At 47.8% G+C, this 576716-nt stretch overlaps 5 protein-coding genes and 1 long non-coding RNA gene across 60 annotated transcripts; 1 reads left to right on the forward strand and 5 right to left on the reverse strand.

Moving 5' to 3' along the window:
• Window positions 1-1707: 1707 nt before the first annotated feature.
• LOC142827406 (uncharacterized) lies at window positions 1708-44532 on the reverse strand. Its single transcript, XM_075922897.1, has 3 exons — window positions 44505-44532; window positions 20116-20245; window positions 1708-8117 (listed from the first exon to the last, which is right to left on the reverse strand). The coding sequence occupies exons 2-3, from the start codon at window positions 20210-20212 to the stop codon at window positions 4330-4332; spliced, it is 3885 nt and encodes a 1294-aa protein (XP_075779012.1). The 5' UTR covers window positions 20213-20245; window positions 44505-44532; the 3' UTR covers window positions 1708-4329.
• Window positions 44533-44576: 44 nt separating this feature from the next.
• On the forward strand, window positions 44577-64310 carry LOC142827407 (uncharacterized). Its single transcript, XR_012902137.1, has 3 exons — window positions 44577-44688; window positions 48633-48720; window positions 64177-64310. It is a non-coding gene; the product is annotated as an uncharacterized LOC142827407 (long non-coding RNA).
• A 4577-nt stretch (window positions 64311-68887) lies between these two features.
• Window positions 68888-385344, reverse strand: OBSCN (obscurin, cytoskeletal calmodulin and titin-interacting RhoGEF). Of its 40 annotated transcripts, XM_075922898.1 has the most exons (128): window positions 385097-385344; window positions 364916-366056; window positions 351343-351612; window positions 350109-350369; window positions 346577-346879; window positions 344669-344935; window positions 343160-343435; window positions 339318-339590; window positions 334927-335202; window positions 333634-333909; window positions 332597-332872; window positions 331673-331948; window positions 330451-330726; window positions 329640-329915; window positions 328855-329130; window positions 328044-328319; window positions 327259-327534; window positions 325660-325935; window positions 324782-325057; window positions 323016-323291; window positions 320067-320342; window positions 317052-317327; window positions 315443-315718; window positions 313085-313360; window positions 311314-311589; window positions 309843-310109; window positions 307348-307617; window positions 306811-307077; window positions 299971-300237; window positions 299478-299590; window positions 298289-298442; window positions 294366-294527; window positions 293157-293261; window positions 290957-291223; window positions 289226-289495; window positions 287335-287601; window positions 284233-284499; window positions 281779-282045; window positions 280330-280599; window positions 279023-279289; window positions 277082-277348; window positions 273150-273422; window positions 270804-271070; window positions 268229-268495; window positions 267291-267557; window positions 266371-266634; window positions 265556-265822; window positions 264809-265072; window positions 262823-263089; window positions 261640-261906; window positions 258337-258600; window positions 257383-257649; window positions 254164-254427; window positions 252826-253089; window positions 250888-251151; window positions 250055-250318; window positions 248733-248996; window positions 247701-247964; window positions 246496-246759; window positions 244278-244541; window positions 239311-239577; window positions 238030-238296; window positions 236358-236624; window positions 235395-235667; window positions 233850-234116; window positions 229201-229467; window positions 226992-227258; window positions 225830-226099; window positions 222047-222313; window positions 220099-220365; window positions 218324-218590; window positions 217022-217294; window positions 206861-207127; window positions 201894-202166; window positions 199211-199483; window positions 196746-197033; window positions 194487-194756; window positions 190402-191772; window positions 189088-189366; window positions 188200-188278; window positions 187077-187201; window positions 185135-185332; window positions 183888-183920; window positions 183693-183791; window positions 182575-182793; window positions 180645-180711; window positions 179081-179110; window positions 176069-176106; window positions 174992-175129; window positions 173203-173342; window positions 171885-172085; window positions 167774-167856; window positions 165148-165321; window positions 163476-163635; window positions 160369-160485; window positions 159132-159296; window positions 157371-157529; window positions 153673-153850; window positions 152228-152341; window positions 149932-150099; window positions 149417-149519; window positions 148794-148923; window positions 145212-145317; window positions 118215-118472; window positions 114936-115068; window positions 113224-113360; window positions 111634-111746; window positions 109528-109696; window positions 108285-108366; window positions 106440-106640; window positions 105695-105755; window positions 102247-102324; window positions 101918-102090; window positions 101205-101231; window positions 100116-100268; window positions 97841-97886; window positions 96504-96581; window positions 89546-92654; window positions 87209-87319; window positions 86738-86905; window positions 84781-84903; window positions 83506-83676; window positions 81726-81843; window positions 79220-79459; window positions 77594-77817; window positions 75886-75961; window positions 73006-73155; window positions 68888-72854 (listed from the first exon to the last, which is right to left on the reverse strand). In XM_075922898.1, the coding sequence occupies exons 2-128, from the start codon at window positions 366045-366047 to the stop codon at window positions 72677-72679; spliced, it is 31908 nt and encodes a 10635-aa protein (XP_075779013.1). In that variant the 5' UTR covers window positions 366048-366056; window positions 385097-385344; the 3' UTR covers window positions 68888-72676. The 40 variants fall into 40 exon arrangements, with proteins under 40 accessions (XP_075779013.1, XP_075779018.1, XP_075779015.1 ...); XM_075922903.1 differs by lacking the exon at window positions 331673-331948; XM_075922900.1 differs by lacking the exon at window positions 270804-271070.
• A 23966-nt stretch (window positions 385345-409310) lies between these two features.
• Window positions 409311-438696, reverse strand: LOC102454842 (meiosis-specific coiled-coil domain-containing protein MEIOC-like). Of its 7 annotated transcripts, XM_075922942.1 has the most exons (9): window positions 438509-438549; window positions 429451-429579; window positions 429022-429153; window positions 428331-428497; window positions 423966-424067; window positions 419530-421348; window positions 417969-418103; window positions 417659-417839; window positions 409311-415883 (listed from the first exon to the last, which is right to left on the reverse strand). In XM_075922942.1, the coding sequence occupies exons 3-9, from the start codon at window positions 429061-429063 to the stop codon at window positions 415627-415629; spliced, it is 2703 nt and encodes a 900-aa protein (XP_075779057.1). In that variant the 5' UTR covers window positions 429064-429153; window positions 429451-429579; window positions 438509-438549; the 3' UTR covers window positions 409311-415626. The 7 variants fall into 7 exon arrangements, with proteins under 7 accessions (XP_075779057.1, XP_075779055.1, XP_075779058.1 ...); XM_075922940.1 differs by lacking the exon at window positions 429451-429579 and having other exon boundaries at window positions 438509-438696; XM_075922943.1 differs by lacking the exons at window positions 429451-429579; window positions 438509-438549 and adding an exon at window positions 437993-438483.
• Window positions 438697-451939: 13243 nt separating this feature from the next.
• On the reverse strand, window positions 451940-461384 carry IBA57 (iron-sulfur cluster assembly factor IBA57). Of its 2 annotated transcripts, XM_075922946.1 has the most exons (4): window positions 460960-461384; window positions 457356-457702; window positions 453080-453322; window positions 451940-452808 (listed from the first exon to the last, which is right to left on the reverse strand). In XM_075922946.1, the coding sequence occupies exons 1-4, from the start codon at window positions 461277-461279 to the stop codon at window positions 452735-452737; spliced, it is 984 nt and encodes a 327-aa protein (XP_075779061.1). In that variant the 5' UTR covers window positions 461280-461384; the 3' UTR covers window positions 451940-452734. The 2 variants fall into 2 exon arrangements, with proteins under 2 accessions (XP_075779061.1, XP_014432387.2); XM_014576901.2 differs by lacking the exon at window positions 451940-452808 and having other exon boundaries at window positions 452915-453322; window positions 460960-461383.
• A 5748-nt stretch (window positions 461385-467132) lies between these two features.
• On the reverse strand, window positions 467133-545960 carry GJC2 (gap junction protein gamma 2). Of its 9 annotated transcripts, XR_012902140.1 has the most exons (3): window positions 498728-499222; window positions 468590-468822; window positions 467133-467416 (listed from the first exon to the last, which is right to left on the reverse strand). XR_012902140.1 is itself a non-coding variant. In XM_075922948.1 (2 exons), the coding sequence occupies exon 2, from the start codon at window positions 489702-489704 to the stop codon at window positions 488457-488459; it is 1248 nt and encodes a 415-aa protein (XP_075779063.1). In that variant the 5' UTR covers window positions 489705-489724; window positions 545635-545840; the 3' UTR covers window positions 481665-488456. The 9 variants fall into 9 exon arrangements, 6 of the variants coding, with proteins under 6 accessions (XP_075779063.1, XP_075779064.1, XP_075779067.1 ...); XR_012902139.1 differs by lacking the exon at window positions 498728-499222 and adding an exon at window positions 545635-545960 and having other exon boundaries at window positions 467133-468822; XR_012902138.1 differs by having other exon boundaries at window positions 467133-468822.
• Window positions 545961-576716: the final 30756 nt, after the last annotated feature.

A 576716-nucleotide genomic window follows, 5' to 3' on the forward strand; every position in this document is an offset into this window, starting at 1 on the left:
GGACCGAAGACAATGACCAAGCCATTTGTCTCGTGCCATCCCTCTCCAGCCTTCCACAAACTTTGGGCAGGGACACCACTCCTACCCTCTGGCTAATAGGACTCCATGGACCCAACCTCCATGACTTGATCTCACTTCCCTTTCAACTCTGTTCTAGTTCTAGCCTTCACAGCCTCCTGCAGCAAGGAGTTCCACAGGTTAACTATTTGCTTTGTCAACAACAACAACAACTTTCTCTTACTAGTTTCAAGCCTGCTACCCATTCCTTTCCTTTGGTGTCCTCTAGTCCTTCTTTATGGGAACTCAGGAAGAACTTTTCTGAATGCACCCTCTCCACCCAACCCCTGCTTTTAGAGACCTCTATCCTGTCCCCCCTCCGTCTCCTCTTTTCTAAGCTGAACAGTCCCAGTCTCTGTAGCCTTTCTTCATCTGGGACCTGTTCCCAACCCCTGATCATGTTAGTTGCCCTCCCCTCTCCCAGCCTTTCTCTTCCCCTCTCCCACCTCCTTTTCCCAGTCTCCCCCAGTTTTTTTTCAATAAAGACAGAGTCAATGTTGGAAGAAACGTTATCTTTATTTTGTACATCAATAAGAAGGGGGGCTAAGGAAGGGTAAGTGGAAGGAGGTGAGGGAGGAATGGGGTACGAGCCCCCGATGGGGAGGACTGGGCTGGCTCTGCGGGCTTCTGGGGGTGGAAGCTCTCCTGCAGCCCCCCAATTACTCCTTCTCCCCAGATGGCAGCCTGCGGCAAGTGCAGCCGGGCTGATGGCCGAGTGGTGTGATGTGCCCAGTGTGGGCACTCAGGGCACTCCAAGCCAGAACTTCTTTGCAAGCGGGGCACCCCTTAGAACTGTGTGTCCGGGGTGGGGGTCGGGACCCTTTAAGCGCAGCCCTCGGCTAGCCTGAGACAGCATCTCCATGCTCTAAGTCCTCCTTTTATGCCCTGCCGGCACTGCTTCCGGCCATCCTTAAGCCCTGTTCAGAGTCCACTCAATGTGGACTTGCTAGTTCGAACTAGCAAAACGCTAGTTCGAACTAGTTTTTAGTTCTAGATGCGTTAGTTCGAACTAGCTTAGTTCGAATTAACTAATTCGAACTAAGTTAGTTCGAACTAGCGCTGTAGTGTAGACATACCCTCATTCACCTTGTCTGTCTAAGGCCCAAACACATGACACTGATTTTCAAGTATGACCTAAAGGAGACAGGCAGCAATAGTAAGCTGGGACAGATACTTGACAGAATATGAGATTCATTCCTTTATCTTTCCTGATGGTAACCACTGTGGACATTATTTCTGATGTTAAGAAATCGTGGAAATAAAAAATCTCCAGAGCTGAACTGGAAGAGGGGTTTCTTGAAGTCTGGTCCACCTTTCAAGGTGGTATAGTGTATGAGGTCTGAGAAAGACATTTGAATGCTAGATCCAAATCAAGTCTGTTTTTATTAAACTATAAAACTACTGCTACATGATTTAATAAAAACTCAGAATACATGAACACAGATAGAACATATTGTATATGGGAATACCTACCATTCAATAAAGCTTGTCTAGTTAACATTGGTTATCTAATTCAGAATGTTATAAACAGATATAATGATTACTGATTATAGGTAGGGATATCAAGTGATAAAAATTAATCATGATTAATTGTGCAATTAAAAATTAATCACACTTATTCATGCAATTAAGCATACTGTTAAACAATAATAGAATACCAATTATTAAATATTTTGGAATGTTTTCTACATTTTTAAGTATATTGATTTCAGTTACAACACAGAATACAAAGTGTACTTTAGGAAAAACTGCTTCTCTGTCAGGTGGTTAAACACTGGAATAAATTGCCTAGGGGGGTTGTGGACTCTCCATCACTGGAGAGATTTAAGAGCAGTTTGGATAGATACATGTCAGGGATGGTCAAGATGGTGATAGGTCCTGCCATGTGTGCATGAGACTGAACTTAATAATGGATCAAGGTTCCTTCCAGTTCTATGATTCTCTAATGAGTACTTAGGGAAATTAGAAAAATTGGTGACCTATTATAGGATGTTATGCTGACTGTGTAGGAGGCACTATAAGTTATGTGTTGTAATCTTGCTATAAAAGATTAGGTAAAAGTAGCAGTCCTAGGCAGCTTTTCTTTGGGCAAGGAATTAACATTTAGACTCCCCACCAACTGGATGAAAAGAGGGCTCTGGAAACCTGACTGGTGATCATAGAATCATATGACCCCTCAAAGCCATCTCAGACTGTGCGTAACTATAACTGGGATGTTCTAAATTGTGTGGATGTTCTAAATTGGCCTGGGAAAGGGTTCAGAAAAGGGCAACTAAAATGATTAGGGGTTTGGAATGGGTCCCATATGAGGAGAGGTTAAAGCGACTGGGACTCTTCAGTTTAGAAAAGAGGAGACTGAGGGAGGATATGATAGAGGTATATAAAATCATGAGTGGTGTGGAGAGGGCCGATAAAGAAAAGTTATTTATTAGTTCCCTAAATAGAAGAACTAGAGGACACCAAATGAAATTAATGGGTAGCAGGTTTAAAACGAATAAAATAAAGTTCTTCACACAGCGTGTAGTCAACCTGTGGAACTCCTTGCCAGAGGAGGTTGTGAAGGCTAGGACTATAACAGAGTTTAAAGAGAAGCTAGATAATTTCATGGAGGTTAGGTCCATAAAAGGCTATTAGCCAGGGGATAAAATGGTGTCCTTGGCCTCTGTTTGTCAGAGGCTGGAGTGGGATGGCAGGAGACAAATCGCTTGATCATTGTCTTCGGTCCACCCTCTCTGGGGCACCTGGTGCTGGCCACTGTCGGTAGACAGGATACTGGGCTAGATGGACCTTTGGTCTGACCCAGTACGGCCGTTCTTATGTTATGTATGTTCTTATGTGTGTGTGTGCATATGTGCAAGAACGTGCGTGGACTAACACACTTATCTAATAAATAGTAGTTTTAGATAAGAGCTTCCTTTGCTTGTGTCAATCATTTATCAGATGGAATTGTTGTGTTCCTATTAATTTATTCCTGACACTGCCTGGAAAGAAACAGTTATATTACCACTGTTTTGAGTTCTGAGAACCCCAGGAAACAAAACCATCAACACTGAAAGCACTTGGATAGTTAAAAAAAAGTGTTGGTAATGCTAGAATGATGGATGAAACATCTCACTCTTGCACTTACACTGGTGCAGCTCCAGTATGAGGAGTAACAGAGAAAGCGCTCATGCCAGCAAAACATAGATTTCTGATCTGAGAATTTTTCCTGGGAACATTTAATGGTTTATCTTAAGAAGTTAAGTTAAATTGTTTGTTTTTGTTTGTTTTCTCCCAGATTCAAGGGGCAGATTCTGCAGTCAGTTACATTAGTTTAAACTGAAGTCAATGCAATAAAAATGGTATAAATCAGATAAGAATCAGGATTATTGAATCTTAAAAGAAAATACAAGAAGAGACACCAGTCCTGAATCACAACGTATATGCTTGGTTAAATTGGCTATTTCTTTTTCACAAGAATGCTTCTGTCAATTTTTACTGAAATCATCTTTTTGTTTTACAAATTGTTTGAATTAATATTCATAGAATCATAGGGTTGGAAGAGACCTCTGGAGGTCATTGAGTCCAACAAAATATTGTTTTTCTTCATGCTTTGTGATGCTTTCTGCCCCACACCAGGCTCCAATGGGTTGATAGAGCCCTAAGGAGGCTGTGCATGAGGCAAGCAATCATTGAAGGTCTGAGAAGAGCCTGTATAAGAAGGGCAGCAAGACAGAATTGCTTCAGTCACTCACTGGAGCTCAAGAAGGGAGGACTGGCTGAAGTTCAGGCCGAAGGCAGCCAGCACCGTCAAAAGAGCAGTGAGGCAGGCAGAGACCCAAGGAATTAATGGCAGATCATGGAGGACTACAGGGGTCTCTAGGCTGAGGCTCTGAAGCAAGGGCAAAGAGTATGTTGGGGCTTTGAGGAAGTGGTCCAGGGAAATCTTCTGAGGAGTTTTAGAGGATGCAGCAAACTGGCCTTATACACAGTCAGCGTTCCCTCAAGTTGCATGGCAGCATAGCTCCACAGTTGATTAATCAGCCCTGCCCAATCAGTCAGCTCCATGCATGGGGCCCTGAGCCTTTGATTGGGTGGGCTGATTAGTCAGTTGTGGAGCTGTGCTGCATGCAGCTTAGAGGGAATGTTATACATGCTCCCACCACCGTCACCACTGGGGAAGTGACTAGACAGCTAACTGAAGCTGCCACTGAGAGAAGTGGCTGGATAAGGATTACAGAGATGTCCTATAGAAGTGGAGAGCACAGAGAATGTCATAGCTGGAGGGCTGAGTCACTGAAGAAGACACTGTGATCCAGAACCAGAGGAGGCGATAGGCGGAGCATCACCAGAATGGAGGGCACAGGATAATTCCTTTCTCAGCTTGGAGGAAGTGCTAGAGTGCTCAGTGGATTCCATTGCATGCCTCTTATACAGATCCTCTTCTGCTGGCAGCAGGTCCTCATTATTGGCAATCTTTCTTATTATCTCAGCTACTTCCCTCACATCCTGAAGTGATTTTATTCTTTCTTGGTAACCAGGCTTTTGTTCCTGTTGTTCTGACATGATCATCAGGTCAATCAATTCTGGAACTGACAGTGGGTTGGGTTTTGTAGCAATTGATTGCAGTTGTTGAAGGCTGCGAGATGATTTATCAATAAGCTGTATTACTATCCCTTGCACCATAGAATATTCCTGAGAAAGCTTTTTGAACACATTCTCTGCTGCTAACACTTCCCCAGATTCCTTCTCATACTTTTCTTTCAGATCTGCATAGATTAGTTTCTCTATTACTTTTTTATATTCCCACCGGTACTTTTGATTGAAATGAACATTCCAGAAACATTTACCAGGGCACACCGTGCAATATCCTGTATTTCTGTCCATAGCTGCACATCCATGCTTACCATTATCATTAGGGATTTTACAGGGATAGTGACATGTAGAGTAACACTGCTGGCAGTTGGTTACATATTTACCTGTACCAGAGATGTCTATTTGCACTGGCACTGTTATCACTAACACATACTCAAAGTTTCTATTAGTCTCCATTTCATCCTTATGCTGCTCCAAAGCTTCCTGTGTCTTCCTCAGTTCTTCCAGCTTCACCAGGCCAGCTTTGATCTGTGGTTGTAGCTCTTCTACAGTGTTCTCCAGCTCCTTCTGCTCTCTGAGAACTTCCTGCGTTAATGTTAGAATTCTGGTTTCCAATTTCAATAAAGACTCAAAAAATGTCTGCATGCTCATGGCTCCCATTTTCCAGAACATTTCATTAGAATTACAACTGCCCTTGCCAGCAGCTGCATTACAGGCAAAGAGCATGGAGTTATTGAATTTGAAATGAACAGGGTTGCCCTGAGCATCTTTAACACAAGGGACATCAGCTGTTTTAATGGCTTCTAGAACAGGGGGCATCTGTCCATCAGCAAAGGTGATCAGAATTAGTATGTTGTCTTTTATGTCCTTCCCGAAGATGGAGAGCACCGAGTCAAACACGTACTTCTGGGCACGAGTTAAATGAGCTAGTGAGGCCTGAACCACAATGCAGATGGCATCAATGTGACCAATGGCTCCTTCAGTGGAGAAAAACTCTCGGATCTGCCTTTTTATCTCTGAATCATGATCGCTCTCTCTGGTATTGCCAAATCCCGGTGTGTCTATTATAGTCAGCGAGTAGGGCACTTGGAAACCCTCTGTGTGATTGACTTCATAGGCTGTCACCTCAGATGTCTGGCTCTCAGCTTGGCTTCTGTTTGTGGTCTCATGGATGAGTTTGAACCTGAATTCATCTTCCCATTGCACACCCAGGACATAGTTGATCATCCCATTAATGAGAGTAGTTTTCCCCGAACCAATTGTTCCTATCACCATAATGACTTTGTTAGGCATCTGCAGGTTCTCTTTTCCCAGCCTGTACTTTGGATGTGTTGCATTAGAATTGAAAACTACCTTCTCTGTAGGAAGTGCATATACTGAGGGCTGCCCTTTCCCTATCTGAGTGCTCTTTGTGCAGAAATCTTGTGCTAGTGTCTTTAATTTTTCTTCCGATGTTGAAATTGATACCTCCTCACCTGGGTAACTTACAGCCCCATCCACACATACAGCCAACACCCGGAATCTGTAGGGTGTCTCAGGCCTAAGTCCATGAATGGTACAGAACTTGGTTCTCTTTCCTGTCCTTTTTTCCAGCCACTTGTCCTTCTGCTTGTGTCTTTCATCTTTACCTTTCTCTTTATATTCCACCTTGTACTCCTTTATATTGACTCCATTTCCAATGACACTTGGACTCTCCCAGGAGAGGGTGATATCTGAGGAGTTCACATTGACTATTTTTGGCATCCCAGGAGGGCTGGTAGGAAGCATCTTTACAGGATCACTCACATCACTGTTCACACTGACCCCTGATCTGCTCATTGCAGCATACCGGAACTGGTACTTGGTGTTTGGACAGAGTCCTGCTACTGTGAGTGTCTCTTGTTTATCATTTGTAACCACAGCTGTCCAGTTCTCCTGCCCTACAATTCTGTACTCAACATGATAGCAGGATATCTCATCCCTTTCAAAACCTGCTGATTTAAATATGAGCTGCACTTGGTCATGTCTGACTCCATCAATCAGGAGAAAAAGAGGTTTTGACGGAGGTTCATAATTAGTACTGACTAGGTCTCCATTTTTATAGAGGTAGATTGAAGTTCCTGGATTGTGTTCATCTGGGACAGAAGCCACAATAAATCGAGTTTTCTCATTAGATTTATTGACATGGGCTAAGTCAGCAATGGATTTTGCAGATTTTCGGGCTTTTTGGTTTCTGTCTGGGGACTCAAACCATAGTTTGGATTTCTCATGAACAGAACTGGCTGATGCAGGATCTTGAGTGCTCTTCATAAAATGGGTCTGAAGGTAGAGTTTTAAATCTGATAAATATGATTCCTCTTCATGTAATGAAGTGAACACAAAGGCTATGACAAGGTCATTCATAGGATCCAGTACTATTTCATCCAGTTTATTCAGGGAGACCACCACTTCCACATCCCTTAGGAAAGAAAGATAGGAATTGACAAAATTCATTTCTCGTTCCCTTTTATCCAGAAATTCATTGAGTTTCTGAGCATTGAACGGTGACCGGTTATTGTGTGACAGAATGTCCACCAAGGCCCCCTCCTCTTTCCCACCTCCACGGATTAATGGTAAGAGTCCTGCTAACTGTTTCTGGAAAATCTGTCTGTGTTGCTTACATAGATCTTTGAATTGCTGGATTTTCTTCTGGATTTCGGGGAAGGTTGATGCAATTCGATTCTTCAATGCATCATTGCATCGCGAGTCCAGTTCAGTCAGCTGCTCCAGGACAGTTTGAACATTAAAAATCAGTTCTATGCTGATCTCACGTACAAGTTGAGCACCGTGGGAATCTAACTTGGTCAGTGGGTACAGCCAGACTTTCACTGGTACAATCTTTTCCCCATCACCCAGCAGTGTTGGGAGGGTGGAATATGTTTTCATGGCATCTTGGTAAGTAACTGGATTGCTTTCAAGACCAAAATCACCATAAAACTTACAACTAAGTTTTTCAGTTTGTGCTTTTTCCATGTCATTCATTTTGAGAGCTCCTTCGCCTTCAATGGAAACCTGGGTTATCTTTTCAATCATAACTTGGAGACTTCTCTGTGTCTCATGTACACTCTCAGAAGAAGAAACTTCTTGATCAAATACAAAGAAAGCCTGAGCCCCATACAGCACAGCTGTGACCACATGGGTGGCCGTGCCTTGGTCAAATACAACAGGATAAGAGACATTCTCTGCTCCTAAATGGCTCATAGTTAGATGCTCAAACCTTGTTGTGGCGGAGTATTTCAGAGTTACTCGGGCCTGTTGTTTGGATTTTTGGGTGTCATTTAAGTATCTGGCAGATCCATCTACTTCAACCAAGCCCCCCAAGAAGCTGGCCTTGAGCGATGCTGGGACATTGAGAACACTGGCCTTCTCTTCAATGGTGTCGGATGTGATGACCTCATATTCAGTCCTGCATTGTGATTTTGTGTTTACGTCCATGCGAAGCTTTTCTAGATCCCACAGTGTGATGCCTGGAATATAAGAGACAAACACATGGTAAAGTAATTGACAGATGCACAGGAAACAGAATCTATCCACAGTTTAATTGTTTGTAATTTATAAGATGAAAGACAAACCTGTGAAGCACATCAGGTAAACACAGAAACATACCAAATCAAGGTTGAAATGCATCTCTACATACACAATACATTGATTGTATAACCATCTTCCCTTACCATGGATTTATACAGTGCCATAAGAATATTTTGTGTCTTATTATCGATCCCTTTCGTAATGATTCCCAAGATTCTGTTTGCTTTTCTGATGGCAGGTACACACTAAGTAGATGTTTTCAGAGAACTATCCATGATGCCATGATCATGCCTTGTAATAGCTAATTTAGGGTAAGTCTAGACTACCGGGTTTTGTCGACAGAAGTTTTGTCGACAGTATCTGTCGAATGATCCCGATCATGAGCGCGTTTTTTTTTTGAAAAGTGGCTTTGAAAAAAAAGCCACGTTTGCAATTATGTAAATGAAACGCTGGAAATTCAAATCCTGGCTTCATTTACAATTTCAATACATCTAATTTACATCCTTTTATTGAAAAAGGGATGTAGTTTAGATGTACCCTTACTGTGAAGTGCTCAGGCAGTGAAAAAAGGCTGCAAAAGCAGAAAGTGCAATAATAATGGAGAATTTCAACTTTCCTCATATTGATTGGGCACACGTCTCCTAAGAAAAGAAAGCAGAAATCAAATTTCTAGACACCATTAATGACTGCTCCTTGGAGCAGCTAGCCCTGGAATTTACAAGGGGAGAGGAAATTCTTGATTTTCTGTAAGTGGAACACAAGATCTGCTCCAAGAGGTGAAATAGTGGAACTGCTCAGTAGTAGTGACCACAATGTAATTAAATTAACAGCAAGTTGAGAGAAATGAAAAAAAAAAGAAACCCAAAACAACAAAACCCCCCAACAATGCACCCTCCACAAGAGTAACATTCAATTTCAAATAGGGGAACAACAACGAGGAGACTAAATAAGTGGAAATGAAAAGGAATTGTCACAAAGTTGACATGACTGCAAACTGTATAGACACTATTCAACAACAACAATATAATAAAGACCCAAATTCTTTGTATACCCTAAGTGAAAAAAGAACCCAAAATGACACCACACCTAAACAGCAGAGTAAAACAGACGAGTAGAAACACCTCTAAAATTTGGAAGCTGAACTATGCTGAGGAAATAGATGGGAGTCTAAAAAGCAGGCCAAGAAAGAGTTTGAAGAACAACTAGCTAACGACACAAAAACTAATAGTGATATTTTTAAGTGCATCAGAAGCAGGAAGCCTGTCAAAAAATCTGTGGGGGCCACTGGACAACTGAGGTGCAAAAGGAGTACTCAAGGAAGAAAAAGCCATTGTGGCAAAGCTGAATCAATTCTTTGCATCAGTCTTCACTGCAGAGTATGTGGGCAGACCCCCACACCCAAATATGACACATATGAGGAAATGTCCTAGATACAGGTGTCAGCAAGGGAGGGTTTGGGACAAAATGAAGAATTAAACAGCATGGCTGCATCTAGACTGGCAAGTTTTTCCAGAAAAGCAGCCGCTTTTGCGGAAAAACTTGCCAGCTGTCTACACTGGCCACTTGAATTTGCACAAGAACACTAACGATCTCATGTAAGATTGTCAGTGTTCTTGCGCAAATACTATGTTGCTCCCGTTCGGGAAAAAGCCCTCTTGCGCAAAGAGGGCCAGTGTAGACAGGTAAAAACTGTTTTGCTCAAAAAAGCCCCAATGGCGAAAATGGCGATCGGGGCTTTCTTGTGCAAAACTGTGTCTAGATTGGCACGGATGCTTTTCCGCAAAAAGCGCTTTTGCACAAAAGTGTCTGTGCCAATATAGATGATCTTTTCTGCAAATGCTTTTAACTGAAAAACTTTTCCGTTAAAAGCATTTGCGGAAAATCATGCCAGTCTAGACGCAGCCTACTAAGTCAACAGAACCAAATGGCATTCACCCAAAAGTGCTGAAGGAACTCAAATATGAAATTGCAGAACTATTAACTATTGTATGTAACTTATTGCCTAACTCAGCCTTTGTACAAGATGACTAGAAATAGTTAATATAATGCATATTTATAAAAAGGCTTCAGAGATGATCCCAGCAATTACAGGGTAATAAGCCAAATTTCAGTAGTGGACAAACTGGTTGAAATAATAATAATAATAATAATAATTAATAATTAATAATACATAAATAAATAAAATGACCAGACATACAGATAAACATGTGTTGGGAAAGAGTCCACCTAGCTTTTATAAAGGAAAATCCTACCTCATCAATCTCCTAGAATTCTTTGAGAGTCAGCAAACGTGGAAAAGACTGATCCAGTGGATACAAAGTACTTGGATTTTCAAGGAGTTTTTGACAAGGTCCCTTAAAGTCTCTTAAGTAATGTAAGATATCATAGGCTAAGAAGGAAGATCTTTTTCTGAATCAGTAGCTGGTTAAAAAGATAGGAAACAAAGGGTGGGAATAAAAGATCTGTTTTCACAGTGGAGAGAGGTAAATAATAGGTCTCTCCCAAGGATCTGTACTGATTTTCAACTTATTCATAAATTATCTGAAAAAAGAGTAAATACTGAGGTGGCAAAAATTGCAGACCACACAAAATTACTCAAGATAGTTATTTCCAAAGTTAGCAGCAAAGATTTACAAAGGAATCTCACAAAACTGGAGGAGAAAATGGTAGATGGAATTCAACATTGCTAAGTACAAAGTAATGCACATTGGAAATAATAATCTCAATTATATACAAAACTAACCAATTAGCCCGTCATAAGACGGGATTTTCAGGTCTCTCCTCCACCTTGGTCTTCTCTCCTGAGCCTCCAGTCTCTCACTCCATCTCTCTCCCCCTGTCTCTCTCTTCCTACTTCCTCCCCCCACACCTCTCCTCCATCTTCTGCCTCTCTCTCCGTCTCTTTCTTTCTCTTCTCCCCCTCCTGCCTTTCACTCTCCCTTTCTCTTCTTCTCCCCCTCCTGCCTCTCCCTCCCCTCCGTCTCTCCCCTCCCCCCTTTCCTCTTCCCCTCCTGCCATGGCGCTAGGCTGAGTGCTGCCTACTCATCTAGGCCACTGCGAGGTAGGGGGGCGGGGCGGTGATGTACACGGCCAGGGGGCAGGTCCGTGTACGTCACCGCCCCGCCCCCCTTTCCCTCCCACTGCAGGGGGAGCCCAAATGGCCCCTTGCACTGCTGGCTCCCCCGTGGCGGCCCGGCTGAGGGGCGAAGCACTCAGCTGAGCACCACAGCGACAGGGAAAGGGGGGAGGTGACATACATGGCCCCGCCCCCTGGCTGTGTACGTCACCGCCCCACCCCCTGCCCCTCCCTCTGTGGTGGCTCATCTGAGTGTTGTGCACTCAGCCGGGCTGCCACGGAGGAGGAGGGGCGGATAAGGTTGCCAGGTGTCCGGCATTGTACCGGACAGTCCAGTATTTGTGTGCTCTGTCTGGTAAAAAAACCCAGAAAATACCAGACATGTGCAATATCCGGTATTTTCTGATTTTTCTGGCTGCGCACCGGACGGAAGCCTGGCGTGGGTGGGGGGAGCACCTGGGAGTCTCAGCTGGGAGGCGGGGCCACAGTTGCTGCCGGGAGCCCTCAGTCAGTTGAGTGTGAGGAGGAGGGGAAGCCTCCTCCTCGCTCGTGCGTCGCCGGGACCCTGCGCAGGACAGGCAGCAAGTGCACAGGTCAGTCCCGCTCCCTGCTGGCCAATTTCCTCATCTCACCCCTTCCCAGCTGGCCGGTTCTCCCTCATTACCCCTGCCAGGCCCCCTGCTGGGCCCCGGCGGAGGAGCAAGCGGCTGTTTGGGGTCCACGCTCCCCATGCATGGGGAGTGCGGACCCCAAACGGCCACTTGCCACCCGGGGCCCAGTTGAGCACCACTCTCACTGGGGTCCAGCTGAGCGCTGCTCAGCTGGGCCCTGGTGGGGGAGCAAGCGGCGGCAAGTAGCCGTTTGGGGTCTGCGCTCCCCACATGGAGCTCCCTGGCAGGAGGGGAAGGGGGGCAGAGCGCTGATGCACATGGCCACGGGACGTGGCTATGTACATTAGTGTTACAGACTCACAGACACTGGACTACTATATATATGATGATGTGTCCTAAAATTAGCTGTTACCACTCTAGAAAGAGGTCTTGGAGTCACAGTAGATAGTTCTTTGAAAATGTCTGCTGAGGAGGGTCTGTGAGTTGTGGTGGATCACAACAACCAATGGAATGCTTAGGTTGCATTAACAGAGGCATAGCATGCAAGATGTGGGAGATAATAGTACTGCTCTATGGTGCTGGCTAGGCCTCAACTGCAGTTTTGAGTCCAATTTCAGTCACCAATGTATAGAAACATCATAGGGAAACTGTACAGGATCCAGAGGCAAGTGACAGAGATTATCAAAGTGCTGCAATGCATACCATATAAGCAAAGGCTGAAAGAACTGGGCATGTTTAGTTTGGAAAACAAGAGATTAAGGGGGATATGAGATTGTCTTCAAGTACTTGAAAGGCTGCCATAAAAAAGATGGAGAAAATTTGTTCTCTTTTTCTACAGAGGCTAGGACAAGAGATGATGTCCTGCGAACAGGAGCAGCTAACAGGGAGTTTGGAGAGAGAGTTTAGAGGGGGAGGTTAGAGGGCACTAGTAGCTTCTGACCTTTTTTAAACATAATTTTATAATCTATATTCTAGACCTTTAATAAGCCCAGTTTAGACTTAAATTTACTCATAAGAAAAATGGAGACAGAAGCCCAGCAGCAGAGTGGGGGCTATCCTGTTTATTGAGTCGAGTGTAACATGTATGATTACCTGCCCTGTGGGCGGGTGGCGTATGTGTGCACCCGTTGCAAGGAGCTCCTGACCCTCAGAGACCAAGTTCGGGCTTTGGAGGCCAGGGTGGCTGAACTGGAGGAGCTAAGGGAAGTAGAGAGATATGTTGATGAGACTTTCCAGGACACTGTAGTACTGTCCCACCTCCAGTCTGAGAGCCCCAGTGCTGTTAAAGAGGATGGAAGTCTCAAGGAACAGAGCAGTCAATGGAAACAGAGGGAAACCATCCCGTAGTTGGGACCCTCCTCCCAGAGGATGTTGCGGTATCCTCTCGCACTGAGGATACCTCTGATGGGGAGGGAATGCCAGTTAGGAAGAGGCAGGTGTTAGTAGTGGGTGATTCGATCGTTAGAAACATAGATAGTTGGGTTTGTGATGACCGGGAGAACCGTATGGTCACTTGCCTGCCTGGTGCGAAGGTTGCGGATCTCTCGAGGCATCTAGATAGACTTATGTGTAGTGCTGGGGAGGAGCCGGTGGTTGTGGTACATGTAGGTACCAATGACGTAAGGAAGGGTAGGAGAGATGTCCTGGAGGCCAAATTTAGGCTGCTAGGAAAGAGACTGAAATCCAGGACCTCTATGGTGGCATTCTCGGAAATGCTTCCAGTTCCTCGCACAGGGCCAGGTAGGCAGGCAGAGCTTCAGAGTCTCAAGGTGTGGTTGAGACGATGGTGTAGGGAAGAGGGGTTTAGATTTATTAGGAACTGGGGACACTTTTGGGAGAAGGAGAGCCTATACAGGAAGGATGGGCTCCACCTAAACCAGGGTGGAACCAGACTGCTGGCACTAAACGTTAAAAAGGCCGTAGAGCAGTTTTTAAACTAAGAGATGGGGGAAAGCCGATTGGTGTGGAGATGCACGTAAATCGAATGGAGACTTCTCTTGGAGGAGAATCCATTGACAGAGATTCTCTAAGCTGTAGTCAGAAAGAGAGGAGGGGGGAAGACAAACCATGGGCCAGAGCAGACAAACAACCGCATATAAAGGAATTCAATGCATCTGGGAAGGGCAGACAAATAACCAGTGGCAAATTTTTAAAGTGCTTCTACACAAATGCTAGGAGTCTGACTAATAAGATGGATGAACTAGAGTACCTCGTACTAAATGAGGAGATAGACATAATAGGCATCACTGAAACCTGGTGGAATGAGGAAAATCTGTGGGACACAATCATACCGGGGTATAAAATATATCGGAAGGATAGAGCAGGCCGGGTGGGTGGCGGAGTGGCACTGTGTGTGAAAAATAATGTAGAATCAAATGAACAAAAATATTAAATGAATCAACATGTTCAATAAAATCGCTATGGATAGTAATTCCATCCTCCAATAATAAGAAATTAGCAGTAGGGATATATTACCGACCACCTTACCAGGACAGTGATACTGACACGAAAATGCTGAGGGAGATTAGAGAGGCTACCAAAATAAAGAACTCTATAATAATGGGGGATTTTAATTATCCCTATATTGACTGGATACATGTCACCTCAGGATGAGATGCAGAGATAAAATTTCTCAATGGCTTAAATGACTGCTTCTTGGAGCAGCTAGTGCAGGAACCCACAAGGGGAGAGGCAATTCTCGATTTAGTCCTGAGTGGAGTGCAGGATCAGGTCCAGGATATAACCGTTACAGGACTGCTTGAGAACAGTGACCATAATATAATAACATTTAACATTCCTGTGGTGGGAAAAACACCTCAGCAGTCCAGCAATCTGGCATTTAATTTCAAAAAGGGGAATTACACAAAAATGAGGAGGTTAGTTAAGCGGAAATTAAAAGGCACAGTGACTAGAGCCAAATCCCTGCAAGCTGCATGGCAACTTTTTAAAGACACCGTAATAGAGGCCCAACTTAAATGTATACCCTAAATTAAAAAACATAGCAAGAGACCTAAAAAAGAATCACTGTGGCTTAACCACCATGTAAAAGAACCAGTGAGGGACAGAAAGGCATCTTTTGAGAAGTGGAAGGCCAATCCTAGTGAGATAAATAGAAAGGAACATAAACACTGTCAAACCAAGTGTAAAAATGTAATAAGAAAAGCAAAAAAAGATTTTGAGGAACAGCTAGCCAAAAACTCAAAAAACCAAAATGTTTTTTAAGTACATTAGAAGCAGGAAGCCTGTTAAAAAAAACCTGTGGGTCCCCTAGATGATTGATATATAAAAGGAGCAATCAAGGACGATAAAGCCATTGCACATAAACTAAACGATTTCTTTGCTTCAGTCTTCACAGCTGAGGACGTTAGGAAGATTCCCAAATCTGCATCGTCCTTTGTGGGTGATGAATCTGAGGAACTGTCCCGGATTGAAGTGTCATTAGAGGAGGTTTTGGAACAAATAGAAAAACTTAATGTTAACAAATCTCCGGGACTGGATGGCATTCATCCAAGGGTTCTAAAAGAACTCAAATGGGAAATTGCTGAACTATTATCTGTGGTTTGTAACCTATTCTTTAAATCGGCTTCCGTACCGAATGACTGGAAGGTAGCCAACATGACACCAATATTTAAAAAGGGCTCTAGAGGTGATCCTGGTAATTACAGACTGTGAGGTGGTAAAGTTTGCAGATGATACCAAATTATTTAGGATAGTCAAGACAGAAGCAGACTGTGAGGGACTCCAAAAAGATGTCACTAAACTGAGTGATTGGGCAACAAAATGGCAAATGAAATTTAATGTGGATAAGTGTAAAGTAATGCATGTCGGGAAAAATAACCCCAACTATACGTACAGTATGATGGGGGCTAATTTGGCTACGACAAATCAGGAAAGAGATCTTAGAGTTATCATGGATAGTTCTCTGAAAACTTCCACAGAGTGTGCAGCGGCGGTCAAAAAGGCAAATAGGATGCTAGGAATTATTAAGAAAGGGATAGAAAATGAGACACAGAATATCTTACTGCCCTTGTATAAAACTATGGCATGCCTACATCTTGAATACTGTGTACAGTTGTGGTCTCCTCACCTCAAAAAAGATATTTTGGCCTTGGAAAGGGTTCAGAAAAGGGCAACTAAAATGATTAGGGGTTTGGAACCGGTCCCATATATAGAGAGGTTAAAGCGACTGGGACTTTTCAGTTTAGAAAAGAGGAGACTAAGGGGGGATATGATAGAGGTCTATAAAATCATGAGTGGTGGGGAGAGGGCGGATAAAGAAAAGTTATTTATTAGTTCCCATAATAGAAGAACTAGAGGACACCAAATGAAATTAATGGGTAGCAGGTTTAAAATGAATAAAATAAAATTCTTCACACAGCGTGTAGTCAACCTGTGGAACTCCTTGCCAGAGGAGGCTGTGAGGGCTAGGACTATAACAGAGTTTAAAGAGAAGCTAGATAATTTCATGGAGGTTAGGTCCATAAAAGGCTATTAGCAAGGGGGATAGAAATGGTGTCCTTGGCCTCTGTTTGTCAGAGGCTGGAGAAGGATGGCAGGAGATAAATCGCTTGATCATTGTCATTGGTCCATCCCCTCCAGGGTACCTAGTGTTGGCCGCTGTCGGCAGACAGGATACTGGGCTAGATGGACCTTTGCTCTGACCCAGTACGGCCGTTCTTATGTTCTTATGATGTGTTCAAACAACAGCATGGCAGATTTAGATTAATTCACAGGAAAAACTTCCTAACTCTAAGAACAGTAGGACAATAGAGCAGTTGCTTAGAGAAGTTCTGGAAGTGTCTTCACTGGAGATTTTCAAAAGGTGGCTGGAGATCCATCTGCCTTGGGTGGTTAAGACTCAACCACTCCTGCATCTTGGCAGGGGTTAGATTAGATGACCCTTGTGGTCCCTTCGAGCCCTGTGATTTTAGGTTCAGCATTAATCAGAAAGACTAAAAGATAGGAAGCCTTAGGAAAGGACTACAACCACTATGACTGGTGAACAGGGGAGACATGTGGACTACCATCTCTCAGTCCCAGACACTTCTGCCCCCACAATGGAGCCCAGAGGCCCCCAACAACGGCTACTGGCAACTGCCCTGGGCAGGTGTTGTGGACCCAGCTCACCCCTGAGCCCTGGAGAGTTGAGAGGATAGGTGGCACATCCACAGCCCAGGAGTGCTGGGCGTATGGCTTCGGCACCAGCCCAAGCCACAACCATGGCATACTCAGAAGTGAATTGGGAAGAGTCAGAGCAGGAAGCAAGAGGAAGCTGGGAAGTGGAGCATGGGCAAGGTCACCTCTGGCTATTTGAGAAGACACAGCTTTCCCCAGCCTATGATATCCACCATCCACACTGGTCGGCTCAGAAAGGAGACAACGAAGGGAAATGTGATATAGGGTCTATACCAGGGATGGGCAATAATTTTGGAAGAGGAACCACTTCACAAATTTCACAAGTGGCCACAGGCCAACCTGGAAGGGGCAGGGTCTTGAGTGGAAGGGGCGGGGTTGAGAACTACCCTGCTGGGTACACTGACCTTATTTTCTGAACCAGCTGCAGTTAGTAAGAATGGTATAACAGGGCGATTGCTAACAGGAGTGAGTTTTGAGAGAAGGGTTTAGAGGGGGCGCTTAAAGGGTGCTAGTTACTTCTGACCTTCTTTAAATGTAAAACTTTGATAATCTATTTCCCAAACTTTTAAATAAAAACTCCATCTATAATCAAATTTATTCATAGGAGAAAATGTAGACAGAAGCCCAGCAATTCAGTGGGGGCTATCCTGTTCACTGCATTGAGTGTCACATGTATGATTACCTGCCCTGTGGGTGGGTGGCGTATGTGTGCACCCGTTGCAAGGAGCTCCTGGCCCTCGGAGACCAAGTTCGGGCTTTGGAGGCCAGGGTGGCTGAACTGGAGGAGCTAAGGGAAGCCGAGAGATACGTAGATGAGGTTTTCTGGGACACTGTGGTACCGTCCCACCTCCAGTCTGACAGCCCCAGTGCTGTTAAGGAGGATGAAAGGCTCAGGGGAAGAGAGCAGTCAATGGGAGCAGAGGGAAACCATCCCATAGCTGGGACCTTCGTTCCAAAGGATGTTGTGGTATCCTCTCGCACTGAGGATACCTCTGAGGGGGACGGAATGCCAGTTGTTAGGAAGAGGCAGGTGTTAGTAGTGGGTGATTCGATCATTAGAAACATAGATAGTTGTGTTCATAGGCGTGTGCACAGGGTGTGCTGGGTGTGCCTAGGCACACCCTAATGTTTCAAAGGGCCAGCTGGTGGCTGCTGGAGGAGGACAGGGACTTGTGCACTTTAAATTCCACGGCGTCATGCGCCAGCCATCTGTGGGGTCAAGGGAGCGCATACACGGTGTGCTTCAACGCCGCGCAACACGTGAGAGAGCACATATTTAAAAATGGGGGATTTCAATCCCCATATTGACTGGATACATGTCACCTCAGGACGAGATGCAGAGATAAAATTTCTCGATGCCTTAAATGACTGCTTCTTGGAGCAGCTGGTACAGGAACTCACAAGGGGAGAGGCAATTCTCGATTTAGTCCCGAGTAAAACACAGGATCTGGTCCAGGAGGTAACTATTACAGGACCGCTTGGGAATAGTGGCCATAATATAACAACATTTAACATTCTAGTGGTGGGAAGAACACCTCAGCAGTCCAACACTCTGGCATTTAATTTTAAAAAGGGGAATTATGCAAAAATGAGGAGGTTAGTTAAACAGAAATTAAAAGGTACAGTGACTAGAGTAAAATCCCTGCAAGCTGCATGGACTCTTTCCAAAGACACCATAATAGGTGTCTGGGGTGCAGAAGCAGACTGGGAGTAGGGTGTCTGGCCAGGTGCAGGGAGGTCTCTGTGAGACCAGAGACACCGCTGCCCAGCCAAGCGATCCAGGGCTGGTCACAGGCCACCCTGAAGGCCACTGGTGCCACTGCTGCAGCCACGGAGCTGGCTCCAAGGCACCATGGTCACAGGCCACCTGGAAGGCTGGAGGCGCTTTTGCTACAGTCTGAGGCCAGCCTCTGGGGCGAGCGGCCACAGGTTGCCCCAGAGGCACTGCAGACCAGGGCCAGCCCCAGAGGAGACACTGCCACAGCTAAACAGTTTGGGGCAGGCCCCAGAGGCACTGCTACAGCAAACTGGTGCTGTCCCGGAGGCACCACCTGGAGGCAATGGCAGCAGTGTCTCCAGACTCTGGGGCTAGCTCCAGACTGTGTGGCTGTGGGAGTGGCCGCTCCAGGGCCGGCCCTGTTGAAGATCCTCTGTGCTGCCTCCTCTCCAGCTGCAGCATGGAGGATGGAGGGGCAGGGCTGAGCTCCTTCCCCCAGCAAAGCCTGTAATTATGGGGCAGGGCCTGTAATTGCCTTGTGGGCCGGATCAAAGCCCAAGATGGGATGGATCCAGCATGCTGAGAGGCTTTTGCCCACCCCTGGTCTATATAATCAGGAATGATGTAGAGGAACTGAGGAGGGAAGTATTATTTACTCCTTCATATTTCACAGGAACTGGGGCTCATCTCAGGGGATGGGGAGTCAGAGAGAACATGGGGCCTGTCTCCAAAGTCCAACACCAGCTAGCTTTAGTCCAACACAAGTTCATGGGCTGAATATGGGGAAAGGGGACAATTGGCTGGGATTTCATTGCTTGTGAGACACAGGTGCTCAGAATAGTGGCTCTGATGGTCCCTTCTGTCCTTAACTTCTCTAAGTCTGTGAGTCAGACTCTTGTTCCCACCAGCTGCGCCACCAACACATTAGTGATCTCCTGAGGTTAGCTCCCTTGCCCCAAGAGCAGCTCTGGGGTGGCTGAAGCTGGGGTGACTTCATGGTGAACAGAGGCCATCCCTAAATAGACTGCTAAATGCCAGTGAGGGCATTTTAGAGTCTTTTGGTTGGTGGGCAGGGATACCAGGGGGCAGCCGCCCTGAGAAAAGATCCAGAGAAAATAACCCTTCCCAAGGGGGCAGCGGGTGGTTCCATTTAATCAGGAAGACACGATCTTTTTGGTCTTTATGCCCTAGAACAAACAGCAGCAGGCCACCCACCCATTTCACGCACCTCCTGCCCCAGCCAGTTACCTCACCCTCTGACACTGGGGCGTGTGTGGCATTGATCCCATAGACCCCCATAGTCAGGCCAGTCCCAGCCCAGAGGGTTCAATCTCATGGATGATGGGGTTGGACTGTGGCCCTTCCCTCCTTTCCCTCCAGGCTGCACCAAGGGTTACCTGGAATGAAGGAGTCATTGCGGCAGTCGTACAGCATCCCCAGCTGGAAAGGGCGGCCCAGGGCCGGCATCGAAATTGTGCCAACTGGTTCAGCCATGGCTAAAGTCCAAACACTTTCCTCTATGTCAATCTGCAAGAAATTATTCATGTTAAATTGCATAATAGAAATATAAAGTGTGAAGAAACCAGGAGAAGTCACCAAGTCCAGTCCTCTGCACTGAGGCAGAACCTACCACCCCTATACCATCCCTTGACAGGTGTTTGTCTGACCTGTTTTTAAAACATCCAGTCATCGGAATTCCACAACCTCCCCAGGAGCCTATTCCAGAATTTAGCTACCCTTAGAGTTAGAAAGGTTTTCCTAATATCTAACCTAGATCTCCTTTCCTGCAGATTGAGCCCATTGCTTCTTGTCCTACCTTCAGTGGAGACAGAACACCATGGCTTTGTCTGCACTGCAGGGTTTTTATGCAAGCTTTTTGCAGAAGAGTTCTTTTTGTGCAAAAGTGCATCCAGACCTCAAAAGCTCATTGCAAAAGCAATGTGCTTTTGCACAAAAGAGCGTCCACACTGCATGGACATTCTTACACAAGAAAGTTCTGATTGCCATTCACAGAATGGCCATCAGAGCACCTGTGCTTTTTCGGATAGAACTCTTGCGTAAAAAGGAGTTATTCTTTGTAGAAAGAGGTATACCTACACTGCAAAAAAGCCCTCTGTTCTGCCATTCTACTGTAAATTTTCTTGCGCAAAAACATGCTTGAGGTATGGATGCTCTGCGGGTTTTTGCGCAAAATATAGCCCATGTAAATAGTTAATTTAGACAGGAGAAAAATTAGGTGAATATGATACTGGGACACATTAGAATGGATGAGGTAGAGCAGATAAATAAGAAGTTCCTATTTATACCCTCAGAATACAAGAATAAGGGACTATTCAATGAAATTCAAAATAATTAAACTTGATAAAAGGAGATACATTTAAAAACCATACTTAGCATGAGGAATTCACTGTCACCAAACATCACTGAACCATAGAATTGTAGGGCTGGAAGGCATCTTGAAAGGTCATCTAGTCCAGCTACTTGTGCTGAGGCAAGAATAAGCCTCTACAATACATAGACTATCAACTGCTATAGCCAGAGTCTATTTCTGTCTGTCTGTTCTGCAAATTGCCCAGTATGCTTTAGGTGTTGTAAAGAATAAATAACAACTGTAGAGCTTTGCCAGTGACAACTGGCACTACCACAAACTCTGTGGTCACATATTGCAACCCATTTTCAAGCACACAGCCTGCACTGTACCTGGTTCTGCCAGCAGAATCAGAGGACAAATGCCTATTCCTTCTTCAGAGCCTGCAGATCCCTCTGATATCTTCGCTTTCTGCCAGGCTTCTGTGGATTTCATGGAAATACTCTGACTTATATGATTTGATATTATTTACAAACCAGTTTCAGGTTGACTGTATCATACAAACTTCCTCCTATTGTGGTTTCAGTGTGTGCCAAATCAAAATCTTGTGACTTGGCACATATCGGATGGAACCAAACAAACACCATTTATGAGAAAACAGTTTGGAGTTGGGTGTACAGGAATAGTTTCTCCACTGAAGCTGTTTATAATTAAATACATTCAATTTAAGCAGATCCAATCAGTTACCTATATCTTGGCTATCATAGAATCATAGAATCATAGAATAATAGGACTGGAAGGGACCTCGAGAGGTCATCGAGTCCAGCCCCCCGCCCTCAAGGCAGGACCAAGCTCCGTCTACACCATCCCTGACAGATGTCTATCTAACCTGTTCTTAAATATCTCCAGAGAGGGAGATTCCACCACCTCCCTTGGCAACTTATTCCAGTGTTTGACCACCCTGACAGTTAGGAATTTTTTCCTAATGTCCAATCTAAACCTCCCCTGCTGCACTTTAAGCCCATTACTCCTTGTCCTGTCCTCAGAAACCAAGAGGAACAAATTTTCTCCTTCCTCCTTGTGACACCCTTTTAGATATTTGAAAACCGCTATCATGTCCCCCCTTAATCTTCTTTTTTCTAAACTAAACAAGCCCAGTTCATGAAGCCTGGCTTCATAGGTCATGTTCTCTAAACCTTTAATCATTCTTGTCGCTCTTCTCTGTACCCTTTCCAATTTCTCCACATCTTTCTTGAAATGTGGCGCCCAGAACTGGACACAGTACTCCAGTTGAGGCCTAACTAGTGCAGAGTAGAGCGGCAGAATGACTTCACGAGTTTTGCTTACAACACACCTGTTGATACAACCTAGAATCATATTTGCTTTTTTTGCAACAGCATCACACTGTTGACTCATATTCAACTTGTGGTCCACTATGACCCCTAGATCCCTTTCCGCCATGCTCCTTCCTAGACAGTCGCTTCCCATCTTGTATGTATGGAACTGATTGTTCCTTCCTAAGTGGAGCACTTTGCATTTCTCTTTATTAAACCTCATCCTGTTTACCTCTGACCATTTCTCTAACTTGCTAAGGTCATTTTGAATTATGTCCCTATCCTCCAAAGAAGTCGCAACCCCAACCAGTTTGGTATCATCTGCAAACTTAATAAGCGTACTCTCTATCCCAATATCTACATCATTGATGAAGATATTGAACAGTACGGGTCCCAAAACAGACCCTTGAGGAACTCCACTTGTTATCCCTTTCCAGCAGGATTTAGAACCGTTAACAACAACTCTCTGACTACGGTTATCCAGCCAATTATGCACCCACCTTATCGTGGCCCTATCTAAGTTATATTTGCCTAGTTTATCAATAAGAATATCATGCGAGACCGTATCAAATGCCTTACTAAAGTCTAGGTATATGACATCCACCGCTTCTCCCTTATCCACAAGGCTCGTTATCTTATCAAAGAAAGCTATCAGATTAGTTTGGCATGACTTGTTCTTCACAAACCCATGCTGGCTATTCCCTATCACTTTATTACCTTCCAAGTGTTTGCATATGATTTCCTTAATTACCTGCTCCATTATCTTCCCTGGGACAGACGTTAAACTGACCGGTCTGTAGTTTCCTGGGTTGTTCTTATTCCCCTTTTTATAGACGGGCACAATATTTGCCCTTTTCCAGTCTTCTGGAATCTCCCCTGTCTGCCATGATTTTTCAAAGATCATAGCTAAAGGCTCAGATACCTCCTCTATCAGCTCCTTGAGTATCCTGGGATGCATTTCATCAGGACCTGGTGACTTGCTGACATCTAACTTTCCTAAGTGATTTTTAACTTGTTCTTTGTGTATCCTATCTTCTAAACTTACCCTCTCTCTGCTTGTATTCACTACGTTAGGCACACCTCCAGACTTCTCGGTGAAGACCGAAACAAAGAAGCCATTGAGCATCTCCACCATTTCCAAATTCCCTGTTACTGCTTCTCCCTCCTCACTGAGCAGTGGGCCTACCCTGTCCTTGGTCTTCCTCTTGCTTTTAATGTATTTATAAAAGGTCTTCTTGTTTCCCTTTATGCCTGTAGCTAGTTTGATCTCATTTTGTGCCTTTGCCTTTCTAATCTTGCCCCTGCATTCCCGTGTTGCTTGCCTATATTCATCCTTTGTTAGTTGTCCTAGTTTCCATTTTTTATAGGACTCCTTTTTTATTTTGAGATCATGCAAGATCTCCTTGTTAAGCCAAGCTGGTCTTTTGCCATATTTTCTATCTTTCCTACATAGCGGAATTGTTTGCTTTTGGGCCCTTAACAACGTCCCTTTGAAATACTTCCAACTCTCCTCAGTTGTTTTTCCCTTCAGTCTTGCTTCCCATGGGACCTTACCTACAAGTTCTCTGAGCTTATCAAAATCTGCCTTCCTGAAATCCATTACCTCAATTGTGCTGGTCTCCCTTCTACCTTTCCTTAAGATCATGAACTCTATTATGTTGGCTATGTTGGGAAAGAAGTGTAAGCAAAGATTGTAAAGCTTAGAGGGACCATCACATCATTTAGTCAGACTTCCTGCATATCACAGACCAAGAACTTCACCTAGCTACCCATTTTGACCCCAATAACTAAAAAACCCCCAATTTGGATTTGAAGGCATGAAGAGATAGAGAATTCACCAGTGCTCTTATAAGTCTGTTCCAATAGCAAATCATCCTCATTTTTAAAATGAGTAAGGGTATGTCTACACATGTAGCCTATTTTGGAATAGGGCTGCAAATGCAGGCATTTGGAATTGCAAATCAAGCGTGGGATTTAAATATCCTGCATTTGATTTGCATCTTCCTGGCCTGGCGCCATTTTTTGAAATTTACAAGCCCGGACTAACTGCCTGCATCTACATGCGGCAGGGAAACAGGCGTTCGAAATAAAGCCCTATTTCAAACTACCTGTTAAACCTCATTGCAGGAGGAATAACAGGTAGTTTGAAATAGGGCTTTATTTCGAACGCCCGTTTCACTGCCGCGTGTAGACGCGGGCAGGTATTCTGGGCTTGTAAATTTCAAAAAATGGCTTCCGGCCGGGAAGATGCAAATCAAGCACAGAATATTTAAATCCCACGCTTGATTTGCAATTCCGAATGCCTACATTTGCAGCCTTATTCTGAAATAGGCTGCATGTGTAGACATACCCTACCTTATTTCCAATTTGAACTTGTCTGGTTTTAACATTCACCCATTGGTTCATGTTCTACCTTTCTCTGCTACATAAAAGAGAGCTCTTTAGTACCTGGTACCTTTCTCCTTATGACGATTCTTATATGGTTTGCTCCAATCACCTCTCAATCTTTTTGATAAGCTAAACAAAGTATGCTATTTCAGGCCTTGTCTACACTGCCAAGTTTCTTCAGAGAAAGACAACTTGTGTAAGGTGTACACACTTGTGATGTTATTGGGTTGTGATATGCCTTATGTATAGCTTCTTGCTAGCCAGTATGGTGAATAGCTCGTTGTGACTGCTTTGGTGTGCCTTATAGTGGAGTTGTTACTAACCCTGGGTATGTCTACACTACCCCGCTAGTTCGAACTAGGAGGGTAATGTAGGCATACCGCACTTGCAAATGAAGCCCGGGATTTGAATTTCCCGGGCTTCATTTGCATAAGCGGGGAGCCGCCATTTTTAAAACCCCGCTGGTTCGAACCCCGTGCAGCGCGGCAACACGGGGCTCGAACTAGGTAGTTCGGACTAGGATTCCTATTCCGAACTACCGGTACACCTCGTGGAACAAGTAGTAGTCCGAACTACCTCGTGGAACAAGTAGTAGTCCGAACTACCTAGTTCGAGCCCCGTGTAGCCGCGCTGCACGGGGTTTGAACCAGCGGGGTTTTAAAAATGGCGGCTCCCCGCTTATGCAAATGAAGCCCGGGAAATTCAAATCCCGGGCTTCATTTGCAAGTGCGGAATGCCTACATTACCCTCCTAGTTCGAACTAGCGGGGTAGTGTAGACATACCCTTAGAGGAACTTCTGACAGTGGCAAACCACTGCAGACAGTGCATAAAAGCTAAGCAGGACAAAGAACTTAAGCTTATGGTTCTGCAATCACTACCTAATAAAACAGGCAGGGGTCGGGGGCATCCCATAGAACGACAGTCATGGGGCTCACCCTGGTCTGGAAATTCTGCCGGCCGTGGTAACCCCAGGACAGTGATAAATGAAAACACTTGTCACTATTGCAAACAGCCAGGACACTGGAAAAGTCAGTGCCCGAACCGCCCCAGGCAGCCAGAGCCTGTAGCTTTCAGACCCCCGCAGGGTCAGTTTACTTTAGCAACGGCTGAGAGTCAATAGGGGTGCCCAGAGGAGGATTGCAACTTCACCCTTTTATCTCCGCTTATTCCCCTAAACTCTGATGGCACCCTCACTTGCCAGGTTGCTGGACAAAACACCCAAGTTTTAGTGGACACAGGTGCTAGCAGGTCCACCCTCCAAGCGTCGTCTTTTCCTATTCCCATTTCTAACCAGGTTGTTAATGCAGTTGGTATTTCTAATCAAGTTGTGCCTCACCCTGTTTCTAAACCTGTCCCTCTTGTACTAGGACCCATTTCTGAGCATCATTCCTTTCTTCTAAGTCCTACTTCCCCTGTGAATCTATTAGGAAGAGATTTATTGTGCAGATTGTGTTGTACTATTTTCTGTACTCCTGATGGGGTTTATCTTGAAGTGCCTGCATAGACCCGACAGGAGGTGGAGGACCTACTGTAGAGTCCTGACACCGTCCTATTTCCCTTAATTTCTGATTCAGACACTGATCTTTTGTCCCAGGTCCCCAACTGTTTGTGGGCCACCACCCCAAATGAAGTGGGCAGGATATCAGTGGATCCCGTTTACATTTCTGTTGACAAAACTAAGCGTCTGCCCCGTATTACTCAATACCCACTGAATCCTGCAGCTGAGGCAGGGATTCAGCCTGTTATTTCTGACCTCTTGGCACAAGGTGTTCTTATTCGCTGTACAAGTGAATGTAACACTCCTATACTGCCTATAAAGAAACCAGGAAGGGACACCTATCGTTTCGTCCAGGACCTTCGAGCTATTAACGCTATTGTCATTTCTCAGTTTCCTGTTGTGCCTAACCCGACCACTATTCTCTCCTCTATCCCACCTGATTCCACCCATTTTACTGTCATTGATCTCTCCTCCGCCTTTTTCAGTGTTCCCCTCCACCCTGATTGCCAATATCTTACTGCTTTTACTTATAAAGGACAGCAATACTGCTGGACCGTTCTGCCACAAGGGTTTAGAGATTCTCCCACCTACTTTTCACAAATTCTATGGCAGGATCTCTCTGACATTACATTCCCTTCTGGCTCTACTCTTATTCAATATGTAGACGATTTGCTTCTTTGTAGCGCTTCCCTTGAGACCTGCAGATCAGATTCTGTTGTACTTCTCACGCCTCTAGCTAATAAGGGTCATAAAGTGTCTAAACAAAAACTTCAGCTCTGCAAGCCCACAGTTCGGTATTTAGGCCATGACCTCTTGGCAGGGAGCCATCACCTCTCTGCTGATAGAATCCAGGCAATCCTTTCTGCCCCTAAACCCACTACCCCCTCCCAAGTCCGCTCTTTCCTCGGTATGGCTGGCTACTGCAGACAATGGATTCCTAACTTTTCTCAGCTAGCCAAACCACTCCAGGAGCTCACCCGTAATGCGACCCCTTCCCCTATACCATGGGGAGCTCAGCAAGACACTGCATTCTTGTCTCTGAAACAAGCACTAGCTTCTGCTCCAGCTCTGGGCTTACCCGATTACTCCCGTCATTTCACTTTGTTTTGTCATGAAAAAGAGGGATGTGCTTTGGGTGTACTGGTGCAGAACCATGGTGATAAATATCGCCTTCTTGCTTATTACAGCACTTATCTTGACCCCATTGCGGCCTCATTTCCACCATGCTTCCGTGCCATTGCGGCGGCAGCACGGATTTTAGAGCAAGCAGAACCTTTGGTTTTACAATCTCCTTTAACACTGGCTGTCCCTCATTCAGTGTCAGCATTACTTTTAAAAGGGAAAACCCAGCACCTTTCTAATGCCCGTCTTGTTAAATATGAACGGTTTCTCTTTGCTTCTCCCAATGTCTCTGTAATCTGCTGTGACACTTTAAATCCCGCTACACTGCTCCCTGCACCCCACGAGGGGGAGCCTCATGACTGTTTGCAGGTTGTGCAAGCCGTCACCTCTCCCAGACCAGACCTGTCCGAAATGCCTTTGGATAACCCTGATTTCATACTGTATACAGACGGTTCTTGCTTTTACATTTCTAGTGGAGTTTTAGTAGCAGGCTATGAAGTTTGTACTGTCTGGGATGTCATAGAATCTGCCCCTCTGCCTGCTGTTTCTTCTGCACAGGTAGCGGAATTAATGGCTCTCACAAGGGCTTGTCATATTGCTGCTGGAGCATCTGCTACTATCTACACTGACTCCTGGTGAGCTTACCCACTTTACTGGACAAATTGTTCAAAAACTGGCAAAGTACTACTCTATCAGACAAGCACTGCACTGCTCGCGACACCCGGAGAGCACAGGAGAAGTAGAGAGACGTAACGGGATTTTAAAGAACAATCTTGCTAAGATATGTGAAGACTCTGGCTTAACATGGGTAGAAGCTCTCCCGATTGCCCTAATGAGCATGAGAGCCACTCCTAATCGGAAAACTGGACTCAGTCCACATGAGATTGCATGTGGCCAACCTATGAGACTGTTAAGCAGCCCAGACATTAACCTGATTGATGCCACACTCGTTAAAGGAAGCATAGTAAAGTATTGTCAGGAACTTATGAGGTGTGTACAGTCCTATCATTCACAGGTTAAGGACGCCTTCCAGGAGGCCCCGACTGAGCCGTGCCATAAACTACAACCAGGAGACTGGGTTTGCGTGAAAGTTCACCAGTGAAAAATTGCCCTGGAACCCAGGTGGAAGGGTCCCTACCAAGTCCTTCTGACCACCCATACTGCTGTAAAGTGCGAAGGATTGCCCACCTGGATTCACGCATCCCACTGCAAACCGGTTCCAGCCCCTACAGAAGTCGGCCATAACAAGGAGCACCTCAGACCTGGTACCGGAGACCCAGGTCCAGAAGCAGACGGGGATCACCGCAGACCTGGTACCAGAAACCCAGGTCCAGAAGTAGACGAGGATCAGCGCAGGCTTGGTACCGGCAATCCAGGCCCCGAAGCAAACGATCCTGAAAGACCAAGGCCAAGGTACCAGCTGCGGCCCAGAAGGACCTGCCAGCGATAGGTGAAGAAATCTACGAAGTCCTGAAGAACAGCCAGCATGAGGCTGGACAAACAATTCATGTTGAGCTTATGCTTAGTCTTGTTTTTAATACCTAGTAGTTATAACCTATATGGTTCAAATGTGTTTATGCTTTTAATGAACCAAGTTTCCCAAGAATTTAATTCCACAGGTTGCTGGATATGTGCTCACAGTCCTGTACATTCAGAAGGAGGCATCCCAATGATTCCAGTCCCACTGAACAACACTCAAATGAATGGCCCATTGTTTAGTGATCTAAAGCCAAATGATACCTGGCAGGATAAAGGGTTTACTAGCCCAGGGTACATCCGCCTAGCTCTGACACCAGTTGGAGAATACTGCTGGACATGTAATGGTTCAGGGGCCCGAGTGGGAAAAAGCAGGTGTGAGGTAAACATTGTCCTGAATGGGGTATGGAACAGAAACAACACCTGGGAAAATAACAAAGGCCCTTATGACTTTGGAATCAATGGGTACTATTTGCAATGGATGATGAAGCCCCACTGCCAAAAGACCTTAACAGCAAAGGTTGGCCATTACTTTATATGTGATCGCTGAGCATACAAAACACTGCCCAAGGGCTGGAGTGGAACCTGCTACATTGGAGCAGCCTTCTCAGCCATTCGAATCACTAACCATCTCCCTGGTAGTAGAATCCGAAACTACCAAGAGATAACAGAAACACAGCGGTTTTGGGGAATTATGTTCCCAGGATTGGGTGTGGCCTATGCAGTAAGAGAAATTCGGAGGCTGGAAGTAGCTTTCGAGAAAGTAGCTAATGCCATAACCAAAGCTCTCCGTGCCATTAATAAGGAACTAGGAGAAGTAAGACAAACGGTTCTCCAGAACCGGATGGCCCTAGACTATGTCCTAGCTAGTAAGGGCGGGGTTTGTGCCTTAGTGGGAAAGGAATACTGTGTGTATATCACTGACACCAGCAAGGAAGTGGAGGAAGATGCCTTAGAGATTGAAAGAACTGTGGAATGCCTAAGGCAGGGGGAAGACTGGACCCTCTGGGATTGGTTAGGAGGCTGGTTTGGACATGTGGGAACTTGGATTTTGCAAGGTGCAGTTTTAGTATTAGCTATATTCTTTTGTGCTTATTTTTGTTTCTTGTTAATCAAATGCTGTATTTCTTGTATTCTGGAGAACAAGAGACAGACCCTTACTAAAGGGAATGTGAAAGTAATGATGTTAAAATATGATGAGCAGAGAAAGGAACAAGAAATGTATATAAATACTTTAATGGAAATGGAGATGTAAAATGGTTTCATGGTTAGCCTTTAAAAGGCTAAAAGGGGGGAGTTGTAGAAGCTGCAGAAACCATTTTATGTTTAGCTAGAAGCCATCTTTTATAGTAGAAACCATTTCAGCTTTTTGCCTTTGCACGTAGACCAGAGTGAACTTTCTATCACCCCATGCGCCAGGCCAAGACAGATGTGCTATCGGAATGTGTTAATTGGGTTGGTTCAGAGAGGAGAGGTACTCCCTCGTACCTGTCCGCCATCTTGTTGATAAGGCTTTGTTTTTCCTAGTTTAATTGATTATTTCTGTAATTGGATGCCCTGACGTCAGACTGTTTGGTTAAGGGTATAAAGATACTAGGATTGATTGTATTAGCAGCCTTACTGGGCCCGACTTTGCTGGGACCACGTTTGGCTCACTTTGCTTTTATTGGCCAATAAAACTGTCTGTTTAGCCGCATAAACTGAGTGAAGTCTTTGCTTCGACAATCTGTTCCACACTAAAGTTTGCAGGAACTGATGTGTTACTCCCATTCCCTGCTCTTAACAGCCCTACCCCCCCCCCCCCCAAAAAAACCAAATAAAAAAACAAACCATTTTGTGCAAATGGAAGTCATTCACAGGAAAAACTTTTCTCACTTAAATTGTTTCACTATAAGTCCAAGTTTTTTGGAACATTTCTTGGACTTACAGCAAGGACAACCTGTACGAAGAAGGGAGCAAAAAAAAAAAAAGCCATAAGAAAAACACTGAACTCTGCCAGCTGAAGATTACAGAATTGGAAACCCAAAAATGCAAACATACTTGTCCTCGAACCAGATAAGGAGATGAAGGATAAACAGTTATGGAGAAAAACAACCATTTTGTGATTAACAGGCCAAACATAACACAGCAAGATCCATAGACTTGCATTGAGACTGACCATTACAAAAGATTAGCAAGAACTGAGAAGCTTTGTGTTCACTCTGCAAAAACAATGGTGCATCGGATCATGACTCTCCACTATACTCAATGTAACTGGTCATTAGATTGACTTGAGCTATGATAAGGACTGGTAATTAGAACATCAGCAGCAGGACATGTGTGTGGTATGAGTGCATGCATATACTGATATCTATTCTGTGTCTTCAATAAATGTGGCACATTTTCTTGTCTTCTAGAAAAAGATTCCATGTGCTTTGGAGAAACATAACACCTTGTCATTCTGCTTCTAACAGGGTGAACATGGTTCTCCTGGTTCTGCCCTTAGAAGAAAAGATTAAATCACAGAGAATTGCTTTCCTGGGATTCAGCTTCAATTACAGTCTACTGAGGTGAGGGAGAACACATGGGCTTAGTACAGAGTTCACAAACCAGAATAAAAAAAATAACCTGATCACATCTAACTATACATCCCCTTCTAATCACATTTGTTATTCTAAGGTTCCATCAGCTGTAGACATGAATATTGTTGCTGAACATTCCATGTCTGGCTCCTAAGGTTTACTTCATCTCTATCCAGCCTTTCCTTTCAAAACTACACAAAGAACTGCAGCCGGCACATCACTGCTTTCAATTCAAATCTCATGTTTTCTCTCCTGGCTCCTGACAACACTTCCTAGCTATCCACTGTTCTGGGTTTAATTCTTTCATTACAGAATGGTAGGATGTTTAGAAAAAAGTGTCAAGTATCAGAGGGGTAGCCGTGTTAGTCCGGATCTGCAAAAGCGACGAGGAGTTCTATGGCACCTTATAGACTAACAGATTTATTGGAGCATAAGCGTCTGTGGGCAAAGACCCACTTCGTCAGATGCATGTGAAAAGTGTGGTATCCCTTCCATCCATCACATCCGCTCATCCCATTACTTGGCATACAAGTATGCCCATTCCCAGTGATGGGCACAAATCTGATCTGTCATGCCTCTTATTCCCCGCATAAAACTGATAACTCTTCTCTGGGACTCTTGTACTGGCCTCTGGTGTCATTTTGAGCTTGGCTATAAGTCCCTCCCGTATCAGCCTGGCCCATCGAGGGTTCACGTCCCTGACACAGTGCTGCTCAGCAGACATTCCAGGGTGGGACAAGGGCAGATGGATGATACCTTTGTGGGTTGCAACTTCTCTGGAAGGAACACTTCTCACACTTCCAAAAGGAACCCCATTATAGTGCCATGATCCAAGTACAGAGGCAGGTACAGAACACAAATGACCTGGGTAGAGGATTGGTGCTCTAACCTGAGGACCTGGGCAGATCAATAAAGCTGTTGTAGTGCAATAACTTCTGAAATATTTGTATGCATAAATGGAAATACACTTATCTCCTAGAACTGGAAGGGATCTTTAAAGGTCATCAAAGTCCAGTCCTCTGTCTTCAAAGCAGGAACAGGTACCATCTCTGACAGATTTGTCCCAGATCCCTAAATGGCCTCCTCAAGGATTGAGCTCACAATGCTGGATTTAGCAGGCCAGGGCTCAAACCACTGAGCTATTGCTGTAAACTAGCCACTAGTGCCATTGAAGAGGTGGTCTCTCTGGCAGCCCATGCTACACATTTCATGAGGGTCTGTAGCCAGACAGGAACCCCCCTGTAACATCCATTTTTGCTTTCCTGGAGCATGCAGGGCACACAGAGCAGTAAGCCTTGGAGCAGAAGGCCCGGATATGCAGGCTGCTGCTGTGACTATGAATGGCTGTAAACAGAGATATGCCAATTGCTGACCAAGAGGCTGCTGAGGAGTGCCCTTGACTGAATCCCATATTGATATGAACACACAGCCGTCCGCGGGGGGAGGAATCTCTCGCCCAGTGAAAAAAAAAATGTCTAGTACTCACAATTTAGTTATCTCTCTTGGAAGTGTAAATTAACTTGAAACTTGCTTGTAAGAACTGGCGTCATAAAGACAAACTAGTACAATTCGGCATCTTAGATAAGAAAGAGGAATATGGGCCCCTATAGGTATAAAGATGGGTCCAGCAGCACATTTACTCTGAGTGTCAATCTACCATCTACCTGCTGGTCGGGTTAGGTGTTTGATCTCCCGAGGTTCCAAGGGGACGCCCAGCTCGTATTCGTCTTTCCTAGGAATTGAGGGACCGGCCCTGGCTTGACCCACTGGAGTTGAGAGGCACAGAAAGGGGTAAAACTTGTACCTGGATGTGGTCCTTTGTCTTAAGTGTACACATAGACTTAGAGCTCTTTAAAGATTAAGCTGTCACTTGGTACCATTATTTCTATTTTCTATCTTTATTTTCTTTGTAACCATTTTAAGATCTATATTTGCTAGCAGTTAAGAAATAGAGCAATAGCCATTGTAACCATATGATTTATAAGCTTCTTTAATAAACCTGTAACTGTTTAAGCTTTAACCTGACTCCTTTAGCTGCTGTAACAGAACCAAGCACAATTTAAAAGAACTTCAGCCGGTCATAAGGGACAGGTATAGGGAGAGCTTGGGCATTTTGGATCGTGTCACTCCCAGGTGACAGATCCGTTGGGGAATCTCTCAGTCTTCCCTAGACTGCCTTCTGTGAAGGGATCTTGTATCTTAGCAGCTGAAATCTGAGATGTAATAAGCTCTTCCTATAAACTTCTGGGGCATCTGTCAGCCTGTTGGCTGCCCGGTAAAGTCACGGACATTAAACCTTTTCTCAGTAACACACACACACACACACACACACACACACACACACACACACACACACACACACTAACCTGACCATCAGCTGACCGGGTCAGAGCTTTCCCTGCTGCTTCATCAGTAAAGTTACTAGGCTCTGATAATCAAGAGGGCTATGTCTACATTGGCAAGATTTTGTGAAAATACTTTTAATGCAAGAGTTTTTGCATTAAAGTATTTGTGCAAGACAGCGTCTACACTGGCATGTGCCTTTGTGCAAGAGATGTGCTTTTGCGCAAAAGCATCAGTGCCACTGTAGACGCTCTCTTGCGCAAGAAAACTCCGATGGCCATTTTAGCCATTGGGCTTTCTTGTGCAAGAAATTCATGTTACCTGTCTACACTGGCCTCTTGCGCAAGAACAGTTGTGCAAGAGGGCTTATTCCTGAGCGGGAGCGTCAGAGTTCTTGTGCAAGAAGCACTGATTTCTTAGGGTACGTCTAGACTACATGCCTCTGGCGACAGAGGCATGTAGATTAGGCTACCGGACATAGTAAAATGAAGCGGAGATTTAAATAATCGCTGCTTCATTTAAATTTACATGGCTGCCGCGCTGAGCCGACAAAAAGCTGATCAGCTGTTTGTCGGCTCAGCGCGATAGTCTGGACGCTCCCCTGCCGACATCAAAGGTATTTGTCGACCACCCAGGTAAACCTCATCCCAGGAGGCATACCTGGGTGGTCGACAAATACCTTTGATGTTGGCAGGGGAGCGTCCAGACTATCACGCTGAGCCGACAAACAGCTGATCAGCTGTTTGTCGGCTCAGCGCGGCAGCCATGTAAATTTAAATGAAGCAGCGATTATTTAAATCGCTGCTTCATTTTACTATGTCCAGTAGCCTAATCTACATGCCTCTGTCGCCAGAGGCATGTAGTCTAGACGTACCCTTACATTAGAACTTCAGTGTTCTTGCGCAAGAACTCACGGCCAGGGTAGACAGGCAGCAAATTTTTGTGCAAAATCTTGGCAATGTAGACACAGCCGAGGTATTTAAGTCCTGGCTTGACAAAGCCCTGGCTGGGATGATTGAGTTGGGCTTCATCCTGTTTTAGGCAGGGGGTTGGACTCGATGACTCCTGAGGTCTCTGCCAACCCTGGGATTCTGTTAATATTATGAGCAGCTCAGTTTAGGGGACTGTTTATCAGGAACCCAGGGATCAGCAGACCCTACATTTTCAGCAGAAACTCTGTGCACTCCACTTTGCAGCATACCAGTTTTCAGGACAGTCTCCTTATCCTGGGGATTTCAGAGCATTCTGATTATTAAAATAATCTCCTTACTGGGGTGGTCGGTGTCTGAGAAATCCACTGAGCAAATTAACTCAGTTTATGCCACTACCTCTCCCCCAATTCTGAAGTGGCATAGCTGTACTATAGAGGGGTGGTAGTGGTACCACAGTTAAGTTTGTCCCAGGATTTCCATTGTAAAAGGTATGCAAAAGGTCTTCAAAAATTCTGTCCTTTGTAAGTATTTCCTGTAGGTTGAGCTTTGCTTGATTTTTCGATAGCAGTTTGTGGGGCTGTGAGGTTTGCTGTGACTGTTTTAAAAAGGGCTGAGTGACAACTATAGTGCCTGACATTTCCTTTTGATCCCTAGTCATTGAAGTTACAGCACTTGAAGGGTTGAAAATAATAGATGTGGGTTCTTGGCTTGTGGAGACTGGATGGTGCATTTTCCTTCACCAAAGATATTTCTTGTACCCCTTCCTCTGGACTGTTGATCTGGTGAAGGTGACAGGTAACCCCTCACGCTCTTCCATGCACAGGGAAAACATTGTATGTGAAAGCATTTTATAACTAAGGAAACTGGATGAGCTTGTTGTCATGCCAGTAAACCCCAGCAGTTGGGAGGAGCCTGACTACATCTAAGGGCTTTGAAGGAAGCAGTTATGCCTCCGGCCATGCAGTAAGTCTGAGCAGTAGGACACACACAAGAGGAAACTACAATGTATGTGCACTGCCTGCAGACTTTGTGGGTGAGCAAGCATATTAGCTTGCATGGCCAGGGAGTCCATCATCACATGACCCGCTGTCCATGCAGTGTCCACACATCACAAGGGCAGACTGCTTCCTTTTCCAACAACCCCCTGTGCATCTGTCTTTACCGCCCACTACTAGTGTTACCAGCTTTGAAAATGCAAAAAACTGCTCCTCCACAAGGCAAGCCTGTGGCAACCTCCCTCCTAACACAAAGCAACACCACAACCTCGCCACTGCCCCCTCCCTGCCAACTGTCACTTATAACATCTAGAGCAGGGGTGGGGAAATTTTTAGAGTCAAGGGCTGTGGACCCACAGAAAAATCACTTGTGGGGGCCTCGCACAAGTGAAATAAAACAAAACAAATCAACCCCCTCCAACCCAAACAAACTGTCATTGGCATGGCCCCCAGAGAAGGAGAAAGATCCTAATGGGTCCAGGCTAGTAGACTTTGTGTGCTCCAGCCCCACAGTGGATGGGCAGGGTGGCTGGAGTGTGGCTGGAGCACAGGCTTCTCAGGGGCTGGATCGAGATAAGCCGGGGGCCACATCCTTAGGTTCCCCACCCCTAATCTAGAGAGACAATACATAGATAACAACAAGGAGTCTGGTGGCACTTTAGAGATTAACAACTTTATTAGGAAGCTCCAGGGGATACCCGAGTTAGTCTGTACAGGAAACAGTTAAAAAACAAAAACTGCTCTGGTAGCACTTTAAAGACTAACAAAACATGTAGATGGTATCATGATCTTTTGTGGGCACAGCCCAGCTCTTCAGATGACTGTCATCTGAAGAAGTGGCTCTGTGCCCACAAAAGCTCATGATACCATCTACATGTTTTGTTAGTCTTTAAAGTGCCCTGACCCTACACACCTTCCAAAACTCTCCCCTCTGTTGCTTTGGAGGAATCCTTTTATAGGGACCCAGAGGCCTTCATTGGCAACAGGTACTTAATTAACCCCTGCTACAGGCTGACTCCTAATTAGGCCTCTATTTTCTACCCTGGCTGCTCGGCTGTGCTCTGGTAAGGCTAATTGGGAAACAAGAGATTTGCAGTTTGCAGGCTGTGGTCTATCACCTCTAGACTGCAAGCCTCTTTTGAAAAAGAGTGTCTAGACAACAAGATTTTTTGAAAAAGCAACTCGCTTTTTCAAAAGAGAGTCTAGATGCTCTCTTTCGAAAAAGCCCTTTTTTCATGCAATAGTGCCTTTTTTCGAAAGATGACTTTTGAAAAAAGGCGTTATTCTTTGTAGATGAGGTTTACCACAGTTGACCAAATCTCCGCATTCTTTCGATTCACTGTCAACAGAATGTGGTGGTAGTCTAGATGCAGGTACAGTTTTTTCGAAAAAAGGCCACTTTGTTTTGAAAAAGCCCTGTAGTCTAGACCAGTGTTTCCCAACTGGTGCTCTGCGGAACCCTGGGGTTCCACGGAGCAAAATGAGGGGTTCCGCGAAGAGCCGGCACTCCCCTGCCCCCTCTGAAAAAGAGAGAGAGAGAGAGCCAGCGAGCCAGCAGAGGCATGGGTGGCGAGTTGTGTGGGCTCGTGGTACCAACGCTCCAGCAATATCTGGAGCTGGAGCAGGTCCCGACCCCCCCCGTGTGCGTCCTCCCACCCCGGCCCCAGAGCGTCTCTCCCCTGTCCCCATCCCCGCCATGCGCAACCTTCCCTGAGCTCCCAGTCGCTGGCTGCTGCTGCCCTGTGTAGCACGTTCAAACCAATGGGTGGAGAGATGCCCGGACGTGACGTCAGGTCACGGCCCGGGATTTTAAACTTGCTGGGTGCTGTGATGCGCTGCATGGCTGAGTTGCGGGTTCGGAGTCCAGGGACAGAGTACAGACTCCGGCCCCACAAAGTGGAAGGCAGAAGGTACGATAGAGGGAGAGGGAGGGAAGGGAAGGGGCTTGTGCAGAGGGAAAGGGGAAGGGCTGGGAGGGGAAGGTGCTTGTGTGGAGGCGGAGGGGAAGGGGAAGGCACGGCACAAAGGGACAGCATGGAGGAGAGACAAATGGCAGGGGGCCAAGCGCAGACAATGAGGAAAAGGGCAGGAGGGGAGGTGTCAGTGGGAGGGGGACAGGGTGATGCTGGGAGGGGAGAAGGTAAGGGCATTGGGGATTAGAGGGGGGAGAGGGAGGTGCTGGGAGAAGGCTTGAAAGAAGGGGTGGGCATGAGGAAGGCTGGGATGGAGCTAGTCATGTGAGAGGGCACAGAGCCATGAGGGGAATGGGGGCAGAGGGTGGTGAAGGGGTGGGCATCAGGGAAAAATGGAGCAAAGGGGGCAGGGGCAGTGAGGAAAGGGGGAGGTACCAGCAGGGTGCAGGGGTAAGAGAAGGTGCAGGTGCCAGGGGATTCTGGGGGTGAAGCAGAAGGGCAGACACCTGCGGGGGAGGGACCAGCACCAGAGGAGAGACGCAGGGCAGGTTTGTAGAGGGAGGTGTTAGAAGAGGGGATGAGGAGGGGTAGCTCACATGATCAGAGTGGGGCTACTGGAGAAGTGGGCACAGAGGGGAGAGAAGGGCTGGTGGAGGGGGGCAGGTTGCAGGAAGGCTGAGGACAGTGAGAAGAGCAGGAGTCAGGACAGCAGAGGAGGGTGAGGAGTGGGGGGGGGGGGGGGGGGAGCAGCAGGCACCAGGGGAGCTGACATGGCAGCAGAGGGAAAAGATAGAAGTTTAAAAATATTTATTAATAACTTGGGTGGCACATCCAAACAAGCCACATGAACTCAATACTGGTGCACAACACAAAATTCATTTTGCTCATGTGAGGAAACTCTTAGGCTATATCTACACTGGTTGTTTCTTGTGCAAGAACACATCCACTCTTCCACGTGCGAGCTGTGGACATTCTCTTGCCCAAGAAAGTGCCGATGGCCATTTTAGCCATTGGGCTTTCTTGCGCAAGAAATTCATGTTGCCTGTCTACACTGGCCTCTTGCGCAAGAATAGTTGCTCAAAAGGGCTTATTCCTGAGCGGGAGTATCATAGTTCTTGCGGAAGAAGCCCTGATTTCATACATGAGAACATCAGTGTACTTGCACAAGAACACACGGCCAGTGTAGACAGGCAGCAAATTTTTGCGCAAGAGCGGTCGCTTTGGCGCAAGATGGTGCCAGTGTAGACACAGCAAAAGGGAAGGAGGAAGGCAGGGGCAGGGAATCAGCACTGGCTCAGCATGTCTACATGGTTTGGGGGAAGGTGCAGGGAAATTGACCTCAGCTGGGTTGCAGAGTGGGGAGGTCTGAGGGGCTGGGCTGGGCTGTGGGGTGGAGTGGGGTGTGTGTGTATGTGTGTGTGTGTGTGGAGCTCAGAGCTCAGTTTGGCTGCAGGAGGAGGGAGGTGCCGGGAACCGGGGCTAGACTCAAGGGGAGGGAGGGGCAGGGAAACGGCTCTTGGCTCAGCAGTTTTGTGGGGCTTGGAAGAGGTGCAGGGAAACGGGGCTCAGCTGTGCTGTGGGGGAGGCATGCAGGGAACCAGTGCAGGGCTCAGCTGGGCTGAGGTGGATGGGGGAGGGCACAGAGAACAGACGGGCAGCTCAGCTGGGCTGAGAGGGGCTGCAGGGAACTGGTGCTGCACTCCCTTGGATTGTGAGGGATGGTTTTGCGGGAAGTGCAGGGAACCAGCAGGGGTGGGCAGCTTAGTTCGGTTGCAGGGGATAGAGGTGCAAAGAAGCCTAGTGGGGAAGGGGTGGGGACCAGGAGCCCTGAAATGACCTCCCCTCATCCAAAAATTCCTCATCTGGGACCAGTCAGGTCTAGAGGGTGCCAGATCAGGGAGGTCCAACTCCTACCCAAGTCCCCTCCTCGCACCCTCCCTCGTAGCCAGACACCCTACATCCAGCCTGCTTCTGCACCCTACCACCGCCCTGGCCCCAGCACCTTGCCTCACACCCCAGGACTCAGCACCGCCCTGGCCCTGACCCCAGCACCCTGCCACCTGCCTGTCCCAGCACCTTGCCCCAGCACCCTGCCACCTGAGCCAGCATCCTTCCACCCAGCAGCACACTCTCCCCAGCCCCAGCACCCACTAGCACTCTGTCCCCTACCCCCACCACATTAGTGAGGCTTGGGGGTTTTTGGAGAAGCTTTTTTTGGGGGGGGGGTTGCATCTCACTTGTGTGGTCCCAACTGACTTTTCTGTGGGTCAGTGACCTTTGACTCAAAACAGGTTCCTCACCCCTCTCACATATAAAGACAATGCTAAAACCTTTTGAGTTTGACATAATATTTTATTTAAAAATGAAGCCAGGCTAACAAGCCCCCAGTTGGGACCAAACCCCCATTTCACTGCAGCATCATAACACTCCTGCACCACCTGACCCCAAATCTGAGCCTATCATACACTGGAACCCCTGTCCTGAGCCTCTTATATCCCCGAACTCCTGCATCCCCACATCCTCAGTCTTCTGCCACAATATTCCTCCACCATCCACACATCACAAATCTGCGTCCTGAGCCCCTCATACTCACAAACTTCTTGCCCTGAGTCCCTCACCTATCCAGCCCAAACTCCTGCACCCTCATATCCACAAGCCCTGGCTTGCTCAGCAAATCCAACCTTCCACCTGAACCCAACACTCCCCAGCCTAGAGCCCCCTCCCTGAGTCAACAGCCCCTTCTCCTGCATCCAAATTCCCTCCTAGAGCTTGTACTTCTCATCCCTTCCCACGCCCAAATCCCTCATTCCTACCCCACACCTCACTCTCACTAGGTTGAGACAGGTAAGGGCTGGGTATAGCAAGTGATGGAGAGGAGGGGAACAGAGTGGATGAGGCCTCACAGAAGGGAGATGGGGGTGTAGCCAGACAGACTAACCCCTATATCATCCATCTTATTTGCCTCTCTGAAGCACAGGGCAGAGAAGGAGCAATAATATCAGCATAGTCTATGCTGGCTCATCTGATCCTGAGAAGCTGAAACACAGATATGTGGCTAGAGAGCAGCTAAGTCAATAAGCTGGCCTCGAGGCTGCGGCTGGCACCTATGTTGATTCGAACACACACAGTCCCTGGGAGGGGAATTTCCCACTGAGAAAACAATGTCCCGTACTTCCAATTTAATCATCTCAACTCTCTCTTACAAGTGTAAATTAAGTTCACAACTCCCTTGTAAGAACTGGTCTCACAGCAGACAGACCAGCATCAATTGGCATTACAGATAAGAAAGAGAAATACGTGACCCCATGATTATAAAAGATGGGCCCAGCACACACTCACTTTTGAGTGTTAATCTACCCTCTACCTGCTGGTTGGGTTAGGTGTTTGACCTCCCGAGGTTCTATGGGGACGCCCACCTCGTATTTTCGTCTTTCCTAGGAATTGAGGGACCGGCCCTGGCCTGACATGCTGGAGTCAAGAGGCACAGAAGGGGGTAAAAATGGTACCTGGATGTGGTCCTCTGTCTTAAGTGTACACATAGAAAGAGTAAGCTGTTACTTGGTACCATTATTTCTATTTTTCTATCTTTATCTTCTTTGTAACCATTTTAAAGATCTATATTTTGCTAATAGTTAAGAAATAGAACAATAGCCATTGCAACCATATGATTTATAAGCTTCCTCAATAAACCTGTAACTGTTTAAGCTTTAACCTGACTCCTTCAGTTGCTGTAACAGAACCAGGCACAATTTAAAAGAACTTCAGCCGGTCATAAAGGGACAGACATAGGGAGAGCTTGGGCGTTTGGATCTGTGTCACTCCCAGGTGACAAGATCCGTTGGGGCACCTTTTCAGCCTTTCCTAGGCTGCCCTCTGCGAAGGAACCCCTGTGTTCTAGCAGCTAAAATCTAAGGTGTAATAAGCTCTTCCTATATAACGGGGCATCTGTTGGCCTGCTGGCCACCCTCTGCGATGGGACCCCGGTCCTAGCAGTAAAGGCACGGATGTTAAACCTTTTCTCGGAAACATACACACACACACTGCCCTGACCGTCGGCTGACAGGGGGTGTGTGTCTTGGGGAAGGAATGTGAATTTAATGAATTGGTGGGTCCCCCCCTTTTTTTTGCTTGACAAACCTTGGGGTTCCTTGAAATTCTGAAAAGCTGAAAAGGGTTCCTTGGCCAAATAAAATTGGGAAACACTGGTCTAGACACACCCATAGGCAGGCCTCGACAAATCTGCTTATCTACTTACTCGTGGCGAGTAGATTTCAGCTGTTCACCCCGTTCACTAGCAGTCCGCACATGCGCAGTGTGGGGCTGGCTAGTGGTTTTCACCGCGATCATCGAGCCCTGCCCATAGGGTATAAAGGCACACACTTTTGTGATCTACAGTTCACTTCCTCAGTTGCTGAAGACAAAGAAAGAAAGAAAGAAAGAAAGAAAGAAAGAAAGAAAGAAAGGACTGTAACATTAGTGCTAATTAAAATTGATGTGGCTCATCTCCAACTCTGATGAGAAACTGAAAGTGCCTGAACAGAAAATTACTTGTTGTAATGCAAGAACCACTTCATGTGTTTATTTTAAATCTTGGTTCAGGCTGCCAAATGTGCATATGAATTCCAGCTCAGCAGTTTCTCTTTGCATTGTGTCGTGAAGGTTATTTTGCCTGAGAATGGCAACTTGCAAGTTCAAAATGAATTGCTGACATCATTGACAACAAACAGGTATTAGTTTTATCAGCACATTTTTCCAACCAGTCTTTGGTATCTGTTTCACTTAGCTGTCAAAGAATGTGCAGTTTCTGATGTGAGTTTGTATCCTGACTCTGTCATCCCTGATAAGCTGGGGTAAGCATCTGCCAAAAAATAGGAAGTCTGTATTTGAAAAGAGCACTACAGAAAGGGATCTAGGGGTCAGAGTGGACCATAAGCTAAATATGGGTCAACTGTGTGACACTGTTGCAAAAAAAAAAAAAAAGCAAACATGATTCTAGGAAGCATGAACAGGAGTGTTGTGAGCAAGCCACAATAAGTCTTTCTTCTGCTCTACTCTGCACTGGTTAGGTCTTAGTTGGAATATTGTGTCCCATTCTGGGCACCACATTTCAAGGAAGATGTGGAGAAACTGGAGAAGCTCCAGAGAAGAGCAACAAAAATGATGGAAGGTCTAGAAACCATGAGCTATAAGGGAAGACTGAAGGAAAAGGGTTTGGTTACTTTGGAAAAGAGAAGACCCAAGAGAGGACATGATAGAGGTTTTCAAGTATTTAAGAGGGTGTTATAAGGAGGAGGGAGAAAAATTGTTCTCCTTGACCTCTGATGACAGGACAAAAAGCAGTGAACTTAAATTGCAGCAAGAGAGGTTTAGGTTGGATCTTAGGGAAAAACTTCCTGTCCGGGTGGTTAAATGCTGGAATAAATTGCCTAGGGGGGGTTGTGGAATCTCCACCACTGGAGATATTTCAGAGTAGACTGGATAGACATCTATCAGGGATGATCTAGATGGTGCTTGGTCCTGCCATGAGGGCAGAGGACTGGACTCGAGGACCTCTCGAGGTCTCTTCTAGTTCTAGGATTCTAGGGTTCTATGATTCTGGTGTGTGTGTATTGGGGTCCTTGAGACTATAGACTCTATAAAAACACATCTGCATCATGAATGGTTTTTAGTGCTTGCTTAATATTATTTTATTTGATGGGCGAGTTTTAGATATTACTAAGACACAAGGGGTAGACCGGTCTGAAGGATTTGGCTTCAACCTTCAGGACAGCTGTTGGAATCTCCAGTGACAGGAAGTTAGCTAGCCACTTGATCCTTGTTGTCTGACCACTTGAGATCCCTCTTGACTATTGTTTGGGGTGCACCAGGGCTTCTTTTGTTTATGTGTGCTTGAAATTAAACAAAGCAGAAAGTTGGAGTATTGGAGATTAATAAAGTACTGGCTTTAAGTGAAAGCATTTGGCCTTTTGTAATTTATGCTAGCTATCTAGCAGACAGATGTACTAAATTTCTGACATCACCTTACAGAGAGGAAAAGTACCAAGAGCTTTGGATTTAGAGAAACATGGTAACACAGACATGGTAGAAGTTGCTTGATTTAATTAGATACTATGTTCAGGATCATCAACAGTTCACACTGTTTCTTGTAAGTCAAGCAACATTCCTGTTAAATTCCTATAACATATGAAAAGAATGTATCACTTACGAAGTTTACTACAAGTTATCTAAATAGGAAAGGAAAGCAATAGCTACAGAAGACAAAGATTCCTACTTTAGATAAGTTAACATGAAAGTAAAACTAAACATAAAAAAGAGTCATGCCAAGCCAATAATCTTCTCATGTTCCGCTGTGTGCCCTTAGCAGAGAAAAAAATTTAGGTGGTGGTTGGAAAGGTTTGGGGTGCAAGAGGTGTTTTGGGGTGCAGACTCTGGGAGGGAGTTTGGGTGCAGGAAAAGTTGTGGGCTCTGGGCTGGTTTAGGCTGTTGGGGTGTGGAAAGGAGTGCAGGGCATGGGCTAAGCCAAAGATGAGGAGTTTGGGCTTCAGCAGGCAGGCTGCCCCAAGGCTGGTGCCAGAGAGGAGGACTGACTATCAGCCCCCTCTTTGCTGGCAGCAGTGAGCTCCTGGGGATGGTCCTGCTCTCTTCCCCTCTCCCACTTGGAACAATAATGGAGGAAATAATTAAGGAATCTATCTGCAAATATCTGGAAGATAAGATGACAGGTAACAGCCAGCATGGATTTGTAAAGAACAAATTCTGTCAAACCAATCTGATAGCTTACTTTAATACCATGGTCACCAACCCGTCGATTACGATTAACTGGTCGATTGCGAGGCCTCGACCAGTCGATCGTGAGGCGTTCGGGCAACCCCACGCCCCATTTTCCCCTCACCCCCGAGAAGCCCCACTACCTACCTCTAGTGTAGTGCCGGCTTCCCGCGGGGTGGACGGAAGTCCTATCTGAAGCTTGCGTCACTTCCGGGGATTCTGGAAGTGCGCGGGCAGCTCCCTTCCCACAGCTCTGTTGCACGCTGGGGGAGGAAGAGTTGGCCCTGGAAAAGGAGTGTGGAGGCTTCCCTGTGCTGCTGGCGCTGGAGGGGTGAGTTGAGTGCAGGGATTTCCCTGCACCACGGGAGTGGGGGTCGGCCGCGGGATTTGGCCGCACTGCGGGAGGGGAGCGAGTTGGCTGGGCCAGGCCATGCCGTGCCGTGGGAGGAGGGTTTGGCCCCAGAGCAGGTGCCCGCGGGAGTTGGCCGTGCTGCGGGTGGAGAGGGCGGGGGTTGGCCGGGCCGGGCCAGGCTGGGCCGGACCGGGCTGTGGAAGGGGGGTTTGGCCCTGGGGCAGGCTCCCGTGGGTGTTTGGCCCCACCGTGGGGGAAGGAGTTGTTGGCCCCGGGGCAGGCATGCGCGGGGTTTCCCTGTGCCACGGGAGGGGGGGGTCGGGCCTGGAGGAGGCATGTGCTGGCTTCCCTCGGCGGGGGGAGAATCCTGGGAGGAGGGAGATGCAGGGGACTCTCTGCTGCCCCCTGTCCCTGCTCCCCGCTCCCCAGACCCCACTCCCTTGTCTCCACTCTCCAAACTCTGTCCCCATTCCCCTGTCCCCAGCTACAGAACTCTGTCCCCATTCCCGTCCCCACTCCCTGAACTTTGTCCCCACTGGCACCCTGTCCCCTGCTGAAGAACCCTGTTCTCTGCCCTTCCAGCACCCTGTTCCCTCTTCCCTGCCCCCCGCTGCAGAACTCTGTCCCCACAAAATGTATAATTATAAATGCTTCATTTTAGATTTAAATAGCATGAATAAAAAACAGACCATTTATTTCATAACTATAAACACGTGACTTTAATTGTATGTATCACATAATTTAAAAATAAACTGTTTATCAGTGTGTGGTAGTAAGGGTGGGGGATAGCAAGTGATGGACAGGAGGAGAATAGAGAGGGCGGGGCTTCAAGGAAGGGGCGGGGCAGTAGATCTTCTCCTTTTCTGAGATTTTAAAAGTGATCTTCGGTATAAAAAGGTTAGAGACCACTGCTTTAATAGTCTTGTGGATAAGGGAGAAGCAGTGGACATGGTATACCTAGACGTTAGTAAGGCATTTGATACAGTCTCACATGGTCTTTGTATCAATAAACTAGCCAAAAACAACTTAGATGCGGCTGCTATGAGGTAGGTGCATAACTGAGTGGATAACCATCCTCAGAGAATAGTTAGTAATGGCTCACAATCCTGCTGGAAAGGCATAACAAGTGGGGTTCTGCAGGAGTCTGTTTTGGGACCAGTTCTGTTCAATATCTTCATCAACGATTTAGATATTGGCATAGAGAGGATGCTTATTAAGTTGGGAGGGGTTGCTACCGCTTTGGAGGATAGGGTCATAATTCAAAATGATCTGGACAAACTGGAGAAATGGTCTGACGTAAATAGCATGAAATGTAAAGTACCCCACTTAGGAAGGAACAATCAGTTTCACACATACAGAATGGGAAGCAACTGTCTAGAAAGGAGTACTGCAGAAAGGGGTCATAGTGGACCACAAGGTAAATATGAGTCAACAGTGTGACACTGTTGCAAAAAAACCCCCAAAAACGAAAGTAAACATCATTGTGTAGGGGGTCCAGAGAAGAGCAATAAAAGTAATGAAAGGGCTAGAAAACATGACTTATGAGGGAAGGCTAAAGGAATTGCTGAAAAACTGAATTACTCCACAAGAAATCCATTTTGAAACACTTGGAAGATGGGAAAGTGATCAGGAATAGTCAACATGGATTCACCAAGGGCAAGTCATGTCTGATCAATATGATTAGCTTCCATGGTGAGATAACGGTCTCTGTTGACTTGGGGAAGTCAGTGGATGGGATATACCTTGACTTTAGCAAAGCTTTTGATACGGTCTCCCACAATATTCTTGCTAGCAAGTTAAGGAAGCATGGATTGGATAAATGGACTGTAAGGTGGATAGAAAGTTGGCTAGATTGTCGGGCCCAATGGGTAGTGATCAATGGCTCAATGTCTGGCTGGCGGTTGGTTTCAAGTGAAGTGCCCCAAGAATCGGTTCTATGGCCGGTTTTGTTCAACATTGTTACTAATGACCTGGATGAGGGGATGGATTGCACCCTTAGCAAGTTTGCAGATGACACTAAGCTAGGGGAGAGGTAGATATGTTGGAAGGCAGAGACAGGGTCCAAAGGGACCTAAGGAAATTGGAGGATTGGACCAAAAGAAATCTGACAAGGTTTAACAAGGACAAGTGCAGAGTCCTGCACTTGGGATGGAAGAATCTCAAGCATTGTTACAGGCTGGGGACCGACTGGCTAAGTAGCAGTTCTGCAGAAAAGGACCTGGGGATGACAGTGGCTGAGAAGCTGGATATGAGTCAAAAGTGTGCCCTTGTAGCCAAGAAGGCTAATGGCATATTGGGGTGCATTTAGAGGAGCACTTCCAGCAGATCCAGAGAAGTGATTAGTCCCCTTTATTAGGTCTTGGTGAGGCTACATCTGGAGTATTGTGTCTAGTTCTGGGAGGCTACATCTGGAGTATTGTGTCTAGAAAGGATGTGGATACATTGGAGAGGGTCCAGCAGAGGGCAACCAAAATGATTAGGAGGCTGGAGCACATGACCTATGAGGAGAGGCTGAGGGATTTGGGCTCATTTAGTCTGCAGAAGAGAAGAGTGAGGGGGGATTTGATAGTAGCTTTCAACTGCTTGAAGGCAGGCTCCAAAGAGGATGGAGAGAGGCTGTTCTCAGTGGTAGTAGATGGCAGAACGAGGAGCAACGGTCTCAAGTTACAGTGGGGGAGATCTAGGTTGGATATTAGGAAAAACTATTTCACTGGGAGGGTGGGGAAACACTGGGATGGGTTACCCAGAGAGATGGTAGAATCTCCATCCCTAGAGGTTTTTAAGTCTCGGCTTGACCAAGCCCTGTCTGGGTTGATTTAGTTGGGGTTGGTCCTGCTTTGGGCAGGGGGCTGGACTTAAGGACCTTCTGAGGTTTCTTCCAGCCCTAGATTCTATGATTCTAATTGTGTTTGTTTAGTTTGGAAAGGAGAAGACTATGAGGAATAACGGTAGTTCAAATTAGGAGCTTTAATTCGAACTATCTAGCCCATGCCGTGTGTAGCCGTGGGCAGGGAGTTTGAACTACCGGGTATTTAAAATGGCAGCGCCTGGGAACATGCAAATAAAGCCTGGGATATTTTAATCCCGGGCTTCATTTGCAAGTTCAAATGACTACATTAGCCACTCTAGTTCGAACTAGGGTGGCAGTGTGGACATACCCTAATAGGGTGTTACAAGGAGAGGGGCGGAAATTGTTCTCCTTGGCCTCTGAGGTTAGGTTGAGAAGCAATGGGCTTAAACTGCAGCAAGGGAAGTTTAGGTTGGACTTTAGGAAAAACTTCCCAGCTGTCAGGGTGGTTAAACACTGGAATAAGTTGCCTAGGGAGGTTGTGGAATCTCAATCCCTGGAGATATTTAAGAGCAGGTTAGACAGACGCACCTGTCAGGGATGGTCTAGATGGCGCTTGGTCCTGCCATGAGGGCAGGGGACTGGACTTGATGACCTCTTGAGGTCCCTTCCAGTTCTAGTGTTTTATGATTCTATGTGCCTCCTCCCTCTGAAGGCATAGCCCCCACCTAAATCTGTCCCCAATGCCACTCCTTGTTGCTGCGGCTGAGGAGGGAGCACTATGCAGAGCTGCAGGGGACAGCTGCCTGCTGTCCAGGGCAGGCAGAGATGAGGCATACAGGGTGGCAGGCAGGGCCAGGAGATGTTCTGAGGGTAGAACATGGGGTGGTGGGTTGCAGGCAGGGTTGGGGGAGAGATCAGGACCTGAAAATTGGTGGAGACAGGCCCTTGGGTTGCTGAGATATTTCTTTGTATTCTTATTCTTATTCATGATTTCTCAGCACGCACAATGCATTTCTGCCATGTTCTCTAAGCCAAAGTGATGATTGGAATGTATGAGACAGTGGGTGGGCTAAGGTGTGTATATGTATTAAAATGTAATAAAAGATTTCACACGGAAATGTTTTTCTTTTAGTGTTGGTTAAAAGATCCGTGTTTCAGGGCTGCATTCCACAGAGAGGAGAGGTGAGAGACTAGAGAACTGCATGTATCCTTCCTCACAGGTTGGTGCGGGGTGTGTGTTTGGTTTGTTTTAGTTTCGAAAATAAACGTTTGGGGTTTCATGCAGTCACATCCCTTCGATCAGTGGTTCCCAACCTGTGATCCGTGTACCCCTGGTGGCCTGTGTCGGTACTGCAGGGGGTCCGTGGAAAGATTTAAATACAAGTTTTTCTTTTCTTTTCTTTTCTTTTCTTTTCTTTTCCCCCTGGGAGAGGGATCTGTGAAATGTTAATAGATTGAAAAGGGGTCCATACGCTTGAAAAGATTGAGAACCTCTGCCTTAGATTAATGAGGGGGAAAAAGGGTGGGACATTTTTTCATTATCATTATAGTATTATATATGATACAAAGATAAGTTATCTCTAACAGAGAATTTTAGCAGCATCTAGAGAGGGAGCAACTTTATCAGAGGACTTTTCTACACACAAACTTGTTCTGGAATAACTACATCAAACCCAGCTGCTGGCAGCTGACTGGGCTTCCTGCCCCCTGGCCATTGGCCCTCCAGGCTGCCTTGCCAGCTGAGCTCCCAGATGCTGGCAACCTCTGTGGCTGGGGCTTTCTGGTCCAGCAACATCCATGGTCCTTCTGAATCACAGATGTTGCTGGACCAGAGAGTCCCAGATCATAGAGGTTCAACCTGTACCGTGCATTGATGTTTGTTGCAACAACCCAAAATAATAAAAAAGTTGTCATGTATCACACAACATACAATACTGGACAACATACATGATATACAGGACAACTTACAGTTAAAAACACGAATTCTATACATAATGATAGTGAATAAGGCAAAGAAAAATAAAAAATAGAAAAAATAAAAGGATCAAACAGTTTAATAAGCAAGTTATTAGCTATTTGTTTAAACCTTTTAATAAAAATTGACAAAATGTATTACTATTTGCCAAATGTGTTGTATTAATTTAGTAACTCATGGCATTTTTCATAACTTTATATTAAACTTTATTTTAAAACTCTGCTGTATGCCAATAAGAAAAGCCCATGTTTTAAATGTTAAGTAGTGGTTAGACTTAGAAATAGAGTCAGCATTTCTGTTGCTTCAGCAACCATATCTTCAAGAAAGTTAGAAGTAATTTCAGCTGTTGAGTTCCTGAAGGGTCGAAATAACTTACTTTACTGGATTTATTTAAAGATGTTACCTTCTTTTCCCTTTGTTTCTTGTTTTGTTTTGTTTTCAATTGCTTTGTCTTTTGGCAGCTTCTGTAAAAACAGTAACCTTTAACTCTTAACACAGAGTTTGTGTCAAAATGAGGAGAGCCCAGGGGGAGAGGGGAAAGCAATGTGTGTGTGGGAGAGGGAAGAAGAGGAATAATTTAGTATAAGGGGACTATTAGCCCCTTACTAAACCTCTGTGGGAGTTTTTGGTTTGCCAGCTCCCAGTATCAAAAGGGGAAGGTTCCATGAGAAATCAGGGCCCTGAGACTGACAGACCACAGAGACAATGGAAAGCAGCCAACACTCCAGCTCGGCCTGATTGACAGGTTGGACAGGCCAGTGAGGAAAGTGAGAGGCCAAGCCCCGTCCTCCCTGTGAGCTGGGATTTTTCTGGGTCTCTCTGTGCAAGGGGAGAGCTGAGAGAGGAGCTAAGAGGAGTAATCTGTGTGGAGAGGCAATCCTGCAGCAACAGAGCCAGGCACACACGGCCCAAGGAGAGCAGACCCTGTATTGAACAGCAGACTGGCAGTGCTCAGAGCCAAAGGGGATAGAGAACCAACGCAAGGAGCTGGAGACTGGCAAAGCAGCACCCTGCAGCTGGGTGTGGTGAGCAGCTGGGACCAGCAAAGTGGGGGGAGAGGCTCTGGGCAGGGAGATATCACCAGCCAAGAGGCCCAGCAGGCCAGACTGGGAGAGGGGTCTGGCCGCTTAGAGCCTGAGGCTGTGTGGTCACTGCCAGAACAAACGTGTCCAACCTGCAGCCCCCCTGCAGCACATCCAGCGCCTCTAAGGGGCCTATGAGGAAGAGTTTGTGAACTGTCCTTACACTCTGCAGGCTGCTGTTTTGATGTCCCTGTGCTACAGAGCAGGGCTGTGTGTTCTCATTTAACCTTTCTCAGTTTTTCTTATTCTTTTCTCTCTATCAGTTGGGCTACGTCAACACTGGCATGGTTTTCTGGAAATGCCTTCAACGGAAAAGTTTTCCGTTAAAAGCATTTTCAGAAAAGCGCGTCTAGATTGGCATGGACGCTTTTCCGCAAAAGCACTTTTTGCGGAAAAGCGTCCGTGCCAATCTAGACGCACTTTTCAGCAAAAAAGCCCCGATCACCATTTTCGCCATGGAGCGCTTAGTTCGAACTAGGTAAACCTCATTCTACGAGGACTAAGCCTAGTTCGAACTTACTGTGTAGCCCCTTAATTCGAACTAGTGGGAGGCTAGCCCTCCCCAGCTTTCCCTGGTGGCCACTCTGGCCAACACCAGGGAAACTCTATTGCCCCTCTCCCGGCCCCGGACCTCTTAAAGGGGCACGGGGTGGCTACGGTGCCTGTGCCAGGTGCAAGCCTGCCAGCACCCAGCCAGCAGACCTTGCACCTGGCACGGCTTGAGCCAGCCACCCGATGCCCCCCAGCCCTCCCCCTCTTCCCGGGACCAGGCTGGCGGCTCCCGGGAGCTTGCCCGGGACCGCAAGAGGCGGGCACCCGCCTGGTCTAGTGCGGACATCGTGGACCTCGTCCATGACCTCCGCGCTAGGTGAAGGAAAGTGGCCGTCTAGGGCAGGAGAGCTGCCAGCCTGGCCACCCAGGAGCAGGTGTGCATGAAAATCAAGGTGGTCCACTGAGACCCCCGACCCTAAGCCCTGAGCTTACAATGGCCATCCTGGGTCAGACCAAAGGTCCATCTAGCCCAGTAGCCTGTCTGCCGACAGCGGCCAACCCTAGGAATCCTGGAGGGGATGGACTGAAGACAGTGACCAAGCCATTTGTCTTGTGCCATCCCTCTCCAGCCTTCCACAAACTTTGGGCAGGGACACCACTCCTACCCCCTGGCTAATACCACTCCATGGACCCAACCTCCATGACTTGATCTCACTTCCCTTTAAACTCTGTTCTAGTTGTAGCCTTCACAGCCTCCTGCAGCAAGGAGTTCCACAGGTTGACTCTTTGCTTTGTGAAGAAGAACTTTCTGTTACTAGTTTGAAGCCTGCTACCCATTCCTTTCCTTTGGTGTCCTCTAGTCCTTCTATTATGGGAACTAATGAAGAACTTTTCTTGATGCACCCTCTCCACCCCACTTATGCTTTTATAGACCTCTATCCTATCCCCCCTCAGTCTCCTCTTTTCTAAGATGAACAGTCCCAGTCTCTTTAGCCTCTCTTCATATGGGACCTGTTCCAAACCTCTGATCATTTAGGTTGCCCTCCCCTCTCCCACCCTCTCTCTTCCCCTCTCCCACCTCCTTTTCCCAGTCTCCCCCAGTTTTGTTCAATAAAAAGAGATTCTATTTTTGACCACATGTTTTCTTTATTTTGTACATCAGGAAGGGGGGCTAGGGAAGGGTAAGTGGAAGGAGGTGAGGGAGGAATGGGGTATGAGCCCCCGATGGGGAGGACTGGGCTGGCTCTGCGGGCTTCTGGGTGTGTAAGCTCTCCTGCAGCCCCCCAATTGTCCCCTCTCTCCAGATGGCAGCCTGCGGCAAGTGCAGCCAGTCTGATGGCCGAGTGCTGTGATGTGCCCAGTGTGTGCACTCAGGGCACTCCAAGCCAGGACTGCTTTCCAAGCGGGGCACCCCTGAGAACTGTCTGTCTGGGGTGGGGGTTGGGACCCTTTAAGCACAGCCCTCGGCTAGCCTGAGACAGCAGCTCCACGCTCTAAGTCCTCCTCTGATGCCCTGCCGGCACTGCTTCCGGCCATCCTTAACCCCGGTTCCGGGTCCACTTAATGTGGACATGCTAGTTCGAATTAGCAAAACGCTAATTCGAACTAGTTTTTTAGTCTGGATGCACTAATTCGAATTAGCTAAGTTAGTTCGAATTAGCGCTGTAGTGTAGACATACCCTAAATGTCCTGAGTCACATGGAAATGGGAGATGACCTGAGGGAGGAAGGCTGGGTGAGGGCGGAGCCTGGCCTTGTCCTTGTCCTTGTCCTTGTCCTTGTATGGAGGGTCTGAAGTCAGGGCTCGTAACTCTGACACCATCCTGGTGGATGTGATTGCCACTAAAAATGCCACTTTCCATGACAGGTGCTTTAGTGAACAAGAGGTCAGTGGCTCAAAGGGTGATTTCATCAGTCTTCTCAGTATCACATTCAGGTCCCAAGGTGGGACAGGAGGACACACCTGTGGCATCAGTCTATCGACCCCCTTCATGAACCGCTTTGCCATTTTATGGGCAATCACCAACCTTTCCCCCTCCCCTGGGTAGAAGGCCGAAATTGCTGCTAAATTGAGCCTTAGAGAGGACGTAGCAAGGCCCTGCTGTCTAAGGTGCAGCAGGTAGTCCAATATAAGAGAAACACTGGCTCTAAGCCAGTGTGAGCCCCTTTGCTGTGCCCAAAGCGCAAACCTTCTCCATTTCACTTCATAGAGGGCTCTGGTGGAAGGTTTTCTGCTCTCCAATAGGACCCTCTGTACCACTTGAGCACAGTTTTGTTCTGTGGCAGAGAGCCATTCAGGTTCCACGCCATGAGGTGGAGAGACCCTAGGTTCGGGTGGCATAGCGTCCCTTGACCCAGATCTTGAGTCAGCAGGTCTGGGACTAAAGGCAATGGCAGTGGGTCTATTGTCCACAACTCCCTGAGGGTTGAGAACCAGTGCTGCCTTGGCCACCATGGTGCTATCATTATGACCGTAGCCCTGAATCTCCTGACTCTGATCAGCATGTCATGAATTAGGGGAAGGGGAGGGAACGCATAGAGCAAAAGACTGGGCCAGTGTATGTGGAGGGCGTCCTCTAGGGAGTTGATCCACTGGCTCCTGAGGGAGCAGTAGCTCCTGCACTGGGCATTGTGCCTGGAGGCAAAGAGGTCCAGAAGGGGATAGCCCCACCTCTGGAAAACTCCCTCCAGGATATCTCTCCTCAGCTTCCATTCCTGCACTTGGAAAGAGTGGCTGAGCTCGTTCGCTAGGTTGTCCCTGGACCCCGGAAGGTAGGTGGCTTGTAACTAGATGTTTTTCAGTATACAAAGTTCCCATAGTTCAGTGGCCTCCCTGCAAAGCAGGGAAGAATGAGCTCCCCCCTGCCTGTTGACATAATACATGGCCGAGGTATTGTCGGTTAGTACCTCCATTGATTTTTCTCTATCAGTGGTAGGAAGTTCTGGCATGCCAATTTGATAGCACGGAGTTCCTTGGCATTGATGTGTAGGGGTCTTTCCCTCACAGACCACAGACCTTGATCTCAAATGTGCTCCTCACCCCAGATCTGATGCATCTGTCACTAGCTGTACCAAGGGGGCTCATTTCTTGAAGGGGACCCCTGCACAAACAACATCCTCCTGAGTCCACCAGACCAGGGAGTGAAGTTCGGGGGCAGGTAGGGTAACCACCATGTCCAGGGGATATCGCACCAGGTTATGAGCAGTTCTTAGCCATGCCTGTAACGGACGTAGCCTCAGCCTAGCGTGTGCCACGATGTATGTACAAGCCGCCATGTGACCCAACAGGCACATACAGTTGCACGCACTGCTCATGGAAAAATATGGAGGTCCCTGATCATTGTCTGCATAGTCTGGAACCTGTGCTTGGGCAGGGATGCCGTTCCTGCGGTGGAATCCAGGAGCGCTCCCACAAACTCTATTGTCTGAGGGGGAACCATCAAGGATTTCTCTTCATTCAGTATGAGGCCCAGCTGCAGAAATAGGCTCCTGGCCATGGAGACATGTGAGAATACCTATGATAGCACGTCCTGGGACGAGCCGCGAATCAACCAGTCGTGCAGGTACAGGAAGATGTGTACTCCGTGGCATCTCAATGCAGCTGCCGCTGGGGCCATACATTTGGTAAAAACCCTAGGTGCTGTGGTGAGTCCAAAGGGCAGGACCGTGAATTGACAGTGGTCATCGGCTATCATGAACCGCAAGAACCTCCTGTGGGTGGGCAATGGAGGGTATGTCTACACTACAAAGTTAGTTCGAACTAACTTTCATAGCCGCTACACTAGCGCTCCGCTAGTTCGAATTTGAATCGAACTAGCGGAGCGCTTAGTTCGAACTAGGAAAACCTCATTTTACGAGGATTAAGCCTAGTTTGAACTAGCTAGTTCGAATTAAGGGCTGTGTAGCCCCTTAATTCGAACTAGTGGGAGGCTAGCCCTCCCCAGCTTTCCCTGGTGGCCACTCTGGCCAACACCAGGGAAACTCGTCTGCCCCCCCTCCCGGTCCCAGACCCCTTAAAGGGGCATGGGCTGGCTACGGTGCCCGTGCCAGGTGCAAGCCTGCCAGCACCCAGCCAGCAGACCCTGCACCTGGCACGGCTCGAGCCAGCCACCCGCTGCCACCCAGCCCTCCTCCTCTTCCCGGGACCAGGCTGGCGGCTCCCGGGAGCTTGCCCGGGACCGCAAGAGGCAGGCACCCACCTGGGCTAGTGCGGACATCATGGACCTCGTCCACGATCTCCGCACTAGGCACAGGAAGGTGGCCGGCTAGGGCAGGAGAGCTGCCAGCCTGGCCACCCAGGAGCTGGTGTGCATGAAAATCAAGGTGGTCCACTGAGACCCCCTGACTCTGAGCCCTGAGCTTACAATGGCCGTCCTGGGTCAGACCAAAGGTCCATCTAGCCCAGTAGCCTGTCTGCCGACAGCGGCCAACCCTAGGGACCCTGGAGGGGATGGACCGAAGACAGTGACCAAGCCATTTGTCTCGTGCCATCCCTCTCCAGCCTTCCACAAACCTTGGGCAGGGACACCACTCCTACCCCCTGGCTAATACCACTCCATGGACCCAACCTCCATGACTTGATCTCACTTCCCTTTAAACTCTGTTCTAGTTGTAGCCTTCACAGCCTCCTGCAGCAAGGAGTTCCACAGGTTGACTCTTTGCTTTGTGAAGAAGAACTTTCTGTTACTAGTTTGAAGCCTGCTACCCATTCCTTTCCTTTGGTGTCCTCTAGTCCTTCTTTATGGGAACTAATGAAGAACTTTTCTGTATGCACCCTCTCCACCTCACTCCTGCTTTTAGAGACCTCTATCCTGTCCCCCCTCCGTCTCCTCTTTTCTAAGATGAAAAGTCCCAGTCTCTTTAGCCTCTCTTCATATGGGACCTGTTCCAAACCTCTGATCATTTTAGTTGCCCTCCCCTCTCCCACCTCCTTTTCCCAGTCTCCCCCAGTTTTGTTCAATAAAGACAGATTCCATTTTTGAACACAATTGTCCTTTATTTTGTACATCAGGAAGGGGGGCTAGGGAAGGGTAAGTGGAAGGAGGTGAGGGAGGAATGGGGTACAAGCCCCCGATGGGGAGGACTGGGCTGGCTCTGCAGGCTTCTGGGTGTGGAAGCTCTCCTGCAGCCCCCCAATTGCCCCCTCTCCCCAGATGGCAGCCTGCGGCAAGTGCAGCCGGTCTTATGGCCAAGTGCTGTGATGTGCCCAGTGTGGGTACTCCGGGCAATCCAAGCCAGGACTGCTTTGCAAGCGGGGCACCCCTGAGAACTGTCTGTCTGGGGTGGGGGTCAGGACCCTTTAAGCGCAGCCCTCGGCTAGCCTGAGACAGCATCTCCACGCTCTAAGTCCTCCTCTGATGCCCTGCCGGCACTGCTTCCGGCCATCCTTAAGCCCTGTTCAGGGTCCATTTAATGTGGACATGCTAGTTCGAATTAGCAAAACGTTAATTTGAACTAGTTTTTTAGTCTGGATCCGTTAGTTCGAATTAGCTTAGTTCAAATTAACTAATTCGAACTAAGTTAGTTCGAATGAATGTTGTAGTGTAGACGTACCCACAGTGATGTGGAAATATGCATCTTTCAAATCGAGGGCTGCAAACCAGTCTCTTTTTTGAAGGTAGCGGATAATGGAGGCAAGAGTGACCATTTTGAACTTTGTCTTCTTTATGAACGAATTTAGTCTTCTGAGATCTAGAATAGGGCGGAGTCCCCCTTTTGTCTTTGGTATGAGGAAATAACAGGAATAAAACCCCCTCCCTTTGAACTCGTCTGGGATGGGCTCCACTGCCTCGAGTTTCAGGAGCTTCGCAACCTCCTCCCTTAGCAGCACTTTGTGAGAGGGGTCCCTAAAGAGGGAGGAAAGGGAGGGGGGGACGGAGGAGGGGAGAAAGTAAAGGGGATTGAGTAGCTTCGTGCCACCAAGCTGAGAACCCACTGGTCCAATGTTATAGATGCCCAGACTTGGTAGAAACAGGATAAATGGAAACCAAAGTGTGGAGGTGGTGGGGAGAAAGCATGACTGGTGTGCTATCCTCCATTGCGCCCTGGGGCGCTGGCCTGCGGACGTAGTGGGCCCCTTGAGCCGATCTCAGAGCTCTGCTCCGCTTTCTAGGCAGGTTGTTTCTAGAAAAACGATGACCCCGTTTTCTGCCATGGTCAGAGGTAAAACCCTGCTGGAAATGCCTTGTCACAGGCTTAGGGTTGAGGGGTTGCCTGAGTGGACCGGGCGTGTGGATTCCCAGAGACTTAAGAGTCGCCCAGGAATCCTTCAGGCTATATAGTCTGGAGTCCATTTGATCCAAAAAAAGACCCGCTCCTTCGAAGGGCAAGTCCTGAAGGGAGGTTTGTACATCGGGAGGAATGCCTGACACATTTAGCCATGCAGACCATTGCATAACAACAGCTGTTGCCATTGTCCAGGCAGCTGAATCAGCTGCGTCTAAAGCCGCCTTCAAGACCATATGGGCCACTGTCCTACCTTCGTCTGCCAAGGCCCTAAACTCCTGGCAGTCCTCTTGTGGCAAACGGTCCCGAAATTTGTCCATAGCGGACCAGGTATTGTACGCATAGCGTCCCAGCATAGCCTGCTGATTGGCTATACACAGTTGAAGGCCCCCCGTGGAATAGGCCTTCCATCTCAGGAGGTCCAATTTTTTCAGATCCTTGGCCTTAGGGGCTGACCCCGGGGGACCCTGTCTTTCTTTTTGTCCTGCTGCCTGTACAACCAAGGAGGTCGGGGGCACGTGGGAAAATAAAAAGTCATGCCCCTTTTGGGGGACAAAGTATTGCTTCTCCACCCCCTTCTGGGTGGGAGGGATGGAGGCCAATGTCAGCCAGAGGGTCTTGGCTAGCTTGTCCACCGTCTTTATCAGGAATAATGCCACCCTGCCCGGGGTTGCAGAGGAGAGGATGTCCACCATGTGATCTGTATCCTCTTGGACCTTCTCCACCTTTACTGCTAAGTTATTCGCTAGCCTTCGTTGGCTGTCCTGATGGGCCCTCGCATCCATCAATGGCAAATATGGATCTGGGTCTGCTAGGGCCTCATTGGGAGAGGAAGATGAGGAGTACCGTGGTTCAGTCATATCCTCCAACTGCACGTCCACTGGTGCTCTGGCACTGTTGACGGAGCTACCTGGGGAGGTTCCGCAGGAGTGGGTCTGGACACCAACTCGCTCAGAGCCCCCTGGGGTCTAGACGTCGTTGTTGAAATCGACCTATCCATTTTGGATGTGGGGGCTCTATGTACTGGCGTTGCCAATGGTGGAGTCTCCCATCTTGAGGAGCCAGAGATGGATGCCTGTTGATAGGCCCAGGGGGTCCAAAAGGGCCATTGCTGGGGAGGCCAGGAATACTGCTGCAGGTCCACATCAGCAGTTGTGTGCCAGGAAGGAGACTCGTGCCTTGATCTGGAACGGAAGGAAGACCTTTCCGACCTCAAGGACTCCGCCTCCGACTCAGAGGAATAGTCTGATGCCGACCATCGAGGGGCAGCAGACTCCTGGTCTCTTCGATGCTGGGCCATAGCTCATGGCTTTCCCCTAAGCACGGGGGCTGGCACAGGGGGCAGAAAGGCTGCGCCGGTACTGCCTGCCTGTGAAGTCCCATAGCCCCGGACAGCGGTGGAGCCGATGCCCAAGATAATGGGGACTCCGGTCAATTGGGAAACACCAACGGTGCCACTGTTGTGGGTGTCGGGCTCGGTATCAGCAGCGGCATCATCACTGGGGCTGGGATTGGTGCCAATGTCGGTACCATACGTGGTGCCGTCAAAATAGCATACGCAGGAAACACCAGTGCCAACGTCTGTGTCACAGTCCATACGGGATGGTACCGGGGCTAGGTGGAAGGTCTGAGCCAGTACCTTGAACTGTGTACGTGGTGGTGCCAAGGTCATGGCCAAGAACACTGCCGGTGACGGAGGTGCTACAAGTGCCGGTGCTGCTACCAGTGCAAGATGTGCTACAAGTGCCGGTGCCGCTGCTGGTGCCAGAGGTGCTACGAGTGCTGGTGCTACTGCCGGCACCAGAGGCGCTACAAGCTTTTGTGCCACTCCTGGAGTTGGAGGTGCTATGCTGGTGCTGCTGCCGGCGCCAGCGCCAGAGCTGCTGATAGCTCTGGAGGCTCTATGAGTGCCGGTGCCGCTGCCGGCACCAGATGAGCTGCAAGTGCAGTTGTCATTGTGGGTGCCGGAGGTGCTGCAAGTGTCAGTGCTGGGGCCAATGTGAAAGCCAGTGCTGGAGCCAGGGTTGAGGGCCGTGCTAGAGCCAGGACTGGAGGCGGTGCCAGGGTCATGGCTGAGATCAGAGACTGTGCCGGAGGCGGGGCTGGAGCTGGTGAGGAAAGTGCTGATGCGGTTGACGGCGTTCCTGGTGCCGCAGGTGGGTGCCCCCACGCCAATTGCTCTGGCAACAAGTGAAGAACTAGTTACTCACCTTGTGTAGTAACGATGGTTCTTCGAGATGTACCCTGTGGGTGCTCCACTCTAGGTGTCAGGTCCACTCGGCACTGCTGGCTGGAAGATTTCAAAGCCATCTTTGACCAGCCTGCGCATGCCCCCTACGGTGTGCGGCTTTCGCGCCTTTCCTAACGAGCGCAGACTGGCCCCCCCGCCAGTTCCTCTCACCGCTCGGTCCCTGAAACAATAAACCAAAAGGGAGACCCGGAGTGGGGAGGAGGGCGGGTTGTGGAGCACCCACAGGGCACATCTCGGAGAACCATCGTTACTACACAAGGTGAGTAACTAGTTCGTCTTCTTCGAATGGCCCCTTGGGTGCTCCACTCTAGGTGACTGTATAGCAGTAACCGGAACACCAGCGGTCCAGGTCAATTAGTGCTTGTAGAAGAGAGGACTGAGGAAGCCACCACGTGATCCAATGCCCATCTCTGTACTATAGCATAGTACCTCATGAACGAAGTGCTTGAAGCCCATGTAGCTGCCCTACAAATATCCGCGAGAGGAACCCCCCTGGCAAAGGCAGTAGATGTTGCCACTGCCCTCGTTGAATGTGCTCGTGGTTGAGAGGGCAATGGTCTGTTTCAAACAGAGTGGCACGTGGTTATGCAGAGGGAGATATATGTTGAGTGGAAAGTGCCTCTCCTTTAGATCGTTGAGCTGTTGATACCAAGAGTTTATCTGTTCAGCGCCACTATCTGGTTCTATCTATGTAGAAGGGAAGGACATGTCTGACATGCAATGTATGTAGCATAGCCTCCTTATTTGAGGCATGCGGCTTTGCGTAAAAAGAATGAAAGACGATCGGCTCATTGATGCGAAACCATGAGGAGACCTTGAGAGTGAACACTGGATGTAATCGTAAAGTCACTGATTCTTTTGAAAACAACGTGAAAGGGGAATTTGACATTATTGCTCCTAACTTGGGGTACGTCTACACTACAGCGCTAATTCGAACTAAGGGGTGCTCGATGGTACTCACAGGTGGACACCTCCCTGGCCTCGGACGACACAGGTAGCAACCCCCCTGGCGGCGTGTAGTACGGCCGGGACAGACCGACCCCTCCGGTGCGGGGCGCTTTCGCCTCCTCCCGCCCCACCTTTGTCCCTGGGGCGGCCCATCCCCTCCTCGCAGCCCCCCTCCCCTCCGGCTCGGTGGCCGACGAGTGCCGTACCTGCATGAGCACCGCTCCGACGGTGGATCTCCCCACGCCGAACTGGTTCCCGACGGATCAGTAGCTGTCCGGCGTGGAGAGCTTCCAGAGGGCGATGGCCACCCGCTTCTGGAGGGGGATGGCGGGCCTCATGCGAGTGTCCCTTCTGCTCAGGGCAGGGGCGAGCCACTCGCAGAGCTCCAGGAAGGTGTCCCTCCTCATCCTGAAGTTCTGGGTCCACTGTCGGTCCTCCCAGCGCTCCAGGACGATGCGGTCCCACCAGTCGGTGCTGGTGTTCAGACGCCAGACGCGGCGGGGCACGCCGGTGCCGGGGCGCCGCCGCGGCTCCTCCACGGCCCCCAGGGCGGTCAGACGGAGAGACAGGGGGCTGACGTGCACTAGGTGGTGCCAGGCAGCCTCCAGCCATTGCTGGCAGGCTTGCAGCAGCAAGTCCAGAAAGTGCACCAGAAGGTGCAGGGCGAGCTGTGGCTCCATGTTGCCACCTGTGGCGGCCCCCCTGAAGGGAAGCACCGACACAGACGGGCACAGAGACCAACGCTTTGCTGTCCCTCGGCGAGGTAGGCAAGCAAGCGGAAAAGCTGAGAACCGGCTGTCCAGGGGGGTCCCTTTAAGCTCGAGCCTCAGATAGCCTCAGACAGCAGCCACACAGAGCAACTACTGACCTGATGCCCTGCCAGAACCTGTTTCAGCTGCCCTTAAATGCCCCCCTGCGTCCAATCAGTGTGGACGCGCTAGTTCGAATTAGCAAAACGCTAATTCGAACTAGTTTTTAGTTCTAGATGCGCTAGTTCGAATTAGCTTAGTTCGAATTAACTAATTCGAACTAAATTAGTTCGAATTAGCGCTGTAGTGTAGACGTACCCTTAGTTATTCCAGTAGAAGCGGTAATCTTTTGGCTACCATAGGTGGTGGCTAAGAGCTGAAGTTACTAGTTTGTCCAAGAGCCAGATCAATCATGACCAGTAGGTGCAGCGGCCAGTGGGGTGGCTTGCAGGAGCAGGCGGATCACAGAAGCAGCACAAAGGTGGCGTTGCCTCAGGCTCAATGAGTGGAGTCACCAGGGTGATGTGTCTGGGTCTGCACTGACTGGACAGAGCTGTAAGTGGGGCATTCAAAGTGGGGTATGGAGAAAGTTTGGGTATGTGAATGGGCAGGGCTCGCCGAACTGTGGTGAGCCCCATTTGCCAGCTGCACTGTCCGGCGATCTGCGCATGCGCAGATCATTCTGTGCATGCGCAGATCGCCCGAACCCGGCTCTTCCGGGTTACAATCTACTCGCCCGTGACAAGTAGATTGTATTATTTGTCGAGCCTTGTGAATGGGACTCTTACAATGTTGGACTAGTGAGCCTGAGAGGCAACGGACATTGCTTGATCCATTTAAGCTGGGATGGTAATTCACGGGTTGGTTATGAATTCTGTTTGTGGTATTTCCCAAACTAATGCCATGTGACCTCTCTCCCTCTTTCACATAGGTGTGCACAGCACATTTCATTAGGGTGTGCACCCAAAGAATTTTTTTTAAATGTACTCTTTGATCCCCATTAGCCACACTCCCTGACCCCCATTAGCCACGCCTCTGGAGGTAATACTTTCGGGACAATATGGACACGACCAGAAATAAAAGGTGTCATGTGACCCCCCCCAAAGGACTTTTCCCACCATCCCCTTACCAATAGGGATTAGTTTGGCCCCCACCAAACCCCCCTCATGAAACTATCCTACAATTGCATTAACCCAATGTGTGTGACATTAACTCAGGGGCAGAGAGGCTGGGGGAAGTGTTCCCTCTAAGAGTTTCTTCCCATGAGCACAATAAATTTTGTGTTGTGCACCAGTACTGAGTTTGTGGCTTGTTTGTATGTGCCACTGTGGCACCCAAGTTATTAATAAGAATCTTATAACCCTCTACCTTTTCTCTCTGCTGCCATGTCTCCCCTTGCTCCATCAGCTCCCATGGTGCCTGCTGCCGCCCCCAACCCCTCACCCACCTCTGCTGTCCTGACTCCTGCCCTTCTCACTGCCCTCAGCATTCTTGAGACCTGCCCCCCTCCACCAGCCCTTCTCTCCCCTCTGTGCCCACTCCTCCAGTAGCCCCACTCTGATCATGTGAGCTACCCCTCCTCATCCCCTCTCCTAACACCTCCCTTTACACACCTGCTCTGCCTCTCTCCTCTGGTGCTGGTCCCTCCCCCGCAGGTGTCTGCCCTTCTGCTTCACCCCCAGAATCCCCTGGCACCTGCACCTTCCCTTACCCCTGCACCATCCTGCTGCTTCCTCCTTCCCTCACTGCCCCTGCCCCCTTTGCCCTCTTTTTCCCTGATGCCCACCCCCTCACCACCCTCTGCCCCCGTTCCCCTCGTGCCCCTGTGCCCTCACACATGCCTTGCTCCATCCCCACTTTCCTCATGCCCACCCCTTCTTTCAAGCTTTCTCCCAGCACCTCCTCCTCCCCCTCTAGCTCCCAAAGACCTTCCCCTCTCCTCTCCCAGCATCAGCCTGTCCCCCACCCACTGACACCTCCCCTCCTGCTCTTTTCCTCATTGTCTTCACTTGGCCCCCTGGCATTTATCTCTCTCCTCCATCCTGTCCCTTGGTGCCTTCTCCTTTCTTCTCCTGACCTGCCCCCCTACCTTCATTACAAGCCTCTTCCTCTCTGACCCTTTCCCCCTATTTGTCCTTCCTCCTCCAGCAGCCTCCAGCTCGTCTGTAACAGAGTTCTAGGGTCGCCCTGACTATCGCCCTTTGGGTGCTCCCCCTACACTGTCTTTCTTAGGTTTCTCAGCCCCCTCTTGGGCCACCAACCCCCACCCCGCAGTCTCTGGTTCCCAAAGTTCTGGCAGTCTCCCCATCACTTGGTGCCTGCACCGGGTCCGACTTGTAGGATTGCCAGGGGTCCGGTTTTCTACCGGACAGTCCGGTTTTTGGGCCCTCTGTCTGGTAAAAAAAATCCAGAAAATACCTGACACGTGCAATGTCCACGAGGAGTAACGGTAGTTCGGACTAGGAAGCCTAGTCCGAACTACCTAGTCCGTGCCGCGTGTAGCCGCGCAGCACGGAGTCCGCACTAGCGGGGATTTAAAAATGGCGGTGCCCGGCTTATGCAAATGAAGCCCGGGAAATTCAAATCCCGGGCTTCATTTGCAAGTGCGGTATGCCTACATTACCACCCTAGTTCGAACTAGCGGGGTAGTGTAGACATACCCCCAGACCCCAGAGGCCTCCTAAGCGTCTGTGGACATTGGGGAGGGAACATTAGGTGAGTGCTTTGAGGGGTCACCACACACGGGTGGGTTGGCAGTGTGGGGGCCAGCTAGCACCATTGCCACCGTGGGGTCCCTGGGAGGCTTTCCGGCCGCTGCCCAACTCACTCGCAGTGTCACGTGTAACACCCCTGAGTCTCCTGTCCAAAGGAGAGCCCCTGACAGCCCCGGCATGCCCTCGGGGACAGCAGGGGTGCACACAGACAGTGACTGTCTCCTTCTCTTTTCCTCCACAGCCGGACTCTCTACCCAACAGGGGAGCACCACACCCGTCCCACCACCATCCCGGACCCATGGCACCCGCAGGCACTGGTGGGTCTACACGGATTTGCTGAGGGAGCACATAGTGGCCCTGCAGGACCTGAACAGGACCCTCCAGCAGAGGACGGAGGCAGAGGCTGAGTGGCGCACCAGGCTGCTGGACGAGCTGGTCCAGCACCACACTGACATCTGTGCCACAATGAGGGAGCTCTTCACCTTGCCTGCCTGTCACGGGCACTGCTCCTCCAGCATGCCAGGCCCTTGCTCCCCCTGCTCCTCCAGCCCCTTCTTCCCTCCCAGCCCCTCCTGCTCCCAAACCCTCATAGGCCCAACAGCTGCCCCTCCGTCCAGGCCAGGATTAGGTCTTGCTCCACCCAATCCCAAGGCTGTGGCGATGCCAGGACACAGGAAGGTGGCAGGACCCTACGATCAGGGAAGCAGCGGCCTACTTGAGCCCCCCTTCCCCTTCAGGTTTTTAGTCCCCGTCCTCCCTCCAGGTTTTTAATCCCCTACTACCGCAGTTAAAGGACATTTCAGTTATGTTACAAAATCTTTATTTTTGACGGACAGATTATCCTTTGTGGATAAACAGGTGAACAGTTAAAAGAGAAAGTTTTGTTAAACAGTTCACACATTTTCTTTAGTGCTAGGCTGTGTCTAGACTGGCAAGTTTTTCCAAAAACTTGCCAGCTGTCTACACTGGCCGCTTGAATTTCCGCAAGAACACTGACGATCTCATGTAAGAAATCAGTGCTTCTTGGGGAAATACTATGCTGCTCCCATTCGGGCAAAAGTCTCTTTTGTGCAAAGCTTTTGCATAAAAGGGCCAGTGTAGACAGCTCAGATTTGTTTTGTGCAAAAAAGCCCCGATGGCGAAAATGGCGATTGGGGCTTTTTTGCGCAAAAGCGCATCTAGATTGGCCACGGATGCTTTTCCGCAAAAAGTGCTTTTGCAGAAAAGTGTCTGTGCCAATCTAGACGCACTTTTCCGAAAATGCTTTTAAAGGAAAACTTTTCCGTCAAAAGCATTTCTGGAAAATCATGCTAGTCTAGACGTAGCCCTAGAGTTTCTAATAACGCAAATTTCTGTTTACAAAGAAAAGTGGGTCTTATATGTGTTCTTAATGGGAAGAGGGTGAGGATTGTGGAGGGAAAGGTAGGGGTGGGCCAGGCCAAACCCCCCATGGGGGAGGCCCTGGGGAAAGTCAGTGGGCTCCTTCTGCGAATCCCTCCTTCAAGGCCTCTCGGATTTGGACACAAGCCTGGTGAGCCTGGCAGATGGCAGCCATCCGGGGTTGCTCAAATTGCCTCTCCTCCCCGTCAGGACCTGTCCCCCACCCTGGCAGGAAGGCCTCTCCACCAGGTTATGGAGGGCGCAACATGCTGCCACCACCTCCAAGATGTTGTGTTCACCCATCTCCAGGCATGTGAGGAGGCAACGGAACTTCCCTTTCAAACGGCCGAAGGCACATTCCACCTGGATGTGAGCCTGGCCAAGATGCGTGTTGAAAAGCGCCTTGCTCCTGTAAGCAGGGGCTGAACTGCTGATTGCTATCAGCCAGCTAAAAGGAGGGGTGGGTGTGCCTGCTACAATTGTTTAACTCTGCAAGGTAAACAACTGTTAACTGTTGACATGTAAATACAGCTCAGGAAAGAATCTGAGGTGTGGCTATGTAAATCCCATTCAGCCAAGGCTGATGGAGGGTCAGTGTTGGGATGGAATGTAAATAATTTGGGACTGTTGTGGGGGTCACTAATCATGCTACCCCTAAATGTGGGACCTGTAAAACATGCTACCAGTGCTTGCAGGAAAGACACCACCATCGTGGTAAGAGGTCTCGAACGAACCAGCCTCCTCCCTTCCAGAGTTGCGTGAACTGAGCTGGGGGGAAGGGTTAAAGGGCTTGAGTCAGCCTGCCAGGTGTGAGCTGTAAGACTGGCCCAACCTGCCCCCTTTGTTTTAAGGACAGACCTAAAGCAGACTCCACAAGGAGTCATTTTTCTGGTCCAGTGGAAGCTGGATTCCTTTGCCAGTCCAGGTGGTGGCTAAAGAACTGAAATCACTGGTTTGGCTGGGAGCCAGACCCATTGCAGCCAACAAGGAGTGGCGACTAGTGGCGTGGCATGGTGCAGTGGCAGGCAAGGAGCAGTGACCATCAGCATGGTGGGGAGCAGCGGCAGGCGAGGAGTGGTGGCAGGCGACCAGCGGTGCATCCGATGGCGTGGAACGAGACAGCTGGTGGAGCATGGCAGAATGACTCATAAGGTGCCCCCTATCTATCCCACCACCCCCATTTCTACCCAGGTTGGGAGGTGAAACCCTGTGGGTGAACTTTTGGACTCTGGGTAGAACTGACCAGGAACAGAGACTTTTGGGGTGTCGGACTTTGGGACTTCGGGTGATTCTTGGCTGGGGTGGGGGGCTTAGCTCATGTTTGGGTTATGAACTCTGTCGTGTTTCCTCCAAGTTAATGCCATATGACTTCTCTCTCTGTTTCATTAAATGTTTCTTTCCTACACTCAGGGTATGTCTACACTACCCCGCTAGTTCGAACTAGCGGGGTAGTGTAGACATACGCTCAGACTCAGTGCTTGGGAGTGGGGAAGCATTGCCTCTCAGGCATGTTGGGCCCAGAAAAACAAGGCCTGGTCAACATTATGCTAAGGAAAGTTAACAAAGGCTAATTTCATAAGCCTCTGAGTATTCTTGACCAGAACCAGGAAAGTGGTTCAAAAAGAGGCGTACCCTCCATGCTGGCTTAGGTTATAAAATTAAGATAAGTGATAAATTACATATTTGTACCTACTGCGGCTTGCTTTGGGAACTGGTCAGAAACTCCCTGTTTTTGTTCCCCTTCGCTAATCTTACCTCCCTATTTTTTGCCCTTTGTTTGTACCCAACTCTTTTGTCTCCTTGTTCCTGGTACCTGCCTTCTGGTTTGATAAGAAAGTTGCTGATGCATTATGAAGTGCTTCTGGCCACAATGTATAGTTGGCTAAGATATTCATTGATATTAAAAGTTCCTAGAAAGGGAGGTAAGTGGCTTGGGTGAAGAGCTTATGACGCGACGGAACTGTCTTTATAAGCCTACCTATTACTAAAATCGAGGCTGGTTCTCTTTAGAGATGGGCCGCTCTCTGTTGTTGTGTGCACTCTTCAATAAAGAGCTTGTGATTGGACTTTGCTGGTGTTGCCTGTCTCTTGGCGGTCTGACAATGAACCGAGCCATCTGGGCTAGAGTCCCGGACAGGCACCTAGGGGAGTATGAATTTCCCAGATTACTGGGTGGGGGCTCGAGCTGGTTCTGTGTGAGATGGACCCCAAGATATTGAAGCCAGCCCTGGTTACTGCCAGGCCTACCTGGCAGAAGGGTTATGTAAATACTCCTGCCTCTGTAACTCCCACTCCCATGCATCTGAGGAAGTGGGTGTTTCCAATGACAGCTGGTGCCCTAATCAATCAGTTAGTTTCTAAGGTGCCACAGGACAACTCCTCGTTTTTAAAGACCCTCCAGGATAGCACGAAGTTGGGGGCTTATTCCCAGAGCCAGCCAGCGTACAAAGTGGGGTTGCTGGATTGAAGCGAGCTCTGTGACAATGTCAGCTGCCACGGACTGAGAGAGGCAAAAGTCTCATCATGCCACAGTCTATAATTCAGTTTTGGAGGGTTTGAATTAGGCTTTCACATTCTCCATCCCACCTCTGGTTCCCACGGTACATCGTTTTAGCTGCTAGATTGCCCTCAGGTGTGTGGCTTCACTACGGAGAAGGTGCCCACAAGGATCAAGCATCCTTATTTCCAGCAGATGCTGTGCCTTGAGAGCAAAACCAAGTAATGGGGCCAGAGGTGGGCTGTACAGAGGCATTGCAACACACCGTGGGGGCTTGCTGGTGCGTCTGTGTCTGGCAGTGGTGAGACTAGTCTGCTGCATTAATCACAGAATCTTAGGGCTGGCAGAGACCTCAGGAGGCATCGAGTCCAACCCCTTGCCCGAAGCAGGACCAAACCCAACTCAATCATCCCAGCCAGGGCTTTGTCAAGCCGGGACTTTAAAACCTCTAGGGATGGAGATTCCACCACCTCCCTAGGGAGCCCATCCCAGTGCTTCTCTCCTAGGGAAAGAGTTTTCCCAATATCCGACCTAGACTTTCCCCCACTGCCACTTGAATGATATCAATACATCAGTAAGACTAGGAAGAGGTGCAATCAAAATGGTTTGGAGGCAAGAATCGTCCCAAGGAAAGACCAAAGCAGGCATCCAGGGAGAATCATAGACTCATAGAACACTAGAACTGGAAGGGACCTCGACAGGTCATCACATCCAGCGCCCTGCCCTCATGGCAGGATCTAGTAGTAGGATATGTAGGATGTGTTTGCCCCGTGCCTAGAACAAAAAGGTCCTGAATCCAACTGGGATGCTGGGAAGCCACAGTACGCTAATGATATGAAAACAATAACAGCAAAAATTATGGTCTAACTTCTTTGTCCAAAGAGTTTATTTAAGAAAACAGTATTGAATGCACAACAGACTTCTGAATGCATGTTCAAAACGCATGCAAGGTAGAGAGGCAAAGTCAGTTAATTTGAATTGCCTAAGAAAGAGAAGGGGTATGAGCCCAGGTCTTGGTATTCATTAACCTCCATTACAATTCTTACTCGAGTGATTTTCCCCTTCACATTGTTGACCCCGCTCCACCTTAAAAACCAAACCAAAGCACGAGAGTGTGCTAATCAAAAGCAAATTTGATTGCCATGATATTAAGTTGGAGGGAAGACAGTATCCTTGGAAATCTAAGGGCCAGATTGGGATCTAAGCGATACCAGTGTCAATCCAAAGTAACTCCTTTAGCTTCAAAGGAATTCAGCTCAGAATTTGGCCCTAAGACCTAAGCTCTCTTTCTTACAGTGGTGTATGACAATGATACACATGTGAAATTTGAGGCTTCATAGTCTGTTGAATCTGTGTCTGTTCTCCCCAGTCTAGTTACACATCCGCTAACTTCAGCCCCATTTTCCGGCCTGCTTGCTTGAATCACAAGGAACCTTAGTGCTAGGCATTATAGGGTCTTACGAAAGTGCATTCAGCATGCCTGAAAATGCTGTCACCATGTAAGTGGCATCTCTCTGCCATGATCTGATGAGACGGTAGCTCATTAGGAACCGATGTCCCACTCCCATCCCCTTTAACACTTCAGGCTACAGAACTATGAGCAAAACATCCTGTTGCATAGTGTTGGCAATGAAAGTCACAAAACGGTATCTGGAGCAAAAACCCGACCACAAGAGAACCAGTAGATGCATGAGTCATGTCACATAAGTGCAGAGATTATATTCACAAAAGAAATACAATGCTACAACCACCAAAGGTAAATGAAAACAACCCACAACAGTTTTTAGACACAATGAAAGACACCAAACTCTGGGATGTTTGTGGCCGCTATATAGAAATCAAACTGAAACACGTTTTCCAACAACTCTGTTCCCACATCTCACAAACAGATCAGAAGATCTACACATCAACAGCCCAGGCGCCCAAGTGGCAGGATGCTTCTAGATATGCAAATGCGATACTTAAGGAGGTCAAGGTAATTGTTGCTTCATGTGCCTTTGACTTCTGTACAGCTAGTACCAATAGGAGCTTCAGTTAAAGCAGGGGTTAACCAATGGGATACAGTGCACCTGCTAAGCAGAGGAGTTGCTATTAACATCTTTCATAATGGAAGAGTTAGTGTGGACTCAGCAGAACAGTGGTGAGATCCACTTAGATACGCCTAGAATATTCAGCAGCACAAGAGCATTCTACTTAGATACACCTAGAACATTCAGCAACACTGGGGTATTTTGCCTAGATACACCTCGAACATTCAGCGGCATGTCAGTGTTCCTAGATACACCTAGAACATTTAGCAGCATAGGGGCATTCTACTTAAATACATCTAGAACATTCAGCAGCATGTCAGTGTTCTGCCTAAATGTGCCTAGAAAATTTATCAGCGCTGTGGATAGTCTGCCTAGACGTGCCTAGAACATTCAGCAGTACTGGGATATTCTGCCTAAATACTCCTAGAACATTCAGCAGTACTGGGGATATTCTGCCTAGATACTCCTAGAACATTCAGAGGCACTGGGGGAATTCTGCCTAGATATACCTAGAACATTCAGCGGCATGTCAGTGTTCCTCCTAGATGTGCCTAGAACGTTCATGAGCACGGTGAGGGGTATTCCACCTAGATACACCCAATACATTCAGAAGCATAATAGGGGTGATTTACCTAGATACTCTTAACGTAGCTACACCCAATACATTCATCAGCATACCAATCATATTCTAACTGGACACATCTGATACATTCAGCAGCACAGCAGTCGTGCTCCACCTAGCTAGTCCCAGACCAGTCAGCAGCATAACAGGCACATTCGCCTGGATGTGTCTCCTACATTCAGCGGCTCAGCAGGGGCACTACACCCAGACGTATCTGGAATAGCCAGCAGCAGGCAAGCACTGCTAACAGACTGCCTAACATAAGCGAGCGGTGCTGTGTCAGAGAAGCCCATGGAAAGCATTGCATCCATGAACAGGCGTGTGCAGGGTGTGGCTGATTAAAAAGGCTGTGGAAGGCATTAAGGAATAATGACTCTGACTTCATCACTGCAGATTCCTGGGTTTGTTATATCTCCCCCGAGCATCCCTGGAACTGGTGTCTGTCCAGGGCAGAGCTGTTCCTCCAGGGAGTGGGCCTATCCTCTGGCACACCATCCCGGCAGGAACAGAACAGCAAGCCAGGCAGGGGAGTGAGTTCGTTGCAATGAACCCCTGCCGGCCCAAAGTACGGCCCTGACAGATTCAGAACAGACTCTCCCCACTGTGGACACAAGTTTGTTTCTCGAGCATCACTCACATGGGTCCTTCCTGTGAGAGAACAGCTCACTCTAAAATCCTAGCTGTGCCAAGCTTTTCCCTGCAGGGGCTACTACTCTCTGGAAGTCCGTATCAATGTACTAGAGTCGCACACTGCAAAATCAACACAGAATACCTAGCAGCGTGTTGTACATTTTTAAGACTACAGATTCAGACAAAGCAAGCTCAGGCCACTTGAAGCTGCTAGGTGTCTGATATATTTGCCCTCTGATCCTAAGGACTGGAGACTTTAACTACATGTCCCAAAGCTCAGATTCAGGGTGGTTATAACCTCTGTAAATAGCAACCTGTGGGGATTTTAGTCCACGTTGCATATATCACAATGCATGGGGGCATGTGTAGACCCCCCCATCAGTGATATATGCTGCACATTCTGCCCCTCTGCTAGTACATAGCAGAAAAAAATGGGCTTGTGACTGAGATGCCAAGATCTGGGGTCTCCACGGGAGCATCATACAAAGGGTTAATTTGGTCTTCCACTGAAAAATCCAGGCCATCTCAGGGCCTTTTCTCTTGCATGAGCAGGGAGATGGCCACAAACGGCTGGTTTGGAACAGGCAGACCCATGTGTCTCCTGCCGTACAAGGTATGTGCCAGACTGACTTCCACTGGAAGCGGACGCAGCCTGTCGTGCTCTGACCGGTCTGAGGGAGGCTTCCCTGGGCCAGTTACTGTCTCGTCTGCCGTAATGTGCAGATTGTGCATGTAACGCCATGTGATCATGGCTCCCTCTAGTGGCTGGCTTTGCCGCCTGCCGTGGGCTCCGGGATGAAAGAATTCTCTCTGTGGGCGAGCGGCTGAGGCCTGTTTTCTCTCGGGTTCAATCCCCACAGACAACCGTGGGGTCGTATCTGAACTCAGACATGGCGCACTACCCACGGGGTCCAGTCCCTGGTGTGTGCTCATTGTGTATGTCGACTCTCGTCCCAGCTATTCTGTGACAGACACACCAGATGCCCTGTGGGACACCTGTTACTGATAGCCGCAGTTACCGACAACTCTGCCTCGCCGACAGACACACACACCCCCTATTTCATCTGATGGCCGCACAATGGATTTTTTTTCAAGAGTGAAGACGTGCCCACTGATTCCAACCTGGGGCACGGTCGATCAATCGCCTCCTCTCCCCCAGCCCCAGCTCAGGGCTGCGTCCCAAGGGAAATCGCTGACTGACTCCAGTTGGGTTTGAGAGACAGGCGAGAAGACCAGGGTATCCCGTGAGCACAGTTGCAGGGGAGGACTCTGGAGTGGCTGTAGGGGGTCTGGTATCTCTGTGTGGCTGCGGCGCTTGTGGGGAGCTCAATGAGCAGTGTCACGTGCAGCCTTACAACCAAGGGAAGGATTTTCCAAGCCAGATGGAGGCCCAGTTCCTAGTCACCCCTTTCTAACGGGACCCGCTTCCCTAATCTCTCTCTAAGGCATCAGGGTCATTGGTTTACTGCAGCAGATCTGTCACCAGAAATGACACCTAGGTACCAAACCCCCAGTGCAAACATCAGTCAGGGCCTGCGGGGTGGGGTGGGGGAATCGAGTCTGCAGTGTGGCCCCACCCAGTTCACTGGGCAACCATCACCCCATACTTCGAACACAACAGGTTTCTTTTCTTCTCCCGTTCGGCCAGGAACCGCCTCAGCTTGCCGGTGGAGAAAGTGACCACCGCTTGCTGTCGGTCATCCAAGCCTGTCTCCTGGAGCCACGGCAACTGGAGGCATTCCGACGCCGACGGCCGCCCCCTAGGACAGGAAGAGAGCTTGGGCGTCAACAGGAGTCTGGATCAGCTAGAGACACGCAGCGAGGGGCAGTGCGGCAGCTGGCTAGCGAGCAGGAAGAGGGCGGAATTGGGCCGTGCATGGGTGCGCAAGCTGGAAAGCAGCAGCTTCTTACCAGGGATTTGCGCACAGTGTGCTTTGGAGAAAAGTCACGGCCCCTCCAGACAGGCCCGCGTAGCATCGGGTCAGTTTCACCTTCCCTTTCCTGGCGATTCTCGGGAAGTCGCAGGCCACGTCAAAGCTGAGGGCGGAGTCGGCGCTCAGCCTGGCACCGGAAAGGAGGGTAAATTGACACGTGAGGGGAAAGGCCTCTTGGTAAGCGCGATCTACTGTGCCCAGCGTCTTTCCTAGCACTCTTGGGAAGGGCTGGGCTCGCGTTAGGCAGAGCACAGCTCTGCGGAGACGCGTTGTGCGGCAGAGGAAATGGCAGAAGAGATGAATTATCTGGGGAAGGGCTCAGTTAGCACGGTCTTTTCCTTAGCTCATGCAGACCGGGAGTTTTTAGAGAGCTGAGCCACAAAAACATGGGTGTGGTGCCGATTCTGTATTGCAACATGGCCCTTTGACACTGATCCTGCTGGGCAAAGGGCCTATAATAGGGATGTGAAGGACTAGTCGACTATCCAGTAAGCAAATGCTTATCGGATAGTCAACATGCTAGTCGACTAGTCGCTTCCCCCCTTGCTGCCTCTATCAGAAAGAGGCAGCAAAGGGGGGAAGTGAAGAGGGTACTTCAAAGTGTCAGCACTGCTTGAAGCGTGGGGCTCCACATAGCGCTGCCGCTTTGAAACGCCGCGGCTGGAGTGTCCCCGGGCTGCACACAGCATTTCGAAGCAGCAGCACCGCATGGAGCCCGGGGTCAGCTGGGGACTCCCGCACTGACCCGGGGCTCTGTGCGGCGCTGCTGCTTTGAAACATTGCAGGAAGCCCGGCCTCAGGCTTCTCACGGCATTTCAAAGCGGCAGTGCCCCACAGGACCCGGGGTCGGGGTCAGGTGGGAGTCCCCCCCCACTGACCCTGGGGCTCCACACGGCGCTTTCGCCTTTGAAATGCAAAATGCATCGACTGTTCGATTAGTCGACAAACCCATTTTTTCAAAGCAGTTATAGACTGTTCATCGTTTTTGTTGCCCTCCTCCAGACTTTCACTAATTTGTTCACGTCCTCCTTGAAATGTGGCGCCCAGAGCTGGACAGAATACTCAAGATGAGGCCTTATTAGTGCTGAGTAGAACAGACGGACTTGTTGGGTCTCGCTTACAGCACCTCTGCTGAATCATAGGGCTGTAAGAGACCTCGAGAAGTAATCAAGTCCAGGCCCATGTGCTGTAGCAGGACCCAGTCAACCTAGACTGGGGTGGGCAATAATTTTTGGTGGGGGGCCACTCCAAGATTCTGGAAAGTGGTCAAGGGCTATGTCTTTCTGTGGAGGGCTTGCGGGGTCTAGGATGGAGGTTGGGTGCAGAAAGGCGCACAGGGTAAGGGACTGGAGTGCAGGAGACGGTGTGAGGTCTGAGAGGGAGTTTGGGTGAAGGAGGAGATTGTGACTGGGGTCAGGGGATTGGGGTGCAGGGTCTGGGAGGGTGTTTGGATGCAGGAGAGGATTCTGGCCTGGGGAAGGAGTATAAGGGAGGTACAGAGTCTGGGAGGGAGCTGTGACTTGGGGCAGAGGGCTGCAGAGGGTCTGGATGGTGTCCTGGGGGAGGGAGTTGGGGTGCGGGAGGGGCAGAGGTGCTAGAGACAGGTTCTGGCTGGGAGGCGCTTACCTAAGAGTCTCCTGGCCAGTGCTCCCAAGGCAGGCTGGGCTCCCCGCCTGCTGCAGCCCCAGATCACTTCGAGCTGCAGGCTGTTCCCTCCATGTGGCTCTCAGCTCCGGGAAGGGGAAAAGGCTTGCACTGCCCCCTTCTTCCAGGCTAATCTCTCAGCTCCTATTGGCTGGTTGTTTCCAGCCAATAGAGGCTGAGAGATTGGTTGGGGTCAATTCCTATTGGCTGGTTGTTTCCAGACAATGGGAGCTGAGGCTTGGACTGGGGGTGGGGAGATCACCCGAGATCCGGAGCAGAGAGCCACTGGACTGCGTTTTAAACCTGTGTCAGCTGTGCGCCTGAGGGTCCTGGCAGGGTGGTCCAAGGGCTGGATCCGGTGGCTTCGTGGGCCGGATCCAGCTCTCGGGCCATATTTTGCCCAGCCCTGACCTAGACCATCAATGACAGGTAGTGGTCCAACTTGTTTTTAAAGGCTTCCAAGATCTCCTGCTTAAGCCAGAGTGGCGTCTCATCCTTCCCACACATTGGGGTAGTTTGCTCTTGTGCTTTTAATATTGTCTCTCTAAAAAACTGCCAACTCTTCTGAACTCTTCTTTCCCTGCTTCTGGCAGGATCTTACCTACCAGTTCTCTGAGCTTGCTGAAGTCTGTCTTCTCGAAGTCCACTCTCTTTATTCTGCTGTGTTCCCACCTTCAGATTCTCAACCTGTTCCCCCTGTTCCCACCCCGTCTGTCAGAGTCAATGTTAGAATAGCGTCTCCCTTTTCTCCCACTTCTGGGATAAACTATTATCTCCAAAGCATTCCAAGGACTTGCTAGATACTCTATGCCCTGCTGTGCTATTTTCCCAGCAGATGTCCGGGTAGCTGAAGTCTCCCATCACCACCAAGTCTTGTACTTTGGACACTTTGCTACTTGTTTGAAAAAAGCCTCATCCACCTCTTCTTTTACAGTAGACTCCTACCACGGCACTACCTTTGCTTTCTACCCTTTTTATCTGTACCCAGAGACTTTCAACGGGTCTGCCCCCCTCCTCCATCTCCACCTCCATGCAAATATACAAGGTAACACCTTCTCCGGTGTTTCCTGCCTGCTCCTCCTGAGCAAGCTGTACCCTTCTGTACTGATACTCCAGTCGTGTGAACGATCCCACCACGTTTCTGTGATTCCAGGTAAGTCCCCCTTGTGATTAGTCACTACTGCTCCCGGTTCTTTGCAAGGGAACAACTTACATGATGAACGCGGTGATGCCCACAGCCCAGATGTCAGTCTGCGGGAGGGCTCCTTGCTCCGACAGCAGTTCTGGAGCTACAAGGGCAGAAGAGTGTGAGTGGCGTTCCCTGCACTGGGTGCTAGTTTGAACCTTTGCTACACTCCCAGGTGAGGAGGAGGGAAAGGTCTGTTACAGAGAACAGGCTGATGTATCACACCCTGTGAACATCCCGCGTCACTACAGTGGGGATGGGAATCTACGGCCCACAGGCCAGATTCTCCCCACGGCCTCTGCTTGGTAGGGGGAGGATGTTTTGCATGCTCCCTGCAGACACAGTCCTCTGTCACACCCATTGGCTGGGAATTGTGGCCAATGGGAGCGGTGGGGGGCGGTGCTTGCAGGGTGCACTTCCATGCAGCATGCAGAGCTGCGCGAAGACGCCGGTGCCCCCTCGGGAACTGCACCAGTAGGTGCCCGAATCCCTTGCCCCCCTCCCACACCCCTGCTCCTACCCAGGCCCCACACCAGCCCACTCCTGAACCTTCCCTCCGTTCTGTCCAGAGCCTGCACCCCCAACCTACTCCTGCACCCTCCCTCCTGCCCAAACCCCGCACCCATATCCCCAGCCCACTCCCTCGCAGCCCCCTCCAGCACACCGATCCCCTCACTTTGCCAAGTCAGTGAAGCTTTTTTATAGCTTCTCACTTGTGTGTGGCTCCTGAGTGATTTTTCTGTGGCCTCAACCCAAAAGAGCTTCCTCCCTGAACTTAAGAAACCAAACACATGGAGATCTACGGACACATCTCCAGACAACTGTGTCTTCAGTAGGTACAGACAGCAACTCGAGGGCTGCGTTCATTGCTTTTGCCCACGTGGCGACTGCGTTGTCTGCATTTTATGGACATGACTCTCCTCTCACTTATGCTTGTGGTAATCGGAAGTAACCCAAGAAGTAACCGGTGTAAATGAGAAAGGACTGGGCACACATTAGCTCTGCTCCTCACAGAACCCTAGGGCTGGAAGAGACCTCAGGAGTCATCAAGTCCAGCCCCCTGCTCACAGCAGGACCAATCCAACACAATCATCCCATCCAGGGCTTTGTCAAGCTGAGACTTAAAAATCTTTAGGAATGGCAGTTTCCCCCCTCCCAGGGAACCCATCCCAGTGCTTCACCCCCCTCCTAGGGAAAGAGTTTTTCCTAATATCCAACCCAGACCTTCCCCATTGCAACTAGAGACCATTGCTCCTTGTTCCGTCAGCATGAGGGTGTCTCATGCCTCATGCTCATGACGAGATGCTGGGCCTCACAAGGGCGTGTCTCACATTTTAAATCCACCAGTGTGGGACTGATGAAGTTACCCGTTCAGTTCACCGAGTCAGTGCAACAAGCAAGCTGGGAAGGCTGCTTTTTCCACTCCAGTCTATCCCCTGCAGCCAGCCAAGTGCAGGGCAGGATTAGCAACCGGCAGGCTCAAACCGCTCGGAACTCCAGGAAATTCAGGGGGAATTCTGGAGACTGCAGGAACATCCAGGTCTCTAACCTCCCTGGCAGCTCAAGCGGGGAGAGTGGAAGAGAAAGCCGGCCAGCCCATTTCCGCGTAGCTGGCAATGAACAGGAGCATCTGCAAACACACCTGTCAAGTGTTGCTCCTACCATTGTCCTAGTCCGGCCCTCCATCTGGCTGGGGCGCGAGGTCATGCCGACTCAGCGTTCACACCGCACTCACCTGTGGTTTCCACGTAATCTGTGCAGTGCTCCAGGGTAATGACTCTGCCCGGCGTGTAGAACTGCGCATGGCCAAAGTCCAGGAGCTTCAGCAGGTTGGGTTCGGTAATGATCATGTTCTCAGACCTCAGGTCCAAGTGCAGGATGCGGTGTGCATGGAGGTACTCAACTGCACTGAGAATCTGCCACAGATAGTCCCTGACTTCCACCTCCGAATAGGATGTCCTGGCAAAGGAAACACAGTAAAAATCCTAATCATCCTTCCTTCCTTCCTTTCTTCATATTTTAATGGCCTGGTTTGGCTTCCGCTTGAGGTCAAGGGGAAAATTCCCCCTTGAGTCCTAACTTGTAATGACAACAGCATTCAGCCCTTCTCATCTGCTGTAGACACGTCACGGATATTACCCGTTAAGCCTCACAAAGTTCCTCCAGGGGAAGGGAAGTCAATACGGGGATGCCTGTGGTACAGATGAAATCCGAGGCTGAGAGGTTAAGAGACTGGGCACAGCGGGAGTCAGTAGCAGATGAGAATGCGGATACAGCACCTTGTTGGGGTACGTAAGGGTCAAATAAGGGGTCTTGGTAGCTGTGACCATGGTAACAGGGCACGGCTCAGGCAGACCCTGCTTCTATTGATTTGTTTTGGTTCCTCCATCGTGGCTTGCTCAGGATAGAGGAGCCAGCAGCTGTATCCAAGATGTCGCTTTTTAACGAATGGCCTGTGTCTTAGCCATGCTCTTTTCTTTGCTCCCTGAGCTGCTCTGAAATACACATTCAGGGCCACCTCTCCTGTCCCCGTGTTAAGGTGCTGATTCAAGGAGTTGTGTGACGTGAGAACTGCCGACATCAGCTAAAAAGCTGCAAACAGTCAACGGGGTCGGGTATCATTGTCTCATCACCTGGTTCTGAGGATGCATTAGATGGGGGTTCACATTACTAGGTCAGGGCTTAGAGAGGGATGCAATTGATAAGTGCATTTACACACTACCTAAGATAAAAAAGGTGTAACTTGGGGTTCATTTGTTGCTCACTCGCATCCCAGGTAGGCAGGATCCTGGATGGTACAAGTATCTGCAAGAAAGGTGCAGATCTGCCTTTGGGTCACCTGTTCTGTTCTAACACTCCTGTGCTCAGATCACAGGCTTAGCCTGCTTACATGGAAGATTTCCTCTGGCCAGTTCTTCCCACAGGCGGGAGCTGAAGGAGCAATAGGGGGAAAGGGGCCAGTGCTACACACAATCCCCATGCCGGATCTTGCTCATTTACACCTTGCAGCCAGGACTGACGCTCAGCCAGCATGCATAGCCTCTCAAGGCCACCCCCCAGGTGGGATTTAACGAGAGACTCTGGGAATCGAGGCAGCAAAGAGATGCAGAAAATACTTGCTGCTCCCCATCTCTGGGGGCGGCTGGAAGAAGACTGGTGCTCCTAGGTACTGTTGCGTGGTTGATCAATGAAGCCAAAGGGCCAGCCAAGTCTCCGGGGAGTACAGGGGATGTATCGCAAGTACAGGCTGGGGGAAAACATGGGCAGATACAGAGGCTCTATGGGTAGGGACGAATGCACAGGACACATATCTCACTTGCTAAACCAGCAGCAGACCAAGCAGGTAGAGGGGGCTGCCTACCTTGCGGCCAAAGAGTGCAGTAGCTCTGGCCCAGCGCACAATTCCAGGATCAGCACGAGGTGCCGGGGGCTCACGTAGGCTCCTTGCAGCTGAACTATGTTCGTGTGATGAAGCTTTCTCAGGACCTGGTATTCCTGGAGCACCGCCTGCTTGTCTTCTGGCCGGTAGGGGATGATTTTGGCAGCCTGCGCTTTTCCACTTAGTTTTTCCCTGCACTGTCTCATGATGCTGAAACGCCCTCTGGAGCACCAAAAACAAACAGCAAGTTAGACTTCTGCTGCTGCTCTTGGAAGCAGGGGGCCTGAGCCAGGTTCTGCCCTGCCTTCGAACAAGCAGCATCCTACTGCTTATTGTGCATTCATGTCCTGAGATCTATGTTCCCTCTATAATCATTTCCACCCAGGTGTGGAATAATTTTTGCTTTGTGCACCAATGCATGTGCAAATGTGCACCACCTGGACAAACACAAAACCATGCTGGTTCTCATTGGGCAAGGATGCTAAAGATAGCAATGTGGCTGGAACAGCACAAGCAGTTCCAGCGAGGGCTAGCCATGCCGAGTACATACTCGTCAACTCCATGGGTACGTACTCAGCATGGCTGACCTGTGCGGCCACATACCCCGCTGCACTACTATTCTTGCACACTCACATGCTGAGAGCTATCACGTAGAATCACGGAATTCTAGAACACTAGAACTGGAAGGGACCTTGCGAGGTCATCTAGTCCAGTCCCCTGCCCTCACGGCAGGACCAAGCACCGTCTAAAGCAGGACTACTAAACATGTGGTCCATGGGCTGCTTGTGACCCGTGGCCCGTTTGTTTGTGGCCCGCAGTGCGGTTTGGATTTTAGCGGGGCTCAACACGCAGCCCATAGGTGGAAGCCAAAACAAAAAAGTCGTCAATAGAATGATCTTCTGTTGCTATGCGTTTTAGTAATTCAATTCCTGGACTGTGATTGCTCATTAAAAGTGCTGTCATATGGATGGAAATCAGGTAAATATTGTATTTTATTAATATCAGTAGAACTGACTTAAATGGGGCCTGTGTGTGGCGTAGTTTTGCCTTAATCTTTGTATTCATGTCCGTAAGTGTGAAAGACGATATTTGCATATACAGGCAGTCCCCGGGTTACGTACAAGATAGGGACTGTAGGTTTGTTCTTAAGTTGAATTTGTATGTAAGTCGGAACTGGTACATATTGTAGGGGAAACTCTAGCCAAGCATTTCTCCAGAGCTCAGTTTTATTCTCCCACACCTCACTTCCCTCAGTCCTTTATTCTCAAGCTGAGGTGTCTGCTGAGAAAAGCCGCTCCGCGTCTCCCTGGTCTGCTGGCGGGGGGGGGAGGGGGGGCGCTAGTTTCGCGTCTCCGTGGTCTGCTGGGGGGAAGCAGCTAGTGAGGGGTTGCCTCACCCCATTTGTAAGTAGGGATCCGATGTAAGTCGGATCCATGTAACCCGGGGACTGCCTGTATATATATATGCATGTATATGCAACCACACTTAAGTTGCTGCCCTCGGCATGTGCTGAGAGTATCACTGTGGCCCTCTGGGGCATCCAAAGTTGAGTAGGCCTGATCTAGACCATCCCTGACAGGTGTCTGTCTAACCTGCTCTTAAATATCTCCAGAGATGGAGTTTCCACAACCTCCCTATGCAATTTATTCCAGTACTTCAACCACCCTGACAGTTAGGAAGTTTTTCCTAATGTCCAACCTAAACCTCCCTTGCTGCAGTTTAAGCCCATTGCTTCTTGGCCTATCCTCAGAGGCCAAGGAGAACAATTCCTCTTAGATACTTGAAAACCGCTATAATGTCCTTTCCCAGTCTTCTCTTACCTAAACTAAACAAGCCCAATTCTTTCATCCTTCCCTCATAGCTCATGTCTTTTAGAACTTTAATAATTTTTGTTGTTCTTCTCTGGGCCTTCTCCAATTTCTCCCCATCTTTCTTGAAATGTGGTGCCCAGAACTGGTCACAATACTCCAGCTGAGGCCTAACCAGCGCAGAGTAGAGTGGAAGAATGACTTCTCGTGTCTTGCTCACAACACTAATGCCTCCCAGAATCATGTTTGCTTTTTTGGCAGCACTGTCCCACTTTTGACTCATATTTAGCTTGTGACCCACTGTGACCCCTAGATCCCTTTCTTGCTATGAACCTCACATGCTCGACAGCAATCTCCAGGGAAGTGGAATGAGTTATTGCTGAGTGTGTCTATGGACCGGTGAGGACTCTCCACGTGTCCCTTTGAGCAGGGTCTGGCTCAGGGTTCTCTTAGCCTTGCTAAAATCGAGTCACACGAGAGGCAGGCAGCCAGGCAATGCCTGGTACCCTGAGCTAGCGTTTTTTTTTTAAATTAAAGCCGAGCGGTAAATGGACAGGTAAGTGAAGGTGGCTGGTAGGTTTATAAAAGTGACATTTTCGAGTTTCCAGGTCCACGCTGAAGTGATGTGCAGCATTCCCCCTGCATGGGTGAGTGGGTAACTGGGTTTCTGTCCTTTATACCTTTTAATCTCGGTCTGGAAAGCGTAGGTTTGCTGGGTCGGAAACGGCTCGGCTGGTGCCATTAGTTCACTCTCCTCTTCTGCAGCAGCTGGGAACGTCTGCACTGCAGATTGAGACACTAGAGAGGAAGAGACGTGGATGAATACGGGAAAACAACACTGGGCTCAGCCCAAGTCTTTGCTTTGTCATCCCTCGGGGACAAAAGAAGTCCCTGTCAATTGTAGGACCCATGTTAATGAGGCTAATTAAGTGGGCTGGCTGTGTCCCATTCATAGCTCTTGATGTGAAAATATTAACATGAAAGGCAGGGGCGGTACTTTTGCTGTTATATATCTCTTGGTTTCTGTTATTTCTACGCCGACTCATCTGATTAAGTGGGTTTTACCCATGAGAACTCATGATCCTAAATATTTGTATTAGTCTCTAAGGGTATGTCTACACTACCCTCCTAGTTCGAACTTGGAGGGTAATGTAGGCATACCGCACTTGCAAATGAAGCCCGGGATTTGAATTTCCCGGGCTTCATTTGCATAAGCCAGTCGCCGCCATTTTTAAATCCCGGCTGGTTCGAACCCCGTGCCGCGCGGCTACACGTGGCACGAACTAGGTAGTTCGAACTAGGCTTCCTAGTTCGAACTACCGTTACTCCTCATTCCACGAGGAGTAACGGTAGTTCGAACTAGGAAGCCTAGTTCGAACTACCTAGTTCGTGTCGCGTGTAGCCGCGCGGCATGGGGTTCGAACCAGCCGGGATTTAAAAATGGCGGCGACCGGCTTATGCAAATGAAGCCCGGGAAATTCAAATCCCGGGCTTCATTTGCAAGTGCGGTATGCCTACATTACCCCGCTAGTTCGAACTAGCGGGGTAGTGTAGACATACCCTAAGGTGCCACAGGACTGCTTATTGCTTTAAAAGTTACAGACCAACACGGCCACACTTCTGTGACCAACAGCACCCAGGGATTTAAAACTCTACAGCAGGCCTGGGCAAAATACCTTCTGCAGACCCGCCAAGCCACCAGATCCAGCCCACAGATGCAGTGGGGAACCTTAGTCAGACTCCCTGCTTGCCCCCCACATGCTGCTGAGAAAAACGGTTGCTGCATGGCTTTGTTTGAACAGCTGTGAGCCCAGGAGAGGGAGGAGAGGCCTCATGAGATGTCCCCGCCCCAGCACAATCCTATTGGCCAGTTTCCAACCAATGGGAGCTGCCCGTTGTCAACAGGCAGCTTGTGAAGCACCCTTCCTCCCTCCCCTCAGGCTTGTAGCTGACCAAAAACCACCTGGCCCCTTCAGCCAGTGCGGGGGTGAGGCAGGCAGGCGGTCTGCTTGAGAAGGCTGCTGGCCAGGAGTCAAGCAGGTAAATCTCTGAGCTAGAGCCTGCCTCTGCCCCCCATCCCACATAACCCAAATACTCTGCCCCCTCGTGCCCCCATATCGCCTCCCAGATCCTATACCCTAATTCCCTGCCCCCATGTCACAGCTCAAACCCCTGCACCCCCTCGTGTACTCCAGTCTTCTACCCTGAGCTCCCTTTTGCACCCAAACTCCCTCCCAGACTCCACAGCCTCTCCTGAACCCCAGTTCCTTACTGGAAGCTCCCTTCGGCATTCAGCCTCCATCCCAGACCCTGCACCTCCTCCATTAACATGGAAGAGTGCAGCTCTTAACCACTTTCCAAATTCTTGTCCTCCCTGCTCTACAACACATCAGAGGTCTGATGTGCCTCCAGAATTATGCTCCACACCCTCTAGCGTGCATGCCCAAAGAAGGGGTTCACCTGTTGGGTCTTTTTCACCAATCTTTACTCTGGCAGATGCGCTGCTGTAAGGTCCCATTCCAGCTTTACTGATGCAGGCCGTTCGGAAGGAGTACACCAAACCCCTGGAGAGATTGTTGGCATAGTAGCAGCAGTCAGCTATGTCAGTAACAAGAGTCGTCCACTCACCACCTTAGCCAAGGACAGAGACACACAGGTTAGAACCAATTCGTCCATCAATTCGGGTGTTCTGGGAGTACAGAGCATTGGTGCCGTATTGAAATGATGCAGCTCCACCGACATGAAGGATAACCTCACAGTGCCTTGTCATGTCTCCTATTTTCACTTCTGAAGCCAGGTATTTTATATCAGAGCTCTGCCAGGCTCATTTCCGGGGGTGGCTGTGAATGTGTTTGTAGTTTTAGTTCATGTAAGGCTCATTTGGAGAATTGTGTCCAATTCTGGGCACCACATTTCAAAAAAGATGTGGAGAAATTGGACAAGGTCCAGAGAACAGCGACAAGAATGATTAAAGGCCTAGAAAACATGAGCTCTGAGGGAAGACTGAGAGAACTGGACTTGTATAGTTTGGAAAAGAGAAGACAGAAGGGGACATGAGAGCAGGACAAGTACCTAAAAGGGTGCCACAGAGAGGAGGGGGAAAAATTGTTCTCCTTGGCCTCTGAGGATGGAACAAGAAGCAATGGGCTTAAATTGCAGCAAGGGAGGTTTAGGTTGGGCATTAGGAAAAACTTCCTACCTGTCAGGGTGGTTAAACACGGGAATAAATTGCCTAGGGAGTTTGTAGAATCTCCATCTCTGGAGATTCTAGGCCCAACGTGGTTATGATCTGTAGTTGCTAAAAGATTAATATTTATTATTATTAATAATAAATATTACTAATAATAGGAACTCAACAGAGAGGTGAGGCTCTATAGATTCTTATAAAAGGCCAGCTGAAGTACATTGAAGAATTCTCAGTGACTTCGGTGGGCTTTGGATCAGGCCCCGAATGAATCAGGCAGCCCAAACAATATATGACTAAAAATATAACTATCTTTGAATCAAGAAAATTGTCTTGTAAACAATCTTGTAAACTCAGAAGTTCCATCAATAGGATTCTAATGAGAAACTGTAAGTTCATTGGCATATGGACTGTCCTTTTATCGTTTGTACAGCGCCCGGCGCAATGAGGCCTTGATCCAGGGCTATGGCTCCAAGGCATTACAGTACTAGTAGTAATAAGTTCTAATGATAATATTAATGAAAAATGGAGACTATCTACTTCTGCTTTACCTTCACACTTGCACTGTACAGCATAAGTAACTGCGGTGTTAGATTCCATGGGTTTCCAGACCACTTGCGCGCCATCCTCATACACCTCCACAATATCAGGGACTGGAGGGCTAGCAAGAATGTCTGTCAGGAAGACACACAAAATTAAAGCGGTCAGAGCTAATAGATAGACATGAAGGCCTAGACCCCTCTCCCTCTAACAGATGAGCAATTTTATAGTTACAGATCTTCCATTCCCAATAGCTGATCATTTTGGAATGGCAGACTCTGTTTGCTTCACTTCAAGCCTATCAAAGCCTTGAAAGTTTGGCTCAAATTAGAGTGTTATTGAGTTTGCATTCTACTTAGGAAAGACTGAATAAAAGGAGCTGAGAGAATTCAATTGAATCTGCAGCAAGCACTGTGGAAACAAACACAGAGAAACTCTGCATAAAGAACAGCAGTAGGAAAGAGAGAAAAATGTCTATAAAAATACAATAGGTCAGATGCATGGTTGGTGTAAATTCCAGGCAAATTCTTCTGTAGGTAAAAACATGTTATGGTTGTTTTCTAAAACTGAATCAGGCTTGAGGAACCCAGGACTTTCAAAAGATTTGCAAATCTGAGCTAGTTTTTGAGAACACCAGTTTGCTAGACATCACATTTATTCTTCTTCTGAACAGCACTTGCTTTAGTTTTTACTAGCAGATTTACTCAGCGTTGCTCGAGTCCTTAACTCAATGGAGGTTTATTTTTTTGGTAAATAAAAGGAAAATGTTCACGCTTTATTTAAATGATTGTATTTTTCAAAAACAGTGTTATTTTATGAAGTTAATTTTTATTTTGGATTTCTTAAAAAAGGGATTGTTAAAATGTGTTTAATTTTTTTTGTAAATTTTTTTAAAATGGGAATTCCATAAAGTGTATTCTTTCCCCCCCCCATTCCTATAAACTCTTATATGCTATGTTTTAATGAGAAAAGCCTTAGTCAATTTGGTTTCCAATAATATTGTCTTCTAATTTTTACAACTTAAGCATTGAGTTAGCTGTGCCAAAATAGAGCACTACTCTGAATTTCTCTGTTTTATCTCTTTTCTGTCAGGTTTATTGAGAAGCAATCCTATTCTAGGTTCATCCTATTTTTCTGGCTCATCTTGGTTCAGTGTCTTTTAAAATTCACTCAGTTATGCCAATTTTGAGGACTGTACAGCCACTCCCCAAGTTACGAACAAGTTACGGACCAATACTTGGTCCGTAACTCGAAGTGTTCGTAACTCAGCTCCCATAGAGTTACATGGTGATTGCGCTGTTCATAAGCACGGATCGCTGTTCGTAACTCGGATCCGCATTTATGATCGCTTTGGTCATAAGTGTGGATGGTCGTAAGTAGAGGTGGTCGTAATTTGGGGAGCAGCTGTACTTGATTTGGCGATTCTGTCTCTTTTCTGGTTTGTTTTATGAGAAGCAGTCCCATTCCAAGCACATCCCATTGTCCTGGCACAACCAAACACTGATCTTGCTTTCCGTTATGATGGGAGGAAGCTGTCTTCCAAATTTGGTGGTGCTAGTTCTTACCGTTTAGGAGAAGTTCTTGATCAAATAAACAAACAAATGCTCTAAAATATATGTAGACAATGATGCTACTTGCTAAAAGAAATGGCATTTGTACTTCCAGCCTCTGTGTTTCAAAGTCTTCCAGTTTCAGCCATCTCAACCAAGGTTTTTACGTGATGGTCAGCACATCAGCTTTAACCAAGGCACCTGGAAGCATCTGGACCATTGGAGAGTAAAGGCTAAAGAATAAACTACATCTCCTTTTTGGCTTCCTGTCTGGAACTATAACTGGGGGTTTTCATAAAACGAATGATCCCTTTGTGCGGAGGAAAATCTGTAATGTAGTCTGTTTTATTCTGTACATACTCTTGAAGTGGGAGATGTACAAACTAGACATTTTCCTTGAATTACTTTCTGCTCTTACCTGCCTTTCTTATTACACATGAGGTGGACGCTGTACCCAGGGCGTTGCTGGCTGCACATGTGTAAATACCAAAATCCTCCTCTGTAACCACCAATATGGTTAAAAGCTGAAAGTTTTTGAGTGTGGCTGAGATCAGTATCCTACTGCTGCTGCGAATGAGCACGCCATCTGTAAGGCAGGAGGGATAAATCATTGAATTCTACTGAGAGGGCTAAAAGTCCCTTCTTTTCTAGGGAGAAGACTCCCCTAAATCTACTCCCCTTATCCATTCCTTGGAATTTAGATACTCAATCATCTTTCTTGGGCTGTAACTCCAAACTAAGGATATAAAATCCCATTTCATTGGTTAACTAGTTAAAAAAATAAGTTAAATGCTCCAGCCCCATCTGGTTAACTGATTGACCATTAACATCCCCACTTCAAACCTTATTATTAAATTGCCCCAAATCCTCAAATGAGCGTTTACGTCACCTCGGAACCAGTCAACGTGCAGCGGGAAATGGGCAGAGGTTTGGCAGGACAGAGACACAGACTGCCCTAGGGCAACATCCTGATCCACGAGTTCTTCTACAAAAACAGGTGCTGGAAGAGAGAGAAAAAGCCACACTGCAGATAGATGAAGACAACTCCAAATGTGAACCACATGCAAGAGACCAGAGAGTGTCTTTAATCAGACTAGCTCCCAAGGAGCTTGGATGGGAACAAACTAAACATGTTCCATATGCTTGTGCTCAATTATGCTGCCCTTCTCTTTCCTAAGCCCCAGCGACCACGCCGTGTTGTGGCAGTTCAAAGAGAAGTCCTGTGAACCCTTCCGTCTTTTTCACCATGGGCCGGCCCACACTCTGCGTGGGGATGTTATATAACAAGCAAGCAGCTTAGAAAGACCCAAGAACTTCAGAAGGTAGCACAGATATAGTAGTGATGTGCTGCATACTTTTTCTTTAGTAAGCGTAGCACTAGTGATCAGTTCAACTGCTCTGGGAAAGTATTTTAGCACGTAGAGGTGGGTGCTCTCCAAATTAGCTAATGATAAATAGACAGATATGGAGGTTCTCTCTTTCTCCTGTCAGCAGCTATTCCACAGGCAGCAACAGCAAATGTTTCCTCCAGAAATAGTTAATGTGAGTCTTCTGGCTAATCTGGAGGACCAGCTAAAAAAGCCAAGAAGGGTGACTGAAGGTCTAAATGTTCATGAAGTCCAATGGAGGCACTAGAAACACCTATGTCTGTGCTGATTTAAATCCTGGATGTACCCCTCTCTCACCTTGCCACTTTCAAAACACAGATAGAAAATTCTCTGAAATAAGTGGTAGAGAGTGGTCCCTTTCTCCACCCCCTGCTGGTCCAACTGGGTTATAGCTGTCCCAGTCCTAGTCCCTGTCTCTGGCCCCTTGCTGCCCCCCCGTGGTCATTCTGCAGTATAACTCTACTCTATCAGACCCCCACCCTTTCAATTTTATGAGATACAATTCTATTCCAGGCACACCCCATTATCCTGGCGCAACCAAACCCTGAGCTTGCTTTAAGATAGGAGAAGAGGAAGTGGCATACCAAATTTAGTGGTCCTAGCTCTTACCATTTAAGAGGAGTTCTTGAACAAATGGACTCACAGATGGATGGACAGACAGACACATATTTCTAAAACATATAGTAAGACGATCAAGTCGTCCCTTAAACTTCACTTTTAATATCCTGAAGCCCCATTTAGAGACTCTTTTTCTGTTATGTCACTTCTCTGCTTCTCAATGCCTATTTCAAATAATTTAATAGAAGAAGCCAGTCTACTAAATCAATGACATTGTAACGGCTGCATATCATTACAGTCTATTATCGGTGGTTCATGTCATTAGTTTAGCAGTAAAATGCTACGGGCATCTTAATGAATTGCCCTTTCATACCAAAGGCCAGGGCAAGTTTAATAAAAAGCTAGGATATTAAACTGTAGTAGGGCAGATAATCAGTGGCAGAAAGACACATTGTATGGCATGACTTAGCTACAGGAAAATTGAGAGCATGGACAGATTCTATTCTCCAGATCCTGGGTTCATTGATATGGGTATAAATCTGGATTAATTCCACTGAGTTTAGTGTAGTAAATTCAGATTTACCACAATGTCTGTTAAGTTCAGAATTAAGCCCCATGTTTCATATTCAGGGTTAGGAGAAATATCAAATGTTATACTGAAATAAAACACTTAGCCGCAGAAGACGGAGGGAACTCCACTAGTCAGGACAGCATGATCCTACTCCTAATTTGTTTGTGGAACTCCTTGCCAGAGGATGTTGTGAAGACCTGGACTTTAACAGGGTTCAAAAAAGAGCTAGAGACATTCATGGAAGTTAAGTCCATCAATGGCTATTAGCCAGGATGGGTAGGAATGGTGTCCCTCGCCTCAGTTTGTCAGCGGCTGGAAATGGATGACAGAGGAGGGTCACTTTATGATTCCCTGTTCTGTTCACTCCCTCTAGGGCATCTGGCATTGGCAACAGTTGGCAGACAGGACACTGGGCTAGATGGATCTTTGGTTTGATCCATTCTGGCTGCTCTTATGTTCGTATGTATGTTTTGCCACTGGGATCTGGATATGCAGGATTACCCCTCTAAGCAAGTGGCGTGGCTGATGCTTATTTCATGCTTAAACCCAGCTTAAAGCTTTTGAATTGCATCTGCACTTGATTATTGCACACAAGTCACATGGATAAACTGATGAATATAAGAAGCGTGGAGGGGAAAGCGAAGCGAGACGGGTGAACTGAGCCTATTGATGCTGTTAGGCCCATGTACATGCAGTAGGAGATTTTTACCTTCTTTTTGCTCTGGCTCGGGGGCTGGCTTTCCTTTTAGGATTCTTGAAATATGGGCAACGGATGCTTTTACTTTCTTCTTCAGGGTCTGCTCTACTGACTGCTCCATTGAGTGTGATCTGCCATAGGGTTTTGCTTTGCTGTGTGTAGAGCTTTTCTGCTTACCACCTGAGTGCTTTCGGAAGCCATACGTTGGCTGGGATTCGGCTGTCACATGGCCCTTAGCACCTTTCCGCATTCGTGGCTCAGAACTGTTTTCCAACCTCAGAAGGGGCTGCTCTGCATCTTCAGACATGTCCAAAAGGTTTTCTCTGGTTTCCCCTGTCGTGGCATCAGGTGCATAATCTGAAGGAGATTCAATGTCCTCCGTAGTGTACAGTCTTTTATATGGATGCAAATGTCCTTTGGTCACAGAAGGTAATTTTATCTTTTCAGTGAAGGGCATAAATCTTTTACCGGTTGGTTTGGGTGAGGGCTTCTTGACGTTCATAAATTCAAATGGAAAATAGACAATATCGTACAGATCTGATAGGTTCAAATACGCAGGCTCTACCTCGGATATATCAAATTTCGAAGTCCGACTTTCAACATGGGGCATCTCTTCCGAGAGGTCTTTAATTTTCACTAAGGAAACTTCAGAGCATTTGTCCGGTTCTTTGTGATCAGACACATGACTAGATCTTTTCCCGAAACCTGAATGATCAGGCTGGGAAATGCTTGCTGTGCTGGAACTAGTGCTTCTGATCACTAAATCTCCCAGATGTTCACAGGCATGAGAAGCCGCCTTTTCCTCTTTGGTGATTAGACTCGACAGGGCCAGCATACTTGACTCACCTTCCACTGCAGGAAACGGTGCAGCTGATTCCGTGACATCAGCTGGGTAAATGCCCTCTTCTCTTTTATTCTGTGGTGCAAAATGAGTGGACTTTCCAGCTGCTGTGTGGAACATCTCTTGTGGAAGGGAGAAGAGCTTTTCACGTCCCACTGGAGTAGAAGCAGACTCTGCCAAAACATTCAGATCCTCAGACAGACCAACCATCTCTTCAACCAAGTCCTCCAGAACAGCAGACTGTGCTTTGTTGTACACAGAAGACTCCAGCTGGTTTTCATCCTCACTGAGTGAAGCCAGCGGTGTCTCTAGAATAGTTAGGCTTTCGCTCTCTAAGTCCTCAGATTTCTCTTCGCCACACACTAAATGCTCTTGAGGTGGCTGTTCCGGGCTGCCGCTCTCACAGACCGGAAAGGGGGCAGTTTTTCGTTGTGGGATTGTGAGAATAAATAAGCTTTCACCCTGAAGAACAGCCGACTCCACCTTAATGTAAACCCGCCTTTCACCCTCACCGTCTGACGCTGCGGCATGTTCTGGTGGCGGTGTTAGAATCCTTGCACGTTTGTGATCCGGAGCAGAGGCGTCTGTGCCCAAGCCCTCAGAAGGCTTCTGATGTAAACATTCCTGGTTTTCACCTGGGCAGACTGTAAGTGGAGCTGTTTCTGGTTGTGGAGCTGTTAAAATAACTGGGTGTTCACCCAGGCTGGCGGGAATGTGGGGAGTGTCTAGGATAACTGGGCTTCCATCCTCTGCAGCACTGTGAATGGAAGGCTTGGGCGGTGGACATACGCATTCTCCTCTCTCACTCTGCGGGGCTGATATCGGGGGTCCTTCCGATTCGAAAATAGTCAAACCAGAGCTTTCGCTTGGCGGAAGTGTAAACTCTGGCTTTGGTTTCACACTTAGCTGTGCCTCACGTTCCCACGTGTGCGCTGACAGTGGGGCTGTGTCCGATTGCTGTGCAATTAGAATCAGGCTTTCGCCTTCCAGAGCAGCTGGCTCAACGTCCATGTCAATGGAAGGCTTTATCTTTTGATGTAAATGCCCCTCACTTTCACCCCAGCAGGATGGCTCTGGGGCTTCCTGTGGTTGTTGGGCAGCTAGGCCTGGGCATCCTTTGTCACCACACTGTGCAGAAGGGGCTTGCTGTGCTACCGTACAATCCTGCCTGTCTGTCTTCGAGTCCTCCTCCATCGACTGCTCCTCAGGATGAACCTCGCCAGAGTCAACAGATGTGCTGTGCTGGGGAACTACTCCCGAATAACTCCCCTGTGAAGTTAGATCAAAGTCTTCTTCCAGAATGTCATCTTCTTCCACTAAACGTGTGGCTCTTGGTCTGTAGTCATCCAGGGAACGGCTTCTGTTGGACACCTGGAAGGTGGGGCGTGGCGGTTTCCTAGCGGTATCAAAGGAAGCTGATTTGGTCAGAGGGCCTGTCGCGCTTTCTCTGAGTTTTCCATAGTCTTCATCACCAGACAGTCCTTCTTCTTCCTCCTCTTTCAATTCAAACTGTTCCAGCAGGGGTTCCCGGAGGCCACTCAGGGGTACCTTTAAATACCCAGCTTTCCGGAAAGCCCTCCTTTTTCTGTCAAGGTGCCTTCTGTAGTCTCTGCCCGGCGAGACAGGGACGCGGGGAGGAGCCTCAGATGCTTGGCTGTAGAACGTGCTTTTAATGACACTCTGCCTGGGGACACACACAGGAGATTTCTCTGTTCCATCTCCAGCCTTTATGACTTTGTCTTTGTCAGGGAATAATGTGCCTGTTTTTTCTTGCTGCGCTGCCAAGTCTGATGTGTCTAAGGAGACTGCCTTTGCCAAGGAGGGCTGCTCGGCAGCTTTCTCTTGGGACTGGTCTGTTCTTAAATCTTTGAGTGCTGAGCTGATCTCGGCTTTCCGAGCAAAGGCATCTGCCATTTGTACGTCGCCTTCTGTCGGTGATGTCTCACCCGGCTCCCTTTTCACTAAAGCATATTTCCGTCTCATGGGTTTTACTGGGGGCACCAAGACCTTTGGATGTTTCTCTCCCGCCGCCGAAGTCGGAGGGTCTTGAGAACTAGGCGCATCAAACACAGACAAGTGCAGTTCTGGTGCGGAGCCAAAGTGCTTTTTCTTGGGGAAGGAGGAATTCTCATTGTCCGAAGAGGAGCCGGTGGTAGTGGAGGAGCTGCTTTCTTCCACCAGGTGTCGGGAGATGCCGAGCGATGTGTTTTTGTGTGTTCTCTGGAGGATCTCCGGAATGGATCTCATTACCAAGATAGATTTATAGCACATGAGGGAACGCTGGAAAAGAAAAAAACCCAACAACATAACCAAAAAGGAACAGACTGAGGAGAGTGGTATAAACACGCACAGCAGGAATTAAACCGCACGTCCTCAGAAACCGAACACACGTAACAGCTGCAGAGCATTTAGGTTATTTCATTCAGTACAAACAAATTCCTTCTGGGCCTGCCTCTCCTCTCACTTGTGTTAGTTTTGCACGGATGTGGCCACCGTGACTTCAGTGGAGGTATTGCTACCTTACACCTGGGTGCAGACCCACCAACGGGGAGAGGGGGCAAAGGGGGCAACAGCCCAGGGGCCCGGAAATTTAAAAAGGTCCAGGGGCCCTGGTTGCTGCTGCCGTAGCTCTGCCGACAAGCGCTTCTTGATTGAACAATGCTTTTGATATGCCCCATGCAGGTTCTGGGGCCTGGTTACTCGACCCTGGAACCTACATGAGGAACATCAAAGGCATCTTTCATTCAAGAGACACGGCTGCAGCTTTCCCTAGAACAGGCAGTTTGGGCCCAGGGAAGGCAGGGGAGAGGGGGACGGAGCGGGATTGGACTAGGATTCCTCTGACGAGGGGGTGCTTGGGGTGTCTCCGGGCAGGCGTGGGGTGTGTGGCCCAGCTGAGAGACGAGTTCCATTGATTTCTGCCCTGAACCCCAAATTCCTATCAGTGGGCCTGCCTGTGTGAGTGATAAACCCGGGCCCCGGTTGATATTTCCAAAGCAGCGCTAGGCATTTAGCCCCAAGTCCCCTAATTCTATTATTTCACTCCGTTTCTTAATCAACCATACTAGGCCCGATCCTTGGGTGGAGTAAACTGGCGTAACTCCAGTGAAATCAGTGGAGCTCTGCCGAAGTGCACAGCAGAGAACTGGGCCCTGGTGATGATGTTCTTCATTGTTCCTTTGGGGTCACTTTAGTTTCTGTATTGCTATCGACTGGAGCCCTAAAGGACACGTCTATACTTATCGGAAGATTGAGGCTCTGGAAGTCGATCTTCTAGCATTCGATTTAGCAGGTCTAGTGTAGACCCGTAAATCAAACGCCGAGGGCAGTTTCCGACGGCGCCCGATACTCCTCCTGTTGCGAGGAGTAAGGGAAGCCAATGGGAGCGTTTGCTCCCATCAGCCTCCTGCAGGATGGACACCGGTATAGCTCGGCTAAAGGTAAACCGAGTTGCGTTCCTTAAGCCAACCTTCCTGGGCTAGTGTAGACCAGGCCTAAGATGAACACAACATTTAAATACATGTAAATAGCATGTAAATATTTCACATGCAAAGTGGTACAGAGGATGGCCCAAAGTTCAAAGACCAGCCATCAGAGTTTTCCACTCATAATCATGAGAAGCATCCACGTAGCATGTTTCATCTACCAGATGCTTCCCACATATCAGCTAATGAGCTGATCCAGCATACCCAGGGGATAGGCAGCAGTATTCAGTTTGTGCAACTGGAATAATTGAGGCTGAGAGCTGGGAGAACTCGTTTCTACTGATAGACTGAATCAGACTCACAGAGGGGATAAGAAATCGGACGTTCCTCAGTCCCAACCCACCCTCAGAGCAATCTTAAGACACCATCAAAACACAGGTATCCAAATGGCCGTAGTAAAATCCTGACTCCAGTGAACTCAATAACAAAACTCCCACTGATGTTTGTGTGGCCAGGACTTCTCTCTTGGGCTGCGTCTAGACTGGCATGATTTTCCGCAAATGCTTTTAACAGAAAAGTTTTCCCTTAAAAGCATTTTCGGAAAAGAGCGTCTAGATTGGCACAGATGCTTTTCCGCAAAAGCACTTTTTGTGTAAAAGCGTCCATGCCAATCTAGACGCAGTTTTGTGCAAGAAAGCCCTGATCGCCATTTTCGCTATCGGGGCTTTTTTGCGCAAAACAGTTTTTAGCTGTCTACACTGGCCCTTTTGTGCAAAAACATTTCTGGAAAAGGGCTTTTGCCCGATTGGGAACGTCAAAGCATTGCGCAAGAAGCACTGATTTTGGACACTAGAACATCAGTGCTTTTGCGCAAAATCAAGCGGCCAGTGTAGACAGCTGGCAAGTTTTTGCGCAAAAGTGGCCGCTTTTGTGGAAAAACTTGCCAGTCTAGACGCAGCCTTGGGCTTTAGTATTCTCAGCATTTTGTGTGCTGAAGCACAGAAAGTCTTTTTGTAGAGTAAGGGTACATCTACACTAGCCCCCTAGATCGATCTAGGGAGGCTAATGAGGGCGACCAAAATTGCAAATCAAGCCCGGGATTTAAATATCCCGCGCTTGATTTGCATGTTCCCGGCCGGTCGCCATTTTAGAAATTGACTAGCCTGAAGTAACTGCCTGCTTCTAGACATGGCAGTGAAACGGGATTCCGATTTAAAGACCTAACTCGAATTAGCTGGTATTCCTCCTGCAACAAGGTTTATCAGCTAATTCGATTTAGGAGCTTTAAATCAGAATCCCATTTCACTGCGGGCAGTTACTTCGGGACATGTAAATCAAGCATGGGATATTTAAATCCCGGACTTGATTTGCAATTCTGGTCGCCCTCATTAGCCTCCCTAGATCGATGTAGGGGGCTAGTATAGACGTACCCTAAGATTATCAGACAAGTCACCTAACTTTCAAAGTCACTGAGGACTCAGACTCAGTGTGAGCATGTCTACACTAGGAAACCATCTCGAAATAACGAAAATCAATTTAATAACTCCCAAAATAACAAAATCAAACTAGCGTGTCCACACTACAGGGAAGCCTCAAAATTAGCCCAAGGTAGGCTCTGTGGATATGCTACCTCGACTTAGAGCCCCCGGAAGCACTGGGGAGTAATTAGTTTGAATGACTCTGGGGAGTTATTATTTTGAAATTGTGGCACTGGAGCATCCCCACGACCGCTATTTTCGAAATAACTGATTTGGAATTAGTGTTATTCCTCGAGGAAAGCAGGAGTACAGATTTTGAAATAAGCGGCCCATTATTTCAAAATAATGGGTTTGGGAGTGTGGACGCTCTGCTTACTAATTTGACCTAAGGGGTGGGGGAGGCTATTTCGAAATAAAGCCCTAGTGAAGATGAGGGCTGTCTTTGCTCCACATTCAGAGGGGAAGTGTGTGACGTAGTGAGGATTGTGTTCACTCTGTTCCCTTTGTTATGTTGTGGGTGATTTCTACTGTCCTGTGCTATTCTGTTGTAATGCTGTGTGTGTGCCTCAGTTTCCCTGGGCACTGCACGGGTGTCTGGCTGGGATGGGAATGTCGGGTGTGGCTCTCACTGAGGGGGAGGCTGCCCCGTCTTAGCACCTACACAATAACAGCTCAGGCTGTCCTGTAACCTGAGCCTAGGTGGAGGGAGCAACCAGGTGACGCCTTGCCCAGAAATCTGAACAAAGGAGGAGACGGGGCTGCCCGCATGCTGGGGAACAAGTTGCTGGGTGTGTGAGTGACTCTGGGCTGGCTGAGAACGCAGGGAAGGAGACCAGGGCACTGGCTCTGGCCCCCCCTCTCGCCAAGATGGATTGTCCTGACTGCTCCTGGTTCCTGTGTTAACAAGTCTGGGCTACACTATGTCCCGGGGACCCACAAAACCTTCTGTTCTACCATCTGGCCATGGATGGGGGTGCAGAGCACTCTGTGACAGTGCCCTGGGCTGGATCATGGCACAGTAGGCAGGGCAGTGGTGAGAGCTGGAAGGTCTGTATTTTTCCGGCCTGAATGCCTTATTTTTGCCACGTCCACTGAATCTTTCCCCTTATTCCCTTCTCAGGGCCCTCAGCTGCACACTCCCTACTGGTGCTGCTGTCTTGCAAAGAAGAGACCTTTTAAAAACTAACTAGAGAGAGAAAGTGCAAGGGAGACCGAGGGCTGCTCACCTGCCACTTGCTTCGAGCCACAATGAACTTCAGCTGTTTTGTGTTAATAAAATGGGCTTCTTCCAGCGGGACGTGGCGCTGCAGAAAAGAACGAGAAAAAAGTGCTGGTCACAAAATCTCTGTGACGTTTTCAATGGGCGACAGGTACGATTTAGAAACGTGGGTCCAGAGGAGGAAATGGGACTTCCTGGGTCATCCAACTGAGTCCTCGGCTCCTGCGGGAAAGAGGAAACCTCTTCCAGCAATCCTCTCTCAGGCACGCAGCACTTCTCAGTGCAAGGGAGAGTTCCGATGTTTAACTCCCCCGCTGTGGAGCCACAAGGAGACGCTTTGAACAAAAGGTCCAATGAGTCCAGAATCGGGCCCTCCTCCCTGTCAGAGAACCAGGGTCTCAAACCCAGGGCATCAGTAAGTGTCAACCTGCCAACCAGTGACCTGTTAGGTATTGCCCGATCTACAAGTGTCCCACTGGCAGAGGACTCCAGAGCTGGGCTCTGATTGGTGGAATTCTGGGAGTCCTGATTGGTTCCCTGCTTCTATTTAAGCAAAGCAGAGCAAGAGGAAGTTTTCTGGGCAACTGGGTTTCTCCTGCTTCGGTTTTCTTTGCTTGTGCTACCTACTCCTGGTAACTGACCCTTCTCCTGATGCTTGCTTTGGCCTGTCTTGGACTCTGATCTCCCAGTATCCACTCTGAGCTGCTTCCTGATCCCCAATTCACGCTCTAACCACTAGATCAGACAGCCCACGCTCCAGTCATAACACAAATGCACACACACTGTGATTTGATTCTTCTTTCCTTTCTGCTTTTCTCCTTGGTAGGGCTTCCAGACACCCAAATAGGAACTTTAATTTCCCCCTCTGCAAAAGGATGTAATCTCCTCTTAGTGCACAAGACTTGCTTGTTAAGGTTAACAGGAGGGTTCTTTACATGTCTGGAATAGAAAAGGCAGACTACATACACCAAACAATCGCTTACTGCTGCGGCACAGCAGCTGAACATCCGCATACACAAAGGGTGTGTCTAGACTGCATCCCTCTGTCGACAGAGGGATGCAAATCAAGCACGTTGAAATTACTAATGAAGCCAGGATTTAAATATCCCGTGCTTCATTAGCATAAACATGGCCTCTGCTTTTTTTCTGAACGGAGCTTTTTTGAAAAAAAATAGCAGTCTAGACGCGGATCTGTCGACAATAAAGCCTTTTTCAACAGATCCTGTAAAGCTCATTTTTTGAGGACAGAGGGATGCAGACCAGATGTAGCCAAAGTGGCCTCCACAAGAGAAGCGGGGCGATACCGGCTGGGAGAGAGACGGGGTAAAAGCCAGGCAAACTTACCGAGAACCAGTTGTGTGAGAGACATTCCAGAGCAGTAGGTCTGGCTCTGAGAACAGAAGACAGACACATTTCAGCTTTCATCCTCAGCATGACACGCCCAAAGGCATGTAGCTTCCTTGCAGGTCGAGTGCCAACCAGATCTCTCTTTAGCTAGATTAGGGATGGGCAAGATATGGCCTGTGGGCTGAATCCGGCCCACTAAGTCTCCGGATCCAGCCCATGTGTTGCCCTGCTGTGACCTTCAGGCACAAAGCAGCCAGCCACGTCAGAGCAGCCCCGTGCCGCTTTAAGTGGCTGGTTGTTCCTTGTGGCTCTCTGCTCTGGGTGCTGGGGGAAGGGAGAGGCTTCATGTGCTGCCCTTACCCCCCAGAAAAATCTCTCAGCTCATATTGGCTGGAAACCTCCCTGTGGCAGGCAGGGAGCATGCCTCAGTGTCCTGCAGGGCTGCTGGCTGGGAGCTGCCTAGGTAAGCGGCTTCCCCAGCCTCTCCCTCTCCCCAATTCCCTTTCTTAGGTCACCACCTCCCTCCTGACTCAGGACATCACCCAGACTCTGTGCATCCTCCCTCCCCCAGGTCACATCTCTCTCCCAGACCTTGCACCCCTTCCCCCAGGCCCAAATCTTTTCCTGCACCCATACCCCCTCCCTGATCCTGCACCCCAAGCTCCTGCACCAAATCACAACCCCTTCTTCACCCAAACTCCCTCCCAGACCCCACATCCTCTCCTGCACCCCAGCCCCCTACCCTGAGCTTCCTTCTGCACCCAAACTCTGTCCAGATCCACCTCCCCCATAGAAAAGTGTAGCCCTTAACTACTTACCAAAATCTTAGCCCATCAAAAATTATTGCCCACCCATGAGCTAAATCTTTAGGACTTCTGAGCTGTAAGTCACTTTAAATCAGCGATTTGCAAACTCTGTTTCTCATGACCCAGTTGAAGTACATTATTGATGCCTGTCTGTGACCCGACATGATTATATCTTTCGACCAGAGTTTTCAGAAAATTGTACTATTGCAGCATATTCCAACAGGACCCACTTTACGTAACTAGCACTAGACAAAGCCATTACTTAAAAAAAAACTGTAAGAAGATTTGAGTTTCACCTACTTAATGTGACTGGTGGGTTTCCGAGTGGGGCTGGGGATGAGGGGTTCAGGTGCAGGCGGGGGTGGAGGATGGGGATGGGAGGTATATGTGGGGCTCTTGTCTGGGGCTAGGGATGAGGAGTTTGGGGTGCAGGCAGGCTACCCAGAGCTGGGGCCAGAGGACTCCTCCCAGTTCTCTTCCCACCAGCAGCAGTCAACTCTAGGGAAAGGGTCCCTCTCCATGGGGCCAGAGGAGAGCCGCTTAGCAGCCCTGCCAGTCCCAACTTGCTCCCCTCTCCCGTTCCCACTCCCCCCCTCCTCTCCAGGTCCATACCAGCTAGGTTCTACAGCTTGCCCCTTGCCAGCTGGGTTCTGCCATGGGGCAGTAAAGCCTCCGGTTCAACCAGAACAATCCTTTTCAAACCAAACGTTTCTCCTACTCTGCAAAACATGGGTCAAGCTACAGGATTTTTCCTGCCGGTCCCTCAGGCGAGACTCTGGAAGTTACCACAGGATTCTGCAGCTCCTACAGCAGGGCCTTCCCTCATGACACCACCGGGGAAGACAGCGCTTCACGTGTCTTCCTCACACCTGACTCGATTCTATCTTTGCCAGACCAGAAATGACTGAAGTGTTGCTACCAAGGGAGGCTGCTCTACAGCTCCCGGAGGTCCCCCTTTACCAGGGGGTTTGGTTTAATCTTCCAAGTTGGTAGCTATTCGGGATAAGCGGCTGTGTCCAAGCCTAAACAGTGGAGGCTACAACCATGGGTGAAACTCCCAGTCTCTTGCCTTCTCTGAGGTGTGGAACATGATTACTATTCATTTGCCTTATAGAACAATCTAGTTAACGTGGTATGCTCCTCTATTTAGGATCCTAAATAGGTAAGCCCTTAGCCCCATGGTAATATGCTTGTCAGAAGTTGAACACCCTCCTGTCTAATATCATGACTCGCTACTCATTCACTAGACACATTCTTATCTTCAGGGGGGAGTTTTCTGGGGACTCTATAAAGATGGATTTGAGCACAGCTGCCTTCAGACCTGAAAGGCTGATGTACTGTCTATACCAACTTGCCCAAATTTGGTTCTTCTCAGAGTCAATGTAGATCTGATTGGCTGAAAACAGTCAACTCACTCCACAAGCATCCAATATGATATTTGTGGAAAACAATGCAAAAGGACTCACTCGGGAGACATCTGCAGGATCTGTTTGATAAAATCCTTTGCTTCTTCACTTAGGTGAACAAAGTTAGGGACATTCCAAGCGATTGTCCCGTTCTGGATATTGAGAAGGGTTGCTCTGTCATTTTCCCCAGCAAATGGAGACTTGCAGGTTAAGCTTATTGCATTAACATCATAAAACAAAAAGAGATGAATTGTTAGTATTTTATTGAGACTCAACCCTCCAAAAGCGCAACTGCGTGACAAAGGTTTTAAAATGGGACACAGATTCAAAACGAGGCACACACAGCCCACTTGCACTTGTATAATATCTTTCATCCAAGGGTCTGCAATGCACTTTGGAAATTATTTATATCCATTTTACAGATACAGCATCTGAGAACAGAAAAATGAAGGGTCCAATTTTCCAAACCACATTTGCAATTTAGTAATTTAAATCTAGACATGTGCCTTTTCATTAGTGATGATCAAAATATGTGTCCCTAAGAAAGTATCTGCCACTGTGAAATACTTCCTCCAAAGCTAAAAACTGACTATAGTATTCCACTATTCACAGATGCTGTCAGCTCCTTGGAGCAGGGACATCATCTTTAGAACGGGAAGTGCTTAGCATGCTGTCAGTAATATACGCATTAAATACTTTACTAAATAACAATCACCATCCGTTCACTTCTCACTCACTCAAGACTCCCACTGAAGTCACTGGGGCCTGGACTACACTAAAGGGGAAGGTCGACTTAAGATGCACAACTCCAGCTTCGTTAATTACGTAGCTGGAGTCGACCTATCTTAAACTGTGATTTTGGGCCGTCCACACAACGGGAGGTTGATGGACAGCCCAAAATAACAATTTAAGATAGTTTAAATTATCGACTAACTAACAGTCGACTCCCCTCCCTCCCCGTGACGAGCAGGACTGCCGGGGCTCCTTCTCAGTTTAAGTTAGTGAGTTTTCACGAGACCCGCTAATTCGAACGCTAGGAGATCGACCTCCAGCAAGTCGGTTTTCTCCGTAGTATAGACAAGCCCTGGAAGTTTTGCCTGAATCAGAATTAAGGAAAGCTGAATGGGGCTGTTAGAGCAGATTGTTTACCTTAAATAGCTGATGACTCCAACAGCCCTGGGGAGAAAAGACACATATTTATATCAGACAAATATTCCTCCTTCTCTCCCTCCCTCACCACACAGCTTCCCTGAGCTCCGGCGCCAATAACCCAAGTAACTGCCCAAAAGGATCTTCTTTATCTGTCTGGCAAGGGTTAGCTTTTAAAAAGGCAAAATCCCAATATTCTATTGCATTAGTCCAGATTAAAAAAAACAAAAAACAAAACCAAAATCAAACAGCAGCATGGGACACAGTTTTTGCACAATTTATCTCAAGGTGACTGGGAAGGATTATTAAAAAATCAGGGTTGTGTGCATTTTTCTTCTTTGTTACATATCAATATGATTTTTTGGGTTATTTTTTAAAAGTTATTTTACTGTAAACATACCAGGAATGTCCATTCTGGCCATCCCTGGCTTTGCTGGATTACTTAGCGCAGGGGTGGGGAACCTAAGGCCCAGTGGCTGGATGTGGCCTGCTGGCTTGTCTGGATCTGGCCCCCAAGACTCAGGGCCTCCTCCTCGGCATTGGGGAACCTGTGCTAGTGCCCCACCCCCCCTGCCATCCCATCACAGAACTAGAGCACATAAGCACGTGTCTTTACACTGCACAGATCGATTAATAAGCCCAGTTTCTTTACGCCTGAAGCCCCAAAGTTTCAGTGCTCGGTGCTGTAACTTTTTAAAAAAGTGACAATTTACCAAATATCGGACGCCTTTGACACTGGGAGTTGAGAGATAATTTCCGGGGAGACAAACTCAGGAGATCCAAATTTGCTGTACTGAGGCTCAGATGGATTTATCTTTTGAGCGAACCCAAAGTCACAGATCTTAATATCTTCTCTCTCAGGGTAGGCCATCAGGATATTTGGAGGCTAATGATCAGAAAACACAGAGAACATTTATTTGCCAAAGGGCATCATTTTTAAACACAAGTAAATCTTTAATATACAGTTTGAATAAAACACATCACTCGCCTGCCCTGCAAGTTACAATGGCTAATACAAGGTAGATTTTCCTTTGCAGCTTACCTTAATGTCCAAGTGAAGTACATTATTGTCGTGGAGATAACTGAGTCCTTCCAAAAGCTGCCTGATGTATAATTTGACCTTAAAAATCAAAATTAGTTACAACATATTTTCATTTGAATTGTACAATGGATCTGTTTAAAACATGAATTCCCTGTTTCAGAGGAATTACCAATTCCAGAAATATTCCCTGTAGAAAATATGGGAAATGCAGATTGAACTGATAATTAAAGCTGGCTGGAGAACAAGTCCATTGTACGAAAAGTTTCTAGTTTCAAAAGTTGTTTTTCTTCCATGTCAGATTAAAATGAGACCTTTAGAAATTGTTCATAACTCCCCGCCCCACCATGTGAGAGAAAGCTCCAGTCAACCCAGAATAGCCAATAACCCAGCAGCAAGTGTGCTGGGGCAGATAGGTAAATGTGGGTTTTCCACATCCCACATCAGTGTCTTAATCTCTAGCCTACATAAGAACATAAGAACGGCCATACTAGGTCAGACCAAAGGTCCATCTAGCCCAGTAGCCTGTCTGCCGACAGTGGCCAGCACCAGGTGCCCCAGAGAGGGTGGACCGAAGACAATGATCAAGCGATTTGTCTCCTGCCATCGCTCTCCAGCCTCTGACAAACAGAGGCCAAGGACACCATTTTATCCCTGGCTAATAGCCTTTTATGGACCTAACCTCCATGAAATTATCTAGCGTCCCTTTAAACTCTATTATAGTCCTAGCCTTCACAGCCTCCTCTGGCAAGGAGTTCCACAAGTTGACTACACGCTGTGTGAAGAAGAACTTTCTTTTATTAGTTTTAAACCTGCTCCCCATTAATTTCATTTGGTGTCCTCTAGTTCTTCTATTATGGGAACTAATAAATAACTTTTCTTTATCGGCCCTCTCTACACCACTCATGATTTTATAGACCTCTATCATATCCCCCCTCAGTCTCCTTTTTTCTAAACTGAAAAGTCCCAGTTGCTTTAACCTCTCCTCATATGGGACCCATTCCAAACCCCTAATCATTTTAGTTGCCCTTTTCTGAACCCTTTCCAAGGCCAAAATATCTTTTTTGAGGTGAGGAGACCACATCTGTACACAGTATTCAAGATGTGGGCATACCATAGTTTTATACAGGGGCAGTAAGATATTCTGGGTCTTATTTTCTATCCCTTTCCTAATAATTCCTAGCATCCTATTTGCCTTTTTGACCGCCGCTGCACACTGCGTGAAGTTCTCAGAGAACTGTCCACGATAACTCCAAGATCTCTTTCCTGATTTGTCGTAGCCAAATTAGCCCCCATCATACTGTACGTATAGTTGGGGTTATTTTTCCCGATGTGCATTACTTTACACTTATCCACATTAAATTTCATTTGCCATTTTGTTGCCCAATCGCTCAGTTTGGTGAGCTCTTCTTGGAGTCCCTCACAGTCTGCTTCTGTCTTGACTATCCTAAACAGTTTGGTATCATCTGCAAACTTTACGACATCACTGCTTACCCCTTTCTCCAGATCATTTATGAATAAGTTGAAAAGGATTGGTCCCAGGACTGACCCTTGGGGGACACCACTAGTTACCCCTCTCCAATCTGAAAATTTACCATTTATTTCTACCCTTTGTTTCCTGTCTTTTAACCAGTTCTCAATCCAAGAAAGGACCTTCCCTCTTATCCCATGGCCATGTAATTTACACAAGAGCCTTTGGAGAGGGACCTTGTCAAAGGCTTTCTGAAAATCCAAGTATACTATATCTACTGGATCCCCCTTGTCCGCATGTTTGTTAACCCCTTCAAAGAACTCTAAGGGTATGTCTACACTACCATCCTAGTTTGAACTAGGGTGGTAATGTAGGCAACCGGAGTTGCAAATGAAGCCCGGGATTTGAATTTCCCGGGCTTCATTTGCATATTGCTAGTGTGGACTCCGTGCCCTGCGGCGACACGCGGCACGGACTAGGTAGTTTGGATTAGGCTTCCTATTCCAAACTACCGTTACTCCTCGTTCCATGATAAAAACCTTAAAAACTAATAAAATAAACTTTTTAAACGAGGCTATTTTATGTGAAACAGAAACAAGCAACAAGACCGGGCAATAATTTTTGTAATTTTTGACATGGCCCCGGGGCCTCAGGCAGAACGGGGTGGGGCCAGGATACTTCTGTGTTCACAGACCCTGATTGATCTGGGGGTGGGGGAGCAGGTGAAGTCTTTGCCCCCTGCACCTGCGCCCCTGGTGGTGGAAGGAGACTCCATGCAATCCCCCCTTTACCCTCAGGTCACTGCTTTCAGGGCAGGGTTGGAGGAGACTTTGCACGCTTGCCCGCTCATTGGCCTGGGACACAGGGAGCGCGCAAAGTCTCTCATTCCCCATCTTCCATGGTGCTTAGAGGTGCCCACCACGATTGACTAAGCACTGCGCACTCCCCCATCCCTAGGCCCTGACTGGCCTGGAACTGGCAGGACCTCTGCAGACTGGATCAATCTGCTTGGTGGGTTCTTTTGCCCACCCTGCCTTAGCACATGGAATTCAGAGACAGTGGCTAAGGATATAACTGTACAGCCTGTGACAAAAAGCCTTCAGCACAGGTCGACAGACTCAGTCTAGCAGGGCTTCTACTAGCTGTCTAAAAGCAGCTGGGTAGCTTGTGCTTTACAGCTGTGGCTCACACCGGCGCTGGGACCCCATCCCCACCCCTTTGGTGTCTAATTTCTGAGCCTGGGGGCTCACTGGCATAGGATGCACAGACATGCCCCGTGTGTCTGCCTCACTGGAGTTTTCCAATAAGTAGGCTTGCCAGATGCTTTCACCAAAAATCCTGGCAAAAAAACCAAAACCAAAACCAAAAACAAACAAACCAGCAAGGAGGACACAAAAGTTGTTGAGCAAAAAACTGAGTTAGTGGGTTTTCACGAGAAAAGAAAAAACAGCTGTGCCTTTAATAATCCCCATGCTCTTCCCATGCCAGACACGGCAGGGGAAGATTGTCCCGGCTGGCCTTCCATCCGAGAGAAACAGAAAATACCTGTCATTTACATGTTAGAAAGCCAATCTTTAGACTGGGCACAGATCCTAATATGAGTAAAATTTCACCATGGGTGGGAATTTAATAGCCAGGCCCAGGCAGAAGGCCCAGCTAGAAGGGAATTCAGCCTTGCCCCTATATAGTCTTCTCTACTGTTTCCTCTGAGACCTGAGAAAAATAAAAGTAGCCAATGAAGTGCAGGAGATTTGTGTTCCAGAATAAGACAGGCTAAAGGGCTCTGATATTTGGAGCTAGAAGGGACTGGAACTGCCCCCCACCCCCGAGGATGCATCTCACTTCTTGGCTTGGGAAGGGCAAGGAGATGAAGAAGATAAAATCACTAGTGAACAGGAAGTTATTGTATCAGTCAAAACACATGGAAGGAACCTCATAGGTGCCACACGGGGAAATTTTAAAAGGACAAGACATTGGTACCTCATCTTCAGTAACAACATTCTTCCTGAATAAACGGTCCAAGAGCTCCTCGGTGGAGCACCTAGCAAGGACATTAAGGAGAATTAAGACCATTTGTTTATCATCATCACTTAGTAGCATTCTACAACAAATACAGCGCTGGATGGTAATAAAATAGAACAGATCCCAGAGGGCAGCCTATATCCTCTGTGATGTTAAATCCCCTCTCTCTGACAGGCATTTGCTTTGGGTCTGGGATAAAATGCTTCAAATCTGGAAGGACATAGGGCAGTCCTCCCGTGGGGAATGTGAAACTCAACCACTGAACATCTTTGCTCCTTAACAATTAAATGAAACCCATGGAATTAACCAGCTGCCTTGTGCTAAAATTCTCCTTTAAATTTCATTGTTTGGTTGCTCCTCACCATCTTCTCTCTGTGCTTTCATATTTCCAGCTAGACTAATCCCTTTAAGGCAGGGACTTCGGCTTTCAGAAGTGCTTTGGCGCTGTATAATCCATTGCTGTGAGAGGTATTTTTCTAGTGTGGCTTTTTCTACTGCAAATCCACCCATCCTGGGTACTTATATGGCCCCCACACTCATTGTAAGTGAGCCCCTTACAATTTTTAATATGTTTATGTTGTACCCCAGTGGGTGTTTTATATCTCAGGTGTCAAGTACAAATGGTTATATTCATATTCACACGGGTTTTCTTAACAGGCACTTCCCAGCATTGGCTGAGAAAAAGAAGAGAAGAGAAGGATACAGCTCCAGAATCAGAACCAAGGTTTTCCTTGTTTCAAACGCATCCAGCAGGCGGGTGATTCTGTCGTGGGAAAGCGTGGCGAGGATGTCCCTCTCCTGGTAGGACTGGGCTCTCGTTTTGCTTCGCAGAGGTATGAACTTAGCAGCACACGAGACTCTGTTCCCTTTGTGCACAACCCGTTTTACAAAGCTGAAAGAGCCCCTGTAAATAACCAAAAAAAAAAAAATCACCTTGAGGTTTTGCCGTGTGTCCTTCGGAATGTCAGATTCAAGATGCTTGCATTCTTCTCCCCCTCATGCAGTCTTTTCTCTCAAATCCTTCCTTCCACATTCACCTTACATGCAGCCTAATGTAACAATCTGCCTCTATAGTGTATGAGATTATGTCACCTTCTGCTGACTGGCCCCCCAAAGCTGAACTGGTTATGGACCAAGAGTTGCCAGTTACACCCTTAGCACCAGAAGTCCTGTAGCACGTTAGGGTGCATCTAGACTACGTGCCTCTGCCGACAGAGGCATGTAAAATAGGCTACCCGACATAGTCAATGAAGCCGGGATTTAAATATCCCCGGCTTCATTAAAATAAAAATGGCCGCCGCGCTGTGCCTGCACCGGACAGGGAAAGATGGAAGGAAATAGTAAGGGAGGCATCAGATACCAACGTGGGTTGAGCTCATGGTTGTTGATGATGATGATGAAGTTGTGTTGCTGATTTGGAGTTTAGCCCTGCTGTGCAGACGCACCTTGGGACTAGGATTTCAGCCATGGGTTTTTACCACACTAACTACTGTATTTCAAAGTGGGGAAAAGGAAAAGGGGGGGGGTCAAATAAAGTCCAGGCGTAACTGGGCTCAGCAAGCGAAGGAAGTCCACGAGAGCTCTGCCTGCTTAAGCCAATGCTGAATGCAGCCTGACGGCTCAACTTAAAAAAGGAACAAATGAAATAAAACTGTATGTAAATAACAAAAGAGGTGCTACCCTGGGGGTGTGGGCAGAAAGCATTGGCATGTGTTTCACGCCTGCCTCCTCTCAGAAATCAGGTGGTCACCCCAGACTTGGGTTTCACAGCTACTCACACCACTGTGTATTCGGCTTTATTTCTCCCATCACCTGCATTGTGTGGATTTTCCTGCGAGGGGAAGGGAAACACCATCCCTGCCACAGGGTTGGGATTAATATTGTCTCATAAACTGGCTACCACATGCTCTCCTCTTCCCTTAAAGAGGAGCTGTCTCTTCCCCTTTCTACTGGGACTGCCTAGGGAGTGGCACACTCAGGCTGCCCCTAATCTTGTACACTTGTACTGCAATGAACTGTGCCCTCCGTTTTTATTGCATCATCTTTGTCTTGGGATCCTCCTCCTGGGCAAGTGAGGGACACAAGGTCTGGAGTCTAGCAGCCTGAATCCATGCTTGGATGAGAGAGTAAGGCGAGAAGGTTCCTTCCTTAGAGTCTATCAAGTGTGCTGACTCTAGGGCCACGTCCCCACTCACTGTGCCAGAGATCGATCTTCTGGCATTCAATTTAGTGGGTCTAGTTAAGACCCGCTAAATTGAATACTGAGGGCGGCTCTGGTCGGCGCCAGTACTCACTGCAATCATGAGAGGTAAGGGAAGCTCATGGGAGTGTTTACTCTGATCAGCTTCTCTCTGTGAAGAAAACACCAAGCTCGGCTTAAGATAAGCTGACTCCTGCTATGACTGCTGTGTACGTTAACCCAACCTTCCGGGTCTAGAGTAGACCCGGCCTCTACCAATAGTTCTTTACATATTGAGAGACCCCAGTCAGGCATTCATACATTCCCCTGCTAGGACATTTTAAAAGTGAAAAAAAAAATCACACTCACCTTCCTATTTCCTGCTTCACCTCGTAGAAGGAATGGAGTTTTCGTCGGGTGCTCTGTTTCTTTGTCACGGAGTCTTTCTTAGCTTTGGGAAACCCAAGAAGAAGTTAATGATGCTATTCAGACAACACAGGCAGGGCACAGAATGCAAAGCTCTCATGCTGACTCTGGTCGGTGGGAAACAGGATCCGTTTTTGAAGGTGCTGTTGGGAATTAGGCCCAGAGGGCTACTACTGAAGGTGTTTGGCACCATGAGCACAACGGATCTGACGCTCAGCTGGTGCAAATAGCATAGCTAGACAATACAAATCACACCCTAGCACGGCTCCAGCTAGCAAAGTGCTAATAATTCTAGATTATGCCCCCAGCAGCCCATGTGCCGGGTAACAGTCCGTGCACCAGAATTGTTGGTGTGGCCACATGGCGACCAGGCGTGTGTTACCAATGCAGTGTGCGCACTTTCAGACGCTCTTGGCAAGAGTAGGGTTACATGTGTGGGTGCCTGGACACGGGTAAATTATGCAGTGTGGCTGTAACCCACACACCTACTGGGAGTGGAGCATTGTTCCATGGAGTGACCTAGAGAGAATGAGTTTGCTCTCCAGCCTTAGCCGAGAGCTTTTAGCTCAAGCTGTAGAGGTTCATGCATGTAGAGGTCCCACGTTCGGTTCTGCCTGTCGGTGCTTCACAGACACACCCCCAAGTCCATGGAGTTGAGCCAATTATCTCCCCGTCCCAGAGGATCTGGGACTGAGTTTTTAATGGCTGGCATCCCCTGTATTAGTTGTTTAATGTTTACAATTGAATCCTGCCGCAAACATCAGCTCCAAATGAAGTATTAGCACCTTTCCTTAAGCACGACTGGCTTGCATGGCCCCCCTGAAAACGGTCTTCTTTCCACCGATTCCTGCTGCCCTCCATGTCTGTGCATTTCAGGAAGCAGCTCACAAGCAAATAAGCGGACAAGCAAATCACCATTTCAGCCGCGTGGGTTTGCTCCCGGCAGCTACCACCAGGAGGGAGAGCCAGGCAGTGTGGACGGTGCTGATCTCCACCCAACCACCAGCAGGGTAGTGTGACTCATCTGTACATACGGGCCCCAGTGCTTCTTTGAGCCAACAGTGCTGACAAAATGCAAGAACTACTGAAGCTGAACCAGCGCACCGATCCCAGACACAAAAGACGCACGGCCGTGGCAGACAGAAGGCTAAAGTGCCTACACACCAGAGCTAAGGAATGAAGTTACCCTCATGCATAACAAGCTCTGCTTTGCACAAGACCTCCCCTCCTGCGTTTTTGGCAATGCAAGTGTAGACGCCACCATCTTCTGGGGCAGCGTTGTCCAGGATCAAAGAGTACGTCATGCCTTCTTTCTCTTGATGGAGCCTGTCGCTGTTGGTCAACAAGGAATTATCCTGGAAGAAAAAGATAGGAAGACACTACGTCAGTATTAAAGTGCCAGGGCCAAAGGGGTACTGGTACGCTGGAAGAATTAGATCAGTCATACTCAGACCTCAGTGATTCAGGAGACATATATAGAAACACACACAAATAATATAAAATAAAAAAAATATATTAATCAATGTGATTGTTAATAACTTATATTGATTCATAATCCAATCACACAGGGCATGTGTACACTAGAAAATTATTATGAAATAACTAAATTCAAAATAATAACTCCTGAAATAACTAGTTTGGAATAAGCATACCCCCAGGAAAGCAGAAGTACGGATTTTGAAATAAACAGCCCGTTAATTTCGAAATCACGGGCATGGTAGTGTGGACGCTCTGCTTATTACTTCAAAATAATGGGGGTTATTTTGAAATAACTGCCTAGTGGAGACCAGTGCACAGTGTTTTATATCATGTGCTGCAAACAGCCATATTAAAGAGCTACTTTTTGCTCATAAGCCTCAGTCTGAGTACAGCTGATATTTATAGAAAACCAATAGCTAAAATGAAGATCTGCTGCGTGCTTAGACTGAAGGTCTGTGGTGTGCTTAGACTATAGAAGTGTTTATTTTCCACAGGAAATTTTTCTATGCCCTGGTACGTATGTTCTGTTTTCAACAGAAACGGGGCCTGAGTAAACCCTGCTCAGGTAAAATAAGAATTACCTCAAAGCTGTGTCTAAAAGTCTAAATCTGAAGACTTTAAAAAAAATCCTGATTTTTTGGTTTTAGTCAAGACCAGAAGCAGAAATATCCTAAAATGCCACTGGAGTGCTCATTATTTTCCATTCACTCTCAAACAATGATGGGAATCTCATAGTATAGATAGAAGCTCTCTCTTCTGGCACCCTTGGGACCTGACAGGTGCCAAACCAGAGAATTTGCTAAACCACGGGAGGTCAATATTTTCTAGCAGCATTGCCAGCACTTCCACTGCTGACTGGGTTCTGAGAAGACATTTGGGGGTAAATTAGAGCTAAATAACAGCACAGAACACTGAGAGCCAGGACTGGGGGCTGTAAACAAACTTTATGGGACCATGGGAAACTTGGCCCCACCCTTGATAAGTGGACATCCGGCTCACTAATATCATGCCGGACCATGGAGGTTGCCAGACCAGAGAGTGCCAGAGTAGAGAGGTTCAACTTGTCCAGACTTTTCATATGAGATTTCCAGCTCAATGTCAAGACCCAAGCAGTCTGGATAAGCAGCGGTGCAGTGCTTGGTGTAGGGGAGTCGGAATGAAAACTGTGCTGAGGCTGATTCTTTTGCTACATTTAAATCTCCCTGCCTCTGTTTTCCCATCTATAAAATGGGGATTCTTTTGATTGGATATTCATTTATATAGGCAAAGGTCCTGAGATTCCCTGGAGGAAGAGTGCAACAGACATGGAAATGATCTGGCTTAGGTGAAAGTCTTCTGTCAGCCAGGCAGTGCTGGCTGCATCTCCATGACAATGGGGAGATGTTCCCCTTTTTGTGCTGCTCGCTCATTCTGAATTAACGACATTTACAAGCCCACTTCTTGTTGGCAGGAGAAACCCTCCCCAATGGTCAGGTTATTGCATATTTGTCCACCATTGACTCTTGCACCTTCCTTCGAAGCAGCTGTACTTGAATAGATGAAACCTTACCCAAGTTCCTAGATTTGTGTTGTTTTCCGATGGACTTAACAATCAGATATTTTAACTTTTGTGTGTCACTTCTTTGCTTGTAAATGAGACCAGCCATTCGCAGCCCATCGGGACATACAAGAGGCAATTGGAGCCCATTATGGCTGAGAAAAAATAAATCCCCCACGGCCAATGGTTTTCTAACTTCTCTGTTGTTTGTCAGTTTCTCAGCAGCCCATTGCTTTATTTGACACCCCTCCTTTATGGGAAACACTTTCTACTTACCTTATACCATGTGACTGACGGTTCGGGATTCCCTTCGATTATAGCATGGAATTTGGCACGCTCCCCAGCCCGGACTCCCACATCCTCAATGGTCACGTGCATATACGGAGGGCCTGGAGAGACAAATGGGTGTGCCTCGCTTAAAAGAGAGCCCAGGTGTGTCACAACCACGCTGGTGCTAAATGAACGGGGACTGCGGTTGTGAGCTGGTCACCTTCTGAGGCTACCTGTGCTGGTGGCGCTAGCCCCAGACTTGGGTTTGTGGGGGGAGAACTAAGTGATCTGGAGAGATCCCCATAAGTTTCTCTTCCAGGTGGGGGAGGGGGAATTGTTTGGCCAAATTATGATCCAGGCTAAGCCTGCGGACCTACAGTGTCTCATCTGTACAAACCTGCCCCTTCACCTGCTGCGAGCCCACACCATTAGGCCACCCATGTCCCATTTGCTGGTGGGACTCCACACCCTTTCCAATGCTTCTCACACTCTCAGTCTCACCTTGGGCATCATTACACCTGCACATTATCCACCCCAGGGAATTCTGGTAGGTCTGGAAAACACTGATCGGGGATTCCTTATAGAATGGCGGGAGAGAGTCCAACCTCCACTCCCTTGACGGGCCTGGATGATCAGTTGCCATCACAGGAAGACGTTGGCCATCTCAGGTAGTTGTGAGAACGATGGCAAAAAACGTCTCGTTAGTTGTGTCTTGAATTATCTTATTTGATTGGCTTTCCCTGCTCTGCATGCATCAAACTAACCTCCAACCAGGATGTTAATGTTAGCAGGACCTTTTCTTCTGGGCCATGTCTACGCTAGGAAAGTATTTTGAAAAGACTAAATTCGACTTAACTCCCGATTTTGCAAAATCAAAATAGCGTATCCCCACTACACGGGAGCCTCCAAATGAGTCCAAGGCAGGCTCCATTCATGTGGACGTGCTACCTCGACTTAGCACTGGGGAGTAATTAGTTTGAATGACTCTGGGGAGTCGTTATTTCAAAATAGTGGCACTGGAGCATCCATACTACTGCTATTTTGAAATAACTACTTCGGAATTAGTGTTACTCCTGATTAAAAGCAGGAGTACTGATTTCAAATTAAGCGGCCTGGTATCTTGAAATACTGGGCTTAGTAGTAAGTATCAGAGGGGTAGCCATGTCAGTCTGAATCTGCAATAACCACAAGAAGTTCTGTAGCACCTTCTAGACTAACAGATTTATTGGAGCATAAGCTTTTGTGGGGAAAGACCCACTTCGTCAGATGTCGGGCTTGGTAGTGTGGACGTTCCACTTGTAGATTTGACCTAAGGGGGGTTATATCTAAATAAAGTCCTAGCATAGACCAGGGCCTGCTCAGCATATTTTTCCTTTGTGTTTCTGCATGGCATTCTGCTTTTGTCTGCACCCAGGCCACAGCACTGTTTCAGGGGTGTTGAAGTAACACCCCCTGTTACTCTTTGTTTTAAGAACAGTGACCACTAAAAATATTCAACCCCTTCAAAGAGTATTATCTGCCACACCTCCCCCCAGGAGCAAGTAATGAGACACAGATGGGAACCGAGGCAGAGGGTCAAAGGATACAATTCCTTACGTGGTGCACTCTTCTCCTCTGTTTTATAAACACAGGTTCTTTCTGTGGTCTCAATGTAAATTTGACTCTGGACATCCCAGACCACGTCCGCCCCTTCTCTTCTACGCCAGTCTGCTCCGTCCCGGACCGCTGAGGTTCTTTTCACATAAACCAAGAGGTCGAGTCATTACCTGGCCATCCTTCATGTTGGGAAATACTAAATAGGACCTACAATGCATCCTCAGGTGCTCCCACTCATCACTCTCACTGCTCATGACGACCAGTTAAAAGCATCCCCACCCAACGGAGTAGAGAAGAACAGTAAAGTGGTTTGAAACTCTGCAGCTCTGTCTACACTACAAGTTTTTTGCAGCAGAGAGTATGCTAATGATGGGCTCATTCGCATGAGTCGTGATGCCATTAGCATATTTTCTGCCGATGCTTTTTGTGCAAGGGGTTTTTGCGCAAAAAGAAGCAGTGTAGCTGCTTCCATTTTGCGCAAAAAAACCCTTTTGCGCAAGATCCTTATGACTCTCATATTATAACACAGAAAATATTGCAATATGCTACCATATAAATCCATGGTACACCTTGAATAATGTGTGCCGTTCTAATTGCCTCATCTCAAAAAAGAGATGATAGAACTGGAAAAAGTACAGAGAAGGGCAACAAAAATGATTATAGGTATTGAACTACTGTATTTTAGCAAATATACCTCACACCCGAATATACCCTGCACCCGAATATACCCTGCGGTTTTTGCTATTTGAGTAAAAAAAAAACTGTGTTCCCCACGCACGAGTATAGCCCGTGGGGTATACAAGACTTATATTTCAAACTGTGCTGGGGGGTATATTCACTAATTTATGGTGCCGGAGAGCGGACAGGGGGATGAGGACTTAGTCAGCCTCCGGGCAAGGGAGCACTCACCGCACGGTTCCTGCACAGCTGCACTCACCCCCAGGCGAGTAAAAAAAGTTTTGTATACCCCGCGCATGAGTATACCCTACGGGGGTGGTCCGGGGTTTGTAAAAATGCATATAACCCACAGGTTATATTCACTAAAATACGGTACTCGCATATGAGGAGAGATTTAAAAGACTGGGACTGTTTAGAAAGGAGATGACTGGGGGAGAGATAGTGTGATATGACAGAGGCCTATACAACCATGAATGGTGTGGAGAAAGTGAATAAGGAAGTGTAATTTACATAACCCGTGAACCAAGGGTCACCCGATGAAATCAGTAGGCAGCAATTTTAAAATAAACAAAATACATATTTTGTTACACAGTGCACAATCAACCTGTGGAACTCCTTGCCAGGGGAGGTTGTGAAGGCCAAAAGGAAAACTGGGTTGAAAAAACAAAGAATGAGATAAGTTTATGGAGGACTTAACCTCCAATAACCTATCAATGGCTATTTGCAGAAGATGGTCGGGGATACAATCTCTGACTACCAGAGTTGGGACTGGATGACAGCAGGTGGATTACTCAGTAATTGTCCTATTCATTGCCCACAAAACATCTGGGCACTGGGCAGAAGTCAGGATACTGGGTAGATGGATCATTGGTCTGACCCACTTATAGCCATTTTTATCTTTTTGTGTTAAATCTACTCACATCATTTAAGGCGATCAGCTACACCGTTAGGGGGAATGAGACCACAGGGCAGCTTTTGCATGGCCAACGGCACATTCCCTTCAAAACTCTGAGTGATGGGACATTTGCGTTTACCTTGTAATGGGAACAGAGCGCTCCTGAATTCCTGCAGCTCCCATGGTTGTTTCTTTTTGGGAAGCGGTTGGGCTTGACTGTGTGTCACTCAGTTTCTCCTCCAGAGTTTTCCCAGTGCTGCCTCGCTCTTCATCTGACAGTGAAAACAGGACCTGTTAGACTAGGTCCATAAGACCACATGGCTGAAACCAAGGGTGCGGCTTTGAGAGCAATTTCTGAACAACCCAACAGTTCAGTCAGTGTAAGCAAGAGGAGATTTTGGCCTCTTCCAGAGGACTGTGTGAAACGGAGTGTTCTGAGTTACATAAAAATGATTGATGTTAGATTATGGAAACATCAGGATTTTTGTTGTGAGGAAACACTCAGGTAAGGTACAACATTTTTAAAGTGGAAATAATAATAATAAAAAAAAACAACCCCGGGATGTGGGAAGCAAACAAGGTGATGGATTGCATACAGTCAAGGACATAGCTGGCTGAGTTTGTCTTCCAGCTTGCAAACTTAATGACCATGACACATTTTGGCTCTGAAGATAAATTCTAATGCTTCCATATTTAGGGTACAATTATGGGGCTGATTATCAGATCACACTGGTGTAAATCAGAAGTAGTGCCAATGAAGTCAATAGAGCTATACCGATGTAGAACTCATGCAAGGGAAATCAAAATCAGGTCCTATTTTGTACTGGTACCACAAAGAGGGTGTAGTTCCAACGTCACACCTTTTAAACTTAAGCTTTCATGGGCAAAGACCCACTTCGTCAGATGCATGTGGGTCTTTGCCCACGAAAGCTTATGCTCCAATACATCTGTTAGTTTATAAGGTGCTACAGGACTCCTTGCCGCTTTTGTAGATCTAGACTAACATGGCTACCCCTCTGATACTTGACACCTTTTATACTGTTATAACTCCATTCACTTCAATGGAAGATCTCCTCGTTTACATTGCTGTGAGTGGGAGCAGAATCAGGATCAGAATCTCTTCCCTGGAATATTAGGAAATGAAAGATGGGTGGGTTTTTTAAATTAAGGTTTTCCACCAAAACGGGCTTGCTATTCCACTCCAGCAAGAACTAATCACCTTGTGATACATACCATCAGAGTTTCCTCTTTGCGTAAAGAATACCACCTCCCATGCAATGTAAGAGTGTGTCTACACAGCACTCGAAACTCGAAACAAGATACGCAATTTGCTTTATGTAAATTGCGTATCTTATTTTGAATCTATTTTTAAAAAGCTTATTTTGAAATTTGGCGTGTCTACACAGCACCAAATTTCAAGATAATGTGCTATTTCAAGACATCTCTTAACCCTCGTGGAATGAGGGTAACTGGGATGCGCGTGCCCGTTATTTCAAAAAAATATTTTGAAATAACAGGTGGCTTGTGTTGACCTCCAGTATCCTGAAATAGCCATGCAGTGTAGATGTACCCTAAGGCTGTGTCTACACTGCACCCCTTTTCTGGAAAAGGGAGGCAGATGAGACAAGTTGGAATTGCAAATGCAGTGGGGATTTACATTTTCCCCGCTCCATTTGCATGAACATGGCTGCTGCTTTTTTCTGGCTCGGGGCTTTGCCGGAAAAAAGCGCCAGTCTAGACAGGGATCTTTCGGAAAATAAAGCCTTTTCCGAAAGGTCCCTTATTCCTGATTTTAAGAGGAATAAGGGACCTTTCGGAAAAGGCTTTATTTTCCGAAAGATCCCTGTCTAGACTGGCGCTTTTTTCCGAGCCGGAAAAAAGCGGCAGCCATGTTCATGCAAATGGAGCGGGGAAAATGTAAATCCCCGCTGCATTTGCAATTCCGACTTGTCTCATCTGCATCCCTTTTCCGGAAAAGAGGTGCAGTGTAGACACAGCTAATGTGTGCAAAGTGCAAGGAAAAAAAAAAGCACTGTTCCCAGCCAAAAGGTCATTCTTTGGTAGGCTGGTTGGGAGGTCTAGTGGTGATAGCTTGTATCGGAAAGAGATGTGATTCTTCCTAGTAAGCTAACTGAACCCGCTCCACTAGTGAGCACTCTTATATAACAGGACCCAAAATAAAACCATGGTTCACCGATGAGTAGGTACTTCCTCAATGTGCTATTGAAATATTTGCCTTCTTGTTCTTATTCAAAAGCAGGTGATCAAAAGGACACATGTTAAGATAACAAGCATCTCTTTTTATAAAAGCACTTGTTAATAACATCTTCCCTCACTGAAAATGAAAATTTTTTCTAAAAACACCGAATTGTTTTTGTCGCTGCTTCCCTTTTTTGTCCAGCTCTGAGCTACTGTCAAGGAAATAAACTACTATGCTGCACTTTTGGCCTGAAGTAATTTTCTAGTTCTCCTACATTAGTAGAATGCTACTCTTTTGCGTCCCCATGCTGCTGAGGAAAGACTTTCCATAAAAAAGAATCCACACATGTGCATGTCATTTGTTTTGTTCGATTCCATGACATGTTTGCATGCTTATGGTGCAGTGTAACAAATATTTTTTAAACCAAAATCTAGATTTAAGTGCTAAAAGGTACCTGACAGTGTCCCTTTAAGATCACACAAAAGTAAGAACAATTACTATGACTTGACACAAAATGACAACGGATTAGACAGAATGGTTCTCTTGTTATTCTGGCTCCTAGCGAAAGTGAAGGCTGTAGTTTTCACCAAGATTTAGGAAGTGAAATGTATTCACCAATTTTTAACAATAAAATACAGGAATGCAAACATGAAAGCTTTGGTTTTCTGTGCAAGACAAAAATTGGTTCTAATTGTACAGGGCATTCGGTTTACTCACGAAGAAAATGCCCAAGATTCTATTAAGGCTTCCATGTAAATCTAATGTAAATAAACCCTTAATACCCTTTTAGCCTAAAAAAATCTGTGACACTTAGCCAAGAAAGGTCAAGCAAATAGGCCAATCACCATGTTCTTTACAACACACAGTACACATACACAACAACATATTCAGGGCCTAAAATTCAAGCTGACCCCCCCGTGCTGGATGGATCGTTGGTCTGACCCAGTATGGCCATTCTTATGTTCACGCTAAAACTACACATATGGAACTATCCTCCAGCCATAAACTCTGGGGGCATTTAATGTCCAAACTCAGCTTTAAATCCTAATTTGCAAATGCTCCCCGTTTTCATCATGAGCCCTGGTCTGGCTAGCCCCACAATTTGTCATATTTAATTGTGCATCTTGGATTCATCTGTTTAGGAAACATGGACATATAGAAGAGCAACATTTGTGTCTCACATCCACAGGGCATTTTCCAAGCTCATTCCAGACCTACCATGACCTCCAGCACTTTGGGTTTGCGTGCTGGCTTCATGAACGAGCAGCAGATGCTTATTTTCTGTATCGGAGAAGTCTGCAGGTGTGGACTCGAGAATGCCAACTCCACCCTCCTTTGCCCTCATGCCTGGAGGAAGAGTTACATGGAGTGATGTGGAATCCACAAGTTTCTTCAGGACCATCTTTATCTCCTTATCTGCACGTTCAAGTGAGGCCCGGACAGAATTCTCCAGCTCGGACGGCGGCGCAACCTCTCCTACAGACAAGAAGAATAGCTTTTCTCTCTTCAGGGTCAAAAGAAAAGGTCAGTAACAATCAAGCTACAGAGGGATTGGGGGCATGTGTAACTCACAGGCCTGCTGGATGTGGGTCACTGTCCCATGGAGTGGTACTTACATCGCTGACAGAGAGAATGAGTTTGTCTATAGCAGGGGTGGGCAATAATTTTTGGTTGTGGTTGCGGGCCAGCTCTGCCCCTGACAGAAGGGGCTGTTCCCTCTAGGCACCTCCTGCCCTGGGAGAGGAAACTATGCACAGACCCCTGCTCTCCAATGTCTGGATTGGCCTGTGGGTAGGGAAGTGGCAGGGCAGCCAAGGGCCGGATCAAGGGGCTTGTCAGGCCAGATCCAGCCCGTGGGCCATATCTTGCCCACCCCTGGTATACAGCCTTAGCTGAGAGCCAGCTGGCTTTTTGCTCAAGCTGTAGAAGTTTGTGTATAGTGGGCAGATTTGAACCTGGGTCCTCTAGAGCCAGGTGGCTCTCAGCACCTGGCATGGAACAGTGACCCACACTAGGCACGTGGGTTACATGTGCACTAAGCTCCCGATGTCCATGTTTGGGTCCACCTGTCAGCGTTCCACAAACATTTGCATTCAAGTTCCCCTCTCCCCTTGTACTCTGCTGTAGGGAGCTAACGTGCAAATGTTTATTTCCAGAAAGAGGGATTTTAGCTAGAATTCACAGTGAACGTCCAGTAGATTCTGCACATCCTGCTGCAGAGGGCTTAACACGCTACATGCACTCACAGCTTCTCCCCCGATGTGACGGAATGTAGGTGACACATCAGGGCGGAGGTGCCCAAACTAGCGATTCAACTTAAGTTGGATGCACGAGGGGGAAAACACGCAATGTGAAGCTCCTCAGAACAACAGACAGAACCCAGCCTTGACCTTCAGTGCTAACACGGGGTCTCCTTCCCGCGGGCTCCGGCTGCTGGGGGGAAAGCAGGGGCAGCACGTTGCCCCAGTCTCCTTCCCCGGTTGTTTCAGCCAGCTAGGGGAACCCTTTCCTCCCCTAGGAGAAAGTCTGGGGTCAGGGCTGAGTTGTGGGGGCAGTGCAGCCACCAGCCCCTCCCACAGCTCGCAACCCCGCCCAGAAATTCCTGCATACAGGCCTGTAAGGATTTGTGTCATTGTTGTTACCCATCAGACTAAGAGGGACATGGCTGAGGAGCATGTGGGGCTGCCCCCAATGCAATATTTTGATTATTTCTCCGCTTGTGAGATCGTATTTTATAGTACCATTTGCACGTTTCAGGGAAAAGTCAGAGAAGCCGTGGGCTTTGCACGAGGGACACCTGAGAGTTATTTCGAATTGTTTGTTATTAGCTAGGTTTCTGGAGCCACAGGCCTGTGCGGTGCACAGCAGCGACTGGGCAGCACCCCGTGGGAGAGCGTAGGACGAAAGAGAAGCTCTGCTGTGGAGCAGTCTTTCAGAAGAAACGTAGAACCCAAACCCTTCCATTGCTGGTGGTCGGGCTACTGCGAGGCGGAGAACCTTTTTTGGGGTGGGGGGCTGCTGACCCACAAAAAATCAGCCATTCGCAAGTGAGAAGGAAAACAAAAACAAACCCTCATTGACGTGGTCCCCTGAGCGAGTAGGAGAAACTTGAAAAACAACAAATGGTCTTGCAGCACCTTAGAGACGAACAAAACACGTAGGGGTCATGAGCTTTCGTGGGCACAGCTGCTTCTTCACGTGAATGGAGTATTAACAGTCCAGTTCCAAAATAAATACGGGATGGGTGGGGGGAGAAGGAAGGTAAAAAATGGCAGTGAATTAGAGTGTTCATGTTACATGAAGCTGATAGAGAAGGTGCAAATTGCTCTTAAGTACCCATTGGTTGGTTAAGTCAGTAGGATGTGGAAGGCAGTGTGCTAGCCAGGTCATGTCTTTATTCGCACCTTTGCGATGGGTCCCATACCTATAAATGAAGTTAAGTTCCAAGGCTTCCCTGTGTATTTGGCTTGTGGAATTGGCCTGACACAACAGGGTGACTTTGAGAACCATTAATGAGTGCCCAGTCTGGTTACATTCCACATGAAGAGGAATTACAGGCTATCAGGAACACCCTCCCTGATGACACCACTACACACCCGGTTACAGAGCTCTGCGACTTTGTCCTCACCCACAACTACTTCCGATTCAGAGACGATTTGTATCTTCAAGTCAGTGGCACAGCCATGGGCACACGCATGGCCCCGCAATATGTCAATGTCTTTATGGCTGACCTTGAACAACGTTTCCTCAGCTCTCACCTCCTAGCACCCTCACTCTGCTTACACTCCTTTGACAACATCTTCATCATATGGACCCACGGGAAAGAGACCCTTGAAGAATTTCACAGGGATTTCAACAACTTCCACCCCACCATCAACCTCAGCCCGGATCAGTCCACACGAGAGATCCACTTCCTTGAGACTACAGTACAATGACGGACACATTTCCACCACCTTGTACTGGAAACCTGCTGACCACTACACTAACCTTCATGCCTCTAGCCTCCATCCAAGACACATTTCCCAATCTAATGTTTACAGCCAAGCCCTAAGATACAACCGGATTTACTCCAGTCCCACAGACAGAGACAAACACCCTCAGAATCTATATAGAGCTTTCTTAAAACTGAAATACCCACCTAGAGAAGTGAAAAAACAGATCGAGAGAGCCAGAAGAGAACCCAGACATGAACTACTTCAAGACAGGCCAAGAAGAGAAAGCAACAGAATTCCACTTGTCATCACCAACAGCCCACAACTTAAACTCCTCCAACGCATTATCAACAATCTACAACCTAGCCTGGAAAATGACCCTTCACTCTCACAGGCCTTGGGGGAAAGGCCAGTTCTCGCTTACAGATAATTCCCAAAGCTCAAACAAATTCTTTCCAGTAACCACGCAGCACAGCTCTATCATAATCATCCAGGAACCCACCCCTGCAATCAGCGCTGGTGCCAACTCTGTCCACACGTCTACACAAGTGATTTCATCACTCAACCCAACCACATCAGCCACCACATCAGGGGCTCATGTAACTGCACATCCACTAATGTGATCTATGCCATCAAATGCCAGCAATGCCCCACTGCCATGTATATTGGCCAAACTGGACAGTCTCTACGGGAAAGAATTAATGGACACAAATCAGATACCCGAAAAGGCAACACACTGAAACCTGTTGGAGAACACTTTAACCTGCCCGGGGCACTCAATAATGGATCTCAAAGTCACGGTGTTGTTTCAGGCCAATTCCACAAGCAAAATCCACAGGGAAGCCTTGGAACTTAACTTCATTTACAGGTTTGGGACCCATCACAAAAGTATGAATAAAGACATGACCTGGCTAGCTCACTGCCTTCCACATCCTACTGACTTAAGCAACCAACCAATGGGAACTTAAGAGTAATTTGCACCTTCTCTATCAGCGTCATGTAACATGAACACTCTAATTCACTATCATTTCCCCCTTTCCTTCTTCCCCCCTTCCCCTATTTATTTTGTAACCGGACTGCTAATACTCCATTCACCTGAAGAAGTGGGTTGTGCTCAGCTACCCCTCTGAAGCTTTTGAGAAGGAGAAAGACACTCCCCAAATTCCCTTCACATACCAGAGCCTGGGGTGGGAGTAGGCTAGTAGATTTTGTGTGCTCCAGTCCATGGGAAGACAGTGTGTGTGTGTGGCGGAAGGGGTGGGGGGGGCCTGGAGTGTCATCACAGGCTCCCCAATCCGGGGGGGGGGGAAGCCCTGAGCCTTGGGGGCCAAATCCAGGCAAGCTGGGGGCCTGATGTTCCCTACCCCTTGTCTAATAGATGGTTTGCTGAGTGGCAACTGAGTAAAGAAGAAGAAAATACGTTCTCTGTTCAAGGAGCTCACAGCGTACAAAGGTAAAAATCTCCCCAAACAGACATTATTTTTCTCATTCATTCAAACTGCTTTCAAGCGCAAGGCCCCGTCTCTGAGCAGCAGCTAAGTGTATCGCAGATGCCACGTTTCTCTGCCCAATCACTGCCCAACCATGCCTCGCCCAGTTTAAATCCACAAGATTGTATTGGGATGACAAGCTGTACAAGTGTTCCCAAGGTGTAAAAAAGGAACAGCCCCGCCTCCCGCCTCTTAGATACCTGCCGGAGCTCAGCCAAGCACCCCAGGCTAGATGCCGTGTTTGCAAGTTGGGCCCCCGTTTGTAAGGCACGCTGGAATGTCTCCAGTGTCAAATGAACAATGGACACCAAATGTTTATTTACATCATTTTAACATTGCCAAACAGTCTTTTTTAGAGCCACCCATTTTCCAGCGAGGCATAACTTTGTTATTCTAAATATTAGGGATGTAAGTGACTAATCGACTATCTTATCGGATAATCGACACACTAGTCGCTTCACCCCCTTTCTGCCTCTATCAGAAAGTGGTAGCAAGGGGGGGAGGGAAGAGGATGGGTGTTGGGGGGGAGCTGGCTTAAAAGCCAGTTTCCCCAGCTCCAGCTCCGTGGGAGGGGCCGGGGTGCAGCGGCGGCGTTCCACCTTTGAAATGCACAAGAGTCCCAGCTGGGGTCCTTGTACATTTCAAAGCGGAAGCACCACATGAATCCTGGGGGACTCAGAGCCCCCCCGCTGGCCCCAGGCTCCACGCTGACCCCAGGCCCCATCCCTCCCCCGCTGGGGCTCCTGTACATTTCAAAGATGGAACACGTGCAGCACTTCCACCTTTGAAATGTAGCAACAGGCGGGCAGACTCTTGCAACATTTCGAAGTGGAAGCGCCCTTATCGACTCATCGAATAGTCGATGGAAATTCCACCGACTAATCGATTGGTTGATTCATCTAATTTTAACACCTCTACTAAATATACTGCTCAGCGTAGAGTAAAATTAAAAATAATTCATTCCTTTGAAACGGGTGGCCCTGGGACAAAAGAGTAATCTACAAGCAGGCCAGGCACCAATTCTGACTGGTCGCTGGCCGACATAGCTCCTTCACAGAACGATGCATAGGTGGCAGAAGGGGTAATTGTGCAAGCCCAGGAGAGTCAAGGGGCAAGGAGAACTCCAGGTCAGAGGGAGATAAACAGAAGGAGAGTGAACACACACAAAGTCGGAAACGCGATTACTAGCTTTATTGAGCCAGCAAATATTTTTACTACTAGAGGTGCCTGCTGTGGAATGGAGAAAATATTAATGGTGTAAGGAGAAAGATGGTCATTTCATTGGAGCTGTATCAACCCGTCTCTGCTAATGGACTGTACCAAGTGGCTGCCCACTGGAAAATGCCATTTCCTTCGGTCTATCTTTTTCTGTGGATTTCTCCACACTTCATTCATAGGGAGTGCCAGCCTCAAAGGCTGGTTTTATTTCCCCTGCTCTAGACATGAATTCCAATGTTTTAAGAATTGCTCAGGCACGCTGACATGTTTTATTTTATATGCACACAAGAAGAAACACTATGGCTGTGTCTACACTGCACCCTTTTTCCGGAAAAGGGATGCAGATTAGACACTTTGGAATAGGCAAATCCGCGGGGGATTTAAATATCCCCCGTGGCATTTGCATTGACATGGCTGCCGCTTTTTTCCGGCTTGGGGATAAGCTGGAGAAAAGTGCCAGTCTAGACGCGATTCTCCGGAAAATAAACCCTTTTCCGGAGGATCTCTTATTCCTACTTAATATTTAAATCCCCCGCGGATTTGCCTATTCCAAAGTGTCTAATCTGCATCCCTTTTCCGGAAAAGGGGTGCAGTGTAGACACAGCCTATGGGTATGTCTACACTAGGTCGTTACTTCGAGCTAGGTAGGCAAATGAGAGCAATCGGAGTTGCAAATGAAGCCCGGGATTTAAATATCCTGGGCTTCTTTTGAATGTTCCCAGGCGCTGCCATTTTTAAATCCCCCTTAGTCCAAACTAACTGCCCGCGGCTAGACACAGCAGTTAAACGTTAATTCAAATGAGCTCCTGAGTTCGAATTAACTGTTACTCCTCATTCCACGAGTAACAGTTAATTCGAACTAAGGAGTTAATTTGAATTAACGTTTAACTGCCGCGTCTAGCCACGGGCAGTTAGTTTGAACTAAGGGGGATTTAAAAATGGCGGTGCCCGGGAACATGCAAATGAAGCCCGGGATATGTAAATCCCGGGCTTCATTTGCAGCTCTGGTTGCCCTCATTTTCCTACCTAGCTCGAACTAACGAGCTACTGTAGACATACCCTATGAGTGTTGATCTGCTTTTGCTCCCTTCTCCTCTTATAGGAAATCACAGAAGTACATAAACATAGCAGACAAACCTAAGGGGAAAAAAGGTTGGCTCCATCTTGGGCCACCCTCTTTGACAATGTCACCTCTTAATTTCTTTTTAATTTTACATAAGAACATGGTCAGACCAAAGATCCATCTAGCCAATTGTCCTATCTGCTGACAGTGGGCAATGCCAGGTGCCCCAGAGGGAAGGAACACAACAGGGAAACATCACATAATCCCTCTCCTGTCACCTATTTCCAGACAAACAGAGGCTAGGGACACCATTCCTACTAATCCTGACTAAGTCATTGATGGACCTAACCTCCATGAAGCTATCTAGTTCTTTTTTGAACCCTGTTAAAGTCCTGGTCTTCACAACATCCTCTGGCAAGGAGTTCCACAGGTTGACTGTGTGCTGCATGAAGAAAACCTTTTTTTCATATGAGGATAGTAGTGTTGAAGGGTGCTAGTGTGGAGATCAGAGGTCCATCAACCATTATTAGTCAGGATGGGCAGGTATGGTGTCTCTATCCTCTGTTTGTCAGAGGCTGGGTATGGGTGACAGAGGAGGGATCACTTGACGATTTCCTGTTCTGATCACTCCCTCTGGGGCACCTGGCATTGGCCACTATTGGAAGACAGGACACTGGGCTAGATGGACCTTTGGTCTGACCCAGTATGGCCAGTTCTTATGCACATTTACACAGATCTGGAAGCACCATTTCTAGAAGGGAGTGGTATTCACTGCTCAGTTCCAGCTGATTCTTGGTATTGCTGGTGAGACTACCCTCCAATCAGTGCAATGTTTGTTTCAGTACCCACCCGTAAGTGGACTGTTATGACGTGTGTAGAATGTATCCGGTGGCGAACACTGTCCCGCTAAGAGAAAATTTCCTTTGATTTAAGTAGGTGAATTTCCCAGGGATAATTAAACACGATCAGACATAAACAATGGACACCGTAGACAAAATATACCCAGTTCTTCAGCAGCACAGGTTTAAATAGTCTCACTTCACTGCAGTGTCAGCCCACAGGGTAGTTTGAATGTCGTTCCTTACCCAACGTCAATGCACACTCAAACGTCTAGCTCCGGTTAAATGGGGCTTTCAACTTAAACTAGTTCACTTAAGACACTGGCTGAAACATAAGCGCTGCTGACTGTACAGCTAGTAACGTGGTGGGACCTCATCTGCTCTGTGTTGCTAATATAAACGCTGTGCAGCTGGAGCGTTTTGCAGTCTGACTGCTCCCATGTGAGCTAGGTTGACCCAAGAGAGTTCACTCAAATGTACGTAAACCAGGGTGTGCACATTAGTGAAGACAAGCTCTCAGTGCACCTCTTATCTCCCGGGTGTAAAACCCTGAGCTATTTAGTATAAAAACTCCCCGTGACGTGTCCTCTTCCACTCCGCTGTGCACTTCACCCGATAAGGAAGGGGAGTAACTCAAACACTTTGAAGTTCAAATGCAACTCAGAGAAGTCTCCCAGATGCTAACACAAAAGGTCCCCAAAGTTCTTCACCTCACAAAACTGGATGGAAATCTCTACCACAGGGTCTCTCTCAACACTCCTGCAACTCAGTGCTAGCCAAGTGCAGTGAGCCCTCAAATATGTGAGCGCAGTTGGGGTTCCAGCTCACGTCCACTGACGTCCGTGGACTCTCGTAAACTACAGTGGGAGGTGGATGTGGCCATTAGAGAACCAGTTACCGTAAAGAAACAAAAGTACAGAAGCCAGTGAGATCGATGACAGCTGATGCAAGACATTTATTGCCAGGAACCTGAGCATCTAATACCATATCTTGACTTAGATTTTATTTTTTTAGATTTTTTTGTCTCTCAAACAAACTGAAATTTCCACCTTTTACATACCCTTTTGCCTGTGGGAATTGCAGTAAAACAGTCTTTGTGTTAATTTTAATACAGTGTTATGTCTTCATCTACAGGAAATAAAACCCCACACATATCCTTAGTTATCTACACATTTTAGACCACTTCCAAGCATACTTTTTAAGCTCTAGGAAAATACTTTGAAAATAAATGTAGACTTTCATTTTTTAAAAATAGAGAACCGTAATAGGATTTTCAATTCCTTTTCCACTGATATTCTTTGTTTAAACTTCCAAAGAAAATGTAAACAGATGTTATTTACTTTTGGTTAATCAACAGAAATGTAAGTATTTCTTTGTTACAGCCACTTGAAATGCAACTTTATTTCATCAGCGAAGTCATTACTAAGCAAAATTCAGGTCAAGAGAAAAATTAATAACTCCACATTCCATTGCATATCGTGACAGACCTGTATCTCTATTTTGTTTCTGCTTAAAGATGACAAGGGGCTAAATTCTTTTCCCAGTTACATCGGTGTAAGTTTATCTTCAGTGGAGTTACTCTGGATTTACATCATAGTCACTGAGTTCAGAATATGCCCCAATAAAATAGAAATATTTCAGTTCAGGAATCTTTCCTCCCCTTTTATGTCTTTTACTTTCTAATGTACAGTAGTGCAATATTTCTCATAACCAAAGAACTAATTTATAGCCATTGTATAGCTTAATTATAAAATATACAGTGTAAACCAATGAAGTTGTTATTGAGAAAAAATCATAGTAGCATAAAAGAGGTTTTGTTTCTTTCACCTCCTGTAGTCACAGAGTATGTCTACACAACAGTGTTATTTCGGGATAACTGATGTTATTTTGAAATAACAAAAATGCGCGTCTATGCAGCCAGCCGCTATTTCAAAATACTGTCAAGCTGGAGGACTTCTCACTCCAATTCTTATAACACTCATCTGATGAGGAGTAAGGGAAGTCGAAGGAAGAGTGTTCTCCCCTCGACTTCCTGTTGCGCAGACAGCGCCAAAAGCTGAATTAAGCTATTTTGACTTCAGCTACACAACTACCGTAGCTGAAGTTGTGTAGCTTAATTTGACTTTTGCCCTGCTGTGTGGACATACCTTGAGAAATGTTCAAAATTCAAAAAAGTAGTGCACGTTATTGTACAAAATATACCTTTTAACTATTGAAATGAAAAAGAACATTAAATTACCAAATTAATTTTAGCCATCAATATAGTCAAGGAGCAGCTCTTTAAATAAGAATTGTACTGTTTTGTGAAAGCACCTTTTTAATGTTTTTAACTTAGGCAGTGCTCTGAAGAACTCTGGATCAAGTTTCTCATCTTATCAAGCTAGATAACGGCAAGACTGAAAATATTGACGTGATGTTCTAAGAGAAACTCACTTGATTCTCTTCAAGATGATTAGCAAACAAACTGTCTCTTGGCAGTCTGGTAACATCCTGATTGTTCTGAATCACCCAGATAAAAAATATTGTTTTCGCTAACAACATTACCGGGCAACTCAGCTTACGTACATTTTTGGTTTTGTTTTTCTCGTATCTTCTGTCACGTTGACAATGTCAGACGCATAGGGCTAATTCCTGGTCCTATTGGGCATGTCTACACTGCAATTAAAAACTAGTGGCTGGCCCAGGACAGTGGATATGGGGTCATGCTAAAGGGCTGCTTAACAGCAGTTTAGATTTGCAGGATCTGGCTGGAGCCCATGTCTTTAACTCTATAAGGTGGGAGGATCCCAAAGCTCAGGCTGGGAGAGCACACCAAAACATTTACTTCGCACTTAAATAGCCCTTTAGCTTGAGTCCTGAGTCATCTGACACAGGCCAGTGACGGGTTTCTAATTGCAGCGTAGACAGACCCATGATGAACAACGGCAAACGCTAACCGATTTCCAGTGGGACCAGAACCTAACTCTAAGAACACAGTCTAGTCAAGGGGCTGAGTACTGCTATGTAACATCAGTTTGAAGCTAGTGGGAGCTGAAGGTGCTCAGCACCTTGCTGAATCATTCCCTTACTGGATTAATCATCAGTCATGCATCCGAGATCTCTGTGCCAAACCTCTAGGGATGCAGACATGCCTATGAGAAAGGTGACACGTACAATGTCGTTAGCCCTAGTTGGTTATTGTATAGTGCTACACTGTGCACGGGTCGTGCATTCAAAGAGCATAATACATTAAAACCCCATAACAAACTTGAGGCACAAACCCTCTACATTTCTGTCAGCTGCGTTCTTTAAACAGTTATGTTATCGAAAAGGGGGTTTCATTGTATTAGTGCTCCTGCAATTTGGATATGGGTCATTGGTAAATTTTCATTAGCAGATTAGGGACCTACTCACAAATGCATTGATGGTAAATGTACAGAAGACATAATTAACCATTCTACTCACATAGTAATTATTCATTCATAAAATAATTTATTTGTGGTTCTATGCTTGTTTTTAATCTGGATTTCAGGTGTTGTATTAACCTGTCAATTCCTTTAATCAATGACCTTTTAGGGGTAGATAATGCAAACCTCTATCATAATTTAGATGCTTTATAGAGCTACTGCTGAATAAAGAATGCAGAAACATAAAACCTTCCTCCCTTTGGGCAATCATTTAAAAGATTAACAATAAGTAGTTGATGAACAATGATAGTTTTTTTTTAAAAGAGTGGATCATAGTTGGACTCTAAAGGGCGAGATGACTCTGAGCTGAAGTCAATAGGAGTTTGGACATTGACTTCAAACGGGGTCAGAGTTTCACCCAAAATGCGTCAGCAGTTTCTTAAGTCAGGTGTGTTGCCAAATGAGTGTGGTAAGTTTCACTCCATGGAAAAATGTTAAAATAATTTAAACAAACAGACTGTGCATTCTGAAAGATTTAGGAACCCATTTTTGATAGAGCTAAATTGTTTAATCCGCCCTTCGTAACAATAAAGCAGTGCAAATTATTTCTCTGCTGGTCTGACATGCACAGTGACAGGAGATACGCTTAAATGAAGCCACCGCCCTTCTCTTGCTTGCTGGAAGGTGCGGCCAAGCTTAGATACCTTAAACGTCTCCTCCCCTCCCACCCCGTGTGACTTAGCAGTCTTAGAGCTGAAGTAATTTTTTCAAATGCTTGAACAAAAATGTGCTTATTTATATTTTTTGTTACAAGAAGGAGAGGCAGGCCACCCGGAGGCTACTGAACCTGCCTCTCGTCACTTCTCTATGGAATGATATGCTTTCACCGGGATCAATCCTAAACTGACTGACAGAAGTGTTCCCTTTAAGACTGCAAAAGCTCTACATATCACTTTCCTTCAGGTATTTGTCTTTAGATGCTTCTCTAAAATTCTCACCACCAGTTTCACCTGCCCTAGAATGTTTCTGTGTGTTTGCTGTTTGTGGGGTTTTTTTAAATTTGATTTGAAAACTCCTGCTTGTCTCTGCTCAGCTCTGGGAAGGGTCCTCCGGGCTGATGTGCAGCATAACGGGCTCGCCAACAGTTCCATAGCTGAGGGTTCTTGTGGAAACTTCGGTTTTAAAGCTGGACTGTCCGTTGTCTGCCGAGAGCTGGACCTCGGTACAGAAAGATGGTTTTAGTGTGAAAGCGGGCGCAGGCGAGGTTGCTGCCACTGCTGCGTGCGTGCCAGCTGCTGCAGGTGCAGCGGTGCATGACTCACTCACGTGGAACGAAATGTTCGATGGCCCCACGGACTGCACCCCTGTTACTCTAGAGGCTGACACAAACATTCCTTCAGGAAGAAATTCCTGGAACTTGCTGAAAAAGCTTGGCCTTGGATCAGGAACAACAGGCCTTCCGAGATTTAGCAACACCGGCTTCCCCACCGTGGGTTCATTAATTTCTGTCTGGAGCACAGAGATCTCACAAGGTTTATCACCTGTGTAGTTCTGATCTTCACATCCATAGGTCTCCCCTTCTTCAGGAATGTAATCTTCCAGGTCTTCCAGGGTTAGCACTTTTCCATTGCGGGTTAGGATTTTGGGGTCACGGCGGCCAGTGTCATCCGACTCTGGTTGCCCTGCCTCATCAGTTATAACAACATCATCTTCCTCTGGAAGATCCTCATCTTGTACTATATCAGGCATGCCTTCTTCAACAGTCCAAGATGTATCTAACTCGCCAGCTTCTTCCTCAACCTCTTGGCTCCTTTGCGATGGATGACAGTCATGCTTGTCTACCTCAGCGGCCTCCAAACTAAAGACAAACGGTTCACCCACACATGCCAGCAGTGGGGAAGTAGCTTCCGAAACATCATCATTGCTCGCATCCTGTGTGCAGCATTTTCCATCAATCCCATAACCAACGAACGCACTACTTCCTAAGTGTTCCGACCCACACGAAGAGCTTATGTCTTCACTGTTCACTGGAGCTCCTTCTTGGTCAGCTTCATATGCAAGGGTTGGAGTGTCAACGTCTGAAAGATTGTCTCTAGGCAGGGAGGATTCAGCCTGCTCCACTAATTTATTGTTGGAGTTGTTTGTGTTTGGGTCCTCTTCAGAGGAACGCCTTGGCCTTGGGCCAGGCATAGTGAATATTAGTTCTCCTGAGTCATCTTTTTCTGGCTTTGCAGGGGAAGCTCCTCTTTTTTTGGTGGGCTTGGGTGACCTTTTCACCTTGAATTCAATGATTTCCTCCACTTCGACCCATTTGGGTTTTTGTTCTTCCACCTTGGTTTCTACCACAATGGCTCTAGCTGCCGCTCCTTGTCTGTCCTCCGGCTCTGTCACAAAGAGCGTCGGAATGACAGACTTCCGCATAGCCTCCTGCTCGTGCCTGTGTACAGGCTGCCTGACCGTTGTCACATACGCCGGCTCTGGCATCAGCAGCTCTGATCTTGCAGAGCGGGGGAGGGAGTAACCCGAAGGAGGCCGGGCAGGGGACACCTTTCGCTTTTGCCTTGGGGTCTTCACCACAGTGGTGATTGTTTCCTCTCTGATGACAAAAATGGTTGAAATGGAGTTTGCACGAAGGCAAAATCTTTCTGGGATCCCCCACTCCCTGAGCACATGCCCGTTGTAGACAAAGCCACCCAGGTGGGGTTAGTGGTGTGAGCATTCTGATTGGTGCGCAGTTTCAGTTTTGTGAAGGACACACACACACGCACACTCAATTCACTTTGAGAACCAGGTTTTCTGTCCAGGGGGCTCTGCCCTGTCCCATCCAAATGGTTTCCAAACCCATTTACTCGTGGAGTGCACAGAAACATAGTGAGCATGTCCGGCTAAGGAGCTCTCTTTCAGATGCCTGCTATGAGTCATGCTATTCTCATTGACTGGCTTAGAACAGCCCCAGGGCTACTTTGCAGTCCCATGGCAGATCCACCCAAAGATCCCACAAGGAGTTCAGCTCTGTCTCCCTGATCCAGTCTCCTGGGGTGAAATCCTGGAGTTAGTGAAGTCAATGACACAAGTCCCATTGACTTCAAGAGGGTCAAACATTCACCTTTACAAACATATTTTCTCTTTTTGTTGCTTACAGTGAATGGCCACAAAGGAAGGGTGTGTTTACTTGCCAGTCAACATCACGGGCCACAGACCTGCATTTTCATACACACACAAGCCATGCTAGAAGCTCATTTAGCATGCAGGGGGAAGTTAAGAAAGCAAAGGTAGTGAACATATTTCCTGAAGAAGCTATTCATGCCAAGACATTAGTATTCCCTCTTGCTGTAAATGTGCTGTGTGCGTGCATGTATGTGTGTGTGCGTGCCCGCATGTGTTTGTGTGTAATCTCTTTATTCTTACAGTAAAAATGATGGGCTAGCATGCAGCACTGAACAGGATCCTGCCCTCAGGGGGAGTTTTATCTAATAAGCACAGGATCCAGCCCCTAATGCATGTACATTATTTCTCAGAACAACTCTATTGGCTTTGCAGTAGGTCTGGGGAGGTGCCCAGAACAATAGGGACTTCTGCACATTGAGGTTTCTATTATCTACATTTGGACACATACCCACTGATGTCAATGGGAACTCCATGTACCTATCCCAGGACAGAATTTGACTTTAAACTCGTTGCAGGACACATTGGGTTAAAAACTAATAATTTTGGTCTTAGGCCAGGTCTACACTAGACCTGGCAGCTTGGCTTAAGGTACACAATGCCAGCTAGGTAGACTATGTAGAATACGTAGTTGGAGTCGGCTTACCATTGGCTTCCCTTACTCCTTGAAAAAGCAGGAGTACCGGACGCCAGTGAGGCACCCTCTGAGTTCTATTTAGCAAGTCTGAACTAGACTCTCTAAATCGAACTCTGGAAGATGGATTGTGGCAGTGACAATCTTCTGTGAAGACAAGGACTCTTCAAACCCAGGGAGTTGTGCTATTTGAAATGTGCATTTTTATATGCGGCTCTCTGTACGGCTTTTCCAAGGTTACGGCTACAGGAGAAAGTGTGGTGAAAAGGACATATTCCGTGGGATACTGATGCTACAGAGCAGACTTAGCTGGTCCAAGGAAAACAGGAGAGGCCAAGCCAAGTTTGCTTTTCAGTGAGATACAGCCTTGAGCATCAAGCAGCAGAGCCAGAGGCAGAAAGGGAAGTAAGTGCAAGACCAATAAGGAGGCCAGACCAGGCGGGAGTGAATAAGAATTCACATGTTCAGCCTCACTCCCCAGCTCCAAATGGAAATCCTATAGGCCCACCAATATAGAACTGCCCTCCACAGAACACCCCTTGCATGAGAAACCCTCTGACCTTCCCCATAGGCTATTCTGAGTCGGGAGATGGGTTCACTAAGAGAATTTCTTCTGCTCTTGTTGGGCCAGGATGGGGACTTAAAGATAAAGAGATCTGATCTATTTCTCTCTTTTAGCATCACCCTGTCATGGTGTAATTCTAGCACCTCTTCCCATGAGAACATGCCCAACCCAGCACCACTTCTCTCGTAGGCCTGATCTGCACTACATCAGAAGGTCGAAGTAAGATACGCAACTCCAGCTATGAGTTGATGTATCTTACACTGCCTTTCCATGTTGCACACACAGCGGGAGGCTAACGGGAGCAAAAGCTTCTGTCAACTTCCCTTCCTCTTCATGAGGAGCAGGAGTACTAATGCCAATGGGGGCACCCTCTGAGTTTGATTTAGTGGGTCTATACTAGACCCACTAAATCGAACCCCGGAAGATTGACCACGACAGCATCGATCTTCCCCATAGTGTAGACATGCCCTTATTGAGTCTGTATTTCACTGCAGTCTCAGCCTCTTCTGCTGAGAACATGCCTGTCCCTGTACATGACACCTCTCCCACTGAGATGGTCTCACCCATGACACCTCCTGCCACTGAAGGTTTCCTCCAAGCCTGCGCACCCATCTCATCCTGCCTACAACCACTTCTCATGCTAGGTTTGCCTGCTCCATGCCAGGGGTCACCAGCCTCCATTGCTGGAAAGTCTTTAAGGTCTACACTATGTGTGCATAACTCCCATCAACGCCAATTAAAGTTACTTGTGCAAATCACTGGCAAATGAGTTGAGAATTACCCTTTATCTATTTGCATTAGACGTGGGGTTGAGCCAGAGTGGCCAAGTTAAAAACCACATAGGAGTACCCTCAAAGTTTGGGGGTTTGCACAGCCAGGATTCTGGTTCGGTTCTATCTTGAATGTATGCATTAACTGGCTCCATGCTGGTAAAGTTTGAACCTTGCTATCTTTATATGTACACACTTAAAGCCTGGCTCATTTCCCATTGAAGACTTTAGTAAGAGTTGGCTCAGGTCCCCAGTGGCTTAAATCAGGACTCTCTGCAGCATTTTGTAATCAGTTTCCTGAATGGAATTTTGCGCTGGTTGAATAATATTTAATCAAGCATATTACTACTGAAGAGGATGAGAAGACATTTAAAAAGGAGAGAACTAGATTAAGATTTTTGAGATCACCAGAAGACTGAGGGGAAATCCAAAAGGAAACGCATTGTCCTTCTGTCTGCTGATTTACTGCAGCAAAGGCTCACGAAGAGAAAAGCTTTACATGTTCAACTGATGCAAAGCCTGACTCCCGAACAACTTGGGCTACTTCTGAATCTGTTACCTAACACTGTTTCTTGCTGACTCTTTAGCTAACCCATTGGTATCTGACAGACAGCACATGACAATTTGGTATGGATGGTAATGCCAAGAACTGGGCTCTTTGCAGAAGTAAAACTTTTTCATCGCTGCCCAACGAGAGCAAGGAAACTACCATGGAGGTCAAAAGAAAACAGATAGCCCTGGTCTACACTAAGGAGTTATTTCAAAATATCCCCCCCTTATTTTAGAATAATAAATGGAGCGTCCACATTGCCAAACTCGTTATTTCAAAATAGCGGGTTGGTTATTTTGGAATCTGGACTCCTGCTTTCCTTGGGGAATAAAACTTATTTTAAAATAGTTATTTCAAAATAGCATTGTGTGGACTCTCCACTACCGCCATTTTGAAATAACTGCTCCTCAGAGTCATTTGAACTCATTACTCCCCAGTCCTTCCTGGGGCTCTAAGTCAAGGTAGTGTCTGCACAGTAACGGAGCCTGCCTCAGACTCATTTCGAGGTTTCCCCGTGGTGGAGACACACTATTTTGATTTTATTATTTCGGGAGTTATTATTTTGAATGTAGTTATTTCGAAATAATTTCCTAGTGTAGACACACCCTGAAAGGCTGCACCTCGTCCCCATCCTATTGGCTAGTCAATTGGAAAACTCTGAGGTGCACAGATTTGTTGTCTTACTCGTCTACATGGAGTCAGCGGCACCCCACTGTGCTATGGAAATGAAGAGGAGATTGTAAGACGATATAATAATAAAACAAGTGGAAGGCGGCATTCAGCTCTAGTTCATATGTGTACTTCAGCTGCTCCTCATCTTGTAACTACGATACACGGAAGTCACCCATTTGTATCTGCTAATACTGTCCAAGCCATGAACTTGTCATGTTTCATGTTACTGAGCCAGATTTCACTTCTGAAAACTCATGTGCAACTTCCATGGACATCAGTGGGATCCGTGATCGTGTATCTGAAGGAAGAATGAGGCCCAAACTGAGCTTAAATGCTCGTGTAACGCTGACAGGTGGAACCAAACCTGGTCGCTCCAGAGCTTGGTGCATGAATCTCTACAGCTTGAGTTAGAAGCCGGCTGGCTCTCAGCTAAGGCTGTAGAGCAAATTCATTCTCTCTCTGTAAGTGGTCCCAGTGCCGCTCCATGGGACAGTGCACCCCACCCAGTAGGTGTGTGGGTTACACTAGTGCTCCTGCTTTTTGAGAGGGATATTCAGGTTGTTACATTTCATTACACAAAATGCCGAGAAATCAGATGGGATGGGAATGAACACACTTGCATGGCCAATACACGCAGGCTTGTTACTGGATCATGCAAAGGCAGCAAGTCAAACCATGACTGTTAAAAACAAAAAGCACTTACATGATGATGGTTTTCTTGGGCACTTTAGTCTCTTGTTCAGTGACTACAAAGAAAACAGTATGAACAGCAGGGGGTTAAAGAAAGGCAAAAGCTGAAATGATTAAATTCACTTTGTTAAGTTAATCAAGAGAAACGTGAGTGAAAAAACACGCGTCATCCCATCCAGAATTTCTGTGGTTACCTCCTGGGTTGTCCTTCGTGTCTCTGCTCAGGACAGGGGATTCTCAGTGTTACCTATGCAATGAGCGGTGTTGAGCTGATGTGGATTCTTATGGAGACAGTCTTACAAAATACAAAGGACTGCTTGATAGCCTGGCTTTTGCCTTTGGAAGATCAAAAGTTCTGCAAGCTACTGTGTGAGAGATCAAAATATGTCTGTGTAGGGAATAGTCAGGCGAGTGGGAAGCGTTTAATCTATGATCGACATGTTTCTGGAAAAGGAGTTTGCCAGACTACATAACCAGTTAGTTTTCAGCCTTTCCTACCAACCTGATCACAATGAACAAAAAATCTCGATAGAAAATTGGCACAAAAAGCCTCTCTCCCCAAAATGAGAGTCCATCCATATACCTACACTGTGCCTTCTGCAACCACTCATATATAGCTTTCTATCCATGGCCCCATAATATAAATTATTGCTTTAGCGGCAACTATGTAAAGCTCTCAGATTAAGCAAAGATTTTTAAAAACAATGAATGGCCCTGTTATATCTTGGAGAGGAATCAAAATATATAGACTCATGAGCTTCCATGGGTAAAACTGTTCAGTTCGTCTGAGGAAGTGGGTTTTACCCATGAAAGCTCACGAGTCTATATATTTTGAAATTTCAGAGGGGGAGCCAAGTTAGTCTGTAGCAGGAAAAACTTAAAAAACAACAAATAGTTTTTAAGGCGTGACTAGACTATTTGTTGTTTTTTAAATTTTTCCTATATATTTTGGTTCATCTTTAAGGTGCCACAGGACCACGTGTTGCTTTTAAAGTTACAAACTAACACGGCTCCCCCTCTGAAAAGATTTGTAAGTCAAAGCTTAATAGAAAAGGAAACACAAAGAGGTATAACGTGGCAAAAGCTAAGGGAGATTTTCATCATTTTCTCTACCCAGCTGGTGGTACAGCATCATGACACTGTAGGAACCAGACTGTACTGAATGCACGAAGGACTGCTCACTATAAGCAGGATTTCGCAAAACAAGACCCCGTGCTCCCCTCTTTGTTCAGTGACAAGTTAGTGAGCTTCTAAAAAGCTACTTTTCCCTTTGAATTATGTTTCCAGCAACCAGCACATATAACAAATAAGCTCTAGTAATATTGTTATTTAGTTTGTATAATTAAAAACCACTTTATTGTTCCAGATCATTGTTTGTACAGTAACAGTGGTTGCTGTCCAAAAATTATAATTACCTAGAGCCAATTGCACCAATTTATAATTTACCAATTATATTTACACAGCAATATCTGAGATATCGCAGGTCATTCCTGTTCAAAATACAGGGGGTGCGGGGAAATCTAATCTCTAACGCATCTTCTGGCAAATCCCGATTCTTTAAATGGTCACCAACATAGCTACAGACTAAAAACTTCAAACTATATTTCCATTATAAGGCAAAATAGTTGAAATTTAATTTAACTTTCACTTAAACTTCCCAGGTCCCTATCCTGCCATTGTACTAGGAATGGAAATCCCTTTGAGACTCATGAGTTTTGTGCCAAAGTTGATGTTGATATCTCATTGGGTCTAGTGTTCCATGTTTTCTCTGCTGAGAAGAGCTAGTTTTGCAAATGCCTAAAAAATGCAGGTGGATGTTTTGCAATGTCTTCCAGTTTCTGTTGGGCAAACACAGAGGGGTAAACTCTGCTCTCAATTACACCTAGATTTTTTTCATTAAAGTCAATGGAATTAGGCTATATTTACGCTGGCTTAAATTAGATCCAGTTTGGACCCAGAGTCTGTTAAGTACAGAAAGAAAATATTGTCAAACGTTTATATATAAAGCTATTTTATGAGGTTCTTTTAACAGTAATTATATATTGAACACTAGATTATTGTTTAAAATATATTTATGAGAAGGCAAAACTTGTCGAACAGAAAAGAGTTGTATCAAATGTTCAGTTAGGAAATATCAATTAATATATGTCATTATTAGCTGGTATTTTATTGAACTGCACCATAATTAAACCCAAATAAATACACTACCAAAGCTTTAACTTCAAACTGCCAAGCGTAAATATGCTATCCCAGTTGCTCTGCATGCATAACTTCCAACTGATGTCAATGCAGATTCTGTCTACAAAAGTTCTGCGGGACTGGGCACAAGGGTGTCCATCACAAATGAAATGGTGTGTATGGTCACTACATATTTAAGTTAAAACCTTGTTTTCGTGCCTGGCAGTGTATATATACTTCCCAAGGTATGACAGGTTTGAAGCTATCCCATATGAAGGACAGAACCACATGAAAGTTGGATGAGCGAATTCGGGAACATTCCTGTATCAGTTTCAGCATCATGGATGTTATTGGTAGGATTTATCATTTCAACTTTTTTGTAGCGTTTTAGAAAAAACAGCTTGGCAAAGCAGGGGAGCCGTATAAGCTTTAAGCATTAGGTTCAGCCAGTGACCCTACATGTTTGTTAATATGTTAAATCAACTGCGCACACACTATGAAATGATTACAAGAACGGGTCCGGAGGAAGCAGAACCCTCAGAACTTTGAGATGTGCGAAAGATGATTTCCAACATGATTTTTTATTACAATCTACTTTGTCTTCCTCAGAAAACCACAATGCTCCCATTGCACAGTATGTGTTGACCATGTTTATCGAGGAAGACGAATCCCCCCCCGATCCTTAGTGCTAACGTTACCAATTAATACGCCAGGCTAACGGTAGGGGTTTTTAAACACATATACCATCAACTGTTGAATCTAATTACATTGCAGATAATTCATGGACAGAACAGAATTTTCTAAATTGCTTTGTATCAAATACAGATATTCTACTGTAAACAAAACAAATTACTTTTGGAGAAGTTTTAGAAGCCTTTACTTCGAAATAATATAGGTTGAACCTCTCTAGTCCGACACCTTCTAGATGGGCAACATCCGCCGTCCAGCATGATTTTAGTCAGCCAGATATCCATTTACCATGGGTGTTGCTAAGTTTCCTGCAGTCTCGTAAAGTTTGTTTACAGACATCAGGCCTGGCTCAGTGTTCTGAGCTGTTCTTTAGCTCTAATTTACCTCTACGGGGCTTCTAAGAGCCCAATCAGAAGTGGAAGTGCTGACAATGCTGCTAGACAATATCGACATCCCATGGTCCAGGAAATTCTCTGGTTCAGGTCCCAAGGGTGCCGGACTAGAGAGGTTCAATCTGTACTTTGTGTTTGCTGTGACTGAGATGCACTTAAAGCTGTTCTTGTGCATAATACAGTGGTAAGCACCTTGCTGGCCCTAAACTAAAAATAAACATAAACAATAACAGCAGATTAGTAATAAGAGAAAAATGCACACATGGGTAATATCCTGATCTTCACCCTAAAAAAGGAACTATTAGGGATCAAACTCATATTCTCTAGCTGCTCTGCAAGACTGTAGGAAAAACAGATCTAATAATACTTTGTACTTCTCTACAGCAATCTTGCTTTCGGGGATCCCAGAACATTTCACATTATCCCGTGAGACACTCATTACCAGGTAAACTGGGCCACAGTGATTAAGTATCTTGCCAAAGGCTTTGCATGGAGCCAGTAGCAGAGCTAGGAATGGAACCCAGGAATCCAGATTGCTATTTCCTTGCGTTAAATACCTTCCACCCCCATAGTCACTCTTCTACAAACTCTTGCTTCTTTTCACTTGCGCTTATGTTTATTCCTACCCATAAAAAACTCTGCATTTGTCATCGCCTAGTCTGTACTATGCCGGTCAGAGATGATGGGGATTCCAGAACTTTCAAAAATGCTGAAGTTTTGTTTTTAAAAGCAAGTCGATTGCAAGTTAGTGAACCGTGGTTGACTAATTTGCTGTAGTATGATGTTAAAAGTTAAAGCTGGAGCCATGGTGAATCAGCACTTGTCTGTAAAGATTGCGACATCTAAACCAAGCAGTGAAGAGCTGGGTTGCAAAGCAGATAGTCAGCTTAACTCAGATAAAAAAGGATCTCTCTGTTTATCCCTGCAATCAACTGTGTGAAAGTCCCAAAATTCTTCCTGAATTTGGATTTTGGTTTGTAAATCAGTTCTCAGTTGACTCCAATGCAGCAGCCAAGTGCTCACAGGGCAGAATTTAAACTTACAAACCTCAGGCTAACTGTGTTCAATAGGATTTACTATTCAATGCTGTGAGTATTAAACAGTGTTTGGCTCAGTGAACAAGAGGTAACAATACAGAAAGGCAAGGAAAAAAAACCAATGGCAATATGAGTCACAAGAAGAACTGGCCACCATCACACCATACAGCCAACTGCAAACAACAATTAAATAGGTGAAACTCTGAGGAACTGTGCTGGGGGGTGGAAGTGGACCAGATCCAATGCTTGTTCTCAAATATAATACACTGGGGCTGTGTCTACACTAGCGCGATCTTGCGCCAAAGCAGCTGCTCTTGCACAAAAACTTGTTGCCTGTCTACACTGGCCACGTGTTCTTGCGCAAGTAAACTGACATTCTAATTTATTAAATCAGGGCTTCTTGCGCCAGAGCTCTGATGCTCCCACTCAGGAATAAGCCCTTTTGTGCAACTGTTCTTATGCAAGAGGCCAGTGCAGACAGGCAACATGAATTTCTTGCTCAAGAAAGCCCGATGGTTAAAATGGCCATCAGAGCTTTCCTGCGCAAGAGAGTGTCTACACCGGCATGGATGCTGTTGCGCAAAAACACATCTCTTGCGCAAAAGCACATGCCAATGTAGACGCTCTCTTCTGGAAGAATTTTTGCACAAGAACTCTTCCGCAAAAGAGTTTTTGCGTGAGAACGTGCCAGTGTAGACATAGCCCGGGATAGACTGTCTTCCTGGTGAAGTCACAAACAATCACAGTCCCGCAAATAAACAGAATTGTAAGGATGGAAAACAAGGGTTCTCATCAAGTCTGTCTGTCTGTCTGTTCTTTGCCAGCAAAGCTGCTTCCCAGCACATTTACTAAGGTAGATCATTAGATGTTATATAACCAATAATTCTTTCGACAGGTACGTGTATTAGGCCAAATTCATCTTTGGTACAACTCCATTGAAGTTACCACAGGGATGACTTCAGCTTGTTTTAACATTAAGCTCTGGAAGGCCCCGACCTTTCTCTCTCTGGCTCACTGGAGCTGGATTGGAGCCCTATTTTGTTCGACAATGCCAGAGTGAACCAGTAACCACTAGCCGCAACTGGCATCTCTCTAGTGTCAGACACAACACAGTGCTTTATTTTGCAGCACGTCTGGTGCGCTGAGGCAATTGCCATGCCAGATTTCTTTAATCAATGCCACAAAACAATTTCTTTCATGTGCGCTCTACAAACGTAAGATATACCAACCTGAGTAATTCCAAGGTGAATTGAAATGCTCACATCTCTATAAACTAAACACTTTTAACGCCGTTTGCAATTTACTTTTTATTATAACATCTTCCTCTATCTTGCTTTCAATGTTAATACATTGTGGGTTTAGCCTCTGACAAGTTAAATGCACCAAGCTATAGCGCTCTGGTGGGTTTTTGTTCACTTTTATCTGCATTCTGGGTTCAACCCATTCGCTCCCTGAGCTGAGCATATTATGGAAACAGCACCTCTCCAGCCAACTATGTAATGGTATAGAGGATCTTAATAAAGTTCTCCCCTGAAATTCTCAATGATTTACTCGCCATAATAGAAGGTCAAAAGGAAGTGAACATATAGCACAGAAAAGTTATTATGCGCGTATGTATGAGATTATCTGTGTTTCTCTGCGGATTCAGAAGTTTAGAGGAAATCATGAAGACGTTCCAACTTTTCTAGGCCATTAGAAACCTACAATGATTTCAAACAGGCCAAATTAATTGTCAGTCAGACGATAATCTGGATAGCCTAAGGTTTCTGACTCCCAACATTAACACCAAGGTTACGTCTACACTGTAGCCTTCTTGTAGAAAAGCTTATGCAAATGAAGCTTGGCATGGAATATTGCAGCACTTCATTTGCATAATTAATGAACAACCATTTTTGCACATGAGGCTTTTGCGCAAGAGACTTTTGCCAGCAGTACCACCAGGCAATGCAAGCGGCCCTACTCTCATGTGTTCTGAGTATGGCTGTCACCTTCCTCTCCGTTTCTCTGCACTTCTGTCTGTCTAACTCCTGAAGTAGCGGGAGGGAGCCTATGCAGAACCATAACCAACCAGGAATGGGTTTATAGAGAGCCAATCAGAAGGCAGCTTGTTGGGGCATCCCTGGTATAAAGGGCAGCTCAGCAGAGCAAAGGTAACTCTCTCCCTGACTAGCATGGGAGAAGGACTGTTGGAGGGAGCAGCACCCAGGACAGAGCAGTGCTGGACAGAGCAGCAGGAGCCCTGGCTGACCACGCTAGACTGCAGCCTTGCCACCAGGGCTGAGTGGGGAACTGGCCGGGGGAAAAGCAGTGAGGGGGAATGAGTGGAGGAGGGCAGTGAGGGGCTGCTGCTCGAGGGGCCCTAAGCCAGGGCCCAGAGCAGTGGGCGGGCCTGGGTTCCCACTCTTTGCCCCACTAGCCGCTGGAGAGGCTGGCCAAGGAGAGGACTGAAGCTTGCCCCCGGGGGAGGGTCTAGACTTGGGATGGCAGCCTGCCACTGTGGCATAGGGCGAGATGAGAGCTGCAAGTACCCGCCCCCCAAAGAGGAGAGAATGGAGTGGAGAGGACACTGCAGTCCGTGGAGACAGCAGCATGGACAATGGACGAGACACGGGCAGAAGAGGGCGCCCTGCTGAGGAAATGAGTTAATTCCCAGACAGGCCAGCAGGAGGCACCACTGTGGTGAGTCCTATCCCATCACAGCCACTCAGCAGATGAGACAGCTTTTGTGGCTTATCCAGCCAGGGGTGAGCATGAGGTGGGGACAAGCAGGGGCAAGGAAACCCTTTGGCCCTGGGGCCCCAGTGGGGAGAACAAGTTCTTCTAGCCCCAGCGGGAGCTGACAGCTCCACCGGCCCGGAGTCTGCAGCAGGGGCACAGAGGCTGCCCCTCCAAAAGTGGTCCAAGTTTTATCCCTGCACACGCCCCTCTGCTGATGGGTAACAAGGGTGACACCCGTGTATCCAGGGTGCTGGTACGATTTGTAAAGTGGGGGTGCTGAGAGCCACTGAACCCATCTGGAACCCTTCAAACCATGGGGTGCAGCAGCACTCCCCCACCTGCCTAGTTCCAGCACCTGTGCCTGTGCAACCCACACTCCTGGTGGGGTTGGGGGACTGCCCCATGGAGTGGTACGTAGACCACTTACACAGAGAGAATGAGTTTGCTCTCAGGTCTCAGCTGGGAGCCAGCTGGCTTGTAGCTCAGGCTGTAGCGGCTCATGCTCCAGAGGGCCCAGGTGTGGTTCCACCAGTGGGCATTACACCTGCGCAGGACATGTTGTTTCAGTCCTGGGGACATCTCTATACTAAACTCTGCAAATCAGAGAACTGTGTCAGAAGCTAAACTAGGCAAAACTATCTTAGGCCATGTGGAGGGATCTCTCTCTAGAGACCAGCTAAAGAGACAGAGGAAACTGCATCTCTCCCCACAGAAGGAACGGAGAGAGAGGCCACGCTCAGGGCTCTTCTATGCCCTTAGCTGTGCACAGAAGGTGAGGGTGCTGCTGGCAAAAGTCTCCAACTACAGTGCACTGGACACACAAAGACCTGGAGTGGAATTTGGACGTGCACAATTGCACGAAGGGGAAAAGTACATTCCGTAGCTATTCGCAAACCTCTGCCATTCGGTGTTGCCTTGGCACTGAAGAGAACGATCCCCTCCCTGGAGGCCTTGCCACTTAGGTTAAATAGAACAAACCCAACCCATTCACCATGAAAGGAATGGAGTCCATGAACGTAGCATGTTTAATGCCAATGCAGCACTTGCTAACAGGTAAATTAATACCTCTTCACATATGTGCTTGGAAACACGGCTGACCCACCAGGTGCATTGCTTTGATGATGCTGTGTACTGTCAACTGTCATTTGAGGAGGCCTCTGTGCTTTAGTTATTGACTTTCCTCCATGCAACTCAGACCCCATTCTGATTCTACACCGAAACACCATTGCTCATTCAAATGCAAAAAATAAAAAATTCACCAGAATTAGGGGCAGCCCCGAGGACAGAGGTGGGCAATGGGGCTTCTGTGGGCTGAATCCAGCCCACCAGGCCGGCAGATCTGGCCTGCAGCCACCCTGCCACGCCCCCGTCCCCAGGCCAATCGAGACCTGGGGACAAGAGTGCGTGAAGTTTCCTCCCTCCATAAGAGTCACGCAGCATCAGAGGGAACCGTCCACTGTTTTAAAACAGCTGGAAATTCTCTCTAGATGCTGCACGCCCATGGCAGGGCAGGGACAGGGGTGAGAGACTGCTCTGACTGGCCGGGGGGGCAGGGGGAGCGTGTGAGGTCTCCTACCGCTGCAGCACCTGGAGGGAACCACCAGCTGTTTTAAAAAGGCTCTCTAGGTGCTGGGAGCAAGGGAGGGAGAAGACTTCATGCACTCCTCCACCCCCAGCCTAATCAGGGCCTGTGGGTGGAGGAGCATGAGAAGTCTTCTGGCCCCGCCCCTTCTGCCAGAGGCCCCGCCCCTTCTGCCAGAGGCCCCGCCCCTTCTGGGGCATCCCGGAGCCACTTGAGAAATTTATGAAGTGGCCCCCTTTTAAAAATGATCACCCACCCCTGCGTTAGTGGCTCTTCGGCATTACAGGCAGAGCTATGCTGTATTTTGGCCAGTAGGGGCAGCAGGGAGCATGGACAGGCACTGCTATGCTACCTAACTGCCACTAGCAGTTACTTGCGCCTCCTTTTCTGTGTAACGTATTCTGTACGCAACGTAGGATACGCTACTCCCTTGATTTCAGTGCTCTGGAAATCAACGAAGTGCACGATGGGTATGCCCTGATCTGCGGTATACGCACACACGCACAGACGAACACACAGCTACACATACACCAGCAGACAACATGAATAAGACTGTACGACAAGATGGCAAATATATTCAACTCTCCAGGAGATGCTGTGGGGTCCTTCCATGGTGTACTTACAGAGCTGGCCAAAGGACATACCTTCGATGGTGATGGCTTGGTCTCCTCTCTTCTCCTGGGCCAGTAATACGGCACTCTGCTGGCAAAGGTCTCCTCCACTCCGTGCTGAGCCTAATCTGTTCACCAGCTAGCAAGAATCAAGCAACACTCAGTAAAATTGGGCATCATTTCATATGGTCACTTGACCTTCCTGCAGCCACGGCCACACGTGCCACACAGGACTCCACAAAGGGCTCAGCTGACTCCGAGGGGCAAGATTCAAGTAACTTCAAGAGAAGTTAGCAGGATCCTGCAGCCCTTGGGAAATAAACTCATGAGGCAGATTTCTTGAGTGTGCACATCCCAATTCAATGCAATTTACGTTAGTACTTTACTACTAAGGATTTTCTACTGGCTTATGACAAAAAATGAAGCACAGTTTCTTTTTTTTTCATAAGAACAGCCACACTGGGTCAGACCAAAGGTCCATCTAGCCCAGCGTCCTATCCGCCAACAGTGGCCAATGCTAGGTGCCCCAGAAGGAGTGAACAGAACAGGCAATCACCAGGTGATCCCTCCTCTGTCATCCATTCCATGCTTCTGACAAACAGAACCCAATAGCCATCGATGGACCTAACCTCCATGAATTTATGTACTTCTTTTTCAAACCCTGTTAAAGTCCTGATCTTCACAACATCCTCTGGCAAGGAGTTCCACAGGCTGACTGTGTGTTGTGAGAAGAAAAACCTGCTACCTATTAATTTCACTTGGTGACCCCTCTTTCTTGTGTTATGGGACCAAGTAAATAACTTTTACTTTCACTACACCAGTCATGATTGTATAGACCTCTATCATATTCCCCCTTCGTCTCCTCTTTTTAAGATGAAAAGTCCCAGTTTTATTAATTTCTCCTCATATGGGACCCGTTCCAAATCCCTCATCATTTTTGTTGTCCTTTTCTGAACTTTTTCCAATGCCAAGATTATCTTTTTTGAGATGAGGCGACCACATCTGTACACAGTATTCAAGATGTGGGCAAACCATGGATTTATACAGAGGCAATACGATATTCGTTGTCTAATCCTCTCTTTTCATAGAATCATAGAATCATAGGACTGGAAGGGACCTCGAGAGGTCATCGAGTCCAGCCCCCCGCCCTCAAGGCAGGACCAAGCTCCGTCTACACCATCCCTGACAGATGTCTATCTAACCTGTTCTTAAATATCTCCAGAGAGGGAGATTCCACCACCTCCCTTGGCAATTTATTCCAATATTTGACCACCCTGACAGTTAGGAATTTTTTCCTAATGTCCAATCTAAACCTCCCCTGCTGCACTTTAAGCCCATTACTCCTTGTCCTTGTCCTCAGAAACCAAGAGGAACAAATTTTCTCCTTCCTCCTTGTGACACCCTTTTAGATATTTGAAAACCGCTATCATGTCCCCCCTTAATCTTCTTTTTTCCAAACTAAACAAGCCCAGTTCATAGGTCATGTTCTCTAAACCTTTAATCATTCTTGTCGCTCTTCTCTGTACCCTTTCCAATTTCTCCACATCTTTCTTGAAATGTGGCGCCCAGAACTGGACACAGTACTCCAGCTGAGGCCTAACTAGTGCAGAGTAGAGCGGCAGAATGACTTCACGAGTTTTGCTTACAACACACCTGTTGATACAACCTAGAATCATATTTGCTTTTTTTGCAACAGCATCACACTGTTGACTCATATTCAACTTGTGGTCCACTATGACCCCTAGATCCCTTTCCGCCATGCTCCTTCCTAGACAGTCGCTTCCCATCTTGTATGTATGGAACTGATTGTTCCTTCCTAAGTGGAGCACTTTGCATTTTTCTTTATTAAACCTTATCCTGTTTACCTCTGACCATTTCTCTAACTTGCTAAGGTCATTTTGAATTATGTCCCTATCCTCCAAAGAAGTTGCAACCCCACCCAGTTTGGTATCATCTGCAAACTTACTAAGCGTACTCTCTATCCCAATATCTACATCATTGATGAAGATATTGAACAGTACGGGTCCCAAAACAGACCCTTGTGGAACTCCACTTGCTATCCCTTTCCAGCAGGATTTAGAACCGTTAACAACAACAACTCTCTGACTACGGTTATCCAGCCAATTATGCACCCACCTTATCGTGGCCCTATCTAAGTTATATTTGCCTAGTTTATCAATAAGAATATCATGCGAGACCGTATCAAATGCCTTACTAAAGTCTAGGTATATGACATCCACCGCTTCTCCCTTATCCACAAGGCTCGTTATCTTATCAAAGAAAGCTATCAGATTAGTTTGGCATGACTTGTTCTTCACAAACCCATGCTGGCTATTCCCTATCACTTTATTACCTTCCAAGTGTTTGCATATGATTTCCTTAATTACCTGCTCCATTATCTCCCCTGGGACAGACGTTTTGTAATTATTCTCAACATTAAGTATGGTTTTTTGACTGCTGCTGCACATGGTGTGGATGTTTTCAGAGAACTATCCACAATGACTCCAAGATTTCTCTCTTGAATGGTAATAGCTAAATTTGTCCCCATCATTTTGTACATATAGTTGGGATTATGTTTTCCAATGTGCATTACTTTGCATTTATCAGCATTAAAATTCATCTGTCATTTTGTTGCCCAGTTACCTACTTTCGTGAGATACTTTTGAAACTCCTCACAGTCTGATTTGGTCTTAATTTGAGCAGTTTAGTATCATCTGCAAATTTTGCCACCTCACTGTTTACCCCTTTCTCCACATCATTTATGAAGTAATTGAATTTATCAAGTAATTGAAACTGCCCTTCACCCCCTCCCCAACTTATATAATTTGATTCTCTTAGTTACTTCCTTCTGCTATTTTCAAAGAAAAGAGAATTTCAAAGGTAGCCACTTTTGGCTGAAGCCCAAACGTGTGCTTTCTTCGTCTGGAATGGAGGGGATCTTTTTAATTAGCTATGGGCCCAAAGCAAAACTCCACATTGTAACATCTGAACATTGCCTGGGGTAGATTTGGAATTGAAACTCAGCTCTGACTCTGATTGCAAAACTGCCTCATTTTTATACAGGTTGAACCTCTCTAGTCCAGCATCCTTGGGAGTTGACCAGTTCCAAATGAGAGAATTCTCTGGATAACAGGAAGTCAATATTATCTAGCAGCATTACCAACACTTCCTCTGCTGACTGGGCTCTTAGAAGACATTTAGGTGTAAATTAGAGCTAAATAACAGCATAGAACACTGAGAGCCAGGACTTTGGTTGCTATAAACAAACTTTATGGGACAGCAGGAAACTTGGCCACACTCATGAAAAGTGGACTTCTTGCTAACTAACATCATTCTGGATGATGGATGTTTCTGGACCAAAGAGTTCTGGATGGGAGAGGTCCAACCTGTATTATTTGATGAACCAAAATTTCAGATCTGAGTATCCCTGAACTTTGGTGTATTCAAGATCTCGATCTAAATTATACAGTTTGCATTTATCTCTCCTTTCCTATGAGCTCCTTGATGTTCTGAGTAATGCTTCAGATGTAATAACACAGTCAGAAAATCTGTCCTGAGCAAGAAGAAATTCTTACATTATGGTGGGTCAAAGAACAGCTGCTGAAATCAACTTACTTCACATTCGTAGTGTCCCAAGTCCTCCCGAGAAGCATTTTTGATCACCAGGACTAACACGCCACTCCGTGGCTCACTGAAAGTCTGGTATTTATTACTGTCTGTCAGCAAGGCACCATCTTTATACCACCTGTGCATGGAAAATAGCAAGGCTAAGGCAAGATGTAACACATCTGTGAATCACTCTCCCGTCAAACCAGGGGGCAGAGCAATGCACGGGCAGGCAGGAGATACAAGTTCAGGTGCCAGTTAAGCCTCATGTTCTGCATTTTCAGGGATGTGAAACACTGTGGGGGGGAGCACACTCCTCCCCCACAGAAAACAGGTTTGCATGGTTCCCACAAAACACCTCAAGTCAATGCACAGAGCAGGAGGGCCAGTCTCCAAAGGATGCCGCGGAGAATGTCATGATGGACTGTCCAGAAAAGCTGTTGGTGAAGTGGATGCTTGGTGAGCGAGGACAGTTCAGGGAGTCCCAAAAGTACAGCACAGATTAGATCCCATAGAAGCCCATATCAATGATTATTTGCAGGGTTTTTCCTCTCCCACACGTTTACTACAATAAAATGCACAAGGAAACCCCACCCCCATTGGGTTTCTGACAAGGAACTTCAAGAACTGACCTGATCTGAGGGTAAGGTGCTCCTTCGATGGTGCAGGTAAACTGAGCATCTTCGTTCTCAACATAATAAGCATTTCTAACCTTGTTCACAAACCTCGGCGGCACTAGGAAAGAAGAAGAACCGTGTAACCCAGAGGCCCTGAGATCACTGAGAAGAGCCTCTGCTGCGAGGCAGGTGACTTTTAGCGCATGCGGTAGAGGCTCATGGCTTTAGGCCCTAAGTTTGCAGGTTCAACCCTGCCAGCTGATGACTTGGGTCTGTTGGCTTTACAAAAATAATAAACATGACAGCAGTCGAGAATGCCGGCGCCGGTCTGTGGCCTGTCTGAGCAGAGTGCAACCAAGAAAAAGAGCTGACTTTCTGATTCACTCTACCTGAGCCTTCAGAGGGTGGTCCCTAGAGGACACGCCAGGCAACGGGACCTGCCTGTGTGTTTTAATACATGCAATGAGTATATTACACAATGGTAAGTGGGGAGTAGCTCTTTAGAACAATGTCTCTGTACAAGACTTTACCTTGAACAAGGATCTTTCCTAGTGTACTGGCATTACCAGCCGGACTGGTGGCAAAGCACATGTATTGTCCTGAGTCAACATTCGTCATATTGTCCAGGATCAACGTGCAGGAACCATCAGGATCTTCTATTACAATGTGGTGGGGATCCATCTCCACTGGCTTGCCATCTTAAAAATGAAAGAAAGATCCCACATTAAACCCTGCAGGAGCTTAGTATCAGTTTACAGCCTGTTTGGGCACTGTCCCCTTTTCTTCCACTTTGGGCCCTGGCCACCCAGGAAGGGAAAGGCATAAAGGTCGGGGGCTTAGGTGTAATGGCCTAACAATAGCTGCACGTTGCGTGAGGTCAGAGTTGCTGAAGTCTGTCTTGTGTGGCGGAGGATCTAGCTGAGGACGACGTGCTCTACAAGGACAAGACTGAAATCAATGAGAGGCACGTGAAACCGCTTTGTATCAGGCTGTGACGTTATCGGATTTTTGATGGGCACACGCAGCGCACGGTTGCACCCCCTGCGGTGTGTCTGCCCCAAATGTGGTACCAAGGGGGGGCTGAGTGAGGAGTGTGTTGAAAGCTGAGGCTTTGCGGAGTCTGTTTACACTGCTCAGCTGCCTGTCTGATTTTTGTCTGAGAAGTTATGAGTATCGGCGATGGATCGGTATTTGAGAGGTTTGCTTCTGAGAGAGATCAAGAGGTCTTGCCCGGCTATTGTGGAAGGACAGATACTCAAGCGAATAGCAGGGCTTCTCCGACAACGGACCTTAAGTGTTGCCAGTCCACATTTGAGGAATTTTGCAGTCAAGCAGGTATGCCACAGCTGTTTGCCCAAAAGGACATGGAGAAGCGACTTGCTCATGTGACATACTCCATGTTGGGAGGTACCTTCCCACAGAGAGAACAATGGGATTCCCTCCACACGGGCAAGGTTATAAAAAGGGCCAGAGACAGAAGTTCCTCCTGCAGTCCTCTTACTAAAGGTGCCTCTGCTTATTTTCTGGGAAGACCCTGTGTGCTGCAATCCAGCCTCACAGACTACAGTTCCCATGAGCCCTTGGGAAAAACAGGAAGGCAGTGAATTTTGTATGGGAGATCTGAGTCTTTCCATGTGTGTGACTCAGCAGTCTGTGGACTCCTCCCTCTGTTTTTGGAGCAGAAAGGGAGCTAGGCTGCTGTGGAGGAGTTTGATCCAGTGCGGGAGCTGTTATGTGGCAGTAACCAACTGGGACAGCGAGCCTTTGGAACTGGGATCTAGCAGGTTGCTTCTGACGGGAGGCCCTTTGGCTGTACTTGTGTCTAGAAGCTACTCTGCATCCAGCAACAGCAGGAGACTGTGAGTAACTGGGCATCTTTGGGGAAATGCTACCTGGGACAGACCTCAGAGATACAGACTAACTCTGGGTTCAAAGAGAGGCAAAAAGGCCAACCCAGTGACCCAGAGCTGCTGCATAGCTTGGACCCACATACACCCTACGTTCAGAGAATCTCCACTACAGCTGCAGCTCTTCAAGTAACCCGGGGAGGAAAAAGGGGGTTACGCTCCCTTTTGTCTTCACTCCAGCTCATCACTTCAGAAGCAGCTTTGCTATGAACTGGGCCCAGAAGGACCGATGACCTAGCCTAACAAAGGATGTACCGCAGAGACTTTGAAGATAGCAATGTATTCCATCTCTACTAAGAACCTGCACCAGGAACGTTGTGACAGGCGTATGTAATTTGATTCCTTTAGCAGTTCTACTTTCAACCTTTTATTTCTTTCTTTTACTAAGAAACCTTTAGATTTTAGATTCTAAAGGATTGGCCCAGAGAGCTCTTTTGGGTAAAATCCGAGGTATAAATTGACCTGGGAATGTAGCTGGTTCTTTGGGATCAGAAATTGGTGTGATTGGTTTTCATAACCTCTCACCTGTGTAAGGTGAGGCACAGGTTGTGGCACAGGTAAAACTGGAGTATCTAGGGGGTTATTCCTGTGACTTCTTACTGGCCAGAGTGTCAGCTGAAGTGTTCTTTGTGACTGGTTTGGTGCCTTATAAAGGAGAATCCTCAGTCTTGGACTGAAAGTAGCCCTGTTCCTGAGCAATAAGCCCTGAGCAATTGCCCCTAGAAACTGTCATATTACACAGGTGTAAAAATTCAGCAAAAATGTTTTCACTGAAAGTAAAAACTGTAATTATAATATTGCTGGGATAACATGTGTGATTCATGTTAAATTATCAGCTACCAACAACTTTGTATGGAACACTGTGAGTGCAATGTACACCAGGAGTACATCTCTCATGGAAGGATGATGTTGGCTGTACCTTTAAACCAAGAGACGACTGGCTTAGGAGTGCCTGTTACTTTACAAGCCAATTTGACAGTTTCACCGAGCTCCACTGTACAGTCAGCCAGTTCTTCCTGAAAATCTGGAGGAACTAAAAAAAATAAAAGATTTATCAGGCATGTTTTGCAGCCCTGTCAGAAGAACGACTAATGCGATGAAGGACAAGGACATGCAGGGTGGCTGAGTTTTGTGAAAATTCTGAAATGGAGATTTTATTAACCCCCAACAGATTCTACTGACTTCATGGTGTTACGAACTGTTTGTGGACAGGGATCTTCAAGCGTCGGCGAGGGATTTTAGAGCTGGGGGACACGAATCAGGCCTGCAGACAGGAGGGGCAAAAGAGGCAATTGCCCCTGGACCCCGCCATTTAAAAGGGCCCGGGGCTCCTGCCTGTTGTTACCTCTACTGCCATGACAGTGGCAATCAGAGCCGTGGGCCCTTTAAATCACTGCCAGAGTGCCATGTGGCACGTTCCCAGGAACTCTAAGGGCTGGGTTGGGGCGGGCACCATGGTCTGGGTTGCGCTCAGGGTTGGCTGCCTCTGGCTCCACCCCTTCTGCCTGTGGCCCCGCCCCTTCTGGGAGTGCAGAGCCGACTTCCCCACACACACTTTGCCGAGGAGCCCGGCGAGGCGGTGGGCTCCCTGACAGGAATGCTGAGTTTTATCCTGGTTCTGATTTACTCCATAGTGTTGGCAGACTTTCAAAGCTGACTAGTGGTTCTGGGCAACTCCATTTTTGGTTCCCGAATGTGGGATCCCCTTAAAGGAGCCAGTTTTTCAGAACATGCTAAGTACTGTACCTGCTTGTTTCCACACTAGCTTATTCCGCACTGCACCCTGTTCAAATACATTCCATATTTTAACATGCACATGCAGAGGTTGTAAAAAAGGATTTGCAAGCCTCACTGTATAAAAGTTTGTAGATGATACCAAGCTGATATTAAACTTCATCCTGTTTACCTCAGACCGTTTCTCCAGTTTGTCCAGATCAGTTTGAATTATGACTCTATCCTCCAAAGCACTTGCAGCCCCTCCCAGCTTGGTATCATCTGCATACTTCATAATTGTACTCTCTATGCCAACATCAGTAGGCTTTGGTCTTGATTTTGCGCCCATTGAAAAAATATCTGATTTTGTGTCCTATGTAGACACTGTGTTGCCCTCACTACACACACATAACCCTTATGCCTCTCATGGAGGTGGGATTATTATGTTGTAGTAGGAAGGGAGGAAGGCTGTATTATAGGCATTGACATAATTAGAATGATATAAGCTGCCTTATGCCGGGCTCTGGTGGCTCTCTCTTCCATGCAGAGCTAAAACTTAGCAGCAAAACCATTCCTCGCTTGCACTTCTGAACTGGAGAGGCATCGTTTTGTTCTAGCAGCGTGTCAGTAAATCTCCCTGAGGATACTCACTCCACACGGGGAGGCTGATACGTTGCTGGATACCACAGATTTCCTTCACCCAGGAGTTCTTGATGATGACCGTACGAGCTTGAAGTAGGTACTTGCGGACGGAGTCTTCTCGCTCATGCCAGATCTCAAATGCCCGCTCATCTCCTTCCACCATGTCATTCACATCTATGTGGGTCAGCTGGGAAACAGAGAGGACAGTCAGAAAGTCAATGCAACGTCTTCTGACAGAAATCCGACGTGAGTCTGTGATGGATGGGGAAGTGCTGGCCAGCACCCAATGACTAAAGAGTTAAACTCAGGTAGCTAGGGGATGTTGGCAGAAAGCCAAAAAGGCCAGTGGTAGAGACTGTTGAAACTGAAATTGAATATAGAGACCTGGCTCCTGTTCCTTTGTGTGATTTCTAAGATAGCAGCTGGAGGAAAAATAAAAAAAACCAAACAGAATGACCACGCCTACAAGAAAAATTGGGCATGGGAATGGACTGTGCCTTGGAGTATGGATCAGTACCGATTGTGAGTAGAGGGAAAATGTATATTTAGTGGCTATCAGGTTCTTTTTCTTTTTTTTTTTTGCTGTTTGGTTAAACTTCTCTGTATGAAATCCATGTGCTTCCCTCCCTCCATTCACTATACCTAAGCTGTGCCCAGAGACACCATTTTTTTCTCCGTGTCTTACTCTGCTCTTTCCTCAGTTGCTCTGTAACACCTAGCAACCAAGTAGGCGTTATCAAGTGTAACTTTTTCTTTTGTTAATAAAATCACCTTTTTTAAGGCAATGATTTGATTCTTGTGTCCGGGAAGGTAACAGGAGGTCTGTGGGTGCCTGCCTAGCCTGAGAGGTCAGCTATCAGAGAGACAGTTTGTTTGCTGTGTTTTTTTGTTTCTTTTTTTCAAGCTCTCTTGTGGCAAAAGAGCTTGGGGTACCCCTTGGGAAGAAGGTCAAGTGTTTCTTCCTGGTTTTCAGAGTTTTATTTAATTCACTTGATGGTGGCAGCCTATCTCCCAGGGCCAGGAATCTGTGACTCTGGGGAGTTTTTGTAAACAGCCTCTAGAGGCAAGGTATTTTAAGATCTCTTGCAGGCCCCATCTTCTGCACTTAGAGTGTCAGAGTGGGGAATAGCCCTGACAGAGTCTGAACCAAAACCCTGGCTCCCACTAAAGCGTCAACATTTAGGAAAGTTCAGCCCTGAATCCCATCTTTGTGAATCAGAACCACTTCCATAGAAACATAAGTGGGGTAAGTTCTAGCTAATCCTCCATTGCCAATGCAGAGCTGTCATCTAGAACACACTGGGGGTGCTTCTCATTTACATCAAAAGGGCATTAAAGTGAGTGTAAATGTAATTGACACCCCCTTGAAGGCCCTTTACCCTGCCTGAGCAGTGTAAAGTGGCCTCTGGGTAAATGAGAGTTAGGCTCACTGTGTAGAGCTTTGAGTGTCTACCGAATTGTACATAGCAAACAGGCAGCTTAAAGTCTCATCTCTGCGAATTGTTATCTCACTCCAGGAAAAATAATGACGTAGTGTGAAAAGACTATTCCCCATGAGCGCCAGCCAGTCTCAACAGAAAAGCAAAGCTGAGATCTTAATGATCGAGGAGGATGGACAGTGAGAAACAACACAGGCAGTAGCTACAGGAAGAGAAGCTGCATAGCAGTTCCTCTATGGAGATCAAGACAATCCCATTAGGAAACACAGACCCTGCATCGGATTGCTAAATAAGACGGAGATGGGGATTTTTAAATGGGCCTAGGGGAGTGAGACACTCAACACCCAGTGACTTGCAGCAGGAGTTGTGCTCTGAGACTCCACTATTAAGTGCTTAATTATATGCACAATTAACCCGTGACACTAATTGCCATGGAATGTTGTGATGGACAAATGTACAGCTGGGTTCCAAAAAGAACTAGCTAAGTTCATGGAGGATAAATCCATCAAAGGCTATTCGCTAAGATGGCAGGGCTGTAACCCCATGCACAGGGTGACCCTAAACCTCTGGTAAAAGCTGGGAGAGGTAGACAGGGTGGATCACTCCAAAACTGTCATGTTTGGTAAACTCTCCCTGGCTATGTCTAGACTGCAAGCCTCTTTCGAAAGAGAGCGTCTAGACTGCACGTTGAACTTTCGAAAAAGCGGCTTGCTTTTTCGAAAGAAAGCATCCAGTGAGTCTGGATGCTGTCTTTCGAAGAAGCCCTATTTACATTGAAGAACGCCTTCTTTCGAAAGAGGAACTTTCGAAAGAAGGCGTTCTTCCTCGTGAAATGAGGTTTACCGCCATCGAAAGAAAAGCCACGTTCTTTCGATTTAATTTCGAAAGAACGCGGCTTGAGTCTGGACGCAGGGGAAGTTTTTTCGGAAAAAGGCTACTTTCCCCGAAAAAACCCCTGAGGCTGGACACAGCCCCTGAAGCTCTGCTACTAGCCATGGTCAGAGACAAGATACTGAGCTAGGCAGATCACTGATCTAACCCAGCATAACAGCTTTTATGTTCTCACATGATTGTTTTTAAACTATGTGGATAAAAGTCTGAAAATGGGCCTGCTGAACCCCCCTTTTTGGGGGGGTAGAGGGCAATGACTGTAAATACAGCATGAGACTGACATGGAAATGATTCCAATTTACCCTTGAAAATGCTACAGAGACCACCTTGGTCCAAATTCATTGCCTGAATATAACTTTTTAGCTATACCCTCACTCCTGCACCATGAAAGTCTGTGAGTTTGCTCGCTGGTGATTTGCAACACATATTCTACCTTACCTTGGAGTTAGCCAATGGATTTCAGGGATGATGCAGGTTCTATCTATAGTATAGGGCAGGGGATGGGAAATCACTTTTGGTGGGGGGGGGGCACTCCGAGATTTTGGAAAGTGGTCAAGGGCTGCACTTTTCTATGGAGGAGATGTGGGGTCTAGGATGGAGGTTGGGTGCAGAAGGGTGCATGGGGTAAGGAACGGGAGTGCAGGAGATGGTGTTTGGGTGAAAAGAGGGGGTTGTGACTTGGGACAAGGGGGTGCAGAGGGTTTGGATGGTGACCTGGGGGAGGGAGTTGCAGTGTAGCAGGGGTAGAGGTGCCAGAGGCAGGCTCTGGCTGGGAGGCACTTACATAAGTGTCTCCTGGCCAGCAGCCCTGCAATACCCCCAAGGCAGGCTGGATTCCCTGCCTGCTGCAGCCCCAGACTGCTTGAAACTGCAGGCTGCTCTCTCCATGTGGTTCTCCGCTCCAGGAGGGAGAAGAGGCTTGTCTTGCCCCCATCCCCCAGCCAATCTCTCAGCTCCTATTGGCTGTTTGTTTCCAGCCAATAGAAGCTGAGAGATTGGCTGGGATCAGTTCTTATTGGCTGGTTGTTTCCAGCCAATAGGAGCTGAGGGTTGGGCTGGGGGTGGAGAGATCACACAAAGTCTCCCCCGCCTGCAGAGCAGAGAGCTGCATGGACTGCGCTTTAAACAGCTGCATGCCTGAGAGTCCCGGCAGGGTGGGCTGTGGGCAGGAGCTGGTGGCTTGGTGGGCCAGATCCGGCCTCCGGGCCATATTTTGCCCAGCCCTGGTGTAGGGGATTTTGAAAACAAAAGACTCAATTGAAAAGATGAGTGAAATGTCATGTTTTCTGATGGCCAGACCCTGCTTACTGAGAGAGAGAAGTAAATTGGAAGAAGAGTGAAATGGAATTGCTGGGGAGGTAAGTGTAAAGGTCCCACCTTCATCATGTTCTTGAAGATGTAGCTGTAGGTGTCTGTCTTGGTGTCTCGCTTGGGTTTGCAGATCAGAATGTAGTTCTTGAAGAGGAAAACGTGCCGGTTGTGACCTTTCCAGGCCATTCTGGCTCCCGGAGCGCCTTCCCACACTATGAAGTGACCCTGGGAAAGAAAACAGGAAGCAGCGAGTAGAAATGACAATCGCTGAATTATTTTCATGGTGTCTCGCCATCATTTTCCAGCTACTGAACAGCAACTGGTCTGTGTTCCATCCTCCACCCCATCCGTCTTGGCTTCCACTGCAACACAGCAAGTGATTGTTACCATTACATGGGATGGGCTCAGAACAAGCTGCTCCTAACTGGGTTCAGAGTTTCAGTCCCAACATTATCTTTTAAATCTTTCCTTTGCCGACTGATAAAAATACAGGACGTAAGTCTCCAGGATTGCCAGTCAGGCATCTTTCACCACTGCCAACGCCATTAAAAGTTAAATCTAATTTCAAATTGTGACCTATGTGGTATCTTGAAATTCATCCATCCATCCGTTTCTAAAGCGTCAGGTAAAGACACAGACAGAGTTTCTGGAAGTATTTGGATTGTGAGGACTAAGCTAGTGAGAAACAAATCTGATTTCACATGGAGCACACCCAACGTTACCCATGTTGAACTGAATGGAAATGTTATTTTAAAACTGAGCTTTAACAACAGAGGTGTGTTACTTGGGAAAATATATGCAGTGAAAACTCTTAATTCCCTAGGAGTCATTGGATAAGTCTCATCAACTTCGATGAGATCAGGATTGGGTCTGTATAGTTTTGACAACTGCAGACACCGAAATCAGTCCACAGGAACAGGAAATGGGTTAGTAAATATGCCCCAAGCAGGATTTCCTGCTGTTTGGAAGGTGAGTTGTGAAGACAAAACACTCATGTTACCCACAGGGAGGGGCATAACAATTATTCAGAGCCTCCCAAGCTTAATCAATCCAGGAGGTCCATTTCTGTCACATTCTGCAATTTATTACATAAGAACATAAGAATGGCCAGACTGGGTCAGACCAAAGGTCCATCTAGCCCAGGGTCCTGTCTGCCCACGGTTGCCAATGCCAGATGCCCCAGAGGGAGTGAATAGAACAGGGAATCCTCCCGAGATTCCCCCCCCCCCTTCCTCCCGTCACCCATTCCCAGCCTCTGACAAACAGAGGCTACGGACAGCATTCCTACACATCCTGACTAATAAGTATTGATGGGCCTAACCTCCATATCTAGTTCTTTTAAAAACCCTGTTAAAGTCCTGATCTTCACAACATCCTCTGGCAAGGAGTTCCACAGATTGACTGTGTGTTACGTGAAGAAAAACTTCCTTTTGTTTGTTTTAAACCTGCTGCCTATTCATTTCATTGGGTGACCCCTAGTTCTTATATTTTGGGAACAAGTAAATAACTTTTCCTTATTCACTTTTTCCATAGCTGTCATGATTATGTAGACCTCTATCCTATCCCCCCTTAGTCTGCTCTTTTCTCAACTGAAAAGTCCCAGTCTTATTCATCTCTCCTTATATGGCAGTCATTCCAAACCCCTCATCATTTTGTTACCCTTTTCTGAACCTTGTAACAGCACAGAATTAATGCATTTTAGTAGGCGTTTACCTAATTTTCTGTTTCAAATGATGGTTTATAAAGAAGCTGCTGAAGAATATGGACCATATCAAAGGTAGGAAGAGCATTAAGCACGCTTTGTCCTCATTCTGAGGTTCTAATTACCTGTCGGATGGGTTCTCCTAGAATTTCCAGGGTCCCTGGATAGTTCTCAATGAGGGAGATATGGAGGTTGTTTTCTGCACGCTGGGTGAGGGCTGACACAACGGCATAGGCCTGCTCCAGCAGCGCACAGTTTTGGCTGTTTCTTGCTTTGTTTCGGATTAATTCCTGCAAGTGAATAAAGCCGTTGTGACAGGACATTTCCAAGAGTTTCCTCAGGCAGGCCTTTGAAGGAGTCTGTAATCCAGATCTCCGTGCGCGGACCCCTTTGCCCCGCTCTTCCACCATTTGTGGGGGAGCCTCCATGAGAGTGGGTTCTTTTCATCCCACATGCATGGCCTCTCCGATTAACCACGCTGTGCTGAACTTCAATTTGTTATCACCGACAGAATTGCCTGGCCCCTGGGTGAGGTGGAGGAGGGAACAGCTCTGTGCCCCCAGAAGGAATAGGGTCTTTGGTAGCAGGGGCATGGCTGGAGGCTAGCTTCCCTCTGCCAGCCCTTTAGCACCACCTGGATTGTGCTGTGCACCCCTTTTCCAGCCCTTAGCACTAGCTGGGGCTGTGACTGCTGCCCGTGCTGAAGTAGAAGCACAGACAGCCAGGAGCCAAACCTTTTGAATCGCCGGGCCCCCTTTGCTGCCTCTTTGCCTCTACCCCTTGTCAGTGTGCTGGGTTATTACTAAGGCTACATTTATACTTACCATTCCCGAGATCGATCTTCTGGCATTCGATTTAGCAGGTCTAGTAAAGACCCACTCAATCAAATGCTGAGAGTGCTCCTGGTTAGTACTGGTATTCCTCAGTTTGCAAGGAGTAAGGGAAGTCAACAGGTCCGTTTGCTCCTGTTGAGCTCACACAGTGGAGACAGTGCCAAGCTCGGCTTAAAATACGTCAGCTCCAGCTGCGTTATTAACGTTGCTGGAGTTGCGTACCTTACGTCAACCTTCTGGGTCTAGCTTGGCCTGAGAGCAGATAGCCGTGGATTTGCAGGGTTCTAGAGGCAACATTTGTGTCTGCATCCATACCTGAAAAAATGCCCCACAGATACCCGCATCCACCTCTGCGGATGCCTGTGGACATAAAGTGGATAGCCATGGATTCATGGGGCTCTGGTTATATGGTGTGAAGTCAGTGAAACTGAGAGAAGGGTCAGCTCCCTTTTCCCCAAAGGCTCCCCGAAATGGAAGGGAAACCCCTGACACCCGAGTGCGAAGAATATGTATCCTGGAAGCTCTTTACCTTGATTATGATTTGATACTGTTGGATCCTGTTTATTGGTCTCTCTAAATAGTGCTGCAGAGGAGGTATGGGTGGCTGAGAAGGATCTCCACTGGCCAATGTTTCCTCTGTATATCTCTGGTGACAAATACACAACAACAAAGAAAGGGTGTGATGGAAATTATGGCTGAAAATGAGAAGATCACACAACACAGGCCTAGATACCTTCGTTGTCCCAGCAAATAAGTGTGAGCACAATAAGGAAGAATAAATCCCACAATCCTTTGTCCCTTCCAAAACTGTTGAGCCTCATTGCTCTCTGCTTTCTGGCCATCCTTTGCCTGCTGGGTGTCTGCTTGGTAAGCCATTGGGAGGAAAGTGAACTTTCTCTTCTAACTTGCCTCTTAATGCTGTAATTAATAACAACACATGGCGTGCTGCTTGGAAATTGCATAGTATAATTGGAAGGAGCATAGTATAATTTTTTCCCCCTGCTTACAGGAGACATCTGAAAAAACAACGAGGAATCTTGTGGCCCCTTGGAAACTAACAGTTTGATTAGGGCACCCGCTTTTGTGAGTAAAACCCACTTCCTCAGATGCATGGAGTGGAAGTTACAGAGGCAGGGACAGAGATAAATACTAGCATAACAAAAAGGGGTTACTTACTGAGTGTAGGACCAGCATTAACGAGGCCAAATTGTACCCTCAAGTTCACTTGCGGTATAGGTTATAAGGGTGCCAAAGCTCTCCTTAGATTCTGTTAGTTATTATTGCAAACACCCTGGCTGTGTCTAGACTGGCCAGTTTTTCCGGAAAATCAGCTGCTTTTCCGGAAAAACTTGCCAGCTGTCTACACTGGCTGCTTGAATTTCCGCAAATGCACTGACTTCCTACTGTAAGAAATCAGTGCTTCTTGCGGAAATACTATTCTGCTCCCATTCGGGCAAAAGTCCCTTTTGCGCAAAGCTTTTGCGCAAAAGGGCCAGTGTAGATAGCTCAGATTTGTTTTCCGCAAAAAAGCCCCGATTGCGAAAATGGCGACCGGGGCTTTTTTGCGGAAAAGTGCGTCTAGATTGGCACGGATGCTTTTCTGCAAAAAGTGCTTTTGCGGAAAAGCGTCCGTGCCAATCTAGACGCTATGTTCCGAAAATGCTGTTAACGGAAAACTTTTCCGTTAAAAGCATTTCCGGAAAATCATGCCAATCTAGATGCAGCCCCTGTGTATTGATTGAGTCCCCAGTAATGGTTGGCCTCTGACGAGAGCAGACTAAGATCTAAATGAGCTTGTGAATTTTCAAATGCAAGTTCCCCAGTTTGATTCAACTTGACTGTGTGTTCGAATGTAGCTATGGCTCCTGATGGTAACATCCCTCTGAATTTTGTTGCCACTATTGAGACCTTCATCCCACTGTGACGATTTCTAAACTTTGTTTATAATCATTTCCTACGTATCTGTAGTGAGGCGTGTGGCTTCCCTCTGATCTAGAACGAGAGGAACCAGATGGGCAGAGCCAGACCAGCCTCACCTCTCCAGCAGGAAGTGGAAAGGTGGGACAGGAAGTATAAAAGGCAGCACCTCCAGATGATGGGACAGGAAGTAGGAAGGTGGGACAGGAAGTATAAAAGTTGGGACAGGAAGTAGGAAGGTGGGACAGGAAGTATAAAAGGTGGGACAGGAAGTAGGAAGGTGGGACAGGAAGTATAAAAGGCAGCACCTCCAGATGGTGGGACAGGAAGTATAAAAGGTGGGACAGGAAGTAGGAAGGTGGGACAGGAAGTATAAAAGGCAGCACCTCCAGATGGTGGGACAGGAAGTATAAAAGGTGGCAGTATCTCCAGCTCAGTAGGAATCAAAATAGCGAGGGAGACAGATGAATCCTGCTCTCTCCAGGCTACTGACTTCACTGCCGAGCCAAGAGACACCCTGCACCCAAAGGAGCCTGTATCCAGAGGGGAGTTGCTGGGACTGCTGCTGCCTTTCTGCCCCAAAGAGCTGAGGACACCCATTGATTTGAGGCACTGAGTGCAGGAGTAGAAAGAAGCAGACCAAGGACACTAGACTATGTTCTAGTTGGGTTGTTGCTTGAATCCAGTTCAGCATGTTGAAGCTGGATCCCCTAACACTCTGCCATTGTTAGGACCCTGAGCTGGGACCCAGTGCAATAGGGTGGGCCTGATTCTGCCTAATGCTAACCCCACCCCAGGGGTGACAGCCTCCCCACCACAGGGCAAAAGCTCTGCACCTCCCTGCCATCTGCTAAGACAAAAATGTGCTGCTCTGCTTTACCAGAGGGCCAGAGACCATAAACTGCTTGTTTGCCCCACCCCTGTCTGTGGGCTGAGGATCCCATGCCTTTAGTCCAGCCAGGATGCTAACATCTGGTCTGCTGGTTCCCCTGGCACTAAAGAGTGATCTTAGTGCTGTAGTGAGGTGGTGTGGTCTCCCTCCAACCCCAATCACCGTATAATATAACATTTGCATCTCCAAATGGAATCTCTAGCTGAGGGGTGGACAATAATTTTTGCTAGGGAACCACTCCAAGGTTTTGGAAAGTGGTCAAGGGCTGCACTTTTCTGTGGAAGAGATGCGGGGGGTCTAGGATGGAGATTGGGTGCAGAAGGGTGCACAGGGTAACGGACTGGGGTGCAGGAGACGGTGTGAGGTCTAAGAGGGAGTTTGGGTGAAGGAGGGAGGAAGAGGCTTGCATTACTCCCATCTCCCAGCCAATCTCTCACTTCCTGTTGGCTGTTTGTTTCCAGCCAATAGGGGCTGAGAGATTGGCTGGGATCAGTTCCTATTGACTGGTTGTTTCCAGCCAATAGGAGCTGAGGATTGGGCTGGGGGCAGGGAATCACACAAAGCCTCCCCCCTCCCTGCAGAGCAGAGAGCCGCACGGACTGTGTTTTAAACTGCAGCAGCTGCGTATCTGGGGGTCCCGGCAGGGTGGTCCGCAGGCTGGAGCCGGTGGCGTGGCGGGCCAGATCTGGCCTCCGAGCCATATTTTACCCATCCCTGCTCTAGCTATTTAGGGGTATGAGCCACCATAGGCTTTGCATTTCATAAAGCTGCGGGGTTATAAAGGCTTAACTCCCAAGGTGTGGTATGGACTTTGGCTAACACACTACCTTGTAGAACTCCTGAATGGCTTTGCTGAGAACGACAGACTCGGCCTGTACCCGTCCCACCAGGTACTGGATGTACTTATCAAAGGCCTCCTCGTTCTTAAGGAAGCACATGGCCACGTCGTCGTCAGTGTCGCATTTCTGCAGCTCTGGGAAGAAGTTGCTGTGGAGGTGGAAAAAAGAGGGAGAGCTGAGAAGAAGCTGGCACAGTGAAAAGAGAACATAGGCATGGTGGGAACCTCACCATAGCTCCACACCATGAGCGTGTGTGTGTGTGGGGGGGGGGGGGGGAGGTTCTCTCCTCTCCCTGTAGTAAGAGAAGAATTTGGCCAGGATGAAGGGAAACTCTTTGGTGCACTTCTGTGGTAAATTTCTCCTCAAGGGAGAGGGCCGTGTCTGGGTTTGATGGCTAAGTAGCTTAGCTACACTTGATTGCAGCATTGCGTGAGGGGTTGAACATTTAGTGGTTGGTCTCAATACAGGCTCTGAAGCAGTAGCTTCCTCCTCTGAATATTTTATTTATTTATTTAAAATATTGTTACCCTGCCTCCCTATTTAAAATAATTTGAGGCGGCTTACAATGTTTTTTAAAACACGATAAATAAATATATATAAAGTAAAATACAAGACCCCAAAGTGTGTGTGTGTGTGTGGGGGGGGGACATAAAACCTGCTAAAACACCTCAAGATGAGGGACTCAGACACACACACACACCTAAACACCAATAAAAGCACGGGTAAAAAGGGTGGCTTTGGCCTGGTGCTGAAACAATGCCAATGTTTGGGGTACAACGGTTGGGTAAAATACCTCAACTGCCTATAAAGTGATGGCCAGCTGCCTGTAAAGTGATGGCCGTCACACTCCACAGGCCTTCAGCCATGTGGAGACATTCTGGGATGGTGCTTGGAGACCATGGCTGTGGCTGGCACATTTTATCCCCCCGCTTCTGCTCAGATTGTTGAGGCTGCTGGGAGGAGAAATCCGTGCTGACAGCCGTGCATGGCTTTTGCAGGGCAGCCAGAATGTAAGTGCATTAGAAGCATTATTTTTTCCCCCTCTGATGGTAAAACAATGTGTCACAATTTGGACCTTAGTGAAACCAGCTGGTTCATTCAAAGCAGGTGTTGGAACTAGATGGGCTATCTCAGTCCTTAACAGTGTCAGAGTCTTGAGCTCCCATCCTTTGAAAGAAGGGGCTGTATATTTTATAGAAATTTTATATTTCTTCAATGACATTCACCCAGCAGCAGCGTTCCCTGTAAGCTGTGCACTTGTGAGGAGCGATTCAAATGCTCCCCTGCTGATTAGCAGTGTGCCCAGAGCTAGGTTTTTAGTTTATAGTGGTGGTGCACATTCATACATGCTTCAGTGCATATAAAATGTATTCCACACATAGATGGGAAAAAAATCTTCACATGGATTGAAAATATGAGGGGGAACATTGCCCACCAGGGCAAGAAATGCTCAGCAGAACATGAGGCGTTTTAAGACTCTGGGAATGTAACAACAATTCTGCTTTCTGAATCCCATCCTGTGGTTTTGCGCATGCTTCCGAAAATTCTCCCTTCCGGCCGAGCATTTCCTGCTGTCCGGGGTGTGCCAGATAACCACCGCGATTCTGCCGCTAACATGACCAGGCATTGATTTCCCTGGCCTGCAGCCAGGTATACCTACTTGGAATGAAAGGTTGCAATGGCACTGACGTTTCGGAAGATAGTTGATTTCTGGCTGGCAACAGTGTCTGGGACATCGGGGCAGCTTTCTGTGTACTGAAGGTGATGGGTCTGGAGGAATTGCAGATCTTTGACAAACTCCTCCTCAGAGTTCAGCAGGTCCTGAATAACGAGGCTAGAGGGACAGCAAACAGACAAACGTTGTTCGGGACGGGCTGATTTCCCAGAGGGGCAGGTTCAGTTTATCCAGGGCCCAGCGGCAGTGTGCCAGCATCCTCACCTGGCCCTAAAGTTAAGCGGAACTGAGGGTGTTCGGCACCTCAGAGAACCAGGCCAGGTTCACCAACGGGAAGGGGGGGGGGCAAATGGGGCAGTGGACCAGGGCCTGGTGATTTAAAACAGCCTGGGACTCCTGGCCACCCTTTAAATCACCGCCAGAGCCCTGTGGAGTGTGCTCCCGGCAGCAGTGAAGGCTGCCTGTGGGAGGCTAGCCCCGCCCCATCCACCTGAGGTCCCCGCCCCTTTCTGGGGTGTGGAGCTGGGCCTCTCTGCACCTTCTCCAAAGGCCCAGCATGTCTGTCTCCCCTTGCTCCCCCCAGATCAGGCCCTCAGAGAGGAGACTACATGGGTCAGTGCACAGCCTTAGGGATGTAACAATCAGAATAAGGCTTTGGCTGCTTTTCTCCCTGTTAACTGAGTGACGAGGATTTGTAACCCACACCCCTAGTATGGGTCATGATCCTATGCAGTGCCACTTAGAGCAAGAGATAAGAATAAGGGAGGGCTATAGCCTAAGCCAAGAACCAGCTGGCTTTATTGCTCAAGCTGTAGAAACTCCTATACGAAGCTTTAAAGGTCCCAGGTTCAAATCCACCTGGTGGCAGTTATAAGAGCTATAAAGCCAGCTGGCTCTCGGCTTCGGCTGTAGTGCTCCCTTATCTCTTGCTGTAAGTGGTCTAAGTGCTACTTCATGGGACTGTGGCCCATACTAGTGCTATGTCTATACTCAGGGCTTCTTGCACAAGTACAGCTGTTCTTGTGCAAGAATCTGCAGAGCGTCCACACTGCCTGCCCGCTCTTGTGCAAGGAAATTTACAGTACGGCGTGGTAAGAGAGGGCTCCTTGCGCAAGCACTATGCTCTTTTTTTATCAGGTGTAAGCTCTCTTGAGCAGGAGCTCTTGTGCAAGAGGGCAATGTGGACACTCAGCAGGGATTTCCTGTGCAAGAAACCCCTATGGCCAGGGGCAGCCCTAGACTAGCTGCCAGCCACTGGCACCCTAGGCAAACCATGCAATCGGTGCTTCCCCCCCAACACGAAGGGCAGATATAGACTAAGGTTTTTGGTTCTGTGGCTGGGGAGAGGGGGGCTGGGGATGGAGATCTGTGGCTGGGGACAGGGGAGTGGGGAGAGGGAACCAGGTGCTAGTGGGGGGAGAGAATCCCCTGCACCCGCCTCCTCCCAGGATTCCCCCCCCAGAGGGAAGCTGGCATGTGCCTCTCCAGGGGTAACCCCGCCTCCCGCGGTGCAGGGAAAGCCGGTGCCTGCCTCCCCCGGGGCTGACCCCACTTCCGCGGCGTGGGGAAACCCCCACGCACCTCCTCTCCCAGGGCCGACCCCCCCCACCATGGCAGGGGAAGCCGGCGCGTGCCTTCTCTGGGGTTGACCACCCCCGCGGTGCGGGAACCCCCCCATGCACCGCCTCTCCCAGGACTTACCCCCCTCCTGCGCCACAGGGAAGCCGTGCTCCAGGTGAGGCACCGGAAGGGGAAGGGGAAATGGAAGGGGCAGGGTTTGGAATTTGGTGCCCCATGTAACTTGGCACCCTAGGTGGCTGCCTAGCTTGCCTATAGGCACGGGCTGCCCCTGCCTATGGCTAAAATGGCCATCAGAGTTTTCTTGTGCAAGAGAGTGTTCACACTGCCATGGATGCTCTTGGGCAAAAGCATACCTCGCACATGGCACTGTGGACGTTTTCTTGTGCAAGACTTCTTACACAAGAACCCTTGCACAAGACGTTCTTGTGTAAGAAGCGAACAGTGTAGATATAGCCTAGTTGTGTGGGTTACAGATTCACCAAGAATGAGGAGCTGCAGCACACTTCCCACACGGGGTAGTGGCTGCTGTGCCGGGGCCATGAGGTAAATATTTCACATAGTGCTGGCTGGCCATTTTAGACTACGCTACAGCCTTCTCTACATAGTGTATTAGGTGCAGAGCAACCCCAGGGCAGAACTCATTATACCGGAAGGGATGGCAGAGCCTTGGGACTTCTGGGAAATCAAACAGCCGAACCAGGCAACTACTCAGCCAAAAAGGAACAAGCAGGCTGGGCAAAAAAATACATCCTCCCCAGCTGGTTTAGATCACATGGTGTTTTCCCAAACCTAAACCAGTAGAGACTTAGAATGCAAATCTTTAAAACCTCTTGTAGGTTGGAAGTCTGCAGAGCATGGGAGGGCTCTGGGGGAGGGATTTAGCAGCAAAGAAATTGGGCTTTCCTCAGAGAGTCCCGAAGGCACAGCCAGAATGTGTGAATCCTTCAGGAGAGGCCTTGGACCCAAGAATCGCTGTCAGTTCACATGGGATGCTCCTGAAAGCGGTCAGTTCAAATCCAAAAGTGCTCACCTCAGCTTCTTTTTATACTCATCTTCCGAAACAGATTCTCCGGGGAACTCGGGAGCTTCAGATGCACCCCACTCCGGCGACAACTAACAGACAAAAAACACCAATTCTCTAAGGAACAGGGCAGAAATGTCTGCATCGTGGGATTGGTGCGGGTTGGCTGGGTAATTTCAGGCATGGGGCTAACACATGGAGTTTGTGTCTGTCCCTAAGCAAGGCCAGCACCCTCAAAAGCCACTTTTATAAAGGTTAATGATCTGCTAACCTGACAGAGCCGTACATCACTGGCAGACAGCATCACCTGCAGGGTTTCAAATGGTGCTGCTTGGCGCAGGACTTCCATTGGAAGTCTCTTTGGCTCTGGGAGGGAGGAGGAAGGGTGAAGGATGGGGAAAGTAAGGGAGAGGGAACAGCGGGATGGAGAGCAAGAACCGTGTTTTATAGAACAATGAATTCCCTGTCCATGACTGAGGGTATGTCTACACTACCCCGCTAGTTCGAACTAGCGGGGGTAATGTAGTCATCCGCACTTGCAAATGAAGCCCGGGATTTGAATTTCCCGGGCTTCATTTGCATAAGCCAAGCGCCGCCATTTTTAAGTCCCGGCTCGTTCGAACCCCGTGCTGCGCGGCTACACGCGGCACGGACTAGGTAGTTCGGACTAGGCTTCCTAGTCCGAACTACCGTTACTCCTCATTCCATACATTCCATAAGGAGTAACAGTAGTTCGGACTAGGAAGCCTAGTCCGAACTACATAGTCCGTGCCGCGTGTAGCCGCGCAGCACGGGGTTCGAACGAGCTGGGATTTAAAAATGGCGGCGCCCGGCTTATGCAAATGAAGACCGGGAAATTCAAATCCCGTGCTTCATTTGCAAGTGCGGTATGCCTACATTACCCTCCTAGCTCGAACTAGGAGGGTAGTGTAGACATACCCTGAGAGTCTGGGTTCATCTTGTCCACACATTAGGAGTAGGGATGTTAAAATGCATGTATTCAGGTAAATGCGCACCACTACCCTCTGCCTATATTCGGGTAAACGCATCACCGCTACCCTCTGCCTGTATTCGGGTAAATGCGTCACCGCTCCCCTCTGCCTATATTCGGGTAAACGCGTCACCGCTACCCTCTGCCTGTATTCAGGTAAACACGTCACCGCTACCCTCTGCCTGTATTCGGGTAAACGCGTCACCACTCCCCTTTGCGTGTATTCGGGTAAATGCGTCACCACTCCCCTTTGCGTGTATTCGGGTAAACGCGTCACCGCTACCCTCTGCCTGTATTCAGGTAAATATGTCGCCGCTCCCCTTTGCGCGTATTCAGGTAAACGCGTCACCGCTCCCCTCTGCCTGTATTCAGGTAAACGCGTCACTGCTCCCCTCTGCGTGTATTCGGGTAAACGCGTCACCGCTCCCCCCGCCTGTATTCGGGTAAATGCGTCACCGCTCCCCCCTGCGTGTATTCGGGTAAATGCATCACCGCTCCCCTTTGCGTGTATTCAGGTAAACGCGTCACCGCTCCCCTCTGCCTGTATTCAGGTAAACGCATCACTGCTCCCCTCTGCGTGTATTCGGGTAAATGCATCACCGCTCCCCTTTGCGTGTATTCAGGTAAACGCGTCACCGCTCCCCTCTGCCTGTATTCAGGTAAACGCATCACTGCTCCCCTCTGCGTGTATTCGGGTAAACGCGTCACCGCTCCCCCCGCCTGTATTCGGGTAAACGCGTCACCGCTCCCCTTTGCGTGTATTCGGGTAAATGTGTCACCGCTCCCCTTTGCGTGTATTCGGGTAAATGTGGGGGGGAGAGGGGTTGTGTGTAACTGTGAAGGTTAGTCGATGAGCCCAGCCTCATCAGTTAATTGCTTACACCAGGGGTCTCCAAACTACGGCCCGGGGGCCGGATGCGGCCCGCGAGGCCCTCTCATCCGGCCCGTGGAGACCTTTTTGGATTCAAAGGCAGAAGAAGTGAGATTGTTTCAAAACCCATTTGAAGCAGATGTGGCCAGTTGCCCAGATGAACTGCAGCTGGAAGTCATTGAGTTGCAAGCAAATGACCTCCTTAGGGACAAGTTCAAAATAGGACTGGTGGGTTTTTACCAGTTTTTGCCCAAGGAAGACTTTCCTAATGTCAAAACTTTTGCATCAAGGTACCTTTCAATCTTTGGAACAACATACCTGTGTGAACAAACATTTTCAAGAATGAAATACGTGAAGAACAATTTGAGAACAAACTTGTCCGATGATAATCTCAGGTCACTGTTGATGTTAGGGACAACAAATCTAAAGCCAGAAATGTCTGCTATTTTGGCATCCAGGAAACAATTTCACCATTCACACTAATACAGGTGTTCATGTGTAGTGTATGAATGTGTTATTAAATAATAACTGAATAAAATAATATTAAATAAATAATTAAAAACAACATCCATGTTTTGATTGTTTTTTATTTGGACCTCAAGTGTGTAGTCGGCCCCCGAACTGCTGTTTGATAGTTAATGCGGCCCTCGGGCTGAAAAGTTTGGAGACCCCTGGCTTACACTATCACAGCTCTGCTCGGTAGCTGGACTTATCAAGAATAGCAGTCTGGTATGCAGAGCTGAGGGAGATACCTCAGGAGCTTACGTGACTGGGGTGTGCACTTTTGTTGCTAAAGGTCCCGGGTTTAGTTCCCACAGAAAACTGAACAGATCCTGTTCTCTTGGAAACTCTGCTCTGTCACACTTCCCTGAATGGTGCTTTAAGACAACAGGGATAATGGGAGCAGAAACTCTGGTGTTGGGGACCAATATAAGAAATCTTTCTTCATATGAGACCTGTTCCAAACCCCTCATCATTTTGTGTTGCCCTTTTCTGAACCTTTTCCAATGCCAATATAACTTTTTTGAGATGAGGCAATCATATCAGTACACAGTATTCAAGATGTGGGCGTGCCATGGTTTTATATAGAGGCAAAAAGGTATTTTCTGTCTTATTCTCTATCCCTTTTTTAATGACTCCTAACACTCTATTTGCTTTTTTGACTGCCGCTACACACTGAGTGGATGTTTTCAGAGAACTATCCACAATGACTCCAAGATCTCTCTCTTGAGTAGTAGTAGCCAAATTAGTCCCCATCATATTGTATGTATAGAGTTAGGAAAAAAAAAAGGGATCTGGGTGGGCAGACATTTGGGATGCAAATTTTAGCTCAAATGTCAAAAGTTTGCTAAAGGTATAAGCCATTGAAAACAATGATATCATATCCACCCTTAGTCTTCTCTTTTCTAAACTGAAAAGTACAAGTCTTTTTAATCTCTCTTTATATGGAGCACATTCCAAACTCCCAATCATTTTTGTTGCCCTTTTCTGAACCTTTTCCAATGGTAATATATCTTTTTTTGAGATGAGGCGACCACATCTGTACACAGAATTCAAGCTGTGGTCATACTATGGATTTATATAGAGGCCAAGTCACAATCCTGCATATCTCAAACCCCTTCTGGGGTACATGCCTAACAGGGGCCCATCCCGGTGCCCTTTGCTGGTGTCTCTACATCTGTCTCTCTGGTTCCCCTCAGTCTCTTCCCCACTTGGAGAGAGTGACATCTGCTGAAGGGAACTTCCTTAGCCTGCCTCACAGTCTGCTCACCTTGAGCTCAGCCCCACACTGACTGCTGGTGAGCTTTGCAGCTCCTTTTGTAGGCTTCCCTGGCCTCTCATTGGCCAGTTCCTCTAGAGCCTCTCTAGCCTCCTGGAGGACTTATCTATGGCTCTTTCTGGGCTCAGGGCTTTGTCCGCCCTGCCACACACACACATACATGACTGGATTTTAACAAATAATTCTGTTAATGGTACGCAAGCCAGAATAGATTCCACTTCGCTCCCTCTTAGCTGCATTGTTTCCAGGACTAAGAACAGTAAAAATCACACACACAGTTGCCACTGAAGTCAGAGGACAGGACTCTAGCTAGGCACTGGGAGCTGAGCTGAGTCTGAGGTGGCCATTTTTACATACTCCTTTTCAGATTAGAATTGTCCCTCATGGAAACCCAGAGCTAGCAAAAGCAAGCAGGGAACAGTTCTAAGGTGCAACGGAAACAGTTTGTATAAAAAATACCATAAGGAAGATGGATCACCTTTAACTTCTTGTCCAAATATGCAGGAGACACCCACCCCTGCCGGGATGGGCTGGATTTAGTGGGCTTGGTCCTGACTAGCCACTTTAGAGGATGAGCTGAGTCAAGGACTTCCACATACTGCCCTGCTTTCAGAGTGATGATTTCCCTGTCAGCTCCAATGGGCATATAGTCAGCCGTGACCATGTAGATGTCAAAAATCTACAAGCGTGAAAGGAGAGGTGCATTAAAACCAGGTTATGATAATAACAAGAGCAGATAAATGCGTTACCAGTTTTGAATATTTTGTCTCCGCCATCTCTGAATCACAGACGAAAAGAGAATTGTTATCTCCATTTTACAGATGGAAGTAACAATTGAAATTCATAGAACACTAGAACTTGAAGGGACCTCAAGAGGTCATCAAGTTCAGTCCCCTGCCCTCCCAGCAGGACCAAGCACCATCTAGATCATCCTTGATAGATGTCTGTCCAACCTGCTCTTAAATATCTCCAGTGATGGAGATTCCCCATCCTCCTTAGGCAATTTATTACAGTGTTTTACCACCCCGACAGGAATTTTTTCCTCATATCCAACCTAAACCTCCCTTGCTTCAATTTAAGCCCATTGCTACTTGTCCTATCATCAGAGGCCAAGGAGAACAATTTTTCTCCCTCTCCTTGTAATACCCTTTTAGGTACTTGAAATCTGCTATCACATCCCCTCTCAGTCCTCTCTTTTCCAAAGTAAACAAACCCAGTTCTTTCCATCTTCCCTCATAGCTCATGTTCTCTAGACCTTTAATAATTTTTGTTGCTCTTCTCTGGACCCTCTCCAATTTCTCTACATCTTTCCTGAAATGTGGTGCCCAGAACTGGCAACAATACTCCAGTTGAGGCCTAAAAGCAAAAGCTGTGTTTTTCCAAAAATGTCCACTCTCTTAGATGTCCTACCTTGAGATACCCAGGCCCTGATTTTCTGAAGTGCTAAATTCCTGCTGCTCCCATTCACTTCAGTTGGAGCCAAGAGTGCTCCGCACTTTAGAAAGTTAAGCCCTGAGTGTCTCAGAGTTCAACAACCAACACTGGAGGCTCCAAAATTAGTGGACTCTATTGAAAATGTTGACCTGAGCAACCTGTTGGAGACCATGCAATGAGTGTGAACACGTGGATTTACACTCTTACTCCTGTATTTAATTTTTACTGGACCATACACCTGAAACCACGGAAGCCATTTTAAGATAGAAACCCTTAAAATGCACTAGACTTGCTTATTCAGAAGGATTCATCCTTTCTCCTGGTAAACACCTGTGTGGGGTTCATTGCAGCATGCACTATACCTCTCCTCGTGAATCTCCATCCTCCGATTCAGAGGAAGACTCCTGAGCAATTGATGAAGGCCTAGATCTGCCATGGCGTGGAGACGGCGAGGGCGTCTTAGATTCATCATCGCTGTCTGCTCCTGGCACTCGAAGTGTGGCTGAAATGAAGAGCAGTGGAGCAACAGGGACAGAGGTGAGAAACGGCTCTCGTGAAAATCAAACAGGGCTCCAATCCTTAATCTTCACATGATCAAATATCCCCAGGACAGACCTTGCACATCATTCAGTATACGAGCCCTGGTTAATCATTGTGACATCATACTATGCTTTTTGGGCAAGTGAAGTCCCTTAGTTTATGTAATTTACTTCAATAGGACAGCAGAAGGGTAACAGCAGGATGTGAGCTCAATCCTTCACTGTCAGTACAAACACTATTGGAAGAGCAACAGGACTATGAAAGATTCAAGTTTCCATATGGACCTAATTCTCATTTACATGAAGGCCACTTTACATCTCTCTAGTCATATACAGGGGGGATGAAAGTGCAGGTAAGTATAACCTACTGCCATTCTGAGACGTGTGTATGCTCCCAGCTTTAGTGCCGATGAGAATTAGCCGTAAATAGCTTTGGTAATAATACATGTGAGATAGTACACCCATAGGATTTAGTGTTCACAGTGCTAATTCATTTATCCTCCTAATGCTCTGGTGAAGTAGATATGCAAATATTATTAACCCCATTTTACAGGTAAAGAAACTGAGTCAGAGAGGATAACTGATATGCCCAAAGCTATATAGCAATTTATGGCAGAGCAGAAATTAGCACTCAGAAGTCCTTGTCCCTCAAACTCATGCTTAATCCACTAGATGATGCAGCTACTTCAGTAATTTAAAACATTGGAAACATGTGAAAATATATTTAATTTGTGTTTTCACTAAAACAAAATTGAAAGTTTGTGCGTATATGGAAAAGTTCCTTGTTAAGTCTAGATACTAACTTTCCAGGAAAGAAGTTCCAGAAATAGCATTAAGAAAAGTCAAAGGATTTAAATCTCGCTAATTATCAGAGGGGTAGCCGTGTTAGTCTGAATCTGCAAAAGTGGCGAGGAGTCCTGTGGCACCTTAGGGTGTGTCTAGACTACACGGTTTTGTTGACAAAAGTGGACTTTTGTCGACAAAACTATACCTGCGTCCACACTGCCTTTGAGTTATGTCGACATAACATCGACAAAACTTAGCAGTTTTGTCGACGTATGTAAACCTCATTCTACGAGGAATAATGCCTTTTATCGACAGAGTTCTGTCGATAGAAGGCATTATTGCATCTACACTGTCCTTTGCGTCCACACTGTTATGTCGACAAAGCGGCTTGATTTGTTGACAGAACTGGATGTAGTCTAGACGCTCTTTGTCGACAGAAGCTTTGTCGACTATCTGTCGACAAAACTCCTGTCGACAAAACCCTGTAGTCTAGACACATCCTTATAGACTAACTGAAGTGTAGGAGCATAAGCTTTCGTGGGCAAAGACCCACTTCATCAGATGCATGCATCTGACGAAGTGGGTCTTTGCCCACGAAAGCTTATGCTCCTACACTTCAGTTAGTCTATAAGGTACCACAGGACTCCTCGCCGCTTATATCTCGCTAATGAATCTCTTATTTGTATTATTTGCATTATTATTAATAACAATAATTTATATTATTATGTGCAAAATAATTATTTCATAGATCTCATTGAGACTTAAAATGCAACCCAAACCTGAAGATTGGCTATTCTACTTGGTGTGACACTTGCCAAGTGCTTACCCTGACTTATTTTTGCAGACACCATTTCTGTGATGTGGGAAGTAAGTTTCTGGAGGAATTCTTCTGTTCCAACCTCAGATAATGAAATGGCACTTCTAGACACACCTTCTTTATCTGCTTCACCTTCCACGCGCTCTCCTAGAAAAGGGAGAACATGCTGTCAAGTCTGTAGTCCTCCGAAAGTCCACTCCAATGAACCAAACACGGCCGAGTTATCCTTCTGAAACAGAAGTCATTGATGCGGTGTGTCCAGACTAGAGCAATTTGGAGTTCACACAGGAAGGGGTCACTTTTACAATGAACATAGACTCTCCATAACTTGGATCGATAGAGCACTTGCACTGATTGAGGGAGGAGTCCGCTCATTAAGCAAGGATGATAAACATAAATATTGAACAGCTGCTTTATTGCCTGTGAACCATCCAACCTATGCCACAAATTATATAAGGTCCTGAAGAAAAAAATTGTGATCATGTCCAGCTGATAATGCAGAAGAGGACAGTGCTAATGTTACACAGAGCAAGCGCTTAGATTCCAGGGTGATTGGTATAGTGTAAAAACCTTAACTCTGCTCCCTTGGGAGAATGCACGTAGCCTATGCATTCCTACAGTATCTGGGTTCCCTCATGCTGAAATCCACCCCTAGCACACACCGTCAGCATGAGGCCTATTAACCACTTAAGTCCCATTCAGCCTCCATTGTGAAAAGTTATGTAGGATTCAAGAGCTGGACACACCTAGTGCTGGTCTTCTGCACAGAGATAAATTGTACCCTCAATCTGCAAAACTTGGGTATTTTTTGAGTCTGCAGTCAGACTGGCCACAGATCATAGCCTGATAGACTTCCAATCATGCAGCTGTTCCAAAAATGGGGACAAAAATACATTGTAATGGGAAAATACTTGCATTTCCCAAAACAATCCATGCCTGGCCAGAGAACAGGTCTGAAAAATTTCATCCTGATAGGTCAGAATTAAAAAAAAATAAAAAATCAAGAACTGAAAACAGAGGTTAATGGAAACACACAGACAACCTTAATGACAGATGTGAGTCTCCAGATAAAGCCACTTCTCCTACCTTTCCTCGGCTCAGGAGGGTGGATAGAGATGCCAATGCTGAAAAAGAGAAAGGGGGGGGGGAGTAAGAAAGGACAAGGGCAATAATGGTCCTAGGGCATGGTCTTTGGGATTAGCACCCAGGTATGAACGTTAGAACTGATAGCAAACTCTGAACATGGGAACCACAAAAGGGCCACTGAAGCCAATGGGGAGGGGTCCGTATTAAGGATGTTAAATTGCAGTTAATTGACTAGTTGAGTAGTCGATGAAATTTCCATCGACTAGTCGATAGGCACTTCCGCATTCCTCTTTTGAAATGGACAAGAGCCCTTGCTGGGGAGGAATGCGGAACACCGCCTGCCGCCCGGGGCCAGCGGGAAGTCCTGCTGACTCCAGGCTGCACATGGGTGCCTGCTTTGAAATGTTCAAGAGTCCCCAGTGGAGGCTCTTGTGCATTTCAAAGTCATGGAGCCCAGGGTCAGCAGGGGACTCCCCAGCTGATCCTGGATTCTGGGGAAATGCCACGTGGAGCTGGGATCAGCTGGGGAGTCCTCAGCTGGCCCCGGGCTCTATGGCGCTGCCCCTTTGAAATGCTGAAGTGGTGTTCAAAGGGGAAGCGCCGCGCAGCCGATCCCTTACTCAGCTGTGCAGTGGCTGCCCCTTTGAAATGCCACCTCAGTGTTTCAAAGGGGCAGTGCCGTGGAGCCCAGGGTCAGCTGGGGACTCCCCAGCTGATCCCAGGCTCCACGTGGCATTTCCCCAGAATCTGGGATCAGCTGGGAATTCCCCAGCTGGGAACTCCCCAGCTGACCCCAGGCTTTGCGGTGCTGCCCCTTTGAAATGCCGCCTTCGGGTTTCAAAGTGGCAGCGGCACATAGCTGAATTACCCTTTGAAGTACCTTTTCTTCCCCCCACTTTGCTGCCTCTCTCTGATAGAGGCAGCAAGGGGGAAGGGGGGAAATCAACTAGTTGACTGACTATCCAATAAGCATTTGCTTATCGGATAATCGACTAGTCCTTAACATCCTTAGTATGTATTGTTATTCCTCTTGCATGAGATGTTTAACCCACAGAACCATGGGGTTAGAATGGACCACAAGGGTCACCTAGTCTCTTGTGCCAAAGTGCAAGATTTGTTGTGTCTAAACCACCCAAGACACATGGCTTATTTTAACAGGGAGTTTTAGAGCCGGGGTTCTCAAAATTCTTTGCTCCAGCACCCCCTCCTGACAACAAAAATTACTACACAACCTCAGGACACAAGAGCCTGAGCTCGCCTGAGCCCCACAAGCCAGGGTTGGGGAGCCAAAGCCAAAAACCAAGACCCTGTATCCTGAGCCCCACAACCCTGTGCTGAAGCTCTCAGACTTGGGTGCTAACCCTGGGCCCCCATAAATTACCATAAAACACCAGCCCTGGTGACCTGCCCCTCAGTCGACCCACAGTCCGAGAACGGCCGTTTTAGAGATTACGTTGCCTGGGGATAGGTACCAGAACAGGGAATTGTGCATTTCCAGGACACGAGTTGGAATGGAGCCCAGGTGGCTAGTGACTGGAAGCTGTTACCATGGGAACACGGAACTCGTGTCAACAGCGTTCTAGACTCCGTTCCAGCTCTCAGTGAATTCATGTCCCCATCACCAGCTAGTACTCTTGTTTGCAGCTCTCATAGAGAAGCCTAGGACTGAAGGATATGCAGACTATCCATAGAGGAGGTCCCTGCAGGTCAGGACAGAGGTACATTGGTGGGCTATTTGGGGAAAAAATCCACAGCACTCGACCGGGTCGAGCACTTCATGGAAAGATACAGTGCAAGGTTTTCCTACCGCACCACTCCGTCAATGCACCATTGTCCTGATATGTAATACCCCTGCTTTCCAGCGTCAGTCCTTTCTGTGACAGAGATTTCCATGTGTGTCAAATCATGGCCAGTTGGATGAGGGGGAAATCCTGGGTTCTTTTTAAGATTCATTACACATCTTGATAGAAGTGCTCCGCATTTTCCAAAGGAAGCCCTGGTGGATCCTTCTTAGTCTAGGTGAAGCAAAACTAGCAAATAAATGCAGCTACAGAGCATTGCAAGGACCTGTTTGTGACAAGCGGTTTGGAACAGGTACCATACGAGGAGAGGTTAAAGCGACTGGGACTTTTCAGTTTAGAAAAGAGGAGACTGAGGGGGGATATGATAGAGGTCTATAAAATCATGAGTGGTGTGGAGAGGGCCGATAAAGAAAAGTTATTTATTAGTTCCCTAAATAGAAGAACTAGAGGACACCAAATGAAATTAATGGGGAGCAGGTTTAAAACTAATAAAAGAAAGTTCTTCTTCACACAGTGTGTAGTCAACCTGTGGAACTCCTTGCCAGAGGAGGCTGTGAAGGCTAGGACTATAATAGAGTTTAAAGAGAAGCGAGATGATTTCATGGAGGTTAGGTCCATAAAAGGCTATTAGCCAGGGGATAAAATGGTGTCCTTGGCCTCTGTTTGTCAGAGGCTGGAGAGGGATGGCAGGAGACAAATTGCTTGATCATTGTCTTTGGTCCACCCTCTCTGGGGCACCTGGTGCTGGCCACTGTCAGCAGACAGGATACTGGGCTAGATGGACTTTTGGTCTGACCCAGTACGGCCATTCTTCTGTTCTTATGTAAGCAAGAGATTTTAACATTGCTCCTTCAACTGAATGAGCTTTAAGTGGAGAGCCACCAAGTTTTATTGCCAATGTACCACACAGCATAATCCCAGCCCCAAACTTCTGGAAATGTAATGACTTGTTACCAGTGTTGATTTTTTCAAACTGTTTCCTCCTATCTAACATGTAAGATCAAGAGGGCAGAGTTGGAGAATTACGTCTCAGTTAAATTTATAAACAAGCAGGTTAGTGGTCATCCCCATCTCAGCCATTTTTTCCTAAAAGGGTCACTATATTTGATTTTACACATGTGAAATTCATAATTTGAGTATGTCAATGCTGACTGCTTTGGAGGTGAATTGAGGGATATTGCACAAAGCAAGAGGTTTCATACAACTTTACCCATGTCCTTTTCTGTCCTTGTCTTCATACCTGCCAATCAAGAAGAAATTTGTTACTACTAATATGCTCACTTACTATTGATTTTTGCCGGAGGATCTCAAAGCATCTTATACACCTTCAGAAATTGCCACCTACCTCTAAGGCACTAAAGTTAAATATTAGCCCCATTTTACACATGGCAAAGTTGAGGCACAGAGACAATATTATCAGACTTTAGTACCCTAAATTAGGTGCCCAAGTCTATAATTAGGCTTCCAATATTTCAGAGGTGCTACGCAATGACAACTACCATAGACTCTGAAAATCAGAACATTTTCATTTGGATGCCTATTTTAGTTTGACCTCTGAGAATTTGACCTCTGACAGTTTTTCAAGCCTAGGCAGAAATTTGATGTCAGGACTAGGAACAGAATCTAGATCTCCTGACTCTACTCCAGTGCACAAACTAACTCCTCATTGGGTCATCTCATGAAAACCACCTTTGTGCTTTATGCAGGTCCATTGCAACTCTTCCCACAGATACTGAGACTTTGCCAGTATGTTTTGTCTCAGGTGCGCTCTCTTGTGAGAAAGCGATGCTCTTGGTGTATTTAAACAGGACTAATTCTATACCTGCTCCACATGAGAAACTCCCATTAACAATAAGTCTTGGAAGCAGGTTCAGGCAGGGGCTCTGTATGAACTGGCCAGGTTATAAACTAATTGAAGAATTAAAAACAAGCCCCTTTTCTGAACTTTATGTACCACTCAATATTCAGATGTGAAATGGAACTAAAGTCACATTATTCATAAGAAAATGATTTAAAAGTTAAGATAAAAGAGAGACACCGGGTGTCAGTTCAGAACCTGGGCCTTGATTCTGCACTGTCTTGCTTCTTGTAAAACCACGTCTATCGCAGTGAATGAGTGCACAGTGAGTGCAAAGCACCATCAGACCAGAACTCATCACTGATTTACACCAGTGGAGCCATTTTACACCAAACTTGCCAAGGTGTGATCTCACACAGTTCCACTAGTGTATGCGGCAGTGACGAATTAGGGCCAATGGGGGGGAAGGTAAATCCCACCTGCAGCAAAAGCAGAGTGAAATTAACTGGTAGGAGCTTTGGTGGTGTTATAGGCCTGGTGGATACAGAGGGGAGCTGGAAGGTCTGCCTAATAGGAACAGGAGGGAAAGGAAATCCTTGCGGAGTGGAGCCGTAGAATAATTTCCTGTAGTGAAAAGCTAGGGCATTAGCTCAGCGCATCATTTTGCCCCTGGAAATAGTGAGCTTTAAATTATCTTGTGCGTTTTTGAGCTTTCTGAAGCTAGGATTGCAGACATCAAGCCAGGGAAGGCAGCTTATAAACTCTTGTAATCAAATCGAAGATGGCCTCTAGTTAAGGTTTCAGGCTGGGCCTTCCCCGTTCCACACGCTTCCAGATCTTTTCCGCACTAGGTCAGTCCCCCACGCGATATGCAATGTGTGACGCAGGCACAATACATTCTGTAAGTCTAGCTCCATGAAATCCAGAGGGCTCATGTACACATCCTGACAGGTCGGTCCATGCTGCCATTGCTTACCCGAGAGTGGCCATTAGCGCGTCTGTCACCATCATGCGCTCGCGTGTCAGAACTTCCGCCTCTTTCACTGCAAGGTCAGAGTTCATAGTCAGAGGCACAAGTTGTTTTGCACCAGGAGGCAGATATCTTACCCTGCCCTCGCCTTGCAGGGACGGTGGAGTTGGGCATTACAGCTCTTATGTATATCATAGAATCATTGAATCACAGAATCATAGAATACTAGGACTGGAAGGGACCTCGAGAGGTCATCGAGTCCAGCCCCCTGCCCTCATGGCAGGACCAAATACTGTCTAGACCATGCCTGATAGACATTGATCTAACCTACTCTTAAATATCTCCACAGATGGAGAGTCCACAACCTCCCTGGGCAATTTATCCCAGTGTTTAACCACCCTGACAGTTAGGAACTTTTTTCTAATGTCCAACCTAAACCTCCCTTGCTGCAGTTTAAGCCCTTTGCTTCTTGTTCTATCCTGAGGCCAAGATGAACAAGTTTTCTCCCTCCTCCTTATGACACCCTTTTAGATACCTGAAAACTGCTATCATGTCCTCCCTCAATCTTCTCTTTTCTAAACTCAACAAACCCAATTCCTTCAGCCTTCCCTCATAGGTCATATTCTCTAGACCTTTCATCATTCTTGTTGTTCAATGCGGTTGCTGGAGCAGAGCTCTGCCAGATGCCTCCCTGTCCTGCCTATCCCCCCCTCGCCCAATGCCATGCCCCTTCCCTCCCCTTACACCAAGGAGTGGGATAGGGAAGCCGACAAAAGAGGTTGTGGAGAATTTCTCTGCGCAGGAGGAATTCTCCACTGGCCAAGCTCAGACGCTTTAAGTCAGAGAGATGATGAAAAGTAGCCCTAGAGTGAAGAATCCAAGGTTTCTAAAAAGCTGATGTTTGGAGCCTGTTTTCCTCCTCTTTTCCCCCCTTTATTATTCTTTAGTTGCTTATGCAACATCTTGCCATGCTTTTAATCTGACACGTGGCCCAAAGCCCGACACCATAGATCAGGGGTGGGCAATAATTTTGGAAAGGGGGACACGTCACAAATTTTTGAAGTGGCTCCAGGCCACCCCAGAAGGGGCGAGGCCTTGAGTGGAAGGGGCAGGGCCAGGACACTTCTGTGCTCCCCTACCCACAGATCCTGATTGGTCTAGGAATAGGGGGAGCAAATGACATCTTTAACCCCCCCCACCCTCAGCACCTAGAGAGGACCACCAACAGTTCTGAACAGTTGGTGGTTCCCTCTAGGTACCGCGTGCCTCTGATGGTGGGAGGAGACTTCGCACACTCCTCCCACCCCTAGGCCAATCAGGGCCTGGGGGCGGAGGAACCCACAAAGTTTCTTACCCCCTGCTCTGCAAGGGGCGTGTGGTACTAGGGCCGGCCCACAACATTTTGGCACCTGAGGTGGGGAGCTCAAATGATGCCCCCATGCCGCTTTTCTCCTGCCTGCCTGTTATGTCTCTTGTGCCCTCCTTCCTCCAGCACTGCACTCCACCATCTCTGTGCATCTAGAGCAGAGAGAATACATACGCACCAGCAGCAGACACAATTTTCTACACTCTGGGTCCTAGTGGTGTCCCCCCACAGTCTGGCACCTGAGGTGGCCGCCTCAGTGTGCCTCACGGTAAGGCCAGCCCTGTGCGGTGCTTAGAGTGAACCGCCAGCTGTTCAAAACAGCTGGCAGTTCACTGTAGGTGCCGTGCGTCCCTGACGGGGGGAGAGGACTTTATACACTCCCCAGTTCCCAGGTCTCAATTGTCCTGGGGGTGGAGGAGCAGCAGAGTGGCTGCGGGCCAGATCAACCCACTTGGTGGGCCGGATCCGGCCTATAGAGGCTCTCTTGGCCACCGCTGCCTTAGATGTTATTCGTATATTAGGGACACAATCATTTTCTCTCAAAGCAAAGTAATAGAGATAAAAATTTACCATCCAGAACTTCTAGGGAGGCAGTGCAGATGGATTGGCCGGCTTTGTTAGTAGCAATGCACGTGTAGGACCCTTTATGTTCCTTCCCCACATCCAGCAGGATGAGACTGTGATGCATGTTGGAACTGGCGACTTTGTAGCCAGGAGTTTCTGGTTTGATCCACAGAACATCGCCTTGAGATTCTTCCTTCAACCAGGTAACTGTGGGCGTTGGCTGCCCTAAAGAAAAAGAGCAATAACCTCTTTCAACCCAGTGGATTTCATCCTGTACGAGAAATCCTGTGCACTAAGCAGTGAGTGAACCCCACTTTCAACGTGTTTGCTCATCTTCCAACACCAGCAGTAAATCATAAATTAATACTTCCAGCCTCTTCCAGCTAAACACTGCAAAGCACTTTGCAGAAATGAAGGATTATCTCTCACATCACCCCTGTGAGAGAAGAGTGTGCTACTCTACCCTCATTTTATACATAGAAACATTGAGGCAAAGAAGAGTTACACATCTTGGTGAGGACCACCCAAAAGTTGGTTGCAAAGATGAGGAAAGAACCCAAATCTTCTGACACCTACACTAGGTAAGGTCTTCAAGGTTTACTCAGTGAGAAGTTGGGATACCCTAAGTAGCCTCACTGCCCAGGGTATGTCTAGATTACATGCCTTTGCCGACAGAGGCATGTAAAATAGGCTACATGATGTAGTCAATGAAGCCGAGATTTAAATATCCCAGGCTTCATTAAAATAAAAATGGCCGCCACGCTGTGCCGGCTCAGCTGATTGTCGGCACAGCGCAGCAGTCAAGACGCGGATCGGTCAACAAGGGAAGCCTTTGTCGACCGCTCCCTTATGCCTCGTGAAATGAGGTTTACAGGAGCAGTCGACAAAGGCTTCCCTTGTAGACCGATCTGCGTCTTGACTGCTGCGCCGGTGATCAGCTGAATCGGCACAGCGTGGCAGCCATTTTTATTTTAATGAAGTCGGGGATATTTAAATCCCAGCTTCATTGACTACGTCGGGTAGCCTATTTTTTATGCCTCTGTCGGCAGAGGCATGTAATTGAGACATACCCTTAGAGAACATTAAGTAACACAGAAAGCAAGTTGTGTTTAAGCTCCGTTTACCTTCGACCTTCACAGAGAAGGTGATGCTTGCACCTTTCCGCACTCTTTTATTGGTAAACCTTTCCAGGAACCTGGGTGGCACCAGCTGTTCTTGAGCACCTGAAAACAGTTCATGGTGAAATGAAGCAAGTGAAGCTAAGACTATTGAGAAGTTATTACCGGTTCTCTTATCACCGATCGTGCTGTCCCTCTCACCTGTTTCAGGCAGTTCTTCCTTTTCGCCAGGATCTGTAACACAGAAAGACAAATCACTCTAGCATAAAACAACATCTATACAAAGGATAAATATCTCCATTCTGTGAACTGTGCAGTCATGCAAGTGGACAAGTGGTACTAAGGACTTACACAATACACATGTGTACTATGCCCAGATTATATTTGTATTCCTCTCTTTAGTAGAATACATCCAAAAGCTGCTTCATAATATAAATGACATGTATAGTAGCCCTGCATAAGAATGACTGAAATCTGTTTTACTCTTCCATCAGCATAGCATAGATTTGAAGTCAGATCATTTTGACAAATTATACCACAAAAACATTTGGCCATAAAGTGCTACCTCCATGAGCACGGATATTTAATAATAATAAAAAACAACGCTGCAGTGGCTCTTAAACTACCTGTTTTCACAACTGAGACAAAACTCAAACCTTATGTAAAGTACGGTAGCATTCCAGCCTCATGCATGACCCATATTCCACCCTTCGTTTTTAAGCAGAATTCCCCACTGAAGGCATAAAGGACAATGGGGTTAGACTGCAGGTTCAGGCAAGATTAGAATCGGGTCAGCACAGAGGTTTACGACTTCCCAAAGGACCCAGTGGAAGCCCATGGAAAAGCCAGGAAAATAACACAGGTGGTGCGTCTAGTCTGTCAAGATTTTGCGCAAAAGTGACTGCTTTTGCGCAAAAACTTGCCAGCTGTCTACACTGGCTGCTTGAATTTGCGCAAGAGCACTGACTTTGTAATGTACAAAATCAGTGCTTCTTGCGCAAATACTTTCACGCTCCCGCTCGGGAAAAAGCCCTCTTGCGCAAGAATACTTGCACAAGAGTGCCAGTGTAGACAGGGAAGAACTGTTTTGCGCAAAAAAGCCCCAATGGCTAAAATGGCGATCGGGGATTTCTTGCACAAAATCGCGTCTAGACTGGCCACGGATGCTTTTTGCAAAAGCATCTGTGCCAATCTAGATGCGCTTTAGCGGAAATACTTTTAACAGAAAAACTTTTCCGTTACAAGTATTTCTGCAAAATCATGCCAGTCTAGATGCAGCCAGGCTATCTCTCAGTCCAGTGTTTTAAACCCAAACCCATCCTTTTACCCTTGGTTTGTGATCCATTTTATTTTCCAGAATATCTTGCTTTCTATGGGCTTTATCGGGAAAAGCAAACATTTAAAAGAGAAAGCCGCTGGCTACAGAACAAACCCCACCAATAACCTACCTTTGACAACCAAAGTGGCAGATGAATATGCAGAACCAGCAGAGTTGCTAATAAATACTGAGTATTGTCCAGCATCCTCCTTACAGACATTGAGGATTTCAAGTGCATGAAATTGCTTCTTCTCAATCTTCAGGATGCGGTCTGAGGCCTGTAGTGGCTGCCCGTCTTTGAACCAGTAAAGACGAGGCTCTGGGTATCCTACAAGGAGCAACGTGAAAAGCAGTGAGCCTATTTAGTAGTCCCTCAAACCAATCATACATCTCTGTCTAATCACAGAAAGGTCCTTTTTTACCAGTGTTCTTTGGTCCAGGTTCCACAATATCCCTTTGGAATCCAACCCACATGCAGAGAGTAGCTCGATTCTTTCATTTGTGAAATGGCATTGATCTATTAAAATTCTATTGCCTACTTTTAGGGTCTAATCCTACCCCCATCACCTAGGTATCCGGCTGCTTTCCAGAGTCAGAACATTGACCTTTGGATCTGGTTTTGTACACATACAGCGCCAAATCCTGAAATCCTTATTCAGACTGAAGTCATCCTTTGTCTGCATAGGAACTTTGAGACTAGTTCCATCCCGCAATAATCCTCATTCTTTCCAGGAGGCAGGAGGACAACAATCCAGCGCACATGCTCCAAGAAAGCACACCCAGGGACAGTGATATCTCTGTAGTTTTTTGCCCCATCTGCTCAGAAGTTTGCACTATGAGGCCAGGGATCCATACAGGTGGAATGGATGGGCCAGTGGTGGGAAGGGCAGGGACATGGAGGTGGGTTAGGTACACACCTACAGTGTAGCTCTTCTACAGAAGATGGGAAACCAAGAGGTGCCAGAGTTGGGGTAGAGTCCCCTGGGCTTTTGGGGACACTGCTAGTTCTGGAGGATAAACCATCTTTTGGCTTTTTTGGGAAGGGATAACCTTCCCCCTCCCCCCTGCCCCGCCCCCACACTTGGATGGAAAGATCAGGAAGCAACTCCATGACTTACCAAAGCTTCCTGGCCTCTACATAGCCTTATCCCAAGTAGCAAACAATTTGGCCCTTAATTCCTATTAGAAACCTAGAGCTGGAAGAGACCTCAGGAGTCATCGAGTCCAACCCCCTGCCCAAAGCAGGACCAGCCCCAACGAAATCATCCCAGCCAGGGCTTTGTCAAGCCAGGCCTTAAACACCTCTAGGGATGGAGATACCACCTCCTCCCTAGGGAACCCAGCCCAATGCTTTCCCACCCTCCTAGGGAAATAGTTTTTCCTAATATCCAAGTAAACCTCCCCCACTGCAACTTGAGACCATTGTTCCTCATTCTGCCATCTGCCACCCCTGAGAACAGCCTCTCTCCATCCTCTTTGGAAACCACCTTCAGATAGTTGAAGGCTGCTCTCAAATCCCCGCTCACTCCTCTCTTCTGCAGCCTAAATAAGCCCAAATCCCTCAGCCTCTCCACGTAGGTCATGTGCTCCAGCCCTCTAATTGTTTTGGTTGCCCTCTGCTGGACTCTCTCCAATGCTTTATTGCGTGAACAAATCGTTGCATAGAGCATCTGCTCTGAAATATTAATGATAGGGGATGGTTTATATTTGTAAACATTGGTTTTCAGAAGAAGCATGCCATACCGGACTTTTCATCCCTGGCAGTTAATACATTCAGACACTCGCTGATCTTCATGATCTAAAGCCTAAAAAAGTGAGTGACAGGAGCAGATTTCCAGAAGCGTGTGCATGCAGTTAAGCATTGTGGGCAAATGAATACCTACTTTGCACAAACTATTGCCCCATTAGGTGCTGGTCTTTTGCACAAACACACTTGTGATTGTTATCCCAAAAGTCCTGTGAGTGCACAGACTACAATCACAATTCAACGCAAATGTGTATCAAAAAATGTTGTCTACACATCTTCACAGATATCAAGAGCGGACTCTTGTAACTGTCATGGGCCTTCTTACCTTTGATCTTCAGGTGAAATTTAGCTAATGGTGCTCCAGGCGCCACATCAATATCATGAAGCTCATCTAGGATCTGAGGTAGCTGCTCCTCTTCCGTGGTGGATTCTATTCCCTCTTGCTCTCGGCTAGGTATAGATGAGAGTAAGAAAGCAACGAGGCATTGGCACAGACCAAAAGAAGTGACAAAAATCAAAACTGTCTTTCACAAGTTCAGCTGGAGATGCTGGTTCTATGGGCATGTTGACGCCATTGAAAGGTTCCAAGTGACGCTGGCTGTTCTGACAATTATATGCAGTGCATGTTATATAATAATTGCCCTCCCAAACTGCATGAAAAGACACCAAGGAGTTCCGTGGCACGTTAGAGACTAACAGATTTCTTAGGCTGCGTCTAGACTGGCATGATTTTGCACAAATACTTTTAACGGAAAAATTTTTCTGTTTAAAGTATTTGTGCAAGAGAGCATCTACACTGGCACGGATGCTTTTGCGCAAAAGCACATATTTTGCGCAAAAGCATCCATGCCAGTGTAGACGCTCTCTTGCGCAAGAAAGCTCCCATAGCCATTTTAGCCATCGGGCTTTCTTGCCCAAGAAATTAACGTTGCTGTCTACACTGACCCTCTTGCACAAGAATACTTGCACAAGAGGGCTTATCCTTGAACAGGAGCATCAGAGTATTTGCGCAAGAAGCACTGATTTTGTACAGTTCAAGGTCAGTGTTCTTGTGCAAATACTCGTGGCCACTGTAGACAGGTGGCAAGATTTTGCGCAAAAGCGCTTGCTTTTGCGCAAAATCTTGCCAGTCTAGATGCATCCTTAGAGTATAATGCTTCATGGGTAAAACCCACAAAAGTGTATACCCTAAGAGTACGTCTACACTTGCACCCTAGTTCGAACTAGGGATGCAAATGTAGGCGACTGAAATTGCTAATGAACCGGGGATTTAAATATCCTGCGCTTCATTAGCATGATCTCGCCGGTGCGTTACTCCGCTGAACAGCTGTTTCAAAAAATGAGGAGTAACGTTAGTTTGAACCAAGGGGTTTGGTTCGAACTAAAGCGTCCCGGTGCACACTTTCACTTTCAAAACAGCTTTTCAGCAGAGTAACCAAGTACCTTACCTTGAGAGATATCCTTTGGCACTGTAATAAGAAGACGTCTCTGTTGCATCTGCTGCTGTATCGTAATCAGTGCTGGTCACTGAGAAAAGAAAAAATGGACATTTTCCATGAGCCACCAACTATTGCTGTTCCTAATGTTTACACCTAGAAGTCCTTGCAGGCTCTGAAATTTCATTATTGGGAGGGGCAGCCTCTATGATCTCCCTTCTGAATACTCATTCAGACCCACCCACTTGACCTGATGCCCCCTGCAGGCTCAGGGCAGCTGGCTTGGTCTCTCTCTCAGCCCCATCAGTGCTATAGCAGAACCAGCCCGAGGGCATGTTCGTCCCCAAGAGCGAGTGTGCTGTCTCCATAATACACAGAGCCTTCTCGGAGTGAGAAGGGGCAGGGAACCTAAGCGCAGGTAACAATGTACTGGGTACATCTTCATGGGGCATTTTTCCTGTGAGACTTCTCTGCCCTTTGGGAATGAAAGGGCCCTGCTCAGCCACTAATACTCCAGTTTCATCTGATGAAGAGGGTCTTTGCCCACAAAAGCTTATGCTCCAGTCTGTTAGTCTATAAGGTGCCCCAGGACTTTTCGTTGTGTTAGTACTCCAGTGGCATTGGTGACATCTTTGCCAAAAGCTGTGTCATCCTCAAACACGGGACATGATAACGGGAGAAAAACACCCCACAAAATCATTAACCTTTCAGCTACTTCATCTACATTCGTAGTAACGAAGCCCCAATTAGCCCAGCAGATGGGAGTAAAAAAAACCGTGCACTGATATCCCCTCTCAACTGTCATTTCCCTGCCAGTGAGATTTACGTATTCAGATTGGCCAGACTAAGCATGCAAACACGGATCGTTACTGAACACCAGCCGCGCTCCCCAGCTCTTACGGTCCACTCGTAGCTCAGCCTTGCTGGAAGAAACTCCCATGTTGTTTTCAGCGAGGCAGCGGTAGACCCCCATGTCCGTAGGGACCACGGCAGTGATGATCATTTGGTGGCACCCTTCCTGGTCCTCGTTGATCATATAATGGTCGTCTTCTTCGATGACTTTCCCATCCTTGAACCAGCGCACCGTGGGCAAGGGTTTGCCAATAACAACACAGTCAAAGCTGACCGGGTAGCCATCCTGCACCTCTTGGTTTTGAAGCTCGGTTATGAATACGGGAGCTGAACATGGTACAAATGGAAGGGAGAAAAGGAAACCACCACCTCTGTTAACTGGGAAAATGCATTTTAAGACTGCTGCTGTGTGGGGTGGAAGAGGAAGGCACTCCTGGCTGTGTTGACGGACACATTTTAAAACAATAGAGAGGTATCCTTACTTTATAATATAAACTAAGGAGGTGCTTAAGTTGGGTATTTTCCAGTGAAATATTTTCTCACCGGCAAATGCCAGTTCTTGGAAATCAACACTTCGTGCAAAAGGATGAAGTGTTTTATGACTTGGCAAAGGTTTGAATTGTTTCGTTTCAACATTTTCTAAAAGAAAAGTTCCAGTTTTCTGGTTCTAAATGCCATTTTGTTTCAGAATTTCATCTCATTACAGTTAAAAAAATTGAAAACTGTCAAAATTAAAACAAAATGTTTTGAAATGATCACAACAAAAGATTTCAAAATCACTGACAGAAAATGTTTAGATTGGCCCAAAAGGATTTTTTTCCCCTCCCAATTTCCAGTTCATGAACTTTTTCAAAGATACTGGCTTTTTGAAGCAGTTCAGGACTAAGAAATATTTTGAGATCTTGACATCTTCAAGGAGCTGGAAAACCGCTTCCCACCCCTCCGCTTCCCAACTCTACTCAGTATTATTAGCTTTATAAAAAGCACTCATTTCATTGTCCTAGACATGGCAGCATCACTCCTGTAAGTGAAGGCTTGGCTCAAGTCCCTCTCTATGTACACCTGAGAATAATTTCGTACCCTAACGAGGTGCACTCAGAACTGTTTAGTGGCCAGATCTTTTCAAACCATTGCATGAATGCTATTGTGTGTTTTGTTGTTAGAGTAAAAATGTTTCCCTCAAAACTTTTTTACAAGGAAAAATTCCCTTTTTGACTAGCTGGAAATTTTTAGTATGAAGTAAAAATCTCTCTTTTCAGGTTTTGAACCCCCCCAAATTTTAAAGAAAATTATTGTGGGGAAAAATATCCCAGGGAGATATAAATAGGATTGTTACATAAGAGCCTTGCATGCTTTGCTAACCTGTATCGGACGTCAATAAAGGTGGTGGGGATCTTTTCACCAGGGGCTGAAACTGCACCAGAGCGGGTGGAGTTGCTTTCCCGATGCGCAGCTCGATCTTTTTAAGGCCTTGCTCCAGGATGTCAATCTCGACGGGGATACCCAGCGCAGCAAACATATCCCTGAACCGTCCGGCAGCTGTTTTAGCTTCAGCCAAGATTTCAAACTTGATGTAGATGTACTGCTCATCTTCGCGATACGTCTGGTGATCGACCACCTCCACGTCCCCTTCGTCCGCGCTGACAAAGAGCTCCTCCTCCACATCCGACATCTCCGTGGAGATCTTGGCCTTGAAGAGCTTGTGAAGCCTCCTCCCGGCCTTGCGGAATGCCTCGTCCAGGTCGCTGCCTGAAGAGCTCTCTGTTTCGCTGTCCGTGAGGGGTTTCGTTGGTTTATGCTCATGCAGCGCATCTGGCACCTGGGGACCAACCACCACCTTAGCAGTGTGGGAAACCTTGCCAAACTTATTAGATGCCTCACAGGTGTAGTTTCCGGTGTCTTTCGTGTCCAGGCCGGTGATAATCAAAGAGCAAGTGCCATCACTGTAGTTGTCTATGTGGTAGTGGCGCCCATCCGAAAGTTCCTCCTCATCCTTCAGCCAACGGACCTTCATATCGGTTTTGCTGAGAGCCATGCACTCAAGGTGGAGCGTGCCTCCGGGCTCACCACAAAAATCTTTGAAGGTGTCGCTAAAGAGGGGACACTCCTGCTGTTTGATCTCCTTCCTCGCTTTATACCCTTTGAAAGCAGCCTGGATTTTCACAGCGGCTTTATTCATGGAAGGATCATCTAAATCGTCTGTGGTTTCGGGTTCGGTGGGCTTGGCAGGGGGTGCAGACGGGGCCGTCTCGATGCCCGACTGCTCCCAGTGCTTCCAGAATTTACCGGTGGAGACCGTCTGAACCTTGCTACCGATGCTCACAGTCGATTTTCCAGCTTTTTTAAGGTACTTCACTAGCGAAGGCGTCCCAGCCCTAGACTCATCATCTGAGCTGGTGAAAGAGAAGTCCGCTTCCCCAGTTTTCGTCAGCTCGTCGCAGGTGGAGTATTCCTCTGAGTAGTAATGAGACTCCGCTTCTTCCTTCTTCAGCTTATGAAGTTTATCCTCCTCTTCCGGCACTTCGCTGATGGAATCCAGGGTCGGCTCCCTGCTCATTCTCCGCTTCTTGGCGATGGCCTCCCAGAGGAGGTGGAGGTCCCCCTCTTGAGCAGCTTCTGGTGGCAGGCTGGGCTGGAGCTGTCCATCCACCATCTCTTCGAGGTCAGTCACATCACGTATTTCCTGGGCTGTCTCTTTGGGCAGAGACACTGTGAGAACGATTGGGGATTCAGCTGGTAAGATGTTAAGATCGAGTAGGTGAATAGGGCAGGAGAAATCACATGAAAGTTATTCCAAATCCAGGCAGTAAAATACCACTGAAATTAAACTCACCACTGCGTTTTAGCTAGAAAGCACAAGTCACGTATAGCAGCAACAGTGCATGGCCAGCTCTTGAACAAATTCCTTCCCCCTCCCATATGTTTACAATGTGTCTCTGGCTACGTCACACTGGCATGATTTTCCGGAAATGCTTTTAACGGAAAAGTTTTCCATTAAAAGCATTTTCAGAAAAGCGCGTCTAGATTGGCAGGACACTTTTCCGGATAAGCACTTTTTCCAGAAAAGCGTCCATGGCCAATCTAGACGCGCTTTTCCGCAAAAAAGCCCCGATCGTCATTTTCGTGATCGGGGCTTTTTTGCGGAAAACACTACTGTGCTGTCTACACTGGACCTTTTCCGGAACAGTTTTCTGGAAAAAGACTTTTGCCCGAACCGGAGCAGCATATTTTTTCCGGAAAAGCACTGATGATTTCACATGAGATCGTCAGTGCTTTTCCGGAAATTCAAGCGGCCAGTGTAGACAGCTGGCAAGTTTTTCCGGAAAAGTGGCTGATTTTCCGGAATAACTTGCCAGTGTAGACACAGCCTCTGTGTCTTATACTCAGACTAGCTTTTTGCTGAACATACTCCATGGAAACAATGCCCCACAGGGCCTGCAATGAAAGCTATAGCAAGGAATAAGAACACCAGAACGGCCATACTGGGTCAGACCAAAGGTCCATCTAGCCCAGTATCCTGTCCTCCGAGAGTGGCCAAGCCAGGTGTTTCAGAGAGAACAGGGCAATTTTTGAGTGATCCTCCCTTGTCATCCAGTCCCAGCTTCTGGCAAAGGGACAATTGCTGTGTGGGCAAGTGATTCAATGGGTCCCACGGCTCCAGCCACACCGTTGCTGCCACTGCACCAGAGGTGGTAGCTGGAGTCCTGGGCAGCTCTGAGGGCTGGTGGAGGGTGTGAACTGCATTCTGGGCAGAGCGGAGGGCTGGCTGCCCTTAGCCCTGCCCCTGCCAGAAGCACAGAACTGCCCCCCACCTTGCCCAGGGTACCATGGAGGTTGTCAGCGCTTCTATGTGTTTTCCAAATGCTCATGCTTGCGTCGAGAACCCTCTTGTATCCACTGGATTGCACGGTATGGAAAAGGCCAGAGACTTGCTTTCCTTCTTAAAGCTAAATCTTCCCACGAGGTCTCCAGCAAACATCTGGTGACCCTTTCTGTGCTTGTGGGAGTCAATGAAACATGTGGGCATTACACTTTAAAGCCTTAATGGTTTAAATTAGAGTGTAGTCAACTGCCTTGAGAACTAGAATCAGAATCAAAGGGCTGGAAGAAACCTCAGGAGTCATCGAGTCCAGCCCCCTACCCAAAGCAGGATCAATCCCAACTCAGTCATCCCAGCCAGGGCTTTGTCCAGCCGGGACTTAACACCTCTAGGGATGGAGATTCCAACTCCTCCCTGGGGAACCCATTCCAGTGCCTCTCGTCCCCCACTGCAACTTGAGACCATTGCTCCTCGTTCTGCCATCTGTCATCACGGAGAACAGCCTCTCTCCAGCCTCTTTGGAACCTCCCTTCAGATAGTTGAAGGCTGCTCTCAATTCCTCCCTCACTCTGTTCTTCTGCAGACTAAATAAGCCCAAATCCCTCAGCCTCTTCTCGTCAGTCATGTGTGTCAGCCCCTAATCATTTTGGTTGCCCTCCACTGTACTCTATACAATGTGTCCACATCCTTTCTGTAGCGGTGGGCCCAGAACTGGATGCAATACTCCAGATCTGGCCTCACCAGTGCCGAATAAAGGGGAATAATCACTTCTCTAGATCTGCGGGAATGCTCCTTCTAATGCACCCTAATATGCCATTAGCTTTCTTGGCTACAAGGGCAATCTGTTTGCCCCACTAGCTGCTGGAGAGGCTGGCCAAGGAGAGGACTGCAGCTTGCCCCCGAGGGAGGGTCTAGACTTGGGACAGCAGCCTGCCACCATGGCATGGGGCCAGACAAGAGCTGCAAGTACCCTCAATGGGGAGAGAATGGAGTTGCAGAGGACACTGCAGTCCAGGGAGCAATGCCGGTCCAGAGACGCACGGTGGAGACAGCAGCATGGACAATGGGCGAGACATGGGCAGAAGAGGGCACCCTGCTGAGGAAATGAGTTAATTCCCAGAAAGGCCAGCAGGAGGCACCACTGTGGTGAGTCCTATCCCATCACAGCCACTCAGCAGATGTGCTTCTACTAATGCACCCCAATATGTCGTTAGCCTGCTTGGTTACAAGGGCACCCTGTTGACTCATCCAGCTTCTTATCCACTGTCATCCCCAGGTCCTTTTCTGTGGACTAGACTGTGGCTATATTACTTCATTGAACTAAAATGTCTCACTTCCGTTTGTGTGTGTTGATTTTACTCTTAGCTCTAAAGCGTCAATAAAAGTTCGGGACTCTGGTGAATGTGTCCATTGTTCACTGCATCATGAATCCTTGTGTGATCGCTTCAAAATCCATAGCCAAATCCTGCCTCCTACCCCCATCACTAACGCGGAGGCTGATTTGTGGATTTAGCAGGGGGAGAAATACAGCACTTATAATGGAAACTGAATTAATTCTGGTCTTAACCTTTAACTGAGCACCCTTACTTATATCTAATCACATTGCCTAGACACACACTTCTTGTACCTTCAAGCGACAGAAGGGCAGAGGAGCGGATATCGGGCGAGATCATGCAGGTGTACACGCCTTGATCCTCGGATTGAAATGCATGAATAATGAGTATCTGCTTCTTGCCATCGGACTTGATTTCATATCTCCCTCCTGGCTGGATTTGTTCTTTTCCTTTGATCCAGATTACCTCTTGGGTCTCCCTTGAGAATTCGCATTCCAGGAGAGCCACATCCCCTTCCAAGACCGACTTGGCTACCAAGGGACGAGTGACTGTAAACGGCGGTTCTGCAATGATAAAAATTAGGACGGTCAGACTCAATGACTGCACCCCTACCTGCTTTATGGACCCCTAGAGGGGGAAAGATTAGAGTCCATGAAGCATCCAAGCTTTGAGTGTTGGTATTTTAGAAGGATGTACATTACAGATACATGCAGAACATGGTTTCCTTTTTTTGGGTCAATATCCACTTTTAAGAAGTCTCACACAGTCTCATACACCTTCTTCTTCCTCCAAGATCTAGCCTGCAGTAGCCTTACAATTGCACTCTTAGGGTACGTCTAGACTACATGGCTCCGTCGACGGAGCCATGTAGATTTGTTGTTTTGGCAAAGGCAAATGAAGCCGCGATTTAAATGATTGCGGCTTCATTTACATTTACATGGCTGCTGCGCTGAGCCGACAAACAGCTGATCAGCTGTTTGTCAGCTCGCGCGCTAGTCTGGACGTTCCCCCTGTCGACATCAAAGCCCTTTATTGGCAGCCTCGGTAAACCTCATTCCACGAGGAATAACGGGGCTGCCGACAAAGGGCTTTGATGTCGGCGCGGGAGCGTCCAGACTAGCGCGCGAGCCGACAAACAGCTGATCAGCTGTTTGTCGGCTCAGCGCGGCAGCCATGTAAATGTAAATGAAGCCGCGATCATTTAAATCGCGGCTTCATTTGCCTTTGCCTATGTGTCTAATCTACATGCCTCTGCCGACAGAGGCATGTAGTCTAGACACAGCCTTTAATTGCAAGCTTATAGGCTAAAATGGCATTTCCTTAAACCAGGGGCGGGGAACCTTTTTTGGGTGGGGAGCCACTGACCCACTGAAAAATCAATCGGGGGCCAGACACAAGTGAGAAGCCCCGGAGTGAGAAGGGGAAAGACACTCTCCACATTCTTCTCACACACCAGAGATTAAGAGGGCCCAGGCTGGTAGATTAAGTGTGCTCCAGCTCTGTGGGTGAGTGGCAGGGTCACCAGTGCAGGCTCCCCAATGCTGAGCCTCAGGGCCCAGATCCGGGAAGCTGGGGGCCACATCTGGCCCCCGGACCTGAGATTCCCCACCCCTGCCTTGAACTTTTGAAGAAAAGATCCACCATGGAAAAAAGGTTTCAATGGATGTCTCCATCTCAGGTTTTGAAACCATGATGACACCTGCACTTGTGTGACTAATAACGGAGCCAGCAGCCCTTAAATAGTGAGAAAGTACCTTGTTATGTTCATCGCTTTGGTAAATGACCTTCTACTAACATGACAGCAGCAGAGCACCGATACTCAAAATGCACCCGAGCTCAGCCATGACCGTAGAACAAAACATGAGCAAATTCCCTCTTAGGAATGGAACTTACCAGCGCTTTTGAAAAAACGATAAGACATACCAATACAAAGCAAACATCACATTGGAGGAAGCAGGCACCATTGCAATAGAAAGTAGAGCGGGGCCTTACAAAGAAAACAACGGGGAGGTAACTGAAATGATGGTTTTCACACTCTCTCTCTCTATGACCACTGGAGCTTCAAAAAAAACAACGGAAGCAACTGTGGTACCTACAGTGGCATTGACAAGCTGTTAAATTACAAGAGGGATACAAATACCCCCTAGAGAGAGAGGTGTGTTCAGGAGGAATGAGTGCTTCCCCCTGGCATGCGCACGAAAGCTGTGGAGTGCCCTAGTCCCAGGTGTAGAGCCATTCCAGCATGCCCTGCCGCAGTCATTCCATCTGCTCTACACGAGAGAAGACTGATGTTGGGAACACCACAAAGGTGCACTGCAGGCCACGAGACACGGCGCTGCCGCACGGAGAGAAGGATGTCAAGTCGATAACCAGCACTTTGCTCCTGCCCAAAACAATGTACCGACCTCCTCGCCACCACTCAGTCTCGTGTGTGTGCTACAGAGCTATCGTGGAGGCACTTGGCTCTCACGGGACGTGTGAAGCAGACATGCCATGCACAACACAGGCCTGTAACAGCTCTCAGTGCACTCGGGGACCTCTCTAGTTCTCACCTAGCTGCACCGTTTGAGGTAACTGCACTGGCTTGCCAGCACCCACTTTGTTTACAGCTGACACGCGGAATCTGTAGGGCTCGCCTGGTGTGAGATTGTCCACCACAAACTCCGTGTTTTGAATAAGTTCCTCGTTGCATTGCTGCCAGCCACTACTGGGTGTTTTCCTCTCAACCGTGTAGCCTAGGATGCCAGAGCCACCGTCGCTCAGCGGTGTGAACCAGGACAGAGTGACAGCGTGATGGCTCCTACTTAAAATCTCTGGATCTTCCGGGGGATCGGGAAGGGCTGAGGGCACAACAAAGTTCCAATGATGTAGCGCTTAAGTGTTGTCGCTCTCTCACAAGACTGCTTATAAGCCCTTCATTACAAGCAATACGGAGACATCTGAGTGACACACTCCACATCTCTCGCACCATGAACCAGAGCTGCACTATGCCTATGAAAATCAGACTCATCTTTGCACAGCTGACAACTCTCTGCACACCTGTGCTGCACCATAATCTATGGGGAGGGGGACATAGAGAGTGGAGTGAAAATATTCATGTGAATAGTTAATTCACCAAAAAAAAAAAAAAGCATTTTGGGCTGATCCGAAACGACTGGAAAATGTGGCCCAATTTATACCCTCTGGGCAAAAGCTTTTTGTGACTAACACGTTGTGCCTTTCCTTAGCCCAGTGGTGCCAACATGTAAGATTCGTTGTGTCTGAACCCTGCAAGGTGTTGTGTAACTCCACCCAATCCAGCGTAATGTGGACGGAAGACATGTAACTTTTTGTATTGTAAGTCTGTAACTTTCAGTTATTATAAGTCATGTGACTTGATATGTAACTCTCAGGTGTTCTCTATAACTCTCTGCTATTGTAAGCCATGTAACTCTCCCTTGTTCTAAGTCCTGTGAGCCCTGTCACTTTGGCTATGTCTAGACTGCAGGCTTCTTTCGAAAGAGGCTCTTTCGAAAGCATCTAGACTGCAGGCGGATCTTTCGAAAGAGAAATCCGCTTTTTCGAAAGAGAGCACCCAGCGAGTCTGGATGCTCTCTTTCAAAGATGGCCTCTTTACATTGAAGAACGCCTTCTTTCGAAAGAGGAACTTTCGAAAGAAGGCGTTCTTCCTCGTGAAATGAGGTTTACCGCCATCGAAAGAAAAGCCGCGTTCTTTCGAAATAATTTCGAAAGAACGCGGCTTGAGTCTGGACGCAGGGGAAGTTTTTTCGGGAAAAGGCTACTTTTCCCGAAAAAACCCCTGAGTCTGGACACGGCCTTTCTGTTACTATAAACCATGTAACTTTCTGTAACTTTCATGTCATGTTTCAAGTTCTGCAAAATTCTGCAAGCTTTGGAACTTACAATCTTTAAGCTCTATAACAGTGTTTCTCAACCAGCGGTACGAGTACCCTTAGGGGTACTCGAGAGAAGTCTGGGGGGTACGTCAACACAACTGTAATGTAGAGAAAACTAAATTTTTGTTTTAAGTTTTACAGCGTTTTATTATTTTTGCACTTTTTACACTCAAAGATTTCATCGCCCACCTGGCTATGATTAAGTTGTTTAAATAAATGTGTTGCAACGGTAGAAAAAAAAATGTGTGTGTCTGAAAACTGAAGGTACTGGGGGTACTTATGAATTTTTTTTAAAAAGGGGTACTTTATAAAAAAAAGTTGAGAAACACTACTCTATAACATTCTACTCTGGGACAAGGGAGTTGGTGGGGGGCTGTGAATGGAGAGAGTGAGGGAATAGGGTTATGTGTGTGCCTTTGTCGAGAGGAGCTGTGAGGCAACAGACCTGGAGCCAGGGGCTAGGTGAGGTCTGATCTAATCTTCGCTTGCACATGAATAAGGCAAGAAAGGGAGGTGCAGTGAAGATGAGAAGAAGAAATGAATATGCATGAAGAGAATGAGATCCGGGTGGGCCTCTCGGTGACGGACACAGAGCAAGAACTGAGTGTACATGACAGAGGTTGCCCAGTTCAATAAAGAGACGAGAGCATGCAGACCATGGGCCGTACGATCTGCTTGCCGGCCTGGATTGGTGACTGTAGGCAGACACACCGGACCCACCATGCTTCTGCCCTCTCTGTGCAACTTGTCGCGTGTGTAAGTGTTTGAGTGTCCGAATGTGGGGGTGCGCATGTGTGAAGGAGTTCCATTCCCTTTTTGCTTGATCCAATAGCGGCATTTAACAAATCCATGTGAGTGTAACGTTGGGGTGCTCTCCAGTAAAAATCTGGTAACACAAGGCAGATGGATCTCCAGCCTCCTTTGGAAACAACCAGGGAAGGAGCTTCCAGAACCGCCCTAGACATCTGTGGCATTGTCCTACTGCTCTTACACTTAGGAGGGCTTTCCTGAGATGGAACTAAATCTGCTCTGCTGTGCTTTGAACCCACTGCCTCTCCTGCCCTCTGTGGTGCAAGTGCCAATGGCTAGCACTGGCAGAAACATACATTAGAGGAACCTACCTATGACAGACAACGTGGCCGATGCAATTGCATCTCTTGCAGCAAACGTCACCTCCCCAGAATGTTGCGGTTGGGCTTTCTTCAGGATCAGTGTATAGCAGTCTCCATCTGCCTGTATCTCCCAGTGCTCATCGGGTTGGATATCCATGTCGTTAATATACCAGGCGACTTCGCTGACTGGCACGGCTTCACTTAAAACACAGCTCAGGGTTGCTTGCTCCCCTGCAGTGACTTCCGTGTCAACCAGGGGCTGCAAAATTTCCAGGCGCCATCCTGCAGTTGAAAATATGTAATCAGCTAAAGCAAAGGTTAAGCGTCAAGATTTATACTTAATCTTCGTGCTGAATCTTTTGACAACTAAACCTGGACAGATGAGTTTTCTGAGGTCTATGTTGTTCAGTCTGGTGGGAGGTGGCAGAGACCTTAGAAATTGGTGTGCCAAAGTGAATGGGAGAGTTCCCTCCGATCTGTGGCTATCATCTCAGCTTTAGCCCTGATTCTGCATGTTCACATGTAGGTGGATCCTTTCACTTGTGCAGAACTCCATTTAAGTCACTGGGGCTCCGTCCTGGTGCCAGAATCCACCTGTGCCCATGGGATTCAGGAGAGGGGCCTTTATTGGTCCTGAGGGTCCTTTTTCTAGAGGCGTGACAAGTTCCGTGGGAAAAAGCAAACCCAAAGGCTTCTGGACTTTTCACCGTTTTAGTCACAACACTTCAAATGCATTCGGAGCATGGCAAATTTTGCACAAGCAAATGGCAGTTTTCTCTTAGAAAAAGATGACTAGTTCCTGACATTTTGTGAAAATCGCAGCCACACTTGTGAAATGGTGGGAAATTCCTAGCACCCCATAAGCTTGGTGGTGTTGTGGGCACAGCCATCTGTAAAGCACACGCTAAAAAAAGAGTCAAAGCTTTAATAATCTCTTGTCCCTTTGTGCTCACCCTTACTTCACTGGTTCCTCCCTCTTTCTTTTCCCTTTTCTGTAATTTTATTTGGGATTCATTCCTTCACTGTTTTCCACTCCAGGAGAATGCTTCACAACCTCCTTTCCTCTCTGTCCAGTGACAACATCCTCCCTTTATTCTTTTCAAATAGGGAATATCAACAGAAAGATGTTAGGAGGGGGTCATATGAATTGCTTTTCCACCTGCAGCCTACACTACTTCCATCTTTTCTCTATTGCATGATTTGTGAGTGCCGGCAAGAGCAAAAGATGACAAACCTTGTCCTTTGAATTCAACTCTTTTCCCCACTTTTTAATCTACTGTACTATTTTTCCACAGTGAAAGTCAGTGAAGAACTACAGAGAAGATCGAAACTGCCGTGGTCGATTTTCCAGGGTTCAGATGAGCAGGTCTAGTGAAGACAAGCTAATACAAACTGAGAAGGCACTCCTGTCAATGCTGGTAGTCCTGCTACTACGAAGAGTAAGGGAAGCCGAAGGGAGAATTCGAGTTAAGAAACTGTTACTTAAGCTACACAATTAACGTAGCAGAAGTTGTGTATCTGAACTCGAACTTATCTGTTAGTGTAGACCAGGGTGGGTGAAGAGCCAAGATTGGACATTCTGAAGAGAGGTTGGGTTTCACTTTTTGTGCACAATGCTTCATAGATTCTGGGTGTAGCTCCTGTAAGCTGGTAACATAGAACTAAGGGCTACTAACATGAATTAGGGTTTGCTTTGGATCAGCTCTTCAGGTTTTTTGTTTTTTCATGGCACATGCCATTTAGCCCTGTGACAGGGCATATCTACCCTGCTCTGAAAGGGCAGGGAGTTGCCCCGGCCCAGCTGGCTGAAAAGGCCCCATCCCCACAGCCCTGCTGCACATGCTCCCAGGGGAGGCAGGGTATAAAAGCTCAGGGAGCCACTCAGTTGGGGCTGACCACCGGAGAGGAAGGAGCTTGGGCCAGGGCCCCCGAGTCATGCCTCCAGCAGCCTGAGCAGCGGGCAATTTGGTCTGCTGCTATTTCTACTTCACCTAATGAGGCTTGTTTCACCCTTTCCCTTGTTCTCCTCATTTGTTTGTTTAATACACTCTGCTGTCTTGCACTGTTTGCTAATAGATTCAGAGCTCTTTGGGGACAGTGATCGCTTTGTACTCAATGTGTGTGCAGTACCTGATTGGGGCCTCCAGGAACTAATGCAATTAACAATGATACTGATAATAATTATGATGATCATGATGTAAATTGTATTCTGGGAACCCTTGAAATAGCTGTATCCGTGACCCATTAGAATACTCATTCTCTGTATGCATGTTGCTGGCTTCTAGTACATTTGTTTATGGTGTAAGTGTAACATAGACAGGCAGAGCCAAACCTGGGACCTCTGGAGGTCAGTGCATGAGCCTCTACAGCTAAGGAAGTAGAGCAAACTCAGTCTCGCTCTCTGTAAGTGGTCTCAGTGCCACTCCACAGGGGCAAGTGTGTGGGTTACATAAGCATCAGTGGAGCTGTGATATATTCTGCTTCCCACACCCAAATTCATCTCACAAGAAACCTAAGAAGCATAGTATAAAATAAAAGATTTCTTTGCAGGGTGCAGAAGTAAAACAGGGGGCCCAAAGCTCTAGGTTTCTCATGAACTACCCATCTCTGGCACCCAACAAATATTTGTCTGAGTTGTCCAGCTTTCCAGACTGGAAAGTGAGCAGGCCACGCACAGGTTTGTGGCTGTTACCTTTCACCGTCAGGAATGCAGACGTCACTGCATCGCTAGTCAGGAAAGTCACCCTGCAGTTGTCCTGGGGGGTGAGGTTCTTCAAGAGGAGAAGATGCCGGCGTCCGTTTTCAAAGTAAACCATCTCAATTTTTTCGGTGGTTTTGGCAGGTTCGTCATCAATCAGCCAGTTGTAATTGTAGCACTCGGGTTTGGAAAGGTAGCACTCAAACAGGGCTTCCCCGCCCTCGATGACTTCCACATTCTCCAGACCCTTGACAATACTGTTCTTGGCTAATGCGAAAGGAAAAGGATCAATAACATTAGCTATTGTGCTTACACACTTCTGAGGATCAGCAAGTCAGAGCACGCTATACAAATTCCCATCAGATAGAAGCTGATAGGAGAGCATCATATGCACAAAATGGTTTTGCCTTTGAAATTTCAATGGTATCCACTGAAGAGCGGGTTTGACTCTGGCACCTCTAGAGCTTAGCGTAGGAACCTCTACCTCTTGAGCTATAAAGCCAGCTAGCTCCAGGCTTGCGCTGTAGAGCTCCCTTGTTATCTCTCTGTAAGTGGTCTAAGTGCCACTACATGGGACAATGACCCACACTAGGTGTGTGGGTGACACTAATACAAAATGATATTTAAAATACATCCACAACAACGTTGTGGTTTAACAAGTAGTAAAATAACTAACACTGTTTTATTCTGGTTTTACTCAACATTAATCCTCTAACCTGACCTCTATCTTTATAAATTAAGGTTGAAATCATATTGCTCATATGAACTGAACAACTGGTCAACAGAAGCTAATACAAAAGGGTATCCCGAGGCAAGGATATAGAATATAACCAGTTCTTTTTTGTGCACAATAGAATTTTTTCCTTGCAAATCTCCTCTATATGCATAATTAATGCCGTAGCTGGAGAAATTTGAAACCAATAGGGAGCTCATCTTAAAATCTTTCCATCTTGCATGTAAGTCATACCCTTATCTCAGCCAGGGACTACGGTTATGAATGCAGTATCAATGCAAATTATATTTGTAATCTAAGTCAACAAAGATTTTTGCATATCAGATATATAGTAGCCCAATGTCTGTGAGTCTGTAACGCTGAAGTACATGGCCACGCCCCCTGGCTGTGTACGTCAGCACCCCGCCCCTCTTCCCCTCCCGCCCTGGCGCTCCGCTGAGTGCTGCGCTGCTCAGCTGGGCCCTGGCGGGGGAGCAAGCAGCCGTTTGGGGTCCATGCTCCCCATGCATGGGCTTGCCGCCTCTTGCTCCCCCGCCAGGGCCCAGCTGAGCAGCGCTCACACTGCACCGCTCAGCTGGGCCCCGGCGGGAAGGGAAGGGGGGTGGGGCACTGACATGCATGGACAGGGGGCGTGGCTATGTACATCACCGTCCCCCCTTCCCCTCCCGCCGTGGCGCTGAGTGCTGCATCCCTCAGCCATGCCGCCACGGGTGAGGGGATGGGGGGCGGTGACATACACGGCCCCACCCCCTGACCGTGTACGTCACCGCCCCGCCCCTCCTCCCCTGCGGCGGCCCGGCTGAGAGTGCAACACTCAGTCGAGCCGCCACGGAGGGAGGGGAAGGGGGCGGGGCGGTGACGTACACGTCCAGGGGGCTGGGCTGTGTACGTCACCGCCCCCCTTAACCTCCCACTGTGGTGCTCAGCCATGCTCTCTCTCCCCTCCGTCTCTCCCCGCCCCCTGGCTGTGTACATCACCGCCCCGCCCCCCTCCCTCGCTGCAGCCCAGCTGAGCAGGCAGCACTCAGCTGAGTGCCACAGCGGGAGGGGGTGGGGGAAGGGAAGGGGGGCGGGGAGAGACGGAGGGGAGAGAGAGGCAGGAGGAGGAGGAGAAGAGAAAGGGAGAGCGAGAGGCAGGAGGGGGAGAAGAGAACGAAAGAGACGGAGAGAGAGTCAGGAGGCAGAGGAGAGCTGAGAGAGAAAGGGAGAGGCAGTAGGAGGAGCGAGAGCGAGAGCGAGAGCAAGAGCAAGAGACAAGACCAAGGTGGAGGAGAGACCTGAAAATCCCATCTTATGACGGGCTAATTGGCTAGTTGTACTATTAGACACCATGCGCAAAGTTACACTGTATTGCATTGGTAACCCTTTTTTAGTAGTAGATTTATAATTATTACCATATTCTTCTGACACATAATCCAGGACCTGAATTTCTAATCTGAGCGTCGGGGCCATTGTGTGTATCGAAGCGTGCACAGATGTGCACGATCCATTTGCACACAACTACTGCAACTGCACGCCACAACTGTCCCTGTATACAACTGACCAGTTTGATACACAAATCCCCAATTTGAATGCACAACCAAGTCCACTGCATAGACACATTAGACTCACTACTGTGCACCTTTACATAGACCGAGTTGGGTGAGCACAGTTTAGAAGCTGAAGCCCATAAGGCTCCCATGAGTTATATACCATGGTCATCATGATCAGTGTTCTAATACAACACCAGAATAATGGGCCAATCCATCCTGTTTGGTAACCACGTCAGTCGTTGTAACTTCTAGCCCACGCACAATTGCTCATCAGCTTAGAAAACTGATACCAAACTCTGTAGGCCCTAGCAAAGCCAAATCAGGGTTCTGGAGGCACCAGAATTTTCCAACTTGAATGTTTCAAGAGAAGATTAGTGGAGCAAAGGACAGGAGTTAGAGGCAGGACTGAATTCCAGTGTGAATGTATCCACACTATTTAACTGCTCTCTGCCCCATTTCCCACATTTGTAAAATGTTGATACCTACAGATCCCTCTCCCTTGGATGTTTTTAGACTAAGTTCATTAATACTTGGCAAGTGCTTTTAAACCCTGCAAAAGAAGGAGCTCCCAAAGTGAAGAGCATTATGATAAACAATATTGTGGTTTTTGATCTGAGCACAGACCTACAGTTCAGAAACTAGATATGAAACAATGTTATTTTTGATCAGAATAGCATACCCAGTAATTGAAAAACCAGAATTCCACATGCAAATAGAAGAAAACCAGTTATTAAAACCTCCCATCTGCTATTCTCAACTGCTGTTTGCTTTGATCGCTTGAAGTACATCTACACAGCAGGGCTAAAGTCAAAATAAACTACACAACTTGAGCTACGCCAATTGCGTAGCCAAAGTCGAAATAGTTTATTTCAGCTTTTGGCATGATCTATACAGCAGGAAGTCAGAGAGGGTATGTCTACACAGAAGAGGTATCCCAAAATAGCTGCCCTGTATCTTTTGAATGCGTCTGCTATTTTGAAATATAGCAGTCATGTTATTTCGCCATCCCTGTAAACCTCATTCTATGAGGAGGAAGGGATGGTTCAAAATAGTGTTTTATTTCAAAATTTGGCACTGTATAGACAGCGTCAAATGACATAATAAGCTATTTCATAGTGCAAGTTGCGTATGTTATTTCGAGTTTCGGGTGCTGTGTAGATGCACCCAGAAAGAGCGCTCTTCCTCTGACTTCCCTTATTTCTCATACAATGAGGGTTACAGGAATTGGAGTAAGAAGTCCTCCAGCTTGACAGTATTTCGACATTATGTTGCAATAACTGCCTCCAGTGTAGACGCAGACTGAGCTATTTCAGAATAACGCCATTTTATTCTGAAATAACGCTGCTGTGTAGACATAGCCTGGGAATTTCTAGTGCTATAAATGCAGTACTCTTTTAAAAGGCAAGCTGTGGGCCTCGTTCTGTAGTTGCTCCTTGTACATCTCTTGCTGAAGTCAAGGAGAGTTCCTGACACGGGGCAGCTGCCGTTAACCCCCTCAACTAGTTAATATTGGCAAATGCATGGAATTTTTCTGGGAAATATCTTACGCTCCATCTAAGACTAAGGTTGGGTCTCTTCCCCCTTCCATGGAACACCAAACCACTAAATGACTTTTGTGTATCTCCAAAACCTGTGAAGAAGGATTTTCAAAAATGCCTCTGAATTACAGCATCACGACTCCCAGTTAAAGCCGATGGCTATTAAATCTCTTGGACCCTTTTCAAAATAATCCCTGTGAGGTTCACACAAGGATTAAAACAAATATTTTCATTTCCACTCAGCCTTAGATAGCTACAGTAAAGATGGGAGCACTTGCGTACCACAGGAATGGCAGCAATACAAGTACCTAAAAGAGACAGAAGATAGTGACTCTTGAACGCAGACTCCGAGCCACTGAGTCCAAGACATATATAAACAGCACTCTGTTAATTAGACCATAAAAGTTACATATGGGGCCAGATTCTGATCCTATTAAAATCAGTGGCAAAACTCTCATTAACTTCATTAGAAACAAGTTTTAGTCTTTGGTGGCAAAAATATAAGAACAGAATACAACAAACCTTGATACGCTGTTTTCTGTAAACCCAAGATTCACACTTCTCTCCTTATCTGGTCTACCATACTTAATTACACATAAAATAATGGTTTGACTGCTCTTCCACATTGCCTCCCTGGGACATTTATAAAAGCTGATTGCAATTTACAAGAAGCTTTACAAGTTATCATTGTTTTAAATAGACTAAGAACTCAGGACGGGTGAGCTGCAGATTAGCTTCACTGAAAATAAAAATGCAATGCCATTTTATCCACTACAGTTTTAAAGAACTATATAAGTACTATTATTTGAATCCCCAAGCATGCCACAGCTGTTGCATAATAATAAGTCAGCAGAACATATTCCGTTTGTTTAGCGCTACCACCAAACTCAGTTCTTTAGCGAGCAGGCATGATTATCTATGCATGTTTGGAACCCATGAGGGGACATTAAATTGCATTAACTTCCAACTGGCTTTTGCACATTTTCACATTGCACTCATGTTGACACCCAAATGTGTCCCTCGTTATTATTGACATTAGAACGAACACCCAATGCACAGGGACCGACTGGCCACTTATTCTCAGACGTGGCCAGGATTTGCCATGTGACTATTATTTGGGTCCCATAGCTGTCTTCCTTTCCTGCTGGAAGACCTCACCTTGAACATCAAGCATAGCCACCACTTTAGTGCTCCCAGCTTCACAAGAATAGATGCCACTGTCTTCGGGAAGGGCAGGTGTAAATTTTAGCTTGGCTACATTCCAGTCCTGCTCGATCATGACTCGTTGCCCATCTGCAGAAACTTCCTGATCATTTTTCTTCCATGTGGCTTGCACTGGCCTAGAGTACTGGCATATGAACTCTGCCGTGCCATCTTCATCAACGGTAATGTCCCGCATGGGGCTGACCACCTCAATAGTTGGATCTGTCAACCAACACGTCGGGAGGGACATGCATTAGTGGAGCCGGATGGAAACGGCCACTCAGATTTTGTCAAGCACAGAGCCCGTGTGGAACAGGAAGCGCATCAAACGGTGTTACAAGCACCAGGCGGTCCGGATGCGCTGTGGGTTAGCAGGTTTAGCATTGGCTGGTGTCAGCATCAAGCAGCATGGAAGCAAAACAGGCTACATTAGGACAGCTGTAGTGTCAGATAGCTTAGCCCAGAGGATCTCAAGCTTCTTTGATCTGGCCCCTTTGTGTGCCTTAGTTGTTTATACCCCGCCCCCTTCTGAAGTACATATCTAACAGAGAGTTACAAGGAGGAGGGAGAAAATTGTTCTCCTTGACCTCTGAGGATAGGACAAGAAGCAATGGGCTTAAACTGCAGCAAGAGAGGTTTAGGTTGGACATGAGGAAAAACTTCCTGACTGCCAGGGTGGAAGTCAGGACCGCAGCCCCACTTACAGCTCCACCCCCTCTGCTGAGGCCCCGCACCCATGGGGAGGAGAGGCGGCGGGGTAGCATGCCAAGTGTATTTACTGGAATAAGTTGCCTAGGGAGGTTGTGGAATCTCCATCCCTGGAGATATTTAAGAGCAGGTTAGACAGACACCTGTCAGGGATGATGTAGATGGTGCTTGGTCCTGCCGTGTGGGCAGGGGACTGGACTTGCTGGCCTATTGAGGTCCCTTCTAGTCCTAGGGTCCTGTGATTCCAAATACCCCCAGCCAGCACTGCAGCAGAGGAGAGCCTCGGCAGCCGGGCACAGTAAGGATGGGAAGGTGAAAAGTGATATCTGTCAGTAGACTTAGTGCCCCATTGCCACCCTTAATTCTGCACGGATGCTGTCACCCCTGGAGTGACTGCTGGATCCAGCTGAAGGTTTGCAGGGGTGAGGGAGATTCTGGGCCCTGACTGCCTCCCAGTGTGCGGTGCGTGGGGGGGCAAGGAGAGCTGGAGTGGCATAGCTCTGACTATCAGTCCTAGGGTGGCAGGGTTCCAGCTGTCCCCTTTACTCCAGGTTCCTAGGTAAACCTGCCCTATAGTTTGGGAACAGCCAGTTTAGCTGAAATAACTAAGACTTTCATATAAGACATCCAGTGGCTTAGGCAGGGGAAGGCACAACCTTCCGAAACTGCCACACCCACACTCCGCCCCCTGAACACCTGCTGTAGGTGTAACCCACTCACCTAGGCTATGTCTACACTGGCGGCTTCTTGCGCAAGAACATCTTACGCAAGGGTTCTTGTGCAAGAACTCTTGCGCAAGAACATGTCCACACTGCCATGTGCAAGATGTGCTTTTGCGCAAGAGCATCCATGCCAGTGTCGACGCTCTCTTGAGCAAGAAAGCTCCGATGGCCATTTTAGCCATAGGGCTTTCTTGTGCAAGAAATTCCTGCTGCGCGTCCACACTGCCCTCTTGAGCAAGAGCTCTTGCGCAAGAGAGCTTACCCCTGTTAGAAAAGAGCGTAGCTCTTGCGCAAGAAGCCCTCTCTTACCACACTTTACTGTAAATCTTCTTGCGCAAGAGTGAGTGGGCAGTGTCAACGTCCTGCGGAAGAACGGCCGTTCTTGCGCAATAACCTGCCAGTGTAGACATAGCCCTAGTGTGGTTACTGACCAATGCAGTGGCACCTGGACCACAGCAACAGTTGAGATCAAGAGACCTCTACTGCATAGGTTGGGAGGCAGCTGGCTTCTAGCATAGAGGGTAGCGGACCCTTTACTAAGCTTCAGAGGGCCCAAGTTCAAATCTGCTTGGGGGCGGTTACAAGTGGGGGCTTGTCTGGGATCTCAACTGGGTCTCTGAAGCTGAGGACACACTTCCTCACGTAGGGGAAGTATGTAACCCACACACCTAGGCTACGTCTACACTACTGGTTTTGCTGGCAGTGAGTATGCAAATGAGACACAGATTAGCATATTGTCAGGCCTCATTTGCATAATTTATGCACACTGTTTTTGCGGGGGGGAAATAGTGTAGACATTTTCTTTTTGCGCAAAAACCCCTTTTCCTGCAAGATCCTTATGCCCCAAAAAAGGAGGTTTACTGATCTTGTGGGAAGCAGGGTTTTTACACAAAAAGAAAACATCCACACTACTTTTTTTCCCTCAAAAACCCTTTGTGCAAAAATGGCGTGCGTACATTATGCAAATGAGGCATGGTGATATGTTAATCCGCGCCTCATTTGCATACTGTAGACGAAGCCCTAGTGTGGTTCACTGACCTACAGTGGCACCTAGACCACAGCAACAGCTAAGATCAAGAGACCTCTACAGCATGGGCTAGGAGCCAGCTGGCTTTTAGCTCAGAGGGCAGAGGCTCCTATACTAGGTTTCAAGGGATTCCAGGTTGAAATCCGCCGGGGCCAGTTACATAGGCATACTGGGGCGGAGGATTGCTGCCCCCAAGTGCCTGCCATTCCTATGCTCTGGGCCAGGGAGGCTGGAACTGTGCAGCCTCATCCCTTCCCCCGGTGCTCCAGGGAGGCTGGAGTGTGCTCGGTGCACTCTCCTGTCTCCTCCCCTCCTGTGGGGGTGGGACCTCAGCAGAGGGGGTAGGGTTGGGGTCCTGCCTCCCCCAGGCGCAGCTGCACCACCCTCCCATGGGTATAAAGATTCTTGAAGGCCTTTTCCTTGGAGAGCATCCTCTAGGTTCTGTCAATCCCCATCACTTCCTCCCAAAATGAATAGCCCCTGTTCAACCAGTGAGCACTGACATGTTTCTCGCATGCATACGCCAGTGCTCCTCAGAATCTGCCAGAGAGCCACCTGGATGGGTGAGCTGCCATGGCAGAGGGATTTAAACCAACCCAGAAACATCAAAGTGCAAATTCAAGCAATATGGGCTGAGGCTTAGCTGGGTGACTCCTATATAACCGAAGCAGGAGGTAACGCTGTGCAGGAAATGTACCCTAGTGTAGCTATACTTGCTTCTGGGTAGATCTGGCTTATGACATGCCTGATAGGATGGTGCCTTTATATGTTATATGCCCAGAGAAAAACTCCACCAGTTCTCCTCAGACGTGTCTGAAAGTTCATAGGAGCCTGGAGTGGTGTGGTAGCCCATTCCAGGAGGGAAAGGGTTACAGACAGGTCAGAGGTGGCTTGCACAACCCTGGCCAATTAGATTGGGGGGCAGTCAGGGCCAGGCTGGGTGCTATAAAAGGTTGCAAGGACTGAGAGGTGCTCACTCTTGCTCCAGCTGTGGAGCAGGAGGGACCTGGCTGCCAGGGAAGGTACAGAGAGTCCTTGAGACAGAGATGGCTGGGGAAGGGCAGGAAGAGCCAGGGAGCTCTGACCTGACCCAACACCCAGGCTGCAGGCCTGATACAGGGGGCCTGAGGGGTACTAGATCTCAGGGAGGCAGCCAGGAAAGGAGAAGGCAGCAGGTCCACACCCCCTTGCCAATGAGTGGCCATGTCAGCCTGTAGTGTGCCCCTGCAGCAGGGGCTAGATGACAACTGTCCATGGGTCACTGAGACATGGTGGAGATAGGGGCTGGGGTTCCCTGGGAGGGGAGGACCCCAGTGTGTGGGGGCACTGCCACAGGGCAGTACTGTGAGGAAAAGCACCGTGAGCTGGGAGGGACACAGGGCCTGAACCAGCACAGAAGGCAGGAAACTGAGGATGAGGCACCAGCTACCGAGCGTCTCTCTGTGTGGTCCGACTGAAAGCTACTTAAAAACAAACCTTACATTAGGCATTCCTGCTTATCACGGGTCCTAAAGCCTGTCAGAAACCTTCCACCAGCGAGGCAAGTCTATGGAGAGGCCTCTCCAGGGAAGGTAAGTGCCCAGTATTTGACTGAGTATGTCGCCCTCTCAGACGGATAATTACAGGCACAAACAATAGCTGACTAACTAGCTGACTGGTTGAGTCAACCATGTAACCAGACAAGTCAAAGCTATTCTCTGTACCCCAGCCTCACTGAAACCTGGAACGGATGACCCCAAGAAATCCTGCAACTGGATTTCTCACAGAAAGATGAGACCCCTGCAGCTGCTTTTGAATTTCAAAGGTCTTTACCTTGTTTTAAAATGCTGAAGAGAGCTGCTGTGGTTATGAGTCTCAGAGGGGGAGCCATGTTAGCTGGTAGCTTTAAAAAAACAAGTACATCTGTAGCACCTTAGGGTGTGTCTAGACTACAGAGTTTTGTCGACAAAAGTGGACTTTTGTCGACGAAACTATACCTGCATCTACACTACCGTTGATGTTTTGTCGACGCTGGTAAACCTCATTTTACGAGGCATAACACCTTTTGTCGACAGAGTTCTGTCGACAGAAGGTGTTATTGCATGTAGGGTTGTGTCTAGACTACAGGGTTTTGTCAACAAAGCAGCTTGCTTTGTCGACAGAACTGAATGTGTCTAGACGCTCTTTGTCGACAGAAGTTTTGTCGACAGATACTGTCGACAAAACTTCTGTCGACAAAAGCCTGTAGTCTAGACGTACCCTTAGAGACTAACAAAATTACATCTATAGTATCACGAGCCTTCGTGGGCACAAGCCACCTCCTCAGATGAGAAAGTGGGATTTGCCCATTAAGGCTCATGACAGGTTGGACCTCCCTGGTCCGGCACCCTCGGGACCTGACCAGGCCTGAAGGAGGGGATTTGTCAGACCAGGAGAGGTGCCTCCTATCATGGGCTGCCCCCCTGCCCTACTAGGGCTCCAGCCCGGTCCCATTGCTGCCTGGCTGGCTGTGGCTCCCTGGGCCGGGGCTCCCTGGCTACTGCCAGGGCCGGAGCTCCACAGTCTCTGAGGTGCCAGAGAACTACTCATTGCTGTGGCTATCGGCCGAACACAGTACAATGCATAAAACAAAACAAAGGTTTTCAATGTTTCAATAGCAGCCATGGGGCGTCCTCCTATCTGCTACTTGGATTCTCCCCCATTCGAGCATTGACTGCGCATATTTGACCAACAATACAAATGGAGATTGACCTACCAGCCACAGAGCAAAGCCCTGGTCCTGCAGGCACAGCAATGAGACAAAGGGCTTTGTAGGTGCGGCACCATTACCATGAAATGGGTTAAAGAACTAGTCCCCCTTGAAGGTCTTGGACAGAAGAGCCTTTATCTGAAGCTGAACTCATCGCAGCCTAGTGAAAATCAGCTCACCTGGAGCTGTCTGAAAATGTGCCTCTGGACAATGGCGCGTGCGTGTGTGTGTGTTTCACTAATGTTAATGGACATTCTGGGCGTGCCTTGGGAGGTCTGCTGAACTCCTCCTGCCAGGCTCAGTTCTGTCCGCAAAGGGCTTTCTTGTGGCTTTTCATGGCACAGCCCCATCATGGGAAAAGCAATCCTAGAACACTAGAACTGGAAGGGAACTTGAGAGGTCATCAAGTCCAGTCCCCTGCCCTCCTGGCAGGACCCAGTACCATCTAGATCCTCCCGGATAGGTGTCTGTCTAACCTGCTTTTAAATATTTCCAGAGAGAGATTCCACAACCTCCCTAGACAATTTACTCCAGTGTTTAACCACCTTGACAAGAAGTGTTTCCTAATGCCCAACCTAAACCTCCTTTGATGCAATTTAAGCCCATTGCTCCTTGTCCTATCCTCACAGGCCAAGGGGAACAATTTTTCTCCCTCCTCTTTGTGACACCCTTTTAGATACTTGAAAACGGCTCTCATGTCCCCTCTCAGTCTTCTCTTTTCTAAACTAAACAAGCCCAATTCTCTCAGCCTTCCCTCATAGCTCACGTTCTCTAGACCTTTCATCATTCTTGTTGCTCTTCTCTGGACCCTCTCCAATTTCTCCACATCTTTCCTGAAACGTGGTGCCCAGAACTGGACACAATGGCCAGGCCTGGGGACAGACACGCTGCTTCGGGCTGAGGAGGCAAAACCGGTTCCTGGCAACTGCTGGGTAGGGGGAAAGGGCACGGCACTGCACGTTACGCTCTTTCATGAGATGCAGCCTGTGCCTTCACAAGCACGGTCAATCCTTGTGCAACCCTGGCCTCACTTAGGAAGTGCAGCACCACCAGCGATACCGCGATTGTTGCATGCTTATGCTCAGAAAGACCCGTTCCCCCGCTCCCGCATACAAGGCACTCCCTAGAGGCTGAGGCCAGAGCGTGGCTCCAGTCTTTCTGTGCACGACGGGGGTGAAGAAGAAGGCTGCCACCATGATCCAGCCATGCTGGGCTGCTTGCTGGGCATTCACACCTGCCTAATAGGGCATTGATACCGTGAGCACCAAAGTCACCAAGAGGTCATGAAATCTGAACTCCACGCAGAGCTTGTCCAATTTCAAGCTAGGGGAAGAGGCACCAGGGAGGGAGAGAGATCTGGTGATATCGCGGTCACAAGAACAAAAATGAGATATGACTGGACCATCCATAATCAAGTGTAGGAAAGTGTCCATGAACACAAGCATGGATAGTTTTACTGGTGCTTGTCCTTTCCAGCAAAGGGGATGTTACTAAGCACAGTGTCACGACTGGGGTGTTTCGTTTGAATGCATAAGAATGGCCACACTGGATCAGACGACCAAAAGGCCATCTAGCCCAGGGTCCTGTCTGCCGACAGTGGCCAATGCCGGATGCCCCAGAGGGAGTGAAAAGAAAAGGGAATCATCACATGATCCCTTCCCCGGCCCTCATTCCCAGCTCTGACAAACAGAAGCTAGGAACACCATTCCTGCCCATCCTGGCTAATAGCCACTGGTGGACCAATCGCTCCATGAATGTATCTAGTTCTTTTATGAACCCTGTTGTAATCTTGGCCTCCCCAACATCCCCTCACAAGGAGTTCCATGGGTTGATCGTGTGTTGTGTGAAGAAAAACTTCCTTTGGTTTGTGACCACTAGATCTCGTTTTATGAAAAAGAGTAAAAAGTGTTTCCTTATTTACGTTCTCTGAACCTGTATCTATCTCTGTACCAGATTTTTAGAACTCTATCATATCCATCCCCCCAGTCTTCTCTTTTCCAAGCTGAAAAGACCCAGTCTTATTAATCTCTCTGCTTATAGAAGCTGTTCCATACCCCTAATAATTTTTCTTGCTCTTTTCTGTATCTTTCCAGTTCCAATAGATCTTTTTTGAGATGGGGTGACCACACCTGCAGTGTTCAAGATATTTTCTGTCTTATTATATATCCTCTTCTCAATGATTCTCAATATTTTGTTCACTTTTTTGACTCTTGCTGCATGTGGAGTGGATGATTTCAGAGAAGTATCCACAATGATTTCTCTCTCTCTTTTTTGAGTGGTAACAACTAATTTAGACCCCATTATTTTATGTGTACTGTTGGGATGATGTTTTGCAATTGGCATTACTTTGTATTGCTCATTCGGATCAGGCGCTCTATATTTTTATACTCCAAATCAGCAGCGGGCAATAACTGGCCTCCGGGCCAGGCACAGCTCGCCATGGTTAACCATTGGCAGGCCACTGCCGTTTTATTTACCCGTCCCGCTGCAGGAACGGATGCTTGCAGCTCCTGTTGGCCATGAATCACCGCTCCTGGCCAATGGGAGCCGTGGGAAGTGGTGTCTTGGTCCATACTACTTCCCACAGTTCCCATTGGCTAGGAACGGCGATCCATGGTCAATGGGAGCTGCAAGAGCCTGTACCTGCAGATGTGTGAGTAACTAAAGTGGCGGCAGCCCGCCAGGGTCTAGCCCTGGTGAGCCACCTTTGTCTTGTTCCTTACCCTTGCTCCACATCCCATCCCCATCCAAGTCTGGGAAAAATCCATTTGGCTTCAGTGGAAGCACAAGCTAGCCTTATATTAATATCACATATATTTTAGTAGCCACTGTACCGATTAATACATTTCTGATGCCCATAATTTGGCTACACCCTTTCTGCAGACTGGGTCAGACCAAAGGTCCATCTAGCCCAGTGTCCTGTCTGCCAACAGCGGCCAATGCCAGGTTTCCCAGAGGGAGGGAACACAACAGGTAATCATCACGTGATCCCTCCCTGTCACCCGTTTCCAGACAGACAGAGGCTAGGGACACCATTCCTACCCATCCTGGCTAATAAGTATGGATGGACCTAACCTCCATGAATCTATCTAGTTCCTTTTTGAACCCTGTTAAAGTCCTGATCTTCACAACGTCCTCGTTTTAAGTTTTTTAAAGTTGCTGACTAACACGCTACCCTCTGAGACTTTCCTCCTGTTTTAGTTAAAGGACACAGCTACCCAAAAAGGAAGGGAGGCTAAGCTTCTATGCTTGCTGGTGTCTGATCCCCTTCCAGTAATACAAGAGAGAGATTTTATTTTTATCTCAGAGCAAATGCAAAGTCACAGCTTTCCCTGAGAATGATAAGAGATGCACATGTCCTAGGGACTTCTTTATTGTCGAATCTTGAGCTCAGCTTTATTTGCGATTCCTGGCTACCCTTACCAAATCTAAACCAGTTTCAACAGCGAGACAACATGCTCAGTACAGTACTAACTGGCAGCACATCGGTGACATTTTAATGGGCCCAAGCCACCACTGTATTTCTGTAACGTTATGCCTGTGTTATTCCACTGAGATCCATCAAGACACCGCTATTGGTTCTGCATTCCCGGGCAAGGAGTCATTGGCTTTGATTTTCTAGGAGTTATGCTGTCGCATAATCCGGACCAATATGTGCATGAGCGTGTTTTCTGGAGCAGCAGCAAGGCAAGGGTTATGCGGTACTGGTGTGGACACAGCGACAAAATGAGGACGGACACATGCATGGAATTAAGTTGCAAGCTGCAACTTCTATTCCACTTTAAGACAAGGGTGGGGTGCTGCCCTCCCAGTCCCCACCCTCTCCTGTTTAATTGGCTCTGGTGTGGGGATTACAGGGATTCCTATCATGTTACCCATAATGCCTCAGCTTACCCCTAAGGACTCAGATCTCTGCCTCCTAATACCCCCACCCACTCCTCGACAGGACCAGAGGTGGGGACCTCAGCCACAAGGGCAGCCCGTTTTCTCCCTATCACTTGAGCCCAATGCCCATCCCCCCAATCCCTGGTATTTTTACCTCTGGCAGCTGTTCATTTTATCCTTTTCACCACACTGAGAATCAACCCCAAACTGGGATGAATAAACACCAGCACTCCAGTACCTCACTTGGGTGCTAAGTTTATGCCCATGTAATCCACTGTGGCTTGAAGGAGCTGCAAGGAAGGCAAAAAACTCCCTCGTCCTCCACCAGTTGGCCCATGGGAGAAAAAAATTCCTTCCTGACCCCATACACAAGCAGTTGGTTAGACCTGCAGCATCTGTCAGGCCAGGTTCCTATTCCTGGGAAGGGTGGGTTGCTGGAATGGAGCCAAAAGATGCTCCACATGGACCTCCCCCACCACCAGGCTGAATAATGGGAGCTGGTGAATTAGCATGCCTGTCTCCTAGCTGGCCAATCAGTGCCAGGGGGAGGAGCTTCCAATTGTCTATTGGTGAGTGACTCCTTCCTTTGCTGCTGGGGCTGTCTACCTTCCCTGCTGGACTTAGCAACTTTTCCCATCCAATGATGTGAGCAAGTGGCATTTACAGTATTATATATGGCCCTGAGGGGCAAACACCCCCCCCCCCCCCCCGACTGCAGTGGTAAAACTAAATCCTCACCATCTGTTTCCAGAAAGGTTAAAGCCACAGGCCTGATCCTGCAAACTTTACTCGCTGGAGCCATCCTTATTCAGAGAAGGAGGCCTGCTGAAGCCATGAGGTCTACTTGCATGAAAATGGACAACTTGCACAAGTAAATGTTGCAAGCCCGGGCCCTAGTCTAGCGTCTACTAATTATGAAAATATTATGCCACTGGCAGAACACTAATAATACCAGAGGAATTTTGTAAGAGCAACCCAAAGGCAGGAGTGCTACAATTGGAGAGTGCTTTGGGGGGATGTCTAGCTGCATCTTTCTAAAGAAATACCTTTGATTAATAATTTAGCTGACGATATGAGGGGCCCAGCTCTGAAAGTCACAGTCCCCGAATCATCGGGCCCTAGGTTCTTTAGGGTCAGAGTGTGGATTGTCCCGTCTCGCACCGCGATTTCATTCACAGAGCTGTTCTGCAGGGGAGATCCATCGAGCCACCACTGTACGTTCTGTACCCCCGGGCGCGAGAGCTCGCAGGTGAACGTGGCCGACTCCCCCGCAAAGACGTCCGTGTTCCTTAAACCACAAACTATTTCTGCTTCCTCTTCTGTATAACAGAGCAAGAAAATGGGGACACCGGAGGGAGAACAGAGGATAAACACGTACACGTTCCTTCCGCAGAACCGATCAAAAGCACAGCTCTTAAAGACACAGAGTCTGTGAACTACTTTCAAATGCTTTTGCACAAACTTGTCACAGTCCTCAGACAAACTATGAGCTCCACTTGCTTAAAAGGGATGGGACACCCCAGATTTCAACCTTGATCCCAAGAATATTTTTCACTTGCCTACAAACATTTATTCGGAAATATTATTTCACTATGAGGACAGGCTTTAGGAATTTCGTGATCACTTCATGATTTGGTGTCCTACGTGAAGTCATCTGTACTGATTCTGTAAACTCTTTATGCCAGGGATCTTCCTTGTGATTTAAGTACCCTGTATACTTACAATACTATAACATAATAAATAATAATAATAATAATTAACAACATGGTATTCAATATTTTCATAGCACTCATGCTAAGCAAATAATTATGTAAGTAGGTGTTACACCATTTTATAGACATTGTCTCTGAACTCCATTACAGGCAGTCCCCGGGTTACATGGATCCGACCTACATCGGATCCCTACTTACAAATGGGGTGAGGCAACCCCGCACTAGCTCGCCGTCCCCCCAGCTGACCGCTGAGACCCGCCGCGGTCCCGCTGCCCGCGTCCTCCGCGGCGAGAAAAGCCGCTCCGCGTCTCCCTGGTCTGCAGGACTGAGGGAAGTGAGGTGTGGGAGAATAAAACTGAGCTCTGGAGAAATGTTTGGCTAGAGTTTCCCCTATAATATGTACCAGTTCCGACTTACATACAAATTCAACTTAAGAACAAACCTACAGTCCCTATCTTGTACGTAACCCGGGGACTTCCTGTATATTATAAATACTGGTCCATATTCAGGATGGATATAAAAATGTGCAACATCACTGAAATCAAGCCATATACTGGGGGAGTTATACCTACTTAGCTCAGGACTAAATCGGGCCTGTTGAGTGAAGAACCACCTAAGTGAATGGTGTATTCTTACCTTGTACATACACAGAGCCTGTGGTGAGCTCAGACCCGGTGCTACAGGTATATGGCCCGCAGTCCTCCACCTCCAAGTCATGGATAATTAACTCCACCTTGGTGCCCTTCTGCCGCATCTCATACTTATCGCTGGGCTGGAGGACCAGGCCTCCTTTCCTCCACTCCACCGGCACATCAGGTTTGGAGATCTCGCACTCCAGAACAGCGGATCCCCGTTCGTCTGCCTCCACGTTGTGCAGTTCTTCTTTGAAAACCACAGGGAGCACTGCAGTGGAGAAACAACTACTGTTGTGGTAACGCTGCTGGAGGTACTGAGCCATTCCATTCATCTCAGCTCCCTCCCTCTGGCTCCTCGCTAGTTGTGGGTCAGAGAGATGGAGAACTGGAAGCGCTAGGCCACTGCAGTGCTTCCAGTTTCACTGTGGCCAAAGCCCCATAGGGAGTGGCCACAGACAATGCAATAGTAGTAGATCATCGCTGCCCAGTGCAGGGCTGCTATGAATTGTGGACTGTAAGGTTTGGCCTTTATTTTCATACCCACGATTTTGAACCTACAATCGAGTATAAGCACAAAGATGCAACTGAAACTGATCGTCTTTGAACATCAAACTATCTGGATTGCATGTCTAATGCAACACCCTGGGAGGGTGGGGTCAGCGGTAACATATTGAACTCAGCACCTCTGAATCTAAAAGCACGAACTGTGAATGGCCACGCAACGTGAGCCCACAGCTGTTAGCTTAAAGCCAGAAGAAAAAACTCACAAACTTAGCCATTGGAGACAACAGAGCATGACAATGCGCACGTGTGGGTTACACAGGTACAATCAGTCACAGCGGTTACCATCTGTAAATCAATATTTGCTAGCTATGAACATACAACATGTCGTATGCAGCAATATTTCCCCATTCTAAGTATAGTGAAATGTTCTTATCTTAGATAATGCAGTGAAGTAACGGTTGGCAAATCTCAATTACATAAAAGCTGTAGGTTTGTTCCAGCATTTGGTTGTGAGACCAAATTGCAAGTGCAGTAACAGAAGCATTTTTTTAAAAAGTTTGGTCCATCATGTACAAATAACTGAATCCCGGTCTCATTGTTATGATATATACAGTAGCCCAGTGTCTGGTACATCACCGCCCCCCCTTCCCCTCCCCTGCCGGGGCCCAGCTAAGGGGTGCAGCACTCAGCCCAGCCATCACGGTGGGAGGGGAAGGGGGCGGGGCAGTGATGTACATGGCCCCGCCCCCGGCCGTGTACGTCACAGCCCCGCCCCCTCCCTTGCGGCAGCCCGGCTGAGCAGGCAGCACTCAGCCGAGCACCATGGTGGGAGGGAAAGGGAAGGGGAAGGGGAAGGGGAAGGGGAAGGGGAAGGGGGGCAGGGAGAGACGGAGGGAAGAGAGAGGCAGGAGGAGAAGGAGAAGAGAAAGGGGGAGTGAGAGGCAGGAGGGGGAGAAGAGAAAGAAAGAGACAGAGAGAGAGGCAGGAGGCGGAGGAGAGCTGGGGGGGGGAGGCAATAGGAGGAGAGAGAGAGAGAGAGAGAGAGATGGAGTGAGAGAGCTCAGGGGAGAAGACCTGAAAATCCCATCTTATGACGGGCTAATTGGCTAGTACATTAAATAATACACAACAACACACTTTCTCATTGCGACATTAAAACGCGATTTGCTGGCTGATCAACGTTAACGATACATCATCAATAAAACGTTCACCAGTTTTGGAGGACATCCAAAGTCGTAATGCCTATTTACCACAAATCAAGCCTCTTCCTACCTTTGACTAGCAGCGCTGCGGTGGTTTGCTGGTCTCCTGAATCACAGGTATACTCCCCAGCATCCTGAAGTTCCACGTCATAAATAAACAGCTCAACAAAAGTCCCCTCCTGCCTGAGTTCATACTTGTCGCTGGACTGCAGCACCACATCTCCTTTTCTCCATTCCACTGGGGCAGTCGGTTTTGTCAGCTCACAGCGCAAGGCGGCCGTACACCCTTCCTCAACTTCCTCATTTTGGAGCCAACGTTTGAAGAGCACAGGGAGCGCTAAATGCGTGAATTAAGCAAAACAAGAAAGAAGGTTGTTGGTGTTTTTTTTAAATGTCCTGACAACAGTTTGGACAATGATGGAATTCCAAAAGTTAATGGGCAAAATTCTGCCTGCATTTACACTTCGGGGTGTAAGAATGTAGGCAAGGATGGAATCTGGCCTAGACATGTCAAAATGGATGATAATTCTCTGCTAGATCAACTATTTTTTGTAAGTTGGTAATAAAATTTTGCAAATTAGTTTGTACTCAGGGATAATTTAGTACCTGTGTCTTAACAAGTCATTCAAAAATGATGACGGGATTTCAGTGGGAAAGGTGGGTTTGGTTCTATACAAGGGGCATTTTAACTGAAATAAGATAGTTTTAACCACGTCTTAAAAAACCCTCCAATTGTTCAACAAACCATCATTTCATTTACAGTTCTCACACGAGGCTAATTTTTAATGTTGCGTTTCTCCGTGTAGTCCATTTTGTAAAGGTAAGAGTGCTGATTGCACATTCATTCAATCATCTGAATGAAAAATCAGAATTTCTGTCCTGTAGGAAATTCTAGCATTTCAACATTTGATTTCATGCTGAACTGGAGTGCAAAATCAAACAGGAATTTTTTAATGTGGAACAAAAAGTCCTGAAAAAAATTGATTTGGAAATATCAAAATGTTCATGTTGACATTGTCAATCCCACCAGTGAAATGTTTTGACATTCTCAAATTAGAATGTTTTGTTTTCAGTTACGTCTGTATCAAATTGCATTGTTTAAGGGCATGTCTACATGAAAACTATTTTGAAATAACTAAAATCGTTTTAATAACTCCCAAAATCAAAATAGTGTTTCCACACTACAGGGAAGCCTTGAAATTAGTCTGGGGAAGGCTCTGTTGATGAGGACGTATTACCTCGGCTTAGAGCACTGGGAGTAATTAGTTAGAATTACTCTGGGGAGTAGTTATTTCGAAATAGCAGCAGTGGAGCATTCACACTACTGCTGTTCCAAAATAGTTATTTCAAAATTAGCATTATTCCCTGAGGAAAGGAGAACAGATTTAGAAATAAGCAGCTGGTTATTTCAAAATAACAGGCAGTGTAGTGTGGATGCTCCACTTATTAATTTGACCTAATGTAGACCAGGGCTAAGGTACCATGCTGTGTCCTCACTCTTCCTTATTGGCTGGGTCTCTGGCTAGACTAGAGCTCCCATAATTCACTAGTGTCTTGTGATTCTCACGATGCATTACATGGTTCAGTGAGAGAGGCATCCATGGTGCATCATGGAAGATGTAGTCCAGCCCATTGGGGAGAATGGGAACACGACACACTCAAACTACAACTCCCATGAGGCATGGCAGGACCTTTGGCAGATACAGTTTAATGTTGATCCAACCTGAAATGAAAGATTTAGTTTAGATTTTCCCAACAGAACACCAAACATTTTGGCAAATTTTCCTGTGGAAAAATTCCCATTTTGCAGAAACTGTGTATCTCACAGAAACCCATTTGACAAGAAAATCCTAACCAGCTCGAATAATGATTACTAAAGACACGATCGTTTTTCACCTCCAAAAATGAAATCCTTGAATGCAAGAAGAGCGATCCCAGAGCACAAACACCTGCAGACATGAAACAATGATATTTTATGAATGGCTTCAGAGCATGGCGCTTGGGGGACATCGTCTCACCTTTGACCTCTAGTCTGGCAGTGGTCCTCTTGTCAACGGTATTACAGCTATACTCCCCTGAGTCCTCCGGCTTTAAATCATGAATGAGCAAAGTGTGCACATTCCCTTCCTGCTTGATTTCAAACTTTGTACTGGACTTGATCACAGATGAAGCTTTCTTCCATTCCACGGGGATGTTCGGCTTGGATAGCGCACAGTATAGTGTTGCCGTGTCACCCTCTTGCAGGTCTTTGTTCTCAAGCAACTTTACAAATATGGCTGGAGCAACTGTAGAAAGGGGAATGAAAGCATTTTGCACAGGTATAAACAGGCATGTAGACAAGCAACTCTTTCATATGGGTAATAAGAAATGTACAGCAGCCTGAAATTTAATTCTCAGATGTCCTGTTTCCACACAAAGTCTCAGAGGGGCGGCCGTGTTAGTCTAACTTTAAAAACGAGTCATCCTGTGGCACCTTAGAGACTAACAAAAATATAGAGAGAATCATGAGCTGGCATGGGAAAAATCCACTTCATCAGATTTTGCCCACGAAAGCTCATGATTCTATATATTTGTGTGTTAGTCTCTAAGGTGCCAGAGGACTGCTCATTGATTTAAAAAAAAGCTAAAACTTACAGAACAGGGGGCTGTAGCGGGGAAAGCTGTGACTCTGAAAAAGATTCAGGGATTGGTTAAATCAATATTGGAAGACTGTGCCCAGTTCTAGGGTCCAGGTTTTGAAAAAGATGCTGAAAAATTGGAGAGGGTGCCAAGAATGATTAAAAATGACCCCAAAATGATTCAAGGGCTGGAGAAAAGCTCTTTGCAATGAAAAAATTCACAAGCTCAATCTGTTTAGCTTATCAAAAAGAAGATGGAGTGTTGAATTGGGGTATATAAATACCTTTACTGCGAGAAAATACCTGGTACTAAAATGTTCTTTTCTCAAGGCAAGAAAGACGTAACACAAATGCATAGCTGGATATTACAATCAAACACATTCAAATTGGGAATGAGGCACCATTTTAACAGCAAGGATGATTAACCATTGAAATCATGGCAGAGTATACTTCTCTTGAAGTCTTCAAATCAAGACTTGCCTTTCTGGAAGCTATGCTTAGTTGCACACGTTGTTGGGCTCAATGTCCGAGTAACTGGCTGAGATTCTCTGGCCAGTGTGATACAGGAGGTCAGACCAGATGATCTAATGGTCCTTTCTAACCTTAAAATCTACACACCTATTATTCTAGCCCCCCACACCTCACCCCTTGTTGACACCTGCTGGATCACGATAAAAGAAACTAAAAATAAATTAAATAACTTTTGTAGCATTGATTTTCCATGTAAGCACTTGCTGTAGTTGCTACAGGGATGTTATATTATTGTAAACTAGAGAGATTTCTGCAAGATAGCCTGATGATTCTGATGTGGTCCAAGCTATGAAACAGTGGAGACACCCATTGAAAGATAACAAAAATCCCTCTCCCGTCCAGTGAAGATGTTCCCTACAGCACATTTTCCAGTGTTTTGTCTTATGAAGTATGGGTGTAGAGGAGAGAGAGGAATCAATAGGAGGAGACCACAAAATGGTCCTGATTCTGATGACGGAGCATGATTTTACACCAACGTGCTCTGACATCACAGTCGGACTCTATGAAACAGAAGTTTTGGAGGAAACCCCCCCACACGAATAACAATGGATCTGATTCTGCATTTCATAGAATCACAGAGCGGGAAGAGACCTCAGGATCTGGAAGAGACCTCTCTCAGACCTGGGGGAGGCCTGAGACCTAGGTCCAGTGGTCAAGACTTTGCTAACACAAAGCAAAATGAAAGCTGTGAGCAGAAGACAGGCCCCACTCACAGAACCTGGCACGAACAGAGTTAATGGTGTAAAATGATGATTGATACTAATTCTGAAACATTTTGGTGCCCACATACTCCCTACCGATAACAGGCACACAGAGCCAGGTTCAGGTCACGGTCTAAACCGACAGAATGATAGATAGTGATCGGACCCCCATACACAAGGTAGTGGGTGTTATTTAGGTAATGTCTCAGGATGGCACCCTGATGTGTCAGGAGTGATGTAGTATATCTGGGTATAAGAATCATAGACTACTAGGACTGGAAGGGACCTCGAGAGGTCATTGAGTCCAGTCCCCTGCCCCCATGGCAGGACCAAATACTGTCTAGAGACCATCTCTGATAGACATTGATCTAACCTACTCTTAAATATCTCCAGAGATGGGGATTCCACAACCTCCCTGGGCAATTTATTCCAGTGTTTGACCACCCTGACAGTTAGGAACTTTTTCCTAATGTCCAACCTAAACCTCCCTTGCTGAAGGTTAAGCCCATTGCTTCTTGTTCTATCCTCAGAGGCCAAGATGAACAAGTTTTCTCTCTCCTCCTTATGACACCCTTTTAAAACCTGAAAACTGCTATTATTTCCCCCCCTCAATCTTCTCTTTTCTAAACTAAACAAACCCAATTCTTTCAGCCTTCCTTCATAGGTCATGTTCTCTAGACCTTTCATCATTCTTATTGCTCTTCTCTGGACCTTCTCCAATTTCTCCACATCTTTCTTGAAATGCGGTGCCCAGAACTGGACACCAGCGCAGAGTAGAGCGGAAGAATGACGTCTCGTGTCTTGCTCACAACACACCTGTTAATGCATCCCAGAATTATGTTTGCTTTCTTTGCAACAGCATCACACTGCTGACTCATATTCAGCTTGTGGTCCACTATAACCCTAAGATCCCTTTCTGCCGTACTCCTTCCTAAACAGTCGCTTCCCATCTTGTATGTGTGAAACTATTGTTCCTTCCTCAGTGGAGCACTTTGCATTTGTCCTTATTAAACTTCATCCTGTTTACCTCAGACCATTTCTCCAATTTGTCCAAATCACTTTGAATTATGACCCTATCCTCCAGATTAGTCGCAACCCCTCCCAGCTTGGTATCATCTGCAAACTTAATAAGCGTACTTTCTATGCCAATATTTAAATTGTTGATGAAGATATTGAACAGAGCCGGTCCCAAAACAGACCCCTGCAGAACCCCACTTGTTATACCTTTCCAGCAGGATTGTGAACCATTAATAACTATTCTCTGAGAATGGTTATCCAGCCAGTTATGCACCCACCAGATAGCAGCCCCATCTAAGTTGTATTTGCCTAGTTTATTGATAAGAATATCATGCGAGACCGTATCAAACGCCTTACTAAAGTCTAGCTATACCACATCCACCGCTTCTCCCTTATCCGCAAGGCTCGTTATCCTATCAAAGAAAGCTATCAGATTGGTTTGACATGATTTGTTCTTTACAAATCCATGCTGGCTGTTCCCTATCACCTGGCCACCTTCTAAGTGTTTACAGATGATTTCCTTAATTACTTGCTCCATTATCTTCCCTGGCACAGAAGTTTAACTAACTGGTCTGTAGTTTCCTGGATTGTACCCCCAGGGAGTTGTCTTTATTCACTCTAGGGGCTGTGGCAAATCCCCGTCACTGACAGAGCTGAGTCCGTTGTAAGGCGCATGCGCTTGTTAGCCTAACTAGACATCTGATCTGGGGACGCTAGGACCGTGCTTCATTTATGATAAATCCTTGCCTGATTCTGTGGTCTTCAGGAGCTCTCTTGGAGTCTGCTGTACAGGCTACCTGCAGCGTCAGTACAACACAGAGAGGGACAAACACGCAGCCGAATAGTTCTCATCATTGGGCAGAACAAGAGGCCTGTCCAGACACCACACTGATGACTTCTGGTAACCACAGTCTCCAGGGGGTTGTGCACTTACCTTGCACCGTCAGCTGTGCCTCTGAGATATGCTGCCCCACTCTGAAACTGACAGAGCCCGAGTCTTCTAGGGTCACCCTCCTCAGAGTCAAAGTGTGAAGCTTCCCTTGAACCGTTATCTCATTCATTTCATTGGGCTGGAGCGGTACGCCGCCCAGGCACCAGTGCACGTCCCGAGCTGCCTCCCGAGACACCTTGCACTTGAACACTGCGTCTTCTCCTTCATATAAGGTGATGTCCTTTAGCACCTCCACGATGCTCGCGGCTGGTTCTTGGGTGGAAAAAAGTCACCACTGGTTTACGTCCATTTTCAAGCATCTCTCCGCACTTTTAGACAGCATTATTATATTGCTATTTGTAAGGCAACTCCTGCCCAAAGGACTCTGGGTAGTTAAACCAATATTATACTTGTAATATACAAATATTTCTAACAGAAAGATTGGACACTGGAGTTAAGTAGTATTAATGTAAAGTCCTAGAATCACTAAAGGCCGTGTTCCGAATCCACTGAAAACACTGTCACCATGTGTCTTCATTTGACTGGGCACAGAACAACATGCAGTGGGCTTTCCCCTACACTGCTGTAGAACTCTACTTCACCATGGTGTTGGGATCATGATTTTAAAGAGAGTGCAGCTACTTCCAACGGTATTGCTCAAAAGAGAGTTCAAACCCTACATAAAAACATAAGAATCTAATCTAGTCCAGGATCCTGTCTGCCGACAGTGACTAATGCCCCCAGAAACAGTGAACAGAACAGGGAATCATGAACTGATCTCTCCCCCGTCACTCATTTCCAGCCTGTGACAAACAGAGACTAGGGACGCCATTTCTATCCATCTTGGCTAATAGTCATTGACGTATCTAACCTCCATGCGTGTATCTAGTTCTTTTTTGAACCTGGTTAAAGTCATGATCCTTGCAACATCCTCTGGCAAGGAGTTCCACAGGTTAGCTGTGCGCTGCATGAAGAAGTACGTCCTTTTGTTTGTTTTAAACCTGCTACCTATTCATTTAATTTGGTGACCCCAAGTTCAGGAATAAGTAAATGACTTTTTCTTATTCACTTTTTCCACACAAGTCATAATTTTATAGACCTCTATCATATCCTCCCTTAATCTCTTCTTTTCTAAGCTGAGAAGACCCGGTCTTTTTAATCCTACCTTTCACAGAGACAGCTGCGATGGTTTGTTGGTCTCCTGTGTCACAGGAGTATTCCCCCGAGTCTGCCTCATTCAGGTTACGAATTGTTAACTCGGTCACAGGGCCGGCTTGGTGCATCTTGTACTTGTCACTTGGTTGCAATATGTGCCCAGCTTTCCTCCACTGCACAGGGGCGTTGGATTTCGAGATCTCACAGCGCAGGGTGACGGTGCCACCCTCTTCTGCTTGCTGGCTCTGGAGCGGTTGTGTGAAAAGCACCGGCAAAGCTAAGCCAAGATAAAGAGGGAAACGTGTTGACCCTTTGTTAGGGACTGTCTCTTCCCCACTCTCTGATAAGAATCTTCCCTGGCTTTACAGCCATTTGTCTGTTTTATGTAGTAAGTTGTAAACATTTCGACCCATTTCCCCACCAGAATTACCGCCCGCCCCCTCCCCCCCCGGGTGCAGCATACAAAATCCTGTCAAATCACCACTAGCAGCAATCTTTTGGAACCCTTCAGAGCCTGGCAGTTCTCGGGGGAGTTTCCATGAAATCGTGGTGGCCTGTACGCTATTTCTTTAAGCTCATGCTGCAAAACATCGTTTTAAAAGCCCCCATGGGAACAAATGCGGAGCACCATTTTCTGAGGGTCTGCCCTGGAACCCTTCCCGCTGAACTCCAGGGTGTGGTTGGCAGCGCCCCACAGTGCCCCATAACAGGAACCTGAGCACTGATGTCTGGCACCTAATTCTGCCTTTGGGTGCTCCAGAAGGAGCTCAGAGGCCTCAGCTATGGATTTAGGTTCTTTTCTTATTTGCCTGCACAACCAAGGAAGCGGGAACCGTCCCGTCCTCAGTCCCCGCCTTGAACACTAGACTCCCCCAGGAAAGGAGGGCTGGAATTGGTTGTTTTGCTTGGCGCACCAGTGGTACACTGTAAGATGGGTCTGGAACAGCCCTGAGCTTGGGGGTTGGGTTCCTGAGTTTTGGCTCAGCCCCGTGTGGCGCAGGTGCGCTACTGGCCCCACAACTGAGGTGGAGAGTCACATGGGAGGGAAAGTAACTCTGAGTGTGGATGGGGAGCGTGTTCTGGGATAGGCGGCAGATGCCTGTAAGAGGGGAGGGTGGGTTGTTGGGAAATGGCTGGGGTGAGGTTTGGGGGCAGCTGTGTGTGAGGGGAGCCTGGCGGGATGGGAGAAAGGGCGGCTCTCGCTTTGTGTGCTGCTGCACCACGAAGCCAGCTGCTTGCAGATCAGGGGAGGCAGTCGCCCCAGAAGGCTGTCTCTCTGCTTCCAACACAACTGGAGGCTTCAGCACCCAGCGGGCTCCCGAGCTAGCATGCAGCGCGGAGTGGGGGCCGCAAGCAAGAGTGTCCTGAGAAATGCACAACCCTTAGCGGCTTCTGACGGATACATCTCTCCTTTCCCCTCAGCCATGCAAACCCCCAGGGGCGTGGGCTCCTTGCAGACGAAACGCCAGCTCTAGCTACATCAGGGATGGGGCAAAAGGGCCTCTGTGGGCCAAATGAAGCCCGCCAAGCGAGTTGATCTGGCCTGAAGAGACCCTGCCACTCCCCTACGCCCAGGCCAATCAGGGGAGCACGTGAAGTATCCGCCTGCCCTGCAAGAGGCTCAGCACCTAAAGTCAACCGCCAGCTGCTGCTCAGCTGGTGGATGACTCTAAGCGCGGTGTTCCCTTGCAGGGCAGGGGCAGGGAGCAAGAGACTTCGCATGCTCCCCCTCCCCAGGCCCTCATTGACCTAGAGGCAGCAGGGGGGGCACGCAAAGTCTGCTCCCACTGCCTGGGGCATGGGTGCTTAGAGGTAACCACCAGCTGTTCTGAACAGCTGGCGGTTCTCTCTTGAGGGGGCAAAGACTTTGCGCGCTCCCTCATCCCCAGACCAATCAGGGTCTGCAGGTGGGGAAGCACAGAAATGTCCTGGCCCCGCCCCTTCCGGGGCAAGCCAGGGCCATTCCAAACATTTCCGAAGTGCCCCCAGTCAAAAATGATTGCCCACCCCTGAGCTAGTACCATAGGACGCGTTGGCTGACGTAAGCCAATCAGAGGCAACGTTAACGTGCCACCAAAGCTTTTGGTGATCACACGGTGACTTTCCAGCATTCCTTGGTTAATATGCTTCATAAATTCATCGCTCCTCCATCCCAGGAACAGGACTGCTGCATTGAAATACGCTAGAAATAGCTGCCAGGAGCAATAACGTTTCCTCACCTTTTACCAACAGGGACGCTGTCGTCTGCGCGTCGCCGGAATCGCAGGTGTAGTCTCCAGCGTCTGTCAGCTGCAAGTCATGAACGAGGAGCTCCACAGCAGTGCCTCTCTGACTCATCTCATACTTGGCACTAGCTTGGAGCGGGGTGGATCCCTTTCGCCATTGCACTGCTGCCTTGGGTTTGGAGAGCTCAGCATGGAAGGTGACAGATGAGCCCTCCTCTGCTTCTTGGGGCTGGAGTTTCTGTTCGAAGAGCGCTGGAAGGGCTGGGTTCCACAGAGAAAAAGAGTCGCGTACCAGGCCATTTCGTGCCCCCCCCAATAGTATAACGGCATTTGGATTTGCTTGGTCTCACAAGCAATACTGTGGCTGTGTCTACACTGGGCCACTTATTCCGGAAAATCAGCCGCTTTTCCGGAATAAGCTGCGAGCTGTCTACACTGGCCCCTTGAATTTCCGGAAAAGCACTGACGATCTACTGTAAGAAATCAGCTGCTTTTCCGGAAAAACTATGCTGCTCCTGCTTGGGCAAAAGTCCTTTTTCTGGAAAACTGTTCCGGAAAAGGGCCAGTGTAGACAGCCCAGTAGTCTTTTCCACAAAAAAACCCCGATCCCGAAAATGACGATCGGGGCTTTTTTCCGGAAAAGCACATCTACATTGGCCACGGATGCTTTTCCGGAAAAAGGGCTTTTCCGGAAAAGCATCCTGCCAATGTAGATGCTCTTTTTCCGGAAATACTTATAACGGAAAACTGTTCCATTTAAGCATTTCCGGAAAAGGGTGCCAGTGTAGACGTAGCCCATGAGTCTTGGAGTCAGTATTATATCCTGAGAAAACAGGGACACGCCTTTCATGTGAAAGGTGTCAGTGGGAACTTTGAGAAAATTTCGTTTCACTTGGCTTCTGTGATCATTTGCTGCAGAAAATCTAATATGAAAGGCAAAATAATACAGGCACACTAGCAAACTATCCCAACAAGAAAAAAAAATAGGAAGAAGAAGAAGCAGAAGCAGAAGCAGAAGAAGCTAATATGGCTGCATTAGGAGTTAGGGGATGACTTGAATGTAATAAAGGAATCCTACAAAAAGTGGAAACATGGATGAATCGCACAGGACGAATACAAAAGGATAGCACAAGTATGGGAGGTATTTGTCCTATTCTCCTCCACACCGGGGAAGCCTCAGCTGGAGTAGCATGTCCAGTTTGGGGCAAAACACTGTGAGAAAGACGGGGAGCCGACAGCCTCCCTGGGTGCCTGGGCAAGGTAAGGGGAGAGGTCAGCTCCGTGCTCCAGGAAGGGATGGGGGTCTTGGACAGAAGGGGCAGGACCAGGCTAGCCAGCCTTCAGCTGCATCCAGAATGTGGCACTGGGTCCCCTCCCCTCAGCCCTCAGAGATGCCCAGAGCGCCGTAGTTGTGACAGCAGCCAGAAGCCATGGGTCTCTTTGAATCTCTGGGCCCCAGGGCAATTCCCCTTTTGCCCCCCTTTGGCCGGCCTGGAGAAAGATGCGGCTAATTGGGGGAGAATCCAGAGGACAGATGCAAAAGTGCTAAAAGGCTCAGAACACTTGGCCTATCAAGAAAGTCTTAGGAACAGACAACGGAGGGAAAACCAGGGAGGAGTCATCGAACGCGCTAAGGGCTGCGATAACGAGTACAGCGACTGTTTGTTTGCCATTTCCACTGGAGGGAGGACAAGACGCAACGGGCTTCATTTGTAGCCAGGGAGATTTCTGTTCGGTGTTAGGAAAAACTCTCTCAGGCTACATCTGCACTGCAATCGACGGCCCATGGCCTGGCCGGGCCAGCTGACTTGGGCTGCAAGGTTAACTATTGTTATATAGATGTTGAGGCTTGGTCTGGAGCCTGACCTCTGGGACCTCCTCCCCCCACCTACCTCCCTGCAGAGATGCTAGAGCTTGGGCTCCAGACCTAGCTCTAGCATCTACACGGCAATTTTACCACCCCACCGGGTGAGCCCCACAAGCCTGCATCAGGTATTTAATTGTTGTGTAGACATACCCTCACTCTAGGGATTGTTAAGAACTGGAATATGCTGCCAAAGGAGGTGATGGCGCTTCCATTAGGGATGTAAAATCCAAGTTAAAGAAATGTGGGGGGAGAGGGGGAGAGAGGAATGGCGGCAAGAGCCAGCAGCCCCATGCGTTGGGAGGGTGGTTTCCGCTCCCGGCCTCCCTCGTGCAGGGGGGCTGACTCCCGACCCTGGCGGGGCTGGCACAGCCCTCCACTCACAATGAGCTACAGCCGGGGGTAGGGGTAGCTCAGTGGTTTGAGCATTGGCCTGCTAAACCCCAGGTTGTGAATTCAATCTTGGAGGGGGCTATTTAGGGATCTGGGGCAAATCTATCAGGGAGGGTACTTGGACCTGTCATGAGGGCAGGAAACTGGACTTGAAGACTTCTTCAAGGGCCCTTCCAGTTGCATGAGATCTGTATATTATATTATTATGGGGGTATTCTGCTTCTGGGTACTGATTAACTGGTAAGGGTGATGCATACAAGGCAACCGGTGAACCTGTTCACATCTGTAATCTCCATTACTGGATCTACTTAAGAACTTGTTAAATCAACACCTGTCCAGGGGAGGGGGGGCTTTCATCCTGTCTCAGTGCAGGGAGCTGGTCTGGATGATTGCTCAAGCCCGACAGCTGTAGCATACATCTGAGTCTAAATGGTACGTGTTTCTCTTGGCCAAAACAATAAGACAATAATCTGGATACTGAAAATTTCCCACTGAAAGCCTGTTTCTATTTGAAGCAGAGAAAACATGAAGAGTTGAGGTGACCAGCCTGCGTGGGCCTGTAGTTTAGCAGCACAGACAGATGGCTGATTATCAGAGCTCTAATCTTAGTCTAACTGTGAGCATAGGCAAGTCACTTGGGCTGATTGCTTCAAAGGAATTCACTAACCTGGTCTGTCGCAATGTGTGGGGCTCACTTTAGACACCTCGGCTCCGTCTAGACTGGCATGATTTTGCAGAAATACTTTTAATGGAAAAGTTTTTCCGTTAAAAGTATTTCCGCAAAAGAGCGTCTAGATTGGCACAGAGGCTTTTGCGCAAAAGCATCCGTGCCCAGTATAGATGCGCTTTTGCGCAAGAAAGCTCCGATGGCCTTTTTAGCTATCGGGCTTTCTTGCGCAAAAAATTAAGGTGCCTGTCTACAATGGCCCTCTTGAGCAAGTATTCTTACGCAAGAGGGCTTATCCCTGAGTGGGAGCGTCAAAGTATTTGCGCAAGAAGCACTGAATTCTTACATTAGAACATCAGTGCTCTTGCGCAAATTCAAGCAGCCAGTGTAGACAGCTGGCAAGATTTTGTGCAAAAGCAACTGCTTTTGCGGAAAATCTTGCCAGTCTAGATGCACCCCTCAGGTCTGGTTTTCACTAGTGCTGATGGCCTCCAGCCTCTCCCATTGACTCCAGAGCATAGCTAAAGCTATTAATAGTGATCGTCGCATTTTTACGTCTGTGCAATTCTATTGACTGCAATGTGTTGCTCTGTAGTATCAGCACCATTATATTACCTTGCATGAGACATTTGTGTGTGTGTGTGTCTGTGTGTGGACTAAGACCAAGGCAACAGAGAACTCTGAATGTCAGGACCGAGGTGGCAGATGAATCTTTTGACTCAACAGAGGGTAGCACTCCAATTCTATGGTCAGTGTAATACTGGAAGTAAGACACGATGTTCCCTTCTGGGCTTGATGTCTATGAATCTGAGAACATTGCCGAGGCCCAGAGCTGGGCTGGAAGGAAGGCCTCACAACTCAGAAATGAATTTCATTGAAAGCTATACTGGAGGGCTGTGTCTAGACTGGCCAGTTTTTCCAGAAAATCAGCCGCTTTTCCAGAAAAACTTGCCAGCTGTCTACACTGGCCGCTTGAATTTCTACAAGAACACTGACTTCCTACTGTAAGAAATCAGTGCTTCTTGTGGAAATACTATGCTGCTCCCGTTCGGGCAAAAGTCCCTTTTGCGCAAAAGGGACAGTGTAGACAGCTGAGATTTGTTTTGTGCAAAAAAGCCCCGATCGCGAAAATGGTGATCGGGGCTTTTTTGCGCAAAAGTGCGTCTAGATTGGCCACAGATGCTTTTCCACAAAAAGTGCTTTTGCGGAAAAGCGTCCGTGCCAATCTAGACGCTCTTTTCCGAAAATGCTTTTAACGGAAAACTTTTCCATTAAAAGCATTTCCGGAAAATCATGCCAGTGTAGACATAGCCGAGTAGTTTGCAAAGCATTAACTAGGGTAAAACTGGCTCTGTCGCCAATACCTGCTAATCCCTCACTTCCATGATATGAACGATGACTGTGACCAAGTAAGACATGGAGCAGGTGTACATACACAGTGACAACTGTCCATATTTTTTCAGTACATATGCAGACAGAGAGTTCATTGTGGAGCCATTACCACTGTCATATACAATATCCAATGGAAGTAAATCTTGGACTATATATATCAAGCGTATAATGCAACTTCGCAACACAGAATACCTCAGCAGGCGTAAATCAGCATAGCTCCCCTGAATGCAAATGATGAGCTGAAGATCTGGCCTAGATCTGACAGAAATAGGACTATGCTTGTTAACTGGGACACATATTTCCTCGAAAAACCACTCAAAAACCTACCTCTGACCGTTAAAGTGGCTGTAGTTTGCTGATTTCCATTATCACATGTGTATTTGCCGGAATCTTCTGGCTTTAAATGATAAATCTTCAGAGTATGGATTGTTCCCTCTTGCCTGATTTCATATTTGGAGCTTGGAGAAATCCCCTGAGAGCCCTTCCTCCACTCCACTGACACGTTGGGCTGAGACACCTCACACTCCAGGACAGCTGTAGTATCCTCCTCCACTTCTGTGTTCTTCAGAGTCTCTTTAAAGACTGGAAGTGGCACTGAAATTACAAATATATGGAGGATAGACTTGCAGAAGTTTGTGATTACCCTAATCGAGTTTTCCAATCCTGCTTTTGCCAGTACTTTGTCAACCCAGGGAGAATCCCAATGTTACATCCCCACAGTAACTGGCTTGCAAATGATGCAGTGGAATGTTTAAATACCAAAAAGTGTTTGAATTCTGAAGGAGGCTTGCTCAGACTTTTTTTTTTTAAAGCAAATCCCTGAATTTTGAACCTAAGATACTTGACATCATCTCTTAGGTTATGTTTACACAGCAAACTTATTTTGGAATAACAGCCATTATTCCAAAATCACTATGCAAGCGTCTGCACAGCCATTCCATTATTTTGAAATAATTTCAAAATCACAAGCGGCTTATTCCAAAATTTGTAAACCTCATTCTGCAAGGAATAACGCCTATTCTGAAATAGCTATTTTGAAATAAGATGTGTGTAGACTTTCCACTGCTGCTATTTCAAAACAGGCCCTCACCAGGGCCATCCTAAGTTATTCCTCCCCAGTGCCTCCTGGGGCTCTAAATAGAGATAGCACGTCTACATTAGGGGAGCCTACTTCGGACTAATGTTGAGGTTTCCCTATAAGTGTAGACGTGCTATTTTGAAATAAACTATTTCAGAATAACTATTCTGGAATAGATTATTTCACAATTGATGTACAGTGTAGAGGTAGCCTTAGGGTGCATCTACCCAGCAACATTATTTTGAAATAACTTAATCCGCGTCTACACAGCAGGCAGTTATTTCGAAATAACGTCAAGCGGGAGGACTTCTTATTCCGACTCCTGTAACCCTCATTGTGCAAGGAGTAAGGGAAATCAGAGGAAAAGTGCTCTATTTCGAAATAAGTGCTGTGTAGACACTCCCAATTTCAAAATAAGCTATGCAATTGACGTAGCTCAGTTTGCATAGCTTATTTTGAGTTCAGCTCTGCCATGTAGACACACCCTTAGAGTTATCAGATTGTAATGAAGTATTAATCAAACTTGCTGTAATTTATGTTGCCAGCTCAATGTCATAGCTCATAAGGACAGGAAGGGACTATGGTTTGATTCTGTGAGTGCAGCTATGAAGGGGGATTCAGGGAGCGAATGGTACTCAGAAGAGGAGAGAAGAAGGATCTATCAAAATCCCGAACTTAATCCCCCTTGGTAATCTCAATTGATGGCAGCCATTCCATTTCTGTATGTAGATGCCACCTAGAGAAGTCGCACGCCACCCACACCAAATTCTCAGCCAGGCCATGCAACTTGTTACCTTTAACCGTGAGCTGCGCAGTTGACACATGGGGTCCCACTCTGAACGTGATGGTGCCATTATCCTGCTGAGTGACCGTCCTCAGTCTCAGTGTGTGAATCTGGCCCTTTTCAACGGAGATCTCGTTCATTTCATTGCTCTGCAGAGCCACTCCCTGAAGCTTCCACTCCACATCCTTTGCGTTGTCACGCGACACCTTGCACTGAAACACGGCGTCTTCCTCTTCAAACACCGCCACGTCCTTCAGGCCGCTGACTATGGTCACATCGGGCTCTGCAAATGTGACAGTGTCCATTAGTGAAAGAATAAATGGCCGCATGTGGACCAAAACCGCTCGAGGTCTCTGAGCGGTACATCGTCTTTCTAGAGCACTGCTCTGCACTGTTTGGGTTCTTAAAACATGTCATAGAATCATAGAATCCCAAGGGCTGGAAGAGACCTCAGGAGTCATCGAGTCCAGCCCTCTGCCCAAAGCAGGACTTTATTTTTGTTTTGGTTAACTGCTCACAGTGTTCATTCCCACCATGTTGGTATCTGGACACGGCTAACATCTTTCACATGCGGTTCTCTCTCTTCCTCTCCCCAAGGACAAAATCCTGTGTCTTTTAAAAGGGCGTACGATATGCGATGTGGTTATGTTATGGAAAGCAATGTCAAAGCAGCTTGTCTTTCACTTGGAATGGAAAGTAGCAAGGCGGGAGGGGAGATTTTTGGATGCTGTGAGCGTTCGTTGCATGGACTTGGACATACCCAAAAGGAAATGCTGTCTCCCGTAGTGATACTTTGGTCATTTCTCACTTGCCACACTCAATTACCACGAGTCTTGATGATCTAGGGTTACCTAGAGTCATCTCTTTTAATCAGCTTTTGGAGATGAAAACTGTCTGATATGTAGTAGCTATTACGATGTGAAATCTCATCCCCTAGTGCTGAAACTCAACCCCACAGTAAAAGGCCTCTTACCTTTCACAGTCAGCATTGCAGAGGTCATTTCATCGCCAGCAAGGCAGGAATACTCCCCGGTGTCCTGAGGCTCCAGGTGCTGGATACATAACTCATGAATTGCACCCTCCTGTCTGATCCCATACTTGGAACTGGACTTCAGCACTCTGCCGTCTTTCTTCCACTCGACTACCGCATTACTTATTGTGACCTCACAGCGTAGCCTCACCATGCCTCCTTCTTCCACCTCTTCATTCCTTAGCTGTTGCTTGAACTGAGGCTTAATGGCTGTCAAGTTAAGAACAGTCAATAGACAACCCATTAGCTACGTGCCAGTGTGTAGAAAGATTAACCCAGAGAGAGCCCAGCACAAGTGGGCTGGCTGCCTGAGGCCTCATGTTGCAGAACACATATGCCTTTAATAATGTCACGGGTGGACAAATTACTTGTGATCCCAGGACATAAAGAAAGGCAAGCTCAGTGCAATTTCCCTAAAGATTTTATCCCAGAGTTCAGGGTTTCATTATCAGAAGGATCTCTACGCTGAGCCTTCTTGTGATGTAGCCGATAGCATTCGGAGTCAGGGTACACCAACATCCACTTGGAATGCTCAGCATCCTCTTCTTACTAACTGCGTTCTTACTAACTGCGTTCTTACTAACATCAGTCTAACTCCATTGACTTTAATGGAGTTACTCCTAATTTACACCAACTTCAGTAAGAGGAGAATAAGACTTCAAACACAAGATCTGTTGCTCCACTTATCTTTTTAAAATGCTAGGCTCTCAATAAGAATCCCTTACATAAGATGTAGCATTATTGTACTAGATGCATTCCAACCTGCCTTAGCACTAGAACCTATGTGGACACAAAATCTTGATCCGCATCTATATTCACAAAAATGAGCTGTAGCTATCCGCATCCACATCTGTAGATGCAGCTACCTGAGGACATAAAGTGGAGATCTGCAAATTTGCAGGGTTCTAGATACCAAATGTGTATCCACAACTGTGTCTATAACTGCAAAAATGAGCTACAGATACCCAGATCCATATGCACAGATGCAGATACTCGTAGTGCTAAAGTGCAAATCCACAAATTTGTAGGGTTTGCACCCTCACAGGAATTTTAGAAATGTCCCTTCATCATCAACTTTTCTGCAGTCTGAGCTGTGATTTTACATAAGAACGGCCAGACTGGATCAGACCAAAGGTTCATCTAGCTCAGCATAATGCCTTCCAACAGTGGCCAATGCCAAGTACCCCAGAGGGAGTGAACAGAACAGAGAATCATCAAATGATCCCTCTCCTGTCACCCATTTCCAGCCGCTGACAAACGGAGGCTTGAGACGCCATTCCTACCATTCTGGCTAATAAGTATTGATGGACCTAATCTCCATGAATTTATCTAGTTCTTTTCTGAATCCTGTTAAAGTCCTGGTCTTAACAACATCCTCTGGCAAGGAGTTCCACAGGTTGACTATGTGCTGTGTGAAGAAAAACTTCCTTTTGTTTGTTTTAAACCTGCCACCTATTAATTTCATTTGGTAACTACTAGTTCTTATGTTATGTTGCGTATCTGCATTTTTTTCCTTCCTCTTATTTCTAATTTGATCTATTCACAAAAACATTCAGAGACCCTTCTTTAGCATGTCCCTATTTTAAAACGGTACCCCATCTGGGGCAATGCTAACCATTCACTCTGAGGTTCGCTGTGCTCCGTTGGTCACCAGTATCACAGGTATAATCAGATGTGTCTTCTGGTTCTGCGTTATGGATCACAAGTTCAGCTATCAGACCCTCTAGTTTCATTTCGTATTTAGCACATGGAAAGAGGTCCATGGTGCCTTTCTTCCACTCTACGGAAGACGTGGCCTTTGTCAGCTCACACTGGAGTTTTACTGTAGAACCTTCTTCCACTTCTGTGTCCTTGAGCTCCTTTTTGAAAAGAACTGGGAGGGCTAAAAGGAAAAGAAGAAAAAACCAAAGGGCTTTTATTTAATTCCAAATCAAGTATTTGTTCACAAAATCAGACTCCGCTGTGGCGGAAATGGAGCAACTATCATTCTCTTTGGGCTGGTTGACACTACAGCGGAAGGGCAAAGGAAGATGCATAACTGCAGCTACGTAAATTACGTGGTTGGTGTCGATGTATCTTACATTGCGTTTCCGCATGGACCACACAGTGGGAAGTCAACAGCAACCAATGCTCCTATCAGCTTCCCTTACTCCTCATGAGGAGGAGGAGTACGAGCGCCCACAGGGGCACCCTCAGAGTTTGATTTAGGGGGTCTATACTAGATCTGCTAAATCAAACCCTGGAAGATTGACCGCAGCAGTGTCGATCTTCCGCATAGTGTTGACATGCCCAGATAGTGTGTACTGCCAGCTTGTACTGATGAGGGCAACTGATCCCATTACAGTCAAAAGAGGCCGTATACAATTCTGACATTTCCTTCAAATACTCTTGGACTTTGTTCCTTCCTTGAGCAAAATCAACTTTGTACCAATCTGAGAACTATGTTGGCATTCAAAATGAGTTTGCCTGGGCCGTGCCCTTGGGAAGTCCCACGTTGGCCTCCTTCCAGGAACTAGATGGAGAACATTGGTTTTTTGTCTCATATTTCAAGGGACATCAGTCGTGCATCAAGACACATGTCCAATGACATGTTGAATCACTGCAGAATCCCAAATCTTCCCAAACGTCTGGGAAAGTTACCTGTGTTACAGGCCACCACTCTCATGTTCCTACAAACAAATATAAATCTCTGAAAATAAAGTACCATCTTGTCTTCCATGCCACTGTTCCATTCAGGACAATGACGTAGGGTGGTTTTATTTCTAAACACCATTAATAAGAAGGAAGGAAAACATCAGATGCCCCAAAGTTCTATCATTCAATAATCTTCCTTTCGAATGCTGAAGCAAACCAATTGTTTCAGGAGTGAGGTCAGAGAGGGGCTCATATCACCTACCTTTCACATACAGAGAGGCCTTTGTTTCCTGTTCCCCAATATCACAGCTGTATTCTCCTGTGTCTTCTAATGTGAGGTTATGCACTAAGAGCTGGACAATGCATTCTCTCTGTCTCATTTCATACTTATCGCTAGGCTGCAGCCCCAGACCTCCTCTGCGCCACTGCACCAGAGCACCGGGCTTTGAGAGCTCACAATGTAATGTGGCTGTCCCTCCTTCTTCAGCCTCCTGATTCTCAAGGGGTTGCTTAAAGACAGTGGGCAGGGCTGCAAAAATTGAGAAGTAAATATTTTAAGTGCATTGTAGTTCCCACAAGAAGATATCTGCCAGGGTGCATCAAGGACAAGCCAAACCAAGTGTTTCTCCAACTGGCTATGGCCTGCTCGTGAACCAAGAAACGTCAATGGGATGGGGAAACGTCAGGGCATTTGGAGCCGAGTTTGTCCATGAACAGAGTTTGTCTCACAAAGTAGTCCACGAAATGAACAAGCCTCTGATTTAAACTAATCCGACTTTTTGTGGCAGCATCTTTACGAAAACAGAAGAGACGGACTGGATGAACACAGTATCTGAAAGTGAGAGTGATTTTGTCCTCCATTTCCCGCCTATCAGCCTTTCCATTTTACAACAGCCTGTTGTGTTTAGCATAGAGAATCTTCTCCATTAGACTGTAAGTGCTTTGAGACGCAGACTGTATTATTGCTCTGAGTATACAGCATCTAAACATAGTGGTATCCTGGTCTGTGATCAGGGCCATAGTACTACAAATACATAATAGCAATAGATAAATCCTCATGTGACAGCGGTTAGTGCAATGGGAGATGAATGTCATAGGAGAGGGAACTGAAGAAAGAATTTCAGCTTTCACAAAGGACCTAGTTTAGCAGGACACCAGCGGGTCAGGAAGGCAACTGGAGTGACACTAACTGCATTCGAACTCTAGCCTCAGCATGTAGCACTGACTACTTGGAGCATGTAATAAATACCTCTTTCCTACAACTCAGCTGGCCTGCTCTCCCAGGCTATGTCTACACTACAGAGGGTTTTTTTCCGGAAAAACAGCCATTTTTCCAAAAAAAGCTTCAATTACGTCCACACAGCAATTGCATTCTTCTGAAAGAAAAATCGAAAGAACAGAGGGGTTTTTCCAGCATTGGTAATCCTCATTCTACGAGGAAGAAGCCTTTTTCTGAAAGCGCTCTTTTGGAAAAAGGCACATGTGGACAGGGAAGAGGGAGTTCTTTCAAAAGAAGAGGAAAGAGGAAAAAGCACAGGTGCCCTGGTGGCCACTCCATTCATAGTAATCACCGCTGAAATGTGAGATAGCGTCCATTCAGTGTGGATGCTATCATACAAAAAGGCAGATCACTTTTTTATGTGCTTTTGCAGTTTGGACGCTCTCTTACAGAAGTTTTTCCAGATCTCTTCCGGAAAAGCTTCTTCCAAAAGAAACCTGCAGTTTAGACATAGCCCCACTGACTAGTCATGAAAAAAGAACTTGAAAAAGAAAGGGGAACTCAGCAGCAAATAACTCTTCTTTGTGTTTCCTCTCATCAGCACTTCAGTTATTCAGGAACTACAGTCAACATTTGTTTGACAGCAGAGTTTCTTTTGCCAGAGACAGCTTCTCTCTTCTCCTTCAACCGAAAAGGTCAACAATTTTGGCCAGGAAATTTTCCTGTTGCCTCAGAAAACCAGCTACTCATGATGAAAAGTCAGCTCATTCTACCACATAAGCTGCCTTTCATTCGCACAAAGTAATATAGATTCAGATGAGCTCTGAAATTGGACAAAATTAATTACTAGTGAAACTCCATGGACTTCAGCTTGAGTTTTAAAACTCCACAGGATGCAGTCAATGTGAAAAACAACATTTTAAGTCAGCGGTCACCCACACCAACACCCATAGTTATAAAGTCACTGTGGAGGAGCTCACCAAATTCTCATTTACCATCAGCTTCTCTCCACTTAGATGGCTTGGGCACATCAGTACCTTTACCTCATTGTATTGTTTAATTGTTTTGCTGCTGCTGAAATATTCAGGGATGCCAGCCAACCCCCTCTCCTCCAGCACTGGTATGTGTGACAGACCTGTGGTGCTCTTCCATTCAGATCTCAGTGGAATACCCCGAAAGCACAGCAGAACACACAATGAATAAAGCAGCAGCAGCAAAGCAATGAAACGGCCCTACAGCAAACTTAGAAGGCCTCTTTCATGGCACATTTATGTGGCTGCCTACTATGTACAGTCACTGCTGCTATTGTCTGTTGATCCCACAAGTATATTTTCCAGTATCGTCCAGTTTTAAGTCACGAATGACCAACTCCGCAATGGGCCCTTGCTGCATCATCTCGTATTTCAGCCCAGGGAAGAGCATTGTAACGCCTTTCCTCCATTTAACAGGAACGCTAAGTTTGGTGAGCTCACACCACAGTGTGACTGTGCCACCTTCTTCTGCCTCCTCATCCCGAAGCTCATGTTTAAAAAGTGCAGGTAGGGCTATAAAATAAAAACATAACGTGCATCATACTGCAACTGGGCTTTCCTAGGGGAGAGAGAACGAGCTTGAAATCAAAGAATCCTAGGGCTGGAAGAGACCTCAGGGGTCACTGAGTCTAGCCCCCTGTCCAAATCAGGACCAACCCAACTCAATCATCCCAGCCAGGGCTTTGTCAAGCCGAGACTCAGAGAACTCTAGGGATGGAGATTCCACCCCCTCCCTAGGGAACCCATCCCAGTGCTTCCCCCCCATCCTAGGGAAATAGTTTGTCCAAATATCCAACCTAGACCTCCCCCACTGTGACTTGAGACCATTGCTTCTCGTTCTGCTGTCCATCACCACTGAGAACAGCCTCTCTCCATTCTCTTTGGCCCCCTCCTTCAGGGAGTTGAAGGCTGCTCTCAGATCCCCCCTCGTTCTTCCCTTCTTCCCTCTACAATGGACTATTTTGGAGGTGTCCAAGCCTTGGAATCTACAGCAGTAAATCCTAAGAGGTATAGTGCATATTTTCAGAACCAGCTCTCTTGCACATGGGGCAGCATCTTCTATTGCTACAAAAGTCACCAATGTGAGGTGTTCAGCCCAGGGACTTGGGAAAGTTTTTGGGCAAAGGAGTTGATCAGAACATCTGCAATAAGCAGTAAGCATTTCAACATTTTTCTTAAAGGCGAGTTTTAAGGGAGAAAATTAGAGTTCCGTGATGCATCTTGAAACCCGCACAGGATTCTGTGTTGCAATTCTTTTTCACTGCATGGCTGCTTGGCTATGCCATTTGGGACACGCTCTTGTGTGCTCCTTGCTGATTTGATTGTATTCCTGGCCCAAAATTGATAGAAGCTTGTCTGAAAAGCTCAACCCAGTTTTGCAAAAGAGTTTTGAAGCTCAGTGAACAGCTCAGTTCACTTGGGGTATGTGTCCTGGGTTGTGTGCTGCACCTGTACAATGAATTAATCTAGCTCTAGGGGGGAGGGATAGCTCAGTGGTTTGAGCATTGGCCTGCTAAACTTTGGGTTATGAGTTCAATCCTTAAACAGGCCATTTAGGGATTGGGGACAAAATCTGTTAGGAATGGTACAGTGGAGTCCAGATTATCCGACACCTGGTAATCCAACACTACGCTTTATCCGACCCTGCAGCTCCAGGGAACTTTGCCCCCAGAAGCTGCAGGCTCAGATACAGCGCAGGCCAGGAGAAGGGCCCCGCTTGCTGCCCAGTTGCTCTCTTTGAGCAGCTGCTGCCACTCCTGCCAGAGGCAGCGAGCAGGGCCGTTCTTCCTCCCCGTGCCCTGGAGTCGCTGATGAGTCTTCTGCCGGGGCCGCTTCTTTTCTGGCAGGAGCCGCATCAGCTGCTCCTAGAGCAACGGGGCTCTACAGTAAAGTCCCTATCCCTATCATCTGACATATTCAGTAATCCGACCATGTGTCAGTCCCGTTTAGGTCAGATGATAGGGACCCTACTGTACTTGGTCCTGCTATGAAGGCAGGGGACTAGACTCAATGACCTTTCAAGGTCCCTTCCAGTTCTAGGAGATAAGCTGATCTGAAATGAATGGATATGCCTAATTTAATGGCAAATATGATCCTTGACAAAAGACTGTCCATCATAAAAACTACTATAGTCCACTGTGGACCAATTCAAAATAAATGGAGTAGAAGGGCTGCAGTTCAGAATACAGCACATCAGAAAGGAACATATATCACTCAAAGGCCCAATCCTGCAGGCTCTGCTCACACAAATCATCTCACCGAATATCAGTGTAGCAAAGAACAGAGGAGTCTGCCAAATATGTGCATAAAACTACACCTCTCATCTTACAATACAGGTTGAACCGCTCTAGTCCAGCACTCTCTGGTCTGGCATGGTTTTAGTTCGCCGTATGTCCACTTATCATGGTGTGGCCAAGTTTCCTGCAGACTCATAAAGTTTGTTTACAGCCACTAGCCCTGGCTCTCAGTGTTCTGTGCTGTGATTTAGCTCTAATTTACCCTGAAATGTCTCCTAAGAGCCCAGCAAGCAGTAGACGTGTTGGAAATGCTGCTACACAATATTGACCTCCTATGGTTCAGCAAATTCTCTGGTTTGGCACTGGTCAGGTCCCGAGGGTGCCGGAGTAGAGAGGTTCAACCTGTAGTAAGAAGCATTATTCCTAAAATAGCAGGAGGGGAAGCAGGGAGATTGCAAGAGGCGCTTATATTGGATTCCCAGATCATGGAAAGAGATAAAAGCATATAACTTTCACATCTTTCTTTCATTTAGGAAACTTTTCATCCCTTCTTTTAAAACATCTTGTCAGTATAAAATGAGTGTGGACTCATGCTCAGCACTATTAGATACACTCTGTTAAAAAGAGTACTGGAGTACGACTGTACGGGTTTTAATAGCAAGCTTTGCATCCCAGGGAGTTATTTCAACAAGCAAAGCAGGGATTAAAAATATTTCAGGATTTTTTTTTCTTGCCGTATTACCATGTACTGTTAAGGTAGCGGTGGTCTGCTGGTCTCCACACACACAGGTATACTCTCCAGCATCCTTCACCTCTAGACCGCAGAGAACCAGCTCTGCAAAGGAGCCTTCTTGTCTCATTTTGCATTTCTCACTGGCTCTGAGCACGGTGTGTCCTTTCCTCCACTCCACCGCCGATGGCTTGGTCAGCTCACAGCACAGAGTGGCAGCTTCGCTTTCGGTAGCCTCCACGTTTTTCAGTTCCTCTTTAAACTGCGGAGGCAGGGCTGAGGAACACAAAATGGACAGCAAGCGCATGAAAACTCTCAATGGCAACTGGCTGGTCCATTGGGGAGAACGTTGAACCCTCTCGTATTAAGACCTGGTCCAATGTCCATTGAATGCAATGGAAAGCCTCTCACTGGCGTCAGTGGGCATTGGACCAGGACCTTGAGAAAGATACAAAAGAAAATCGAAGGAAGAAAGTAGCTGAGAACGTTTGCATCTAGGGAGCAGTTCTTTTCCCCATTACAAACCATAGGTAGAGTAATGCCAGCAAATTGCAAGGAGACATAAAAAGACAAACTGAAAGCACGGGACAATAACACAACAAAGTTAACAACATCCGGCAATGGAAGACTTTGCAATGGCACAATACGGCAGACAGCAAACAAAAAGGCATAGATGTACTGTCTCGTAGCTATTTCACCATGCACTGGTAAGGTGACAGTGGTCTTCTGGTCTCCACACACATAAGTGTGATCTCCAGCAGGTCCAAACCATGGACCAGCAGCTCCACAATGCCACCTTCCTGTCTCATTGTGTACTTGTCACTGAATGGTAGCACTCTGTGCCACCTTTCCCATTCCACCGGGGCAGCCTTGGTCAGCTGACAGTGCAGAGTGGCTGCTCCACCTTCCGTGGCTTCCTCAGGGCACATTTCCTCTTGAAAGATGGGGGCCAGGCTGAAGGATGCAATAGACACTGTGCGCTGCCATAGCTGAGAAACAGCAGGTGAAGGGGGAATGGGAAAAGAGTGCAGGAGGACCGAGCTTGAGAAGGACAGAAGAGAACATCCCTATCCTCCATGTCAAGAAGGGAAGCATTAAGACCAAATCTTTGGTATCCTCCACCTACATTCAAGATACCAACCTAGTTCTCTAATGGCCCTTTTTGGTCTCATTTTTCATTTCTCACTTGCTGTCAGTTCCTTCTGCCCCCTTCTTCCAACTTGCCTTGGTCAGCTCACATGAGGCATGGTTCTTTGTTTTCATTTTCTCTCCATTCTTGAGTAGTAGTTTTAAAAATGCAGTGAGGTCGCCTGGGCACGCCATGAGCAGAGAGATTCTCAAAATGCCACTGAATTTTCAATACTAACTTGTCCTCCTTCCACAAGACATTGTACACATTGCTCATTTATCTTCGGTGGAGGTGAGTCTTGATACATCTCACCTCCCCCCTAAGGCAAACAATCTCCTCTAAACAATGGCTCCTAACATTTTTTATGACTATTGTCCCAATTAACCACACGGGCTGTATCTCAGCTTTCTACTCATATTGGCATAGCCTCATACTGGAAAAGCAAAGAACATTAAAACGTAAAGGCTGAGTGAGACCAAAATCCCAAATTTGAATCCAATGTCCAGACCTATATACAAACTCCTTGGATGTGATATACCTCCCACTTTAACTAGTTTGAAACTGAGATACAGACTTCAACGGTGCAACCCCTGATTTTTATATCAGCATGAAAACAGAATAAAGTCATATGAATAAACCAACATGATCACCTCATAAAAACAGACTCCGAAGTAAAACAACCTTAATGGACAATGGAGGCAGGAACCGAACCCTACCAGAAATCTAATTCCTCCAGCAGAGGTTTTGACTGAATTGTTCTTGTAATCTGAATAGTGTTTATTTTCCTATGCAAACAGTAGACAGAAAGGGAAAGAGCACACCAGAAAAGGATGACCAAAGAATGGCCAGAGATGTGTTTTAGGAAAGGAAAAGGCAGAAAGCAGATGCATTAGCTAGTACGTGATGATGAAGAATGGGATGTTTCTGTACAGGTAACCTCCAGTTTATCAAAGCAAAGGAAAATGCTATTCTAAAAAACTGGAACTGCTACGAATGAGACAGACCGAGCAGATAAAGGAAATGTGGACACGGGCCAAGTTATACTCCCAAGCAAGCAGGTGCTAAGAAAAATTAGACAGAGTTTATGACAAAATATTTTACCATGTACTGTTAAAGCAGCCGTGGTCTGATGTTCTCCACACACACAGGTATAATCTCCTGCATCCTTCTCAGCTACCTCATGGAGCACCAGCTCTGCAACGGCACCTTCCAGTCTCATGTGATATTTCTCGCTGGCTTTCAGCACCTGGTGCCCTTTCTTCCACTCCACCGGAGCAGCCTTGGTCAGCTCACAGTGCAGAATGGCGTTCCCACCTTCGGTGGCTTCCTCCTTCTTTAGTTCTTCTTTAAAACGTGCCGGCAAGGCTGAGGGAGGCAACATGAACAAAGCGGGCATCAAAATTCCAGTGTTTGAATCTTAATTTCTCCTCCTTTTTCATGATATTTCCAGTCAGACATTGCTCACAGATCTTGTCCTAACATCTGCTCTCACAGGACGGACACACCGAACCTTGACGGAAAACAGCTCCTGCTACTGTTTGACCACGTTTTCACTTACTGTCCATGATGAATAACATGGCTCTGTCCAGGGTCCATTTATTGTCAGTGCCTTATTGCTGACAAGAACTTTACAACTGAGACGTGGGGCTTATGGTATTGGAATTCACAATTCATGCTGGTAGATGTAATATTATCCTAGCCATAGGGAAATGAGCTCTTGAATGCTGGGGCACCGATGTGTTTTTCAGACAACTTACAAACTAGAATAGTAAAAGCAACCAGACAGCAAACATAAATCACACGCTCCTCGTTTTAAATGGGGGCACACGGAAAACCTCTAAAATATGACCAGGAAGTATTGGCTTCTCACTTATCTCCTCAGAAATCATACTGCAAAATAAAAACATCCATGTGGAACACAAATAACGTCTACAAGAAAAAGAACCCAAGTGCAAATTTCTGCTAAATCTGCCTCATGCATAACAAGTGTTAATTCAGGAAGGAGGACAGGGAAAAGAAGAAAAGGAGTCGTCAGAGGAAAGGAAAAATCCATGCTTCAGGGAAGAAAAGGAGCCGTGGGTTGTGTCAGATAAAGCAAAGTGGGATTGGATAGGGTCTTTTGCATAAACTGCCTCCATTTCTTCAGAGCCAAGGAACGTTATTCCAAACAAAAGGAGTTGCTGTGAATGAGGTGGATAAAGGAAATGTGGATGCAGAGCAAGGATTTATAGCCAAATTTGTTTCTCAGGAGGAAGCAGAATAAAACAAGAATAAACCACTGATTGCGTTATGAGCTGACTTTTTACCATGTACTGTTAAGGTAGCGGTGGTCTGCTGGTCTCCACACACACAGGTATAATCTCCTGCATCCTTCTCAGCTACCTCATGGAACACCAGCTCTGCAACGGCACCTTCCAGTCTCATGTGATATTTCTCGCTGGCTTTCAGCACCTGGTGCCCTTTCTTCCACTCCACCGGAGCGGCCTTAGTCAGCTCACAGCGCAGAGTGGCCCCTTCACCTTCTGCAGCTTCCTTGCTCCTCAGTTCTTCTTTGAAAAGTGCGGGTAGAGCTGTGGGCACAACAGAGCAGGTGAAAACACTGGCAGAAGAATCCCAGTTGGCGAGGCTCATCAGACGAAATGGGGGTAGGGGAGAAATGGTAACAATACATAAGTTGAAAGAACTTGAGAAAAATTGAAAGAAACTTCCTTCACCTTCTCCTTTTTGAGGAGTGAGCTGGCAAAGCCCAGGAAGGGAAGGCTGAAAGAATTGGGTTTAAGTTTAGAAAAGAGAAGATTGACAGGGGACATGATGGCAAGCTTTCAAGTACCTAATAGCGTGTTACAAGGAGGAGGGAGAAAAATTGTTCTCCTTGGCCTATGAGGATAGGACAAGAAACAATGGGCTTAAATTGCAGCAAGAGAGGTTTAGGCTGGACATCAGGAAAAACTGCCTGTCAGGATGGTTAAACACTGGAATAAATTGCCTAGGGGGGTTGTGGAATCTCCATCACTGGAGATATTTAAGAGCAGGTTAGATAGACATCTATCAGGGATGATCTAGACTGTGCTTGGTCCTGCTGTGAGGGCAGGGGACTGGACTCGATGACCTCTCGACGTCCCTTCCAGTTCTAGTGTTCTAGGATTCTATGATTTTGACCCTCAACTAGGAATTTATCCCCTAGAAAGAAATGAATAGCAGATAGGATGGAAAAAGCGACAGAGAAATGGTAAAGTAATATCAAGCTCACAACATGATTCCAGGGGCTGACAATGCAGAGGGTCAGGAGTGATATTAGAAAATTAGCTATTGATTATTGATAGAGCTTTTTTTTTTACCATGTACTATTAAAGCAGCTGTTGTCTTCTCCTCCCCGGAGACACAGGTATAATCTCCAGCATCCTCCACTTCTACATCATGAATCACCAACTCCACAAAGGCCCCCTGCTGGCTCATTTTGTACTTGTCACTTGCTCGGAGCACGCGGTGCCCTGTTTTCCACAGCACGGGAGCAGCTTTGGTCAGTTGGCAGCGCAGAGTGACAGCTCCACCTTCCGTAACTTCCTCGCTCTTCAGCGCTTCCTTGAAAAGCACAGGCAGGGCTGGGGGATGTGAGGTAAACAGACAAGGCATGAAAACTGAGAAAAGTCCATCGGGTGGAGTGGCTGGCGACATGAACAAAGGCCTTTCCCGTTTCATAGCTTAGGGGCCGATCTGGCTAGTTTGGGGATTTCACCCTGGCCATTCAGAGTGGGATCAATATCATTATACACTGGAAAATAAGGTTCATTTGACAGTCACTGCACAGAGGGAGCTCCACACATACTTGGTCTGAGGCGGGTTATGAAAAATGGGGGAAGTGTGTATAATATGTGCCTTGCTCTACATCTGCATTCAGTCCAGCCAGTCTCCACCTTGGAGAACACTGAATTTCTTTTTAATCTGCCATCTAAGTCAGGCAAGTCAACCAGAGAGGCAGCTTCCTAGACCCTTTAAATTAGCACCAGTGTGCTGCGGGTGCAGCTGAAGAGCTGGCAGGGGGGTGCAGTGCAGTCCAGGCAGTGGGAACAGCTGGCTGCCCTAGCCCCACCCCTTCTGAGAGCATGGAGACAGGTCCCACCATCCTGCCAAGAGGTCCAGCAATTCTGTCAAACTCCCTGATCTAAGTACTATGGAAACAAGACATTCTCCTTTTTTCAGCTACTCACAAATAAATAAAAGCCCAGGAAATGAATCCTCTGAGGAACAAATAATGACGTAGGGGTCACCAAATGAAATTAATAGGTAGCAGTTTTAAAACAAACAAAAGAAAGTTTTTCATCTCACAGCACACAGTCAACCTGTGGAACTCCTTGCCAGAGGATGTTGTGAAGATCAGGATTTTAATAGGGTTCAAAAAAGTACTAAATAAATTCATGGAGGACGGGTCCATCAATGGCTATTAGCCAGGATGGGCAGGAACAGTGTCCCTAGCCTCTGTTTGTCAGAGGCTGGGAATGGGTGAGTGGGGAGGGATCATCTGATGATTCCCTGTTCTGTTCACTCCCTCTGGGGAACCTGGCATTGGCCACTGTTGGCAGACTGGACACTAGCTAGCTGGACCTTTCGTCTGACCCAGCACAGTAGAGCAGTAAGCGCACATGTGGAATACATTATTTACCATTTACTATCAACGTAGCTGTGGTCTGCCGGTCGCCACACACGCACGTGTAATCTCCGGCATCCTGCAGACCTAGATCATGGATCCCCAGTTCGGCGGCAACACCCTCCTGTCTCATGCTGTATTTGTCACTCGCCTGGAGTATCTTGTGCCCTTTCTTCCACTCCACGGAAGCAGGCTTGCTCAGCTCACAGCGCAGAGTGGCTGTTTTGCCTTCTGTGGCTTCCAAGTTCTTCAGTTCTTCTTTGAAAAGTGCAGGCAGGGCTGCGGGTCACAGAATGGATGGACAGACCATTGAACATCGTAAGTGCCAGATGGCAGGTGGGACTGGAGGGGAATGCAGGGGGGGGTAGGAGAATGACTTTGTAAAGAGGAAACAAAAAAAGCAGCATGAACAAAGGAAACCGAGAACTCTTCAGCTTGCAACCAGCTTCCTTGCCTCACCCAACAGTTGAGGACAATTACTGCACACAATGGAACATGAAGGAATAAGATAAGTGTACCTGCCTGCAGGTGGAATAGAACCTGGGACCTCAGTGCAGGAGTCTCTACAGCTTGAGCTATAAAGCCAGCTGGCTCTCAGCTTAGGCTGTAGAGCTCACTTATTCTTATGTTCTTCTGTAAGTGGTCTAAGTGTTTCTGCATAGGACAGTGAACCACTCCCAGTAGGTGTGTGGGTGACACAAGCAACACGGTGCACAGAAAACACACAAAAATGATAAATACATATAAACAATTAGCTACCAAATAAAAACACAAGCCCAAACACGGATGTGCGCACAGGGAATCGCAGATGCGGTGGTGAGTCATTGAACTTGGAATTTTGGTTTTACCGTGCACTGCCAAGCCAGCCGTTGTCTTCTGGTCTCCACACACACAGGTATAATCTCCGGCATCCTTCAGTTCTAGATCATGGATAAGCAGTTTAACCACAAGGCCCTCCTGTCTCATTTTGTATTTGTCACTCGGCTTGAGCAAACTGTCCCCTTTCATCCACTCGACTTGCGCGGCTTTGGTCCACGCACAGCGCAGAGTGGCTGTTCCGCCCTCTCTAGCTGTCTCGCTCTTCAGTTCTTCTTTGATGAGTGCTGGCAGAGCTGAAGGATGTAAAAGACAGAGCATTAAAGCGAAGCACTGAGCACAACCACCAGAGAATGGGTAGAAGAAGGGAGTGGAGAAAATGCCGCAGGTTGTAAGCAGGGGAGAAAAGTAGAGAGCTATGTTGGGGCGTGCTATGGGATGTACTCCTCACAAAAGCTGGACTGAACAAATCAGCCAATAAGGCTGCAATATAAGGGTACTTCTAACCAGCAGTGTTATTTTGGAATAACAAAGGGCACATCTACATGGGAAGCTGTTCTTTCGAAATAATTTCGAGATGGCAGACTTCTTACTCCAACTCCTGTAACCCTCATTTCAGGAGGAGGAAGGGAAGTCAGAGGAAGAGTGTTTGTCCTTTGACTTCCTGCCATGTAGACAGCCCCAAAAGCCGAATTAAGCTATTTTGACTTCAGCTACGCAACTGACGTAGCAGAAGTTGCATATCTTAATTCGACTTTTGCCTTGCTGTGTAGAGGTGCCCTATAAGAATTAAATCAGAGAGGAAAGCCCTAATTAGGGAAGATCACCTGTGTGGGAGCAGGCAGGGCTTATGGAAAGACAGGAAGTTGGAAGGAGAGGGGGCAGTAATTGCCTGGAAGAGGCAAGATGTGTTGGGAGGGGTGTGGCTAGAGAGACAGGTAGACCACAATTATACTCTGGGGCTACGTCTACACTGGCATGATTTTCCGGAAATGCTTTTAACGGAAAAGTTTTCCGTTAAAAGCGTTTTTGGAAAAGCGCGTCTAGATTGGCAGGACGCTTTTCCGCAAAAGCACTTTTTCCGGAAAAGCGTCCGTGGCCAATCTAGATGCGGTTTTCTGCAAAAAAGCCCCAGTCGTCATTTTCGTGATCGGGGCTTTTTTGCAGAAAACACTACTGTGCTGTCTACATTGGCCCTTTTCCGGAACAGTTTTCCAGAAAAAGACTTTTGCCTGAACGGGAGCAGCATAGTTTTTCCAGAAAAGCACTGATGATTTTACATTAGATCGTCAGTGCTTTTCCGGAAATTCAAGCGGCCAGTGTAGACAGCTGGCAAGTTTTTCCGGAAAAGCGGCTGATTTTCCGGAATAACTTGCCAGTGTAGACACAGCCTGGGAGAAGAGTTGAGAGGCTGGCAAACCCAGAGGAGGCTCAGGGAAAGGCAGGAAGGTGTAGGAGGGACTGCTGCGTGGGGAGTCCAGGAGCCAGAACGCAGAGCAGAGGGAGTGACATCTACCCACTACGGCGGGAGTGACACCTGGGGAAAGTGAATGGAAGGGCTGTCAGAGAAACCACACCAGGAGCTGGCCGGACAGCTGAGGCCACTGTCCCTGGAGGGAGAGAGGGGCTGGAGAGGGAGAAACAGAGCACAACACCAGGAATGGGCACGGGGCAGTACAGAGCTAATCCCCGGAAGGCCAGCAGGGGGACCCACCCTCCATGAGCAGAGGACCCTGCCACACGGCCCCATCCCGCAGGTGTTCTGTAAGGAGTGGTGAGTGGATCAGGCCCTTGACACAGATACTGTGTTTGGAGCTGAGGTGGTGGGGAGGTTTTATGACTCCTACGTGCACTGGACATAACAAAGGACAAAACACAGGGAGGACAAATTATACAAGGACAGATGCTTGAATCCTCAGTTAAGAACGTCGGTGGAAAATGGTTAACATCGTGCCGATCCTTGTCCTTACCACGTACTGCCAGGGCAGCTGTGCTCTGCTGATCGCCACACACACAGGTATAATCACCCGCATCCGTCTCCTCTAGGTTGCGGATTTCCAGCTCAGCAGTGGTGTCCTTCTGCCTCATTTTGTGTTTGTCACTTGATTTGAGCACCTGGTGCCCCTTCCTCCACTCCACCGGGGCAGCCTTGGTCAGCTCACAGCGCAGAGTGGCTGCTCCGCCTTCGGTGGCGTCTTCATTTCTTACGTCTTCTCTGAAACGGGCCGGCAGGACTGAGGAACAAAGAGGGAGGGAAGGGTCTCACATGCGCCAATTACAGTTAATACATGAAAATGAGTTTGAAGGTCACCAGCGTCTCTCCACGTCTAAACATCCATCCGCGCGTTATGGAGTTGGTCATCCCATAAGAGGTTCAAGATGGGAAGAGCAAAAGTCTGGCTGGCCAGGAGGAGGACGGAAAGAGAGGAGTCGTGACAGTCAGCCAAGAACAGGCGTTCAGATCTGAATTCTACTCATAGAATTTCTGTGTGACCTTGGGCAAGTCCCCCATCTATAAAATGAGCAAGATGATGATACTTCCCTACCCAGCCCTGCTGATAGGGGTGGTGAGGGGGAGAGGGGGCAGTTGCTCTGGGCCAGGAGGTTCAAAGGGGCCAGGAGTTCCTGGCTGCAGGCACCCACCCCTTCCGTCTGAGGCTCTGCCCCTTCCAAGGGTGCAGGAACGACCTCTCTCCACCTTGCCCTGTGGCCCACGGTGGCCGTCAGCCGTGCTGTCCCTACCTGACAGGGAGACTATGTGGATAAACTGAATTAATGACTCAGATACTGTGACGATGAGGGCCAAATAAGAAGACACATGTGCAGGATGCATTGTTAGAAATGTAAAAAAGACTGCACAGAACCTGCTCTTGCCTGCTGTATTACTAGCCTGAGCCCTTAGAATTGACAGATCGATGTTAACAAACGACAACCTAATCATAGAATCATAGAATCATAGGACTGGAAGATCTCTCTTCTCAGTTCAGAAATATAAATATTGCAGTCGCGGCTTTCTTTCCTGGCTCAGTCTAAAACGAGCAATGCACAAACCACCCAAGCGAGCGAAATCCCTCCAGCAAAAGTGTGACGTAAGCACAAACTAGAGGGGATAGAGAAAAACACAGAGGGCTAAGAGTAATTACAAGAAGTAGGGTTTCAGGGAGTTAGATGGAGATCGGGAAATGGGAAGGCTGTATTATGGGAGAGTCTACGATGGTCAGATCAGAACAGGAAGCTGTCAGGATTGAGTTTTTCACATGAGAAGGTAGAAAAACCACACAATTAACATTTGATTTTTTTTTTTTTACCCTGTACTGTCAAAGCTGCAGTTGTCTTCTGGTCGCCACATACACAGGTATAATCGCCAGCGTCCTTGACGTCTACATCATGGATCACTAGTTCTGCCGTGGTACCTTCCTGTCTCAATGTGTATTTGTTGCTTGGTTTGAGCACCTTGTGCTTCTTTTTCCACTCCACGGAAGCAGCCTTGGTCAGCTGGCAGCGCAGAGTGGCTCTCTCCCCTTCTGTGGCATCCTCGTTTTTCATTTCTTCCTTGAAACGTGCAGGCAGAGCTGTGAAGTTCAGAACACACAGAGCACATGAACTGTCACATGATGGCAACGACATGGCACAGACGTTTGAATACACGAACCCACCTGATTACCAACTAGTGATCTGGGGACCGCAAGTGGTCTGCAAAACCTTCCCTGGAGCAGCATTAACCATGCTGAGGACCACATGGTGGTGGCTGGAGGGGTTCAGAAAAGCCCTTATCCTAAGGCAGAGCTCTCGTGTATAGAATGTCCCACAAACGGTTACAGCTAGAGATCCGCCCTTGTCTTTCAGATCTCTCTCAGGGCAGGGACTTTCTTTTCACTCTATTTGTGGAGTGCCTACAATGGGGTGAGGAACCTTGTTCGGGTTGGGGGCTGCTGACCCACAGAAAAATCAGTCAGGGGCCACACACAAGAGAGAAGGGAAAAAAATGTGGCCCCTGGCTGAGAAGGAGAAAGACACTCCACACATTCCCCTCACACACCAAAGCCTAGGGGGCCCAGCCTAGTAGATTGTATGCTCCAGCCCCATGTGGGGAGGGGCGGCAGCTGGGGGACAGAAGCACCAGTGGCCACGCCCCCAATGCTGGGGTGTGGGGCCCAGTGCCTCAGGGGCCAGATCCAGGCAAGCCAGGGGGCCCATCCAGTCCCCAGGCCTTAGGTTCCTAATCCATGGCCTAGAACAAATGATTCCTAAACCTGATTGAAGTTTCTAGGCACTATTGTAATACAAATGATAAAATAATAGGGTCACAAATGAAACAGCATTGGCTGACTGGTATCTCATGGCTCCTTTCGATGTGTCCTTGCGATATGCCTGGCTCAACGTAGCATGACTGCTAGGACCTCCCCCAAGGAAATCAGTCGTCTTCTTCCACATGGCTTGGGGAGGTAGCAGTGATTACAGATTTATGTCTAGATTTGATAGCGAGCACATTGAGCAGTGAGAGTCCTTCCGTTCCCTGGCAACAGCACAATGGGGGTGCGGAGATAGGACGTGCTCATTGCTTGTGTCTGGTGACTGCAATTTTCCATGGAAAGAGCATTTTGAAGAGTAAGACAACAACGGCGTGTGGTGCCCCTGTTCAGTGTTGGTGGCTTTCGTGCTTTATGCAAGTTTATTAACTTACCGTTGTCATTAACTGGCCACTGGAGGTCGCATTGCTGAACTCCCAGTGAAAGTAGCAACAATTCTATTTCCTCCCACGGAAATCCTAGAATCATAGAACACTAGAACTGGAAGGGACCTCGAGAGGTCATTGAGTCCAGTCCCCTGCCCTCACGGCAGGACCTAATACCAGCTAGACTAGGGCTACTCAACTTGTGGCCCACGGTGCGGTTTGGGTTTACGTGGGGCTCAACACACGGCCCACAGGTGGAAGCCAAAACAAAAAAGGAGTCAATAGAATGGTCTTCTGTTGCTATGCGTTTTAGTAGTTAAAGTCCTGGACTGTCATTGCTCATTAGAAGTGCAGTCATATGGGTGGCAATTGGGTAAATATTGCATTTTATTAATATCAGCAGAACTGACTTAAATGGGACCTGCACGTTGTGTAGTCTTGCCTTAATCTTTGTATTCATGCCCATCAGTGTGAAAGAAGCTATTTACATACATTTGCATATATATTTGCATGTATATGCAACCACACTTAAGTTGTGGCCCTCAGCATGTGCTGAGAGTATCATTGTGGCCCCAGGGCTTCCAAAGTTGAGTAGCCCTGATCTAGATCGTCCCTGACCGGTGTCGGTCTAACTTGCTCTTAAATATCTCCAGAGATGGAGTTTCCACAACCTCCCTAGGCAACTTATTCCAGTGTTTAACCACCCTGACAGTTAGGAAGTTTTTCCTAATGTCCAACCTAAACCTCCCTTGCTGCAGTTTAAGCCCATTGCTTCTTGTCCTGACCTCAGAGGCCAAAGAGAACAATTTTTCCTTCCTCCTTCTTGTGACACCCTTTTAGTTATGTCAAAACTGCTATCATGTTCCCTCTCAGTCTTCTCCTTTCTAAACTAAACAAGCCCAATTCTTTCAGTCTTCCTTCACAGGTCATGTTCTCTAGACCTTTCATCATTCTTGTTGCTCTTCTCTGGACCTTCTCCAATTTCTCCACATCTTTCTTGAAATATGGTGCCCAGAACTGGACACAATTCTTCAATTGAGGCCTAACCAGCACAGAGTAGAGCAGAAGAATGAATAGAAGATAGAATACAATGTTCAAATCTGAAAGAGACATAAAGTTTCTTATGACTTTAATCATGATATTCCTCATTCTTGCAATGTAACATCATATAGGTTGACTCTCTCTAGTCCGGCACCCTCAGTATGTGACCAGTACTGAACCAGAGAATTAGCTAAATGATCAATATTGCCTAGCAGTATTACGAGCACTTCAACTGCTGACTGGGCTCTGAGAAGACACTTAGGAGTAAGCTGGAGCTAATCAACAGCACAGGCCATTGAGAGCCAGGACTGGTGGCTGTCAACAAACTTTATGGGAACGCGGGAAATTTGGCCGCACCCATGCTAAGTGGACAGCCGGCTAACTAAAATTATGCCTAACCTTGGGTGTTGCCAGACCAGAGAGGTGGGCTAGAGAGGTTCAACCTGTAACATTTATCATGATAAAAATCATATTAACATTTTAACACCTACTATTAAACACAAAAATCAGAAGGGTTAGTGGTTGAAACTGGGTTGTATTTCCAAGTCTGTGTAGAAATTTCTGCAATATGAGTGCTTGACCACCATCTGGTGTAACCAAGACGAAGAGTCTATTTCTATTTCTGCCAACATTTTGCTAAATTCATCAGCAATATTTAAGAAAATTGCAGCACATGGATTTTAACTTTTCAGTGATGCAGACTAATTTACCGCAGGCTAAAAGTAGGGCTGTAACCCAGTTGATGACCCCATTATGTTTCACAGAACAGATAGCAGAAAATGATGCCCTTAATTTGAGGTGCATTATTTACCATTCACTGTTAAGGCAGCTGTGGTTTTTTGGTCTCCATACATGCATGTATAATCTCCAGCATCTGTCAGATCTAAATCATGGATCACAAGTTCTGCAATGGTGCCTTCCTGAGTCATTCTAAACTTGTCGCTGGGTTGGAGTGTTTTGGACCCCTTCTTCCACTGCACAGGAGCAGCAGCCTTGGTCAGCTCACAGTGTAGAATGGCTGCTTTGCCTTCGGTGGCCTCCAAATCCTTCAGGTCTTCTTTAAAGCGTGGAGGAAGGACTGAAGAGCAGAAGAGGAATAGAAAGGGCATTTAAATGCAGGAATAATTGCAGCTGGGAAAGCTCCAGTGAATTAGCGTGTTCACTGGTAGTCTCAAACAGTGGCTAAGAACCAAATTAAAATGATTTCAGGGGTCTCATTTGAGTCCCTGGTTGACATTTTGCCAGGACACTAATTTCAGCACATTACAAGCAAATTGGCAGTCTGCTTCTTTAGTTCAGCCTCAGAATTAGAATAGCTCTGGGGTAGCAGGTTAAGGCATCGTCCGACATATATGAGAAAGTTTGTCCTGAATTTTCAAGGAGGAGTGCCTAGTGCTATTAGACCTTAAAACATATCCAATGAACTTTGTAAAATTGTACGTTATTATGTGTCACCCTCTCTCCAACTGCCTGTTCAAATAAATGAAATTTCAGTAATAGGATTAAAGGAATTAAAGGGAAAACTCAAACTTGCATGTAATTCTGACAGGACTTAATTATCTGCCCCCAAATTCTATTAAGAACAAAAAAAGGAGAAGAAAAATCTCCATAATGTTATATCAAACCCAAATGATGGAATTTAAATAAGTAAAAATTATGGCGGTTGTTATTAATACAATAGCAATGTAAAATGGCAGGTGATAACAAGCTTAATTTGTGATTCTAGTCGCAAGCTTAGACAATCCCACTCGATTTTTGGCTTTACCGTGCACTGTCAAGGAGGCAGTGGTCTTCTGGTCTCCACACACACAAGTGTAATCTCCAGCATCCTGTTCACCTAGGTCATTGATGGTCAGTTCAGCAATGGCATCCTTCTGCCTCATTTTGTATTTGACACTCGCTTTGAGCACCTTTTCAGCCTTCATCCACTCCACGGGGGCAGCTTTGGTCAGCTCACAGTGGAGAGTGGCTGCCCCACTTTCTGTGGCTTCTTCATTTTTTAGTTCTTTTTTGAACAGTGCAGGCACGGCTGCGGGATGAAACGTGGACTGAGAGTGCATCAAAATGCATACGAGCCTGCTTTAATCTACCTTCCTGTTACATTACTAGAGCGTGGTGTATGCCGAGTTGTTGTGGCTGTGCTGGAGAGTAGCCAACCCTTCAGGACTGGCCTTGAGTCTCCCAAAATCAGCATCAGAGAATCCCAGGGTTGGCAGGGACCTCAGGAACCCGCCAACCCCCTGCCCAAAGCAGGACCAACCCCAGTTAATCATCCCAGCCAGGGCTTTGTCAAGCAGGAACTTAAACACCTCTAGGGATGGAGATTCCAACCCCTCCCTAGGGAACCCATCCCAGTGCTTCCCCACCCTCCTAGGGAAATAGTTTTTCCTAATATCCAACCTAGACCTTCCGCACTGCAACTTGAGACCATTGCTCCTCGTTCTGCCATCTGCCACCACTGAGAACAGCCTCTCTACACCCTCTTTGGAACCTCCCTTCAGGAAGCTGAAGGCTGCTCTCAAATCCTGGTGACTACTGAAAGCAATCCTGTGGAATGTAATCACACACTTAAAAAAAAAAATTACATTACCATCAGGGACGGTGGAAAATCTCATGGTAGAGCTACAGTCAGAGCTGGCAACCCTGTTGTGTCAGTTCCAGGATACTAGAGAGACAAGGTGGGTGAGGTAATACCTTTTATTGGACCAATTTAAGAGAGGCAGCTTTTGAGTGTACACAGACTCCCTCTCACCCACAGAAGCTGGTCCAGTACAAATATTACCTCACTCACCTTGCCTCTAATATCCTGGGACTGAGCCAGAAGTTGGTCATTCACCTCGTCTCTTTACATGTTGATTTAGCAGCCTAGCCATACACCTGACATCAAAACATAACTTCCAGCACTCGATAACTCTCAGTTCAGTGTCAAATACATTGCTCTTGAGAAGCATTCAACCACTAATAAAGTTTGAGATGCCCCTATAAGCAGCTACACATAGGCAGTTTGTGAGGGGAAGGAACTTAAGAACATAAGAACAGCCACAGTGGATCAGACCAAAGGTCCATCTAGCCCAGTATCCTGTCCTCTGCCAGTGGCCAGTACTAAATACCCCAGAGAGAGGGAACACAACAGGGAATCATCACGTGATCCCTCCCCTGTCACCCATTTCCAGACAAACAGAGGCTAGGGACACCATTCCTACCCATCCCGGCTAATAGCCATTGACGGACTTAACCTCCATGAATCTATCTAGTTCTTTTTTGAACCCTGTTAAAGTCCTAGCCTTCACATCCTCTGGCAAGGAGTTCCACAGGTTGACTGCACTGCGTGAAGAAAAACTTTCTTTTGTTTGTTTTAAACCTGCGGGCTATTATTTTCATTTGGTGACCCCTAGTTCTTCTATTGTGGGAAATAAGTAAATAACTTTTCCTTATTCACTTTCTCCACACCAGTCATGATTTTATAGACGGCTATACTATCCCCCCGCCTTAGTCTCCTCTTTTCTAAGCTGAAAAGTCCAAGTCTTTTTAATCTCTCTTCATATGGGACCTGTTCCAAACCCCTCATCATTTTTGTTGCCCTTTTCTGAACCATTTCCCATGGAAAGGTAAGCTTGGTGCCCAAGAGAAGAATGCATCTGGGTTGGGAGAAAGAAAGGGGGAATAAAATGCACAGAAAAGGAAACAAGAGGTGGAAGTGCCTCAAAGGTTAAGCTACATTTTCAAAAGCATCTAAAGTCTCAGACATATCTAAACCAAACAGGGCCTCTTAAGAATCACCAACTGATTGGCCCTACAAATACACTAACACTGCTGCTAACAGTGTCATTAAGACCACTCATCTTCAGAACAGTGTAATTTTATCAGGGGTACATATCACTGTCACTCCAAGACATACAGGGCACCACCGTTCATTCTCTTAATTTTGCCAAAAAGGCCAAGACCAAATGAAAACCAAATTTTCCAAATAGGATTTCCTCAAGTTAGGCTCTGGAATCCATTAAGTTCAATGAGGCTATGTCTACACTGCGTGGCTATTTCGAGATACTGGAGGTATCCCAAAATAGCTACCCTGCGTCTTAACAAGCCACCCATTATTTAGAAATATTTTTCAAAATAATGGCCACTCTATTTTGGCATCTCTGTAGCCCTTATTCCATGAAGGTTAAAGGATGTCACAAAATAGTGCGTTATTTTGAAATTTGGCACTGCGTAGATGCGCCAAATTTCAAAATACGCTATTTTGAAATAGAATCAAAATAAGATACGCAATTTGCCTAGCGTAAATTGCGTATCTTATTTCGAGTTTAGGGTGCTGTGTAGATGCACTCTGAGAGTCGGGAGTATTCAATTCCTCTGAAAATCAGTAAAACCAACAAGGTATTCTATGGCACCATAAGGAACATCTACATAACAGGGCTAAACTTGAAATAAGTTACGCAACTTGAGCTACATTAATTGTGTAGCTTAAGTCAAAATAGCTGATTTTGACTTTTGGCACTGTCTACACAGCAGGTATTCCAAAATAGAGCACTCTTCCCCTGACTTCCCTTACTCCTCATACAGGTTACAGGAGGTGGAGTAAGAAGCCCAGTATTTCAAATGTATTTCGAAATAATGGGCTTGCTGTGTAGACGCGCACCACGTTATTTCAGAATAACTGACGTTATTCCAAAATAACACTGCTGTGTAGACATAGCCTTGAAAAGTTACAGATTTATTTGGGCAATAGATCTGAAAATCAGGCCACTTTTATTTAGTACATTCTTAGGAGCCTAGAAAAACATTTGTCTGACTAAGTACAGATAGATTTTTACTCTGAAAAGAGACAGAATGGATCTAGAAAAAGAAGCCATCCGTATCCCCTCTTCTAGTTCACAGTAAGGAAGGCTATTTTAATACAAGATAACAAGGAGAGATGAGATGGAACAAAATACAGACAGGCACTAGAGAAAGGATAAAAGGAAAGGTAAAAACAAACACTCCTAAAAACAGGCCAGGAAGGGAATTTCCAAAGGGTGTGAAGGTCTCTGGAATATTTCTCTTGCAATGTGGAATTTGTGTTTACCATGGACTGTCAAGACAGCAGAAGTCTTCTGGTCTCCACACACACAGGCATAATCATCTGTATCGTCTACATCCAGGTCGCGGATCAACAGCTCTGCAATGGTACCTTCCTGTCTCATTCTGTACTTGTCACTGGCTTTGAGCGTTTTTGACCCCTTCTTCCACTCCACTAGGACAGGGACTTTAGTCAGCTCACAGTGCAGAGTGGCTGTTCCACCTTCTGTGGCTTCCCTATTCTTCAATCCCTCTTTGAAAAACGCAGGCAGAACTGAGGGACAGCAACAAGGACAGGTGGGTTTAAAAATCAAAAACAGTCAACATTAAATGTTCCCCTTTTATTCTAGATATTTTCTACCCAGGTATCAAAACTGGAGCATCAGCTGTCAGTCGGCCAGCTTCACTGCTCTCAGTAATCAATATGAGAAAAGAAAATAGCCAGCCAGATAACCTCCCTGCCCAGAAATGTACTCGGTATTCACAGAAAGGTGCAGACGCCTCACACAGAAATGAACACATTGTCACAAGTCAGTATAAAAGGAAGCAGCAAGAAGATCAGTAGAGCTGGCCAGAAAACCAAGTTTTTTCCTGTAAAATTTGAAATGAAAAAGAAGCTTCATTCAAAAGTTTTCAGCCAAAACATTTTGGTTTTCCCATGAAAAGTTTCAAACTAAATAAATATGATTTTTTTTGGTAACAAAATGAAATGACTTTCTGTGTCAAAACAGAAAGTTTCATTTTGAAATGGCCATTTGGAAAGAAAAATGCATTCAGGAATATCCTACAGGACACAAAAAAACGTTAATCTGATTTGGCCTTTTTACCCCCATAAAAAAGAAATGATCTATTTCAGCAAAACCATTTTTTTTATGAGAAACTTTCCAAATGAAATGTTTTGACTTGCTCCGTCTTTGAGAACATGGGAAGATGTACACAGAGCCGGCATGATTATTTGTGAGGCCTAGCTCAAATATATGGAGCGGGATGTATATATATATATTATTATTTCGAAATAACAGGTTTGGTAGAGTGGCTGCTCGCCTTGTTATTTTGAAATAACGCCCCAGTGTAGACATGCCCTGAATAAGGCCTGGAAAAGGTCGCTAGGTTAGTCCAGGTAAGGAATGCATCTATCCACAGCAACAGAAGGAATAATACAACTATTTTTAGTTCGCTTCCTCGTTTACCATTTACAGTTAAAGCTGCCATGGTTTGCTGGTCTCCACACACACAGGTATAATTTCCAGCATCTGTCATGCTCAGGTCTTGGATTATCAACTCAACCGTAGCCCCTTCTTGTCTCATTTTATACTTGTCACTGGGTTTGAGGGGTTTGTGTCCCTTCTTCCACTCCACAGCTGGGGCAGCCTTGTTTAGCTCGCAGTGCAGAGTGGCACTTTCACCTTCGGTAGCCTCTTGATTCGTCAGTTCTTTAGTGAATCGCGTGGGCAGAACTGCAGAGCGAAGGTGATATGGACAGAAGGAATCAGGACAGAGAAACTCAGCACTACAGATGCTCTCCTGTTAGCCCCTGCTCTCTCTGCTGCAGTCCCAAGCAATGCTTTTTTTTAAAAAAAAAGGTCTCAGTTGAGCTTCTGATTTTGTGCTCTTGATTGTGCAGGCTTATTCTGTAGCATTTCAACAACTATCAATCTGATTTGGTGAGAAAACCAGATGATTAGATAGCAAAATGCTGCATAGCCGCAAGTGTTTGTCTCAGCAAAATCACAGGAATACAATCAGAGACCACTTTTCAATACTACGCCCAAAATGTTTTCCCCTTGACGTAAATAACATCTCTGTAGGTTAGTCTCTGATATAGACAGTGTCTGGCTGTGTCTACACTGGCATGAATTTCCGGAAATGCTTAAAACGGAATATTATTCTGTTTTCAGTTTTTCTGGAAAAGGAGCGTCTACACTGGCAGGCTGCTTTTCCGGAAAAGCCCTTTTTCCGGAAAAGCGTCTGTGGCCAATGTAGACGCACTTTTCCAGAAAAGACTACTGGGCTGTCTACACTGGCCCTTTTCCGGAACAGTGTTCCGGAATAAGGACTTATGCCCGAGCGGGAGCAGAATAGTTTTTCCGGAATAGCGGCTGATTTTGTACAGTAGAGCGTCGTTGCTTTTCCGGAAATTCAAGGGCCAGTGTAGACAGCTCGCAGCTTATTCCAGAAAAGCGGCTGATTTTCTGGAATAAGTGGCCCAGTGTAGACACAGCCTCTGTGTTCTCTTGAAACAGGGGTCGGTAATAATTTTTGATGAGGGGGCCACTCTAAAAGTTTGGAAAGTAGTCAAGGTCCGCACTTTTCCATGATGTTAATGGAGGACGTGTGAGGACTGGGATGGAGGTTGGGTGCAGAAGGGCGCTTTGGGTGTAGGAGCGGGTGTAGGAGATGGGAAGGAGTATGGGTGCAGGTTTCTGGCCAATGGGAGCTGCGAGATTGTGCTGGGGGCAGGGGCAGCATGCCAAGCCTCTTCCCACACGATCACCTGCAGGTTCCCAGCACTCCCAGAAAAACATAACGCCTGTAGACAGCTGCTTTGAGCAGCCTCTGGGAGCAGGGCAGGCAGAGAGCCTGTCTGAGATCCATATTTTGCCCACCCCAGCTCTAAAACAAAGCTCTTTAAAGAGGAACCTAACTAGAAACCCCAATGCCAACTTTTTGCAGAGCTAAAATATTTTGGAGGGGCCACCAAACAGTTCTAAATAAGTGATAGAATCTACAGTATTATTAAAATTAATAATGTTCACTAAAATATCCTCTACACAATGACCTACGATGATAAAATCATCATCTTGCCCCCTCAGAAACCCAGACCCACCATTCCAAGTAACTGGAAGGGAGAGACTAGAGTTCCATTTGGCAACACGATCCCTACGGAAAAACCTTCTGCCCACCCAATATACAGAGGGGAAGACTAGACTGCATTTGAATTGGAATTGGGGGAAAGAACAGGAAAGGAGCCTGTACCTCTTTTGATGTTTGTACATCCAATGCCTTTGAATGCAATTACATGCTGATCGCAAGGGGAAGAAGAAGGGGAGGATAAAGAAAGCCAAAACACAGAGATACCGGGGTGGAATGGAGATGGGGATAAATCATTGGAACGTGGAGGAAATATTAGAGCTCTATTGTTTTAACGGGAACATATGCAGCGTGTTTTGTTTTACCATTCACTGTCAAGGTAGCTGTAGTCTGCTGTTCTCCACACACACAAGTGTAATCTCCAGCGTCCGTCCTATCCAGATCACGGATCACCAGTTCAGCAGATGGACCCTCCTGCCTTATTTGGTATTTGTCACTTGGCCCGAGTGCTTTTTGTCCCTTCTTCCACTGCACCGGGGCGGCCTTGCTCAGTTTACAGTGTAGGGTGACTGTCCCACCCTCGGCGCCTTCCTGGTTATTTAGCGCGTCTACAAAAAGTGCAGGCAAGGCTGAAGGACACAACAGAGACAGCGATGGGATCAGAACCAGACGTGAGCAGGAGCATTTCTGTGGGTCATTAGATCATGATAACCCATCTTCCCCCCCCCAGTCACACATTTCAAAGCCATAAAAGAAGGAACCTAAGCAACAGAAACAGTTAAACACCTGCGCATCATTCCTAGAATGGAGACAGCTTATAGCAATGAGGAGAATAACAAAGCTCTTTAAAGAGGAACCTAACACATATAAAAGGAAACAAAACAAGGGAATGTAGCATGGACTACAGCAAGTCAATACAACATGGGGGAATGTTCTTTATCAAGATGACCCAATGTCACCACAAAGCCAAGGATAAGAGTCCCCTCTCCAAAACTGCAGTGAACAAGGGATCAGAGGAGCAGCCATGGATCAATATGAATGAGGAATGACAACCCCTGGAGTTTCAGAGTACAGAAATATAAAACAACCTACTTAATTTGGGGCACATTTACCATTCACTGTTAAAGCAGCTGTTGTCTTCTGGTCACCGCACACACACGTGTAATCTCCAGCATCTGCCAAATCTAGGTCTTGGATAATCAACTCAGCGAAGCGGCCTTCCTGCCTCATCCTGTATTTGCTGCTTGGCTTCAGCACCTTTTGATCCTTCTTCCACTCGACTGAGTCAATAGGCTTGGTCAGCTCACAGTGCAGCGTGGCTGTTCCACTTTCAGTGGCTTCCTCATTCTTCAGTTCTTTTTTGAAACGTACAGGTACGGCTGAGGGATGCAGACGGAACAGAATTTTCATCCAAATGCTGCAAACTCAGAACTACAAGTTGAACCTCTCTAGTCCAGCATTCTCTGGTCTGGCTACATCTGTGACCTGGCATGATATTAGTTAGCTGGATGTCCACTTATCGTGAGTCGTGGCCAAGTTTCCAACAGTCCCATAAAGTTTGTTTATAGCCCCCAGTCCTGACTCTGTGTTCTGTGCTGTGATTTAGCTCTAATTTACCCCTAAATGTCTTCTCAGAGCCCACCAAGCAGTGGAAGTGTTGGTAATGCTGTTAGACAATATTTACTTCAGTAAAACATACATGCGCTGTCTTTACCTGGGTAGCATTCTTTTGAAAACTTTGTATTGCACACACATGCACTGAATTCTGTCAGGGGAGAGGACAAGTGAACATGGGAGCCACAACGCGATGGGCAAAGATGAATAAAGAGATGGACAAGTAGGACACAAGCAAATTTTGGCAGGAAATAGGAAAAAAAGGGGGGAGGGGAACTTTCAGAAATGTCACAGTTTATTTATGATGTTTTACCATTCACTGTTAAGGCTGCTGTGGTTTTTTGCTCTCCAAATACACACGTGTAGTCTCCTGCATCCTTCAGATCTAGATCATGTATGACCAGCTCAGCCGTGGTGCCTTCTTGTCTCATTCTATACTTGCCACTTGGCCTGAGCCCCTTCGCCCCCTTCTTCCACTCCACTGGGGCGGCTTTGCTCAGCTCACAGCGCAGAGTGGCCGCTCCACCTTCCGTGGCTTCCACGTTCTTCAGTTCTTCCTTGATGAGTGCAGGCAGGGCTGAAGGAGGAGCATGCATTTATATGATGTGCATTAGCATAATATGATTTCACAGCTTGGATCAGGAGTGGGCAATACGCAGCTCATGGGCCAGATGCAATTTGCCAGAGTTAACCAGATGCTTGATTTACTTGCGTGTCCATAGATGCAACCACCCACAGTCATGGAGCTACACAATGTTTTGCCCCTTTGCTTTGCTTATGTATTAAGTCCTTGCCTACAACCCACCATCAGACCCTTCTATCCAGACTAGGGTTGGGCAAATACCGGCCCGCAGGCTGGATCTAGTCTGCAAAGGTTAGCCCTGGTGGGCCCCCACAGCGCCGTATTTATCTGCGCTTAACATGTTCAGGGGATGACAGCTCCCATTGGCTGCGGATCGCCGTTCCTGGCCAATGGGAGCTGTGATCGCCCGTAACTGTGGAGGTGCAGGTAAATATAGTGGCAATGGCTCTCCAGGGGCTAACCCTGGTGAATTGTCACCGTTTTATTGCCCACCCCTGGTCTAGACTGTCAGCTCTTTGGAACGGGAATTATCCGCTTCTCTGTGTTTGTTTGGCAGCTTATACAATGCTGGCCATTGTAGTCAGCCCCTGGGCAAGGCCATAATAAACACGACGTATTTAACAACAACAGAAAATGATGAAAACCTCTACCATGAATTTTGACTTGAGCTGTCGTCTGCTGCTCTCCGGTATCACATGTGTATCTTCCCGCATCCTCGGGCTCTGCGTTGTGAATGAACAGCTCTGCCACAGAACCCTTCTGCCTCATCTCATACTTGGCACTCTCCCCGAGTATGGCGCCTCCCTTCTTCCACACCACGTGGGCCTCGGGTTTCGTGATCTCGCAGCGCAGAGCTACCGTGCTCCCCTCTTCCATCTCTGTGTTCTGAAGGTTTTGTTTAAAAAGGACGGGCAGGGCTAAAACATACAACCAGAAGTGATCAATGTTGCGGACAGACTATATCCAGCACCCCCATATGACAAAGTCCTGATATGGTCTTCCCTTTCACTGCAGTCAAGAAAGACAGCCAGTATGTTTGCAACTAATTATTATTATTTAATTAATTAATATGATTATACTTGTGATTGGCAATGTGGTATCTTCACATATGGAATAAGTGCAAATTCTTTTCAATTATTTAACACAAACAAAAGGAAGGACTTCACCCAATGCACACCTGTTAACTTGTGAAACTCATTGCCAGAGGATGTTATAAAGGCCCAAAGTATATTTGGAATACAAAAAGAATTAGATAAGCTCATGGAGGACAGGTCCATCAATGACTACTAGTCAAGGTGGTCAGGGATGCAACCCTAAGTGTCCCTAAGCTTCCAAATGTACAACAGGGAAAAGATGATTCAATTAAGCAGAAATCAAAGATGTTACATAGTTACCGACTTGGATGTATAATGTGAAATTGTACTAAAACAATACAGATATTGACGAGTATTTATATTAGTGTTAAACCTGAATGATGAATCCTAACTGGGTAACTCTCCTCCACAATGAAGAACTGCTGTTAAGTTATAGCATGTGTGTTAAATAACTTCATAAGTCAAATAACCTGCAATCTACCAGCTCCGCCTACCATTTACTTTCACCCGAGCAGTTGTCGTTTGTTCCCCAGTGCTGCAGGTGTAGTCTCCAGCATCGATCGATTGTACATCCTGAATAATGAGCTCTGCAACTGTGCCATGTTGCTTTAACCGGTACTTGTCCCCGGGCAGGAGAACCGTCTCTCCCTTTGTCCATTTCACAGGGATGCCAGCTTTGCTGAGCTCACAACTCAGTTTGACTTGACTTCCTTCTTTCGCCTCCTCACTCTGGAGCTCTCGTTTGAAAAGAACCGGCAGAGCTAAAAACGCAGAATTGCAGACGGTGACCACTCAAGAATGCAAGAATACCTGATCACACTCTAGCTTTGTACCTCAGCACACACAAAGGTGTAGAACCACAGAATGCCAGCACGAAAAAGTGCTTGGAGATCGCTAGCTGTCAGTTCAACACAGTTCAAAGTAAAACTGGAGACCAAATACATATTTTAGGGCATCTTCATGATTAGTAACGACACACACAGTATTTAAACATACATTTAAACATTTAATAGCACAAGTAGTGCACATGTATTGTAGAGATTCTTTAGGGGCCTGCTCCTGAGAGAAATGGAGCACCTTCAACCCCTCGATATTACTATTTGCATGCCTGCTTCATGCTGTGAAATACTGAATACACAGAAGAAGGGAATTTTTACACCATTTTTGTCACTGCAGTTAGTTAAAGGTATCCCTTCTCCAATACTACATTTTCCAGATGTCAGTTGGGGCAGGAGATGTTGGATGACCCTTCAGACAGGTGTTCAGAGCTAGGCCAGTGCCGTTAAAAAAAAAAAGAACAAGAACGAGCAAGGTTAATGAATACATACAGGAAGAGAACACAAGGATAGGACAATCAGCATAACAGCCAACAGCTGACACATTCATCTGCCCAGTCAAGGATCTCTTCTCCTTACAGGAAGCCAGACACATTCTCCTAGGACGTGAAGATGTATTGACTTAGCAAACGCTACACAGCGTACACAGAGAAAGGGGAGCAGGCAGATAAAAGTGTCTCACTGATGATCGCTACACAGCCTCTGTCAGGAAGAGTGAGTTCAGTTCGAAAAGTGAATTAGTGAAAAGTAGGGGGCCACCAAAGTTTCTGTTAGTGTTGACCGTGGAAGAGGAAAGAGGAACAGTTTAGTGGGGTTTCCCGCTTCAGATCAGTCACAGTAGAAAGTGCTGGTGGTGCTTGATGGGCTGTGTTTTCACAAATGCATTCACTGCTGTCTTCTAACACAAGGTTACAAACGTGCATCCCGGGACTGACACTTTCAGGTTCATCATACGCCCTTGCTTGGCTGAAGAACAACAGCTCCTTCCCTCCGTTCCACTTTCAGCCCTACTTTGGCACACTCGCACCTTTCATATGGTACCGACCACTTCCTCATTCTGGAGCTCTTGGGTGAACTTCATGGCTTAGGCTAGCTGGATGTGGTGTGTTATAACGTGTCCTTATCTCATGGATCATCTAAAGCTACCATTCCACTGGGGATCTTCTGAATCCATTTATTTAAATCCCTCAACTCACAAGAGGAGAAATTTCAAATGAATTGTAGCAGCCGTGTAACATAAAATCTTGTATTTCATTTTCTTGATAAAGAAACTCTCTCTCCCCCATGTCAGATCCAGTTCCTATTGAAATCAGTGTGTTTCTGTTGTTTGTAATGGTTGTTGGATCAGTTCCCTAGGGGCATGTCTACAGTAAGAAATTATTCTGAAATAACTAAATTCGAAATAATAACTCCCAAAATAATAATTTTGAAATAGTGTGTCCACGCTACAGGGGAGCCTCGAAATTAATCCAAGGCAGGCTCTGATGATGTACTACCTCAACTTAGGAAGCACTGGAGAGAAATTACTTCGAATGATTCCGGGGAGGAGTTATTTCAAAATAGTGCCACCGGAGCGTCCACACTACCACTACTGTGAAATAACCATTTTGGAATTTGTGTTACTCCTGATGAAAAGTACAGCTTTCGAATCCCATGACCCGTTATTTCGAAATAACAGGCTTGGTAGTGCGGACGCTTCTCGTGTGATTTTGAAATAAGGGGAGTTATTTCGAAATAACTCCCAGGGCTTAGTGTGGTAGAAAAGTATAACAGACAAACCATGATGAGCAACAACCATACAACTCTCCTTCATCACTCTGTGAAGACAGCTTTTCATTCCATTCTTGGGGCAAAAATTCTACTCTCCAGAACTCAGTTGGAAATTGCGCATACCTGGAGGACTCAGCAACATGCATGGGAGATCAGAACACACAAGGAAGCTGACTGAAAATCAATGTGCATAACTGAGAAGGGTGTTTCTCCTTTCAGCTCAGTAAATGAATCATAGCCCCTGTCTATCCTTGCAGTCCAATGCTCATGTCATCCTCAGAATACACATTTTTGTCTATTTTACACTTTGTGCCCTGTCTGGAAAGTGTCAAGCTGAGTTAGTCCGAACATAACCTGCATCAGTGTGTGAAGAGATGGAGTTAATTTTCCGTTTAGTTGCATCTTGCTGTTAAATTGTTATTTTGACCTTTATGTTAGGCAGCATCACTCCAAACTTCCTTACCCTTGACCGTGACAACTGCACTACTTTTAGCTGTTCCAGCCTCACACTCGTATCTGCCACTGTCTCTCTCTTCTGTCCCATGAATGACAAGTGTGGCTTCAAATCCCGACCGGCTGATCTTATGCTTAGAGGAGTTTTTAAGGGTCTTCCCATCTTTGCACCACTTTACCGGGCTGTCTGATTTGGAGGTTTCACAGTGAAGACAGACATCCTCTCCCTCAAAGATTTCAGCATCAGCAAGCTCCTTTGTAATGACACAGGGCTTCTCTAGAATCACATAAAACTTGTCTGAGATTTTCGGAGGGAGGGGAGCAGCACGACTGATTATTTATACCAAAGAGACTGTTCCATATTCTGCAACATCATGACCGGAAAAGCATCATTTGGAGGCAGGGGGCATTAAGCCCTCGCATAGGGATTTCTGCACCAAGAATTAATTTTGAAAATGCTTGGGATAGTATGGCAAACTCCAGGGGCCAAATGTCTCTGAGGAAGAGTATTAATCTGGGATACATTGTCTGCAACAGGCTTTACATTAACTAAGAGAGAAGAACAAATTTCACTAGTTCAGGAAAATTTCCCTAGATCCCTTCAATATGAATAATGTACAGCACGATGTTTCTGCCTAAACAATAATGCCATGTCTACACTAGGAAACTATTTCGAAATTACTAAATTTGACTTAACTCATAGACTTTAGGGTCAGAAGGGACCATTATGATCATCTAGTCTGACCCCCTGCACAGTGCAGGCCACAGAATCTCACCCACCCCTCCTAGAATAATCCTCTCACCTAGATCTCAGATATTGAAGTCCTCAAATGATGGTTTAAAGACCCCAAGATGCAGAGAATCCTCCAGCAAGTGATCCGTGCCCCATGCTACAGAGGAAGGCAAAAAACCTCCAGAGCGTCTGCCAATCTACCCTGGAGGAAAATTCCTTCCCGACCCCAAATGTGGCGATCAGCTAAACCCTGAGCATGTGGGCAAGACTCACCAGCCAGACACCCAGGATTTAACTCCTGATTTAACAAAATCAAAATAGTGTGTCCTCACTACGGGGAAGCCTCGAAATGAATCCGAGGCAGACTCCATTAATGTGGATGTGCTACCTCAGCCGTAGAGCCCCAGGAAGCACTAGGGAGCAATTGGTTTGAATTACTCGGGGGAGTAGTTATTTTGAAATAGTGGTATCCGAGAGTCCACACTACCACTGTTTTGAAATAACTATTTCGGAATTAACGTTATTCCTGGGGTACAGATTTTGAATTCTGCAACCCGTTATTTCAAAATAACGGACTTGGCAGTGTGGTTGCTCCGCTTATAAATTTGACCTAAGAGGGGATATTTTGAAATAAAGCCCACATGTAGACCAGGGCTCTGTGTATATGTGAAGAGTGAGAAAACTGGTTGTCATGAAGACCATGGCAATGTAAATTTGTCAAAGCTAGTCACCTGTTGACTTTTGACTTCTCTGTCAGAAGAAATTAACCAGAAACTGGCTTTTGCCAGCAGATTGTCACAAGTTTTTGCCACCTAACTGCCAGTGTTTTGCAAGTAACCGCAGCTTTTTTGCTTTCTGAAAACAGTTGCCTGTTTCTGCAGAACAATGCTAATTTTACAAAATGGTGCAAAGATTCACCCTTCCAAAATGGTTCATGTGAATCTCCAAAAGGTGTTCAACTAGATGTAGCAGAAACCAAGTATTTTACTCAGCTCTGCATACTGAGGAATTATTTTATGATTCCAAGAGGTACAAAGTATAGATCCTGAATTCAATAAGTTCAGGGTCATGTGGATTGATTGCCGCTTTCTGCTTGCCTCTCTCTTCCTTGTTTCTCAGTACTGACTTCTCTAACTAAAGATCTCCCTTTCTGATCCATCACTAGTCACTCTAGATTAATTTTTTTCCTTACTCTAAATTTTCTAGAAAAATTGTCAGAGTTAAATGGTTGACAGTGTAGATCACGTGGTCTTTCACGTTGTTGAGTGTAAAAAAAGGCTAAACAAAAGTATATTCATTGCATTTCAACTGTTTTTCTAAGGCAATTAGTTTCCTCACCCAATCATCAAAGCTCATGAAAAAGTGACAATATGTTCCGAACACACAAGTCGATATATTGTATTCTCCCATGAAAGACTCAGTAAACAAATGATAAAAGAATGGTCTACAGGCCGCAATGTATTAACTCCCTCCTCAGATAGAGCCATGAAGCTCATGGACATAAATAATAAGACAACTTATTTTACAGCATTTGCTCTCTACCTACACGGAGATACCACTGCTCAGAGTTTGCCTCTATATTCTTTAGCTTTTCCTGCAGCCTTTACGCTTGAATTATCATACCTTTAACAACCAAATTGGCAGATGTTTTCTTATCACCAGCTTCAAAGGTAATGACCCCCGAATCCTTCCGGGACAGTTTTTTCAAGGTTAGCAAGTGATATCCTCCAGGTTTAGACTGGATGTCATTAAGTTCATTGGTATGCAGAGGTGTCTTATCCAAAAACCACTGCACATTGCTATATTCTACTGGAGAGATTCTGCATTTGAACATGGCAGAATCTCCTTCTATCACATCAACATCTTCCAGATCTTCAGTAATTAGCACTTTCTGGCCTGCAAGGAACACAGACATATCAATCGGTAGACTCTTTAGCACCTGTCCCTGTGTTTGGATTGAGGCAAAAGGAAAGAGAAGCTAGATAATTTCATGGAGGTTAGGTCCATAAAAGGCTATTAGCCAAGGGACAGAAGTGGTGTCCCTGGCCTCTTTGTCAGAGGCTGGAGATGGATGGCAGGAGACAAATCACTTGATCATTGTCTTCGGTCCACCTCTCTGGGGCACCTGGTGCTGGCCACTGTCGGCAGACAGGCTACTGGGCTAGATGGATCTTTGGTCTAACCCAGTATGGCCATTCTTATGTTCTTATGAAATGCCCATGACACAACCACAGTATGAGTGCTTTTGTGAAAGGAGCACAGCTGTTGGTGCAGAAGGATTAAAACAATTCCACTGTTATTATTCAAAGAATTCATCAAGTGAAGAAAACAAGTATTTACGGGACACACCAGAACAGGATGAAGACACCTTCAGGACACTAATCTGTATGTTTGTAAAGATTGGTTTGTAAAGCTTCCAATACGCTCTCGGGGAAAATTATAAGTCAAGTATTTTAATCTCTCCAAAATATCAGAGGTGAAATCCACTATATGGACCTGAGAAAAGAGTGAGACCCCATGTGTTCTGGACATCTAGGTTCACTGAGTGGATGCTCTCCAAGGCCCTGTCTTGATTTATCATAACTTGCTAGATTAGATACAACTTTCTTCTTTAGCCATACCACCAGTTGGATTCAAACTCCTCTGTAAACAGCCAAATGCCAAACTCGCCGAAGAACGAGATTTCACTTGGGAACTATGTTAGCAATTTATCGGTCAAAGGAAAACTCCTGGAAATCAGCAGCAAGAAGCAGTCCTGGAAATCAGACAAAGAGCAAGGGGGGGGGGGGGGGGAGAAGAATGCCTGTACCTAAAAAAATATTCCTGATGTCACCATGAATTGCAAAACAAATTCAGAAAGCGTTACTAAACCACAAAAAAGAATGTACTCCCATCCTTTTCATGGGCTAAGCTCATTACCCAGCTTCGGTGATATATTTGAGCTAATGATCATCTCCTTCCTAGTGGTTAAGTTGACTATTTTAGGGGTCAACAAAGTTATTTAAAGTTGGCCTTAGAAATCTTTCCCACTGTGCAACATGATGCCTTGATGACATCCTATGAAAGGCCATGGATCCTCTCTATTTTAGGGCAATTTGGTGCTTTGGGGAAGCCAGCAGGTCGCACACTTTCTTCCTTTTGTAAGCGGAACTGGCAGATAATGGGAGGGACCAGGATGCAGGGTCTATTCCTGAATCCGCAGCAATTTTAGAAGACATTGCCACAAAACCTAAAATTGCATCAGGTCATCTAAGCCGCTCTTCTTCTTTGCTGTTGTTTTAGCCGTTGCATTTCAATAACAATTTCCTCTTGACAGTGCCCGTTTGGTGCTGCAATCAGAGGTATACCAGCTCTGTACATTGCGACATCGGCAATAACTCAATCAATCACTGTTCACTCCTTCTGGTAACCCTAATTCTGCTGCCTGCCTTGGTCATCTTTCCTATTGCCAGTGCTTCTCTGGTGCCGTGGACAAGGAGTCCCTCCTGCAGCACCAAACTGGCTCCATTTAGATTAACTAAAAAAATGTTGACAGGGCAAAAATACAGTCTTGCCTGTGTCAGGTACAGTGCAGGGAGTCCCAGTGCAAATCTCCAGTCTTACCATGCCTTGGTCAATATAGCTCCAGATCTCAAATAGCCCCTGTCGTGAGCCCCCATACCCTCCAATTGTGTCCAAGCACTTCTGTCCTGACCGGCAGTTTCATTTCAGCCAATGGAATTGAAGCATGCAAATTAAATAGATGAAGGCGGGGATGATTGCTTGAATTACCTTTGATGTCATAATGCTCCTCTGCATAAAACAACCACTGGGTGGAAATTGGGATTTTCCTAAGTTTTCAGTTTTGGATTGTCTCCAAAATCAATAGGGCTTTCCCCAGCAGCACCTAGAACATGCTCTGAAATGTTAGACTGGATCAGACGTGGTCTTGCATTCCTGACATAGACATAGAGGAATGCCATTATCTTGAGTTTTAGGCCTTGCTTCAGCCATCTGCAAGGTCACCTACTTCATTGCTTCATTGTAGTCCTGTGGAACATCTGGATCTTGACAAATCAGCATATTTTGGTGGAAAAACCTTCCATTGGAAACAATTCCAACCAGCTCTATCCCTAAACCAGAACCCATATAACCCACATCCTGTCTATCCACCATGTCCCCATCACAGGGGTTCTGTGAATTTTGTTTCCCACTTCCCCCTAAATTCCCCCATTTTCTTCCCCCTCTATAGGCCAAGAGATCAGTGTGTGTCCCATTCCCACCAGAAAAGCTATCACACTACAAACAGACACAGAAATGCTGTTGAACATTCACCTTGCCAATTAAAGCATGAGTGCACACAACTTTCAACACTAATTATGTAAGAGTACAAAATTAATTCAGCTCCTTGAAAGGGCTGAACAAAACACACCGAAGGGCCAAGAAGTAGGTACATTATGCCTGGCTAAAGTGCACAGGTTTGAGCTGAGGGTTTGCCACAGGGCTCAGGAGAAACAGGCCTTTTTCAGTGGCAGCAGAATGAGTCTCCAGCTATTACTACTTCCGAAGAACTCCAGTAACCTTTGCATAGGGACCCCATGTAGAATCTCACACACAACCCCGCCAACACTCCGCGGCTCCACAAATCCTTCTAATCACACACAGGCAGCACCCACTTTTAAATCTCCTCCACAACATTTCAGGCCTAAATATTAAGAAGGGACTAGGGATTTTGGATGCCTCATTCAAGTCACTTTAAAGAGGCCTGATTTCACTTGCACATCCACGAACGTAATATATGCTATCATGTGACAGCAATGCCCCTCTTCCATGTACAATGGCCAAACCAGACAGTCTCTGCACCGAAGGATGAATGGACACAAATCAGACATAAGGAATGGTAACACATATAAACCTGTAGGGGGCACTTTAACCTCCCCTGGACATTCAGTCACGGATTTGAAAGTAGCCATCCTTCTACAAAAGAATTTTATCACTCAGTTACTGAGGGAGACAGCTGGACTGGAATTCATTTACAAGTTTGACACTATTAACCTGTGCTTGAATAAAAATATTAACTGGTTAATGCACTACAAAGGCAACTTCACCTGCCTTTGATATTCACATTTCCACATCAAATGCTATAAATGGTACACCTCCAGCCTGACTTAATTAGCTTCATTACCACTGGTCCTACAATTGATAGATAACTGCTTTCGCTATTATACATACTCTGGATTCTGTAATTTCCACTCCAACTTTCCCTGTTCTCCATAGGCCAGGATGTCTCTGTGTGTCCCATCCCCCCCAAAAGCTCATGACCTAATATATTTGTTAGTCTCTAAGGTGCCACAGGACTCCTCACTGAGGAGTCTCAATATGGGCACCAACCAATGGAGGAACCCAAAATCACTAGCCATTTTTGAAAACACGAGCCTCTCTCGGCTGTAATCCAGTTGGCACCCCTTAACTAACCTTGCTTAGCGACCAGTAAGTTGTGCTCTCTACTGTAACACACGCACTTCCTGCATCGGACAGCCACGCTGTTCTTTATCCTGCATTCAAGCCGTTCCTACCTTGCACAGTCAGCTTGGCTCTGGTCTGGGCCTCGCCAATATCGCACGTGTAGGTGTCGCTGTCGCTTTTCTCCAAGGCATTCACCGTGAGCTGCAGGGCGTTCCCTTTCTGGATGATCTCATATTTCTTGCTTGACCTGAGCTCGACCATCCCTTTCCGCCAGGCCACCGTGGGGGCGGCCTTCTTAGTCTGACACATGAAAACAGCGACTCCGTTTTCATCAGCTTTCAGATCTGAAAGCTCCTGGGTAAAGCGATTGGGTTTGTCTGAGGAAAGTGACAAGCAATGGTTACCCCCAATGTAGTCCTCAGGTACATCATCAACACCCTGGGCCTAGGTCTCCATGGCTTTGCGATCATTTGCAGCTGTCTAAAGGGAGATCAGATCAGAAGGGTAGCACTTTTACACCCACCGGGCACAAGGAAAAGTGAATGTGCAAAGCTGTGGAGAATCAGGCCCTGGTAGAGAAACAAAACTTCATCAGTTTCTTTCTCTGTGGCCACTGGTCGAGCATGTCTGTGGCTGATGCAGAATTGAAAGCCAATGCACTGAATCCCGTGGCGTGACATTTTCTCTCTCCCTGCTGAGAAATGCAAAGACAGACAGATCTAGTTCACTATGCAAGGGAGACATGTACAAAGAATTTTGGGACAAATCCAGGCCCTACATTTGAACTCTAACTGCTGGTCTGATTTTCATAGACTTCAAGCCCCTCTGAAAATCAGACATATTAGAACACAAGTACCTCTTGAGACCTGAATTTTGGATGGCTGTGGAATTGGCTTGATAATTTTGAAATCATACAGCACTGTACATGTTGTCAGAACTTGACAAATTATAATCATTAGTACTAATACTTGGCACTTATTCAAAATTTCAAAGTGCTATTCAGAGGTGGAAAGGTGCGATGCATTTTGGTTTTTAATCTCTAAACTCTTTGTGGAAAGAACCGACATTTATTATAGATCTATACTGTGCCTGGGTAATAGTTGTGACCCTGTATATGACACAAATATAAACATGAAGTAAATACATTTATAAATAATAGTGGACTAGTGTTATTATTTCCATTGTAAAGATGGGGAAACTGAATCACAAAGAGGTTTAGTGGTAGAGATGGGGACCAAGCTAGGGTTCTTTGAAACCCCCCTCTCAACACTAAACTCCTTTAGGCACAGAACATTGTCTAACTGTATGCTTATTTATGATACAATTAACATTAATAAAGGTCAGTTTTTCATTGACATCATTTTCACTGAGGTTGTGTCTACACTGGCATGAATTTCCGGAAATGCTTAAAACGGAATACTATTCCGTTTTCAGTTTTTCCGGAAAAGGAGCGTCTACACTGGCAGGCTGCTTTTCCAGAAAAGCCCTTTTTCCGGAAAAGCGTCTGTGGCCAATGTAGACGCGCTTTTCTGGAAAAGAGCCCCGATCGCCATTTTCGCGATCGGGGCTTTTTTCCGGAAAAGACTACTGGGCTGTCTACACTGGCCCTTTTCCGGAACAGTGTTCCGGAATAAGGACTTATGCCCGAGCGGGAGCAGAATAGTTTTTCCGGAATAGCAGCTGATATTGTACAGTAGAGCATCATTGCTTTTCCGGAAATTCAAGGGCCAGTGTAGACAGCTCGCAGCTTATTCTGGAAAAGCGGCTGATTTTCTGGAATAAGTGGCCCAGTGTAGACACAGCCTGATTGTTTGGGGGTTTCCCCTTGCTACTGCCCATGTAAACTGGCCAGTTACATCACACACAAAGGTTTTTCAAAATACGGAGATGTTTCTTTTTCAGAAAATACTAATAAAAGGATCTGTTCAACATTTGGAAAAACAAAAGTATTGGTCCATTACAAAAGCCGGGGGAATAAAATGGCTTCAAAAGTTTTGCAGTTTTTTGCCCCACTCTGTGCTTTCAGGCTCCCAAGTGGTGTATCCACTGACCTTCCACTGTCAGTGATGCTTTTGTTTTAGAGGTCTCTGTCTCACATGTGTATTCCCCAGTGTCCTTGGTTGTGGCATCATGAATGACGAGCATGGCCCATGATCCCTCTTGGCGCAAGTCATATTTTTGGCTTTTCCGGATCGCTTTGCCATCCTTGTACCACTTCACGTTTTTGTCAGGTTTGGACATTTCACAGCGCAGGTTTACATCTTGTCCTGCTGTTGCTGTCTTATCCTCCAGGTGCTTTACAATCTCTCCTGGTTTTTCTAAGGGAAGCAACAATTCCTGTTAAAAATCCACATTCTGAATCTTTATGAGGACATCAGAACAGCAACACTGGGTCAGACCAAAGGTTCATCTAGCCCAGTGTTCTCGCCGACAGTGGCCAATACCAGATGCCCCAAAGGGAATGAACAGAACGGGGAATCATCAAGTGGACCCTTCTCCTATCATCCATTTCCAGCCTCTGGCAATCAGAGCCTAGAGACACCATTCCTACCCAGCCTGGCTAATAGCCATTGATGGTCCTATCTTCCATGAATTTATGTAGTTCTTTTCTGAATCCTGTTAAAGTCCTGTTAATCACAACATCCTCTGGCAAGGAGTTCCACAGGTTGATTGCGTGCTATGTGAAGAAAATCTTCCTTTTGTTTGTTTAAACCTGCTACCTATAGATTATCTTTTTTTTAAAGAATTAGGCTTCTTTATATCTAAACAATCATCTAATAAAGAATCACATAAGAATAGATAACTCACATTACATTACTGAGTTACCTTCCGGTGGAGAAAAAGGAAGTGTTCAAGTTTAGTGGGCATTAATCATATTTATTGGTTGTAAGTGAGCAGGAATTGAGAACTGGCAATTAATCGCTTATAAAAAAGACAGAATGATACTGATCTGCGAAAAAGACATTCACACTGGTGGCTGCTATTTTGCATTCATACTTAATTATGGATGATGTTACTGGGGGTGCAAACTAAGAGGCTATTCATCTAATGACATTTGCTGCTGCAATTATTTGTACCTGTAATTTCTGGGCTGTAATTAATAGTACAATAGGCAGAAATGAGGCCACTTTAAATATTCTCTCCCTCCCCACACACATTTATTTTAAAACATTTAGACAAGTATAAAATGTTTTCAATGTTTCAATTGTTTTTTTAAGTCCAATTCCTCGCCCTATTGAGTTCAATGGGAAAGTTGCCATTGTTACTTCAATGAGATAAGGGTTTTGCCTTTACAATTTACTGACATAAGCTGTGTTTTGAAGTTGTTCCATCTCTGAAGCACCTCTGTACTTATTACCTTTCACAACCAACGAGGCCTTGGAACTCAAGTTGCGTGCAGCAAAGACAACGTCTCCAGCATCCGCAGCTGTCACGTTTCTGATGCTGAGAGTATATTTCCGCCCTTGGTTAAAGGCCTTAAATCGCTCATCACTGTGCACTTCATTCCCCTTCAGCATCCAGTGGAAATCACCGATGCTCTCATGGGACAAAATGCACTCAAAAGTACAGTTCTCCCCTTCTTGGACTTCAGCGTTCTTCAGGCGTTTAGTGATACCGATGTTCAACTCTGGAAGGCAAGGAGGTGGGTGACAAAAGTATTTAGGATTGGAGAAAAGTGGCAATTTACTAATTTGTACAACAGTTAGAGGCTTGAGAGGACAACTCACATATAAAGAGAGACTTAAAATCCACATGAAGAACAATACTGAACACTTGCTAGCTGAAGGGTTAGGCAAAATCTTCATTAGCATATTCAGTATTGTGGAAGAACTACTCGAAATACCAAGTGTAACTCCTCCCCCCCCCCCACACACTGACTTGTAGGCCTGGGAAAGGGACTTGTCAGATGCTTGGCCAGCTTGCACTAGAATGAGCATGCTCAGGAGAATCACGATTCCAGGAAAGCTGGAGAAAAGAGGGGCAATGAGGATGCTTCTACAGCTGTATTTGAAATGCAGGTCTCAACTCACTTTGGCTCTGACAAATGGGATGTTAGTAGCTGTGCGCCATTTTGTCACCTGCCTGAGACCGCTCCAGATCTGTCTCACAAGGACTGACAAACAGTTTTCAAATGGATTTCATAAGTTTGTTTTTTTCCCCCAGAACAGACTCTAAGTTAACATCTAAAATATGTTAAACTCCAAGTTATTTTCTTTAAAGAAACACGCATTTCTTTTCTTTGAGTTCATATGCACTATAAATATTTTACTAAGGCATTTATTTGTATTTTGGTGCATCATTTTTATTAACCACAGAAAGTTTGGGAAGACTTGCTCCTCAGCTCAGCCCAGTTAATAGCTGAACCCAGCAGAACAGTGTACAGCAATTTGCACCTCTCCTATACCACATGCCTTATAAATCAATGATAAATATGGGGGAAAGGATCAATGAGGGGAAAATCAAATGATAAATGAAGGGAAATCATTGGCCATCTTATGAAAGTTAGCTATAAAATATGCCTTATCTAGGAAGAAAATGAGCAAATAAAGTTCTTGATAAACTTGCATGTCTAAAATGTCTGCCACTAAATGCTATTTGAGATGTCATGGTTTTTATCTATGCTTAGAATAGAGAATACCGGTGATTGCAGACACATCAATTGTGTCATTTGGTAACTACTGGTACATATTGATTTTATAATGGAGACCACTGTACCTCATTAAGGAGTATGTGGGACTCAAAGAGGCATGCAGCACTCATTCATAGCACTATTTAAAGAAACCCCATCATTTTCAGCTACACCTACCCTGCACGCTGACTTGTGCCTTGACAAGATCAGTGCCAATATCACATGTGTATAACCCAGCATCATTCTTGTTCAGATCGTGCACAATGAGACACAGTGTTTTCCCAGCTTGCATCTGTTCATACTTGTCGCCCGGGGTGACCTCCACATTGTCCTTTCTCCAGATGGGTTTAACCTTTGGTTTGGAGACCTCACATTGCAGCGTGATCGCACCACGTTCCTCCCCGACAGCATCATCCAGGGACTTCATAAAGATGATGGGCTTCTCTGAAAGAAATTAATAGAGGGAGGGAAAGGGAAAAAACAGGACATGCAGACTTAGCAACTTTCTGTCCATTCCACTAGACTGAAGGCGGCTTCATCAAACCATTGTCGTGCTCAGTACAGCCGTGAGACTATAAATATGGACTCTAAGGCCCTCTCACACTACACGTCCCTAGAATTTATTCTGGAGGAAGGGGGACCAGCACCTGTTAATAACCCTTTCCGGGGGAGCATTTGTGTAGAGATGAGTGGCTGCATGCCACGGGGAGTTATTTGCGGGTATCAGGGTCCCATGGAATCTTCATGCTGCTAATAGTGTAGTGTGGTTATTATGACTCCTATGTCTCATTACAGTACAGAGTTTATAACCGGGGCACGTGTGTACATCCCAATGGATCTGTTGTGGCCCTTGGGTCCTTTAAAGCTGGAAGCTTTAGGTAACATGACTTGGAGCAACTATGTAATTTCCTACAGGAAGTCAACTATAAAGCAGGGGTAGCCAACAGGAAAGCCCTAATATAGTACCAACACAAGGGAAGGGTGTGCCCCTTTCCAGCTGGCTAAAGCTGGAAAGGGTTCAGGTAATTAATAGCCCCTCGTGTGAGTTGATTGGGTCTCATTTTGGGTACATCTAGACTACATCTCTCTGTCGACAGAGAGATGTAGATCAGGCACGTCAAAATTGCTAATGAAGCGGGGATTTAAATATCCCGCACTTCATTAGCATAAACATAGTTGCCGCTTTTTTCAAAACGGAGTTTTTTCAGAAAAAAAAGGCAGTCCAGATGCAGATCTTTCGAAAAATAAATCCTCATTTTTTGAAGCTTACAGGATCTTTTGAAAAAGGGTTTATTTTTCGAAAGATCCGCGCCTAGACTTCCGTTTTTTTTTAAAAGCTCCATTTCGAAAAAAGCGGCAGCCATGTTTATGCTAATGAAGCACAGGATATTTAAATCCCTGCTTCATTAGCAATTTCAACGTGCCTAATCTACATCTCTCTGTTGACAAAGAGGTGTAGTCTAGACACAGCCTCCGAGTTTGTGTTTTAGAAATAAAACAAGCCTTGGAGAAAGGAAGGTGGCTTTATTGTTCCACCTTTCCCCCACTCCCCGCTGAGAAGACTGCATATCACTGTACAATTCATGCAGCATGTTAGCAGCAGGACAGAAACACACTGTGCTCTCTCTTATAGAGATTCTAGCTCCCGCCTCCAGCACCTTGTTATTTTCCTTAATCTAATTTAAAACACGTCTGAACTACAAGTGCATGTTTGCTCTTTGTGTCTAGAAAAACAGAACCATGTCTGACAGACAGTGAGGGGATAGGGAAGCAAACCCTTCAGCATCTTTGTGGGGATGGGGGGAATAAATTCCTCAGGGTCTTTGAAGGGGATATGACAGGGGAGCAAATCTCTTGGACTTTTTGAAGGGAAGTGCAAAATAAATCTCAAAGAACATCAGCTCCAGCTTCTCCCTCTATTGTCTCCTTGCCATCAGTACATCCAAAACCACGACAAAATGTGTCCTTGCTGTTGGAACAGTCTAATTCCAGAGCAGATTTATTAAAAAGAAGATGTGGTCCGCTGTGCGGCAACTCAGCTGCGGAGTTTAGCTAAACTAATCAAAGGCCAACACAAGAAAATCATTTAGGGCACGTCTATACTTACTGAAGATCGATGCACTAGAGGTTGATCTTTTGGCATTCAATTTAGAGGGTCTGGTATAGACCCCCTAAATCGAGCACGGAAGGCAGCTCCTGCCAGTGTCCAATACTCCTTATTCTGCAAGGAGTAAGGGATGCCAAAAGGAGCAATTGTTCCATCAGCCTCCCACTGTGTGGACTTGTCTAATGTAGACTGGGACCTACAGATTTTTGAAAGGTGGTAACATTAAACAGAGAAAAGAACTCTCCAGGTAGCAACAATGAGAAGTAATGGGATAATGCTGAACAAAGGAAATATTTAGCATGATATTAGGTCAAATTTCCTAATGATAACTTCAGCTGGACTAAGACATTCACACCTAAGGCAAGTGGTAGAATCCATGTGAATTAACTCAAATGCTAGATGGAGAAGGCCTATAGGGAGCTACACTGAACTGTCAGGGAATAGATGGGACAACTAAATAACGTTTTTCTCTATTTCTTATTTCCATTGTTAAATGATGCCACAGGATTGGGGCCATTACCTACCTTTCACTTTCAGCTGAGCGCTTTCCGACACCTTCAATGTCTTGATTGTCACCGTTCCTGCATCGTCGGGCGTGACTTGTTTCAGGGTCAGAGTATGGCACCTGCCGATCTTCTTGATCTCATTGCAGCTGTCGGAGTAGAGGACGGTGTCATTCAGTAGCCATTCCACCTCCTCATCCTCATGGGACAGCTCACAGGAGAAGACAGCGCTGTTGTCCTCCTCTATCTCCACATCCTGCAGGTGCTTGGTGATTGCCACTTGCCGGGCTGCAAGAAACCAAAGTAGCAGGATCAATAACTAAACAATCCCCACCAGAGTTATGAAAATTAATAAAACCATTAACAGCGTCATAGATCTGATACAGGGCAAGGCCAGCAGGGACCATTAGATCAAGAGGGCCGATCTCCTGTCTATCACAGAAGGGCCATCATATTTCCCTATGCGGATTACGGAACACTTGGTAAAATTACTCATATTCGAGTGAGCTCAACAGCTACCGGTCAGAATGACTCAGTAGAAACGTTCAAATTAACAACAAGCTGGATGAGCCCCTCTTGTAAAGAAATGCTGTGTAGTTGGATTCTTTGTATTTACCTTCTCTTCACGGCTTTTGGGTTTACACAGGGAGAGGTCACCCACAACAAACATGCCCTTCTCTCAGACTGGGAGGGTAACCAACCAACCTGACCCCCCCTGCATGGCACTCTCTGCCTTCCATGCCTGGCTGGGCTCCCAAGATGGACCTGCCCATGTCTTCCGGAGACAATGTGTGAGGGGCATGCAAAGTCACGTGCCTCTCCACAGATTTCTGGCAGGGTTCAAAGCCAAAGTGGCCAGCAGCAGCCTTTTGGCGCTGTGCAGGAGGGAAGGGATGGGGGCTGCTTCCAGCCTCAGGGGATGAGGAGGGGTGTGGAAAAGATGACCTGGCCTATGTCTTTGCAGAGCTCATCCCATCTTCTACTCCTCCCCCACACTGATAGGCCACCATGGCTGAAAACAGCTTGTCCCATCCTGCCCACACAATGTCAAAAGGCAATGAACACCTCCAGGTTGCTGCTGGTCACCAACTAACCCAGCCATCTCCTGTCCCCTGGCTCCAGCATGGGCAGGAAGGGGTTAAGCCCCAGGCGTGCATTGGTCAGGTGTGTTTTAACTTTACAAAAGCCATGTCTTTCCCAACACATCAAGCTCGTTGACGTGTTTGATCATTCTGTTCTTTACTACCATTTCAACCAATTTGCCTAGGACTGAAGTTAGGCTGACCGGCCTGTATATTGCCAGGATCACCTCTACAGCCTTTTTCTAAAAATATCGGTTTTACATCAGCTCTCCTGAAGTCATCTGATTCACCAAGGTTCATTTACGTGATTGGTTACCTGCCACCCTTGGGTAATTTCACATTTGAGTTCCTTCAGAACTCTTGAGTCAATACCCTCTGGCCCTGGGGATGACTTCTTGTTTAATGTATCCATTTGATACAAAACCTCCTCTACTGACATCACAAAGCTGGGACAGTTCTTCAGATTTGTCACCTAAAAAGAATGGCTCAGGTGTGGGAATCTCCCCCACTTCCTCAGTCGTGAAGGTTCAGACAAAGAATTCGTTTAGCTTCTTTGCAATAGCCTCGTCTGCCTTGAGTGCGCCTTTATAGAATCATAGAACTCTAGAACTGGAAGGGACCTCGAGAGGTCATCGAGTCCAGTCCACTGCCCTCATGGCAGGACCCAGCACCATCTAGACCATCCCTGACAGGTGTATCTGTCTAACCTGCTCTTAAATATCTCCAGAGATGGAGATTCCACAACCTCCCTAGGCAACTTATTCCAGTTTTTCACCACCCTGACAGCTAGGAAGTTTTTCCTAATGTCCAACCTAAACCTCCCTTGCTGCAGTTTAAGTTTGTTCTTTTTGTCCTATCATCAGAGGCTAAGGAAAACAATTTTTCTCCCTCTTCCTTGTTGACTCCCTTTTAGATATCTGAAAATTGCTCTCATGTCCTCTCTCAGTCTTCTCCTTTCCTTTATCTCCTCCTTTGCTGAGTGGCAAGTCACCATGCGGTTCTCCACTGACCACACCTGATCTATCTCTATCTCTAAGAACAAAATTCCCCATTATTATTACTGTCGTTTTCCAATACTTGCCCCCCATGGTATCCTCTGTGCAAGGATACCATGACATTATATGGCAGGAGGGTTCCAACTATGGAATCATTTCCCTTTGCTCCAGCTTGATGTTCTACTTCCCTGAGACTTTCATCCTCCTACACAGCAGTGAAGCTGTCAGACTGGGTGTAGGACTGCACTAATGTGCCCTGGAAAGTCTCTTCTATCTGCCTCTGTCTCCCTTAGCAACTCCATTTCAGCCACTCTGTCATGGTCACTGGGATAAAGCCCAGGACTAATCAGCACCCAAAACTGAGCCTCATGGGTAGCTGGTATGCTAGGTGGGAGAAAGCACTGCCTTTCCAAACGACCAGCCTGGCTCCATCCATTCCCAGCCCCTAGAATGCTTACTGCAGGCATTCTGTGGGCGGACTGTTGCTGCCCCCATCGCTCGCCCTCCCTGTGCTCCAGGGTTGGGGAGGTTGGAGCATGCACACCCATCCTCCTCCCCACCCTATGGTGAGGGCGGGGCCTCAGGAGAAGGGGTGGGATTGGAAGTGGGGCTGTGAGCTTGCCTCCCCCAGCCCTATCTTTGCCGACCACCCATGCAGAACCTCTAACACTTAAAAGAGACTTCTTTAGCTGTCAGACTACACTAGTTCCTCAGATTAGCCCCTAGGGCCTAGAAAGACAGAGGATAACACGCATTCTGCCATTGTACAGGTAACGTTCCTGTACTGGATGGACAAGAACTATCCTTCTATCTGCAGGACTATCAACACTGCACTGTTAACAAACACTCTGGTGATTTTGAAAAAAATAGAACTTTTTTCACTAATGATTATTTACATATTAAACCTGCAGAGGAGAAACGTAAGAATTTCTCTGTAATCAAGAAAAGAAACCCAACAGCGAATCTGCAAAGCCAAAGGTGCCTATCCAACCGTGCAGGTATGTGCGAGGCCAAAGAAAAAGCCATCCCTGTTGCAAACCATGTACCTTCCACGGTCAGCGTGGCTTTGGTTTCGGCATTCCCTGCTCGGCACTTGTATGTGCCAGAATCTTCGGGTGTTAGCTTCAGAATTTTGAGTTCAGCTGTGTGCATCTCCCACTTGAGTTTGTATTTTTCTGAGGGCTCAATGAGGGTATGGCCCTTGAACCATTCTACAACTTTTGGAGAAGGCTTAAAATCACAGGACAGGACAACTGAGTGGTGTTCTAAGGCAGTCTTATCCTCCAGCTTTCTGGTAATCTGCACATTCATATCTGTAAAAGAGGGGCGTGAAAGGAGGAACAAGTAAGAACAAACTAAAAAAAAATTGAATTTTATCTGTAATCAAATTCAGTTAATACAAGGACCACTCTGAATTTCTGATGGAGGTCTGATTTGCTAAGAGGCAACCTTGAAGATACGAAGAGTGGCATCATGTCCACAGGGAACTGTGGATTCTATGATTCCCAAAAGCATTGTTGTATACTTATCGCCATGTGCAGGGCCAAACCTTGAAAGCTTTGATGGGTTGTTTATTCCTCAGCAAAATGCTTCCCGGGGATTTTGTCTCAAGAAGAGCTGAGTGGGCACTTTAGGATTTAGCCCAAGGGTATTTAGCATATAGAAAGATTATGTTCAACAACTTGGAGCTTTTTCTCAACCAGAGGGAATGAACAGAACAGGGAATTATCAAATGGCCCATTTCTAGCTTCTGGCAAACAGGTGAGGGACACTATCCCTGCCCATCCTGGCTAATGGTCATTGATGGACCGATCCTCCATGAATTTATTTAGTTCTTTTTTGAACCCTTTTAAAGCCCTGGTCTTTACAACATCCTCGGGCAAGGAGTTCCACAGGTACCACAGGTTGTAAAAGAGGGGCATGAAAGGAGGAACAGATAAGAACAAACTAAAAAAAAAAGATGGAATTTTATCTGTAATCAACTTCAGTTAATACAAGGACCACTCTTCACAATATCCTTTGGCAAGGAGTTCCACAGGTTGACCGTGCACTGTGGGAAGATATGCTTCCTTTTGTTTGTTTTTAATTCTTCATGCAGTCAACCTCTGGAACTCATTGCCAAGGGATGTTGTGAAAGCCAAAAGTATAACTGGCTTAAAAAACTGGATGAGTTCATGGAGTATATGTCCATCAATGGCTATTAGCCTATGTGGTTTGGAATGCAACTCCATGTCTGGGGGAACCCTAAATTTAAATTAAATTAAATAAATTTAATTAATTTAATTTAATTTAAATATCTGATTACAAGAAGCTGAGTGTGGAAGACAGGGGTTGCTCACTCTACAGTGACTCTGTTCTGTACAATGCCCTTGAAGTTCTGTAGGAGACAGTGGCCTATGGTATGGTACGAATCGTACGGCAGCTTTTATGTTCTTATGGGATCTTACTGTAACTCCTCGTTTTAAATTCATAGATTTTAAGGCTAGAGTTTCCCTTGTGATCATTTAATCTGATCTCCTGGATAACACAGACAATACAATTTCATTTAGTGATCCCTGCGTGAAACCTACTGACTTGTGGATGAACTACACACATCTCAGTTCAAAGACTTTCAGCGATGGAAACTAAACATGAGAAGAGTTGCAAGTTTGACAGAAGTTATTTCTGGGTGAGTGGAAGAAGGGTTTGAAGGAGCTGGAGCCAGGCTCTAATTCAGCGGTTCTCAAACTTTTTGGACTCCGGAGCCCTTTACATGCGTAAAAATTTATGCGGAGCCCCAGCGGTCCACTGATTGTATGTGTTGTACTTATCGATGTTTCCAGTTTGTCAGCCTGGCTGAGCCCCTGGAGATGCCTCGCAGAGCCCTAGGGCTCTGCGGAGCACAGTTTGAGAAACACTGATCTAATTTATTCTCACAATCAAGGTGCATCAATTTACCTCGTACAAGCAGGTTTGCTGTGGATTTTGATTTGCCAATTGCAAACTGAATGGTGCCAGTCATGTCAGAGTTGGTCTTCCACAGAATGAGCCGATGAATGGTGCCCTCTTGCTCTACGGTAACATTTCTGCCAGTCTGTAAGACCTCTCCACCCAGAGTCCATTTGGGGGGTTTCACCGATGGAATGGAGATCTCACATTCAAACCTGGCTTCTGTGGGCTCTGTCACATCCACATCATTTAGCGCCTTTACAATATTAATGGATTGCTCTGGGAGGAGGGTGCAAAGCGAGAAGAGGAACGTGTTAGACCATGCATTTAGGAATCAACTTTTTCATAATAATTATAAAACTTTGTGTACAGAATGCTCAAGAAAGAAACACACATTTGTGAATTAAGCCTCATACAACTCTTGTCAGTTAACTAAATGTTACTGGTTCCTTTTTATATACAGTAATTACTCGTTTAACATGTGCCCACTTAACACATTTTCACAATAGCACAATTTTCTTTTAGGGAATGTTTTTCGAATAACATGACCATCCCTGAAATAACATGAAAAGAATCAAGTGGCGTGGATGTATAAGTTGATGAAAACAGTGGTAATATGCATGAGCGGATGAATACACGTGGTCACAGCACTCCTCTGCTCACTCACATATTTGTCTTTGTGTTTTAACAAGCTGCGGCGACTTGTGTTGCTAGTTATCTTGTGTTGCTAGATATCTAATGTTCACGTTGATGACCCAGCACCAACAAAAAATTGACTTTGCCACCCCCACCTTTTCCATGATTTTTAATGGGAAAATTGACTCCGCATAGCAAGCTTTTGCTTAGCACGAACATTTTCAGAAACACATCTATAGTGTTAAATGAGGAATTACTGTATTGGAAAACGTGACTTTTGAATAGTCAGTGAACCTGTAACAAAGGCCAGAAGAGAATCAAGGTCCCCTGATGTGCCCTCCTATTTCTTAACCATAAGACCCAATCTTTCTGATCTGTTATCAGAATCATAAATCAAAATAGTAGCTTCACAGAATTAAAGACATCAGTGATGGGAAACACGTCAGGCATCTACTCAAAATCCCACAGCAAAAACAAAAATATTCCCTAAGATAGGTTTCTCCACTCTTAGGGGCATGTCTACACTAGAAAATTATTTAGAAATAACTAAATTTGACTTTAACTCCCGATTTTAGAGAACTGAAATAGCATGTCCGCACTACGGGAAAGCCTCGAAATCAGTCCAAGGCAGGCTTCGTTCATGTGGATGCGCTACCTCGACTTACAGCCCCAAGAAGCACTGGGGAGAAATTAGTTCAAATGACTTTAGGGAGGCGTTATTTCAAACTAGTGGCATCAGAGCGTCCACACTAACGTTATTTCAGAATAGCTATTTTGGAATTAGCATTATTCCCCAAGGAATACAGATTTCCAAATAAACAGCCCATTATTTCAAAACAGTGGGTTTGGTAGCGTGGGCGCTCTGCTTATAAATTTGACCAATGGGGGGTTATTTCAAAATAGCGCCCTACTGTAGACTAGGGCTTACTGTAGCTCACATTCCTCCAGCCCCCAAAATCCTAGGGGAAAGCAACACCAATGGGCTGCAGAGATAATTAGCATCTGATAATATTTTTAAAAGTTACAGTGGTAGGTTAAATTCCAAATAATGTCTGGACCTATCCACTCCCCCTCCCATCAGTATGGAAGAAAACGACCCAGTACCTTCAACATAGAAATGAGCACTGCTTGTGTTGTCAATAGCATCACAGGTATACAGGCCCTCATCCTGAAACTCGGCGTCGTTGATGATGAGTTTCCTATAGACATCGTCACTCACCAGCTCATATTTCTGGCTGGGAAGAATCTCAACATTCTCCTTGTACCATTTAACTTTGGCACTAGGGCGGGACACCTGGCATTCCAGGACGCCCCGGTGCTTCTCAATAGCAATCTTATCCCGCAGTGGCTTCACAATTTTTACAGGAAGTTCTGAGGATGAAGAAAATACAAACCATGTGGCTGGACTGTCTGGTGTCGGATGAAGCTCGTTAGTAACACCTCTATTTTCATCAAGAATTATTTGGATGATTAGGGACCCATTGCACCCACCATAGAAAAAGAATGAGAGGAAGGAAGTGTTAATATACCCATTTTACAGATGGAGAATGGAAGTACAGAGGCTAAATACCTTGCCCCAAGGGTATGCAGGGAGCCTCTGGCAAAGGTGAGAAATTAATCCAGATTTCCTGAGTCCAGGCACAGTGCATTAACTACCAGGCCACCTTTCCTCTATCCTTTAGGGCTTGCCTTTTTCACAAACAAAATTCTCTGTAGAACTGTAGCAGGGGACCTCCTGCCTCTCACCGTACTCAGCACTGCCTCTCACCGTACTCTGCACTTCCCTCGGTAAATCAACCCCACTCTGGACAGCGTGTGTGTTTTCCCCCTCTGCATTTACTTGTCAGTATTTTCAAGGCAGCCCAAGGAGTCCTCCTCCACCAAACAAAAAGAAGCCAACGTACTGTGGCAAAGCTCTGGCCGTGCCCCAAAGGTTCTGTGCTTCCTGGCGGTTAGTGTTTGCCTCGCAGGCTCGCTGTGTCCATCCACACTGCCTCCGGCCCTTTACTAAAGGCCAGGGTCACAGCCTACTGAGCTATCCTCAGCATAGGCTAGTCCCTAGTTTGAGGTGAAACCCCTCTATAGGAACAGACTGTAGTGTAGTGAGGAACCCAGGCCCACCTACTAATTCCAGGTTCCAGCCTAGGGACCCGAAAGCAGGGGCAACTGGCAGTGTTTCCGCCACTTCCAGTCTTCCAGCCTTTCCCTGGGTCACTTCCCCAAACGATCCCTCCCAGTACCTTCTCCCTAGTACTGGAGCAATCCTTCCTGCTCCTCCACAGCCCTCTGCCACACTCCCAGTCCTTCCCCCTCTCAGTGCATCTCCTCCCTCTCAGTCCTTGGCCTTCCCTTTACCCTTCCTGAGGGGAAGTCTTTTAAACTGGCCCCAGCAGGCCTTACTTACCTGCAGGTGCCTACCTGCCTTGATTAGGTGATAGCCATGCCTGGCCAGTTCACTCAGGGAACAGAAAACTATTCACCCAGTTCCCTGTATACTTGCCTTCCACCAGGCTACTATAGCCAACTGCCCTGGGTCTGTCACAGTACATCCACAAAATTAAGAGGAATAGCTTTTCCCTTCCCCTCCTGCTGTGGGGGTGGAGGGCAAGGGGGTGTTGTCCTACTGTTGGTCCAGAGAGTCAGTCTGCAGGCGTTCAGTTTTGGGTTTTCCCTTTCAGGGAGGAGAGGCGAATTTCCCTGCTACCACTAGCTTGCAACCCCTTGTCTCTCCTCCAATTCCTCTCACCAGAAGAAGGGTTTTTAAAGGCCTCAGACAGCCCTTATTCAGACTCAGGTGTTGCTATTAGACCTGAGGTAACCTCTTCTTAGCTCATCGTGAGAAGGGATTTTATCATTCTAGGGTTAGCATCCCTTGCCTGTCCCCACCCTCTTGCGGCTGCCCACCCTGACTTTGTCACAAAACTTAAGGGTAAAGCAGCAAGAGACGAGGCTCACAAGGCAGAAATGGGGGAGCCATCTGAACGGAAAAGATTGCCTTTCCCCCAAAATATGAACCCTTTTCATCTTAAAAGGGGAAATCAGAAATGGTCTGTACTGAAAGGGAAACTTGTATGTTACTGAGAAATGGTAAATACCCATCAAGGAGACTGATAACTTTATACAAGGAAACGCAGGCTGGGGGTTGCAGGGGAGGGGTTGGGTTTTTCTTCCCTTTTCATTTCAGTGTAACTAGACTGGGATTTTCAACAGTGCTCGGTGTCAGCTCCACCCTGGTTGCATTGAAGGCAATGGGAGATGGCTAATTTACCAGGTTTAGCAACGCCATCATTACTGTTAGAATTACCTTTCACTCTAAGTTGTGCTCGGGATTCTGCCTTCTCTGCTACAAATTTGATCTCAGCAGCATCCTCCACATGGACACTTTTGTAAACTAATGCATAGGTCCTTCCTGCGAAGAAAAACACACCCGCGGTGAGAAGCTGGTTTCATCATCCGAGGCGACATGCTGAGGCTATACCGTTAGCTGTAACAGACTGATGGGCACTTTTGACAGTGGTGACACTGACCCCGAGTCATACAGAGTGCACATTCCTCGACTGATCAGAAAAGGAAAGTTGACTCCCTGTACAAAAGCTGTCCTGGCTCCCCCGTGCGGAATTTCCATTTGGAATATGGCGAGGCAGACAAAGGTCCATTATCACACACTCAGGGCATGTCTACATTAGGAAATTATTTCAAAATATCTAAAGTCAAAATAATAACTCCTGAAAAAACAAAGTCGAGCTAGTGTGTCCTCACTATGGCGGAGCCTCGAAATTAGTCCGAGGCAGGCTCCGTTATTGTAGACGTGCTACCTCAACTTAAAGCCCTAAGAAGCACTGGGGAGTAATTACTTCGAATTACTCTGGGGAGTTATTATTTTGAAATAGCAGCACCGGAGCGTCCACACAACTGCTATTTCAAAATAAGCGTTATTACTCTAGGAAAGCAAGAGTACAGATTTCGAAATAACGGGCTTGGTTGTGAGGACGCTCTGCTTATAAATTTGACCTAAGGGGAGTTATTTTGCAATAATTTGCTAGTATAGACCAGGGCTCAGATGCCAACCCCCATCCTGCTGTGTGTTAGCTGGACTGAACTGTACTTAGAATTCTTTAATTCAGGGGGTGGCTGGACTCATCTGGAGTCTCTCCAACATGTCCATACAATTTCTCCTTTTTTCCCTCGCCATGGAAAGCCCCCTTGCCCAGCGACAGGCTCGCTAGCTTCCAGAATCAATCAATATGGGGTGACTGCTCGTTCCCCCCCCCCAGGAACCAAGTGATCTATGCTCACATCTTTCTGCATGGAGGGGTCATGTCATCACTCCACTTGCGGTGGACAATAGTACTAGACCTGCAGGACTTTCTACAAGCTGGAATGTCTTAAGTCGATGGCAGGAGTCAGTTCTCTGGTCTCAAAGCTCGACACTGCCTGTCCCTCTATCCACTCTTCTCTGCCTTCTCATACCCATTGACAATGCACTGTCCCACACCCGGCTCTTACATCCTACCTTCTTGGCGCATCTTAATGTTGTCGCCAGCCCTCAGCTTGCTGTCGTTTTTGAACCACTGGGTTTGGACTTCGTCGTGTGAGATCTCACAGGTGAAAGACGCATTCTCCTTCTCATTCACTTCCACATCTTCCAGCGGTTTAATTATCTTGATGTCTCGGGCTAGGGTATCACAAGGACATCTTTATATTTGGTTCCTCTATAGCAGGGCTGGACAAAATATGGCCTGGGGGCTGGATCTGGCCTGCCAAGCCACCAGATCTGGCCCGCGGACCACCCTGCCGGCACCCTCCGCACGGTTTAAACCGCAGTCTGTGTGGCTCTCTGCTCTGCAGGCGGGGGAGACTTTGTGTGATCTCCCCGCCCCCAGCCCAATCCTCAGCTCCTATTGGTTGGAAACAAACAGCTGAGAGATTGGCTGCGGGGGATGGGGGAAACACCAGCCTCTTTCCCCTCCCGGAGCTGAGAGCCACATGGAGGGAGCAGCCTGAAGTTTCAAGCAGTTTGGGGTTGCAACAGGCAGGGAGCCCAGCCTGCATTGGGAATGCTGCAGGGCTGCTGGCCAGGAGATACTTAGGTAAGTGCCTCCCAGTCTGCCTCTGGAACCCCTGTCCCTTCTGCACTCCCACTCCCTGCCACAGGTCACCATCCAAACTCTCTGCACCCCTCTCATCCCAGGTCACAATCTCTTTCTTCCCCCAAACTCCCTCTCAGACCTCACACCATCTCCTGCACCCCAGTCCCTTACCCCGTGTGCCCTCCTGCACCCAACCTCCATCCTAGATCTCGCACCTCCTGCACAGAAAAGCGCGGCGCTTGACCACTTTCCAAAACCTTGGAGTGGCCCCCCCACCAAAAACGATTTGCCCACCCCTGCTCTATAGTTTTACAAAGATGATTTACTTTTCCCGTGGTCTTCTTAAAAAACATGGATTGTGTATTAACCCACAGTTCCCTCCTTCCTCTGCAAATCCGTCCACAGCTTAACAGGCACATTTTACCCTGGTGCATGCATATGGCATTACCAATGACTGTAAGAGCAGCTGGGCACCTTCTAGGGCAAAACTGTGCATATGTTAAGTGCAATTTGATGCCGCAATAAACTTGGGCCCTGAGGTTGGACTCATACTGGCCTCTGAGAATTCCCCACAGTGTATTATCTTAACGACACTGGAATAGGTGAGTTTCCATCACCCGCCTCAGAACCACAGCAGGAAATTTTACATTCTTCTAAGTAATTTGTCCTAATTAATACTCCAGAGGGAGCCTAATATTCCTCAGCCAGGAAAACTTACTACCCTAAGCGTCAGCCTGTAAGACACCCTCCTTGATGGTAAGGGCTTGGCCAAGCATTTGCTGGGCAAGCTGAGGGGACTTAGCTTAAGCCACCGGGTGTCGTGACCAGTCGCTTGCTACATACAAAGGCCCTGCTCCGGGCTGTGCTCTGGCTTCCTGGCCCTGCTACAGCCAGATGATGGGATGATCCTACTCCAGCCAGTATCAATCCCCGCGTCCCCTGCCATGGCTACAGCTGCCATGACAGTGCCTGTGGGCCAACGGCAGCCAGCGCAGGCAAGAGCAACCCTAAGTGATGCCTGGGGACTGGGCTGACCCCCAGCCAGGCCCAGCAGTGGAGGAGCACACAAACACCACACCAGCTCTGTCTTTGCACCCTCCTCTTTGTGCCTGGCCACAGCCAAGGATCAGCTTGTGTTTAGGGCTGTCACCGGGACCTGTGGGGGCAAAAGGGGCAGTTGTGCCGGGACCAGGCGATTTAAGAGGGCCCAGGGCTCGTGGCGGCCACCACCACTACCTCCGTGGTGGCTGAAGCCACAGGTCCTTTAAGTCATCGCCAGATGCCCACCCAACGGCACCGGGGGAGGCTAACCTCAGCCCCACCCCTTCCCCCTGTGGCCCCGGCCCCTTCCTCCTGAGCTCAAGTCTGGCGGCATCTGTCCTCAGCCCTGCTTGTTTTTTCACAACCACAATAAAAGCACATAACTTCCAGTTTGAAGTTCCAATGACGGTGACCTCTCTTAGCCCAAATTCAGCCCCAAAGCCTCGTTCTGAAGTCAGCTACGCAGGTTTTACCACAGATGTTACCGTAACCTCATGGCGTCACGTCTGAGTTACGCGATAGTGGAATTTGGTCCTTTCTGTAACCATGTGCGCTATTCCCCTGACATGAGTGGAGTTGCAACCATTTCCACCAGCTCGGAATCTAGCCCTGTTTTATCGGAGCCTTTCACCCCCTAAAGGGAAGTGCCTCCAACACCCTGCGCTAATCTCAGAATTGCCTGGGAGTGCACTTCGGCGTTCATATTGGGGAGGTGATAGTGCAAACGTGTAAACGGTTAACTGGTGAACCTGGGCTCCTCAGTTAACCTTCACAGTTATACACAGGCCCCGCCCCCACACTGCTGCTTCTGTATCAGAGGCAGCAGCTAGGTGTGGGGAGGCAGGCACCAGTGCACACAGGGACTGGCTAATACAGAGGCAGCAGCATGGTGGGGAGCTGGTTTGTGTGTAAATGTGGGGGCTGGCCTGAGCCATTTGTGTGCCCCGGGCTCCAGGAGTGTGGCCCCACCCCCGGGGCATGTGGCGCATCCTGCCCCTGGGCGTCCAGAGCATATGCGACCCCGCCCCGGGCGTATGGCGCATGCGTGGTGCCGCCCCGGGCGTGAGGATCTTGCATGGCCCAGCAGCCCCGTGTGGCACGCTCTACAGTGGGGCACCCTGGGCGGTAGCCCGGTCAGCCCATACCTTGGGCCAGCTCTGGGTTTGAATGTAATTTTTCAGCGGTTACATCGCTACCTGAATACACACGTTTTAACCTGCCGAGTTTATACGCCAATGAACCAAAGAGCAACCAATACAAAGCTCAAACTCAGGAAGGAAGACACAGTGTAATGAGGGGCAGGAATGGGACGATTTCTAAAAGCATTTCTGCAGCTTGAGCTGAGTGGCTGCAGGATGGCAGCATGGAATAGAGAACAAAAAAAGGGCGGGAATGCTCTATTTTAGTATGACCGACCAGAGCCCAATCACTGCTCCATGCAGGCTGATAACCTGCCGTCAGCATTGCTAATTCCCAGCACTTCAGAGGAAGGTGAGAAATGCCACCAAACCTCATCGGTGCACTGCTGAACATAGAGGACAAAGCCTGGTTTTGACACTACGGCAGTAAGCTAAGCTAGGGAAGCGTGAGATTGTATTGTCCCGTCTTAGCCTTTATAGCTTAAAGGGGGTCAAATCCTGTGATCCCAATCAGGCCCACTAACGAGAGGCCGGGGGGCAAAGAGGGCAACTGCCCTGAGAATCCAGGGCTCCCGGCTGCTGCTGTCGCTACTGTGGCAGTGCTGAAAAGCTGGCAGGGGAGTCTAATCTTCCAGCCCCATCCCTTCCTCCTGAGGCACCGCCCCTTCCGCGAGCATGGAGCCACCCCCATAGGCCTGAAACTTAGTTGGATCCGCTTCTGATTCTGGCGAACTCCCATGGAATCACGGGTAGAGTCCGCACTGAAGCTAGGAAGTTCTAACCCTTTGACCATTCCTGCCTACCCAGCAGTGCTGTTTTTGGTCTTTCGCCTGTCATTTGTCATAGCGTCTGGGTTATTATAGAATCAATAAACAAAGATTAAAAGAATACGGGAAAGGATACATTGCCAGGAGTCCTGGAAGAAAAAGTTGAGACCTACTCGCAAAAGTCTCTTCCTATGACTGGAAGAGACCTCAGGAGGTTATTGAGTCCGACCCCCTGCTAAAAGCAAGGCCAATACTAGCATATTCAAGAGAAAATTGAACAAGGCAGAATTCTAAGCCGGGGGCAATTTATGAGCAGGCGAGAAGCAGAGAAATCACCCAGGAAGCATCTCCAAATACACCTCCAAAGCAGAGCGCATATCCTCTGCCAACCAAACATACCATGGACTGTGAGTGTAGCTGAACTCTTGTCATCAGCTGCATCACATACGTAGGTTCCCTGGTCGTCATAGTCACACTTGTGAATAATGAGGCTTCTCTTAGTTTCCTGGGAAATAATGGTCACTTTTTTACTTGGCCGGAGTGCAGTTCCATTCTAGAAGGAAAAGACCAAAACAGGATCATCTCTGATTCCCTTGACACAAGTCTGGATTCAGCACAATGATCATACATAAGAACATCAGAACGACCATACTGGGTGAGACCAAAGGTCCATCTAGCCCAGTGTACTGTCTGGTGACAGTGGCCAATGCCAGGTGTCCCCCAAAAGGAATGAACAAAACAGGGAATCAAGTCATCGCTCTCCTCTCTCCCATTGCCAGCTTCTGACAGAGGCTAGAGACACCATTCCTGGCTAATAGCCATTGATGGACTGAACCTCCATGAATTTATCTAGCTCTTTTTTTAACCCTGTTAAAGTCCTGGCCTTCTCAACATCCTCTGGCAAGGAGTTCCACAGGTTGACTGTATGTTGCATGAAGAAATACTCTCTTTTGTTTGTTTTAAACTTGCTACCTATTAATGCTACACACATGCTTATGTCTCACTGACATCAATGGGATTTAAGTACATGTTCGAAGTTAAGCACATGTGTGAAGGCATCATCAAATGGGGATGGACTTACGCATGTGCTCAAAACTTTGAGGAACTGGAACTCAAAAGGGATCTACAGATGCCCGGTAAAGACTACCCAAGAAACCCAAGAAGCCCAAGAGTGCAAATGGACCCCAGGAGTCCCGGACGCCAGCCCTAGTTGTAACTGTCTGACAACATGCCTCATGGTTAATTGAGGGTGGAGACTAGACCAACTGTCATCAACAAGCCTTTACACAAAAGCAACAAGAATCTGCAAACTGATGGTGACTCTCAGAAAAATTTAAATTGGGGGCCACCTCCAGGAAAACGCCCTTAGAGATTTGGTAAATAAACCTTCTAGACAGAGAACAGGTAGACTGCGTGGGCTGAGAGACATAAAGAAAATTGGAGAGTTTGGATTCATGGTGGATAAGCAGAGCTGCATAGTGGCAGCCCATATCCATCTCCTCTCCAAGTTAAAGGAACGGCGCCCACTGAATTCGTGGGGAGTTGGATCAGGCCCTAATACAGAAATGAAGATGTTTTCGGGCTGTACCTTAAACCACTTGACCTCCACATTCGGCCTGGAGAGCTCACACTCAAAGGTCACTTTGTCTTTCTCAGGAGCCTTGATGTCTACCAAAGGCTTGCTGATCTTCACAGGCAACTCTGCCAAAAAGAAAATACAGTCAGAGGAGGGTTGAGCTTGATAGGAGCACAAGACTCAGAACATAATCCGTAAATAGAATACAGCTTCAGGGATTACTGTGTCAAGGAAAGGAAAGGAGAGGATTATCTAGCAATCATAGATAATACCCAGTGGGGGTGTGGGAAAGGGTGTATTTATATCCATGTTCTGGACTGTTTCCTTGTGCATCTCAATAGTAAGTACCGAAGTGAGGTGTGAACTGCAAAACGCTGACACACTGAAAACCTCAGTCTTTAACAGCTAATCAAACCCCTGGCCAGATCAATTGGGTCATTGGCAGTCAGCCTCCGGCACGCAGGGACACACCCCAAGTGGAGTTCCAGACTGCAGGGCTAGATACCTGTTACTAGCAGCCTGCCTGAGGAATGGATGCCTTCCGCCTTGAAGGAGAGGAGGCCGGAGTCTTCAACCTTCAGGGATGAAAGTGTCAGTGAATGTTTCTTCCCCAGGGTGCTAATGTGGCACCTGTCCCCTGGCTTCAGTTTCAGGCCGTCCTTCATCCAGCTCCCTTCCACGTCCTCATGAGACAGCTCCAGCTCGAAGGTGACAGCCTCCTTCTCGTGGGCTTCCAGAGGCTGCAGGCCCTTCACCAGCTTGATCTTTCTCACTTAAAAAGAAATGATATTGAATGGTTGGAGGCGTCTGTCCGCCCGCCTGCCCGCCCGCCCTCTCGGAGCAAAGGTCAGTTCCAACACACGCACACACAAGAGAATAGTGATAGAAATGTAGCCGTGTTAGTCTGGTGTAGCTGAAACAAAATACAGGACTAGGGAGCACTTTATATTTCATATGTGTTCATTTTTTTAATTGTATGCTTTGGTGTCTATGGTTGTGGCAATTTTCTTCCACTGTTTGATCTGAGGAAGTGGGTCTGGCCCACGAAAGCTCATCACCTAATAAACCATCTTGTTAGTCTTTAAAGTGCTACATCGTCCTGTCTTTTGTTTCAGACACACAAGAGAAGTCACTGACACCAGGACCAGATGCCCTAGAGAAGGGAATGTTTGTTATTTATTTGTACGGCAGTAGTGACTGGACGCCTCTGACATGGATCAAGATTTCTCCCCCTCCCCCCCCCGGGTAGGCACTGAACAATCACAGAACAAAGAAACAGCCCGTGTCCTGCAGAGTCTAGTGCACGGGCAGTGGGAGATGGTAGGGCCCCAGCCCCGTCCCTTCTGCCCCAGCCTCCCTGGCCCTGGAGCATGGAGAGGGCGGGTGCTCCAGGGCAGCCACACTCCGCCCCAGGACTCCTCCAGCAGGCAGAGCCATGGGCGGGGTCAGGCTGGCGGTTTGGGAAGGCAGAGCCTTCCCCCGCCTAGCATACCCGCGGCCCATGGTTTAGAGGCCATGTACAAAACGAGAGACAATAGGTCGAGACAGCAGACAGATGGGGGGGCACAAGGAACAAAGAGCCCTTGCTAGTTGGCATTCCAAACAGGAGGAACAAAGGGGTGAAAACAGCAGGGAAAGGAAGGAGTGAAAAGTTCTTCTATAAAAAGCCTCATGCAGAATAGTGCCTGGAATATCCACTGGCACCAGCCTCACTTTTGGGGAGTTTTTCCTACCCCGAATACATAGCACCAACAGCCTCCTCCATGAAAGGTCGATTTAGTATTTCAAATGGAATCACCCTTCAAAATGGATTAAATTACCAAAAAAAAAAAAAAAATTAGGATGCTTAGCTTCAGTAAAACCAGGAAACACTCCTGAGACCTTAAACCTCACAAGGCTGACTTGAGAATAGTCCAGCCTCCGAATGCCTCTTCAGAAGGGATGAACCCACACCACGCAGTTCCGGTCTGGAGATGGATCGTCAAGCATTATTAGGCGCGCCCATCGGTGCTGGGCTCCATGGCTGTGACGTGGGGCCTGCTCTTAGGTGTCCCCTCTCTGCTCCAGGGCTCAAACTCTCCTGCCCGTGCCCATCCCTCGAGGGAGGGACTCGTCCGCCACAGGCTCCAGAGCAGGGATGGGATGGCTCCTTGGTGCTGCTTCAGAAACAAGGCCTAACTAGTTCTGTGCGCCCACAACCCCTTCCGCCTCAGGAAGAAAGCGAAAGATCCCTCTGGCAATGGATCCTGTGTCTCCACACAGCTCCTCCACACTGAAGGTTTCTGTGTCGCACAGGGGAGAGGCACCGCCCACAACAACCGTCTACATCTTACTCCTTCCCCATCCCGTGAAACGCCATTGGTTCCTCTGCCAAGGCATCTCTTCCAGAGCCTGGGAGACAGAGGCAAGATTTGTCCCCAAGGACATCTTTGGCACATGCCCAACGAGAGGAGAACAGACACCACCAGTTGCCTGCCCTGTCAGAACCAGATTCTGAAGTCCCTGCCCTCTCGGGCTGCCGTAGGCGTTGACTCCCTATCTAAGTTTATAGCAATCCCCTTCCGCCTCTCTGGCGTCTCCGCCTTTGAGCTGAAAGATGCTTCCAAAGAATCTAAGGGGCCTGCTGCAGCGATGACCTTTCGTCCGGTGCAGCAGATACTTTAGCTCCTCAAACCGGGAATGTGCTGAGATGGCTGGGCATGGGCAGGAGGGGACGGGATTAGCAGAAACGCCAACTCAACCAATGGAGCAAGTTCTCAGCAGACACCCTCCAGCCAGGCCCATCAATGGGGTGTGTGAAAAGGGGCCAGTTGCTCCAGGGCCCAGCGATTCAAAGGGGCCGGGGGCTCCCAGCCAATGCTGCTCTGGGCCATTTAAATCACCGCTGGAGCACACACTCAGTGCGGCTCTGAGGGCTGAGGGGGGCACCCAGGGCCCTTTAAATCACTGCTGGAGTGCTGCACTGTGCGCTCTGAGTGGGTCTAGGGGCCGGAGGGGGTGCGGTGCGCTCCGAGCGGCTCTGGGGGCTGGAGGGGGTGCAGTGAGCTCCGAGCAGCTCTAGGGGTCGGAGGGGGTGCAGTGCACTCCGAGCGGCTCTGGGGGCTGGAGGGGGTGTGGTGCGCTCTGAGCGGCTCTGGGGCCGGAGGGGGTGTGGTGCGCTCTGAGCGGCTCTGGGGCCGGAGGGGGTGCGGTGCGCTCTGAGCGGCTCTGGGGCCGGAGGGGGTGTGGTGCGCTCTGAGCGGCTCTGGGGGCCGGAGGGGGTGCAGTGCGCTCCGAGCGGCTCTGGGGGCCGGAGGGGGTGCAGTGCGCTCCGAGCGGCTCTGGGGGCCGGAGGGGGTGTGGTGCGCTCTGAGCGGCTCTGGGGGCCGGAGGGGGTGCAGTGCGCTCCGAGCGGCTCTGGGGGCCGGAGGGGGTGCAGTGCGCTCCGAGCGGCTCTGGGGGCCGGAGGGGGTGTGGTGCGCTCCGAGCGGCTCTGGGGGCTGGAGGGGGTGTGGTGCGCTCTGAGCGGCTCTGGGGCCGGAGGGGGTGTGGTGCGCTCTGAGCGGCTCTGGGGCCGGAGGGGGTGCGGTGCGCTCCGAGGGGCTCTGGGGCCGGAGGGGGTGTGGTGCGCTCTGAGCGGCTCTGGGGGCCGGAGGGGGTGCAGTGCGCTCCGAGCGGCTCTGGGGGCCGGAGGGGGTGCAGTGCGCTCCGAGCGGCTCTGGGGGCCGGAGGGGGTGTGGTGCGCTCTGAGCGGCTCTGGGGCCGGAGGGGGTGTGGTGCGCTCTGAGCGGCTCTGGGGCCGGAGGGGGTGCGGTGCGCTCTGAGCGGCTCTGGGGCCGGAGGGGGTGTGGTGCGCTCTGAGCGGCTCTGGGGGCCGGAGGGGGTGCAGTGCGCTCCGAGCGGCTCTGGGGGCCGGAGGGGGTGCGGTGCGCTCCAAGCGGCTCTGGGGGCCGGAGGGGGTGCGGTGCGCTCCGAGTGGCTCTGGGGCCGGAGGGGGGGGCGGTGCGCTCCGAGTGGCTCTGGGGCCGGAGGGGGTGTGGTGCGCTCTGAGCGGCTCTGGGGGCCGGAGGGGGTGCGGTGCGCTCCGAGCGGCTCTGGGGGCCGGAGGGGGTGCGGTGCGCTCCGAGCGGCTCTGGGGGCCGGAGGAGGTGCGGTGCGCTCCGAGCGGCTCTGGGGCCGGAGGGGGGGGCGGTGCGCTCCGAGTGGCTCTGGGGCCGGAGGGGGTGCGGTGCGCTCCGAGCGGCTCTGGGGGCTAGAGGGGGTGCGGTGCGCTCCAAGCGGCTCTGGGGGCCGGAGGGGGGGGGGCGGTGCGCTCCGAGCGGCTCTAGGGGCTACAGGGGGTGTGGTGCGGTCTGACCGTGTCTCAAGGGTCTGTAGGGGGTGTGTCGTGCTCTGAGCAGCTCTGAGGGCTGGCCGCCTCTGGCCCCGTCCCTTCTGCCCAAGGCTCCACCCCGTCTTTCCCCATTGCCCGAGGGCCCAGCCTGGCTGTTCTCTCCCCTGTGTTCACCCAGCCAAAAACAGAGTAAATGTCACGTGATGGATGTGAACAATCCCAGCTAACCCAGAAAATCCAAATGAGATGATCACCCTGAGCTGAGCCTTACAGGCTGGTGTGTTTTGTGCCTTCAGGAAGAGCAGGTCTAAGAGGTCTGTGTCCAGCGGCACAGGGGCGGGGCTCTCCAGTGACATGCTTGGAGCACCCGGGGGTTAGTGAGTGTCTATCCCTACCCTGTACAGAACGAGCGAGGCCCAGAGAGGCCGGGAAGTCAGTGCTTTTGTTGCTAGAGGCAGGTGGTTTCAGAGAACTAAGCCACAGATTCAGACAAGACTTCTTCATGCTAAGGGCCAGTCATAGCTGGATGTCTCCCAATCCCGGATACGCTTGGCAAGCCTCATACTTTAAAACTGGGATCTCCACTAGCTCTCAGGCCGGGCGCCTACCAGATGTTTCACAGCAGCTGCTTTGCTTCTGATCTAGTTGCACTGGCAACCTCTGACAGCTGGATCTGAACAAAGCCCAAAGCTCCACGGGACTGGACTTTGCCCAGCTTTATACTGAAACCGCTGAAATCCACACACGTCAGAGGATTTCACCACAAAGCCATAAACTGGCCTGGGTCTGTTCAAAACAAATAGAAGGAAGTTTTTCTTCACTCAGCGCACAGTCAACCTCTGGAACTCCTTGCCAGAGGATGTGGTGGAGATCAGGACTTTCACACAGTTCAAAAAAGAGCTAGACAGATTCATGGAGGTTAGGTCCATCAATGGCTGTTAGTCAGGACGGGTAGGAATGGTGTCCCTAATCTCTGTTTTTCTGGAGGTGAGTGACAGGGGAGGATCACATGAGGATTACCTGTTGTGTTCCCTCCCTCTGGGGCTTCTGGCATTGGCCACTGTCGGAAAGACAGGATACGGGCTGGACAGACCATTGGTCTGACCCAGTATGGCCGTTCTTATGTTCTAAAACTCACCCCCAAAGTTTTCAGTCTTTCCACAGAGATCGTCTGAGCTGTGATTACAGGCAGTCCCCGGGTTACATGGATCCGACTTACATCGGATCCCTACTTACAAACAGGGTGAGGCAACCCCACACTAGCTGCTTCCCCCCAGCAGACCAGGGAGACGCGAAGCTAGTGCCCCTCCAGCAGACCAGGGAGACGCGGAGCGGCTTTTCTCAGCAGACACCTCAGCTTGAGAATAAAGGACTGAGGGAAGTGAGGTGTGGAAGAATAAAACTGAGCTCTGGAGAAATGTTTGGCTAGAGTTTCCCCTACAATATGTACCAGCTCCGACTTACATACAAATTCAACTTAAGAACAAACCTACAGTCCCTATCTTGTACGTAACCCGGGGACTGCCTGTATTAACAAAATTCAAAGCCAGGCTTCTGGTCCTGTTAAGCAGATTTCTGACAGCTAAACTCTTTGGATACCATGGATCTCCTCTATGCACACTAGAGACAGACATGAGCCAGGACACCATCTCCAAACTGACCACAACTTGGAAGTTGAAATGCAGCTCTGGCTCTCCACTGAAGAGCTCAGCCTCTTTAACCCTCTCTCCGTCTGTTAGATATTCAAAGGGTGCCTTCATATTATTTATATAGCACCCAAATTGTGACTGGCACTTCACAGACAAAACTGGACAGATCCTTGCTTTGAAGCACATGCTACCTAAGGGCACGTGTGACGTAGTGGGGGTACTTGCTGGGCTGTGGTGACCTCTGCTGTCTGGAGCAAGACCCAGCAGGGAAAACCTCACTAGGCCAAGGTAATGCCAAACTTGTTGAACCACTGGCCAGACACCCCCCATGGAGAGGAACAAAGGAAGGTGAATGCTGCCCTGGCTGGGGGGCAGGGCTGGAAGGGAGGGAGTTGGTGGCTGGCTGTCTGTGAGGATGGAGGAGACAGCCTAGGGAGAGGAGCTGGAGTTTAGGGGCCCAGTCTCCCCCCAACTCAAGGGGGCCTGAGGCATCCTAGCCCAGTTCTGTGACCAGACTACATCTGTACTATGCTGTATCCTGGAGAGGCAATAAACTTCCTCTATTCCACCGGCTGGTGCAGTCTGTTTGTGCCATTTCGGGGTGCAGGAGACGGGGAACCCCAATGCGCCGTCACAGCACGTCTGCGCAGCAGGGCAAAACTCGACTTAAGCTACGCAACTTCAGCTACATCAATTGTCTAGATGAAGCCAAAATAGCCTAATATGGCTTTTGGCGCAGCCTACACAGCAGGAAGTCAAAGGGAAGAACGTTCAACTTCGACTTCCCTTACTCCATGAAATGAAGGCTACAGGAGTCGGAGTAAGAAGTCCTCCAGCTCGACATTATTTCGAAATAACGGCTGGCTGCATAGACACGCTCTTGGTTATTTCGGAATAACATCATACTCTAAATGAAGAGGTGACATTACAACGAAGACAAATGGCATATGGGGAAGAAGGTTGAGTTACAGAAGTTACAGAGGAAAGGGAAGATTGTTAGTTTACCTGAATACTTGCACCCTTGAGGGTAGGGGATTTATTATTTTCATGTCAATTGCATTTCAAGAGCTGTTTGTGGGGAGATACTGCCAGGAAGGGAGGCGAGACATGGAAGAGGAAGGGCTGTATCGGAGGAAATGCAGGGGGCAAAAGACAGAGTGGAAAGGGGTGAGGAAATAGGAGGGGAGAAGGGTATAATGGTGAAGGGGAGTCAAGCCAATAGACAGGGGACTGTGGCCATTGGAGACAACAGAAGGAGGCAGGAAGAACAAACTGCCAATCAGCCACTACGGCCGCTCCAGCACAGCCATCCGACTGGCAGCACACCCAGAGGACAGGCCTGCCCTCCCAAAGCCATTCGCGGCAGCGCTCGACACCCGCTTACTTTCCACGTTCAGCTTGGCCTGGGTCTTGTCCTCGAGCGTCTCGCAGCAATAGAAGCCCCGGTCTGCCAAGGTGACGTCCTTAATCGTCAAGCTGTGTTTTGTCCCCTCCGCCTTGATCTCCACTTTGCCACCGGGCTGCAGCACAATGCTGTTCCTCATCCATTTCACCTCCATGGAAGGCTTGCTCAGCTCCACCTCTAGGGTGACCGTGTCCCTCTCCTCAACCGTTCTGGGCTCCAGTTTCTTCGTGAAAGTCACCGGCGCCTCTGGCACATGAGAGGAGACAAGAGTAAAAGTGAAGTGACTCCAGAAAGCTGGCTATAAAGTTTAAACCAGGGGCTCCCAGGGAAATCAAAGCTGGGGAAAAACCATGTGCGCAGAAGCAGCATTGCCAGTCCTGGAGCGTCCTGGGCGTTATTCTAAGATATGGACCCCATGTGTTTTTCATCCCCATTGCCAGAGCCAGAAAGTCAATAAAAGAAACCTACAAACAACACATCCTACAGTGTGAGTTGAGCCAGTCAAAGGGATCTTACCGCGGACCGTGAGGGTGGCTTTGCTTTCCACACCCTCTGCGTTGGCCGAGATTTCTGCTGCGTCCTCCTGGGTCAGGTCAGTGATGGTGAGGCTGTGGTTGGTGGCCTTCTGGGAGATCACGTATTTCTGGCTGGCTTCGAGTTGGACGCCGTTCCTGTGCCAGGTCACCACAGCGTCGTTGGGGGAGACGGTGCATTTGAATGTGGCCTCCTTCCCTTCTTCGGACACCATGCTGCGAAGGCTGGTCAGGAACTTCACCACTCTAGGAGCTGGCAGAGAAGGAGGGGACATTATAGCACGGGCATGACAATACCCAACCTGCAAGCACCACCAGAGAGCAGATCGGTCAAGAGCAGGAGTGGCCAGTCTGTGGCTCCAGAGCCACATACGGCTCTTCAGAAGTTAATATGCGGCTCCTTGCACAGGTACCAAATCCAGGGATGGAGCTAGAGGTGCCAACGTTCCACTTGGCTGGAGAGTGCTCACTGTTCAACCCCCAGCTTTGCCCTACGTGCTGTCCCCTTCCACCCTGTCCCCTAGCATTCTGCCACTTCCTACCTTCTCCACTGAGCCGGTCACACCCATGCTTCCCCCTCCAGTGTCTCCCACTGAGAGAGCTGGTCACAGTGGGCAGGAGGAAAAGGAGAAGGCAGCACTGACCCGGTGGGGCTGCCCATAGGTGGGATGTACTGGGAGTGGTGGTGGGGAGCCGATCAGGGCTGTTGACATAGTCACGTTACATCTTGCTATGGGGGGAAGGGCTAGCTCAGTGGTTTGAGCATTGGCCTGCTAAACCCAGGGTTGTGAGTTCAATCCTTGTAGAGGCAGAGGCCATTTGGGGCAAAAATTTGTCAGGGATGGTACTTGGTCCTGCTGTGGAGGCAGGGGACTGGACTCAATGATCTTTCAAGGTCCATTCTAGGAGATAGGCAATCTTTATTTATTTACTGTCCAATTTTTATACATGGAGGTGCCACTCTAGGATTGGAGCAAGCATGGAAGGGAAAATCCTGGATCTACCTTTAGGATCCTTAATCCCAGCCTCACTATCAGGGCCAACACGGCCATGACCTATCACAGCCAACACCCTGAGTTTGTCTCAAAGTCACAACAACATTCCTTGCCAAAAGAACCTTCCCTGTTTTTGCAGGAAGGTAGCAGAGTCACCCGTCAGTAACTATGAAATTGGTTGAAAAGGAACATCCACATGAAGAATCTGAACATCCTTTTAAACTGCCAGAGTTCCGGTTAGATCCTAGGAGGAGACTTTTTAAGGATCACAAATAATTTGGACTTTAAAGTGGACATGGGAATGGAACAAACTGTGGCTTCGCATCTACTCATGTGAAGGTTGTCAGTAGCAACTGAGCCTGGGACCGATGTTCCTTCTAATCTTTTCCAGCCATGTGCAGCTTTTTCCATCCAGGTGCAGAATAAAATAGTATGTGCACCAAGGCATGTGTGAACGTGCACCACTAGGAGAAACAAAACCCCCAGCTGCAGGTGCTCTGCTAATCATCTGGGCAACATTTGAATCTCTCCTGAGCAGCCACACAAGCGCATGGCTTACAGGAAACACTGCCCGGGACCTTCACCACCAAAATCAAAGGGCTCCACTGTGGGAGATAAAATTGCAACTTGATTAATGCTGCATAAGCAGCAAGTTATATCTCTGTGGCAGCCTCCAGCAGGGGGCAATATAATCAACCCATACTAAACCCATATAATACTCCTACTGCTACAGGCTGAACCTCTCTACTCCAGAACTCTCTCGTCTGGCAACATCTGTGGCCCGGTTTCATGTTAATTAGCTGGATGTCCGCTTATCCTGAGTGTGGCCAAGTTTCCCATAAAGTTTGTTTACAGACATCAGTCTTGGCTCTCAGTGTTCTGTGCTGTGATTTAGCTCTAACTTACCCCTAACCAGCGGTTAGGGCAGGGCGAGCGGGGCGGCTGCCCCGGGCCCTGCGCTTCCCGAGGCCCCGCGCATGCGCCTTGGCACCACGGCGCATGCACTGTGTCAAAGGTGGGGCCCCGCGAAATTTTGCTGCCCAGGGCCCCGCAGCGCTGCCCTGAGCCCCGCGGCACTCTCATCCGCCCCTGCCCCTAACTGTCTTCTAAGAGCTCAGCAAGCAGTGGAAGTGTTGGCAGTGCTGCTAGACAATATTAACCTTACGTGGTTTGGCAAATTCTCTGGTTCAGCACCAATCAGGTGCCGGACTAGAGAAGTTCAACCTGTAGTTAAATGTATAGATCTTTCCTAGGGATCAGTATATGTTGCATTTCTTTTTCAGAATGGCAATCACGTTCTCAGTGCATTAAATGCAAGATGCGAGTTCTTATTTCCCCAGCTATAAGACATATTTCTGCATGTAAGCAATGTCCTCTGCCCTTTTAACACAGGCAGGATGCTTTTAATGCAGCCCATGAACAATGGAATGGAAGGAGAAGACAGTGGGGTGTCATATATCATGTCATGACTCTGGCCAGGTACCTTTGGGGGTGACCTGAACGCTGCTCTTGTCATCCCGGGATTCACAGGTATACTCTCCCTCATCTTCTGCCCGGAGCCCCATTATGGTCAGGACCCGCTTGGCTCCATCCTCACGAATCTGGAATCGCTTGCTGGGCTTGACTTCAACCCCGTTCTTGTACCACCACACATCGCCCTTCACCTGGCTCAGCTCACAGCTCAGAGAGATGGTCCCTCCAATCTCGGCACCGACAGCTTCTAGTTTCTTTGCAAACCTCACTGGGATTTCTGAGATTCCGTGGAAAGGAAACAAAGAGCCCCGAGCAGATCAGAAAATTGTTTTTCCTACTCTTTTTTATTTCACTAGGCGGGATTTTTGAGCAGAGGAAGGTGGGAAATTCAAGCAATAGATACAGCATTGCAAATTGTGACTCCGTGATAATAATCACAACTTTTCATTTACTGACCTCAAAACATGTCATGAAAGTGGGTAAAACATAAAGGCTACGACTAGACGACACTTCTCTGTCAACAGAGAGATGTAGAGTAGGCACGTCGAAATTGCTAATGAAGCAGGGATTTAAATATCCTGTGCTTCATTAGCATAAACATGGCCGCCACTTTTTTTTCCGAAACGGAGCTTTTTAAAAAAAACGGCAGTCTAGACGCAGATCTGTCGAAAAAGGGGTTTTGCCGGCCCGATTAGCAGCTGAAGTGCTCTGTGTGACTGGTTGGTGCCTTATAGGGAGGACCTCAAGCCTGGGCAGTATGTAGCCCTGGTTTTGAGCAATTTGCCCTGAACGAACACTCTCAGCGGTGCCCAGACCAACCCGGTATATTACATTTGGCACATCCCAGGGTTCCCTTCCGTGATCGCTTATTGACAGTGGCCAGACTGAGGGGTTGCTCATGAGTGGATCTTAGTGTAAGTGAAGCACAGAGAGACAAAGTGACTTGCCCACTCCATTGTGCTTTAGCATCAGAGGTTAAAGTAACAAGGGGAGCAGACGCTGACCTCCTCTCCCCGGCGTGGGCAGCCAGCCCTCTCCCCTCAGCTCCCCAGCTACAAATCATTACCATAACTCTGCCCCGTGAGGTAGATGGGAGAATCCATTTGTTCCTGGCCCGGCACTACCCCACCACTAGATTGTCATCTTCTACAGTCTGCCCTGAATAAAGGAACGTATCCAGCAGCCCAGCCCTGGGGACACAACAGGGACCAAACTGTGGCTGAGAGCCAAGTTCCTGCCCCTGCTTGCTCCGTGGAGAATTTAAGCTAAGCCCGTCTCCTGCTACAATTTATGTCTACCCCGTGCTGGCCAGAAGGGTGGGGCATGCGATCATCCCCTTCCTCCCCACACGAGCAGGCGGTACGGGCCACACAGTAGCAGCTGTGAGACAAAGACGAGGGGAGGGTGATTTTCAAGTTCATCCCCTTGGCCTCCAGCCCCAAGGAAGAGCCATTTGACGTTGCTGGGAATTTCTCTCTCACCTTTCACCTGCACGTGGAACTCCTGCCTGTCGCTTGTTGTCTTGCAGGAGTACACAGCACTGTCTTTGGCCTCCGCCAGCTTCACCGTCAGCGTCCTCGCGGCCCCGTCGCCCTGGATCTCATACTTCTTGCTCCCCGTGAGCTCAGCTCCATCCTTGAACCACTTGACTACGGCGGTTGCGGGCACTACTGAAGTGGTCAGTGTGATGTTCTCGTGCTCCTGCACAATGATCGGTTCTTTCTGGGCCATTTTCGCTTGGAATTTGGCCTCGGGTTCTAGAGACGCAATCAAAACGAACAAGCAGGTTGGATTCCAGCTCCCGAGGGCGGCGGTTCTCAACCCCGTTTTTGCTTCACGGCTCATAAAATGACCCCAACACGAGCCAGCCTAACCCAGGGATGTGGCTGAATGTTTGAAGGATTGGTTGCTCCTTCAAAGAGGCAATTGGTTATAGAATCAAAGACAATGAAACACACACACACACACACCTGGAGCCGCTACGATTCTTGTTTCACCGTGTATGAAAACTTCTCTGTCCCCATGGGGCTAATCCCACAATTCTATGGACTTGCTACACCCTACTACCTTCCCTGATCTCTTTTCTCATTCTCTCATGGCTTCCTCTCCAATTCCCAGAATGCATTGCAGCCCTTTAACACATCCTGAAACTCCATTTGACAAGCACTGTTCTTCCAAGCCTCCATTCTCCTCTTTAAAACCCTCCCACGTCTGTCTTGCTTTCCGCCCCGGAGGCGTTGGAACTAGAGGTACTCTGGGAGCTTCCGCACCCACGAGCTTGAGGTGGTTTCTGTGCTATACGGGGTTTAGTTTGGCTCAATGGCTCTTAGCACCCACATTACACAAATTGTTCCAGCCCCCCTGTTCAGCGCATTCTCTCTGTGGAATGATTTGAGGCCGTGTCTCAAAGTCAGACTGAGCCATCTAGCAGTGTGCCATACAACACAAAGATTATCAGTCAAATTCTGCCATCGGCTACACCACACTGAGGAAGTGAATAGGGCAAATTAATCTGTGGTCTAGCTCAGCAGTTTTCAAACTCTTTTCCTCATGACCCACTTGACGAAAATTGTTGATGCCGCAACCCAACATCATGTGACTAGAATGTGGGATCCAAGGTGGGGCTGTAGGAGGGGGCTCTGGCGTTAGAGGGGCAGGGCTGGGGCAGCAGGTGCTACCTCAAGCAGCTCCCAGGTAGTGGAGGGAGGGAGGGGCTAAGGCAGCTTCCCGCCTCTCCTGGCCCCGCAGACCAGGCTGCACCCCAGAAGCAGCCAGCAGCAGGTTCCCAGCCAATGGGAGTGCGGTGCTAGTGCTTGGGGCAGGGGCCATGCACGGAGCCCTCTCCCGCTAGGAGCTGGGCCTGTTGCCAGCCGTTTCTGGGGTGCAGCGCAGTCTGCAGTGCCCGGACAGACAGGCTGTGTCTACGCTGCCGGCTTTTGCTGGCAGAGAGTATGCAAATGAAGTGCTGATTAGCATATTGTCACGCTTCGTTTGCATACTCTCTGCCGGCAAAAGCTGGCAGTGTAGACAAAGCCACAGAGAGTTGCCTTAGCCCCCCCGGTGCTCACCTGACCCCCCTGCAGCAAGGAGACCCAGTCCCTGTCAGTTGAAAACCCCTGGTCTAGCTTATTTGAAGTCACTGAGTTATTCCCAGGAGGTAAGGAAATAAGATATTCACGCCAAGCAGATGTCTTACACATAAGAACCCTGACTTCAGCTCTGCCCAGAACGAGCATGGAGGAGAACACTCACCCATTGCTTCAATCTGGAAAGTCAGTTTCTGGCTGGCAGCCTCACAGGTGTACTCGCCAGCGTCCTTCTTCTCCACCTGCTCCACGATCAGCTGCCGGGACTTTCCCTCAGACACCACCTTGAATTTCTTGCTGGAGGTGATCAGTTTCCCGTCCTTGTACCACTTCACGTCAGTCTTAGCCTGGGCCACCTCACAGCTGAGGATGGCGCTCTCTGTCAGCACGGCCTTCACCTCCCTCCGCACCTTCTCCTGGTTTGCAAATGCAGATTCCGGCTCTAGGCAGGAAAAAGAACAGAGAAAACTGACTGATTAATATAAAATGAGCCCAAGCGATAGGTCTTTGTACGTTCACAGGCACCATCTTTGGAAATTCTAAATCTGTCATGTGCCGACCATGCCAGGTGCAGCCAGAGAACGGTTTCTTTTTTGTTTTTTCCCCCTAAAAATTAGACATACAGTGCAGACGTTCTTCCTTCTTTGTTCGTATTTCTATCATAAACCAGGATAACACACACTTTCAAATGGGACTCAGGGATCTTGCCCGTGGCCATTCCCAGCAGGAATTTCTCCTTTATTTGGACAATACCCTGATCGCTGAGGACCTGAGCTGGCGAAGCACACAAGTGTACACACATGCTTAGCATGAAGCGTCTGGCAGTTCCTTTGACTGCACATGCTTCCATTACCCACGTTACGCACACTGCTGAATCAGGCCCAATCGTGCAAACTGGAGGGTACCCTTCTGGAGAAGAGGGCATGTAGCCTCTGGCAACAGGCTCACAGCATCTCAGATCAGGAGCAAAATCTTACAATGAAAGCACCTCAAAAAAATCACAGCAGAGCAATTTGGAGGAGCACCTCTCTCCTTCAAAAAAGGGATCCCAGAACCTTAACTCATAGAATCCGCGGGCTGGCAGAGACCTCAGGAGGCATCAAGTCCAGCCCCCTGCCCAAAGCAGGACCAACCCCAACTCAATCATCCCAGCCAGGGCTTTGTCAAGCTGGGACTAAAACCCCTCTAGGGATGGAGGTTCCACCCTCTCCCTAGGGAACCCATCCCAGGGCTTCCCCTCCTTGCTAGGGAAAGAGTTTTTCCTAATATCTTCAAAGCCAGACTAGGAGTCTTGCAAGAAGAGGTTTTTATGATACTTCCGCCTTCCTCTGAAGCTGGAAATGCCTAGGACAGCACTTACGCACATGCTTACAGTTACGCGTATGCTTATGGGCTTCCCTGAACAAGGATGCTGTTCTGTCTCAGAACTATGAGAACACTTGCTGGGATAATTAGGCCCTCTCCATCTAAACCCGGGAACAGCACATGCACCAAACACATGAAACATACGGTGTGATGAGTTATCAAAGTTTGATACAGATTTGATTTGAATTCTCAGCGACAGTTTGGGCCGGTTTCCACCTATCACCACTTAGGACCAGCTCTTCCACCAGTCTATATCATTATGGCTCCGTTGACTCCATGTTTCACAACTGTTTGTGCAAAAGCCCTCTCTTCCGCAGCTCTGGCCAGCTGTACACACCTCAGGCTATGTCTAGACTGCAGGCTTCTTTCGAAAGAGGCTCTTTCGAAAGCATCTTTCGAAAGAGCCTCTTTCGAAAGATCGCGTCTAGACTGCAGGCGGATCTTTCGAAAGAGAAATCCGCTTTTTCGAAAGAGAGCACCCAGCGAGTCTGGATGCTCTCTTTCGAAGACGGCCTCTTTACATTGAAGAACGCCTTCTTTCGAAAGAGGAACTTTCGAAAGAAGGCGTTCTTCCTCGTAAATTGAGGTTTACCGCCATCGAAAGAAAAGCCGCGTTCTTTCGAAATAATTTCGAAAGAACGCAGCTTGAGTCTGGACGCAGGGGAAGTTTTTTCGGGAAAAGGCTACTTTTCCCGAAAAAAACCCCTGAGTCTGGACACGGCCTCACAGTGCATCTCTCCCCCTGCCTCTTCTCACATCTCAACTGACCAGCTCCCTTTATCTCTGCTGCTCCATCTATTTCTCCCTGCGTGACGTGGCAACTCCACTCAATTATGCGTTGTATATAAAAGCACCATGCAGTTCTGCAAGGAGTATATTCATGTATTGCTTACATTATTATGAAAGTTCCAATTGAATAATGTGATGCTCTCTTGATAATAATACCCCCTGATACTTTGGCGTATGTCAGACATTAGACCAGCTCTTCAGCTAGCATAAATCAGCCTAGCTCCTACCTTGCAAGGGAGTGACACTCATTTCTACCCTCTGAGAGTCACCGTGCAAAATAAAGTGCCCCCATTAATTGCTGTTGTTCTTTGCCTGTTTTCAGACAAGACAGTATCTTTGGGAATTTGGGGGGGGGGGTCTTTTCCCCCACCTGTGACATTCATCTTGAAGGCCAGTTTCTGACCGGCAGCCTCACAGGTGTATTCTCCAGAGTCCTTCTTCTCCACCTGCTCCACGACCAGACGCCGGGATTTGCCCTCAGTTTCCACCTTGAATTTCTTGCTAGGGGTGATCAGTTTCCCGTCCTTGTACCACTTCACGTCAGTCTTGGCTTGGGCCACTTCGCAGCTCAGGGTGGCGCTCTCTGTCAGCACGGCCTTCACCTCCCTCTGCACCTTCTCCTGGTTTGCAAATACGATTTCTGGCTCTGAAAAAGAACACCATTTCAAATTAAACGAAGCCACTGCCTCAAGGCTGCCAAAATTTGTATAGGGGCCAAAGGCGAACAATTAAATCCACATGCATTCGGAGCTCTCCCACCACTGTGGAAAACATTGTCCATTTTCTTATGCAGCAAACTTTCTTGTTCCTCTTTCACAAGGGCTGTGACAAGACAGATGTGGATCTGTGTGAGCGCACCAGGAAGGGAGACACACTTCTTATCATCACTTCATGCTCTTGTTCTAGGTCCCATCAAAGCAAATCAGACAAGCTGAGGAGTCCCTAGTAGCTTTTCCAAGGATCAGATCAAATGCAGGTTTTAGCAGGAGGGCCTTGACTATGTCATTCCCTTCGGGTGTGTCTACACAGCATCTTTACCTCGAAATAAGCTAGCTTATTTCGAGGTAATTTCGAAATACCTTATTTTGACCCATGGGCCATTTATTGCCCATTCCTGACCTAGAGGCATGACCAGCCTAGGTGCAGCAGAAATGTGCGGTCGAAGACAGTCTCTGCACCAAACAGTTTACAACCCACATAGACAAAGGTAGCAGGGGAGCCAGACATGCAGAGACTGAACCAAGGCCACACAACAATTCCGTGTCAGAGTCAGGAATTAAAAACAAGCTCTCTGGAACCTGCAGTTCTATGTCATAGCCGGTGGCTCACACGCCCTCTGTGCATGACTGTTTACTCTCCCTGCTTACACCTACATGTTTATGTAGACATGGGAGATGCCTACAGCTACAACAAGGTCCTGGTGAACTTTCTAGCTGGCCCCCCAAGCAGAATTGATGATGCAATTACTGGATTTGCTTATGGCACAGTACTTACAGGTGACCAGGTAACAGATGCTTAATAAATTGTTTGAAATCGTAATTTAATCTTTTCGAATATTGCCACCGGACTGCAGCGAGATGGGAGACATTACGGGGGCTGGACTCGATGACCTCCTGAGGCCTCTTCCATTCTATGATCCCTCCTCTGTACTCAAGGAGGGAGTGTGGCTTTGTGGTACAGGCTGGCTAGGATGTGTCACAGAGCTTTGCACCATCTCAGGGGCAGATAACAGAGCTGTTGGCGTTGTAGTATAGAGAGACAGAGAGGATGCTGCTGTGGCTTTCCCTGCCCTAAAGATTCTGCCTTCCATTAACAAATATCATTTTTAAAAGTCCCCCCACTTCCAGACCAAAGCATCAGCAGCAAGTACCTGGCCAATAATTTGCTCCAAAATTGGTGAACAAGATTCCTAATCAATAAAATTACTCTGGCCTCCTAAATCTTCTACAAAAGAGGGATAAAAAAAGAGTTTCTCCCACCTGTGACAGTAATCCTGAAGCTCAGCTTCTGGCCTGCAGCCTCACAGGTGTATTCTCCAGCATCCTTCTTCTCCACCTGCTCCACGATCAGACGCCGGGACCTGCCCTCAGACTCCACCTTGAGTTTCTTGCTGGAGGTGACCAGTTTCCCGTCCTTGTACCACTTCACGTCAGTCTTGGCTTGGGCCACTTCACAGGAGAGGGTGGCGGTCTCCGTCAGCACGGCCTTCACCTCCCTCTGCACCTTTGCCTCATTTGTGAACACAACTTCAGGTTCTGGGATGGGGGGGAAACCATTTTAAAAAGTGAACTCCCCCAGCTTTGGCCATCATTAGCAGAAGACAGGTTAGGAAGATTTTGCTCCATTTGTATTTCTTGAGTGCCCCATGTCTTGAATCATTTAAATTAGACCACACCAAATATTAGGATGAAACATGGATACTATTCCCTATCTCTTAGGGTGTGTCTAGACTACATGCCTCCTTCGACGGAGGCATGTAGATTAGCCAGATCGGAAGAGGGAAATGAAGCCGCGATTAAAATAATCGCGGCTTCATTTAAATTTAAATGGCTGCCCCGATCTGCCGATCAGCTGTTTGTCGGCAGATCGGGGCAGTCTGGACGCGACGCGCCGACAAAGAAGCCTTTCTTCATCGGCACAGGTAAGCCTCGTGAAACCAGGTTTACCTGTGCCGATGAAGAAAGGCTTCTTTGTCGGCGCATCGCGTCCAGACTGCCCCGATCTGCCGACAAACAGCTGATCGGCAGATCGGGGCAGCCATTTAAATTTAAATGAAGCCGCGATTATTTTAATCGCGGCTTCATTTCCCTCTTCCGATCTGGCTAATCTACATGCCTCCGTCGAAGGAGGCATGTAGTCTAGACACACCCCTAGAGGGGCCCAGAGGTTCAACTAATGCTGTAAGTCACATTAATAATGTATCTAAGGCATTTATCTGGCTCCCCACTATGATCGTGTCTGAGCACCTCTCAATCTGAAATGCATGTAGCCTCACATGGCAGAGCCGAACCAGGTTCATGTGAATCCCAGGCTAGCCTCTTAGTTGGATCATCTTTCCTAATACCACACTGAGCATCTGGAGAAATCTTTGTAGGTAAATGGCAACATTTATGACAATCTTCAAAGCTTTTTTACAAACACCAATTAATTCTCACTTTGAGCCTGTGATGTAGGAACGTATCAACAGATCCATTTCCAGCTCAATTAAACTTAGTTACATACTGGTTAAGTAACTTGCCCATGGCCACACAGTAGGTCAGCAGCGGAGCCTAGCACCTAGAAATCCTAACGTGCAGCCCCTTAGGCTAATCACCAGACCTATTTACACAAACAAACCCATCATAGCTCAGCCTTATCCCAAAGAAGAGGAAATCCTTAGTTTCATCCTAGGTTACAATATGTATCATGCAAAGATCTGATATTTCAAGTCAGAAACCTTCATCATCTTGAGAAAAAACCTTTGGGCTAAAGCTATGCAGCTCTGTTGTGTACACAGATACAATCAACACCTCTTGCTGGCCATGTTGCACTGTTGTGTGCATTAGCATGGTAGGAAAAGATAGTGAGCTCCTGGCTTTTAAAAACAGCAACAACCAAAAACCTAAGATCCACCACAGGACACTAACATGAGCTCTTGTTTCCAAGAGATTCAAAGATTCTTGGCTAATTTCTGTCTCTCTGTCTCATATTGATAATCTGCCATAATTTCTCCCTCCCACCTTCACTAATCACCAAAGAATCCTTGTCTAAAATAAATAAATGGTTTGTGATCTCAAACCCTCCATATGCACTTCCTACTTAACCCAGCGTCAAAGTCAGAAAACTGAAACAACGTCACAATCATTTTTATGGCAAAAGAGTGGGATACTATAAACACAAGATAATGACCCAAATGGGCCCTGATGTACTCCTAGGACAATTCCAAGTCACTGACAGCTTCTTTCGAAAGAGAGCGTGCACACCTCAAAACTGGATCGAAAAAGCCATCTGATTTTTCGAAAGAGTGCATCCAGACTGCATAGATGCTCTCTTGAAAGAAAGCCCTGATTGCTATTCACAGAATAGCCACCAGCATACCTGTGCTTTTTTCAATTGCCTCTTCTTTCGAAAAATGTCCCTGTTCTGCATCCACAGATGCCTTTTTTCAAAAGAGCTCTTTCGAAAAAGGCGTTCTTCCTCATAATTTGAGGATTACCAATGTCAAAAAAAACCCTGCATTCTTTCGATTTAATTTCAAAAGAATGCGATTGCAGTGTGTATGCAGGTGAAGTTTTTTTGAAAAAACAATGTAGTCTAGACATACCCTAATTATACTCCAGACTATAGATGAGACACAAGAAATTAGGATAAAATCTAATACACTCCTACAATGCACAAAAAACATTTGACAAGTCTGGCAACTATGGTGGCAGAATCTAGTGCTAGGTAAATCAGTTCAGAGAAATAAAAAGAACCCAAACACCAACACAACCTTTTCTGTCCACTTTTGGCTATTTTTAATTACACTTAACTTTTCACTTTTGGATACAGACAGCAAATAGATTGAAAATTACCAGAGCACAAAGAGACGGCCTATTCTCACTGTATTACTGACCTGGCCGAAAGTAGGAAGCACCAGGAATGTTCTGAGATACTGTTTTGGGGAGATTTTAACATGAATAAATAGCAGAAAGAGACTCAGATAAAGCCATGCACATTCAGAGGAGCTTCTGAGCTACCCAAACACCAGCCCTCATGGAATTTACAATTTGCCAAGATCCACCAGTCCACAAAGCTTCTCCGGCACATGCATGACTTTAAGGCAGAGGGGCAAACCCCCTGCAGGTACTGGGTCCGCAGATGAATTTGAAATTACACCGCAGGCCTAGCGGCACACTGCAACAGATGAGTGCCACAGGACCATATATGGCACATTAACAGCCCAGCTCTCATAAAGAAATTCTCCCTGAAGAGTGGAAAATAAAAGAGCAAATAAAAATAAGTGTCTCTCTCACCGGCGACGATAATCTTGAAGCTCAGTTTCTGGCCTGCGGCCTCACAGGTGTATTCTCCAGCATCCTTCTTCTCTACCTGCTCCACGACCAGACGCCGGGACCTGCCCTCAGACTCCACCTTGAGTTTCTTGCTGGAGGTGATCAGTTTCCCGTCCTTGTACCACTTCACGTCAGTTGTGGCCTGGGCCACTTCGCAGGAGAGGGTGGCGCTCTCCGTCAGTACGGCCTTCACCTCCCTCTGCACCTTCTCTTTGTTTGCAAACACAACTTCAGATTCTGAGATCGGGGGAAACCATTTTAAAAAGTTAACTCCCCCAGCTTTGGCCATCATTAATAGAAGACAGGTTAGGAAGATTTTTCTCAATTTGTATTTCCTGAGGGCCCCATGTCTTGAATCATTTAAACTAGACCACACCAAATGTTATGAAGAACCATCCTTCCCTAGCACTGGAGTATGGACCCAAAGTATGTCTAGACTGCATCCCTCTGTTGGCAGAAGGATGCAGATTAAGCAGGTTGACATTGCAAATGAGGCAGGGATTTAAATATCCCGTGCCTAATTTGCATAAAAATGGCCACCACGTTTTGCCGACTCAGCACTTTGTCGGCAAAAAAAGCAGCAGTCTAGAGGGGGATCTGTCGAGAAAGAAAGCCTTTTTCGACAGATCCTGTAAACCTCCTAAGGGTTTTTCCATCTCTAATTACCATGTGTTTCTAATATCCGCAAGGGAAGAAATGAACACATCCGTTACATTTGTCCATCAGAACTTCACTGCATACCACCCATTGGTTGCTTGTGTAAACCTGATGGATTTGGATTATCAGCAGGTGGGATTGAACCCGGGACTAACGGTTCCAAGTGGACGAAGGGTTAAAGGCATGGGCCTCTACAGCAGGAATGGGCAATAATTTTTGCCTGCGGGCCACCCCGGAAGGGGCGGGGCCTAAACGGGAAGGGGGTGGGGCTACCCCCCAGACCATAATGAATCTGGGGGTGGGGGAGCCCCTTTGCCCCCCTTGCCACTAGGTACTGACGCTGTGGAAGAGGCTTGGCATGTTCCCCCACACCCAGGCCAATCAGGGCCTGGGGATGGGGGAGGGCGCGAAGCCTCCTTCTGCCCGGCAAGGAGCACGTGGCACTTTGAAGTGCTGCAAGCTCCTCGCAGGGCCGGGGCAGGGAGTTAGAAGCTTCACACAGCTCCCTTGCTCTCAGGCCCTGATTGACCTGGGGACAGGAGAGCACAAAGCCTCCTCCGCTCTCCCCCCCACCCTGCGAACAGCACACAGCGCTTCAAAGTGCCATGTGCTCCTGGCAGGACGGGAGGAGGCTTTGCATGCTCCAGTGGTCTCAGTGCTTCTGGATTACACTTGTGTGCTGTCCGAAGCTGCACACTACCTCACAGAAACAAGAGGAGCGACGTTGTTTATCTTGCAACCCAAAATAAAGGTGGACTCAAGGAAAAATAAATCTCAGCCCAAATTCCGGGTTCCATGTTTCAACTTCCAAAATGTCACAGACGTTCTGATCCAGGGTTTGGCTTCTAGGATTGCTAATGAACATAAACCACCCCCCTCAGTTACTTTTCCAGAATTACGCCAGGCCATCTCCAGGGCTATGTCTAGACTGCAGGCTTCTTTCGAAAGAGGCTCTTTCGAAAGCATCTTTCGAAAGAGCCTCTTTCGAAAGATCGCGTCTAGACTGCAGGCGGATCTTTCGAAAGAGAAATCTGCTTTTTCGAAAGAGAGCACCCAGCGAGTCTGGATGCTCTCTTTCGAAAACGGCCTCTTTACATTGAAGGACGCCTTCCTTCGAAAGAGGAACTTTCGAAGGAAGGCGTTCTTCCTCGTGAAACGAGGTTTACCGCCATCGAAAGAAAAGCCGCGTTCTTTCGAAATAATTTCGAAAGAATGCGGCTTGAGTCTGGACGCGGGGGAAGTTTTTTCGGGAAAAGGCTACTTTTCCCGAAAAAACCCCTGAGTCTGGACACGGCCCAGGACTAGTCGAATGCCTAAACTCCTGCACAGTTTATTTACTTCCTTTAAATGTATCCTAAGCCAAACTGGAGACAGCGGGAGGAATATGTGCCCCCACTGAAGTCAATCCTGCAATGGAGCCAGGATTTCACCCTGGTGTCTGTCAATGTAATTCCGACACCTTATCCTAGCTGGGAGAGGCCGCCGGACTTTGTTGTTCCACCTGGAAGGGCCATTTCTAGAAAGCGGAGGCCTGACTACGGTTGTTGTCTCACATTCCCTCATGGCTACTTGATTTGACCAAACTCTCCTTTGCCAGACACACGGCATCAGGCTCCACACTGATGTTCCAAGTGGCAATCCCTGGACATTCTCCAGACAGGCCTGTGCCCGACTACCCGGCAGCATTGCACCTGGGAGAAAGCATCCAACTTGGCTCCTTCCCTCTACATCATACAGAAACCTGGCCATGAATCCCCAAGTCCCAATGCCTCATCGCTCTCTCTGGCGGCTGCTCGGGCCCTCTTCTGTCCTGAGCAAATCGATCCCTAATTCCTCTGGAGGGAATGACTTTTTCTGGGACATGCTCATCTCTTTCTCTTCCTTTTCAACCCACTCTTTGCCCCTGCTCCCTCGCCCTCTCCATCCACATCCTCAGCCTTACAGTTCCCCCCCTCTTCTGATCTATGTGGTTTAGCTTTCCTAGTTCTTCCCATCCCCCATGATCCAGCTGCCTCTGGAGCCGCTTCACTTTCTCTTCCAGGATAGAAACCAAAAGGCCCATGTGGGGCCCGCAGCCTTCTCAGGGAGACAGCATAGTGTGGTGACACAAGTGCAGGAGTATGAGCCAGACACAAATGAATTCTATCCCTGGCTCTGCCACTGACTCCCTGCACAACCTTAGGGAAGTCACTTAGCTTCCCCCTGCTTCAGTTTTCCAATATGGAAAATAAGAGATAAATCAGCCTCTCTCACCTGTGACAAGAAGCCTGAAGGTCAGTTTCTGGCCTGCGGCTTCACAGGTGTACTCGCCAGCATCCTTCTTCTCCACCTGCTCTACAATCAGGCGCCGGGATTTGCCCTCCGCCTCCACTTTGAGTTTCTTGCTGGGGGTGATCAATTTCCCATCTTTGTACCACTTCACGTCAGTCTTGGCCTGGGCCACCTCGCAGCTGAGGGTGGCGCTCTCCGTCAGCACGGCCTTCACCTCCTTCTGTACCTTCTCCTGGTTTGTAAACACCTCTGCGGGCTCTGCAAATAGGAGGAGAGGGGGAAAGTCACGAAACAAACCTTTTTTTTTTTTTTTTTTTGAGGCAAGGGGTTTCAGCTTCCCCATTAATGACAGAGGCTGTTTTAAGACAAACCTAGGTCTGACCTAGAGACAAGGTGGGAGAGGGACTATCTTGTCCTGGACCACCTTCTTGTAGCTTATTTAATAGAAACACTGGGCAGAACATTGAGCTTGGATCTTTTAAATGCCAGATTCAACCCTTAGCCAGAACTGCTTGGGGGACGAATTATCCATCCTGGCAAAATATACAAACATAAAACCCATCACAGATCTCTCCTTAACTATTTAAATTCTGCCACAGTGGCAGGAAAGCAACAATCCAAAGAACAATAGGTCTTGGAACCAGGACACTGGATCCAAATCTGACTGAATTTAGTGGAATTTTAGATCAGACTCTAAAATGTCATGTCATTCCAATTCCATCTTCAAACTCCCTTGAATCTGGTGAAAGGCTGCACCTTAACGAGGATCCAGAGACAGGTTTTCCTATTTCATATCATCTCTAGAGTAAAGCAAGAAAAGTAATCGAGCAGTCAGGATCCAATCCCAGCAGGAGGCTGGAATTTAAAACAAGAAGTTTGAAAAAGCCGTGAACTCTCATGCTTCATGTACAAGCCAACTTATAGCAAACTGGGGTCAAGAAGGGATTTTCCCAATGGACAGGCTATTCCATAATTGCACACTTTGGCCTGCTTTGCACATCCCTGTGATGCACTTCATACTGTCCGGTGCAAGAGACCAGATCCTGGACTAGATGGACCGTTGGTCTGATCCAACCTGGCAGTTGCAATAGACTGGGCATCCTAGCTCTGTCAAAAGACCAAAGGAAACCTCAAACCGCATACCTGAACCTGATCCATAGTCCACTAAAGTTCATGGCATTCTTTCCATGGACTTCAATGGCTCTTGGGCCAAAACTCAAGCTTCTGGTTTTGTGATAATCCTGAAATTCAGCCCAGAATCATCCAAAGGTTCACTAAGATTTACCGACCTTTTCAAGAAAGCTACACACAGCTTTGAACAATCAAGGTTCATTTGGTTTTATCTTGGAAATGTTGTGAGAGAGCCTGTTTTTCTGAGGTTATAACATGAACCAAGAGCAGAAAGAGACTCAAATATATCCGTGTACACTCCGGAGAGCTTTTGAGTTACCCAAACTCCAAACCTCATGGAATTTTCATTTTCCTAAGACTCCCTGTCCACAAAGCTATTGGGGCACATGCATGACTTTAAGGCAGAAGAGCAATTCCACTGCAGGCAGTAAGACCACCAATGGGCTTGAAATTAGACACCAGTTGCACACCCAGAAGACCTAGTTGCACACTGCAATAGATGAGTGAGAGAGGACTTCCTTCCCTCCCCCCAATATTTAACATCCCCTCATTCACAAAGAAATGATCCTGGAAGAGTGGACAATAAAACAGCAAATGAAAATAAGTGTCTCTCTCACCGGTGACGATAACCTTGAAGCTCAGTTTCTGGCCTGCGGCCTCACAGGTATATTCTCCAGCATCTTTCTTCTCCACCTGCTCCACGACCAAGCGCCGGGACCTGCCCTCAGACTCCACCTTGAGTTTCTTGCTGGAGGTGACCAGTTTCCCGTCCTTGTACCACTTCACATCAGTCGTGGCCTGGGCCACCTCACAGCTGAGGGTGGCGCTCTCTGTCAGTACGGCCTTCACCTCCCTCTGCACCTTCTCTTTGTTTGCAAACACAACTTCAGGCTCTGGGATGGGGGGAAACCATTTTAAAAAGTTAACTCCCCCAGCTTTGGCCATCATTAACAGAAGACAGGTAAGGAAGATTTTTCTCAATTCATATTTCCTGAGTGCCCCATGTCTTGAGTCATTTGATGCACACTACACCACATGTTAGGAAGAACATTCCTTTTCTGGAGGAAAAAGCCTTCTAGGTCACTATACGCCAGAGCGCAAAGACATGGTCTGTCCTCACTCTGTTGCTGATCTGGCCAAAAGCAGGAGCACCAGAAATGTTTTTGTGAGATTTTAACATGAATAAGTAGAAGAAAGAGACCCAAATAAAACCTAGTACATTCATTCAGAGGAGCTCCCCAAACTCTGAACCTCATGGAATTTACATTTTACTAAGATCCCCTCGTCCACAAAGCTACTGAGGCACTTAAATGACTTTGAGACAGTGGGACCACAGAGAGCTTGAAATTACACACACCCTGTAGACCCAGTTGTGCACCGCGACAGATGAGTGCAAGAGGACTCTTTTGCATAATTAACACCCCATCTCTCACATACAAATGGTGCTGGAAGAGTGGACAATGCAATAGCAAATAAAAATAAGAGTCTCTCTCACCGGTGACGATAATCTTGAAACTCAGCTTCTGGCCTGCAGCCTCACAGGTGTATTCTCCAGCATCCTTCTTCTCCACCTGCTCCACGACCAGGCACCGGGACCTGCCCTCAGACTCCACCTTGAGTTTCTTGCTGGAGGTGACCAATTTCCCGTCCTTGTACCACTTCACGTCAGTCTTGGCTTGGGCCACTTCGCAGGAAAGGGTGGCGGTCTCTGTTAGCATGGCCTTCACCTCCCTCTGCACCTTTGCCTGGTTTGCAAATATCTCTTCGGGCTCTGCCAAGAGGGGAGAAGCAGTTTAGAAACTGAATGTGCTGTTAGAGATACATAAAGTATTCCCCACACAATGCAAAGTTTATTACTGAGCTGTGCCCCACTTCATTGTAACTGTGAAATGGGCCCATTTGTTAAATTCCAGCCCCAGATACAATGGTTTTGCCACCGATCGGGCTGTTCGATGCTCTAGCATCCAGAAGAAATGCAAGGCTCCGGAAGAAATACGGGGCCTTCCACGTGTGACCCCTGCCTGCTTGGAGTGGCACTCTGTCCCCCTCTAGCGATCGATTAGTGACTACAGCCTTGGCTAGGACAGACGTGCCTTTTAGTGCAAGCAGAGGAGGCTCATTCACTTTACTGAAGAGGTCGTAGGTTTGATCCCTGAGCACGACGATGTGGGCAGTGCTAATGTACATTAATGAACACATGTGCATCTCATTTGGGAATACAGCTGCACTTGTCAATGTGCTGAATCGGTCAGACTGACTCTTAACCGCCCCTGTGCTAATGGCACTTCTGAATGAATAGGACGTTATATCTTCCCAACCTGACACTGTCTGTATTGTTGGATGATCTCAAAATCCAAGCACATGAATTCTGAGGTTTTCGTAAAATGCGGGCCTGATTTCTTTCCCACATGTGCCTGCCCAGCAAGAGGAATTCCTCTGAAAGCAGTGGAATTACAATGGTGTAAATCGGTATGAGTGAAAGCAAATTCACACCCCATGGTTAATAACTGGGCCTCCCGCTGTCTGCTGTGCCTTTTCTGACTTCGTGTCCATTCACAAAATACACCAAACTCATTTCAATTCCCCCCAAGAGCCAGCCCCTCTGCTGGTACACACGTACCTCCCCAGACAGAGGTCAAGAGAGCACTGCGGATTTACACTGGCGAGGGACCTGACTGACAATGCAACTGGAGCAAACGAGCTTGTGTGGCATCTGCTTAAGCCACCAGCCACCCCGAATCCCCACATTCCCCCACCTGGGACTGCAGAGTGAGCACCCCCCTGTGAGCGCTGCAGTGGCATTAAGGAGAAGCCAGGCAGGCCCGGCGGGGCGCCATGCGAACGTTCCAGAACCCAACCTCATCTGCAAAATGTTCTGCTGCAGCTGCCACACACCTGCCCGCTACGAAGATTCAGGCCCCGCCCCATTTTACCTGCTTACTTCATATATCTGTGACAGTGCCCAAAATCTCTCCAGAGGCCCCGAGGACAGAGCCAAGGTGCCGGCAGCTCCAGAGATTCATTGAACTCTGGGGGGCTTTAATCACAAAGGGCAGCAGATCAGCCCATGAGTAGAAAGCAGGCAGACTCTCACCTGTGACAGAAAGCTTGAAGGCCAGTTTCTGGCCTGTAGCCTCACAGGTGTATTCTCCAGCATCCTTCTTCTCCACCTGCTCCACGACCAGATGCCGGGACTTGCCCTCTGACTCCACTTTGAATTTCTTGCTGGAGGTGATCAGTTTCCCGTCCTTGTACCACTTCACGTCAGTTGTGGCCTGGGCCACTTCGCAGATGAGGGCGGCGCTCTCTGTCAGCACGGCCTTGACCTCCCTCTGCACCTTCTCCTGGTTCGCAAACACCTCTGCAGGCTCTGCCGGGGGAAAGGAATGACATGGCAAACTCTGCCCCGATCCCCTGCTCTCAAGAGACACTTGCGGAGAAGGCAGGGAGCAGCTGACAGTCCTGCTTCCTGAGGGGTCATTGAGCTGCTCGTCTCCCCTTCTTTGCCTGATATGTCACCCTTAGCCACTGAGTTTGTGTGGCATCTGCTTCAGCCACCAGCCACCCCGAGAATCTCCACGTTCCCCCGCCTGGAACTGCAGTGGCTCACTGCAGAGTGAGCACTGCAGTGGCATTAAGGAGAAGCCAAGCAGGCTCGGGGGGATGCCATGCAGATGTTCTGAATCCCAACCTCGCCTGGAAAATGTTCTGCTGCTGCTGCCACACACTTGCCCACTGCAACGATTCTGGAATCTCTCCAGAGCCTCCTGCACACAGAGCCAAGGTGCCTGCAGCTCCAGAGATTCATTGAACTCTGGGGGGCTTTAACCACAAAGGGCAGCAGATCAGCCCATGAGTAGAAAGCAGGCAGACTCTCACCTGTGACAGAAAGCTTGAAGGCCAGTTTCTGGCCTGCAGTCTCACAGGTGTATTCTCCAGCATCCTTCTTCTCAACCTGCTCCACGACCAGACGCCGGGACCTGCCCTCAGACTCCACTTTGAATTTCTTGCTGGAGGTGATCAGTTTCCCGTCCTTGTACCACTTCACGTCTGTTTTGGCCTGGGCCACCTCGCAGCGGAGGGTGGCGCTCTCTGTCAGCACGGCCTTGACCTCCCTTTGCACCTTCTCCTGGTTCGCAAACACCTCCTCACCCTCTGCCAAGATAATGAATGACAGGGCTTAGACTCCCTCCCGGATGCGGTGTCATCCAGAGAATGGAGAAGGAGAAAGGGGAAGGGAGAAGCTGACAGTTCTGCACCTGAGGCAGCTTTCGCTGCATGTATCCCACCTCTGCCGGACCTCTCCCAACCTCAGAGCAAATCCGCATGTAAACTCAGCTTTGAACTTGCTCCTTGGTAAGAAGCCACCCCCAATAAGAGGGTCTCCCACCTGCGTACTGTCTTTGTTTTACTTTGGTGTCCGTTCAGGAGATGACACCAAACTCATTTCAATTCCCTCACAGGGCCAGCCCCTCCGCTGGTGTACATCTGCATTGCCAGACAGAGGGCAAGGGAGCACCGGGGATTTACCCTAACGAGAGACGTGGGCCCCTCTGTCTTCACTTCAACTCTTCGGAATGAAACAGCAAATAAAATTCTGTCGTTTAATTTAATGCAAAATATTTGCAGGAGAAATACAAAATGGCAGGTCACAACAGTGAATACCAACGAGAGCACTTCTCTCTCTTACCTGTGATGATAACTCTGAAGCTCAATTTCTGGCCTGCAGCCTCACAGGTGTATTCTCCACTGTCCTTCTTCTCCACCTGCTCCACGACCAGATGCCGGGACTTGCCCTCAGACTCCACTTTGAATTTCTTGCTGGAGGTGATCAGTTTCCCGTCCTTGTACCACTTCACGTCTGTTTTGGCCTGGGCCACTTCGCAGATGAGGGCGGCGCTCTCTGTCAGCACGGCCTTGACCTCCCTCTGCACCTTCTCCTGGTTCGCAAACACCTCTGCAGGCTCTGCCGGGGGAAAGGAATGACATGGCAAACTCTGCCCCGATCCCCTGCTCTCAAGAGACACTTGCGGAGAAGGCAGGGAGCAGCTGACAGTCCTGCTTCCTGAGGGGTCATTGAGCTGCTCGTCTCCCCTTCTTTGCCTGATATGTCACCCTTAGCCACTGAGTTTGTGTGGCATCTGCTTCAGCCACCAGCCACCCCGAGAATCTCCACGTTCCCCCGCCTGGAACTGCAGTGGCTCACTGCAGAGTGAGCACTGCAGTGGCATTAAGGAGAAGCCAGGGAGGCTCGGGGGGATGCCATGCAGATGTTCCGAATCCCAACCTCGCCTGGAAAATGTTCTGCTGCTGCTGCCACACACTCGCCTGCTGCAACGATTCTGGAATCTCTCCAGAGCCTCCTGGACACAGAGCCAAGGTGCCTGCAGCTCCAGAGATTCATTGAACTCTGGGGGGCTTTAATCACAAAGGGCAGCAGATCAGCCCATGAGTAGAAAGCAGGCAGACTCTCACCTGTGATAGAAAGCTTGAAGGCCAGTTTCTGGCCTGTAGCCTCACAGGTGTATTCTCCAGCATCCTTCTTCTCAACCTGCTCCACGACCAGACGCCGGGACCTGCCCTCAGACTCCACTTTGAATTTCTTGCTGGAGGTGATCAGTTTCCCGTCCTTGTACCACTTCACGTCTGTTTTGGCCTGGGCCACCTCGCAGCGGAGGGTGGCGCTCTCTGTCAGCACGGCCTTGACCTCCCTTTGCACCTTCTCCTGGTTCGCAAACACCTCCTCACCCTCTGCCAAGATAATGAATGACAGGGCTTAAACTCCCTCCCGGATGCGGTGTCATCCAGAGAACGGAGAAGGAGAAAGGGGAAGGGAGAAGCTGACAGTTCTGCACCTGAGGCAGCTTTCGCTGCATGTATCCCACCTCTGCCGGACCTCTCCCAACCTCAGAGCAAATCCGCATGTAAACTCAGCTTTGAACTTGCTCCTTGGTAAGAAGCCACCCCCAATAAGAGGGTCTCCCACCTGCGTACTGTCTTTGTTTTACTTTGGTGTCCGTTCAGGAGATGACACCAAACTCATTTCAATTCCCTCACAGGGCCAGCCCCTCCGCTGGTGTACATCTGCATTGCCAGACAGAGGGCAAGGGAGCACCGGGGATTTACCCTAACGAGAGACGTGGGCCCCTCTGTCTTCACTTCAACTCTTCGGAATGAAACAGCAAATAAAATTCTGTCGTTTAATTTAATGCAAAATATTTGCAGGAGAAATACAAAATGGCAGGTCACAACAGTGAATGCCAACGAGAGCACTTCTCTCTCTTACCTGTGATGATAACTCTGAAGCTCAATTTCTGGCCTGCAGCCTCACAGGTGTATTCTCCAGCGTCCTTCTTCTCCACCTGCTCCACGACCAGACGCCGGGACTTGCCCTCTGACTGCACTTTGAATTTCTTGCTGGAGGTGATCAGTTTCCCGTCCTTGTACCACTTCACGTCTGTTTTGGCCTGGGCCACCTCACAGCGGAGGGTGGCGCTCTCTGTCAGCACGGCCTGGACCTCCCTCTGCACCTTCTCCTGGTTCGCAAACACCTCTGCAGGCTCTGCCGGGGGAAAGGAATGACATGGCACACTCTGCCCCAATCCCCTGTTCTCAAGAGACTCTTGCAGAGAAGGCAGGGAGCAGCTTTACAGTCCTGCTTCCTGAGGGGTCTGTGACGTAGTGGGGGTACTTGCTGGGCTGTGGAGACCCCTGCTGTCTGGAGCAAGACCCAGCAGGGAAAACCTCGCTAGGCAGAGGTAAGGCCAAACTTGTTGAGCCAGTGGCCAGACACCCCCCATGGAGAGGAACAAAGGAAGGTGGAATGCTGCCCTGACTGGGGGGCAGGGCTGGAAGGGAATTTAGTTAGTTACTGTGGGAGAGCATGGAGGAGACAGCCTAGGAGAAGGGGCTGGAGTTTAGGGGCCCAGTCTCCCCCATCTCAAGGGGGCCTGAGGCATCCTAGCCCAGCTCTGTGACCAGACTACATCTGTGCTGTGCTGTATCCTGGAGAGGCAATAAACTTCCTCTATTCCACCGGCTGGTGCAGTCTGTTTGTGCCATTTCGGGGTGCAGGAGACGGGGGACCCCAACGCGCCGTCACACGGTCATTGAGCTGCTCGTCTCCCCCGCTTTGCCTGATATGTCACCCTTATCCACTGAGTTTGTGTGGCATCTGCTTCAGCCACCAGCCACCCCGAGAATCTCCATGTTCCCCCGCCTTGAACTGCAGTGGCTCACTGCAGAGTGAGCACTGCAGTGGCATTAAGGAGAAGCCAAGCAGGCTCGGGGGGATGCCATGCAGATGTTCCGAATCCCAACCTTGCCTGGAAAATGTTCTGCTGCTGCTGCCACACACTCGCCCGCTGCAACGATTCTGGAATCTCTCCAGAGCCTCCTGGACACAGAGCCAAGGTGCCTGCAGCTCCAGAGATTCATTGAACTCTGGTGGGCTTTAATCACAAAGGGCAGCAGATCAGCCCATGAGTAGAAAGCAGGCAGACTCTCACCTGTGATAGAAAGCTTGAAGGCCAGTTTCTGGCCTGCAGCCTCACAGGTGTATTCTCCGGCGTCCTTCTTCTCCACCTGCTCCACGACCAGACGCCGGGACCTGCCCTCAGACTCCACTTTGAATTTCTTGCTGGAGGTGATCAGTTTCCCGTCCTTGTACCACTTCACGTCTGTTTTGGCCTGGGCCACTTCACAGCTGAGGGCAGCGCTCTCTGTCAGCACGGCCTTGACCTCTCTTTGCACCTTCTCCTGGTTCGCAAACACCTCCTCACCCTCTGCCAAGATAATGAATGACAGGGCTTAAACTCCCTCACAGATGTGGTGTCATCCAGAGAACGGAGAAGGAGAAAGGGGAAGGGAGAAGCTGACAGTTCTGCACCTGAGGCAGCTTTCATTGCATGTGTCTCACCTCTGCCGGACCTCTCCCAACCTCAGAGCAAATCCACATGTAACCTTAGTTATGGACCTGTAATAACCCCCTTCCCAAACCCCCACACGCAACCTCTCCTCATTCCTCTGGAGCAATCTCAGCTTCACATCTGAATTTATCACTTCAAGTCTCCCTGTAGCTTATCTGAGCTGAGATGTTGCTTGGAAAACTTTCCTCCCTCTCTGAGACCTGGCCTGGCCAGCATTTCTCAACTTTCCGTAGAGCTGTTATGTTTTTAACGTAAATGAAGGCACCGCAGAGAAGCCAGAATGTCTGAGCTGGATGCTCTGCAGATATTCTGTAGCCCAACCTAGTTTAGAAAATGTTCTGCTTCGGCTGTGACGTGCCTGCCCACTAAGAGCAGTCAGGTTCCTCCCCACGTCCGCTCCATTTTACCTATTTACTCTGCACATTTTTATCCACAATGTTGCAAAACCTGTAATTTTTTGAAAAGCCGTCTGCCCTCAGAGTGAAAGGCAGGATTTTCTCTCACCTGTGATGACTACCTTGAAGGCCAGTTTCTGGCCTGCAGCCTCACAGCTGTATTCTCCTGCATCCTTCTTCTCCACCTGCTCCACGGCCAGACGCCGGGACTTGCCCTCAGATGCCACTTTGAATTTCTTGCTGGAGGTGATCAGTTTCCCTTCCTTGTACCACTTCACTGCTGTCTCGGCCTGGGCCACCTCACAACTTAGTGTGGCGTTCTCCATGGGGGCCACCTTGACTTCCCGCTGCACCTTCTCCAGGTTTGCAAACACCTCCTCTCCCTCTGCAGGGGAGGGGAATGATAAGGGATGAAATGCGACCAAGGAACCCCAGAAAGAAAGGCAAGGAAAAGCTACTGTTGCTGAGGCAGAATTCATTTTGTGTCTCTCCCGCTTTACCTGACCCCAAAAAACGCAACAACAGGGACAATTTTGACCTTTATTGTGGAGCTTGTATGGCTTTTCCTTCACAATAAACAGACCCAAATCCCCCCATGCAAGATGTCAGGGCTGCTGGGAAGAGTAATCCCAAATCCAGACCTGAATGTATCAGTGCAGATTTATTTCACCAACATCTCACTACAAAACTTTCCTTCTTTGAAACCTGAAAGAGCCAACATTTCCATCCCTTTCAAGCAGCCCATTCACTCTAAAAAGTCATTGATTGTGTATCACTCATAAGGGAATAGCAGGACTTGATTTGCCTGTGCTCTGTGGATTTAAGAATGGCAGATCTGTGAATGTATTCTCAGGTGATAGTGGTTCTGACTGCAGCAACAGATCTGTGTGTACTCTGAAAGGACTCTGCAATGAGGTTTCTGTGAACTGGGTTTGAAACTCCAATTTTAAAACTGTCTCTGGGCCTGGCTCACAGGCCTGACTATTTGAATAGCCAATTATTCTAAATTTAACATCCCTATCACAGAACACTAGTATTGGAAGGGGCCTCGAAAGATCATCAAGTCCAGAACTCTGACCGCACAGCAGGACCAAGTACCGTCTAGATCATTCCTGATAGATGTCTTTATCACAGTATCTCTCTCACCTGTGACGACAAGTTTGAAGCTCAGTTTCTGGCCTGCAGCCTCACAGGTGTATTCTCCAGCATCCTTTTTCTCTACCTGCTCCACCACCAGATGCCGGGACCTGCCCTCAGACTCCACCTTGAAGTTCTTGCTAGAGGTGATCAGTTTCCCGTCCTTGTACCATTTGACGTCAGTCTTGGCCTGAGCCACCTCGCAGCTGAGGATGGCGTTCTCTGTCAGCATGGCCTTCACCTCCCTCTGCACCTTCTCCTGGTTTGTGAACACCTCTTCTGTCTCTGCAAGATGGAAATGCAGTCATGTGTCCTTATCACATTCAGTCTCTTATCACAGGCCTTACATAATGCTCCCCATATCACTCCAATGCAATGTTTCTACTTGCCGAAGGATCAACGCTCTAGTGTTCGATCCTCCAGGCTTTGATTTAGCAGGTCTAGTAAAGACCTGCTAAATCAAACATTGAGCCCCCCTGCTTTGATCCCAGGATGCCTTGCTTTTGCAAGGAGTAAGGGAAGTCGACGAACCCATCAACCTCCCACTGTGGTGCCACCCTAGAAAATTGGTGTAAAGTCCGTCGACTCCAGCTATGAAATTCATGTAGCTAGAGTTGTGTATCTTGCATCGTTTTTTTCCGCCAGTGCAGACCTGGCCTTAGTTAGCACTTCTGGAAAGTTAAAAGCTGTATCCTCTCAACAGCCCTCCAAAATACAGACATTAGCAGGTTTGCTATGGCGCTGGGCCCTACAATCAGAAGGGACCCACAGTCCTTCCCCCTACACATATAGGGCAAGCCAGGTGGGTGCCAGATGCTGGCATTCAGGCTGGGTGGGAGGTTGTACACGGCAGCCACCCACACCCCGGCACTCTGGGCTCAGCAAAGCAACAGGAGGAAGACATGGCTCAGAATGAACACGCATGAGATGACTCCTCACTAGAGTAGAACCTCAGAATTATGAAGAGACGGTTCTTCGCCCCGTGTAGTATCTGAGCTTTTTTGAGATGTGTCCTCCTTCACTTCAGGTTTAGGTGCATCCCGGCAATGTTGATGGGAGATTTTTGGAAGCAGTGCCTGCTCTGGGCACACATGCCCAGTAGCTATCTGACGATACCATTGACACTTCACCTAGCACTCCCATGGCTCCACTCCCTCCCTATGGGGATGGTGGGGAAACTTGAAACAAGGGATGTTGTTTCTTGATTTGACCGTCCCTTTTAGTGTAGGCCTGGTCTTGGATGCAAGATGCTACCCAGGATAAAGTATTCGAAGGCCCTTGAGAGTTTATGCAGCTGCTCACCTTTGACTTGGACTTGGAATGTTACTTTGTCATCCTTTGTTTCACAGGTGTAGCTCCCTTGGTCATGTCGTGTCACGTTCTTGATGATAAGCTTTCGGTCTGTTCCCTGAGCGATGACTACCGTCCTCTGGTCCTGCTTAACCTCAGTTTGATCCTTCTTCCACACCACCGCCCCGCTTGCCACCGACACCGCACACGCCAGCGCTAGACTCTCCGAAGGGCCGATGGAAATTTCTGGCGTTGCTTTCGGCTTGTTGACAAACTTAACAACTTCATCTAAAAAGAAAGAAAAGCAGTGTGTGCCCCCATTAACCTAGAGCAAGGCTACTCAACATGCGGCTCATGGGCCACATGTGGCTTGTGGCCCATTTGTTTGTGGTCCATGGGTGGGAGCCAAAACATAAAAGCAGTCAATATAATGGTCTTCTGTTCATATGTGTTTTAGCAGTTCAATTCCTGGACCATCATTGCTCATTACAAGTGCTATCATATGGGTGGAAATCAGGTAAATAGTGCATTTTATTAATATCAGCAGAACTGACTTAAATGGGGCCTGTGGGTGGTGTAGTCTTGCCTTAATGTTTGTATTCGCGCCTGTCAGTGTGAAAGACGCTATTTGCATATATTTGCATGTATATGCAACCACAATTAAGTTGCAGCCCTCAGCATGTGCTGTATCATTGTGGTCTCCGGGGCTTCCAAAGTTGAGTAGCCCTGACCTAGAACAACATAACCATGATCCAGTTACATGCTGGCATTTCAGTGTGAGATCTTGTCTTCACTTACCCAGAGATCAGCACTCCGGGGATCCATCTCTTGGGGTTCAGTTTAGTGGGTCTAGTATAAATCAACCGCTGATAATGCCCCCATCAACTCTGGTACTCCACCAGGCAGAGAGGAGTAAGGGAAGTCAATGGGAGAGTTTCTCCCATCTACCTAACAGAGCAGGGACACTGCAAAAATTTGACCTAAGATAGGTCGACTCCAGCTATGCTAGTCTCCTAGCTGGAGTTGTGTATCTTAGGCTGACTTTCTCTGGTAGCGCAGACCTGGTCTTAGTGACCTTCAGAGCTCCATCTATGGAAGCATGTATTTGTGTAACATGCTTGAGTTTCATTCCCCTCTAGTAACAGGTTCATGGACAATAACAGCAAACGGTAGCTACCCACTAGTGGAATTTCTCCTGCAGTTCATCTGGTTGAAGTCTGTGCTAAAGGTCCAAATTCAAGCCCTTCTGATGACCCTCCAAGGAGTTACTAAAAATGGATCTCCCAGCTTCATGTTTCAGCCTCATGCAGGAAGGATGCGTATGGTTACCGAGTGTAACGACAACATGGTTGTCACTAAGGGATTTGCATATGAGTGTAGCTGAGGAAAAACATCCATAGGAATGTCATATGTAAGACACAGGAAGTCATTGAAAGAGTCCTTCTACTTGGCACAGCCTCAGCTGGAGTCCTCTCTCCAGTTCTGGGCACTGGACTTTAGGAAAGACATGAATTAGCAAGAGAGGGAGAGGTCAGAAAAGCAAAACAGAATTGACAAAAGCTATAGAACACCTGACCTATAAGGAGAGATTTAAAGAAGGGATATTGAGCAGGGGTAAATTCCGGCCTGTGGTCCCTAACAGGCTCCCACCTCCATGTTTACCTGCACCTCAGCAAGTATCAAAGGATTGCAGCTCTGGTTGGCCACAAATCACCATTCACAGCCAACACGAGCAGCGTCCCAGTCCGCGGCCCTTCCTGCCGCTTGCATTGGCCGCAAACAGCTATTCATGGCCAGCCAGAGCTGCGATCCTCCTATACCTGCTGAGGTGCAGGTAAACATAGTGGTGGTGGCCTACCAGGGAGTAACCTTGTGGGCTGCAGGTTTTTTTATTGCCCACTCCTGATATGGAGGCCACAGAGATGATAAGAGCCTACCGCTGCATGCACTTCATAGCGTTTTCATTGATCTCAAATCATAGCGGCTCAGAGGTTGGCACTGAAGATTCATACTCTGCTACTGATCCAGGCTGAGGGTTACTACAATGACAGCTGTGGGTTTTGGTGGGGGGGGGTTCCCCTAGAATGTGTTTACAAAGATTAAAGTGAAGATGGCATAAGCTGTATGAAGATACGCAGCTGTATGAAGATACGCATCTCATAAATTAATCTGGGAAATCCACATGTCTGACACACTCTACCACTCATGCTAACAGGCAACACAATGAGGGCAACATGTATTTCAGACCATGCACTCGATCAAAGCCAGCCTGCTGAAGAGTAAGTTGATTTGCCATCAGCGATAAGTAACCTTAGTTTAACACTGTGTATTAGTCTACAGCACCTGTTGCATTTGATCGCCAAGAATCCCAAGGACAACTAGTACGATACAGCCATGCCAACCACTTTTTTGGCACCAAGGAACAAACATTTCTGTTAAAACGTATCCACCTGTAGGAGGAATCTATCTCGCAAGAATTATTTGACTATAGAATAATAGTCTCATCAGAGTCCTGGCATTATAGATTTACGGGGAACATTCACTCCCACTAAGGTAGCTTATTGCCCAGTCTTTATTCCAGCCCCTCCCCTACGGTGCTTCTGATTAGCACTCTGGACATTTTTTTTACTACGAAACATGAAACCAAATGAAACGTGGCTGGTCCAGGGTTTTCTCAGCAGCGAGAAATTGAGACCTTGTTTGCCAAGAAGTTCACTTGGGTTCACAAACCTTTTGGCAAATAGGAGTCTGGTTCGCTTGAGTCTGGGTGGGCGAGATTCTGTGGCCTGCACTGTGCAGGGGGTCAGACTAGATGATCATAATGGTCCCTTCTGACCTTAAAGTCTATGAGTCTATGAGTCTATGAGACTATGATTTCCAATAGAAACAACGTGAAATTCAGTCGTTTTGACTCAGGATCAAATGAAACTCGGTAGCTCCATGTTTTGAGATTCTGGAACCTTTTGAAGATGAAGCTCAAAGCAAAAGCCAGAGAACCAAATCCAGACTCCCCCACCAATCCATGTGAGTGGAGTCATCTGGATTTCACAGAGCATTTTTATATCTTCCCCACAGCCTCAACACCATTAATTCTGAACCTAAGAGTAGCCATACTGGGTCAGACCAAAGGTGACCTGTCTTTCCACAGTGGCCAATGCCGGATGCCCCAGAGGGAATGAACAAAACAGGGAACCACCAAGTGATCCCTCCTTTGTCCAGCTCTGGATTGAATCACATCAGTTCTAGGACTCCTCCCTACTTGGCTTCAGGGCATGCACTTTACTGTGGAGACAGATCCAGGGATCTCAGCGACTGACTCACATTCAGAGATCACAGACGTTCTGCTGGAAGCCCAGGACTGTTCACCTCAAGAGTTTACTAGGCCGAGGACTTTCTTGGAAGGCACCCCAGACTTTCAAACCCCCTCTCATGCCGGAGGGGTCGAAGGGAGTGTAAATTGTGAGGTAAGAGCCAGATCCAACCTGGGGAGAGTTTGGGGCTGTGGTTTTGGCTTTTGGCTTGTGGTTTGGTCTCTAGTCATTCTGGCTGTGTCCAGACTCAGGGGGTTTTTCGGAAAAAGTAGCCTTTTTCCGAAAAAACTTCACCTGCGTCTAGACTGCAGCCGCGTTCTTTCGAAATTAAATCGAAAGAACGTGGCTTTTCTTTCGACAGCGGTAAACCTCATTTCACGAGGAAGAACGCCTTCTTTCGAAAGTGCTCTTTCAAAAGAAGGCGTTCTTGAATGTAAATAGGGCTTCTTCGAAAGAGAGCATCCAGACTCACTGGGTGCTTTCTTTCGAAAAAGCGGCTTGCTTTTTCGAAAGTTCCACGTGCAGTCTAGACGCTCTCTTTCGAAAGAGGCTCTTTTGAAAGTATCTTTCGAAAGAGCCTCTTTCGAAAGAAGCCTGCAGTCTAGACATAGCCTCTGTGAGTGACCTGAATAGCACTATTATTGTCGCTTACGTGGGTTGCCGATGTGACTAGAGATCGGGACCTCGCTGTGCGAGGCGCTGTATATGCATCAGCATGGCAGCCGCTGTCCCACAGAGCATTCAAGCAAAATGAAAAAGTCCTGTGCGGTGAGGCAGGACTTCAGTGCCTAACATAACACCGATGGGAGTGTGGGCAAAGGGGCCAACTACCCCTGTTCAAAAGGCCCCGGGGTTCCCAGTCACCACTGCTGGTAGCCAGCACCCTGGGCTATTAAACTGCCACCGGAGCCCTGCGTGGTGCACTCCAGGCGGTGCTGAGGGCTGCAGGGAGAGGCATGGTATTCTCTGGGCAGTGGTGAGGGTTGAGGGGAGGGGCAAAGCGCACTCCAGACCCCCCCCTTTGCCCAGGGGCCTGGCAAGTCTGTCGGCCCCCCTGCTTAAGCCCTGCTCACACTTGCCTCAAGAACTCACCTGAGACCTTTAAACTGAACACTAGCGTGTCCTCTCCAGCTTTGCACGTGTACGTTCCCTCATCCTCTTTCGTTACAGCTGAGGCGACAAGCTTGTGCAGCTTCCCGTTATCCTCCAGGGTGAATTTCTTTGTGCGCCTGATTTCTTTGCCCTCTTTGTACCACTGCACCGTGGTGTCGGCTTCCGAGGTCTCCGAAACAAACTCAGCCTGTTTTCCAGCCACGGCAGTGATAACCCCAGCAGCGCGCTCTTTGTTGGTGAAGTGCACGGGTGCTGAAACAAAACGGCCAATGGCGCCAGTCAGGAACTGTGTCCACGCTGTCAGGTCATATAGCCAGGCAGCCAGCTACGTAGACTTTAATTAGGACTCACAAAATCATAGAAAAGTAACACTGGGAGGGAGGTCGAGGGCAAGCAGTTCTGCTAAGTCAAGTGGTCCGCTCACAGGAAAGAAAACAATTTCCATGAGTAAAGGCTGCCTTAGAATGTACTCTGCATTTGGGTCTGTGACTAAGAATTTCATATTTTAACAGTGGGCGGTTTTCAGTTATCGTCCAAGATGCCGACTTAATGAGGCAGGTAGGGGGGGCCCACAGCTTCCGTGGCCCCCTAAGCAAGGTGTGTGTGTGGGGGGAGGGCAGTTCCACTTGTCAGAAGGGGCAGGGCCTGAGGCAGAAGGGACGGGGCTGGGGCAGCCAGCCTTCCATGCCGCGGCGCTGGGCCTTCCCCACACCCTTTAGAGCCCCACAGAGCAGTGCTCCTATGTTCCCATGGTGATTTAAAGGGCCCAGGGCAGCAGCTGCAGTGGCCAGAAGCCTAGGGCCCCTTAGAATCGCCAGACACCAGGCCAACTGCCCTCTTTGCCCCACCCCACCAGCAAGCCTAGAGGCAGGAAGGAAAGAATGGAAGAAAGTGAGAATGAGCAAATATTAGGGAAAACATGGGGGCTTGTTAAATCACTGTATTTATCCGTCGGGGGGTAGCTATGTTAGTCTATCTGCACAAGCAACGAGGAGTCCTGTGGCACCTTAAAGACTAACAGATTTATTAGGACATGGGCTTTTGTGTGCAAAAACCCACTTTATCAGATTTTTGCCCATGAAAGATTATGCCCAAATAAATCCATCAGGGTATGTCTACACTGGCCCCCTATTTCTAATTAGGGAGGCTAATGTAGGCATTCGAAGTTGCAAATGAAGCCTGGGATTTAAATATCCCGGGCTTTATTTGCATCTTCCCATCCGGGCGCCATTTTAAAATCCGGGCGCCATTTTAAAACTAAGGACTTAGTTCGAATTAACGTTTAACTGCCGCGTGTAGCCGCGGGCAGTTAGTTTGGACTAGGGGGATTTAAAAATGGCGCCTGGATGGGAAGATGCAAATAAAGCCCGGGATATTTAAATCCCGGGTTTCATTTGCAACTTCGAATGCCTACATTAGCCTTCCTAGTTCGAATTAGAGGGCTAGTGTAGACATACCCTCAGTCTTTAAGGTGACACAAAACTCTTTATTGTATTTATCTAGGCAGCAAATAATTGAACCTTATAAAATATTTAAATGTAATCTGGATAATTTGAGTTGTACTGCACTATAAGTCTACAGAATTGCAAATGCATTCTAAAAATGAACAGATATTCTCTACAGGAAACTAATCAGAGCACAAAAAAATTAAAATAAGTCAGTGTTATACTAATTTGTAGACGAATAATCAATATACCAGTATAATCACACTCATTCAAGGTATAAATCCAAATACACAACAGTAGCAATACTCAAAATATGTGCTTGAAGACAAAATACCAATTATTCTGATGAATGGAATTTTTTCCCTAACATTCTGCCATGTCATTTTAAAAAGTAGAGCAAAAGTTTCACTTTGCTTGTTGCTCTGGTGTGAGCAAAGCTCCTATGACAGGAGTAGACCTACGTATGGTTTTACCCTTAATTTAAATAAAAATATATCTAATATATTTAAATTAAAAAATATTTCAACAACTTTTATCCAGTTGCTGTGCTGTTATATGCAGGGAAACCAGAATCAAACTGCTGAGCACTGAAGAGCTTGATACACGGTAAATAGTGTAAATTCAACCCTCTTTTTACAACGCTGCCAAACTACTTTTTTTTTAAATCTTTTTAATCTTTAATCATCATTCTAATAGCGATGAGTGTGCAGAACTTCTTTCATCACCACTCTACCATCACCACAGAAACCCAAACTCTACTATGTAGGTTACTAAACATCCCTGCTGAAAATAGCTAGAGACCCTTTCGGTCCCAATCTGGAAGCCAACCGGCTGAGGTCAGGTCTACACTGGCGGAGAAAATTGATGCAGTATATGTAATTCCAGCTATCTCATCGACTTCCCTTACTCGCAACAGTGAGGTGTACCATGGTCAACAGGGGCACCCTCAGCATTTGATTTACTGGGTCTTTACTAGACCCACTAAATCGAACCCTGGAAAATTGATCACCGGAGCATTGACCCTCTGGTATGTGGAGACAAGGCCTCGGAGTGCAACTTCCAATTACTCCCCATAGGGCTGAGGCTTGGAAGGAAATTTTAATGCTGCTGTCAGTTACATCTAATAGGAATTTTCCTTTGGCTCAAGGAGTAGAGTGGATGCTTTGTGATCGGGGCAGCCTAGTAGTAAGGAGGGATTCCAGATAGAAACAATCTAAAAAACTTGATGAAAAAATGATGAAAATTTGGTTCATGAGGATTTCTCCTGTCGTAGCATTAAAAATCCCTAACTAAGATAAAAAAAACACCCTTACTACGGAACTGCACAGAGAAGTAAAACGCAATCTGTGTCCCAAAGGATTTAGACTTCACACAACAGCTGACTAAACAAGCAAATGGGGGAATGGCCGAGACAGGTGTGGGGGTATTCTGGACACTCTGGTTTTTCTTACAGTCACTAGCTTCTGGTGTAAAGATTGTGCTGGCTAACAAATAGAATAATTACAGCAACCTAACAGATGCTGAAGAGGACACATTTGCAGCTAAAGCATAAACACAGCAGGACTAACTCCCTCTAACAGCACCAGAAACGTCAACACAGCTTTTTCATTTGAGAGCTACATGCCAGCAAAAGCATTTGTGGATGTCTGCCAACTACTCCAGCCTTAGGATTCTATGACTCTATGACCACCCTTGACAGGTGTCTATCCAACCTGTTCTTAAATATCTCCAGGAATGGAGATTCTACAACCCCCCTGGGCAATTTATTCCAGTGTTTCACCACCCTGGTAGGAAGTTTTTCCTAATGTCCAACCTAAACCTCCCTTGCTGCAAGTTAAGCCCATTGCTTCTTGTCCTATCCTCAGAGGTTGAGAACAATTTTTTTCCCTCCCCCTTGTAACACTCCGAGCATCTACACAGCAATTGCGTCACCACTCAGCCTGAGCCCCTGAGCTAGACTCAGCTGACACAGACCAGCTGTGGGTGATTTTCAGTAGCGGAGACATACCCTAAGTGACTTGACCAAGGTCACACAGTGAGTCTGTGCCCCTGGTGGAAATAGAAGCTCTGTCGCCTGCCTACCTGGATGGTTTCCTAGCCACAAGACCATCTTTCCTTTTCCTACCTCCCAAGTTCACTGCACTACACCTTGTTGCAGCTGACGTGGTCATCTGGGCATGAAACAGGATGGACAACATGGCAGGGCTTCTACTACAGACAGAGCACAGGGTCTGCTATCAGCTTCGAAATTTTCCTCCCCTCGTGCGCACCACCATTCTGCAGTGAGGTACTGCCGCTTCCATGGAACCGCAGTGCCAGGAGCTCCCTTTCTGTCACATAAAGACCCCACTGGCTGGAGACTGCAGAGTCACCCACCTTTCACTGAGAGCTGATAGACTATTTCATCCCCTTCGCAGACACAGGTATAAAGGCCAGCGTCCTCTGCCGTGACGTTGTGAATTTTCAGGATGCGTTTCCTCTCCGTGGTTTTCAATTCGTATTTTGGACTGGCCTGGATTTCCTTCCCATTTTTCAACCACCTCACAGCTGCAGCCGGGTCTGAAAGTTCAGCCCAAAGTTGTGCCTCCTCCCGCAGCCGAACGGAGACCTTTTCAATAGCTCCACTCTTGTTGGTGAATCTTGCTGCAGCAGCTGGAAGGCATGGAGAGAGAGGGAGAGGGAGAGGGAGAGGGAGAGGGAGAGGGAGAGGGAAAGAAAGAAAGAAAGAAAGAAAGAAAGAAAGAAAGAAAGAAAGAAAGAAAGAAAGAAAGAAAGAAAGAAAGAAAGAAAGAAAGAAAGAAAGAAAGAAAGAAAGAAAGAAAGAAAGAAAGAAAGAAAAAGAAATTATACTGTCTCACATATCATATCCATCAACATTAGGTTGCAAGTTCCTCACAGAAGGAACTTTGGTCTATAGCTTAGGGTACGTCTAGACTACATGGCTCCGTCAACGGAGCCATGTAAACTAGTTTACCAGGCATAGGCAAAGAAGCAGGGATTTAAATAATCCCCGCTTCATTAAAATAAAAATGGCCGCCACGCTGGGCCGACGATCAGTTGATCTGTCACAGCGCGGTAGTCTAGATGCGGTGCGGTTGACAAGAGAAGCCTTTGTCAATTGCTCCGGTATATCTCGTGAAACCCTTCTTTCGAAATTACCCTTATTCCTTATAAAATGAGGTTTAAGGGTAATTTCGAAAGAAGGGTTTTCTTTCAAAATAACCGCATCTAGACAGCATTTCTGTTTTCAAAATAGGGTATTTCAAAATAGCGCCCGGACACGATTATGCAAATGAAGTGCGGGAAATTCAAATCCACGCTTCATTTGCAATTTCGTTTGTCTGCACTTGCATTCCTCTCTCGAAAGAGGAATGCAGTATAGACATACCCTGACTGTTCTCCTACTCCTCAGGCCATGCCAGTGGAGTCAATGAGGCTGCTTAAGAAGTGGGATACTACTCAGGTATCAGAATCCAACCCTGGGAGCTTACGTCACTTGTCTGAGCTCGCACATCAAATCAGTAACAAAACTAGCTCCAACACTCATGCTCCTTTCTAACCCCTAGACCATTCTGCTTCTTTTGGCTGAAGGGAGAAATGACTGAGATCTGAGCCCTGGTTTACACTGGAGGGGAAGGTTGATTAAAGATATGCAACTCCAGCTATGTTAATTGTTAATCCTCCACGCAGCGGGAGGTCGACAGGAGCAAACGCTCCCATCAGCTTCCCTTACTCCTTGCAAGGAGCAGGAGCATTGGCCCTGACTGGCGCGCCCTCTGAATTTGATTTAGCATGTCTTCACTAGACCTACTAAATTGAACCTTGGAAAATCGATCATGGAAGCGTTGATCTTCCCCGTGGTGTAGACATGCCCCAAGTAACTACCTTTAACTCTCATCTTGGTACTGGTTTCAGCATTCTTGGTGACAAATTTCACCTCTGCGCCATCATCACTCTTGGTGACATTTTTTATGGTGAGGATGTGGGTGGTTTTGCTTCTCTGTATGACGTAGATTTCATTACTCTGTAAGGCTTTGCCATTAAGGTACCAGGTTCCAGAACAAGTGGTTGTGAGGTCAACAATAAAAGTTGCATCACCTCCTTCTGTAGCTTCAACATCAGTCAAGGGAGTTTTCACAGCCAAGATTGGTTCTGTCATGGAAGAGCAAAAGGTAATTCTGTAACTAGAGGGCACTGGGAAGGGTCGTCTCCTAGGCTCAGAACTCTCAGGGGGAGAAAAGGGAAACGGAAGATGAGAGATCAAAACCCTGCAAATATTGGAACTCAACTGAATGGACATTTTCTCTATCAAAGGACTGCAGAATTTGACTTCTACAGCAACTGGGTGACTGGTCAGTCGTGGTGGGGTATTGAGTTTGTTCCTGCCAGGGGACAATGGAGGGCATATTTTACTTTCATAACCCACCAAATCATAAACCAATAACAAGAGCCACCTTGGCACCTCACACAAATACGGCCCTTCTTTCAAAATTACCCTTATTCCTTTTAAAATGAGGTTTAAGGATAATTTTGAAAGAAGGGTTTTCTTTCAAAATAACTGGGTCTAGACAGCGTTTCTTTTTTCGAAATAGGGTATTTCAAAATAGCGCCTGGACGTGATTATGCAAATGACGCGCGGGAAATTCAATACAATAAATCAAAGACAGAAACAGCAACCGAGAACCCAGCAGCCCAGAAATAAAACAAAATCCCCCCATTTCTCTATCCCATTGTGGGGTTAAAAGGTAACTGAGTGGAAACCGGAGTGCAAGGGAGCCTGATCTCATCTTCATGGGTACATCTAGACTACAGACTTTTGTCGACAGAGGCTTTGTCGACAGATACTGTTGGCAAAGCTTCTGTCGACAAAGAGCGTCTAGACTACATCTAGTTCTGTTGATAAAGCAAGCCGCTTTGTCGACATGAGAGTGTAGATGCAAAGGACAGTGTAAATGCAATAATGCCTTCTGTTGACAGAACTCTGTTGACAAAAGGCGTTATTCCTCGTAGAATGAGGTTTACAGCCGTCGACAAAACTGCCGAGTTCTGGCGACGTTATGTCAACAGAACTTGGCGGTAGTGTAGATGTAGGTATAGTTTTGTCGACAAAAGTCCACTTTTGTCGCCAAAACCCTGTAGTCTAGACACACCCCATGAGTATGGCTGCACAGAAATACCATCTAACAGCGCGGCTGAAGTCAAAGACAGGAGCTCAGGGCTGGCCGGCTCATTGACCTGTTCAAGGGTTGCTTTAAGGGCTGGAGAACCTTGTTTGGGTCGGGAGCCACTGACCCACAGAAAAACCAGTCGGGGCCGCACACAAGTGAGAAGCAAAACGAAAAAAAATCCTCACTGACAAGGCCCCTGACTGAGAAGGGGAAAGACACTCCCCACATTTCCCTCACACACCAGAGCCTAGGAGGTCGCAGGCTAATAGGTTAAGTGTGCTCCTGCTCCGTGGTGGAGGAGCTGGAGCCTAGCCCGGGCTCCCCAGTACTTGGGGTGGGGGAGCCCTGAGCCTCGGGGGCTGGATCCAGGCAAGTCACAGGCCACATCCAGCCCCCGGGCCTTATGTTCTCCACCCACCCTTTGAGACCATGTCTTCAGATGCAGCTCTGCATTCCCGTGAGTAAGGACTTGAGATTCAAAGCAGAGCTCTCTGCTTCTAGCACTTAACCTTACAGAAGCCCACACATGCCACCCTGGAGCATTGCTTTGCTGTGCCCACTTCACGATCACGGCCATATCGTTAGTCAACAGAGTAGCCTGAATCCCTTTGTTTGGGTGGCTCACCGAGGTGCAGGGTCCCTGGGAACTCTAGGTAAGCGCTCTGACCGTAGCTGTTGACAGCGGAAACTCGGAACTGGTAGTCTGCCTCTTCGGACAGGTCGCTCACTGTGAACTCTGGGGTGGGGATGTGAGACTGGTGGCATCTCGTCCAGGTAAAGCCGGTCAATTTCTTACGTTCCACCTGGTAACCATCGATGGGGATGAAACGCTCCATTCTGGGAGGGGACCAGGCCAGCGTCACGGAGGTTTCTGTTTTATTTTTCACCACAGGGTCGAACGGGGGATCCGAGGGCGGTTTTCTGGGAGCTGAAGGGTGATAAAAACAGAGAGAACCACATTTGGGAATGAAAATACCACAGCGCGTAACAGACCCACTAGCACCTGCGAGCAAGGGGGCTCAGGAATGTGATTCGCATGAATTCTCCTCTGATGAGTCAGTCCAGCTCAGTCCAGTGGAATGGTTCAGACCGTATTACTCTGAGAGGGACAAGCAAGGAGTTTGAAGAATAATACGTCCTCAAGCAGTGCTGTTCCCTGCCTCCACATGCGCACACAATGCTAGCGCCTCCCTAGACAAACTCAGAGATCTCTGGCCCTGCACAAGGATTGTGACCATCAACACATACACAGCAAACGCAAAACAGCCCTCGGCACCCCCAGAGGTCGGACACCTCTAACACACACAGCCGTTGGGCCCGCACGTGCAATATCAATGATCCCTAGAAATACACACATCTTTCACCGTCTGCTTCCCGCGCCCCACCATGCAGCCCCCTCAAACACTCACACTTCCATGACGCCCACCGATCGCACCCTTTTTCTCTCCCCCATGCAAAATATCACAGACCCAACACACCCTCCACGGCTTCCATTCCCCACAAACAACCTCTGGCCTTTCCACGTCTACACACAAATTACCATTAATCCTGTACACACCACACCGATACTTACGGTATCACAGGCTTAGATGCAGCTGCTTTCCCTTATTTTATTCCATTCGCAGTCAGCAAGAATAGCGGATCACCTGTGCAGTGTCACTATCCACCAGGTAACGGTAGAATGGTTTAAACGGTTAACCAATAAGCATGAACCATAATGGTTACACATGGCTCCCTGCCCGGCTCCTGGAGAGCCAGCTGCCACTCCACACTGCTGCCTCTGTATCAGAGCTTGCAGGGCAGCACCTGGAGGTGGGGGCAGGACCAGGAGCTGGATTAAAAGCTGGCCCCCGGCATGCACGAGCTCCCGGGGAGCCAGCTGCTGCCCTACGCTGCAGGCTCTGCAGTATAAAGTTTATACTGCACAGCCTGCAGTGCAGCCAGCTCCCCGGGAGTGGGACTGGCATCCAGCAATCAGCTCCCGGCCCTCACTGGCCACCAACTCTCCCAGATAGCTGGCTACTCTACAGGCTCTGCAGTGTAAGCTTTATACTGCTGAGCCAGCAGCATGTAACTGTGTAAGCACTGAGATGTTCAGAGTTATACAGTTACCTCCTTAACCGCTTTTTAACATCCCTCCTACCCATAGTTGCCTTACTGAGATGCACCTTACTTGTGATTCTTCTCAAGGTTGAGCATTGCTTATAGCAGTCCCTTCTTCCAACTCTCCCCTCCCTATGTTTATGCAAGAACTAAGGGTCACTAAATGAAATGATCGGGTAGCAGGTTTAAAACAAACAAAAGGAAGTTTTCCTTCACACAACACACACTCAACCTATGGAACTCCTTGCCGGAGGATGTTGTAAAGAACAGGACTTTATCGGGATTCAAAAAAGAACTAGATCGGTATTGACAGAGCTCATCTCCATTAATTTATTAGGGTTGGGGTGGTGTCCCTGGCCTCTGTTTTTCAGAGGCTGTAAATGGGTGACAGGGGAGTGATCAAGTGATGATTACTTGTTCTGTTCATTCCTTCTGGGGCACCTGGCGCTGGCCACTGTCAGCAGACAGGACACTGGGCTAGATGGACCTTTGGTCTGACCCAGTGTGGTCATTCTCATATAATCCCTTTAAAGGAGCAGACAGCTATATGTACAACTACCAGATGGCTGCTGAGAAAGCCAGGCAACTCCAAAAGATTCCTTCGCTGAAGGTACATGGGACATTGTACAAACATACAAGTTGCACCTGAGGAGCTCCCTGACGTAAGCACGTTGAAATGTGCTGTTCATAATCCACCATGCCGAATACAGCCAACCCACTGCCTGTATGGAGTCCAGGCAATGTCGTTTCATGGACACTTTGCTGTATTCATCAGTACTACCATTAGAATGACCCCTGAAGGGTAGTCAAAACGCTACAAGCCAGTTTCCCCACTCTACTTTATGGGTTTAAATCTAGAGTTATACCAGCAACATCCCCACAACTGCTCTGGACATATAGCGCCTCTGAGCTAGATGGACCATTGGTTTGATTCAGCAGGGCCATTCTTACATTCTGAGGTTCACTCTAATCTATTTATTTTAGACAGGCACATCTATCTGTCTGTCTGTGAATCTGTTCAAGAACTCCTTCTAAACAGCAAGAGCTAGGACCACCAAATTTGGTAGGCAGCTTCCTCTTCTCATCATTGAAAGCAAGGTCAGGGTTTGGTCATGCCAGGAAAATAGGAAGTGTGGAGAATTGGGACTGTTTTCCAGAACATGGAAAGGGAGGGGCAGAGAGAGGAGGGACGTGATACTCACAGTCACCACTGGGGGCAGCGAACACAGGGAACAGCTGCACTGCAGAGTGACCACTACAGTGACCACTACAGGCAGACACACCACCAAGAGAATGGCCAGATGGGGCTGGGACTCACCATCTTGCCTGCCACCAGATTGAGTAAGTGCCCCCAGCCCCCTGCCTGGGAGAAAGCCCCTGTCACCTTGGGAGGAGGTCACCTTGGGAAGAGGAATGAGGGAAGGAGAAAGCCCCCCCACTGGCTCCCCTTCCCTGGGAGGGAGGAGACCAGAAGGAGCTGGAGAAAAACAACCCTGGAAGGGGGAGAGAGAAAGCCCCTGATGGACCCCACAGTCTGGGAGGGGCTAGGGAGGAAGCCCCCTCCCCTGAAGGATCCATGCAACATTGGGCAAGTCTTCTAGTCTACTGTAGAACAGAGAGAGTTTGTCTGACTGTGAGCCTGTCTGTCTGTCTGTCCAACTCCTCCTCCTACAGGGTAAGAGCTATTTAATTTAATAATGGAGATTGCCTATCTCCTAGAGCTGGAAGGGACCTTGACCTTGAAAGATCATCAAGTCCAGTCCCCTGCCTTCACAACAGTACCATTCCTAATGATTTTTTGCCCCAAATGGCCTGTGCAAGCATTGAGCTCACAACCCTGAGTTTAGTAGGCTAATGCTCAAACCACTGAGCTATCCCTCTCCCGCTAGTCACCTAGGACCCAAAATTCAGTCCTCTCTCCCTGGGTCAGCCTGCAGCCTGAACCCCTCCTCCCCGGCCCCACCTGGGAGCAATGATTCACACAAAGGAAAACAAAAATGATTTGAGTTAAGGACCTGGGTAAATCTCCCAATGTAGAAGCAAGGGAAGCTTACTGGATACAGTGAACTGGGTAGATGTCCGACACTCATCAGCCAGGAACGCGATCTCCCCAGCGTCTGTCATCTTGCACTCCCGGATCATCAGGGTATGCTGCTTGCCGGATGCAGTAATGGTGACTCGCTCGCTGGGCTTCACTTCTTCCATGTTCTTCAGCCAGCGGACATGCGGGCTCTCGCTGTCCAGCTCCACGCAGAATATGGCGGTGTCGTTGATGGAGACCGCTGTCTTGCGCGGCAGTTTTTTAATGATGTTGCCTGTATGAAAGAAAGTTCCCTCAGCCACAATCCAGGAGCCCTAGAGTACTGTGGTCTCCAGATCATGGGGAGCCAAACAATGCCAACCACTCTGGCTCAGCCACAACGTACGGAGGGACTGAGTGAGGGGCTGCGATCTGTATGCTGCAGGAGGTCAGACTAGACAGGAACATAGGACAGAAGGGACTTATTGGGTCATCAGTTCCATTCCCCTGCTAGCACAGGCAAGCCCTCCATAGAATCCTGTCGATAAATTTGCCAAGATCCATCTTTCAAATTAGATTATTTGCCCCCAACTCCTTCCGTTGCAAAACTTCAGTCCTCTGTATTTCTAACTTCCAGTCTACATTTATTTACAGCCTATTTATCTCCATTTGTTCTGGTGCCGACACTGTCCTTTCACTTAAATGGCTCTGCTCCTTGCCCCTCCCCTCCATCGTTTGCTTCCGCCAGATGTGTCAGGGAGTCATGGGCAGTGGGTGAAGGTAGGGCTGGGGGAGGCAAGCCTCCAACCTGCCCCCCCCAGCCCTACTCCTTCTGGCCAGGCCCTGCCCCCCATCATTGGGAGATGGGGTGGCATGCACCCCCAGCCTTCCTGGGCAGCACACGGTTTTGGTAGATGGGAGACAGGCCCGTAAATGCTTTTGAGAACCTCAGGAAGAGCCTATTTGCATCTTTAGACACCTAAGGACCATTTAAGAGCTGGCCTCGGATCTTTTCATCTAAGTGGTACAGGCTCATGCTTCTTCCTGGCATGTCCAGGTCCAGTCCCCAGTCAATGGGATCATCGCCTGTGCTAGTAACACTGCGGGCCTTTTGAAACCACACCGAGAGCACGCCTAAAATGCCGCTGCAGACGTTCGTGTCAACTCCACATGAAACTGCCAACCTCGTCAGGCAGGATTTACCTTTGCCACACACCCAGAAACCTTTGCAGGGTGGGGATTCTCCTCCGCGGAATCTGCTGTCTTACCCTGGACAGTCAGCTCCGCGATGGTCCGGCTCCCCTCCTTCATCTCACAGATGTAGACGGCGTCATCGTCCGTGGTGACGTTCTGGATGGTGAGCCGGCGGTGCGTCCCTTCTTCTTCGATGTTGTATTTCCTGCTCTGCTGGAGTTTGGTCTCCTCCTTGAACCAGGCGGTTTCGGTGCTCGGGACAGGCACCTCGCACTGGAAGGTGGCAGATTCTTTCTCCTGGACTTCCACATCCTTCAGTTTCGTCTTGAACGGCACTGTGGGCTCTTAGAAAGGAGACAAAGGAATAAGAACTTGGAACATCTTTGGAGCACCTCACAGGCAAGTCAGGAGATAGAAAAGTGTCAGTGTTACCATCAATTATTTATTATTTATAATTAAATTATGGTGTATAATATTAAAGTATTAATAATAATGAATGGTTTATGGATTATTATTATTTGCACTGTAATTGTGTAATCAGGAATCATGTCCAGTTCTCCTGGGCTCTGTACAAACATGCAGTAAACAGATAGTCCTAGTCCTAGAGAACTTATGTTCCTGGCCAGTGAGACCAGGCAAAAGGTGAATAAAAAATTTTAAAAAAAATGGAGGTTGAGGGGAGATTGGGCCAAAGTAACTGTAACAGGGGAAAGTGAGCTGAGTCTACCTCTGAGCCACAAGCTGTTGTACCGTGACCCACCGGTAGTGTTCGGTGCGCATCCAAGCAGACGTGAACCTACAGGAGGGACCAGCAGGGGAACAGAGCTGTGGCTTTGTAGATTAGTGTCGGGGAGTTTGCTCCCGCCACAAGAGGGATGTGAGAGAAAGCACCAAAGCACTTGGAAGAGGATGTGGACCAATAGGCGACATAGGCTGGCACCACTGGTGGAGCAAACACGGCAGGTAGCTCCACACTCATTGAGCTGACAGAGACGGCAGGTCTAAACAGGCATGGTTAGGGACGGCGGGTATCATAGGCGGGGGAAGGCATTGCCTTCCCAAACCTCCAGCCTGGCCCCGCCCATTCTCCACCCCCAGACCGCCTGCTGGAGGCGCATTGGGGGTAGAGTGTTGCTGCCCCCCAGCGCCTGCCCTCCCCATGCTCCTGGCTGGAGCCACATGCCGCCCCAATTCCCCATGGTGCTGGCAGAGACGAGGCTTGGGTCCCACGGCAGTGGGGCAAGCCCCCAGCCCTACCTTCACCCACTGCCCATGGGAATGGTCTTTACAATAAGGCCAGTGAGCAGGCAGCGTGCGTGGCGGGGAAGGGGCAGCCACTGGGGGGACTCTGAGAAGATGCAGTCAGAACATCGGGCTGGAGTGATCTTGGGCAGCAACGTGGGTCTGGAAAAGCTTGCTCTGTGCATGCTAGAAATGTGGCCTTAGAAATACAAATCCGCATGGGCAGCAGGAGCCAGAGAAGGTGACTTACATCAGTTTTGTAAGTCTCTCTCAAGGAGCTCAGAACAACTGCTCCTGCGCTGTTCCTTTTTGTATGAGGCGCTCAGAGCACTTTATAAAGGGAGTACAAATTATTATCCCCATACTGCAGATGGGAAAACTGAGAGAGGGGACATGCCTGTGGTGGAACAGGGGATTGCATACCACTCTCCCATGCCATAGGCTAGCGCTCTAACTACTAAACCATTCTTCCCTGTTGACAAGAGCTAGGACTAGAATCTAACTCCCCAGCTGCTGCTTTGGCCATTGGACCATGTTGTTCCTATTGAGACAGAAAGGGAGTTGGAACAGAAGTGAAGCTGATCCAGTGCATAAAAGGGATACATTTTAGAAACAGAACAAAGGCTACATTTACACTACGGCAGAACACTAACTATGTGAATGACTGGAGTCAATATACCATAAGCCAAGTTACCGCAGGCTCTCTCCCATCAACTTCCCTGTGAGGGAGTGAGAGAAGGACCTGACAGTGCAGGGCTAAAAAAGGCCTTTTTGCCCATTTAGCCTCACCCCATTTTACCTGCAGCCAATGCCAGGCCTGGAGGGAGAATAAAAGGAGGAAACCCGGCGCAGGTAGGAGCTGACCAGCAAAGAGGCCGGAGCTAGTTCTGCCGTCTGTAGGACCTGAGCCAGAGCTGTCTACTGGGTTGGCTGCAGGAGGACGCAAGCCTCCAACCCCTCCCCCTGGCACAAAGGGGGAGAACCAGAAGGAAAACCCTATTGAGGAGGGGAAAATTGGACTCTTGGGACCACGCCCCAAATTGACAGAACAGATTCTGATAAGAAGACGGAAGTCCTACACCCTGGGCTTCCAGCTAACACCTGCACCTCACCACTAGGCCATCCTGCTGCCCGGGAGACTCGGCCACATTCCCTTAATCTTCTCATCTGGGGTAAAGTAACAGGGTTGACTGGAGAGTGATCTGGGGTTGATTTGGCAGGTCTTCACTAGACCTGCTAAATCAACCACCGGTGGATCCACCTCAAAGTGGTGATCACTGTGATGTAGTGTAGATGTAGCCAAATTCATAGAATTTCCATTGACTATTAACAGCAGCCACGTGACTAAGTCATCAGGCCATGCTTTGGAAGTGCATCCCCCTTCCTATGGTCTGTTACACAACTGGGGAGAGAGAAAGTGACTGGTAAAAGCCTGTGGGAACAGGCTCGGATAAGAGCAACTGTGAGGAGCTCGGTGGCCTAGTAATGTTGTGCGAATGGCTGGTGCGAGCACTCCACCACTTCTTCTCTACGGGGTGGAACATTGGAGGCCAGTAAATCATCATTCAACACTCTTGGGGCTGGAGGTCCCCAAAGATCAGGCCCTAAACCAGCCTGGGTTTGTGGAGAGCCTCCATGCTGGGAACTTCAGAGGCACGTGGAATCGGCTTTTAGAAACGAGGTTATTCTACCACCAACCTCCACTTCTCAGCAGAGAAGCCCTAAACATGCATCTACCTTGGAGAGAAAAGGCAAATCTGCACCCACCCGCCTGCGGGGACAGGGAGAGAAGGGGAGAACCGGTCTCCCAGCATGCACCGCTTCTTCCTGCCCGCTGCGTAGTACGCCTGCCAAAAGGAACGCTGCCAGTAACCCACATAGAATCTCAGGCTTGGAAGAGACCTCAGGAGTCATCGAGTCCAACCTCCTGCCCAAAGCAGGACCAACCCAACTCAATCATCCCAGCCAGGGTTTTGTCAAGCCGGGACTTCAAAACCTCTGGGGATGGAGATTCCACCCCCTCCCTAGGGAACCCATCCCAGTGCTTCCCCACCCTCCTAAAAAATAGTTTTTCCTAACATCCAACCTAGACCTCCCCCAATGCAACTTGAGACCATTGCTCCTTGTTCTGCCATCTGCCACCCATGAGAACAGCCTCTCTCCTTCCTCTTTGGAACCTCCCTTCAGGTACTTAAATGCTGCGCTCAAATCCCCCTCCTCCCCCCTCACTCTTCTGGAGACTAAACAAGCCCAAATCCTTCAGCCTCTTCTCATAAGTCATGTGCTCCAGCCCCCTCATCATTTTGGTCGACCTCTGTTGGACTCCCTTCAATGCGTCTACATCCCAATGGGAGACCCAGAATTGGAGACAATACTCCAGATGTGGCCTCCCCAGTGCCGAATAAAGGGGAACTTCCCTAGTTCTGCTGGAAATGCTCCTCCTAATGCACCCTAATATGCTGTTGGCCTTCTTGGCTACAAGGGCTCCCTGTTGACTCATATCCAGCTTCTCATCCACTGGAATCCTCAGGTCCTTTTCTGCAGAACTGCTGCTTAGCCAGTTGGTCCCCAGCCTGTAACAATGCTTGGGAGTCTTCTGTCCCCAGGGCAGGATTCTGCACTTGTCCTTGTTGAACCTCAGCTGATTTCTTTTGGCCCAATCCTCCACGTTACTGTCAGGGAGTGGGAAAGAGCGTGGAAGCATGCGGCGCATGGGGGAGGGGCAGAAGGATAAAAGGAGGAGTAATGGGAGGCACTGAGACTTGACAAAGGGAGATCAGTCGGCTCCAGGGTGAGAAGAAGGGTCCCAACTTGCTCCTGGGGGCCCCCACACGGTCGGCAGCAACTGCTGCCATCCCTCTGCATCCCAGTGTCCAGGACGTGCTTGAGGTTACAGAGGACAGAGCACCCACAATGGGCCTCGTGGAGGGGCAAGACTAGAGTTATCTATGGGAATCAAAACTAATGTAACACAAAACTTCTCCGGCCCCTTTAGCATGTAGGTTACATTCCTCCCACTGGCCAGCCTGAACATGACACCATACTACCCATCACCTTGGAGCCTGTCCTGTTGGGTTTAGAGCTGATGCAACTCCTATGCTGAGAGGCCAGGAGAGAAGGGCAGAGCAGGAAAGCAAAAAAATCAGAGGGTACAAGATTCTATGAGTCAGATTCAGAGATGAACCAGAATGTGTCCACATAGAGGCTGTGTCCAGACTCAGGGGTTTTTTCGGGAAAAGTAGCCTTTTTCCGAAAAAACTTCCCCTGCGTCCAGACTCAAGCCGCGTTCTTTCGAAATTAAATCGAAAGAACGCGGCTTTTCTTTCGATGGCGGTAAACCTCATTTCACGAGGAAGAACGCCTTCTTTCAAAAGTTCCTCTTTCGAAAGAAGGCGTTCTTCAATGTAAATAGGGCTTCTTCAAAAGAGAGCATCCAGACTCACTGGATGCTTTCTTTCGAAAAAGCAAGCCGCTTTTTCGAAAGTTCAACGTGCAGTCTAGACGCTCTCTTTCGAAAGAGGCTCTTTCGAAAGTATCTTTAGAAAGAGCCTCTTTCGAAAGTATCTTTCGAAAGAGCCTCTTTCGAAAGAGGCTTGCAGTCTAGACATAGCCAGAGAGACTTGGCTCAGGAAACATTTATCTGGATTAACTTTTAAAGAGGATTAGTTACATTGTATTAAATTCCTGCCTGGACACTCATCTTCAGAATTAAAGTGTCTTTAATTCAAATAAGAATTAAGGCAACTTTATTTCTGAATAAGACCATCCGCACAAGTGCTTTATGAATTGAACTAATCAACTTTACAGTCATATCTTTAGTTACTTTGGATACATTTTCCTGGCTGTCCCCTTATATAGGTAGGTGTTAATCAAAGGGAATGTAATTTACATGGCAAAAGTGCCAGAAGAGAGAGTAAGGTACATCAGTTTCCATTCATTTCTCTGTATGAAGCAATGAGTTAAATTCTATCTGTTCCTTTTTCTTCACAATTGCTGAGAAGTGTCTAAAACAAAATAGATGCAGCTCCATTTGTGGCCCACCAGTCTATATATATCTTCCAAAAATAGCATAGCCTTGTATGTAATGATGTGTGCTTATATTTATGCTATCCAACCAGTAGGTGTCTGTGTGTGCTGGGTGGTTGTTCCAGGCAAAATATAGTCTTTCGTAAATAACATGGACAAAGCTGAAATCCAGGCAGTGTCAAATCTGTTTTCAATATTAAATTTGAGACAGGTTGCAATTTTATATATCATGACAATATAGGCCTACATTAAACCTTTCCTCGCTCACACCTTTACTGCCCATCTGCCCAATCACCGTCAATTTGGCATAATATACACACAATACGTGGCACTTCTATTGCTACTTCCATTTTGGGGATCCTTACGAGTTTACACATATGCCTTCACTTAGAACACCTGTTGGAGGAACTTGGAAACCAACTCGATGGAGACCTCAGATCAAATTCCACCCTCACAGATGTAACTCCCACTAGAGCTGTTTACACCAGTGTTGAACTTGGCCTGTTTTTGAATTAATTTTCTCCAGAGGGATGTGCCCTTTTGCCTGATCCATATGCACCAAACCTGCAATGGGTAGGAGCTATTTTTAAAAAAAAAATACAAATCTGACCCATCTTTTCCTAAGTGGAGATGCAGCCTAAATAGAAGCAGAGGTCTCCTCCACCTTGCCTCTCAAGCTATATCAGTCGCATCCTTCTGCCTGCAGTCTCTCTCTCCCACTTCCTGTCCTTTTCACCACTTTTCCATTTCCCACCCCAATGTGTGATGTTCCCTCTAGTAAGTACAAGAAACTCCCATTAACTGCAGTAGGGGGAGAATATCAAGGAGAGGAAACTAAACCAAGCCCCAAAATTCTGTTGCTTTTGGTTTCTACTCCCATTGTTGTGCTGTTTTTTATTTCTCCTCCACCATGAAGTCTGTCTCTCAGTCCTCATCCTTTTCTCTACCTTGATTGCAACCTAGGTCATTTATCAGCCAAGTAAGCAGGCATCTGGCCCTGGTCCCTTTGTGATTTCACGCACCATCATCATTTTACTTGACCTATGACCTTCAACTTTTACAGTCAGCTTCTGGTTATTTAATCAACACCTTCTCGAATCCAGGGGCCTGATTCTGCTCTCTTCAACTCTGCCAGACTTCCCATGGTGGGGCCCAAGAACGACTTCTCATCTGCCACAGTTGCTGACGTTATATGCTCTGTAGTGCTGTATCAAATGCCTTTTAGAAATTCACATCGTGTATACCCACTGCTTCCTCCCATCTCTGAGTTACCTCCTGAAGACATTCAGGTCTGTCAGACAAGATAGCCCCCTTAGAAAACCCATCTGACTGCCAAATATCTGCAGAAATGTGATCAGTAGAAAGCAATGTCACCCCTCATTAAAATCTCTAGAATCTTGCCCATCACTAAAGTCAAATGTATCATTTACTGGCTGCCTTAGTTCCTGCAAGTGGGCTATATTTTCTTCCTTCCAGCCCATCCTCATGTAAGGCCGACAGCCCCAAGCTGTAGGTAGATGGAATTGAACCTGCAACCTTAGGTGCTAAAGCTATAAGCCTCTACTGCATAAGCTAAAAACCAAGAGGCCCTCAACTAAAGCTTTACAGCAGACTTCACTCTCCCTCTAAGTAGTCTTAGTAACCCAGGTCTGTCAGCATACACTAAGAAATTATACAATTAGTCCAATAAGCCTCATTCTGGGACTATTCAGAAACCATCCATTTTGACCCACTGGTCTCTTAGGTCATGGACTAGCAAAACATTTAAGCGCATGAGTGGCCTCCATGAACTCAGCTGGGCTACTCTTGTCCTTAGGGGTAAGCCTGTGCTTTATGGATCACAGCCCTACAGAACTGTGCAACCATCGGCTGAGATTCCTAACGCTGATTCTGAGATTTAGACACACAATTCCATGAAGATGAATGGGGAATTGTGTGCCTAAACCCCCTAATCAACTTTGAAAATTTAATCCAGAAGCTTTATCTTCCTGGATATGAATAATCAAAAGCACACAGGCATGAGACGTAACATTGATGGGCCACATAAATATGTCCTTATAAGTGTACATAGACTTTATTCAGCACTGGTGAGGCCCCATCTGGAGTATTGCATCCAATTCTGGGGTCCCCCATTGCAGAAAGGATGAGGACGCATTGGACAGAGTCCAGCAGAGGGCAACAAAAATAGTTAGGGGGCTGGAACACTTGACTTACGAGGAGAGGCTGAGGGATTTGGGCTTAGTCAGTCTGCAGAAGAGAAGAGTGAGGGGGGATTTGAGAGTAGCCTTAAACTACCTGAAGGGGAGTTCCAAAGAGGCTGGAGAGAGGCTGTTCTTAGTGGTGACAGACGGCAAAACGAGTAGCAATTAACTCAAGTTGCAGTGGGGGAGGTGTAGGTTGGATATTAAGACAAACTATTTTCCTGGGTGGGGAGGAAGCACTGGGATGGGTTCCCTAGGGAGGGGGTGGAATCTCCATCCCTAGAGGTTTATAAGTCCCGGTTTGACACAGTCCTGGCTGGGTTGATTTAGTTGGGATTGATCCTGCTTTGGGCAGGGGGCTGGACTCAATGACTCCTGAGATCTCTGCCCACCCTGGGATTCTATGATATGTTGCTGTGTCATGTTGGCTGGAAGGCAGACATTTGGAGAAGATTGTTACTGCTTCTGCCTGATCAAAATAAGGCCTGATTGTTCAGCAAAAGATGCACTGCCCACGTACATGATTATGGTACACAGATGATGACATAAATAATAGAACAAAGGTTCACTTCTTTGCTATGTCTTTGGAGGGACCCATAGGAGCACTATCCAAAACCCAATTATAACCATCCCACACCATATTTCCATTCATTCCATTGTGGATCAGAAAGCCTGAGTTGAGTAAGTAACCGGCACACAGAAACAGACCATAAACAGTTCCACTTTAGCTCTCTGACTCACTTGTGGGGCTGGATAGTGAACACTGATAACTAATATTTTCCGCTGGGGATGGGCAGTTGCATACTCACCATATCACAGGGACTTATGCTAGAGCTTCCAGGCTGGATGAGACGGGCACCAGTCTAAACCCCGTTTCAATCATGCTATTTCTAGATGTTTTCCAGCACATCTAAGTCCTTCTCCAGCCACCAGAGGCTGCATCATAGACTCATAAAGCCATAGGCTTAGAAGAGTCATCTAGCCAAACCCCAGTTGCTTTGTGCCCTGTGGATGTTATGCCCTTATGATCATAGGAATCACCGAGTCCAGCCCCCTGCCCAAAGCAGGACCAACCCCAACTCAATCATCCCATCCAGGGTTTGCTAAGCCGAGACTTCAAACCCTCTAGAGATGGAGATTCCACCCCTCCTTAGGGAATCCATTGCAGTGCTTCACCGCCCTCCTAGGGAAATAGTTTTTCCTAATATCGAACCTAGGCCTCCCTCACTGCAACTTGAGACCATTGCTCCTCGTTCTGTCATCTGCCAACCCTGAGAACAGCTTCTCTCCATCCTCTTTGGAACTCGCCTTCAGGGAGTTGAAGGCTGCTACCAACTCCCCAAGGTCTAATAATAATTCATAACACCAACTACAAATGTTTTTTTTTTTAAATAAAATCTGTTGGAGCACATTTTTAACTTCTATCCAAAATAACCTAGGATGAGGCCTATGGGCAATGGATATAGGGTCTGATCCAAAATCCTTTGAAGTTACTGGGCATCTTTCTACCAAAGTCAACAGTATTTGGAGCAGGTCCCTACAGGGCAGCATTTGTCCAAAGCTTCATACTCCACATTTCCTCATCCTCAGATATGGAAGGTCACCAGTAGTGCACGAAGCAGGTGAAGTCCTTGAAGAGAAGAACCAGTGAGTGTCAAAGCTATTGGCAGGATTTGTGTGGCAGGGCACCTGTATGAAAGAACATGCAGTATTTCCAGCATGGGATACTCCATTCCTGATCTTCGGTTTAAATGCCCCACGGACTCCAAATACACAGCCAGTTATATTAGTGATGAATGTGCAACATTTTAACCAGTATAGGGGGTAGAGATGGTTTAATAATGGGGAGAAACTCACTCTGTATGGGTATGTCTACCCAGCAGTGTCATTTCGGAATAATGTCCAAAATAACATAGTGCATCTAGACTACAAGCCTTTATTTCAAAATAATGAGGAACTGGAGGACTTCTTACTCCAACTCTTATAACTCATTTCACGAGGAGTAAGGGAAGTCGAAGGAAGAGTGTCTTCCTTTGACTTCCTGCTGTATGGACTGTGCCAAAAGCCAAATTAAGCTATTTCGACTTCAGCTACACAATTGATGTAGATGAAGTTGCGTAGCTTAAATCGACTTTAGCCCTGCTGTGTAGACGTGCCCTATGAGAACTGTTCTTCAGAGAAGGGGCAATGGGTCAACATTTTGAATTTTAAAAAGTTTTCTAACTCGCTCCAAATCCCACTCGCTTGCCTTGTCCAATTCTTCCCATTGGTTTCACCATGTTGGTTCAGTCAGTTGTCTCATTAGAAGGAGCTACTTCTAGACTAAGCCCCTCAACCTCGTAGGTAGACCAAGGGGATGTTGACCGTCATCTATGAGCTTTGCTGATTCAAAGTGAACCCTTTCGAGAAGAAGAATTTTTAAAATCTCATGTCCTGGCAGCCATTTATGTTATGTGTTGACTTTGTGCCTATTGCACGGTGGTCCTGGAATGGTTTGCACTTTGTTAGTCTATTTTACATGTTGGTTATATTAGAGTCTAGTGGTTAGAGCACTGGACTGGGATGCAGAAAGCCTGGCTTCTATGCCCAGCTTTGCAGTTTGACTTGGTGATCTTGGATCAGGTCATGTGCCTCAGTTTTCCTGTGTGTTAAAAGGAGATAATGACACTGACCTGCTTTGTAAAGCGCTGTGAGAGCTACTGGTAAAAGTGCTCTATAAGAGCTACATTCTATGTTGCTGTTACACAGAGAAGTTAGGGCCTGATCCAAACGGGTTTTGACATCAGTGGAAAGATACCTATGGCCATTGGATCAGGCCCTTAATACCAGCATGTTGAGTTTTCACAAACTAAGTTTTGTTCTCCAAGCTGGCTGGGGCAGCATTGATGTGCAAAATATGCTGCCCTTTGCAAACTCCATATGAATTCATTTTTATAGAATCCATAGGACAATACAGGAGGTAAATTAATAATAAGACCTGGATTCTTCAATACTAGCCACTCGGGCAGCACTTGTATCGCTCATTTTTCAGGAATGAGTTCTTAAGGGATTAAATCCTAAGAACTAAACAATTGAAATATACAGACAGCAGACTAATGCAAATATCTGTAGCAAAACAACTTGAACGGGTTTTCCCCCACTAATCACAGACAGAAGACTTGGACAGAAAAATAAGGCTGACCCGCCTACCCAATGTCTTTACTTAGGTATTTTTGTTGTTGTTGTTTGTTGTTTTTTGTTTTGTTTTCTGAAGCAAAAACTAGCCCATTTTTTACTTTCTCAAACATTTCTGGTATATTTTAATTAAAGGGGAAAAAGGTTGTGTGGAGAGAGATTTCATCAACATTTCACAAAAGGAAAAGAAAAAAAGGGGGAGGAAATTTGCAAAATTGTATACAAATAAATATTGATTTGTTACAGGAAAGGTGTGAGCTCTCTGTATGACTCAGGGCTCTTGGTTTAGGAGAATTTTTAATAAAATCACAACAGCACATTTCCTTCTGGTTTTTGAGCGCATGTGTTATTTTGAGGCCTGCCTCCAGCTTTCCTCCACATGGGCAGCGAGCGCGTGTGTTATTGTGAGGCCTGCCTCCTGCTTTCCTCCACATGGGCAGTTAACTCAGGGTACGGCTAGACTGCAGGGGTTTTTCGGGATACTGGAGGTATCCTGAAAAAACTCCACTGCATCCAGGGAACGCCTTTGCGCTTCCGCTTTTTTTGCAGAAGAGCAAACACGGTCTTTCAGAAGCCCCCTGTAGTCCTCGTTCTACAAGTAGGGTTGCCAGATACTTTCACAAAAAATAACAAACAGGGTGGGAAAAAAAATTGGTTGAGCAAAAAAAAAAAAAAAAAAAAGACCACACAAAAAACCCTAGTCACTGCACCTTTACATACCCGCACTCCCTACTCCCCCTGCCCCCACCAGACGCAGCAGGGGAATGTCCCAAGTAGCCTTCTGTCCGAGAAAACCAGAAAATACTGGACATTTTACATGTCGGTATTTTCTGGGTTTTTTTACTGGACCGAGGCCACAAATACCAGACTGTCCGGCCAATACCGGACACCTGGCAGCACTTTCTATAAGGAATAAGAGGGCTTCCAAAAGAGGGTTTTTTCTGACATTTGGCCCAGTCTAGATGGGCCAAATTTTGGAAAAGCCTCTTCTGACAAAAAAATTGGAAAAAGGTATGCAAAATGTATAGCATTTGTGTACCTTTTTCCGACAAAAGCTTGCAGTCTAGCCGTACCCTCTGTGGGGCATTTGTATTTATTTTTCAGTGAATTGGGTGCGGGTAAGAGTGCTCAGTTTAATGTCCATGGAGACAGAGGTTGTCTGTTTAGCCCACATAATGGTTACAGCATGGGCAGGAGCAGGTCCAGCGGCCCTGAAGGCACACCTCTGACTCGGAGAGACTGGTTCTAGAGGGGAATGATCAAAATAGGCTTCTAGGCCCATTCAGGCCTGGGCGCTTCTGCTGAATCTGCCTGTAAGGGACCCAACGAGGCAGCCCTGCCATGCATGAGGACACCTTGTGTCCAAGGCTGGCAATCAAACTGAAGCAAGCTTCCAAGGCTGCCTGCTCCAGAGTCTGAAACAGGTTTGGGCCAAGCCCTTGTGAGAGGAGGCACTTCCCGATGAGCCCTCAGTTCCGAGCACGCTGTGCAAGGGAACAGCTGTTGTGGGGGCAGCCAGTGGGAGCCGTCCCTGCCTTCGGGTGCACTGGCCTTGCTGGGATGGACGCTCAAGACAGGGGTGTTTTGTTGCATCCCCAAACTGAGCCCCTTCACAATAGCCAGCTCTGTGCCGCATCCTGTGAGGAGCTGGGTGACTCCTGGGAGAGAGGCCTAGTTCTGTGCCTTCCAGACATCGCTTTGCACCTCACAGGACAGAGCACCGCCAGGGGCATCTTCCCCTCATAGTGGCTGGGCGGTTTGCCATTGAGCTCCATGTTGAATATGGAGCAGCAGCAATGGACTCTGGGGCAGAGTCCCCTGGACTTTTCCTGACAGGAAAGACAGTGGCTGTGGCCCTAAGCCATAAGCCCAGCAGGTGGGGGAGCTCAAAAGCCAGGGAAAAACTGGAGGCTAAGAAAAGTACATTGAGGCTGGTCAATGACAAAAAAGTCTTATTTAGCCTTAATTCAAACACATGTATTTTGCTGCCCATTCTTGTGATTTTATTGTGTGCCTTGCTGTATTTGGGGTCTTCCCTGCAAGCTCCCTCCCCACCCCGCAGCAGTCACATGACTCCATTAACCTCTCAGCGTGGGTTTTTTGGGTTTTTTTGGGGTTTTGTTAAGGTAAGTTTGTTGCCTTCATGGCTGTGGAAAAAAGCTTGAAAACATGAACCATCAAAACTAAAAAAAAAAAAGAAAAACCCCAAACCAAACCAGGCAAATAGAAAGAACCCGACATTATTATTATTATTTAAAAACCTCATTGTTTTTGGAACCTCACTCATGATCTTTGAAAGCTTCAGGCTGGCGATGCTGTGAGCAGGATCTTTTCACATGCCGATTAACAAACGGCATGTGAATTCGAATGCTGTACGGTACTGATCCTTTTATTCATTAAAGATAATAATGTGCAAAAAGGGTTACTCTGAAATTTTGACCGAGGGGAGAACTGTTTAAAAATTCAAAACTGAGGCATTCGTTTAGTATTTGTCACACTCCCCTCCCGCAAAATCTCATTCCATTTGCACTGACGTCAACTCTCAGCAAGGTTAGCTAGCATTTTAAGGGAGGTCCCAGAGTCTCCTCTGCCCTGATCCTGGTTTCTGCCCAGAACAGAGGCATTCTGGGGATGGTAGTTCCAGGGGCAAGTGAGATTTGTAGGCCCTGCAGCGAAAGATGCTGGGAAAGGGGGCAGGAATAGAAGGCAATGGTGAGAGACCTGGAGGGAGCAATGGATGGTTCATTCTACTGAGAAGCAAGACCTAGGAGAAAGCCAGTGCTGTAGGGACTGCAGAACAGACAGAAGCACCAGGTCTGGGGGGAGAACTTGGATGGAAGGGATTCCCATTCTAGTTGTTTGAAAGCAGTTGAGTGAGAAACTTGGATAAACCAAACAGAGTAAAAACTAGTCTGACTAGTTCTCTTGCCACTGAACCACATTCCCCTGGCTCACCTCCCCACGGACTACAAATGGAGTAGGAGGAGTAAACCTAACCACTCACCTCTGACAGTCACCAGCACCGAGCTGTAGGTCTGCCCCACCAGGTTGGAGGCGGTGCAGGTGTAGAGCCCGTTGTCGATCTGCTTGCAGAAAAGGATCTTCAGCACGAAGTTCTCCTGTTCGTCCTCGTACACAATGTGCCGGCGCCCCTCTGAGATCACCTCGCCGTCCTTCTTCCACACGATCTCCGGCTTGGGCTCTCCGGTCACATAGCAGCTCAGCTTGGCGTGCTTGCCCTCCGTGACGTTGAAGGTGCGTGTCAGCACCCCGAAGGTGGCGTGGCGGGCTGATTTGGCGGTGAGGCTGGCGGCCCTCTCGTAATCCAGAGAAAGACGGAGACCAATGCCAGACAGCCCCTCGGTCCCGGAGTACATTGGGGCCGCCGTCGAGTCAGCGGCTGCCCACCCGGGCGTGTCCATCTTCCTGATTTCCTCACGCCTCTTTTGCAAGTGAGACAGCAAAGAGGCAGTCTTGCCATAGCTTGTGTCTAGACCGCCACTGCTCGGACTGTAAGATCCAAGCGTGTCCACCACCAGCGTGGCAGTAGCACTGGCAGAGCCAACGGGGTTCTCCGCCCGACACATGTATGTCCCGCTGTCCCCCAACTGAGCACCCTGGATCTTGAGGGAATTTGACTCTCCGAGTGACTCAACGTGGAAGCGGTTGGCGTCAGAACCGCCCCCCACCTTTCTCCCATCTTTTGCCCAGTTCACAGAGAGGGGCGGGCTGCCCTGGATTTTACATTTGAACAGAACGTCCTCTCCCAGGGTCACTCTGATGGAAGAAGGTTTCTGGATGAAATAAGGGGCTGATTCCATCACTGTGGTCTCCTCCCCAACTTTGATACTGACCGCAGTGAAAGCTTCCCCGATGGTATTCTTGGCCCTGCAGATATATTGGCCGCTGTCCTCTAAGCTTAGGTCATAAATTGTTAGCCGGTACAGATCGCCATCTTCCACCATTTTAAACCTTCCCCCCGACTGGATGGGAAGTTTATCCTTTTCCCAGCTTACCAGCGGGATGGGGTTCCCCACAATCTGGCAGCTCAGGGTGGCATCCTTCCCCACTGACACCATGAAGGCCTTTGGCCGAGTCAGGAACCTGGGGGCTCCACTGAAGAAACTGTAATCCATCTTGGTTGCCTAAGAAAACAGAAGGACCAAACGAAAGCTGATATACATGCGTGAGATTATAGTGATGCCAATAAACTTAATGTGGAAAGCAAAGGGGTGAGCAATAGCAATCACATTACTGCATCTCCACCATCAATTTCATGATAGCAGTCAGCAAGTTTGAGGAACGTTACCGGTCTTTTATGGACATTTCCGTTTGGGTTCAGTAACAGTAACACTTATGTAAAAAGGTGACTCCCACCACCACAAGAATCATGGGGTGACAGTCCAAAGGCCTGAGGTCAGACTAAGTGACTGTAATGGTCCTTTCTGGCCTACGCAAATCAAAGCAGCACCAATGGGTTATAATTTATGGACTGTTTGGTCGTACTAAGGAATGGTGGGAGTGGGACATCCAGGATACCTCTCCCCACATGCTCTTCTTCTCTTCACACCCACCTTCATCTCCCACCTTGTTCTCCTTCTCTCCTTTCATTGATCTCGCCCCTTCTTCATCTCTTTTCATCCTCCTCATGCCCATCTCCTCCCCCTGCTTTACTCTTCATCCCTTCTATGCTCCCACCCTCTCTTTCCATGTGTTGGGGGCAGGGATAGCTCAGTGGTTTGAGCATTGGCTTACTTAAACCCAGGGTTGTGAGTTCAATCCTTGTGGAGGCTGTTTGGGGCAAAAATTTGTCAGGGATGATACTTGGTCCTGCTGTGAAGGTAGGGGGACTGGACTCAATGACCTTTCAAGGTCCCTTCCAGCTCTAGGAGATAGGTAATCTCCATTAATTTCTGTGGGCAGCTGGCAGGATAGAACACCATGTCCACTACTAGCTCTGGCCTGAGGACATTCTACCCAGCAGGGGGCAGTGTTCAGAAGGACACCCCTACCAGCTGACTGTCTTATTGATGATACCCTCTTTATTCCTCCGTGGCTATTTAAGGCAACCCGTTTAACTCTGGATAATTCCTCACCCAGGCTATGGAGCGAGTGACAGCTACTTGCACCTCCTGTAGAAAATGCAAAGTGACAGCTTGAGCATTTCCAAATGAGTGTCAGGCTGCTCAAAAAGCCTTGGCTGAAAGCTCTCGGAAAGATTTCTCATTTGCCTGCCTATTTTGCACTGCCTTAAATGTTTCCTGTGGGGTAGCTCCCTGTTGTTACAAGACAGAGCAGCAAAGAGAAACTCATTTAAGGCCTGCTTGGAACTAAAGGTCAGGACAATTCTGACACTGTCTTGTCCCAGGCAAGTGAAAAGCAATTAGCAGCAGCACTAATCATTAAGGGAGTCTTCACACGCACACCGCTGCAGGACTGAAGAGCAATGTTCCAGATATTAACCCCATTTCCCAGTGAATTCCGCCCAGTGCATGTCCCCCTGGGAGTCTCCTCATGTTTCTATACTAGCCCTGGCATGGATTCTTGGCCATCTGTTTCTCTGCTCCTGAGATGGGATCTTTTTTCTTACGTGAGAAAGAGCTTCCTTCATCGATTTGGCTGGCATATATGTGGAAAGCTACAGAGCTCCCCAAAAGTTGGCAGGAGCAAAACTCCACTGAGTGCAGGATTGGGCCCTGGGGCTAGCATAAGTACATGCTTGCCAGCAGGGAATTCTTGGGAAGCCCTTCTGTCATGATTTAAAGCACTTGATTGCTCCAGGTCCCAACTCACTACGTTGCTATTATCGACTCAGTCTTGTCGTGCCAAGTAACCCCTCCCTGTGGCGGATTCCAATGCCCAAAGCTCTGTTTGAAACCACTAATGAGTGATAACTGCCAGTCTTTTTATGTCCTTGATTTTTTACCTTCAGATTCCCACACAACACAGGTCGGTGACTGGCATGGTGGACTGTTCATCTCAATAACTCCTAAAGGAAACATTTGGCAGCCGGCAGGACAGAAATATCCCCTGTAATCCTCCAGTCGTTTGGCTTGCCTGCCTGCCACCAACCCACCCATCAACTCACCCAATGACAAAGGCTCTCAGGATTCCCCCTCCCCCACCCATTGGAAATCAGTGGGGCCGGGCCTAAAACCCTGCTTTAGTCTCTTGAGAGAATGATTCACCATTTGCACAGCTGCTTCCCCCCACCTCTTCTCTCCTCTGACTCATATTTCAAGGTTGACATCAGTTCCAAAAATCAGCAAAACTTTGAGCCAGGAATCAGGACTCCTGGTTCAATTCCCAGCTCTGCCACTAGGCTGCTGCATGACCATGGGCAAGTCACTTTGTGCCTCAGTTTCCCCTTCCACCATTTGTCTGCCTTAGCTATTAGGATTGTAAACATATCATGCTCAAGAGTGTGCCCTTCTGGCCAAGAAGGCTAGCGGCATATTGGGCTGCATTTGTAGGAGCATTGCCAGCAGATCTAGGGAAGTGATTATTTCCACTTATTCGGCGCTAGTAAGGCCACATCTGGAGTACTGCATCCAATCCCAGGCCCCCCATTATAGAAAGGATGTGGATGCATTGGAGAAAAGTCCAGCAGAGGGCAGCAAAAATTATTAGGGGCCTGGAGCATTTGACTTAGGAGGAGAGGCTGAGGGATTTAGGCTTGTTTAGTCTGCAGAAGAGAGGTGTGAGGGGGGATTTGAGAGCAGCCTTCAGCTACTTGAAGGGAGGTTCCAAAGAGGATGGAGAGAGGCTGTTCTCAGTGGTAACAGAGGATAGAACAAGGAGCAATAGTCTCAAGTTGCTGTGCGGGAGGTCTAGGTTGGATATTAGGAAAAACTCTTTCCATAGAAGATGGTGAAGCACTGGGATGGGTTCCCTAGGGAGGGGGTGGAATCTCCATCCCTAGAGGTTTTGAAGTCCTGGCATGAGAAAGCCCTGGCTGGGATGATTGAGTTGGGTTGGTCCTGCTCTGGGCAGGGGGCTGGACTCGATGACTCCTGAGGTCTCTTCCAGCCCTAGGACTCTATGAGGTATATTACCTCGCACAACTATACTACAAACAATGCTTTAAAACATGCATTCCTATGCGTTCCCTGGGGGGGCGTGAAGAAATTTCAGGGGGGGCACAAGGCGCCCAGCCCTCCCCCGTCAATCCTCCCCCCTAAGTTTTGCTGCTATTTTTGTTTTTTGGCCTCAGTCAGTTACTTTTTTTTCTTTTGGCTCAACGAGATTTGCTGCTATCGGGGGGTGGGCCATGAGGGTTTCTCAAAAATCAAAAAGGGGGCGTGATGCCGAAAAGTTTGGGAAGCATTGCTTTAAAATGATTCATCTCTATCTGCTTCCCCAGGGGGAGATCACAGCACCTGGTGCCCAGAAGCAATTAAACTTTGGGAAGGTGCTTAGAAATCATTGGATAACTGTAGATTCACAATTGCAGTCATTGAACTAATGCATTTACTATTATTATTGTTCAATGGGGAAACAATAAAGCTATCCTTGAGACTCTGGGCTACAAGCTATCCTTGTAACCAAACAATGTCATCTTCCTTTCACACACAAACTTTACAATGATAACACTATTCGTTAATGAGACATTATTTTCTTTTCCCTCCAGCAATGTGTCACTGTTCAAGCTCATTGAAAACCCTCCGTTTGACAGCACATGATGTTTTGACAAAATGGAAAAACTTTATGATGAACAAAATGTCCATTTTTGCTGAAAATGTTCAGGAGTTCATAAAAAAAATAATCTCAACCCACCAGATCAATTTTTTACCGGTTTTTGGCCACCAAAAACTGAAGGTTGCCCATTTTAAACCACAACACGTTCCTGTTTGCTCTCTGAATGCCAAAGTAGTAAATAAACATTTTTAAAGTAAAAATAAGTAAGTACATTCAGCTTTCTGGTTTTGAACAAAAAACAGTGAAGAAAATTTTCTATGAACTTGAAAATATTTTCACTGAAAATTTTCATGGAGGAAAATGCATTTTCTGACCAATCGTAAGTTCCCACTTCTTTCTGCTCCACAAAATATTGGACCAGCTCCTTTGTGCAGGACAGCCCCCTGCTGGCTGCAGTCAGAGTGTGAACCCGAAAACTGCTTTCACTGACACATTGTAGGTTTTATACTCACTTTCGAAACCTACTTACATTTCCCTCCTGAAGCAGGGAGAAATTCAGTGTGTTATGCCAAGAAATACTGCTTATCTAAAAGAAACATAAAGGACCATGTCTCCAAGGCCTGGTCTACACTAGATCAAGAAGGTTGGTTTAAGGTATACAACTCCAGCTAGGTAAAATGAACAGCTGGAGTTGGCTTCCCTTAAGCTGAGCCGAGTTGGCTTCCCTTACTCCTCACAATGGGAGGAGTACTAGATGCCTGCAGGAGCTGCCCTCAGTGTTCGATTTAGGGGGTCTATAGTAGACCTGCTAAATCAAATGCCAGAAGATTGACCTCCAGAGTGTTGATCTTCCAGTAAGTTTAGGCATGCCCAAAATGGCCTGCAGGTTGCAATTTTAGCTTTAGCACACTCCTATGGCTCTGATGAAATTCAACATGTTCTCCATCACCTTATTTTTCAATCATTAAAATACATTTATCATAAATATTTGTAAAACTACTGGGAAAATTACTGCAGTGATTAACACCTGTGTACATGCATGCGAGGGGCAATCCATAGCTCATTAAAGACCATGGGAATTTCCTTTGAAATCAGTGCACTTTGATCCAGGACCTTTGAAATCAATGTACCAGGGACTTGGAAAGGGGGTGTTTGCACAATACCAAGCACACTGGGGTTGTTGCCCAGATCTAGGGCTCCAAGTGTATGTCTACACTGCCACCCTAATTCGAACTAGGGTGGCTAATTTAGTCATTCAAACTTGCAAATGAAGCCGGGATTTAAATATCCCGGGCTTCATTTGCATGTTCCTGGGCGCTGCCCGGTAGTTTCATAGAATCATAGGACTGAAAGGGACCTTGAGAGGTCATCGAGTCCAGCCCCCCACCCTCAAGGCAGGACCAAGCTCCGTCTACACCATCCCTGACAGATGTCTATCTAACCTGTTCTTAAATATCTCCAGAGAGGGAGATTCCACCACCTCCCTTGGCAATTTATTCCAATATTTGACCACCCTGACAGTTAGGAATTTTTTCCTAATGTCCAATCTAAACCTCCCCTGCTGCACTTTAAGCCCATTACTCCTTGTCCTGTCCTCAGTAACCAAGAGGAACAAATTTTCTTCTTCCTCCTTGTGACACCCTTTTAGATATTTGAAAACCGCTATCATGTCCCCCCTTAATCTTCTTTTTTCCAAACTAAACAAGCCCAGTTCATGAAGCCTGGCTTCACAGGTCATGTTCTCTAAACCTTTAATCATTCTTGTCGCTCTTCTCTGTACCCTTTCCAATTTCTCCACATCTTTCTTGAAATGTGGCGCCCAGAACTGGACACAGTACTCCAGCTGAGGCCTAACTAGTGCAGAGTAGAGCGGCAGAATGACTTCACGAGTTTTGCTTACATCACACCTGTTGATACAACCTAGAATCATATTTGCTTTTTTTGCAACAGCATCACACTGTTGACTCATATTCAACTTGTGGTCCACTATGACCCCTAGATCCCTTTCCGCCATGCTCCTTCCTAGACAGTCGCTTCCCATCTTGTATGTATGGAACTGATTGTTCCTTCCTAAGTGGAGCACTTTGCATTTCTCTTTATTAAACCTCATCCTGTTTACCTCTGACCATTTCTCTAACTTGCTAAGGTCATTTTGAATTATGTCCCTATCCTCCAAAGAAGTTGCAACCCCACCCAGTTTGGTATCATCTGCAGACTTAATAAGCGTACTCTCTATCCCAATATCTACATCATTGATGAAGATATTGAACAGTACGGGTCCCAAAACAGACCCTTGCGGAACTCCACTTGTTATCCCTTTCCAGCAGGATTTAGTACCGTTAACAACAACTCTCTGACTACGGTTATCCAGCCAATTATGCACCCACCTTATTGTGGCCCTATCTAAGTTATATTTGCCTAGTTTATCAATAAGAATATCATGCGAGACCGTATCAAATGCCTTACTAAAGTCTAGGTATATGACATCCACCGCTTCTCCCTTATCCACAAGGCTCGTTATCCTATCAAAGAAAGCTATCAGATTAGTTTGGCATGACTTGTTCTTCACAAACCCATGCTGGCTATTCCCTATCACTTTATTACCTTCCAAGTGTTTGCATATGATTTCCTTAATTACCTGCTCCATTATCTTCCCTGGGACAGACGTTAAACTGACCGGTCTGTAGTTTCCTGGGTTGTTCTTATTCCCCTTTTTATAGATGGGCACAATATTTGCCCTTTTCCAGTCTTCTGGAATCTCCCCTGTTTGAACTACCTGCCCGCGGCAACACGCGGCACGGGCTAAGTAGTTCGAATTAAAGCTCCTAATTTGAACTACTGTTACTCCTCCTGCAATGACATATCCCTTGATATTATTGTAAGACAGACAGACAGACAAATAAAGACATAAACGGCTCAGACCTAGCGTCTTTAACCATTAACTTATCGGAGCAACAAGCTGCGATGTGATATCAATGTACTCGTATCAAATTTAAAGCAGAGTCAACGTGAGAAAGGGAAGTGACCTCTTAGGTCTTCTAGTCCTCTTCAGCCCCATGGCTAGCGCAAGACTGTTCTGACAGCACATTCAGGTGTGTTACCCCGGGTACCGCGTGGCTTCCAAGCCATAGGGCCAAGCCAAAAATACTTCACCTCATTTTCAAATCAGTTCATGGCCCAAACGACCAGCGGGTCTCAAGCGTTTTGTACTGGTGAGCTCTTTCACACAGCACGCCGCTGACTGTGACCCTTCCCTCCCACACCGGTAAATTAAAACACTTTTAAAATATATTTGACTATTTTAGATGCTGGAGGTGAAATGGGGTTGGGTTGGGCCGGAGGGGTGACAAATCCCAGCCCCCACATAATCACCTCAGCAATCCCTGTGGGATCGTGACCCCCTGAACTAAAGCAAACAGATAGTGGAGGAGGCGGAACGTGGGGAGGGGGGCTGGCCTGGAGCCCATCTGTGGTCCTGTCAGTGGACAGCAGCTTCATCCCCACCCCACCCCACCCCACATCAGGGCCCCTAAACAGAGATGTCCCCGCCCCCTTCCATGGATGTGCTGTGCTCCCGGGGACGCGGGCAGCAATCCAGGCAGAACACATGGGCTGGAAAGGGCTGTTTCAGTGGGGAGCGGGGGAGACGTGAGGCCTGAAGACCCGGCAGGCCCACCGGCAGGGAGAGCAAAGGGGGCAGTGGAGTCAAAGACAACCAGAGCACTGAGGGCAGGGAGAGGGGGCCATATGTTGCGTTCTGTGCAGCTCTGAGGGCTGGCGGGGGTGGGGGGGGCACAGAGCACTCTGGGTGGCAGCCCCAACCTTTCTTCCAGAGGCCCTGCCCCTTCTGGGAGCATGGAGCCGGGCCCAGGGTCCCACAGGGGCAGTCGACTCCCCTAGGAGCGGGCATAAAGACAAGAGCTTGTCTGGGAGGCGTGGGAAGGCGAGTCCATCTGCAGGCCAGGGAAGGGAGGCTGAGAGGAGAGTGTCTCGGGGGGGGAGGGGACGGGGGGAGGACGAGGGCAGGGGGTATTAAATGGAGAGTACAAGAATTCTCAGTTCCAATCCCCTTGGCATCTACTTCCTGTCCCCCTCAAGCATCCCCTTCCTCACCACTACTGGCGCTTCCCTGCTCCTGCAACCCGGCTGCTTGGACACATGCTCCTAAGTAGCCAGCGACCCAGATGCTGGAAACTCTGCAAGCCTTGCTGGCTCTGAAACCCTTAAGCCATTTGGAAGCTGCTGTGCTCTAAAAACAGAGACCCTCGGCATGTCTCCTTTTATACTGGACTGGGTTAGTGCAAAAGCTGCACCAGGCTGCGGTATAAAGTCTCTCTTAAACTTAAAGTCTTGACTTCCAGGCTTAAAGTGAACTGGGGCTTGGCTCCACCAAAATTTCAGTGCCTTTCCCCCTCCCAACCTCTCCACCCTCCGCATCCCTACAAGAAAGACTCTTCTGACAGGCTCCTCTGGCTAGAGTCTTCCTCCCATGTTCAGAAAAGGGCAACAAAGACGATAAGGGGTGTGGAACAGCTTCTGTGTGAGGAGAAAGACTGGGAGTTTTCAGCTTGGAAAAGAGATGACTAAGGGGAATTATAGAAGCCTAGAAAATCTTCACTGGTGTGGAAAAAGTAAAATGAGAAAGTGTCATTTACTCCTTCTCCTAACACGAGAATTAGGGGTCACCAAACAAAATTAACAGGCAGTAGAATTAAAACAAACCAAAGGAAGTTTTTCTTCACACAGCGCAAAGTCAACCTGTGGAACTCCTTGCCAGAGGATGTTGTGAAGACCAGGACTTTAACAAGGTTCAAGAATGAGCTAAATAAATTCATGGAGGTTAGATCCATCAATGGCTATTAGCCAGGACAGGGGTGGTGTCCCTAGCTTCTGTTTGTCAGACGCTAGGAATGGGCGACAAGGGAGGGATTACTTGATAATTCCCTGTTCTGTTCATTCCCTCTGGGGCATCTGGCATTGGTGAAGTCTTTCCTAAGCATCCTCCTTGATCGCGGCCACCTACTCTCCTTTACAGGGACTTACCTGGGCTCACAAAGGTGGGCTCATCCTGTAATACAGGTTGGCTTAGCCCCAGACTCTCTAGCCCATGGGGTAAGCCATTGTGTTCCAGGGCTGTGCCTGTCTATGGGTATGTCTACACTACAAAGTTAATTCGAACTAACGGACGTTAGTTTGAATTAACTTTGATAGGCGCTACACTAGTGCTCCGTTAGTTCGAACTTAATTCGAACTAGCGGAGCGCTTAGTTCGAACTAGGTAAACCTCATTCTATGAGGACTAAGCCTAGTACGAACTTACTAGTTCGAATTAAGGGGTGTGTAGCCCCTTAATTCGAACTAGTGGGAGGCTAGCCCTCCCCAGCTTTCCCTGGTGGCCACTCTGGCCAACACCAGGGAAACTCTATTGCCCCTCTCCCCGCCCCGGACCTCTTAAAGGGGCACGGGCTGGCTACGATGCCCGTGCCAGTTGCAAGCCTGCCAGCACCCAGCTAGCAGACCCTGAACCTGGCACGGCTTGAGCCAGCCACCTGATGCCCCCCCAGTCCTCCCCCTCTTCCCGGGACCAGGCTGGTGGCTCCCGGGAGCTTGCCCGGGACCGCAAGAGGCAGGCACCCGCCTGGTCTAGTGCGGACATCGTGGACCTCGTCCACGACCTCCGCACTAGGCACAGGAAAGTGGCCGTCTAGGGCAGGAGAGCTGCCAGCCTGGCCACCCAGGAGCAGGTTTGCATGAAAATCAAGGGGGTCCACTGAGACAGCCAACCCTGAGCCCTGAGCTTCAATGGCCATACTGGGTCAGACCAAAGGTCCATCTAGCCCAGTAGCCTGTCTGCCGACAGCGGCCAACCCTAGGGACCCTGGAGGGGATGGACCGAAGACAGTGACCAAGCCATTTGTCTCGTGCCATCCCTCTCCAGCCTTCCACAAACTTTGGGCAGGGACACCACTCCTACCCCCTGGCTAATACCACTCCATGGACCCAACCTCCATCACGTTATCTCACTTCTCTTTAAATTTTGTTCTAGTTCTAGCCTTCACAGCCTCCTGCAGCAAGGAGTTCCACAGGTTGACTCTTTGCTTTGTGAAGAACAACTTTCTGTTACTAGTTTGAAGCCTGTTACCCATTCCTTTCCTTTGGTGTCCTCTAGTCCTTCTATTATGGGAACTAATGAAGAACTTTTCTTGATGCACCCTCTCCACACCACTCATGCTTTTATAGACCTCTATCCTATCCCCCCTCAGTTTCCTCTTTTCTAAACTGAAAAGTCCCAGTCTCTTTAGCCTCTCTTCATATGGGACCTCTTCCAAACCTCTGATCATTTTAGTTGCCCTCCCCTCTCCCGCCCTCTCTCTTCACCTCTCCCACCTCCTTTTTCCAGTCTCCCCGAGTTTTGTTCAATAAAGAGAGATTCTATTTTTGACCACACGTTTTCTTTATTTTGTACATCAGGAAGGGGGTCTAGGGAAGGGTAAGTGGAAGGAGGTGAGGGAGGAATGGGGTACAAGCCCCCAATGGGGAGGACTGGGCTGGCTCTGCGGACTTCTGGGGGTGGAAGCTCTTCTGCAGCCCCCCAATTGCCCCCTCTCCCCAGATGGCAGCCTGCGGCAAGTGCAGCCGGTCTGATGGCCGAGTGCTGTGATGTGCCCAGTGTGAGCACTCAGGGCACTCCAAGCCAGGACTGCTTTGCAAGCGGGGCACCCCTGAGAACTATCTGTCCGGGGTGGGGGTTGGGTCCCTTTAAGCACAGCCCTCGGCTAGCCTGAAGCAGCAGCTCCACGCTCTAAGTCCTCATCTGATGCCCTGCCGGCACTGCTTCCGGCCATCCTTAACCCCGGTTCAGGGTCCACTTAATGTGGACATGCTAGTTCGAATTAGCAAAACGCTAATTCAAACTAGTTTTTTAGTCTGGATCCGTTAGTTCGAATTAGCTTAGTTCGAATTAACTAATTCGAACTAAGTTAGTTCGAATTAGCGCTGTAGTGTAGACATACCCTATGAGACACAGAGAAATGTGTGTGTGTGTTGGGGGGCGAGTAATGTGTGTGTGTGTGTGTGTGTGTGTGTGTGTGTGTGTGTAGGGGGGAGTAATATCTTTTATTGGACCAACTTCTGTTGGCGAAAGTCTCACTAACAGAGGTTGGTCTAGTAAAAGATATTAACTCACCCACCTTGTCTCTTTAATATCCTGGGACCGCATACACATCTCTTCAGATGATAGATAGGTGGGTTGTGAAAAAAAAAGTGCTTGAAAGTAGGAATAAGAAATCCTCCGGAAAAGGCTTTATTTTCCAGAGAATAACATCTAGACTGGCACTTTTCTCCGGCTTTTCCCCAAGCTGGAAAAAAGTGGCAGCCATGTAAATGCAAATCCCGCGGGGGATATTTAAATCCCCTGCGGAATTTGCAATTGCGATGTGCTACATTAGCATCCCTTTTCCGGAAGGGATGCCAGTGTAAACACAGCCAGAGTGCTTACCAGACTGTATCTTTAGCTCCTAGGACAAAGTATCAAGGGCATAGGACGGAATGTATGTTTAAGGCAAATGTAATAATTTGGGAAGTTTTAAGCAGTTTTTCCGACCCCTACATTCACCCTTGAAAACACTGCCTCTAATAGCATGGCAACACTTAATCACAAATGAAGGACATTTGGTGCTGACTCGGGATGTAATAGCGTAGTCGATTAACTGATAAGCAAAAGCTTATAGGTTAATGCTATAGACTACACACTTCCCCCATGCCCACCAGTAAATTTTTTAGAAGGCTGGCCAGCAGCCTGGCTCAGTCCTGGCTTGCGAAGGGTCTGAGACCTCCCCTGCTGCAGCTCTGCATTTCAAGTCTATCAGGAGCGAGATGGGAAGGCAGCCTAGCTCAGTTCCAGCTTACACCAGGTCTGGGAGCTGAGATGCCTCCAGGCAGGAGCTGCTGCCAACCCTGCGCTGCTGCTTCTATTAGATGCCGAAGTGCAGGGCAACAGGCAGCCGGTCCGCAAAGGGAGCTGTTTTTTAAACTGGCTCCCCTTGCGGACCAACTCCCACCTGGAACCCTATGCTGCTGCCTCTGATACAGAAGCAGCAGCATGGAGTGGCAGGGGGCTTCCCGGGAGTGAGGCCAGAGCATACCGGCTGCCGGGGACTATAGAATAGTCAAGTAACCGATACGAATTCATGAGGTTACTCGACTATTGAATTAACCAATATTTAGCATCCCTAGTGCTGACACACCATCTGCCCCCACCCCCCAAATGTGGAACTTAGAATCATAGAATCATAGAATAATAGGACTGGAAGGGACCTCAAGAGGTCATCGAGTCCAGCCCCCCGCCCTCAAGGCAGGCCCAAGCTCCGTCTACACCATCCCTGACAGATGTCTATCTAACCTGTTCTTAAATATCTCCAGAGAGGGAGATTCCACCACCTCCCTTGGCAATTTATTCCAATATTTGACCACCCTGACAGTTAGGAATTTTTTCCTAATGTCCAATCTAAACCTCCCTTGCTGCACTTTAAGCCCATTACTCCTTGTCCTGTCCTCAGGCATTAAGGAAAGTATTGCTCAACTTGCAACTCTGCTATCACAAAAGAGTGCTGCTCACTCACACAAGGCATCCTAGATATGGGATGCATGGCTAGAGAACTGGATAGACACTCAGACCAGAGAGCATCTGTCCACCAGGCAGCAGTCACAAGTGTGGCCATTTCTACAACCCAACCCATGAAAGAGAACAACCAAGAACACGGTTCAGACCCTTCTTGAGCGAACACAAGGTCAAACATGGCATAAATATGCTGCAAGCCCCACACTAGGTCTCACAGACAATGGTTCTACTGAAAGTTCTACTAAACTTTATCCAGTGAAGTCACTTTCAGATGCCCATTTCAGTTTGTGTTTTATGTGTAACACCGACAGGTGGAACCAAATCTGGAGCTCAGGGCATGAGCCTCTACCACGTGAGCCAGAAGCCAGCTGCCTCTCAGATAAGGCTGTAGAGCCAACTCATTCAGTCCCTCTGTAAGTTCTGTCAGTACCACTCCATGGAACAGTGACCCACCCCCAGCAGGTGTGCGGGTTACGTGTGCATTTTACGACATTGATCCTTCATATTCAATTTCATTTCCCCAGTTCAGCATGTAGGGCAGGGGCCATGCCTTCATCTATGTCACATGAGCTACGAGGGCACTGAGGCTAGAGGGCTAGTCTGGCTTTACATTAATCTGTCCAGCTGGATTTGTATAGTCATTCATAAATATGGATTTTCATTACTCAGCAATATAGGTGCTCGGGGTTCCCCTGGTTGTCTTTTTTTTTTTTTTAAGAAAAAACAAAAACACCGATAAACAGGCCAGTTACCCAAGAAGAACTCAGATATCTCAGCAACATCAAACCACAACAAATCAACCTCCCGACAGTCCCGTCCCCCCCCAGATCCCCATTCCTACTCTGCGTTTCTCTCCACCCCAGCAAGGGGGAAAGGGTGGGTCTCTTAGGACATTCTAAAGGGTAACATACATGGGCAGTTCCTGACCTTGGGTGAGGTCCTGGCCCTGTTGAGTCCATGGCAAAACTCTCATTGATTTCAGAGGGAGCAGAATTTCCCATAGGCGGGAAGTGAGTTGAATAGGTCCAGAGGCCTACAGAGAACTTCCTGACAGCCACTTCCTCTCTATTCTGCCAAGGAGTGTCCGCTCACGTGACCCTGTTCATTGCAGTGTGTCACAGGAAAGGGAGAAAGGTCTACACTAGAACTTTATTTCAAAATAACCTCCCTTAGGTCGAATTAATAAGCAGCGCGTCCACACAACCAAGCCCATTATTCTGAAATAACAGGCCATGGAATTTGAAATCTGTACTCCTGCTTTTCATCAGAAATAACGCTAATTCCAAAACAGTTATTTCAAAATAGCAGTAGTGTGGAGGCTCCGGTGCTGCTATTTCGAAATAACGACTCCCCAGAGTAAATTGAACTAGTTACTCCCCAGTGCTTGCTGGGGCTGCAAGTCGAGGTAATGCGTCCACATGAACAGAGCCGGCCTCGGATTAATTTCGAGCCTTCCCCATAGTGTGGATATGCTAGTTCGATTTTGTAAAATCCGGAGTTATTAAATCGAATTTAGTTATTTCCAAATAGTTTCCTAATGTGGATATGCCTTTAGGCAGGCCTCAGATGACCAAACCCATCATTTCTGAATCCATCTGGGAACCAGTCAGCAGCTGGCACAAGCCGCAGAGCAGGAGAAAATGCTCCTAGAAAGAGATGCTGCTGAACAAGAGAGCAACTGACTCCTTGCAGTTAAGGCCGTGAGTTTCTTCATGCAGGTGCAAGGCGCTCATCAGTTATACTACGCTATCCCCAGAGACGACACAATGAGTTTTTGCTTATAAATAGCACAATCTATCTTCGGCCTTTCCCTCACCCTCCTTTGAAGGTATAAGCAGGGTTGCCAGGCAACCAGTTTTCAACCAGAATGCCCAGTTGCAAAGAAAGCCTGTCAGTCCAGTCATCAGTGCTCTGGGGCGAAGGCAGATTAGTCCTTGCTCCATGCTGTGCCCTGGAAGCAGCCAGCAGGGCCTGATCCTAGAGAACTCCATGCACTGCCAGCCCCACTGCTCCACTGCCTGGGAGCCACCCAAGGCCCCAATCTTGAGCCCCAACCCCCACCACAGCCCTGATCACCCCAAACCCAGGGCCCTCTCCTTGAGCCAGGTTGGAACCTCCTCCCAAGCCCTGAGCTCCAGAACCTGCACCCCTAGGGTGTGTCTAAACTACATGGATCCAGCGATGAAGCCATGTAGATTAGGCTGGTCGGCAAAGGGAAACGAAGCCATGATTTAAATAATCGCGGCTTCATTTAAATTTACATGGCTGCCGCGCTGAGCCGATAAACAGCTGATCAGCTGTTTGTCGGCTCAGCGTGCTAGTCTGGACGCTCCCGTGCCGACCTGAAAGCCCTTTATCAACCTCCCTGTTATGCCTCGTAGGATGAGGTTTACCTGGGAGGTCAATAAAGGGCTTTCATGTCGGCAGGGGAGCGTCCAGACTAGCGCGCTGAGCCGACAAACATCTGATCAGCTGTTTGTTGGCTCAGTGTGGCAGCCATTTAAATGTAAATGAAGCCGCGATTATTTAAATCGCGGCTTCATTTCCCTTTGCCGAGCAAACAAATCTACATGGTTCCGTTGATGGAGCCATGTAGTTTCAACGTACCCCTAGAGCCCATAACCTTCTGGCCTTCACTTCTATGAATCTATTAAACAAGTCCCAGAGAAGATCCAGGCATTTCCAATCAGAGGAGCTTTTGAAAATCCTCGCCTTTGCCTAGACCAATGTTTCTCAACCAGTGATACGAGTACCCTTAGGAGTACTCGAGAGAAGTCGGGGGGTACGTCAACATAACACGTGAGACCCTCTCTCTGTCACAGAATTCAACAAAGTGACTTGCTAATAAAAGCCTAACGTCTCTGTAACAGTAACCAGGTATGAATGAAAGTGTGAGGAGCGGTGAGGACTGGACTGTATGTCCAGTAAAACTCACCCTGAAGTAAATATGCGTCTATGTGGTGCACATTTGTAATCAGTAGCTTTCAAGATATTAGGCAGGTGGGAAGTGAATTCTGAGCTTAAGGTCAGGTAGGTGAGATGTTGGCATCTCCTGATAGCCTGAGTCTCTCCATGCTGCCTGTTTGCTCTAGTGTTGCATTGTTTGCTTGTTAGTCAAGCTCTCATTCTTGTTGTCAGTCTCCCTAGGCCGCCATGTTTTACCTACCACATGCCGGGTAGTAACATGCGAGAACTTTGTGTTTCTAAAACTAAACCAGATCTATAATAAGAGAACGCTTCATGCAGGTGCTCCAACTGTAGCTATCATTCCAGCCACGTGCCCACAGTCTGATTTCTGGGTGCCTCCTCCAAACTCTTCCCTCGTGCAATCTGTGCTCCTCCCTCCAAGTTCCATGCAGATTGCTGCCTATGAGTAAGATCCTGAAATTCTACGTCAGCTTTCACTCTGTCCTTTAAAGAGCCAATGGAAGTTAAGCTTAAATGAGGACAATAGTAATTGTTTGTTGGAATGTACAACGCGAGTGATAATCCCAACTGCTCAAAAATCACAAGATTGGCGTAAAAATCATGACTTTTTAAAATATTAAATGTGGTCCCTTTTTCTTGTGCCTTCTACCTAGTGAGACTTTGGAAGTCACATTTCCAAACTTCTTCTGTGCAGCAGCAACCAGGACTAGAAACTTCCTTCAAAAATAGCTGCGGTGCTCCTGACGCTGGGAGCTGTCGCTTTTGCGGGGGAAAACCCTAAACGCCAGGAGACAAAAGCAAACCAGGAGATCTGGAAATATTGCTGTTCAGTGATTCACATGGAACAATCAGGCAGATGGTTTAATAGAACGCATCATTAAAATAATGAGCTGGGAAGAGAAGGTATATAGGTAAGGAAGTAAGAAAGTGCGAATCTCCTTCAAGTCTAGAGAAGAGCTGCTAATGGCAAACGGCAGGGATCCGGCTGCCCTATTATCTTGATGATCTCCCAGGGAATGAACTGGCTTTTACTAAACAAACAAACAGAACAGAACAGAGCTCCTACCCACGCATTCTGTGCCAGCTGCCAACGTAACTACCAAGATATGTCCAGTGGGTCCATAATCAATGGAGAGGGCCAGACTATTACACCGGAATGAAAGGGAAAGGATGACATTCACACTAATGCAGATGACCTTGCATTTGGCACCACTTACACCCTGAGCTAAATGATAGGCAGGGATTTGCATAGATCGTCTGACCAGGGATGAATTTTATCCTATAAGCCCTACATGAGGCAGAATTCATAGCAAGACTAGTGTCAATTCAAGCTGCAACTCCTCCCCCGCCCCACTCAGCTTGCACTTCTACGGTTTCATGGCAGGACCAGGGTCTATAACCGAGGGGGCCACATTTTCATCTCAGTTCCACCAGTTTAACTTTGGAGTAACTCCACCACAGCCAGCGGAGTTACAGATTTGCACAGTTGTAAGGACAGCATAACCCGGCCTCCTCAAAGGTCAGTTCATGTGAGTGGCTGGAAAGTCCCTCCCCATCGCTTCAATAACCTCGCTTGCTGAGCTACCGCCGGTTGGACACTTCGGATGACTGATCAAGCACAACCAAGTTCCATAAAATGTCACAGAATTGCAAACAGACGAAGTACTGGCATGTGCACGCGCCAGAAACAACCCTCCCCCCAGATCCCAAACAAGCCAAGCTCTTAGGAATGTGCTTAACATTACGCATGTGAGCAGACAAACGCAGCCCGTCAGATGATTCACTTGCCTAACTTTATTTGCTGGATCAGGGCCCCCCGGATGGTCTTATTTTTTAAAACTTCATCTCTCTCCATCCATTGCTTTTTCCTCCTCCATCCTTATATAGGCTGGGGCCTGCAACAAGCGCCACCCAAGAGCAGGCTCCACCCACACAGGATTGGGGCATAATTCAAAACTCGCTCCCACAAGGTGCTCAGCACCACCTCCCAAGGACTTCCATGGGAATTAGTGCCCTCAGCATCTCACAAGACCAGGTCCTCAGGGCATGTCTACACTACAGAGAAGATTGACCTACCAGAGGTTGATCTTCTAGCGTTCGATTGAGCGGGTCTAGTACAGACCCGCTCAATTGAATGCTGAGAGCAGCCCCCGCCCATGTCTGGTACTCCTCCTTCTGTGAGGAGTAAAGGAAGCCGGCGGGAGCGTGTGCTCCTGTCTGCCTCCCATAGCATGGACGGGGATTTAAGGTACATTGACTCCAGCTATGCAGTTAACATAGCTGGAGTTGCATATGTTAGGTCGACCTTCCGCTCCAGCATAGACCAGGCCATAGTTAGCTGCTGAGGCAGGATCCATGCCTTTTATGTTTCTGTGCAGAATGTCGCACTGAAAGCCATCGTGCATGCTGATATGACGCATAAATACTAGTTAACAGACTGCAGCTCTTGAAGTTTGGGAATTGTCATTTGTGGGAATGAGGAAAACAGGGCAGAGAGGGACGGGTAGGGAGCAGCGCTACTGTAGCTTGCCAGGGTCGTTACTAGCAATCCATGGCAGTCAAAACCCACAAGCCCTGCACTCTTCGGTGTTAACCTGTAGCCCCAGCTCTGAAGACGAGACAATTGCAGCCTTCTGTTGTCAAGGCTGCGCACTGCCAGTCCTTGGGAGGAATTCTCTCAAGGGTGGGGAACCTCAGGCCTGAGGGCCGGATGTGGCCCCCGGCTTGCCTGGATCCGTCCCCCGAGGCTCCTGGGGAGTGTCATCTCCTTCTCAGTCGGGGGCCATGTCAGTGAGGGTTTTGCTTTGGTTTTGCTTCTTATTTGTGTGTGGCCCCCGACTGATTTTTCTGTGGGTCAGCAGCCCCCAACTTAACAAAAGGTTCCCCCATCCCTGCACTAGAGGAGTCCTTGGGGTTGCAGAGAGAAGACTGAAAACGTGATCCTAAATATTCAGCAACCAGTAAGGCCAGGAAAAGATCCCCCACTTTAAGAATCTCCGGATTTTTTTTGAATGCTGATTCATGATTTTTCAGTGCTTGAGATTAGCGATACTGTAATTTGGAAGCCCTTCTAATTGACCGCACAGACATGACAGGCCCCAATCCAAACCCTAGCTCCGAACAATCCCAAACGGCGGCCGCACCGCATCTTAAATGCTCAGCAAAGACGCAGCTGTTAATGAGCTAGCACGGAGATCACCTTTGAACATTTTTGAGCAGCCTGGCCACCCTGAAAGATCTGTAATTCTCTCACACATACACACGGCCCAGCCATGCAGAGAACAAGAAAAAAATCCCCTTTGTGACCATGTCGCTATGGCTTCTATAGCCCCACGCCTGTGCCGCTGCCATCACGTCCGATCTATCCCCCTGAGTTGTAGCTCCTAAAATAGCCCCAGCTGTCGGGCTCCATCTCTCCTCAGAGCCATTTGTAGAAATACAAGCTGAGCGGGGGGAGGGGGGGTTAGGGGAGGGGGTAGGATTGCAGCTTGAACTGGCACTGGCATGGGGACAGACAGGAGCACAGTGAAAAATGCACCGGAGAGAAGAGCAACGCTTGGTGTATGCCTTGGAAATGAAATAAAATAAAATCGCAGCCTCCCAACGCCCACCCCCACCCCCACCCGGCGATATGCACAAGTTATGAAGGTCCAAGTTAATGCCCCGTGAGAAACCTCCCCCTCCTCCCCACACCCCACACACACCCTTCCCATCTTTCCACATCTCTTCTGGAGACTGCTCTTTATCTTCCTGGTCACTGAAGCAAAATGATCAAATGAAACAATCCAAATACTGCTCAGGCCAGTGGCTCCTTCACCTCCAGCTCTGTGATCCTTCCCCTCAAATGCCTTCAACAAGGCAACGAACACTCAGCTGTACAGAACGTGGACTCCAAAAGCCTCTCCTTCCCCACCCCCCCCCAGCCATGAACGAGCCCCTCCACCTGCCCCAAACGGCCCACTCCCTGCTAGACTCCTTCGGCTGACGTCTGGGACCTTACCTGGAGTCCTGTCAGAGGCGGAAAAGACAAGCAGCTTTCATCGGAGTGAGGGGCAGATCTTTCCTGAGAGACACACGGGGGGAAAGAGCTGTGGGGCACATGGGGAGACCATCTGGGGTTTGGTCTCCCCTTCCCTGCCAGAAAATAAAACAGAAACCCCCAGCGAGGGTGGGGATGTGCAGTAAAAGGTCCCCTAGTCCTCCTGGAGTGACTCCACCGCTGGAGGTCTAGGCTGTGTCAGCCCAGCCCACCCCTCCCCCGAATTGTCCTCCTCCACTCGAATTGCTGACATGCTTGGCTCTCCTGCTGCCTCCCAGCTCCAAAATAGCCCTGGGTGTCATTTACAGGAGAGATTAAATTTCTGCTGGGAGAGAGGCGAAAGGGCATAGTTCTAGGGTATGACTCGGCCCATCCACAGTAAGGCAAAAAAAAAAAAAAAATCAGCTAAGGAGTGTGCGAGTGTGTGTGTGTAACAGGCTGTGGTGCCAGCATCTGTCAGGCCCGCTTCTTAAGTGCATATCCTAGAGCCAAGTGATAGCAGCTAAACAGCAACAGAAGAACAGGCCCTTGGCAAAGTTCATCCATGTTACACGTGTCTCCGTAGGGGAGGGAAAGAGAGGAATTAAATCCCTTACAGATACATCAGATCAGTAACGGGGTTTCTGAGGAAAAAAAGAGCTCATTTTCGAGTTGGCTTCTTAGGCCAAGGACATTTGCAGAACAACCGACAAACAGCAAATGAACAAAACCGATCGTTATCACTCTCTCTCCATGGGTGCATCTAGACTACATGGCTCCATCGACAGAGCCATGTAAAATAGTTTACTCGACATTGTCAATGAAGCGGGGATTTAAGTAATCCCCGCTTCATTAAAATAAAAATGGCCACCACGCTGTGCCGACAATCAGCTGATCCAGCACAGCGCGGCAGTCTAGACGTGGTGCGGTCAACAAGGGAAGCGTTTGTCGACCACTCTGGTATGCCTCGTGATACAAAGTTTACTGGAGCGGTCGACAAATGCTTCCCTTGTTGACCGCGCCTCATCTAGACTGCCGCGCTGTGCCAGATTAGCTGATTGTCGGCACAGCGCGGAGGCCATTTTTATTTTAATGAAGCAGGGATTATTTAAATCCCCACTTCATTGACTATATTGAGTAAACTACTTTACATGGCTCTGTCGACGGAGCCATGTAGTCTAGACGCACCCTTGGCCAAGGGGGAGTCTGCTCTGAAAACCAACTCTGCAAAAATGGCTCCGTGAGATTGCCGATTTGCTGCCTCTGTGGCGCCTGGTCATGTGGTCTCATGTCCAGAGGTAAAAACTGCTACTTCCTTACACGCAGCCTAGAACGCGAGAACTCATTCTCGTCTCCGTGTTACGGCAGATGAAGATTTTGCAGTTGGAGCGTAGTCAGTAATTGGGGCGATGGTTCATGAGTGTGAATAGAATCCAGCGCATTCTCCCCTCATGGCTCTGCCTGGGTATGGGTACCAGGAGAGAAAAGGAGTGAATTCTTATTTGAAGTGGACAAGTAAGCCGATAACGGGTGTATTTGGGACCCGGAGCAGGACTGGTTGAGTAAGAATGTGCTACTTTTACATGCAAGGCGTAGTCCTGTGGCACCCAGGGGACTTTTGGGTCTCTTTTGGGTCGTGGGCCGCTGACCCACAGAAAAAAATCAGTCGGGGGCTGCACAAAAATGAGAAGCAGAAATTCCCCCCAAAACAAAATGTCCTCACTAACGTGGCCCCCGATGGAGATGCTGAAAGACACTCTCCAGGATCCCCTTGCACACAAGCGTTTAGGGGGGCCCAGGCTAGTAGATTTTGAGGGTCACCCTTAGGCTCTGGGGTGGGGCTACAAATGAGAGGTTCAGTGTGTGGGAGGGTGCTGCTGGGAAGCAAGCTTGCAGGTGGGGGTTTGGTAGGGTGGCAGCATGCAGAAGGGTGCTGGGGTGGGTGGGAGGTAGGGTACAGGAGCAGAAGGGGAGCAGCTGTGGGCAGGGGGTGAAGGGGCTGCAGGTCTGCTGCATCAATGCCAGTTCCCTGATGCTGGTGGGGAGCCCCGAGCCCCAAGGGTCGGATCCAAGCTACCCCCAAAAGCTCATGCTCCTATATATTATTCTTAACCTCTAGGTGCCACAGGACTCCTCCTTGTTTTTAAAGATACAGACTAACAAGGTCACCCCTCTGAGATTTCTACTTTTACACACCCAGTGTTGCTGTAGCCTGGCTGATCCCCAGGATATTAGAGCCACAAAGTGGCCGAGGTCATTTCTGTTGTCAGACATCTGCTGGTGAGAGAGAAAAGCTTGCAAGCTTCCGCAGAACTCTTCTTCTGGACCTTGAATCAACAGGCCAGAATCAGACCTTTCAGGTTAACACCTGCCATGAAGTTTCTGAAACTGGAAACAGTTGCTTCAGGTTCTAGCTACACCATCATCCGAGATGTATTCGGAATCACAAACCACGTGAAATTAATTATTATTGCTACAGCTGGCGTCACCATGGGGCACTGTTATTCATAGTTGCAGGGGGGGGCAGTTTTGGGGGAGGGTGAGGGACCACTTATGAACTGTGCACTTTAAAACAGCTGGCGCTAGTGGAGAAAGTAGCTGTCCTGCCCATGAGACCCCCCCCAAAATTAACGTGTTCCCTTCTGAGCTGACCAATCCAGCTGACCGAGAGAGAGAGATTCCATTCCCAGCGAGGCTGAGAGCACAATAAAACCATGACAAGAGTTTTCTTGTTAGGTTATTACCTACCCCTAACCTCCAACTACAGGGCAATAAGCCAGTCTTTGCCAAGAGGCATTGAAACATCAACAATACACCCAACTTTATCTAACCACCCAAGACATTTATTTAGATCCCAACTCAGAAAATGTAGGAAGGGAACAAAGATAGCAAGGAATAGAAGCCTTTTGTTTGAATACAAAAGTCAGTATTCACATTAGAACTCAAAATGAAACAAGATCTACTATATATCTGAGGGCTGTGTCTACACTGGGCCACTTATTCCAGAAAATCAGCCGCTTTTCCGGAATAAGCTGCGAGCCGTCTACACTGGCCCTTGAATTTCCGGAAAAGTAACGATGCTGTACTGTACAAAATCAGCCGCTATTCCGGAAAAACTATTCTGCTCCCGCTAAGGCATAAGTCCTTATTCTGGAACACTGTTCCGGAAAAGGGCCAGTGCAGACAGCCCAGTAGTCTTTTCTGGAAAAAAGCCCCAATCGCGAAAATGACGCTCGGGGCTCTTTTCCGGAAAAGCGCGTCTACATTGGCCACGGACGCTTTTCCGGAAAAAGAGCTTTTCCGGAAAAGCAGCCTGCCAATGTAGACGCTCCTTTTCCGGAAATACTTATAACGAAAACTATTCTGTTTTAAGCATTTCCGGAAATTCATGCCAGTGTAGACACAGCCGAGGAGTTTGTGCATCTATGTGTCTGTCTGTCCGTGAGTCCATTTGTTCAAGAGCTCGCCTAAACAGTAAAAACTGGGATCACCAAATTTAATATGCAGCTTCCCTCTTAGTGTAACTTAAAGCAGGGTTGGGGTTTGGTTGTGCCAGGACAATGGGGTGTGCCTGGAATGGGATTGTTTCTCCTCAAACAGAAAGGGAGGAATGTGATAGCAGGGAACGTTATACCAGGGAGTTATATGGGGGAGAAGCTGGTGGGTGGGCTGTGAGACCCACATCGCCCTGGGCTGGGCCCAGGAAGCAGCCACCAGCTGACTCACTCCCTTCTCACCCCGCCCACCTCCCCCACCCCCCAAGTCCCTCCTCACCCTCTTAGCCTGGGTCCTGCACTGCCTCACACCCCAAACCTCCTGCCCTTAGCACCCCACATCCTCAAGCTCCTGCCCCGATTCTTGCACACACACACACCCTGCACATCCTGAGCCCCCTGCCCTGAAGGACCAAAGTAATGCCAGGTAAGTCTTCTAGTGATTTATCATATGAAATACGTCATAGCAAGAGATAGGTCTCCACTCAGAGTGGCACTTAACGGCATGCCTAGGTTTAAGAATGGGTGTAATCTTCCCTTGAAGTCAGCAGGGTTACTCAGAAGCTCAGAATTAGGCAGATGTTTAACTCTGTTCTTCAATTTGAGCCTTCATCTGGAAGAAATCATCAGCATGGAAAAAAGCCATCGCCTTCTCCTCGCTTATGTCTCTCCTGGTGACTCATCCCTTCCCTGGTGCTTACAGAATACTGCCCGGTGACAATGACTAGACCAGTGGCCAATGGAAACAGCTGTTGACAGTGCAGAAATGTGCTCATTTCACAGTTAGCTCATCCTCCCTCATGTCTGTTTCGGTCAGCTATACCCTCGCTGATAGGCTCTCTGCAGCAGGAACAGGCTTCTTCCTACATGTTAATACAGTACCTGGGCAGGCAAAATAGCTGTGTGTTTGTAGTATTTGGCTCAGCTGGATTCATGTTCTGTCTAATATTTATTTTAAATTTGCTGAGGAAGAAAAAAAATGAGCTTCAACCTCAAAAATCTGTATTTTATTCTATGCAGGGTCTTATCCTGCCCTTACTGCTACAGGAGCTGAGCACTTTCCAGTAAAGCATTAAGTGACATGATTAACATCAGTGTCAGAGGCTGAATATGAAGTGCATGTAACATATTGGGCAGTTAGCTGAATGCAAAAGGGGTTGCAAATGAACTGGCAGGATAGGAAAGGAGAGACACACTTGAAGGGTGCCCGTCTTGGTTACTTGTTCTAACAAACTTTTTCCTTTTAGGAGGGATTGGAAGTTTCCCTAAAATATATATTGCATAAATTAGTTCACCCTTTCTTTTGTTAAAAAGACTGGCACTTCCAGCTTAGAAAAGAGGAGACTCAGGGGAGACATGACAGAGGTCTATAAAATCATAGAATCATAGAATAATAGGACTGGAAGGGACCTCGAGAGGTCATCGAGTCCAGCCCCCCGCCCTCAAGGCAGGACCAAGCTCCGTCTACACCATCCCTGACAGATGTCTATCTAACCTGTTCTTAAATATCTCCAGAGAGGGAGATTCCACCACCTCCCTTGGCAATTTATTCCAATATTTGACCACCCTGACAGTTAGAATTTTTTTCCTAATGTCCAATCTAAACCTCCCTTGCTGCACTTTAAGCCCATTACTCCTTGTCCTGTCCTCAGTAACCAAGGGTACGTCTACACTACCCCACTAGTTCGAACTAGCAGGGTAATGTATGCATACTGCACTTGCTAATGAAGCCCGGGATTTGAATTTCCCGGGCTTCATTAGCATAAAGCCGGCGCCGCCATTTTTAAAAGCCGGCTAGTGCGAACCCTGTGCCGCGCGGCTACACGCGGCACGGGCTAGATCGTTCGGACTAGCTAGCTAGTCCGAACTATCTGTACACCTCATTCCACGGGGTTCGCACTAGCCGGCTTTTAAAAATGGCGGCGCCGGCTTTATGCTAATGAAGCCCGGGAAATTCAAATCCCGGGCTTCATTAGCAAGTGCGGTATGCATACATTACCCCGCTAGTTCAAACTAGCGGGGTAGTGTAGATGTACCCCAAGAGGAACAAATTTTCTCCTTCCTCCTTGTGACACCCTTTTAGATATTTGAAAACCGCTATCATGTCCCCCCTTAATCTTCTTTTATCCAAACTAAACAAGCCCAGTTCATGAAGCCTGGCTTCATAGGTCATGTTCTCTAAACCTTTAATCATTCTTGTCGCTCTTCTCTGGACCCTTTCCAATTTCTCCACATCTTTCTTGAAATGTGGCGCCCAGAACTGGACACAGTACTCCAGCTGAGGCCTAACTAGTGCAGAGTAGAGCGGCAGAATGACTTCACGAGTTTTGCTTACAACACACCTGTTGATACAACCTAGAATCATATTTGCTTTTTTTGCAACAGCATCACACTGTTGACTCATATTCAACTTGTGGTCCACTATGACCCCAGATCCCTTTCCGCCATGCTCCTTCCTAGACAGTCGCTTCCCATCTTGTATGTATGGAACTGATTGTTCCTTCCTAAGTGGAGCACTTTGCATTTCTCTTTATTAAACCTCATCCTGTTTACCTCTGACCATTTCTCTAACTTGCTAAGGTCATTTTGAATTATGTCCCTATCCTCCAAAGAAGTTGCAACCCCACCCAGTTTGGTATCATCTGCAAACTTAATAAGCGTACTCTCTATCCCAATATCCACATCATCGATGAAGATATTGAACAGTACGGTCCCAAAACAGATCCTTGCGGAACTCCACTTATTATCCCTTTCCAGCAGGATTTAGCACCGTTAACAACAACTCTCTGACTACGGTTATCCAGCCAATTATGCACCCACCTTATCGTGGCCCTATCTAAGTTATATTTGCCTAGTTTATCAATAAGAATATCATGCGAGACCGTATCAAATGCCTTACTAAAGTCTAGGTATATGACATCCACCGCTTCTCCCTTATCCACAAAGCTCGTTATCCTATCAAAGAAAGCTATCAGATTAGTTTGGCATGACTTGTTCTTCACAAACCCATGCTGGCTATTCCCTATCACTTTATTACCTTCCAAGTATTTGCATATGATTTCCTTAATTACCTGCTCCATTATCTTCCCTGGGACAGACGTTAAACTGACCGGTCTGTAGTTTCCTGGGTTGTTCTTATTCCTCTTTTTATAGATGGGCACAATATTTGCCCTTTTCCAGTCTTCTGGAATCTCCCCTGTCTGCCATGATTTTTCTAAAATCATAGCTAAAGGCTCAGATACCTCCTCTATCAGCTCCTTGAGTATCCTGGGATGCATTTCATCAGGACCTGGTGACTTGCTGACATCTAACTTTCCTAAGTGATTTTTAACTTGTTCTTTGTGTATCCTATCTTCTAAACTTACCCTCTCTCTGCTTGTATTCACTACGTTAGGCACACCTCCAGACTTCTCGGTGAAGACCGAAACAAAGAAGTCATTGAGCATCTCTGCCATTTCCAAGTTTCCTGTTACTGCTTCTCCCTCCTCACTAAGCAGTGGACCTACCCTGTCCTTGGTCTTCCTCTTGCTTTTAATGTATTTATATAAGGTCGTCTTGTTTCCCTTTATGCCTGTAGCTAGTTTGATCTCATTTTGTGCCTTTGCCTTTCTAATCTTGCCCCTGTATTCCCGTGTTGCTTGCCTATATTCATCCTTTGTTATTTGTCCTAGTTTCCATTTTTTATATGACTCCTTTTTTATTTTGAGATCATGCAAGATCTCCTTGTTAAGCCAAGCTGGTCTTTTGCCATATTTTCTATCTTTCCTACACAGCGGAATTGTTTGCTTTTGGGCCCTTAACAACGTCCCTTTGAAATACTTCCAACTCTCCTCAGTTGTTTTTCCCTTCAGTCTTGCTTCCCATGGGACCTTACCTACAAGTTCTCTGAGCTTATCAAAATCTGCCTTCCTGAAATCCATTACCTCAATTGTGCTGGTCTCCCTTCTACCTTTCCTTAAGATCATGAACTCTATTATTTCGTGATCACTGTCCCCTATACTGTCTTCCACTTTCAAGTTCTCAACTAGTTCCTCCCTATTTGTTAAAACCAAATCCAGAACAGCTTCTCCTCTGGTAGCTTTTTCAACCTTCTGAAACAGAAAGTTGTCTCCAATGCAGTCCAGAAACTTATTGGATAGCCTGTGCCCCGCTGTGTTAGTTTCCCAACATATGTCTGGATAGTTGAAGTCCCCCATCACCGCCAAATCTTGGGCTTTGGATAGTTTTGTTAATTGTTTAAAAAAGGCCTCATCCACCTCTTCCACCTGGCTAGGTGGCCTGTAGTAGACTCCTAGCATGATATCACCCTCGTTTTTTACCCCTTTTAGCTTAACCCAGAGACTCTCTACACAGCTATCTCCTACGTTCATCTCCACTTCAGTCCAAGTGTGTACATTTTTAATATACAAGGCAACCCCTCCTCCCTTTTTTCCCTGTCTGTCCTTCCTGAGCAAGCCGTACCCTTCCATACCAACATTCCAATCATGCGTCCCATCCCACCAGGTTTCTGTAATACCAATGATATCATAGTTGTATTTATTGGTTAGCAATTCCAGTTCTTCCTGCTTATTACCCATACTTCTTGCATTTGTATATAGGCATCTAAGATACTGATTTGATCTTGCCTCCCTGTTGTACCCTGACCCTCCTTTCTCCTTGCCATTATAGGCCGTAGTCCCCCCCCATTTCCAACCCATCTCCCAGTCCCGCACATTCAGCACTTACCTGTGGGCTTTGCTCACCTGTCCCCGTCGAACCTAGTTTAAAGCCCTCCTCACAAGGTTAGCCAGTCTGTGTCCAAACAAGGCCTTCCCGCTCCTGGAAAGGTGAACTCCATCTCTGCCAAGCAGTCCTTCCTGGAAGAGCACCCCGTGATCAAGGAAGCCGAATCCCTCCTGGCGACACCATCTTCGCAGCCAGGCATTCACCTCCAGGATGCACCTCTCTCTGCCTGGGCCCCTACCTTTGATAGGAAGGATCGAAGAGAATACCACCTGCGCTCCAAACTCCTTCACCCGTACTCCCAAAGCCCTGTAGTCACACTTGATCTGCTCAGTGTCACACCTGGCAGTATCATTTGTGCCCACATGGATGGAGTAGCATGGGGTAGTAGTCAGAGGGCCGGATAATCCTCGACAATGCCTCCGTAACATCTCGGATACGGGCCCCTGGCAGACAGCATACCTCTCGAGATGAACTGTCAGGGCGACAGATGGGTGCCTCCATTCCCCTCAGAAGAGAGTCTCCAACCACCACTACCCTACGTTTCCTCCTCGCAGTGATGGCAGGAGACTGCTCAAATCATGACTGGTGTAGAGAAAGTGAATAAGGAAAAGTTATTTATTTCATTGTTCCCATAACATAAGAACTAGGGGTAACCAAATGAATTGAATAGATAGCGGCTGTGTCTACATTGGCACCCCTTTCCGGAAAAGGGATGCTAATGAGACCAGTCGGAATTGCAAATTCCGCGGGGGATTTAAATATCCCCCGCGGCATTTGCATTTACATGGCTGCCACTTTTTTCCGGCTCGGGGTTTTGCCGGAGAAAAGCGCCAGTCTAGACGCGATTTTCCGGAAAATAAGCCCTTTTCCGGAAGATCCCTTATTCCTACTTGAAAGTAGGCACTTGATATTTAAATCCCCCGCGGAATTTGCAATTCCGACTGGTCTCATTAGCATCCCTTTTCCGGAAAGGGGTGCCAATGTAGGCACAGCCAGCAGATTTAAAACAAACAAAAGGAAGTTTTTCTTCACTCAGTGCACAGTTAACCTGTGGAACTCCTTGCCAGAGGATGTTGTGAAGACCAGGACTTTAACAGGGTTCAAAGAAGATCTAGATAAATTCATGGACAATGGGTCCATTAACACTTATTAGCCAGGATGGGTAGGAATGGTATCTCTACCGTCTGTTTGTCAGATGCTGGAAATTGGTGACGGGAGGAATCACTGGCTGATTCCCTGTTGTGTTCCTTCTCTCTGGGGCACCAGGCATTGGCCACTGTCGGCAGACAGGACACTGGGCTAGATGGATCTTAGGTCTGACCCAGTCTAGCCGCTCTTATGTTCTTTATCTGATAATTTGCTCTTTTGACTAGAACATACCAGAGCAATTTATTGCTGCAAACCAGAAAAATGATGCAAATCCCAAGCATCTTATAAACAGATGTAGATTACCTGAGGGACGGGGTATTAATATCAGCATAGAAGTGGTCTGATGTTAGACCATGCAAATTCTGAGGGGCCTGTTTTGCTCCTAGCCTATCTATGTAACTATCGAGCCATGCAGTCTCGTCCTTTGTGGATGAGTTGATGAGGTGCAGGTGCAAATTGTGTCCAACACACTGTTTCTCCATCCTTTGTAAACTGTGTGATGGCTGCTTTCATGATCCTTGCGCCAAATGCAAAGGTGATGAACAGAGCTGTAAACGAGACTCCCGTTCATTAACTGCTGATAATTTAAAATGGCTAATGCATAAGGTGCGTAACAAAAAGATATTTTGACCTTGGAAAGGGTTCAGAAAAGGGCAACTAAAATGATTAAGGGTTTGGAACGGGTCTCATATGAAGAGAGGTTAAAACGACTGGGACTTTTCAGTTTAGAAGAGGAGACTGAGGGGGATATGATAGAGGTGTATAAAATCATGAAAGGTGTGGAGAGGGCGAATAAAGAAAAGTTATTTATTAGTTCCCATAATAGAAGAACTAGAGGACACCAAATGGAGTTAATGGGTAGCAGGTTTAAAATTAATAAAAGAAAGTTCTTCTTCACACAGCGTGTAGTCAACCTGTGGAACCCCTTGCCAGAGGAGGCTGTGAAAGCTAGGACTATAACAGAGTTTAAAGAGAAGCTAGATAATGTCATGGAGGTTAGGTCCATAAAAGGCTATTAGCCAGGGAATAGAAATGGTAACCCTGGCCTCTGTTTGTCAGAGGCTGGAGAAGGATGGCAGGAGACAAATCGCTTGATCATTGTCTTCGGTCCACCCTCACTGGGGCACCTGGTGCTGGCCAGTGTCGGCAGACAGGTCACTGGGCTAGATGGACCTTTGGTCTGACCCAGTACGGCCGTTCTTATGTTTATACCTTCGTCTGGGTCCTCAGGGCGATAAAATCCGCTACTTACCTTCTCAGAACTGTTGCTCTTCAAGAGTGTTGTTCGTGCCCATTCCAAGTTAGGTGTTCGTGTGCACACGTGCATGTTAACCAGGAGATTTTTCCTGTAGCAGCTAGCCATAGCGTTGGCCTGGGCGACCCCTGGAGTTGTGCCTCCATGGTGCACAATGTAGCACCCTGTTTCCCTCCCACCCCCCCACACACCCTTTCATTTCATTCTTCCTGCCCGCAATGGTTAGCGGGAACTCCCCTAAGCTCGCAAGGGCAGTAGTTTCTCTATCATTCCATATACTTAGTTAATAGTTAAATAGTTGGCTATTCATAATTACATCAGTATAGCAGGAGTGGGGAACTTCAGGCCCAGGGGCCGGATGCGGACCTTGGCTTGTCTGGATCTGGCCCCTGACCCAGTATTGGGGAACCTGCTCTGGCATTTCATTCCTCCTGCTACCTCCCATGGAGCTGGTGCACAGAAAATCTACTAGCTTGGGCCCCCCTCGGCTCTGGTGTGCAGGGAGAATGTGGGGGCGTGTCTTTCTGCTTCTCATTTGGGGGACACAGGAAGGTTTTTTTTCTCTTCTCACTTGTGTGTGGCCCCTAAGTGATTTTTCTGTGGAACAGTGGCCCCCCACCCAAAAGAGGTTCCCCACCCTGCGTGGTAGTTGTAGTCATTCACAGTAAGTTTCATGGGGAGCTTTGGTTTTTCCTTCTGCATGGGGTCAGAAGGGGCGGGAAGGAGGTCCAAGTCAGTCTATTACATCCCATCTTAGAACTGGAAGGGACCTTGAAAGGTCAAGTCCAGTCCCTTGTTCTCACAGCAGGACCAAGCACTGTCTAGATCATCCCTGACAGGTGTATCTGTCTAACCTGCTCTTAAATATCTCCAGTGATGGAGATTCCACAACCTCCCTAGGCAATTTATTCCAGTGTTTCACCACCCTGACAGTTAAGAAGTTTTTCCTAATGTCCAACCTAAACCTCCCTTGCTGCAATTTAAGCCCTTTGCTTCTTGCCCTATCCTCAGAGGCTAAGGAGAACAATTTTTCTTCCTCCTTCTTGTAACACCCTTTTAGATACTTGAAAACGCCTTTCATGTCAGTCTTCTAGTTTATTATGTATTTAGTATGTCAGAGTATGTCTACACTACCCCGCTAGTTCGAACTAGGGGGGTAATGTAGGCATACCGCACTTGCAAATGAAGCCCGGGATTTGAATTTCCCGGGCTTCATTTGCATAAGCGGGGAGCCACCATTTTTAAATCCCCGCTGGTTCGAACCCCGTGTAGCGCGACTACACGGGGCTCGAACTAGGTAGTTCGGACTAGGATTCCTATTCCGAACTACCGGTACACCTCGAACTACCTAGTTCGAGCCCCGTGTAGCCGCGCTACACGGGGTTCGAACCAGCGGGGATTTAAAAATGGCGGCTCCCCGCTTATGCAAATGAAGCCCGGGAAATTCAAATCCCGGGCTTCATTTGCAAGTGCGGTATGCCTACATTACCCCGCTAGTTCGAACTAGGAGGGTAGTGTAGACATACCCTCTGAAGCTAGTCAGGCTTCCTAGTCACGGATCTGTACCCTACTGTGCTCAGGGTTGTACAAACACACATCGAAGGCTGAACCTCCCCATGGGCTTCCAATCTAAGAAAGGGAGCCTCTTTCCATATCATATTGGAACGGATGCCAGTGGACCTTTCTAGCTGAGGGAGCTGTGGGGTTTTTTAATCACAGATTAAATCCTTTCTGGTTTGTCAAGACGCAAAAGCATGCGAGTGTGGAGCCTTCAAAATAATGTCATTGATAAATGAATAAACCTGGAGACCAGATTCTTCCAAGCTGCTGTCATCTATTCCTGTCATCAGAAATTGTGTTTGAACACCTAGGGCCCAATTAGGAACAAGTATGCTTGAAATGGAACAGAACTGCTCAAGCATCTCTGCTGAACAGTAAGGATGTTAAGGTCTAGTTAACTAGTCATCTATTTGATAAGCAAATGCTTATTGGATAGTCAGTGGACTAGTCGATTCCTCACCCCCCTTGCTGCATCTATCAGATAGAGGCAGCAAGGGGGGGGAGAATGGGTACTTCAAAGTGGCAGCACCACACAGCTGAGCCAGGGATCAGCTGTGCAGTGCTGCCGCTTTGAAACCCCCAAGGCAGCGTTTCAAAGGGGCAGTGCCTCATAGCTGATCCCTGGCTCAGCTATGCGGCGCTGTCCCTTTGAAACGCTGCCTCGGTGTTTCAAAGGGGCAGTGCCGCATGGAGCCTGGGGTCAGCTGGGATCTCAGCTGATCCCGGGCTCCGCACAGCATTTCTGCGGAACTTAAGATCAGCTGGGAGTCCCCAGCTGACTCTGGGTTCCACTGAGAAATGTTGCACAGAGCCAGAATCAGTTGACCCTGTGTGGCATTTCAAATCGGCAGCGCAGCATGGAGCCCAGGGTCAGCAGGGAACTCTGAGTCCCCCACTGACCCTGGGCTCCATGAGGGCACTTCCACTTTGAAATGTACAAGCACCCCCACTGGGGACTCTTGTACATTTCAAAGCTGGCAGATGCATGCAGCCTGGAGGTAGCAGGACTTTCCGCTGACCCTGGGCTGCACATGGAGTTCCACATTCCTCCTCTGAAACGTACAAGAGCTCCTGCTGGGCTTTGTACATTTCAAAGGAGGAATGCAGACATGCCTGTCGACTAGTCGATGGAAATTCCATTGAATACTCAAGTAGTAAATTGACCATTACTTAACATCCTTACTCAACAGCAGGGAATAGGAAAGCTGTTGATACCAGATGTGACCGGGCTTTATAGAGACGTCGGACACACTAGATGCACTTCAGCCCATGAAGATACTAGAGGTGGAAGTGTAACCCGGGCTACATCTACACAGCACGATTATTTCAGAATAAGCTATTCTGGAAGAAATACTCGGAAATAGCTTATTTCGAAATAGCGCGTCTACACTGCAGGGAGGCCGTCCCAGAGGCAGAGGGGACATCCCAAGAGAGGGTTGCCACACTGGAGTGGACTCCCTGAGAAGGAGCTGCCACACTGGAGAGGGGTCTCTTGCCCAGGGACAGATTGGCCAAGCATGGGCACAATGTGTGAGTTGTGACAACAGATTACAGGAGGTATTTTGTCCAAAGTGTGTCTCAGTCATGCACATTTGTATTTACAAGCCAATTTTCAGAAAGCCTGGGGAAGGCTTCACAGATGTGACAGTTTTTAAAAAGGGTAAAGAGGATGGTGCAGATAATTATAGGCCTCTCAACAGGACTTCGGTCCCAGGCAAAATAATGGAGTGTCTAATATTGGGCTATTGAATTAGAAATTGAAGGACAGTAATTGAATTAATGCGAACCAGTAAGGGTTAACAGAAAATACATCCCATCCTACTACCATGACACCATGTCTTGATGAGGTTACAAGTTTGGTTGCGAAAGAAAATCGAGCTGACGTAATAAACTCCTGAAAGGTGTTAGACTTGGTACTTCATGACATTTTGATTAATATGCCAGAACGATATAAAATTAACATGGCACTCATATTCAATGGATTAAAACCGGGCTCACTGACATGTCTAAAAACGTTATTGTAACTACGGAATCATCACTGAGCGGGTATATCTCCAGTGGATCCCGCAGGGATCTGTTCTTGCCCCAATGCTATGTAACAGTTTTATGAATGTCTGGGGAAACAACGTAACATTATCGACGATAAAGTTCTCAGGGGACACACATTGGGGGAGTGGCAAATATTGCAAAGGATAGGTCGCGGATTCAGAGCAATCCAGACTGGGTGGTAAACTGGGTGCAACAAAGTCATAGAATACTAGGACTGGAAGGGACCTCGAGAGGTCATCGAATCCAGTCCCCTGCCTTCATGGCAGGACCAAGTACTGTCTAGACCATCCCTGATAGACATTTATCTAACCTGCTCTTAAATATCTCCAGAGATGGAGATTCCACAACCTCCCTGGGCAACTTATTCCAGTGTTTGACCACCGTGACAGGTAGGAAGTTTTTCCAAATGTCCAACCAAAATCTCCCTTGCTGCAGTTTAAGTCCATTGTTCTTGTTCTATCCTCAGAGGCCAAGATGAACAAGTTTTCTCCCAACTCCTCATGACACCTTTTTAGATACCTGAAAACGGCTATCATGTCCCCCCTCAATCTTCTCTTTTCTAAACCAAACAAACCCAATTCTTTCAGCCTTCCTTCATAGGTCATGTTCTCTAGACCTTTCATCATTCTTGTTGCTCTTCTCTGGACCCTCTCCAGTTTCTCCACATCTTTCTTGAAATGCGGTGCCCAGAACTGGACACAATACTCCAACTGAGGCCTAACCAGCGCAGAGTAGAGCGGAAGAATGAGAATGACTTCTCGTGTCTTGCTCACAGCACACCTGTTAATGCATCTGTGATGGGCTGCCAACGGCCCACACGCCGGACGACACCAGGAGGCGGGAGCAGAGGGGAGCCGTGGGCGGAACACCCCGGCGCCCCAGAGCCTCTGGAGAATGGTGGCGGGGCCGGAATCTGCCGCCGCGCCTGCGAGGCAGGGAAGCCACTGGCTCCAGCCACGGTGTGGAGCCGGGGGTGGGCAGGGGCAGTGAGCGGCAGGTTGGATGCGGCCGGGGACACTGCCACATCACGGGAGGGGTAGGGCCCCCTGGCCGCGTCACAACTGGCAGGCCGTTTCAAAAGGGCCCGCCGGCCGCAAGAGAGGGAGCAATCTCCTCCGCCACAGGCAGAGGAGGGCTGGGCGAAGGACAGATCGGAGCTCTCCCCGAGACCAGCAGACGGCCCATCCCCACCCCAGGGTGTCCCGAGACAGCTCCCGCGGGTGGCGGACTGCCAGCCTGGAGTCCGGAACCGAGCGGGAGAACTCACGCTGCCCGAGGAGGGTGAGACCCGGCAGGGACGTGTCGCGGGAGAGCGGATCCCCAGGAGGAGCAACCGAGGAGTGCCACAGGCACCGAGCACCAGAACCCTGGTAGGCATGGGGGGGGCCAGAAGTTGGGCCCCAAGGGCCCATGGAGGGGAGGAAGCAGCCCGGAGTGGGGTCCTTGTGGCGCCCGTGGACAGACGCGTTCAGGGAATGCAACCCCGTCTGTCGTGCAGGGGCAATGTGGGCCCCCTGCACTTAGGGCCCTGGGCTGGGACCTGATGGAGAGGGTGGGCCGGGTCCCCCTCCCCCTTCTACCCAGAACCCCACACTAGGGGGCACACTAACACACTCGCGCGTCAGCAGGCTAAAGCCGACGGGGCTAGCCACCCCCCAGAGGGGCCAATCTCTGGGCCTAGGACCCACTAACTGAGCTGAAGGACGGACGGCGGGTCGGCAAATCCCCCCAGCTCACCTGAGAGGGGGTGATCGCACCCAACCTACCGGCCCCGGAGTCAGGAATTCCACCCGGGGGTCAGACAGTCGGACGAGGGGGTCTGCTGAGCCCTCCGCCCGGCTGGCAGGGGGGGGAATCACACCCCTTGGCTTGTCCACAACATCCCAGAATCATGTTTGGGTTTTCTGCAACCACATCACACTGCTGACTCATATTTAGCTTGTGGTCCACTATAACCCCTAGATCCCTTGTGCGCCGTACTCCTCCCTAGACAGTCGCTTCCCATTCCGTTCTAGTGCGGTTCACTGTACACGTCGACAGGGAGGAACAAAGCCCAGAGGTCATACTTACACACGGTGACAGTCGTGGGAAGCAGCGATTCCTCAGAAGATTTGGGGCTTTTGCAGGATGATCAGCCAGACATGAGCTCCTAGTGAAGAGAGTATTGGCAGGCTGCTTCAGCTCCTCCACGTCGAAAACCAAATTTGAGGCTACACTTGAGTATTTCATGGTACAAGCTAAAATCATCCTGTAGAAAGTCGTGGGAAGGTCTCATCTCTGTCTCCCTGGATGAGGAAGAGGATGAAGGCAGAATGGGGGAGGGACTTGATTCTTCCTCCCTGGTTTGGGCAGCCTCATCTGAGCCTAGTCACTGGTGTTTGGGCACCTTGGTCCAATCCCTTACCTAAGTTGGTAGGCAGGCCTGGAGTGGTTGCAGACCATCTCTCTGATGGTCTCTACTCCCATAACATCTAATGCTGCCCCCTCCCCCCCGACTTTGCCTATCTCCAGATATCCACAAGAAACTAGGGGCAAGCTTAACAGAGCCCATATTCCCTCACAACACCTTTGGGACGTGGGATTCCTCCTCTCCCACTCCTTGACTGTGCAGTTTCAATGGGAACCCTCCCATCCATGGTACCATTCATATTACAGGTGCATCTGAAGGACCCATTGGGCTGCATGCTGTCCAAGTAAGTAATCAATTCCTTTGGGGAATTTGCATCTGACGACTGCTGTGCGCTATGAGGACATGATGCAGGTCTGTTCCTTCAGCCCATTCCCCATTCAGACACCCCAAAGTGGCTTTAATCGCTCTGTATATTTTTAATCAGCAAAATGAGGAGGGCTGAATTCTGGGTGTTGATGTTTATGCCAGGTTGGGCAACCAAACGGCAGTGGTTCCCCAGGGTTAGCCGCTGGCGGGCCACGGCCACTATATTTAGCTGCAGCTCTGTGAGTACAGGCGATGGCAGCTCCCATTGGCCGTGGATTGCTGCTCCCGGCCAATGGAAGCTTCAGTAAGTGGCACAGACCAGGACGCTGTTTCCCACAGCTTCCATTGGCCGGAAACGGTGACCTGCGGCCAATGGGAGCTGTGATCACCTGCACCTGTGGAGACACAGGTAAAGATCGCAGCAGTGGCCCACCAGGAGCTAACCCTGGGGAAATGGGTGCAATGCAGGGGCTGGTATTTGCCCATCCCTGGTTTATACAATTCTCTGAAAATATAAAGCAGCGTGGGAAGAATGATTATATAAAGCATTTGCATGACACAGGAGCTAATAATGCTTCTGGACCACAACAGGCTCTGTACCCCGTATACTTCACCGCACACAGGGCAGCATCAGAACAGAAGAACGGCCAAAGGTCCGTCTAGCCCAGTATCTTGTCTGTCAACAGTGGCCAATGCCTGGTGCCACAGAGGGAGGAAACACAACAGGGAATCCACACATGATCCTTCTCCTGTCACCCATTTCCAGACAGAGGCTAGGGACACCATTCCTACCCATCCTGGCTAAGAGTCATCGATGGACCTAACCTCCATGAGTCTGTCTAGCTCTTTTTTGAACCCTGTTAAAGTCCTCACCTTCACCGCATCCTGCAGCAAGGAGTTCCAGCAGGCAGGGACATTTTTGCTTAGGAAGCTGCGTGTAATCAGCCCAGGCTCTGACACACCTGTCTGTGCAGGTTTGGATGTAGTCCCATGGGGAAATGCGCGATGAAATACAGAGGGTGCAGTCTCCCATGAATACTACCAAACCAGTCCAGCTACCTTATGCATCCCTAAGGAGGAACATGAAGTGTGAAGGGGAGAGCAACAGGGACCGAATTTAGCCTCTGGTATTGCATTTGCGGATCTATGGTGTAAGCATTCATGCGAATCTTAAGTCGCTTTAAGAGACGGGCAGTGACCCTGCTAGAAAACATCATTTTGCTGATGCGCTCTTGGCAGTGGCATGTAGGTTTCAATGGCTGTAAGGGAGGAGAGAGTGTCCCTCAATGGGAGGAGGACCTGGGATGTAGGCGGAGCAATCCTTGAAGATGAACATGTAAGTCGTCAGCCTTGGGGAGTAGGCTTATGCTTGACTTTGAATATCCTTTGGAGCTGCTTGGGAACTTGGATCCTAGAACACTAGAACTGGAAGGGACCTCGAGAGGTCATCAAGTCCAGTCCCCTGCCCTCACGGCAGAACCAAGCACAGTCTAGACCATCCCTGACAATTGTCTATCTAACTTGCTCTTAAATATCTCCAGAGGTGGAGTTTCCACAACCTCCCTAGGCAACTTGTTCCAGAGTTTAACCAGCCTGACAGGTAGGAAGTTTTTCCGAACATCCAACCTAAACCTCCCTTGCTGCAGTTTAAGTCCATTGTTCTTGTTCTATCCTCACAGGCCAAGGAGAACAATTTTTCTCCCTCCTCCTTGTGATACCCTTTTAGATACTTGAAAACCGCTCTCATGTCCCCTCTCAGTCTTCTCTGTTCCAAACTAAACAAGCCCAATTCTATCAGTCTTCCTTCATAGGTCATGTTCTCTAGACCTTTAATCATTCTTGTTGCTCTTCTCTGGACCCTCTCCAATTTCTCCACATCTTTCTTGAAATGTGGTGCCCAGAACTGGACACAATACTCCAACTGAGGCCTAATCAGAGCAGAGTAGAGCAGAAGAATGACTTCTCGTGTCTTGCTCACAACACACCTGTTAATGCTTCCCAGAGTCATGTTTCTGACTCATCTTCCTGGTCTCCACGTTCTTCACTGTGGGCTTTGGTCATATGCTGTACAAGTAATCAATCAATCCATTCCTTTGGGGAATTTTCATCTGATGACTGCTGTACACTATGAGAACATGATGCAGGTCTGTTCCTTCAGCCCATTCCCCATTCAGAGATACCGCAAAGTGGCTTGTCCCTCCTTTTTCTCTGCTATTATAACCCACACTCCCTCCCATTTCTGACCCATTTCCCAGGTCTCCATGTTCTTCACTTCCCTGCGGCCTTTGGTCACCTGCCCCCGTCAAACCTAATTTAAATCCGCCCTCACTAGGTTAGCTAGTCTGTATCCAAATATGGTCTCCCCCTTCCTCAAAAGTGAATCCAAACCCTGCTTAGCAGTCCTACTTGGAACAGCATCCCCGAGTAAAGGAAGCCAAAGCCCCATCTTTGCAGCCAGGCATTCACCTCCAGGATACACCTGTCTCTGACTGGGCCCCTACCCTCCCTTGACAGGAAGAACTGAGGAGAATACCAGCTGTGCTCTAAACACCTTCGCCCGCATTCCCAGAGCCCTGTAGTCACTCTTGATCTGCTCAAGGACACACCTGGCAGTATCATCAGTGCCAACGCGGATGAGTAGCATGTTGTAGTAGTCAGAGGGCCGCATAATCCCCGACAATGCCTCGGATACAGTCTTCTCACAGGCAGACATGTCCCCCTCAGAAGGGAGTCTCTGAGCAGCACTACCCTATGTGTCCTCCTCACTGTGGTGGCAGCAGACCTCCCAGCCTTGGGGGTACAAGTCTTCTCCTCTTCTGCTGTAGGGGGTGACCCAGAACAGCATAACAATTTCCCAGTACCATGGTGGGAGGTTTGGGAGCAGGGGTGGAGCACTGTCTGCTACCAGAAGTGACCAGTTGCCAGTGTCTCTCCTGAGCCATCTCCTCCTCCACCAGTGGTGTGTCAGCAGTCTTGGATAGCGGCACAGCTACCTCAGCTGTCTCCACATGAATACCGTCCAGGAATTGCTCGTGGGTTCGGATACTCCTCAGCCTATCCACCTCCTCCTGTAGCTCATCCACCTGCTTCCTGAGAGAGTCAGCTGGCCTCAGCTGGAGTACTGTGTCCAGTTCTGGGCGCCACATTTCAAGAAAGATGTGGAGAAATTGGAAAGGGTAGAGAGAAGAGCGACAAGAATGATTAAAGGTCTAGAGAACATGACCTATGAAGCCAGGCTTCATGAACTGGGCTTGTTTAGTTTGGAAAAAAGAAGATTAAGGGGGGACATGATAGCGGTTTTCAAATATCTAAAAGGGTGTCACAAGGAGGAAGGAGAAAATTTGTTCCTCTTGGTTTCTGAGGACAGGACAAGGAGTAATGGGCTTAAAGTGCAGCAGGGGAGGTTTAGATTGGACATTAGGAAAAAATTCCTAACTGTCAGGGTGGTCAAATATTGGAATAAATTGCCAAGGGAGGTGGTGGAATCTCCCTCTCTGGAGATATTTAAGAACAGGTTAGATAGACATCTGTCAGGGATGGTGTAGACGGAGCTTGGTCCTGCCTTGAGGGCGGGGGGCTGGACTCGATGACCTCTCGATGTCCCTCCCAGTCCTATTATTCTATGATTCCACCAGCAGGCACCTTTCTCATTGGATGGTCCCCCCCAGCCTGGATTTCAGTAAGTGGGAATTGCAAGCCAAAGTCCCTGCAAAACCACACCAGGATCGGGGTAGAGGTATCCATGGTCAGGTGGACTGCCTGGCAGAGGTGTTGTGGGTCTTCCTAACCATAGTAGGCTTCCCTCTGTCAAACTCCCCTGTCTGCAGCTCCCTGTCCACTTTGCACAGCTAAAACTACATCTCAGGCAGGGTTCCCTCTAAGACGTCCCATCCATGAGCAGAGTGCGTTTTGTCTTGTGCGTCCACAATGGAGGGCACGTGCGCTTGTTTGCATGGGTGCCAATACGTAATGTTCCCCCACCTCTTGGGGAGAAAATGAGACGTACACCCCTCTCTGGGAGCATTGTTCCCTGGGCAGCCTGTGTGCAGGGCAGGGGATGCCCCGGGTGGCTCCTCAGGGGCTGCTGTGAGCCCCCACCTAGGGCAGCAGGAAGCTGCTGCCCCTAACCAGGGTTTTCAGGGAGTGAGGTGCTGTGGGTGGAGCAATAACATGTGCTGAGCGGGGTGGGGGAGAGGGTTGGGGACCAGGGGGCTCTGAGGGGAGAAGGAAAGGTGTGAGGGAGGAAAAAGGAGCTGTATGGGGCCCCAGCTGCACCACAACCCAGCTCCAACTCTGGGGAAGGGCTGAAGCCCCCCCAGCCTACAGACTAGACTCCTGGCTCCCCACTACATGGCCACAGTAGGCCTCTCTCCCCAACTGCCCTGGACGCCAGAGGAAGCCCCACCTGGGTCTGTGCAGAGCTTCACTGACCTGGATAGCGCCCTGTGTGGCACCAGAGGTCTGCTGCATACATCTCTACACAGAATCAGGGTCTTAGGCCCTTCACTGAAGAGCTGAAAACCTAGGTCTTCCTGTGATTGCAAAGTACTTAGCCCAATGGTCTGATGGGGACTGGGGCTTCTAAGAACTTAGGGTATATCTACACTACAAAGTTCATTCAAACTAACAGATGTTAGTTCGAATTAACTTTGCTAGGCGCTACACACGCGAACCGCTAGTTTGAACTTAATTCGAACTAGGTAAACCTCATTGTACGAGGACTAACGCCTATTCGAATTAACTAGTTCGAATTAAGGGCTGTGTAGCCACTTAATTCGAACTAGTGGGAGGCTAGCCCTCCCCAGCTTTCCCTGGTGGCCACTCTGGGCATGACCAGGGAAACTCTATAGCCCCCCTCCCGGCCCCGGACCGCTTAAAGGGGCACAGTCTGGCTACGGTGCCAGTGCCAGGTGCAAGCCTGCCAACACCCAGCCAGCAGACCCTGCACCTGGCACGGCTCGAGCCAGCGACCCGCTGCCACCCAGCCCTCCGCCTCTTCCCGGGACCAGGCTGGCGGCTCCCAGGAGCCTGCCCAGGTCCGCAAGAGGCAGGCGCCCGCCTGGTCTAGTGCAGACATCGTGGACCTCATCCACGACCTCCGCACTAGGCACAGGAAAGTGGCCGTCTAGGGCAGGAGAGCTGCCAGCCTGGCCACCCAGGAGCAGGTTTGCATGGAAATCAAGGTGGTCCAATGAGACCCCCGACCCTGAGCTTAGAACGGCCGTACTGGGTCAGACCAAAGGTCCATCTAGCCCAGTAGCCTGTCTGCCGACAGCGGCCAACACTAGGTCCCCTGGAGGGGATGGACCGAAGACAACGACCAAGCCATTTGTCTCGTGCCATCCATCTCCAGCCTTCCACAAACTTTGGGCAGGGACACCATTTCTACCCCCTGGCTAATACCACTCCATGGACCCAACCTCCATGACTTTATCTAACTTCTCTTTAAACTCTGTTCTAGTTCTAGCCTTCACAGCCTCCTGCAGCAAGGAGTTCCACAGGTTGACTATTTGCTTTGTGAAGAAGAACTTTGTTGTTAGTTTGAAGCCTGCTACCTATTCATTTCATTTGGTGTCCTCTAGTCCTTCTATTATGGGAACTAATGAAGAACTTTTCTTTATGCACCCTCTCCACACCACTCATGCTTTTATAGACCTCTATCCTATCCCCCCTCAGTCTCCTCTTTTCTAAGCTGAAAAGTCTCAGTCTCTTTAGCCTCTCTTCATATGGGACCTGTTCCAAACCCCTGATCATTTTAGTTGCCCTCCCCTCTCCCACCCTCTCTCTTCCCCTCTCCCACCTCCTTTTCCCAGTCTCCCTGAGTTTTGTTCAATAAAGAGAGATTCTATTTTTGAACACACGTGTCCTTTATTTTGTACATCAGGAAGGGGGGCTAGGGAGGGGTAAGTGGAAGGAGATGAGGGAGGAATGGGGTACGAGCCCCCGATGGGGAGGACTGGGCTGGCTCTGCGGGCTCCTCGGGGTGGAAGCTCTCCTGAAGCCCCTCAATTGACCCCCCCCCCCCCGGATGGCAGCCTGTGGCAAGTGCAGCTGGACTGATGGCCGAGTGCTGTGATGTGCCGAGTGTGGGCATTCAGGGCACTCCAAGCCAGGACTGTTTTGCTGTCCCTCATCGAGGTAGACAAGCAAGCGGGGAACCCCTGAGAACTGTCTGTCCGGGGTGGGGGTCAGATCCCTTTAAGCACAGCCCTCGGCTAGCCTGCAACAGCAGCTCCACGCTCTAAATCCTAATCTGATGCCCTGCCGGCACTGCTTCCGGCCAGCCTTAACCTCGGTTCATGGTCCACTCAATGTGGACATGCTAGTTCAAATTAACAAAATGCTAATTCGAACTAGTTTTTAGGTCTAGATGCACTAGTTCGAATTAGCTTAGTTCGAATTAACTAATTCGAATTAAGTTAGTTCGAATTAGTGCTGTAGTGTAGACATACCCTAACATAACAGAAATTGAAGTGTGATGCTTTCAGAAATCATTACAAGTAAGTTGTGCATCAGATCCAATAAGACTGAATTGCCTTTGCTGTAATCTTGCTTGTGGGAGGACTGGGGAGGTGAAAGTTACTTAGGTGGTTTACTAATAGGAATATTAAATGTAGATTAATTGGCTAAATCAAATCAATTTGCATCGACTATTTGATCATGCAATATGGACACCTCCACCTCGGGCTGTTGCTACACTTCAAAGGTGAAAGCACTGCGGGGAGCACGGGGCCAGCTGCTGGCCCCGTGCTTCCTGCGGAGTTTAAAAGAGGCAGTGCCGCATGGAGCCTGGAGTCAGTGGGGGAGTCCTCCGCTGAACCCAGGTTCCACACAGGGCTGCTGCTTTGCAACGCCGTGGGCAGCTGGCCCCAGGCTCCACGTGGCGCTGCTGCTCTGAAGCACCCCTTCCTCTTTCCCGCCCCTTGTTGCCTCTTTCTGATAGAGGCAGCAGGGAGGGAGGGAGGGAGGGGAGAGACTAGTCGACTAGCGTATCAACTCTTTGAACAGCATTTGCTTATCAGATAATCAATTAGTCGTTCACATCCCAATTTACTAAATCTTTTCTTTTCATGTATTTTCAATTATTAGTTTATTCTGCACCTCGCACATACGCCCTCCCATTTGGAGTAAACTGGAATTACGGATATTCCTCATCAACTCTAATTCAAATAAGACAAGCATTACTCATTGACAACTAATGTTCCCACCACCGCCACATAAATTTACTGAAATAATATAATCAGTGACTTAAAATATGAAATACTTTAATTATTTTTATAACTGTAAGTGTTACCCAGAACATACAACAGGTTTTTTCAGTGACTTACAAAAACAAACAAAAAAAAACCCAAACGAAAACCCCTCACATATAGAACAGCAGCTGATATGTAACATGAGTTGAACTGTATAAAACAATAGCTGTAACTATTTATTAGCCATGTACATACAACACAACTGATTATTTAAATAAGAAAACTATCACATACATAAAATGCTAGAAAATTACACTGGCCATGATTTATTACAGGATTCTCATAAATCTATGACTTTCATACATGTAACACAAGCATCTCTGCCTACGGTTGTACTTTTTAAAAATATAAACCATACATAAGTGTACACATTTAGCATGGTAGGTCACTTTACCACAAGTGAACACAAATCTAGCCACAAGGCTTCCTGGTGTTCCATATAATACAGTTGTCTTAAAGAAAACAAAAAATACACACCAAATTTACTAGTTAAGGTGAAACAACTTTCTAAAAAAAGTATGTCCCAACAGAAATCTGTGTGGTATAAATAACCTTTTTTTTTTTAAAGTTAAGTTAAGTGTTACACAAAAGAGGTAGAAGTGAGATTCTGCGATGGTCATTAGACATCCAGTTATTTTACAGAAACTTGGCAATAAGCCTAAACTGACTCCTCATTAAGTGTTATATAGAATTAAAAATTGACACTTTGATTCTTTACTTTCACGTATTTCTGTTGGGTCTACTAAACGGATTAACTCACAATTGCCTTCTTCAGTAATATTTCACTAGCAGTGTAAAATTTGTTTTTAATTAAATGAGACTGACCAACATACATCTAAAAGATACACCTCAGACACCAAACAGTATATTAAAATAGAGACGCTATTAATTTTTGTATATTTGTCATAAAAATAAAAATAAACTTATTTTCCCATCTATATTGGAAATAGCCTAATTTTGTGAAAAAACTATGTTCATTAAGTAATTACTGTGCATAAACAAGTTTTAGACCAGTTAAATTTTGTACAGTAAAAAATGTAAAGCAACCTTTATCTAGCAATGATTTTTAAGCTGACACTGGTCTAGCCTTGCTCACTTTAGTTAGCGTTCATATACTTCTATGCAAACAATTTCCTTTTTAAAGCTTACCTGGCAAATAAGAATCAGAGGAATTATAGTTTCAGTTCCCCAGTTCTAAAAAAGCTGCTCAAAACTACTTTATTCCATTCATTATTAACTTCTAACAACAAAGGCTAAATAAGTACATTAAAATGCACCTTATTTTTTGCACCTTTAATTGTAGTATTGCTAGTAAAGAAAAACGAGTCGACACACTACAAAACTGGACAGATTTGCTTACAATATTAAAAAGTAAAAAACCAAAGAAAAAGAAAGTGCTTTTAAAAAGTAAATTATAAAACAATTTATAATAAAAAGTAACTTCATAGATACACAGTTTTTCCTTTTATAATTATATATAAGTTTCCTCAAAACAGAAAAGTGCTGGTGAGACAGACAGCTAAAACGACACAAGAAACAAATCAAGATCTTATCATGTTTAAGGCTGTATTTCCATCCAGGCAAATCAGGATAAAACAAGGTGCAAAATTCTCAAAAGCCTATGGATTTAACTCAGCCAAAGCATCTACAGTAGGTACATTCCTCAGCTTTAAATGAAAGCAGACTATCCTCCTAACTGCAAGATGTTACTATGTTCAAAAATCTTACAATAAGTTAGGGAAAAACACATGTTTCTGGAGTTTTTTGGTACCTAATGTTCAACATGAACTGCAAAGCTTTTATATACAAAAAGTTAAATAGTATAAGACTTTAAGTCAATAAAACAGTAAGCCCAAGTGAAGTCAATATCTGCACAATTATGGACTTTAATGGAAGCAGGACTGTGCGCAGCTTCTGTGTTGCCTTAATCTCAAAGGCTTTGTCATTTAAAGACACATTTAAAAGTTAGCTTCTCCCTTGTATTCACCTAAAATACCAGAATGTACCAGACTCTCTCAGTCTGAGATCAATTCTTGTAGAGTAGAAAAAGAATCCAGAGCTCAGGTCTTCACAAGAGAGTGGAGACATGGCTTGTTTTCATACAAGCTGAATCTACCCAAAATGTCCTGAATGAAAAGGAAAATTAAATACATTTAATTGTCAAGCTCACTTTTTAGACCCCACCAAAAAACACACCAGCCATCTTTTGGCCTGCCCCAGCATCCACCATTTTGACATGACATAGCTGCCATAGAGCACAGATGGAAAAGGAAGCCAGCTTTTAAAGCAGGTCAGAAAATGGCATGGCTTGTTAGCCTTTATTTTTAAAAGATAAGGGTCTTTACTTTTTTCACAGATATCCTGTATAGCCATTAAAAAAAAAAAATCAAGCACCCAACTTCCTATCAGCCATCTCTTTAATCCAATGAGAACCAGGCGCTGTGCCTTCCTGAAACCATGTGCTCTGAGGACAACACTGAGTAAAGTTGAAAGCAACGGTTTCAGGGGAAATCGAGATTTAAAAAAAAAACAAAAAACACCACACACACACACACACACACCAGCGAATATTAGTTATGTCCAAAATGCCCTTTCCATCGAGCACATAAATGGAGTTTACGTCATTTAGAAAAAAGTAGACATCACTGTTCCAACAAATGGAGAGGAGCAAAAGCCAGAAGAGGAGGGCCTGTAAAAAGCACCTGCTTTGTGGTAAAGGCCTTCTTGATCTTGAAGACCCCTCTGTTGGGATGTGGCACTACACAGAACAGCCACATTCTCTGACAATCTCACCTCCCTAACCGCTGACAAATAAATACTGAGCGCATTAGTACTAGCCTGCACCAGTTCTATCACAGCAATTTTACTCTCATAGGTACTCTGGGGACATAGAGGAAGAGAGGCAGAGGCCCAGGTACTAAATATATTGGTGGAACAGCACCCTCATTTTGCAGCAGGCCGGTACATCTTCTATCCGGGAACAAAAAAAGGGAAACAGGAAACAACCACAAGCGTCCAGCCTGCTATGGAGGTGGGGAAGGAGACAGCCCCTAAAAGGGACCCTTTAACTTGTGATTTTTAAGACTGTACTGTATTGCATTAGCAATTTAGGATCTTAAAGCATCAACCCTATTCCATTCAAATAAAGAAAAACCTTTGTGTTTTAACTAACATGTCTGGAACGAGAATTTGCAAACATTCTGCTCTCTTGAAACCAAGCTGACCAGTGCTGCGGACCAGCTGCAGTAAGCACTGACTGTATCCTCCTCCCCATACTTATTGGCACACACTAATCATGCATGCCAGTTAAAAAAAAGGGACACTTATCCCAGGGTGGAGGGGAAATTGTTTAAAAAGGAAAATTCACTGCATACTCTTTGATTGTCCACAAACTGAAAAAAATCACTATCCACTTGAATCCAAGCTCCTAACAAATAACCCTAGTCTGCTTCCACTGAAGGCAATAAAAATCAGGCTAGGGGTACTAAAAAACCAGAAAAGAAATTATACTTATTCATGTGAAGAGCTGAATAGAGTATTTATGGAAATTGCTTTCCACTCTCAATTCAAGCAATAGTCAGTTAGGAACACTATGACCAAATAGAGCTACTGTGATCCCAAATTCCAACTGGTCAGTTCACAAAAGACTGTATTTCCCCCTCTAAAATATAGAAGAATGTGGATCAAAACAAAAACAACTGAATTGTTTTGAAATAATTTTTGTTTTTACATGTCAATGCTGTTGATGGTTAAAGTATTTCAAGAAATGGGCAGAAAAATATCCATACTAAGATGGGCATCAGATAGTTCAAATTTTAAAAAGAAAACAGGCAGATCAAGTAAAAAAGAATTAAATGTGCACATGTTGCATTTGTGGGCAACACAACTTTGTTATTAATACAAATGACTTGTGGCAACTCTCAACAGCTATTGTGCCTTACACATGTTAAAGAGTCCAGAACTGGACAATCAAATTTTATGTAAGAACAACACTAATACCATATGCTACGTCAGTTATAGTCAAATGCCGCTACATTTAACCCTTTTAAATGTATTACTAAATTGCAACAGAAAGCTGAAGTGAGCATACAGTTACTTACCGTTTTTGAAAAATAAGACTGTTAAAGGCACATTAACTATAGTATGAACTGATTAAAATCACATTCCTTCACAATAATTTACATACAAACAATACAATAAAGGTCCTAATATGCCCAATACATTCACGACTACAAAACAATCCTGCAAGACTACAATTATTCTGTAAACAAATGTAAATCAAAACTTCCAATTTCTATTTCCTGGTAACGTAGTAATTATAACTCAATAAAAAACCTCAAATTCTGTAAACGCTGAAAAATTTTCAAACCACCAACTACAGTTCCACAATAGCACATCTGACCATCTGAAAATAGTGCAAACAGATTGCACACGCACACAGATACAAAATAGACTCACAGCACTAAAATAATTCTCTTCAGTACCAATTTTTAGTTTTAGACTAAGGCTTTAAAATATCCACTGAAACTGATTAAATTTTCTTTAGAAAAAGTAGAGCATACTTATAAGAAGATTCTGCGTTCTAATAATTCCTTTGTTTAATCAGTAGATCAAAATGAGGCTTTAGTGATTTCTTATTCTAGAAAATGATGCACTCATCACCTCATTACCATTAAAAGGGTACTACCACTGATACTATATTGGTACTAATAGAACTATAAGACTACATGTGTTCGAGGAACATTCACAGGTCCAAAATTACAGACTGTTTGGAATATTTAGCAAGTACATGTATATGGAAATAGAATTACACATTTATCAAGAGAACGTGTCAACTTCAACATCATAACATCATGAATCACAGACAAATCTTCATTTTAAATCTTTAAACTTTTTCTCCTGTCCTCACATAATTCTTTTTTCAAAATAAGAACTGCTCTCCAAAGCCATTCATCAATAATATACTAACACCTAAGAACATACTTGGTAATTAGTACATTTTGAAAGACAATCTAACATTAAGACACGATTGATAAAGCATTAAAGTACTCAAAAGTAGTGTGATAAGAACAAAATACAAAAGTATTCATCCTTTTCTAATTATCACTCTATACATTCACAATGATATGTAACACTTCTGATTGTCTAAGCCACAGGATGAAGACTAGTAATAGCAATTAAATATAGGAAATCTTCTCATGCTAAAAGAAATCAGTTAAACAGCTTTGGTAACCTAGTATATAGTTAGATTTGTGTAAGTATCTGCAAACATCTCTTCCCCGCAAAAAAACCCCTATATACTGTGTGTATATTTATATATAATATATATAGTTCCTGAGTAAATCATTAAATCTGATTATTAGGAAGGTTTGGCAAAAGACCCAACTGTATATTATTAAAAAAAAATATTAAAATAAATATGGAATGTTTCTGAAAATTAAAGTACCATAGCCATATTAATAACCATGTCATTTTTCATTATGTGCATACATACTGGTTTTAACTATGAGGCAACAGTAAATCTAATTTCTAATCCTGAGTGACAATTTTTTGTTAACTGCCAATGTATATTTTCATGCAATGTTGTACTGCAGCTCTAAAAACTCCTTAAATTAGTTCTTCATTTATTTATTATGTAAAAAATTTGTCACAAGGATTATACTATGGGACCTTTTCATTTAGGTTAATGCAGCTGAAAACTCTTAATTGGCAGAACAAGCATTTCATGTAACCAACATTAAACTCTGATTATTCCTATCAGACTCTTGGCAATTACCTGAAACATTTGACACCCTGTCACAATAGCAATGCAGAAGTGTGGATTAGTCAGTGTTGAGTGACAGTACAAACAATTACATTATTTAGCAATCATTCTGGCACTTAAAATAATACATAATGGTGCAAACAACCTAGTAATTATTAAAATACCCTTTAAAATGGCATTTCTAGTATCTGCTAAATTTTATAGCTAACAAATGAAGAAAAGAATCAAAATTAGCTTAGCCACACACTGGTTTCTCAGGTCATGGCTTGAGTCACAGCTGATACATAGCTTTGGCTAAGTGGTCAAGAAAATGGTCAGCTATTGCCCAGTCTCCCTTATTAATAAAATCTTTATCTTACGTAGAAGACACTGCAATACCAGCAATATTAAAACTGTAGTAACACTATTACAAGAAATATTTGTCAACACCAGAATCACAGTAATAAAATTGCAGCACTGATCAGTTGAATTATTTTTTCTTTTTAACAAAAAAGTTCTCCACAGCACAATGCAATTCACTTTCTTCCTATCTTCCCCCACTGCTCAGTTATTCAAAAAGCTGTATAGGTTCCTCATGATTTTCTTTTTTGCTCCCCTGCTCTTCAGGACATGCCTTGTTCTTTTCTTGTGTGCTTGTGTTTCCTAGACAAAGCTCTTCTAAAGCTCTTTCCACCTCCTCCTGTTTCACTGGAGAGCTTAAGCAGGCTTCTGGTAGAGTCATCTGCAGTGCACACCATAAAGCAGTACGAGCTTTGCGTGTAGAAACAGCTAATGCTTTAATGGCCCCTGCCAGAGCAAGAACATCTACAAAGAGAAGAATATGCACTATCACAAGCGAATACACATCTATGACATCTATTGATTAGACAACAATCTCTCGAACCCAGCCAACACTTTGTACTATAGTACTGTAGTTCCAAGAAACCACTGGAAAGATTGCACCCTGTTATTAAAGACCCATATTTTCAATATTTCTTTAGTTATATTCTAGGCTTCCCAATGCACCAAAAGCTTCAGAGGGTAGTCAAGTTAGCCTGTAACTAGAAAAACTTAACACACAACATATAGTCTAGTAGCATCTTAAAGATTAACAAAACATGTAGATGGTATCATGAGCTTTCATGGGCAAAACCCACTAATGCACCAAAGTTACGAATAAATTCAGGCTCCAGAACACAAGGTTTCGATAACAAATGGTGATGATGTACAAAGCAGGAAAAAAATAACTTTACTAATAATTTCCTTTCCTGCAAGATAGTGTGACAATGTACAAGTCATTAATGGAGTTCAATCCATTCAGACCAAAGAAATTATTGTACACCCTAAAAGAGACTTAATCCTAGACCTACAAATCCTAGATCTGCCTTCCCTATTTGGTTTAAGACAAGTAAATTGAAGCTTTCCTTGATTGGGATAGCTAATGCCTGACTCAGACCTGGTCTATACTGAAGCAGGTCAACATAAGATATGCATCTTTAGCGACGTTAGTTGCGTAGCTGGAGTCAATGGATCTTAAATTTCTGTCTGCAAAGTGGGAGGTCAATGGGAGCAAATGCTCCCATCAACTTCTCTTGGTCCTCGTGAGGAGCAGGAGTACCAGCGCTAACGGGGGCACCCTCTGCGTTTGATTTAGTGCGTCTTCACCAGACCCACTAAATCGAACCGTGGAAGATTGACTGCAGCAGCGTCGATTTTCCCAGTAGTGTAGACGTGCCCTCAGTAAGTCCTCCAACCCTTTGTCCTTCAACCATAGAACAGACTGCTCGACACTAAAGAAATACACCTTGGATGCACTGGACTAGGCTAGTATCCATTATGAAACTCTCAGGGTTCCCAGCAAAGCTGGCAATAAACCACTTTTAATCTCATTGATCCGAAACCAAGCTATTGGATCCTATGCAATCTAGATTCAGCCAAGAACATGGAGCAAAAACTGTATTATTGGCATGGATGGATGTTCTCTTGATGTAGCTGGATGGAGTGCTGCCATCCATCTTTATCCCAGCTCTCTCTGCAACATCTCAAAAATCACAAAGGAGAAAAAACCCTGAAAGACTAACTCTTGTCTTGTATCCTTGTAAGATCTAACATTCAGTTTGCCTCTACAGGATGTCTCTCTTGTGGCAGGTGGACTGGCTGAAAGGAGATGCAAAGTTTATAGTATGTGTGGTCTTTCTAGAGTATGTGTGGAGGTAGACAAATACTTTGTTCTATTTGAAATTCTCCATCATACTCGTGTGGGTTATGCAGATCCCCATCACCACCATGAAAGTAAGTAGCAACCACTTGCTTGAAAATATAACTCCTACAGATGAAGCCAAAGTTGCCTTTTAACTAGTGCATTACCCACAACAGGTCTGGCTGCAAATGTGATTCGGGCTAGCATGAATAAAAGTACCAAGAGATAATTGTCATTAAAAAGCCAATTTTTGTCCTTGTTTGGGATAAGTTCCTCAAACTACCTGCCCCAAACTAATCTGGCAATTACAGTAGAAGTCCACAAAAACCTGTCTATTTGCTTTTTCAAATAGGAAAAAACCCTCATTTTTAAAACTGCAAAGCAATGAAAAAGTGTTTACCTTTTTCATTATTGTAGCGAGGTGCTCCTTGTCTTTGTGGATTGGCAGCATTAACAATCTCATCTTTCCGCCTCACTTGTGTAATATGAATGGCTTCTAAATGATGTTCCAGAGTATTGGATATATTCCCATGGACAGGAGAACCACGAAGCCTTTCCATTTTTCTGATTAAGGTGAGCACCTAAAGAATATATTGAAAACACCAAAAAAGTGTTCATTTTTTAAAATCCTACACAAAATATAAGCCCACAAACAAATAACCTGGTGCTACTAATACATAACAGAAAATTCTGCAGGCAAGTATGCTTACTCTGGCCTGTTCTCGTAATTGGTCCACAATCAAACGATCCACTCTTGAAGGGTTAGCAGGAAGTCGGGAAACAGGAGTATTATTTGAACTAGATACTCGTTTTCCTGGAAAGTTTCTTGCAAGATCAGCTTCAGTCTGAAGAGAAACACATGCTTTTTAAATATTTAGAAATGAGTTTTATCCTAAAACCTAAGCCTTTTTATTTTTTCACTACTACTTAGACGCATAGGAGATGGGGGCATTTACAACAATAAGAAGTCATTAAACATTATACTGTCAACAACTGGCTGTAAAAATGAGGATACTTCCAAAAATTCCAAGTCCTACCTTACAGCGTAAACCTAGAATCAACATCTGTAACCAATAAACAAAATTACTTTAAAACATTGAACCGACTTGGGACAGACCCAAGTAAATAAAAGGGTCTTGCGCAGGCTTTGGGAGTTAAACTCTAGCTTTGTCACCCCAAATTAGAAATGTGAATTCCCAACTACCTTCTTCGGATAATACCTTGGTAAGGGCTCTCAATCAAATCCACAGATTATGAATAAGTACATGAATTGTACTCAACTGCTGCAGTGGTGGTGTTTAACGCCCCCAAGAATAATCTCAAGTTTAAAACACAATGGCTGTGAGAAGATACCAGCCCTGAAAAAAGTCATCCACATGGACATTAAACTCACCTATGACAACAGACCTGGGTAAAGCCCAAAACAGTATTTTAGATGACATCTCCCTTACATCTGAAGTCAGATATAAACAACAACCGTTTTGGCCTCCACTCAGTTCATGCTGAACTGAATATTGTCCAAAAATAGCTGGACCAATAAAGGCCCTGCTTTATCATCCATCCAGGCGTTAGCTATAAAAGTCACATCAGGGACTTCTTCCATGATCCATGGATGGTAGTAACTATTGCCTACCAATCTTACACTAAACAACATGAACCAAAGAATAGGATCCCATGCCACCAGATAATATAAGAACTATGTCCAAAGAGGGCTTGATGGTATTTGGTTAACCAATCGTTGGTGTCATGTGAATTTAGTTCAAGAAAATGACTGCTGAACAAGTGGTCCTAACCCTGTGGGGCTGGAAAATGAAAGATGAGTCTCAGTCTCATGCACAGTTGTATGACGTTTATACTGTTTGGTATCTTCTGACCATGCACATAGTCATAACACATTTCACAGGAGTAGCTGTCTGAGTCTGTATCTGCAAAAACAACGAGGCATCTTAAAGATTAATATTTATTTGGGCATCCGCCTTCGTGCGTAAAAACCACTTTGCCAGATACGTGGCGGGATGCATGGGCTACCCACGGAAGTTTATGCCCAAATAAATATTAGTCTTTTAGGGTGCCACAGGACTCCTCGTTGTCAAAAGATTGTTGCAGATGGAGCTCAAAGTATTAAGAACAGAATGAAAGTCACAATATTTCAAAAAAGCAGCAAGACTGCTTTCTTTTCACCAATAAGATGCAAGAATTTCTACTTCACCCACCTATTCCTTTGTAATCACCATCCTATATACACAAATCTATCAGGATAGACATGATTACCTTTTTCCTCTCCTTCTCCAGAGCTCTCCACTGATCATAACACTCCTCCAGACGAATATGAAGCTCATTAGCAGGTCCACTGCGAGTTCTTGGAGGCCTATACTTGTTAAAAGGAGTTGGAAAGGGAAAGTATGGCACACTTAACTCCCCACAAAATAGATCATTAATAAGGGGATGCAAATGGTTAAAATCGTCATAGTGAAAAAGATCAAGAAGCTCAGAGAAGGGAAATGGTGATGGAGGAAAAGCAAAATTATTTGCTGATGGAAACGGATGGGGATTAAACTGAGCAAAATTGGGATTTTGCTTGAACTCGGACATTAATGGGAAAGTTGGAAGAAACGAAGTATTGATGAAGTCAGACATGTTGCCACCGTTTTGTTCTTGTTTCTTTCGGAACACGTTGAACTGTTGCTGGTTTTGTCCTGAATATCCAGGATGGGGTATCCAATTCCTTCTGCCTCTTCTATCATCTTTATTACAGTTATCTTGGCTTTGCTTTTTGCGAAACCTATGATACTTTTCAGATTCATCACCTGCAGAATTCTGCTGTGTTAACCAGTTGTGTGACAAATTAACGGGTACTTTATGATACTGGCCTCTCTTGTTAGTCAATGAATCATGCTGGTAATGTCCAATAGGTTTAACTTGTTTCTGATTTTCTGCAAAGAAATGTGAACCCCCCAAATTACTAGGAACACTATTTGATATTTGTACCCTTCCATCTTTCCTTGAAGAGGGTACTGGTGATAACTGGGAATAGTAAGAGGGCTGGGTTCCAGACTGGTGTATGGGAGATTCACTGGACATAGCTGAAACACCTGAAGAGGACTGCGGACTTGTTACTGCTTGGTTTTGCTTCCTATATGCAATATCTGATGTAGTTGTGGGACTAAAGATTTTACCATCCAGCCATCTATATCCATGGTAAGGTGAATGATAGTTCCCATTTTGTAGAGTAGTTTTTACAGATAAATGAAATTCAGAAGATTTCTGAGAACATTCTTTAGGATTAATATGGCTCTTACATTCAGTGTTATTGAAGGTTTCTCCCAAATCAAAGCTATTATGGCCATTTTGCATGCAAGTTTCCTGTGGACTTTTAGTTGTTCCTCCAGAAAAACTATTTTCTTTAACAAAAGGTTGATTGAGAAAATATAGGGATGGGTGAATAGATTGCTGTGATTTATGAGAAACTGTAAAATCTTCATATTTTTTAGAAAACAAGTGGTTGTCCTGGAACGCTTTGCCCCACACACGACCAGCAGGTGGACTAGATAGATCATTGGAGTACTTTGCATGCACTTGTTTGTCATTTTTCATAAGGTTGCCTCTTGCTCTGTTAGTTTCCCAATACTCGTTCTGAATATCAGTTCCATCTTTAATTCTGCACTGAGAAGAAAAATTACTAAAATCAGAGCTGCTCTTTTCAGTGTCTCCATTTAATTTCATCTTATCATAATTGCACACGTGCTGATTAAATTCTACATTTTGAAATGCTAATCCTTCCTGCTGAATGATGGCATTATTTTGAAAAGCAGAATTTTCAGGATAAATGTTCAAGATGTCATCAGATGGCTGAGTATAAGGGTCAGAAGGAGAAAGCCAAGACTCTAGAAAATGGAGATCTTCAAATTCTCTGTGTAAAGACTCCACTTCAGTTGACTTTTGCAAGTGTCCTTGGTAGAAGTTCGGTGTGCCAAACAGGTTTGGCAAATCTTTACTTTGTAAAGGGTGCTTAGAAGAAAGACCTGAGAAATCACCATTGTTTCCAACTTCAGATGCCCACATAGGGGGAAACAATCTTGACAGAGAATTCCTGTAACAAATACAATTGCACTTTTAGGACTAGCTAAACACATTTGTATTGTATTACATTTAAGCTCTTGTTCAGAGTTCAAATTTTTTTTTTCCAAAATGCAAAGCTACTACTAAGACCCGTGTCAAAGAGATAATTTCAAGCAGTTCTGTCTCAGAAATTAGCAATAAAAAAAACTACTAGTGTATTAGACTGACAGCCCATACTTATTTTTTATTGTTTTTTCTAGTCTACTTTTAAAGTGTTTCGTTATGGTGCTTCAATCGCTACCACTCGCCTTTCATAACCTTCAGAGACTTAATTATTTATTCTTTAAGTCTCTGAAGATTATGAGACTGTATTGGCATTTGAACTCATTAAGCACTTCTTATAGAAAAATTCTATGGCACTCGAAAACAAAATTAAGTCTCACAACACCTCTGCAAAGTTGGTTCCATGTTCTGCAGTCATGCTTATTTCTTTTATTACATTCTCCTTGTTCAGTAAAACTGTGTTTCAGCCCCCTAGCGAGAAAACATTTAAATCACTTGCCATACGGTTTTCTAATCATAGTTTACACTCCTCCACTTCCATGTTTAATAATATTCATAAGCCACCAGATACAGATTTGACTCCTGTGATCGTTGAAAATGTTCGATGGCCTCCCTTCTTAGCACCTTTCTATGATGACTAATGATGTTTTAAGATAGGGAAGATAAGAATGTAAGAGAAATAGCATACTAACAAAGCATTATCTTGAATTTCGTTTTTCAAATACTACCTGAGAGAAGTCAGCAAAGTCACGGTCTATCTAGTCTCCATGGTTCTAACAGTTGCTAGGAAGAGGGAGAATTCAGATCCTCCTTGTGGAATTTCCACACCAAATGTTTGGGTGCAAGAAAGAGTGTAACCCAAACAGAAGGCTGTAGGGCCTGCTGGCAAATCCCACCAATTCCAAGAGATCCACATACTCTACACTTCTGCACTGGTTTTGGGCTCTAGCTCTTTCCCAATACAGTTCCAACAGAGCCATGCCATTAGAGTCCGGTCACTACCGAATAGCAGAGCTCTGAGGAAGCGTAATATAGTCCTATATGGTTACATTTCTCTGAGAAGCTCCTTTGGGTACCAGAAAGAAGTTGCAACAATGTTGCTCCTTCACTCACTACATTGGGAGGTGTCTGGCATTAAGAGGGTGCAGGCAGAATGCCCCCCCCCTCTCCAGCAGATATTTGTAGGAATGAGCAGACCTGCTAAAAATAGGAAGTGTATGTCTTAAAAACATACATTTAACTCAAGCTATTTGGGATAAAAAAAAGCACAGAAAACCTTTCAAATTTTCTGCATAAAGTCTGAGATACCAAAGCTACGGAGGGTACCTGAGACATAGTCGTGCTGGGGAAAGGCAGGCACAGCTGGGGAGCTCTGGCGTGACCCTACTCCAGGCCATTGTATCAGGCCTGCAGCCTGAAAGGCTGCTAGCGCTGCAGGGAGGCAGCCAGGGTAGGAACCGACAGCACGTTCACATCCTTTGCCAATGAGGAGTGGCCACGTCAGACTGCAGTTTGCCCCTGAGGCAGGGGCTAGATGACAACTGGCCATGGGTCACTGAGGCAAGGTGGTTATAGGGGATAGGGGTTTCCTGGAAGGGGAGGACCCCAGAGTGCAGGGGCACTGCTGTGGGGCAGTACAGTGAGGAAAAAGCACGGTGAGCCAGAAGGGACGGTGAGCCTGAAGTACCAGAAAAAGCACGGTGAGCCTGAAGTAGTGCCGGAGACAGGTAACTGAGGGCAAGACACCAGCCAGTTCCAGCTCCAGGGCTGGAAGAGCTAATTCCCAAGGAGACCAGCAGGAGGTGCTGCGCTTGTGAAGTAGGGGGGTCAATAGCCTTGTGTCCATGTAGTTAAAACTCACCCTATAAAACCTTCTATGTTTGACTCGGTGGAGTGGAAAAGGTTGCCCACCAATTGCTACAGCAAAATTCTTCAGCTGGAGGGCAGGTATGCAAAATGATTTAGCTGCAGTGATTCATCAATACAAAATCCTAAGGTTTGTTTAGTGCCTAAAACTACAGATATATTTCAAATGTACAAACAGAAATATACAAATACATGATCTCCATGACAAGCCACCTCTACCTTCGGATATATCCACAGTCATACCTCCTTTAACCCTCTTAATAAAACTAACATAATGAAAGACGTTAATTTCTCTTTCCAGTGACCATCTGCTGGTAGAAGGATGAACAGAAAACTGCCTTTCTACTTTAGTTTATTCCAAGTACATTCTAGTAACTAGGGATGTAAAAATGGGTAACCAGTTAAACGGGAGGACTTAACCAGTTAACCATTTTGATTTATCTCCTCCTGCCTGGCCTGGCCCTCTATGACAGGGGCAGCTCTGGTCTGGTGTGGCTGGCTGCCGGCAGAGTTCACTGCCGAGGGTCAGTTAACCGTTGAACAGCCCTACTAGTAACACATCTTTTCCAATTTCACTTGATGATAACTTATTTAAATGACATCTTAAAACTCAACTTAAAGTATAACTTTGTCTTGTCAAATGTCTACCATTATGCAAAGCACATATACTTTAAAATGGAAAATATACAACCCTGTGCAAGTTCTCAGTATCAACTTACCAATCTGTAACTGGTTCTGGCTTGTTTGGCTCCTCTAGGATGCTCGACACCAACCCAAACATATCTGGGCCATTGCCAGAGTAAGACAGATTTATCTGTGCCCTGAAAAATAAAACCCAGACAGATGGGCTCCTATGTTTAAGAGAAAAAACAACTCCTAAAGAGAAAACACACAGAAGTTTACCTTCCGATTTCTTTAGCAATAAAGTAGAAATATAGGAAGGGGAGAAAAGGAGGCTTCCTCACTCTCCAAGAATAAATGCAATATTCCCTGCCGATGAAAAATGAAGTATTATCTTCTGTCATTAGCCTATCATAGCTTTGCAGGTAAGACACATATCGGAATAATCGGAATGTTTCAAAGCACCAGGGTCGTGATCCCCAAGTGTAGATTTCAGCCCTTCTGCGTAAAGCACTGGTTTGGGTTTCCAGAGTGTTTGCCAGACAGTGGGAAGGAAAGAACTGGATGGGTGTCACCTGCCTCTTTGTCATCTTTTCCTCCTTCTGCCCCACAACAACTTTCTGCGAAGATAAGGGTGGGTGGAGACTGAGTGGACATGAAGGGGGTGGGGAATAACACCCAGTATTCTCCAACTAGCCCCTTAGAAATTACCACAAAAGGGTCCATAGGAATTATGAAACTGGATCAGAGACCTGAATAAATGAGACCTGAATGAGACCTGCATGACACCTGAATAAATCTAGTCTCTGACAGTGGCAAGCCCCAAATGTAAAACCCTACAGTATTTTGCACCATCCCACTCCCAACTGTAGGTTTCAGCGTGATCTAGAACAGTCAGAGACTGGTTTAATGTCGGCTTCACAAATATCATAGGGGTAGCCATGTTAGTTTGAATCTGTATAAACAACGAGGAGTCCTGTGGCACTTATAGACTAACAGATTTATTGGAGCATAAGCTTTCATGGGCAAAGACCCACTTCGTCAGATGCATGTAGTGGAAATTCCAGAGGCAGGTATGAATATACAGGCATATGAAAAAAAGGAGCACCAATCAAGAGGAAGGCCAGAGATAATGAGGTCAATTCAGTCAGGGAGGATGTGGCCCACTTCTAGCAGTTTCATAAATGTTGAACCTAATTTTAACTCTGGATATTCTTGGTATCAGACTATCCAGGCTTCTTCGAATCTTGTTAAACTCTTGCCCCAACAAATGTTTTTTAAAATAAATCAGTGTTGAATTTTCTATCTTTCGATTTAATTGAAGAGCACCTTGTTTTCCTGTTAGAAGCTAGGAAGAACCTCCATTCCCTATCTACCTTCGCTATTCAATGCGTTGCTTTATACGCTTTGATCATGCTCCCTTTTATTCATCCTTTTTCTAAGGGAAATAACCCTAGTCTTGTCAAGCTCTTCCCAGGAGATTTTTCCAAATCTTCCATCATTTCTGTCACCCTTCTCTGGCCTCCAGGTCTGCAATGCCCTTTTGGAGAGGAGGTGACGGGAGCTGCACACAGTGAAACCAGACTGCTGATTTACATTAGGGACATGTCCGTGTACACGTGTAAATACAGGCAGTCCCCGACTTACGCGGATCCGACTTATGTCGGATCCGCACTTACGAACGGAGCTCTCTCGTCCCGGAGGTCGAGGTAGCGGATTGCTACCTGTGAGCCCCGGGGCGAGAAAGCCCCGTTCGTAAGCTGCTCCGGTGCCCCTAGTCTGCTGGAGACCGTCTCCAGCAGACCAGGGGCACCAGGTGGGTTCCCGCGCTTCTGAGGCTTTGCCAGAGCAAAGCCTCAGAAGCGTGGGGAACCGCCGCTGCTGCCGCTTCAGTCCGGGTGCCTGTGGTCTGCTGGGGACCGTCCCCAGCAGACCACAGGCACCGGGACTGAAGCCGCAGCCGCGGCGGGGTCCTGCGCCTCTGAGGCTTTGCCAGAGCAAAGCCTCAGAGGCGCGGCACCCCGCTGCCGCTCTGCTCCCCGTGTCCCTGGTCTGCGGGGGGGGGGGGGGCGCAGCTAGTGTGCCCCCCCCCCCCAGCAGACCAGGCTTTTGTTTTGGACCCTGGGGCAGATCAGCTGGGGCGCTGCCGATTGGTCCTGCAGCGCCGCTCTGGGCACTACTGGACCAACCCGGCAGCACCCCAGCTGCTCTGCCCCAGGTCCTGATTCAGCCGCTGCTGGTCAGTTTCAGCAGCGGCTGAATCAGGACGCCTGGGGCAGAGCAGATGGGGTGCTGCTGGGTTGGTCCAGTAGCACCGAGGAGCGGCGCTACTGGAGCAACCCAGCAGCACCCCAGCTGCTCTGCCCCAGGCGTCCCCAAGTCAGCTTCTGCTGAAACTGACCAGCGCTGACTACGGGAAGCCCGAGGCAGAGTTGCTCTGCCCCGGGCTTCCTGGAATCAGCTGCTGATCAGTTTCAGCAGCAGCTGACTTGGGGACGCCTGGGGTTCTTAAGTTGATTCTGTATGTAAGTCAGAACTGGCGGTCAGTTTCAGCAGCGGCTGAATCTGGACGCCAGTTCCGACTTACATACAGATTCAACTTAAGAACAAACCTACAGTCCCTATCTTGTACGTAACCCGGGGACTGCCTGTAGTTAACTGATGAACCTGGGCTCATGGGTTATCCTTCACAGTTACACATAAGCCCCTTTTCCCCCACCGCACTGCTGCCTCAAATACAGTCAGGAGCCGGTACAAGTGGGGAGTAGTGCAGTGGGAAGCACCGAGCCAATTAAGCGCCCCCCCCGTCCCGCTCATGTCCAGACCCTGCACCCCCACCCCACTCCTGCACCCTCCCTCCCAGATCCTCCTACCCCACCCCACTCCTCCCATCCTCAGCCTGCTCCTGTACCTGTTTTGTCATCATGGGTGGTTGGCTGGTGGTCCGTGGAAAAGTCTGTGTTGAGTTCAGTGGGCCACAGGCCAAAAAGTTTGAGAACCACTAAGTCACTGGTTTTCAACCTTTCCAGACTACTCTACCCCTCTCGGGAATCTCGCTTGTCTTGTATACCCCAAGTTTTACCTCATTTTAAAATCTACTTGCTTACAAAATCCAACATAAACATACAAAAATGTCACAGCACACTACTGGACTAGACTATCAATCCCTGAAAGCTGTCAGATGACGTATACACGTCACGTCACCTCCATCTAATTCAGTGGCCCTCAAAGTGTGGTCTGCAGACCACTGGTGGTCCACAACCATCTTGCAGGGGTTGGCCACTCCCTGCAGTGGGATGCCCATGCTGGATCTGCATAAACAACGAGAAGTCCTGTGTGTCCAGTCCTTCCCACCATGCAAGGAGCACAAGCGCAGGCCTCCTGCTGTGGAGAGCTGGGGGAAACCCCGAGCCTTGCGGTCTGTATCCAGCTTGGGGGGGGGGGGAGCGGGCAGCTCCATTGGCTGCTGCTCCCACTCCCACTAGCTAGGGGAACGGCAGCACAGGAAACTGCTTATCTGGAGGCTTTCCCCACTGCTCCCATTGACTGGAATCCCAGCGAAGGGAGCAGCCGGGGACAGTGCCTGGAAGAGGTGGGGGTGCGGAGCCAAGCAAGAGAGCCCCCCCCATCCACCTCATGCCCAGATCCTGCACCCCCATCGTCTTCATGCACCTGCCTCCTGCCAAGATCCCATATCCCCACCCTCCCTCCTGCCTAGACTGTGCACCCACACCCCACTTCTGTATCCTTCCTCCCACCAGACCCCCTACCTGCTGCCCACCTCTGCACCCTCCCCCTCCCACCCAGAACCCCTATTCCCAGCCAACTCCTGCATCCTCCCTCTCACCCACACCCTCTATTCCCAGTCAGCTCCTGCACCCTCCCTCCCACCCAGATCCCACCCAGCCCACTCCTGCACACTACCTCAACCAAGACCTCACATCCACCCCTCTTCCTACACTCATTTAGTCATGGGTGGTTGGCTGGTGGTCAGCAGAAAGGTTTGTGTTGAGCAGGGTGGGATGCGAGCCAAACCATTCGAGAACCCTCTGATCTATTTGTAGTATTCAGGAACCAGAGGAAGGAACCAGCCTCTTCCACCAAAAAGGGTCAGAATGACATGATGTAACAAGGAGGCCTTTTCAAAAGGCAAATTTTTGCCGTTATTTAAAGAGAAAGATTTGTCTGATATTTTGATATTTAACTTGCCCATTACGTTCCCTCATAAGGAACTTTTGTGTCATTTTATTAATGACATTTATTAAGGAACATTTTATTAATAAAATACAGCTATGATTTCCAACCTTATTTGATAAATACTATTCAGATCAGGTAATTTATTGCCCATGAGTTTCTATAGTTATCCCACAACTTCTTCTTTACAGTATTTGGAAACCAAACCCTCACAACTCCTGCCCAATTAAACTTTCAGAAAACAGTATAAGATTATTGTTATTTAATACCTTTTTTTTGTACAGTCCTGTAAAGAAGTTGCTGTATTGGTATTATCTCCACACACAGACCAATTACTATGTAACCGGGATGATTCCGGAGGTGGTGATGTACTTGTGATCCCTCCTAGTAGCGGGGAGAATATTTGAGTGTCCATTTTTTGTTTCTTGATGTTTACCTGAATTGGAAAAAAGAGAGTAAGCAGTTTTCCAACGTGCAGAGTCTGTGTAAGTGAACTATGCAAGTCAACAATAAAAGGGCAACTCTTTTTTTTTCCTCAAGGGGCAATATTTTTCTTTCTGAAAACTTTGTTTTTGCAAATCCATACACGTGCCATGCTGCCAATGAGCAACTTAGTGGTAACAATCTCTTGTGACTATTGTTCAAAATATCTTACCAAAGAAGCTCATGCGATTATCATCTTTAGAGGCAGTGGAGGCCAGATTAGACATGGAATTGTTGACTGCTGTAGAAATCTAGGATTACTCTTCTGTACAATGATCCAAATGGAGAGATTAGGGATGTTAGATATCAGATAAATGAACAGTCGTGGAACAGGTGGGAGGGCAGGTGGCACCGCCAAGCTGGTGCTGGGGGGGGGGGGGAACGGCTTTTAAGCCAGCTTCCTCCAGCACCAGCTACTGCTTCCTCCCTGCCTTGCTGCCTATGATTCATTTAAGCAAGCAATTATTTTGGACTCACCTGTGGCTTGTAACAACTGAGAGCAGCACTTTGTTTGACCATGTCCTCGCTGTCAGAATACAAATTCTCTTTTCCCAAGTTTGTAGCATTGCCGTACAAGTAGAAATTCAGAATCTTAAGCACAAGTGTGTCCTAGTTAAAGACAATTAAAATCGTTAACCATTTCATGTTTAACTAGAAACATGGTACTGCATTTTAAGAAAAAATTGTTTATATTATTCAGAAAGACAAAAACTGAAATAACATACAAGATGATAACCTGCTATTAGCGGAGTAAATAAAGTTCAGGAAAGTTATAGTACTATAGTCTAATCCAAGGTAGGGATGTTAAATATCCATTAATGGTATCGCATTTTAAGAAAAACCTTATATGTATTACTCAGAAAGATAGAAACTATTGGTTAATTGATTAACCTCATGACTTCTTACCGGTTATTCGACTATCCTATCATCCCCGGGGGTGGAACCAACAGCCAGTGTGCTCCGGCCTGACTCCTAAGAAGCCCCTTGTCACTCTGATACAGAGGCAGCAGCACGGGGTACCAATGGAGAACTGATCTGCAACGGGAACCAGTTTAAAAACCAGCTCCCCTTGTGGACCAGCTGCTTGTCGCTCCGTGCTGCTGCCTCTGATAAAGAGGCAGCAACACAGGGTGGCAGCAGCCTCTGTCCAGGCAGGTCTGAGCTCCTAGACCCAGCGCGAGCCAGAACGGAGCCAGGCTGCCTGCCCTCCTGGCTTCTAGTACACGTTAAAAGCAGAGCTGCAGCAGGGGTAGGTCTTGGACCCAGTGCAAGCTGGAACTGAGTCAGGTTGCTGGCCAGCCTGCTAACAAATTTACTGACCAGAGGGGGGGAAATGTGTGTAGTCTATGGCATTAACCAATAAGCTTTTGCTTATCAGTTAATTGGTTAATCAGCTACATTATTACATCCCTAATCCAAGTCTTGAAAAATCTATTCGTCCAGCCAAATTTGGATTTTTTTCTTGACAATTGCCATAACTTCCCGCAGAATTAAAGATTTCATTAAAAAGCAAAGGGTACTTTCCAACTGCAAACAGACCTTTCAAAAGCAGCCCCACATTGGCAGTCTAACGGCAGACATTTCCAGTGTCTCCCTGGCTTCCCAGACCTTCTGCAAGAGGCAGAAGAGTGAAAATTGAGCAGATTTTTTCAGTTTTCGCCTATCTGGCGTCAATGAGCTCTGTGCAATTCCTCAACAGACAGCAAGTAAGGAAACTGAGGTCTCATTTCAAAAGAAGGAATTCAGTGATTTTAGACTTGCAAGTGCTGTCATTAAAAAATGACAGCAATCTGCAAAGAACGAGGGCAATATCGAAAAGCTTCACATAGCTGGGATCCCCTCCCCCAAAATAACCAACATCACCCTTTGTAGGCCCTAAGCATCAACAATATTCCATGAAAAAAAATTAACCTGTACCATATACTAGTTGCAATACGGCTACCATCTCGCGGACAGTTCTGTACTTCCCAACAAACAACATTTCCCAGAGTGACAATTTGGCTTTTGGAGAATGGGCAGAAAAAACCAGTATCAGTCATATGCACACGTTTAAACGAAAGAGTGTACACACTGGAACTTTCAGACATGAGTTTCAGTATAATTCATGGTTCAATTTATTATAGAAGTACAACATCTCTGCAGTGAAGATCGGGCTCAATCAACCATGGCAGGTAACTATTAATTTGCCTCTATGCAACCCACTAATTTAAGTTTGCATGTTTGCTATGTCTCCCCTCCCGGCCTCACTCCCAGGAGTCTTCTGCCACCCCGCCTGAGCCAGCCTGCAGATCCAAGTTTTAAATGCAAAGCATGTTGAGGGAAGAGGGGGGAATGGTTCCGGTTAACCAGTCCGTTAACTGAGCAATTATTGGTTAACCAGTTACCAGCTACTGAGTGGCCATCCCTGGTTATGAGTCTATCAAAAATACCAATAAACAAAGGGAATTGAAATGAACTAAAATAACCTAAAATAGAACTAAATGAGTAAAAAGAAAACAATTATAAAATATTATTCTCTTAATGATCTGCTCATAATGATCCGCATGGTAAGCAAAGTATGGGGAGATGAAAGTTCTTTTGAACCTTTTCACTTTTCTGTCTCTGGCTACTGTACTAGTACAATGTTGTCTGTATAATTGTGAACCGCTCCCGGAGCAATGTAAGTTATGCTGACAGAAGCCTTGCTCGCCGCTTATTGGGCGTGGGGGAGGTGTGGTTAATTAGGTCAATGGATGGGGAAAGCGTTTCCTTTTGACATAGAGCGGTTACACAGGAGGTCTTACAATTGTACTGCTCTAAGCTCCGTAGTGTAGGCATGGCCTTAATCTAGTTTTAAAAGCTTGGATGAGTCAGCTGTAAGACAGCAATCTGTGAAGAACAACGTTGGCAATATCGAAAAGCTTCACATTAGCTGGGATTTCCTCCCTCCCCCCCCAAAAAAATCACCCTTTGTAGGCCCTAAAGGGCCACAAAACTAGGTTAGCGTCAACAATATTCCATGAAAAAAAAAAAAAACGGCTATCAAACTTTTAATAGCTCTCATGAAAAATCATTTGTTTCTGATTAACTGTCCCTGAATAACTCCATGTGTTGACATTCATTCTGTTTAGATTGTACAGCTGTTTCACTATAAATTAACACCCTTCCTTAACCCAAATTAACTGTCAAGTGTAGACAAGACAGTTTTAGCTTGAGAGACAGTAGGGGGAAAAAAATCAACCACAGTCCAAGCTAGGGATGTGAAAGTGTAACTGAGTACATGGCTAACTGATGAATCTGGGCTCATCAGTTAATGCTCATGGTTACATGGAGGATCCTGGCACATGGGGGAAGCCAGCTTTTAAGACGGCTCTCTGCACAAACCAGCTCCCAGAGAGCTGATGCCTCTGCATCAGTGGAGGGGGCAGGCAGAAGCTGGTACATGCGGGGGAGCTGGCTTTTAAGCCAGTTCCCCGTGCACACTGGCTCCTAGGAAACTGCCTGCCCCCTGCATGTAACTGCTGAAATTTTCAGTGGTTACCCAGTTACTTCATTAAATGCATTTTAGCATCCCTAGTCCAAGTTATGGTGCTGACATTCCCTATCTATGTAATAAACACTACAAATAACGTGTCTTCCCACAGGATCTTGCAGCCAGAGAACTACTGCACATTTGTTATCCAGTTTAAAAGAATTGTCAGTGAAGACAAATCTTAAGAATTTCACCATTCCAGGGGATTTTTAGTAGGCATCGTTCTGCCAGCCTTGGTCCCGGGGTCATCAAATAATTGTGTAACCACTAGGAATTGCTGCAGTTATACGATTATTAAATTAAACAATTTCCAACATCCCTACTCAAAACAAAGACTTTACTGAAACATTCTGTCCATTAAACTGCCTCCCACAGTGAGCAGGCAAGTTGTCCCATAACACCCTGTAAATGCAAACACAGAGCCAACTAGTAAGTTGGGGTGCTAATAAATATGCTCCCAGATAGCCGTACTGCTCATCTCAGCCAGATAAAGTGCAAGTGAAAACACAAGTAGAGATGGCACAATAGTTGTGGGTGCACTCTCGTGTGTTAGGTGACCACTGGTTAGCTATCCCACCATTGTTTACCCTACAGTGAAGATAAGGCCTTATTGACCAGTTAAATAAAATATACAGGATCAGCTATTAACACATATAAGTAGAAACAGGCTTACCAGAAAAAGACCAACAGTCCATTTAATATATCCCTACAGTATATCCATCATATTGTACTATCCTGGATATTTCACAGGAATACAAAAGAAATAACAAAGGATCTGCCCAGTTATACAGTCAGAAGACGGGAAGGGGCAGGTAGTTTATGGCAAGTAGGTTATGTCCAAGAACAGGACACAAGCCGGTAGCATTTCAAAGCACTGGGTGATATTTAAATCTGTACTGAAGCTCTGTGACACCACATATATAGAGAGGTATCTAAGTCAGCCTATGGCAGCTGTTTGAAGATTATGGAACCCCCTTTGTGTCTTAGCCAACAGACTTCTCTCAGTAAAATGGATTTTCATTGACCATGGCTTTCTGTGCACTTTTACTGAGCATTTAATAGCGGATATGCATGCACACTCAGTGCACCAGTAGTAAATAATTCACTGTTTGAAATGCATTTTGGAATACCTTCAATAGAGACAGTGCTTCCATTAGAGTTTTGACAGCTGCTTCAGATGAAGGGGGGAAAATGACAGTTTGCATTTTGTTTGACTAGATTTTTTTAAAACGGGTGTTTCTAAAAAAGCACCTTCAATAGTATCCCTGAATTATTTTTTTTTCTTCGTTTGCTATTGTTTAGAAAGAGCTCTCCCACCCCGATCCACACTTCTTCAGTAGCAGCAACATCGGAGCAAAGTCCCTAAATCTTGGATTTAGTCATGTCAGGAAAGACCGCACAAACCTCCTTCTTTTGCCCCCTGCCCAACTACATCTGCTCCCCAGTCACATGGAGAGGGTGGGGGCCACCTCCTTCTGCCCTACAACTAAGTGCCTCTTCTGGTCCCAACAGAAGAACATAAGAACGGCCGTACTGGGTCAGACCAAAGGTCCATCTAGCCCAGTATCCTGTCTGCCGACAGTGGCCAGCACCAGGTGCCCCAGAGAGGGTAGACCGAAGACAATGATCAAGCGATTTGTCTCCTGCCATCCCTCTCCAGCCTCTGTCTGTCAGAGGCCAAGGACACCATTTTATCCCCTGGCTAATAGCCTTTTATGGACCTAACCTCCATGAAATTATCTAGCTTCTCTTTAAACTCTATTATAGTCCTAGCCTTCACAGCCTCCTCTGGCAAGGAGTTCCACAGGTTGACTACAAGCTGTGTGAAGAAGAACTTTCTTTTATTAGTTTTAAACCTGCTCCCCATTTATTTCATTTGGTGTCCTCTAGTTCTTCTATTATGGGAACTAATAAATAACTTTTCTTTATCAGCCCACTCCACACCACTCATGATTTTATCGACCTCTATATAAAAGGACGGGGGAATGGACACCGCTGCTAGTAACAGGAGCTTTCCAGCCCTATGTCAGGGTTTGAGAAATGTGAATGCTCCACCAACCCTTGTTCATCCCCATCTGACTCCTGTATGGAAAAAAATGTAACAACATCAAGATTCCTTCTGCTTCTTCAGTCAGTATGGGGGGGGGGGGGGGTCTAGTAAGGGAAGGATCCATCAGCACCCCGCCCAAGGTAGTGCAGGGGGCCAGGTGGGAAGCCAGTGCTCATGAGAAACTGGCTCCGCCTCCCCCTCCGCTACCTCTGATATATAGGCAGTGGGGGGGGGGGAAGGAAAGGAGCTTGCGGGTAACCCTCATGGTTACATGAATGAACTCAGACTCATCGGTTAACCGTTTAAACGAATACACTAGCACAGTGTTTCTGAACTTTTTTTTTATAAAGTACCCCCTTTTCAAAAAAAAAAAAATGATAAGTACCCCCAATACCTACAGTTTTTGGACAATTTTTTTTCTATCATTGCAACACATTTGTTTACCAACTTAATCGTAGCCGGACACGCGATAAAATTTTTGGATGTAAAAAGTACAAAAATAATAAAACGCTGAAAACTTAAAACAAACACTCAGTTTTCTGCAAATTTCAGTTATGTTGACGTACCCAGACGTCTGCTGAGTACCCCTAAGGGTACTCATACGACTGGTTGAGGAACACTGCACTAGCATATCCCTAGTTTCTACGACAACTTCTTACAGTCTTTTGGAATCAGACATACTCCCATAGTACCTTAAAGAAAAAGACTCAATCTACAAATTACACCCGTCACCTGATGTCACAAAGCTTCTATACACAGAAATACGGTTGATATAAAGAGCTGCTCTAGGTGCAAAGCATTGGAGGATCTTGTCATGGCTTTCTAGTTTTGGAAGCCAGTCTTGGTATCATCAGTTATAAATCTACTATATATCTGAGAGTTTGTGTCGGTCTGTCTGTTCAAGAAGTCCTCCTAAATGGTGAAAACTAGGACAACCGAATTTGATATGCAGCTTCCTCTTTGATATGCAGCAAGGCCAGGGTTTGGTTGTGCCAGGACAATGGGATTGTGTCTCTGAAAACCATACAGAAAAGAGACAGAATCACCAGGTAGATGAAAGGAGTTGGCTGAGGACGCACTCCCCCCATCCGGGACTTCTCCAGCCTCAAGCCTCCCACCCCTGACACTCCCTTTAGGGGAGGGGTAGCAGAGGCTGAAGGTCCCCTCCGCCCAATTTGTACAGGACCATTGTTGGCTGCTCTCCTGTGTCATGAAGCAAGGCCAAATTGCGCGGTTTGATACATTGATCACTCTGGCTGGGGAGTTCAGGGAGTGGACGAACCTGGACGCAGACTAGCTGGGGGACGTGCACCCCTCCCCTGGTCAGGGGCGGACTGGCCTGGCGGGATACCGGGAATTTCCTGGTGGGCTGTTGTATCCACCCGTGACGGGCCACCATTGCCCCGCACTCTGAGCAGCTCTGTGTCCGTGCTGTATGCGGCGCATGGCGCCTCACCTGCCACTTGTGCTGCGTGCCGGACGTGACGTAGGGAAAGGGGGCGTGGCTTGAAGGGCATGCAGGGGTGACGTCATGGGGAAGGCTGTTCCCAGGCCTATTTTGATTGCCAGTCTGCTCCTGCCCCTGGTTGTGCCTGCTGGAGCTGCAGTGGCCATAGAGAGGTGCTTCTCACTCAGTACCAAGCTGCTGAAGTGAGAGCGGGCTGGGGCAGCCTCTTTTCCCAGTGCAGTGAACCCCTCATCTCTAGTCCCACCCCAGAACAATTATTTAAATGAAGAAGGGGCATTTTTCATTTTGTTTTCCAAAAAAAACCCACAAAAATTAATTGAGTTAAGGGCCTGAGCAACGCCAAGTAAATCTTCTAATTACTTCATAATACAGGTGGAACCTTTCTAGTCCAGCACCCCTGGGACCTGACCGGTGCCGAAGCGGAGAATTTGCTGGACCACGGGAGGCCAGTATTGCCTAGCAACATTACCAACACTTCCACTGCAGACGGGGCTCTGAGAAGACATTTAGGGGTAAATTAGAGCTAAATACCAGCACAGAACACTGAGAGCCAGGACTGGGGGCTATAAATAAACTTTATGAGACCGTGTGAACCTTGGCCACACCCATGATAAGCAGACATCCAGCTAACTAACATCATGCCAGACAACAGATATTGCTGGACTAGAAAGTGCTGGACTGGAGAGGTTCAATCCTATAATATTAAAAGAGGCCCAAAGTGCAGAACAATCTTAATGACAAAGATTATTTTATTATGATTCAAGACTTCATAGTTTGCCTCTCTAATTATTAAAACATAGCAATTATTCCTTATTTTCAAAAACTCTTCTTGAAGTATTCATATAAAGTCATCAAGTATTAAAATAGTTTGCAAAATTCAATTTAAAAAATTGTTTTCCAAAAGGCTCTGACACAAATTAGGTGTCTATTCAAGAACATTTCATTGGGGAGAGGGGGGGGACGGACAGACAACTTTTCTTGGACCCATCAACAGGCAAACTATAAAACTCATAAGATTCCTTAGTGGTCAAACCATTAATAAAGGATTTAATAATAGTCATTCATTATAGGTTCTACTGAGAGGTAATGAACCTTGATACTAGCTAATTACACTTGTCTTCACTTTGGAATTTGTTTCTCTGTCACAATCCATTATCTTCTGGTAGAGCAGAAGAAAGGACAATTAAACACAAGTCTGATAAAACCTCTCAAGCCTGACTCACTAAAACGCCAAAAAAACAAACTCAGTTTAAGTAGGTTTCAATATTTTTATAAATCACATTCTCCAGACCATAAGATAACCCTTTCAAAAATATTTTTAAAAGGGACACAGTGCAGCATCAATGAACCAGCCATTTAAAAAACAAATGTGAATGTGAAGTTATTAAATATAGTTCCAAAGTTTTATTTAATTAAAAAAAAAAAAGATTTGGGCACTATTTATACCTGGTCAAATTCCACACTGCACAACAGAGAAAGTTTGTATTTTTTGTTCTTCAAAATGTATTCTTGCTTTTAGACTGATAGATACTTATAAAAATACACACAACACATTCCGAAATTGGCTGCCACCGAACGTGTAAAAAGGAGTTGAATGCAACAAGCCAATGTTGGTTATCAAGTAAGAGAACTCTTCCCTCCCATCCCCCCACACCTATACCAAGATTTAAATGTACTGGGCAGCTCATTATTACAGTCATACAGGGATTTATTTCTTATTTACATTAGACTGCTGTGATTAAGAAAGTGCTTCCCTCGTCCCATCTCTTGGCAATTTCTGAAATTCCTACAGCAAGGAAAACCCATACAAATGTCTCAAAAATCACAGATCGAGGTAAACACTGTGCTGTCATATTTAACAAGAAATATAAGCCATCAAATATAGAAATTAGAGGAAAAATGTTCAGTCTGAAAAGTTATTATATTGCTCATCAGAGTCAGTGCAGAGGGGGATAGATGGTGGTGATTCCTAGTTGATCTTCCTTGGTCTTTTCCTCTAGAAGGCTCCTTTTAAGCCACCAACAACATACAATTCTGGTTTGGAGTGGCTTTGATCATGAGCATTTAGAACAGCAATTTCAGGGGTGATTTATAAAAGTCGGGCACAACTAGACAAGTAAGTTAGCACCGCTTCTTCCAAGCACAACACCAATCTAGCTGCTTTAGAAAATACTACTATGCGAAAATTGCTTTGTTAGACTGTATTTCCCATTCACTACCACAGCAATATGCATACAGTCTCCAAACATCTCTCCTAACTCAGACAAAGCACTAAGATCTGAATTCCAGGTGCGATAATTAACTTCCACCAAAACAAACCTGCACAAACCAGCCGTCCCCTGTGTGTTCCCCGCAGCCACACAAGCCACAGGGAAGCAAAAGAGAGCTGAGCTTTTAAAAAAAGAACCACCCTACGCACTCTAGCACTGCAGCACCAGCTGATTCCGGTACCATGCAGCCCGGTGGCGTAGTCTGTACTTTGCTGCACTTCGTCCAGCTCCAAACCCCGCTGCCATGGGACAAACGCACCCCACACACTCTAGTTACCACTTGCATATAGAAACTGTTGCCAGGCTATGGCCAGCGTCCCTCCTCCACCCACTGAAGCAGCACGATACACAAACTGAGGAGGAAAGCAAACAGGGTCTGGTCTGGGCGCAGCGAACGGGCCCCTACTATGAATCCAAAAGATAAACTAGCAGCCGCGTTAGCATTAAACTCTCAAGGCTTGCCCTGGAGGAATCGCTAATCTGCACCTACAACCATCACACTGCGAGGAACCTGCACTTAGCTGCCACTCTCGCCCCACAGCCCCTTCCAACATTTCTCCCCCAGCCCTTTAAATGCAGCTGCTGCGGCGAAGGCAAACCCTGATCTGAACAAGGACCTCCGCCCGCCCCAGGCCCTAGGGCAGGAGTAAAAGAAACAAGCTTACATTTTGGTTCCTCTTGCTATACAACCATTCCGAGCCATGTCATGTGTGATGTCACTGTAGTACCAGTATGTGGAAGTACTATGGGAATTGTAGTCTTCTCCCTATTTATTGTGTAAGAGCTACAAAATTCAAGCTCCAGCTACTGGACTGCAAATGCGAGAGCGTGGAAACAGCCTCCTTGCTAGACTCAGAGGGGTAGCCGGTTAGTCTGCAACTGAAAAAACGTAAAAAAACAACTAATAGTCCTGCAGCACCTTAGAGACTAACAAAAAGTGTAGATGGGATCATGAGCTTTCCTGAGCGGCTTTTGAACATTGGAAGAAGTGGGTTATGCCCACAAAAGCTCATGATCCCATCTACATTTTTGTTAGTCCCTAAGGTGCTGCAGGACTATTTGTTGTTCTTTAAGTTTTCTCCGTACTAGAGAGGATTATTGGAGCTGCCTGGGGAAAAAACTAAATGTCTAACCAATGTGGGCACAGTGGAAAAAGCAAAAAAGCTGCAGAGTTTAATTATTCTTATTCCTCGCTGAAGATGAAGTAATGCTTCCAATAGGCATTTAAATTGTAGACAGAAAGCACCACCGTTTGGGAACACGTTACTAGCTGGGGATTTAATTGTTTTAACTTTAAGGGAGTACAAGAATTGTAATAATAAATTAGTCCCATATATTACTAGGTGAGAGGTGGAAGAGTAATTTTCTACGAAAAAGTAATTCACTGACTATTCCTGGTATATTGTTATGGTAAATGTGACAGTAAAAGAAAGAAAGGGGGGGAAAAAACGATTTCCCTCACAAAACTGTTGGTCCAATAAAAGATACTGCCTCATCCATGTGTCTTTTCAACACAAAAAGTCATGGCTTGTCTCACCTAGTCAGCCCATTATTGAGTGAAGACTTAGAGACGTTTTTGTTCAAATTATTTTTTTAAAGACATTTAGCTCTACATCCAGGATAGAGGAATATTTTTAATTATTTTAAACTATTTCATTATAGAAACATGACTTCTTCCACCATTGCTATGAATGAAGCAGTACTAACGCTAGCAATGGTGGGGTTTTTTTTCCAGAAAAATGTCTGAGGTAGACAACAAAGCTTGTGTATTAGCAGTGGTGCAAATCAGGTTCACTAAACTGACACAGAAGAGAGAGGAAACAGAACCCCTATTAGCAAGTGACCCTACCTTCCACAGCTGCTTGTCAGGATGGGATAGGCCAAGGATGGCCAGAGCCTACATCTAGACTGCCCCCTCTTGTGCAAGAAAATATGCAAATGAGGCAAAGCAGTGAATATCACCATATCTCATTTGCAGACATAGTTTGGCCACACCTCTTTTTCATGTAAAAACAATTACTCCAACTTCAGGCTGCATTATAACAGCCCCTCTGTGGCTCTGTTTTGTTGCAAAAAGGCATATTTTGGCAACAACATAGCTCCATGCCGAAAAAAGTAGCAGCCATTTTTATGCTAATGAAGCACGGGAGATTTAAATCCCTGCTTCATTAGCAATTGCGATACATATAATTTACATCCCTTTTCCGAAAAAGGGATGTAGTCTAGACGTAGCCCTTATGTATTAACACACACTCATTATTCCAAAACACAGCTGGCTTTGCATAAGTAAACATAGCTGTGCTTCATCAGTGATAACTGTGAAAAAGTAGTCAAGACAACCCAGCAAGTTTTACTGCACAATGAAGAAAAAACAGCATGCCTGACGCACACCACTCTCTCACGTTCTGCAATAGCAGGTTTTATAGAATGCAAGTCTCCACCTATGATCTTGTCTAGCAAGTTAGTTGGCTCAAGATTCACAAATGGTTTAGGTGAACAGTAATGATTGACTAAAATATTGAAAGTGCCAGTACAGGCAGTCCCCGGGTTACGTACAAGATAGGGACTGTAGGTTTGTTCTTAAGTTGAATCTGTATGTATGTCGGAACTGGCGTCCAGATTCAACCGCTGCTGAAACTGATCAGTTTCAACAGCGGCTGAATCTGGACGCCAGTTCTGACTTACATACAGAATCAACTTAAGAACCCCAGGCGTCCCCAAGTCAGCTGCTGCTGAAACTGATCAGCGGCTGATTCCAGGAAGCCCGGGGCAGGGGCTTCCTGTAGTCAGCCACTGGTCAGTTTCAGCAGCGGCTGACTTGGGGACGTCTGGGGCAGAGCAGCTGGGGTGCTGCTGGGTTGGTCCAGTAGCGCCGCCGCTCCTCGGCGCTACTGGACCAACCCAGCAGCACCCAAGCTGCTCTGCCCCAGGCGTCCTGATTCAGCTGCTGCTGAATCTGACCAGCAGTGGCTGAATCAGGACGCCTGGGGCAGAACAGCTGGGGTGCTGCCCGGTTGGTCCAGTAGCGCCCACAGCGGCGCTACGGGACCAACTGGCAGCGCCCCAGCTGCTGTACCACAGGTGTCCGGAGCAAAGCCACGGAGCACGGGGGCAGCGGGACAGCCCAGACGCGCCGTGGCTGTCCTGCTGCCCTCGGGCTCCGTGGCTTTGCTCTGCTTTGCTCCCCGTCCCCCTGGTCTGCAGACCAGGGGGACGGGGAGCAAAGCGGCAGAACACGCGGGCAGCGGACAGCCCAGACGTGTCTGGGCTGTCCGCTGATAGTGCGCTCCGCGGCTTGGCTCTGCTTTGCCCCCCCCCGTCCCCCTGGTCTGCAGACCAGGGGGACGGGGGGGGGGACAGGGGGGCAAAGCAGAGCCAAGCCGCGGAGCGCGCTATCAGCTGACAGCCCAGACGCATCTGGGCTGTCAGTTGGCCGGGCGCTCCGCGGCTTGGCTCTGCTTTGCCCCCCCCCCCCGTCCCCCTGGCCTGCAGACCAGGGGGACGGGGGGGCAAAGCAGAGCAAAGCAGAGCCAAGCTGCGGAACGCGTGGGCAGCGGACAGCCCTGTCCGCTGCCCACGTGTTCCGCCGCTTTGCTTCCTCTCCCTGGTCTGCTGGAGACCAGGGAGAGGAACGGCCCCGTCGGATCCGCGTAACTCGGGGACTGCCTGTAAAGCTACAGATATCTGTAAGTGATTGTCTTGCAGCTATTGTGCGAATTTACATCAGGAAAAAAACAATTAAATTAAATTTATCGAACTACCTAGTATGCATGCTATTATACCAGTAGAAGAGTAATAATATTGGCAGAACTCAAGCAGTACAGCTCCCTATTGCGAATTCAAATGAATTGTTCAAAAACTTTGTATACACATAGATAAACATGGCCAAATGGACACTTTAAAACTTGTGACAATAGACCATTTTTCTCACACTTTTAATAAGACGGAAAGATAAAACAATAGTCACCCCCATACAGTACTAAAAAATGTGTGTGGGGGGGAGGAGGGGAATTATCAGACTGTGAGTAACAGCTTCAGTAAATGATGAAAACATGCCCCTCAATGACCCAGCAAGATTTTTAGTTTTTCTTTCCAGGTCTGCAAACTCCCTCAGAAAACATTAACAGCACAGCTGAGTGAAGGTTCGAACATGACCTAGCATAGCAGTTCTCAAATAAGAGGTCCAGGGCCCACTGGGGGTCTTGCAAATGAGTTTCAGGGGGGCCACCAAGCAGGGCTGGCATTAAGACTTGATGTTACACTGGTCAGAAAGCTGAAGCCTAACCACATGGAATTGACGTCCAGGAACCTGAGCCCTGCCATCCAGAGCTGAAGACAAAGCAACTTAAGAGTTGCCAGGCCCTGGAGCATGGGATCTCAGGGTACGTCTAGACTACCGCGTTTTGTCGACGGAAGTTTTGTCTACAGATACTGTCGACAAAACTTCCGTCGACAAAGAGCGTCCAGACACATTTGAGTTCTGTCGACAAAGCAAGCTGCTTTGTCGACAGAACTCCATAGTCTGGACGCAATGTTACAGGCAATAACACGTTCTGTCGACAGAAGGTGTTATGCCTCGTAAAATGAGGTATACCAGCGTCGACAAAACTGCTGAGTTCTGTCGACGTTATGTCGACAAAACTCAGCGGTAGTGTAGACGCTGGTATAGTTTTGTCGACAAAAGTCCACTTTTGTCGACAAAACTAGGTAGTCTAGACACACCCTCAAGCAATAGCCCTGTTTGCTACCCAGTAAACCTTGCCATGTCTTTCAAATACAGAGCCCTGCAAATCCACAGGTTACGTCCACACTACGAGTTTTCCTCTGCAAAAAACAATGCTAATGAAGGACTCATTTGCATGAGTTGTGATCTCATTTGCATATTTTCTGCCAATCCATTTTTGCACTACTGTTTTTGCGCAAAAACACCAGTGCAAACCAGATTGGCAGAAAATATGCAAATGAGATCAGAACTCATGCAAGTAAGTCCCTCATTAGTATATGTTTTGCAGAGAAAACTTGTAAGCTATGTCTACACTGGCACAATCTTGTGCCAGAAATATGCAAATGAGGCTAAGCATGGAATATTGCTGAGCCTCATTTGCATATCTAAAGAGCCACCATTTTTGCAGAAGCTCTTGCGCAAGGAGCATCTACATTGCCTTCTTGCGCAAAAAAAACCCCTCGTGTAATGCTGTTACGCTGATTATTTTCAGGAATAACGGCATTGTGCAAGAGGGTTTTTCTTGCGCAAGAAGGGGCAATGTAGACACTTCTTCGTGCACAAGAGCCTTTTCCACAAAAATAGCAGCTCATTAGATAAGCAAATTAGGCTCGGCAATATTCCACGTTTAGCCTCACTTACATATTTCTGGTACAAGATCGTGCCAGTGTAGACAAAGCCATAGTGTAGATGTAGCCACAGAGGCAAATATTCACAGCTCATTTTTGCAAATATGGATGCAGATTTTATATCTAGAACCCTGCAAATATCCACTTTATATCCCTGTGTATCCACATCCACAGGTATTAACGCGGATAGCCACAGCTCATTTTTGTGGCTACCTATGTGGATACACATTTTTTAATCAGCATGGGGCACTACTTATATGCAGAAAAACAGCTGGGCCATGCATTTCTTTTGGCATGTAGGACAAGGAGTTCTGGGGAAGGGGGGAAGAAAAGGTCCAGAGCCCCACAGCTAGTGAGCACTAAGACAACTATTAAGAGTAGGTATGTCAAATTAGGGTTAAACAGTTAACGGGTTTAAACAAAATGTTTAACCAGTTAATTGTGAACCCACCTGCTAGGGCCTGCTCCAACCTATATAGGGCTCAGCGCCACAGGATACTCCAGCCAGGCAGGGCTGAGTCCACTGTGCTGTAGACATGGGCTACTCTAGCTGGACCAGACTCCGGTACGCCACCCCCTCCAGGGACTGTCAATGCTGGTGTCTGGCCTGCATCCTGCCTGCCCCACATAGGGCAGAGCTGCCAGGGCTACCTGGGTCCTGGTTGTCCTGTCTGGTCCCACCACTCATTAGGCCTGATGCTCACCCCGTAACCATGGGCAACCCTAGTCGAGACCCCAAGCAGCAGGCAGGCAATGGGGCTACCAACTGCCTCTGGGGGGTCAGCCGGGCAGCAGCCCACCCCAGGCACTGGGGACAGCCCTGAGAGCCCCCAGGGCGCGCGTGCACCACTCCCCCCACCGGCCCAGGAGACCCCCGGCACAGGGAAGCGGCCGCCTCCGGCTGAGGAGGGGACCGCCCACCCCGCCAGTATCTGAGGGGACCCACGTCCCCCATGCAGAGGGGAGCAGCCACGGAGGCAGGGCTCTTCCCCAGCTCCGCCCACCGGGGCGCAGGCCCTGCGGCGGCCCAGGGGAGAACCAGCGGCCCGGCGCTGGTAGCCACCATCTTAGCTCTCCCCTCACCGGGCCGCGCGCTGCCCGCCGACCCCACGGGCATTTGAGCCGCCCCCTAACCGCCTCTCGGGCGCGAGGCGAGGCGGGAAGTCGCAGCAGCCAATCGGCTCCCTCCTCCCGCCCGCGCGCTTTCCCGGCTGACCAATCTGCGAGCAGAGCGGGACGAAGGGAAAGCGCCTAGACAACCGTGGGGGGAGGGGGAGAAGAAACGATTGTTGGGGACTGACACAAATCGTCCTTAGAAGGCGGGAAGGGCCTGGGGCGAACCATGTAGGAAAGGAGGGAACCATTTCAGAACGGGGGAGGGTGTGCAAATTATTTCAGGGTAGGAAATGAAGAACGGGGTCGGAGCAAACGATTCCAGGGTTAAAAGGGTTGGGACAAACCATTTCAGGGTTAGCAGAGCGCATGCCTGGAGGGGTTGGAGCAAACCATGTCAGGGCTGGGAAGGAAAAGAGGGGGGTGGGGCAAACCAACTTGAGGCCAGCAGGGAGAGCTTGGAGGTTGGGAGGCAAACTGTTTCAGGGTTAGAAGAGGGTATGTTGGGGCAAACCATTTCTGGGTTTGAAAAGTGTGGGGAGAGTTGGGGGAAACCATTTCAGGGCTAGAAAAGGGGGAGTTGGGGCAAACCATTTCAGAGCTGGAAGGGAGTGCAGGAGAAGTTGGGGGTAAACCATGTCAGGGCTGGGAAGGATAAGAAGAGCGTGCCCTACACACAGGGGGCTCGTCTACACTGGCCCCTTTTCCGAAACGGGCATGGTAATTTCAGAGATCGTAACAGGGAAATCCGCGGGGGATTTAAATATCCCCCGCGGCATTTAAATAAAAATGTCCGCAGTTTTTTTCCGGCTTTCAGAAAAGCCGGAAAAGAGCGTCTACACTGGCCCCGATCCTCCGGAAAAAGCGCCCTTTTCCGGAGGCTCTTATTCCTACTTTGAAGTAGGAATAAGAGCCTCCGGAAAAGGGCGCTTTTTCCGGAGGATCGGGGCCAGTGTAGACGCTCTTTTCCGGCTTTTCTGAAAGCCGGAAAAAAGCGGCGGACATTTTTCTTTAAATGCCACGGGGGATATTTAAATCCCCTGCGGATTTCCCTACTACGATAGTTGAAATTAACATGCCCCTTCCGGAAAAGGGGCCAGTGTAGACGTAGCCAGGTGCAGGGGTTGGGCTATGCAATGGGCCTTGTTTCCACAGCCAGCTCCAGCACTGGTGGTGCCCAGCTCTGTACCCAATGCAATATTAGAGGCCCAGTCCCAGCAGCTACTGGCAGCATCCCCAAGCTACCGCTGAATTTGCAATTCTCAAGTTATCTGGGAAATTCTATAATCATTAAATTCCCAGGAGCTTTTTCATTAAAACTAGTAGAGGTCGATGTCCATATTCAAATCAGATACGAGTGCATTGTGGCAGACCCCAAGCACTACCCCAGGGGAGTTTTTGTTATATTTTTCTCCAACGTGGACGTACTTGAGCTTAACATTTGCCAGAATTTAATAGAAAAACAATGTATTTCTCCTTAGCATCCCTTTCAAAGATGGCTGCTCTATTTAGTCTGAAATGTCCCCAGAATGTTTAATCCATACCCCTGATCACAGATAACTAGCATGGAAAATTTTGTGCTAGATAGTTTAGCAGAGTTAAAAGAAACTGAAAACAGTGTCTCAGGGCATCTCTACACTAGGAAATTATTTCAAAATAACTATTTCAGGAGTTATGATGCTGAATTTAGTTAAGTATCAGAAGGGCAGCTGTATTAGTCTGGGTCTGCAAAAGCGACAAGGAGCCCTGTAGCACTATAGGACTCCTTGTCATTATTTCCTAAGGAAAGCAGGAATACAGATTTCAAAATAACCTGCCCCTTATTTCAAAATGGGTGTGGTAGTGTGGATGTTCTGCTTATTTCAAAATAAGGGGGAGGGTTATTTCAAAATAACTCTCTAGTGTAGACCAGGGCTTATAGTGGAACACATTGATCAACCTTAATGATAGGTGATGCTATCAGCCCTATGTTTTAGTAGCAGTGTGTGCTCGCAGTGATGTGATTTTCTCTGTGCTGGGTATTTTTCTTAATTTTTGACAAGATTAGTCATTGAAAGACTTAGTAAGAACACATCAAACCTTTTAGTTCATGTGAAAAACAGTCTGGGGGAGGGAGGGAAAAGTTCAGTGGTTATTTTCCATTTTTTGACAGGTAAAATTTAAGTACATATCATGCCTCCACACATTCCAAAAGTCCTCTACAGTAATTCTACATTTAACACTATAGATGCGTTTCTGAAAATGTTAGTTCTAAGCGAAAACGTTCTATGCAGGATCAATTTTTCCATTAAAAATAATGGAAAAGGTGGGGGTTGTGTTTCAGGTGGTGGTGGCGGCAAAGTCAATTTTGTGTTGGTGCTGGGTTGTCAATATCAGCATTAGATATCTAGCAACACAAGTTGCTGTGGTTTGTTAAAACACAAAGATAAACATGTGAGTGAGTGGAGGAGGACTGTGACCACATGTATTCATCTACTCATGAGAATTACCACTGTTTTCACCAACTTATACCGCCACACGAAGTAGTCTGCCACTTGATTATTTTCGTGTTATTTCAGGGATTGTCGTGTTATTCGAAAAATGTTCCCTAAAAATAAAATCATGCTATTGTGAAAACGTGTTAAGCGAGCACATGTTAAACGAGTAATTATTGTATTTCATCTCAGCTTAATAACTTAAGATGAATTACATTTACTCTACTATTGACCACCTGCAAGTTGTGTTTCAATGAAACCTCATAACAAGCAAAATCATTTTTGCTAATTGTGATGCTAATTGGAATTTGCTTCCAAGCATGTGCACACATCTAACTAAAAGTAGTTGGATTTTCAGAGGTGCTGAACACACACATAGCTTCCTTTGATACCAGGGGGCATTGCTTAACACCTGATAGTCAAGCCATTTTCAGTTTGGTGCCTCTTATGCATTTGTGTTTAATGTTAGGCATTCACATTTGAAAACTGTGATCCCTGTTTATAAAACAAACCCAGCCCTTGGTAACATAAAAGCCTGTCAAATGTTAAGAGACAATAAGAAATCTGTGTGTAGATGAAAAGATAGCTACAGCTCCCCTGAAATGAATAGACAATATTTATTCATGATGCATATACAGAAGCACAGTAACTATTCTGAGAAGAACTTGTGCCATTAGTAGCAGAGGAAAAAGCTTTTCTTGACAAAACAGCATAAACATTTCTACATAGTAGCTCCTTTGATACATTCAGATAATCCAGAAAGTCTAATTTCTTTAGATTAAGCTTCAAAACGAAAACTCATATCACCAACCTAAGAACAGACTGACTGAGGAAACTTATATAACCTAAAAGAGGCAGCTCTAAAAAGACTCTTCAGAGACTCATTCCTATGTCAGTACATAGCCAAGCGATTCTAAACTAAACTACAATGGAGACCTTTTTCCAGTTTCTTCCTTTGTGGCTAAATAGCCACGCATTATTTATGTATCACACCGATGGATTTAATGACAAGATTTCTACCCTACTTTCAATAAAATACAGGGATTATTATTTGACTAAGTTTATTTGACCAAGTTTGAAGTACTTTTTGGAAATTGATCTCTCACTTAATAGGTAAAGAAGAAGGTGCCCAGTTTTTTTCATTTCAAGCTGCACCACTTTTTTTTTTTTTTTAAATTTAACGCCAGAAAACAGTGTTCAACTTTTGCTGACTTTATAAACAATTTTATGTAACAGGCTAAACTGGATTTCTGTTACATTGGACAACTCGGAGTACTTCTGCATAACAGTACGGGTTGAACCTCTCTCGTCCAGGACTCTGTGGTCCAGCAACATCTGTGGTCCAGCAGGACGATGGATGTTGCTAAACCAGAGAGCCCTGGTCACAGAGGTTGGGAGTGGCTGGGAGCAGAGCTGGTCTGGTTGGTAGCAGCCCGCACAGCCAGTGACTTCGGGTAGAGAGTCCCAAGAGATACTGACGCCCCATAGGGAGTAGGGGCAGGGAGCCCTAAAAGTGGCTGCCGCCTTATATAGGGCCAGGTGGCTGGGGACCCAGGAGCAGCTGCCACCCTGCGTGGGGCCAGGGGCAGAGAGCAGAGCCCTGTGAGTGGGCTGGGGCAGCAGAGCCAGACAGTGGGCCAGAGATCAGGCCTCTGGGCTCTCCCAGGGCAGCAGCAAGAAGGGAAGCCCTGAGAGAGCCCAGACACCTGATTGCCCTTGGTCTGGCAAATTCCCTTGTTTGGGACCACTCGGGTCCTGAGAGTGCCGAACCAGGGAGGTTCAACCTGTACACTAAGCAAGGCCTTCTCCTTAGTCCCTGCTGCTGGCTCTTACTGGGGGTTTCTCTAGCCACGTTACTTCCTGAGTACTCAAACCTGTACCCAATAATCTGGCTGCTGCTACTTCATGTTGGCTATTGCTGATTCTTCCATCTTTGCATTTCTTTGCCTCTCCCCCTCTCATTGTGGTTAGAGAAGCTTGGGTGGAATATTTCAAACGGGAGCTGCCAAACATTTTAAGAACAAAATAAAATACCTTATTTCACAATGATGATTAGATTTTGACCCTTCAATGTAACTGAAGAATACTGGGATAACTTCTATCATTGAGAAGGAGTCCTTTCATCGTTTATAGTCCCAATTCCTTTTGCATCTTAAAAGATGCTTTTATTTTGGTATATTTAGCACATGTGATATTACTTCACTAAGGTTTTAAGAGCAGATTAGACAAACATCTATCAGGGACGGTCTCAATAGTATTTAATCCTGCTCAGTGCAGGGAACTGGACTAGGTGACCCACTGAGGTCTCTTCTGGCCCTACATTTCTATCATTCTCTCAATTTTCTTATACCCAAAGGCATTTTAGTTTTGCAGTATCAGAACAATGCTTGTCAGGCAAATATGGCACTGATCCTACACTGTTAATAGGACAAGTGTTCTAGATCAAAGCTAGTTAAAAACACAGGTGGCCATAGAGGAGGAGGCAGAACAGTAGCCAAGAGATTGCAGATAGCGCATTGCTTGGCAGCCGCAGGGAACACTTAACCCCTTTAAATAGGAGCAGTTGCTCCAGTTCCCAGGCAGTGCGCTATCAGTGCCAGAGCTGTGAGCCCTCTTAACTGTTTCTATTGAAAGGGCTGGCGCCTCCCAGACAGCTGCGTTGCCTGGCAGCCACAAGCCCTTTAAACAGAAGCAATTGAAAGGGCTGGCAGCCGTGGCACCATACTAGCCGGTTGCCTAGGAGCAAGGGACTCGCAAGCCCTTGCAACTGCTTCTATTTAAAGGGCTCGTGCCTTCCCCGTGGCTCCCAGGCAACAGTCCCAGAGAAGGCTCAAGCCCTTTAAACAGAAGAAGTTGAAAGACCTTGCACGTTCCCGGCTCCCAGGCAACGCACTAGCAGCGAGGCCTGGAGCAGTGATCTCTTTCAATAGCAGACATGCCTGGGAGCTGCAGGAGAGGCGTTATTTTATGTAGGTGTTCTTGGTATCTTTATTTAGGCTTGTCTACAACAAAGTTCTGCTCTTTTAACTATAAACTATACTAGTGTATCAAGCTCCTCCTCACAGATCCTTTTAGGCCTGGTCTACAGTAGAAAGTTTGGGGAGCTGAGAGTGTCGGTGGAGGAGGTTGTGACCTGGGGGAGGATTAGAGTGCAGGGTCCAGGGAGGAGGTATGAGTGTGTGAAAGGATTCTGGCCTGGGAGACGGATGTAGGAGCAGGGGCAGGATCTGGGAGGGAGTTGTGACCTGTGGTGGGGGGAGGAGGGCTCAGAGAGTTTGGGTGGTGACCTGGGATGGAGTATTGGGGTTCAGGGTCCATTCTGGCCTGGGGGAGAGGCATAGGAGGGGGTGCAGGAGAGATTGGGGTGCCAGAGGAGGGCTCTGGCCAGGAGGCACTTACCTAAGCAGCTCCCAGCCAGCAGGACTCAAGCAGGCTTCCCTGCCTGCCAACAGCCCCCAGCTGGCTATTCCATGTGGCTAGCTGCACTGTGCGGGAGGAGGCAACTTTGCACACTGCCCCTATCCAAACCAAATGTCTCAGCTCCTATTGGCCAGAAGCCAACCAATGAGAGTTGAGATTTTTCTGGGCGTGGGTTCAACACACCAAACCTCCCCCTCTCCCCACAATGCAGAGGGCCACAGGGAGCAGCCAGCTGATTTGAGCAGCACTGCTCTATGCTGCAGGGGTGGGTGGGCTGGATTAAAAGGCTTGGAGGGCCAGATCCAGCCCCCGGGCCGTATCATGCTCACCCCTGCTGTAAAGTATGGGGAAGGCATCTTTACACAAGTATAATTGGTGCAAACGAGGGGTTGTACCAGTATAACGATTTCAGTAAAATATCACATCTCTTTATGAAATCGTTATACTGGTACAAACCCTGCTTGGAGACCAGGCCTTTATAACCAGTATCCTGGCCAGGGCAGGGCACCTCTGAGTGCACTTGATTATTGTGCTTCGTCTGCTGACCTTGCAGCCGTAAAGTACATGGAGATTTTACAGCCTCTGCATACATTGCTCAGCCATGAGGTCAGGTATTAAAAGAAAAAAAAATCTTATTTCAAGCACCGAGAACAATCCATTCCTCTTCCTTTAGAGACCATGAACAGGAATGCAAACAAAAAGTCCTCAATCAGCAGTCTAGGAGAGTGCAGAAAGCCCGATGCAGGGAACTTTCACAGTGAATATTTTAGGCAGAGAGTAGCAAAGCCACAGACTGTTGAAAGAAACAGGTAGTGTGCTCCTATTGGAAAGCCTGCAATCCCACAGAAGTATTCCTGACATAAAAACATTGGACACATACTGCGATAAAATTCCTATTCCCACCTCCCCTTTCAGCATATACAGCACTGTGTACAGAATAAGTTTTGATCCACCCAAGGGAGGGCAAGGAAATACTCAGCACGACCCAGAAGAACTCAAATAAACACAGTGTGCCTCCCACAGAGCAGGGGCTAAATTCCTTGGTCGCCATTCCTTAATATCCTTCATCCACCCTAAGCTCATCCCTCTGCCCTGGAGAGGCTCTTCAAGATATATGTCACCATCCACTGTGTCGAGAGGGGAAACCAAAAAGGCTCAACCCATAGCTGGGGAGCAGTGTCTCTGTGATAGACTCCTCTGTGGTCCATGGTAGGGATGTAAGCAACTAGCTGATAAGCAGACGTTTATTGGACAGTCAACTAGTGATGCAACTAGTTGCTCCCCTCTACCCCTACTTGCTGCCTCTATCAGAGGGTATGTCTACACTACCACCCTAGTTCGTACTAGGGTGGTTAATGTAAGCATCCGAAGTTGCAAATGAAGCCCGGGATTTAAATATCCCGGGCTTCATTTGCATCTTGCCGGGCACCGCCATTTTTAAATGCCCGTTAGTGCGGACTCCGTGCCCATGGCTACACGCGGCATGGAGTAGGTAGTTCGGATTAGGCTCTCTATTCCAAACTACCGTTACTCCTCGTGGCTCTCTCGGAACGAGGTGTACCAGTAGTTCGGAATAGAGAGCCTAATCCGAACTACCTACTCCGTGCCGCGTGTAGCCGCGGGCACGGAGTCCGCACTAACGGGCATTTAAAAATGGCGGCGCCCGGCAAGATGCAAATGAAGCCCAGGATATTTAAATCCCGGGCTTCATTTGCAACTTCGGATGCCTACATTAACCACCCTAGTTTGAACTACGGTGGTAGTGTAGACATACCCAGAGAGAGGCAGCAAGAGTGGGGAGCAGGAGCCAGTGCTGGGGGGAAGCCAGCTTAAAAGCCAATTATCCCCAGCACCATCCTCGCAGGGGACAGGTTGAAGTAGAGGCACAGTGGAAACGGTGCAAGGGGGACTCAAGCAGTCTCCATTTGCACTGCTTCTGCTGCAATTCTGCCTTTGAAATATACAAGAGCCTCACCAGAGCTCGCGCGGGGCCAGCGGGGGACTCCCCCGCTAGCCCCCTGCTCGCTTCTGCTTTTAAAATGTGTAAGTGCCCCAGCAGGCCTCTTGCTACAGTTCAAAGGCGGAGGCGCCCTTGTAGACTAATTAAATAGTCAATGGCAAGCCCATCAACTATTCAATTAGTTAATTAATCTAAATTTAACATCCCTAATCCATGAAAGTCCTTCCCTGTAAGGCTGTGGGATCTCAGTTTTGGGTGAGCTAACCAGCTAGTGGAAACTGATAGAGACATTTCTGTACCATGCAAATGTCCACGGGACTGATACAGCAATAACCGGCCTGTCTTCACTGTCTGTCGGAGATGGAAGTAAGGTACAGGTCACAGAGGGAGAGGGCAGGCCACAAGAGCGCTGTGGCCGACTCAAGGATTTTCAGGGATGGAGCCTCATTGCCTAGCACAGCCCACAGTCTCCTTAATCTCTTGCCCCATACTCCCCTCCCTTACAGGAGGGCATGCAGGAGAAATTCCGCAAGACGAACTGTACAGATTTTGCTGAATACTTCTCTGCTCTCCTACAGGCTTCTCCACTCGGCCCTTGTTTGGCCCAGCTCCCAAGGACCCTTCTGTAATACACCCTGCCCAGGGGCTGCAAATAAAAGACGAAAGACAAAAGGAAAACATGATGAAAGGGAGTGAAGGAGCACATGAATTTCCCCAAGCCTAAAGTTTTAAAGTAAGGCAGATGCGCCATAGAGGGTTCCTTATTTATTGGTTGGTAGTTTTTGGCCACCAGTTAGGTACAGCTGCAGTAAGGGTCACATTAGCGTCGCCTGGTAAACTGATACGAAGTGGCTCATTTATGTTAGCTAATCGCAGCAAAGCTATGCCAAGTTCATCTCCACCAGCCCGGTACTTGCCAGCTGACTTTCCTGACTCAGTTAAGATTGCAGCACCCTCAGGAATGCTTCCCAATGGCAGAGGAGCTGAAAGCTGCACGGGTAACAGGCGTTTGCGGATGACACCTGTGTGGTGGGTCCTAGCTGTTAACTCCTGCCCAATATAACAGCCTTTGGTAAAACTGATGCCATTCATGTAGGCCAGGTTGGATTCCAGTGGTAAGGCTACTCCTGGGGGGATGTCATTTACGCCTTCAGCTATTCCTGGGGGAAAAAATAGAAGCAACTGGTAAGTTCTGTCAGGCTCTCACAGTTTATAGCACTTTTAGCATCTATCTTGCTCTCTGTAAACTGTACTTAAAAAAATGAGTAGAAATAATGTGAAGTTATTGTTTTTTCAGTACTTTGGTTAGAGGCCCAAGTTGAAATCACTAGTCACAAAGGTTAGCAAAGGCTGATTGAAAAGGTGAAACAAAAATCTGATCTATTGATGTTTTGAGCACACACACAAGCTCCCTCTCCCCCCTTGTACGCTCCCGTGTAGCCACTGACATTTTCAGTGGTTATGCAATTACATACTTAAACACATTTTAACATCCCTAGTGAATACATGCCCTAAGACAGGCTGTGATCCTGCAATCTGATCTGGAAGGACAGACCTCGCTCATAAAGTTTAAGGCCAGAATTAGATCAGCTACTCTGACCTCCTGTAGATCACAGGTCATGAAGGTTTCACCATGTTACCCTGGTATTGCTCCCAATAACTTCTGTTTGGCTAAAATTTATCTTCCCAAAAGACATCCAGACTTGCTATGAAGATGGCAAGAGTTGGAGAATCCAGCATTTTCTATGGTAGCTGGTTTCAGTGACTAATCACCCTCCTTCACTACTCGCTATTAAGTGTGTCCCTTATCTCTGATTTTGTCAAACTGGTTTCAGCTTCCAGCCACTGATTCACAATATGCCTTTCTCTACTAAATTACAGAGCCCATTAGTACCTGGCATTTCCTCCCCATGAAAATACTTATAATCAGGTCACCTCTCCATCTTCTTGTTTGATAAGCTAAACAGACTGAGCTCTAGGTCTCTTATTAGAGGACATTTTCTCCAGTTCTCAGATCATGTTTATGGCTCTTTTTTGGACATCCGTATTCCCATGCTGGTCTCACAACTGCCAGATACAGAGGCAAAAATCACCTCTCCACTCTTACTCGCTACTCCTCCTTACACTAAGGATCATATTACTCCTTTTGCTAGTGTCACACTTGGGCTATGTCTACATTGGCATGATTTTGCGCAAAAGCAGCTGCTTTTGCGCAAAAAACATGCTACCTGTCTACACTGGCGGGGAGTTCTTGCGCAAGAACACTGACGTTCTTATGTGTGAAATCATTGCTTCTTGCGCAAGAACTATGATGCTCCCGCTCAGGAATAAGCCCTCTTGCACAACTGTTCTTGCGCAAGAAGCCAGTGTAGACAGACAACATGAATTTCAAGCGCAAGAAAGCCTGGTGGCTAAAATGACCATTAGAGCTTTCTTGCGCAAGAGAGCGTCTACACTGGCACGGATGCTCTTGCGCAAAAGCACATCTTCTGCGGAAAGGCACATGCCAGTGTAGACGCTCTCTTGCGCAAATACTTTAACCCAAGAACTCTTGCGTTAAAGAGCATTTGTGCAAGATCATGCCAATGTAGACATAGCCTTGCAGCCCAGGTATCTTGCTTGTCTACTATGATCCCTAGAAATACTGCTAACCAAGATACAGTCTCCCATTTTGGAAGGATGGCTTACATTTCCTGTCCTTAGATGTATGACATTGCATTTGGCTGTTTTAAAATGCCTTTTGTTTGTATGTGCCAAGTTTCCAAGCTCTCCAGACCCAGTCTGAATGACTGCCCTGTCCTCATCATTATTTATCTCTGTCAATCCTTGTGTCGGCCAATGATTTTATATTTACTTCCAGATCACGGATAAAAAGTGTGCATGAACATCAGGCTTAGCACCAATTCCTGTAGAATCCAACTAGTGCCAAGCCCGCTTAGTGATGATTCTCCTTTGACAAGTACGTTGAAATCTGTCCGCTTCTTATGTTTGAAGCCCTTTAATTAGTGCTTTACTGACATTTTGCAGAACTTATTTTTCTAAATCAGAATACTGTACAATACTACGTCAATCCCCTTACAAAAGTCATTTATGTTGTCAGAAAGGAGAACATACTAACATTTCCACAAAGCTGTTAACTAAATTTGATGGTTTTTATATTGCTGCATGTCCAGATTTGACTGGCATTAATTATATTCCTATCCTTTTATTCTTCCATCAGTGGAATCCTATTTCAAATTTTCCATTTATTTGTCTAGGCTTTGTTAGGTTAACCGGCCTATAGTTACACAAGTCATCTTGGGAGCCCTCCCTGAATATGGACATCACATCTACAGATCTTCTGGAATTTCCATGGCATTCCAAAATTAATTAAAAATTAACACTAATAGTCCAAAAAGCATCTCACCCAGCTCTTAAGACCCTTGAGTTCAAGTTATCTAGGCTGTTAGTAATTCAGGAGGATGTTAAACATCATCCACTAGATATTAATAGAATGGAAAGTACTTCATCATTCTTACATGATATAAGTACGTCATTCTGCTTCTTTCCAAATACAGAGAAAAATATCTATTTTGGCCTTTTCTTTATTGTTATTAATAATTTTACCACCTTTATTTAGTTATGGGCCTATGACAGTCCTTGATTTCTTTTGTTCCTAATACAGTAAAACTCCAGTGGTCCGGCATCCAATGGTCCAGCACTCCTGATGGTCCGGCACCATCTGGAACCCAGAAGTGCTCCAGGCAGCTGGACAATTGGAGCTGCTCTGCCCCCGGCTTTCCCAATTCAGCCACTGCTGAAACTGACCAGCGGGGGGGCAGAGCAGCCCTGCCCCATGCTTCCCAGAGTCAGCCGCTGGTCAGTTTCAGCAGCAGCTGACTAGGGGACGCTGGGGGCAGAGTGGTTGGGGTGCTGCCGGGTTGGTCCCCTAGCGCCGCCCCTCGGCGCTGTGGGACCAACCCGGCAGCAACCCAGCTGCTCTGCCCCGGGCTTCCCGGAGTCAGCCGCTGGTCAGTTTCAGCAGCGGCTGACTTGGGGAAGTCTGGGGCAGAGAAGCTGGGGTGCTGCTAGGTTGGTCCCGCAGCGCCGAGGGGCACATCCCCCGCACTCCACCCCAGACCTTTCATAGCCCCCCTTTCCGATAATCCGGCATATCTGATAATCCGGCACCCCCTGGGTCCTAAAGGTGCCGGATTATCGGAAGTTTAATGTATATTGTAAAATCTCCTTATTGTTTTTAGCCCGGCCAGCCATAGATTCTTCCTTGATTACTTTAACTCCCCTTATTATGTGTACTTCATAACGATATAAATCTGAAGTTATGCATTCCTCCTTTCCCCATTTTATACATAATTAATATCTTCACTCTGCCACTGAACCAGGATATCCTTTTAGCCAAAATTGTCCTTTTTCTTGACTGTGGAATCAGTTTTTTGGCCATCTAATAAAGTATTTTGAATAAAGAATTCTCAATCTTAATTTCACACTTTTCTGTCTAAATTTTCCCTCTCCACTAACTTCATGCATAATTTTCCTCAGCTTTTGGAAATTAACCCTGTGTGTGCGCGCACGCATAAAACTTTCCTCCCTTTGCAACTTCCCGTCCAGGATTAGATGCATCTGATGCCTCACTGGGCTCCCATGGAAGTCACCAGGGCTCTGCATGGACACAATGGTCCACCCACACACGAGATTGCAGTATCAGAGCCTTAGTTACCAACTCAAAGCAAATACACATTGCTTTGATTGTAAATTTCTTTATGAATCCAATCATACATTTTTATTAAACAGGCCACGTTCTGTCTTTTTTCCACAGCAACAGGCAAACAAACATGAAGCACAGTTAATAATCCAAAAATAATCAAAAAGATTCAAGCCACAAAAATGTCAGATCACATGGAAACCGGTAATCCTATGCATGGTCACATCCATTCATGTATTTAAAAACCCAGCAGCTATATACTGTATTAAAAATAGTTATAGCTCCTAAATCAAATTTAGTCTGAAAGTATTAAACGCAAGCTTTTTTTACTACCATGTCAGCAAACACTTTCAGACATCCTACTTATAACTGAAGCACTTATAACTTCTACTAGGATCTTGCATTAGATCTTGAATATGGAGTTCTCATAGTGACAAACATCTCCCTCATTTTCCTAATTCATTAGTGTATAAAACTGAAATCAGCTTTACCTTGTTTGTACCTGTGTCTATGATAATCCCTAATATTTCCAATATGACTTCCAGGGACAATTTCTAGTGGATTTTCCTTTTTCTTTGTAATCAATCTCCAACCCATGACTTCTGCTCTGGGATCAGGAGTTAAAACCAAAGTTTTGTCTGCACATTTATCAAGGATACTGGAAATGTCTCCGGACTGTTCCCCGGGGATGATGGCCCACAAAGAGAGGTCAACGCATGGGACTATGTTTACTTTCCTCCGGATCTTGTACAATTTCAAATGCTTTTGAAGAGAGTCCAGCACCGTGGAGTCACACTCCACCAGGATATTTGGCTCCTCTTCTTGACTTTCATGAAGCCTGAAAAACACATACAAGGTTAAAATAAACAGAAGTAGTAGTATCCCCAGAACCTTAATTACCTTAATCTGGGGCCAAGTCCAATGATACGGAGAATTAATTGAATGCTACTGACACTGGTATGGACAGAACTCCGCCTTTAAAATAACCATGAAATATTTATGCCATACTTTTTTCTGTTTAAAAAAAAAAATCACAAAGAAATCAAGCAAAATGGACATCTAGACTTAGATTTACCAAGTCTCACCAAATCTATCCACCGTATTCTATTATCACAAGGTCAACTCCTGCCTTCAACTCTGTCAATGATGCCAGTCTTGAGCATCCAATTCTCCACTGCTCCAACAAATGTTATATTTTCCCCATTCCTGTCTCCCTTCAATTTTTAGGGAAAAGACTCCCAGTCCCATCCTACCCTCCTTAAAGTCCCTCATCAAAACTCGCTTCCTTCATAATGCGTAGATCAATTTGTACCGTATTTTCCGGCGTATAGGGCGACTGGGCGTATAAGACGACCCCCTATCTTTTTAATTAAAAGATAGGGTTTCATCTTATACCCCAGCGCCCCCCGCCTCCTTTGCTCCCGGTGTCCCTGGTCTGCTGGAGATGGTCCCCAGCAGACCAGAGGCACCGGGAGCAAAGCCGCCAGGAGCGCCTGGGCTGCCCCCCCCCCCCCCGCCGGAGCCCCTCCGCGGCTTTGAAAGCCTCGGGGGAAGCCGGCGGCGGGGCATCCCAGGCGCGCATGGGCTGCCCCCCCGCCGGAGCCCCTCCGCGGCTTTGAAAGCCTCGGGGGAAGCCGGCGGCGGGGCATCCCAGGCGCGCATGGGCTGCCCCCCCTCCGGAGCCCCTCCGCGGCTTTGAAAGCCTCGGGGGAAGCCGGCGGCGGGGCATCCCAGGCGCGCATGGGCTGCCCCCCCGCCGGAGCCCCTCCGCGCCGCCGCGGAGGGGCTCCGGAGGGGGGGCAGCCCATGCGCGCCTGGGATGCCCCGCCGCCGGCTTCCCCCGAGGCTTTCAAAGCCGCGGAGGGGCTCCGGAGGGGGGGCAGCCCATGCGCGCCTGGGATGCCCCGCCGCCGGCTTCCCCCGAGGCTTTCAAAGCCGCGGAGGGGCTCCGGAGGGGGGGCAGCCCATGCGCGCCTGGGATGTCCCGCCGCCGGCTTCCCCCGAGGCTTTCAAAGCCGCGGAGGGGCTCCGGCGGCGGGGCATCCGGCGTACAAGACGACCCCCGATTTTTGGGGGATGTTTTTTAACTTCAGAGGTCGTCTTGTACGCCGGAATATACGGTAATCGGATACTAGCTAGAAAGATGAATGAACTCTGTGATCAGTACTACTGAATAGCTAAGAATTACACATTATGTTAGTTACCCTATTTTCCCTACCTCTATTTTTTTTCAGTGCCTAGCACAATGAAGCCTGATCTACATATGCCTTTTATGTATTATCACAACATAAATGCTAAGTAACAACAACTGAGATGAGAATATCCAAGGTCCAATTTGTCACTGCTTACAATTATGTAGAGGGGTTGTCAAATGTTGCCATTCTACTTTGGCAGCAATTGAAGTCAAGTTTGAAGTCAACAAATATAAATGGCTGCATAAGTGTAAAAAACAGAGCCAATATGTTTGTATATTATCATACAATATTTTTAGAGTTGGTGGTTTTGTACTGTAGTGAGAGATGCATTAGAAACAGGCACCTTATTATTACTTATTTACATTGTCATATTACCTAGAGACACCTACTAGCAATCAAGAGTCCATTGTGCTGGCACTATTTACATTAAATAGGACAAACTACTATGATAAACTGCATGAATAGCTTGAGGGATTATTGTAATACATAAAAAAATAAATATTAGTGACTGGAATTACCTCTGAAGAACAGAACTGAAAGGAGAACAAAACAATACAAATTCATTTAAAAGTGAAAAGATGAGCTCTTTAATCCATCTTTTTTATGAACAAGAAAAGCTATAATAATGCACGTAGTAGGACAAGATACACTGATATGCAGTGTAGGGATATTAAAAAATTAACTGTGTAATTGATAAAAATTCTACCAGTTACGTGATTAACCACTCCCAACGTTTCCGGCTCACACCCCGCAAAGCTGCCAGGGCTACAGGTTCGGCGGGGATCCCATGGAACTGCGAGGAGCCTCATGCAGAGTTTAACCGTTAGTAGTAAGCAATCAGCATCAGCTGGTTGGTTAACCTCTTACATCCCTAATGCAGAGCCCTGTGCAGATCCAAGATTACATATCCGGGTGCGGATACCCAGGGATATAAAGCAAATATCTGCAAATGTGCAGGGCTCTAGATACAAAAAATTTTATCCATATCTGCAAAAATGAGCTTCGGATAGCTGCAACTCTGGGGATGCAGATACCCACAGATTTGCAGGGCTTTCCTGATATAGTCTTGTTCTTGCAGACTCACACATGCACTTTGCCTATTGCAAGTCATCCCATTGATTTCAACACCACTAATGCATCAAGTTGAGCACGTACATAGCTAACGTTGCAGGGCCTGATCTTGCCTGTGCGTAGTTGGCATTAAAAGAGTGTCCCCATTTTTCAAAGGGATTTTTGCCCAACAGAGATTAATAATCAGCCACCATAGTAAACACCAAACAAGGGCAGGTTTGCTTTATATTACGGATGTTAAATATCGGTTAACGGAACAGTCGAGTAACCTCATAAATTTTATCAGTTAGTCCACTATTCTATAGTTCTGGAGGGCGGGGCCAGCAGCCACTGTATCCGAGGCAGCAGCATGGGGTGCCAGGTGGGAGCTGGTCCGCCATGGGATCCAGTTTAAAAACCAGCTCCGTGGCTTTGAAATGCACAGAGCCCCCACTGGGGGCTCTTGTGCATTTCAAAGAAGGCACCCACCTGCAGGCTGGAGTTAGCGGGACTTCCCAATTGGCCCAGGGCTGCAGGCGATGTTCCACATTACTCCTTTGAAACATACAAGAGCCCCAGCGGAAGCTCTTGTGTATTTCAAAGAAGGAATGCAGAAGTGCCTATCGACTAGTCAATGGAAATTCTGTCGACTCGTCACTTAACCGCATTTTAATATCCTTGATTCACACTGCAGCACAAAGGCAGGCCCAGTGACACCATGAGGGTCACACCTTCCACATCAGACCTAGCAAACTCATCACCTCCCCTAGCAAGGCTGGGACTCCCCCTCCAAGCTAGACCATAATGGTCTCTTCCAAATCTCCCTCTCCCCCCCACCCATTGGTCTCACCTGTAAAGGATGAGCTCATATAGGCAGCGGCCCTGCACATTGAGCGCATGCGTGTAGAGCGCGCGAGGCGGGGGCGCGGTCTGAGGTGAGGGAGCCCCGCCCCCCCACAGCAGGCGCATCACGTCATTGGTGAGCAGCCCCTGCAAGAAGGGGCCCGCCTCGGGGCCCTGCACCCGCAGGAGCGCGCGGCCGAGCGGGAAGCAGCGCGCGGGCGGGGGAGGGGCGCCCTCGCTCCGCCACCGCAGCCCCCCGCCCGCCCCGAGCCACAGCGGGCGGCGGCGGAGTAGGCCCGGCGGCGCCGCGCCCGCCCTCCCCAACATGGCGGCCAGAGCGAGACGGAGCCCGTTAGGGCGGCCCGACGGGAGACACCTTTGTAGCCGCCATCTTGCGCGTGTCAGAGCAGGGGGCGGGGCCTCCCATCTCGTGGGACTCGTAGCGCCGCCCGCTGCCCTGGCTGAGTCCTTAACTCCGCCCCTCCATAGCCACGCCCAGTGCCTTGCCGCAGCCTCGCTTTGGAGCGGGGGCGGGGCTTTGGAGCCGGGGGGCGGGGCCTCCAGCTAGATAGGGGAATAGGTAGAGCTTGTCCTGCTGCCCTTGAAGTCCCCGCTGCCCCCTGTGGGGGAGGGGCAGAATCACCTCCTGCACCCCCCCCCCGCAGCATGTGGCCCCAGAGGGCCCTGGCGGCTCCATGGCGCCCTCCCCCCATGGCACAGCACCCCCTGCCTGCAGAGCGCGGGAGAGCGGCGCCGACAGGCGTGTCCTGCCCGAGCCAGCGTGGGGTGAGGCTGCTGCAGCCTGGGCCGCCTGCCAGCCAGTCGTGCCCTTTGGGGAGTGGGGAAACTGAGGCACAGAGCGAGGCGGCTTCTCCTTCCCGCAGCCTGGGCCGCCTGCCAGCCAGTCGTGCCCTTTGGGGAGTGGGGAAACTGAGGCACAGAGCGAGGCGGCTTCTCCTTCCCGCAGCCTGGGCCGCCTGCCAGCCAGTCGTGCCCTTTGGGGAGTGGGGAAACTGAGGCACAGAGCGAGGCGGCTTCTCCTTCCCGCAGCCTGGGCCGCCTGCCAGCCAGTCGTGCCCTTTGGGGAGTGGGGAAACTGAGGCACAGAGCGAGGCGGCTTCTCCTTCCCGCAGCCTGGGCCGCCTGCCAGCCAGTCGTGCCCTTTGGGGAGTGGGGAAACTGAGGCACAGAGCGAGGCGGCTTCTCCTTCCCGCAGCCTGGGCCGCCTGCCAGCCAGTCGTGCCCTTTGGGGAGTGGGGAAACTGAGGCACAGAGCGAGGCGGCTTCTCCTTCCCGCAGCCTGGGCCGCCTGCCAGCCAGTCGTGCCCTTTGGGGAGTGGGGAAACTGAGGCACAGAGCGAGGAGGCTTCTCCTTCCCGCAGCCTGGGCCGCCTGCCAGCCAGTCGTGCCCTTTGGGGAGTGGGGAAACTGAGGCACAGAGCGAGGAGGCTTCTCCTTCCCGCAGCCTGGGCCGCCTGCCAGCCAGTCATGCCCTTTGGGGAGTGGGGAAACTGAGGCACAGAGCGAGGAGGCTTGCTGGAGGTCACCCCACGGACCAGTGACAGAACTAACACGAGAACCAAGGCTCTCCTAAGTCCAAGTGTAGCGCTCCGGCTACTAGGCCCCGAGGACGCACCTTTGTACTAAAACGTGGCACCTTTCGTGGCCCGAACATAGCCTGAACAAAGAGCATCTGCTTGGCTTTCTTTGGATGTGTTTGGGTTTGAAGTAGTCAGGATTAAATTGCAAAACTTGCCCTGATTAGGTGCAGTTCTGACACATATGCATTGGCTGCGTCTAGACTGGCAAGTTTTTCCGCAAAAGCAGCCGCTTTTGTGCAAAAACTTGCCAGCTGTCTACACTGGCCACTTGATTTTGCGCAAAAGCACTAACGTTGTACTGTCCGAAATCAGTGCTTCTTGCGCAAATGCTTTGACGTTCCTGTTCAGGCAAAAGCCCTTTTCCAGAAATGTTTTTGCGCAAGAGGGCCAGTGTAGACAGCTAAAAACTGTTTTGCGCAAAAAAGCCCCGATGGTGAAAATGGCGATCGGGGCTTTCTTGCGCAAAACTGCATCTAGGTTGGCACGGAAGCTTTTCCGCAAAAAGTGCGTTTGCGGAAAAGCGTCCGTGCCAATCTAGACGCTCTTTTCCGCAAATTCTTTTAACGGAAAACTTCCGTTAAAAGCATTTGCGGAAAATCATGCCAGTCTAGATGTAGCGAACATGTACATTATAGGGAGCCATCATCTGAATAAAACAGCTGGGATCATCTGCTTGTGCCATCATCTTCTGTTCTTCAGGTCTTTATTATCCATATGGTAGGGATGGGAAGAGGAGGATGTTTTGGACCTGGAAATTTGAGGCGGGGAGTGGGGCATTTATTCAACATGTTTCTACCTGTCTGCTACAGGGCTCTAATACTGATTACATTATATCCTCTCTCCAGACTTAATAGTATAGTTGGTGGGATCACTTAAGATTACTCTGTCTCCAGCTGCCAGGGAAATGAAGATATGTTTGTTATACACCCTGCATGCACTGGCCAGGGAAAGATGGAAGGAAATAGTGAGGAAGGCATCAGACACCAACAGGCACTAAGCCCATGGTTGATGATAATGATATGTGGAATTGTGGGGTATAGCTTCTCTAAAGAAGCAAAGGGACATGACTCTATTAAAATCAGTTGTTATTCTTTGATTATTTTGTGGCCTGGGTTTTTCCGTTCTTAACTGTTTCCATTGTCTCTCTGCTCTTCAATATGTTGCTTAATCTTTTCCAGATGTCTTCTCTGGTAGGTACATGCACATCTGCTGGCTGCTATACTGGAAAATGCCACCAATCAAAGGCTTAAGCTTCTCCAACCGATTTTACTGCAGCATCTTCCATTTTGCTAGGGCAGGCGTTGGCAATAATTTTTGAGCGGGGGCCACTTCAAAAATTTTTGAAGCGCGCACGGGCTGCCCCAGAAGGGGCAGGGCCTCAGATGAAAGGGGTGGAGCCTGGGATGGATGGTGCAAGCCCTTTAAATAGAAGCTGTTGAAAGGGCTCACATGTGCCTGGCTGCCAGGCAACAGGCTAGCATGGGGACGGAGCTGTGAGTTCTTTCAATTGCTCTGATTTAAAGGGCTTGTGCCTGCCAGGTGGCTGCAGTTAAAATAGAAACAGTTAAAAGGGCTTGCAGCGCAGGTGCTGCTAGTGTGTTGCCAGAGAGCTTGGACTTGCAAGCCCTTTTAATTGCTTCTGTTTAAAGGGCTAACACCTTCCCTGCACCTGTCACGCGAGCCCTTTAAATAGAGACAGTTAAAAGGGCTCATAGCTCTGGCGCTTCTAGTGCATTGCCTGGGGCAACAGCTACACGGGATTCAATGGCTGTGTCTAGACTGGCAAGTTTTTCCGCAAAATCATCTGCTTTTGCGGAAAAACTTGCCAGCTGTCTACACTGGCCGCTTGAATTTCCGCAAGAACACTGACGATCTCATGTAAGATCATTAGTGTTCTTGCGGAAATACTGTGCTGCTCCCGTTCGGGCAAAAGCCCTCTTGCGCAAATCATTTGCGCAAGAGGGCCAGCGTAGACAGCACAGTACTGTTTTCCGCAAAAAAGCCCCGATGGCTAAAATGGCGATCGGGGCTTTTTTGCGGAAAAGTGCATCTAGATTGGCCACGGACACTTTTCCGCAAAAAGTGCTTTTGTGGAAAAGCGTCCTGCCAATCTAGACGTGCTTTTCCAAAAATGCTTTTAACAGAAAACTTTTCCGTTAAAAGCATTTCCGGAAAATCATGCCAGTGTAGACGTAGCCTATGAATTTTGCCGCAAGAGCCTATGCAAATGAAGCGTGGATTAGCATTTTCCCGCGCTTCATTTGCTTACTCTCTTTTGTTCCGTTTTTGCGCAAAAACAGGCAGTGTGGCTGTGGCCGTTTTACGCAAAACCCCTTTTTCTGCAAGATCTTTATGCCTCTCCAAGACCGGCATGGCCACACTGCCTGTTTTTATGCAAAAACCTCTAGCGCAAAAACGGAATGAAAGAGAGTATGCAAATGAAGCATGGGAGAATGCTAATCCACGCTTCATTTGCATAGGCTCTTGCGACAAACCTCATAGTGTAGCCGTAGCCTGGGAGCTGGAGCCACGTGAGCCGTTCCAACTGCTTCTATTCAAAGGGCTCGTGTCTTCCCTGCACCTGGCAGGCGCGGGGAAGGCACGAGCTCTTTAAATAGAAGCTGTTGAAAGGGTTCGCGTGATTCTGGCTCCCAGGCAATGTGCTACGGGGCGGGGCCTGGAACAGCGGCGCAGGTTAGATCAAAGCCCTAGGCAGGCTGCATCTGGCCCACTGAGTGGCTTTTGCTCACTCCTGTGCTAGGGCCTCTCACCACGACTCTTTTAAACTCCCCGGCTACGTCTAGACTGGCCACAAATTCCGAAAAAGGGATGCAAATCAGGTAAGTCAGCATAGGGAAATCCGCGGGGGATTTAAATATCCCCCGCGGATTTAAATAAACATGTCCGCCGCTTTTTTTCCGGCTTGGGGAAAAGCCGGGAAAAAAACGTCTAGACTGGCGCGATCCTCCAGAATAAAGCCCTTTTCCGGAGGATCTCTTATTCCTACTTGAAAGTGTGAAAGGAATAAAGCCCTTTTCCGGAGGATCTCTTATTCCTACTTGAAAGTAGGAATAAGAGATCCTCCGGAAAAGGGCTTTATTCCGGAGGATCGCGCCAGTCTAGACGCTTTTTTTCCGGCTTTTCCCCAAGCCGGAAAAAAAGCGGCGGACATGTTTATTTAAATCCGCGGGGGATATTTAAATCCCCCGCGGATTTCCCTATGCTGACTTACCTGATATGCATCCCTTTTCCGGAATTTGTGGCCAGTCTAGACATACCCCCCCTTGTTTAATTCTCTTTTGATTCTGCTTTTCCCTGCTCTGCCAGTTGCCTTCCTAGATGCCAGACTGTCCCTGCTGGTTCTCCAGCATTTCCCAAGCTTTCTGCTACACTCTGAGCTCTTCACTACTCCCCTAGACCTCAATGAAAACTGAGGTGGAACATTATCAACAGCTTATTTGCTAACACACTGTAGCTACGTCTAGACTTGCATGATTTTCCGGAAATGCTCTTAACGGAAAAGTTTTCCGTTAAAAGCATTTTCGGAAAAGAGCATCTAGATTGGCACAGATGCTTTTCCGCAAAAGCACTTTTTGCGGAAAAGCGTCCGTGGCCAATCTAGACGTGCTTTTGCACAAAAAAACCACGATTGCCATTTTCGCGATCGGGGCTTTTTTGCACAAAACAAATCTCAGCTGTCTACACTGGCCCTTTTGCGCAAAAGTTTTGCACAAAAGGGACTTTTACCCGAATGGGAGCAGCATAGTATTTCCGCAAAAAGCACTGATTTCTTACAATAGGAATTCAGTGCTTTTGCGGAAATTCAAGCAGCCAGTGTAGACAGCTGGCAAGTTTTTCCGGAAAAGCTACTGATTTTCCGGAAAAACTGGCCAGTCTAGACACAGCCTGTGACATTTGATGGTAAGGTACAGAATGTTTAATAAGGCTTGGTTATGAGTTATTTACTTTGCTCTGAAAAAGTCCCCTGTATGTGTCTTGTCAAAACGACTTGTCAATGTGGAGGTCAAAACTAAAAATTACGTTTCCCTGGCTTGTTACAACTAGACTAACTCTGTCTACTATATATTTTAGAGAGTTTGTCTGTTTGATCAAGAGCGCCTCTTAAATGGTAAGAGCTTGGGCCACCAAATTTGGTATAAGCAGCTTCCTCTGATCATAACTCAAAGCAATGTAAGAGTTTGGTTTGCCAGGAAAATGGAATGCGCTTGGAATGGGATTGCTTTTCAAAACCCAACACTAAAGAGAATCACCAAAGCAAGTACAGTCCTCAAAATAGACATAATGAGGCAAATGTTGAAAGAGACTGAACTAAGATGAGCCAGAAAAATAGGATGAGCCTGGAATATGATATTGGAAACCAAATTGATTATAGCTCTTTTATAGCAAATTGTAAGAGTTTATAGGGATGAAGAAAAATACACTTGATGGAATTCCAATTTTAAAAAAATACTAAAAAAAAAATTGAGACATTTTCATAATCCTCTTTTAAAGAAATCTGAAATAAAAATTAACGTAATAAAAAAACTTTTTGAAAAATACAAATGCAAAGCATGTACATTTTCCTTTTATTTCCCCCCTCAAAAATCTTAATTGAGTTACAGACTCGAGCAACGCTGGGTAACTCTGTTAGTGAGAAATATATGCAAAAAGCTGTGATAACCTTGCTTTAAGCACCAATCCATTACATTGGAATTCATCTCAGATTTAAAAAATGCTAACGAGTCATCTCTAAAGGCTTGTGCTCTGTGTTCCTCCTTCTGCCACAGAAGGTTATTCTCTGTTCTGCATATCAAGGCTCAGCACACAGCTCAAGACAGCAAACATGATCTCTTGTGATTTCTGCTGTAACAAGAGGGAGAAGTTTCAAAACAAACACAAAAACCCAAAATTAATTGATTAGAACTGACAGGAGTAAGCTAAATATAAATTGCCACTCAGGCCTGAACTAATACAGTAGCACTTACACCCACAGCTGAAGTTGGAGCCCAGCTGTGATGGGTGTTATACGAACACATAATTGAGAGAGAGTCTCTGCCCTTGAGCTTGCAGTTTAAAGAGAAGAGAGAGACGTGGGTTACAAGGGCAGAACGGCAGAGTGAGGGGAAAGGAACCAACTCAAGGTCACACAGCAGCGCAATAGTGATGAAGGCCAGGTTTCCAGAATCCCAACCGAGTGCCTATCTCTCTCCTGCCTCAGAGCTTCTCCTTCCTCTACAAGGATCTCTGGCCACTGCAGGGCGTTTTATACTATATTTGGTTTCAGCAGCCAGGCACGAGAAGATGAGTAAGAAGGATGTGTCAGCTTCCGCCTGAATTTCCCAGCTTTCCTCTGTTTCAGTCAACCGCTGGAATGTGATGTTGGCTAAATTAAGTCAGATTTAAATACAAACTATCTTGGTCACAGGGGGGAACACAAAATCTGCTTTTACAGTTACAGGACAGCAGCTTTAGCTCAGTGTCAGCTGGGACCTCGTGGAGCTGATAAAACAGAGGTCTCTGAACTGTGGAGCGCATCCCCCTAAGAGGGTATGAAAGAATGTTAGGAGGGGGCACAGAGGGAGTGCCACCCAGCCCTGCTTCTCTCTCAGTTACACCCCCTAACCACGGCCGCCCCTCAGACCAGTCTCAGCTGCAGCCCCAATCTTGGTTCTCTTACCTTGGCCTCATTCCTTCCCCACCCTTAGAAATGTGGCCTGGCTCTGACATAGGAGGGGGTGCAGACAGGAGCTGAGCATTGCTGGAAAATGTAGGGACCGTTGGCATTGTAGGCCCGTTAGGGCTGCAACCACTTGTGAGCCCCAGGGGTGAAAAATTCACAATGCCACTGCTCGACTGAAGTCACAGCCATACAGTGAGCTGATCCTGCATGGGCTGAGTGCATCCTGCCTCTGCTGCTTGACAGGGAGCAGATCTTGAACTTGGCGCATAGCCCTTTTGTTGGCCAATTCTCTCCAGAGTAGCTGTCATTGTGTGCCCACATTAAGCAGCATAACATAGCAGTATCTCAACCATTACCAGAGTCCACCGCTTTCTGGCACAAGGCCTTGTCCTGTTGCAACACGTTTGTAACAATGATGGATTTGACGCCCTTTTTAAATGATTGGCCTTCAACAGGAGCCAAATTCCTCCTGGTGCCCAGTTTTGACGAGCGTAGCTTTTTCTCTCCCTTCCAACGCCACTTTATCCGGCTTTTCATTTTGGTTAGTGCACAGGGTGTTCCCAGATGAAAGCAGATCCTTGTTAGGCAGCTGCGTAAATAGAAAAAAAAAAAAAACAATGGTGAGAAGGAAAAAAATAACAGCCAGCGGATGTGATTTTAGGTGACCTTGGGCAGTCCAACAGATACATTCTGCTGAGTTATTAGCATGAGTTAGCAGGGTTCTAGCCAGTGGAAATGCTAACAGTGGCAATGAGGGCTTACAATTGCAAGAAAAGGCAGGGAGGAAGGAGAGAGGCAGGAGGATGTATTTAAAGTACCATGTGAAAGCCAGGTGAACTGGACAGATATGAGCCTTGTTTATGTGCTAAGTGGCATCGTTTGTGCTTATTTCTGCACCCATAATATGATGTTCACTAAAGACAATCTGAACTTTAACTGAGGACAAAGGTCCAGATCCTGAAAGGGATATAGGCTCCTAAATTCCAGCTGAGGAGCTAGCCAAAGTGCTTTGGGCTCCTGGAGTGGAAGGTGCTAACTATGGGCCAAGTGTTATAAATGCTGGCCGTTTATCATAAATGGTTTAATATGACCTGGCATGTACCCTCCCCCCTTTCTTCCCTTTGGTGTGTAGCAAAATGTATCATGAGCAATATCCCCCCTGATTTTTTTCATCCATGTGCTGAATACATTTTTACCTGCCCCAGAGCAAATGTGCACCACCAGTAGAAAGAATAAACCTAGCTGTGGGTGCTCTGCTCATCAGCTGGGCCACACTGGAATCGCTCCTGGCTGGCTTGGAAACACACAGTTCACAACAGGGCTACTCAACACATGCGGCCCGCAACCCGTTTGTTTGCAGCCCATAGTGCGGTTTGGGTTTACGCGGGGCTCAACACGTGGCCCACAGATGGGAGCCAAAACAGAAAAGCAGTCAATAGAATGGTCTTCTGTTGAGAGATGTTTTAGTACAGGCAGTCCCCGAGTTACGCGGATCCGACTTACGTCGTATCCGCAGTTACGAACGGGGCTTTTCTCGCCCCGGAGGACGGGAGCGGCGGGATGCCCAGATGTGCCGCGGTCCGCTGCCCCCGTCCTCCGGGGCGAGAAAAGCTGCTCCCCGTCTCCCTGGTCTGCAGGGAGACGGGGAGCAAAGCCTTGGAGCGCGCCCGCAGCGGGTCAACCCGGGCGCGCTTGAGCTGTCCCCCTGCGGGCGTGCTCCGCGGCTTTGCTCCCCGTCTCCCGACCAGCAGTCCAGGAAGATGGGGAGCAAAGCCTCGGAGCACGCCAGCAGTGCGACAGCCGCGGCGCGCCTGGACTGTCCCAAAGCCCACGTGCTCTGCGGCTTTGCTCCGCGTCTCCCAGGTCAGCAGACCAGGGAGACGGAGCAAAGCCGTGGAGGATTGGGCGGTCCCGCCACCCCCGTCTCCCTGGTCTGCTGGGGGGGGGGGGAGTGCAGCTAGTGCCCCCCCCCCAGCAGACCAGGCTTTTCTTGCCTACCCCTGGGGTAGAGCAGCTGGGGGCTGCCGGGTTGGTCCCGCAGCGCCGCTCCGGACCAACCCGGCAGCACCCCAGCTGCTCTGCCCCAGGCGTCCTGATTCAGCCGCTGCTGGTCAGTTTCAGCAGCGGCTGAATCAGGACGCCTGGGGCAGAGCAGCTGGGGTGCTGCTGGGTTGCTCCAGTAGCGCCGAGGAGCCACGCTACTGGAGCAACCCAGCAGCACCCCAGCTGCTCTGCCCCAGACGTCCCCAAGTCAGCTGCTGCTGAAACTGACCAGCGGCTGACTACAGGAAGCCCGAGGCAGAGTTGCTCTGCCCCGGGCTTCCTGGAATCAGCCGCTGATCAGTTTCAGCAGCAGCTGACTTGGGGATGCCTGGGGTTCTTAAGTTGAATCTGTATGTAAGTCAGAACTGGCGTCCAGATTCAGCCGCGGTTGAAACTGATCAGTTTCAGCAGCGGCTGACGCCAGTTCCGACTTACATACAGATTCAACTTAAGAACAAACCTACAGTCCCTATCTTGTACGTAACCCGGGGACTGCCTGTAGTTACATTCCTGGAGTGTCATTGCTCGTTAAAAGTGCTGTCATATGGGTGGAAATTGGGTAACTATTGCATCATATATATATAGCAGCCCATTGTCTGTGCGTTTGGAACGCTGACGTACACGGCCACGCCCCCTGGCTGTGTACATTAGAGCCCCCTACTCCTTTCCCTCCCTCCATGGCGCGCTGCTCGGCTGGGCCCTGGCAGGGGAGCAAGTGGTGGCAAGTGGCCGTTTGGGGTCTACGCTCCCCACGTGTGGGGAGCATGGACCCCAAACGGCTGCTTCCTGCCGCTTGCTCCCCCACCAGGGCCCAGCTGAGTGCTCCCAGCTGAGCACGCCACGGAGGGCGGGGAAGGTGGGCAGGGCTGGCCGGAAGGGGGGCGGGAAGCAGAGCTGGGGGGGGATCGGGGGCTGTGGGGCTGGAGGGGAGGATGGGGGGTCCTGGAGGAAGGGGGGCGGGAAGCAGCGCTGGCCGGGGGGGGGGGGTTCCAGGGTCCGTGGGGCTGTCTGGCAGGAAGAGGGGACAGGAAGCAGAGCTGGAGAGGGATCGGGGGCCGTGGGGCTGGACGGGAGGGGGGGGAACAGAGGAAGGGGGGCAGGAAGCAGACCTGGCGAGCCGGGGGGTGCAGCCACTGGCTGCAGCCGGAGTCCTTCCAGCCACGCCCCCAGCAGGCGCTCCCTTTACTTGCCAGCAGAAGCCGGGTGGAGCCACTCCCCCCACCCAGCTTCTGCTTGCAACCAGAGGCTCCCAGCTGGGAGACGGGCCACGATTGGCGCTGGGAGCCTCTGGTCCCATGCAAAAGCCGGGCGGGGGGGGTGTGGCTGAGAGTCCCGGCCCCCACTCCACCCGGATTTTGTGCGCGACCACAAGGCTCCCAAAGCCAATCACGCTCCGCCCCCTCCCCCAGTCACTCCCCCGCCCCCGCCAGACTTCCCTCCGGTGCCCAGACGGAAATTCACAAAATACCGAACATTGCACATGTCCGGTATTTTCTGAATTTTTCTGCCGGACAGAGGGCACAAATACCGGACTGACCGGTAGAAAACCGGACACCTGGCAACCCTAGCCGCGGCGGGAGCGCCACCCAGCTGGGCCCTGGGCAACTGTGTGTTGTGTAGTCTTGCCTTAATCTTTGTATTCATTCCTGTCCTTGTGAAAGAAGCTATTTGCATGTATATGCAACCACACTTAAGTTGCGGCCCTCGGCTTGTGTTGTGAGCATCATTGTGGCCCCCGGGGCTTCCACAGTTGAGTAGCCCTGGCTTACAAGGAACACTGAATATCAACTACTTTTCTTTTGAAGGATGAAGCTAGCTCTTTATTTCCTGCCTTGCACAGAGCCAGGAGAGGGGGTTCTAAAGATTTCAGCGAGCTATAGGGTGGGAAGGAACTCCCCTGCCCCCATTTTCCTACAGTTTGAGCTGTATATTGATTATGATTTCTTTACTGCTATCCACAACACACCTCCTCTCTTCCATTTCTCCACAGCCATCAAACAGGACCTAACCCTGCATGGTGCTGACTGCCTCCACCTATCTCTGTTCTAGAGAATGGCAGAGCAAATCCTAGGCTGCAGCAATTGCACCTGGCTCTTCAGAAGCCAGTGCAAAGGAGGAATGTCATATATTTGAAATCACAATCAGTGTTAAATGCAAGCGGTTTATTAAAGAACACAGGTACAACTATAGGCAAATGCCCTTCTCACAGCTTGAGTTCCAGCATTGTCCTTGTTTACCAGACACCACACCCCATCTGGAACCCTATACAGCATTACACGGAGACATCTAGTGCCTGAACAACGCTGCATGTAAACATTGGCATGGGGGGGAAGTTCTTTTGGCACGGTCTTATGTCTGTGTGCCTACATAAAGGTTTACTGCATGGCTGTGTCCAGACTCAGGGGTTTTTTCGAAAAAAGTAGCCTTTTTTCGAAAAAACTTCACCTGCGTCCAGACTCAAGCCGCGTTCTTTCGAAATTAAATCGAAAGAACGCGGCTTTTCTGTCGATGGCGGTAAACCTCATTTCACGAGGAAAAACGCCTTCTTTCGAAAGTTCCTCTTTCGAAAGAAGGCGTTCTTCAATGTAAATAGGGCTTCTTCGAAAGAGAGCATCCAGACTCACTGGATGCTTTCTTTTGAAAAAGCAAGCCGCTTTTTCGAAAGTTCAACGTGCAGTCTAGACGCTCTCTTTCGAAAGAGGCTCTTTCGAAAGAGGCTTGCAGTCTAGACATAGCCCATGATTTTGATACCAAGTAGTATCAAAAGTCTTTAAAAGATTTTTAGTGGCTATAGTGAATGACAGAAACAACAACTATTCAGCCAGAGAAAGCAAATGTGCCATGTGAAGTGGACTGATTTCTGAACCTCTATTTGATTTTTTTTGGTTTTTGTGGCTTTGATTCATATGTTCCCATGTTTGCACTGCAGTCAGTAAAAGCAGCATTAGGCATGTTTCCACTGTGCCTGCGTTATCTTTCAAAACGGGCCATCAAATTTACCAGCAAAATCCAATTTAATTGGGTAAACGTTTTGTTTCTTTTTTTGTCCAGAGACAATTAAAATATTGGTACAACTAACTACAGCTACATTTGAATGGGGATTTTGTTAAACTAACTTATTTACAAACCACAGGACTAAGAGCCACATTCTGATCTCGGTTATGCCATAATTAATCGAGTGATCCCACTCAAGGCAACTAGCTTACTCTGGATTTACACAAGTCTCCTAGGCCACGTCTACACTACAGACGAGATTAAAGCTGCTGCTGTTGATCTTCCAGGGTTCAAATTAGCGAGTCTAGTGAAAACATGCTAATTTGAACTGAGAGGGTGCTCCTGTCAATGCCGGTAGTCCTGCTCTTACAAGGAGTAACGGAAAAGTCAAAGGGAGAGCATGCTCCCATAGATACTTCGACTCAAGCTATGCAAATAATGTAGCTGGAGTTGTGCATCTTAATCTAAACTTACCTCCTAATGTAGACCTAGCCTTAGAGAACAGAATGTGGCCCTAAAAGTGAGCTGGCTAAAACAAAAAGTGATTGGCTAACCTTGAGACACAAGTGCCAAAAAGCTCTTTGTTGCTGGGGTACCTCCAGAGATTTCAATGGGATGAATCATAGAATACTAGGACTGGAAGGGACCTCGAAAGGTCATCGAGTCCAGCCCCCTGCTCTCATGGCAGGACCAAATACTGTCTAGACCATCCCTGATAGACATTTATCTAACCTACTCTTAAATATCTCCAGAGATGGGGATTCCACAACCTCCCTGGGCAATTTATTCCAGTGTTTCACCACCCTGACAGTTAGGAATTTTTTCCTAATGTCCAACCTAAACCTCCCTTGCTGCAGTTTAAGCCCATTGCTTCTTGTTCTATCCTCAGAGGCCAAGATGAACAAGTTTTCTCCCTCCGCCTTATGACACCCTTTTAGATACCTGAAAACTGCTATCATGTCCCCCCTCAATCTTCTCTTTTCTAAACTAAACAAACCCAATTCTTTCAGCCTTCCCTCATAGGTCATGTTCTCTAGACCTTTCGTCATTCCTGTTGCTCTTCTCTGGACCCTCTCCAATTTCTCCACATCTTTCTTGAAACGTGGTGCCCAGATGAATCTGGCAGAAGTTGGATTAGTATACAGGCAGTCCCTGAGTTACGCGGATCCGACTTATGTCGGATCCGCAGTTACAAACGGGGCTTTTCTCGCCCCGGAGGACTGGAGCGGTGGGACGCCCAGATGCGCTGGCAGTCCCGCCGTCCCCGTCCTCCGGGGCGAGAAAAGCTGCTCCACGTCTCCCTGGTCTGCTGGGGGGGGAGTCCCCCCCAGCAGACCAGGGAGACACGGAGCAAAGCCGCGGAGCACGCCCACAGTGGGACAGCCCGGGTGCACCTGGGCTGTCCCGCCGCGGGCATGCTCCAAGGCTTTGCTCCCCGTCTCCCTGGTCAGCAGACCAGGGAGACGGAGCAAAGCCGTGGAGGATGCGGATGGTCCCGCCACCCGCGTCTCCCTGGTCTGTTGGGGGGGGGGGTGCAGCTAGTGCCCCCCTCCCCCTCCCAGCAGACCAGGCTTTTCTTGCCTACACCTGGGGTAGAGCAGCTGGGGCGCTGCCGGGTTGGTCCCGCAGCGCCGCTCCTCGGCGCTACTGTACCAACCCGGCAGCACCCCAGCTGCTCTGCCCCAGGCGTCCTGATTCAGCCGCTGCTGGTCAGTTTCAGCAGTGACTGAATCAGGATGCCTGGGGCAGAGCAGCTGGGGTGCTGCTGGGTTGCTCCAGTATCGCCGAGGAGCAGCCGCACTACTGGAGCAACCCAGCAGCACCCCAGCTGCTCTGCCCCAGGCGTCCCCAAGTCAGCCGCTGCTGAAACTGACCAGGGGCTGACTACAGGAAGCCCGAGGCAGAGTTGCTCTGCCCCGGGCTTCCTGGAATCAGCCGCTGATCAGTTTCAGCAGCCGCTGACTTGGGGACGCCTGGGGTTCTTAAGTTGAATCCGTATGTAAGTCAGAACTGGCGTCCAGATTCAGCTGCTGTTGAAACTGATCAGTTTCAGCAGCGGCTGACGCCAGTTCCGACTTACATACAGATTCAACTTAAGAACAAACCTACAGTCCCTATCTTGTACGTAACCCGGGGACTGCCTGTAACTGAGAATCTGCCTTGCAACATTTCCTTTCCTGTCTATGCGCATAAACACAACTGTGCATTACTCTAGTTGATTTTAATGGAGTTACACAAGTTGAACCTCTTTAGGCTGGCACCCTCAAGACCTGACTGGTGCCGAACCAGAGAATTAGTCAAGCCACGGGAGGCAATATTGTCTAACAGCATTACCAACACTTCCACTGCTTGCTGGGCTCTTAGAAGACATTCAGGGTAAATTAGAGCTGAATAACCAGGGCCAGTTCACAAGATTTTGGCACCTATGACGGGGAGCTCAAATGACGCCCCCATGCCCATCGCTTTGGCCAAAACATTGAAAGGTCTCAATTCTGCCTGTTCTACTCCTCTCATGGCACTGCAGAGAGAATACCTATGCACCAACAGCAGACACAATTTTCTACACTCTGGGTCCTAGTGGTGTTCCCCCTCCCTCCCCAGTCTGGCACCTGAGGCGGCCGCCTCAGTTCGCCTCATGGTAAGGCCAGCCCTGTAAATACCAGCACAGAACACTGGGAGCCAGGACTGGGAGCTGTAAACAAACTTTATGGGACTGTGGGAAACTTGGCCACACCCATGATAAGCGGACACCCAGCCAGCTAACATTATACCTGACCACGGAGTTTGCCAGACCAGAGAGGTTCAACCTGTACTAGAGTAAAGCAGTGGTGAAACAAACCCCCGGAGCTTTCTGCTGTTTCTCTTTTCCATCGGCACTACAGAACTAATGTAGGAATTATGAGAAGCAGAGGACTGGGGTTTTCAGCCAAGTGAGCTGATGGCATTTGATTTACTCAAGTGCAAAAACTACAACAGCAGTAACCCTTGTCATCTGTCACCGCTCCGACCGTTCGGCCTACTTGGCGAGGAATGACAGAAGCGTGCTGTTCTTTCCTGCTGGGGCAGTTTCATGCCCGTGTTTGCCATCAGCTCTCGTTTTTCATCTTGCAGCACGTGCCTCAGATGCTCCGTTCTTGGTGGCTTAAAAAAACGTTGACTTTTTTTTTCCGTTTGGCTCTCAGCCAGTTCTGAGGCCAGAGGGAATCATACTTTGCTAGGGAGCTACTTTGCCATATGAGCACTGATGTTTCCTGGGCCACATACTGCCACCTTACTTATGCTGACTCCACAAGTACTCCAGCTGATAATAGTGTACTACACTAGGCTAGATTTTGCCATCAGCAGAGTTTGGGCCCTATACTTTATGCTTCAAGCAATAAGCCTGGCATTACATAGCCTTAAAAGGTAGCTAGCCCCTTTCTTCCACATATAAAACAAACCCACTGAAACCATTTGCAAGACAGTCTCTTTTCCTGTCTCGGAATTCACTGGTTCATCTCTGCAACATGTACAGAGCAAGCCTGGCTGATAGACAAAAATGCCTTACCTTACAATGCTTGACAGTATTAACTATTCAAGTTAACGGTAGAAACAACCAGGAGTCCTGTGGCACCTTCGGGCATGTGTACACAACAGGGCAAAAGTCGAATTAAGCTACGCAACTTCAGCTATGTCAATTGCGTAGCTTCAGTCAAAATAGTTTAATTCGCCTTTGGCGCTGTCTACACAGCAGGAAGTTGAAGGAAGAGCACTCTTTTTCTGATGTGCCTTACTCCCCATGAAATGAGGGTTACGGGAGTCAGAGTAAAAAGTCCTCCAGATCAACATTATTATGAAATAATGGCTTGCTGTGTAGACACGCTCTTTGTTATTTCAGAATAATGTCAGTTATTCCGAAATAACACTGCTGTGTAAACGTACCCTTCAAGACTAACAGATTTAGTTACAGATCCATCCACTGACTTTGATCTTTATCTACTCAGGTTTAACACCCTTTCTCCTGATACTTTATGCATAGAGATGGGGGGGGGAGGTAGGTGATAGAACATCTTTCCTCCCCCCCCCCCTTCCCTTCTCCTATTTATTTCAATTTTTCTTATCCTCTAATCATAACTCCGGTCATCTGAAGAAGTGGGCTGTGCCCACGAAAGCTCATGATACCGTCTACATGTTTTGTTAGTCTATAAAGTGCTACCCGACCATTTGCTTGCAGATTTATTTGAGCATGAGCTTTCGGGGGTAAAACCCACTTCATCAGATGCACAATAACAGTGCTGCTTGTTTAAAAGACCACGGTCATTGGCGTGTGCTTAGGGGAGGGGGGGGGGAGAATGAAACGTATAGTTTGTTGGAATCATACTGGCTAAGTAAGCCAGGTTTTCCCAACTTCTGTCACTTTATGTGTATCTCTTTAATACAAGCCAGTTGGCCAAATCCATCTCCAGTGTAAGTCACTAAACCCGAGACAAATATATCGGGGTGAATTTCAAGGGTTAGTTGCCATTCACAAAGTTTACTATGGTGAAAATACTCCACTTTTTAGAAATCCCAAACCAATACTGCAGCTGCTGCAGGCTGCTTGTCCTAGTGGGGAGTAGATTGCTTGAATGCCAGGCCAGCCAACCTTTCCCAGTTCTGTATTCGGGATAAAATGGTTCAGGCTTGTGTCACTGAGATGTGAGGAGTCACCGGGCTCTACATCCGCTATCCGCAGCCAGATGTGACTCTTGGCCAGCAGGTTATTAATTCACAGGGATATAGCGTAGCACAGACTGGTCAGCACAGGAACCAGAAGCAGTCAGTATCATCCATCTTGGGGAGAGGGGTGGCCCAGAGTCCAGGGCCCTGGCCCCCATCTCTGCCCCCCAAACCAGCGAGACTCACTCACACACACCAGCAGCCTGTGTGTAGCCAGCCAGCCAGACATGCAGCCTTTGTCCTGGTTCCTGGGCAAAAGGTGTCACCTGGTCACATTCCCACCCACTGGCTCAGGAGCCTGGGCCATTGTGAAGATGCTGGCCTGAGCATCCTCCCTCAGTGAGTCACACTCAGAATTCCCATCCCCATGTAGATAGCAGTGCAGTGCCCAGGGAAACTGAGGCACGTACACCGGGTGACTACAGAATAGTTGAAAGAGGGTTTGCAACTGCTTTGGAGGACAGGGTCATCATTCAAAATGATCTGGACAAACTGGAGAAATGGTCTGAAGTAAATGGGATGAAGATTAATAAGGACAAATGCAAAGTGCTCCACTTAGGAAGGAAATATCCGTTTCACATGTACAGAATGGGTAACGACTGTGTAGGAAGGAGCACGGCAGAAAGGGATCTAGGGCAGTGGTCCCTAACGCGGTGCCTGTGGGCACCATGGCGACCGCCGGGCCATTTCTGTGCGCCCGCTGAGTGGTCGGGGCCGGCCCGGCACGCAGCGCATGGCCCCCTGGGCACACAGCATACGGGCAGCCCCACCCCCGGGTGCACGGCGTATGGGCAGCCCCGCCCCTGGGCATGCGGCACAGGAGCGGCGCCGGCCCTGGGAGTGTGGCACATGGGTGGCGTCGGCACTGGACACGCAGCGTATGGCCCGGCCCTGGGCACCCAGCAGCCCCAAAAGGTTGGGGACCATTGATTTGGGGTTATAGTGAACCACAAGCTAAATATGAGTCAACAGCGAGACACTGTTGCAAAAAAAGCCAACGTGCTTCTACGATGCATCAAGAGGAACGTTGTGAGCAAGACATGCAAAGTCATTCTTCTGCTCTACTCTGCACTGATTAGGCCTTAGAGTATTGTGTCCAGTTCTGGGCTCCACATTTCAAGAAAGATGTGGAGAAATTGGAGAGGGTCCAGAGAAGAGCAACAAGAATGATGAAAGGTCTAGAGAACATGAGCTGTGAGGGAAGGCTGAAGGAATTGGGCTTGTTTAGTTTAGAAAAGAGAAGACTGAGGGGGGCCATGAGAGCCGTTTTCAGGTATCTAAAAGGGTGTCATGAGGAGGAGGGAGAAAAATTGTTCTCCTTGGCCTCTGAGGACAGGACAAGAAGCAAGGGGCTTAAACTGCAGCAAGGGAGGTTTAGGTTGGACATTAGGAAAAACTTCCTACCTGTCAGGGTGGTTAAACACTGGAACAAGTTGCCTAGGGGGGGTGTGGAAACGCCATCTCTGGAGATATTTAAGAGCAGGTTAGACAGACACCTGAAAGGGATGGTCTAGATCGGGGTGGGCAAAAGGATCTTTACGGGCCAGATCCGGCCCACCAAGCGCGTTGATCCCGCCTGCAGAGGCTCTGTCACTTCCCCACCCCCAGGCCAATGAAGACCTGGGGGTGGGGGAGAGCGCAAAGCTTTCTCCCACCCTGTGAGCAGCACACAGCGCTTCGAAGGGCCACGTGCCGCTCGCAGGGCGGGAGGAGACGTCACGCCCTCCCCCACCCCCAAAGCCTGATTGGCCTGGGGCAGGAGGAGCGTGTGAAGTTTCCTCCCCTCTCCCCCCGACCCTGCAAGGAGCGCGCAGCACTTCAAAGTGCCGTACACTCCCGCAGGGCGGGAGCAGGGCGAGGGAAGCTTCACACAACTCCCCCGCCCCCAGGCCAATCGGGACTTGGGGGCAGGGGGAGCCCGTGACGTCTCCTCCCACGTAGCACGTGGCACTTTGAAGTGCCGCGTGCGCCTTGCAGGGCGGGGGTAGGGCAGGAGGCGGCTTCACGCACGTCCCCTGCCCTGAGGTCAGTCAGGGCCTGAGGGCAGGGGAGTGTGTGAAGCCTCTTCCCTGCCAGGGGCACAGGCACCTAGTGGGCAGGGGGGCAAAGGGACTCCCCCATCCACAGACCAATTATGGTGTGGGGGTGGGGAAGCCCAGAAGCATTCTGGCCCAGCCCCTTCCTGGATTAGGCCCCGCCCCTTTTGGGGCGGCCTGGGGCCACTTCAAAAATGTTTTTGCCCACCCCGAGTCTAGACGGTGCTGGGTCCTGCCGTGAGGGCAGGGGACTGGACTCGATGCCCTCTCGAGGTCCCTTCCGGTTCTAGTGTGCTAGGATTCTATGAAATCACATGCAATATAACAGAAAGCGAACAGCATTTTCATTAAAAGCTTTTTCGGAAAAAAGCATCTAGATTGGCACGGATGCTTTTCCGCAAAAGCACTTTTTGCGGAAAAGCGTCTGTGCCAAACTAGATGCGCTTTTCCGCAAAAAAGCCCCGATCGCCATTTTCGCCATCGGGGCTTTTTTGCGGAAAACAAATCTGAGCTGTCTACACTGGCCCTTTTGCGCAAAAGTTTTGTGCAAAAGGACTTTTGCCCGAACAGGAGCAGCATAGTATTTCCGCAAGAACACTTACAATCTTACATGAGATCGTCAGTGCTTTTGTGGAAATTCAAGCAGCCAGTGTAGACAGCTGGCAAGTTTTTGCAAAAAAATGGCTGATTTTCCAGAAAAACTGGCCAGTCTAGACACAGCCACTAGGTATCAAATGATGAAATTAGCAGCCAGCAGATACAGGCTGGACCTCCCTGATCTGGACTGACTCCCTCAGGACCTGACTGGTCCTGGATGAGGGATTTTGCAGGACCAGGGAAGGTCATTTCTGGCCCCCTACTGCCATCTTCCATCCCCTGCTTTGCTGTCCCACCAAGCTTCTCGGTCCCCTTGGACAGCCCTGCTCCCACTTCCAGCCAAGCTGAGCTGTGTGCTGGGCTTCCCAGCTCCCGGCCCCCACTCCTGGTAGCTCAGCTGAGCCATGTGCCAGGCTCCTGCCTTCCCCCCATCTGCAGCCCAGATTGTCCTCACCCCCACGACATGCTGGTCTCCTCCTTCCTCTGCAGTGCACCAGGGCTCTCTGATCCTGAAACATCTGTGATCCTTCTGGATCACAGATGTTGCCAGACCAGAGAGTCCTGGTTCATAGAGATGTAACCTGTATACAACAAACAAGCAAACCAAAAATAAGTATTTCTTCACATAATGCACAGTTAACCTGTGGAACTCCTTGCCACAGGATGTTGTGAAGTCCAGAACTTTAGCAGGGTTCAAAAAAGAACTAGCTAAATTCATGGAGGATAGGTCCATCAATGACTAGTAGCCAAGACAGGCAGAGTCAGAGTGTCCAAATGACAGAAGCTGGAAGTGGATGACAGGTGCTGGATCATTCACAGGTGCCCTGTTCTGTTCATTCACTTTGACAATTCCTGGCACTGGCCACTGCCAGAAGACGGGGGTACTGGGTTTAACAAACCATTGTTCTGAACCAGTGCGTGTTCTTATGCATTGACATCCATGAACGTACGTCAGTTATATGGCTGAGTTGGATACCAAATTGGGTTTAAAAGTCTTTGCCATCTCGTCTCACCAACATTTTCAGCATTTCCCTTGCCAAATAAACACATCACGCATGTTGCATACTGTAAACAATATGTGCAATTTATTCCATTTTATTAGTACTGGCAATTGGCTATCCAAAGAGCTTGAGTTTGGTTTGTTGACAGATATCTGTAACAGTCTAACTACATTCCAGATGTAACGCATACACTGAAAAATATTTACAGACTCAACTCCATACGCAAAAAGTTTCAAATACAAATACAGTTAGTACAAAAAAATCCCCAGCAACTCTGTAACAGCACAAACTTGTTATGGCCTTTCGTTAAGTTCAAGTATTTTCCAGTGGAATGGTTTGCAAGCAACAAGGTAATTTGGCTTTGATTGGGGACATTCCAGGCCCTGAATAAAAAAAAGACAAGCTCTTTATCTGACAGGGTTGAGGGAGTATAGTCAGCATTTTGGATGAAACAAACCACACCGCGAACCCTACCTGCTCTATGAATGAAACACCTGACCTGTCACAGAAGCAAAGTATTATATGTCATTGAGGCTATGTCTAGACTACGGGGTTTTCCCAGGATATCTCCCGTATCCCGGAAAAATTCTGTCACGTCCAGGTAATGCATCTGCTCTTCCACATTTTTTTGCAGAAGAGTAGACGCGCTCTTTCGAAAGCCCTGTCTTCCTCCTTCCACATGGAAGACTGGCTCTTCCAAAAGAGGAGGCTTTTCTGAAATTTGGCCCAGTGTAGACGGGCCAAATTTCAGAAAAGCCTCTTCCAAAAAAACAATCAGAAAAAGGTACGCAAATTGCAGAGTGCATTTTGCGAACCTTTTTCCAATAGATCCTTGTAGTCTAGACATTGCCAGAGTGAGCCCTCTCGGGAAGGATGCTGCATATGAATTAATTGCAATTGTATGAGCAATCAGATGGTTAGCATAGGATGGATTTTTGCCTAATTTGGGATCCTACCTTTGGCCACATTGGATAGGAAGGGTTTGTTTATTGTGCCTTGTAATCTTTCTCCTTTCCATAAAAAAAGGGTTTTTTTTTCCCAGATCTGAACGGACTCATTTACAAGCCAGCATCGTCACACCATAATAATACTAATGTGCATTTCTCAGGGTTAACTTTGTCCCTTACTTTGGCTCCTATGGCAAAGAAAGGGCTGTAATTGAATCTCAAAGGGACTGTGGAATAATTCCCCTAGTGGAAGAGCCACTATACATGTCCCTCAGCTCCTCTCCTCTCAGCTCCCAGTGCAGGGCTCGTGCAGAGCTAGCTGGGAGGTAGAAGGGCATCCTCCTTAGCACGGTGGGCTACAAAGATTCTGGGCTGCAGATTACTGCAGAGGCAGCCCCGGCAAGACGGCTGGAGGTTTGAGAAGCTCTTCAGAACTGCAGCACAGAGCGTGTCCTCTCATCTGCAAGTGCTTGAGGAAGATGGGGAAGCACTGATCAGCCCTATGTTATGGATAAGGAAATACAGGATAAGTGACTCAACCAAGGTCATAGAGTTGATCAGTGGCAGAGTGGGGAATGGCACACACGTCTCTTGATTTGCTTTTATCACAGAGCACTAGGTCACAGCTGCTCCAGGGGCTGACTAGCAGGACAGGGTCTTCAAACTGAATTCGCTAAGACAGGGAAATGTTCTCTCAAGGGAAGCAGGGGGAGCCCCATGCATGGGTCTTTTACAAGTGAACACTCGATTGGACAGAGCCCTGGCCAATGCGCTGCAGGGAATGAGCTAGCACCGGCTGGACCAGATGGGACTTCACAGCTCGTTCCCCACTCTCACTTTTGTGCGCAAAATGCTGCCCCATTGAAGTCACTATTGACTTGAATGGGGCCAGGATTCCAGAGTCTACTCCTACCCCAATGCCACTGCCTGCCCACACAGGCACGCTGTTCAGTGCTGCAGTGCAGCTGCCTAAGGGAGCATGGGAAACTCCGCCCCATCGTCTGTCTGCTTCTGCTCAGAGCTTCCGTCAGGGTCATTATGTGATACGCCTTCTATTTCCGGGGGGCGGAAGCTAAATAAGGGAGCTTTGCAGAGACATGCAACAGAAACATCTCCACAGGGCAGCAAAACCGTAACCCCAGACCCAGCGGTGGGCCTGACGTCACGCCATCTCTCCCACTCCCAAATGCATCAGAGTCACAGGGTTTTACAGGCTCACTTGGGCAGGGTAGCGGTTTACTGCGGGCAGAACGTGGACACGTACCATCCTGTGTACAACCTTGATACGCTCGCCACCGTCATCTGACCCTGCAAGCTCACGTCGTGGAACAGGGGGATAGGACTCACACAATGAGACCGTTAGCCGGGACTGAGTGTCCAGCTTCACTGCTCTGTTTGGCTGATCCGTTGGTATCCCTGCAGCAGGAATACACATCCCTGGGATCACATCAAGTTCTTGGCACAGGCTACCAAGAAGGGGCAGGAAATTCAAAGAGACTCCTGAAATCCCCTCCGTAGCTCAGTCCCTTTATAACAAGTCCCCATGGTTGATCCTCATTCAGGGGTCTCCAGTGATCTGCTTTTCACCCCCACAAGCAAAGCCAGAAAATCAAACCAACCCCTCAACACAATCATCTGGTAAGAGAAAATGTGTCTGCCATGGACTGCCTCATACTGGAGTCACTCAGTTGAACATGGGGCTGGACACTTGGAACAGCTGAAGTCTCATTTTGTCTCTGACACTGGCCCCCGGAGTGCCTTGGGTAAGTGTCTTAACCATGCTGGATGAAGAGGGGCTCACGATAGTTATCCCCCCCGGGAGTAAAGATAGCAAATTAGTTCCTTGTGAAGCATTAGGCATGGGTGAGAAGAGATCATTATAGTTACAGACCCCACAGAAAGCAGGGGACACAAGAACCAACCAGAGAGCCTTACCAGCAAAGTAAGCCAGGGGGCTGTCTCCGTGTCGCTCGCTGGCTATTTTTGGGACAGCAGTGCCAATCGAAGCAGGACTGAATTACACCCCACGCTCGAGGCACTCCACATGCTCCGAAGGTTAACGACGAGCTCGTGAGTCTGATGGACATCTGGGGTCAATTACATCCAGCGGGAATTACTCAGGAAGTGCCGAGGGCCAGCAGCTGCTGTTGCTGTTAGAACCAGGATAAGCCTACCATCCCGACTCCCCATGCAGCAGTCATTGCATTGCTCCAGGAGGACACGTTGCAATGGGCCTGCTGCAGTGTGAGTCATGGTGAAGGGAAAAACCCTGCAGCAGCCAACCCTCTTCCTACTCAGAGCTTCCATCAGGGTCGTTATAGAAACACAGAATCAGAGGGCTGTCAGGCATCATCACATCCAATCCCCTGCCCAAGGCAGGACCCACCCCAGCTCAATCATCCCAGCCAGGGCTTTGCCAAGCCAGGACTTCAAAACCTCTAGGGATGGAGATTCCACCCCCTCACTATCCATTAATAACAATTACTGTGGCATCTTAGAGGCTAACAAATATATTAGGTCATGAGCTTTCATGGGTAAAACCCACTTCATCAGATGAGTTGGAGTAAAAAATGACAGAATCCAGAGTATATATAACAGCAAAAACAGTTACCTGTCCATTGGAGGACCAGTGTTAATGAAGCTTATTAAGCCAGGCTGGAGGTGTGCCATTCATAGCGTTTGATGTATAAATGTGAATATCAAAGATTGGGGAAACTGCCTTTGTAGTTCATTAACCAGCTAATATATTTATGCAAGACAGAGTTAATAGTGTCACACTTGGAAATGAATTCCAGTTTATCACCCAACTACTCGCTGTAGCTGGATGATAAAATTCCTTTGTAGCAGGATGGCTACTTTTAAATCCATGAATGAACGTCCGGGCAGATTAAAATGTTCCCCTGCAGGTTTCTGTGTGTTCCCATTCCTGATGTCTGATTTGTGCCCATTTATCCTTCGTCGCAGACACTGTCTGGTTTAGCCAATGTATGTGACAGAGTGGCACTGCTGGCACTTGATGGCATATAACTCATTGAGTTTTACCCACGAAATCTCATGATCTAATATATTTGTAAGTCTCTCAGGTGCCACTGGACCGTGCGTAGTTTTTAAAGTTACAGACTAACACTCCTTTGCGACTTTTTGTTCATTGTATTCCTTATAAAACGATCATTTGTTCTGTCTCTAGCATGGATGATGTGATATAGCTTTAGGAAGGGTGTTATAGGATTCTGATTGAACACAGCACTTAAGCATGTGAGTTGGCCCGTCGGGCTACTTGCTCAAAGTTAAGCACGTGCTGAAACGCTCTGCTCAGTCAGAGTCTCTAGCTGTTTATCACAGTCTGAGTGGTCTGATCCTGGGAGCTTTTGAATGCATCCTACAAAGCCCCAGTAGGAACTGAAGATGCATAGGCACCTGGCAGGATCAGGCCCTCCATGAAAGGCAACAGAGCAGAAAATGGGGCAGTTAATTATTTACTTTTTCACTCTACTTTGTCCCAGCCTGATAAATCCCCCGGCCATGCTCCCAGTGGGCAGAGTTACGTTTCTGCTCCCTGTTCACGGCATTAATTCATAACAAAGCCACAGCCACTTTTGTACAAGTCGGATACATGATGGGGAAAAAAAAACATTGTCAAAGTATTTCTAACGCAGAGCATTTGAAAAAGAGAACCGCCCCCCCTAGTCAGAGCTGCGCTGTGCTTTGGATCCCTTGCCTTACTGCCTGAGTCGCCTCATGGAACTCAATGGCGGTGTTTAAACTGGGCAGATTTGCTTAAAATTTCCCCACTTCTGCCACCATTGCTTCCATTTCTCCCGCAGAACTAGAGCGGACAAGCTGTTTGCTGGGTAAGCACCGTGTCATTAGGCTTGGTCTGCACTAGGGTTGGACTGTAGCTACCTCCAGTGATAAACTTTAGCTAAAATATCCTGGTCTAGACAAGTCCACTGGAACTACTCATGTGAGCAAGGCAAGGAGGTTTTGGTGCTTAAACTGCAGGCGAGCGCTTCTTGTGAATGAACTCTCTCCCGTCCCCATTATAGTCAAGCGGACAGATTCTCAGCTTGGGTCACTGAAATAAATGAAGCTGAACCCACTGACAACAGCGGGGGATCTGGTTCTTTTGACCTCTAGGAGAAGACGACCAGCCACCATTGTGTGAGCTGATCTGGTTTTGGGTGGAAGTGGGAAATGGGGTTGATAATACATTATATATGTATATCTGTATCTCACATGTAATATTCATATCCGTCTCCACACATACACACGGTTCAGTGATCTATTTGTTGTGACTATTTATAAGCTCTTGATTAAACAAAAGTGCAGGTTGAACCGCTCAAGTCTGGCAGTCTTTGGGCCAGCAACATCTGTGGTCCGGCATGATTTTAGTTAGCCAGATGTCCCCCTATCATGGTTGTGACCAAGTTTCCTGTGGTCCCATACAGCTTATAGCCACCAGTCTCAGCTCTTAGTGTTCTGTGATGTTATTTAGCTCTACGTTACCCTGTGGAACTCCTTGCCAGAGGATATTGTGAAGTCCAGGACTTTAACAGGGTTCAAAAAAGAGCTAGATACATTCATGGAGGTTAGGTCCATCAATGGCTATTGTCCAGGATGGGTAGGAATAGTGTCCCTAGCCTCTGTTTGTCAAAGGCTGGGAATGGGTGACAGGGATGGGATCGCTTGATGATTCTGTTCATTCTCTCTGGGGACACCTAGCATTGACCATTGTTGGAAGACAGGATATTGGGCTAGATGGGCCTTTGGTCTGTCCCAGTGTGGCCATTCTTATGGTCTAATGTAGCTCTAAATGTCTTCTAAGAGCCCAATAAACAGTGGAAGTGTTGGTAATGCTGCTAGACAATATTGATCTCTCCTAGTTTGGCAAATTTTCTGGTTCAGCACCGGTCAGGTCCCGAGGGTGCCGGACTAGAGAGGTCCAACCTGTACACGATAACAAAATTTGTCAGCACTGGTTTTCCGATCTCTATAAGAGTTAACACAGACATCAGACACTTAGAATTTCGTTTCCCTGGTTGCTTAAAGGCACTTTTGCTTCAGCTGTGCAGTAGCAATGTTAAAAAACGCTGAGCGGGTGCAATCCCCCAGCTCTGTGACAAACACTGCCCTGTGGCTTTGTTACAATGCTCTACTGCAAACGGGATGTTCAGCACTCAGTTCAGCACTGAGGGGGGAAGATACCCCCTTTACCTCTGCGCTAATCACTCTGGGGCGCGTACATTCTTTCGAATACGGCTACGGTTCTGGTGACAGTCTTTGTGCTAGATTCATGCCGGGTGAGATCCTACGGCTGCAATCTCCCAACGACATCCATCCCCTCTTGTTAGTGCACGTAAGTCTCCAGGCAGGACAGCAACGATGCTAGTAGATCGTGGCAGCTCTCGCAACATGTCCCTGTGTTCCCCTTTAACGGAGGAATTAACGTTAATTTGAGAGAGGACATTTAGTAATTAAACACCATTCAATGCAAGGACAGTACTAGAGCCTCATGAGGCAGGGCGTGGGCTGCTCAGCATGGCCCAGACTTCTCTTCTGAAGGATCAGGAGTCCCCTTCCCACTCACCAGCTTGCTTGCCAGTCCAGGCTGTGTGATAGAGATCCCGGGATGGGTCACCTCAGGAGAAAGACGGTTACTCCCGTGCCTAAGCAGAAGGCATCGGGGACCATTCAGTTTAGCTGGATGGAGGTTCCCAGAGAGAATACGTCAGGACGAGGCCGGAACAGGCCAGAAAACATTGAAATAACCCATCCTTCATTTACATTGACCTCCACACACACATTGCGTGCTCTTTGAATTCAATTCTAGACAATGCTGGGGGGGGATGGGAAGCCGCACACCCCTTCTTCCATTGCCGTGTCTGTGAGCAATGGTCAAGCCCCTCACTAGATCCATACCGAAGTCTTTCCATCTTTGCTGCTAGAGCTCCCTTTTTCTGAACTGGCTCTGGGCTTGGCACCTTGTTTCTCCTGGGCAATATTGGCCCGGTTTTGTTCCACCACCGTCCCCCCAGACGCTGGGCTGCTAGTTTTGGAAGGCTGCGTGTTGGCCTGAGCGGTGTTGTAGCTCTGGAAAGCTGTGTCCAACTGCTCCTGGGCCACCCTCAAATGTTTATGGAGGCTGGACAGATCCGGCGGGAGGTTCTCATCTGGGCTTGTGCACTGTTGTTCTTGAGCCACGTTTGCCAAGTTCTGCTCATGGGCCAGGAGGCTATTGGGGATCTTGGCTGGCTTCTCTGATTTCATGACTAGGTTATACTCCGGAGGGCAGGCGATATTCTTGGCGTAGGAATAATTGTAGGGAGGCTGCCGGAAACTATTGATCTTTCTGCTGCGAATGGCATCTCGAATGGTTCCAAACCCCAAGTGAAACATCTCACACAAGTTGAGGAGTAGACACAGGCAGCTCACGACATACATCACCAGGAGGAAGATGGTCTTTTCGGTGGGCCTGGACACAAAGCAGTCCACAGTGTGAGGGCAAGGGAGTCGGTTGCAGACGAAATACGCCTCCACCTCAAAGCCATAGAGAAAGTACTGCCCCACCAAGAAACAAATTTCAAAGGAAGCGCGGGCCAGGAGTTGGAAGACGTAAATCTTCATCAGTCCTTCTTCCTGGATGCGTCTCCTGCCGTCATGCTTCTGCTGCTCCTTCCCGTTCTTTGCTTTGGCTTTCTCCTCCTTTTCCCCCGTGTTCTCGGCGATCATGGGATCCTCTTCGTCAGCTTCCAAAGGGTCTTCCAAGTGACGGACGGCTTGCCAGTGCAAAGCAAACCGCTTCTTCTTCTTGAGACCCTTAAACCTCCTCTCCTCCTCGGAAGCCCTGGCGATTCGATGGATGGCGTAGCCCAGGTACATGACAGAAGGGGTGGAGATCGTGATGATCTGGAAGACCCAGAAGCGGACGTGCGACAGCGGTGCAAAGGCGTCGTAGCAGACATTGTCGCAGCCCGGCTGCTTGGTGTTGCACGTGAACTTGCTCTGTTCATCGGAGTAGATGGACTCCCCTCCGACGGCCGTCAGGACGATGCGGAAGACGATCAGCACGGTGAGCCAGACCTTCCCCACAAAAGTGGAGTGATTGTGAATTTCTTCTAGCAGGCGGGTGAGAAAACTCCAGCTCATGTTGGTCATAGGGGCTAATCATTTATAACCTGCAAGGAAAAAACAAACAGCTGTGAGCGAGTGCAGCACATGGAATTGCGCCTGGCACATTGCAAGGCACTGAAACGATGAAGCGTTTCACTCGGTGCCATGGTAGCCCCGCTCGTTATACTTCGTTCCCATTAGTTGCACACATAAGTGCAGCACAAAGGATATGTTTAGACCACGACCTTGTCATGAACTCCCCATCGACAGTGGGACTCTGGTGGGGGGAGGGGGGGAAGAGGACTATACCAATTTGTGGCTGGATCAGGGAGGGATGTAAAATGGATCAGGATGTAAACTGGATCAGGATGTAAAATGGATCAGGGAGGGATGACTTTAGTAAGGCATTTGATACGGTCTCGCATGATATTCTTATTGATAAACTAGGCAAATATAACTTAGATAGGGCCACGATAAGGTGGGTGCATAATTGGCTGGATAACCGTAGTCAGAGAGTTGTTGTTAACGGTGCTAAATCCTGCTGGAAAGGGATAACAAGTGGAGTTCCGCAAGGGTCTGTTTTGGGACCCGTACTGTTCAATATCTTCATCAATGATGTAGATATTGGGATAGAGAGTACGCTTATTAAGTTTGCAGATGATACCAAACTGGGTGGGGTTGCAACTTCTTTGGAGGATAGGGACATAATTCAAAATGACCTTAGCAAGTTAGAGAAATGGTCAGAGGTAAACAGGATGAGGTTTAATAAAGAGAAATGCAAAGTGCTCCACTTAGGAAGGAACAATCAGTTCCATACATACAAGATGGGAAGCGACTGTCTAGGAAGGAGCATGGCGGAAAGGGATCTAGGGGTCATAGTGGACCACAAGTTGAATATGAGTCAACAGTGTGACGCTGCTGCAAAAAAAGCAAATATGATTCTAGGTTGTATCAACAGGTGTGTTGTAAGCAAAACTCGTGAAGTCATTCTGCCGCTCTACTCTGCACTAGTTAGGCCTCAGCTGGAGTACTGTGTCCAGTTCTGGGCGCCACATTTCAAGAAAGATGTGGAGAAATTGGAAAGGGTACAGAGAAGAGCGACAAGAATGATTAAAGGTTTAGAGAACATGACCTATGAAGCCAGGCTTCATGAACTGGGCTTGTTTAGTTTGGAAAAAAGAAGATTAAGGGGGGACATGATAGCGGTTTTCAAATATCTAAAAGGGTGTCACAAGGAGGAAGGAGAAAATTTGTTCCTCTTGGTTTCTGAGGACAGGACAAGGAGTAATGGGCTTAAAGTGCAGCAGGGGAGGTTTAGATTGGACATTAGGAAAAAATTCCTAACTGTCAGGGTGGTCAAATATTGGAATAAATTGCTAAGGGAGGTGGTGGAATCTCCCTCTCTGGAGATATTTAAGAACAGGTGAGATAGACATCTGTCAGGGATGGTGTAGACAGAGCTTGGTCCTGCCTTGAGGGCGGGGGGCTGGACTCGATGACCTCTCGAGGTCCCTTCCAGTCCTATGATTCTATGAAAATCCCTTTTAATTGGTTTAACTGGTTACATGTGATGTTTAACCAATACACCGATTAAAGGGAGGGCTAGTGGACGGTCCATTCCAGGTCCACTGGGCTGGAGAAGTTCCCCCACCATGCTGCCCCCTCCTCCCCCCACACACACAGACAAGCCCCTGCCTGTGGTGGACTCCAGCTCCCACCGATTAATGAGACTTGTCAGTTCACTGGGTAACCAGTCACATCCTTAGGATCAAAGCCTTAAACCATAAACAAACCAATGGCCATTTTTAATGCTTCATACCACTGCCATGATGAACTCAATGAAGCGAGGCCAGAGATCTGATTCTCATAATCCAATAGCACAGGCCCCCTGCTACCGCATGAGCTAAATGCTGATCAAGACTCTCCGTTAGCAGTACAGATGCTATGACACAACTAAATGACACAGCTGTGACGCTATCCGTGGAGTGCCATGGTGCACATACATGCGAATAGTCAATTATATTGAAAAGATCATCAAGAAGAATGTAAAAGTCTATATACCTGTACACGTTATGCATCCAAAGCTACATTTAAAGAACATTATTAAAATTGCAAAGTCAAGCAGCTAAAGGTCGGGAGAAGCCAGAATTAAGGTTGCCTGTGTAACCTTAACTAGGCTCCTTTCTGCTTATGCATTTTGATACAGTGTTTAATCACAAGTTCACTTACAATTTTCCACAGAACCAGGGATGGTGCAGGGCAGGGGCTCTAGCTTCTCCACAATCTGCGTTAGCTCTCTGAGAGCAGCTGATGAAGTGGGTCTTTGCCCACGAAAGCTTATGCTCCTACACTTCAGTTAGTCTATAAGGTGCCACAGGACTCCTCGCCGCTTTTGCAGATTCAGACTAACACGGCTACCCCTCTGATACTTGAGAGCAGCTGCCACCCTCCAGCCACCCAGTTCTGAAGGCAGAGCGGAGAGAGCAGCTGCCAGGGTGGGAACATGGGTGCCCGAGAGCAGTTCCCAGCCTGTGTCTCTGCCCACCAGGACATGCCGGCCAGGGCTGCTCCCTGAAGGTTCTACTGGCCCCAGAGTCAGGTCCCCCACTGCCCGCTTGACTCTGACCCATGGCAGCTGTGAGCACTACCTGGTTTCAGTTTCCAATGGGGCCAGAGAGCATGTGGTCTCCGGGGAGAGAGGAGAAGCAGAGGATGGGGCCACGGAGAGGGGGCAGGGCCTCAAGGAGAAGGGGACTGAGAGGGGCCCGCCTCAGCCTCTCCACTGAGAAGAGGCTGGCACAGCCCCTGCATAGAACCTCTGCCTCATTCCGTGCACACAATGGGCCTGTTCCGGGGATAAATCGGGGTGGAGAGTGACCTATTTCACGTGCCGTGGACATAGGGAAGCAGGTCATGAATCAGACAGGGGATCAAAGCCAGAGAAAGGACGGTCACATGGTGAAGGCAGTTGAATGCTGGACTGAGAAACTGGATTCTATCCCTGCCTCTGCCACTGATTCATTATGTGATGATGGTCAAGTCACTTAACCCAAACGTTTCATGGGGAGTCACTACATGTGTGCACCTCATTTTTTGGGAGCCCTACTTGAGACTCTGGAGTTTGATGTGCAGAACCACGGAGCACTCACAGTTGCAACGGAAGCCAACGGGAGCAGTGCCTTGCGCAAATACAATGCTAGTCAGTGCTGAGAAATCAGATCAGAGCTGACTCGTCTGATTCTCTCTAGTGTGCTGAGACCAGCAGCCTGCTAAGCAAGGCTGAGAGCTTTTTAACGAGGCTTTGAGACCAAACTCTTTTCACACCCATCAAGCCTTAAGTTATTTACTTGTTCCCATAACATAAGGACTAGGGGTCACCAAATGAAATTAATAGCTAGCAGGTTTAAAACAAACAAAAGGAAGTTTTTCTTCATGCAGCGCAGAGTTAACCTGTGGAACTCCTTGCCAGATGATGTTGTGAAGACCAGGACTTTAACAGGGTTCAAAAAAGAACTAGATAAGTTCACAGAGGTTAAGTCCATCAATACTTACTAGCCGGGATGGGTAGAAATGGTGTCCCTAGCCTCTGTTTGTCAGAAGCTGGAAATGGGTAACAGGAGATGGATCACTTAGAGATTCCCTGTTCTGTTCACTCTCTCTGGGGCACCTGGCACTGGCTTCTCGGGAAGGCCAGGGCTAGAAACAGCCCGTTCCTAAGTGAGATGGGAGCTTAGCGAACAGGAGCAGATAACAGGGGCGATTGGTACAGAGCAGGATTCTAGGGGGCTCTGCCCCGAGGCACCACCCTTTATATCATGCCCCGCAGTGGGAGCCTGGTGCCAAATGTGGCCACCTTGACTCCCACTGCAAATGGGACCTCTGTGTGCAGGGTCATGGAGGGACATGCTGGAGCTAGACCTAGGAGTCTGGTCTCTGTATTTATTAACAAAGTCCCAAGTACCTGCAATGCCTGTTGAAGGCAATGGGGACTGCGAGTGCTCAGAAGCTCACAGGATTTACAAGTAGGACCTCTCTGGTCTGGGACTCTCTGGTCCAGCACCACGGATGTTGCAGGATGAGAAAGATCCAAGCGGCTGGGAGCAGAAGCCAGCCGGGATCCCGGCAGCAGAGTGGCTGGCGGCCGGGAGCATTGCGGGGGCCAACACATGTAAATCCTTCACATTCCTGGCCAGGAATCATCGGCATGCAGCTGCTACTGGCTATGCCGTAGATGCACTTTAATGCTGTTGAATTATACCACAAATGAATCCGGCCCCGTTAGTTTACTCACCCAGTAGCCGTAAGCACCAAACCCTGAGGGTTTTCCTGCCGTAGAACACAATGCATTGCCTCGCGCTCCTCACCAGCCTTCAAGCAAAGATACTCAAGTGATCCTGCAATCCCTGGTCAAAGTAACACCGACAGACCCAATTCTGATCTCAGGCATGCTAGGTTTGCCGGCAAAAGCAGAATCAGGCCCCCTTGGCTTGGGTTATTCCTTTGTAACCAGAGGGGTGTCTTGAATTTCTCATCCCCTCCCCTGTACATAGGTCTGTGCTAGAAGCAGCTCTCCCAAAGCTCTTTATCTGCATTATTGATACTTTCCCAGGGGCTTCCTCTCAAACGACCCTTCCCCAGAACCATTTGAAGCCAGTGCACGTCGGTGATTTTTTTCTTTTTACATCTACATTCTGCCTTTTTCAATAGAAGAGTCTTTTTTTTTTTTTGACTGATGTTTCTTAGCTATGAGCCAAATATAACACGGCTTCTCCCACAACAACCAACCTTGAGTCTGCCACAGAAGAGAACAATCAAATCCAGGACTTGCAATAGAGTAAAAGCTCTTTTGCTGTCAAGAGGTCTGCTGGAAATTTCCAGTGCTACTATTTTTATACATAATAATCCCTTTAGAAACTCAGAATCACCCACCTTTAAAATCCTCCTGGAGACAAGATTCCTAATAACAATAATCATGTAGCACTTTCCATCAAAGAGCTTTACAAAGGAAGGCAGTATTATTGATCCCCATTTTACAGATCAGGAAAACTGAGGCCAAGAGGCTAAACAGTTGCCCATGTTTACAAAACAGGTCAGGACAGAGATGGGAACAGAACCTATTGCCTCCTATCTCCTATACCATAGGCCTAGCTGTTGAATCCCACTATCTCTCAAAAACCTTCTTGGACAAAATGTGTATCTCCAGCCATGACTGAATTAACCCAGCAAACTAAAAAGGTAGACTATAAACTGGTCAGGTCAGGGACTGTCTTTTTGTTCTGCGTTTATATGGCCCCTAGCACACAGGAATTTGGATCCAGGATCCCAGGTGTTCCGGTAAGACAAATGATACAATACTAGTGAGCACAGGGAGGAGGAGGAGTTCTGTTGTGAGTTACTGTGACATGCCGCATGGTATTTCGAAAAGGTGAAGCAGTGGAAATTCCATAGGGCCTTTGTTGGTCCGGAGCGTAAATAAGCTGAAACTCCAGGAAATGCTACCACTGCGATAATGCAGAAAGCGATTCACATCGCTTCTGAGTTGCAAAACAAGAGCAAGTAGGCAAAAAACCCCAACTCCTCAAACGCTTTACATAATTTTTGTTTGCAGCATTTGTTGCTGTGGCCACCATGGTCCTAGGATATGAGAGACACGGAGGGAGAAGGGAATGTTTTGTATGGGACCAAGTTCTGTTGGTGGAAGCAACAAGCTTTGGCGTTTACTCAGTGCTGTTGCTCTGCTCTGGTCTGGGTCAGGCATGGAGAGGTCCTCCCTTGAATATGCCTTAATTACTTGTGCGAAATACTCTGTTCCACCTGGCGCTCTGGGTGCCTGTCCCAGGCCTGGCGAAGAGCTCTGTGCCGCTCGAAAGCTTGTCCCTTCCACGCACAGAGGTTGGTCCTATGAAAGACATCACCCCCACCAGCACTCTCTTCCGTGACTTCTGTCTGCTCTTTAAACTCTGACGGTTTAATTTGGTAAGGGTCTTTTACCCAGCATCTGGTTTTGGTCCATTGTCAACTGTGGACAAGATGACAAGCTGGGTTATTTGCAGGCATAAATTCGGAGCATTCTGCCGAGCTTTAACGGATGTAGGGTAGGAAGAAACTTCCCTTCTGAGCAGGCTAAGCTAGAATGGACAATTCTTACATCTAGGCCTGCTCACAAGAAGGGGGAGGGAAAAGGGTCAAATGCCTCAGGGCCTGGATATTCAAAAGAGTCCAAGGCTTCCGGCCGCCACCGCTGCTACAGTGGCAATGGCGACGGCTGGAGATCCGGTCCCTTTAAATCACCGCCGGAGTCCCACACGGCATGCTCTGAGCAGCACTGAGGACTGCCTGGGGTAGGCATGGCGCAATCTGGGTAGAGCTGAGGCTGCCTAGGGGAAGCCAGCCCCTCCCATTCTGCCTGAGGCCCTACCCCTTTTGGAAGTACAGAGCAAGGCCTCCCTCTTCCCACTCCAGGGTTAGCCAAGGGCCCGGCAGGACACTGATGAGGACAGGATCTAGTATTTGCCTCTGCAATTAGTTGCAAGCGCAAAATTACAGGCTGCTTCAAAAATCCGGCCCCGATTTGGATGGTCCAACCTCTTCCTGAGTTACACACGCAGCTGTGTGGCACCTCTGCGGACCCCGGGCAGAAACAAAATGGCGTCTTCCCCGTAGCATATCCTCACATGCCCGTACATGAGAGGTCATGCCATACGCAGGGCACCCTTTTTGTAGCGTGGGTCTCTCTCACATGCCACTGCCTTCCTCAGCCAGGGTACCTCTAGACTGCAAGGCTATTTAGGGATACCCGAAGTATCCCGAAATAGCTACCCCACATCCAAGGAATGTGTCCGCTATTTCAAAATAATTTTCGAAATACCGGCTGCGCTACTTCGGCATCCCTGTAAACCTCGATCCATGAGGAATAATAGTGCTTTATTTCAAAATTTGGTGCCGTGTAGACGCGCCAAATTTCAAAATGGCCTATTTCGAAATAAAATCGAAATAAGATACGTAATTAGCGCAAATTGCAAATCTTATTTTGATTTTAGAGTGCAGTCTGTACATACCCTCAGATACACAACCTGGCTAACAAGAGGTGACCAAACCTCACAATCCTGACTGAGGCAAAATTCCCACCCACTTCAGTGGTGGCTCATCTGGGAACTTTGGCTGAGGATGGCCATAAGAACAGGTGCGGGAGCAGAGGAAGATTGCAAAGTAATTTAGTTAACGAAGAAAAATGGCTTCTGGCAATTAACCCTGTTATTTGAGTCCTATAACAGTCAATGTGAACCTTTAACTGCCTATTCAGGTATCAGGCTTAAGTGCTTGCAGGATTGGGGACTGATTTTGCATGTAGTAGCTTCCCAATGCAATACTATTGCCTCCATCATCAATCAAATTCATACATTTAACAACCATGTAATAGTGCTATGAGTCTGCTCCTCCACCTAGGCAAAATACCTAAGCGTATTATAACCAGTCCAGGAGACAATGAAAATAGACACTTGAATATAACATAAAAACGGCCAGACTGGGTCAGACCAAAGGTCCATCTAGCCCAGTGTCCTGTCTGCCGACAGTGGCCAGTGCCTGATGCCCCAGAAGCAGTGAACAGAGCAGAGAATCATCACATGATTCCTCTCCTCTCTCCCATTCCCAGCCTCTGACACCATCCCTACCCATCCTAGCTAACAGCCATTGATGGACCTAACCTCCATGAACTTATCTAGCTCTGTTTTGAACCCTGTTAAAGTCTTGGTCTTCACAGAATCCTCTGGCAAGGAGTTCCACAGGTTGACTGTGCATTTTGAGAAGTCCTAGTTCTTGTGTTAAAACAGTTGGAGTGTTTGCTCTCCAGCTGTAATGCTCAGTTCAACAGGAAGTGTGGGGGGACCTTTTTACTACTGTTTGCCTGAGGAAACTATGTATCTGCCAAATATAACTGTGAAGACTTTAATAGGGTTTAAGATTCCCTTCATAATTTCAAAGCATTTACAAGATAAACTAAATTTCCATCAATTTATCTTAATGTACTGGACAATATTCTGAAAATAATGTGTACCATCTCCCAATGCTGCATGCTGTCAAAGAACAAAGAAGAAAAATAGTACATATTTGCCGTATACCATAGAGGCACCTATGTATCTTCACTGTACAATATAAGAGTTTCTGTTGTGCATTTACACTGGACAAAAATAGTAAGAAACAATTCTGCAGTGGTGGGGAGGAGGGCTAGATTACATAGATTACTGTCATTGGACTCAGACTACATCAACACACGGTCTCTTCTGGATTTTAAAATCTAGGGACCTCAATTTACGTTCAGCCTACAAAATACATGCAAGATAAATGTTTCATTCCAAGATCGTTAAACATAGACCGTGGGTCAGATTTTACTCCCTTTAGGGCCCAACCAAAGCCCTTTACAATCAATGGGAATATTTTCACCACCCTTCTGTGAGTGAAAATCTAAAGCAGTGTTTCTCAACCAGTGATACGAGGACCCTTAGGGGCACTCGAGTGAAGTCTGGGGGGTACGTCAACACAACTGAAGTTTGGAGAAAAATGATTTTTTTTGGTAAGTTTTACAGTTCTTTCTTGTTTTTGTACTTTTTACACCCAAAAATTTCATCGCCCACCCAGCTGTGTAAATACATGTGTTGTAATGATAGAAAAACATTTTGTGTGTCTGAAAACTGAAGGTACTGGGGGTACTTATAATTTTTTATTTTTTATTTTTTTTTTTGAAAAAGGGGTACTTTATAAAAAAAAAAGGTTGAGAACCACTGATATAAGTAACAGAGCAGTGCCCGGCTCAAGGGTTCTGATTCTCCACTCATTTGCCCAATTGCAGGTTATGCTGGGGTAACAATGTAACTGAGAAGAGAATCTGGAACGAAAAGAACTCGTAAAACGAATGCGACCGTATGTGAAACAAGCCAAATGTCTGGGCTAGCGAGAATTCTCTCCTGATTTTCCAAGCCAATCTTTTCACCCTTTTGCCCTGTCCTTATACATCATGCATTGTACGGACGTTTACATTGACGGGAAAATGCTATGGAAAAGCTACTCACAGAGACATTGTGTTTCTTGCAGAGGGCTCTCCCGCCAACAAAGCATCCAAAAAAGTTTCCTGCTCTCAGTGTCTTTTTCCTTTCCTTAGATAAACGTACCGATGTCTCCCCGGACCCATGCCCCGCCACTTTGGAAGGAAACTTTACAGTGAGTATTTAAACATCCTGTTGGACTCCGCCTCTGACAGTTAAGCGCCCATCCCCCGAGAATCCTGCCTGGTTTTGTCAGGAAATCAGCTAAAAGCAAGGTCCTGTTTTGCCTCCTCCCCCTTCTCCTATAGCTGTAGAAAAGGCTTGCAACAAAGACTGAACAGAACTTGTGGGAAGGAATTCCAGTGCCTCCATTCACAGAGGGGCGACCGTGTTAGTCTGTAACATTAAAAACAACGTGTAGTCCAGTGGCACCTTAGAGACTAACAAAAATATATAGTCACGGGGAACTCCACAGGTGTGAGGAGGTGGATTGTGCCACACGTGTAGGAATAAAAACATAACAAAACCTCCTTACCCAGTGCTTTCCTAGGAACACTGTTTGGAATTCTGCTGTTTTTCCTTAGCAGATTAATGGCAGAAGTTCATGGCGGTGGGAGCAGATTTGTGCAATAGAAAGCATGACTAATAAGGAACATGTGGAAGCCATATGTCCATGAAAGATCCATGTGTGGGAGTTAAAAAAAAAAGCGAGGCACCTTAATAAGAATACAACATTTCAGGCCATGCTGCACAGTGCTTATGACTTAGGCTTCCTCTGAAATGAGGGCTGCATTTGTCTAAAAGCTCACGCTATTTGAGAGCTCTGTATTCAAGCAGAACACAGACTTTTTCCATTCTCTTTGTAGGCAGTGCCAAGGATTGTAGGAGACTTTGAAAACTCTGTCTGACTTCTTGGCTTATTCTCAGAAAGAGGGGGAAAGAAGAAATCGGAGAGTTTATACGACATCCGATACAAAGCTCCATGTTAAAAAGAAACCAGGCACTGAAATCCAGCAAAATGCAGGACAATGTAGCACTTTAAAGACTAACAAGATGGTTTATTAGATGATGAGCTTTCGTGGGCCAGACCCACTTCCTCAGATCAAATAGTGGAAGAAAATAGTCACAACCATATATACCAAAGGATACAATTAAAAAAATGAACACATATGAAAAGGACAAATCACATTTCAGAACAGGAGGGGGATGCGGGGGGGGGGGGGAAGGAAGGAAGGTAAGTGTCTGTGAATTGATGATATTAGAGGTGGGGAGAGTGGGATGTTTGTGAGTTAATGGTATTAGAGGTGATAATTGGGGAAGCTATCTTGGTAATGGGTAATGAAATCCAGCAGACATCCTATCCCCCCCACAGTAGCTAAGAGTGGACTGAAAGCCATGGCAGAAAGTTTACATAGAAGGTAATTCCTGTGTAGACGGCAGGAAGCAACCATGACAGAGTCAACAAAGAATTAGTCAAGCACTTAGAGGGAAAAGCAGCTGCAAAATGCAATGCTAACCAGAAACTATGGGGACAATCCCATGACTGTGTAAACCCAGATCTGTGAGATCCAGCTTGTGGACTCACTGTTTCCAAGCCCACGGCTGAAGCTATGTCTAGACTGCAGAGGTTTTGCGGAAAACCATCCGTTTTTGCTCAAAAACGCGTGACGTGTCCACACTGCAAGCGTGTTTTTGCGCAAGTACATTTACAGTGAATCAGAAGAAGAGAGGAGTTTTGTGCAATAGTTATTCCTCTTTCTATGAGGAATAAGCCTTTTCGCTCGAGAGCTCTTGCGCAAAAAGGTGCGTGTGGACGGGAAATGGGTTTTTTGCACAAAAACAGCCTATCGAAAGACACACAGGTGCCCTGATGGCCATTCTGTGAATGGCAATTAGAGCTTTCTTGTGAGAGAGCGTCCATGCAGTGTGGACGCTCTCTTGCACAAAAGCTCATCGCTTTTCCGGTGTGCTTTTGCAGTGTGGACACGCTTTCTTGCACAAGAAGGTTTTGTGGAAGAACTCGTCTGCAAAAAGCTTCTTGCTCAAGAAGCCTGCAGTGTAGACGTATCCTGAGTGTCTACACCACATTATAAAACTGGGTTTACAGTGGCTGGGCTTAGGTCCCAAACCCGTATGAGCCCCACCGTGCTGCATGACGTAGATTGTCTGACTTAGGTCTGCGGCTTGTGCTGTGTCCACACTGCTAAACAACAGGCCTTGGACCCAGGTCACAGCAGGACTTGGGTTCTGACCCATTTCACCCAGCCCAGATCCAGTGCATGCTGCCCCACGTCAGACTGATTTGTATGGGGATGGCAGTGAGCCCTGGACTTAAACCTGAATCAAAGCCTGCCCTTAGGTTGGAATGTAGACATAGGCTATATCTAGACTACATCCCTCTTTTGAAAGAGGGATGTAAATTAGACATATCGAAATTGCAAATGAAGCTGGGATTGGAATTTCCTGGGCTTCATTTGCATAATGGCGTGTCAGCGGTTTTTTGAAAAACGCTATTTCAAAAGTGAAACCACGGTCTAGGTGTGGTTCTTTTGAAAAGAAAAGCCTGTTTTGAAAGATCCTGCAAACCTAATTTTCATAGAGCTGGGAGAGGCCTTCTGCTCTCGTGGCAGGACCAAATACCATCCCTGACAAATTTGCCCCACATCCCTAAATTGCTCCCTCAAGGTTGAATTCACAATCCTGGGTTTAGCAGGCCAATGCGCAAACCATTGAGCTATCCCTCCCCCACTTCCAACACTCCTGTCATCTGAAGAAGTGGGTTGTGCCCAGGAAAGCTCAAAAAAACCTGTTAACATTCCCGACAGAATCACTAGATCGGTTTTCTTGGTGTCCCATGTTTTACTTAATTGAGTCTCGATGGCGATAATTAAAGAGGAAGCCGATTACTGTGCTGTAAAATATGCTAGCTTCGCCTTCAGTCAACATTAAATGGAGTCACGCGTAGGGTCATGTCTATATTGATGATGCAAGCAAAGATGTCTCCAAAATGAGCGACAGCTAAAGGAGAAAAGTAGCAGGATTTCTGTTTGCCAGCGTCTCTCTTTGGCGGGGCTGTCATTTGGGGAGACAGGCCTATTCACTGGAGGCATCACTGTTCTAAAAATGGCTTCCAAACAAAGGTTTTCTTCAGTCGTAAAGACGTGCTTTAAGGAACTGAAATGTCTTCCTGAATGACTTCCCACCTTTCCTGAACTCCTCTCTTTCTGGCAGTATCCTTGTTGTCTTGAGGGCTATTTCTCCTGCACACACAAAGGAATATGCATGAGTCATGGAGCTTAAAGCCAGAAGGGACTCTGGGGTCTTCTAGTCTGATCTTGTGCACAGATTTTCACCCTGTAGTCATGGCGTAATTCTGCAATTGCTGCATTTGGAGCCATAGTAAAATGGCAGATTTCCCCCAGGACTGACCCTTTCGTTCTTACATTGAGCTCAGTAGCTTGTGTTTGGTATATTCCAGAGAGGCATCCAGTCGTAATGTGAAGCGTTATTTACTCCTTCTCATAACACAAGAACTAGGAAGTCACCAAAGGAAATGGATAGGTAGCAGGGTTTAAAACAAACCAAAGGAAGTATTTCTTCACGCAGAGCAAGTCAACCTGTGGAACTCCTTGCCAAAGGATGTTATGAAGACCAGGACTTTAATAGGGTTCAAAAAAGAACTAGATACATTCACGGAGGATGGGTCCATCAAGGCTGTTAGCCAAGATGGGCAGGGATGGTGTGCCTAACCTCTGTTTGCTAGAAGTTGGGAATGGGTGACAAGGGATGGATCATTTGATGGTTCCCTGTTCTGTGGATTTCCTGTGAAGTATCTGGCTTTGGCTATTATCAGAAGACAGGATACTGGGCTAGATGGATCTTTGGTCTGGCCCAGTCTGGCTGCTCTTATGAAGACATCAAGAGATGGGGTAACCACCAGTTCTCTCGGTAGTTTGTTCCAATGGTTAACAATCTGTGCCTAATTTCTCCTTTGAATTTGTCTGGCTTTCATTTCCATCCATTGGTTCTTATTCTGCTAGATTAAAGAACCTGTTAGTAACCAGCGTTCTCTCTTTGAAGGTACTGACACTCGAATCTCTCAACCGTCTCACTGATGCGCTGTCTGAGCTCCTGGCGTTTCTCCTTGTAAGATGTTGGGTGGCTCGCGTCTCCGGTTTTTAAATATCCATTACAAAATGTGGACACCAGAACTCTACTCAGTATCCTAATAGTGGGCTGCCCAGTTCCACATACACAGGCAAAACCACTACCCTGTCCCTACCAGAATCACCCACAGGGGGAGTAAAAGGGGAAGCTTCCCCATGGCCCAGCAATTTAAAAGGGCCACGGCTCCCAGCTGCCATCGCCGCTACTTGAAGAGCGGCCGTAGCCCCTGGCCCTTTAAAGAACTGCCAGAGCCCTAGGCAGTGCAGACTGGCTAGGGGAGGCTAGCCCCCAACCCTGCCCCTTCCCTAGCCATCCAGAGTGAAGTCGTTTCCGTCATATAGAGGGTTTACGGTGGGGTTCAATGGCTCTCAATAGTCTCATGATGCAAATTAAACCAGCACCCCTGCACTCAAGGATCACGTTAACCTTTTGTGCTATAGCATGGTCCTGGGAACTCATGTTCATTTGCTAGTCTGCTAAGACCCCTTTGTCCCTTTCAGAGTCCCTGCTTTCCAGGGTATGGTATGGTGCTCGTTTCTGCAGGACTGGCCTACATTCCTTACTCCGGGATGTATGTAAGATTGCCCTGTTCTCGTTATTTACCACTCTCGTGTCATTAGAAACAAGAGATTAGAGACAGCTCTTAGGCTACTTCTACACTACGAGTTTTCTCGGCAAAAAATATTCTAACGAGGGACACATCTGCATGAGTCGTGATCTCATTTGCATATTTTCTGCCGATCCGTTTTTGCGATAGGGGTTTTTGCGCAAAAACAAGCAGTGTAGACGTTTTCTTTTTGCGCAAAACCCCCTTTTCCCACAAAAGCCTTATGCCCAAAAAAAGGAGGTATGCCTATCTTGCGGGAAAAGGGGTTTTTGCACAAAAAGGAAACGGCCACACTGCTTGTTTTTGCGCAAAAACCCCTATCGCAAAAACAAATGGTCAGAAAATATGCAAATTAGATTGCAACTCATGCAAACGAGTCCCTCGTTAGCATATTTTTTCGCTGAGAAAACTCATAGTATAGACGTAGCCTTAGTCAGTGTGGAGAGTTCTCTGAAAACATCCACTCCGTGTGCAGCGGCAGTCAAAAAAGCAAACAATGTTGGGAATCATTTAAAAAGGAGATAGAGAATAAGACAGAGAACATCTTATTGCTGCTATATAAATCCATGGTATACCCACATCTTGAATATTATGTACAGATGTTGTTGCCTCATCTCAAAAAAAGATATCCTGGCATTGGAAAAGGTTCAGAAAAGGCTGCCATATGAAGAGAGATTAAAAAGACTGAGACTTTTCAGCTTAGAAAAGAGGACACCAAGGGAGTATATAATAGAGGTCTATAAAAACATGACAGGTATGGAGAAAGTGAATAAAGAAAAGTTATTTACTTGTTTCCATAATCATACGAACTAGGGATCACCAAATGAAATTAATAGGTAGCCGATTTAAAACAAACCAAAGGCTGTCTTTCTTCACGCGGTGCACAGTCAACCTGTGGAACTCCTTGCCAGAGGATGTTGTGAAGACCAGGATATTAACAGGGTTCAAAAAAGAACTAGATAAATACATGGAGGATACGTCCATCAATACTTACTAGCCAGGTTGGGCAGCCTCTGTCAGAAGCTGGAAAAGGATGACAGGGGATGGATCACTTGATGATTACCTTTCTGTACACTCCCTTTGGGGTACCTGGCATTGGCCACTGTAGGAAGATAGGACACTGGTCTAGATGGACCTTTGGTCTGACACTGTACGGACATTCTTATTTTCTGAGCAAATTTTGGCATGCGTTATTTTATATTTGCTACCCAATCGCTGATGGTGTTGGATAGCATCCGGCTCAGCACCAATCCTGGTAGATCCACACTAGAAACACCCTTCTAAAGGATTATTCTCCACTGCTTTTGAGACTGGCAGCGAGTAGGAGACCATTTTGTGGTCTATTGATATTGTACCAGGTTACCTTTTAATCAGAATGTTGGGCCGTACTAAAGTCAAATGCCTACAGATAGGACATCTATGCAGTTACCTTCATCAGCTAAACTTGTAATCTTGTCGGATCTCCGGATCTCCTTTACATACATCCATTACTGATTGCATGAGGACGGGGGAAGGGGAAATATGTTGCTGTAGTAACTTACTAAAGAAAAGAGTTTTGTGTGCCACATAAGATCTGAAGGAGGTTTTGTATTCAATATTTCTTGGCATACAGTCATGTGATGTGCAGTGATGCGTAAGATGGTAAATTACAGAGCATAATGGAATCAAAGCTGGTGTAACTTACCCTTGTGGATCTGGAGGAGAGACAGTTAGTGGAAAAAGCCACTAACAAGTGGTTGAAAAAAAGGCGTACGTCAATTAGGCAACTCCCCCGACTCCACAGGCCATGCATCGCAGCTGTACCAGTAGAGCTGCACTGTGGCAGCCTGGTGGGGAAGATGTTTGCTGCCAACAGATGCTCTGTAATGGACCCTAAAGCCACCTCTGTGAATGGCAGAAGCTGTCGGCAGGAGAAGCTCTGTGACAGACACAGTGCTGTGGAGGAGAGCTTACGTTGGTGTAACTTATGTCGCTCAGAGGAGTGGTTTATTCCCACCTCCGAGTGGCATAAGTTTTGCCAACACAAGTGGCAGTGTAGACATGGCCTAACATACAACTTCGGCTCCACTGACTTCAGCGAAGTGATGCTGATTTACACCAGCGAGAGATCTGGCCTGTTTCCATCCCTACACCTGTGTAAGTTCCCTAATGGGTTTGACTTCACTCCCTTCTGTTCGCGGCTGCTTCCATCGTAAAAGCTGTCACAATTTTTCCACTAGTCTGGAGTTCGCCTCCACACATTTGCACTGGAGTTAAACTTGGCAAGCAAAGTTCCTCATGGGAACATTTGGAATCTGGAAGGGAAAAATAAAGACGTGGAACAGACAAATTCCTGGATTTTAAAAGGCACTCGATGTGCTCTCTGAGCATTGCCTTGGGACACAGCTCTTTAGACAGAACAGGAGACCATCTTGCTGTTCTCTGACAGGCTCGTGCTGGGCCTTGTTGCTGGCACAAGTTTTCTTGTGTTAGCCAGTTTGCACATAATCTGAAATGTCTGCTCCCTCACTATTCTTGTAAACAACCAGAAGGGGCATCTAGTCACACAGATGTACATAAGAACTGGAACAGACCAAAGATCCATCTAACCCAGTGTCCTGTCTTTTGACAGTGGCCAACACCAGATGCCCCAGAAGGAGTGAACAGAACAGGGAATCATGAAGTGATCCCTCTCCTGTCATCCACTCCCAGCCTCTGACAAACAGAGGCTAGGGGCACCATTCCTACCCATCCTCGCTAATAAGTATTGATGGACCTATCCTCTATGAATTTATCTAGCTCTTTTTTGAACCCTGTTAAAGTCCTAGTCTTCACAACATCCTCTGGCACGGAGTTCCACGAGTTGATTGTGCGCTGCGTAGAGAAAAGCTTCCTTTTGTTTGTTTAAAACCTGCTATCTATTAAACGCAGATCAATTCCCACGGCAATCAATAGCTTTAGACGAGCATCAACGAGATCAGAATCAGCTCAAGGTCTTTAAAGCACAGTGGGGTTTCAGTCTTGCGTAAAGCCAATGGACCCTGGTCGTCAGCATGGGGGGATTGAACCTAATGCCAGGTGCCTCTACTGCAGGAGCTGAAAGCCAACTTGGGCGGTGGGTGAAGGTAGGGCTGGGGGAGGTTCTGTTGGTTCACACAGGGCTCTCTCCTGGCTTGAGCATGGAGGCTACCCCTCCTTTCCCATCTCCCCTCTCAGCATTCTCTCCAGCTTAAGTCCTCAAGGGCTTTGCTCTGAGGTTTGTTGGGCACAAACAGACCGTCTCTGGCTGGGGTCGTTCATGCTGCACCTCATCAGGTGCAGTGGGAAGGAAGGTAGGAGGCCCCTCGGGGATTGGGGGCTGCCTGGGCCACCCAGAGAAAACACCTTAGCGTCAGCGCTCCAAGCAAACCAAGTAACTGTGATACAAGCCCCAGGAATAGCCAAGGCATTTGGGACCGTTTGTTTAGAGCCCAGCCGGCAAGTCTGAGTAATGGGAAAGACTGACGCAGCCTTAAGCAATGCTTCTCCGGGAGTGCTCAGGAAACTCTCCGTCTTGGGACCATTTGGGTGGGAAACCACCGGGCACGGCCTCAAACCCAGGAGATGAAAAGTCAGGGAACGTGCTGTTCTTTGAAAAATGCCTCATTTGAAAATTCCTTGAGCGTTGGTGACAGGGCCGGCCTGAGGCGGGGAGCTCAAATAATGCCCGTATGCCTCCTGGCTTGGGCCAAAACTTTGAAAGGTCTCAATTCTGCCTTCTTCCTGTCCTACTCCTCTCCTGGCACTCCACCAGCTCTGTGCATCTAGAGCAGAGAGAATGCATAGGCAGCAGCAGCAGACACAATTTTCTACACTCCGGGTCCTCGTGGCCCTCCCCACCCCACAGTCTGGCACCTGAGGCGGCCGCCTCTGTTCGCCTCATGGGAAGGCCGGCCCTGGTTGGCGACCATCCCTCAGGGCGACATTTCTCTTTGGCTGAGGATCATCATTAGAGAGCTGCTTGAGCTGCAACGGGAGGGGGCAGGAATCCAGACGTCTCCAAATGGGACAGTGCTGGGAATTTGGCTCTGGCTCATCTCTGATAACCACCTCCCACAGGTGGGGAAAGGGGTAGTTCGCTCATGTCAGTATTGGGCTTTGAGATCCACCGATGAAAGGTGTGTTGGAAATGCATGATGATTATTATTACAGCAGCCACGCCTCTGGCTGCCATGTGTTCCTCACCCTTTGTACCTCCCCTAGCAGTGATTTAATGGGTGATGAATCAGACCCAGATGGGAGATTCTTGGAACCATATCAGCAGGGGATGCAAAAATAGCATTTTGCATAGTTTCACTTTGGAGGCACCGTTCCGGCATGGACAACGAATGAAGCCTAATGAAATGAAATGCCAGATTAGCAGGAAGTTGCTTGTGCCCTTTGGGAAAGCAGAAGTCAACACAGCAAAAGCTTAGTTTCAGGCCAGTTTTCTACACGAACCATTCTCGTAATGTCTGAGTGTTCTCCAAGACTTTGGGATGATCAGGCGGTATGCTCAGAGATTACAATTCCACATCCTTAGTCAACAAGCTCACCTGCACGAAAACATCCACACCATAAACGTTTCCCCCATTTGGGGATCCACTTTCTCATGAATCTCTACAGTATCTTTTCACAAGGCCAGAGAGAGAGAGTAGAGCAATCACCTCATTTTAATTAGAGAGTGGTCCAAATCAGTCCCCCAGATCTGCACAGCACCAATCACCACCACATCATTCCTTCTTTTCGAGTCTCTACCTTGCACCCGTCAGGACTCATCAGCTGAAATGGAGGGAAGTTTTTATCCAGATCCAAACTCTGTAACTGGCCACTGGTTCTTTCAAGGGCCCAACCAGAAATCCTGGACCCAACATTTTCATAAATAACTCATGATTTGTTGCATCCAACTTGAGAGCGCACAAAGTGGGGGGAGGGCGGGGGGGCTGTGTCTAAAAATGAGGCTCCTGTAAAAATGTCCAAGATTGGGCATCCCTCCATCTGGGCACCTTGAACTCTGGACAAGTTCCAGTCAAGATTAGACCCTTGTGTCTCTATTCTAGCTGGTTGGAAAATTGCATTTCCGTTCCAGAGGCGAGCCCAACATTTCTACATGGGTTTTATTCAGAATCTGAAGGAAAAGCTGAAATTTCTAAATTTCCTACAGACTGTAAATTCTGGAAAAACGTTCATTGGAACTCAGCTCCAGGTAGAACTTCTCTCGTCCGGCACCCCTGGGAGCTAACCGGTGCTGAACCAGAGAATTTTCCAGACTACGGGAGGTCAATGTTGTCTAGCAGCAGCATCACCTCTTCCACTGCTGGCTGTGCTCTTAGAAGACATTGATGGGTAAATTAGAGCAAAATAACAGCACAGAATACTGAGAACCAGGACTGGTGGCTGTAAACAAACTTTATGGGACCGCAGGAAACTTGGCCACACCCATGATAAGTGGTCATCTGGCTAACTAAAATCATGCTGGACCACGGATGTGGCCAGACCAGAGAGTGCCAGACTACAGAGGTTCAACCCGTAAAACATTTCACTTGTTGCCCTATCAAAAAATACTTGTAGAGTACATTGAAAAATATTTATAATATTAAAAGTCTATACAAATTGATTCACATGATAAAGTCAAGATAAAACCTTTCAACATTATCAAAACAAGGCAGTCAGAGTGATTCAGTTAGACTTTTTTCTGTCAGAAATGTCATGCAACTCATTACACGTTTCAATTTAGACAAAAGCCTTCTTTTCTGACAGAACACAGTTCCACTGGGCATTTTCTGATCAGCTCTAGTCTCTAGTGATAGTGGCTAGTTTCACCCAAGTTAAAAGAAACCTGGTGCCCATCAGGGAGAGGGGGAATTCTGTGGTCCCTGAAGAGGGAATATTGTGCACCAGGAAGGGTATTCCCCAAGCGGCGTTGCCTCAGGCAGTTTGGCAGAAATCTTCCCCATGCGTCTCTCTTTGTCTGTTCCCGCTCCAAAAAAAGCACAGTAGAGATGGAGAGAGGCCTCAAGAGTCAGAGTTCTTGGCAAAGGAAAAATTAAATAATTAGTTGCTTTTCAATTTGCTTCCTTTTTCTGAGGCAGCCAAAGAAGGAAAGAGAAAAAATACACAGATCTAGTCTGTCCCTCCCAAGCATTTTGGTGTAGCCCCTGGAATTAGGACTGACCTTGGTCCCTCCTGGACAACCTGCCATGGCTCTCTGAACCTCATAACAGGAAATAATAAAATTTCCATCCAGTGTTCCCAGCGCCGGCTTTTTAAAAGAATGCCTCTCTGAAGTGAGGTCGAGACCTCCCTGAACTCCATACAAAATCAAGGGAAGCGGATACTCAGCAAGAGGGAGCATGTAAGATGCATTTGCTGCACTCCACCTCCTCCTGTGGCGGCTGCTGCTCCACGTTCTGCTTCCAGCGTGGCAACAAGCGTGGCATTAACACAAAGGAGAGCAGAGGAGAAGATCAAAGTGCATGGGAAAGGGTTGGGAACGTGGAAATGTCAAGCAGCAATGTGAAGCGCCAGACCCCTGGCTGCCCCCCAGAGGTATTTTTCTAACACCTGCACATGGCCAGCTCTGACATACGGAGCAGAAGATTGGACGGATGCCAGGCAAATGGAGCAGAAACAAAAAGACGGGGAGCAAAGTGATGGAAAGAGTCTAAATTCGCCCAGAAGCTTCATGTGGGAATGGCTGGGTCAGGTTCTGTGGTCAGTGTTATAGAACCATAGTACACTAGAACTGGAAGTGACCTCGAGAGGTCATCAAGTCCAGTCCCCTGCCCTCACGGCAGAACCAAGCACCAACTAGATCATCCCTGACAGGTGTCTGTCCAACCTGCTCTTAAATCTCTCCAGAGATGGAGATTCCACAACCTCCCTAGGCAACTTATTCCAGTGTTTAGCCACCCTGACAGTTAGGAAGTTTTTCCTAATGTCCAACCTAAACCTCCCTTGCTGCAGTTTAAGCCCATTGCTTCTTGTCCTATCCTCAGAGGCCAAGAAGAATAATTTTTCTCCCTCCTTCTTGTAACACCCTTTTAAATATATGAAAACTGCTATTATGTCCCCTCTGAGTCTTTTCTTCTCCAGATGAAACTAACTCACTTTTTTTCTTGTTCCTCACAGGTCATGTTTTCTGGACATGTAATCATTTTTGTTGCCCTTCTCTGGACTTTCTCCAGTTTGTCCACATCTTTCCTGAAATGTGGCACCCAGAACTGGACACAAGACTCCAGATGATACCTAATCAGTGCAGAGTAGAGCGGGAGAAGGACTTCTCGTGTCTTGCTCACAACACTCCTGTTAATGAATGGTAGAAGCATTTTGGCTTTTTTTGCAACAGTGTCACACTGTTGACTCATATTTAGCTTGTGGTCCACTATGACCCCTAGATCCCTTTCTGCAGGATTCCATCCTAGACAGTCGCTTCCTATTCTGTATGCATGAAACTGATTGTGCCTTCCTAAGTGGAGCACTTTGCATTTGTCCTTATTAAACTTCATCCTATTTACCTCAGACCGTTTCTCCAGTTTGTCCAGATCATTTTGAATTATGACCCTATCCTCCAAAGCAGTTGCAACCCCTCTTTCTACTGTCCTGTAGTCACTCGGTCTGCGTGCCTCAGTTTCCCTGGGCACTACACTGCTATCTAGATGGTCTATTTACCTCAGACCATTTCTCCAGTTTGTTCAGATCATTTTGAATTATGACCCTATCCTCCAAAGTAGTTGCAACCCCTCTTTCTACTGTCCTGTAGTCACACCGTGTGTGTGCCTCAGTTTCCCTGGGCACTACACTGCTATCTAGATGGTCTATTTACCTCAGACCATTTCTCCAGTTTGTCCAGATGATTTTTAATTTTAATCCAGTCCCCTAAAGCACTTGCAACCCTTCCCAGCCTGGCCTGTTTGTCTTTAGACAAGTACTAAATTACAAGTGCAAGCTATACGGCCCTGAGCCAGTTTTAAACCAGTGCAAGTTTGACTCTTCTCTATTCGGGTCCCCACCCCAACCTCCCCACACACAAACTCACTCAGTTTAACACCATGCCTTGCGTTGATAAATTGGTATGCAGCTCTGTGTGCTTAAACCGGCTCTAATTTTAGGCACCAGTAAAATCCATGACTGTGATTCAGATAAGATCTCTCTGGGCTGCATCTGAGCGGTTCCCAGCTCCGTTCGGTCTCCTGGTGCTACTGCAGGGTGCAAATAGACAAGCAGAATTCAAGAGGGACATCACAGAGAAGGTCTAGGCTCTTTCCTTGGGTGAGGATAAATTATTCCCACTGCCTCAGCCGGTCCTGGCCACGCCCTCCCGATCGGCGGGTGGGAGACAGGGTTCTGGCTGAGCAAGGACCTACTCCTATCCCCTTGCAAAGGAAGATTCAGCTGCCCACCCAACACCCCAGAGATTGAGCGCCTGGCACAGGAAGTGGCAAGAAGGGGGGCAGAGGCCCAAATGCACATCCTCCCCTTCCCCCCCCCAGCCCTGTGCAAGGCAATACAGCCCGAGGCTTACCTCCTTTTCCTACGTCAGTCTCCCCGCTTCTACCTCCCTCCCCACCTCCCCTGTGATGCTGATCTCCCTTTAAGGGGAACCAGAGAGGGAACCCTTGATAGGGCCACATCACTACAGCCACGTTACCAGGGTGTGCGGAGGTGGAACTGTGGCTCTAGAGCTAGCACAGAGGCAGGAGGTCTTTGCGTAGATACCTCAGCCTCCTGCTGCGGGGTCTCTGAGGTTTGGGGGATCACACAGGGCATTATTCAGCTTGGGGAGAAGCCCAACTCCTTCCTGTGCTGAGGAGGAGGGCAGCTCCGGGCCTCCTGCATTGCTGCCCTGACTCAATAACTATTAGCCACTGATAACTGTTTGCCCCGTTTTGCTCAATCCCTGGGGGATATGGGTCCTGTATAGCCTCTCCTGTACAGACGTGGCTCTAGCAGCTCAGGATTTAAGCTCTGGAGGTCCCATGGTTTAATCTCCAGAGTCAGCTAAGATGGCGGCCATGACAGTGAATAGGACCATCTGTGAGGGGAAGCTGACAGATTTCTGTGCCCCCAGTTGTGGGCTAGACCTGTGTTTCTCAACCTTTTTTTTTAAAAAAGTACCCCTTTAAAAAAAATATCAGTATCCCCAGGACCTACAGTTTTCAGACACACACATTTTTGTTCTACCATTGCAACACATTTGTTTAAATAACTTAATCGTAGCCAGGCGGGTGATGACATTTTTGGTGTAAAAAGTACAAAAATAATAAAGCGCTGTAAAACTTAAAACAAAAGTTCAGTTTTCTCCACATTTCAGTTGTGTTGATGTACATTCGTACCACTGGTTGAGAAACACTGGGCTAGACTATGGGAGGGGACTGTACGGGACCCATATCTCCCAGGGATTGAGCAAAATGGGGCAAACAGTTATCAGCGGCTAATAGTTATTTAGTCAGGGCAGCAATGTAGTGGGCTTGGAGTTGCCCTCCTGCTTAGCACACGAAAGAGCTGGGTTCCCCCCAAGCCTGTGTGATCCACCCCCAAATCTCAGAGGTCCCGCAGCGTCTGCAGGTGTCTGGCATCAAGGTTTCAGTCTCTTGTTTCATTCCCAAATTAACCCTCTACATGCCAGCAAAAATAAAAGCGGGCAGCCTATAAGAGTTGCTCCCCCAACCCCAGCACAGTCCTCACAGAGGGGCAGGAGAGAGATCCTGGGGAAAATCCTCAGCAACTCAGAACAGAGCGGCGGCCAGGTGGGAAAGGGCTGTGCATTCCAGGCTGACGTTGGGAGTGTGAACCCTGCATCCATTTGCTGGTATAAGTGTGTGGGAAAGTGAATAAGGAAACATTATTTACTTGTTCTTATCACATAAGAACTAGGGGTCTCCAAATGAAAGTAGTAGGTAGCAGGTTTAAAACAAACAAAAGGAAGTTTTTCTTCATGAAGTGCACAGTCAACCTGTGGAACTCCTTGCCAGAGGATGTTGTGAAGATCAGGTCTTTAATAGGGTTAAAAAAGTACTAAATAAATTCATGGGGGTTAGGTCCATCAATGGCTATTAGCCAGGATGGGTAGGGATGGTGTCTCTAGCCTTTGTCAGAGGTTGGGAATGGGTGACAGGGGAGAGATCACTTGATGATTCCCTGTTCCATTTACTCCCTCTGGGGCACCTGGCACTGGCCACTGTGGGCAGACAGGACACTGGGCTGGATAGACCTTTGGTCTGACCCAGTATGGCCGTTCTTATGTTCACTGAGAGGTGGAACTGAACCTGGGATCTGTGTGCATGAGCCTCTACAGCATGAGCTCAAAGCCAGCTGGCTCTCTGCTAAGGCTGCAGAGTAAACTCATTCTCTCTTCTCTGTAAGTGGTCCCAGTGCCGCTCCATGGGACAGCAACCCGCACCCAGCAGGTGTGCGGGTTACATGAGCCTTAACAGGATAGGCCTTTGCTAACCTCTGGCACAGCAGGGAGACTTTTTAGCTGCTATGAAGTCCATGCCCTGCATGGGACTAACCCTATTCAAAGGGACTGTCTTGTTCATAGCCAGGCGTGTTTCGTTCAGGTGCCTCGCTCTGTTTGAAAAGAGATTTTACAGGGCAGATAAGGGAGGAACAAGAGGCAACTCGGGCTGATCCCGTCTCTGGCTCCTTTTCAAGCCATCTTCTTCCATTCAGCGCCCCCCTGAAACCCTGCCACCTATGTCGAGGGAAGAGGGAGTAACTATAACAGCAAACAAGTTACAATTCCCAGCATCGGCCGTGGCCCGAGGCAGAACGTGCTCTGAGATCAATGGCAATTTCACTTGAATACGGGCCAAATGGAAACTTAGGTCAAAACTTGTGAAAACAGGAGCCTAGACTTACCTGCTGACGCTTACACTCAGGGGCCCAGCCTGAATGCTGCACGCCAGCTGGTCAGCAGCTGGGTGGCTGGCACATTAGAAATCAGGCTGCTTGCTCAAGTGTCTAAATGACCTAGGAGCCAAAATCCTGTTGATTTTCAATGAGACTTGTGCTCCTAACTCACTTTTAAAAATTCCACCCCCTTGGTCCGTATTTAGGCACCTGCTTTCGAAAGAATCATAGAATACTAGAACTGGAAGGGACCTCGAGAGGTCATCGAGTCCAGTCCCCTGCCCTCACGGAAGGACCAAATACTGTCTAGACCATCCCTGATAGACATTGATCTAACCTACTCTTAAATATCTCCAGAGATGGAGATTCCACAACCTCCCTGGGCAATTTATTCCAGTGTTTGACCACCCTGACAGTTAGGAACTTTTTCCTAATGTCCAACCTAAACCTCCCTTGCTGCAGTTTAAGTCCATTGCTTCTTGTCCTAACCTCAGAGGCCAAGATGAACAAGTTTTCTCCCTCCTCCTTATGACACCCTTTTAAAACCTGAAAACTGCTATGATGTCCCCCCTCAAGCTTTGGCTTAAAAAGGCAGCAACATTTGGACTACTGGGTATTTCTCAGGTGAGGGGCCCAATCCCTCCCTCCAGCAAAATGCCCACTGAAGCCAACGGGATTTCTGGCTGATTGCAGAACCAAACACTTGATTCAAGATGGTACACCTAAAATGCAGCAACCTCTGGGGTCCAGCGCAGCAGCCAAGTTGTTTAGAGAAAGGGACAGAACAGTGGGGGGGGGGGGGGGGAGAGAGGGAAAGGCAGGGAGAAAAGACTGCTCTGCAACATCATGGTCTAGCTCATTATTATTGTCCAGAGCTATAGGCTCATGTTATAGTCATAGAATCATAGGGGCTGGAATAGACCTCAGGAGGTATCAACTCCAGCCCCCTGCAGGGCCAATCCCAACTCAATCACCCCAGCCAGGGCTTTATCAAACTGGGACTTATACCATCTCATAGAGCTGGAAGGAACCTTGAGAGGTCATTTAATCCATTCCCCTGTCCTCATGGTAAGCCCAAGTACCATCCCTGACAGATTTGCCCCAAATGGCCCCCTTGAGGATTGAACTCACAACCCTGGGTTTAGCAGGCCAATGCTCAAACTGCTGGGCAACCCCTCCCCCACTTAAACATCTCTAGGGATGGAGGTTCCACCCCCTCCCTATTGAACCCATCTCAGAGTTTCCCCACCCTGCTAGGGAAATATTTTTCCCTAATATCCAACCTAGACCTCCCCCACTGCAACTTGAATAGTCTGATCCCAGCAGACAATTCTCAATGTAATATTAGCAGCAGCGACAACATACGGACAGCAGTGCACATCAGTCTCCAAGCAGCTCATGGAAGTCTGATTTCGGAAAGGCCAACGGGGCAGGGAAAGGCAGAAAGCAAAGAGAAGCCTATGCAGAAAAACCAGCAAGTGGACAGTGGCAAGCACCGGACATCCCGCTGCAGGGGTCCCAAACCAGCTAAATAAAGAGGCCAGAGTCATAAAAGCAGCAGTCAACACAAAACTGCCGGTTGCTTAAATCCGACTTCATGCCTTTCCCACTGCTGACAAGGCCTGGGTGCAGGGAAAAGAAAAGCAGCATGTGGCCAATAGGTGGAACGCCCTTGCCAACTGCTCTGAAATCTGCAAACAGCTAAAAATTAAAATAAAAGGAAACCTTTACAACAAGCTCCTTCGTATCCTGCTGGCCAGAATCCCTGCCTGAGCTTCATGAGTTTCTTCAGGCAGCTTTGTTTCACTACAAAATATTTAAATACACACACACTCACACACACACACACACACCATCATTACTCACACACTGTTACTTGCACAACAGCCCTGATGGAGTACAATACCTTCCCCGTCTAAGCGAAGAGAGGCGCAGCGTGGAGAGCAGAGCTGTCAGTGCATTTGTAAGTGGCTGGATGGCAAGTCGGATTTGAAGGAAAGAGGCAGCGGCTGTAGATCATGAACGGCGGGCTTCCTGGAAGTGTTTACATAGGTGGCTCCTAACCCCTCTGACATTGGCTAGGGCAGCTGCTCTCGGGTCAGGGCTTACGCTTTTTTTTTTTTAAAATCACATCCCACATCAGGAAGCTATTGATTCCCAGCACCAAGGAGAGGGACAATCAAAATCAGCACACGGATACAGAACTCCCCATCAGCCGATCTCCAAGCGCTTTATGATGCATGGGCAAGTTTCAAGGCCTGCTTCGCAGATGGGGACTGCTTAGTACTTCACTGTCACAGGTGGGATCCCACCATGCCCCGTCCTCGTGGCCAGATTGCTTTGCCTATCAGCCGCTTTTGGAACATCTACGCTGACTCAAGATCGCAGAAGGGTAAATTCGTCTGTGCAAGACACAGACTGAAAACAGGCCATCCCGTTCCTTTGGGGGTGAGGCAAATTAGCTACCAGAGAATTAATGTTCTCTGTGGAGAGGTCTGCAGATGACATAGAATCATAGAGTCCTAGGACTGGAAGAGACCTCAGGAAGTCATGGAGTTCAGCCCCCAGCAGGACCAACCTCAACTCAATCATCCAGCCAGGGCTTTGTCTAGCCGGGACTTCAAAACCTCTAGGGATGGAGATTCCACCCCCTCCCTAGGGAACCCAGCCCAGTGCTGCCCCACCTTCCTCGGGAAATAGTTTTTCCTCATCTCCAAACTAGACCTCCCCTGTTGCAACTTGAGACCGTTGCTCTTCAGTTTGTCATCTTCCCCCTCTGAGAACAGCCTCTCTCCAGCCTCTTTGGAACCCCCCTTCATGGAGTTAGAGGCTGCTCTCAAATCCCCCCTCACTCGTCTCTTCTGCAGACTAAATAAGCCCAAATCCCTCAGCCTCTCCCTCTAGGTCATGTGCTCCAGCCCCCTCATCATGTTGGTTGCCCTCTCTCCAATGCGTCCACATTCTTTCTGTAGTGGGGGGCCCAGAACTGGATGCAATACTCCAGATGTGGCCTCCCCAGTGCTGAACAAAGGGGAATGGTCACTCCCCTAAGTCTGCTGGCAATGCTCCTCCTAATGCGCCCTAATATGCCGTTAGCCTTCTTAGCTACAAGGGCACCCTGTTGACTCCTGTCCGGTTTCTCATTCACTGTAACCCCCAGGTCCTTTTCCACAGAACTGCTGCTTAGCCAGTTGGTCCCCAGCCTGTAACAATGCTTGGGATTCTTCCATCCCAAGGGCAGGACTCTGCACGTGTCCTTGTTAAACCTCGTCAGATTTCTTTTGGCCCAAACCTCCAATCTGTCTAGGTCACTCTGGACCCTATTCTGCCCTCCAGCATATCTACCCTATTTTAATCTCGAATTTCACAAGCCTTAATTCTCAAGAGCCCATCTGCCCTGCACTGACATTGTATACTGCAAGGTTGTTTTCAAACAAGGCTTGGCTGGGTTCATTGATCAAGGTTGCCCCTCCCCACTAAAATAGTCATGGTCAACATTGTTACACACACACACACACACGCACACACACACACACACACACACACGCCCTCGCCATGGATAAGGATTTTGAATGCAGCTTTCATGTATGGATCATGGAAATGTTTAATCGTGAATTCAAGTATGATTACCCTACCATATTTGTAATCAATAAACTATGGAACTTTCACAACAGAAGGTCGGATCTGAACCGTGTGAAATGGAAACCGTTTTGACGCCTCCTGTGAAATTATGTTTCCATTTTCCGATCCGCAGTAGCACATAGGCAGCCACTGAACATTATATGCTCTGTAAACTTCCTCCTGAAAATGTATCAAAAATTCTGCGGTAAACGTTATTGTCCTCTCCCACTACTCTGTCCACATCAGTCCATCCCCATCAGACACAGCCAATGGTGAACAGCAATAGAAGAACTTGGAAAGATTCTCTCTTTTCTTCCAGGAAATTCTTCTTACCTCCTCTACTACCAGGAATCTCTCTACGAGTTTCTCGCATTTTGTGTCTTGCAGGGTTTTTTGGGAGGGGGCGGGGATCTTGTATAACTTAGGGCCTGGTCCTGCCCCCTACCGAAATCAACAGGAAATCTGCCCCTTTATGTGCTTTGTTATGTGTAAATGGAATACAGTCCAAACCAGTTATATAAAGTCACCGGGAAACTGTTTTTCAAACTACGGGTTGCAAACCAGTATTGGCTCGCAGAATATCACGTGACCAGCAGGTTGCTAAGACAGGCTTCCTGCCTGTCTTGGCACTACAGACCACACTGCATCCCGGAAGTGGCTAACAGCAGTCCAGCTCCTATGTGGCAGGGTTCTGTGCGCTGACCCACTGGCACTCCACACTCCCATTGGCCAGGAATTGGACAATGGGAGCTGGGGGCAGTACCTACAGGCAAGAGCAGCATGCAGAGCCACTTGCAGACCTCTGCCTAAGAGCTGGACTTGCTGCTGGCCATTTTCAGGGTGCAGCAGAGTTTGCAGCACCAGCACAGGCAGAAAGCTCGCCTACTGCTCACCGCTGAACTGCTGACTGGTATTCTCTGAAGGTAAGCTCATATTCAAATCCCAAGCACCAACCCCCTCCCTCAGTTCTGGGCCTGCACCCCCAGGCACAGCCCACACCCCCACAACCCACTCCTGAGCTCCAGCCCAGAGTCCTAGCCCACACCCTGAACCCCTCTGCCCTGCCTCCCAGCCTGGGACCCCTTCCTGCACACCAAGCCCCTCATCCCCAACCCAAGGCTCAAATGCTAGTCAAAATCTATAATTATGCTAGGTCCATGGGCATCAACCATTTTCTTAACTGGGTCACACAAAAAAAGTTTGAAAAGAGCTGCTTTAAAAGGACCAGTTTCACAAAGCTGAAAACAATTAGCAGTCAAATCATAAGGGAGAAAGAATTTAAATAGGAAAATGTGACCGATTTTACTGGGAATTGTCTAATAATGTTTTACTAAATGCCCCAAAAGTCTTTAAGAATAAAATAGCTAGGCTACGAGGGGAAGAAAAAGCAGTCATAGATAGATAGATAGATAGATAGATAGATAGATAGATAGATAGATAGATAGATAGATAGATAGATAGATAGATAGATAGATAGATAGATAGATAGATAGATAGATACGGGAAAGAGGGCCGTTGATAATAATGAATACAAATCAGAAGCTAGAAATTGCAGAAAATTGATAAGGAATGCTAAAGGACACTAAGAGAAATCCATAGCCAGTGAAGTTAAGGACAACTGAAAGAAGCATGGGATTTTCTTGGGGTATGTTTTTTAATTTTTTTAAAAAAATTTAAGGTACATCAGGAAAAAAGGGAACCCCAATAATGGCACTTGTCGATTTACTTGCTGGAAATGGCAGAGTTGTCAATAATGAAGAAAAGGCCAAAATGTTCACTAAATACACCTGTTTGTATCTGGGGGAAAGCAAGATGAAGTCGTTATATCACACACTGATGAAAACAATATTTTCCACTCCAAGCAATAACGAAGGAGAATGCTAATACCAGCTACTGAAGAGAGACATTTTTAAAATCAGCATGACTAGGTAACATGGAGAAGAGAAATCGGAAAACTGCAGGCTCTCTAATTTAACACACAATGGTAACACAATTACTAGTGGCTGGAAGACAGAGCTTGACAAATTCAGACTGGAAAAAAGGTACACATTTTGCGTTTTAAACAGTGACTGTCAGTAACCCCTAGAACAGCTCGCCCAGGCGTCTGGTGCATTCTCCATCAGTGTAAAATCTTTGGATCAAGAGTGGATGTTTTTCTAAGAGACATGTTCAAGTGCAGTGTTTCTCAACCAGTGGTACCAGTATCCTCAGGGGTACTCGAGAGAAGTCTGGGGGGGATACATCAACACAACTGAAATTTGGAGAAAACTGAATTTTTCTTTTAAGTTTTACCGCGCTTTATTATTTTTGTACTTTTTACATCCAAAAATTTCATCACCGGCCCAGGTACGATTAAGTTGTTTAAACAAATGTGTTGCAATGGTAGAAAAAAAACGGTTTGTCCGAAAACTGTAGGGTACTGCGGGTACTGATAATTTATTGTAAAGGGGTACTTTATAAAAAAAGGTTGAGAAACACTGTTCTAGTGTCCTTGAGAAAATGATTCATGGGAGCACCGTGCCTTGTGTTAGACAGGCAGTCAGACTATATGATCACAGAGGTCCCTTCTGGCTCTAAAATCTACTAGTCTACGAATCTTAGACTGAAAACTCTTTGGGGCAGGGAACCTCTGGCTTTCTAAAGTGCCATGCAAGTCAATGGGGCTAAATGAAGGATTGCCATTAATAAAGAGGTTACGCCTATAAATCCAGAAGGGCTTCACAGAAGGCCAAACGCTGAGATCTGTGGGGACCAAATCTAACTCTTCATTACCCTGAGGTGCCAACAGAGATTAAGGAGCCACTGTGCAAAGCACGACACAGACAGCCCCTACCCCAGAGAGTGTACTATGTAACCCAGTGTTTCTTAAACTTTTTAAGACCAAGGAACACCAAACAATATTTTTTTTTAATGAGGAACACCAAAGATTTTGTTGAACAAAAAAAAAAAAAAGTTGCCTGCCCCTTTAAGGGTGGCCATTTTGAATTCTGTTCTCCACAGCGCACGGTTTAAGAAACACTGATCTAACCGACCGAGAGAGTTGAAGTCATGGGATATTTTTCTCTTTATTTAACAGCTGTGGCACAGAATGATTCAATGAGTTGCCCAAGGTCAAACAGAGATGGTGGCAAAGGCAGAACAGAATCCTGGTCTCCCAGCACCTTCACGAGACAAACACTTTTTCTTCTTCTCAGCCCTTCCTCAGCCATGCTCCCATTGACTTTAATAGCACGTTGGCTAAGCAGGTGCAGAATGCCCAGGTAATGGAGACTTCAGGATTCGATCTAATCATAATAAATTACCACTAGGCATGTGCTAAGTCTTCATTCAGTACAAAGGGCAAAGATCTATCATCATCACCATGGGGCACTGTTTCTTTTTCCCAACCGTGGGGCCTTTCACAGATCTACTTGTGCAATGAGTTTTTGCAGTGACTTGCTGGCTTCCCAGTCCACCTTTCCTCAGACCAGCTTTTAACCCTGTCCTCTGCCTCGCTGGGAGCTGGCACGGTTTTCTGTTCAAGCCTGGAAACACGAGCGCATGCCACATTGAAACCAGCCGTTCCGGAGAATGAGCAGTGATACAAAGCAGAAAAGGAAAAAAAAATATCACCCAGCTGTGAAAACAAAGATTAAAAATGGAGATCCTACAACGTTCCTATCTTGGCCACCCTGTGGAAACGGAGCAAGACCATCAGTGGAGGTCAGTCCCCCCCCCCCACCCTCTTCACCACAATGGGGATTTTTTTCATGAATGAATGTTGATAAGGAAGAAGGAAGTGGAGTTTTAGGGGAAAGGGGGTGGGATGGGGGATCCAGCCAACCCTTCCCAAACCGTTTCAGTTTTGTGATGCTTTTGCAGCTCAGTGCAGGATAATGCAACAGGGCAACGGCACAGGTACAATGAGGCCAGTACACAACACTAAGGCCTGGTCTACACTAGGCCTAAGGCTACACTAGACCAGGCAGGTCGGCTTAATATACGCCATCCAGCTATGCAAAATATGTAGCTGGAGTCAGCTTACCTTAAGCTGAGCCACCACAGTGTCTATGCTACAAGAGGCTTACGAGAAAACACGCTCCCGTTGGCTTCCTTTACTGATTGCAGATCGAGGAGTATTGGACGTCAGCGGGAGCTACCATCAGTGTTCTATTTGAGGATCTACACTAGACCCTCTAAATCAAACGCCAGACGATCAACCTCTGGAGGGTCGATCTTCTCCATAGTGTAGACAAGCCCTAGGAGTTTAGATCAAATATAGCCATGTGAGGTTGTTTTTCTAAACAGTAAGTCCACACTACCAAAGCCGTTCTGTTGACTTTAAGGGCCGATACAGTCAATTTTGGGTACTCGTGCATTTAGGAAGAGTAACACACATTTCGACCTTGCATGGTTGAAAGTCGAGGTTCTTAGCCTCTTGGAGGCATCCCACAGTCCCTTGTTCTGACCGCTCTGGCCAAAACTAGTGCCTCTCCTACTTTAATCAGACACAGAAAGAGTTCTCCATCTGCTTTATGCTGTGGACCGGCCCGTAAGGCAGGAACCCTCTCAAGACATATCCAGGTGCATACTCACACATAGGACAGATGAACAAGGTGTTATTCACTGAGTTGAAACAGCTTGTGTACCCCCAGCACTTCTTACACTAAACTTCACTATTGCCTAAGAAACCTTACTGGGTTCCAACAGATGGATCATCTTTCAGGGACCCTCTTGGCATCTCTTCTCACAATCCCTAGCCCCCATGCTTTTCCTGCAGCAGCTCTACTGGAGAAAAACTGTCATCTGAGCAAGCATGTGTATGCAAAAGGAAGTTTTTCTTCACGCAGTGCACAGTCAATCTGTGGAACTCCTTGCCAGAGGATGTTGTGAAGACCAGGACTTTAATAGTGTTCAAAAAAGAACTAGATAAATTCATGGAGGATAGATTCATCAATGGCTATTAGCCAGGATGGGTAGGAATAGTGTCCCTAACCTCTGTCTGTCAGGGACTGGGAATGGGCGACGGGGAGGAATCATCCTGTTCTGTTCATTCCCTCTGGGCCACCTGGCATTGGCCACTGTTGGCAGACATGATGCTGGGCTAGATGCACCTTTGGTCTGACCCAGTCTGGCCATTTTTATGTTCTTAATGTCCAGTGTACTTGGAACCCATCCTCACTGGAGTCTTCAAGGGCTACTGCCAACTGGATAAACCAAATAATAGACTCTTTCCCACAATGGCTGATCCTGCAGGGTTACACTGTGTTGGTGCTACTAACTCCCTTCCCCAGGAGAAAAGATTTGACTCCAGGGTCACTCTGAAGCACCTGCTCTCATCCTCCTGGGTCCTCTAGCTGATTGTTTTGTCTTCCATACACAGTGGCTCCAATGTTGGTGCTGCCTAATTTGACACAGTTGAATTCACACCAAAGGAGGCGACGGATAAATAAAGGCCTGAAGAAACTGGTTTGACTTTAGATTGCTACAAAAAGTGCCCAGGAAACCTAAAGCAGCGAGGACTGGACTGCAGCTAGTGGCAAGGGTCTCTGGGCTAGGTCCTGGCATAACTGAAGGGAGCTCCTTTCGTTTAATCACAGCAAAGCAGATTTACACCAGCCGACGGATGACTGACAAATGCTTTGCTGCTACAGAAGCAACACAGAAGTGCTCAGGGGACAGGAGGGATTTGGAAATGTCGGCAACAGGATTCTCCCGGAGCAGCAAAGGAACAGTGGGAGGATATTCTTGAGAATGCAATCTTTGGGACTTTCTCCACTAACGACCTGACTCATCCTTTATCTCACTTATACAAACAGCCTCAGCACCGTCTCTGTGTGGGGACAGAAGATGGGAGTCAGAATACAAATCCCTAAGGATGTCATGTTTCATCACTTCCCCAAGAGAAAAACATCTACAGGGCTCTGCAGTAACGATGCAAAACGTGTAAATGAGTTTTCATGGGCGCAGCCCACTTCTTCAGATGAGTGGAGCAAGAGGCACAGGTGTTAAATATAAATCAGGTAATATTCAACACCACATTGCATCAAAAGCTAAGGACTGGACACTTACACCCGCTCTATTAGCATCATTTAGGCACTATATTTGACAGGGGTTTTTTTCTCCTTCCTTTCTCCTCTTTTTCTGCTTTAAATTTGGGAGGTTTCTCAGCTCCTCTGTGCCTCTTGCTCCACTCATCATCTGAAAATGTGGGCTGTGCCCCTGAAAGCTCATGCTACTATCTATATTTCGGTTAGTCTCTAAGGTGCTGCAAGACTTAGGAAGGAACAATCAGTTCCATACATACAAGATGGGAAGCGACTGTCTAGGAAGGAGCATGGCGGAAAGGGATCTAGGGGTCATAGTGGACCACAAGTTGAATATGAGTCAACAGTGTGATGCTGTTGCAAAAAAAAGCAAATATGATTCTAGGTTGTATCAACAGGTGTGTTGTAAGCAAAACTCGTGAAGTCATTCTGCCGCTCTACTCTGCACTAGTTAGGCCTCAGCTGGAGTACTGTGTCCAGTTCTGGGCGCCACATTTCAAGAAAGATGTGGAGAAATTGGAAAGGGTACAGAGAAGAGCGACAAGAATGATTAAAGGTTTAGAGAACATGACCTATGAAGCCAGGCTTCATGAACTGGGCTTGTTTAGTTTGGAAAAAAGAAGATTAAGGGGGGACATGATAGCGGTTTTCATATATCTAAAAGGGTGTCACAAGGAGGAAGGAGAAAATTTGTTCCTCTTGGTTTCTGAGGACAGGACAAGGAGTAATGGGCTTAAAGTGCAGCAGGGGAGGTTTAGATTGGACATTAGGAAAAAATTCCTAACTGTCAGGGTGGTCAAATATTGGAATAAATTGCCAAGGGAGGTGGTGGAATCTCCCTCTCTGGAGATATTTAAGAACAGATTAGATAGACATCTGTCAGGGATGGTGTAGACGGAGCTTGGTCCTGCCTTGAGGGCGGGGGGCTGGACTCGATGACCTCTCGAGGTCCCTTCCAGTCCTATGATTCTATGAAGACTTGATCCCTCTCCTGCCATCCATTTCCAGCCCTTGACAAACAGAGGCTAGGGACACCATTCTTACCCATTCTGGCTAATAATTATTGATGCACCAAACTTTCATGAATTTATCTAGCTCTTTTTTGAATCCTGTGAAAGTCGCAGTCTTCACAACATCCTCTGGCAAGGAGTTCCACAGGTTGACTGTGCGTTGCATTAAGCAAAAATTCCTTTTGTTTGTTTTCAACCTACTACCTATTAATTTAATGTAGCGACCTCTAGTTCTTATGTTCTTATGTAAATAACTTTTCCTTATTCACTTTTTCCACACCAGTCATGATTTTATAGATTCTATCGTATCCCCTCTTAGTCTCCTCTTTTCTAAACTGAAAAGTCCCAGTCTTATTCATCTCTCTTCATATGGCAGCCATTCCAAACCCCCCTTCCATCACTTCATCTCCAATCTTTTTCAAAATGCAGCTGAAAGCTTGTGTTCTCCCTTGGCCAACTTTGTGACTTTTGGCTCCTTGTGTAATTGCCCGTTTATGATGTCCAAGAAACATTTTCCAAAGCTGAATGGAAAATTAAAGGATGGGTACCACAGCCACATTGCCGCTGCCTTTGAGAACGGGGATTTTCATTTCCTGCCTCCATCGGCCAACCCCCCCTTCCGTACACCAAGAGAGAAAAAACCTAGCGCATTTCAGACACTAAATCACATTGTTTGACTCATACAGTTCAATTACACCTAGTTCCAGCTATTGAAATGGAGGCCACCTTCTCCAGCCCAGGGGAACTGACCCTTTTATTGTCACCGATGCAGGGGGAAGTCATGATGACATACATTATTATGGGCTATTATTTCTTTCCCATATTGTTTTGCTGAGTCTGGAATTCCAAACAACAGGGAGGAGAGGCGATGGCTCCGGAGACTGGTGATGGGCTATGAAGACTCTCACCTTAGTAGAGAGGCCGGGGCCTGGATGGGGTGGAGAACGCGTTCTGGGTTTCACCTCCACAGGCCCGGTGAGGAGGGTGCTTTGGTTGTTAGCTAACTGGGAGCATGCAAGTAGACGATTGCCAAAGAATATGAAGCATTGTTGACGGGCTTGGTAGGACCAGCAGAGTTGGTCATGACTGGGCCCTGCAAGTGGCTTCCTTTGTGCAGCTCTTCACAGCTGCTCGGTGAGGGGGCAGAGAGAGACACACACACCCCAGCACAGCAGGGTTAAAGGAAACCTGCGGGTTCTGCTAGCCCCACCCCGTTATCCCAGCAGCCAATGCCAGGCCGGGAGAGAGAGAAAAGAAGGGTGCAGGGCTCCGTGGGGGCTGACTGGCACATGTAAGCCGTCACTTGCTGTAAGTCCAAACTGGGGGGCAATGCGACTAGTGGGGCCACGCCTCAAACTACAGAGACTTGTAGGAAGTAGCCCAGGGAAACTGATCTGGACACACGCCCACCCCTGCCGGGAGGGAGACCAACCCCCTGTGTTTAGGGGCTGAACTACACCCTGTCCTATGCTGGGTACCAGCGGAAAGGGAGGACCTGAGACTCCCTACCATCTCCTCTGGCTTGCCAGCCCTGCAATCTAACCACTAGGCCGCCCAGCCACAAAAAGACCCTGTCACAAGCTCTTAAGCAAGTCCAGCATGTCCCATCCACCTGACTCCGAGACAGCAAAACCAAGGCAGATTGCGAACAACCTCCCTGCCCTCTCCCAACCCCCTGTTTGGGAAGAATTCCAATTAATAATTTGCTTAACGAGCATCCTCTGCCACTGCACTTGACCTAGCGATCGTCAGCTTCCTAATCTCTCATGGACATCCACACTAACTCCCTCCATTAACCCACGGAGGAAGGACCTCCCTTCACGAAGCCGCGGCGGGAATTCCCATCGCAAGCAATGTTAGACTCCATGAGGTAGAGGGCAGATCACACATCCCCGGGCCGGCTTGGTGCTGCAAAACACTTCCCTGCCCCTGTTGCAAAGCTGGCACAGAACAAGGAGACTGGATTCCTTTTGATGAATGAGTTCCCCCAGAACCTTATGTCACCTTCCTGGCTGCCGGTAGTGGCACATTCCTGCGTCCTCCAGCCCCATTCAGACGATCCCAGCCCAGGCTGAAAATATTTATTTTGGCTGCTTCCTTGGAAACCTCCTATTCTGAGGAGCCATGAGAGGGTAGAGTCAACGGCTGTGCCTGTCTCCGCCCGAGTACATGACTCAGATGCAGTCGCCCCAGCCAAAACCCCACCTTACTGGATGGAGCAGCAACGGCTTATCCCCCGCGCCAGAACAAACCCGGAGTCACTCCACAGGTGTCAGGAGAGTGATTCTGGGTACAGTGGGGGTGGGAAACAGTGTTCCCATCCCAGGATAAAATGGGGGATTTCTACGACTTTCCCACCCTGCATTGGGACAAAGCCCAAAACGTTCAAGCATGTCCCTAAAAAGGAAGAGAAAGGCCCTCTGCAGAATAGCTTGGGGGGAAAGTGTGAGACATGCGTCCATGGCCGTGTCTCCCACACCTCAGAAGGGCTGAAGCCCACAGCAGGGGCGGACACCCTGCAGCTAGAGGGCCACATACCGCCCCTTGGGGTTCTAGGTGTGGCCCATGAGTCTAAACTACCAGTATCAGGGGGGTAGCCGTGTTAGTCTGAATCTGCAAAAAACAACGAGAAGTCCTGTGGTACCTTATAGACTAACAGATTTATTGGAGCATAAGCTGCACATCAGCTGCTAGAAGTGGGCCTCATCCTCCCTGCCTGAATTGACCTCGTTTTCTCCAACCTTATCTGGATTGGAACTCTTTTCTTATGCCTGTATATTTATACCTGCCTCTGGAATTTCCACTACATGCATCTGACAAAGTGGGTCTTTGCCCACGAAAGCTTATGCTCTAATAAATCTGTTAGTCTATCAGGTGCCACAGGACTTCTCATTGTTTAAGCTACCAGGCTACGTCTAGACTGGCATGATTTTCCAAAAATGCTTTTAAAGGAAAAGTTTTCCGTTAAAAGCATTTTCGGAAAACCACGTCTAGATTGGCAGGATGCTTTTCCGCAAAAGCACTTTTTACGGAAAAGCGTCTGTGGCCAAACTAGACACGGTTTTCTGCAAAAAAGCCCCGATCGCCATTTTTGCCATCGGGGCTTTTTTGCGGAAAACAGTACTGTGCTGTTTACACTGGCCCTCTTGCGCAAATGATTTGCGCAAGAGGACTTTTGCCTGAACGGGAGCAGCACAGTATTTCCACCAGAACACTGACGATCTTACGTGAGATCGTCAGTGTTCTTGTGGAAATTCAAGCAGCCAGTGTAGAGAGCTGGCAAGTTTTTCTGCAAAATCATATGATTTTGCAGAAAAACTTGCCAGTCTAGACACAGCCCCACTGTTACTACTAAAGTCTGACTGGAGGTGGGACAGTTTTACAGCGTCCCAGAAAGCCTCATCTACGTACCTCTCAGCCTCCCTCAGCTCCTCCAGGTCAGCCACCCTGGCCTCCAAAGTCCGTGCACGGTCTCTGAGGGCCAGGAGTGTCTTGCACCGAATCACACTTAAGGCCACCCGCCCATAGGGCAGGTAATCATACATGCTACACTGGGTGCAATAAACAGGATAGCCCCCACTCTGCTTCTGGGCTTCTGCCTGCCATCTCTCCACAGAGAATTAGATTACTGGGAGGGCTTGTATTTAAATCAGGTAGTGTTAGTTTTGGTTTTAGTTTAGTTTAAAAATTGTAAAGAATGCCAAGTGTACCTAGCCCCCTTCCAACTCCTCCCCTCGACTCCCTCACGAAACTCCCTGTTAGCTGCCCCTGTCCACAAAGCCTCTTCTGAAAAAGGTCTTTCAGAAGAGGGTGTGTGTGGATGCTCCACTGCTGCTATGTCGAAATTCGCCCCTCCCCCGGGGCCATTCTACGTTATTCCTCCCCAGTGCCTCCTGGGACTCTAAATCAAGATAGCACATCTACATTAGGGGCGCCTCCTTGGACTAATGTAAAGGCTTCCCTGTAGTATGGACGCTCTATAGAGAAATAAGCTATTTCAGATCTCTTCCGGAATAGCTTTTTCCAAAATAAGCTTGCAGTGTAGACATAGGTGAGAACTGACTAAGGCTCTCACTCCAAATTCAGCACTGAGTCATCTCCCAGACAGGAGGAGCAAAAGCCACCAAACTATCCCCCACCCTGAAATAGCTGGCACCCCATCAATGCAACCACATCTGGAAAATCCAACCCAGCCTCGAGTGCCCCCCTCTAATTTCCTGTGTTTATACTTGGAATCGGTTGGTCACACATGGAAACCTTAAACTCCATCACCAGGTCCTTCTGCTTCTGAAGGAGACAATTTCAATGATGTGCATCTAAAATATGTCTCCACCCCACGCCCAAAAATCTTCCAGCCCATGGTAATGAGTAAGTCCCTCTTGAATTTGCCTGGATCCGTTAGACCACATCTGCTAACCAAGACCACAACTCAGCAACATCTTTTCCCCTGGATCTGACCAAGCAGAATCCACATGCCTCTGCCCCACATCTGGATTTGAGAGCCCCTAATTTAGTTGGGGGGTGGCTCCGCTTGGCTGCAACTCACACTTGCACATTCCTTTAGGTCTCCTTTCTGCCCGTGCCTTGAAAATGCTTTCTCCCAAAGGGCCGTGGACCGGCCCTGGGCACCTCTAGCTGCAGTCGATCAAGATACAGTTCCTGTTTTAATTCAACAATGCCTCATTGAAAGGCAGTCCCCCCGCCTCGTGTGCTTGGCACATTCTCAGCCATGGGCGCCCTTGGAGGAGGAGTTGCATCAGGGGGCGAAGTGCTACTCCCTTGAACAGCAAGCTGCGGGCACACTGCTGATAAGTGAATCACTCTGTGTGCTCATTGTCCTCTGAAGATAAGCCCTTAACCCTGACATCACCGTGCGGTTGTGGATTTGCTTTGGCAGCCTAGACAGCTCTGAGATGTCACAGCCAAGGGGCACTCCCCACATCCCTGTTCAGACAGCATTCCCGGCTGTCTCAGAGTGGATGGAATGTTACAGCAGGGAACGACGCAAAACTGACATTCCTCCACCCGTAATAATTATTTTGGGAAGAAAGAGCTTCACTTTTTTTTCCAGGAGACTAAGTGTGGAGTGACTGTCTTGGAATAACCCAGAATCACAGGGTTGGAAGAGACCTCGGGAGTCATCCAGTCCAACCCGCTGCCCAAAGTCCAACCCGCTACCCAGGACTAACCCCAACTAAATCATCCCAGCTAGGACTTAAACACCTCTAGGGATGGAAATTCCACCCCCTCCCTAGGGAACCCATCCCAGTGCTTCACCAACCTCCTAAGGAAATAAAAAACAGGACTATGTAGCACTTCGTTTTTCCTAATCTCCAACCGAGACCTCCCCCACTATAACTTTAGACCATTGTCCCTCATTCTGCCATCTGCCACTACTGAGAACAGCCTCTCTCCATCCTCTTTGGAACCTCCCTTCAGGGAGTTGAAGGCTGCTCTCAAATCCCCCCTCACTCTTCTCTTCCGCAGACTAAACAAGCCCAAATCCCTCAGCCTCTCCTTGTAAGTCATGTGCTCCAGCCCCCTTATCATTTTGGTTGCCCTGTGCTGGACTCTCTCCAATGCGTCCACATCCTTTCTGTAACAGGGGGCCAGAAATGGACACAGTACTCCAGATGTGGCCTCACCAGTGCTGAATAAAGGGAATAATCACTTCTCTAGATCTGCTGACAGTGCTCCTAATGCACCCTAATAGGCCATTAGCCTTCTTGACTGCAAGGGCACACTGTTGACTTACATCCAGCTTCCCATCCACTGTAATCCCCGTGTCCTTTTCTGCTCAACTGCTGCTTAGCCAGTCGGTCCCCAGCCTGTAACAATGCTTGGGATTCTTCCGTCCCAAGTGCAGGACTCTGCACTTGTCCTTATTGAACCTCATCAGATTTCTCTTGGCCCATTCTGGCAGCTGCCATTTAGCTGCTGGTCGGGTACCGCTCAAGCAACAGCAGCGCCAGCTCACCCCCAGTGTCCTTGGCTTGGACCTCATGGGAGGAAAGGAGAGTTGAATTCTCTGGCCTGTTCAATCCTTGGCCAACAAAGGAGCTGATTGGCACAAATGCACTGGGACTCCAGGATGCTTGTAGGTTAGGCACTGAAATGAAGCCAACAGACTCTTTTCACAGTGACCAACGAGCCATCGTGAGATGGGTCACTAACCTCCGGCACTGGAGTCTCACCCGTGTCCCAGAAAAGCGCTGTCACCTGGTAGCAGGAAGGAACGACGCTTGTCCCATCTCTAGAGTTGCTCCCCCAGATCTTAAAGCGCTCAACAGACTTGGGCACGCCCAGTATCTTCTCCCACGGGGCCGAGAGGCGAAATGACTTACTCAGCTCACAGAGAGCAGGTGTATTGGGGACCGGCCTCAGGTCTCCTCCCTCCGAGACCACCCAGACTTTCTGGAGATCACACACAGGAGGGCCCAGACAGAGGCACAACGCTCTGGGGAAGTCCCGTTGATCAATGGGTGCATGAGCCCTGTGGACTAGACCAGAGCTTCTGTCTCTGTGTGGGGAGGAAAGCTACACAAAGCGTTGCTTCCATGCGACCTCTGCAGAGCCCCATGTCCTTGGTTTATAAGAAGCTCAACAGGAGAGACCTCATGCACTTCGGGGTCAGCAAATGAAATGACTAGGTAGCAGGTTTAAAACAAACCAAAGGAAGTTTTTCTTCATGCAGCGCACAGTTAACCTGTGGAACTCCTTGCCAGAGGATGTTGTGGAGGCCAAGATTACAATAGGGTTCAAAAAAGAACTACATACATTATGAACAAGATACATTAATGGAGGAAAGATCCATCAATGGCTATTAGCTAGAATGGGCAGGAATGGTGTCCCTGGCCTCTGTTTGTCAGAGGCTGGGAATAGGTGACAGGAGAGGGATCACTGGATGATTCCCTGTTCTGTTCACTCCCTCTGGGCACCTGGTATTGGCCACTGTCGGAAGATAGGACACTGGGCTAGATGGACCTTTGGTCTGACCCAGTGTGGCCGCTCCTATGTCCACTTTTCCGGACTCTCTTCCGGGCTGGTTCTTTTCAGAAGATTTTATTGTGGTTCATTGCTACTAAGGTCTTGCTACACTCACCTATAGCACAATGCCATTTAAGTAAGCCATAAGTTCAGGAAGGATACTTAAGACAAGGGACAGGTACTTAGGAGAGCTAGGATCACATTCTGGGTCTGCCACAGGCTTCCTGCCTGACCTTGGGCAACTCACTCAGTCTCTCCAGTTTCCCAGTCTTTTTCTGCCTTATCTATTTGAACTAGAAACTCTGCAGAGTAAGCCCTCTCGGTACAGAACCAAGCACAATGCGGACCAGTTTTCAGTGGGATCCTCTGAACACTAGTACAGTAAAACCGTGTTATCTGGCACGCTCGCAGATTAGGGTGTTCCGGTTATCTAAAAATTCCAGTTATCTGAGAATCCCATCAACCTAGGAAAAACCAATGGACAATAATAGTAAAACTCAAGCTTTTACTATTGGTAGTTTTATAGTTTGAGGCAGTTGGTCTCACATTTCTATTTTGAGTTAAAGAGGATTAGTACTTCTTAAATAAAAAATTGTTAAGCCAGTCACGGTAAACCAAGCCAGGCCTGTGTGCTTGAAGATGTGCCAGTATTGTGGCTGGTGGCAATGCTGGTTAACAAAGTTTTCTGGTTAACAGAGTACCAGATAACAAAGGTGTCACTGTATAAAAGAAATAGTCCTGACCGGAAAACAAACAATCCCGTGCTGAAGGCAGTGGATGGTATGATGGTACATTAGAATTACGCAAATTAGTCAGGCAGAGAAGTCACCAACCTCCTGTACAAAGTTCCCTTTAATCTTTTCCATCCCTGTGCAGAATAATTTTGTGTGCACAGAGGCATGTGCAGATGTGCACCACCAGTAGAAACACATGTTGCTGTTCTATGGCTGGCTGTGGGTGCTCTGCTAATCAGCTGGGTGGTATGTGACTCTCCTAAGCGGCCACAACAAGCACCCAGTTTAGTGGGAACCCTGATCCTGTACAAACTAGCGCTGGAGCATGACGTGTCTCCTCCTCACCCTCAGTGCATAATGGCCTCCCTTCAGCCATTTGAAAGCACTTTGGGGGAGAAATAACAGTTGCAGCAGAAAGGAAACTGGAATTTTAACTAGCTCTGTCTGCAGCGTTCTAGGAAATAGCTGAGCAGGACAACAAGCAATAGCATTGTCCTGGACAGGAAAGAGATGACAATAAACGTGTGTCCGAGAGGGGTCTGGTGAAATTCAGATTTGATCAGGCCTCAGTGTTTTGAAATGTAAACTCTTCTGGGAGCCCACCCATGGGAAACGTTGCAAAAACATCCAAGGCTAATTGAAGTTGATGGAGAGACTCTGGACTGCAGTGGATGTGGGATCAGTCCTTCATATTGCCACTGGTTGTTTTTAGAAGATGCTTTCCCCTCATTTGTCAAAATCTTTTCTCTGAAGTAGATTCTGGTAAATCTCAGAATTAAGCAAAAGTTGACGAGGACGTTAACAACAAGTCAGAAGTTTGGAGGAGAGGGGTTTAAATCTACCCTCAGGCCATAGATAAAAGTTCCTCACTTCTAACTGCTTCAAGCAGATTAAAACCAGACACTTCAAGTTTTGTCATTAGGGCCCTACCAAATTCACAGTCCATTTTGGTCCATTTCACAGTCCTAGGATTTTACAAATCATAAATTCAGAACATCTAAATGGCCAGACTGGGTCAGACCAAACATCCATCTAGCCCAGTGTCCTGTCTGCCAACAGCGGACAATGCCAGGTGCCCCAGGGGGAGTGAACAGAACAGGGAATCAAGCGATCCCTCCCCTGTCACTCATTCCCAACCCTGTCAAACAGAGGCTAGGGACACCACTCCTACCCATCCTGGCTAACAGCCATTGATGGACCTAACCTCCATGAATTTATCTAGTTCTTTTTTGAACTTTGTTAAAGTTCTGGACTTCAAAACATCCTCTGGCAAGGAGTTCCACAGGTTGAATGTGCTGCAAGAAGAAATATTTTCTTTTGTTTTAAATCTGCTGCCTATTAATTTAATTTGGGCTATGTCTATGCAGCAGCATTATTTCGGAATGACATCCGTTATTCTGGAATAAATTAGTGTGTGTCTACACAGTAAGCCCACTATTTCAAAATAAATTCGAAATAACGGGCTTCTTACTCCGACTCCTGTAACTCTCATTGTACAAGGAACAAGAGAAGTCGGGGGAAGAGTTCTTTATTTCGAAATAACTGCTGTGTAGACAGTGCCAAAACTCAAAATAAGCTATTTGGACTTAAGCGATGCAATTAGCATAGCTCAAGTTGCATAGCTTATTTCGAGTTTAGCCTTGCTGTGTACACGTGCCCTGGGTGAGCCCCTAGTGTTTGTGTTATGGGAAGAAGTAAATAAATGTTCCTTATTTACTTTCTCCTCTCCAGACATGATTCTCTCCAGACATGATTTTTCAAGGGTCTGTTTTGGGACCCGTACTGTTCAATATCTTCATCAATGATGTAGATATTGGGATAGAGAGTACACTTATTAAGTTTGCAGATGATACCAAACTGGGTGGGGTTGCGACTTCTTTGGAGGATAGGGACATAATTCAAAATGACCTTAGCAAGTTAGAGAAATGGTCAGAGGTAAACAGGATGAAGTTTAATAAAGAGAAATGCAAAGTGCTCCACTTAGGAAGGAACAATCAGTTCCATACATACAAGATGGGAAGCGACTGTCTAGGAAGGAGCATGGCAGAAAGGAATCTAGGGGTCATAGTGGACCACAAGTTGAATATGAGTCAACAGTGTGATGCTGTTGCAAAAAAAGCAAATATGATTCTAGGTTGTATCAACAGGTGTGTTGTAAGCAAAACTCGTGAAGTCATTCTGCCGCTCTACTCTGCACTAGTTAGGCCTCAGCTGGAGTACTGTGTCCAGTTCTGGGCGCCACATTTCAAGAAAGATGTGGAGAAATTGGAAAGGGTACAGAGAAGAGCGACAAGAATGATTAAAGGTCTAGAGAACATGACCTATGAAGCCAGGCTTCATGAACTGGGCTTGTTTAGTTTGGAAAAAAGAAGATTAAGGGGGGACATGATAGCGGTTTTCAAATATCTAAAAGGGTGACACAAGGAGGAAGGAGAAAATTTGTTCCTCTTGGTTTCTGAGGACAGGACAAGGAGTAATGGGCTTAAAGTGCAGCAGGGGAGGTTTAGATTGGACATTAGGAAAAAATTCCTAACTGTCAGGGTGGTCAAAAATTGGAATAAATTGCCAAGGGAGGTGGTGGAATCTCCCTCTCTGGAGATATTTAAGAACAGATTAGATAGACATCTGTCAGGGATGGTGTAGACGGAGCTTGGTCCTGCCTTGAGGGCGGGGGGCTGGACTCGATGACCTCTCGAGGTCCCTTCCAGTCCTATTATTCTATGATTCTATAACTCCACTCGTGATTTTCAGCTATTTAAATCTGAAATGGCACAGGGCTGCAAAAGGAGTTTGGGGGGTTGCAGTATATTGTAGTGGGTGAGGGGGGGAGTTGTGGCCCTGCTACCCTTTTTTCTGCGCTACTGCTGGTGCTGGCGCTTCCTTTTGAACTGGGCCCTCTGTCAGCAGCTGCCATTCTCCAGCTGCCCAGCTCTGGGGTCAGTGCAGAACTCAGGGTAGCAGTATTGCAGCCCCCCTCTAAATGAACCTTTGCACCCCCTGGAAATCTCTTTCGGGTCAGGCCCCTCCATTTGAGAAACCCTGGTCTCCCCCCTGGAATGTGCATAGTATAGGCTAAAAGCAATTTCACAGGGGGGAGACCAGATTTTACGGTCCGTGGCGCATTTTTGAAGGCCATGAATTGGGTAGGGCTCTATTTACCATCTCTCTATATTTTAAAGTGCGTCTGTCTGTCTGCGAGTCCCTCTGTCCCAGAACTCCCACTAAACAGGAAGAGCTAGAGCCAGCAAACTGGGTAGGCAGCTTCCTTTTCTCCTAACTTCAAGAAAGCCAGGGCTTGGTTGCCAGGACAACTGGATGCTCTGGGAAAAGGACTGTTTTCCATAACATGCAAAGGGAGGGGCTGCTGTCCGGAGGGAGGCGAGATGAAAGTGGCTGCTGAGGGCAGCAAGCCCGCAGGGGAGAGTTAGCCTGTAGCGTCCACTGGGGGCAGCTGCTCCATCAAGGGAATGGCCAGCCAAGGTGGGGCCCCGCCATCTTGCCTGCCACCAGGAAAGGGGCCCAGACACAGCCCCTACTGTGCCCTGCCCTGGGAAAGACCAGGAGAAGGGAGAGAGCCCCTCCGCGTCCTGCCCTGAGCTCCCCACATCCCCCATGTCCTGCCCTGACTCCTGCTCCCCACCCCCCATAGAGCCAGCCCCATAGCATGTATCTATCTGCCGGTGATATCAACTGGCCGTGCTCCATGGGCATTAACGGAGCTCTGCTGCTTCACACCCCTGGGGGAACCGGCTCCAAACTCCTTTATGAATTTTCCACAGCAACCTATTTCCCTTCTCCCAGTTGTAAAAGTTTCAGTCACGCAATCTGGGAGCAAATAAAACGCTCACTGATACTGGGGGGCAATTACTCCCCGACGAGCCAGCAGACCAGGGGAAGAGAGCCACTGTTTGCTGGACTGCGTCCTTCTAACAGAACAATAAAATAATGGAAGCCACAGCCTGCCGGAGAATAATGTACAAACAGAAAAACGAGCAAAATGCACCAAGAGCCAGATTACAAAGACAAGACCAATGGGGACTACTGGGCGCTGGTTTCTGAAAATCAGACCAGTTCACTTAAGAACTGGGAGTCAAGGGCTCTTGAAAATCCCGTCCTCTCCTTCCCCATTTATATATCTGCACCGAGCTCTTAGAAGCAGAGTTATTTCAAACATCTGGCCTGGGGTATATTCTTCACCCCTCCCGCTCTCCTCAAATTAAGATGCGGTGGGTCTCAGGCACACAGACTGGCTGCTTTTCAGTCTCTCTGCAAACCACCTAAGAAAGCATTTCCCGAAAGTAAATCGTGTGGCTGGCAGAATTAGGAAGTCCCAGTTGCCAAGTCATTAAAACGGCCCTGTGCCTCTGCCACTCACCCCAGCCCTGTTACCCTGGGTCCATCACAGGAGTTTGGCCCAAGGGAAGTTTTCAAACTGTGCTTCTCTTTTCGGGAAGGATAGTGCCCCATCTAGTGGGCACACTGGCTCAGCGCACAGGGGATCAGGGAGAGCCCCTGTGCTTCCCTTTGTTTGGGCAGCTGTGTGTGTCATTTTACCGCCTGGCCCTCCACTATAGGCTTGCGGCAATTTAGCTAAGAGCACATTCCTACACCCCTAAGTAGACATTGGGGAATTGTATCATACTCCTGCCGTAAGTCCCTGGTCAGAGCAGACCCAGTGTCTCCCTCATGCTTTTTATTTAGTCCAGCAAGCAGGTGATTTTGTGAGTTTGCCTGAAGAGTTAGGATGCTGCACGTGTGACTCCAGTGCCTGAGACCAGTGGAGACTGTGTGGGGGCAGACAAGGACTTGCCTGTACCCAGTGTTGTCAACGGGCTCCGGGAGCCACCTCACCCGTCTCTCTCTCTGAGGTGTCACCAGCCGCCAACAAGGGAGGCGTGAGAGTTCAGCGCCTGTATTCTTAGCTGGCCAATGGCCAACTGGGATGGCCAACTGGTGGGTCAGGGCCTCATCCAGGGTCTCTTCAACTCCACGGGGAGCTTTTCAATTTACTTCCCTGAGTGCAGGTGCCCAGAGTCTGATGCACGAGGCCTGGACTGACTTCATGGATGGCTAACGTCGCTGTGTCCCTCTCGGGAAACACAATTCTCTGGGCTCGACCCATGAGTCACCGGATCAGACTCTGTGGCCTGTGTTTTGCAGGAGGTTGCACTAGGTCGGGGTGGCCAACCTAAACCTGAGAAGGAGCCAGAAATGATCAATGCACATTGCCAAAGAGCCACGGTAATAGGTCACCAGCCCTGATCATCTCCCCACCACCACTCTCAGCTTATCCACTCAGTGGCAGCCCCACCGGTCAGTGCCACCTCCTCCTTTTCCTCCTGCCCATTGTGACCAGCTCTCTCACTGGGAGGCACTGGAGGGGGAAGCAGGGGTGTAACCGGCTCAGTGGGGAGGGGCAGGATCCAAGAGGGACAGCACCTAGGGCAGAGCTGGGGGTTGAACAGGGAGCACCCTCCGGTGCAGGGGAAAGTTGGCACCTGTAGCTCCAGCCCTGGATTTGGTACTTGTGCAAGGAGCCACATATTAACTTCTGAAGAGCCACATGTGGGTCTGGAGCCACAGATTGGCCACCCCTGCACTAGGTGATCTAAATAGATATATACCTATGTCATAGAACTAGAAGAGACCTTGAGAGGTCATTGAGTCCAGTCCCCTGTTGTGGGACCAAGGATCATCTGCAACAGAATTACCCCAGAAACTTAAGTGGCCCCTGAAGAATTGAACTCACAACCATAGGTTGAGCAAGCCACTGCGCTATCTCTCCTCCCTGATAAGCCCCACTGCTGGCCTTAACAAATCTATGGCTACATCTACATTGGCATGATTTAGCGCAAATACTCTTTAACGCAAGAGTTTTTGCCTTAGAGTATTTGAGGCAAGAGAGCGTTTACACTGGCATGTGCCTTTCCGCAAGAGATGTGCTTTTGCGCAAGAGCATCCGTGCCAGTGTAGACGCTTTCTTGCGCAAGAAAGCTCCGATGGCCATTTTAAACATCGGGCTTTCTTGAGTAAGAAATTGATGTTGCCTGTCTACACTGGCCTCTTGCGCAAGAACAGTTGCACAAGACGGCTTATCCCTGAGCGGGAGCGTCAGACTATTTGCGCAAGAAGCACTGATTTTATACATTAGAACGTCAGTGTTCTTGCGCAAGTACTCACAGCCAGTGTAGACAGGTGGCAAGATTTTGCGCAAAAGCACTGTTTTTGCGCAAAATCTTGCCAGTGTAGACGTAGCCTCTGAGTCTATGTACAGAGGCACTGTGTTGCATCAAGGCCCATGTCAGCTGAGCATCCATAACATAGGCAACGTGTAGCAGGGGAAAAGGGGGGCACTAGCCCCACGTCTCCCCACCCCTAGTTCCACCCCCTCCTGCTCACTTTTTCCCAGCACTCCCCAGAGTCACGCAGGCTGGAGTTATTGGTCCTGCACCTTCCCCACCGCTGCTGCCAGGGAGGGGAGGCCGTGGTGCGGACCTTTGCCAGCTGCTGGTCAGCCTCTCCTGCTATGTGGCCCTGTGTGCACCCCCCACTTGTCGCCTGTGATCAGCAACCTACAGCCACTCAAGTGTCACAGAAACAGCAGCTCACTCCTCCTATGCTGCCACCTTCCTCTTCAAAAGTACATTCCAAGGGCCAGAGCGCCCTGCAAGGCCGACACCTCTCACATCCTTTGCTATGAGACATGCCATCAAGAGCCAGCAATGCCCTTCCACCACGTACATTGGCCAACCTGGACAGTCTCTGCAACGAGGGATCAATGGGCACAAATCAGTCAGCAGAAATGGTAGCACACACACAAACCAGGGTGTGTGTGAGGGGGCTGTTTTAACCTCCATGGGCACTCATTCATGGATTGAAAAGTAGCCATCCTTCTACAAAGGAGTGTCACCAGCTAATTACAGAGAGAGACTGCAGAACTGGAATTCATCTATAGATTTGATGCTGTTACCATGGGCTTGAACAAAGACATTCAAGGGTGTGTCTAGACCACAGGGATTTTTCAAAAAAAGTGGCCTTTTTTGGAAAAATCTTTACCTGCGTCTAGACTGCCGCCGTGTTCTGTTGACAGTAAATCGTAAGAATGCGGTGGTTTTGTTGACCGTGGAAAACCTCGTTTTACAAGGAATAACGCCTTTTTTTCTAAAGTGATCTTTCGAAAAAAGGTGCTATTTAATACATACTGTGCTTTTTTGAAAGAGAGCATCCAGACTGCCTGGGTGCTATCTTTTGAAAAAGCAGCTTGCTTTTTTGAAAGTACTAATTGTAGTCTAGACACTCTTTTTCGAAAGAAGCTTTTTCGAAAGTATCTTTTGAAAAAGCCTCTTTCGAAAAAGGCATGTAGTCTAGACGTACCCTAACTAGTTAACGCACTACAAAGCCAATTTCCCTCACCTTTGATATTTGCATTTACACATCAAAAGCTACAAATGGGACACATCCAGCCCATTTAATTAGCCTAATTAATACAGTTTCTACCATTGACAAGTACTTCTTCTGCTATTTTTATATATCTACATCTATCTTGATTTCTGTTATTTCCACTCCCACTCATCTGATGAAGTGGCTTTGCCCACAAAAGCTCATGATCTATATATTTTGGTTAATCTCTAAGGGTATGTCTACACCTGCAGCCTAATTCGAACTAGGGCTGCAAATGTAGGCATTCGGAATTGCAAATCAAGCCCGGGATTTAAATATCCCGCGCTTGATTTGCATGTTCCTGGCCAGGTGCCATTTTTTGAAATTTACAAGCCCGGACTAACTCCCCGCATCTATACGCAGCAGGGAAACGGGTGTTCGAAATAAAGCCCTATTTCAAACTACCTGCTAAACCTCATTGCAGGAGGAATAACAGGTAGTTCAAATTTGGCTGCAAGTGTAGACATACCCTAAGGCTACATTTAAACTGCAATACTACTTTGGGATATCGGAGTATCCCGAAAGAACTATCCCGCGTCTTCACAGCAAGCCCATTATTTCGGGCTCACTATTCCGACATCCCTATAAACCTCATTCCACGAGGAGTAAGGGATGTTTCGGAAGAGCGGGTTATTTTGAAATTTGGTGCCGTGCAGACAGTGCCGAATTACGACAGAAGCTATTTTGAAATAAGATCGAAATTAGATACGCAATTTGCATGGCTCAAATTGCGTCTCTTATTTTGAACCATGGTGCAGTGTAGACGCACCCTAGAGGTGCCACAGGACGACGCATTCTTTTTAAAGTTACAGACTAACACAGCCACTCCTCTGAGGCCTCTCACCACACCCCTTTCGAGCGCTGCTCCGATCCAGACTGAACATTGCAAGGCCGGACCTGAGCTCTCCATGGGCAGCCCCTACCCCTTTAAAAGGACAGCCACCATCTGGCTCTACTTCACAGAGGCCGCATGCAGGCCTCAGGCTCCTGGCCCGTTGCCGTGGCAGCAGAGCAATGATCCGGCTGCCTGCTCTCTCGATATGGCATGAAGCTAATATGGGACATAAGAGCTGGATTTTTGCACTGCCGGAGCGTTCCAGAAAGACTGTTTCAGCGCTTTCAGGAGCCAATAGCCAGGGAGGAGAGAGTTACTCACTGGGGCTTGTCTGGAGGAGGGGAAATGCCTACGCATGGAAAGAATGCCGGTTACCTCTCAGGAAATCCCTAAGATCTCTCCTTGCTAAGTCACTGGGAGAGATGACTAAAAGACCTGGAGCTCAGACAATGTGAAAATGACGCAGGGAAATGCGCCGCAAGATGTAGGAAGCCCACAGAGTCATTTCTGGTGACTCCTCTCTCTGGACAGGATGCAAAAGCCAGATGCTGGCCCTAATGCTCATGGGCCACAGGCGTCCTGGGGGCACCCATCTAATGATGATTTGGTTCTTCAAGCACACTCAGACCACTTTAATTCCCCCCTTACACTGAATTCATAGCACAGGGCAGCAAGGCCTCACCCATATTCAAAATACGCAGCAGAGTAGGGCACCTGGAAATTTGGGCACCAACTGGGTCTGAATCTCCACCCGCCCTCCTTTTCCTGGGGCTCCGCTTCCTCCGGAGAGGATCCTGTGAACGTAAAAGTGACAACGCTGGCCAGAGCTCTGAGCAGAACATCGAACCTGGGAAAGAGCCGCCCTAGTGGGGAAGGAAGCCATTTAACCGGCATTTACCAACCCCAGGGAGGTACTACCTCTTTCTGAAGGGGCGTGTTAGTCCTCCGGCTTGGAGTTTGAAATGTGCTTTAAAATGTTTCATTAACACAGAGCTGAAGACGATAAATCACATCTCTAAAAACCCCTCTCCCTCCCCGGCTGCCGTCAGGCACAGGGGCACTAGTTTCATAATATTGCAACTCCGGAGGCCGGCCCTGCTGGGGGGAGAAGCCTGACTGATGGCCCTGGGGCGTGGAAAGCACGTACAGGAGTGGAGATAGCCGTGCAATTTTCATCCTGGGTGTCTCAGCCCTGACCGGCATGGCTCCTCCCTCGGGATGAGGGTCGTCTCAGCTCAGTCCGAGTGGGAGGGGAGACAATGGAAACGAACTGTGGAAGTGCTCCCTACACTAAGACACGACATCAATAGCCCCCCCACACACACACCCCAGCATCCACAGCTTCTGCTTTTCTTTTGCTCACTTCACCTCCCCGTTCCTCAGTTTCCCCATCTGTAAACTGGGATAATGATTCTTAGCGCCGCCGCAAAGTGCTCCGGGAGCTACTGGTGAAAAGGGCTATATAAAAACTTGCCTGATCAGTACAAAGCCTTCTGAAAAAGGCTTCTATTCAGTTCTGTGGGGCTGTCCCAGGAGGTTAGAGTGGATGGCTAGGCAGCGGTTTCTCCTGCTGTCGTAGGTCACAGGAGCCTTGATTCCCAAGACCTACCCTGGGGAGCCAGAGGATTTAGAAGACAGCCCCTTATCTGCCAGGGATTGAATAGCAGGTCCATCATCTCCCTCAATAGTAGTCAAAGAACAGCCTTCAGCTGCAGGCGGCCTTCAGTGACTGCCAGCACGAGCCAGGTTGAAACGAGTGACCTAGAGATGAATGAAATGCTTTGTAACCCCCTGCTTTATCTCCCTGCGTAAGTCACTCCCTTGTGCAGTGCCCCGTTCAGCACAGAAGCACCACACTCCTCCTTTAAATGCCCGCCACTCATGGCAGAGCCCAAGTCCACGAAACCCAATGGATCAGGTCCCTAGGTCATCGCTGAAAAGTCACCGCGGGTCCTTCCCAAAACAACATCTGCTGATTAAACTTCCTGTACCCGGCATGTAACCAATCAGGTCCTACAGAAATGTAACAGGGTCTACACAGAATCAGCTCTCACCTGCTGTAGCATGGAATCGGGATTCTAGGCGCCACCCTAAAGAATCCTACAGCAGAGGCAGAATTGTCTTTGAATCCTGTCAAATGGCTTTGAAAAAGGAGGCAGTGTTATCTAGCGGGTAACAGGACTCAGGAGAGCTGGGGTCTGCCACTAGCAGGCTGGGTGACTTGGGGAAGTCACGTCACTGCCCCATGCCTCAGTTTCCCCACCTGCAAACGGGGATAACAATACATCATGACACAGCCCAGTGCTTTGACCTCCCCTGCTGAAAAATGCTATGTAAAAACGACTATTGTTAATCAAAAAAACCTTCTGCAAAGGGTACTATTCTCTAGTACATTCCATAGGTCTTTCCCAGGAGGGTCAGAAAAACCAGCAAGGCAGTTCTATGCCTACTGTAACATGTTGCACGAGGTCTGAGCTCTGGATTCTTTCAGGATGACAGTTTCTAGCACTCACAGCCATTACTGCATACAGCTGCAAAGTGAAGGCCGAGCCCCACAAGGAAAAAATGTCATGACAGGAGAAAAAAGAACGTTAGGGCAAGTCACAGTTACCGGCCCGTATGCCTCGGCACCTTCCAGCAGCATGAGCTCCTGACAGGAACCCAGTGGACCCTGAACTTCAACGTGCACCTCTCCAGATGAGGGATGTAAAATCCCGTGTCATAGCTTAACCGGTTAAATAGGAAGGGAAGCATTTCAAACCCAACAGGCTGTTACCAGCCAATGGCAAGACCTTTGAAAGCTAAATGCTTCCAGATGCAACTTTTGTCATATCTAGGCCTGGAAATCTACCCTTACAAGACTGCGGGGCCTCCTCCCAGGACTCTTCCATTAACAGGAGATTCTGCAGAGTGCGGGTGTTTTCAGTCGGCCTCTCGCCCTGTTTGGCCACAGTCCAGAATTAACTGCTCCCTCCCACCCCTGCTGCTGCTTTGTCCTTTGACATCAGCAAAGTCACAATCTGCAGATCTCTCTGAAGTCATTGGGAGAGGGGCTGCCATGATTCCTAGTGGGGAACAAATACCAGGCCTGCGCCAAACAACGGGAGTGTTTCCGTTGGCTTTGGAGAACACCAGCTCAGGCCACCCAGGGCCATGGGAGCTGAGGCCATGTGCCCCTGGAAGATCCGCTGTGCAGCAAAGAAACGGGCCGCATTTCTCATGCCCTGGGCATGGCGGAACTGTTGCATCCAGGCAAAGTGCCTCTAAAATGCTACCAAATGGGAACGGTTGCATTTTGCCATGGCTTTGGCACTGGTGTAACTGATGCCAGAAAGCCCAGGGCGACAGCGAATCGGACCCCCTGTTCCCATGTGTAAGGGGACTGTCAGCCCCTTACTAAAACTCAGTGGGAGTTTTTGGTTCGCCAGCTCCCAGTATCAAAAGGGGAAGGGTCCATGAGACTGACAGACCCCAGAGACAATGGAAAGCAGCCAACACTCCAGCTCGACCTGATTGACAGGTTGGACAGGCCAGTGAGGAAAGTGAGAGGCCAAGCCCTGTCCGCCCTGTGAGCTGGGATTTTTCTGAGTCTCTCTGAGCAAGGAGAGAGCTGAGACAGCTAAGAGGATGTCCTGTGGAGAGGCTTTCCTGCAGCAACAGAGCCAGGCGCACACAGCCCAATGAGTGCAAGCTGTGCTGAGGGACAGTTTTGCAGCAACAGAGCCAGACACACACAGCCCAAGGAGCACAGACCCTGTGTTGAACAGCAGACTGGCAGTGCTCAGAGCCAAAGGGGACAGAGAAGCAATGCAAGGAGCTGGAGACTGGCAAAGCAGCTGGGTGTGGTGAGCAACTGGGACCAGCAAAGTGGGGGGAGAGGCTCTGGGCCGGGAGATATCACCAGCCAAGAGGCCCAGCAGGCCAGACTGGGAGAGGGGTCTGGCCACCTAGAGCCTGAGGCTGTGTGGTCACTGCCAGAACAAGCGTTTCCAGCCTGCAGCCCCCCTGCAGCACATCCAGGGCTTCTAAGGGGCCTATAAGAAAGAGTTTGTGAACTGTCCTTACACTCTGCAGACGGCTGTTTGTGATGTCCCCGTGCTACAGAGCGGGGCTGTGTGCTCTCATTTAACCTCTCTCAGTTTTTCTTATTTTTTTCTCTCTAATCAGTTGATGCTTAATAAATTGTATTTGCTTTGAACTGTATGAAATGATCACTGGGCCAAGAAGGCCTGCAGTGTGAAGAGAGCACCCCGGAGTGGGGACACCCTATCCCCTGCCCCAAGTGACTACAAGGTCGGGGATTAAGCCCCAGGAAACCTGGGCCCAGCCTTGTTGGGGTTTCGAGGACTCTGCTACTCAGGAGAGTAGAAGGGGAGCCCTCAGGATCAGGGAGGCCGTGGGGTAAAGGAAGTGGGAGCAGGGACTCAGATCCTTTTGCTGGTCCATTTCACCGGGGTGGTATAGAACTCAGGAAAGTTCCCCACAATAGCGGGGCCATTCCCCCGCTTACACATGCAGACAGCCCAAAGCGTGAGAGAGAAAGCAGTAAACTAAAGCCAGCAGGCAGGAGATGTGTGAGCGGAGCCGGCTCCTTGTCATGGCAGAGGAATCCGCAGCACGTTCAGGCCAAAGCTTAGGAAAAGAAAATCAACCTACTGGGAATTCCTGGACTCAGCCGGCTGCAAAACCGTCCCATCCTCGCTCCCAGCAGGGGAAGAATCACCCGCTTGCCGTGGCTGCTCCCCACTCCCTGCCCACTCCACCGCTGGCCAGGGAACTTGAGACGGGAACAGGCGGCAGAGCGTCGAGCTGTTTCTTTTCCTCCCCTCCTTCAAGCCACCCTCCCTTCTCACAGCTGGAGGCTGTAGCATTGGTGCTTCCTGAGACAGGGTCCCTGCACAAGGAGCGGAGCTTGGGAAGTCTGACTCACGGCGTGAGCAAACACCGAGCAGACGCGCTTCAGATTCCTTTCTGCTGGGAACACAAAGGGTCTGTTTCCCTTGGCCGTCTCCTGCCAGGAGTTACATGCTGGTCTGAGAGTCACCCAGGAAAATGACAACGGGGTTACTCCGATTGCAGCGTAAGCCTCTCTGCACCTCTGGAAAAATTCAGGCCACTCATCCAGGAGTTCCGCTAAGGCCAGGACAGTTAAAAAAATAAAAATAAAAACCAGGGATCTGCACTGAGGCTCCTAAGTGCATCATCAGGCCCCGAAACATGGGTGCTCATTTTCAGGCGGGCTTGGTGCCGCTGGGCAGGCAGCGGGTTTGTCGCCTGAGGCAGAATTGCACTAGTTTGTCAGGTCTTCCATTCTGGAGTGAAAACAAAAAAACCTCGACGTTTCCTGTGCGCGCACGCACGGAGGGAAAACCCTGCCTTCGGGGCTCCATCAGAACGTTTCCTTGGGGTTTGAAACTGGTTTGGGTTTACACTGCCTGATGGGCATTGAAAGATCAAAATGAAAAGTCGCTGAGCGCCAGCAGACCTGCTGACAGGACGGGGGTAAAGGAAGCACCTGTCCCAGGGGCTGGCAATTCTCAAGGGCCTGGGACTCCCAGCCACCGCTCCTAACGTGCCAGGAGCCATGGTTGGTGCCTTAGGCCCTTTAAATTGCCACTAAAGCCCCCTCGGGTGCAATTGGGCAGTGCTGAGGGCTGGCTGCCCAGCCCTGCCCCTTCTTCCCAAGGCCCTGCCCCTTCTTCCCAAGGCCACGCCCCTTCTTCCCAAGGCCACGCCCCTCACCTTGCTTAAGGCCCCGGCAATTCTGTCAGCCCCCCAAGAAAAAAATCCAAACAGCCTCCCCCTAGCACAGTTCTGCTTCCCTTTCGTCATACGGTGAAGAGACCAGCGTTGCTAAGAGCGTTTCCCGGCCCCTGCACCCAGCACTGGCGTGATTTGTAACCCAGCACCAGCCAAAGCTGATCGCTTGGGCAACCCTGGAACAGGCAAATGGAGGCTGTCGCCCTGCTGGAACCGCCAAATGCACCACGGTCACGGGTGACACGATCCCGTGGAACCTTTCGCCTCCCCCCAGTCGCTGTTTTCCACCCAGACACGACCAGCCGGCTGTAGCTCCCACCGGGGCCCGGTTCACTTCCCCATGGCTCCGGTTTGTACTGTACCACCCATGGGTGGCGGGCGAAGGCCCCAGCTGGGGAAGGCACGTCCCAGCCCCGCCCCCTCAGCCAAGCCCAACCCCAGCTCCATGCTTCGTGGACACCTAGAGGGCCAGCACAGCTTGGCAGCTGGGGAGCGTAGGCAGTTTTGGGAAAGACCTTCCCTCGCCTACATTACCCGCCACCCATGGTGCCACAGCTAGGCTATGTCTACACTCGCGGCTTCTTGCGCGAGTAATATGCAAATGAGGCTAAGCATGGACTATCGCGGAGCCTCATTTGCATACCTAATGAGCCACCATTTTTTTCAGAAGAGGCTCTTGCGCAAGAAGGAGCATCTACACTGCCCCTTCGTGCACAAGAAAAACCCTCTTGCGCAAGGCCGTTACACCTACTTGACAGGAAGAACGGCATTGCGCAAGAGGGTTTTTCTTGCTCAAGAAGGGGCAGTGTAGATGCTCCTTCTTGCGCAAGAGCCTCTTCTGAAAAAAAATGGTGGCTTATTAGGTATACAAATGAGGCTCGGTGATATTCCACGCTTAGCCTCATTTGCATATTACTCACACAAGAAGCCGCGAGTGTAGACATAGCCCTACTGTTGGCAGAGAAGGCATGAGGATTAGAGCCCAGGCGGCATGCAGCTCTAGGGTTGTCTGACGGTTTCAGAAAAAATACCAGAAAAAAGGACCCTGAGAGTTTAAACCAAAAAAAAAAAAAAAAAACAAAACACCCAACCCCAGCGTGGCTCCTTTAAGAAACATGTGATGAGGCTTTTTGGCCCTATCAGGCCGCCTGTCATCTTGCCTCCCTGCACCAGGCTGGACAGCTCCCCTGAGGAACCCGGTAAGCACTAGGTTCGCATCCTGGCCGGGAAAAGAATCAGAAAGTACCAGACATTTTAGGTGTCTGGTATTTTCTGAAAACAATTTTCCTGGACAGGAGGTGAAAATACCGAACTGTCTGGGTCAATATCGGACACCTGGCAAGCCTAGCTAGTGCAGAGGTCCATCCCCCCATTGGTTCTGCAGGGAAACCCTGCCCTTTCTCCCCGTAGCTTTCCATAGCAGGAGAACCTGGCTGCCTTCCTGGCTGCATATGGAGGAAAACACCTTGGGCTTTGGGAACCTGCTGCACCATTCTGGGTGCCCACCGTCAGGGCCCTTTTTAGGATATTGAGAGGTACAAATCACTTGCAGCTCCCATTGACTGGAACTGTGGCCTGTGATGTTAAAATGAGCTCCTGGAACTCACAACTAATGTTCCCTCTAATCGTTTCCATCCACGTGCGGAATACTTTTTTTCTATGTGCACTAAGGCAGGTGAAAATGTGCACCATCCACAGATACAAAACACCCAGCTGTGGGTACTCTGCTAATCAGCTGGGCAGCAGTTGACTCTTTCCTCGGCGGCTGCACAAACACCCAGCTTAAAGGGGACAATGTTCACAACTAGTAGCTGCATTTGAAATTTTGGGCCTTCATATAAATGCGAAAGGCATAAAATGGTTGAATGACTAGTTGTTTTAAGGACTCTCCTTTCGTTTGCCTCTGAACAGGGACCAGCTGGCATGTGTGTTTAATTGAGCCATTGAGCAGAATTTTAGAAAGATAAAACAAACAAAGGAAAAGCAAACACACACAGGCCTGACCTGACAGGACGATTTATGTCGAGGGCTGGGTGTACTAAGAACACAGGGTCTGGCCCCATATCTGCCAAGTTCTTCCCTGTGGCAGAATTAAGTTCATTGAAACAGAAGCCTGGGACCAGGGCAAGGTTTCTTCATTTTTGGAGAGCTGACAAATCTACAATTCCTCTTCCCCCAAACTGGGCTGTACAAGCAACTTGGGACCAATCCCAAAGCCAGAAGGAAAAGTCCCTCCCTCTGACATTCTGCTTACACCCATCTGTTTGGATTCATGGACTTCATGCGGCTGTTTCTTTCCTAAGCTCTGTAGGAAAGAGGCACGGGCAGAGATATGAAACAGTAAGGGAGACCAGAAGTATTTATAAATAAGGCACACAGTATTCACTAGTCTAAATACTGTACAGATCAATAAAGATCTGCTGTGTTTGCTTTGGGGTTTACTCTGGGTCTGCTCATTTTTCTTGAGGGAGCACTAAGTAAATACTAAGCATGACTCTACGGGTATGGCCCAATATTGGTTTTAAAGTTATTTTTAAAAGGGCCTTTTCCATTGATGCCAATCAAGATTAGCTCCCTTGGAGTCTGTAGAGTGGTACTGTCGAGACACACAAATCGGGCTAAGCCCCTCCTCTCCCACTCCGAGATGCGCATTAAAATTAAGTTCATTCTGTGTCAGTGCTTGAGAAAACTTACTTAATATGCTCCAATGCATGTAACTGCCCAAGCAAAGAGCTTCAGAATCATGGATCGGTCTCCTAGCATCATGAAATCAGCTTAAAATGTCTGGGATTACTTACACTAATTTTTAAAACCATTGGCTGCGTCTAGACTGGCATGATTTTGCGGAAATACTTTTAATGGAAAAGTTTTTCCATTAAAAGTATTTCTGCAAAAGAGTGTCTAGATTGGCAAGTGCCTTTGCACAAAAGATTTGCTTTTGCGCAAAAGCATCTGTGCCCAGTATAGACGCCGTTTTGCGCAAGAACGCTCTGGTGGTCATTTTTGCCATCGGGGCTTTCTTACGCAAAAAATTCCTGTCCCTGTCTACACTTGCGCAAGAGGGCTTTTTCCCAAGCAGGAGCGTCAGAGTTCTTGCGCAAGAACACTGACAATCTTACATTAGATCGTCAGTGTTCTTGTGCAAATTCTCACGGCCAGTTTAGACAGCTGGCAAGATTTTGCACAAAAGCGACCGCTTTTGCGCAAAATCTTGCCAGTCTAGATGCACCCATTGGGTTCTCTTTATTTGGCTTTTGGGTCTTGAGGCTTTTGCGGGCCAGCTTTGGTCTGCAACCAGCAAGTTTAGAAACTACTTTTATTCATGAAAGCTGAACTAAGGTTCATGTGCTCCCCAAAGCTGCTGCTTTGAGAAAAATATCAAACAATGTGAGAGTAGCCAGTCCTGCATATATGAGCCGAGTTCTGCATCTTCTCATGTAACCCTTCCCACTGTGTTAAGTCACAATGTGGACAATGTCAAACATCCGCAAGAGAGCACAGTAGCTTGTACCCCCACTTTTCCCAGGGGTATACGGTTACCTGGGGGAAGGAATTGGAGAATGAGACCTTCGGGGAACATGAATCAATGTATCTACATCTGTGCTGCATAATCCCGTAGGTAGGGGAGCCCAAAGTGAAATGCACACCCAGAATGTATCACACCTGCCTACTGCCTTTCAAAGTGCTTTATAGCTCACTGGTGCAACAGTGTTATTAAGCTAAGGGTTTTGGGTAAGCATATTCAAATAGGGCACATTCCAAACCAGTCCCATTGAAATCAGGCACTTTGGGGTAGTTAAGCCATCCTCCCGGTACAGGGAAGAGCCTCAAAGATTAAAAGGAAACTCGGATGGATGCCTTTGTGTCTGGCAAGGACTCACTTATCAATAGTTGGGGTTGTGAAACCTTCATTTCTTTATTGTTTTTCCATTCTGGTCTCCATCCCTCTACTGTTTATCTGGTCTCTGTCCTGTGCTTTGATTGTTTCTGCTGTGGAAATAATGTTGCTGGGTGTAAACCAATAAAGGTGGTGGGATATAATTGGTTAGAGAGTCAGGTGACAATATGTTAAGATTGGTTGTTACATTCCAGTAGAATGACTGGTTAAGATATATATAGCTGAAAAATATTGCTAAATACCAGTGTTTCGCAATCTTTTTTTATAAAGTACCTCTTTTTCAAAAAAATTATAAGTACCCCCATTTTTAAAAAAATCATACGTACCCCCCAGTACCTACAGTTTTCAGACACACAGATTTTTTTTTACCATTGCAACACATTTGTTTAAACAACTTAATTGTAGCCAGGTGGGCGGTGAAATTTTTGGGTGTAAAAAGTCCAAAAATAACAAAGCGCTTTAAAACTTAAAAGAAAAATTAAGATTTCTCCAAATTACAGTTGTGTTGACGTTCCCCCCCAGACTTCTCTCGAGTACCCCTGAGGATACCGGTACCACTGGTTGAGAAACACTGCTATATACACTGGGGGCAAGCAGGAAGTAAGAGGGGGAGGAAACAGGAAGTAAGTGGGGGGAAACAAGGGAACGGGAAGAAAGGAAAGGAAACGGGATTCATGCTGTCTGGAAGCTCACCCCAATAAACATCAAATTGTTTGTAGCTCCCACTTCAGGTGTTGCTGTTCTCTGCTCATGTGAGAAGGGCCAGAAAGTGGAAAGATGAAGGGATCAGCCTCTAATAGCGACCCACGGGTAAGCACGTTAGTTATGCATCTATTCATATTTGCTGAGACTCGAGCTCCAATTTCTTTCCCCTTAGACACTCTGGGCCCAAGCAGGCAGCCTGATCTGATAACAGAACAGCAGGATCTGGCCCACTGACTGCAAAACGAGGCACGGGCACCTAAGTTTGTGCGCCTCAGTGCAGGGGTTTCCCAATCCGTGCGTGGACATTCCCGGAAGAATGCCTTACTTTGCACAGTGCTGCTAGACAACCACCCATAACATTCTCCCACACATTCAGTGCCCCCAGGGCATAGCACAGACCAGCAAACACCAGGGGGCCCCAAACAGGGTGCATGCTTTGTGGGTGCCTAGAGACGGATGACACCAGGGGCACTGGAACTAGGGGTGCTGAGCTGTGCCCCTCTCTTATGCCTGTTTGCATCCCTCACCACCCAGGGCTGGGGTCACACCTGGGGTTGCTAACTCTCCCGGATGGGATGGACCGGACGCCTTTGCTGCAAATAGCACCTAGTGCATCTGGTCTGGGAGAGCTGGCAACCTAGTCCCAGCTGGAGGTGGCTGAGATGGTGGCAGGACCCCGAGCGGCAGAGCAGCCTTCGGGGCCAGCGTGCTGGATGCTGGGGGCGATGGGATGTGGGAAGGGCCGCCCAGAGGCCAGCCCACAGAGCCAGAAGCAGATTGGCAGCAGGGCCAGCCCTGGGGCGTGAAAAAGCCAAGTGCAAAACCAGGGGGAAGAACCCCTCCCTACTCCCAGCCCACACCTTCTTCCTGCTCCTATGAATGACACACAGATGCAGCTATGTCACACCTTAGTCAGCACAGGGGGATGAAATGGGGCTTTGAAAAACGAAGGATGGTCCAGCAATTATGGAACTTGGGAGACTTCGGATCAACTCCTGCTCCGCCACAGGCTTCCTGTGCGACCTTGGGCAAGTCACGTAGCCTTCCATGCCTCAGTTTCTTATAGGTAAAATTGGAATCATAGCACTGCCCTACCACACGGTGCTGTGGATAAACAAAGACGGTGAAGTGCTCAGAGATGACAGTACAAGTTGAACCTCTCTCGTCTGGCATCCTAGGGACCTCACCGGTGCCAAACCAGAGAATTTGCTGGACCACAGGAGGTCAATATTGTCTAGCCGCATTAGCAACACCTACACTGCTTGCTGGGCACTTAGAAGATATTTAGGGGTCAGTTAGAGCTAAATCACAGCACAGAACTCAGAGAGCCAGGACTGAGGGCTGAAAACAAACTTCATAGGACTATGAGAAACTGACCACAGCCATGATGAGTGGACACCCAGCTAACTAACATCATGCCGGACCACGGATGTTGCCAGACCCGAGTGTGCCGGACTAGAGAGGTTCAACCTATAGTGGGGGCTAGAGAGGTACTTTAAATAAATTTCTGAAAAGCCACTGAGTAAATTGATTGAGCACCCGAAATTCTCCTTTTTAAAAAATTATTCTGTGCATCAACGTTCCTGCAGAACCTCAGAGTTACGAATTGAGCAGTCCAGCACACCGCTTGTTTGGAACAATGCAGTCAGGCAGCAGCAGAGACCAAAAAAGGCAAACACAGACCTGGGTTGAATGTAAACTACCAAAAAGAGGGGGAAGGTTGGGGGAAACAGCATTTTTCTTTGGCATAGTAAAGTCTCGGAGCTCTAGTAAATGATAGACTCAGACTCCTAGGACTGGAAGAGACCTCAGAAATCATCGATTCCAACCCCCTGCCCAAAGCAGGACCAGCCCCAACCAGCCAGGGCTTTGTCAAGCCGGGATTTCAAAACCTCTAGGGATGGAGATTCCACCCCCTCCCTAGGGAACCCATCCCAGTGCTTCCCCACCCACCTAGGGAAATAGTTTTCCCTAATATCCAACCTAGACCTCCCCCACAGCAACCCGAGACCATTGCTCCTCGTTCTGCCATCTGTCAATGCCAATTAAGTCGATGTGCAGTTGTACACTTGGGAAGCAACAACCCGAGAGCTGGGTTCAGAACTGTGAACACAGGAATTTCTCCTACCCAGGCAATGCAGACCAAACAACCGATGTCACCCATAAGCCGTCCCCTTGTGCTCATCATCTGTTATCTACACTCTCGCCACCTCCTGCTTTCACAGCTGCTCTCCTGAGGACTCATACACCTCGCAAAGCCCCAGCTCCTGGAGTCACGTGGTTACAGGAGACCCAGCGTCCACGGTTTTTAAAACCCAGCCCGGTTCCAGCCTCTTGTGACTATGGGGAAAAGCTTAACAAGGCAGGCTCAGGCTCAGGAAGCTGGCGGTAAATACGAACAGTCTGACGGAGGGGACTGAATTGCTCTCGTGATTTTTAAGCCGATGCCATCATTTTGAGGGGCTGGACTCAGGATTCCTGGTTAGGATTGGCAGTGCCCATCATAATGAATAGGTGGCACCGAGGGCACAGACCGCTGGGCACAGACATGTGACCTCCCCTGTTTCTCCCTTCCCTCCACCCAGCACTAGCTTGGGGCCTCCACACTCTCCCCCCATGTTACCTGTAAGGGGGAGGGCACCCTGATGTGCTGTCTTCCCCCTTCCCCTCGCCCAGCCTCTTTTCGCTGCCCTGCCTCAACATCAGAGCAAAAGAACGGCCAGACTGGGTCAGACCAAAGGTCTGTCTAGCCCAGTGTCCTGTCTGCCCACAGTGGCCAATCCCAGGTGTCCCAGGGGGAGGGAACACAACAGGGAATTCTCACATGATCCCTCCTCCTGTCACCTACCTCCAGACACAGAGAGGGTAGGGACACCATTCCAATGCCACGATATCTTTTTTGAGCTGAGGCGGCCACATCTGCACGCCGTATTCAAGAGGTGGATGTACCATGGTTTTATACAGAGGCAATAAGAGATTCTCTGTCTTATTCTCTATCCCTTTTTTCAGGATTCCCAACATTCTGTTTGCTTTTTTTGGAGAGAGGTTAAAAAGACTGGGACTTTTCAACTTAGAAAAGAGAAGACTAATTGGGGATAGGATAGAGGTCAACACAACGACAACAGGCGTCGCGAAAGTGAATAAGGAAAAGTTATTAACTAGTGCCCATACCATAAGAACTAGAGGCCACCAAATGAAATGAATAGGAAGCAAGTTTAAAACATTCATGCAGCGCACAGTCAACCTGTGGAACTCCTTGCCAGAGGATGTTGTGAAAACCGGGACTTTTAACAGAGTACAAAAAAGAGCTACATAAATTCATGGAGGTTAGGTCTATCAATAGCTATTAGCCAGGATGGGTCGGGATGGTGTCCCTAGCCTCTGTCTATCAGAGGCTGGGAATGGGTGACAGGAGAGGGATCACTTGATTCCCTGTTCTATTCCCTCCCTCTGGGGCACTTGGCATTGGCCACTGTCGGCAGACAGGACACTGGGCTAGATGGACCTTTGGTCTGGCCCAGTGTGACTGTTTTTATGTCACCTTTGACCTAGGATATGTCCACACTCCCACTAGCAGTGAGTTTCCCAGCCTTGGCAGACAGATCACGCTAGCTCCATGTAAGTTTCCATGAGGAGAGAGCCTGCTACATTACTCGGACACTTTTGAAAAGCCTGCGCCACATTCCCTCCCACCCTCATCTATTTAATGGGCATCACCAATGCCTCTGGTCCAGATTTGGAGGCATTCAAAATCCACAGAGTCTCAATGCTGACACTTAAGTTCATCTTCAACACAAAGTACTGATTGGACGTTGAACACAGGAAGAGAAAAAACAGAAAGTCAGTCGAGTCTCCCGCTTCCCAACCTGGCCCCGATCACAAGGATCAATACACTGGAATCTCACCAAGTTAAAATACAAAGTGCCCTCTCACTGTGAAAATCCTATTTTGCTCCAACATAAGACACCCTGGGAGCTGGATATTAACGACAGAATTATGAGGAGAGTCATACCTTACACCGAGAGGGAAAAAAAGCCGCTTCTTAGCTGCAGATCTTCACTGCATACCCGGAAAGCATTGAAACGCCCCCACTGCTGCTGGTGGCTTCAGTACTAAAAACAAAAACAAAAAAAGAAAGAAAGACAATTCATCATTCTTTGGGCTGGGGCAGGCAGTGCTCTCCCCCAAGCACTATGAGGCATGATTTCAGATCCCACTCTCAAGGGGTCCATTGTTCCATCCGCAGAACTGCCCTGGAGAGTACACATTTCTCAATCAAAGGTTTTGCTCCTCACTTCATTCACTTCTTCCTCCCAGAAAAATCACCTCATGGGCATGTGATCTGGTGTAACGACCACATCGCCACCATAACAAAAGCGAGAGGCTGGGCACCGGGAAAAGAATATCCCCCTTGCACGTCTGCCCAACGACCAGCGTAGACTATTCTAAACCCACAATAGACAGCTTGTGGAGCTAAGACAAAGGAGGACAGGACAGGAGGACATCTGGTTTGTACTCCCAGCTCTACTCTGATTTGGTGGGAGTCAGATTCAGAAAGCCATCTGTCCATTCCGTAGAGGAGAGCCGAAATAAGAGGCACGCTTGTAGGGTAATTAGCCATTGAATCAAATTTAACTAAATCTTTAACTGAAGATGGGATACTTTTCTAAAAGAGGTGTTTTAGTTTACACAGAAATTGTGGGCTCGATCCAGGGATTACTGGGTGAGATTCTGGTGGGTGTGTGTGACACCCCGTTATGTTCACCACTTTTACAAAACCAGGATATGTTTTAGGCAAAGTAGACTTGTCAGGTAGCATTTGCAAACTCATAATTTGCTGATCATTATTATTCTGGTAAAATATGTGTGGCACCATGGTATGTACAGTTGTAAGAATCTACTACATAATGTTCCTGCTCGATGTTTAGAAAAGAAGGCACAAACCATTCCTCAGACACAAAGGTAAACTGAGGCCTCAGCTGGGGTCAACAGAATCAATTGGACAAATGCTTGGCTAAGCAGCCATTCTTTGGCAGGAAGAAAGTGGGAGTGAGCAGCACTCATCTTGGCAGGGAGACTTGCTGTCACCTGAACCCCAGCTGGAGCAATGTTTCCTCTAATTTTTTCCGCACATGTGCGGAATACATTTTGTTTTGCGCACGGAGGCATTTGCAGATGTGCACCACAAGTAGAAATACATACTGCGAACTGGGCTAATCAGGTCTGTGGCATTTAAATCTCTCCTGGACAGCCACCCAAGTGCTCAGCTTACCGGGAACACTGAGCTGTGAGCGCTAGTCGCAGCATCAACATTTGAACCTGTCAAACTGTCCCATAACAACAGATCTTGCCGGTCATAGCTACAAGCTTATTGGGTCTTCTTGCTCTCATGCCATCAACCCAGCTCAGACCTCACTGCTACTTCCAAAGATGGGCTTTGGGACCTGCCCAGAGGATTAACCAGTCCAGGCGCTGGATGAACCAAGTAACTTCTGGGGGGTAGGGGAGAGAGACCCCTCACCAAAACCCTTGTGACTCTAAAGCCGGCCTTTTTAAACCCCAGGATTTCCAGCGGAGATATCTCCAGAGGGCACAGACAATGGCAAACTCCAGCGTCACCCAAGTCCCAAACCATTTAGGGATTCACGGGTAGGTTTGCCAGGTATCCCGTGTTTGCGGCCTCCGTCTGGTTAAAAAAAACAGAAAATACCACTCATGTAAAATGTCTGGTATTTTCTGTCTCTCTCGGACAGAAGGCCACCTGGGACATTCCTCCCCTGTTGCGTTTGGCAGGGGGAGCGGTGAGCATGGAGATTTAAAGGCGCAGTGGATTTTTTTTTGTTTGTTTTTTTTGCACAACCAATTTTTTCCCCGTCATGTTCAGTATTTTGTGTGAAAGTATCTGGCAACTCTCTTCGCAGGCTAAAGTCAACATGTGGCCTCCCCTTAGCCGGGGCTCAGCAGTGATCACAAAAAACCCCATGTTTGGGGGCTCTTAGAACATCCTACTCAAGAATCAAGCAGGCTCATTCCACAGCACGAGCTGTCCCTGGGCCAAGGCGGAGTCAAGAACACAAGGCCCTTAAACCAGCATGTCCAGCACATGGGTGAAGATTTGTTTGACTGTATCCAAGTCAGGGGGACAGCATCGGTCTTGTGATCTATTCCCAGCCAATGGGAGCTGCGGGAAGCACTGTGGGCCGAACCACCACTTCCCGCAGTTCCCATTGGCTGGGAACGGCGTACCGCAGCCCCTGGGAGCGGCGAGCGGCCGGGCCCGCGGATGTTCAGGTAAACCAAGCCACTCGCCGCCAACCAGAGGCTTCCCCGTACAAGCCGTGACCCAAAGTTTGAAAGCCCCCGTGTTAGATCATACTCCGGGCCAAAGGGAAAGCTGCCTGGAGCGCACGGAGGATAGCTTTAAAATGACCCCCTTGTGCCCAGCGAAACACCACAGACATGGGATTTAGCCATGGCGAATAGTGCTGTTGGATTATTTGGCCATTAACCAGCCATAGAGACGGGCCTGCCGCCAATGAGGTACCCAGCAAATTAGACAGAGGCCAAATCCATGCTTAGAACCTTGGCTGTCATTTATTCCATACGCCGTTTGCAGGAAAATGATCAACGATAAGACTGCCGACTCACTCTCGCAGAGTGATCCCGCCCTCTCTTCTCGTGCCTTACGTGCCCTCGTGGGAAACCTGGGCCACCCCTTCTGAGATGCCATGGCTGGAACTTACATCCATAGCTTGGTCACAGACAGGGGAAGATGACCGTTTTGCGGGGCCCCCTTTGCCATGGCGCATGCGCGGGGCTTTTTGAAGCGCGGGTCCCGGGGCGGCCGCCCCGTTCGCCCTGCCCTACATCCGCCGCTGGTCACGGACATACTAGAGACGCTGGATTGATGGCGCATTACAGGAATTTGTAGCATGCCCCTTTGCCTGCTGCCTTCAGTTGTCCCACTTCAAACCTTTTATGTATCAATCAACCCCCCAATTACCCACTTCATTTCAAGTGAGCACCTCCCACGTTACCCCTTCTGCTTAGCAATCTGCCCCCCCCCGCCCTCCGTATTTATCTCAAGCCGGGCCCACACTCGGAAATGAGGTTGGTGTGAAAATTAACCGTCTGAGCAATGCCGGTAAGCAGACGTAACCCTGGGATGGATAGAAGAGTTCTTCCTTTGGCCTAGCTACTGCTGCTGGCAAAAGCGGAGAGATGGGAAAACAGCACAACTCGGCCACAGACACGCCCTTAGACACTCCGCTTTCTTCCCCAGATCTCACAAAGAGCTCTGAGTAGCATGAAAGGCGGCAACTTATACCAACAGACGCGGGTGCAAGAATTACTCCACCTACCTTACACCAGGCGTCCCCGCTACGAGTCGCCCCGGGAGATGTCCGTTCCGCACTAGCGTCGTTGGTGCTTGTATGGACTGATGTGTTATAAATCCTCCCATTCCCCACTCTTACGTCGTGCCAAAAAACCCCAATTTGTGCAAATGGAAGTTAGCCGCCGGGGGGTGGGGTGGGTGGGAATTCCCTGCTTTACACTGTTTCACTCTACATCCATGTTTTTGGGAACATATCTTGGATAGATAGCAGGAGAGTCCTGTATCTTGTTTGTTCAATACTCAGAGAATATTCATCCAGAAACTAGCACAGCTGGCCCGCTTTTGTGAATATTAGCATTTGATACACATGCCTGGCCTGTTAAGTCAGAGAGTCCGTTCAGTGTAACAAAATCACTAGGAACAACTTGTCATGGACGTTGTAATGATGCTCGCGTTGCACAAGGGTAAAACCATGTTAAACAGAGAGAGGATGTCTCTAGTACTGTAGAACATGGCTTTCAACAAAACCTCCCTGTTGTCCTGGTTTTTTTGTTTCCGCTACATATCAGGGTAGAGCCGCTGCACAGTTGGCGGACACAAGGCTGTGAAAGGAACTGCAAATGACCTCTGATTATCTGATGAAGAGCTGGCTGGCTAGGGGTAGTCGCTGTGGGGGGCCAGGATCAATTTGGCACCGCGCTGCCGGCTAATCAGGATTACTAGGTTTTCCACCACCACCAAAAATAAATACAACCACATCCACACAAAGGGCTCAATCCTGAACAGAGGGGAAAACTCCCCTCGCCTGGAAAGGTGGCCCCAAAACAGACAGAGCCACGGCTGGAAAACACACACACACACAAACCCAACCCTGATAGCCTGACTCAGCCTCTTATGAAAAGCTTCACTGATGTCAAGGCCCCATCCTGCCCTCCTTTGCGCTGCTGCACGCTCCGTGGATGCCGTGGGAATTTCCCCTGCATCGGGGCGGACTAAGACACTTTCCACAAGCGTGGGACGGCAGCTTGTAGAGAGGGAGGAGAGTCGTGCTAAGCTTGTGACTCTGTTCCTGGTCCCGGTCCTGCCCCCAGCTGCGGCCCCCTTGCCCCGTCCCTGTCCCCCCTCTTTGCCCTCCCCACCTGCAAGGGGGTGACCCTGAAAAGTTTGGGGACCACTGTGCTCACAGAACATTCAAACACTCAGAAGTTAGGAGATGCCAGAACGGAGACAAGCCGGGGCAAGAGTTCCCTTCAGAATCTGAAGCAAAAAAGGAATTGTCCCGTTTGGACCAGCTTGACTACGTAGGCCCCGGACATGGGCGGCAGGAGAACCCCCACTCTGGGGAAGCTAGCCCATCGGCCCCACCCCACACACCGGAGCCTCCCCGTCCTGCGTGTCAGAGCCCCAAGCCCTCCCTCCCCCATAACAGGAGGAAGCCTGAAAGCCCCCCTCCCACATCACTGGAGGAGCCCCCGCACTGGCCCTGCCCCCCGAGCACGGGCCGAGCCACCATCCCCTTCCCCCCACACACCAGGCCAGCCCCAGCACCCCACCAATGGTAGGTGCCCCCGGGAAGGTGTTGGGGGGTGGGTTGGTAGCACGCCAGGGAAGGCTGCTGGTTCCAGACATAATTGCCTTGATTTACTTCAACAGGGAGGGCAAGTCACCAGAATCTATAAAATGCAGGCCTCTTCTTGGGGTGAGGAAATACAGGTGTATAGCAGCAAGGAGGTGGACACACTGGAGAGAGACCAGAGGAGGGCAACCAAAATGGCTAGGGGGCTGGAGCACATGACTGACGAGGGGAGGCTGCAGGATGTGGGCTTGTTTAGTCTCCAGAAGAGCGAGGGGGGATTTGAGAGCAGCCTTCACCTACCTGAAGGGGGGGTCCAAAGAGGCTGGAGAGAGGCTGTTCTCAGGGGTGGCAGAACGAGGAGCAATGGGCTCAAGTTGCAGTGACGGAGGTCCAGGTTGGATAGTAGGAAAAACTATTGCCCTAGGCGGGTGGGGAAGCCCTGGGATGGGTTGCCTAGGGAGGGGGTGGAATCTCCATCCCTGGAGGTGTTAAGTCCCGGCTAGACAAAGCCCTGGCTGGGATGACTGAGTTGAGGTTGGTCCGGCTTCGGGCAGGGGGCTGGACTCGATGACTCCTGAGGTCGCTGCCAGCCCTAGGATGTTATTAGCTATGCCCAGGCTCTTTGGTGTCCTACAGGAAACAGGGTAAGTCGCTGCAGAGCACAAGGAGCAGGAGCTCAGAGCGAGGCCATTGCCAACAATCTCAGAAGAGATGCAAAGGGTCTTACGGAGGCTAATCTACCCTTTTAGCCCATAGAGACATGGGTTGGGTTAGCAGGGGTAAGTTTTTCCTGCATCCATCCTGTCCCTGTTCTGCTGATAGAAGGGAGGTTTTAGTGTCTCCTTCCCCAGTGGCGCTAGGCTGGGAAAAGATGTTAAGGACGACAGTGACAACTGAGTTGGGGCAACACTGTGGCTGTGTCTACACTGGGCCACTTATTCTGGAAAAGCAGCCGCTTTTCCGGAATAAGCTGCGAGGTGTCTACACTGGCCCCTTGAATTTCTGGAAAAGCAGTAACGATTTACTGTAAGAAATCAGCTGCTTTTCCGGAAAAACTATGCTGCTCCCGCTCGGGCAAAAGTCCTTTTTCCGGAAAACTGTTCCGGAAAAGGGCCAGTGTAGACAGCACAGTAGTCTTTTCCGCAAAAAAGCCCCGATCGCGAAAATGACGATCGGGGCTTTTTTGCGGAAAAGCGCGTCTAGATTGGCCACGGATGCTTTTCCAGAAAAAGGGCTTTTCCGGAAAAGCATCCTGCCAATGTAGACGCTCTTTTTCCGGAAATACTTATAACGGAAAACTGTTCCGTTTTAAGCATTTCCAGAAATTCATGCCAGTGTAGACGTAGCCAGTCAGTTTCCATTGATTGTTGTTGTCTCGACAGTCTAGCTGGTTGGGAATTTTTCAACTGAGATTTTTTTCTCCATCTGAAAATGCAGATTTAACGGAAACCAGAAACGTTGGTGAGAATGTATCCGTTCCGACTAGAGGGTGTTTCGGGTCGAGGAGAAAAACCTGCTTTGAGCACTTGACCCTCATCTCCCACATCCCAAACCAACTGGCTATTCTACCCTGGGTCTACCCTTGCTTTTTCATGAAACGTTTCAAAAGTTTTCCATCGGAGGAGGTGTGAAACCCTAATGCGGAAACCAGGATCTTTTTCGTGAACCAGAGCTCTTAGTTTTTGGCTAGCCCCAATTGGCAAATTTCCACCAAAATAAAGCCCCAGCAAATATTTCCAGCCCCAGTATGTCTTGCGGCAGCATTGGATGGCACAAATGTTTGTGCCCAGCTATGCATATCGCCCCTGGCTACTAACAACTTCATCCATTCACACTCCACCCCGAGAAAAAATGCCACAGTCACTCTTTGGGCTGCCACCCTAGAGATTTAGCAGTGTTTGTCTGTGTGTATGTGCGGCACACGCGTGGTGCTGAGTGTGCACAGGATGTGTGTTGTGTTGTCGTAACACAAAGTTCTGAATTTGTGTATGCAAGGGGCACGTCCTGCATTCGTGTGGAGCTCACATGCACCAAATGGGATGTGCATGGCATGTGCCGGCATTCTGTAAATGCTGAAATGTTTTATCTCTGAACCCCACTCAAAACCGGGTTTGCACCCTCGATCTTATGCCAATTCCCCCCACCCCATCCCATCTCTGCAAGGGCCGGCAGAACAGTGGAGGGGGATTTTTCTAACAACCTACAGCTCCAAAGAGAAGAGGAACAAGGTCAAACAAGCTGAGAAATAGCATCTGTGGGAAAAGGTGCCCTTGCTGCAGGCTGGGGAGGAAAGCCAGGTGCTTTGGTGTGGTGTCAGGCAGCTTGCTGCTGGAATTCAGAACTCACGCTGGTTTCTCTGCGGGGAGAGGGGTGATATGATGCTGTTTGCTGAATGGACGGAGCAGCGCGTAACTTTTAGGCTCACGTTGCCAGTGTAAATATTTAGGGTCCCCCACCTGAAATGGGCACTCTGCATTTCTGGGCTATTGACTTAAAAACCTCTTGTCCCGGCAAACACGCCTGCCAGCAAACCCAGGCCCTAGAATGGCCCAGGAAAGCAAACACGAAGCAAGTAGGGGTCTGCTAAGTCAAATTGACAGAAGCACTCCCCGGAACATTAGCTGAGGACAATCCAGCTCTTGCAAGTCCTGCTCAATGCGTCTGCTTAAGTTCTGTGCACAGAGGTGGGAACTAGAGAGCGGGGTACATTGCAGTGCCCCATGGTTTTACGTGGGGCTCTGCTCCTGGACTGGTGTCCCAGCGCCACCCCCGGGGCTCTGCCCCCACCCCTAGCTGCGGCATCAGCCTAGACCCCCTTCCCCATGGCTCTGCTCTGAGCCCCAGCTCCAGGAGGCAGTGGGGTGCACGGACAAAGGGAAGATGGGAATGCCGCACCTACTCTACACGAAGTGTCCCACGGCCCCTGGTGCTACGCATCATGACTGGGGCATATTGGGTCAAACCCGGATGGTTTTCGCATCTGAAGAGGGACACTGACTCACACATCATTGACTCTTTTCAGCCAAAGAAGGGGGGAGAAAAATTGTTCTGCTTGGCCTCTGAGGACAGGACAAGAAGCAATGGGCTGAAACTGCAGAAAGGGAGGTTTAGGTTGGACATTAGGAAAAACTTCCTGCCTGTCAGGGTGGTTAAACACTGGAATAAATTGCCTAGGGGGGTTGTGGAATCTCCATCCCTGGAGACATTTAAGAGCAGGTTAGACAGACACCTGTCAGGGATCTAGACAGTACTGGGTCCTGCCATGAGAGCAGGGGACTGGATTCAATGACCTCTCAAGGTCCCTTCCAGTCCTAGTGTTCTATGATTCTATGAATTATACCCTGCCCTCAAATCCCAGCATACGATGGCCATCTGTCTTCTTTGTATTGTCTCTCCATGGCTGCTACAGTCATCAAACGGACCTCGGTAAAACCCAAAATGCCTGTGGTGCCAAAAAAGCAATGATCCCTGGTCAGCAAGCAAAAGCCAAAGTTTAAGAGCGATGGTATAATGCAGCCCGTGATCAAGAGAGAAAAAGCGAGACCGAAAGCTAGAGCAAAGCCACCCCCTGGTGGATCTACGAGCAGGTTTATGACAGAAGCGCCGATTCTTGCTGTAGGGAAAATGTATGCAACCACGTGACCAATTTGAATTGTGGCTTATTTTGTACATGGGTCTAGTTGGGGCCCAGAGCTTTTAATGTCAAGTAAGTGATTTTGCAGCCAACGCCCGCTCTAAGAGGGGCTATAAATGCAGTTCAGGGGATCTGCGGCACGCCTCCTGTGGTGTTAAGGGACGCATGGGTCTTTCAGAAAGCAAACAGTCCAGTTATTTCCCTGGACTGCACTGGCCCGGAGGTCTGCTCGCTATTAGCAAGAGAACATACAAAGAACCCCCCAAAGAAATAAAAAGTTCGAGCTGCCCATTTTAAAGGTGCTAGAAACACACCGTTCCCACTCACCGAGCACGGCAACAGAGACAGGACCCAGCACACCCACCTCTGGATGTGAAATAGCGTCCGGCTTTCAGACAAATTCAGCACCAGCCAAAAAGCCTCTTTCAAGTTTCCATTTGCCTACGCAGATCGGCCGCACATGCATGGGGTATCCAAAGCGCTGTGCACCCAGGGCAGACCGTTGGAACTGACCGCTCGTCGCACCGACTCGCACCGTACACGGCGGCAGCCCGGGATGGGCTCCCACGAGATGGAAGTGGTTGGGGGAAGGAGGAGTGGCTGGGCACCACAAGGCAGGTTGCCACTGCCTCAGAGTGGGAGAGAAGGGGCCAATCAAAACCGTTGTGCTCCCTCCTGAAGGTTACCCCGTGCCCATCTCTTCTCACCTGGGGCGCGCTCCTTTTCCAGCGTGGGGCCAAATACAGAGGTACATAAGAACGGTCACGGCAACTTTGACTCTGCCCCCGCCGGCACATTCCCCACCGCATGTGCCCCGGTAAGGCAGCTTCCCTCAGCACGACTCATGCCAAGGAACCCGCCGAGGCAGCTACGCGGAGAGGGCCAGCCTGTGGGGTTTCCTGCCTGGGCCTGCGTCCCCATCCGTTCTGTCAGCAGCCCCCGCCCCAGAGCGCTTTTGGCCCACGTCTCCCCTGCCCTGCCCTCCGCAGCAAGGAGACGCCTTTCCCCAGCGGCTCACACGGTCTCTGCCTGTGCCTCATTCATGTCTTCCCCACTGAGCCGGCTCTGCCGAGCAACGAGCCGACAACAGGCTGAAGCCACAGACCCTCTGCAGGCAGGGGAGCAGGTGACTGCAGAAGGAAGAGAGGCACTTGCTGAGGGTTGACATTTCAGTCTTAACGTTACCTCACGGCTGTTTCGGTACCCACCGCACCGCACCGCAGAGCCAGCCTGTTGCCAGACCAGCAGACACCTGGACTTACCGCTGATCTTGGCACGGCCCAACTTCCACGGAACACCTGGGAGGGCTCTTGAAGGCCGCCTGGCACATCTGTCAAGGCAGCGGTGGCGGCTCCCGGCGCGGGCACGGCTGATGTTGCACAGACCAGGCCTAGCAGCGGCTACAGAGCTTCTCCGTTCATCAGGACCATTTCAATCTGGGCGAAGCCTCCTTCGACTCCTCCCTGTCAGAGGCCGCAGCGGTGATCCTGCTGGCAGGCTCACGGCAGAACTCGGCTTTCTCTGCCCTACATCGCACACATCAGGGCGTGCAACCTGGAGGGGGAAAGACAGAGGCTGACTTTGGACACGGGTCTGCTGGACCACCGCAAAACACGAGGGGCCAGACTCCCCCTTTACGCTGGCCTATCTCCAGAGCCACTCCGGATTTTGCCTCCGTTTAAGGGGAGGTTTGCTCTGCACTGAAGCGTGGCCCCAGTTCTAGCTCGTTCCTGGGGAGCTGTGATTTACACCTGCTTGAAACTAGGATGAGACGCTGCAGCACAGTGGCCTTCACCCCCTTCTGGCCAACTGTGCGCGCCCGCACTTGCTCTGTTCGTCAGCCTTTTTTGACTACTCAGCCCTCCGGCCAAGTCACGCAACCTGGTGTGGGTCATTCAGCACCCCTTCTGAGGCACTCACTTACCAGAGCCCATCTCGGTGCCCTCTCTATGGACTCTCACTCCCATGAAGAGTGGTGCCTCGAGGGCAGGCTTTCCCAACCTATGGGTCAGGACCCAAATATGGGTCACCATGACGTTTCAAAAGGGTCACCAGCTGTCTCCCCAGGTGGCTCCTAAGGCACCATTCACACATTTTTTTTGAATTGCCCTGGGTCACCAAGTCTTCCTGAATTGTCAAAATTGGTCCCCATCTGGAAAAGGCTGGGAACCACTGCTCTAGGGCTTCCCCTCTTGGAGACAGCGTCCTCGCCTTTAACTCAGGGCTGTCGCACAGTTTGCCATATATTCCAAAATAGCTCCCCACATGGAGCTCTCCATGGTGCTACTGCTCCCTCAGCCAGCCAGTCACCCTTGGTCTTCTCTCCTTCAGCTCTCCAGCAGCACTGAGCTGACTTCTGGTCCTGCAGCTCTTTTTATAGGGGCCTTTCAGGCCCTTGATTAACTGCTTCTGCCTACAGGCACTCTAGCCTCCTAGGACTTCTCTATAGTTTGCTGGGACGGGGGCTTCAGGGCCTGATCCACCCCATCAAAGATGCCCTGACTTACATTGGCTTTGCGTGCCTACATCTGAGCAGCTACATCAGTGGGTGAAACCCCCAAGATGGACATGGCCTGAGCTCTCCAGAACAGGTCCTGCTAAAATGCTCCTCTTGTCTAACACTGTGCTTGCACAATGCTTTTGCTTCTAGCACTGTATTGCTGGAGGCAAAGGCTGGACCAGCCAGACATCTGTCGGCTTTGTCCCCAGCTCTAGTTTGGGCATGAATGGATCATTTACTATGGGTCAGCGAAGTGGGAGGAGGAACTCACGTGCTGTGCTGCACGCGTGGCCAAAGCTACATCTGCCAGAGGGGCGTGATCTAAGCCAGGCTCCCATTGATGGTTGCAGGAGCGACTACACCACATCCCCATGCTCAGCCACCCTTAGAAAAGCATGGCAGGGGCACCCCGGCAGACACCCCACGAAAATCACAGCCCCTTCTGTGAGGTGTGGGACAGAGACAAAATAGGAAAGAGCGCCTGTCTCTAGAGCTTCCACTCAGCACTTGTGTCTCCCGGCACCTCACAGGAAGGGCCGGAGGATCAGCCATCTCAGTAGCACCGCAGTCTGCTGAGCTCAGGTCAGGGTCATTTTACATCCCCTAACAGTGGGTGCACCCCATCCCCCGGTAGGTAAGAGGACTCGGTCAGGACCCACCCTCCTTTTGTTCTGCTTGTTTGCGCTAGACTCAGCTCCCAAGACAAAGGGTTCCTTTGTGATCATCTAATCCAGCGGTTTTCCAACTCTGTAGGCCACCAACCCCTTTTCAAACACCGCAGTCTGCCGCACACCCCCGTCCCAGAGAGGTTCAGCATACACCAATGAGCAGATGGCCCAGTCTTGCTAAATAAAGCGCACTGCCGGCTAGTACAGGGTGTTTCTCACTTGCCTCTCCTTGAGGGCTTCCATGTCCCTAGGATCTGCGTACCCCCGTTTGCAAACCACCGGCCTCGTTTAGACTTCTGTCTCCCAGAGGCCAGAGGAATAATTCCCGAAGCAAATCTTCTCATAAAACACCCAATCTCGATTTAAAAATCCCCAGTGATGCAGAATCCACGTCAACCGTCGGTAAACGTTTCTGGCGGGGCGTTACCTGCACTGTGAAAAATGTATGCCCCACTTCCAGGCAGAATATGCCTAGCTCCTACCCCCAGCCATCAGATCTTCTCAGGCCTTTCTCTGCTAGATGGAGGGGGCCTGTTACTAAATATTCGTTCCCCACATGCTGAGAGTCGGCGCTCAAGTCTCCCCTTGGCTATTTAGTCTGCCAGACGCGTCTGATCGTCGGTCCGGTGGCAGGCTACACCTGTGCGCTCTGAGCAAGCAGCACCCACAGCAAGGAGAGCCAGCACTCAGAGACATGCAGTTATCAGCGGTAAACCTGGACCCCTTCCTTGTCCCCACATCGGTCAGGTCACCCACCTGTTTAACCTGGGACTTCTCTGACCATACCATGCCTCTTGCCCACTGGCTGTTAGCCAACCTATAAATTAAAGACTTGCTGCTAGCATCCGTCACCCATAAGAACACAAGAACGGCCACATTGAGTCAGACCAAAGGTCCATCTAGCCCAGTGTCTTGTCTGCCGACAGTGGCCAAAGCCAGGTGCCCCAGAGGGAGTGAACAGAACAGGGAATCATCACGTGATTCCTCCCCTCTCATCCATTTCCAGCCTCTGGCAAACAGAGGCTAGGCACACCATTCCTACCCATCATGGCTAATAAGTCCTCCGTGAATTTTTCTAGTTTTTTTTTTTAACAACCCTGCTAAAGTCCTAGTCTTCACAACATCCTCTGGCAAGGAGTTCCCCAAGTTAACTGTGCGCTGCGTGAAGGAAAACTTCCTTTTGTTGGTTTTAAACCTGCTACCTATTCATTTCAATTGGTGACCCCTAGTTCTTATGTTACGGGAGCAAGTAAATAACTTTTCCTTATTCGCTTTCTCCACAGCCATGGTTTTATAGACCTCTATCATATCCCTTCTGAGTCTTCTCTTTTCTAAGATGAAAACACCCAGCCTTTTTAATCTCCCTTCAGATGGCACCCGTTCCAAACCCCTAATCGTTTTTGTTGCCCTTTTGTGAACCTTTTCCAATGCCAATACATCTTTTATGAGATGAGGTGACCACATCTGCACGCCGCATTCAAGCTGTGGGCATCCTGTGGTTTTATACAGAGGCAATAAGAGATTCCCTGTCGCATTCTCCATCCCTTTTGTAATGATTCCCACCATTCTGTTTGCTTTTTCGACTGCCGCCGCACACGGAGTGGATGTTTTCAGAGAACTATCCAAGAGCTCTCTCCCTAGCCACATCGCGCCGCTTCTGCTCCTGCTGCCTTCACCAGAGGACCTGTGCCTCACACTCAAACAGCTTCCTCAGCGCTGGGCCATCTGCCGGAATCCACATTCACACCATGTGGCTCTGTTCCCCCTCTGCTGTGTGACACTCTCTGAGCCCCCTCCTACTCCCTCCGCTCTGTGCAAACAGCCCTCTGAGGAAACTAGTGCTGACCCTCCACACGGTAACCTGTGGGAACTCCTGCTTCAGCCCTCCACCAAATCCCCGCAGAACAGCCACTGCCCCCTTCCACCCATTTTTAAATCCTCCAGTTAACGACACGCTCAGATCGGAGAGGCCAGTGTGAGAATAATGGCCTGGGACCCAGGACTGCCGGGTTCTCTACCCAGTTCTGTCCCGGACTTGCTGTGTGGCCCTTAACCTCCGTGCCTCAGTTTACCCATCTGCAGGCAGTCGTCTTGGTGCCCCTCAGAGGGGTGCTAGGAGAGTTGCTTCCTATCCAGCACACGTTTGGAAGTTTTTCTGATGAGCAATGCTTATTAGATCGGCCTCTTCGCGTCCCGCATCCCGCTAGGCACCAAAGAGAAACAGTGTGTGCAGGAATGCTGCTCCCTGGGTGTCTCACATGAATTCCCAGCACCACATGAAGTACCCATAACGCAAAACCCCACAGAAATCCTAAGAGCCAGCCCCCCCTCTTCTCCGTCTCCCACCGAGGGTGGGGCTGGAACAAGTTCAAGAGAGGGGGTGCCGAGAGCCACAGACCCAAACTGTAAACCGTGCGCATCAAGCCGGGGGGTGTGGCACTACCCCCCACCCCCAGCACAGCGGGTTCCCACACTCCGTCTGCACAAACACCGCAGTGTCACACGCATGCTGCGCCAGCCTCACACTGACACACCCCTCAGGTAGACGATGCTCCAGGACGCACGCCAACCTCCCCACAAATATGACCCGCAGAAGCGACGCACCGACATTATGCAAACCCACCTCCCAAGAGACACCTACACCTCCCATGCCTGAGCACCGACACTCCCCCAAGCATGCCAAGACACACCCCATCCTGCGCCCTCGTGGGCAGCTCTTCAGAGCCACCAACACCCCGGAGCATTCTGGGTCAGTCCCCACCACACCGAGCCAGATCCACAGTACAGGAGGCAAAAGTGCCAGAGGCTACTCACCCCGCACGGCCCGTGCCGTTGCTACCCACCGCGAGGGCCTGCCCGTGGCTCCGGCAGCCTCACAAAAGGCCACCCACATAGAAAAACCTGGAGGGGATGAAAGAGAAACCCCACGGTTGTGTTTCCCTGGCTCTTCCCAGGGGAGGGACAGCACCGTGGGGCTAGGTGGGTGGGGGACAGGAGCGGAGCACGCAGCTACAGTCGCTGCGCAAGGACAGCAACGGGAGAGCTCCGCGAAGAGGAGGGTTCGGCCCGGCTGTTCACTGGGCAGAGTCCCTCGGCGTCTCCAGCCATGCGCTCACTAATCCAGCCCAGACGTCACGGGCAGGGGGTGGGCCCTGCCTGGCCTCGGCAGCAGGGCAGAGAGGCCGGGGGAGCCACTCGGCCGGGCTCGAGGGGTTGCTGTGGGCAGGAGGCTGCCCGAGGACACGCAGAGCGAGGAGGCAACCCCACCCCTGTCGGAGGGGGGGTACATCTGGGGCTTGGGCACCAGCCTCAAAGAACTGGGTCCGTTTCCTCCCCCTGGCCCACCCGAGCGTCTCTCAGCTCACTCTCGTTTGCCTGAGCAGAGAAGAGGCCTGACAGGGCCGCACGAAGACACCCACCAGCCCTGCGGTCACAGGACAATCTGCAGCCGTAGCCCCCCCCCCCCGCAATTAGGGATGTAGAATTGAATTTCATAGTGAACGGCTGCGTTTAACTGGCTAACCAATCCAACGGGGGAGGGGCGGGGGGACCAATTGCACCACGGGTGGGGAGCGCCCCCCCCTCCTGTGGCAGGGCAGAGCTGGGTGGGGGGCTGCTCCAGTCCCACCAGGCCGCCAGTTAACCGGTAACTGGGACGCATCCCCCGGTAAGAGTTCACCACCGACCTCCCGCCCCGCGATACGGTTTCCAAGCGCCGGGCGTCCCCCACATGCCCACCCCAGCGTGCGGTCTCCCTCACCCGTGAACTCAACGGGTGGGTGAAATGAAGCCCCCAAAGCGAAAAGGCCCCGTCAGCCGCGGGCGACCATGCTCAGCTCTGGCGGAATCCCGCGCCATCGGCAAGGGACACAGGGAGGACAGGGGGCCGCAGCGCCCCCCCGGGTGGGGCCTGGTGTCTCTGTGACCCACACACCTGCCAGGGATGGGGCACTGGGACCACTGACAGAGAGAGAAGGAGTTTGCGCTACAGCCTTAGCTGGGTGCCAGCTGGCTTGGTGCTCAAACGGAGGGGCTCCTGCACTGAGCTCCGGAGAGCCCGAGTTCGGGTCTGCCCGGGGGCGTCACAGCTCCACCCTCGGTCCCGGCCTTCAGCCCTGGGGGCTCCACCACTGCCACCAGCCCTGCACCCAGGGCTCCGCAGCCACCCCCAGCTCGCTGTGCGTCTCCCCCTCTGCAGAGTGATAATAAAACAAACACCGGAGCTATTCCGGGTCCTCCTGGCTGTCAGGACCATCCCTGTGGGGCCTGGGACAATCCCCCTTTGCCCCTGCTCCGTCCCCACCCTGCTTCTTCCTGCCCATGCGCTGCTGCCACCCTGCCTGTTCTTCCCCTGCGCCGCTCTCTTCCCGCCCTGCTCCGCTCCCACCCTGCCCCTACACCCTGCCTGTTCTTCCCCTGCTCCGCTCCCACCCCTGCTATGCTCCCACTCTGACTGTTCTTCCCTTGCTTTACTCCCATCCCACCTCTTCCCACCCCTACTCCACTCCCATCCTACCCCTGCTCTACTCCATTCCCACCCCACCTCTTCTTGCCTCTGCTACACTCCCACCCCAACTTTTCCTGCCCATGCTCCATCCCACCCCACCCCTGCTTCACCCCAACCCCACCTCTTCCCACCACGCCCCTGCTCCGCTCCCACCCCGCCTCTTCCCACCCCTGCTCTGCTCCCACTCCCCCGATCCACGCCCACTTCACCCCACTCCTGCTCCACTCCCACCTCACCGCTTCCCACCCCTGCTCCACCCCACCCTGCCTCTTCCCACCCCTGCTCCACCTCCTTCCCGCCCCCATTCCTCCATGCCCCAGTGACTTGACGGACACAGGCAAGGGAGTCCAGGCTGATGCCCATGAAAGGACCCTGCTAATGCGTGACAATCCCTGCTGAGAGCACTGATGTAAGCGGGGGAATGGTCCCGCTATTGTGGGGAACTTTCCTGGCTTCTATACCACCCCAGTGAAATGAACCAGTGAAAGGATCTGAGTCCCCGCTCCCACTTCCTTTACCCCACGGCTCCCTGATCCTGAGGGCTCCCCCTCCACTCTCCTGAGTAGCAGAGTCCTCGAAACCCCAACAAGGCTGGGCCCAGGTTTCCTGGGGCTTAATCCCCGACCTTGTAGTCACTAGGGGCAGGAGTTAGGGTGTCCCCACTCCGAGGTGCTCTCTTTACACTGCAGGTCTTCTTGGCCCAGTGATCACTTCATAAGGTTCAAAGCAAATACAATTTATTAAACATCAACTGATTAAAGAGAATAGAATAAGAAACAATGAGAATGGTTAAATGAGAACACACAGCCCTGCTCTGTAGCACAGGGACATCAACACAGCAGTCTGCAGAGTGTAAGGACAGTTCACAGTCTGTTTCTTAGAAGCCCTGGATGTGCTGCAAGGGGCTGCAGGCTGGACACGCTTGCACTGGCAGTGACCACACAGCCTCAGTCCTAAGTGGCCAGACCCCTCTCCCAGTCCAGAGCCTTTCCCCACACTTTGCAGGTCCCAGTAGCTCACCACATCCAGCTGCAGGCTGTGCTGCTTGGCCAGTTCCAGCTCCTTGTGTTGCTTCTCTGTTCCTTTTGGCTTTCTGAGCACTGCCAGTCTGCTGCTCAACACAGGGTCTGCACTGCTTGGCCTGTCTGTGTCTGGTTCTGTCACTGCAGGACTTCTTCTTGTACTCTTCTTTCAGCTCTCTGTCTTTGCAGGACCTCTTCTGCACACAGCTGGCTCTGCTCTTTCAGCTCCCTGTTTGCTCAGAGAGAGCCAGAACAATCCCCACTTACAACCTGTCAGTCAGGCCGAGCTGGAGTGTTGGTTTCCATTGTCTCTGGGGTCTGTCAGTCTCATGGACCCTTCCCCTTCTGAAGCTGGTAAACTACAAAACTCCCACAGAGTTTTAGTAAGGGGTAACAGTCCCCTTACACTGAGGTGGCAGCAAGTCAGAGCGGGGCACTGCAGCCGGCGCTTACAGGCCGAGCCTCCGTCCAGCTCCCGAACGAAGGCACCCGGCTGGCTGCAGAGATCTCCTGGCAGGTGAGGCGGGAGGATCTTCCAAGGGAAGGCAAGGGACCGCCTGCCACCCTGATGCGCCCGACTGCTGTCCTAGGGCGTAACGCCCAGCAGATCCCTGGGCCAGGCCTCCAACGAGAGAGAGGAAAGGACAACGTGAGCCACCTTCTCGCTCTTCTAACGCAGAGCCCAGGAGAAGCTGTTCTGATGCCACTTACATGAGACCCAAAACGATGCAACAATCGACCCCCGAGGGGCTTGCAGGAGAGAGGAGAAGGTCCCTCCGCCCTCTACCAGACCTTCTCCAATGCTGGTCCTGACCGCAGGCGCAGGAAGCAGGGGTGCAGGGGGAGGTGCTGCAGCACCCCCAGGCGTGGGGCATTCCGGCCACATGCCTTGCTGCCCAGGTTCCTGGCCACCGGGCCCCCTGTGTTCTGGGGGTTCCCCTTCCAGCCCAGGGCCCCACTCAGCGGCTGTGCCTGCATGAACAGTCTCGGCAGCCGGCTCTGGGTCCCACGTGGCTGCTGGTCCTGCCAGGCCCCACATGCAGAGTCCTGCCTGGCCCAAGGCCCAAGCCATCAGCCCCACATAGGGTTGCCAGATGGCTGAAAGAAAAATACTGAACACCCCCCACTCCCCCCCCCCAAAAAAAAAACACCGGGGAAAAATTTTGTTGAAGGGAAAAAAAAGTTTCTGAGCGCAAAAAAAGCCCCCCAAAACCCGAACACACTTCATTGGGCGGGGAGGCAGCCAGAAGGGAGGGGGGGCAATGGGGCTGGCCGGAGAAGATGGGGGGGCCAATGGAAAGCAGAGCTGGTCGGGGGGGCAGGTGGAACGGGGCTGGCCGCGGGATATCGGGGGAGGGGGGGACCCGCAGGAAGGGACGGGACTGGCCGGGAGGAAGGGGAAATGGGAAGCAGAGCTGGCGTGGGGCGTACAATACCGGACACCTGGCAGCCCTAGCCCCACATGCAGGGTCCCAGCTGCTAGGCCCAGCTCTAAGGGGCGGGGAGAGGCACAGACAGAGGTAAGGGGGTGCAGCCCAGCACCCCCACTCCACACCACGGGCCCTGTTCCCAGATGGCACTATCCCTCTGTAGAGGGAGCGGTTTACCCCGGTGCCCTACAACCTGAAAGCAAGCCCCAAGCTCTCTGGACCCCATTGGCATTGCCTGGGTATTTGCACCATACTGACGAAGTCCCCAAAGATCTGCCCGGCCTAGCACCGTGGAAAACCTGGGATGGGAACCCCTCAGGGCTGCCTGAGGATATGGCCACAAATTTGGAGGAGCTGCCCCCCTATTCCACCGCTTGGCCCCCCCAGTTCAGACAGGGCCTCTGAAGGTTCCTCTGCACAGCCTCTCTCTCTCATGCAGAAGCAGCTGACAAGCCCCACTGCCTAGCACTGTCCCTCCTGCACCAAGGCTGGAATAACAATCGTGTCTTCTTCCTGCGCATCACGTATGCAAGTCGTGGGGAACGGATTCAGCTGCTCGGGTCACCGCCGAGGCTCCCAGGGGTCACATGGATCCGTTGCAGCATGCTCCGCTGCAGACCTACAACTCAGGCTTTCACCACTGGGCACTGCGGCCCATTCTAGACCTGTGCAAGGGAGCACCGGAAGAGAGAAGAACCTGGGGGTGACAGGGGCTGAGAAGCTGGATATGAGTCAGGGTGCCCTTGTAGCCAAGCAGGCTAATGGCGTTTTGGGGTGCATTAGGAGGAGCATTGCCAGCAGATCTAGGGAAGTGATTATTCCCCTTTATTCAGCACTGGGGAGGCCACATCTGGAGTATTGCATCCAGTTCTGGGCCCCCCACTACAGAAAGGATGTGGACACATTGGAGAAAGTCTAGCACAGGGCAACCAAAATGATCAGGAGCTAGCGCCCATGACCTATGTGGAGAGGCGGAGGGATTTGGGCTTGTTTAGTCTGAAGAAGAGAAGGGTGAGGGGGGATTGGGCAGCAGCCTTCAACTCCCTGAAGGGGGTTCCAAAGAGGAAGGAGAGAGGCTGTTCTCAGTGGTAGTAGATGGCAGAACAAGGAGCAAAGGTCTCAAGTTGCAGTGGAGGAGGTCTAGGTTGGAGATTAGGAAAAGCTATTTCCCTAGGAGGGTGGGGAAGCACTGGGATGGGTTCCCTAGGGAGGGGGTGGAATCTCCATCCCTAGAGGTGTTGAAGTCCCGGCTTGACAAAGCCCTGGCCGGGATGATTGAGTTGGATTGGTCCTGCTTTGGGCAGGGGGCTGGACTCGATGACTCCTGAGGTCTCTGCCCAACCTGGGATTCTAACACGGTGAGGGCTCTCGGAAATGTCACTGTTCCACTGGGATGTACCATTCCAAAGAGGGGGGATGTTGCCCTCCGGGGGCTGGTGGTGAGAAGAGAGGGGCCATTCCTCAGTGTCTAGCAAGCCCAGGTCTCCCCTCGCACAAACCCTGCGGTTCCAGAGCCAGAGGACCACGGTTCTCGTCCGGGACGGCTCTCGTCGTGACGCGCACGGGAGAACTGTGGCTGGAGCACATGGCTTGGGGACTGGCACGGAGACAGCCAGGGGGCTGCACTGTCGCTCAGCCAAGCCGTTAATTAGCCAATCAGAGCGAGGCTATTTTTAATTCTGATTTGAAAAAACAAAAGTCTATCGCACAGTTGCAAGGAAAGTCTCTCGCTGGAGCCCTGCCTGCTTTTACAGCGCCGGCCTGGGGGAAGGTGACACCAGCCCCACAGCCTCCATCAGCCCCCGCCAACACAAACAGTCTTGTTTACAGCCGACTCCCCAAACGATCCTCGAGCCACCGTAAGCCGGGAGCCTGCTCTTCGGCCACCCACGTGAAACAACTCGCTTTTCGCTCCTGGCGTCCCCTCGCAAGAAAACGCCACCAGGGCTCTTTTAAAGGGGCCAAACCTGAAGGACCGAGTGTCTACCTCTCCCATGCTGGGCCTACATATGTCGGGGTGAGGCACCTCTCTGCCTGAGGGCCAGGGGGCACAGTCCTGCTGGTCGGAGCTCTCTGGGACGAGGAAACGTGCGGGTCTGAAGAGAGAAACCGCCCACAACGAGAAAAGGCCACTCTGTGAAGGGCTCGGTCATTTCCCTCCCCATTTAGGACAGCTGAGGCCGCCCAGACGCCTGTACGGAGCAGATGGGTCTGTGCTCTGTTTCCACTCGCAGGCAGAGCCGGCCAGCTGGGAACGCGGGGGAAGAGCTCCGGCTTGGCGGAGCCATCGGCTCTGCTCTTGGAAATGCCCAGGAACTGCCCACAACGGGGGGGATAAAGAGACTCCCTCTTTCCGCGGGAGCTGGTGAGGAAAACCAGACTTACACCCAGGCCTTGCAGAGGCATCTGAGGAACCAAGGCAGAGGCAGGCTGCCCTGTGCGGAGGGCGGTGAGCCTCTAGAGGGAACAGACGGTTGTTTGAAAATCCCTTTTCTCTCACAGTGGCTTTGTGCCTACGGATAAAACAAGCATTCCCGTTTCAGATAGAGCTGCCAGCTCTGACTGCAGCTATTCCCGGAGATTCTCCACCAGGACGCCATGTCATTTTCTTAAAAGAGCCCATTAAAATCTCCCCGGTGGCTTTCAATAGTCCCCAGAAGATTGCTGCTGATTCCGGGCGACGCCAGGCCAACCCTGGAGGG

The sequence above is a fragment of the Pelodiscus sinensis genome, chromosome 2 (assembly GCF_049634645.1).
Source record: "Pelodiscus sinensis isolate JC-2024 chromosome 2, ASM4963464v1, whole genome shotgun sequence".
Classification (NCBI taxonomy): domain Eukaryota; kingdom Metazoa; phylum Chordata; order Testudines; family Trionychidae; genus Pelodiscus; species Pelodiscus sinensis.

Excerpts from the sequence above, each read along its gene's own strand:
- LOC142827406 (XM_075922897.1), bottom strand. The coding sequence starts at position 20,212 with ATGGCTGAACCAGTTGGCACAATTTCGATGCCGGCCCTGGGCCGCCCT. Across the intron at positions 8,118-20,115 it reads CAATGACTCCTTCATTCCAG|GCATCACACTGTGGGATCTA; the intron begins GTAACCCTTGGT and ends CTTATATTCCAG.
- OBSCN (XM_075922898.1), bottom strand. The coding sequence starts at position 366,047 with ATGGATTACAGTTTCTTCAGTGGAGCCCCCAGGTTCCTGACTCGGCCA. Across the intron at positions 258,601-261,639 it reads TGCTGTCTTGACAGTCCATG|CCGTGCCTGCACTGTTCAAA; the intron begins GTAAACACAAAT and ends TTCATCCCGCAG. Across the intron at positions 218,591-220,098 it reads CGCAGCGCTGCTAGTCAAAG|TGCTCCCTGTGGTTTTCAAA; the intron begins GTAGGAAGAGGC and ends TCTCCACTGCAG.
- GJC2 (XM_075922948.1), bottom strand. The coding sequence starts at position 489,704 with ATGACCAACATGAGCTGGAGTTTTCTCACCCGCCTGCTAGAAGAAATT.
- LOC102454842 (XM_075922939.1), bottom strand. The coding sequence starts at position 424,457 with ATGACAAAGAGGCAGGTGACACCCATCCAGTTCTTTCCTTCCCACTGT. Across the intron at positions 424,068-424,149 it reads ATTGCTAAAGAAATCGGAAG|GGCACAGATAAATCTGTCTT; the intron begins GTAAACTTCTGT and ends TTTATTTTTCAG. Across the intron at positions 421,349-423,965 it reads CCAGAACCAGTTACAGATTG|GAATTCTCTGTCAAGATTGT; the intron begins GTAAGTTGATAC and ends TATTTGTTACAG.
- IBA57 (XM_014576901.2), bottom strand. The coding sequence starts at position 461,279 with ATGTTGGGGAGGGCGGGCGCGGCGCCGCCGGGCCTACTCCGCCGCCGC. Across the intron at positions 457,703-460,959 it reads TATGAGCTCATCCTTTACAG|GCTTCATGAAAGTCAAGAAG; the intron begins GTGAGACCAATG and ends TGTGTTTTTCAG. Across the intron at positions 453,323-457,355 it reads TAGACACAGGTACAAACAAG|GAATAGCTGAAGGCGTAAAT; the intron begins GTAAAGCTGATT and ends TTTTTCCCCCAG.